Source organism: Pyrgilauda ruficollis, unplaced genomic scaffold, assembly GCF_017590135.1.
Source record: "Pyrgilauda ruficollis isolate IOZ18807 unplaced genomic scaffold, ASM1759013v1 scaffold8, whole genome shotgun sequence".
Lineage (NCBI taxonomy): Eukaryota > Metazoa > Chordata > Aves > Passeriformes > Passeridae > Pyrgilauda > Pyrgilauda ruficollis.
This window is the reverse complement of record NW_024529932.1, coordinates 1,706,945-2,238,567: the sequence shown is the minus strand read 5'-3', so window position 1 is coordinate 2,238,567 and position 531,623 is coordinate 1,706,945. Positions and strand designations below refer to the sequence as shown.

The window sequence follows — 531,623 nt, the reverse complement described above, 5'->3', positions numbered from 1 at the left end:
TGTCACTGTGCCAAGCTTTCCCGTTCTGCACATCAATCCCCCAGTACCAGCCGTGAGTTATGTGACATGTTCCTCCTGCTGTTCTCATCCCACTAAAAATCAGTGGGCAGTTCCTGTAGTCTGCAGGTTTTGAATCGTTTGCATGTGATGGAGAGTCAGTTTTCCATTAACCCTTTGCCCCCTTGCAGGGTTCATTACCAGTATCCAGCATAAGGTGTTATTGCATCCTCCCTAAGGATTGTGCTACTTCAGCTGAAGGTGCCAGGGAAGAGATTTCCTCCAAACCCACTTGCTCTATGCCCTCCCTCATAATCCAGTGTGGAAGTGTCCTCATCTTGCTAGCACAAATGTGATCTCCTCTTAAAAGCACATGCTTTGCTGTGCTGGTAATTTGGGGGTCAGACTGAGGCTTGTCCTTCCAGAGCTTCTCTCTCAGTGCAAAGAATGGAGGAGAAGTGTTTGCTGCTGAGGCTGAGTGGAGAGTTTAAAACATTTGAGGGATTGGTGCTGGCATCTATCTCCCTAAATGTTCACATGGAATTGCTTCCATGGTGAGAAAAAAATTAATACATTTCTCTGGAGATGCCCCAGTAGGTCTGAAGTGCCAGCTTATATTTTCAAAGCAGGTTTATATCTTCAGGAGCAGACATTTAGTTCCACAGCAGCCCCACCACAGAGGGCAGAGTAATAGAACTACTTTTAGTCAGCTCTTGGGGATCTGACCTATGAGTGGTAACTTGGAAATATAAGGTGTTTAAATTGGTAAGATACAAATACTGTTTTCTGTAATATCCCCAGGCCTATAAAATGTTTGCTTTCCCCAGTTAAGTCCTCCTGATTAGTGAAAAAACAGTTATTATTGCAGATTTCCAGATAATTATGATATATTCTTCCCCCATCCACAAATAAAAAGAAAATTTTAAAAAATCAGCAGCAATCTCCTTGGATTGTATGCCTAAAGAGAATTTATAGGTATGTATTCTACAATATATATGTACATTTATAGGACCTCTTTCAAAGACCCATGATTCTGTTAAACCTCAGTGTTAATAGCTCCCAGGAACTGATTTTATGCAGTCATCACCATTAAAGTCCTTTGTTTACATTTCATTATCCCTGGGCTGGGAAATAATGGCACAATACAGGGGAAGCATACAGGTAATGATTTTCACTGTCCTGTGTCATTTTCTTGGGTGCTCCTCATGCCTTGGTTGGCCAAATCCTTTCTGAAGTGCCCTTTTCAGCTGTGCTCAGAGGGAGTGCCTGTCTCTTAAGTTTTAAGCAGAAACACTCCATGCTCCCTGGAGCCACAGGACTTCTGGAGCACCAGTGGTGGGCAGGTTGCTGTTGCAGATGTTTCATTTTAGATGGAGTACATACACACCCAGAGGAGCAGTCCCCACATTTCAGGTCTTCATCTGTAGTGGCTGAGTGGCTGCAGGATCTGTTGAGATAAAGAAAGGTAAGGGGTCCCTATTCAGGTGACAAGGCTGCAGTTACCTACCTTTATACTGAGAAATGTTTAGTAAAGTTCTATTTGTATTGCTGTGGATGCAGAGCACCTCTCTGCAGTTGAGGGTCATTTATCCCCTCTCAGGAATTGTGAGCCAGAAATAAAAAAATACATGTGGGGTACGCTAGTGAATACTGGGCTTTTACCTCTCAGGCACTGTGAGGAATGTAGCAAGGCTTTCTTAATTCTGTATTTTTAGAATTTATTTTAAAATACAGTCTTTCTAATTTATCTCATGCAATGACTATTGTACAGATGGAAATATCCCACATTACACAAGTAACCTCATGTTTGAGTTGACCAAATCATCCCTTTCAGGGTGAAATTAATGATTCAAGAAGTACACATCCAAATGTTACATAAGAGCTCCCTTCCATCTGAAATCACCCAATATAATTAAAAATGTATAAAGGAGGAGGCAAGTTTAGCTTCAAATAACTTTGTGAACTTCTAATTATTTTCAAAATAGGTTCAAAGCCAGTTTGACTTCCATGTTTAACCCACATGTCTCTGACGTCTGTGTGCCACCACTCTGCCCAGGCAGCACCAGCCACAGCTCATCTAAAACCCTGGTCTGATTACAAATAAAACCAGGGCAAAGCTTTACATTTAAATCACTTGCTAGAAGAGATTATTGAATAGAAAATTATGAGAGTTTGTTTTTCCTAGCAGCAGGAAACAGGAATTTTCGACAATAAGCTATTGAATAACAAACATCATCTTTGCTGGGCAAGTGTTTCAATTTTATTTATAAATAAGGGAGATAAAAAACAGGAGATTTACTCACAGGTTGGAAAACATAACAATCTTTCCTTTCTCTAGTTATTTCTCAGGGGTTGTGGATCAGCCAGGTGAAGGGAAATGCTCCGTTAAAGCAACAGAGGCGGATTAACCTGGTGGGGCTTCTTCATAGGCATGCTGCAAAGCTCCACACACTTCATCAGCCCTACAGGGATAATTACACGTCTGTCAGTTCCTCCTGAAACACTTTAAACTTTCACACCACTCAGCTCTCAGAGTCAGTATTGCTTAACAAATCCCAAGGCCTGTAACACTCCTAGAAACTTCATGCAGTCTTAAATTTTAAATACCGGATCTTTTCTATTTCTTCCTTTCTTTCAGTCTGTGTTCTCCCTCTAATCCTCAGCTTGTTTGATTTTTTTTCTCTTTTGCCTAATGAACCTACCATTCAACAGATTTGGTAGGGAGGCTGAGGGGACTTTAGTCCCACCCCAGCCCAGCGAGTCTGGCATGCCCTTGACATGGACACAGCCATCTTGTTTAAACCAAGGCTACCTGTGAAGTAGAAAATGCCCAGAGCACCTCAGATTTATTCTCCTGTTTGCCATTTTTGCCAGTTTATGCCCTCACATATGAGTGAATTTTACTACATTTTGTTCCCACAGAGAAGACAGATGTGCTGTTGGTTGACAGAGTCCATGCAGAGAACCCCGGGACTATTGTGTGTCAGTGCTCCCATCGGTGCCTGCTGCAAGGAATACTCTGGAAAAACAAAACGTGGTATTTTCCAGCTTACCAGTGCTCAGCCACCTTGGACCCTTGGCAGCACCTTCGTCAATCTGCCTCCTGTGTTTTGGATAACCCATCCCATACCTGAGGCTAAGGTCTCTATATGTAAGTGCTGAATGCAGTTAGGAGATATTGTCCAAGCGTTACGGTGAAGAGAGAATTATCAACTCGTGGTGAACACACTCAAAGCTGAAGAGCTTTACAAGAGGAGGCAGAACTCAGTGCTATACAAACCCAGAAAAAGGGAGAGTTTTGCAGGCTTTTAAAGACCAATACACAGTTGCTATTTTGTCTTTAAGTGATTCCTCTGCATCCAGTACCTGTGAACACTGCTGTGGTATAATTTCCCTTCAGAACTGGAAGAAAAATTCTCCATGGCCAGTGTGATTCCTTTCAACATACTTTTCCCAGGAAATGAGGCTGTTTTTCTTTCTACCATGACTAAGTCTCCAGTTCAGTGCACCAAGCGCCTGTCATCATTCACAAGTGCCAAAAGCCCCCAGGTCATTCTGCTCAAGCTTGAGCCTGCATCAGTCTGGCTTATCCTGGTACCACAGCAGCAGCTTTGGGTACTCAAAGGCACATGAAATTCATGTCTTCAGCTCTCTTCTCCCTATGGATATCACTGGATTTGGCCCTAGGCTTTAAGGCTGAAAGGACCTAGTTACTGTCTGGTCCAACGTGCTGCAGAGTGAGAGCCCTATGCCCGGCTCAGGGAACAAAAGGATATGTGCACTAGGGGCAGGAGGAGCTCTAACATCTGCACTGAAAAGGAAAGGAGACCCAGGTAAATTGTGCTATATAGCACAGTTTCTGTGTTGCTATATAGCCCTCTTAAGGGCTAACTAGGAAAAAAACAAAACAACAGCAGAGGGACCAGTTTGTTGAATTTTTAAAAATTACAACCAATTCTCTTCATATCTTGGAGTGCATAGCTTTCCTTGACATTTATAAACCAAAATGTTACTTTATAGATAAATATGGATCTTTAAATCATGTCTGAATATTACAAAAATTTTACATAAGTTCAAGTATTCAAGGACTGATGTACAACTGGCTCAGTTGTATTTCTTCATGTCCACTGAAATCCCTTTTTTGTGATGATTTAGTTTTGGCTCTCAGCAAAATTTCATTCAAAACCAGGCCCCGGTATTGGTTTATCATTGGTTAAGGTTTCTAAATATGGTCACCCATAAAAATTTCTTCTCCTCTCCACTTTCAGATTTCCAGACAGTGTCTATATCCTCGTTGTTTTGACTCATCCCATAAAATGCCTTCTCAGATGATTTTCAAGGCCTATAGCAAATTTTCCTGGATGTGCCTGTTGCTCACTGGTATTTAATCTCCTTCTTCCAGAGCACTGCTCCATGCTGCACTCCTGGCAAAGGTGATGAAAATCCACAGAGACTGACAAAATGTGAATCACATAAATTTTGGGGTTTTTTTGCAAAACCCTGCATGACCTCAGGCAAGTTACTTTGTGTCTGGTGAGATGGGATAGCTGTAGATGTCAGTTGGTACTATAGTTTCATGTCTATAAGTCCACGGAAAGTCCTAGATTGCAGTACCTTTGAAAGTAAAGCCACAGACTCCTAAATCTAGACACATAAAACCAAATAACCTTCAGTGAAATGTGGGTCTGTGTTACATTTTACCTTATTTTTCTGGGCACAGGAATAATCTGTAGCTTCAGAAAACTATACATTTGGTTGAATTAAATTTAATTTCTATATGATAGATGAGTCCTCAGGAATTGTTTGGTACACCTATACATTTGTCTACGTATACATGAGCTGGGTAATTGCACAACTCCTGCAAAAAAAGCTTGTTGATAACACTTTTTGTATTAAACCCCCAGAGAGACACTTTCTATCACAGATTTCTTTTGGCTGACAAATGTATTTTAAATACTGCTCTCTATATCAGCTCTGACAGCCCTTCTTAGCTAGTGAATTTGTGGTTTGGGACTCAAGACAAACAGAATATACATAAATGAAAACCTTTGTGATATAAACAGTGTCAGTCACCAAGTCATAAAGCTTAATGTATTGTAACCCATTAGTGGTAATTCTGGCTATATCTGGCAGTTGGAAAGGACTAGATTAAAATATTTTAGAAGGCTCAGGAAAGTCAAATTTAAACTCAAGATGCAAAGCTGAGGTGAATTTTTTGCCTTCAAAGCCAAGAAAAAAAGGAAGATGAATGGCAGCCGCATGCCCAGCAGCGCGTGGGGTTGCACTGCCCATGGTCTTGTCTCACACAATTCACGTAAGGCTGTTTGCCATGGCCAGCACTGTGTGCTTCGTGGCCTGTGGCAGACTAAATTCAGGCTCACAGGATGATTTCCTTTGAGGAGGTGCTGGGGAGGGATCCACCACAAGTGTAACAAGCTCAAATCCATCCCTGGGGCTCCGATTTGGGTTCAAAGGGAAAGGTACTGGCTGTTGAGTTCATTTCTTAGAGGCCATGCAAGCTAAGCTTCTGCCTAGAGGGACATTTCTGTGAATGCTGTATTTGTATAGCCACCTCCTGCCCTCACTGGGATAATGAGAACAGGCACAGGGTCAGAACCCCTTGAGGAAGCCCTCTTGAAACATCCTTGGTGCCTATGGGTGTCTTTGCAAGTGGATTATTAAAATCCTTGGAATTATTTTGAAACAAGCTTTTTATCAAGTAACAGAGAGTGGTGTACCTATGGCCTGGTAGCTTTGGAGTTCTTTTTTTTCCTCTGAATGCTGCTCAAGCTCAGTGTTATGCAGTCCCTGTTATGCTTTATGGGAAGAAAGTGGATCTCACAACTGTTCCTCGGGTTTCTTGCAAGTTTCAAGAAAAGCAAGGGATTTTTGGTGATTTTCACTAAAAAACTTCGCCCAGCTCTACAGAGTCCTGCAAGGTTAAATCCTTGTATAAGGTTCTGCTGGAAGCTAAGTGATGCATTAGCAGCTCACAGCTCCTATTAATTTCTGTCCATTTATCTTGCCCTAAGGGGGAGGATGATGTTTATATAAGAACAGAGTTGCTGTTCTTATATAAATATAAAATTAATAATTTGAAAATAGGCATACATTTACTTATGTTTCTGTTGTTGAAAAACTTTTCCTACCTTATTATGATGATTTAAAAAAAAACTCAATTTCTTATTATACTTTTTTAAAATTCAGAATTAGAGTCAACCAGTAAACTTTGATTAGAAAGGCATTTTAAAGAAAAATAATTATTAGGAAACCTCCAGTGTTTTCATGGGGAATATTTCTTTTTTTTTTCCTCCCCACAGATTTGAAGCAAGTCACAATGTTCTGTGAACTGCCGTGAATTGTCTGGACTTTGCAGCATTCAGGGAGTCCTGACTTCTTTTCCCTTTTTTTATCTCTCATGGGACAGGGTTTCTAGAAAATGGTTTGTCCCATTGAGTGTGTTTGCAGGTCACAGCACCCTGAATTTGTTCCATCCTTTTGCTCACAAAGATCAATAAGGTAATCATCAACTCTGAGCTGAAAATTATCAAATGAGCTCAGCAGCAAGATCAATTAATTGTGCCAAAATCAGAGTACCTGTGCTCTGATTCTGCAAATGCTGAAGTGGTTCTTTCTGATATTGCTCAAAATTATACATCCCAAGTTTTGCCCTGGAATGGGATGAGAATCATGGGTTTAAGGGCAGCATTTGCTGCAGTCTGGATCTTCTGGAGGCAGCTCAGTTTGATTTGGCAGAGCAGCCCATGGAGGAGTGTCCATGCAACATCCTCTCTTACCTTTGCAGTGCAGACTGGAATGAATCGAAACCTCTAAAGGTCACTGAGCTTTTCTCAGTGCTCAGTTATAGAAGAACATGTAATTTCTGTGGTTTCATAGTGAGAAGTGATGCCTTGTGTCTATCAGGGTGATAAATGCCTTGCCTGGGGCCATTGGGACTGTACTTCAGCTTGTACATGGTCATGCAAGAAAAAGTCTCTCTCAAGACCCCTACAGGGATCAGCCCTTCTCCTGCTCACTTGAGTAATGGCTCAGTCTCCAATTTCCCTCCAAAAATGCAACAGAAATGGTCACTGGTTTTCAGTGAGCAATTACCCAGATAGCAGTGCCTTGGACATGGAAAGCTGAACAGATTTTTGCTTTTCTAAACAGCACACAAAGAGCTCCCCTTTGGATCCTTTCATCAGGATCATATAAGTGGTATTTTTAGAGCTTTGCCTAGTGTTTTAAACAGCACACAAAGAGCTCCCCTTTGGATCCTTTCATCAGGATCATGTAAGTGGTACTTTTAGAGCTTTGCCTAGTGGTTTTTTTTTTCAATCTTCTGCCTCTTGGTGGTGTGTGTCTGCTGTGCATTTTGCTCTGATATGCTGCTGAGAGCCACTCAGCTTGCTGCCTCTGCATTATCATTGTATCTGCAGTGGGAAACCCTGTGACTGAATGAATCGATATCACATATGGCCTGATTCTAGGGAGGCAGAATTAATTAGTACAAGCCATCACTGATAATGTGTTTTTCCATTGTTTGGCCAAATCTGTCCAAAATTGTCATTGTCCATTGTCTGGGACTCAGTCCATGCGGTGAGAGTTTTCTCAAGCACTCAGAAAAATTTGTTAACCCAAATATACACCAGTCTGTCTCTCAGTGAAAAAATCCCCAGGGCTGATCCAAACAGAGGGAAGTAAGGGGGGGAAACTGAGTTTCAAGCTGCAAAATAATAAAACCATTGGATGTTCTTAGTCCCATTAGGCTAACAGGGTCTTAGGGTTACATCCACAGAGACTTCTGTGAAGATGTGGTGCTTAGGGTTTGTGGCTCTGTTATTCTTTGTACATGGTCATTGCTGCAGCAGCTGTCTCTAAATAATGCATGTCTGTTTGCATGTTTTATGGGCTTCTTTTGAAGACGTGGATCTCTCTTAAAGCAGTTAATAGAGGTATGCACAAGAGAGTTTGACTTTGTTACCATCAGAGGAAAATCAAAGAAAAGACTCCAAAGCTCTCCAGGATCTGCAAAGCTGGTGTTTGTTTCCTCAAGGCAAAGTGAGCCCAGCAAGGAAACACCAGGCAGAGGCAGTCCTGACGAAGCAGGTGTGCTGCCCCTCATCCAAATCTGAGCAATGTTGAACACTCTTCTCAGCCTGCTTATATCCCCACTGTCCTTGTACCAGCACCAGTGGCACATGTGGGTTTTCATCAGGGATCACAAGGGTAGAAATCTTTGAAAAAATCTCTGCTCAGAAACACCACCTAAAATGGGATTGTTTTATTTTGTAGACTTCATCTTACTATAATATTACACCTTCACATGATAAAGAAATCAATGGATAAGACTCACTAGATTCTAACTTAATTGCTATAGGATGTGTCAAATTAACTAATGTTAATATGTTAATTAACTAATGTTGTTTTGTTTGATTCCTGGAGTAATCCTTGGCACATGCATAAAAGAATTGATTACTCTAAGTGGAGATGATGCCAGTCTTGTTTCTGCCTCAAGGCTCAGCAAAGCTTCAGGGCAGCCCATCCCAGACCCACTCTATTCCTGGTGCCTCAGGAAGGATCCCCATGGGGCAGGAGGTGGATCAGACTCAGGGGGCAGGCAGGAGGGTAAAGTGTGTCTTTAGTCCCAGTTGGTCCTGAGACACAGAGCAGTTTTGCATTATGCCCTGGGCATGCAGACAGCAGCAACAGCAGGGCCAGAGCCCTAGGAAGTCCTGTCCCTCCCAGGCCATCAGCAAAGCAAATGGATCTGACAGGGAAGGGTTTCAAGAAAGAAATGAAACCTTCAGGGGAGTGCAGACTCGTGTGCAAGGTGGGCACTGAGTGCTGTGTGCACCTTCCCTTGAGAAGTGCACGAGGGACCAGGATTTCTTGCCACATGTGAGGCCTCCAAACCGTGCAGAAGTGCCCCGCGACGGGCTGGTGCTTGCTGGTGCATGCAGACACCGTGGGCCAGCAGGGAACACCAAACCCAGGACAAGTTGTACACCTGGATGGAGGTGGTCAGTACAAAGGCCAGGTGCAAAGGCCTCATTTGAGAAGAGGGAGATCACCACCAAAAAGTCCCAAAGAAACTGAAGGCTGGTTGGAAAGGACCCTACCTGGAGTCCATCCATCAGCCTTTGGGTGCTTTGGCATCCAACTGCTGCACCTCTCTGCCTGTGTGTGCTGTATCCCTTTGCCAGAGGAGCAGTAAAACGTGCAGTAAAATTACTTGGGAGAGTCCTGCAAGAGTTTATGTGCAGGAATTTCCTTAGTGAGAAGCTGTAGTATTACCCAAAAACTCCTCCCTGAGGGCTATAAATCAACTCAAGCCACTTCCACATCCAGAGAACCAAATGGCTGTAAACTCAAGTGTCCATGCCTGCAACAAGCTGCTCTATGGCTCCTTCTCCTGGTGTGGAGGGCAGATGTCCCACCCACAGGGTGATTGGGAGGAAAAAGAAACTAGGGGAGCAACTGGATCAAAACCTTTTCTTCCATAACTAAGCAGCAAAATGAGAAAATGAGTTTTCTGAATCATGTTAAAGTATTATTCCTGGAAGCGCAGGGTTCTTAACATGTAAAGCAGGAATAGCCTCTAGAATTTGTTTGTCAGAAAAATCTAAAATTAGCTGCTAAATTATTCTCCTCTCTGCTGGTGAAAAAACCAAACCCATCCAGAGATTACTCACATTTGACTTAATTTGAATAAATGTACTATCACTGACATGATTGCTAATTATCCTTGTGCTCAGTTACTCAAATTAGCATCCAATGAATTGATCAAAATGGATAAGATGTGTCAGGGAAAATATGTTTATTTGCCTAAACCTGCAATCTTACACAGATAGAAGCATATAGCAGGGCTTCAGCCTTTGACAAGGTGAGACCATGCTACTGTTTCACAGTATTTAGCACTTTTCCTACCTTGGGGTGAAGGGAACAAGGCTGGCTGACCTCCCTTAGCAGCAGATAACAAAGGACTGATGGTACCCTTTTCATAGGACCTGACTGGAAAAAATGAGATGGACACACTCAGCTGCTCCAGCCCCTGTGTTCTTCACTTTTTTCCTCATGTCTTAATCTCATTATTACATTTCTTCATGAAACAACACCATGGGGAAAGAAAGGAAGTTAAGTGATATGGAAAGAAACATCAGGAGAAGAGCCCTGGACGTGTTTTCCCTTTGTCTGAGGAACATGGCAGAGTTTCCTCAGCAAGAAGAAATACAGAAATGTGTTGAGACAAGTCAGGAGAAGAAAAAGAGGGAGAAATAATGAGTGGAAAATTTATACTGGGGCTAGGTTAATGTAAGAGGTGAAGACACAGATGGAGGTAATGTAAAAATGAAGCAAAACCTGTTTGTTGTGGGGTGGAAGTGACTAGTGACTTGAAGAAGGGGCAGAGGCAGGGAGCCAGGAGTGGAGACAGTGTAATTTTGGAGTCCCTGGAAATGCTGTGGCCCCTCACACAGTCCAGCAGCTGATATTTTTTTTTTTCCAATATGCCTGATTTACTTGGTAGGATCACTTAGCTGTGGGACAAAAATTGTTGTTTTTCTTTTTTTTTCCCTCCCATCCTAAATGTATGAGATCACTTACTGCAGAGCTCTTCCAACAGGCATGAGACCTACAGGGCTTTGACCACAGGAATACAGTCTCACAAGAGATTTATTCAAAGGTAAGTGAATCATGAGTCACTGCTTGAAAGCAAGAATTTAAAAGTAAGAAAGGGAAAGACTTCCTATTTCCTGCCAGAAAGAGCAGGCCAATGACCATGTTAAGTCTTGCCAGCTCCAGTGGTCCCATGGCAAATCCATCACTAACAGTTTTCAAGATGTCAGTGGAGATTCAAATAGATGCTCAGCACCTCTGAAGACCATACCTTTAACAGTATTAGATCAAAAATGTTCCTACAATCTATTAAATTGGTTCTTCACTAGGTTCTTCTTATTTAACCTGCCATAATTGAGAACTTGGCCTGGGGTTCTTAACTAGAGTTCCAATAAAGAATAATGTTTGATGTGAAGTAGGACTGAAATTAGCTCACTTTCACAGAGTACCTCAGCTATGTACTAACCAAAAGAATTAACACTTGCTCCTAATCAGCCAAAGGGGAAATGTCACTGAACATGTCATGAAGAGCATATCCTTTCAAGTAGTCTCAGTAAAAACACTTCCAGCAGTTATGTTACAAAGGCATGGTGCCAGGTAAAACAGACTCAAGAGTCATAAAAGGCATCCTATAGATCCAAGTCTTAGAAGTCATAAGTTACGTTCTTTTCTGCACAACTTTCCATCACCTGCATTTGGCTCTCTTTTGCCAAAATTGCTGTAAATAATTATTTTAGAAAAAGAAATATTCTAAAATGATTTGATTTTGTTCACCAACTATTTGGCTTTGCATAAATAAGCTATTATGTCCAACCTGTGATGATCTTTCCCTCCCTCCATTTTCACCTTTTTCTTTTTAAAATCACTAATTGTCCTTTGCAATATTTCCTGGTATAAATCTTAAAATATATCACAGGCACAAAATGTACTCTCCTCCAGAATCCTTCTACACCCCAACATATTCCATCAGTGAGAGGAGGAGCTGACTCACACTCTGATGATTGATGCATCTCCTGTATCACGCAAACAGTCAGGAAACTTGACATACAGCATTACTTGACATACAGCATTACTAAGGGGTCGTTTATAATCTGTTCACTCCATTTTTTGGCTAATCCAACTGATTTGCAGATCCTGTTGAAGTGTGCAAAGCCCCTTGCCTGAGTTACCTTTAACACGAGTCTGAGTTATTCTTTCTTTCATTGTGAGCACAGTAATGCCATTTAAGCCCCAGAATGACATATTCCAGTGTCAAAGGTGATTCCCCATTTCTACATATAAATCTAAGCATACATAAATCTGGGCTCAGCTCTTAAGAATTACTTCAGGCCCCCCAAAAAAATCCCTGCCATTTACCTTTTGTAATTAATGTCCATTATTCTTCTTAATTAAAAGATTCAATTAAATTAATTCTATCAACGGTACTGTGTTCATTACTCAGTGTCATAAATAAAATACACTTTCAGGGAATTACATCAGTGCTTTTTTTATTTTCTAGAAAGCATCCTTTCCTTTCCTTTCCTTTCCTTTCCTTTCCTTTCCTTTCCTTTCCTTTCGTTTCCTTTCCTTTCCTTTCCTTTCCTTTCCTTTCCTTTCCTTTCCTTTCCTTTCCTTTCCTTTCCTTTCCTTTCCTTTCCTTTCCTTTCCTTTCCTTTCCTTTCCTTTCCTTTCCTTTCCTTTCCTTTCCTTTCCTTTCCTTTCCTTTCCTTTCCTTTCCTTTCCTTTCCTTTCCTTTCCTTTCCTTTCCTTTCCTTTCCTTTCCTTTCCTTTCCTTTCCGTCCCTCCATCCATCCCATTAACAGGCTTGTGGCAAAGGTTTGGCTCATACAGGGTTTCACTGATGGTAAGAGCTGTTCTGCATCTCTCCTCAGGAAACACAAACCTTTTCTCTCAAATCAAAGCAATTGAGCAGCCATGAAAACCAACCCTTTCAGCACTATATGTCACAGCTTTAATTGAATCTCTCTCATTTCAGCAGGGTCTTTCAACAGCTTTGTGGACTCAGTAAGCTGATGAAAACTTGGGCTGGAAAAAGAGATTAGTGCAGCTGCTGGCCAGGACAGCTCTCCTCCATGATATGTGCCACATCACTGTGTTAAGACAGGATTAATCCAAACAGCAACATCCTACTTGTACGAGTGTGGCTATTGTGTAAAAAAGCCACATGACTACATTTAAGTGCAAGGCTGTGTTTACATCTGGTGCAATTCTGAGTCCTGGAGCAAATCCTAGCTTATAGGAGCAAGGTAAAGCTAATGCTACCTCTCCATTAACTCAGCAGGTAAAAGTGAAAAAAATCAAACTATTTTCCAGGTACGCTGGTTCTCAAAACCATGAAGGCACAGGAAGAGCCACTTCAAACAGGGTCTCTGTGCTTAAAATCTTCTTAGTCTTCCATTCTCCCAATAGTCTGCTCAAGGACAGTTATCCTTGCCTACAACCATTTGGTTCCCTTATGCTCCTGGAAAGTGAGGTCTACTGACTACAGGTATTGCTGATTCATTTGTGCCTCATCCTACCATCCTTTGGTCTTTGGAGCCTTCTGTCTGGAGCAGGAGGGACATGGCTCCAAGAAATGGCACCATCTTCCCCAACCTGGAGCAGATTCCTCCTCAGGAATGTGGGTGAGTGAGCTGTCCCTTAAACTTGCTTCATGGCAGCATTGAAAGGTTATGGATTTAAATAAGGTTAAAACAAAAACCACTGACATTTATTTATTTCCTCAAACACTGCCCAGAAATTAAACACACTTATTACTGCAGTTTTGAACCAGACATCTAGAAATTTTTACAAGGGCATGTAGTCATAGGAAGCAGGGGTGGCTTTAAACTGAAAGAGAGCAGATTTAGATTAGATGTTAGGAAGAAATTGTTTACTCTGAGTATGGTGAAGTCTTGGTTCAGGTTACCTAGAGAAGCTGTGGATGCTCCATCCCTGCAAGTGTTCAAGGCCAGGTTGGGTGGGGCTTTGAGCAGCCTGGTCTAATGGAAGGTGTCCCTGTCCCTGGCAGGGGCATTGGAAGCAGACAATCTGTAAGGTTCTTTCCAACCCAAAGCGTTCTATGATTCTATCAGTAACACCTGTGGAGCTGAAAGTGTCTGCTCCACAGAGTGGCTTCTTTATCTCCTGAGTGCCCAGGTGGGACTTTGTGACAGTCTCCTTTGTGACAGTCCAAGATTTCCCATAAACCTTACTTCACTACAGAGCAACCCATAAATTTCTTCTTTCTTTTGCGTGATCAAAACCCCCTCATTTTATTTAAATCTCCACTGAAAGACCTGATTTAACTCAACTTTTAATATTTTTTGCACATGAAAAACATTTTTAATGTTTTATGCTCATACTTTCTGAATTCCAAAGAGCACTTGTTCTTTGCAGGCTCACTTCATATTCTATTCTCTTTGAGGTGAGTGTTCACCTCATTTTGTAGTATTCACCTACAGTCAACAGCTGCAGCTCTGATCTTACAAGTATTTATCACCTCCTTAAGATACAGGTTCCAATGTTATTTCTATTTTTGAACTGAACAAATGTTGAGTTCTGTCCACATTCAAGACCTTGATCCCTCTGCATGCATGGCTGATCTAAGGAGGTCCTTTCATTTCTCAGTACATTGTCTGCTGGTTGAGTCTTGAAGAATGAGAGGTATTTACAATGTCAGGTTACTAAATTTTGAACATGAAAATGCTCAGCATTCAGTCTGCCTCTGAATGAGTGAGTTGCAAAGGAGGAAGATAGGAAAGAACTGGGGTTACAGGAGTCATTCTTTGTCTCTTTTCTGCTTGATTTTAATTTATTCTGTTTTTTCACCTTGGGCAGAATTTAACAATAGAGGGAAGTGAGGGAATGTCAGGAGTATATCTATATTGATCAAGCAGATCATCAAAACTTCTTAACACAATAGTTTCCCTGGGTAACAGAGTAGACACGATTGACTAGGGCTTCCAGGACAGCTGGAAACTTGGTGACTCAGGAGATCTATAGTTGAGGCTGCTACAGGGGAAGTTGTCCAGGACTTTATGAATGAGCTGAACAAGTTTCTCATCCTCCATCCACAGAAAGGTGGGATGAGGGGCACTGCTTGTCTTGGAAGAGTGGTTTCCCCACTGCTTTCAGTGCTGTTACTCTCCTGCCATCCTCTTGGTCTGCTGGTTGCCTCCCTCAGTGTCCTTGGAAATTCAACCCTCTTTGAAGGCTGGCAGCACTTCTGCTGGCGTGGCTGCTCCAAGGAACCTCACTGGGAACACAGCTTCCATGACCATGTCCGTCATTACTTTCTGCCATAGTTAAATGCATTTTCCAGGTGCTTGTTGAAAATAAGGTTCTGATCTTCCTTTCAGGCACCATGCTCAGCAGTTTAGTGCCCAGCTCTGGCTCTTCTCTGCCTGCTCTCAGCTGCTTCAGATAAGAGCCTGATCTTGACTTTTTCTCAGGTTGAAACTTGGTGTGCACCTGCAGTGCTGTCCTGCAGTCCTCTTGTTCAGACTTGGACAAATTTATTTTGCCATTTTCATAGACACAAAGAATGTTGATGTTAAAAATAATTTCTAAGCAGCCCATTTCAACCATGCCAAGTCTTTCTGAATATCTGCCTCCTAGGTATTTTTTGTCTATTACATCCCATGTTGTCTTCAAACCTCTTTAGGATTTACCTTTACAGGCACTGTAGCATTGTGAAAGTAAACAGAGCTCAAGCTCTGTTCATAGGTGCATAAAAGGAGAAAATATCAAATTGAAATAACTCAGACCTGTTGAAAATGTGGAGAAGTACCTGCAAAAACCATGCTGTTAACATTTTCTGAACTACAGACTGAAATTTCTAGTGCAGAATACACTAGTAATCCCAGAAAGTAATAAAATAAACTATGCAGAACAATTTTCTTTGCAGAAGGCTATGTCAGGATGTGATGTCAAATGTCCCTAAAATAACACATGCAATATCCATTTTCCTCCTGAGCTGGGAACTGCCTCCTCCTGCAGGGAAGACGAAGGACTGTGCAGGGGCACTTCTTGCTGGAGATTGATGAAACAGTTGCTTAACTGCTGAATTGAGAAAAACTACCCCAAACCATCCTTGGCAGAAAGAAAAAAAGGAAAAAAAAGAACATTTTTGGCATGTATAAAGATACCTAGATATACAAAATGATGCTGTAAAAATTGGTAAGTGAAGGCATTACAATGCTGAGGTACCCTGTATTTCTCAGAAAAACATGGGAAGCTCCCTGCTACAATTGTGCAAATGAAAGCTTTAATTTTTCTTGGTTTTTCCTTCCTGATGCCTAATAAATTTTGAAAATCAGCCATTTACAGTGATTCACAAGCTGGGGAGGAGCAGTACGACTGGAACTCCATATACACAAAGACTTCTTGGCTGAAGAAGCACTAGAAAGAAACACAGATAAGAGGTCTTTTGTTTGATAGAATATTTTCTTACAGATATTTTTCTAGCTGCAGTTGCTAGAGATGTTTTTTACTACATGAACATGCCTAAAAATCTGCTAGAAATGTTAGACAGCTGTCACAGTGTTCAGATTTGGGATATGAGAGTGTAGCATGGGTTTTATTTTCATCTGAGTGAAATGGCTGAATAACATTCTGCAATAGTACAGCATATAAATAATTCAGCTGCTTAGAGGGTTTTATAAAGAAAAATAGAAATTATTTAACACCACTTTTTAAATTGTAATTAGACCAGCTAGCCACTCTTAAAGTCCTGTATTTTTTCCTTGTATCCCTCTTTTTTCATCAATGATAAATGTAGGATTTTTCCTTCAGACGTTCAGTGTGTTTGTTTTGACACTGAGAAAACCAAACTCTTTTGTTAATTTTTAATTAAATGAGCAGACTATGTCCTTCTGTCTTCTTTGTTGCTGCAGCTTCTCCAGCATTCAATGTATGATAATAGAGGAAGAAAAATAACTCTGTGTCAGAAATGCAGATAATATGTATTTACCAATCTCACCAGATAGTTTGAGTTCTAATTTTCTTTGCTTAAATCTTTAGACTCTTAGAGAGTGGGCACTATATTTAGATCAAATATTGTTTCCCATCTATTTTTGTGGAGTGCCAGCCTAAAGCTACTCCTCTGATTTACTAAGTTGTTGAACACCAGCTGGTGATAACAATCGTGTTCACACAGCTCTACTAGAAGTGGTTCAAAATGGCTATTGTCACCTGGAAGCCATTTCCTCTAGAGTTGAAAACATTAAATTTGTGTGAGCACTCCAGGCTGCTTCACAGCAAAGTAACCATAAATTAACTTAAATCATCTTCAGTGTCAGAGGTCAAGGAGCATTGTCATAAGGTGAGAACTGCCAAAAGGTAAGATAAATTACAGCCTGCAATTACCTTACTTTTTTTTTTTTTTTTAGGTTACATTGAATAGAAAGTGCTTTTTGAGTCATAGCAATTAAAAGAGGAAAAAGAAGATATAGGATCACCAGTACAGGGAGAGAGGGGCAGCTTGAAAACATTCTAGGCATGGTCCCTGCCTAAATGTTTAAGATTTTTTTTAGCGGAATACTTCTGGAGTATGATGACAAAGGCAGGGTGAATGGTCAGAAGCAAGCTGTGGAAAGAGAAATCTGAGGACAGACTAAAAATCAGCTTCATGAGGAAGGGCATAAATCCAGTTTGTGCAAACAAATGGCTTCAGAAATGGTGGATGTGATAGCAAGAATCTCAAGTAAATTTCTTGTGCTGGGAGAGGTGATTGAGAAAGGGAGCCAGGCAATTGAAAGTGCAGCTTAATATTCCTGTAAAAGTGGCTGTGGACATTATTTATTAGCACTCAGCCAGTCTGCGTCGCTCTGCTGCGCTGAAGGTGATCCAGCTGTGTCCCTGCCTTTGCACAGGCTCAGCAAAAGGCTGCCGGGGGCACGGGGTATCCTGAGTCCATGGGCTCCTTGTGGGCATCCTGCTGTTGTCTCAAAGGATGCACTGGCATGAAATGATAGGCCAGGAGCATATGGCAACTGTGGTGCCACAGAGCAGATTGAATTTGCCGCTAGGAGAAAAACACAATGAGGAGGAAATGAGGAGAGCTGCCAAATCTACTGACTAGACTGAGCACAGGAAAACACCCCAACAAATGTCCTTTATGTGGTAAATAACGTCCCACTTTATACACATTTGCAGTTCCGTTGCAAAAATGTCAAATATGCATTTATTTGTATAAGGCGCTCACCAAGGTACCTCATGTACTTTCCTGAGGAGCTGAGGTTCACTGTGCTGCAGCCTGCAGCATGAGCTCTTGGGGCTGTCATGGACCAGCCTTGTGTTTTCAATTTATGACCATATAGCATAAACCAGAGAAACCAACATTACCCTGGCAATGCCTTGTATAACTGACAATATTATGACACGTTGGAAAATAAGAATAACAGTATTTGACCATAAGGTATTAGCTACAAGAGCAAGATGCAGAGCACACAAATCACTCCTGATCTCCTTTGTCTTTCTTTGTTCTGCTCAGTTTTTCATGCACAGCAAGCATGCCTGCAGCCCAGCCTCAGCTGTCATGGGACCTTCTGTGCTATTTGTAGGAGTAACTATTGATTTTAGGATCATAGAAGATTGATCACTGCTGAGTCTGTGTGTGGGACTGAGGCAACAAAATCTAATTTAGGGGTGTTCCAGGTAACCTGTGATGGGATCCCTTAGTTATTAGAGAAAAGCAGTAGTTTGTTTCATTTTTCAGGTAATCACTTTTATCTATCACAGCTTGTTTTCATTTGTGCCACTCCCAGAGGAGAGTTGTTTTTAGTCTCCTATGCTGGCTGATATACGTGTGCGCATATATATATATATATATACACACACGTGTGCACACACATATATATACACGCACATTTTGTATATGTATGTGTACATGTATATTTATATATACATGTATTGCTTTTTTCCATTAACTCAAAACAATTTAAAAATGTGCTTTGTAGTTGGAACAGGAGATTGAAGAAATTTCTAGAGCAGTTTTCCTTTAAAATTTCCTTTTTACATAAACTGTTTTCACTCTTTTTCAACAACTCTTTTTCAATGACATTTTAGAAGTCAGAATGTACCATTTTGAGGTTTTTTAATGACAAAGTATCAAATTTTGACCTTATTTTTGATTTAGATAAGTTACATTCAAATATAAATTTCAAAATACTTTTTTTCCACACTGTTTACAACTTTTTAAAGCAAACCTTATACTTACAGAATAATCCACATGTCCAATCCGGAAACATTGAATCATAGAACAGTTTAGGTTGGAAAAGACCTCTAAGATCATTGAGTCCAACCATTAACCTAGTACTGCCAAGTCCACCACCAAACCATGTCCCCAATGCCACATCTACACATCTTTTAAACACCTCCAGAAGTGGTGACCCCACCACTTCCCTGAGCAGCCTGTTCCAATGCCTGCCCACCCCTTCAGTGAAGGAACCTTTCCTAATGTCCAGTATAAACCACTCCTGGCACCATGAGAAAGCATTTCTGCTGAAGAAATATAAAGTAAACAGAAGAAAAAGTTGGAACACAATATTTTTAATGCCTTCCTTTGTTTCAAAATACAGTGAGAATTTTTTGTGTGCCGTTAGTGTTAATTTATCTGTATATGATATGTAATATCTTTATATATTATTTTAAATACATTGTGATTAATTTACTATGAGTGTAAATTTACTATTATTTTGCTCCAACTTTCTGAAGGTGTAAGGCTTCCTGTTAAACAAGTGTTAAGTTGAAGTAAGAATATATTTTAATTATCTCCATGGAAATGTAGAAATTTCAGCTTGGCATCCAGAGGTGGAAGAAAATCTGTTAGAACAACCAAGGAGAAAACTTCGTTTTTATGTACAAGCAGATACCTGATCTATTATTTGTTCCAGTAAGCTTGTGCAAGATGATGGAGTCTGAAAATATCTGCCTTTATTGGCTGTGCTGCAGTAGAATGGCTTTGCCCTTGGTCACAGTAGTTTTGCCCTTGGTGACAGTATTTTCAAGTAGTATAAATTCCGTATACATGAATATTGTGCAAAGTACAGCTGATGAGCAGGTATAATCCAATTGATTTATTCTGTTTTTCATCACGAAGTTTGTGCGAGACATTTTTGCATCAGAAATTTAGGCAATTCAGCCAGTGGATTAGACATCAACCTTAAACATTCATTCATGCACAAAGCCTTTAGGGCCAGAATATTGAAGAGATTTCCTGAACATAAAAGGCCAAGACACAATGGGCATGTCTTGCTGCCTAACTACACACATTTCTGAAGAGAAGAAAATTTCATGAGCAGCTCATGAAGCTGTTTTCACAAAGAAGCTCTTCTTATGGGATCATGGGTAGAATTTGCTAAAGATAGCTACCTTTTCTAATGCATTTCCTTTGAGTTAGAAAGTCTCACTCTATACTAGAAAAGGGAATTGGTGTCAACCAAGATGAATAATATAAAACTTTTTGATCCCAGGTTCAAATGACACCAGTAAAATCACAGTGAGCTTGTAGTGTTAGTTTCATGACAATGAATCCTATTTTTTTTTTCAATAATTTAGTAATTTGGGATATTCCTTGCAAAGTAAAAAATTTGTTTAAAATAAAAGTAGTTGGCTGTATCCACTGTTCAACTTACTACTTTTCAAAATTCTCTAGCTAAAGAGATTGTTATTTCTGCAGGCAGATATTGGAGGAAACCATGGGAGCCTTCAGAACATAACAGGGATCATTGGCTGGCAGAAAGCCTTCAAGCTATGAGATCCTTCCACTGAAGAATTTTTAGATTAGATTGTCCAAACATTCTGCCAAAATCTTGCGAGAAATACATCTGAGAAAGAGAGGATATGAAGTGTAGAGCCGAGGAAAAACTGTATTCTTTTTTAAAAAACACTGGCTTAAAATTAATAGATCTAAAAGATTATCCATTGAGTCTTGGAAAGTTATCCATTCCATTTCCAGGTCTCTTCCTGAGAATGTCATACAACACATTTTTTAATAATGGACTGAAATATTGCAGCACGTTATTTAAGGGCCATACACCCTGCTTCCAATTACATCAGCCATTGCAGATGAAAGAATAATTTTGCCAGTGGTACACTCTATAATGAGGATATGAGATCTGGAGGTGGGGGGAAATGTTGTCCTCTCAGAATTTTTATTATGGAATAAGACCTCCTTTGAAGAGCCTACTTCTGGGAATTTCCCCTGAGGAAAACTAAACACCAAGTGTGGGCCAAGCAGTGTACATAAAACTCACAAAGAACCCAGTGTTCATGTCCGTACTTATTTTACCCATTCTTGAATTTAGAGGAGTCTAGGAATGATCTATATGGTGAAGGGAATGGCTGTTTACTCACTCTCACAATCAGATTGCTCTGATATATGAGTGATCTTGGATAGAAAGTGATAAACACAGGCATTAATCAAAACTACCTAGAGTTGCAGAAAGCCTGATGGAAGCAGGAATTACTGCTACTGCCACCTGCCACTTCCATTTCTTCAAACTGGGCATGTATAGAAACAGCTGTCCAATTGAGATTTAAGTACCTATGGCAAATCTAAAACTCAGTGCAGTAAATAAAACAGCTTATTCTGTTTATTATTCAAGTTGCCAGCTGGAAAATTTGCTATAATATTTTGGAATGGCTACAAATTTGTTTCAAATTGCAGGACTGGAGTGGAAGGTAACTGAACTGCTGGTTTGGCTGGAGGAAAAAAGTGTGTAGCACATCTGGGTCAGTCCATGCTAGAGTCACCTATGCATGGACTGGCTGCCACAGGGGGATCCAGCTTAGCTTTAGCTTTGGTGGAAACAACTGGGAGTGGGTATTTTCTCATACCTGTAGCTTTACAGTGTGTTTTCCCACTGTGATAAGCCTGATCACTATTTTTACAGTAATGTCTCGAAATTGACATTTCCACCTTCACTGTGGATTTGCACAGTTTAGAGTCACTTTCCTTGATGCACAATATGCCTTTGGGTGCCTGTCTATGGGCAGACTTTTATTTGAAGTGGGCAATTTATCTCCCCTTTCCCCAGCAGGATTTAGGCTTTCAGGGACTTTGTGAAGAATTAGGATCCAGTGGTGGCAGAGTCTTGACAGCAACAAGAACCAAATCCACACCTTGCAAGTCCTGCTGGTAGACCAGACTTCTTGGTTGACCTTGGTTCAGTCACCAACCTAATCCTTTCTCAGCTTTCTTGCTCAGCCTGCCTTTTCATTTCAATTCCTTTCTGTGCACAGTTTGAACTGATTTTCAAGTGACTCAAAAAGAGTTTTGCCATTAAGTTTTGGTATAGGTATACCTCCAGAAAGTGAACATAAAATGACTATGAACTTAAGAAAACCATATTTATTTAATAAAACTATTTCCTGAACAGATTCTTTGGTATTCATGCATTAAATAATTCTGAAGCTTGAAAGGAGATGTAATGGAAAGGGCAACGTCAAAGACATTACCAGTCCCCATAAAGAGAGGTTAGAAAAGTATTTGCTTGGGAAAAAAAAGATTATTCATGTTTTATTCCTTTTCTGAAAGACTGTTATATCATTTCATGATGTGATGAGGTTGAGGATCTGATTGGTAATGAGTTTTATCCTGTTTGATTACTGTTTGATGAACATGAATATCTGCAATCAGGAAAGTGGTGTTCGTAGCAGTAAAGTAAGTGTGTGTGTGATAACAATTAAACTTTTCTTTCATTTACATTATCTAATTTTTACCCCTCCATTTACCTGTACCTTCCAACTTATTCCAATTATTTTTAAAGCTTTCACTGCTCACTTTCATTGCTGGTAAGAAGAAGCTGACGTGGCTGAGTGTTGCCAGGAGCAGCTGTGGAAAATCTAAATTGCCCTAAGGAGCACTGTGACCAGGAACAGTAGGATCAGCTGGGAACAAAAAAATAATGAGGCTTCCCCTAATACGAATTGATGTTTCCACAGTTGTTTTCCTTTCCTTCTCCCTTTCTGCAAAAAAAACATATAAACATACTATAATGCTATCAGATTACAGCAGCTCTGAAAATTGTGTGCATTGGGAGGCAAAAAAGTGGCAGATTTTCTATTTCTTATGTTCTCTGTGATTAATTTGCAAACGGGATTAAAAGCAACAATGAAAAATTAATCAAAATTTTGCTTCCATTGCAATATAATAATTATAATAAATGAAATAATAAAAGCAATAGATGGAAAGATAGGAGCAACTGTTGTCTTTCACAGAAGGAAGCATTTCATAATCAGACGTGTATTTTTGCAGGTTGCACCTCCCTGACCCCATGTGTCTGGATGGCAGGTAGAGCTGAAACCTGGACCTTCCTCTGCACCCTGAGACCTACTCCACTACCTGGAGTCCACAGGGGATTTACACCTAGAAGAGACATTGCATCCAATTTCCTAGGACTGATTGATCTCCCCAGAATGTTCACATATGGAGCTACATTTCTTGTTCTAGAGCCTTAAGTTTGTCAAAACAGGCTTAGAAGAAGTCAGAATTATTTTTTATTTTAATTTGTGACCTGATTGAAGGCTAAATGCTGTAATGCCAAAGGCCCAGTGAGAATGAGGATGACTGACAAGTGCAAACTCCCACAACCTGCTCAGGTCACTACTGGCCATAGCTGGGGAGGCAGAGCTGCAGGAATGCCCAGGGTTGGCTGGCAGTGGCAGGAAGCCCCTGGGTCCTCAGGTCCACAGGGACCTGCAGCCTCCAGCAAAATCAAAAAGCCAGAATCTATGTATATTTATGAATGTTTAGTATGCATTACAATTTTTCTACAATTTGACATTAAAGTAACAAACATAAATTCAAAAAGCCCCTGCAATCAAAGGCAGTGTCAGAGGACAACTTATTTCATTTGAACCTATGAAATGTCACTCCACAGCAGTTCCAGTTGCTAAAAATATATTTAACTATTTCGTACTGAGATCAGTTTTTAAATAGTAATTTGCTTACTCTTTTGAACATAACACCTTGATGTCTGTCTATGTATAATTTCATTTTGGAGTCTACAGAAGTAGGAAAATAAATTTTTCATTATGATTTCATGTAGGTTTCAACATGAAAGTTGGAATTTGACTAAATGGCTATATATATAAATATAAATTATATATTCTGTTACTATCTCACTTTCAGAATTGAATGCTTTACAGTCCTAAGGAGCACCAAAAGCATTTTCCTGTAATTTTTTAAGTCACTTTAATGTGGAAAGTCTTTCTAAATCTGAATCTAATTCAGCTGCCTGATGTGCCAGATAGAGACAAGAATTAATCTTTTGTTCTTGATTTTTTGAAATAAACTGCATGAATTCACAGAGGCAGCAGACATACACTGCACACAAAACCTGGGCACTGAGTTTATGAAATGGTGCTGTTCTCTCTACTGATAATTTACTGTTATCATCTCTATTTGCCAGGATATTTTTGCCTTTTTGAGATAAATCTTGCTTTCGGTTTTCTGACAGGCATAAATACCTCCCTTTTACTATCTTAATTTCTAAGGCTTTCAACAGCTTTTCAACACTTTTAGACTGTGAAATTTCATCTGAAATTTTCACTATGAGGGGAACAGCTATTTGCATCATAATTCTTGTAATTACCTTATCACTCAAGAATGTAATTGCCCCAATTCGTGTGTGGGTGTGGGTGGGAATACTGTTAATATTTTTGAGACTTAGAAGTAAAAACTGAAGACCTGCATTGTTTTCAATTTGACTGGCATTACTTTGAAACACCATTTAGGCAATATCCTTTTGCTCAGAAATAATTACCAGCACTTCCCCAAGCACAGTTATGTTCCAGAGTTCTGACAGAAGACAAAACTCACTGTTTTACCCTGTTTTAACATTTGTGAAATCACAAACCTTGTTAAAATGGCAAAATCCACTGCTGTTAGGATATCAACTACTATATGAAAGAGATAAGTAATGCAGATATGTGTTGCAAACAACTGTGCACTCCAAAATTGTGATTTTTGGCAAGTGCCTGAAGAAACAATTAGAAAAATATTGCTTTCTAATATGCTCCAAGCTTCCAACTGTTTTCAGCTCCAGAGACCTCCTCAGGCTGATGTGGTTTCTGTGTAGTTAGGAAAGCACTAGTTCACCCTTCCATGAAATTGTTATTTCTTTGAACCCATATGAATGGCTGCTATCTTCAATAAGCTGAAACAAGGAACTCAGAGATTTATTATGTTTTCAATTAAGAACTCCATGCACGGCTGTCACCTGATCATGCCAGAGCAACACACAGCGCTTCCAGCTGCTGTCACCCAGAGCAGCAAAAGAGCCATAAGTGGAGCATCATATGCAATTTCTGAACTGCCACTCCACTGGTAATGGCACACTAAAAAACATGCAGTTCCTGAAAGTCCTTGCAAATTTTCTGTTTCACCAAAAGTTCAAGAAACCTGAGGCCTTTACAAACAGTTCACTATTTCTTTTTTAACAATGCTTTATCTTTAATGCTTTGGAAGGCATCCTGTCATCAGCTTTGCCTCTCAGATAAGGTAATGCATAAAATACACTTAATTTGAAAAGCAAAAATAGATTAAAAATCCAGACCAAGCATGTTGCCATTATGGTTTGTAATTTTTTTTTTTTTTTTTGATTCTGTGTTTTTGCAGCAGCCTTTAGTTTGATGTGACATGCAGAATTTTTGCTAAATCTGAATTTGCTTTACCAGTCATAGAAACACTGCAGTATTTTTGCCTTAAAATTCATCCTTCACACAGTCTATTTCTTCTGGGGTTTTTTCACAGTGCAAATTCCCTACATGTTGCTCATGCTTTTTTTGAATTTAATCCTTAAACCTTTTTATTGGCTGAGTGGAGGAGAGGAGAGGAGAGGAGAGGAGAGGAGAGGAGAGTTGGTTCCAGGGTCACGTCTGGTCCAGGTCCATCAGATGCTGGGTGCACATGCAGTCATTCTGAGTGGAATTATTTATACTTGTTCCCATGGATGTGAATTTTGTCTTTTCCAAACTTTTTAGAAAGGGGTCAGAGGGTCCCTGGTGGTTTTGGTACTCCTCTTCTCTGTGAGAGACTCAGGCACAACACCGTCCCAGAATTGTTGTTTGTTTGGGTAGGTACCCAAGATAAGGAAGATGGAAAAGTGCTACCTTGCTTCCAAAAGGCCCTATTTTCTAATTGCATCCAGTCATCTCTTTGGCATTGTAAAGCTCTTTTGCTCTTCTGCCAAGTGTTTGAGATATTGACTTTTTCGGGTTTTCAATCTCTCCCAACAAGTTTGTAAGAAAACCAAGAGTCTTCAGAAAATAAATATTCACAGAAAGAATAAAAAGAAAAATTCTATCTTCTTGTGTCCACATGTCAAACTTGTTTGTCAGGATCAGTCCTCTGTTTCCATGAAAATCATGTCCTAGACTGTCCCAAGGCTAGAGACCTTACAGCTTCTAAATTCCCAGTAATATTGTCAAAATTTGGACAAACCAGAAATCTGTTTTTTCTGCACACCTGGAAGCCTCATGTTCCTTAGCTAGTCAGTGTCAGCCCCATGCAACCACATGTGGAAAACATGGTTTTAAATCCTAGCTTGGCTCATTTATTTATTTATTGACACTCAGTAGGAGAAGCAATATGACTGAAATGAACAAAGTAAAAATTTATTAGTGCCTCCCAGAAGACATTGCCAACATAGTTAAAAGAACTCTAAGTTGCTATTTTCAGAAGGAGGTATTGCACCTTCAGCTCTTCCAAAAATTTTCTTTTATGGTTTTTTGGAAAAAGATGCTGAGGGTTAGTCACAAGTTGAGAGATGACTGCAAAAACATTTGGAAACTGCTGGTAAGCTACAGAATTAGGGATTTTTTTCCCTGGCCAGCTCTGATGCCTGTGTAATTTCAGTGTGAGGCATGTTATCATGTATGAAATGGCATCTAAGTCTGCCACAGTTCATTTATTTGGGGAGTAATGCTAAGCTTGTTTGGAGAATATCCAGAAAAACATTTCCTTTACATCTCCCCAACAGCTTGCTCCTTTCTCATCTGAGTTACCACAAAGACCCTTTGCAGAATAACAGACAATAAAGACCGTAGAAGACCCTTTGTAGAAGACCCTTTGCAGAATAACAGACAATAAAGACCGTAGATACTATGTAAAACAGAAGAGCAAGGAGCAGCAATGAGGGTGAAGCACACAAGACATGCCACTGGTTCAAAACCTGCAGAGTGACTGGTGCTGAGCAGGGCAGGCGTGCGTGACCAGCAGGGCTGCTGGGAGATCTTTCTGACTAATGAAACAGTTCCCTCCCTTCTCACCCTGCTCTCTACCACCCCTCAATCACTACTACTCCACTCAGAGGAACTGCCCAATCTGTGTAAGCTTACTCAACACCACTTGCTGCCAGCATCCCACAATGATGGGACTCCAGGCAACTTCAGAGAGATCCATTTTCTCTGTTCCGAAGACATGCAACAGACAGTGACCAAGACATGGTGCAATGGATTCACATTACTAAAGTGACAGGAACACTAAAATGATTTAATGGCTGGAAAGTACCTAACTGGTTGCAAAATGTATCAATTTGACATCAATAGTTCTTAAACATGTATTTTACATTAGGCACTTTTGAAACTGAAATGCTTTTGAGTACAAGTTAAACAGCCTTAAAATAACCACTTAAAAGGTTTATAAACCAGTGTTTAACCATAAGAATTTTCATTTAATTTATGTGTGGGCTTGAACCAAAACCTCAACATTATATTTTGCATCTCCTTAAACTTAATCCCTTTTTATTTGCATTTCAGTGGCCTTCTGACTGTTTGTATTATGTATGAGCCTGCCTTCAAAGAAGTTGTGTTGGCAAAATCGCAGTGGGGTATTTCTTTTTAATAACTCTAAAGATTATTAAAGTAATATTTTTAAAGTATAATCAAGTACTGCTAAGGAGATATCAATTGCACCTCTCTGTATTTTGGGTATGTGACTTGAAATGCAACAATTGCCATAACACCATGTCATGCTGCAATATGAAATAACATCAAAGAGTTAGTAAAAGTTACATGAGAGAATTTTCTGTGGGAATGTAGGAGCTCATTGAAGTTTGCCATCAGAAGGAAGAGTCTTTCTGTAGATATATCTGCCAGGAAACTCCACATGACCTACTGCATGTGTAAAATTTCATTGTTCCTGCCTGCCTCAGGTATTTCAAAATTCTGTGCTCATAATCCCATTTCTGCATTGATTCAGTTTTCCATTACATGTCCATGAAAGAATTATAATAAATACATAAATTTAGAATTAATTATATAAATAATTAATTATAATATTTCATCCTACTTGGCATATACACTGTTTCTCAAAAAGCTTAACCATATAGGAAATAGATATTCGTCTGTGCTATTCCATTACTTAGCTTGTTTGGGGTGGGAATAGAGTCTGACACAGATGCTAAATTTCTTAGAGGGTTCAGTTTCCATTAATTTCAATTCCTAAACTATCCAGCAGATTGGATTGTAAAATCTCACAAAGTCATTCAGCTCTCAAAAGAGCATTAACACTGTAAGGGGAGATTATGTTGTATTTCTGATACACAAAAGAGAGAATGAATCTCTGCTTCAAACAAAAAATTATTATACTGTTATAAATCTGTATTACCTTTCAATGCATTCATGGTTTTACTTCCACAATTACCTGAGTCTGATTGTAAATAGCCAAGATTTACTCTCAGAAGAATTAGGACTGAAAAGTCCAGCCAGACAAGTCAAAGCCATCTTGCTTTGGACTGTATAATCTACACATTGGAAATCTACAATTTGGAAAAATTTATTATGCCTTCCTTTTTTCATTTTGTACTCTCACTTGCACTTTGTAGTCATATTGTCCAATAAAACTAGGGGAATTCTCCAATCCCCACAAGTCTGGGTGTAAGATTGCTACTTGCCACCATTTCATCCTCTTCACTGCAAGGCACCATGACAGGAATACATCTTTACAAGGAAGATTGCTAGGAGTGAAGACTTAATTTTTTTCTGTAACTCAGACCAAGAATAAAATATTACATAGAATCATAGGATCATAGGATGACTCAGGTTGGAAGGAACCTTGAAGATTATCTAGTTCCTACACCCCTCCAAAAACAGCAACATCTTCCACTAGATCTGGTTGCTCAAAGCCCCATCCAATCTAGCCTTGAACCCTTCTATGGCTGGGGTATCCACAACTTCTCTGGGCAACCTGTTCCAGTGCCTCACCACCTTGACAATAAAGTATTTCCTCCTAATATCTAATCTAAACCTGCCCTCTTTCAGTTTAAAGCCATTCCTCTTTGTCCTATCACAAGTCACCCTTGAAGATCCTCTCCAGATCTCCTGTAGGTCCCCTCTCTCCTGATGTGATAAATCTTCCCTTTTCAGCCTGCAAGGCAGTGAGGTGGTTCTGAAAGGGCATGTCAGGCTTTGGGGAAACCCTCTTCCTCTTGTAGGTTCTTGCTGTCGCAATCTTCCATTCTTCTGTGTTACTGGTCCCCTCCCTCCCTTCTGTGTGTGCTTTTGGGGGAGTTTAGGCTGTTTGACCGAGGCTGTGCTTGGGCCCAAATATTCAAGTCCTTCTCAGTCTCCCTGGCATTATGCAGCCCTCTCACCTGAACCACCTGCAGCAGGAGGTCCTCTGAATTATCATGATTTCTTCCGGGCTGTTGGAGTCCACCCCGGCTAGCTATCAACCCTTGCCCACATGATAATTCATAGACGAAGGTAAAAGACTGAGAAGAGCTCCTCTTTCACATAGGAAATGTTCTCCTTTATTCCAAGAGACACACCAGGTGGACAAACCCATGGGAGAAAGAGAGCGTTCCCTGGCGGCAGGGAGCTTTTATACCCCAGGATGGGGCCAGAGGGAGAGGTCCACAGCCAATGGGACAACAGTGAGGAGTGCCAACCCAGGAGGTACTGGGGAGTACCCCAGGGGGTACTGGGGTGGGTGAGGCAAAGGCCACGTGATGGGGGAAAGGGGTAACAAACCACATGATATAGCATAACCTGTTCAGTGCAATATAAAGACTACTCTGTGCAAATTTCTAATCACCCCGTGCAAAAGAACAACTAAATAAACTAGTGCAACACAACACTCCTCCACTGGGCACACCTTTCACACACAGGTCTGCTGACTGTCCCTGCCCCAGGAGAAGGTCTTGGCACCTCTGCAGCCTGAGGTCTGCACGGCAGCCTCTCCCTTCAGCAGCTCCCTCTGGGTGCTGGCATTGGCCACCACCAGCGTAGGGGGTCCAGATCCCCCAGCCATTGCTGCAGCCTGTGCTCCCAGACAAGAGAAAGCCAGTGGAAGTTTAGAAAAAGATGTGGTGTTTTTGTTAAATTAATCTGCAATCATTCATATTTGTCTCATTAAAGAGAGGGTGTAAAATCCCCTAAACTAGCAAAAGATTCGTTAATGATGTAATTGTCATCAGGATCTGGTTCATAGCACGCAGCAAATGCTTCACAAAGCAATGAAACAACAGGGGCTATATGGGACCTTTCGTGTAATGAATCATAATGGTATTGATCACTGCACTAATTTATCATACTTGCCTTGCTCCTGGCATTTGCTCCTCGATGGATTCTGTTGGCAAAAACAAAATACTGATTACTTGTTATCATGGAAATGTGCAGAAAATCTAATTGGTATAAAATGCAGCACATTCTTGTGTCAAAGCCATGCAAAACAGAAAGACCACAAATAGAATAAATTTGTCTCATGGATATCCAGGAGAGGAAGTATCCCTGCAGTTTACTCTAGTAATTTAAAATATATAAATTATTAACAATAGAAACAAACTGCAAAATAACTAAGATGAGAGAAAAAAATTGAGCTCCTTTTATAAAAAAGGTACAGTTAATGATTTACTGACTGTGAATTGATTTTAAAATGTCCATATTTCTTCTCTTTTCTATCTCCTGACAGAGTTACCTTCATAAGGACTTTTCACATGGACTTAAATTTCAGGTTTGATAGATCCAAAGCTCTTTTAAGTGCTAACAGTTTTCTTTGAACTTCAAAGATGATATGTGTACAGGGGGGTACTGTATGAATTTATAAAGAAGAGTAAAGCAAGACCTAAAATATATCAAAACATAAGCAAGTAAACAATGGACTAGGTTTTAAAGAAGAGGTTAGTAGCTGAAAAAAAATTTAAGAAATTATATCGTTGCTTTGTGTCTTTTATAATAAAACAATTCCATCTTCCAGAATTTTAGGAACTAATACAATAGAAATACAGGGTTGTTACCAACAGAGAATACAGTGGCTGCAGCAGTTACTGCACCGTTTTCCCTGTGACATAAAAAAGGATCTTTGACAGGTGTGTCTATTCAAGAAGCATGTTCCTGTTCATTTTTCAGTAGAATGCATTTTGAATGCTGGAAATAATTACTACCTAAACTATTTGTAGCCATAACCTTGTTGTAGAGCTATGCACTTTAGGGAAAAAAAAAATCATGGTTCACCTCCATTTTCCTTGAGTACTGAACTATGTTGAGAATAGTAGGGCTTAGGAGCAACTTAGTCTGTTTCACCTTTAACAGACTCTGATAAAAACAGGTTTTCTTAATATTTAATGAACACTCACTTTCTTGCTACTTTTTTCTTTATGTAAAATTTCATGTCTCATGTACTGTTTGTATCTTTTCTGCTCTTTTGATTCAGCTTCTTCTCAGTTATTTATGTTTCATGATTTCTGATCTTGCCTGTGGTTCTGCAGGATTTTATTTTGTAGGGCAGAAGGAGAAAACACCAGTAGTTTTCCACACCTTAAGCTTACAAAGGGAAAGGATTTTAAAAAACCCAAAAAGCAACCAATCAACCCTCAATGAAAAAACCCTGAATGCTTTTAAAAGGTGGATTAGGAGTTCAGGAACATGATCCAATATAACTGTTGAATAAGTACTGATGATACAACTGAGAAGTTCATTGGCACATTCTCACAGTACATCCAGGTAGCTGCAATAGTTAACATTGTGCTAAAAATAAACCCTCAAACTTTGTTATAACAGTGCTGGCATGATTTACCAAGACAGCTCTGGCATTCTGTATGGGGAAAGTGCAGGCATATCCTTGAACTCCGGTCACAGCCTAGTAGGAAAGCCTACCAGAGTACTTTCTTGGTTTTATTGTTTCTGCTTTTCTAAGAGGAGCAAGAAATCCATAGCCTGATTCTGTTGTGCCTCCTAAGTTTACCTTCCTCTTTACTTTTTAATTGCCTCTTGTAACTATTGCCTTTTATGACACTGTCTACCTTCTCATCTTTGAGAAGTAGTGAGAAAGGAAGGCAAACTCTTTTATCCGAAGTGGCAGGCTGTTAGCTCATTCTTTCTGCAGTGAGAGAGGCTGTTTGCTGTGTTTCTGCAGGGCTCATGCTGTGCCCCGAAGGTGTGGGTATGTTCCCAGCTCATCTTCCCCTTCCCTTCTCACAGCCTTGCTTACACATGATGCTTCCCTGGTGCATTGCCATACAGACAGGTGGGAAATGCCTTGAAGGAAGTGTTTCCCTCTGCCTTGCTTTATGAAATGCTCAGGACATTTCTGGATGCTTTTTGTAAGCAACAAGAATTATTGTTTGTGTGCAACTTTAGGACACAGACTCTGATCATTTACCATTCACTTTCAGTACATTTATTATCGATCTGATAGGTGAACAGGATTTCCACAGGAATCTTTCAAACTATGAAGATTTGGTCTTATTCTTATCAAAATAAGGCTTCCTGCTGGCCTCAAATGGTGCAGGATCAGGCAATACAGCCTTGAGAACATTCTTTAGCACTGTATTTGAACTGAGTGAAGTACTTAGATTTATAAAACTCAGTAAGCAAATACTCTATAAAAACAAAAAGCACAAGGCTCAGTCCTGCAAGGATTTGAGAGCTGTGGTTTTGATCCAACAAAGCACAGAAGTATGTATTTAGCTTTAAGATATTTATGCCCCAGGGTATTCTTATGCACTTTAAGTTAAATACCTGTTTAAGTGCTTTACTGGCCAGAGATGTATTTTTGGCATCTTTTGAGGCTGAGTTCTTACATAAGACTTCCCTCTGAGATCTCAAAGCATTTCACAAAACACACTAAAGACAATTCTCCAAAATAATAAGATAAAATACTGTTGTAGGACAGAATATTGTATTATTCCCCTGAGCAGGTACAAGATCCTATCCATAACTACCTCTCATAGATTTCTAAATCTGTGATACAAAAATATTGTCTACTTTTGCTCCATTTACTAAAAAATACCCTTCTCCAGTAAACAGTGAAATGAATGAGTCATGTAAGAAAGACAGGTTTTAAAGTAAGCTACAATGATGAAAATCCCTAGCTATAGGGGTTTTGGGGTGTGTTTTGTTTTCTCATGAGAGGATGCAGAGGGATGGGATTTATTTCTTTAACTGGGAAGAACTGAAAACTGTAATAAGATAAACTAAAGACAGTTTATAACAGGGGCAGTAAAGTGCCTTAAGAGAAATGACAAGGAACTGAATAAAATGTCCTCAGGTGCATCAGGCAGAGCATCACCATCACGTCAAGGGAGGGGATTCTCCCATTCTGGTCTGCCATGGTGCAGCCTCACAGTAGTATGTGTTAATACTGCACATAAATCCCACTCTAGATAAGTATGTTATAACAACATCAAAAGACCCTATCTAATTTCTTTGTGCAAGCAATTCAAACACATATGAAGAGTTAAAATGTATTAAAAAAACCACTGCAGCACATATGCCCAAGAAAGACAAGAAAAAAAATTTTTTCCTCCTTTCCTCCTTTCCTAGAAGGCATCCCTCCCTACTAGTAGGAGTCCCTACTGGACTAGTTGTTTGCCTGAAAAGCTCAGTTCACCTCAGGACACAGAACTTAAATTTCTGAGTTGTCATCTCTGAATGACACCAAGGCAATCACTTGACCGCTCATATATGCGACACAAATTTCCATCCTGACCCAAACTGTAAGAGCTGTGATAGAAGATTCTTGCCTTGTTCAGTTCAGCCAGACTTTGACATCACTGTGAATTCTCAAGGCCACCTAATGTTCCCTAGTTCTTCTGTCCCCTTCCCTCAGGACTCTGTGTAGCCTCAGGACAGAGAAGAGGGGGAAAAGTCTTTGCCTTCCATTCACGTGGCCCTCAGCTGAAATCACCTCCCAGAGCTGGATGTGAAGGTGTAGGGGGGCAGGCTGAGGACAGGAAAGGCAGCAGTGGAGCATCATTGCCTCTGTCCACCTCCAGCCTCCCTGATCCTGCCACTGCAGCACTCCAGTATTCAAAGGTAGAACAGCTCTGCAACACACCGTTCTGGCTGTTATAGGGGGTCTTCACTGACTGTAGGGAAATCTCTCAAAGGTGTGTCAGGCAGCTACAGAAGGATTGTTTTGGTATAGGTTGCAGTAATAAAGGAGTATTGTGGCTGTTCTCCATGTCTACTAAAGCTAGAAGAAAAAATAATTAGCTTAATTTTCAGAAATGGAGATATCAGGCAGATATGAGAGAAAATCTTCTTTTTTTAAGGCTAACGTAGAAGAAAGTGCTAAAAGGCTTTAACAGGCTTAAAGAAAGATAATGAAGTCCCCAGCCCTGGATGACTGTGATTCAGACAAGTATCTCTCAGAAGAGATGTAATCTTACTTGATTACTGGAGCATATAAAAGATTCATTTTAGGTCCCTTTCACTACACATTTCTGTGATTTTTATGATTTGACAAAGCAATGGTAATTAAAACACTAGCTTTTTGCCATGATCTGCCAGATGGATCTAGTGATAAATCACATTCCCTTTGGCGTCCTTTTCTCAGCAATACAGAATTTAAATGAGAGCTGACCTAGTTTACATATTCAGCATGAAAATACTTTTGCCTATTTAAAAGGTGAATCTATTTCTAATAATATGCTATTTAATTCTGCCAACATAATTGCAATGGCTCAGCTTAAACATAAAGAATATTTTTATTAGCATTTTTAACATCTATTTTCCCAAAGCCAGAGCATTTTCACAATACCTCTGACATTAGCAAAATGAGATCTTGGTTATCCTAAAGGCTACAAGCACATGTTACTGTTTTACAATGATTGTTGTAGCTTCTCTCCTCCCTCTCTCTTTCTTCTTGCCATTCCCAGTCACTCATCTCTGCCATGAGAGATTCATGCCTCCTCAACTTCTGGGTGCTTTATAACCATATTTTGTTTGTTAAAACTTTACAATCATGGATTAAGGTTTACATTTACATTTCACTGGATGGACATTTATACACAAGGTGCGTACATGAGTCACATGCAAACAACTGGTGTAGTAAGGTGTGTGGTGGTGGCCTTCTCTTCTGCATTTAAACTTAGGTACCTTTCAGAAAACAATTTTATTACTTGTCTTATTTTATGAGCATGTCATATTCTCTCAGCACAACACCACTTTGGATGGAAGATAACTTTATGCTGGGAAATGAGTCAATTTTTCTTTCAGGATTCTTGAAATGTAGAGATCATGCTAAAGGCATTGGGGACAGCTTGATGGAGTGTCTAGTCTGACATTATATCCACAAAATGTGCTATATTTTGATGTCCCTGATAAATCACAGTGTACTCTTTTTTTCTCTCTCTTTTTTATGAGAATACTCATTGAACAATGCAGCTTTGGGATTTGAGGGTGAACTGCAATGAACTGAATTGAGAGTCATCCCAAGTATATGAGCCAACTGAGGGAGAAAATAACAGTTTAGAATGTATTTTTATGGAAAAGATATGAACCTTTGTTCATACCATGGTTCTTGACTATGCACATTCACACTGGCTCTAAAAATGCCATAGTCTCAAGTATTAACTTGCATATTGTCTTTAAGTATCTCCTGTTTTACACTAAGCCACTTAGATTCCTCTAACATGCTTTTCAGAATTTCTCCTAACAGGTTTCAAAATCTTTCCAGTAATTTTTACCATATGTTAGGAGAGAAAGACTATATAAAACTTAACTGAGATGGCAATTCGTCTATTCATGTTTCTCAGTCTCTTAAGTTTGGCTATGGAGTCACAGAACCACACAGTCACCCACATGTCTGTAATCACTAAAGACTCAAAACATATGTATTGATATTTCTAGTGCAATTGACACATTCAAGAAACAGAAATTTCCAGAATTTTATGGAAGTACTGCCAGGAATTCAGTCTGAGGCACTGTGAGGAAAAACCCAGGGTGGAGATTTGAGCTAAGCATGATGCCTCCAGGAGCCCTGGAGGCCTCTTGCAGTCTGCTCCCACACAAGCTCCATGAGATCTGACACAAATAGGCGGTCAGGAAACAGACACTGATGGCAGGAAGCTGGTGGGCATCTACTAATTGAAGCAGAAATTTTAAAGTAGATGGCTCCCTGTTTCTGCTGCATGACCCCAAATCCTGCACAGGAAACTGGATTTGATCTTTGACTTCTTTTGGAAAGGTAATACATTCTCCTCCAAGAAGCTCAGTGTGCTTTCAGCTCATTGTGCTTTCAGCATTTAAGAGATTCAGTGTGTTATTAAAGTTCTGTGTTCTTTTTTCTATAAGCCAGCTAGTTCTTGAACTGAGTGGGTGAACTTCTTCATCAAACAAAAGCAGGAGACCAGAAGGAAGTACCGCTGATAGCTGTACCACCACAGACCAAGGCAAATATGTGTTTAAGCAGAAAAAACCCACAATGGTCTAGCATGTTTTTTTTAAACAAAGTGTTCATTTTTTTTTTTCCTAGCAGCAGAAGGCAGATTTTGCTCCACCAAGGAACAACGGGGGGCAAGAAGTAAAATAGAGATACTAGAAAAGCAGAGAGCTCATTCACCTCCAGACTTTGCTGTCGTAAATAAATGACAGCAAAGCTTTACTTTTGCTGGCCAAAGGTTATATTTTTCCTTTTCTGTTATTATTTTTATCATCCTTTTCTTTTTTTTCTACAAGAAGTATGACCTACAGAGTCTGTACTGAAAAGTGTTGCATGTGTATGTTGTCCTACTGCCCCATGAGAAGGCTCCCATAGAAGTGTTGCAAGTCATTGTACTGGCAATTTCCTTTGAGCAATTTCTGAAGGACAAAAATGTTAATGTTGCATCACTTTGGCTGCCTTTCTTTATCTATTTGGGTTGTTACTTGGAAGCTTTTGAGACCATCTTTTAACCAGTTTAATACATTTTGAGATGTGCAATGAGGGATTTCTTTGTAAAAGCTGACTGAGTTTAGATACAAAAAGGAAATTAGTAGCCTTGTTCACTTTAATGAGTATGATCTGGCATTCTTAATCCAACAAGGTCAGCACTCCAAAGTGCCACCAGACTTTTAGCAGTCAACCAAATTACTACATAGTTCAGAATGGGGGAGAAAGAAATCATGAAACTTTTGAGATTTTTAATGTAGGCAGAAAGTTCAATATTTGCTTTGCATGAGCACACATGAACCTACAAAGAGAATTTAGGTTAACTGACCCATTCAATGGAATTTAAGTGTCCATCAATGGCAAATTTTTAACTGCCATCAAATCCAGTCTTAAAAGAAAAGTTTAATTATTTGCTTGCTAGGTAAGTACTTGTCAAAAACTTGTGCAGTTAGGAAAACAAAATGATACATGAATAGAGAAAGTGTTTTCCTGAAAGGAATGACAAGCAAAGGATTTTAAATGTAGTGATTTTAATTACCACTTTTCTGATGTTCAGCAACTTTGAAAATAGTGAAGGACTTGCTGGGAGTGAGGGAATTGTGACAGCCTTCCCTGCAAAACCACCTGCTGATAACAAACCCCTGCTGATAACCTTTTCACTGGAACACACATCTTGCTTCTGTCAAAACAGAGCAGCTATAAATTACCTTCTGGGCTCATTTCCTAGGCTGTAAAGAAAAAATTAACAGAAAGACCAGAGGATAATTTACATGTGAGTGGTTCAGGGCTGAGCTTTATTAGTTATGTTTCTAAAAGTCAGACCAAAGGTCTGACACAGAATATTCTTGATGAACTGCCCAACTTGACAGACTCTTAGGTCCTCCAAAGAACTGAAAGATCTCATCTATGAATTTATTTATTTTCAAGTCAGACACACATTCTCAAGGTACTTAATGTCAAAACAAATAACTATTCCTGACATTAATTGTAACTCAGCTGATACTGAGAAAAGGGAACATAAAAATAAAAGTAATATTGCAATAGAATTACAATAAAAGAAACATTACAAGAGTGTAATGTGCAATGAACCCACTTACCCAGTAAGCAATTGGCCACTTTGCAAGGGCAGTGCCTACCTTCTCACTTCCCAGTCGCTTTGTCTCACACATTCACTTCATTCCTTCTTTGCAGGGAATTACAGTCGCATCTGCTCTTGAACCTTCTCTTTCCCATCTTAATGCTTGAGATGTAGACTTTGCTGGGTGGAACACTCTCAATTTGGGTTAGGGCAGTGGATTTTTTGCTAGTTTTTGGGGAGAAGGAACACAAATCTTGAAGCACAGGCAATTTGAGTACTCATTTGAGAGCAAATGAACCTTTTTTTTTTTTTTTCAGGATTGTTTATATACTTTATCCAATCCCTCTTGCAGCAGAAACTTAGAAGGACCATGATGACAACACCACTGATAGTCCCAAGCATTAGATACGTGTCCCTGATACTTCTCTCTCCTTCTTTCCTTTCATTATCAAGTAGACTTTGATTTTCTACATGCAGAGAAGCAAAACTTACTATCATGCATCTAAAATAAGGTACCCACACACTAGAAGGCTCAGGAGTTGAAATCTTCTCTTCTCTGCCTATCTTTTTAGAAGCCGTGTGCTAATCACATTGATTTTGAATTCTAATTAGTGAGCTCAATGCATTAGAAGCTACAAATTGTCATCTGGAGTCCAAATTTCCATAAAACTCATATAAAGCATTAATTTCAGGTGCATCTGACTCTGAAAGGACATGACTTACATATTAAGTCCTGTAGTATATAATTTCTGGCATAAGTGTTAAAGCATTATCATTTAAGGCTCTCAAAAATCTGTGCTTCCTTGAAAAGAACAAGAAAAATTTCCTAGACAAATACCTGAGACCAGCACCAATTCTTATATTCTGTAAAGTTTGTATAATCAATACACACCAACATCCTTCTTCTGGGATATAAATACAATATATCAGCTAGAGTGCTGGGTAGGTATGTAGGTAGAAGAAGTTGAAATTTAAAAGCAACATAATACAACCCTCACCTGAATCAACCACAAAGTTTGTCTTGATTACCTGACTATTTAATTTGGTAATTAATTTAGTCTATTTATTAAATTTAACTGTTAATTCACTTTTCTTCTTGCAGTGTTTTATCTTTAATTCATCTTTTTCCGGAATCTATTAATTTTCTCACTCTTGTTATTAAAATTCCAGAAAAAATACCAGTTTATGAACTGGTATACCAGAAATGAACCCAGTTTATGTTGCTGCAGTCAAATTCCAAAATAAATCTGAAACTCCAAAGATGGGGGTAACCTCCAAAAATCCTGCCCACCAGGTGCTGCTACCAAAGAAAATTCTAGTTCCCAAGAGTTTTTTCTAATTCTTAAAAATAAAATACTCTCATCTCCATAGAATATAAAATATTTTATATCAATAGCTTATTTTAATTTTGAAGTGTCTGGTGTCTTTGTGAGCTATGTAGTTTCTCAGCTATTTAGGCCATTTCCAGATGAAGATATTTTTAAAACATTTAAATATGTTAAATTTGTGGACAATTACATTTTAAATATAAGCATATGGTTCTATTGTGTTAAATCCTTCAATAATTCTTTGAATATCTCTTATCTTTCAGTTAATGTCACAAATGTTTTCACTTATTATCACATTCCGTGAAAAGATTCCCCCATGTGTCATTCTGATTGTATTTTATTTCCTGTTATAACAAAATCTATAAATAATTTTTCATGTGTCTTGTTATTTCAACAAATGTCAGCAATAATGTATGCAGAGAGGATTTTTTTTTAATAATCACTCTATTTTTAATTTTCATTACATGCCTTCTTGGCAGTAGACCAAATAGCTTACACAATATTTGGAAAAGCATTACTGTGGTTTATGTTGCATGTTTTTCATCTCAACACAGCTATCGTACGGAAAAAAAGCAACTTTTGTCAAAGCAGTCGAGTCAAAGGATATAAGTTTATTTTTCCCCATGCATGAACACTATTTTCCTCACATTTGTGTTGGAATTCACTGCAACTAATGTTAGCTCAGCAGTTTTTGATTTTCTGTAAGTAGTGCAGCACTGGGTTCATCCTATTCTCTGATTCTTTGTGGATTTCTTCTGACTTCTTGCGTGCCTTTTGTACAGAATAATGCATCAAAAAAGGCATAGACCTTGATCTCCAAAGCAGAGAGACCTTACAGTGACATCTGATGGGATGTCTACCAGTTCTACCCCTACCTGTTCCTGGCTCCATCTTCCCACCACCTCTCTTGCTTCTTTGGTGCCTGGCAGCTGAGCAGTGAGCTCATGAAAAAAGCTAAACCAGCAGAAAGGTACTCTTGCAGAGTAACTCTTTAAGGAAAAACCTCACCTTCACTTAGCAGCCTGGCAACACAGCATCCAATTAAAAAATTAAACATCTACTGGGTCCTCTGTCACCTGCAACATCAGCCCAGACCTCTCGTGTGCTGCATGACCAGGCACAGGAAATCAGCTTAAGCAGGACTTGTGCAAGGCACCATCTCTGCAGCCTTGCTGGGGAGGGCGAGGAGAGGCTGACAACAGACATGGGAATCACTCACCACAAAAAGTTTTCATTCCTCCTTTCAGGCTAGGTGACAGCTCTAATTCCTCAAGCTCTATTTTCCTGCAATTCTGGTGAATTTTTATGGATATGACTGCCACAAACATCGTTGCAAAGGTCTATATTTAATATTGGAAATCCAGGTTGGGAGCATCATGAAGCCGTTGTACATCTGCCTCTCGTTTTCGATGGCATTTTGTGCATTTTCAGACACACAGATGCATTAAAGTCAGACAATTAAAAGGCCAGCATTCAAATTTAGTTTGATTGGATTAATTAACCAGAAGGTTAAAGGGAACTTGCCTGGGATTTGTGCTTCACCCCCAACAACAAGCTGTCTTCTCCAGCTGATGCCCTGCAACCCACTGAGGGCGCAGCTGTCAGACCTCCTGCTTGAGACCAGGAGCCATCCAAGGAGATGCCTTGCCCTGAAGGAAGTGGAGGGAAAGCTCAGACATCCAGTAGCAGCCAAACAGCTCTGGCTGCCCACATCCCACAGCCCTGGCTGGCCTGAAAGACTCGGCCCAGGCAGGGAGCTCCTGGCAGCTGCGAGGCACCGATCTGTGCACAGCCTTGTGCATGGATTCCAGAGAATTCCCTTTGGACTGAGAGGGAGGGAGGGAGGGAGGGAGGGAGGAAGGAAGGAAGGAAGGAAGGAAGGAAGGAAGGAAGGAAGGAAGGAAGGAAGGAAGGAAGGAATAACTTTTATAACCTGTTGCTTTTATTTTTTTTTCTGAAGGCAACAAGAGTTTGGGTTTGTTTTTTTTTTTTAATTATTATTTTCATTAAATACCTGATTTGAAACTGAGGATTCAAAACCCTAAAAGACAAAAACAATAAAAGAAGTTACCTACTTCAGCATTCAGGGAGTCAGGGAGTTTACTTTTCCCCTTGCTTGATGTCACAAAGGCTTCCTCTAGAATTTTGTGTTATGGAAATAGTTTCATGGAAATAGTTGCTTGGTTATCAGTCCTTCTGTGGCTGGTAGGAAGTTCTTTGAGTGTATCCTCAACATCTCAGAAAAAAAGAAGTGTTGCCCACATAAATCTCCTGAAAACAATGAAAGAAAATTAAATTTTTTCCTCAGAAAGCACCCATATATGTATCATTTTCAGCACAGTTTTATTCTAATTTACCTTCTATTTTAAATAGTGCTATATTTTGTATTTCAAACCATATATATTATATAAATGCAGCTACAGCTGAATGGAGCAAACAAACAGTTTTTAAGGGGAAATTACTCAGGCTATAGTGAAGTATGAAAACAAGTCACTCTTCCCTGCACATGGAAAGAATTATTAAAATGGTAAACCAAGGCACTGAAGAAACATAATGTCACAGAATGCCTCAGGCCAGTCTTGTACTATCTGAGCAAGAAAAGTACCTGATGACAGCACTCTGGAATGTCTTTTGCAAGGAGTGCTGACCTAATAGTGCCCTCATTGACTCAAAAAATCCATTGTGTGAATGTTAAGAGATAGGATTTTAAATACAGGTAAAATATGTTTTCTTCTGAGAGGTTAGAGTTGTCTGGGAAAAAAGTTATGATGCACTGCTTGCAAGACTGCTAGCTTGTTGAAAGTGTTGGAGGGAATTAAGTCGAATTAATGTGTAGCTGATGCAAGTTTGAGAACAAAAGCCACAGTTGCAAAACAACATTTTTGATACTTTGTCTTTCAAACCTTGAACCAGTTCTAGTCTTATCTAAAGAACACCACAAACAATATTATGTGAGAAAACACAATGAGAAAAGAGAGTAAAGGAGCAAAAAGGAGAACAAAATTAACTGTCTCTGGTAACCTTGAAACCCTGCATAAGAAAATCTCCTGTTCACATCTACACTGTTGTGGGCTCTACAGTCCTGCCTACAGCACAGATGCTTTTCTTGTTCAGAGCTACTTGACAGTAGACAATGAAAGGAACATCTGTTTTCTGTTTTTAAAAGACTGAAGCAGGAATAGAAACTATTTCTCCCCTTGAGAGTTCGGTCACTTTCCTGATGACAGTTTTAATCAGGCAACAAACAGAATTAGAAACATATAGCTATTCTTCATAGCCTGATGAGAAATAGCAATGACCCCAGCCCAGCAGCATTAAAAAAATCACTAGATGGATGGCAAAATGTTAGGGGACCGACTGAAAGTTCTAAGTTTCCATTTTAGTTTTTTAAAAATCTCGCATTGGAAGTTTATTCGCTCGAAAGGAATCTCATGTTTGCTTCATGAATTCAGTATGCAATGTTTGACATCCACAGCAGACACCCTACCTTCCTTTTTACCAAGGGTCCTCCCCAGCATCTGCTTGCATCCTCCTGAGCTCTGTCCTGAGAACTCTCCTACACTTTTAGGGGGCACATCACAGCCCATTGGCCACAAAGAGTTCACTGCCTGCTGCTCATCAACCAGCTCCTGCCTGAGCAACACACTGCCTTTAGGCCAGCGTCCTCCCTGCGCCTTGCTTTTGCTCATTCTCTCTTGCAGGTGAGCTCACTTCTGTCACACTGTGCCTGGCCCTCTGGCAGAGCTCCATCTTTGTTGGCACCCTAAGTGAAGGACAGGATTCTGTTCTTCACAGCCTGAGCTGGGCCTTTAATTCATTCAGTTTTTACATCTGCTTTTCCAGTTCAGCACATTGCAGATGAAGACCTTGGTGTAGCTAAAGATCTTCTGAATGTCTTTGTAATCCTCTTTTTTTGGGGGAAAAAAGCATTTTATTAAGGGAGGGACATATATAAGACAGCCATAGCATGGGGCAGAAAAATACTAAATTTCCAGAATAATAATTAGGACAAAGGGGTAATGATTTTTCTTTGAGAAATGGTCATTTCAGAAATCACTCTGGGACACAAGTGAGCAACTTGACTTCAGCAGGCCAACTCCATTCAGTGTTTGATTACCTGTTTAAATATTTGGATATTTATACTTAGATGGCATTGAATCTGAAAAATCAAACTGACATCTTTGTAATCCCAATTACAATACACAGATTGTAAATTCAAAATTTTCATCACCCTTACAAAGCAACTTATTATTTTCATAAAATAAATCTCTCCAATAATGCAAAATTACCTTGTCAGGAATCACTCACAGATCCAGTGAAATTAAATCTTACACTCTTTCTCAGATGAGAGCAGTAGTAATCCCAGTCAGACAGAACTGTTCAAATGCTTTAAACACTTGCCAACAACCTAAAGGGTGACAGATTTCTCCTCTAGAAGTGGGAAGCAGCAGGCTGTGAACGTGCTCAATGCCACACCAACCTGAACTGGAGATTTCTTTATGAGAGCAGCTACAAAGGTGACCAGACCCTGAGCACTGCTTGATGGCCATAAACATATTACTGCCTTCTAATCTTACTGACTTCAGACTGTCAGCAATGCTATTTCTGCTCTGTTTTGTTCCTTTGTTAGAAATCCAGTGTAAGATTGCTTCTTTCTTAATTCTTTATAAACCTGGCTGACTTTTGGGACATAGTCAGCAACTTCTCTTTTATTAAAGAATTATCAAGGTATTTCATCTGAAGTATGGAATCAGTAAGGAATTCTCATTTACAATATTTTAAACCACAAAATTTTATGGAAAAAAATGTTCACAGCACATGAGAAAATTTAATATCATAAAATGACAGAATTGTCCAACAAGGTAAGCATAAATTTTTATTATATTAAATTCATCCAAAGTACATATTCAGAATAAACTGATGCTTTTAATAAAAGTATTTATAATAAATCATTGTTGCAAACAGCAAGCTTCATACCAGTGTCATAACACATTTCCTATTTTTTAATTTAAAAAATAAGTATTTAGCTTAACAGCAGAGTTTTCATAAGTACTTCTCTATCAAAACAAAAATTGTGGTATTTTGGTGAGGAAAATCCTTTCAGTATAAGAACATTAGAGTTAATAATTTGATAGAGCACTTTGAATCTCAGAAAATATTGCCTGAAATATGGCTTCTATGAGAAAAGTTTTTTTCCCATTGAAGCATTGTGTATAATAATATACAAGTAGAAGTTACAGTTTTTCATTTACACAAAATTTCTAGAATTAAGCCTTTCCAGTTCCTGCACAATTTATTTTTCAATAATAATATTTTTTCTTATTCTTAGTAATTCCTGAAGCTTTACAAAGACATGAATAAATGGTTCTCACTGTAATTAGCTTATGAATGGTAATTTCTCATCTTGTGTAAAATTCCCTTTTTTTTTCCTAACAGTGCACAAAGGACAGGTTATAATATAACCCAAATAAGATACTGAAATAGAAAACATATTGCTCTCAGGAAATTTTCAAAATTACCAGCCTATTAGAGACAGAAGATAAGCAATAGAGAATGTATTAATTTGTTCTGTAGACACCCTATTATTACAAACTAGTGAAATATGCCATGGTTTAATATACTGAATTTCACTTAAAAATAGCTATGTTAAATTCATTGTGTTTTGTTATTGAAACTCTACCCATGAAAAGTTTTTATTTTTAACATAAACTTTATTTAATTATGTTTTCAACATTTGGATTAAGACAGTGTAGTTAATAAAAACCATATAATGACTTACTTTTTCATTAGACAAATTAACATATTGCTTTCATTATTACAGTTTTGACTAGAAGAAACAAAAGTTGGAAAGAATTTATTAGCAAAGCATATCTTACTTTGCTTCCTATTTATACACCATTAAATGCATCTTTATTTATTTTTAACTGTGAGAAAAAAAATATTCACTTTACCATTCTTCCAAATTTCTTTTTCCATATGCTCTCTATCAATAATTGACAGTAAGGCCTGAACCAATTTTGTAGTTAATTATCTTGGTTCAACTATAAGATCTCTGCTCCCTTTAGCCAAACGAGACCAGTTCAGACTGCTCCAGAGGCATTCTGAATTCGAGATTACATTTGGGCATTCCAAGGCAGTTCAGAATGAGTTCCTTCTCAAAAGCCTCAAATAACCACAGGTGTAAAGAAAAACCATGGGGAAAGAGATATTAAAAATCAGAGAGATTTTTCCCGCATGGATGAGTCCCATATCCCTCACATAACTGTGTTCCAAGCAGTACAGAAATATGAAGAGAAAGGGAATGCTTGATCAGCTCCTGACTTGCTTCCTACTCTTAAATGTGTCTACAAGTGAACATGTTCAGCACAGCAGCTTTGGGAGTGTCATAGGACGCAGTTATGCCTGGGAAACCCACACGTGCAGAGTGTTCGCGTGGAGAACTCCTGCAATGTAAAATGGATATTGATTACAGGCTGGTTAGGCTTTACTAGGTGTGTACTCTACAAGTCCTAGAAGACATATGTGAATCCGCCCCAAAAGAGTGGAAATCATCACTCGGTTATAAATGCTGTTGGTATGCCAAGGGCTGGTTAACCTTGATGGTGAAGTGCCCTTGGTGCGAATGAGCAGAGCCTGGATATAAAGGATATAAAGATGGAGTTTCGCTGCCCTCTAACGGCTGGCCGCAACCAGCGCCCTTCTTTTGGTTTTATTCCCCAAAAAGCAGGTCACTGAGACACAAAGACTTCTAGCCAGAATGAACCTCACGTACTTCTCCTCACATGCCAAGACCTGTGAAAAGCAACTATACAGCACCCTAGGCGTATTGGAGAAACGAAACTAGAACCCTCCTGAACGGAAAGAAAGTTCCTCAAACCAGAGATGTAACTTAGTAATTTATGGTAGTTGGACAAACTGTGTCTAAAACACTGAAACTTCAACATCTGAACAAGTCTTATCAATCTGACTTGGTAATCCCTGAAGGATCTTCTGATGTAGCTGAGAGAAAAGGTATCTTTAACTGCAGTTTTAGATTTTTTGTGTCACTGCCTAGAAATTCTTAGTAACAAATTTATGGATAAAATATTCAAATCCAGACTTTTAAGCCTTTTCTTTTTATGGCAAACCACTGTTACAGAAGCCATAGGACCTCTTCAGAGTTGCTGCTTCTCAGTGTCAGGAAGGGATTTACAGTCCAGTCCTTAATAAGGGTACCAATGACAGTAAAAATCCCCCAGCTATTAAAAATTACACAGTCAATCCTATTTAAGTGTCGTACAACTACTGAGCATGAATTATAGTCTGAGTCATTTTTTAACCAGGGAAACGAATAAGCTGGTAAACCACCCATTTATTTCAAAAAGAGCATTCAGGGAAGTTGTTTTCCTGTGGAATACTGTGGATGAAGAGTCTGTCACCATAGTAAATGCAGAAACCCTTCATTCAAAAATGGATGGTATCTAAATTGCACTGTTGCTTTAATCCTTCTCCACTCTTCAGGCATGGATGTTTCATGTTGATAATACACAGAATTTTCAAAATTTTGTTACAGTAATTCTAGCAATTCACCAAATATCTCTTCATCCTGCAGCTGGAATTTATCCAGTTCAGGGTTTTTCAATGGAAAATCTGATATAAGACCAAGTCTTTCCTTTCACAGCTAGAAAAGACACATGGGAATTGGGGGGGAATGGTTAGGAAAATTTAGATCTGTCCACAAGTATTTTTTGTATGTTTTACTCTGTGTGTCTTTATTGAAACAGGATCCAGAAATGAGATTTCTTTTTCCATTTTCCAATTTTTTTACTAATTCTAAGTGCTTATGATTCATTTGACTTGGTTGTTTTGTTGTTTTCTTTCTTTTCATCTCTTCCTTCTTATGTAATAAGTGAACAAAAGCTGTGCTTCCACTGAGCTCTCAGCCAGTATTATTTTAGTGATTTTGAAGCTAAGTAAAGTAAACTGTCTCACAGTGACCTGGGAGCAGTAATAATTGGATCAAAAGATATTCTGTTATCATCTGAAATGTGCCACAATTACGTGTTACAATGGCTTCAAGCAGTATTGATTCAACTAGAGGCTCTCAATAAACCAATTTTAACCAGTGCTGAAATCTCTCAATCTGTCTTAATGCAATGGAGACCTTTTGCACAAATTGGATATTTGCAGAGAATTTTTTGGTTTTTCTGCTTTAAACAAAACAGTTCACCACAGTCACCAAAGGAACCAACGTTCCCTGTTTGCACTACCACATTTGCAATCAATTTACAGACTTATTTCAGTAAAGCAGTGAATAATGATGACACGTTTGAGAGCTGTGCACATGTTGCATGAATTTAATGCATGCAATATTTTGGTAGACTTTTTGCCCTTCAGAAACTTATTGTGAGAAATATGGGAAATGTAGTAGTAAGTGGAGAAGGCGCAACTTCATCATAGGCAGAAATCTGAAGACTGAATTTTATCACATGGTGAAGAAAGGACTGCCTTTAGGGCATTATTGCTTTGAAAGGGAAGCTTTTGCTTTATCTGTATCTATTCATCAGCCAAAGTGCTGCTCATGGAGCAGTAAATCATGAGTCTTGTGGACCTGCACCACATAACACCGCAGGCATCAATGAGAATGGATGTGGATACCGAGCAGATGATGCTGTTGTTTGTGTGTACTGGAAAGTGTGTCAGGGTTACTGGAAAGTGTGTCAGGAACAGGTGCAGCCTTCAGAGCAGTAAATGCACTGTGCTTGAGAAAAAAAAGCAAATTAAGACAAGTTAAAATTAATTTAGAGACTCAAAGAAAAAGCTAAAAGAGCAAGCACTTTCTGTTTGAATAATAGCTGGTTTCTTCTCTTCTAGGGCAATTAACTGAATTAACTGAGGGGGAAGAGAGATTCAGGGTTCATTTTGAGCTCTGCTACACCACATGCATTCTATTGCAGCTTTGCTTCTCTCAACAGGTCATGGACACACTCAGCTCTTTAAAAGACACTGTCAGGCTATACTGAACATCTACGTGTACTTTAAAGAAAGGCTTTTTCTGTACTTGAGCAAATACACAGAGAAAGCTTTTTCCAGCCCAACCTTTGTGCAAGATTCAATACATGAAAAAAATGTGTTAGAACTAAAAATAGCAGCACTACCATAAGGACTTCCATGAGAGCAGCAAACTATCAGTCTATTTGTTAAAATACTGATATATGAAGATCTATAATTTAACCAGGCTAAACTACATATTTCTGTCCATGCAGTAGGCTTTTGTCCTACAAAAGCCTTCAGAACAGCTAGTTTTAATCTCATCTTCCATCTTCAAGTTTTGTAGCAAGAGATTGTTAGGAAAAAACCCACAAAGCAAAGAGTATCTTGAAGTATCCAAAACTAATTTTGTGGAACTCAAGCCTGGGCTAGGTATCAACTATGTTTCTCAAATACAATTCTTTGTATTGGGCAGTGTTACAAGGACATATTTAGATAAAAATAAAACTTACTTTTTAAATATCAAAATTTAGCTGAATTTTTTGTTCTTTCCATCCTTGTTGATTCTGCCCATTGATCTCATAGAAACCGGATTACTTCACTTTGTTTCTGTCATTCCTTTTCATAATTTTATCCCATACATTTCATTTTAATCTTGTCTATATTCTGTTGGAATCTCAAGTGTCTACAGTCAAAATGTCTCTTTGCAAGCTGAGTTCATAGACATTTCTACCTCATCAACTAAGGTTATAATAAAATTTACTTTTTCAAATTAGAACTTCTCCTTTGAAAGACATGGCTAACAAGTAAAAATAGAATCAGCTCTGTATAATACAAAGAACTTTCCTGTTTTGTCTGGTTTGCTTTTTATTCCAGTTTTAGCATTCTTTCATTGGTTTTTCTTGGTTCCTGTAATCTTTTTGAAAGGGAAGAAGTGTTTTACAAGTGAACATATGCTCCATACATGTAATGAAACAATAGAGCAGATTTCCTGCAAATGTTCTACAGAAAACCAGTAATTTATGATGTGCACCAAAAGAGGAAATAAAAGCTATATTCTGGCTTTGAACATCTTGTTTAAATTAGTGATTTACAAGACTGTAAATATAATTTCACTATTGCAAAAAAGGAAAGCCATGAAACTGAGTCCAACTCTGCAGATTTGTACTATGATTTCACTTGCCAATTGTTCAAATATTTTACTGTAATTGTGTACAGTAAGTGTTCTATGTAGTTGTACATGTCTGATGTGTAAATGAACACTTCCCTGCTGCCCAGCTGCCTTCAGTGCTGGAAGTTGCTTTCCACATGCTTCAGCTGGAATTTCTCTCTTCACATGAGACTTATATTTCATTTCCCCCAGCCATGAGACTTACATTTTCCCCAGGTATCACATCCCTGTCTATCCCCAGCCATGCCACAGGGCACTCCTGCTTAATGCTTACACCTCCAAAGAGTCAAAATACCAGGAAAGTGCATTGATATTATGGTCGGCACAGTGCTCTGCAGATGATGGGAAAGAGAGAAAAAAAACCCCAAAAACCAAAACCAAATTTTAAGCTATCTCTTCATAAATTTCAGTGGTGGTAAGCCATTTGTGGCTGACACTGTAATCCAAGAATTATAATGACACACAATGCATTTTAAAGTAAAAAATTAAGTATTCAAATGTGGTACTTGTAGTTTTATCAAGCCTTTCTAATTTGAAACTTAATCAGCTACAGAGGAAATGTCTTCCCATGTTTTCTCAGAATCCTGGCTGATGGAAAACATTTCTGTTGGAAGTGTCTGCCAGAAGGGTTATTTTCCATGCAGAAATCATACGCCATGCCTCCCATGGGCATTTCACTGTGATAGCATAAATGACTGTGGGAATGGGGCAGATGAAGAGAACTGTGGTGAGCATTCCAACATCTGTTAAGTACAAGAAACAAAATGTGGCTATGAGATGTGCTCTCCAGCTAATACACACTCTTATCATTAATAGTCAGCAGATGATGCACAAACCTGACAAGCCTGGGAGTTTCAACATAATTGAATATTTTCTTTACTTTAAGGAATGAGGAAATTACACCATGCAAAGAAAATGGACAGGTTTTTAAAAGCATGCCTCAGATAAACCCCAGCTGTGGGGTCCCTACAGAATCCCTATTATATTATCCTCTGCTGTGGACAGTGGGTAATCACTGCATATCAGTGTGCTGAATCCTTTAAAGTGGATGCATGAACTCCCACACACAAGCAGGGATACTTATGCTCAGTGGGGCTTCCTACCAGTAGAAGTTCATGTTCTATGATGATTTCAATAATTTGAAGTATCATAGATGTACACCGAGGTTGGTAGGTGTGTATATGCACATATGTGCTTGGTGTCTCATTGATCTCCATGCTGACTCTCAGTCAAACAGCAATGAGGAAGTCAGATCAGTGAGACCAGTGCTGGCTGGCAAAGGATCCCTATTTTGGAGTATGATGCCCTTTACATCACATTTGACATGTGTGGCTCTGAAGTACGTTGGGCCAGAAGATAATGTGTCAACTTCACCGCCATCTCCTGCTTTTTTGTCATCTCTCCCTGTCTGCCTTCTGGTGAAGTTCTTACATCTCTTTCACTTCCTTTTCTTGTCCTGGGTATTTCAAATCATTCTTATGTGCCTCTTTCCTGTTTCTTTACCATCACCCCTCAGTTTCTATCTTCGGATGCGTTCATTTGTGTTTATGACTTTCCACATTGCACCTTTCCTGTTTATAGTTCACCCACAGATCAAGTGCCGCACTACACTGTGGTTTCCTAGCAGGGATTCCTCAAAGACTGATAGTGTCCATGTGTAAGAAAGATTCCTACCTTCTACCAATCCATTAAAAAAAAATTCTCTTACTTTCTGTCAAATCTCAACTTGTACAATTGGTTCAACATTTATCTGGTCCAGTCATGATCTGTTCTCATCATCTTCTATGGTTTTGACTGAAATTTGAATTCACCAAACATATTCATTTACTGAAATTGATGCAAACTTTCTGGTTTTCACTGTCACTTTTTGATTTTTAGTCTTGTCCTAGAACATTTCCATTATCATGCAGAGATTTTTACTATAAACTGTTTGTAACTCTCCATGATATACTATGTACCACAGTATGAGATTCTTGACTACATTAATCATTCTATTTTAGCATTCAGTTCTTTTTATAAACCCATCTTCTAATAATATTTTGCATCAACATTAGATTTCTCTATTTGTCTTTCTCACTGCCCTGCTTATACTATAGGAGACTTCTGATAGTCAATTTATGTGAGAGTCCTTAATTTGGTTTTATAATTGCTGCTCACAATCAGCAGAAAAGACAATAAAAAATTTGCATCCTGTATAAGGAAACACAGGTAACCCACAGACAAATCAGCATTCATATTCTGGTTTTCATTAAAATCTGATAGATGATTTACCACCAGAAAATATTACTACTTTTTTATAGGAAATAAAGTGGATGGGGAATATATCTTTGATATAGTTCAGGGAAAGCCTAATTATCTTGATTTATCAGAATTCCAGCTTAATCTGAATGTCCTTATTAACACCCTTAAAATATTTTACACTTCTAAGGATCTTCACTGGGTACATATATTTACTAAAATTATAGAGACATCTGGAATTTTAGATGCACTCAGGGAACTTCTTTACTTCCCCACAGCTTTTTGCAGGCATATCAGAGTGTAGCAAGGTAATGCAGTGGAGAACTCAGTTGCTAGTACCAGGTTGCAGCTTTATAAAGTTGCAGGAAAATGGTAATTACATTCTTGGAAACTTTTGGAATGTGGGTGTTGTTTTTACAGCACCCTGGAGCAAAAAGAAAAAGAAAGAATTCCGTATGAAACGTTCTTAAAAATTTGAAATGTTTCATGTTGATCCCTTCTAAAATATATCTTCCTGCCTATTTATTAGGATTCATAAACCCAAAACCCTTAGCTTGGTCAACTTATTACAGCACTGGGACAACTCTTCAGAAGGGCTGCCAGGCTGGGGCCTTGCAAAAGCCCTTCCCTTAAATCCAAGAAAGCAAGGAAAGTGTCTTGGCAAGCAAGAGGCAAGTTTAGGTGCTGTTTTCCCCTCTGGTGTGCACTAATTTCTCAGAGAAGTGGAGTGACTAAAACACGTCTGCATTCTCTAGTGGAAATTGTTCTGTCGGCAGTTTCTCAGATGTCATGAGCTCAGTAGGTCAGAGCAGGGGGCTAAGAATGCCAAGGCTGCAGGTTGAACACTGGTATGGGCTGTTTGCTTAAGAGTTGGACTTGATGACAAATTTGACCTTATCCCTTTCTGCAAGTCCCTTCCAACTCAGGATATTCTATGGTTCTGTGATTTGTACACACATATAAATTTATATGTATGTCAAATACCTGTTTTGTTTCAGTTACCCTTATTGTAGCACATGCACAGTAGGATATTAAATTCTATTTAAGTGCTACTTACGTTTGCTTTTGAAGAATGTAAATTACTGTATTCCTAGGAAGTGCAGCATCTGTTTTATAGCCTTTCTGATGAAAGAACCTTACCAAGGTAATTTGGGGGTGTTGCATCTAGATGTCCAATCCCTTACTAAAAAGAGGTCCCACAATGACTTTCCATGTGATCAGACAAACTTGGTGAGTCATGTGTAAGACATTCCCTCAAGAATTCCTTTTCCCAGGCCTCCACTAATACCCAGAAAGTTGGAGCTGCTTGGAAGCAAAACTGTTTGTTCAGTTCCACTTGTTTCAAGTACCTGTGAGTAGAGTTCCCTTTGGTCTCCAGCCTAAAGCTGTTTTACAAGCAAAGAGATGCCTAAACACACTCTGCATTGCATGACTGCAAAAAAAGTTGAGCTACTATAGATATTTATTAGGTGATTTACTAGTACGTAGTGAATGCTGTGAGCATTTTGCTGCAAGGCTCACTTCAGTGTGGAGTGAAGTGAGCATTCATCTGACAAAATATATGTGTCAGCAGGGTAAACCAGCCAGCCAAGGTCGTAAGGATTGCACACAGAACATGTTTATGTCTCTCCTCAAAAGGGAGCTTGGGGTGTGAGCTGAGATGTGCCTTTTGAAGTGTGGATGTTTGCCATTAGGTGAGCTGGATGCTCCTGGGGTTTGTCATTCCTACTGCTTAAAGCCTGACAGCCCCAGGCCACTCACTGAAGATCACTGGTTGTGCAGCCAGCAGTGAGGTAAAGAGCACCCACCAAATATTGCTGAAGTTAACAAATCAGGAATTTCAGGATTATTGATTCTTAATGATGACTGACAGGTCCCTGTTTAATTTGGTCAGTTCAGTCCTAAAAGTTGTCAAAATTTATGTACTGTTGAATACTTGTTAATATGACAAATTCTTGAAGACCTGTCTGGTTTACCTAAGGAAAATAGTTAAAACTCAGCAATGAAGCTCCCTGGCCTTCAGCTGGTTTAGTACAGTTTAGTTGAGTACATTTACTTCCCAAACAGATGCCTGTCATTTTCCAGCATCTCCAGTTCCAGGAGTCCACTGAAACTTCATCTCAGAATTTAAACAATAAGGACAGATGACAAAGAAGCTGAGGTTACCCAGGCTTCACAGGCAAGGTGAGTCACTCAACATACTACACCTGGCATAATATAAACCAAATGTGCCTAAAGCCCTTCCCTGTCTCTGACCCTGTGTCAGCTCACTCTGCTGTAAGGTCTGATTTTTGACTGTTGCAACACTGATTAGTTAAGACCTAGTTTTAACATAGGCTAATTTTAACTACCTTTAGGTCACGCACAACCAGATCCATTTTCTCCCAGATGAAGTTTTCAGCAAGTGTACAAAGGTAAAGAAACCGTATCTTGGAAGTTTCTTTACTTATTATAGGAGTTTCTTACATTATTACACGAGTCCTGGAATACATACATTGAACAAAATCAATATACAGCCACTTTTGCGATCACCTTTTTAACAATATAGAACAGCATTTGCCTTTGAAATTAATGTTTTGATCATGTTAGTCAGATGTGCCAGATGTGCACAGGTGCAGGCAGTTTTGTATGTGATTCACAGAGATGTAGTCTTGCTCCATGCCACAGAAAAATAACTAAACAGAAAATTAGCCTGTCTAGTAAGAAACACCTCATTTTGTCATGAAACCAAGTTGTGAAGATGTCATGAAATGTTTTTTAGATAAGTACTCAGGTCCCACCACTGGCACTTGAAAAGATGACTTCTTGGAGTGTAAGAAGCTCTTCCTTTACATTGTTTTGAACACTGTTCCCTTTCCAGAATTGTCCTGTGGAAGATGATGCAATCTTTGAGGAAGATGAGAGCCAGGACTAGCAACTGCTGTCAGTGACAGAATAAGGCCTCAAACACCCTTGTGTGTGGTGCTCAAACGCCATCTCCAGATGTGTGACCCAAATTAATTGGATTTTGCAGCAAGAAAGTGGATTGCTTAAGCAAGCCCCCAAATAAACCTGATGTCATTTCCCAGTGTATTCCCAGATCCCCCAGATCAGACCTGAGAATCACAGGGGTTTTTCTGACAGCAGTACAATAACAGGAATTAAAGAAAATATGAAACCATATGGCCAAATTTCTAATGCTCATTGCAAGGGCACTACTTTGATGTCACTGATGCTGTCTTGTAGTGATTTTTACCATTCTGTGTAGTCAATCATGTCACAGACCACTAGTTCATTTTTTTTCCAATCTGTGTGCTGTCTTCCTGTTTTCCATGTTATATGATTTTGTCAACAGGTATCTCAGGCAGAAATGTCTCACTAGTTTTAAACTTGGGTTACTTGGAGGTCTACACAAATTGAAGTGGCTGTGAGTGCCCATTTTCTCCCTGCCTGTGAAAGCCCCATTCATCACCTGTGATGTGTTTCTACACCACCAGCAGCACATGTTCTTATGCCATTGATTTAAAAAGAAAGGAACAGGCAGTGAAGTTTTGTCTGCAAATGACATTTCCCCTGTACTCAGCACAGGTGAGGGGCTGCACATTGAATCCTGTGATCAGTTTTGGACTCCTCACTACATTATTTAGCAGGTGTTTTGGTTTTGGCTTGTATTTTTTTTTTGGGGGGAGTGGGGTGGGTTTTTTTTTTTTTTGGCAGAGGGAGGCATTTATTACTCTTGCATATTTTCATATTGATATTGCTCAATATCCAGTAACTTCTCATAGAACCATAGAAGCATTACCATAGAAGTTGGATAAGACCTTTAAGATCATTAAGTCCAACCATCAACCCAGCACCATGTTCACCATTAAACCATCTTTTTATTTTTCCTCCATGATCTTTTCTTTCTTTAAGACCTTCAAACATCTTCATGAAAGAATCATGCTTGTCAATCCTCCATATTAACCATGTCATCAGGATCAAAACTGGGATCTGGGTTTCTTACAGTTTTCTTCCATGCTAGGAGTATCCTTACTACATTTCTTTTAAAACTAAACATTCCTTGAGTTGCAAAATTGATGAGAATTATTTTTATGTTTATTATATCTCCTTTCTCAAAAGGCCTGCTGGGATCTCATGATCTAAACAGGAAATCCTTGGATGCAACCAGCAGACACCTAGCATCTCCTTTTAGAAAGCTGAAATAGCATTTAGTACTTGGATAATTTCCCATGCAGATATCACTGTTATGACTGTAACAGAAAATTACATATATGGCAGAACTTACAGAGTGTGGGAGGGAGATGTTAGCATTTTCCATTGCTCCCACCAAGGAAACCAGCACCTCAAAAGCACAGTCTTGGTTTCTCATAAAAGCTGTTTTTAACTGTGTCCAGAGAAATACATTATTTGATTTTCTAGCAGAAAATTAAGGTTTTGCTGGTGGTCCTTTGGCTCAGGGCAAAGAAACTTAACAACTTTATGTCTTTAAAGATACATTGACTCAGCCAAGCTCAAGGCAGACAGCTGCTGGCATCAGAGCTGGCACCAGCAGCCTTTGGTCCAGGCTCCACAGAACCAGCACGGAAGCAGGAGCTGAAGGGAGCAGGAGCTGAAATACTTTTCCAGCCTTACTAGCTCCCATAGGAACCCACAGCAGGGAAAAGAAGGTCATAGCATGTATGGAAAACCTGCACTAATCATACTGAGAATCATGTAATAAACATGGGGGTTTTTTGAGCTGTTCAATTTAGCATATTTTACTGTCAATCAATGAATCTATTGCCTGTAAATAAAATACATTAAAGGGCTACTATCAACTATCACTATTTGTGCTATGTCTTGCTACTGGCAATTTAAAAAAATCTTTTTCTTGTGCAGTTTCAGTAAAACTTACTTTAAATTTCAAAGCAATGTAACAAAATCTAATCTTGGATTCTCTCAAAAGTTTACATTTGCATATTTCTTACACTTACACATTGTGCTATCAAGTATAAAACATCCTGTTTTCTAACCATGATTTAATTTATGAAGATCAATGATAAACAACACACTAGAGATTTTTCCTATGAAGATCTGTAGTCAAATATCTCTTATTGACTGGATATAAGTAAATGATGCAAAAGTTTTATTTGATAAATGAATATATCTTTTTCTGTGAAGAGAAAAATCCATAATCTGTTTATTCCATTAGACCAAGACACTTTTAAAGGTGTGACATTTTAAAAAATATATAACCTTGCCAAAGTTGAATCTCAGTGATTTAACTGGCTGTCTAAAAGATATCAGTCCTTTGCCAGCAAAAACCTTTAGGCTGCTAGTTCTTGTGACTGTCATGAGTTTAGCAAAATTTTCCCCTCACTTTAGTTTCCCAAAGAAAATTAAATCAGTTACTGTGAATGTGTGTTTATCCTAAGTATAATCTAGAATATACAAACATACACTGCAATGTAAAATCTCCACCTAGTGGTCTCTATTTATTGCGGTACACAGATTGCAAATCAGAAATGCCAATATATCAACCTATTATTGCTGAGATGACTGGTGAGTTAAGCCATAAATAGAGACAAAAAAACACTAAATAAAGGGTATAATCTGCTTTATTTGGTATTTACATTCATATTCAAATCCAAGTAATAAATTTAGGCCATTTTTTGAATAAATAGATAAAGGAAAGTCAGAGTAAAAGAAGACTAGCCCAACCTTAAGCTCTCTCCTGCAAAACTATTACACAACACATGAATAAAACCCCTTTCCTTATTGTTTTTCAGGGATGTTGGAGGCAATCACATTAATTCCTTAACTAATCTCACCTTCCTGGAATGCGATGTGCTCACTGTACTGTAAGAAATAAGATGTATTCAAATAAGGGAACAAAACCCTTTTGAATAAGTGTGGCTCTCAGTCCTCAACATAGGATTTGTCTCGTTGTATAAAGCCTCATCAGGACAGCTGTGCTATTGTCAATCGTAATTCTTTACGATTAATTGCATTATTGTATGTGCAGTCACATGACACTTTTTGGCCATTGTCACAATCACTTGTTTCAACAAAGTGAATAAGAAACAGGCCTACTGTATTATTTTTGCCTTGTGATAAGATCATGAGCACCAGGGTGCTTTTTAAACTCCAGTAAATCCTGGGACTTGCAATCTGATCACGAAGCAGAAACAATATAGTACGCCTGTATCTCAGCATACAGATATTTTCTCTTGTTGAATCCATTCCTCTTTCAGAATGGGCTTTCCCTTTGCTGGAAACCCAAGCAAAACATTAAAATGAAAAGAAAATATATTGGTTATATTAACTAAAATACAAATAATTAAATATCTTGAGTAGAGTAACAGTTTTTATATATGTATATTCAGCTATCTCTCATATAACACACGGGACAAGAAAAGGAGGATCATGAACATGAATAGATATTCTACAGCTTAAGAAAAGCAAAATGCTCACTGGTGTTATTCATGTTGGATCTTACCAGTGAGGAACAGGAATTGGGGCTGTATCAATCACAGTGAAAGGTAAAGCAAAACATGCTAAATTTGTACATGTAGCATTTTTCTGTGAATAAGAAATTTCAATCTTTATTAAAAAAAAAAAATCCACATTTCTCTTTTGATTTGCAATTTGCTTAATTAAAACTAAGGGAAATTTTACTTAAACAACTACTTAGTCTTGGGTAGTTTTCTTTTGCAGTGACTACAGTAAAACACATTTTAAAAAATAAACCAGATCCTGTGTAATTTCTAAGAAAACTAGGGGAAAAAGCATCAAGCAGTAATACTGAAACATGAAATTAACATTCAATAATAAATTTAATCATTAGGTACTCACTCTAATACATATTTTATTTTACAGGTTTCTTCTTGGAAAGCAAATTCACTTGCTACCTGTGGATACATTTTTTGTCATTAAAAGATTTGGGGGAATTATGAGCTTCCTAAAATCTCTTTTTAAATCACAGAGTGTGAGCTCTTCTGTGCCTGTAATTTGTGAGAGTACAGCACCTTTGCTGGCAGAGGTGAGGCAGGAGGCTGTGCAGAATCAAAGGCAGGAGGACAGAAAGTGAGAAGGTAAGAGGGAGCTGCAGGCAGGCCTTAGAGGAGAGGGGAAATTTATTTCAAAATTTGGTGTGGTTTACAACAGGCATAGTTGTATGGGCTGAAAAACAAGGCCTCCCCCTGTCTGGGTGACTGTCAGGATCCCTCCCTTCTGGGCATATGAGAGCCCAGCTTCACCATGGAGCCAATTAGGACATTCTCCATTTGCTTCGGCTCACACGCACTGAGGATAGCCATGGTCACTGTGAGGTCTGTAGGATTGCTAGGACAGCATCTCTGTGCTTTGGAGGTGAACCTCTCCCAGGAGCTGTCTGGGGAACTGAGACACCTCCTGCGAGATCTGAGACCTCCACTAACTCTGGGGATAAGCGTGCATGCATTAGGCTCATCTGCATACACAGTAGTCGTGCTGCCTCTGGGTTTTGGGTACCTCATTATCTGGCGTGATGTGCTTAGGCAGGAACATAAAACAGCTGAAGAAAACATAGAAGGTAAAAAGAGAAAGGAAAGCTTGAAGGAGAGGGGGAGCTGTCAGTGACTGCAGCGACATGAGTGATTGAAACCAGCTGCTACTGGCTGTGGAAGGAGGGTGGAAGGAACTGATGTTATTTGTTGAAGACACTGATTTGCTGGCATAATGAAAACTCGTTCACTAATATCGGTCTTCAGAGGTGAATCTACTTTGGGAGTTTAAATTTTGTTTGCTTTGTTTTTCCTTGTTCTACCTATATTAAATGTGAAAGCTTCACATCTATGTAATTAGGCTTTGATTCATCTCACCTCTCAGCAATTATTAGGTTCATAAATTATAGAGAGACCCTCAGGCAACCAGGTTCCCAAATTAGATACCTCAGCTGAATTAGTTATGATGAATCAGAGCTGAAATGATCCATGTTTAGCAATTGCCAAACATCAGTGCCTGTACCAACTGGCTTCAAAGTGACTTATGGATAAAATCAGAGAAGGGAAGTATTGGATGAACTGAAGTGATAATAAAAGCTAATTTTACTGCTATGAAAACTTTAAGATAGCATGCTTCCTCACCTATAAGGAGAAAATCTCAGTACTTACGGTACCTAAAGGTGGCATCTTGAAAGGGATGGGTGAAATACTAAGGGTAAAACTGACTGCTTTTGCTCTCTCAAAGGGACCTTTCCAGCAACATGATTACAGACTCACCATGTTATTTGTTTAAAGATATGAAGTATTTACAAAAGCTGTGAGTTATAAAGGAGAATCCTGCCTGAATGTGAAAATATAGTAATTTACCCTTTTTCTTAAAATAAGTATTTTTGTAAGTAAAACCTGAAACATTTACTAGCATAGTACATTAAATTAAATCTTTTTTCCCATGAGAAGTACTAATCAATTACTAAAGGTGTGTGAAGTATTGATTGCCATTCTGTAAGATGCTGAATGAACTTCTAATTTCTCTTCCTTCAACACATTAGGGTGGCAGGCTAGAATACAAAATTACAGTTATACAGTTCACTCAGTTTTAGTGCTATTCACAAATTATAAGCCTAGGAGCAAGCAAAACACATAAATTCAAAACAAATTACACAAGCACTGACAGGGCACTGGGGCACACAAGGACATCAATAAATGGTGACAAATAATTTAGAATATCTATGAAATCTTTTTCAGGGTAGTTTATAAAACATTCACTTCTCAGTGCTGAGGATTCAGTCATATTTTGGTTTTTAACCAAGCATTTTAAACAAAGCTTGAATTCTTAAGATTTACTGTTTCCTCTTTAATTTGCAAAGAATGACCCTCATTTAAAAGTCCATCTCATAACTTCATTGGATTAAAGGATGAAAAACAAGCCTAAACCATCTTTTTTAAAAATGTCACTCTGCAGTATGGCTTTTTCTTTAAAAGCTGTCCAAAAGAAGAACTAAATGTTATTTTTAAATTCACACTATTTTTTCTTAAGGAAAAGGAAAAGATCCTGAATTAATCTGAATGATTAATCTGAACAACTTTTCTGCAACTCACTGTTTGGTGTTTTTCTCTTCTGCTACCCAGTAAAAGCACTGTGAGGAAGCCAACACAGGACACTTCCTGCAGACCCCTCTGTGTGCCCAAGGGCAGCCGGGCAATCCATGTGTCCTTACAGCAAAGCAAAACAGGTCAAGTGTTTAGTGCTTTTGACATCCCTACACCATCCCCATTCCAGAAAATCTTTGGTCTCTCAGGGCTCCCATGTCATGTCTGCCTGCCCACATGGATATCTCAGTTACCACAGGACGTGCCAGAAAATTCCTGATGGAGTGTTAGTCTGGAGAGCCAAACAGCAACCCAAAAGGTAGTCCAGGATGGATAAGCAAGCCTTTCTACAGATCCCTGTGGCTGTGCTCACCTCTGCCAGATCCAGCTGCTCATGCACAGGAGTCTGGTGCCATTGGAGATGCCTGTAGGTATCCACACCTCTGGACTATCCCCTGCTAATCCATAAAACTTGCAGGTTTTGTGTCTTATCAGACAGTTCTATATGGGCACCTCAGATGGGTGTTTCCAGGACACCTCAATTGTTTTTTGATGGATAACTGAGTCAATGATGCAGCAACTGGGCCAGAACGATTTGCTTTTAGATTCTTTGTGAACTTGCCTTACAGCTCTCAGTTTCATTATTAGTCAGAGAATTTAATACATCAAATATCAGCATTCTAGTCCATAAGCCAATGCAGGAACAAGGCAGCAATCATAAGACAGGACATTGTTTTAAGCCATAGAGGGAGACGTGCTCTGCTGCCATACAAACTTCAACCAGTGAGGGAAAGTGTAGCTATTTCAATCTGAGAGCACATTAATGTGACAGATTTGGTACTGCCAATGTAATAGTACCACCTGCCTGCCTGTCAAAATGATTGCCTGATCTACATTTCCAGGCGAGAATATTCAGCGCAGAAACAAAGAATCTAAGACAGACATAATGTCACCCCCGAAATCTAACTGGGTTAGAATTAACCAGAACAAAGTGATTCAGTAATCATTCATTTTTTCCAGAAGCACTGCTGACAGGATGACAGGCATTTCATTTCTTGGGATAGACAGTATATAACAAAAAAAAGAAAGAGTTTAAAGTTAAAAATCTTGGGAGGGGAAATGTCTGTTGGCTCAGGCCAGGACAAAAACCAAACCAAATCCTCAAATAAAATTTGAAATTCTTGTCTGAAAGAATCTCCCCTGTGTCTTTCTAGAAGTGAAAAAGACAACAGAGCAGAGAATAGCTGAGGCAGGAATATCTGCTAGGTTCTATGGAAATACAGGAATCTCTGATCCTGGATTAGGTATCAAAGGGATGTCTGCCTTAGCACCAAGGCCCTGGAGTTCATAACTCAGGATTTCATATTTTCCTATAACAGACATGAACACTCCACTGTCTTATTCACAGAATTGTAGGATGGTTTGGGATGGAAAGAATCTTTAAAGCTCATCTAGTCCAATCCCTGCAATAAGCAGGGACATCTTCAACTAGATCAGCTTGTTCAGAGTCCTGTCCAACCTGACCTTGAATGTTTCCTGGGATGGGGCATCAACCACATCTCTGAACAGCCTTGATACAGCCCCAGCAATAACATTGTATTGGTTGTAAGTCCTGGATAGGTGCTCCACACACATTGTCACATCTGCCAAGAGGATCCCCGCAGTTCTGTCTCTGATACTCTTCAGAAATGCAGAAATCATTGTTTCTCTCCTTTCATCAACGTAATTTCAAAGTGACACAACTCAAGTTGCCTTTTATCCAAGTGGATCACCTGTCTTGGTTATTTTTCTTTTTGGTTCAGTTGTGATGTTTCCCTTTTCTAAAACATGATCAAAGGATGTTTTTTACACACTCTCTTGCCATTGCTGTGAACCAATTTCTAGTTATACCAACTGAATCATATGAATATCATGGGGTTTGTTTTTCATATTCCTAGAGCCTCGTTGACAGGAATTCAGTTCCTGCCACTCTTCCAATAATTCATGCACCTTTCCATGAAAAATCGTCTGTGCAGATATTGTACCAAATCCCTTGAAATGCTATTGTCCAGCATAAGAGGTGAAATTTATACAATGCAGTCCAGAAGTGCCAGTATCTGTACTGAGTGTCTCCTGCAATGGACTCACTCACAGGTTTCTGTCACAATTTTTGCCTCTGTCAGGTAGCTACCCTTGGCTTTGAGTATGCCAGCAGTTTCTCCTCCATTTTTGGATCACAGCTAACCAAATAAACTGTTTCCTTGGCTTCTTTTTTTCTTTTTTTTTTTTTTTTTTTTCCCAATATAGACAAATTATGCAAAAGATGGAAGTTCTGTCACTGTTTCTGACCTTTCTGAGTCTGCTAATCATCCAGCACATGCACTCCTGACACTAAATTTGCAGACTGAAGGTCTAGTGGGATGCTGCAGAATGAAGCTCAGCTTTCAGACACTTCAGGAAATGGTTACTGAATGTACTCAGTACACAAAGTGTTCTTTCACAGCAGCATCACCATTAGGTTTTTTAGAAAGCTGAACACTTTTAAGGCTCTCAATGCCAGTGCTGGTTTTGCTTGCATGTTTGTAATGTTATACAAACCTTGCTTTCTTGTCTTATGTCTTCCTCTCTTCTGATTCTGATAGCAGAAGCTGCCTTTTATCTCTGCCTGTTCTGGGCTTATTCATGCTTTCCGTTCAGACTCCTTTGTTAGTTGGAAGGCCCTCTGGCCAAGGTTTGTAACAATAAGCTTTTAAATCACACTGCTGTGAGCAGCTGAGCTTAGCACCCAGGGAAAGAGACAAAATCCTGCGCAATCACTTCTTGTGCTTCCCTTAACGGATATCGCATCCTTTCAGAATGGCATAACCACAAAGGAAGTTCAGGCTAAATGTACCTCCCCGCAACACAATCTTCCAGTAAAAAGCTCAGTGTGATAAAAAAATCATAGGATTATTCCTACTGAATATAGTCAGGATTTTTTCCAGAAGTTAGTTTCTTTAAGACCTATCATGTAAGAAAAGGCTTGTTTGCGTAATTAAAAATTTGATATCTACAAAATGTCCCATTTCATATACTTCATTTACAGATCATGACATTTGCATATTTTACAGATACCTGGAAATGAATGAGCTTCTAGGTGTAAACGGAAGAAATTTTCAGTCTAGGAGGAACCTTTTGTACATGTATATATGCAAAATAAAAGGAGTTAATTAAGGAGATGGGAAGCCTATATATAAATGTCCTAAACCATCCCAGGGTGTTGCTTTTCCACATTAATTTCTGAAAAAAAAAGACAAAATATTTCACTGTTTTACACAGATATATATTTTGTTCCCTCATTTCTACATCATATCACATTACTTTTTTTTTTTTTTTTCCTGGCTGAAGTGGAATAAATAAACATGTTTGCTTGCTTGGGAGTCACTGTAGCCTTAAGCTTAGCAGGCAGAAGTAGAATACTTCATTCATATGTTTCCAAAAGTGGGAAGTGAGTTAAGAAACAGAAAATTGATTATATTTTTGGACAGGAAAAAAACCCATCTATGTTCACAGGAAAGATAGATGTATGCTGAATAGACATCTTAATTATCTGCCATAAAGCATGTTCTTTTCCTCCACAATATGTCACAGCTACAGGCCAGTAACACCAGGTGACTCTGAACTACAAACCCTGAGCTGTGGTAAAGGGCTTTGGGAGTGTCACCCTTTCACAATTCAGGCCGGCCAGGAAAAATACTCAAATACTTCTTGCCTCTCTAAATGGTTGAATTGTCCTTCTTGATGAGAAACCTTTAGGCTCAACTTTTCCTTCTGATTTTTCTCTTTTAGTCTAGAATAATTCTAAAATACCTATATTTGCTTATTCTATTCCATGAATGTAAACATCATCTTCAACTGATTTTTTCAAGTACCTTCTTCCTTACTTTATTGCTAAAGAACTCATGCTATACTCCACTCTTTCATACCTCTTGAAAAATAAAACTCAAATCAGCTACTCTCCACTTACTTACCAGCAGATGGTGAATACAATCAGTAAGACCACACAAAAAGTTTGTGAAAACAAAAACATATGCCAGCTCTGACTACTGCATATTAGAGTGACCTGAAGGAAATCACTGGTGACTGTGGCCACTACCAGCAGGATTGTTACCAGGGACTGAAAGGACATGAGCTGCCACCAAATGCTTAAGTGAAGCCTCCTTTGATTTAATCTCTCAAAACATGCCCCTTATACACACTAGGAACTCTTTTCTTAAAATTTCATCTCTGACTGCTGTATATCCCTTCCAACTGAAGCAATCTCTTCTAGTCTAGTCTAGTCTATCTCCTTTTTATTTTGGCACAGGAACTAATAAGGGTTTCTGTTATTTTTGAATGGTGTATTTCAAAATGTGATATTTCCAAATGATTGCACCATATCCTGTCCAGCAGTTGTTCCCAAATAAAGAATAATGGAGCCAATAGAAATGGGGGTCCAAATTCATATTTGCTGTGGCTAAATCCTACTTCCTTGCAAGCTTATGGTGCAATAGTGTGACTCTGTTGTTGGGTTATTACCTCTTTAAAAGCATATGAAACCTATTATTACTTCCTCTCTCTTTGTTCAAATTAGTCAAACCTGTAAACGCTGCCTCGGACTGCTTCTTAACTTCACACAGGAAAGATTTTATCTTGCATGGCTTCAGGGGTTTACAGATGTCTATGAAATGGTCACTTTGCTCTCTCTTTATAGTCAATGAGTTGTACAATTTACCTAATTCTGAAGAAGACATCATAAGCAGGCCTAGTGAGTCATGTCCCAAAATCATCTGTTGACTACATTGGCTGTAAAGCCAGACAAGGCACGACTGGCTCAGATCTTCAGCTTTGCAAATGACCAAAGACAGGTAAAATTAATTAATTACTTATAGATATGAAGAGCTGAATCCAAGGCAAGACATCAGAGGTCTCCTGTGTATTTATTATACAGTGCCATGTATATGTTGTATAGTGCCATAGGCCTGCCAGGTCTCACACACTCTGCCTGAGATCCTTCCAGCTTGTTCCTGCCTGGAATGCTGCCGCTGCAGTATCTCTAACCTGAGGAGTTAGAGATACTGCCCAGACACTGTTGCAGCTCTCTCCAGGTCTGGCTGCCTGTGTGCCAAATGTTGCAATGATTCAATATTCTGCTGGCCAGAGCCAGGGAGCTTGACCCCAGGTCATCGCATGCTCACAGAAGACCCATTTGGCAACACTTCCACTCTTATATCCTGACACCAATTTTCACTCTCTCATTTGAAATGAGGAGGTTTGTAGCCCCATAGCAAATGAATTCTGATGCCAAAAACACAGGGTTAAATTATTTTTGAATGCTACCCCAAGTTTACCTAAACATGTAAGCATATTATTGATAGAGTATTTCATTGCTATTCTTCAGTAAACCGTAAAATCAATTTCTTAAATAGGTGATGATTGTCTAATGGAAGTATATTTGTGCTTTGTTAGAGTTTTTGATATTAAATACTGTGGACAGCATAAAAATAAAATTGTAGATGAAAAGTTTACCATGCTATATCATGGGGCTCATAGCATGCTATCAACAGAAGTATTAATCCTGTTGTTGACATATTTGACACTGGATATGCATTTCGTGTTTGTCTTTCCCTTCAGTAAAATCCCTCCTGGAAAGCAGCAGACAGCAGTGATTCTTATATCTGTATGGATTGGTAGATTTTTTGTTCCAAACAGTATTTCTAGAGCAAGTGCCTGTTTTTAGGTTGTGCTGGGCTGACCCAGGCATACATCAAAGCTGCTTTATCACTCCCCTTCTCAGCTGGGCAGGGTGACACTAGACAGCCATTGATGTCACAGGCAAAATAGGTTTGATTTGGGGAAATTACCTGAATTTATTGCAAATCAAACCAGAGTAGGATAACAAGAAGTAAGCGCAAATCTTAAAAACACCCTTCCCTGACCCCTCCTTTCCAGGCTCAATTTACCCCTAATTTTCTCTCCCTCCTCCTCCCCTCAGGGGGGCAGAGAACAGAGACTGTTCATCACATGTTCATCATATGTTATATAACTGCTCCTTCCTCCTCACGGTGAGGACTCCTCACACTCCTCCTCTGCTGCAGCATGTGGTTCCTCCCACAGAAGGCAGTCTTCCATGGGTCCTTCCCATGGGCTGCAGTTCTTCACAAATTGCTCCAGCATGGATCCCTTCCATGAAGTGCAATCCTTCAGGAACAGCCTGCTCCAGTGTGGGTCCCCTGTGAGATCACAAGTCCTGCCAGCAAAACCTGCTCCAGCATGGGCTCTTCTCTCCACAAGGTCTCAGGTCTCTGCTAAGAGCCTGCTCCAACATGGGCTTTCCACAGGGTCACAGTCTCCTCTGGGCATCCACCTGCTGTGGAGTGAGATCTCCCAGGGGCTGCAATGGATATCTGCTCCACAATGGACCTTCATGGGCTACAGGGGTCAGTTGCTTCAACATGGTGTTCCCCTTGGGCTGAAAAGGAATTTCTGTTCTGGGACCTGGAGCACCTCTTCCCCCTCCTTCTTCACTGACCTTGGTGTCTGCAGGGCTCTTTTGCGTATTTTAATTCTTCTCTCTGCTGTTGTTCTTCCATTTTTCCCCCCGCTCCCTCTTTAAATACTGTTATCCCAGAGTGGCTGCCACTGTTGCTGATGGGTTCAGCTTTGACAAGTGTCAGGTCCATCTTGGAGTTGGCTGGTATTGGCTCTGTCGGACATGGAGGAAGCTTCTGGCAGCTTCTCACACAAGACATCCCTGTAGCCCCCCCTCCACTGCTAAATCCTTGCCAGACAAACTCAGTACACAGGTGCTGGGATCTTGACATAAATGGTTCTTTCAATGGCTCTCAGCTACTTGTTGCAGTTCTCCACTCCATGGTGTTGCCACTTGGTGAACAGTAAAAGCCTTGCTCTGAAACACAGCACAATGTGATTAAAATCTGAGTTGTACAGCTTGTGCTGTACATATTCTTCCATCAGTACTTTGGGACAGATATTAATACAGAACCAAGGACACCAGTCTGAAACAAATGCATGCCATTTTGTCACGATTTGTCCCCAGTTTGTCACAATGCTGGGGAATATGTTGGTTTTTCCATACTACGGGAGAGATCTGCAGGTAGCTTCTGCTTCAGGTCTACTGCAGCATTTCTAGTCAGGAGACCAGATCTCTGTGGAATCGTGAGCCCACCCATGCTGTGCATTAATTGTGTTTCTATAGTAACTTCTTACAACTTATTCACATCTTGCTGTGTAACAGATGGGAACATGTGATACATGATATATAAGCAGGCTGTGGGACAGCAGACAATATTGAGGAGCTGTTTCTAACATAAAATTGGTATCTATACACTGCAGATACACTAAAATTATAACAAAAGAATGGAAAAGAATGAAAAAGGAAAGTGGTCGGAAGAAAGGGAAGAGAGGAAAGACTATTTCAATGCTCTTTGTTCTGAATGTTCTTTCCCCACAGGTGTGACCTGGCTAGCCTCCATCATCGTGTTTTCATAGGTTAGCATGTTTTATTTTGTTCCATTCACAAAAAAGCCCTTCAGGCATCAGAATTAAGGAATCACATACACAGGAATGTTGTGGTTGACAATCAATATTTTTTTCAATAGTATTCACTGATGCCATCTGCTGGAATCGTGCATTTGTCATTGAAATGCTCTCCTCATTCTAGGTGGAAATTCCAAATAATGCTGTATGTGCGTGACATCCTTTGTTGAAGAATCAATTTAAACCAAATCAATTCTGCCAGAGGAATTCCAGTTAACCACTGGTGAAGAGTAAGTATCGCTCAAAATATTTTACCTTGTCTACATTCAGAAATTGACAAAACCAGCAAATACACGTCTACTATTCATCCCCCTCCCTCAGAGAATCAGTTTATCTAATCCTCATATAACATATATATGGATTAAGGAAAAGGATCTTTGTCTCATTTGGTCTGTACCACCTATTTCAAGACATATGTTTGTGGTGAGGTGTTTTTCCCAGGGTTGGAAGTCTTTGGTGGGAGAAAGCCAGAACAGTCTATGCAATGTGTAAATCTATATTAATCTTGGAGGATTTAAGTAACATATGAGCTCTGCAGAGAGGTGAATGTCTCTTTGTGCATATAAAGTCACTACTCAGGACTGCAGGACATAAGCAGTGTTATTACTATATTTTAAGGCACTAAAAGTCAAGTGAAACTTCCTGTGTAAGCAACAGAGCCCAGACTGAAATAAGAATTATATAATGAAGCTCTCAGAACGACCCTTGAAAGCAGTCAATTCAGTTTTCATTGCAGCAGGTTTTATGAAGCATAGGCATCCGGGCAGCATGGGCAAGCACATGCTTATGGGGAGTATTTATGGCGCTGAGGCACTTGTAAGGAAGAACAAGGCCCTGTTCTTACCTATGTTTTCATAACCACCTTAGCTATATATTGACTTCATTGCATATAAGTTGCTGACCTGTTATAACCAGAAGAATCAAGTCCTTAGGGAGAGAATAAAGCAAAACTTTCAGCAAACTTTTGTTTTACTATTTCATAAAGATCAGAAGCTCTAGTTCATAAATCATTCTAAAGTGTCATCAAAGGGGTTTGGAACAATAAGGAAGATCCAGAAATGGAGAAAAAAAAGTGTGTGAGAAAATCACTGAAAATGAGGAGCCTGAAGAGTTAACATTTCAGAGCTGAGATGGTGGGGCTGAGTGTGTTCTTCAGGCCCACACACACTCCAAAATACGATGGATATATTTGAACCACCACGAAAGCAGGAAGTGAATAATACGGTCATTTTACGTGGCAATGAGCCCAGCTGTGAAGTTTGGAATCTTCACACCACAGACTTCAGCATGGGATTCTACCTCAAGGTATCTATATTTCCATTTAGGTACCAGAACATTCTCTCAGATAGCGACACGGTCGACCTACTTCCCAGTACTGACCAACTCACTGGGCGCCTTAATTCAGTAGACACTGTCCTGCTTGTCCTGCATAGTCCCTGGAGCCTCCTGGGTTCAGCATGTGCCTGGTGACAACAGAGCAGGAGTCCAGGGGCAGAGCAGCTAGAGCAGCTTGCTGGTTTGTATCAGTGGTTTCTCTGTATCTGTGCAGGTGAATTTGAGTTTGGCTGTTGTAGGTGCCATAGGAAATGTCCTACCTCACACACACCAGGACTTTGGATACAACCACGCTAGCATGGGACGAGAATGCCAGGGGAGGAGCAAAGCAGTTCCACTGTTGGTACTGCAGAAGGAGTGATGACATACTGGGGCAAAAGTTGAAGGCCAGCACCCCAGTGAGGCTGCTGTGCCACCTAAAATATGTGCTGCCTCTGCAAACAGATGCGCAGGCAGCTAGCCATCACCCAGACTTCATGTGCCTGCCTTGAAGAGAATTTCCTCCCATGCAGCCTCTCCCGACATACAAAATGCTGCACCTCAGTAGCAAATTATGTGCATTTCACTGGCTAAATAGTGGGGATGAGATGGAAAACTGGTCTTGACTACTCTAGGCACTTCCCTAGGATAATGCAGACACAGTCTGCCATGTTTTCTTCTCCTTGACAAAATCATCACTTAAAACTTACTTTCTCTTGAACTTCGGGATAAAGTAGAAATTGATCTTTATCCAGCCTTGTCTCCCTCACAGATTTGATTTACAAAGACAGGACACTTTTCCACATTAATTTTCAATCTGTTCCAACAGATTAATATTTAAAGTATGCCATTTATTAAAATAAACAAATTAATTCAAATTTGTATTTTTTGGGTTTCCATGTGTAGTTACAGAACTGCCTATGACTATGAAAGAAGAAAAAAGCTATCTTTTTTCTGACTAAAATATCTCAAACATCAAAGTGTCATGGTACATTCTTAAAAGCTATTTGATCTTTTCAAAACTGCTATTTTTTTTCTTTAATTTGTACATCCTGATGGCCCTCTCCTACTCTGATAAGTTGCAAAACATGAAAGACAGATTGTTAAAAAGTAATGAAGGAGAAATTATGCAAAAAATAGAGATTACAGAATCACAGAACTAAAGAGAAATTGAGGTTGGAAAGCATCTCTGGAGATCTAATCCAAAATATGAACTCAAGCTGGATCAGCTGGCAGGTTTTCCAGGATCATGTCCATTTTGGTTTCGTGTATCTTTCAAGAATGAAGATGTCACAGCATATCTGGGCTGCCTCTTCCAGTGTTTGACAACTACACAGTAAAGAATTTTTATTTTGCTTACACTTGAACAGAATTTCCTGTATTTAAATTTGTACCTATGGTCTCCTGTCCTGGCATCGGGCATGACAGGGAAAAGTCTGTCTCTCTTCTTTGCTCCTCCCCAACAGAAATTGAAACACATGCTTAAGATCCTCAATGAGCCTTCTTTTCTCCAGGATGAGCTGTCCCAGCTCTCTCTCTCATCCTCCTCCTGCGTGTCATGTGCTTCTGGCCCTGAATGATCTTCATGGACATCCTTAGTCACACCTCAGCATGTTCATCTCTCTGCTGCTGGGGAGCCCTGATATGGACCCAGCACTCCAGACGTGCCTCTCCAGGGCTGAGCAGAGACAAATGATCACTTCTCTTGACCTTGTGAAAACGCTCTTCCTACCTCAGCCCAGGAAGCTTTGCTCTTTTTTACTGCAAAGGCACGTTGCTGGCTGTGAACCTATTAGCTCTCCACAAGGACTCTCAACTCCTTCAGAGCTGCCTTCCAGCTGGTGTGTCCCCAGTGTGTACTGGTACACGGCAGGATTCCTCCAAAGAGGAAGGGATTGGCCTTTTCCTTCACTGAACCATGTAAAGTCCTTGTTAGCCCATTTCTCCAGCCTGTTAAAGACCCCCTGAATGGCAACACAACCAACTGATGCATCAACCCCTCCTCACTGTTTTGTGTTTTCTGCAAACTCTGTCCCATTGTCCAGGTCATTGTTGAAGACAATTAGACAATGATTAGACAATGCTGGATCCGCTACCAACTCCTGGATTACTTCACTAATGACTGGCCTCCAAGCTGGCTTGTTTGCCTCAACCTCTGAGCAGCTCAGTTTTAAGTGCACCTTACTGTTCATTTATCTAGCTCGTATTTCATCATATTTTCTATGGGACCTTTTGGAGTGTCAAAAGACCTTCTTAAATTGAGATACACAGCATCCACTGCTCACCCTTCATCCACCAAGGCAGTCAAGTCATTCAAGAAAGCTATCAAGTTAAAAACATGCTGACTGCTCCCAGTCATCTGTTTGTCCTCTATATATGTTTGGAAATGGTTTACAGGATTATTTGCTCTGTCACCTTTCCAAGTACCAAGGTAAAGTTGGCTGATCTGAGGTTCCTCAGATCCTCTTTCTTGACCTTCTGATCATAGGAAGCGACATTTTCTTTTTTCAGTCTCAGAAATGTCCCTTTATTTGACATAGCAAAGTTTCTTAGCATATAAAATATCTGGGGAGTTGAAAAGATTTGTGGGGCTTTTTTTGCCTCTAATGTCTGTAATTCTTTATAATTATTTCCAGCTATTTGCTTAATTTTGAATTACAAGAAAAGAAAAGAAGATCAGAACAAACAGCTGTGCCTGGACAAATATTGTTCAGATAATTGCCCACCATGAAGAACTGAAAGGAGAATTGCTTTTGTGCTGTGCTAAACATTTTTACTCTGTTGTTACTGGGATCTGTTTAACAAGCAAATGTAAAAAACCCTAAAGTTAGCTTTACAACATAATTTTTTGACAGAACACAATGATGAATAAAATAATTTCTCAGAGCTAGTATGTAATCAATGACAAATGAAACACAGGGGCAGGAACTGAAGGTGAACACTGAAAATCCCAAGTGCAGTTCAATTGTCTGCAGTGCAGGGAAGTTTTTTAAGGTCATTATCAGCCTGATAGCAGCAGAGAACATTCCCTTATACCTTTTATCAGTGAATAACTGAGCAACAAACACTTCAGCCTTAGAAATCCTAACAGGAGATAATCTAACTGAGAGACAGATCTTTCGAAAGGTAATCTTCTTTTATGTTATCTTCCTACTTGAAATACAAGATAAAATGGATCAGACAGGACTGGCTGCAATGATACAGAGGATGATGTATTTTAAAATAGGGACTTTCAAACTGTTGCAGAAATCCATATTATTCAGCATTTTCAATATTTAGTGTTTTACAAGAAGTATGTGCCCTTAGGATAGTCCTAAAATACTGTGCATTATTCATTGTTTGTCCAGGATAAAACCACTTGTTTTTTCTACTCTGAACAAAGGTTGTTCAGGAAGCACACTGTAATATCAACAAAGGTAATCTCAGGTCAGCACTTGAATAATGGAACAGAAAGTAAAGTTAGACACCTTCCTATCTGCATAAATCTATAAAAAGTACTTCAGTATGATAGATGGTGGTGATGGTGGACTGAATGTAGAACTGTCTCTGCATTCAAACACAGAGATGCCTTACATTATTTATCAAAACAGAGACTCTTAATTCTAAAAACAAGGCTGCACCAAAACATATTCATGGCTTGGGCTGCTCTCTATTATTCTACTCATTAGAAATCTATAATATCAACACTTTCTGAAAGGTCAAACAAGACGATTTCTTCATTGGTATGAGTAGTATTTCAGTGTTACTTGTTCTGCAGCCTAAAAATGTATCAAAACCAATGACCAAAATACACATCACATCCAAAATAAAATGCTGCAATGCTGGTTGAAAATTATTTTTAATTGCCTAAAAGCATTAAAATGTCTTTGTTTATAATTTGAAACTCATTAATAAAAGCAAGTGCAAGTATTTCCTACAAGACACCCCTCCCTCCTTGAAAAAGCTAGGAACCCCCAGAAATGTTCTGGGAATTTTCTCTGCACCTTAACCCTAAGAGTTTTAGGGATTGCAACCAGCCCTACACTTCCTGAAGCACAGTGTAATTGTAATGCCTGTAATGGTACTATTTTATAGTAAGTCTTGACTGCAAGTCAAGAGAGAAAACTAAAGAGTTCAATGTGAAAAAGAAAGATGCTCTACTCTTTCAAGGTTAAACATTTTTTTCAATGCTCCCTGCCATTTACTGTCTTCTCTCCATCTGTGTTTTATTTCTGTATTATTTTTCAGCTCTGTTCCATATGCACTGATAATAACATCGTGTAACTGACTGAAATGATGCCTTTCAGAAGCTGACATTTTAGTTACTTTTGCTTTGTTTCTGCTACCACACAGAGAAAGGGGCAAGGGAATGACAATGGAGGAATTGGAGAGTAAATAATCTCGTTTGTAAAGGTTCACCAAGCAGCACAGCACAAAGGAATTAACAAAATGTTCATGGCAGCTCTTTAGCTCTTTAATCACTTCTCTAACATGTGGGAGACTTTCACTGCAAGGGAAAAGGTATCTCAAGAGAGGAGTTCACTTTTACTAGAGATATTTTCGCCCTTATTGACAGCACTATTAAAGGTAACAGCTGTCCTTGGATTTTATTTCCACTTAACAATTAATGTCTCTTAGACACTCCCAGAGCCCACACCTCTGTTACAAGAGCCTCCACATTGACTGCCTGGAGTAAATCTACCATATACTCCTTCAGAGACCCTTTGGCACTTAAAAAATGCCCCCAGGGTTTGTGGCATCAATTACAAGTCACTGCTGACCTTGGTCCTAACTCGTATTTCCCCCATCACGTCCTGTGATGCTCTCATAAAATTCCAGGTAACGAGCTGCTCCTGGTGCAGTCTCTCAGCATCCACAATGACCCTGGTGGTCCCTGTGTGAAAATACCCATGAAACTCAGAAAAGAAAGAGAGAAGATCTGGGTGCTTCAAACAGCTCCAGGCACTGGACAAAGCACCATCTGTCATTCTGCAGTGACAGATGCAGAGAACAACCAAGGAATCATGCCACCAAAACTGACACCAGCCACAATTTTAGGATCTGGCATTTCCCCATGCTTTGGGAGCATAGCCAAGGGTTATCCAAGCCCTGCTAGGCACGGAATTTATTTGCTAAGGAAGTGGCATAAGCAGTAAAACAAGACTTCAGACACAGCCTGTAAAGCTTTAATGTTTTTACATCAATCAGCAGCAGTTGGCTGAACAAGAAGGAGAGTTCACACTGTACCTATTCAAAGGGAAGCAGAGCTGTGACCGCAGCGTGACATCCCTGTGGACCTCCAGGGTTCAAGGTAGCTTTGCTACATCTGATCCCTCCCCACATGACTCTGCTGCCCAGAAAAGATCCAGCTACACAGGAACTTCTTGCTGTCTTGCTTTTCAACACAAACAGTATTAAACTTAAATCATTGGAGGCATTTGAACTAAGAAAAAATCAAGAGATGAGAGGAAACTAAACTTAATTTTTTTTTAAATGGCATATATAGATGAAACTATATATAATTTGAATGCAAAAGAGTTATTGAATGCTGCACTTATCAGTATTTATTGTGATGGGGAAAAGCATTAATGCCATAAATCTTAAAAATTACCCATATATAGGCACTCAGAATCCAACTCTTTTTTCACTCTGACAGCCACTGAGAGAATTACATCAGAGTAAAGTGCTCTTTGCCACATCAGACAAATGTTCTCTGACACTTTTGTTACTCTGACAATAATTGTTACAATTATTAAAAGGGAAGCAGTGCCTCAGCTTCACTTTTCAATGCTAGGTGATCCTTGATGAGATAGAGTTTCCCAGATGTATAGGATGAAGTAGGAGCTGTGAGACTATGAAATCCAAAAGGGACACAGACCCAAAAGTGTGGCTTGTGATGGCAAAAGTGTTTTAACTGAAACATCTCTCACATTTCTGCTACCATTTCCCCTCTATGAATCAGTTCTGCACCCTGGATAAGAAAGCAGACAAATAGAGAAACATCCTTGTATTGCTGACTAGTGTAAAAGTGGCCCTCAGCTCTTTAAAATCAGCTCCACTGAGCATGAGAGAAATGCTGTCCCAGAACAGAAATATCCAAAAAGAGCTGAGATCATACATGACTGAATGAGTCTCCAGTACTTCATACCTACAAAGAAGTCTGTAGTCTTCTTTGGGGGTATAAAACTCCTCTGCTCTGATTTCCTGGGATCTTTTAGTACCACTTGTTCAAATCAGTTTTGGGCACATAGACAAGATGGTAAACAACATGGTGCTAACAAATAGCTTACAAAGCAAGAAGAATATAAGAGATACATTTAATATGAAAATACTAAGAAATAATTTCATCCTTCCTACACATTACTCTTCATCTGTAGATCTGAAAGCCATTACTAATGACTTTTTAACACAAAACTTTTTTTTTAATTCAAGCATTCATTTCTTATATCATAATTAAAATGAGTATTCAAACAAGATCTTTGGAAAAAGGATCCGTTTGAAAGCAAATATGTATTATAGTATATATTTTTTTATCAGTATTCATATTATATTTTCTAATGAAGACACGGCAACCAGAACCTTCTAAGAGGCAATTGTTATCTATGCACACTTATGAGTTTTTAGGTTTGTATTTTCTGTCAATGGTACTAAAAACTATTACACTTATAACAAGGATTGCATTGCACAAGAAAACAGAGCCTTTGATAACAGCCCAGTTTAATTTAGGATGTGACACACTAAGCACTTACATGAAATGAGCACAAGCAACAGAGAGCAGGAGATTATTATAGTCCTGTGCAATGCATGGTAACTTCAGGTACAGAACTAATGACATCAGGACAGCCTAAAAAGTTCTCTGCACATCTGGCTCTGAAGAAGAAGTGGGAATTTCAGACAATTTCTAAAGAAGCATATGCACTCCTGCCCATCTTTATCTGTTCATAAAAGTTTAAAAAGTTAAACTGCTTCATCCTTGCAGTTACACTCACCAGTTCACACTTAGTAAAGATGAGGTTCACTGTTTTCTGTTTGATACTGAAAGCTGCTGTTTAAGAGGTAAATCCTTTACACCAGAGGGGTGCAGAGGAACAGCAGGCAGGAGGACATAGCAGGTTGTAGAACTGATTTTCACCCAGATAAATGAGAAACAAAAGCTACAACAGCTGCTGAAGCAGACTGTATTAGACCTTCATCACCCTTCCAGCCAGAGGACTCGCAAGTGCAAAGCAAAATCTGGTGATCTGGTGCTCTGTGCTACAGCTCACCAGGAGCGAGGTGTGAGAAGAAGGCTGAAAAGACACAGGGCTGTGTAGGCACACATGCCCTTGATAAATGCAACCAAGACATTTCAAAGCCACCAGGGGCTAAGGCTGAAGCCTGTCCACTTCATGCTACCTTTCCAACTTCCACCTGTTTGTCCAACTGATTTACTGGGACAAGTGTTGTGTCCTCAGGTGAAACAACTCTCCTGCTTGTTGCTTCACTATTTAGTGTATGGGTAAAACAGGTTCATCATTCATAATAAATTTGAAAAAAAAGGAAGCCAAGGGACAGCTGCCTGTGTCACCTGAATTCTAAGCACAGACATGAAGGCAAGGTCTAATTATATCCTATTTTCTTCCTAGAGTTTCTGGAAATGTGATGATGTTTCAGGCAGCAAAGGGAACTAGTTTTACATAAGCAGCACACACATACATACTTTTCAATCACTCTTCCTCAAGTAGCTTCATCATGTCACCTCTGTCCTGTATTTTCTATTAAGATATTAAATTCATTAGGAAGGTCTCACCTCCCATTTTGGAGAAGCTTTGTTTCCACTGATGTACAGCTATGAAAAACAACACTATATGCTGTGAAATCTAAGTGAGAAAGGCCTCTTTCACATACTTTTTCACATATTTGATATTATGCAATAATATCCATCCAGACCTCACACTACTGAGACAGCAGAACATTTGATTTGAGATATAATAACAGTCAGAGACAGCATTTTTTTCTAGAATTTCAAAAAGCCCATGTGTTAAACATAGCAGGCTTATTACCACTCTTGACAGTCTCCAGGTAAGCATGAGAAGTCTTGCTTCTAAAATTAGAGTCTCCAGAATCTTAACAAGTGAAAACACACTGGATTTGTGTGACTTAATTTTGGTCCTGCTGCTACACACAAATCCAGCCAAGCAGACTGAAGTTTGATTCCCATATGTCTTATTCAAGGCACAGCTATGTCATTCACCAGTGCAGATCAGGGAAGCAGCATGCAGATGAAGCTGCTGTAGCGCGTATTTAGTGAGCAACATCTTCTTTTGTGTGCTTTGTCAAATGTTCTAGCATGGGGAAAATAATTTCTGTGCTTGGTCTGGTATTGTAATTCCTGTTAAGCAACTATAAATGCTTCATTAAGGTTTACTTCCCAATCACCTGTGACCCTATTCAAAATTGCTCTAAATCAAATAATGCTATTAGAAAAGTCACTTGTGCAAGGTGTTATAAATCATCATGTAAAAATGACAGAGATGCAAGCAGCCACTGAAAACTGCACTGAATGCTTGAGTCCTTCAGAGGGGACAAGCAATTACAGTCTTATTTATTCAGACTTTGGCAACCAATTTCTACCTTTTGGTTCTCCTGCCAGAAAAATCAGTACAATTGTTTGCAAGTGCACAGCAAACAGTTTGAGGAAGACATCTGAAAAGTGTGTAAGCATCTGAAGGGTGGTGAACCTGAGTACATCAAGATGGTGCCTCACTTCATGAACAGATGAAAGCTGTTTTCAAAATGCGTTTCCTCCATTATTCCCCAAGGATGAATCTGCATCTGGCATGTTTTGAACTGGTGTTTTGCAGTCATCTAATGTACTCCCCTCGTCTCTTCTGACAGATGCCAAAGTAGCTCCACCATCACCTCCCATTCAGCCTATCCACCTCAGCCCAACCAACAGAAGCTGGCAGAGGTCAGTTCCCACATCTCAAAAGTCAGAAGCTGCCAGAGTCCTGCCTGAAATCTCATTGCTGGAATAAGACGCTCTTGGACAAAAGACTCTGCTAAGAAATGCAAACTTTTAAAAGGTAAGACCCATTCCAGACACTGGAAACAGCTATTTAAGAATGAGACTATTTAAGAATGTAATTTCTATGCATTCCCGTGATCCTGGCCTTCAGTGAATGGAAACAGTATTTTCTTGGATCAAAATTAAAAGAAATGGATGAGCTCTGAATAGTACAAAATGATGTAATTGTGGATATTCACAATTTACTTAAAAATAGTTTTCAATATCAGGAGAAAAAGGAAGTGTCAGCTCTTAGCACTAACAACTTCCTCTTTTATCTCTGTTAATGTAGCATGTGTTATCTCAGGAAAAGGAATTTGAAAAATCACATGTTTAACAGAACTTGTCACAACTGAGCAAATATTTGATCTTTGAGTGTTACCAAAGTGTAAGTAAATGTAATGCAGCAGCTGAAGAACACTCATTCTCGGTACATTTTGAAAAAGCAAGCAAGAGTCAAGCAGAAAGGTGTATAATGCTCTGTCTCACCATCATATAAAATAATTTGAATATGTTAATTTGAAATTTTCTGAAAGTTTCCCTTGTCCTTCATTGTTGACAGGTCATTAATTGAAGAAATGAGAAGTGGAAAAGTTGGGTAAATAAAGCTGTGTTAGCTGCTCTGAGAGTTGCCCTCTCTTCCAAAATACAGTGCCGACAATATTCTGCTCTTGGGTGTGTCAAAATGCCCAAATTAGGAAACCTATTTGTTATTAATATAATCAAACAATAAATTACCATTTGCAACCCCAAATGATTTTTTTCAGACATTCATTTCAAGCATATTTCCTTGTTTCCTTGGAAACTGAGAAATGAAGAAACCAAATTAATCCAAACTGCTCTTCTGTATCACTCTCTGCCAGTGTACAAAATTCCTTCTCATTAAAAGCTGTGGTATAAAATTTCCGTTATGTGTAGTGTCCAAATATTTGTTAAGTCATCAAAAAAGGCATTTTTAAAGCCAAATGATACATAGGTCAAATTTTTAAAAATCCAGCTTCTTACTCTAAGATATACTGTGCTTTAGAGAGCTTCCACACAAATCACATGATCTTTACAAGTGTGCAGGCCAGTTCATTAAATGACAGACCAGGTCTCAGCCCTGAAGCCACCATGAATGCACACCTTGTGAGTAATCACTTCAGGCTGGAAATTCAGCTTTCAGCATCCTTGTAGGAACAGAGGTATTCTAATTTGCTTATAAGGGACTTAAGTACTGCTATTTACTATTATGAAGAACTGACACTGTTATTAGACAAATAATAGAAAATAAGGCCAAAAGAGTTCAGATATTCTCCATTTCCTTCCTCTTCCACGCAGTGACCTTTCTTGCACGAATTCCAGTTCAATATTTCCTCCACATCAGCCTGTCTCCTCTACAACGTCCTTTGATTTTCCACTTCACACCCTGGTTCCCACATTCAGCAACCCAATACTTTTTCCCAATACACTCCTCATAATATCTTCACCATCATCTTCCTCCCTGGTTTTCATGGGGGTGGGGGCCACTCAAGTAAAATTAACCCTGGCCCTTTCCATTCACTGTCAAACACATCACAACCTATTGCCTATTTTTGTCTGCCTTCAGTATTTGTCAAATACAGGACACAGAGATGTAGGATATCATGTGTTTTGCTTTTTAATAAAGTCAAGTATTTCAAAGGGTAACAGATAAATACAGCATTATGCTGTCATAACTCCCCCCTTCTACACCCAAAAGGACAGATGGGATAGAATTGCCTTCTACAGGATGTCACTGGTTCTCAAAACTGTTTTCTACAAACATGAGAAAATCAGATTTTCTCTAACCTGTGGCTTGAAGAGATATCCTAATTAAATGTAATTACAAAACCTAGCTGCCCCAAAGACAAAGGGGCTCATCCAGTCCTTTCTCAATCACGATTATCATTCTGATTCTCTTTTTCCCTTGAATGATAGAAATTTTGTCCCAGCATTCACAATTACCATCAATCCCACAGTGCCTCAGCTGCATTGGTTAGTGCACTCTAGGGAATCAGCCAAGATTTAATTTATTGCCCTCTAGGAGATGAATATTGTGTAACCTTTAAATTAGGTTACTGTATAACCTTTAAATTCTTGTTTCCCAGTGGCTTTTGAAAGTTATGTGTAGAGATTTAATTGGACTTCTCATGAAACTTGACACCCCTACAAAATTCCAAGACGTTTTCCGAGAGCTTAGTCTCAACCTATAAGATGGCACAGCCTGAAAAGACATTATAGTGCTCAAGGTAATGACAGGGTTTTTGCTGTATCTCCTCAGAGTGACCTTCCTTTTCTAATGAATTGTTATGGAAGTCAAAATCCAAAATGAAGATTCTAATTTTCTTATAATATAATCCCCCAGACACAGGTCTGGGTAGATGAGATGCCTCCAGAGCAAGCCAAACAGCTGACGTCATGTGCAGAGTACAGCAATACAATGAGGAACACAGTAAAGCTGGTGAATTGGGAAAAGGGAATGGAAAAAGTGAACCCACAGTAAAGGGAATACCGGTTCTCAGGTATAAGTATTTATATGCAGTTTTCCTACAGAACACCAAAGCTGAGATTTTAGGGAAGGCTGAAGCAGTGAGGTAGCTGATGGTGTAGAAAACACTGTCTGTTGCCTCCTCACACTGAGCGCTCTGACATCACCCCAGAACATTTAAGAGGCTGCCCTGCAGAATGCCGAGAGCACTACAAGGCAGGCGGAGCTCTATTACCCCACTCTCTCCTAATGGCTCTGTGCTGCCTGCCAGTAATGCACAGCACAGATGGTGTATGGATGATATAGAGACAATACCTAATTTTTCACCAGCCTGTGACACCCTCCTAGATACATGTTGGATAAAAAATTACCATTTGTAATTACTGAGATTCACAGTAATTTAGCTCCCACAGAGGTGTCTATCTGTAATATAAATATGCTTTACTATAGACAACAAACTAACATGAGTCATATGTGGTCCAGTTTTCACCTGGAATCAACCCTAAGCAATGTGAGGTTTATATTTAATTATTCCGTCCTTTTGTCTGTCACTGCATGCCCCTCACAGATTTTGAAGCATTTGTCAGTTTGACAAGTCAAGTGGAGAATTGGGATACAAATCTCAAAGCCACCACATTTGCTGAAATTTCATGAGAATTCAAGGAGTAGAACAGACACCCCATTAGTCTCTTGATTAATGTCAACACTAATTTCACAGTTTTACTTAAGCCTCTTACGAATTTGGAAAGAGTAATGACACATCTCTTGACTGGTGGCTCTGCACATGGGTATCAGCTGGGCATATAGGCAGGAGGAAAAAACTACAGGTGACCTTGCCAAGACGGAGAGATCCAGAGGACTCAGAGGAAATAAACAGGGAGAAAAAACATCCCTCCCTAGGCAACCAGGCCTCATAAGCTGTGCTGCTTAAGCAACAGTGTGTTCCTTGTAGGAGAAAGACACCAACCCCCTTTTACAAGCTCATCTGCCTAAAGCTGAGTAGAACTTTATATATATATATATATATATATATAAGTATTAACAGCTGACAAAGTTTTTATTTCCCAAGCAAACACATTCACCTTTATAACAACCTTCTCATACTGCCTGTGTTCCTACCGCTATTCCTCGGTATTATTACTAATGATCTAAAGCAACATGAATGGGTTTAAGTCTTTCCTCGCTGAATCCTTTCACACATACTGTTACCATTTAAATTACCTGAGACCGCAGACTTAAAACCCCATCCTTCACCAGCCCCTCGGCGAGCAGATAATGGAGCGCTGTTCTCGGGATGCCTCTCAGCAGCGGCACCGCGTTCCTGCTCCTCCCGATCAGAGCGCAGGGCACCCACTGCAGCTTCTCTGGTTTTTGGACTTCACTTAACCCTTTCCGCCTTATTTTAGACCCGCACCCCATCCAGGACTTCAGATTAAGACCTCCTTGCTGTCAGGTACCACCAGCACTGCTGTTCCCCTGGAAATTCTCATTTTACACCCTCTTTTCTATTTCGCACACCGAGCATCTCTCCTCACTAGCGGGGTTATCCGACCCGGCACACTTGCTGCGGAGAGCGGCGCTGGGATCGTGTGGCACAGAGGGAACCCGCCCGGCCTGCAGCCGCTCCCGGCGCTGCCAGCCGGGCTCCACAGCCTCACCGCCGGGCTCTGCCACCTCCTCCCGAGAGTGCGGCGTGATCCCGGCCGGCTCTGCCAGGAAAGCTGCCCAGCTTTCCTGCCGCGACGTGCCTTCCCGAGGGATACAAGGCGGCTGCGCCCGCCATGCCCGCCCGCTCCCGGCACGGCACAACCCGGCACGGCACGGCACGGCACGGCACGGCACGGCACGGCACGGCCCACCGCCTCCCTCGCCTCTCGGGGCGTCCCGGCGGGGAGGAGCCCAGGGAGCTCCGGGCGGGGCGGCGCGATCTCGCCGCTGGCGGGGACTGCCCGGAGCCGCCTCCACTGTCCCCATCTTCCCCCGCTTCCCCGCGGCGGCGGCGGCGGCAGGACCAGGTGAGGGCGGGCGGGGCGGTGCTCGGCTCCGCTGGGGGAGGGCCCAGGCGGTGGCGGCGGCTCCCGGTGGCGAAGGAGGGGCCGGGCGGGGGGAGCTCGGGCGGAGGGAGGCCGGGCTCAACTTGACAGGAGGGAGGGAGCGAGGGCAGGAGGCGCTGGTGGCTGCGCTGGCCGGGCGCGGGTGAGTGAGCGGGCGGCGGCGCGGGGAGGGCAGCGGGCGGCGGAGCGCAGCGCAGCGCAGCGGGCGCTCCCGGCGGATGGCGGGCGGCCGGAGCGGGGAGGCGGCGCTCGGCCGCGCCCGGCGGACGGGGAGAGAGGCGGGGACAACGGGCAGTGCCCGGCTCCGCTCCGGGGGCTCGCGGCTTCGGCGGCGTCTCTTCTCTGGCGGCGGCCCGGAGGAAAGTTTCGGGGATGCCGGTGAGGTGGGGGCTCCCCCTTCCCCTCCGCCGCCGGCGCCTCTCCGCCGGCTCCTCGGAGCCCGGTCGCCAGCCGGCGGATGCCAGCCTTGACGCCGCCGTCGCTTAGCGCCCGATCGCAGACAAAGCCGCCTCCCCACCTGCAGCTCCGGTCCCCTCCCCGCCCGAGGCGGCCCCGGGGACCGCGGGCCGGGCAGGCTGCCCTGCCGGGGACGGGCGTGGGGAGCGACACCGGCCCGCTGAGCGCCAGCAAACTTATTTTTAGATGTGCTTCCCATCACAATGTGTCTTAAAAATAGCATGGTTCTTATTTAAGGAGTGGGAAATAAACTGGTTCTGGAGGCCTCGTGGTGGGATTATTTTTTTCTTAAACCTTTTCTTCTTTAAAGAGAAAAAAAAATGTTTCAGTGATATAGGCAACTGTGGGCCGGTTAATATCCACAGGTGCACCTAGGGTGCTTTTACTACGTCTTCATTAAGGTCACCCCTGAAGCATGTGAACAAAGGTGCCCATGGCGTTGTCCTCTGCAGTGTGTCTTGGGTGTGAGACGCGAGGTCTGATGTAGTGCACACCTGATTCAGGCAATACTTCCTGTAGGGTCACTCGAGCTTTTTTTGATCTGTTGTTTCCTTCGTTTTCCGTCCTGTCACTCGTCTCCAAACGCCTGCAGCTTGTGGGTGATGCAGGCTGATGGAGTGATAACAGCCTGCAAGGATCAGAGCTGTTTATTACTTTGTAAATGAATCTTTTGCTTTTGTTTTAGCTACTGTATCTCAGCAGACTCTGGTGATGGAACTACCATAAAATAAATGGGTCTTGTTGCACCAAATGTGTAATATTACATCATTTCTGTCAATGACCTCATCATGATTGCTCGCAAAACGTTTCTGATTTTTATTTTGAAGTGACTACAAATAATTGGAAGACTTGTGTAAAATGAAGCATATATGAAAATGGAAAAGTACACCTCCAATAGGGAAAGGAACTTTAGGGGGGAAAAAAGCACTGATTTGTAGAGTATTTTAAATTGCAAAGGACCTCTGGATGTCACCTAGTTCTGTCTCCACACTCAAAGCAAGTGCAGTTGGGTAATGTTTCTCAGACTTTGTCCATGTGAGTTTTGAGTATTTCCAGGAATGGAGGTTATGCAGTCTCTGTGATTATGATGGTGCCAGTGTTTGACCATCTTTGTGGTCATTTTCTTAATCTATTGGCAATTTCCTGTTTTGCAGTTTGTTTGTGTTTCTTCTTACTCTGCCACTGTGCACCTCACATCCATCCGTGGGTAATCACCCATGTACATCTCATGTACATCTGTAGTTTAAGACGCTACAAGAAGCCATGCTAGTGTTTTGAACCAAGTAACTGATTGTTTCATGACATCATTTCAAGTATAATAGCTAGATTTTATTCTTATACATCAGAAATTTATTAATCCCAAACATTTGCTTAACATTTCTTATTTATTTGAATGTGGTTAATAGCAGATTAGCATATTAATTTGAAATGCATAAACATGTGGTGAAGACTATTTGTTGGTGCTTTCCTTAAATAAATGTCTCAAATAATTTACCCATCTCTGTTCCCTGGCCTTGTGTTCCTTAACCTGAAATTGAGATTGTTTGCTCCCAGCTTTTGCTAGAGTACTTTCACCATCAACAGTGTCATGTATAATCTCTTAGAATGACAGATAGTCTACTCATTTTAATAGAAGGAAAGCTTTTTGGCTTTAGTCTTGAAATAGATTTTCCTTGGGAAGGGATGTGCCATGAGCAATACAGTACAACCTGTTATTACTGAGAAGTTGCCTTTGTACTATGTGGGTGTTGTTTAATGCTCTGGAGCTGGTTGGTATTTATGATGCTGTTGATGTGGTAAATAATGTGGGCACCTGTGGGGTTTTTTTTTAGTGGGTTTTTTGGGGTTTTTTTTGGTTTTTTTTTTGGTCCAGCAGGAAAAGAAAAAAAAAAGCTTCTGTGCTGTGCGGAATAAAAATCTGCATGTTCTCCACCATGGCACAAGGCTGTCAAAATTACTTGTTTCTTAATTTGCGTAAATTCTTGGATGTTGCTGATAATACCCCAAAAGCAGGGGAATATATTTGTAATGTGATTTATAGTATGTCACTTCTGGACATGTCTGGGTAGAATTTCAAAACATTAGTGTGGTGCTGTTAATAGCAAATGCTTCTGAGTAACTCATGCTTTCCATTAGAGCCATATCAAATAATTTATTAGAAGCCGTTTGAATGACTGGCTGCACTGAATTTGATGATATTTAGAATCATTTGATAAATAATTTAACTTATGTGTCCAGATAGCAGCTGCCTTTTTATAATGCTGGGAACACCTGATGGGTCCATTCATTGACTTGTATTAATTGTAGTGAGCTTCCACTCAGAAAGAAATCAAATCTATGGGTCAGTTTTTTTGTGGTGTTATTTTATATTATTGTATTTAGTCAGGTAATGACTGCATGAGACTTAGATGCTCTAACATTGACATTTATAAATCTCTTCTGCAAGCTTACTAAACTCTAGATTATGTATTCAAGATTTTAAATTTTACCATTTAAAATTTATTTTAGGTCTTTTAAAATGCTATTTTTCATTTCAGACGTGGACTGCATAGTCTGTTTATGCTTTTCCCAGTCTGTATTAATCTCCTGCTAATTACGGTGAAATAAATAAATAAATGACATTACATTTCCACAAAATCAAACCTTTTCAGGGGTATAAAGGCTATATTTTATTTGACAATTTATTTGAGGGTGATTTGCATAGTTGGAAAAACAGTTTATCTTGGACCGTTAAGATCAAAGTCTTGGAAGAGGTGATCATCAGGATAGCAGTGATTCGTGTAATAAAGTTCAGTTTGAATTTGGTTAACAACATAAAACTGGGAATGCTCTTGTCAGACTCACAAATGGTTTGCTTATTGTAGTGGGTACAGAAAGGCTGTCAGTGGCTTTAACTTTATTGTTATAGGACAGAATTTCATAATGCAGCTCATACGCTTTCAGTTTTATGGCCTGGAGGACTGAACGTTGGAACGGCTCTGCTAAATTAAACCTGGGGTCTGTGACAATGACTAATAAAACATGCTTCAGAGGGAATTGTGAGAATAAATGGGAGGTAATTTGCATCCCCTGCTCAAGGTGAATATGCTACTTTGTAGTTTGGAATTGGCTTAAAATCTGAATAAAGTTTAATAGCCTCTTCAGATGTTATTATGCATAATTATGATAATTTCCTACATACTTGTTGCTGATAAAAGTAACCAGTCTAGATCTGTGGCTAATTTGGGGGGCAAGTATTTTATGCTGGTGTTTTATTTGCTTGCTTGTTGCCAGACTGTTTTAGACTCAGGCCAAATTAATTTAATGTTTTCCACCAGACTGAGTGATTTGGGGTAATGTGACATTTGGGGAAAAGAGGTTCTTCCGCCCACAAAGTTTATAGTTTGAACTGTAGTGGTGACTATACTCATCTGGATATGAAACCTGCCCAGTTGCAGATTGCTTTTCTGTTTGTGTTAGAGCAAGGTCTGGAACAGAAACTGTTTCTCAGAGAATTCCATTATCACCAGTTTGTAGGAAGGTCTGGGGTGTGTATCTTTCAACTTCTCTTGTGGAATTGACGTAGAGACCATGCCTGTACTTGCTAATTTGGTATTTTATTTTGGACTTGGAAAACTTGGGAAGTTTGTGTTCCAACAGCTGTCCTAGTGAGTTTTCAGGTATTTTAAATGTAAACAACATCTACAAAAAAGCCTGAAATTACACTGATACATACTAACTTGAGTCTCTTGAGCTCTGGGCTAGACTTAAAACTTGGGATAAAAAAGCATTGTTAGAGTACAGTCTGTTCCTGAACATTGCTTAATTCCACTATCATATCATCTTGAATGAGGGATGCTTATCATCTGTCATTTATTCTAAGCAATTGCTTCTGAATACTGTTAGATTTTTGGTGTTTATGTCTTCTGGTAAGAATAGGTTATGCGCTGTATATGTTTATGAACTTGCCATTGTGTAGTGGAATGGCACCAGTCAGTATTACTCAGTGAATACCTGTGATTCTAAGTATAAAGTTATACTGATTAGGAACTTTTTATGACTTTTTTGGACTTTATAGATTTCACATGAAGCTCCATGGAGGGTTTTGAAATGGTCAAATTCTGCAGTTCATACCACAAGCTCCATACTGACAGGCTCCATACTATGTTTAAGGACTTACATGTTTGAACTTTGATTGAAATTGCAGATAATGCTGCTCCAAATCAGCTTCTATGTTGCCTCAGCTTCTGTGTATGATGGATGGCTTCACATTTGTCTTTTCCATAAAGAAATCCATTATTTGCATATATACACCCAACTGGCCCTGAAAGGAGTGCTGTTGCTCCTGCCTGGGAGTTACCTTTCCTAGACTGGAAGTCAGTAGGCTGTGGTGTTAATCCCATGAAAACTCCACCTGTTTAAGTTATTGGTCACTAACAAGTTTGGATCGTACATGTACTCATGTACGATCCAAACTTGTTTTTCACAAAATGCTTTGTGTTTGCAACACAACCACACATTCTGTTCTCAGCAGTACTGGCATCACTGCTGCAAGCATGAGACTGCTATAGATGGCAGTGTCAGGCTGGGGAAACGATGGGAGAATTTCTGGTGACTACAGACACAGGAGGTTAGAACTAAATTTAAAGCCTGGATTTCTGTCCCTAGTAATTGAAGTTTATTTCCCAAAATAGCACTGATAAAAATCATAGCTTTCACTGACTTTTTGTTGTATTATCCATGTCAACCAAGAAGTAATCTTAAATGCTTTAGGCAAATGTCTAAAAGGAGGGTTAAAAATGTAGTAGGTGTTTACTAGCATACTTAAGACTTACTTCTTGAAAATTTGTTCTTCAGAAGAAAAGATTCTTATAAACCTCTTAACATATTTTTAAATGAGCTGGAACAAGATGTGATATTACAAATAGTATTACTAAGGACTATTAAATATTAGCCCATGCTTCATGCTTCACTTAATTAGAGTGCTTTGAAAGGAGTTTAAGTGTCAGTCGTCATCATAAATGAGTGATTGTTAGGATGTGGATTTATTTTATTCTTTGCATCATAATACGTGGTTTGTTTTGGAGCAGAAATTGCAAGACCTTCATACCAGGCCATGACAGAACATACAAATTTGGCATGGGATTCCAAACTGGAGCACCTCACTGGAGTAAGACCAGAATTTCTCGGGCCATTCCACTTGTAAGGGAGTGGAAGCCATTCAGCAGTGGTATAGGATATTGCTGTCTTCTAAATTAAATAATAGGTGTATTCTTATTTAGATAGAAATTAAGATAGATAGGCTCTTTGCACAATAGATCCCTGAAAAAGAATCTTTGTCTCACCTTGTGGAAGGCTTTATTTGGAAACAGAACACCTCTATTCATTCACTACAGGACTTTCACTGTGATCATTTTATGTGTACCTGACAAGCTGGATAAAAACAATGCAGTGACATTTGGATTTGGTTTTTTTAACTTGATTAAATCAGCTACTACATCCTTAATATTTTGTTTCAGATGTCTTTACTAAAAATCTGATTCCATGCAAAAGCACAAATATTTTGAGTAGATGATATTGTTCTTCAGAAAAAGTACTGCATACTTGTGTACTTGGCATAAGGAAAATACAAACTGGTGCTTTCAGAAAGCAAATAAATTTCTCCTATGGTAGAAACAGGCTTACTTGTCAAGACTGACAAGTTTAGTGTTGCTGGGCAAGAGCATGACTTTAACTTCTGTGTGTGTGATGAAATATCCCAAATGATGCTGTAGTTAGTGTTGGCACTGAGCGTGAAATGACAGACAACAAGTAACATAATTGTTTGTAATTGTACCATAGCTGCCTAGGCTATTCCTACGTCAGTGATTCCATACATTGCTGTTTAAAAGGCAATTTTAACAGACTTCACAGAATTCATCAGTCTTAGTTGTTTGTTTTTTTTTTTTCTTTTTCCCCACAGCATGATGAGATTTGAAATGAGTTAGAAGGAAAGCTGTATGCTTAGCATCTGTTCAGAAATTGTTTAATTGATCTGGTTGATCTGTAGATGTACTGTCAACTTGGTTATTACTGAATGAACACTTTCAGTATCTGAAAATTCTTCATCTTATATGCATTAAAAAGTTATATGTATTGCTTGTTGTAGCAATAGACGTTCTGAGAAAGGGATTGTTTTGGTTATTAATAGTTTCATTAGACAACCTTTACTCGGAGATTGAAAATTAAAATAACATTATTCACATCTTTCATATTATATTTGCCTATTTCTTCTGTCTCCTGATTAATCGTGATCACCATTAAGAGCAAGTATGCCCTCCTGTGAAGTCTGGAGTTAGTAAGGCTCATTTTCTTATGAATTTCTATTTTATGGTTCCTCTGATGGTTATGATCAGTGTTTTTATTATGTTGAAGGTAAGGTTTGTTTCCATGTGAACTCTGCTAATGTGTAATATGATGTGACTCCATACTCCAGCTTTCATCTCATTCAGGGCATCTATTGGAGCTGCTTGTCAGAAGCTGGTTCTTCACTTGGCCATCTGTTTCTGTAAAGCATGTAGCAATTTAACCACCTTAGAGGTTGCTATGCTGTCAAAAATCAGTAATATCTGTCAAGTGGTTCAAAACTACTGTGAGGGGAAGAGAGAGATGTTCGCAGACCCCGTGATTGCATAAGCTTCTTAGCTTTAGCAAAGCAGACCTGAAATCTGTGTTTTAATTATTCTGCAGCACTTGGGATTCTGATGCTCTACTTAAAGAGATATGCCCCCAAAAAGAAAATTATTTGTGTATGAAAAATTTAAAACATGTGCTGAAACCAGATAATATTTCTTATAATGCTTAGTGTCAATAGGACACTTCTAAAAATACTGACTTATTTTTAATAACTGTCAGACCCACATTTTTTCCCCCTTGTAAATTCTAAGATTTCATGGGTATTTTGTAAGTAGTAATACCTACAATTCAGGCAAGATATTTTGACGAGTGTTTATTTTGTTTAATATCCTTTACTTGATATCCTTCAGCTTAATATCCTGAATGTCTGGAAGAGTTTGTACAAGGTGTGCAGAGTCACATGTAGGATTGGATCACCTGTAAAGAAGACTAGCTTTAACATATACTGTAAATACAAGGCTCCTGCTAGAAATACTTGTGGAGTAACACATTCCAACACAATGTTTGTCTCAGTTTTTTTAATGATGTGTTATTTCGGTTCTGGTCTGTTGTAGTGTCATTTAGCAATCTTGTTCTGGAAGTCATATTACAGAAGTCATCTTGAAATTAATCCATATCATGCAAATAGGAAGTTGTCCCATAACAAATTAAAATCAATATCCTGCTTCTTTAATTGCAGAAAGAAGAACAGAAGACTGTTTTCAGTCAATAGTGATCAATCACATTTAAACCTTGCAGGACTCTGAAGTGTGCCATTGGTATTGACATGCTGTACATTCTCAGGAGTTGTCTTACTGTAAAAATAGGAGGTGAGAAGTAAAATCCCAAAGAGGGAGATAAAATAAAAGCAAAGATTGCAAAAATAAATACAGTTTTTAGTTTAAGGAAATTTAATAGATTGATAGGATGACATTGGAAGGGTGAGATTGGATAGAGATGGAATGAATGAAGAGCATAATAAAGAATCAAGGGGAAGAAATTAGCATTTATGGGGGAAAAATGAGGGCCAGTAAAGCCTTTTGAAAATCATCGGTGTCCCAGTAAAGGTAGAGCATATACTTCTGAATATACTAATTTGAATACATTCTTCAAAAGGATCTGCATCATTCTTAGATTCATGTCAAGCTGACTTTTTGAATAGCTTCTTAGATTTCATTGCACATTTTAGGGGTGATGATTAGTTAGCTGTGAGTAATTTGCTAGCTGTAAATCATCTAGGCCTGAATCTTCATTTCTCAAAGTTTGTCTCATAAAACAATAAAGTAAAATACTTTGTAAGTTTGGATAAGCAGTGTCAGAACCACATGAGAATTCTGTATTCTCTGTTTAGGAGCAATACTGGAAGGCTTACACAACGAGGCCTTTCTGTCACCACATAGGCTTAATAAGGCTGCAGTGGTATTTTTGTCCCCAGTCTAAGCATGGCAAGTAAAACAACTATGGCCATTTACAGTAGTCTCATTAGGCAGGTGCACTTCAGAACAAAAATGAGTATTTTATTTTGCTCTTGCAGTTCCTAAAATGCTTACTAATATCATCTTGGAAGGTAAAAATGCACAATTTGTTTTCATGTTTTGTATGGCCATTTACAGTAGTCTCATTAGGCAGGTGCACTTCAGAATAAAAATGAGTATTTTATTTCCTAAAATGCTTACTAATGTCATCTTGGAAGGTAAAAATGCGCAATTTGTTTTCATGCTTTGTACACATAGTGTGTCTTGTTGGAAAAACACTGCTATCATGCTATCATGAAAGGTTGAGAGAGCAGCTGCCTGTGTATTTAGCCCTGAGTGTTGTCTTGGGTCAGACTGAATGTTTCTGAAAGGGGGAGAGGAGGTCAGTTACCATCAAGGAAGCTGTGATCCAGCTGGAGCAGCTTCTGAGGTGTAACAAGAGGAGGAAGGAGGGAGCAGATCAGAAGGTGCAGTGCTGCTGGAGTTTGGGAGATGGAGAAGAAGTCAGACCTCGGCAGCTGTGTCTGTACCGCTGCGTCTGTGGGTCTGGACCTGGACACGTTGCTCAGCTGAGCTCAGCCTGGAGCAGTTTGTTGTACAAGGCATGAATTCTGATCCAAGGACAAGCTAAGTGGTGAACAGTATAAAGAGTTGGTTTGGTGCTCAGGATGGCTTCTTGTACTGCCTTTTGTTCTCTGGTACAAGATTTTTAGGGCGCTAAAGGTGATATAGGTTTATGGAAATACCAAATTCTTAGTGATGCTATTTAGAACAAGTTATTCTAAACTATTTATGAGTCCTTGGAGGAAACTATGTGGATACTCTTCATCTGAGGAAGTGGCTGAAGATTGTTGAGCAAGAAATAAGGTCCAGAGGAAGGCATATTTCCCACAGGGGTATAGTTATGGGTTAGATTTGATTCTGAGTTTTTTTTAAATAGTGTCAACTGGCAACCAACCAGCTTGAATTCTTGTTGTGCCCAGTTGCATTGCTTAAGGTTCCTATTTTTGTATTTTAATTAAATACAACTTCAGAGCCCAAAAGCTATGGTCTCAGGGGTTCTTTTCTTCTTACTTTCTCTCTGTTTTAGGGGGGATGGGGAAGCAAAACTGTTTTCATCTGAATACTGCACTGGGTTTCATCTGCAAATGTTAATGCAATTTAAACAAATAAGAGGCCAAAAGGAACAGTCAAGAACATATTCTTATCTCTGACAGACTGCACAGTGCACAAAGTTCTTTGTAAATACAGGTATTTAATATGATGACATGATTAACTTTTGTCAGCTTTCCACTGAATTTTTTAGTGAATTTGCAATTTAAATTTATAAGCATATTTAAAGAGTGAGAGTGGGATTTTTAATACATTTATTACAAAAAAATGGAAAATACTAAAATTTCCTTAGTTCATGCAGTCGAAGTTGTCAGTAGAGAGAAACAGTGTGGAAAGTTAATGTTGCTCTATCTGACTATTTTTCATTGTCTTTAGAGTGATTTCCATGCTACCCTTTTCCTATCACTACTTTCTTCTGCCTTGTAAGTGTTGCTGTGGAGTCTTTCTTCTGTTAATAATTCTGGTCTAGTAATTCACGTGCTAATACCTAGCTTTGAGGCATATAGTAACAGGATCTACAGTCCCACTATTCACAAATGAGTCTTCGTTCTTTAAACAATCTGATTATGTTCCCCATCCCTTGGGAGGCTCCACAGTGCTGCCTCTGGGACTCTAGAACAGTTTGTGACTGATGAAAGTCTCATGGTCCTCAGGCCAGTGAATCCACCTGAGAAGGAGCCCTGTTCAAATGATGTCTGAAGCATTCTGTACTGTTACTATTCTTCTTCTCATTTCTGCCATTATTGAAAAGTGAGGGAAAGGAGGAGATGGCCAAGCTGGTTGCCTGTTGTTTTGACAGATTTGCATAAATCACATAGGTAGTTTGTTGTTTCTTTTCCACTTTGGGAGATGGGGAAGAATAGCTATACCCTTAATATGCCATGTAAGTCATACTTGTGCATTGCTGTGGCAGGTAGTTCCTTGTATACAGTTTATGCTCTTATTACAGTAGTAGTTAGAGTAGGTTAAGACTGTAAATTAGCATTTTGTTCTCATAATAAGCATTGTGTTTGAAAAAGAGTGCAAAAGGCAATTGTTAAACTGCTACCTATTGATTGAGTGCTGTAATACTGTTCTGGGTGAAAAGTTAATATTGAGACGCTTGAGGATGGCAGGTTACTTTGCTTAGCAGAAATTACAGAAGATTCTGAACAAGTTTGTGTGTTATGTGAAATTCATTGTTGATATATATTAGGTTCTACTTTGTTGACAGAGGAAATAAAATGAAATAAATACACATCATTGGGACATCAGAGTAAATATCCCTCTGTGTTGATGGCTTGATAGATAAGCCATGCCCTGCAATTATCTTTTTCCTGACCCAACCAGTTATGAGCAAAGACATGGAGATCTCTGTTTATGTGAAGCCATTTGCTGTCAAGAAAGAGAGTAGAAGTTGAACTTGGAGATTGTCAGCAATGATAAACAGGCTTTGGAAAGCCTTCCATATAAAGCAAGATTGAGAAGATTGTCACTTTTAAACTTTTCCCTTTGGAAATATATGCAGAATACTAGCCTTCATGAGGAAAGGAAATTGTGTGTTCTCTTTATCCCCTGATGAAAGGCTAAAATTTGTGTAATAAACTAAAAAAAATTCAAGTATGCAAGAACTTCTTTTTTAGATGCTGTGTCATTAGTTTATGTAATTGACTGACAAAAAATATCTGAGTAGTGAGAAGATTCTATTATTTCTACAACAGAAGATTACATGCTTAAATGCAATATATGCATTTAAGTATTCTTGAAGTCCTTTCTTCTGTGAATCCTTGCACTTCAAAATACAAGCAAACTAGTTGGAGCAACTAAAGAGACACTTTCCCAATCCAGAACTGTCCGCTGACGAATTTCTTGCACCTTCTGTCAAACCATCTGCCACAGGCTAATGAACAGACAGTGTGCTGGATTAGATGTAGCACTTGTATGAGCTATTTTGATAGCTCCTGTGTTCCTTTCAGTGGGAACTCTGTGATTAAGGAAGCTTAGAGTTAAAATTTTGAGGGCAGGGATGGGCAAAGTATTCTTTCTTTGAGCTTCAGCACTGCAGGATTCCATTGACAGAGAGGAGTGACAAACCAACATTGCTTTTTTTGAAGCATGTTTCAATGTTTTCTTATAAGCCTTCATTTAGCAAAAAACCATCTCAATAACCTGTGTCACATGCCCATGGGCAGTAATGACTGAATTGAGACGAGTGCAGAGTTGTGCCCGTTTTGGGCTGGTGGGTCTTCATAATTCCAGGAACAAACATCACTCTGTAGTACAAAGCAGATACCAGAGCTGGAGCTACAGACTAGTTAAAACAAACACCAGTTTCATTTCAGACCTCTGTCTCTGAGGAATCACCACCATGACCTCTTAGAGTTTCTTCCTGCTGTATGTTTGGGCAAGACCACCTGTGTGAGCTGACGCTGGCAGGCAGTGCAACAACCACAAATTTGCAACTAGAACACAAAGAATAAATTTATTTCTATTACCTCACTAACTGGGGGATTCCTCAGCAACACCCAGGCAGAGGCACACAAGTGGAGAGGCAGGCACTGTTAAGTTTCAGTCCAATGCTAGAGAATCACTGGCCTGCAGTTCACACAGGTTTATCAAGGGCTATTCCAGCTGCAAGGTCATTTGAGCTATTTACAGTCCTCCTCATCAGTCTTTCACTTTTTAACACATTCCTCCCAGCACACACAAGTATTTTTTCTAGTAGCAGACACAGATCTTGTGTTTGAAGCTCTCTCTATACAGACTAGCAGAGAAAGTATTCATTTATTTATTTAATTCCAGCATATGCCCTTTTGAAGTATTCTTATATATGCTTCATAGATGTATTTATATGGGATCCAGTTTTACTTTAAGTCAATCATTCTTGCATTTGTCAGGTTTAAAAAAAAAAGTTAATGGTGCTGTTTGGTCACTCTTTAGTGACTCCTACAATTACTGTTGAAACTGCTCGTAAACATCAAAGATCCGGTACCAGCACCAGCAGGTGGAAGCGTCTGGCATTACCGTCAAAGCTGTCAGCGCTGCTGGTGGGTTCCCAGTCTCTAGACCTGCTCAGGATCAAAGCAGAAGCACGTCACTGAACACAGGTGGGCTGCTCTGAGGACAAAGGAGCAGTGAACCAAAGGATGCTCTTCCTACAGTGTGGTAGCTGCAGGAAGAACATCCTTTTTGCCTGCTAAACCAGTCTTACAAGCAGCTGGACTGAATCTGTGTTGACCTGTCAAGAGTTCTTGCTGGAAGCTTTTGCCATACTACATTTGTTCTCTATACAATAACATTTGGCTCATCATTACTGGCATTTTGCATGTAGATCAACAATGCATTTTTTTTCTTTTGTTTGATTGGAGGTTTTTTTTATAAAATGTTGAAGAGTGAGCATGTCCAGGTGTTCCTCAGCATCACAGGACCTTCTTTGCTAGCAGAAATGCTGATGGCTTAAAATTTTTGCTGAATCTGCTGTGACTTAATGATGCCGCTGCAAGGAGATCCACAAAGTGAAAAACCATGATGGTCATATTGGAATAGTCTGTGTGTTCTGCCTGCATATGTTGTGCTAATAACCAGTCATTGGAACGAATTGATTTTTTTGCCCAATCTGATATACAGCCCGTTATCTTTGATGTATTTCATGAACTCTCCTAATACAGTAAGTTGTATGTAGATAGTGCACAAACCAAAAACAAAAATGCTGTGGGTATGACTAGTAGATCACCCTATTTCAGTTCGTGCTTTCTGTCCTACCATAACTTGGGTGACTTCGTGCTTTCAGTGTGCCTACTTTCAATAAACTGACCAGCTTAGCTTACGTAACTGTCAAAGAGGGCAAGAGTCATTGCAGTTCATTTATCATTCCTCATCTCCCCCAGCTGTGCATAAATCCATGGAAGTTAAAAATAGATTTGGGGACTTTCTGTAGTTAATGTTACTGGGTTGTGATCTCCAGTTCAAACCTGAAAAGGCTCTGACATCTCTGTGTAAATACTTGTTTTTATTCTTTTATATGTAGAGATGTCAATTAAACTCAGAAGCTAAAGTTGCTAATCATAGGCATTCTGGTGACCAACTAGGGTATGATATTGTGTAATGCAATTCTGTAGTGAGTCTCCTTAAATTTTACACAAGATAGAGCTAAATGAGCTAAGACAGATCTGTTAGAATTCCTTTTCTTTTTCTCTATCCTGTTTATTTACCAGATAAAATGCTTTAAAACCATCATTGTTGTTTCCTGAAGCCTATTCAAATATCTTCAGTATTTGGGGGGTGGGGAACAAATTTCAGGGTCTGTCTCTTAGTTTTGTTTGTCTCAAAGAAGGCCATGAAAGGGTAACTAATTTCACCCATTAGTGAAATTAGAGGATCTGTGTCATCCCCAGATGACACCTGCAGCATCTCAAGCAGCTAGTGTGTGTGTGTGTGTGAAACTAAATCAAGGCCTTTATTCCATATAAGAGACATAAAACTGTTTCAGTATCCCAGAGCTACAATAGCCTCATAATTGCTGACATGTGTCCTCTGAAGTGTCTTGAGGAAAAATACTAAGGTCAGAAATTTTATGACATTTGATGCTCTTAAGGAGGCAAGGAGCATAATTTAATGAACTTTTAAGATGTGGACTGCCATACTGTAACTCTTAAATTCATCTGTGTCCTCACTGCTGCTGGAAGGTTCAATCCCACTCAACATCACTGAGTGCATTAGGCTTTAATAGCAATTTGGGATGGGTCCAGTTATCATGACAAGTAATCTTTCAAATAAAAGTCATCTTAAAATTCGGAGTGTAGTCATATCTATCTTTGAATAGATAGTGTTGCTATTTTTAATTAAGTTGGAACTATTTTATTTTTATTTAATTTCCACTTAAACCTATCAGTCATAACCAGAATGTACTGCACCCATTAACTGTCTGGCCTTTTATTTTCTAAAAGATCTGAAAAGTCAATAAAATTTTAATTAGTGTGTATAGTGCAGATTGTGGTGGGTGTGTTGTTATTCTTATTTTTTTTTAAGATTAAAAATAAATCCACTCTAGCTTGCCTTATATAACCTCACACTTCTGAATATCATCTGTGGAATATTGCTTTACAATTTAAATTTAAAAATCCCCATACTAAGTCTCCATCATCAGGCTACATATGATTCAGAAAGTCCTGTGGATTTCACTGCTGGTCAGGTGGAAAACTGTGTTAAATTGGAAAATAACACTTTCCACCATAGTCTTGTTTAATATTCATCATAGAAGTTTTACTATTTGAACAAAGAGATTATTGAGACTTAGTTGGTGGTCAGAGTGAAAGATAACAAACACAGCATTTTTTACATAACAATGTTAAAAGAGCCAAGTTTGTTCAAGGCAAGATTTTCAAATAGCAGTTTAGTTTATTTGCTGTTTCTTGAAATAAACATTTTCTTCTCTAAAGAAATATTTTCCATTTTTTTTAATAAACTCTTAAGTTTCATCCTAAGCATAACAGTAAGGTCTCATTTTAGGATGCTGATAGCTTTCAGTACTTCAAGTAAAAATTCTTCAATATTATCAGTTCCTGTAGTTAGGCTTTAATTAAAAAATCCAGCTTATTTGCATGAATTGTAACTTTAACATTATAATTTAACTAGGAAGTATAATTTGTGTAGGTAGGGTTGTACATTTCTCCTTTTGGATTGAAGTTAAAACAGTTAAACAATTTGAAGTTCAATTTCTGAAACCTTATTGCCTTAGGTTTGTGTGCCCCGCTTGCAGAGTGAGCTTGACTGTCTGTGAGACTAAAAGTCTGGTAGTCAAATTGTGTTGTGATCTGAGGGTACTGTGCTTCATTACTGGGGTTATAATCCATGGTTGTAAATAGTGCAAATTGCATGGTAAGAAATGGCTCCTAATGTCCTTTGGTGCACCTCCTATCCAGTGTATGAATGAGGAGATTGAGTCAAGAGCCCAAGTTTTGCCTTGTGTGTGGTCAGGGTCTTCCAGTTCCTTGGCAAGCTCTGAGGAGATCACTGAAATTGGAGACTTAGTGTTTGTGCAGGAGTAAGGAAGCTGAAGCAGGAGAAGTGTACAGTGTGTATAAGCTGAGCTGAACTGTAAGTGTAATCCTGGGGCCCTCTGTTGCTGGTGGAGCAGCTTCTGCTCTCTGAAAGATGTGCAATGTAGTGGTTTATATTCACATACCACATAACATTATGGTTAACTGTGTTGGGAATGTGTGCATCACTGGCTGGCTCAAAATAGGGAGGTGTGGTGACCTTGTCACTGATGCATAGGAAAAAGTATTTTAAAAATCCTAACTACGTGCATTTTTCAGTGGTAGTTTGAGTCTTCCCCCCACAGCCAACTCTCCCAGTTTATATACTTGTCATGATGTTCTGTGGTATGGAATATCTCTTTAGCCAGTTTGAGTCAGATGTCCCAGTCATGCTCTGTCCCAGCTTTTTGTGCACCTGCTCACTGGCAAAGTATGGGAAACTGAAAAGTCCTTGACTTAGAGTGAGCACTACTTAGCAACAACCAAAACATCACAGCATTATCAACATTATTCTCATACTGAATTCAAAATACACTGTACCAGCTACGAAGAAGATAATTAACTCCATCTCAGCTGAAACCAAAGGGAGGCTGCCAGCGCTTGAAAGTGACACAGGGTGTAGTCCCACACTTCCCAAACAAGAAGAGTGGAGTAGTCTTGACATTATCCAGAGTCAGCCAGTGAACAGCCCTGTTTGCCAGACAGTCTTGTGGTCGTGAAGCAACTTCCTTTTAACTGTGGTGAAGATAAGGAATGTGTAAGGGAAATGTCGCACAGTTCATAATTTTAACCAAGAACAATATGGGAACAATGTTATGGACTTACTGGGAAGGCACATGAACTCCCTGTGTATATCACAGTTTCTGTGCTGTTAATACTGTAGTTAGATTTTTGCATATTAGAGACACATTAAGATTTTTATATATTATGAAAGCCTTAGAAATTGCTTCCAGGATGATAACGAGATGCTCAAAAGCATAACTTTAATCAGTACTCCCTAGAGACCCCAGCAGAGGTATCACAAGTTGAACACCTTTATGAAAAAGCAAGAGTTGGGAAACAAGAAATGTTGGCTGTTCTGCTTTCCAAGGTGAGGGGAGAAACTTTGCAGCACTAAAGCATTAAGGATGTCTCTTCTGGATTAATGAGCTACATAAACAATTTTAACAGTCTGAAGGGGAAAGGAAACGTGATTGTGTGATGGAGCAGTTAAAAGAGGGCAAGAATTAACAGTATCAAGAGTGTTGGAGAAACACAGAGGAAATGGGTGAAGAAAAAGCTAATTAGAAAAAAGAAGAGTGAAATAGAAAGAAAATCACTGAAAGGGACAAAATAGTTGGGCCCAAATGATCTAGAAAAAGATGCATTTTTATGTGTATATATATATGTTTAATAATGCTGGAAAACATAAAGAAATGGAAAAAAACCATTGAAATTGTATCATACCAAGAAGACTGTCAGATATGACATATTTAAATTAAGGTACTCGCTGAAAACAAGTGAAATAGTTCTAAAACTGAAGAGTGACTTTAAAATTTATGGGTTTTGGAAGGCCAACCATTTCCCATTTTGTGAAAAGACCACAGAAGAAGCATTCCATCCAGACATTATAATCCATTCTGAATTTTGCTAGTGGTAGTTCAAAGCTACATATTTATATTTAGCAGTAAGAGGGGAATTGGCTGGTTCTTAGAAAGCTACCATCTCAATACTGGAAAAAATGAAAATTTCTTGATATCTTTGAAGCTGTGTAGGGTTCATTATGTAATAAGAGAGACATGTCTATGTTCATGGTGTAATAAGTAGAATATTGAGTAATCCAGCAGCTCGGTCTAATATTAGTTTACAGATTCACTGATTAAGGCTGGGAAGGGAAGAAGTGTTGCCATGGTGAAGTCTATATGATAAAGCACAAGCAGAACAAGCTGGTGAATAATTGATACGTGTCTAAGATTAGAAACGATCATTTGCAGCTTGTGCTTTGATATTCATGCATGCTTTTTACTTTAAAAAAACTCAGAGAAACACATTAGCACAGACTGTGACATATTTTTGCATGAACTTCTAGGTAAAGCACCAATGGCTTATGTGTGGAAGAGCACACGAATATACAGTTACTGCTGTGCTAAGATTGAAAATTTGGTCATAAGCCAGAAAGTTCCAAAATGGAAAGCTGTTAGCGTGGGATATATTTGGCTAGCCTGCATGTATTACTATATTTCTTTAACACAGAACACAAATAAATAAGAATTTTTATCATAAAATTCAGTAAGATAAGTTGTAACTTTCTGCCTACATCCTTATCTCGTTCTGGGTTTAGTCATATAATTTTTTAATCTTTAATTCAGAAGTAATTTAGTAAGATAGCCTAGGCCATCTTGAATTAAGGAACAGTAGTTACATGTCCTGATAAAGCTTATAAACAAACCTTTTCAAAACAGATAAAAATTTGACTGCTGTTGCAAAGGTATGTGAATAAAGTAATGGAAAGCATTTTTGTGGGATAAACCTGTAGATCTGCTAGAGCAAAGAACTGCAGGCATCATGCCTTTATAGACAGTTTTGCTTAATGAATGTGTGATTTAGTTTATAAATCTACGATGGAAATCTGTAAGCATACACAGTAGTTCTAAATGCGGTCTGTCTGCCCTGTAGCAAACTTTACTTCTCATAAATTCCTTTTTAGAAATCTCAGTAGCAAGAGCTATTTTTCCTTATTATATAGCCTCTTAAAATAAATAAAATACGTGAAGTTGGCTTGTGTAGAACAATCCTGATGCTGAGGATTTTGTTTTCTCTGCTTGCAAGCTGAATGAAATTTCTTAGGGGGAAAAAGAATGACCAGTATGGATTAATCTCTGTATAAATACTGCATGATTCATTTTTGTTATTTTTTTCACTTTTTCACTTGCCTCAAGCTTGCAGGGTGTTTTATAGTACTCATTAAAGGAAACATCTGCATGTTCGCTAGTGTAAGTTATAAAGTTATAGTGTAAGTTATTCTCTGGTTAAGTTATAAGAAGGTTGTGACCACATACAAAAACTAGTTCAGTAGTTACTGTGAAATATGATGGCAATTGTCAAAGGATAGAATTGAGAGATATTCTAAAGAATTATGGCAAATGTCAGTATCAGGTTCAATTTTAGTGTATTTACTGCCTAGAATAAGTAAGGAGTAGCATAGATCATGTAACAAAACATTTGAATTTGTATTACATGATGAGGCACTTGATTTCTTTCATTAACTTATGAAGCTGCACAGGCTTCCTGTGGTTTTTTTCTGCTGAAAAATAGACAAACTTACACTAATGATTACAAAGGAATCAAGACATAAAAGCTAAAAGGAAAGGGAGAGGGTTTGAATTTTTTTAACATAATATGGATAGAGGATCATTGAGGTACTTGATACATATAAAAGTGGTCAGCATCTTTTTGTCAGCTGGTTTGTAGTATGCCTAAATATTCTGATTTTCCTCAGACAAATGTATTTAAAGATTGGGGTTTCAGACCAGAGTTTTGTTGCCTGTCCAAGAACTGAATCATTGCATTGTTGTTTTATATATGGAATGTTTTATGCAGACCAACCCTTGTCTGCTTAGAAGAAACTATCCCAAACTTGTATGCTGTTTGTACTTCTATGCATACTTGCCTGCACAATGCTTTAAAAATGGTTCTATACAGAAAAGGAAAGAGGCTTTGTATCTGAAGCAGCACTCCCTAGAGATGTAATAATAATGCTTTGTGAGGTCCTCTTCAAAAAGATTTTGATGTAGAATGGTTATGTTTCCCTCTGCATTCTTCAGTCAGTGTTATATTTGATATTTGAAAACATCCTTATTAATTGCAAGAAAAAGATAGGATTTTCCAGTAAGTTGAAGGTCTCAGATAAACATGTCATTGGGGAATGTGAACTTGATAAATACACCTTTGAGAACAGACTGGTGATGGTTACTTTTTGCAAGAAGGGAGTTCTAGCTCAGCAATTAAAATAGAAGTGAAAATGATACAGATCAAAAGCTAATAACTGTAATTGTCCTCAAAAATAAAAAGCACTTATCTTTTAGTGTGGCCCAGTCATTCATGGGAGACTCTTCAGTGAATGGCAGCTGTTGTCTGGTCCTTGCCTTCCTGTTCATTCCTTTGGAATTAAAATCTGAGGGCTGCAAAGGTTCCCCTCTGGATGTTGCAGTCGGCAGTTCCTTGTGTGCTGCGAGGTCATCGTGTTGGCAGCAGAGGTGTGACCAGTCCCACACTGTCCTGTGAGGCACTGCTGAAGGCAGCTGATGTGGGCTTTGAGGGTTTTGAGGTCTACTGGTCAGTTAAAATTACATTTCAAAAATTGCATTTCAAAATTACACACAATGGAGGAAAACTGTATAATTCCATAAATGCCACAGACACAGTTATTTTCCTTAATTAGCTCTTCAGAAGTTTCAAAGTAACATCTTGAAAAAAGTGGCAGCATTGAAGTCTGTCTCTTTTTGTGTGCACACGTCCAACAAGGCAAAATGGGTATCTTCTTTTTAATAGATGAGTGAAGGATTAGGCCTGTATTTCTGCTACCTGGTACTTGCTGTTTTTCTGTTAGATATTTCCATAGAATTTTTTCCTATGCCTTATTTCCCATATGGGTTGCTAAGCATCAATTAATGAATTCTGTATATGTTACTGTCTGTGATTTGCATACAGGGGAACATTATCACAGAAGTTGCATGCATTTGCTAATACTTGTTTCCATTATTTCTTTATAAGTGGTGGCTTGGTTGGTTTGGGTTATTTTTCAGAAAAGCAGATAGTACTGAGTATTGCAAATCACAGATATTCTCAAGTTTCTCTCTCAAAACGTGGAACTGTATCATGTCGTTTTCCCACCTTTTTAATGAGAGAGTGGTAGACATTTATCAGAGGCTTCACTGTCAGAGACAAACAGGTCTGGATCTTCTGAGCACAGTGGAAAAGAGCAACACGTTAGGGGCTCGCTATTAATAATTTTGAGAAAAGGTTGTTTAGTCAAGATACATGTTCATCTTGTTTTGTTGGTGTAAGTTTCAAATAAGGTATCACCTGCTTTATTCTGAAGCATGATTAATAGTGGTTTATTATACAACCCAAAAAAGCAGTACTGCTTGCAAATATAAAGGCATCCTTACAGATACTTCCTGAATTGTGTAATTTTTCTAAATGAAGTAATTTAAAAAATAATTTTACAACTGAATGTCTCTTTTTAATTTATCTATTGTTTTGGAAATCTTTATGATTCTGATTCTTGATTTCATTTTTGAAATTGCCATTGGCATGACATCTAGAAAGTGCACTCACTAAAAGTATTATTTAGACCAATCATATTATCAAGTCTAGGCACCTGGAGTTTGGTTTTGTATTTATTTTTTTGTCTTTTTTTTTGGCTTTAAGTATTTTCATAAGTAAGTGGGCTGTAAACTGATTGCTATTACAACTAAAAGTGACTTACATGCTAATTTTGTAGTCTTTCTTCTTAATTATTCACTCTGAAGGAGTGTACTTTTAAGTGTAAAGACAACAGAAGGATACATCAATTCTAAGTCAAGGGGAGGCCTTGTTTGGTTGTTATTTATATTTATTATTCAATTTCTACTCTTCTGTATCTAAAATGCTAAAGAGTTACTTGAGATGGAAAAAGAAGGTAATGCTGTACTAAAGAATTTGCCTATTAGTTAGACAAAAGGAAATTTAAATCAAAGAGATGGCTAATTTTATGACATGAAGTGAAAGTACTGGCTGAAGTGGGTGTTTTGTTTCTTTTCTTAAACTACTTAGCTGCTGACAAAATATTTGCAGATCATGAAAGGGTCTCTGTAAAACAGGTTTCTGTACTACACTTTCTGGTACCCATCTTTCGAGTTGTTCTTTATGTTTGTGGTTCCACGTAAAGCTGAAATAGTTCAGGTCTTAATCTTGTTCAGGATGTTGTACAGACTGTGTAAGAGTTTCATCCAGAGTTATTTACTGAAAGTTGCATGACCCATTGTCTGGGTCACTGAAGTTGCTTCCATATCTGATTAATCAAAACAGAGTGGGGTGGAAGTTCAGAAAAAGGAAAGCTATTTAATGAAATGCCATTTTAGAGACTGAATTTAATTAAAACTAGCAAAACAAAAGTAGTAGTTCCTATCTGAATACTATTGCTGCCAGCCACATCAAAGAAGACTAGTAAAATAAAGATCAGATTTTTGTCTCCAATTAAATATCTGAGTTTTTTAATAAGGGAATTATTTTTCATTTTTTTATTCAAATGGGCCTTTACTCTTGCTGTAGTCACCAACTCAACACCTGATGCACCATTAGAGATTCTTGCAGTAGGAAGCCTTTTAGTCAGATGTAGAAAATTCTTTGCCTTTTGAGCAATTGAGTGCTTTCTTTTTATTGTTTTGAGTTCCAATGAGGCCATGGGTTATGTGATCACTTTAACCAGGAGGCAATCAGGCCTGATGCTGGAAAATCAGATTCTGTCATCCTACATTCTTCTCTGTCCCACTAGCTCTCTTGTGTTGGCTGTGCTCAAGTTCTCCCAATGAAAGTTAATGTGAAATGGAAGGAGGGTTGGGGTTTTTTGTTTTTGTTTTTTTTTTGAGAGTTTTTGTTTTTTTGTGGTTTGTTTAATCCTCTACCATGGACATTAGGACCCTTTTGGAATACTGTCTGATTTGGTCATTTTCACTTCTGAACTCCTTGACAAATGCAAATTATTCAAGACTGACAGGCAGTTTTGAGGGGAAATGTATCTGGAACTGTTGGGTTTTGAAATGTTCTCTTATGAAATAGTCATGAGAGTTCAAAACTAGAATGGGATGGCATTTATTGATGCTAACTCTCAAAGTATTTATCAATGTGGAGCTCTCCAGAGAGCTGGCTTGGAGCTGTCAGTGACCACACTGGGGGACAATAATCTAGGTACAGTCAAGATTGATCCTAGCCTTCACTTAGCAATTTTTCATAGTTGAGGTGTTTCCTTTTTATCGCTCTGTCTTCTTTTCTACCAGTGAATTAAGTAAATGTCTTTAGGACCACAGAATGCTTTAGAGCAAACTGCCTTTGCTAATAGTAATCAGGTCATACAGGTATACAGTCTATTAGTAAGTTTTGTCACTAATTAGGTCAGTGTTAAAGAAGCACATTATCTTATGTATAATTGGTAAGAAACAGTCTGCCAAGTTGAGCTCTAGAGACTGTGTAATAACACATCAGAGAGTCGTGCCTTCCTGCTGGTGTGTTTATCAATCTGTTTCACAGCATGAATGATGCATCTCAACTCTTCATTTAGTGTATTTACTAAATGAGTAGTTCTTACTAAATAAGCATTTACTTACTGTATGAAGCAACATAGTTACCTGAGAAGGCTCCTGTGTAAGAGACAGTGTGTTGGGGTGAGAGCTGGAGTGTAAATGAGGAGCAGTACCAGTTGTCTGTGAGAGCATGGGGGGAAAGCAGGAGCACTGGAGCTGTGTGTGCAGTGTGAGCTGGACCAGCAGAAATGCCTTTCTGAGCTTTTGCACCAGTTCAGAGCTGCAGGCTGCCTGGGCCTGCCAGGCCAAACCAAACACTCAGAAGAGCAGCTCTTTAGGTGGATGTGGGCAAGTGATAGAGCTCTGCTCCTACCAGCCCCCAGACCAAAGGCTTTGCGTTGTGTGGCTGCTCTGAAGCAAGCAGAGATGTTCCTGGTGTGGCATTGCACTCTATGGGCTGGCAAAGTGCATCCCTGCTGCTCAGAAGTGCTTCTCCCCTCTGTATTAAATACTTTAAAAAATGAAAAATGTAACTTGTATATGAATACAAGTGGTCAACCTCCCCAGCTAAGCTTAGTGTCTCTGTGGTACATAATCAATTCCTGGCCAAATAGAAAAATACTTTGAATTTGTGGAGGGTGGGAAAATCATGAACTGGAACTATTTTTATGAACACAAAAGGGGTACTATTTTGTGTACTCAAATATTTTGGGTAGTTTTGTGGGGTTTTTTAATTTTGGGTTTTCTTCATACACTGCTGTTTGAAGTACTGGTTTCATTGATTCTTTCACAGAATGTTTATTTATAAATCTTCAAAATAATGTATTATATCCTGTAATTATGCCTATTGTTAACCAGCACAAGCTTAGTAAATTAAATTAAGAGTTAATTTTATTCCTAAAATTGTCAACAGTATCTTTAATATTTGCCTTCACTTTTAAAAATTTAACGTCTTGACACAAAGATACTAATACTGAATCTTTCTCTGTAAGTATTCAACATATTCAGCTATTTAACCAAAATTATTTTAACAGCATTTTATTGTAAATGAAGATTTTTTTTTCCAGCATTTGGTGGAAAGAGAAGATTAGTGCAAGAATAGCAAAGTATTTACATGATCTTTTGCAAGGATTAACATGCTCTCTGCATGAATTATTTCACTTAAGAATCATTATCATATTATGATCTCAGAAGTAATTACCACTCTGAGCGAGAAATAGTTTAGCTGCTTTTGATTCATTCTTCTATGTTGTTTCTTGCCTTCTTTTCTTAGAAAGTTACATTTCTCATGAAGCAAAGTGCTATTTCCCCTTGCACTTCCCATTCCTGTCTCTCTTTTTCTTTTTTCTCCTCCACTTTTAGTTGCAAAATGTGACTGGTGCAGTTGCTGTTTTGGACCCCACCCTTGGGGTTGCTAAGCAGAGTACTGTGGTTGCATAAGTAACCTGTTCCTGAACAGGCTACTGCAGCCCTAGTCAGCTACCTAATGACAGCCAAATCCTAAAGGAAGTAACTCCTACCATTTACTGTTTGGATCCAGACCTTTTAAACATGGAAAAAATTAAGCATTGAATTTGTTTTAAAATAACAGAACAGATAAAGAAATCTACCATCAGAAACTCGTATAAAGCAAGAATATAAATGCCTGAAAATAACTGTGATAATAGTAACTCCTGAAAATGGAAAATGCAGTGCTCTATTGTGGTTTTCCTTTCAGTTTTGAGGTTTGGGGATCTGGGATTCAGTTTGGGTCCACCTCTGGCTTCTTGGACTGGTTAGTCAGTGACCTCAAATGAACTGCATAGAGTTTGTGAGGCAGTTTCTAGTTTGTTCTGTGCAATAAATATTTTACTGTAATAATTCAGATCTTGACATTCCAAATCAAACTGATTTCTTCATTCCAGCTAAGTTGTATAATATAAATTACCCAAAGTAGAAGCATGAGTGTAAATATTTGAAATAGGGTAGTAATGCTTTCTACAAATAGTACCACAGATTTGTTTGGTAAAAAGTTTGTATGCATTTCTGCGTGTTCTGGAGATTGTTATCAAAATCAAAATGGATCATTGTTTATTAGCACCATCTTGAAGTTGATAAATATGGAAATATTAGAAGATAATCATGTGAAGCTGCACATGGGAAAGAAAAGAAGTAGAGAAGAGAGCCTGGAAGGGTGGTGAGATGGGTATGAATTTCAGGTGAGCAGACAGGATGTTGTGAAAACAAAACTAAGGAGATACAGAACTGTAGAGAGGTTAAAGGTGTGAAGTTAGGAGGCAGTGAAAGGAGCAGGTTTGCAATAGCTGATGACATTTTTGAGAATAAATTTTTCCCTGTCATTAAGATCAGTGAAGAAAAGCTCTTTTGTTGTTTTTTTGGGTTCTGGCCAGTGTTGGCTCAGCCACAGAGAGATAAGGTAGGCAGTTACTCAACCGCTCAGCGGGTGGAAGCAGACAGACAGCCCCGTAAAATCTATTTGTGTCCTGCCTCCCCTTTGCTTAGGGCTCTTCTTCAGTGGTGGTTCAAGGACTGTGGGATGGCCATGCAGCAGGTCTCTGCCTCTTGCTGCACAGGCAAGCACAGGCTGCTTTCCCCTGTTCTCACACACTGAGGGGCCAGAAAGGACCAGGCAGCCCCGGTCCCAGCCCTGGGTGGTTTTACTCAGAAGTGGCTCTTACCACCCATATCCCCCCTGTGCCGTGGGAGCACACCCACTTCTCCATCTCAGCTCTCCTGCTTCTTCCTTCCTGTTCCTCTCTGCTCCCCACTGCAACTCCACATCTGCCTTTGCAAAGCTTTGAGCCGGCTTTGCGAAGCAGCTGCCAGGCTCGCTGGGCTAAGGGCCTTTGCTTCTGGAAATTGCACCATCTGGCTGTGCACAGTATATGGAGTTTATATTTAGATCACCTTGTATCTGGCATCTGGACTTTATTCTGTGTGCTTGGTGAGACCTGATTGGAGCACTTTCTTTTGTGGATGATATTCTATATAATGTATGCATTGCTAGTTCTCAGTAGCCACGGTGAATAATATTCCATAAAAAGAGTTTTCCTTTCTGTATAACTGTTGTTTCTGTTGGTCAGAGCTGTATGCAAGGTGCCATTTATTGTTGGTGTTTGTCAGAAATACCAGACACACACAGGGATGGCAAAGAACATTTTGCCCTTGAAATTAGATCAATTATAAATATCTGCAATGATGGGCTAATGCATGACAGACCCAGCAATACTGAATAATCTGATATAAACTATGTTGTGGTATATAGCTGAAGATTTTATGCATAGGACTGGGTTGCATAGTAGGTTTCTGTTTGCTTTTTGTGTTTCTTTTTTCTGTAAAGGAATCTTTGTCATAGCTTCAGGATCCAACAACTGACTTTTATATTAAGAGTGCACAAAGTACCATGCTGCCTGAGGGCCAACAGAGGGTGCTGGAGTGATGCAGCTTACCTTCACTCATTTTTGTTGTTTCTGGAGAACAAGGTGCATTTTGACAAACCTCTTATTTGGGATGTCTTACTGTACAGATATGAAGTTAGTGCATTTTTTGTACATTTAGTATAATAATTCTGATACTTCTAAAAATTATTACGTTATGAAGATTATTTCAGGAATGCACATTTAGCAACAATATTTACAAGAGCAATGTGTACCTACTTAGGGCATTTCAAAATTTTCTTTACTACTAAAAAAGATACAAATAAAAATTCTCCTTTTTCAGAAGAAAAACATGGGCACAGTAGAAGTATCAATTTTTCTGTTGTTTGTGTACATACATTATTGTATATATATTATATAATGAAGTTTATATAGCAAACCACAGATCTGTGAAAGTCATGGTTTGATGTAAATAATACCTGTGTAGAAATAGCATACTTACAATGGAATTGTTCAAGGAGAATGAATAAAAAATCAGATAGCATATGACAAATCATTGTGCAATGCTTCACAGTTAAATGAATTATTTCCATACTGTCCTTTATTTCAGGTTCTTCATTTTTATCCTTGTTCAGGGTCTGGTTTCCCTTAGTTTGTAGAGGAGACTGTGCCCTTTGTATACTGGACTGAAAAGGTGGTGTGTCTGCAAAGGGTTGTAATGTTTGGCTTGAAACTGCTTGTTTCAGGTTGTGCCTGTTCTTTGAAGTAATGTCCATGAAAGTCAGTAATTACACTGTGTCTGGTATGGAAAGCTCTTCCTCCCTCTCCCCCTGACCATCCTTCTCCCCCAGAGCACAGGATAATGGCTTCAGATTACCAGAGACTGAAAAGTGCATTTTGTGACAGGGATATAAAAAAGTAGGTGATTGCTTCTAACATGCAGTCTCTCCTTACTGCACAGATGTGATGTATGATGCCTAAATCTGCTCTCTTGTACTGATGATGAGAAGCTGAAGTATTTCATGTCATTGGGATTTCTTTTTATGATTTTAAAACTTGATAACCCATTTTTTTCCAGAATTCTTGTACATCTCTGACAGCATCTCACAGGAGATGAAAACAGGGTGATTTCAGTAACTTGTCAGATCTACTGTCTGTCATTTCTCACACTACAAAACCAAAACGCATCTAACCAATGGAGCCTTATCTTTAATATGCATGTGGAGTATAACTTAGGAAAAAATACTCAAATCTGCAGAAATTTTGAAGGAGCAGATCTGTGACTGCCCTGTCTCTCTGAATGACTTTACTCAGATGCCACAGTTAGATACTCTTAACATTCAGGAAACCTGATAAACATGAGAGAAGAGAATTATTCAGACTTACAGTAGTGCTACTTTAAGTGTGGACAGAGGTATTATTGTGTTCTTATAGACATCAGCTGCAAAGGGCTATCCAGAAGGATAAAGGCACCAAACAGAGAAATCAGGATGTATAACCCCTTTAAAATGCATGCTGAATGGCAAGGGTGGTTCCTGTTGTCAGGGGAAGGGTGGGGAGAGGAGACAGGTTGTAAAACACCCCCTTATGAGATATGTGACTACTCATTATCATTTGTTAATATCAGCTCAGTAGATCTTTTAATTACATGCTCTGTCAAACATTTCATGGAGCTGAACAAGTCGAGGGGGAGACGGACTGTCCTATTTGCTGCCATGGATCTGGAATATTCAGGTGGAGATACACTGTTCAAGAGGCTGCCCTGACAGCACTGTGGCTGTCCAGAGAAGTGTGGCTCTGTCCTTGGAGATATTCAGTGCTTTGGTTGGACAAGGCCCCGTGTAACTGCGCTTCATGTTCAAGTTAGCAAACAAGGTGTCTTACTCATGTCACAGATGTCCATAGCATCATCTCTCCTTGAGCTCACAGAGAATATTCAAACTACCTTGACAGTAACAAGATTCAACTTGGACTTGGTAATTCAGCATTATACCCACCATGGGACTGTGCTCTCCCTCCTAAATGTGGTATCTGCATCTGCTGCCAGTGGTTTTGCAGGTGGTAGTCTCAACTTCAGAGCCTTTTGGCAGCCAGATACCTGTATTTGCACCAAAGAGGAATAAAATGTTTCCTGTTGTAATAGAGACCTTGCAGTTATACCCAAATAGATACCAATGCATTCCCACTTCCAGCACTTTTGTTTTCCCATAGGCACCATTCTGTTTACTTCTGCGTAAGGAATTACAGCATAACTCAGGTTTTGCTGTTGCTTATAGCTTCTGACCAAAAATCTACAAAAAAGATCTAGTTTCAAGCCTAGTTTATAGTTCATATTGTCAGTGTAAAGACAAGTTGTAATTTTAAAAATTTATTACATTAGTATATAAATTGTTCTCTCTTGTTTTATGCCTCTGTCTAAGAACATGAATCCTGGTAAGAAAGCATGCAACAGTTTTTTTAACGGCATCTGTTATGAAATGTTCGGTAGATAAATACAAATTTTAACATCATGTTTTAAGACATGGATTTGTTTTCAACCTTTTGTTTAATCTGGGAGCAGTAATATATTACATTGTCCAGGTGACTGAGGGTTGGCTGTTATTTTTCCTAGGTAGCTGTGATGGCTCACAAAGCAAAACAGTGATCTCCAGGAAGCAAGCAAGATAGCATCCAGACTGCTTGCAGTTAACCCATCTCTGCCTGAACCAGAAAATAATTTATGAAGATTACATTGCAGAATTAAAGCATTAAGAAAGATCACTGCTGGAAACTGTTGCTTCAGGGAAAGGTAAGACTTTGCATTAATCATGTAGTCATAATGGATTTAGATGAGATTTTTCTGGTAAGACTGATAATAAATTCTAGGTATTGCATTTCTTTATTGAATAGATTTGGCAACTGTTCTAAATTTTTTAGTAAATAGTTAAAAGTCTTTTCCATAGGTGTGAAGAATACAAAACATGCAGATTGGTGTTTGGAATCTCATGTATATGTGGTTCTTACCAAAAAAGACTGTAAGCATTTTAAAAATCTAAATATTTAAATATTTGGCAATGACAAGTTTTGTGTTCTTATGGCCTGACTTTAAAAATTAATTATAAAGCTATATTAAGACCATAACATGTGACATGAGACTGTGCATACTTTGCTACAGATATTTGTAGAATCTGTGTCTTAATGTTGTTGAAAACTGGCAAGCCATCACCAGGAGCTGCAGAAACTTGTGGCTTTTAACGAATCTGATACAGTGCAAGTTTTTAGTTAAAGCCTTCCTGAGGCTGAAATTCCTTATGGCAAAGAGTTGGCTGTATTTGGTTTTGTGAATGCTGATACATTGCTGGAAAACAGATGAACAAGTGTTTTGCACATGTACTAATTAAAGGATATAAAATAGCTGCAATTGCTAGCATGCATTTATACACCAAGGAGCCAGGGGAAAAATATACAGCAACATGAGTACATCAGTGTCCTCTTGAACAAAACAAAGCCTTTCTTTTCCTACTAGAAAGAAGGTTGTATTGGTTTCAAACTACTGTTTGGCTATATTTAGTCCTTCTGTCATAAAAATAAGATTTCTTGGAGACAATTAATTTTGCTGTGTAATCAGCTATAAGCCACATCAGATTACATTGTTAGCAGAATTTCTCCTGGACTGCTGGCTTCTATAGTGCTCCCAATTCTACTCCAATGGGGGGTGAAATATTTTCTTTTGCTTTTAAAGAGCAGTACTGTAAAGACTCTTGACAGGGTCACAGCCTTTTCAATGGACTAGTTATGTTTCATTTGTTGATTGCTTAAATGCAGATATTTCAGTTTCAGCTTTCCTGTATTTTTGGATTATGATTTTCAGTACATTAGGACAATTATTATAAAGCCATTTATTATTCGGTGCTTATTTTATTTTGATGTAGTGGGGTTTTTATCCAAGACAGTGCAAATCAAAGCAATTAAAAGGATGCATTTGTGCTGTAGAGCACAGAGATCTGTAAATATGTGTTCTGGACCTTTGTGATCACTGTGAAGATGGTTGTTTTCATTGCCTAGAGATAAGCTGCTCTGTACACCAGAGATGTGTATCTTACAGCTGACTTGAAAAGAGCTCCATTTGGCCAAGGCTGTAAGTTTGGCTCGAGGTGGGGCTTGGGACATATCTTCACAGCAGCGTGTCCAGTCTCTACCTGGTGCATCATTGAAAAATGGGAAATTCCCATGACAGTCACTGAAGGGTGTAAGGGAGATATCTACCTCTTGTAGAGCAGTACAGCCCCAGGAGCCCAGAGCACGATCCCCAGTGCTCCAGACATGAGACTGAGCACGTATCATTGCACCACGTGAGCCAGGAGGGAATGAGTGCCTGGTGACTCTGGTCTGGAAAAGTACAGCTGTTGGAATAACAACACCAAGGGAAGGTGGGAAATGCAGGAGCTGTTTCCTAGACTACCTTGCAACTGTAATTCTAAGACCTCCAGGTTTAAGCAAGCTCAGAAAATACTAGATCTGATCCCTTCAGGATTAGTTTGCCTCTTGTACTGTGCCTTCAAAGACCTGGTTATACTTATGTTTCTCCTTCATGAAGCAGTTTGAGAAGATACACCCTCTCAGCAGTTAAGCTAATGGCTTCTGAGTGGAAATGGTATCTGATGGCAGCAGGCTTTCCACTCCAATGAATACAAATTTGGCATATTAGCAGGTGTCTTGTAAGTGTCCTTGAACTCAGAGAAGGAACTATGTGAATATGCAAACGTATTTGTGGGCTTTTATTTTCCAAAGGGAGATGAGACCAAATATAATAAGCTATTGTGAAATTTCTTCTACAGTTTAGAAAAGCTCCCAAGGAACTGAGCAGCTGATTTAGTTCCATTTAACTAGAGCAGTGTTGTTTTTTAATCCCACTGGTTGCATGTCAGAAAAATTAGCAGTACTGAAGTCTGATGAATGTGTAACCTATTATCTTCCCATAGATCTCTCAGGTTTTGGAGGATGACAGTGCTGGCCTCAACAAGAGCGCTAGAGAGAAGGGAGATAACATCTGTTGCTACTCATAAATACAACTGCCTTATTTTCCCTTATTTATTTTAATACTTCACTGTAAATTTATGCTATTTGTTTTATTTGATCTGATGATATTTTAATAGTATATCTGTCGAGCTGTAGATTGAACTCAATTAGCTCTGTGTCTTTGGCTTTTAGTAGTAACAAATGAAAACTGTGTATTCAGACCCAGCAAGGCATGTGACAAGCTATCTGGCAGTAATCTAGGAATGCAATTAATCATGTTTAATTATGCACTTTGTTTGCTAGACAAAACTCTAGGCTAGAGTTTTAAAATTTTGCAAGGTAGAGACCTCACAGGACATAAAAGTTGAACCATTTTATTTTTTTTTTTACTAGTTTGGCTTCATTTATCAGAGTTTTAAAAACTCCATAATTTCTTCACTCAATTATTTGTGAAGCCTGTGTTAGCCTAGGAAGGTCCTGATTTTTGCTTAAGTTCTGATAGCAAGCATCAGTTTACTGAGTGAAAGAATAGTGCAGCTCCCAGCAGCTGGAGGTTTAGAAAGTTGCTGTCCATTTTGATTTCCCTTCTTGGAAGGCCTGGCTCTGTGGAAGATCGAATTCTCTAACTGCCTAAATGATGTACATATATACATGGGTTGTAGTACTTCACAAACTGGAGAATGAGATATTTAAACAGGTCTGAATGATACAAGAAAATAAATTAGAGCTAAGTGCCCAAGAATTAAGATTGAACACAAATGTAGCAGTAGTTAAAAAATAAAAATTAAAAAAAAAAGGCAAGAGAAAAAGCCCCAGAGAATAAAGAACTAAAAATAGACTTGTTTTGTTATTTTTAGGCATTCCTGCTGGTTGCATAGAAATCACTTAGCTTAAAAGATCATGCTACCAATGCTCAGTACCTCTCAAGCATTCATTTTAATCTAGTGCAGAGATCCAAATGAAGACTGACACTTGGAATTTGAGGGAGGCAATATAATTTTTTCCTAATTAAATATATCAGTATTCTAGCTTGAAATCTGTTCTGGGAACCATATCTGCATCATGTTGAAGCTAACAGTATTGATACTGACCTGAATCAGGTGATATTTTAGGGCTGATAAGCATTATTTAATATTGCCTAAGACTGGATTTTGGTTTTCCTTTCATGTTATGGAACTGTAATAGTTCAGGAGAGGAGTTTGTAAATAGCTATAAGATGTATGAGTGCTTAAGAAATTTGGTTTTTGCTTTAGCTTTCTGGTTTCTTAAAAATGGGGGTGGGTGGGGAATAAATAAAAGAAAATATTTTTCTTTAAGAGTGTGCCTTGCATCAAAGACATCACAAATAGGCAGCAATTCTTATTGCAACAGCAAATACTCAAAAAAAAAATCTCCAAAAAAATCCTCACAAGATGAACAACAAAATCACAGACAGTATGCTGTTATTTCCAAAGTAAATATTTTACCAAATAGGTTTTTGATACAAGGAACAAGATGTGCAAGGAACAGGATGTGATATGTATCCAGTACAACATTTTAAACACATTTTAAACATCCTGGCTTTTCACTTGGTTATATTTAGATAAAGCTTAAATGGTTCCACTCAGTGTTGTTTTGCTTTGATTAAAACAGACAACATTTTACCCATGTAGGTGGCTTATTTGGGGGCTTTTTTAAGTGTAAGCAATTTTTTCTCATAGTAGAATAAGAAAAAGGATTTCATCCTCCATTTCCCCCTACAGAGAGATGAGCTAAAAAGTCCAAAGGTACAGATATACCACTTTTTCTTTCAGTGCTGATGTGCTATTTTGGAATATGTGCTGACCTACTTTCTGTGTTTCCAGAAAGCAAGCTGAAAAATTTTTGCTTAGGCTGCAGACTTGGATTTATTTTTCAGTGTATTTTTGTACATACTTTCACACACACACACATTGGTAATGTGGGGGTTGATGTACAATAGCAAATCAAGATTGCCAATTTTGGTACAATTTCAAAGTACTAGCAGCAGAATTCTGCTGCTAGACACCTTCCTTAAAAGGATTTGACAGGAGAATATTTTCAACCTAGTGGTGCCATTATTTAGAGTTACATCATAAGATAGAAAGTTTTCAGTTCCCAACTTCAAATAAATTTGATACCTAAACAGAATAATCCAAAATTGCAGTGAAAAAATGCTGTAAGAATCTCATATTCTATTTTTTACAGTTTCTTCAACATTGTCTTAGACATTGGAAGATAAAATCCCTTTGAATTGTTTACTTTCACTCCATGCATCTCTTTATACAGCACTCTGACCATCAAAGAAAGTTCTGCTCATTAGTTTGCCATTCCCAATTAAAACAATGATACATAAAGCTTTGGAATTGTATGAACAAATTAGGAGAAAACAGGTCCTGAGAGATAAAGCCCTGCTCTGTCCTCTGCTTAGGGCAGAAAAAATTTATCAGTCTTGGCAACTCTGTGCTCACTTCTGAGCTTTCCCCAGCAGAGTAGCTCTGCTGGTGGAAGAAAATTCTTTTTTAGTGTATTGGACTTCACTCACAATTACTGTAGCGCAGAAGGTCTCGGTGTGGCATTCCTTTCATCTAACCTCTGTGAGAATTCAAAGGGTAAGCATCTGTAAGTCTCAGTAGAAGGCTGCAGTTAAGGAGGAAAGACAATTTTCCCTCTCTTCAGGTAGAGGAGATGAATTCTGCCTTGCACAGGTACATCCCTGTCTCTCTTTAACTACAGATGGGGCTTAGACTTTGGCAACTTAATCTTTGAATATGTGCAGCTGGGTGGGGGAAATGCAGTCTCCTTTCTTTGTATATACCACAGTGTCCTGATGTTCTGCAGGGGAAGCCAAGACTGTGTAAATGAGTCCTCAGCATATCAGGAGTGGTAGGTCTGATATTCTTCCTGTGACTGACAGGCATCTTACTTCTCTGGAAAGTATTATGGCCTCCTTAAGCTAGCTGTGGATATGCTGTATGTTTCTAAGACATTTGAATTGCTACTTCTCTTATTTAAATTTACCTTGTATACCTTAAAGACTATATACAGTAGTTTTAAAAACCCATCTTTCAAATCTTCACTTATAGTTGATAATTGAGATGATTTTTTGCTTTATGGGAGAGTTAAGAATTCTACAGTTTCAAAGCTTTTTCATACTGTTTTTAAGCATTTGGATGATGTAAAATTTTCACTTGCTAAGTATCCTCAGCAGTTCTACTATTTTTCAGGGGGTCTAAAATTGGTTATGAGTTAATAATTGGCTATTAGTTAATAATCAAGTTAGATCAGTATTATAGCCTGATGGTCATATGTGAATTGCCTAGTGAAGTGCTCATGGTCGAACAAAACATGCTCTTAATGCTGTTACATGGAAGGTAACTGGGCATAGATGGGTTGTTAATACAAAACTATTCAGGGTAGTAACTTGAAGGAAAGCCAAGGGGCAATTTAAGAAGCTTCTTCAGCTTAGCTGCTAGTGTGATGCTACAATATGGTGGTACCAAAATATTGTATCCAGTGCCTTAATATTTTGACTTTACAAGGAGGTATAAATAAGGGAAAGAGTTCAAAAAAGAGTCCTGTGGAATTTTTGAAGGAGAAAAAAAGAAAAAACGTTTATATTGTGAGACTTCAAGAGGTCAGTTGTGTAAATTTATAGAACAGAATTTTGCACAATGAGTTAATCGTCATCTACAAATTCTTGTATTTTAAAAACCCATCTCAAAGCAAGGCATTTCCCAGCCTTATAAATAAATGCACCTGAATGTTGAAGCTGAACTAGCTTCATACAAACCCAATTTTTCTCACAAGAAGGAAAAATTAAGATTGAAATAGATGGGTTGTAGCATCTTCTGCCATAGAAGGAGGGATAATCCTGTGATTGTGGGACAGGTACTCCCAATCACTAACTTTACCCTTATTCAGTATATATTTAGTGCAGAGGCAAAGGTTATTCCCATCCCTAAATCAATGGCTCTATCCATGGTCTGTAAAACAGGTATGGGAGAATAGGCTCTCAGACTGAAATTAGGCTAAAAAATTAAATTTGTGATTTAATTCATATGAGTCCTCAGAACTTTCCAAAAGCCTGTCCTTAGCTAGCAGGAAAAGCTCTGCAGCCTTCTGTATGCAGTTGGTCAGACCCTTGTTTACACTGATCTCTTGGTTTTTGTGTTCCTGTGCTCTATTCTTCCCCATGCAAGATGTGTCCTGCTTGTTGGACTAGAGAAACATATCTGGAAATCTCATTTCTGCTGAAGTGTGATCTGAACTTCACCCATTTCTCCATGTGCTTCCAATCTGTGTAGGAACCAAGGGAATCTCAGGTTATTTAGGTGACCTTATTATTTTTCACCCTCCCCAATATTTTTTGATCCATTTGCACACTTTGTTGAAAGAGCTGTTTCCCTAATACTTGCTGTTTGGAGTCAAGACTTAGAAATATGGCCCCCAAATAATTCTCTCCACCTAAGAAAGACAGAAATTTTATGACCCGCAGTGCAAAGTGCCATGGGTAGGGCTGACCCTTGCTCTGGTACTTTTTCACTTCCGTACCTGTGATATGTTCTCAATGCAGAGCCACTTAACTAAATTCATAGTGCTAACATGACAGTAGTGCTTAACTATAGAAAGGTGAGGGTAGTGACTCCTAACACAAGCTGAAGGACTTACTTTACTGATACATGTCTCCCTGAAAAGCATTAGTTTCGACAGTATTAGGGCTTTTTTTGGATGTTTGCATAATTGCAGGAGGCTTCAAGAATGTGTTTGCCTGTTCTAGAGACTGGTAACAACTTGATTTCCCAGACATAAACCAAATCGTGGTGTTCTATGCTATCACAGACATTAGTTCTTCAATTTCCTCTTGAAACTAATCCGAAATGTCAGAAAATTATTGTTTATCCAAACGATATGTGTTGAGTATCTTTGAATCTGGATTAATTTCAGGATTGTCCTCCTGAATCTGAAAGCCCTTAATTAATTAGCCAACAGTCCAGCTGAAAGATGTGTTGTCCTTGATGTTTTGGCCACCCATCTTTATTTCAGGGTTATAAATCCTGGAGCTGAACTTGGAAGAAGCATGAAAATGGTGGTGTTTCATGCACCTCCCTGGACTGTGGAATGAACTACTGGAAAAGTTCAGTGGGAGTCTCACTGTGTTTTGGGAGTGTTTCAGAGTTTATCTCTCTTGGCAAGCTTTTTTTGTCTCAAACTAAACTCTTAATTAACTTTGGGTGAAATAAGTTCCCTGTTTCTGAAACCCTGTATGAAGATAATGGTAGAAGACATTAAAGAGTGAAGGGTGTTTCCTTTTCTTGACAGACCCGATACTTGTATGAATTAAATGTTCACAGTCAGTGGGCAAACTGAGTTTTGAGTTGTCTCAAAATTCATACTTGCTGCAGGGAGTGTCTCCTTTGAACTAGGTTATTGCACCTTTCATTTTACACTAATGCTGTGTTTTTCTCAGTTGTTTTCATTCGTGTTACTACTCAAAATAGGGTTGTGTTGTCTTAGTTTAAAATTTAACAGTTGCACAACTGACATTCAGAAAAGTAACTCTCCTTTTCTTTTGTGTTGCTGCAAGAGCATCCTTTGTGTTTGATTTCCATGGTGTGCAATAGTATGTGTATCTGTGTATTTGGTGTTTATCTGGAAAGCCTTGGGCCACTGCAGCACCTTGAGCAGCACAACCCCAAGGGAGCATTTGCTCAAAACACGATCTCTCTTATCATTTTCACTGTATTTAGGGGGCTTGCAAAGGGGACACAACTACCCTCTTCTGCTGGTACTGTTTTGAATGCATTCATTGTTATTCTTGCAAATTAATTGTTAAATTAGTCTAAATTGTAGTTATCTCAGGCCTGTACAGAGTCACAAATAATCCCATCCAAATTTTAAAATGTTTTTCTAATTTATTGTTTTTTCTGTTTGTATTAACTGAAACTGTGTCCACTGGGTCTTAATATGAAAGCTAATGGAGAAATTGAATAATCAGTATACATATGTATGGTTTTACTAGGCATGTTAAATATCTATATATTTATATATAAAATGCACAGGCACACTGTCTTAAATCTAGCATTGTCATACAGGCTATATAAATTGTGTCATATTAATGGCAGGGTGATATGATATTTTTGCAGAATATGATATTTTTGCAGTCCTGTCTAGAAATAACGTTTCAGGCATTATTTGGAAGCCATCTTATCATGTAGCTGATTCTTCCAGAAGTTGGAGGAAAATAATCAGTAAAATTGGGAGTTTTAATGTCATTGTTTGAAATGGTGATGCTCGTTAACTAGTCAGGTTCTCAAACATCTCTAGTAAAACAGGGTGGATGAAAGAGTACCTCAAAAATATCTCTGACTTCAAGTAAATCTGTACAGTGTTTCTTATCATGTTTTGTGGATTTTTCTCTCTTTTTCAGTCTTTAAGCACTTGGAATTTTTCACTTACCACAAAGCTTACTTTAGGGGTCAGGCCTGCTTGTGCTTGCCAAGCAGCACTCGCTGTTGCTCTCTGGCAGCACTGTGTGTCAGTTACTTGCCGTTGGCCACTGCTTCCTGTGGTTTGGAGACCCTGACTTTGCTCACATCCTTTCCATTTCCCGATCCTTCTCACATACTGGTTGTCATTTTTTGTCTCTAAGTATGGCAGGTGTGGGGGGGAGAGTGTGAAATTTACACGTACTATTCAGGTAGCTGTTCCTTTCCTTGCTTTTTCTTTCTCTGACACTGGAAGAGAAGCTCCAGTCTGCTTCAAAATCCACCTTTATGAACTTAGAGAAACTTTCCCTCAGCCATTCTCATTTTGCCCAGGCAATGCTTTGCTTACTGCAGATGGGAGAAGGAAAAGGGGAGAAGAGAGGCATGCAGGGATAGGGAGCAAGCTGGTGCACAAAAAATGCCTATAACTGACATATCCTAATGTATTGCAGTGTTAGGTGCAAAAAGTGGTGCTTATTAATACTGTTCAGATGCAAAATAAGTATTTATAAGAAAAGTACTGGAGTTTAATATTGCACAATTAAACATGGACAAATGTTGAGGACAAATGTGGGATTATCTGTAACTGGAGGTTTTAAAGATCATTTACGCATCCTGCTTTATGATGCTGTAGCAGTGCCACAGAGATTCTTGTATACTGCTGACTCCTGTAGCAAAAGGTGAAACTCAGTTTGGGGTTGTGCGTCAGTCAGACATTTAGAGTTGTTTGGGGTGTGTTCTGGTGTTTCTAGAGCTCTGGCCTTAGGTGGAGTGCCTTCATTTTCATACTGATTGGTCTTGCACTTGATATAGTGATCATCTCTAAGAAGTGCTTCCAAGTTCCATACATGGTGGGTTTTTTTCCTCTATATCTGTAACACTTTTTTTTTTTTTTTTTTACAGAAGCTGAAATGCTGTTATAATCTCACACATATGTGCTAACAAAATTTATTTCATGTAGAATACTGAACACTCAGAAGTGGTTTTAAATAGAAAATTGTCTCTGAAATCTGTAACCTTCATATGCATAGTTTGCTCACAGCATTCACTTTCAACATAGAAGGCAAGAGGAAAACTATCTGCCATGTTTATTTGGGACTAATCTCTTACCACTGTGCCCAGAGCATAGGCTTAATATCCTAGGTTGCAGTGGAATAATATCAAGCATGATTTTGTGATTTGAAGTGTTACTGTTGTGCAGATTCTGGCAAGTTCCACCCTCAGCCTTTGATCTTTGGAAGATGTCCAGCTGCTGCCAATTGGGCAAAGCCACATGTGCTTAGAGCTCTGAAGCCATCTGCAAGGAGCCTGTCAGCTAGCTGGGTACTTGTGCTGTGCCTCTTCACTCTACCCTGCCAGAAAATGCCTGTTTCCTGGGTTTGCACTGCTTTGCTGTTGGAGAAGGATCACTTTCGAATCCTCATGAAAATAAGGCTGCAACAGCCCTCATGTGCTGGGAACATCAGTGTGAAGTGAAATTATTACAAAAGGACATTTGCCTATGAATTGTTCTGCCTATGAAATGCTGTGATTTAAATCAGGTTTCTGTTTTAATAGGGGATGTGCACATTATAGATCCAACAGTAAAAGACTTTTTAAAAATCTTAAGAATCAGATTACACTTTAACTATATATTTTGTTTATTGTTAGCAGGCAAGAATATGACTTCAAATTAAAGGTGCTTATCTTCTTTCAGCTGAAGGACAATGCATTTGAAATACTCGGCCAAATCTCTTATCAATATTCATCTGTTCAAACCAACTTTCCAGTGTAGAAAGCAACTCTGTAAAAGCTCTGTTCTTTTATTCATGTTTTATCCGTTAGTATTTGATAATTTGAAGAATTGTCTGGGCTGAAAGCCTACTTCTCTTTTCTGTGACTGTAATTCAATGTTAAGTCATCTTAACATCACAAGTTAAAATCATAAATGTAGTGTGTGATATGATGAACATCTAATACTCTTTTTTAGCTTCTCGAAGGTCAGGTGTAGCCTGGCAACTGAGTGCTATTAGCACAATTTTATGAGCAGTGTTTGCTACAGGGTAGAAATTAATGTGAACCTAAACTGATCTCTTTGCTTTCTTTAAGACTGTGACCACAATCAGCATTAATTTGCTGACCTTTTCCTCTTATACTTCACTTCTGAAAAATGATGCTTGACTGAAGAGAGATTTTTTGGATGCTAAGGCTGTGCCTAGTCCAGACTCTGCTTCTAACAGCATTAAAGCGGAAGAAATAGGTTAATTCAAGCAGGGAACTTGTCAGATGTTCACATCCTATGGATTAAGACAGCCTGGATATTCCAGAAAATGAAACAAGTACTTTTTTGAGCAACAGTTGGAGGATTCAAACAGCTGTATATTTTCCTCATTCCTTATTTTTTATACCCTTTTTTTCTCTTCCTTTGTTGTGTACCTTTTCTATTTGAAATGCAAAGCAAAAGAAGTTAGAGACTTCATGGCATAGATAACTTTTGAGGTCTGTGACTCTTCTGCTATGTACAGGGTGTGAGACCTGGGTTATAAGTGGTTATGGGGAATAAAAGAACAAGATTGGTTTGCTAAATTGGTGTGTACTTTTTAACAGTCTCCTCAGAAAGCAGGTTTCCAGCATTATTCAACTTGATTCATAATAACTTCATTTCTTTAAATGTGTGACACCTGTAAAATGCACTCATTAATTGTGTAGCCTGAGCATTGCCTTTATAACCTTATTTTTACAAATATTTTAAGGCTAACACTTAAAATTTTTCTAACCTGTCTCAGTCACTAAAAGAAAAAAATTCATATATCCATGTCCTGGATGCTTACTCTTATCTTTTTGTCCTTTGTGGCAGCATGACTACAAATAAATAAACAAATAAACAAAAGGTAACCTAGGTTTGTGCCATAGTTTGCTGTGCAACATCACAAAATGGGTGCTAATGCAACAAGGGGGAAAGCTCCATGGGCCACAGTCAATAAGGATGGGGTTTGGTTGATTAAACTGTGCTGGTTTGAAATGTTAGTAAAGCTCAAACTTTCCCTTCATGCCTTTGCAGTTCCTCCAACATACACGGCTTAGAGGTCTCATCCTCCCTTGAGGCACCATTGTGTTCTGGCGTGTGTGGCGTGGTGGGAAGGACCATGAATCCATGTACACTGATACAGAAGTTACATTACCAAACCAGACAGGAACTCATTGCAGAGTTGGTTTTCCTTTTCCATAGTACAGATTTTCTGAGTCAGCCTGCATAAGGTGACACACTGAGGAGACTTTTTAGAAAAACATTTTCTTGCTTCTGTTGTTGATAAGCCAAATATTTCCTCAGCTGACAAGGGGAATGGCAGCTCTAATGCAGTCATAACAACAACCGGCTTACTGCACGTCAAATAAAGTAGGAATTGCTGCTGTATTATTTTTAAAAAGCTAATGATAATTTCCCTGTGAGAATTTTTAAAGTTATTTTTTGGTCCAGGCTAATTTTGTAACTTCCAATCTATTTTTCTGCAGTACAGGGTACCATCCAAACAGAAATCAAACATCAGTTACCTTCAGCACTTACTTACCAAACTTCAGTCAGAATAATTAGTAGTAGAAACTGCAGACATGACAACTGGGTAATTTTCTGGAGGCAAGGGGTAAGATGTTCTGATTTAGCCTTTGACTGTAATGGATAAACCAAATGGTTATTATACTGACCTTTTAAAATCATAAGAAGGTACTGAAATACATCAAACCTAGCAGAAAAATCTGAAGCTTTATAAACCTTTGCCAGACTGAAAATGTAGCCAAATTATGATTCCTGGTATTTGTTTCTCATAATTTGAGCACTTTCATGATTCAATTCTGAATGTAATACAGTGATTACTTTCTTGTAGTAATCTCTTCTGAAGGATCTTGTGTATTATTTGTCCTTTGACAGGATATGTAATAGAGTTAAGCTACTAAAATGACATTTAGGCATCTCATTCTCAACAACTTTCAGACACCACTAGAATTCTCAGTTTCCATTTTACCACTGCATATTCCTTTGTTTTACCTGCTCAGGATTTTCAGTTTTCAGAACAAGTATTTGTCTTTTTTGATTTTCAGTTCTGAATGCATTTTCAAGTACGTGTTCTAGAGTAGATCCTATAAAACGCAGTTTGAAAGCCCCTTGGGATTAAACTTTTCATAGATTCTGGTGTACTTTGACTGCATCGGGGTTCATACCCTTGAAGGATTTTCCCCCTCTGAAAGAGTATGACCACTACACAAATTTGAGTGTCCCAGCAGCAATTTCTTCTGTTCGAAATGTTCCACTTGGCATGAATATTCATAGGGCTGGAGAAGGTAAGATTGTATGGTGCAGCAATTGTATCACTCAGTGAGAATATGGGACACTCACTTTCAAGTCATTCTTCTAATGAATATTTAATTATTTACATGTGTTAGAGTTTTTTAAGAAGGAAAAGTTCAGAGCTGTTTTCATATCTTGTAGTCTGGAGCTTAGATCACTCACTGAAAATGCTGAAATTTTATTTAAAGCTTCCATCAAATTTCAATTTATAGTTCCTTAAAAGTTAATTCCTGCATTTTTTATTTCTCAGTCTTCACACCTGGTTCAAGTATATTTATTTGCTCAGATTTAAGCATTTTCTCTTGTTTTGAAAAGCATTTGATGAATTTACTTTGGTTTAGTTGGGCTATAAGGAATGGACTAAATATTTTTATGCTGGTTCAGCCAAAGCTGAAAAAAGAAATGGAGTTGTAAGAGAAGGGGAAGCAAGGAAAACTTGTTGGACCAATTTTTTGTGGGTTTTTTAATTAACTGGGAAAAACAGGATGAGATACATAGGTCTGAATAACATGAATTAAGTATTTTGGTCTATAATGATGAAAACCAGTGTGTAGAGAAAATTTTTTAATGTAACTGAGCAATTTAGACACACAATTCCCTTTGATTTTAACCTAATTCTCACCACCTAACCTCTTTTGGAATTCAGTGGAATTTTCAGAAGCTTATTTCCACTTCTAAAAATTGCTGTCATGATCTCTAGAATACTCAGCAAGATCAGAAATAGTCCATTTGCTATCTACACTTAATGTTCATTTGGTTTAAATGATCAGTTTGTTCTGAATGCAGGGTATGATTTCTGAGTCCAATGTAAAGTTGGATCCTTCCATTCATAATTTCAGCTTTCAGCCCAATGCAATGTAATTCCCAGAGGAAATTCCCAGAGGAACAAGACAGATTGTTTGCAACCTCAAGAAAATATTTTTAAAAGCTACACACTATATATATATATATATATGTAAAATTTCCACTCTTCCTTTCCAAAAGCATGTAGATGAACCATTTACTTTTTTTTCTGCCATAAAATTACAAAAGGTTGTAATGAACTTCACACAAAAACTGTGTTTGGAACAGCCAACCTTGTGATCATTACACCAATCTTACAGTGAAGGCTATCTTTAGGAAAGTAATTAAAGCATTTTTGGTATAATTGTTTTTTAAAAGATTTAAGAAATCAAGATCTATCTTCAGGTGTTAAAATCACTTTTCCTTAGGTATCCACAGTTGAAACATTATTTGAATGTTTTCCTTTTGAATTACCACTCTGCTTATTTACTTTGCCATATTGAGTGCTGTTTTTTAACAACAAAATGCATGTAGTCAGAAGATTTGTTCATTTTAATTTACTAATTCATTTTGCCTCATTTATGGTAGAATTTAATAAGAAAATTAGCAGGTAAATAGAAAATGTTTCAATTTGTCTTCTCTCTGAATATTTGAGAAAGGAAGGTCACATCCTCGGGGGGCTCAAAAGGTTTCATTGGGATAACTGGAACAAAACAAGAAAAGTACCTGGAGTTTTATTTAAATGGAGAATTTACAGACCATCTCTGTCATACATGTATTTTATAATGTCTTTTTTTCACTAGTCAGCAGTTTCATAGAGAGAGAATTTAGTCACACTATCACATCTTTGATTTCTTCAGTAGGAAATAACACTATTGCTCGTTGAGAAAAGAAACCCCAAACTGATACTTGTGGCCATAAAAGCCTTTGTGATTTGTACTGTTTATCAACCTTCAAAGTGGAAGTTTGTGAAACGACAGGACTGCAAACCCAAACATACTGCTTGGGTAGTGCCTTTTTCCTGACAGGTCCCTAGCTGGCATCTCGAGTTTGATGGTTTGGGTATTGTTTTGTCATTGTTTGTTTGTTTTGTGTGTGTTATTTTTGTTTGGTTTTGAGTTATTGGCTATGGGTTTGTTTTTCTCTCACACTGTTTTCTTTTCGTAAGGTTAAGCAGCACCTGTTTAACTTGCCAAGTTAATTAACTATTAATGAATTGATCTGAGAAATGCTGTGGGTATAATATAAACCATACTAGCCCTAGACAGTGCCTCATATTAAATTATATCTTCCACTTTGCAGAGATTGTGCTGCTGAGCTCAGGTTTGCTGAATTTCCTAATTACCCCAAAAGTTTCAAAGGAATTATTTCAGCCTGCCTCCTCCCTGCGCTGTTTCACTGATGCAAGGAGGGGCCATGCAGTAACACTACACCTGTCCCAGCACACGCCTCTCAACCTGCTCAACTTCCCCAACGGGTGAGTTGGGCATGAGAACATCCGAGATTGCTGGGTCTGTAGCCACTGGTCCTGACACTTCTGGGTGTGCGCGCTGGCTTCGCGCTGGGGCGGCTTTAACGCTCCATCATGGCACTGGATGACAGCAGCTTGTACTCCAGGACCCAGAGTAAACTTAATCCCCATCAGACTCGGTATAAATCAGCAAGACGGAGAAGCCTGCCACCAGACATCCTGCTAGAAAATGATTTTAAAGGAAAGTTTCAAAAGAATATAAGGAATATAGACCCTATACACCCAAGGCGCACTAAGAAAAGACCTTCTATATTTTCAGGTAGGAAATGCTATTTCAATAGTATGTTAGTGCAGTATCTTTTAACCTTTTTGGTAACTGAGGAATTCAGCACTGGATTACAATCAGAACTTATTCTGTTTTAAAACCTAAGACAGTTTTCATTGATAGATTTAATCAAGTGCCATTTATGTTAAATTATGTCAGCCATTAGAGTTTAAATGATGGAACCAAAAAGACAGCCTTCATGTTTTTTGATTTAATGTTGCTTGCTTGAGGGTTTTTTTTAATACTTAGCATTTAAAGAAAGCCAGTTGTTTCTCTAGAGCTTTAAACTGCATTTTGCTTAACCCCACTTACAAGTAATACAGAAAACAGCTGCTGCAGTGTAATAATCTCTCTTGCTACTCTAATGCTGTATCTCATTGCTTTTCTGGAGGAGAGTAGTTTGGAGAATTCTTCAGTCTAACAGATTTTTTTGTGTGTGTGTGTAGCCAGAAATTAACATCACTAAATAATCAAATGCATGCTTTAAATTCCTGGTTTGAACTGGAGCCTGTAATGTCAGGAGTTAATAATTTAGTTTAACTCCCTAGTTGTTAAGTAGTAGGAACAAGGTGTGAGTGGATTTCAGTCAAGCTAATGGCAAGCTGGAATATTTTGTTGTGTTGTGCTTTTAAATAATTCTAAATGTGCCTAAAAATAGGCAACAGATTATTATGAGGCCAAAGGATTTGTTGGAAAACAATCAGGTCATCTTTATGAGGAGCATTTAAAAGGTTCTAGGGGGGAAAATCAATACCAGCTCATCCCTGCTGAAACTGAAAACGTGTTTCTGTGAGGCGATCAGAGGAAATGAAATCCTTTATAGAAACAAAACTTCTTTCAATTTAAGTATCTCCCTTTCCAGATGAAAATCAGGGTTTTCACATTTCTGGGGGAATTAGTGCAATCATACAGATCTCTGAAGAGTTGTGAAGTATATAAAATTAATTAAATATTAATATTATATTCCTTAGCGGCAGCTAAACTTACACAAGTACCTTTTCAAGAGCTGAAACACTGGTGAAAGAATGGGAGTACGATCTTAAAAGACAGCACAGGGCAGCATTATTTGTGTGGGATTTAGATCCTCTATTGAACCTTAGTTAAGGTAGTCGAAATATTTCAACATGTCAGTAAATAAAGCTTTTTCCTCCTTCCTATTCTACTTCTCTATCTTAAAAAAAATGCAAAAAAACCTTAGCAGATCTCAAGTCAGATGGATCAGACATGCCCAAGGCTCCTGGGCTTCCCAATGCCTGAACTGTCTCTTCCTAAGATGATGTGGTCTGTTGGTGACTCTCAAATCACATTATTTTGGATAGGATAGGCCCTCTGTATCTTACCTGACTTTGTATCTTATCTTCATCTCAGTTGCCACCTTTTATGTTTTACTTACCTTCTCTGCTTCTTAATTACTCTGTGTTTGTGGGGTTTTTTTCTCCTGTAATTTTTCAGGGTTTTTTTCCTGTGCATTGACATTTTTGTTAGGGAAAAAACATATTAAATATGTTTTTGGCCTTGTGTTTTGTCTTCAAAACTCGTACTCTGTTGTGCTTACCCAGATTTCACCTTTATTCTGTGACTTTTTTTTAAATGCAGTTCTTTCTCTCAGCTCCCAAATTTCCACCCTCCCAAAAGACCACATTAGCAGTAGTACTCCATTCTTTGTGCTGTGTCAGGCATGAGCACTTCAATGCTGTTTGTGTGTCTGGAACAGTGCCATTATGCTTATGAAATCCACTGCAGATGTGTTACTGTACACTCAAGGGCACTTAACTCAAAGGTAATGCAAATTGATTCCTATAAGCAACTGATGGAGCATGATGGAAAGATGGGTGTAGCCTTTCATTTGGGAGGTCAGCAGTATACATGGAAGAAGCTTTACTTGATTTGCTTTTGGAAACAGGTTAACAAAGTACACTTGAAGTCCTCTAGACCATTGTCTTTCACGCTGTAAATGTAGGTTAGATTGGAAAAAGAGCTGTATAATAGAATCAGGGAATGGTCTGGGTTGGAAGGGGCTTCTAAAATCCATGTAGTACAGCCACCCTACTGTGAGCCAGGAGAAGTTCCATTATTATCAGGTTGCTCAAGGCCCTGTCCAACCTTGAATAGATAGATAGATAGATAGATAGATAGATATTAAATGTAAATATAAATAAATATACAGGCTTGCTCTGCAGTCTTTTGGATGAATGAAGAATTTGAAGAATGTGGTAATTCCTACTTCCTTGTTTCAGCCTAATCACCTATTAAAATAAGTATTTTAAATCTATATCATATTGACTCTTCCACATCCTTCTGTTCCCTGTATCTCTGCTAAGTCTTTTGTAACACTGTTAGCTGATCTTGCATTTAGGACATTGTTGCAATTGAGGCTTAAGTCATGGACTTGTTGTTTTCTTCTCTTATTCTATCTTACAGAGCTTTATTCATTCAGTAGTGAACAGTAACACACCAAGGCATCCAGCTGCAAGGAAATACGTCAGTCCATCCGTTGGGACCCTTGTAGCAGTCTTGGTGCAAACTCAGGGAGGGGTCTTGCATGCAATAGGCTTCTTTTACAACTGTTTCTTACCTGTGATAGCTAGAAGCTCTCCCTTTAAACATGAAAGCTGGAACCTGAGAAAAGTGAGTTGTCTGTCTGTCCTGCCATCATGAAGTTAGTCATTCATGCATGCCTAGGCAGGACTATCCAACCAATGGTATAATTGGGTTATTGTGTTCATCCCCACATGGCAAAGGGATGGCAGAAACTGTGTACTGGGAAACCATGGCATTGCCCAAGGAGTACACTGCACAGAGATACCTTTTTCTTCTTTTACAAAGCACTTAATTTCTTCTTGTTCTTTAAATTTGAAATCTTTAGAGCTGTCATATACTTCAGGACTTAGTTAATATCAACTGCTATTTTTATATAAATTTTGATTTTTACTGTTACATGGTTATGCTTTCAAAAAAAAGAAAAAAAGACACAGGCACAGGGGAGCACAGTCAACATTAGAGGGCCATTTATTGCCTATGGAGAGGTTCATCACCCTAATTAGTGAAGTTTGTACAGATCTGCTGATATGCTCTCAGTTCAGCATACTCTTATGGCCATGACTGAACCTCACTCTGGCAGGATCATGCAAAAATGAACAGTGTTTTATCTTAACCTGGGGATAAACCCCTTACTTGTTAAAGAGAGAAGGAAAAATTGTATAAAGACAGAGTGGGCAATGAAGGGACCTCAGGAGAACAGGTCTTGACTGAGCTACCTAGAAAAAGTATATTGACCTAACTCAAGCAGCATAAAATGAAAATGGATTAGCTAAACATCATTAAATGTATATGCTGACTTATGTTTAAAAGCACAAGAGCTTGAAGAAAATTAGTCTCTATTTTTTATGTTAATCTAGGGAAGTGAAGGGTGAGTTTTTACTCCTATTTCTTTTTGACAGAAGGTTGCTGATGTTATTTGAGTTTTCCCATTATGCATGGAAAAGACATGAGATTTTGGCTGGGAAAGTTAATTTTCTATAGAAAACAGAATAAGCTAGAAATCACAAATGTCAAAATGCTAAAAAATATATAATGGTCAAGCTCTGCTTGGAAGCCATTTGTATTGTGAGCTAGGGATGCTTTTTTAACTAAGTACCATTAAAAATCTACTTATAGTACTGTTATTGGTATCTTGTAGGCTTTTTTTCCTTCTCCTTCATCTCTTGGTCATGTAGGTAGTCCATATTATTGTTGAATGATGCTCGCTCACTGATGTGTCAGTTTTGAAGAATGGAAAGTGAGAAAACTACCTGGGATTTGCTGCCTCTCCCAGGACCAGGCATGCCTTCATTTCATGGCCGTATGCCTGTGCTTCAGGTGTTGTTCTTCCCAGCCAAAATTAGCTCAGTGTATTCTGTGAGAAAACTACCTGGGATTTGCTGCCTCTCCCAGGACCAGGCATGCCTTCATTTCATGGCCGTATGCCTGTGCTTCAGGTGTTGTCTTCCCAGCCAAAATTAGCTCTGTGTATTCTGTGGGACAGCACATGATTGCTGCTTTGGTAAAAGCAGTGTGGTGTTGCTGTGAGTTAATGTAATGAAGGTCACTGGTTAACAGTACTTTACAGAGCTACTCAAAGAAAGAATGTAGCTTAATAGTCTGTGATTTTACAATCAAATAGCTAGTATTTTTTAACAAATTCAATGCTTTCTTTTTTTTCCAGTGAAAATATTGTCGCAGTTAGAAGTCTTGAGGTACTCTCTCAAAGCATTTCTGGAGTTCAAACCAGCATACAGTCTAGCAAAGTCACTTTCTAAAATAAGTAAGTTGATTTGACACCATATTTGCATGTAAATTATAATAATAAAAATAATGAAAGAAAGAAAGGTTTTTATACATATGAAAAATTCTTAAAAGTTGTTCAACAGTGACATGAATAAATTATTTCATTTCCCATGAGTCGTGCAGCTAAGACAGCCGGTATGTATAACTTACTTTTTACTTTTGACTGGCTGTGTTAATTGGGAAAGACTTGCCAAAATCTAATTACTTTTAATAAGCATGCTTAAAGTCATGGGTACAGTATGTGTCTTGATTCAAATGAGTAATAATGATCTGTGTTCAGTATTTTAATTTGGTGAGGATTTGAATATCCTACCTCCTCTGTGAGTAAATTGTACTGCATGGCAATAATGTATGCTTGTGATCTGCATAAGATAATTGCTGTTCACTTATGGTACCCCTGTTGACATTTGGGAGATTGGCCTGTGTTGGTGCTGCATTTTACAAGTATCATCTAGCAGAAGGAAGGGAAGGCGAGTCTTACTTGTCCCAAAGTTTTTCTCCTCCCTGCCTGACTTGAAAACATTGGATTGGTTTCCCACTAATACTAAGACCTTCTGTTGACTGAAAATGCAGGAGGAGGGAGGGGTAGCATTTTTTGTTATTTGCTGTTCATATTGTAAGCTGGAATTAGTTCTGCCTTTCTGGTTTTTATTGAGCCTTATGCTAAGAGATGCCATTGGTGCATTGCTGATTGTGTGTCCACCCACTGATTTGGGTGAGTGGCCACTGCATCATTACCAGAAATTATATTACTGATAATATCTTGCTTTGGTTTGGCCTTTTGCATTTTTGTGGTCTCATACATATTTTTATATATATTACAAAATGTACTCTTCAGCATTTTAGTTTGTGCGTATTTCTACTAAAGTGACATTTTCTTTAGGAAGGATGGGTTGATGATTCAGAGAAAAGCTCTGGATTTCTCATGAAGTCTGATGTAACAGATGTGTGTTGTCAGACTAGTTTTCTTGTTGGATTCACTGGCATTTTATGGAGTGGAGAGAATGATTTCCAAATGTTCTTGTAAGCAAGTGATGAAAATGCTGCCTCGTCTTTAAGTTATATTTAGGACTTAAATGAGGTTCTATGTCCATTGGAGAGTAACTTGAACATGGAAGTGAGAGAGAAGGTAGGGAGGAAGGTGAGGTTAAGATAAAGAAGGCTTCTTCTGCTATTATGGCTTGGATTTTTGTGTTTTGATTTATTGTTTGTTTGTTTTAAAAACTGTCTAGTTGTCTCCTAGATTTGAATTTCCACCATCAGTTGTTATAGATGTTAAGACTTCTTGAATGCAAAGATTCCAGTGTTCAAGTGAATGAATCCCATTGTGTTACACAGTCATTTACCTAAAATCTTAAATGTCTAAGGATTTGTAGACTTCATTTGTGCTGAAAGACCTTGTGAGGCAGTTACAGAATTTGCCTCCTGATTTCAGCACAGTTTTCTGTTTGTGCTGCCTTAGAAATAGCATGTGGAAAAAGAGCCTGGTTTAGTAATATGGTTTGCCAGTTTCACCCTTGGGCTGTCTGCTATATCCTTTCTAGGGGGTAATGATTAAAGTGTAGAGGAAAATCTTAAAACTTGCTCACCTTCTGGGAAATATAACAGTTTTGGAGTTTTTGTATGTTTACATGGTTTTCAAGAAGAAGCATTGAATTAATATTCAACACTAGTGGTATCTCCAAATAAATATATTAATATAAAATAGATCGTATTTTAAAATAGAAGCCAGAATCCTAAGAAATGCTAGCAAAATAGGAAACAGACAAAAATATTTTAAAATATTTGAGAATAAGTCAGTCCCTCTTTATATGAAATGGCAGTAGCCTTAGCTACATTTCATGTGCAGTAAATCTATGAGTGTTTGTTGACATTATTTCTAAGTAAATAATTCTTTGGCCATCAAGAGGCAATAGAACTGTTTATTCTCTTTATCTGATTTAAGATGTATTGTGAATGGTGCAAACACCATAAGAATATGCCCATGTCTGGCCCACAGAAATACATTTTTGTGCTAATGGATTGGAGAGATTGACAATAATTTTTTTCACAGATTTGTGAAATGCCTATTTTTAATATATGGAAGACAGACATTATTTTTAAAGTCTTACAGTAGTGCATCTGCAGTAATGAAAAACTTATCAACCAAGTAAAATATTTTAAAATAATCAGATTTAAAGGTTGTCATAATGGCTTTGATTTAGCCTTCTGGCTGATATTCTGGTCCTCTCCTGCAGAGCAATCTTCACATAAGCAAGTGTAGATGATGACATTGAAGCATGTTCTCTTGGTAATCTGATGGTCTGTGGACTGCATACAAATCACTCAAAATATATTTATTCTATAGTGCTTGTTTAATTTGAGATACTTCTGTGCACTTGTTGGGTGCATTTGGCAGGTAGTTAACTTTCAGCTATTTATACTTTACACATTTACTTGGAGCATACTGCATCCAAGTTAAATCACCTGATAATCTTGGAATTCCTGAAATAAAAAATTGCATTGTTTTCTTGAATTTAATTTTTTTGCTCTCTTACTGTACCTGAAGTTGAACTACAACAACAAGAAGTTTAGGATTTTCTGAAAGTACTTGCTAAACTTCCAGAAGTAATTTTAAAAATCAGTATTTTATTAATCTAGGTTCTAGACTGTTATTCCTGAAGATTGGTGTAAAAAGTAGAATTCATCTTAATTGTAAAAGACTACTTAATGAAAAATGTTAGAACACAACTAAAGTGAGTTGGAAGATTTCTTTTTTTTACTGCTTCTCATGATAAAAGATGCCCTTAAGGAAGAAATCCTTATGGTACTTCTGGTAAACCAGCTGTAAGCAGAGAGATGCTGAGTTCATATACTTAGATTTTTGTAAAGAACGTAGCTCTCATATTAATTTTCTTTATTGTTATCAAATAGGAGTGGTTATTTTGGAATGTGGTTTCTTATGAATTTTGGGGGTTGGATCTCAAATTAGGAACCTGACATGAGTAGCTCAGGACATTCTTTATTATATTTGGGGTTTGGGAAAAGTGAAATTGCAGTTTTTCACTATGATATCAATTTAAATTCCTTTGCTCTGCATATACTAATGTGTAGCTACTAAGCAAAGCTAAAATGCTGTATTATATTTAGATACTCTTTCAAAGACCCAAGAAATGTCTGTTCATGCTTTTTAATAATATTTTAAGCTGTATTTAAAATGTATTAAAATAAGAAATCTTTTCCATTTATTACTGGAAGATATTTCTGTTTCAAGGGAAAAAAAAAGTCTGTAGTTATGCAATATATATTGTGTGTGAGACAATCCCATGGCTCCTCTTACAAGGACCTGTTGTGTAGTGGGCTTTTTATTTATTTAGTTGGTTTAGAACTGCCTGAGGGTATTGATGTGACTTTTGTGGGGTTTTGCTCTGTGTCTTTGGAGTTACTGTTTCATGTTGGCTATAGTGGCAACATGCTTTATTTGCAGAATGTGTCAGAGATTATCTCTGTGGTTATCTGTATGCTCAATTTGTTGTGAATTATCTGATAGCAGAGTAAACCTTTTGTGGGGTAATTAATGCTGCAAACAATATAAAGCTGGCACAGTAATTTTTAAGCCTAATCTTAAGTCTGTGTTTTAGTAAGGAGAGGGACAGTTCGCAAGTGCCATTTTTCTGACTGTAATCTCATTTGTCCTGTATTTCCTACTTTGTTTAGCATCTTTGAAGTAGGCAGTCTCTTGCTGGCCTGTCCTTTCCTGTTCTTCTTATGCAAGTCAGAGAAATCCCTCTAGCAAAGTTGCTCCATTTCTTCTGCATTTTGCCTGGATAACTCTCCTAGCAATTCTCAGACCCAGTTCAGAAGTTGGCAAGAGCTGAGGAATCGAGAGAGAACTGGATTTGCCACCAGAATTTAGGTGATGTTTTGCTGTACACCTGTAGGCTGCTCCATGGCACCTGGCCTCGTGGCAAGAGAACAGCCCCAGGGCTTCAGGGAGCCATGGCATTCCTGGGCCTGCATAGCTGAACCGCCAGTGTGTCCAGCAAGAGATAACTTTAATTACCACAGAGGCCATTAAAACTCAGCGCCAGTCTGTTCGGTGAGTCACAATAAAGTGCTTCTGATCAGACTTGTTTAGATTTATCATGGACAGTTACTGACTCCTCTATAGAGAATCATTCAAGTATTAAATTTCCACTAGTTGCTGAGGCTCTGTTCCCTAGCAAAAAGTCTAATCTGCAGCAGAGGTTTTGCTATTACACAAAGATGCCAGGGTGAAAGAAGGATGACAAGAAAAGCAGAATACCAGAGACTAAATTAAGCTCACAAGATGGAATTTCAGGGTCTGAAATGTAATTTTCTGCCCAGTGAATTGAGGATAAACAAAACATATATGTACAACTACAATTTTAAATCTGTTCTGGAGCTAGAAAATCAGCAGTTCTCCCTTTAGAAGCTAGTAATAATGTAATTTAAGTGTAGATTTGTCATACTGAATGTTGTTGGACTCTTAAGTAAGAGTAGTGTCACAGTTTGTTCTTTATCTGGTTTCAGGGTTAAGAATGCTTCTGCATAACCTATTGTTATATATTTATTCTTCCCACTTGAAAGCCCATCCTAAAATAGGTCTCAGTGATTGTGTAAACTTCACCCATCAGTAAGGACAGTGATGGTGATGGAGATGGAAAAGGCTGCCTGTGCCTCAGTCTTTACCTTCAGGAGATCTTCAGGAATCTTGGGGCCCAGAGACCAGTGGAAAGGCCTTGTCTAAGGCTTTATCCTTGGTACAGGGATAGCAGGTTAGGGAACATTTGAAATAAGCTGTACATCCATGGGACCTGACAGGATGCAACCCTAGTGCTGAGGAAATTGGTTGGAATCATGGTCCAACGAGTCCTGATAGTTTTTGAAAGCTTGTGGATACTGGGGGAGGTTCCTGATGACAGAAAGACACCAAATGTGACTCCTTTAGGAAGGGCAAGAAAGAGGATCCAGGAGCTGCTGGCTGCTAATCCTCACCGTAATCCATGGGAAGGTGATGGGGCAAATAATTCTGTAATTCCAAACATAAGAAAAGTAGATGACTGGCAGCAGTCAGCATGTTTGTATGAAGGAGAAATGATGCTTTACAAGCTCAGCGGCCTTCTAAAACAATAGATAGCCAGCTTGGTGGATGATGGAAGATCAAAGGACACTGTTTCAACTTTAGAAGGGCTTTTGGCAGTATCTCCTTGAACATCCATCATAGACACAGTGATGAAATACCAGCTGGATGGGTGGACAGTGAGGTGAGTGGAGGGCTGAGCTGCCAGGCTGACTGGGTGGTGACTGGCAGCATGAAGGCTCACAGGAGGTCAGGCACTAGCAGCGTAGCCCAGGGGCTGACACTGGAGCCAGTACAGTTTAACAGCAATCTCATGAAGCTCAGTGAAAGGAAAAGTCAAGTTAATACAATTTTACTGTTTTATTCAGTATTTACCCTACTATTTCTAGAAGTACTTGGTTTCACTCTGTATTACTGAAAATCTTAAGAGTGCTCTTATGCTGCTTTCCAAGATTATTATAATTGTTTAGGCATTTCCTCATTATTCTGTTCATTGACAACCTTTCTCACTAAATATTTCCAGAAAATAGAATCTACTTTTTTTTGTTGTTTCTGTATGTGGAAGATGAATGGAAAAACTGTCAAGCAATCCTATAGGCCTACTTCATTGTGTGTAGCCTTAAAATGAGGATCATTGTTGCAGGAGTTGCGGACACCCTTCTTTTCTTACCTCCCTTGCCTTCCTCCACTCTTGATACTTGCAGAAGGAATAGTGGAAGTAACTTCCATGAGCATTAGCATTTCTCCTTTCTCACAGCAGAGGTCTAGAAGGAACAGATGCAGTAACTTTAACATAGTTACCATCCTAAAAAGACTGATTATCACTGTCCATATTGGCTTTTTAAATCTTCAAGCTCATTTTCTGACTATGCTTCTTGCAATTAGAGCTAAAATATATCTGTTCCTGTGACAGCCAAAGTTTAATAAGGGCTCAGCCAGAAAAGTGGCTTGGAAGAATGTTCTTACTATAAAAAACAGTGCCTCTTCCAGGTAGAAGTGCCTCTTATAGGTGTTTGTAAATGCATATGAGCAGTTGGGAAAGCTATTTAACCACATAATACCTATGACAAACATGTCTCTGATGTTTTTAAACAGGTTGGGGTTTGGCTTTTTCTTTTCCAATTTAGAAGCATCATTTTCCTTTGCTTCTTTCCCCCACCTGAACACTCATCAGTCTCATTGCATTGACCTCTGGGGATACTCAGAACCTCATTTGAACTGAAGGTAATTAAGGTAAAACTGTAGCCCCAAGACACACCCACTACTCAAACCAAGCTTCTGCTCCTTACTAGTGCCAGCACAAGGAGACCTGATGGAAATTAAGGGGGAAAGGGAGGGAAACGGAATGATTTCACAGCTCTTTCAACAGTAGCACAATCTCAGGTTAACTTAATCAAACAAGAAAACACACTCCGGGTAAAATCTGTCGTATTGTCAGACGAGGGGATGTATTCTTCTGTTCTTGGAGAAGTTTCCATTTCAGAAAGGTTCTGCCTGTGCTGATGCTACGTTTTTAGTTCACTGAATTAGTCAGTAGCTGGCGATGACCTCCGCTGATCTGTGGAAGAGTTCAGGCAAGGTTCGAGCGTTGGAGCCCGGTGTGAGTGGGGAGGATACGGTGTCACTGAGCACTGGGACCCGGCTGAGCATGAGCTCAGCTTCCACACCCAGCACTGCCTGCAGCTACACTGAAAGATTTCAAAGCAGGTGAATCCCAGTTGTTATTTTTTTATGATCGCCGTTCCCTTTTGAATTAGGTTGCTGTAAAAGTTAACTGGATTTTTTCCAGATCTAAGTGCCATATTCAAATAAAAGAATTCAGTCTCAGTGGATTGTTTTCAGTTATACGTCCTATATTTTAGATCTCACTTCACAGCTGAGAAGCCAAACCAGAGATGAAAAAGAAAGAATTATTTTCCTCTTCTGATCAGACAAAAAAAAAAAAAAAAAAAAAAAGGAGAGAATAAGATCTGCTAATTTTAATAAGTTTTTAAAAAATTACTTTAGATTTTCAAAGCCTTTAATGATGCAGAGGACAAACAAGTACATGGGAGTTTGATACTTATCCAGATTAGACACTTCATAATATACAAAGCAAATGTTAGATGTTTCAGAAGCTAAATGCCTTTGAAAATCGAGGCTGTGGTGATTCAAAATCATTAATCATTTTAAGTGTATTTAAAGCAACTATAATTACTGCTGCCTTTTCTAGGAAACTTGAATTTAAAATGTGGCATCTTTTTGTGCTTTCTTCCTTGTGTACTGAGCCTAAAGTGCTTTCTTTTTTCTTTTAGTTAATAAAAAGCAGATTGTATATTTTTGTATATTTTGTTTTGTACATTTTTTTTTCTAAATTGCAATTTCCATTCAAATATAGCATGCAAGAAACCTTGAGTAACATAACCCTCTTAAACAGGAAAAAGGTCATTTACCTTTTTCCAGCATAAGCAGCAGGTGTATTAGACCTCATGTCTCTGGGAGACCCAAGACATTTTTTGGTTTAGCAGGAAGGGATGGACTCTGAAGGATATAAAAGACCCAGTTACAAAGGCTGCACGTATCTTTAATATATATTTAACTGTGAGGACACTTGTGCTTCTGTAGAACAGCAGCAAGTTGGAGAATGCTGGAGCTCTTCAGTTGCCTGTGCCCAGACGGAAGCGTTGCTGTCACAAAACCTTCACCACGGCAAGGGAGAGCCCTTGAGAGTGCTCATCAGTTAAAAAGTGCCATGTTGAGGGGTGGAAAAAAGCAGGAAAGAAAGGTTCTACCTCTCAAATTGACATCTCTCCTGGCACAGATTACTCCAAAAGGTGAAACTTAGAGATAATGTTATAATTAAAAAAAGTTTTGCTTCCCAGTACACAAAAAAAATTATAGAAAATATTTTGCAAGTCAGAACAAGCATTCTTATGTAAGATCAGTGAGATTTTTTTTAATCCAAATTGTTGTTTCCTATCTAGCCAGCATCTAAACACACTGTTGTGCAAGTTAAGGGTGTTACATAGTAAATTCCAGATGCTGCGTCTCACCAGTGCTTGCCTAGGAGGGTTATGTGAAAAGTGAATTCAAAACTACATAAAACAAGACATATTCCCTTTAACAACTGCTTAGGATTGAGATTGTTTACTGACATCAGTTCTTGAAAGAATGGAGAAAATAACTTTGAATAATAACAGGAGAGCACTAAGGCAGATGTAACTGAAAGGTTTGTGTAATGAGAAGCAGAAATTTCACTTAAAATCATATGGCCTGATTTTTCCTGACAGTACCTCACAGCACTGTAGTCATTTATGTAAAGTTGCTGTAAAGTAGCCAGTGGCTTGAGTCATGAAGATTTTTGTTTTGCTGACAGCTATTTATATTCACTGTGGATATTCAGAAATATTTTCAAAGGGATGGAGGGCATGGTGACAGCCTAGTTATTAAAGGTATCAAGTGAGCTAAGTGTATGTGCATGTCCTGCTTATAACCTACAGGCAGGGAAAGGACAATTTTATTTTTTGGTCTACCACCTGGCATGACTTCTGGGGTAATCCTGATTTTTGAAGTTAGTTCTTCCCACCTTGAAACAAAAAAGTATTAAAATTTATTGATGTTATGTAGATTGGTCATTAGGTCCCTGCTCTAACTGGAGGTAGCACTGATCGATCTCCCCAAACCTGAGCTTTCTATCAGCACCTCTGAGTAAAATGAGAAAAAAGCTCTTACACTGTAATGAGCCAGGCTTCAGCTATTCCAGGCACTTCACTTACAGCAGGGGCCTGAGTCCTGGAGCATGTACAGTCTTGTTTGTGGTGGTACATGTCAAGGAAGTACATGTCAAGGAAGGAAAACTGATGGCAGTGATACAAATAAATTGATGACAGTGATACTTCATCATTTGAAAAACTGGTAGGTAGCCTATGGCCAGCTAAATCTGAAGGTGCTCAGTTTCCCTGTTGCAGCCACATAATTCTAATGCAGCTGTTGCAAGAGGTAGCATTTTCTGGAGTCATTCAGAGTGGACACTGTATGCATAAGGCCCACCTGAGGAGACTGGAGGTGTTTGTATTACAGGGGCACGTGTGCCAGCTCAGACCCGAAGCCTGGCTGGTCTGACCCTCTCTCTGATGGCATGCAGAGCCTGATACCTGATAGGAAGCTGTAAGAGGCAGCAAATGTAGTACAATCTGATCCCATGTCCATCTCATCTTGATCTATAGTAGATGGAAGCTGGTTGAAATCCTTCCAACATTTTTGTTCTCATTTTTTAAGAGAAGTAAGATAATTGGCTTGTCTTCTAAGGTTGATGTATCTAGTGGAGCAAAGGGATATAAGCAGAAGGATGCCTTTCTGCAGAATAATGTAAACATTGAGGTGTGAGTATCAAATAGGTCAGCCAGAAAGGAAGAAGTGTTAATAATTGAAGACAGAATGAGAGAATGGAAAGGAAAGTTTAAAAAAAGAACAAGTAAGCAAGTAGCCTGTCACTGTACCATCTTATTTAAAGTCAGGAAAAACTTTAGGAACTGCTCTGGCAGAATTAAGAGAAGGAAAATATATCTGTAAATGGATATGAGATTCAAGAAAACATTTGGGTAAAAAATCACACACAGGAAGTGCATTGAGATAAGATCAGTCTGAGGGATGGATTAGTATTAGAGAACAAATTGGAGCTACTGCATTGAAAATTCACCTTCTAATTAGATAATCATGTGCAACGTGTTACAGGGAGGTGTCTTGTGGAAAAGGGATATTTTGAAGATGTTTTTCTACAAGGAAAACAAAACTAAGGTGTGTGATATGGTTTGTTTGGGTCAGGGCACCTTAATTTTGGCATCAGCTCTCCATTCAGAGTGGGTACACACCCCCTCCTTCTGTGTCCTGCTGTGCTTTCTGTCACATCTCAGGCACCTCTCTGAAAAGGTGGGAGCTTTTCCCTTCCCAAGGCAGGTTTCATCCTGGGGAGGAAAGGGAAAGGGGAGTTTTCCTCATCTCAATGGCCCTGGCAGAACAGGGGGAAAGCTGTGGTTGAACTGAGAAGAAGAATGAGGAGAAACAAAGCTGAGAACTCTTTATGATCTCAGTTGCAGTAATGTGCAGTAATTGTGAGCTGTCCCTAGAGACCCTGTAGGAGCCAACAGGTTGCTTCGAAAAATGCCATGTAATGGAAAGTGTCCCTGCTCATGGTAGGGGTTTGCAATAGTCTGTCTTCAAAGGTCCATCCAACCCAAACCATTCCATGACTCTGTGAATATCTAGCAATGGGCATGGTCCAACCTTTCCCCTTCCTGGCTTCCACCTCTCTGCCCTCCCACAGAGCTTCCTGGAGGGTAGAATACATACAACTGTGTGACAGAAGTGGAACAGGGAGTTTATGACTTATTATGGTCCTAAATTTTTCAGTATTTGAAAATTCAGTGTATACATTGTGTAATGAGAAAATATGTGTAATAACTTGAGAAAAAGAGGGACAGCCACAAAGTCTGGATTCCCTCTGGCCTAGACCTGGTACCAATCTCTTAACGAGTAAATTAGCAAACACAAATTATACTGAGTGTGTGGGTGGGGTTCAGTTACTCCATCTCATCTCTGGAACAGAATGAGAGTCACCTTCAGTGGTGGTTTGGAAACTTCCTGCTGTAAGGAAGTTCTGACACCTCCTGCTAGGATGTTTGGAGAGGATGATATATAACCTTGTCTCTAAAATACAGGTTTCTTACAAAGCTGAAAAGGGAATTTTATAGGATATCAGTAAAGCAAAACAGCTTGTTTAGGGATGGTTCCTGGAAACTTCAGGTGAAGAGCCTGAAGAAAATACTGCCTGTTATTCTTTTTGCCTGCTGATGCCTGTGGTCTGTGCTTGTGGGACACAGGCTGCATTTTGACATGCACAGCAGAATTTCTTGCATCAGTGTTGCCTGAGTCTATGCCCTAGTAGTAGTGATCCAGATTTCCTAATGGTTTTCAGAATGGTATATTTGTAGCATATTTGTTTGTCTGGGCAAACAAAATTTGCTTCTGGCTGGCCGATGCTTCCAGACGCTGTTCATCTAGGGAGAAATTCAGAGGTGAATGACAGAGTCCTAAGAGGACATGTCAGTTTGACAGTTCCAAAGAAAATTCAAGGGAAGAATAAGAGTACTTTGAATCTTGAAGGCATAATTCCAACATTAACCAATTAATTCTCTGCAAAATGCCTAGTTACTATTTGTTATTTATAGATTAGGCACAAACTCCTTACAACCTATTTAATTACTCTAATGAACTCACTAAACAATGATGAGAGCTGGGTGATGTGTGACTCTATAATGTATCTATGAAAATATGTTATTTTATTCTATTAAATAGCATTCAATAGGTTTATATTTATATATTGTACATAACTGTACCCAAGTTGCCTAATGCCCTTGCTTCAGAAACACAAACATGTGCTTCAGTTCAATGCTGCTGTCTTCCATTTTGACGCAGTTTGTGATGTAAACATGCATTCCTCGTGCATTATTTACCGTTCTCTTGTTTCTGCCTGTTTTGCTTCCCATCACTAGGTGGCAATAGCTGAACAGTCACTTACAAACAGGAGGCAAAACAAAATGGTGCAGCAAAACTAATGAGACATAAACTAAGAAGGATTTCTATTACTTTATTTAGAGATTATCATATTAATAGAGATTTCCTTGATGAAATCTTATTTTGTGGAGTGCTTTCTGTCACTCTGTACTTTTAATTTGGATCATAGCAAGATGTTTGTTTTACCTTGTTAATACATGGGACACCACAGTAAATAAAATTTGGTTGGTTTAGATACTACAATTTGGATCTTTGATTCAGCAGAGGACATTAGAAAAGCTGTGGCTTAATGTATGTGTTATGTCATATCTGCCAGTCTCTGTGAATAGTTCCCATACCTTAGCGTATCTATAATCATGCTAGACACCTATATTTAGGCACTGGAATACCATTGAACTATGACCAGCATCCATCTGAAAGTTGGCACAGTCTTTCAAGAGCAGGGCAGAAAGAGGTTCCCAGAGGAGGGAATGTGAAATCATGAATGCAATGCAGCCTATCCCAGGACACGATGATATCCTTTTTGTTTTCCTCTGTTAGGTGTGTTCTGCACTGGAATCAAATGAGTCTGGGAATCACTCTTTGTAGGGTTGCTTTATTTTTCCCAGAAGGACTAGACTGTATCAAAACCATGAAGACACTAATAAGCAGCCCTTACTTATTCCTGAGGTGAAGAACTCCAGACAGCCTAACGTTTGTACAGTCTGTACCAGTGTGAATCCAATCTGATTCCATGGAAATCAGAGACACAGATCTAATTCAAGATATGGCATTATTTGGCTAGAAGGGCTTAGTATTTGACTCCAAATAAGGAGGAAAAGCTATAAGAAGCCATAGAAAATAATAATCATAATCATAATAAAGCACATTAAAGTCTTCAGTAGTTCAGCAGAGCTACTTTAGGCTTTGAGATGTGTCCACACCACTGTTTGGAAGACAAAATTTGAATCTATATTTGCTTTGTTACTCTTGTCACCCCTTAGAGGCTTTTGGCTACTCTTTGCATTTAGTCTCAGATTCTGAAGAGTTAAGATTGCAAAATCCACATAGGCCCTTTCATACCAAGCTAAAATGAGCCCTCAAAGATTGTGCAAGACTGTGCTATATTCAAATCTCCATGTGCTTTTTTAAGGATTCTTGCAAGCATTGCTGAAAACACAGAGAACTAAACTGCCTGAATGACTGTAATAAACAGTAGTCACTAAAACTGTAAACAAAATTGGTACCTATGCTACTAAATATTAAGAATCTAAAAATCTAGTTTACAAAAGTAGTTACCCTAAGTATCATGTGTATACAGTGACGAGAAAGAGGCTGCTTTGAGCAAGTAATTGTGTTCTTTACTGGAACTCTCTGGAATTATTGTGTCATGCTGAAGGCACTCACCTCCCAGTGTAGGCATCTGAGCTGGATGCCTCAAGATAGACATTGTGAATACCTCCAGCACTATGTGGTTTTGTTATTCTTGTTCCTTTACTGAGTGAAAGCTTTGGAAGTCTATTTTTCAGATGTTTTGCAGTGACAATAGCTGTTCATGCAACATTCTGCTCACAAGGACACCTCTGACCATGCTGATAAACATTGTCTCCCAGCTTCTTTTTCCCCAGAGTTGGGGCATGGAAACTCCACAGCTCCAGATCTGTTCAGACGGAGAAGGGTATTAGCCAGGTAACCAAGGTTCCTGGATATTTGGTTTCTTCTGATCTCAGAAACAGTGGGAGAACAGAAGGTGCTCAGTGTGTCACAAATGTGGAGTGTGAGTTACACACAAATGTTTATAGCTTAAACAGTGCTCATGGTAATCAGCAGGTAGTTCATCATGGCAGGCACATGAAAAGCCTTGCATTTTGGATCTGTGGTTTTGTATGGTGAAAAAAAAAGCGACAGTTATTGTCAATTCCCATGCAGTAATATCATAAAGAAGGAACTCACTGTACCTGTAAATGTGTAAGTCTGTAATAGCCCTCATCAGACAATTTACTTTCACTGACAGATTTTGTATGCTCATGCCTGTCTGTATTTCACAGCCTGGAATATGTAATTAAATTGTATATATCACAAAGTCAACAAAAATGAAAGTGGAAGCTATGTAACTTCAAAATTTCTCAGTCTTGTGAGCCTACCAAAAATAAGTTCAGAGCACTAAATTAGAGTGCTGATGTTTCTGCCATTTCAGTGTGTTATTCCTGGTTTAGGAGTGTTTCTGAAATATGAGTATATAATGAGTAAAATCATTATATATGGAAGATGTCTTACTTGCAAATTTACACTGGCAAATATTTAAATTTAATTTAGCATTTAAATTTTTAACAAATATTTTATGACTAATGATAGAAATTAGTAATAATTTAATTTATTATACTTTTAATTTTAAAGAAGCTGTTAAAAGTTTAATTCTGAGGCATTTGTGTCATGGGTGATACTTTTGAAAGCAGAACCAATAATGGAGGAGTGTCAAACCTGAAGTAAATCTTAACAACTACCATTCTGTATGAACTCATTCATATGATGCCAAAAATATAGACTCTGAGAGTGGTGGCATTTTTCCTTAATATGTTTTGTCTTAATATATCCATTAAGGTTTTCAGTATTTTAGTACAACATCATACTGTCAGTGGAAGCACACAATAGGCAGGCATGTTCTTCAGAAAGATTAATAAATGGTGAGAGCAGCGAGATTCTGCAATTATGTTGTGATGCAATGCTTAAAAAAGACCTACTATACATGAAATTGGATTACTTTGGCTCCATATCACTTTGGTGAAAGTCAGTAAAAAAGGTGCTGGGGATCTGCCACTCCTAGACAGACAGCTGAACGTAGCCTTTTTACTGTTACTCCACAAGGAAGTGCAACTAAGCATTAGGTGATACTTTAGCATGCCAGATGCAAACTCTTCCTATGGTAGTTGAATCCAGGTGTCCTTGGATGCGATAGCCCATTTATTTCTTCACCAAATGATCACAGAATCAAGAAAATATTGTTAGATTGGTTAGACTTGATAACTGGTGAAGACCAAGTGACAGGAATCTTACTGGATCCTCTTCATACAATCTGACTCAAAATTAACAAGGATAGATCTGCAGCTCTGAAAATACAAACTTGAGAAATAAAGAGGAGCTGGATAGTGACAGCTAAGAAAACTGCCTGTGTGGGACGTCCGAAATTTCTTTTACTTGAAAGCACCAAAACCAACCAACCAACAAAACCTTGAACTTTTCATTCTGCTTGTGAGGGACACATGGGACCCTCAGGAGCATCCCATGGAGCTCACAGGTCACCAGTGTCAGCTGGTATTCTCCTGACAGAAGCAGTACAAAAGATGAGCTGAGTAAGACTAGGTGAAGGAATAAAAATCAAATGGTTAAACATCCTTACTTCTTTACAACTTTGAAACAAGAACGTTGATTTTAAGGAGTTCAGTATCCAGTGAGGTTGAGAGATGGAGTAAGAACAAGATTTGACCACTAACTACATGAATGCTTTTGCCTTTAGTTTTTGTTTTGTCTTGCAGAACAACAGAGGTAGGAGGAGTAATACAAACAGAACAAAAATCAGTTGTGAGGTGTTAAAAAACCCTCAAAGATCTTCAAATTCACATTACAAAAACCAGTTAACTTCCCATTTATTCCTCAATGAAGAGCAGGCATATGACATTGCAGCTTGGGTAATAACATTTCTGTTGAGAATATCAAAAGAGAGATTCTGCCCTGTAAATGTAAACTACATATTTGTTGTGGGGGGAAAACTATCTGCATCAACAAAGAGGCTGCTTGATACTCAAGACTGAAAAAAAAATTTGGTTGAAGATTATATTTAAAGGTGTGGATTTAATTTAAAGTTGGATAAAATCTAATACGGATTTAGGAAATACAACTACTTGCAAATTAACCTCCTGTTTTTATTTTCAACAAGAGAGTTGCAATAAAATTAATTTATCTGTCATCTCCAGAAAAGCTTGATATAGCACCACAGGGGAAATTATTACTTAAATCCTTGAATACAGGAATTAATGCAGTATTTGTGAGGGTGAATAAGGACTTCCAAACCTACTTGGTGTCTGATGAAAAATCAGTTAGTGGGATGGTGGAAAGTCATCAGTCCTAGATCTTGGAACTTCCCTTATCTGGTGTTAAATTTAACTTTAATTTTAAAAGGCTGCATTGTGCTGGCTAAAACAGGATGGCACAAAGAGGAGGCTTTGTCAGTGGAGGGGTAGGGAAGGAGGTACCAATGGGACAGCAGGGTCTCGGTATAAATTGGAGATGCAGTGTGACAGCAATGGGATGATAATTAACAGCATAGAGAGGAAGAGCTGATGAGCTTTCTTTGACGTGGCTGGTGAGATCAAACCTCAGATACTCTGAATAATTCTGGTTGTTCATGTCCATGAAAGGGTGTAAACAGGTTTTGAGTGAAGTTCATTTAGGAACTGCAAGAAGGTTTACAAAGTGAGTTTAAACAACAGCCTGTCATTAGTGAGGACACAAAACCTTATCTCTAGATGAGGTGTGTTTGCAGAAGACATTTAGCATATTTTCAGTGAGAACCACAAGAGCTTGGTCTCAGTGACTCTTGTGTTCCTCAGTTTCCAATCCAAACATCAAATATTGCACATACTGAAACTAAAAGTAATGTGCGAATATAATCGCTGACAAAGTTTTTAGAAGAATCGGCAGCAGACAAGCTCTATTTTGTCGCAGCTACTGTAATTATGAAATGCTCTAGGAAATTTATTTCACTAAGTGAGAAAAAAAAGTACTGTTACTCCCAGAAAATGTTATCTGGAAGGATGATACCAAGAATATATGAAACAAAAAGTATTTTGGAAACTGATTCTTATTTTTCTTCATTACCATTAAAATATGCATAGTGATGTAGTGTGATTATATGAAATAAAACCTTAGGAATACGGAAATTGTACCTAGCAATTAAGTATTTTGTAGAAAATACAGAGAGATTAAAAAGCAGTGAAATGCTTCTGCCTCATTTTTCTTATATGAATTCAGTTCCTTTTTAGAAACCATTATTCAAGATAAAAATGATATCAAACTGAGTTTTCTGTGGCTCTCTCAGAGGTGAATATAAAGCAGTGAGCTCTCGGGCTTATTTTGGTGCTATGAATTCAGCTTTCTGTCTATCATCTTTGTTAAGGGGGGGCGGGGTGTGGAAAAAGTGTCAAGAAAAAAATGACAGCACGTTTTTCTGTAGCAGTGAAAGAAAAGCAGAAGCAGCCAGTGTGCATGCCGTGGGTCTAGTGCTCTGGGAGTGCTTCTCTTGTGCAACTGCGCTGAGGGGAGAGCCTTTTTTCCTTCCCAGCGTCACTGCGATCAGATATATGGGTGCAGCTCTGCTTTACTGCAGCATGATGCAGTTGTGTATAGTTCAGCGGGCTCTTCGTGGAAGCAGGCGGAAGGAGAGCAGCTGACCAGAGCAGGCAGAGCATGTTCATTAGAGGGTGCTTGTTTTCCCCCTGAAGCTAAGCAGTACGTGTGAGATTCCTGCAGCTGCACGGCTCCAGCGGGGCTCCAAGTTGATACTCGGTTGGCGAGAGGAGGTGCATAGGCTCGGGCTGACAGCTTCTGATGGGAAAACAGCTTCAGACGGGCAGGCTGCGCGGCATCAGCAGCACGGCTCAGACACCCTTCGGGAACATACTCTAACTGTGCCTGTGGAACAAGTGCTGTGCTGCTGCCTATGCCTTAAGCGACCAGAAGAAATTTGCCCGGTTGCCGAATGGAATAAATGAAAATACTGAGGGGGCGAGGGAATAAAATACTCTTCAGCTAGAATTAAGAACAAGCCCCGAAGGAAGAGCAAAGGACAAAAATCTCATGGTGTGTTGTTGTTGAGGCGTTTTTTATTTTTTATTTTTTTTTTTAATGAGCTTACCTACCATGAACGGAAGAAGTGGATCTGCGGAGACTTCATTTCCTCCTCTGACCCCTCGTTTACATCACTGACTGGTGACAGTCACATCTACATACATAGTACCTGCCACTTCAGCTGCTCAGAATCACAGAAGCCTCTTTGTATGCAGCAGACATGGCTAGCCAGCAGGATTCAGGCTTCTTTGAAATCAGTATCAAATATTTACTGAAATCCTGGAGCAATAGTGAGTAGCAGAAGAGTAATCTTTTCATATTACGCATTGCTTGGTAAATAGCTAGGGCAACCTAAAGGATAGAATCTTACCTTTCTGTATGTTTGTGTTGTATAAACCAAGTAATTTTTGCTTTTTTTCAGCTCTAAAAATCAAAATGTCAGAGATTTAAATAGGTTTCATTAACTGCAAGGACTGTAATGAGATTATACTAGATTTTGCTTGATTGAATGCTGAAGTTAGGCTGCTTTCTGGGTCTAACAGTACATTGCAGGGAGTGCATTCCAAACAACATTTCCTGCCTACATGTTTGTTTGATTTGTTCAGACTTTATCTAAATATTTTTAAAAACTATGTTTAATCACAAGGGTGTGGCATTGCTCAGAAGTTGGTTTTTATTATTTGTGCACCGAGGACAAAATATAATTATTCTGCTTCAGGTCTGAAAGTCATTTTGATGTGATGGGAAGCAAAGCATCAATTGCTTACAGCTGCATTTCCCACCCTCTATGCTTAATTTCAGAATCTTATGCAATATTTCTATCCAGAAAGAGTCCATCTGTTTATCTGATACAGGCTGGGTTTTGCAGAATGTAAACAAATAGCATTTTAGTCTGCCTTAGTCTTTTCAGTACTGCTATTCCTGATTACCACTGCTTTTTAAATCAATTACTCTATAGATGTTTTAGCAATATTATGTAATGAAGATGTCTGAATAAAATTTAATGCTTGCAAATATATTCAGATTAGGTAAGGTGATGAGATAACACTGGCAGAAATTTGCTTTTTAAGTTCAAGTGCATGAACAGTATATTCCTTCTCTATAGAAGCTTTTATTAACAGTGCTAAATCTCCATATTTAACTGTTTTTAAAAGATAGAGCACAATGTCTCTGGAAAAATCCAGCTTGGCTACGTGTGAAATAAGGTTCTGATCATCCTGCTATCAATAATTTAATAATGTCTGCATAAAAGTCTAGCATTTAAAAATTCTGTGGTATAAAAGAATTGCAATATTTGCTCAATACAAGGAGAGTACCTTATACATGCAAAGAAATAAACAAAACACTATACTAGATGTGTGACATGCAAGTCTTGTATTCATTACATGATATCCATAGAAACTGTATTTTTCCAGGTCATTTGTAACCTCAGTAACACTGTAGTGCTTGTTTGAATCTGGTTTTCTACCACAACTGTGAAGCCACCAGGGAATAATAGTATTACCTAAACAGCATTGCTTATCTGCCCTCCTACAAAAATATTTAGTGCATATTCATTCAAATAAGTGATCCCACAAGGACTAGGAGAGAATTTTACGATTCAGTTACCTTCTTGGACTAATATTAACCTAATACTGAGAACATAAGTGTGTATTGTGACAGCACATATTTTATAACAAGCTATGCACAGCTTATGACAGAAGAAAAACAAGTCAGTTTATGGTGCAGAAATCAAATCAGTTCTGGCATTAATTTTGTCATAACCTACTGTAACTTGAAGTAAAACCAATGCTTACGAATATAAAAACCAACTACACTATATAATTAAATATAAAGTGTTCTTTTTTTCTTTTTCCTTTATCTTGAAGTACATTCAAAGTATTTCAATATAGGAAAGGTATTTCTTGTCTGCAATTAGAAGTCCTTAAGTTCTAGTTCAGGGAAATAGAAACAGTATATGAATAATTGATATTTCTGACATTCTTTTAGTGAATAAACATCCCTTCTACTATATCTTAAGAAACAGTAAGAGGAAATAGAGTAAATGAACCCAGGTTGCCTTAAACTTGTTGCCAGTTGGGTTTTTTTTTGCTTTCATACTGGAAGGGTATGTTCCTAAATCTGAATGTATCCTTTCTAGCTGAAAAACAAACTATTTGATAAGAAGACAGTAGGGAGTTAAAAAAAACCTAGGGCTTTCTTCAGCTCTGCTATGTGATGGGTGGAGCAGAGGAAAACACTTCCCTTGCTTGAGAAACTGCTGGGAAGCCTGCACATGCATGCATGGGAGAATGTTTTTGTGAGAAGAGCTGCTGTGTCTGCACACCCAAGACCAGGAGTAAGCCATAGATTATGCTGTGGCATTCACATAGCAGCAAGAGGTCTAACGTACAGTTTTAAAAGAAAAATCACTTTGGTTCCCAGAGTGTATATTTTGCCGCAGTGTTAACAGTGTAGGGGTGCTGTCCATGTATGTTTCTGCAAACTGGCACTTCAAAACATCAGTTTAAACAGCATTTATCCTTCCCAGGCTTTTTAGTCCCACCAAAACCAGATCTTTCCATTGATTTTTGTTTTGGCTTACACAGAACATTAGCATTTTCTAGGAGATTGCCATCCATGTCTGTTGCCCATACCATGAAATATACTCAGTTGTTCTGCTTGGAGCTACATTTTTTCCCTGATTTTGCTATCTAAGGAGTTTTAACAAACTAGCGTTCTTGACATGCCAGGCAGGATTTCAGTTCAGTGTCACACAGCACTCACTGAGGTGTTCACCAAGCATGCTGCTTGCATTTGCATGTTCATCATCCAGCTAAGGAGGCAGGTAATTTATGGACCATCAGTTCACTTTAACTGCTGCAGCCAGGATGACACAGTCTGATACAGTGCATGGGGTGTTGTCAGAGAGCCTGTGCCCTTCTTCCTGGGGGATATAAAAGGCCAAGTCACAGTCTGGCCTTCAAACCATTCCATCAAACTGAGAGATCTCAAAGTACTCCTTTGTGCAGTTCCCAAGACAGACTTTTGCTCTGTATGTGTCCATAAGATATGGACACATATCTGGAAAATATTCCTGTATTCTGTTGGAGATGGAATCAGAACAGAGATTCTCTGGTTGGAAAATAAGAACAATCTAAGGGGCCTTTTTACCCAATCTCATGTGTTCTTATATTTTCTTAAATATTCAAATGTTTTTCATCAGTGCTGCATTAGTCAACAACTGCATTAATCATTTGCATTACTTATTTTTGAAAGTGCTGCTAAAATAGCTATGCCTGCGCAAGATGAGTGCTGCTTACTTGGCCCACTGAAGTCAGTAAGCTGACAAGAATAAAATAGGGCTCACCAAAACTAGAAAAATTAAGAATCTTTTCCTCAGATTTGTTGTGGAAATACTGCAAAATGCATTTTTGTAAATAAACATTTGTAGTTTATTCAAAGCATAATACATGAATACAAATGTTAGGAATTTGAAGCCTGATCTTTCCTTAGATTTCTTTTTTGAATGAATAATATAGATTTATTCTGAATTTAATTTCCAAATGTCTTTTTCAAATTCATAGTTTAAAAAAAATCTGAACAGAAATTTTGAAATCTAGCTACCAGAACCTAAAGTACCATCATTATAAACTGCAGAAAAGTCTATAATAAATTCTGCCTTTTGCAGTTCCTAGATCTGATCAGCAATTAAGTTTATTGGAGGAAAGGATTCTGTAGAAGAATCTAAATGGCACAGGTAGAAGGCTCACTCATGCTCTCACAAGTCAGCTCCTGTGTGGGCTTGTAGAAGCTGCATTTCTTTGTCTCAGTTACTAGAGATAGGTTTTAAGGTTTCTTTCTGTGGAATGAAATGAAATTGCATATTCTGCATAGGGAATATAATATTTGGCACTTCTCATAGAACAGAGTTATCTGCAGGGCCTGATTTTAAGGATTGCAGTGCTTGTTTATCTACCTTTGAATAGAAAGGGGGTTTTCTGCAGACTTGTGTTTAATGCAGACTCAGCATAAGGACTTTTCTAGTATCAGGACTTCAGGTCTCTTTTCCATGGCCAGACTTCTTTGCCTTCTTCCACAGTAGCCAACATCCACATGTAAATCCTCATGTCATCATCCTCTTCCCCTTTGTGCTGTACAAAGCCCATTGCTCAGTCCTCCTACTGCACCGTGTGCTCTTTCTCTGTGCCCCAGTCCCTGTGGCAGCTGTCAAAAGCTACTTCTTGTTTACAAGTGGTGGTAACATCAGGGACAGCTTGCTGGTCATACACTGAGCTTAACACAGGGCTAGCATCAAAATGAGTTCTGTGATCTAAAGAGCATCAGGTGGCAGAGACTTCCCAGTGGCCGACGTGAAGCCTGGAGGGTTGCCAGCGGCCATGTGGTCAGCCATGTTCTGTCCTTCTCTTGAAGATATGTTCCTACCATGTCAGGAAAAGAAATTAATGAAGAACATTTCATTAAATGAACGTAATACACAAGGCAATAAAACTCAGCCTTTTTACAGAGTGTTCCTGAAGTCCTGTTTTGATAAGCAAGAGAAAAGGGAAGGCCACAGACACTTTCTTAACTGAAAGTCTCTGTTATGTCCAAATGAGTGATGCATTTGTTTGATCTTCTAGTAAGATTTTATTGTGCATAAGGGTGATAACAGCTGTTTTGTAGGGTTCCTTTTTCTACAGTCAAACACAGCCTGTTTAAGGCTGAATACTCTGAGCACACCATGCTATCAGACTTAAAGATTTATAGCAAGATACCGATCAAGGGAAGAGGCCTCTTCCTGTTTCCTACTGCCCACTTAGGCAAACACATTCACTGAACAAGGAGAACATAGCCTTCCTTCCCCCCTCTCTTGCTCTGGCATCCGTACTTTTGCAGGCCCAAATAACCTGATTCCAGAAGCTGATGTGCTGCAAGCTCGCCCCATGGAGAGGAACAGTTCTTGCCTGAAGCATCTGGGAAAGGGACAGAGCCAGTGGCTGTGGTGAGCAGATGGAGAAACTGGGACCTGTGTGTCCTGCTGGCTCCTGGGTCTCACCCTGAGACACCTGCAGAGAGCTGGCCCTTGCCCAGCCGCTGCCTTTGGGGAGCCCTGGGCACAAAGGTTTTGTATCTGCTCATGTCTTGGCATCTGAGTCTGCCTGGGACAAGGGATGCCATTAATTCAAGCTGCTGTGCTGTGTGAAGGGAATTGATTGCTCTGTCCACTGAGCCTGAAGGGAGGGTGCGTAGTGTATTCTCCAGCTCTGAGTAGTCTGTGATTGTCAGCAGTAAAGTGTCTTGCTTGATAATGGTGACGGTTATCTCCCGGGAACTTTCTTTGTGTTTGGTCTGATTGGAAGGGAAAGGTAGTAAACCACAATGTTTAGGCTGTTTGTGTTCTGGTGGTACCCATTTTAGAACTTGCATTTTGACATGGTTCTTCTCAGAAGTAAGAGAAAGTGAAAGTTTTATTACTTTGGAAACATGAGAACTCTTTAAAAAATGATTTTTTTGGGTTTATTTTGATGTTTACTACTCTGTTGAGGATGTTCCAGAAGCGTTTCTACCATACTTGGAGGAAAAAAAAAAGATGAGGAAATCTTTACTTCAAGATTCAGTTGATTTGTAGAATGAGTTTCCTTGTCATTAAAAAGTTTGAATTGTTGCAATAAAAATCTACAAATGCTTTGACTGCAATATAGTACCTAAGTTTTTGTGGTAAAACTTCAAAACACCAAAATATAAGATGATCTGGAAACTAGGCTTTGTTAGTTACTGGTAGATATTCTATAAAGGTTCTAATTATTTTACTTGTGGTGAAAACGAAACTATTCTATTATACTATATGTATTCACTGTGAGTGATTAATTTGTGATATCCTTGATGTTATCAAAATACCAGCAGCTTGGGTTTTTTTTTCTAATATTGCTAGTTATTATTCAAAAGTATCAGGGAAAGAACTAACAATTCTTATGTTTCCTCTATTCATGTAGCATATTGTTGAATAAGCTGTGGTAGCTTTTATTTTTATATATCTATGTAAATATAAAAACTATAATTATAAAAAAGGGAGTATATATAGGTTTAAGGAAAGTGATAAACAGGATACCTTAGGAGTATAAAACATACAATAATGTTTAAAATTTAACACTGGAGAATATAAGTTATTATATTAATGTTATATTAAATTGCTACTTTACAATCCTTTTCTGTTTTCTCCACTTTTGATACATTCATTGCATTAATAGTTTAACTCTTTTCTGTGTGTTGACTTGGGGGCGGTAGGAAGCAGGCTCTACACCTACAGAATTACAGTGGCACGTGCTTGTCCAACTTTATTTACTGTTTTCATTCCTACTTTTCTAAACGGTCAGAAACTACAGACACTTGCAATGAGTTGGTAGCCCTAGAGACTGAATTCCTGTGGATGTTGCAACCATGAATGGCACATATGGCATTGCAGTAGCTGTGACTGGGAGGGACAGTCTCATCCCAGTGTCTTACTCCTGTTGCCATGCTCCTACCCCTTCTCTGCCACACTAATTACCCACAGAGTTAATATCCTGAAAGCTAAACTTTCTAAAATGGTGTAGATGCTGGTGTCAGCATAAGAAAGGGGATGAGAGTATACTACTAGGAGTGGGAGGCAGTTTTGGCTGATTCCTGCTATTAGTCTGCTGGAACTGTATGGTAAATCATATTTACTTTAATGGTGACTCCTGTACCTATGCCTGCTTATAAATAATAGTTCCTTGTACAGGAAGGAGACAAGTCTAGCTTTCGCATCCTTCTCTTTTCAGAGAACTTGCTGCCATTGGTTCCATGATAAATTTGGAGTGCAGAATAATTTCACAGAGATAAGTAGCTGAGTTATTTGTAAATCAGTAATTTTTCAGTCACTGCAGTTACCTAAACTAGATTAGAATCAATTGTCCGTGTATGAAAATCACTTCTCCACAAATATTCTTTTTTCTGAATCCTTTGTCTATTGCACTAGCTAAAAGGAATACTAAACATAATGTTCAAACTTGGCAGTAGCTCTATTAGCAAGATATTTTAAGTTATTGAATGGTTTATATATTTAAGAATGCAAATAGAAAGGTGTTCAATGGTATGACAAAGCAGGACAAAACATCTGCTAACTGGCTCATCATCCTGCTGACAGCTGGAAACTAGAGGTGCCAGGGGGATTATGATCCATAATAGTTCAGTAAGGTGGCAGTGAACAGGGGTGGAAAGCAAAGGATGTAGGGCAAAGGGAATAAGAGAAACTGTATTAAGTATTAAACTGTAGAAGAGGAAGAAGAGACAGCCTTTTATATATTGTCTGCATACCTTAAATGTATGTATACAAATACATGCATTCTGGAAAACACTATGGAAAGTGAAGTGCTGCATGTAGTCACAAGTTACAATGTCACAGCAGCAGCAAGCTGGGTGTTAACAGCTCACCCTGTTGGAATGCTGTGGTGGATGGATGCATAGAAGCTCTTGAGGGAGAACCTGCACAGAAATAAGGAGTGGAAGTTCCTGTCTTTGTGAAGAAACTCCTTATGGATTTGGAGCTCTTCTATGGGATGGATGTGTGCTGGAGTTTCTGGGTCAGGATTGTAATAGATGACTTGTTACAGGGTGATGGTGGGAATATGTTACAGGGCATTGATCAGGGTGAGGAAGTGTAGAAACAGCTTTGAACAACTTGAGGAAGTTCATGAATTGTTGATGTTGGTTCACATGAGAGACTTGAACTTCCTGATGTCTGCTGCAAGTGCTAAATAGTAGGTTGCAAGCAGTCAGGATTTCTTGAGAGTGTTGGAAGTAACTTCTTGAATTACAGTAGACCAAACGGGTGAAGTGCAACTGGGTCTGTTACCCATTAACATGGTAGACCTGACTGGAGCTCCAAATCCTGAGAAGAGTGGCGAAAGGGTGGCTGTGTACAGACCCTGGACTTAAGGAGAGTAGATTTCAGTTTTTGAGATTTCAGAAACTATAGTGGGGATCTCATGAAGGACAGCTCTGAAAGGCAAAGAAGCTTAGGAAAGCAGACAGGTCTTTGAGGACAGCATCTTCCAAGAACAAGAATGGATTACCCATGCTTAAGGAAACAAGCAAGAGTATGAGGTGACTGGCTTGGCTTATCAGGGGCCTCTTGGCTGAGCTCCACTGTGATAAAGGTGATATATCTGAGGCAGAAGTGTGTTTGGCTGCAAAGAAGGAATTTATAGACATTGCCTGGGCAAGCAGGGACAGTGCTTGGAAATTCAAAACGCAGCTGGAGGTGGGCTTTGCAAGGAATATCAAAGTCAATAAGGAGAGTTATTCTTGCTTCCTTAGTGGAAAAAGGCTGAACAAGGGCAATGTGGACCCATCACTGGATGAGACAGGGAATTTAGTGATAGTGGACTGAAGCACTGAGTGACACTTCTGCCTCTTTATTCAGCAGGACAGTCTCTCTGGCCTCTGTCTGCCAGGTTCTGGAGTTCCCCTTGATATGGCGCATCTCAGAGTGGGAAACATAGAACTTGTTCAAGTTCAGAAGCCCAGACTCTCTTCTTCACAGGAACTACTGAGAAGCCTGGCAATTCCTTACATATTTGTGATCTTCTATAGATTGCCAATTATAGTCACATTCAAAACCGAGGGATGGCAGAGTTTTTCTTTTCACAGCAGACAGCAGAGCTTGCTAAAACAAGTCACTGAATGAAACACATCTGAGAAACACTGACTTCCTAGTTTGCTCTCAGCCAAGTAGCAGTAGTTTCACTTAGTGACTGAATCCACTTGCTTCCTTATCTGTGTGAAAGAGAGATCACAAATATAGAGGCACTCCCCAAAATATTGATGTTTGTGCATAATATAAGATCACTGATACAACTGGTATTAGAGGGGTGCCTGAGAGATTCATCTTTGTCATGTCTCAGAAGAGAGATTTTGGGGCTCTTTTCAGGACACTGGTTTGAAGAGAAATCCGAGTGCTGTTTTGTAAATACTGTGAGATCACTATAGTGACAGTATCATGTTTCTCTAGGGGAATACATTGCTGATAAAGAGCTTAATTAGGTGATTGGAGCCTTAGGAGAGAAGTTTCACACATTAAAAAAAAAGGAGGCCCTTTTGGGAGACATGCTATACAATCTTTATCCTGGATACTGTCTATTCTTTCAGAAATTTGCAGTCATCACCTGTGGTGCTAATGCATACAAGTTGAGAGACTGCTGTGGTTTTTCACTAGTCAGTGAGGGGGTGAGAAATCACAGTTTGTGTATGGCCAAAATATGAAGCCATTAGATGGATTAGTATCAGACAAAAGATGATCAACAGAATGCATCAGATCTTGATTTTATTTATAATCATGAAGTTGCAGATGGTTTTAGTTTTATTTTGAAAAGCTTGACTTGGGGAGACTAATTTATATTCCCTTGAATTCTTAACTAGTACGTGGCTCAGCACAGAAGTCTGACAAATATACTAGTTTGAAAGAATTATCCCATAATTTGGTGGTCATTATGCTAATATTTCTTCCTAATCTCAGGCTATCTCCTCTCTCTCTCTAACTTTGAAGAGTCTCCGCTTGTACGTGGAGTAAATTAAACTTCAAAGGATGTCCATCTCAAAATTGGTTTGTTTTGGTACTGTTTTCCTTGAACAAGTTTTGTTGAATACAATATACAGAATTATCTTTCTTACTGCATTTCTGATTATTATTTATGAATGCCTTTAAATGCGTGGAGTGATTTGGTTTTTTAGTCAGAAGGTTGCCTCGATAGAGTTCTTGTCGAAGCTCCACCTTGAGAAGTTTGCAGAGTGAGTTTCTGCATATACTCACAGCAAAGCATTGTTGTATGTTTTCGTAATGAGGTTTATTCTTTGCACATTACTGAGATACCAAGTGCTGAAAATAGTCATTCCCTTGTAATTGGAATTGTTTTAGATAGCTTTCCTGTGGAAGCAAAACTTAGTCTGTCTGTCTGCCTGCCTGCCTTTTTTTGGACATGCTAAACAAATTCAGAACAATTCAGAGCAGGGTAGAATTCTTAAAGATACTTAAATTTCTATGAATTTTCAATGTGAGGCTGTTTGACAGTGAAGAGAGAATCTCAGATGTTGAAAAATGCCTGCATGAGCCTCCTGCCTTCTTAGACATAGGGAAATCCTTGTTCTGACAGCCTTCATAAACACCCCAGCTGTGAAACCAGCTTCAGTCACACCTCTGAGAGGATTGCACACAAAACTCATTGTGCTGCCTATTTTAAACTACATTCACCAGATGCAAATTGACATTCATTAATTCAGGGAAAGTGCAGGGAAACCACTGCAAATAACTTGGTTGCAATGGTCTCCATTATAATAACATTCATACAGTGCTTCCCATCTGGAAGCTTTACAGACTTAAATTCTTCCAGCATTATTACCTGAATATGAAGGATTGCTTTATTGCTATTCCTGGGCAAATCAAAACAGAGAAATTAATGGAGAAACATGTGTCCTGTGTTAGATCTGGAAATGAAGCCCTGTCTTCTATTTTTGTACAGGAAGAATCTTTTTTCCTTCACGTTCTTGGTAGCCAAGTGACACATAAATCGTGACTCAGCCAGTTAATATATATAATGAGATTTTTAATTGACAGTAAGTAGTAATTTTCATATGGAAATGTCATTGGATTGTTTTAAAATTCCACAGCATGCATATTTGTTGCTACTGATGTCTTAAATGAGGAGAAAATTACTTAGCTGTATTTCTTTTTCTATGAAGGCAGATGTTTGAAATAAATAACCTCACCCCACCCTTTATCTGTGTGCCATCTGAACCAAAGCTAGGTGGTTATTTTGATTTTTGTTCTATTGTTCATAGGCAGGAAAACAGGACAGAACAGTGTATGTATTCTTTACTGGGATGAGTGTTTGATCTAGAGAATTTCTGATTCTCTGGGAATCATAAGTCGACGTGTATCACTTTTTGAAACACCGAAGTCATCAGGGTTTGGAGTAAATTAAGCAAAGTCTCTGTGTGTCCTTGGTGAATCTTTAACAAAAATGTAACGGAAGATGAAAATATTTTCAAAGGGAATGCGAAGTTAAAAATGTTGATTGTTTTTACTCATTTGTCTGTCACATACTCAAGCAGTAAGGGACGGGACAGGTAGGAGTGAGTGTTATAGGGACCTGCAGACTTCCATAGCAACTGAAATGACAGAAATAATTTGAATTATTGTTTTAATGAACTTTTAAAAGTTGTTAACATATTTTAAAAAATTAAACAAAATTAATGATTGTGTGAATCTTTCTTTGCCTACTTTTTAAATGTAAATCCCCTCTTTTCCTGAGCTCTGCAGTATGGGCTAAAGCACTTCTAAACTTAATGTCCCTGAAGGTGAATTTTAGAATTTCTGCTGAAATTGTTCTATCTTCTCTAATAATGAGAAAATGCAAAATAAACCCTGTTGTTTGTACATGTTAAAAATTATCTTGTTGGGAACGGGTGGGGGACAGAGACCTTAGAGCCAACTGCCTCTGTACAGACTGCACAAAGAAAGTGAGGGCAAAGGGGGGTGAATCTGCAATAAAAGCCCAGCAAAGAGCCTCTGGGAATGAAAGGAGAAGAGGCAGGGGAATCATGGGGAAGGAATCAGAAGCAGAGGAACTGATACTTCCTAGATGGTGGGAGTGGAAATTGTGAGTGCCTGGTATGAGATGGAACCAAGGGGATGCTGGAGAGGGGTGGATGAAGGGATAGGGATGGGAGGAGGAATGGGATGGGCTTAAGAGGGCTGGAAGGTGAGATGAGCAATGTTTAGATGGGTGAACAGTGCATGGGAGTCCAGAACTGGAACAGGGAGCCTGGAGTGGGGAATACGCAGCCACAAGGAGATACCAGATTGTAGAGATGGAGTAAGAAGAAAGCAGCTGGGGAGATGGGGGAGGTGAGAGACAGAGAAATCCCCTCCCAAGAGCAGAATGCAGTGCAGGAGACCTGATTTCCATCTTACATCCTTGCTTTATAGCACATCCTTCCAGCACGGGGTATGCCATCCTTTGCCTTAGTGCTTGGGTGGACATAAAGTGTTAAATGTTATCAGGTGAGGAGAACAGCAAGTGCCTTGTGCATGCTGTTAAGGTAACTGGGTCAACAGTTGGTTCATTTGGCATCAGATAATCATACATCCTCTGTATTACCTCACTTCTGAAAGCCTGGGTCCAATGAGGTAATGCAGCACAGTGGAAAGCACACAGATGTACAAAGAAATGTCCTCTCAGCTTATTCTATTTATTATTACTTGTAATGCAGTAGCAGGTAACTTCCTAATGGTCTTCTCCAGTACAGGGGGTAATGTCTAACCTAATAATAAAAACTAGTCTGTAGTAGCATCTCCCAGGGGAGGGTGTCAGACAGATCTGGGCACTTTTGACAGTTCTCAGCTGAATTAAGAAACAAACCATGTGTTTGGGCATTAGGAAATATTTGAGTGCCACTCACATACATTCAAGCATAATAGTTTTATAAGCAATGTGTTAAAAACTGGCATGAGGCACTGTAAATATTAAAATTGTCCTTATGGATGGTTTGTTATCACATTAGATTGAGCTAAGCAGTTGTGTACTGCAGGAATGGACTCTCAGCTTTGCTTTATCTCATCAGGGATTTGAAAGAAGATAAATAGCATGTTGTAACATTTAAGTATATGTATACATATTGAAGTATATAAGTATTGGTAATGAGAAAGAGAAAAAAAATCAAGTTAAATAAGGGATTATTTAGAGTAAAAATCTGAAAACTTCTTTACTGTGTGAATCTGCAGATGTCTTTTAAGATAAACTTTGTTTTTAAAACATGAAAAAACAAGACTGGCTACATCCTTAAACTGCAGTGTAAGAGCCAGCTCTTCACTGGAAGGGGAAAAACAGGATTTCTGACTGCAGCTGCAGTGACAGAAGGTCCATGTATATGCATAGCTGCTCCTGGGCCAATTCCCAGCTCTGTTTTGCCCAAAGTGGGAATTCCAGGTGACTTACTGCTACAGTGGAGCTCTGAGAATGGCATTTACAAGTAAGGGTTTTTGGTTTATTTGAGGACAAGCAGTAGTCCTTTGGGGAGTAAAATGGAAGCATCACACTGCTGGCAAGTTAGATATTTATTTAAATTTATCATGTGCTTTGATATTAATAGATACTTAGAAGGACCGTCTGCCTAATATTAATACCATTGTTTCTAGATCACCATAAAGTCTGCTACTAATTTTGGCAGTAATTTCCTAGTTTCATAAAGGAGTTTATCCCTGCAAGGTAATGAGCAAGTTTTTTCAAACTTGCTACCACTGACTTTAATCAAGCATTTTTCTCAATTAAGTACAAAGAGGTGTATAATTTTCAGAATCTCTTGCACAGCTAGCACACATACTTAATGAATTTCAACCTAATTGGTAAACTTCCCTAAAGCCTGACTGAGATGTCATGCATTTTTCAAATTCCGTTTGTATTATGACAGTAACCTTGGGGCATGACTTTTATTTTTAAAAAAATTCATTTTTATAATATTAAATCCAGAAAAGACATTTCAAGTTGCTATTGTTTACATTTATTGGATTGGTTATGTTTACCTGCTTTATGATGAGCAGAAGGCTCAGATCTCTACATTACTGTTATATGTGTGTGTGTGAATATAAATAACAAATTGTATCTTTCTAATTAATACAGAAAATGATCTTCAGTCATTAAACTTCCTAAACACAAGTGACCAGTGAACATTAAATGTCATTAAACACAATTGATCAGTGTGCTCAATGGCAGTCTTTTTCAATTTCTTTTTTCTGTTTTGAATCATGCAATCATACACATTTTGGATTCAAATGATAGCTATGATTTTCCGTAAACTGTAGAAGAACTGGCATGGTGCCCTGAAAATCTAATAAGTATCTGCATTCATAATTTAAGTAAGATATACTGAATAGCATTTTCAGAGAGTTGACTATTGTCCTAAGGGTTTTCATGCAAAACTAGAGAGTATTTAATTTTTTACTTCAGTGGAATTGGAACTAGATTGATTTCAATAAAACAAAACAAAGCCACCACAAACTTAATTTTAAAATTACTGTATTAGTTATTGCAGATGAAGTTTTTTCTAAAACTTTAAGATGGTATTTTAAACCTTGAAGGTCAATTAAGCATTTAACCCTAAACTATCACATTCTGGATTAATTTTTTAGCCATTAAGCTGTTACATAAAAAGCAATTACAGCCAAACTGAAAAGGAGAGGAGCTGCTTCTCTGTTCTGCTTTGAGCATTTGAAGTGGCCCAACAATGTGAGGTTGCTGTGGGGATATATCTAAGGCAGTGTTGACTGTTTTGGATCCTGTTCTGAGTTGCTGCTTTACCCAGTATATTTACCAGAAAATTTTACCCAGATTTATTCAAGTGATTTATCCTTTGGGTAATTTTTTATGGTTTCTGTTCCACAGGCTGATTTTAAGCATTCAACTTCCCAACTGGTAAGCCCTGAGCAAAATGTCCTGGAAATGCCATGTCCCCACAAAGGCAATGATTGGCTGACAACATAGGAAAAATTCCTTTGTATATACAGAAAGAAGTGTCAATGCTGGTGTTTAAATTCTTAATATGTTACTAGCCTTCTGTACCATTTCAGGTGCCTGAGGTTCATGCTTTGTATAGTTTTGTACATGCTTCCTTCCTGACAAAGGCATTCATTATCATTGGGTTGCCATGGAGTACTGATCACATGGATCTGGGAATAATAACCCATTATGCTAATATAGCTTGTCATTGTTTTTGATGTCCCATAACAACATCTGATGCTTGTAACTAATGGAATTTATGGTAAGATCACAGGTCATGGAAGAGTGTTGGCAAAACTGCCTACACTCTTCACTTTGAACTCTCTGATTACATACCTATTAGCAAAACCATTTGCACGTCTTTAGGTCAGTATTCTTCTGGTTTTAATGTCTTTCTGCAGTGAAAATTGGAGGTTTCTAACAGAGCAGTTCTGGCCTATTTGCTTAGTGCTAGAAATGTGTATTTTTCTTCTGAGCTCTCCTGCCCCTTTAGGAGCCACAACTTTGATACTCTGATTATACGATTTCTATTTGTACCTGGATGTACAAAGAGAAATCAAGTACTGATAGGAATTTAGACTTCTGCTTCTTGATATTATTATAATTAGAGAAAGAAGAATCCTTCTTACAACATCTGTATCCTGACTTTACCAATGAGAGATTGTTCTCAGAACTATGTTTTCTACTAATACATTCAACAAGTCATAAATTATACAACCAGAAAAAACATTGTGTCATCCAATCTGTGCTGCACATAAAACAGGCTTTATGGCCTCTCTGAATTAATTTCTGTTAGAGACAAAGCACATCTTAAAAAAAAAATCTTAATTTAAAATTCCCAGTAATGGAACAATCAGCACCAGATTTAATAGCATTCTGACAGTTAATTTTCCTTCCTTTGTGTTTAACTTCTTCAATGCATTTGTCTGCTCTAAAATTCCAGACATTGGATGTTTCTGAACAAAAATCTGTATCTCAGCAAATTTCTATTCCTGATATTCATGCTTAATGGGCATGGAAATCATCTCACCTAACTTTCAGGCATCCTTAGTGTTTATATTTTACATCTTGCGCAATCAAGCCTGGTTTTCCTGATAGCCAGTGAAGAGGTACAGGGGTACAGTTAAGATGAGCAGCTTTAGACATGTTTATTGTAATGAATCACACTTTGGATGTGCCTGAGTGCCTGTGCTGTCTAAAAGGCCTTTGGGGGTCAAGAGGTTCCGTGGAATACCTTTTGCAAGTAGGTGCCATTGTAGGAACAATAAGTGCAAATTTCTCCCATTACGTATGATGGTATAACTTTCTCATGGTCAAACTAAACTAAACTTCAAGGCAACTTTTGCAGTTGTGAGTTACTTTTCGCCTTTCCCGAATGTTCCCTAGTTCACCAGTGTCTTTTCTCAAGCTGCAGGCACCAGAACAGGACTGAGCATCCAGCAGTGGCTGCAGAGCTGCTGACAATGAAGCAGTTGGGCTTTCCTGCTTTTGCTTTTTTTCGTACTGCTTGAAAAGGCTCTCCATAGCTCTTCAGGTCATAAGAATAGCAGCCTGTTTCCAACACATTAGTCATCCTGGTCTCAGGCCTTTTTTCATCATCAGTGTTTCCCAGGAAGAGAAAGCTGCCTTCTGTCTGTGCGGCCTGGTTTCTGGCTATGCAATCCTCCGTAGGTTAGAATTAGTATCTCATGTATTATTTGCTTGTATTACAGTTTCAAATGCTATTCAAACAGAATGGCCTTTTTTTGCTATTTTTTCTGTTATCCTTAATTGGTGTTTTGCTTGTAAACTTTGTAGAAAAGTTTTTCTTTCATATCATTACCAGTAATGATAAATAGTGCAGAACCAAGAACTGGTCTCTGTACCTCCACCAGAAGTACATTCATTACAGTATGATTCTTCCTTAATTCACAGATGTTACCTGTCTTTTAATCTATATTGATTGAGAGTGTTGATTTTACAGTTTGGTAAAATAGCAATCCAATTGCCAAGCAAAAATGTAAGACTACACTTTCAGCCTTGATAACCAAATTTATAATCTCATAAAAAGATGTGGTTGATTTAATAAAATTTACTTTCCATGAACCTATGATTATGGCATTGTATTATCATACTTTGCTTCTTTATATCAAATGCAGCCACTCCAGGATGAGTATCAGGCCAGCTCTGCTGTGGTTGCCTGGATTGCCCTTGCTGACACTTGATAAAATCTGATACAACATTAGTTTTGTCCCAGACGTCAGGAATACTGAATTTCCCTTTGACTATACTATAAAAACCATCTTTTTATTATTTTCAGATTTGATTAGGCTCTTTGGTTTTTCTAATGAATTGCTCTGTTGTTGCAGGGTTTCAGCTGTTTATTTGAAAAATCCAATGTGACCATAGGATTCTTTCTTTATTTTCATAATTAAATTACACAGAGTTCATCTCTCTAGGTGCCTGTTCCTTTCCAAATTTAATAGTGTATTTCTGGCATTCCAAAACATTTAGACAATTCAATGCATGGAAGAAATTTTCTGTCATGGCCCACAGGACAGCATGAGAGCAATGTCCTGTCCATGTTGTGTTAGGTATTTGCAACTGACTGGTCATGCAGAAGGTCCCTTGGACAGCAGCTAAATTCCATGCAGTCCACTTATCTGTTCAAGTGAAAGTTTCTCAGTGGGCAGCTGCACTTGAGCCAAATTTTCAGAAACCTTCACTGAGCTCACGTGGATGGTAAAATACATTATCTTGTATTTCAGTCACCACAAACACTATTTATATCCCAGAGCTGCAGTCTACCAAAGCAGCAAACATTTTGAATTTGCATTTGCATTTAGGTTTGTGTCTGAGAAGCAAATGAACCCACTTTCAAAGAACTGTTAATGTAATGTAATAAAGGGTTATTAGATACAGTAGCATCATAATGGTCTGTGGCTAATAAAAGATGTCTGTAAGCAAAGAGGCCAGATAGCATTGAATATGGAAGGTAGACAATGTTATGAGTGTGCTGCTGCTGCCAGTATTAAGTAATGACATTAGTGATTCAGTCAGACATAGAGTAGGGGATTGATAATGTGTTAATCCAGATTTCGGCTGCAAAATTTTTTCTTTTATTTTTCTTTCTATAGATGTTACTTTGTGTGTTCCCTGTAGAGGGAAACATGAATTGATGTCTCTCTCATGTTAGTCTTATTCAGAGAAATCCCTCCTGTGGTGTCATCACAGAAAGCTTCACAAAATTTTGTGAAAGTCTTCTTGGTTTGTGATAGTTTCATTTGCCAGTCCACAGATCCAGCTTGTGGCTTGGTTTACTGCTCATGTTGTGCCATTTTCCACCCACACGAGCAAGGGTGAGAATTTGAGCCAGCAGCAGCTAAAATGCACCACAGTGCAGTTTAATCCATACAAGGTGCTCTTGAAGAGTCTACAGGTTTAAGAGTGAGAGTTGTCACTAATAACTTTGGGTGTCTTTGTTGTCAGTTCTCTTCCAGTAATCACTGAATGAGTGACAGGCACCTCTAGAAAGTGATTTATTCTGTCTTAAGATAAGAATCTAAGAAGGATTTGATGGGTCACCTAGAAATGTCGGTCTCAATTTACCCAGAGCCTGGATGGCTGGATTAAGTTTGATATTTGGTTGGTAGATGGCTAAATTTGTAACTTTCCTTAAAAGGCACCCATATGGTAGATCAAGTGCACCAGAAGATGCAAGAAAGCACATACAGTTTTAAAGATTTTCCTTTGTAGTACGACACTTTGAAACATAACTAGACATGACATCTATAATATGGCATGAAATAAACAAAGCTGTACGGAACCAGCTCTTAGTTGGTTGAACAGTGTTATGTCAGGAGAACTAGAAGCTGTTTCTTTTTATGCATTGGTAATAAAGTGCTGCTTGTTTGTGCAAGTGCATCACAACACACTCAGGTTTTCATACTCATGCGTACATTGCACAGAAGACACATCATCCACAAGTGATATGCTGTTTCCATTCCAGTGAAAGGAGTTTTTAACAGCATGATCCAACACGTCAGTAGTTTGGAAGAGCAAGTGTGAACAGACAGCAAAAATTCAGGGATGGTTCCAGTTCTGGCATCTGAGGTGGCTGTTGAAATTGGAATAGGACTGAGATGCAAGTGTTCAATGTCTCTTTCCGGTAAAAAATAAACTGCTTTAATAAATGATCAAAATTCCATCTTATCCAGACTTACAGTTGTATTGCAGAACATTTAAGTAGAAAAGAAGAAGTATATTGTCCCAAAGAGAAAATGTATAGATGTCATGGTTTAAACCCAGCTTGCAACTAAGCACCACGAGGCCACTTGCTCACTCCTGTGTGCAGGCAGGTGTTCAGCCATCCCCAGGAAAGCTGGCTCTCCATTACAGCTTACAGTAGCTTGGGAAGACAGACACTGTAACTCTGAATGGCCCTTCTTCCTCCTTCTTCCTCCAGTTTTACATGCTGAGCATGACACCCCGTGGTCTGGCATATCCTGTTGCTCAGCTGGGGTCAGCTGTCCCCACCGTGTCCCCTCGCAACTCCATGTGCACCTCCAGCCCACTTGCTGGTGGGGTGGGAAGCAGTGAAGCCCTTTGGCTCTGTGTAAACCCTGCTCAGCAGTAACTGAAAAATTCCTGGGTTATCAATGCTGTTTCCAGCACAAATCCATAACACAGCCCCACACCAGCTACTGTGGAGAAAATTAACTCTACCCCGACCAAAATCAGCACATTAGGGAAGGTAGATACAGATCACATCCTCCCTGCTTGCTAGTCAATCCCTCTTCTGGAAGTAATAATTCCTTCTCTTTTGGACTCTTTTAGCCTTGTACTTCCTCGGCCCTTTTCCAAATTCCCTAAAAATAATTCTTCTGCTAACACCCATCAACCACAAAATTACAGGAATATGTTCATCTCCCTGTCTCTGAAAAGGAAAGTAAATGCAACAAAATGTCTGTCTGAAAATCTTACAGGAAGCTATTTTCTGATCCAACAAAACCAAAGTGGAGCTTAGCCTTTTTGCCTTAGTACCTAAAAAAAGTGTAAAAGAAGAGTATGAATGTCTTTATTCAAAATCAAATTATTTTCAAGTGCTCTTTGAACCCAAAGAAATCCTGGTGTTTCAGAAATAAACCTTGTCTCTGCTTTAATTTTTTTAGACAAAAACCCAACAATTTCTCCTCTGAAAATATTTTTTCACCCTTTTTTGGAGTTTTTTCTTTTGGAATAACTGGAAAAGGCAAAAAAAAAAAAAAAACCCTTGTGAAGTTATGTAGAAAAGATATTAAGATTTTGAAATCTTTTGGAAGTATATTGTTAATCTCAAGTCAGCCTTCAAAGAGGCGGCATGTCATTACCATATAAAACACAGAAACTGAGAAGTATTTTGGTTTGATTTGGATCGCGTCAGAAGAAACAAAGATATTTCCTTTAGTGAGAAGTCACCCCTAAATAAAACACTCAAATGTGAAAATTGTAGATTTTCCACAAGATTTTCCATGTCATTTATCACTTTCAGTCTTTAATCTCATAATAAACCAAGCAATTTCTAGAATTGATGCAGTTAAAAATCTTTATGTTACGTGCATATATTCCCGCATATCTTTGGCACAGTGGTATATGTAAACAAGAAAATAATGATTTAGAGAAAAAGGAGCAGAAAAATAAGTAAGTGAGCAAAGAGAATTAGAGGGAAGGAGAATTGCTTTCCTGCCTCACTCACATGTCTTGCAAGGATCTGTTATAAGAACTTAGGGAACACTGTTATGCTGCTCAACCTGCCAGTTAGGAGAAAGAGAGAGGGAAACTCTCTATCTTACAGGGTGCTTAGCCAAGTCAGTGAAAAGGCCTTTAAAAAGTCGATGGACACATATGACAGGATTTCCTGTTTGTTTATTTGTTTTGGCAGTCATCATTCTTGAATCCTCTGCATAGGCAAGGGGAGAAAATGTGTTCCACTCACTGCTTTCCTCTACAGGCTCTCACATCAGTTCCCCCTCTCTTGAAGATAATTGCAGTACTTCTCTAAGGATTACAAAGCTTAATATTTTTCTGCCATCAGCTGGGATGTGAGGGCCAGAATATTGCTAGTTTGGCTAATAAAGCCAAACCAACAGTTTTATTCTTTCCAGGTTTCTAGGTTAAACAAGAACCTTCAGCTTCAAAGTTAACAGGCTTTTCACCACATCAATCTCAAATAAGACCTGTCTATATGTTACAGTTATGTAAGGACTGTTCTAATGTTTCCCTGAGTTAGGGCAAAGATATTTGTATTAAACTGATTCTTTCCTGGTGGGGTCCATCGCAGAAAATGACTGTTTCATAAGCATCTCTGAGTGGAATGAACATAAGAACTCTTTGTAGATGTGCAGAGAAAAGCATTCCCCACAAGTGCTGTTTTAGCATCCATAAGGCATACTGAGTGACCACATATTTATTTCCAGGTTGCATTTTGTTTCTATACTTCAGAGGATTGGATCTGATTGTTAAAAAAATACTGTATCTGGGACATGTTCTTAGGCTCCATTCTGCAAATCATTGTCCACCCTTGAATTAAGGAAAGGGCTGAATGAGTTTGTAACAAGAAATTAGCCTTATGTCCCAAAATCATCAGTCTCACTGAGAATAAATACCACATGGTCTGTTTTAGGCTTGTTTTTTTGTAAGATACTGAAAATAAATTCAAGAATGGAAAGTATGTGCGTGCACACACACACGCACACGCACACACACACACACACAATGTTTAAGCCTCCTTTTCCTTGGGTAGGGTAGTTGTGTTGGCCAAAGCTTACACTTTATTGGCATTTCTGCCACTTCTTAGTGAATGTACTAATTAACTTGTATCCTGTTTTCTGTCCTTGCTGTTCCTTGAGTTCACATGAAATTTGTATTCTCCTATTACGGTAAAAGGGATAGGAAGTTTGGACAATAATTGTCTAACCAAGTCTACAGCATTTGGAGCTGTCTTTTGTAGCTCCACAAGTACTGTGAAAAGAGTGGAATAAGTATATCTAAACCTGGCAACAACATTTTTTCACTAAGTACTCAGACAGAAATAATTTAAAATACTGGTCTTATCTTGGATAAATTGGTAAAACAAGTCCTGGAGTGCCTTTATCAGGTATATCTTCTTCCTTTCTCTTCCCCATGCCAATTTACACAAATGAATCTCCTGAGGCATGTCTCTTTAAAGAAATTCAGGAATCTGAAATTTATAAATTAGCCTTTTCTCCCTTATATTTTCAGAACAATCAAGTATTTTAAGATATCCATTTTGGAGAGCTGAGGTAATTTCAACACTTTATTGGATATCCTCCCAAATCTGTTCCCTTTAGACTTGTTTTCCAAATGAATGTTTTGCTCCAGAATGTTGAACTTCTGTTGTGCTTTTCCCCACTGACCCTACTGTCTCTTCTCTATTTTATCTTCTAGACTAGATAGTATTTCCTCTGGCATAAGGATTTTCAGACTTTTGTTTTGCATGTAATTGTTTAGGTTTTATCTTTGTTGCATTGCTGGCCATCTATCTAATTGGTCAACCAAAGAAGCTCTTCCTGAAGAATCCTGTGTTTGGATTAAATAGGCTTTTGAAAGTCAGGATGAGTTGGGATAGTTTTGTGTCATGTTCTTTTGTCAAGACAGCTGCACAAAATGACTGATTATCTTCTCCAATAGTTGCCTGAACAGTTTTAGACAGTCTTTAGAGTCTGGAGTTTTAGAATACATGTTTACTGAGATTTCACAGGATCACAGAATGAACTAGGTTGGAAAAGACCTTTAAGATCATCAAGTCCAACCTATGACCTAACACCCCCTCATCAACTAAACCATGGCACTAAATGCCACATCCAGTCCTTTTTTAAACACATCTGGGGATGGTGATTCCAGCACGTCCGTGGGCCGACAATTCCACTGCCACTCAGTTGCCCAGTCTCTCTTTCAGTGAAGAATTTCTTTTTAACATCAAACCTATATTCCTCTTGGCTCAGCTTCAGACTGTGTCCTCTCATACTGTCAGTTGTTGTCTGGGAGAATAGACACAACCCCCAGCTGACTACAGCCACCTTTCAGCTGTAGAGTGATAAGGTCACCCCTGAGTCTCCTTTTCTCCAGGCTAAACACCCCCAGCTCCCTCAGTCATTCCTCACAGGGCTTGTGTTCTAAGCCCCTCACCAGCCTTGTTGTCCTCCTCTGGACGTGTTCAAGAATCTCAACGTCCTTCCTCAACTGAGGGGCCCAGAACTGAACACATGCAAATTAATTCTGAAAATAATGCTTAAGTTAAAATCGTGCTACTAGTGCTATTAGTGCATCAGTGCATCCTACTAATACGCTGCAATAACATTTTCCTTGGGAATCTTACCATTTATTTCACCACTTTAAAAATGGATCTGCTAGACCTTTAGTTTGTTTCTTTCAGCAAAAGTTTCCTTTTTTATTCTCTGACTATCAAGATTGAATTAATTGGGAATGTTCTCCTTCAAAAGCTGAAAAAGAAACCTTTTGTGGCAGATTAACCATATCCTTGTAATTAAATTCTTCATGTTTATTTAATGATGTGTTTTCTTTTTAATATTATAATTGCTGTTTTAAAACCAAGCAAATTTTCTCAAGAGTTATTGCAGCAGATGTACAGTTATTCTTAAGGATATGTGGTTTGTCACTGATTCTTGGCATGGGAAAAGAAGAGTTACTGGGTTGGCTTTATCGAAAGGAATTCAGACTGTATGTACTTTTGGCCAAAAGACTTCAGTTACAAAACAAAACCCATCCTGTGTTGTCACTGTGCTTTGCATTTCTATACTAATTGCTTTCAGCTTGGATTGTATGATAATACATGTGTTTGATATGTGTGATTTGTTTTTGTCGAACTCCATTATCCTGTCTCATGTTCTTGGAGTGCCTGAAGTAGTTTCACTAATCTGTCAGCATAGTATGTACTTGTGGATAAATATAGACATGCAGCCACTCTGTGAGTGGTCATCATCATATGCTGAAGCTAAAAATTACCCCTTTGGTTATGGAAAGGCTGAGCTGATCTGCAGGCCTGCTCTAGCTCAGACATTGCAGGTCTTCAGCATTTGTCTATTGAGAAACAATACCAAGAAACTGAAGGAAATGTCTTCCTCACAAGCAGTGAGGAAGTGTGAAACAGGATTATGAAACAATTAATTTATTTTTCTATTTTAGTTAGAAAAGGATTCTAACTTTTCTAACTGAAGGAGCGGAACATTTCAGGTATTCACAGGCTCATGGATATTACAGTAGCATGTTGGAGAAAATCCAGCGTGATCGGCTTTATAAAGGGGCTCGGTAGGTATGAAAATACTGCAAGTTGATGTTTGCGTTTGTCTTATTAGTTTGTTCATTGTTGCTAAAGTGTAAATTTGACACAGTTTACTAAAAAAATGCAACCTCTACTTTTCTGCTTAAAGATACTCAAAATTCAGTAACTGTATGGCTGAAGTTATATCCAGTGTAGCGCACGTTCTTGGCTTGTGCATTATGATCATTCAGTTGTTTTGATTCCTCTTACAGCTCTAAGAAAAATAGTGCAGATCATAGCAGGGACTCTTATGATAATTTAATTTGGTACTTATCCCCAGTATCAGCTTTTGACCGTTGCACTGAAACTACTGTGCTTTCTTACAGCTGTTTTTCTGATCAGGGAAATGATCAATACATGGAAAAATCTAGCAGTGATTTTATGTCAGGAAGTACATATACTTCTGTGGAAGTAGTATATGGTTGGGATGACAACCATGTGTGATATTTCACGAATATTTCCATAGTTATTCCTTGTCTTTAGTTTTTTAAAAATACATAAAATTGAGAAAATAATGAGTATAGCCTGTCCTAAATGAAAATAGGATAAGAGTATAATTTGAAATACAGCTTATTGCATATTTAGTAGAAAAATAAAGGACAGTGTTGGAAACAAGAATAGGTGCTTCAGACAGAATTACATCTCCAAATGGTACAGACATTTTATAGTTGATCTAGCATGGTTAAGCTTTGTTACAGATTTTCATAGGATAGAAGCTTTAAATATGTATACAACTTCCTAAACTTGATCTGTAGATTTTCTGCTATTGCAGAGTCCTTGGGCATCAGGGTTACCATGGTCTCCTCCATGTGCATCACCATTCATTCTCCTGGGGAATGAGCTACTTTTGTCTAGGTTAAGGGTTTAGCTTGAGTGGTGACCAGCACCCTAAAATATGTAGACATTCAAACTAAATGCTTCTGTGGTTTGTTCTGGGACTTCTCTTTGTAGAACATTTATTATTTTGAAATCAGGCAATAAAAACTAAATTTGTTAAGGAAATCAGTATCTCAAATTGAGTATAACTCCTTCCTTCCACCCACCTCCCTCCATGTTTCTTCAGCATGAACCCACACAAACTATACATGGTGATTTCTCCTGTTAAAATTATGCATTTTATTTAATGGAGCAGTTTCACTGGGGAACAGTATTTCACTGGGGTATATGGTGAAACTGAGCCCATGCTTTTTACTGCTACTTCTAAGGCTCACATTATAATGTGTCAACATAAAGGAACCAACCAGTAATGCAGCTACTTCTTAAATTTTGAGTCTTTGATTTCCAATTTTATGTCTCAGACTTTTTTTAGTGAGTTTTGTAGGGCTCTCAGTCTAGGCATAAAAGCTATAATCTGTTAAAGCTGATACATTATCATTATAGATATCAGTGATAGTCTTGTCACTGGGACAGACTTTTTCAATGCAAATATCAAGCATATGCAAATGCTGGAGATAATGAAGCTGAAAAGATGCCTTAGAAAGCCAAAGCTATATAGAATAGTTCATGACCAACTCATGATCAACTCCAGACCCTCAGAGTTTTGGTAATGTTAGCTTTCACACTAAATGGAGTTAACAGCTACAAAATGGCCTTTTAAAAACTTGAACTAAATCAATGTCATATGTCAGTCATTTCTCCAACTGCTGTAATTACTGTGGTAATGATAGATGTTAACCCCCAGGATGTGCTTTTTCTGTATTTGGGGAAAGGCTGTGAAGTTCTTTATTTCTGAGAAGAACTAGACTAAAAATTCTTGGTGCACTGGCCAATCTCACAGATAATTGCATTCCTCTGTTACAGTGTGCAAATACGTGATTTTTCGGTTAGATGTCTGGGAAAAAAAATTAAATCAGCCTGTGTCACAAACCTAACTGAATCATTGTTAAAAGGCTTCCTACTAACAATGACTGTGTGGATTTAAATTCCAGTCTCAGAATCCTGGCTGAATGCTCCGATGATGGAAGATTAGGGTGGCAGCTCGCAGGTAGCATGGCTAAGGTTTGGCCAGGATGCGGAGCGTGCCTGCTCTCACACACCGCCTGCCTGCCTGCCTGCCTGCCTGCTTGCCTGACTGCCTTGAATCCCCCCGGTGTTCTGAGCTTAGTAGCCAGCTTTGAAGCAGAATTGCCGAGGAACAGAAGGCAAGTTTGTGTTCGATTAGATTCCTCCGAGAGGCGGCCTGGGCTGGCTGCCTGGCCCCAGCCCGGAGTGTTGTGCTTGGCAGGATCCGCGCTGGCGAGCAGCCCGCCCGCCCGGGCACCGCGCTCGGCTCCGGGCTGGGAACGGCGCTGGAGCTCGGCGTGCTGGAGCTGCCAAGGACGGGGCTTGAGCGGCACTACGGACGCAGATCCTTAAGAAAATTGGTTTCGCTGCTCACCAAAGAATTCTCCTGACTGAGCACTTGGAGATCGAGCTGATTTCATGGGTAGATGTGAGCCGGTCAAAACCGCACATTTGGCAAATGTATTCCTAATTGTAAAAATGTTGTCTGACTCCATCCTAAAGCTATTTGTGGAGAGATTTCCATTGCCTGGTGTATTTGATAGTCCATAAAAATTTGCATCTGATCCTTTGCATCCCACTATCTTCATGTTTAAGTTTTAAGAGAGCCTAGGTGGTGACAGAAGAGCAGTAGCACTTATGCTCTTCTCTGGTGGCTTTTTTCAGTACTTTGAAGTAGATTATTATTGAGAACAACGGTGTATTTTTAGAACAAGTCTTGTTTTGTATAAATGTAGGAGCTTTATGCACTTTGTATTTTGCAAAGAGTCATAATGCCAGGAAGATTCTATGATAATGCTTTTGCCCTCAAAATTCAAGTGAAACTTTGCAGGAAACACATCTAGCAGGAAACATCTGTCACAGTGGGAGAAGTGCTGCTGCTGTGCTGAAGAGTGATGCTGTTCCTCATTAGTGAGGGGTTCTTTTCAAAGAAAAGATGTTACACTTGCAGAATAATAGCTACATGAACAGAAGCATTTCTGTCTTCTATTATAGTCATATAGGAACTTCTAAACTGATTTTTCTAAAGGAAAACATGTTCTCTTTTTTCTAGTGGACCCTTTTTTATTTTTCAGTGTGTAATTTTGGGTTCTTATTTAAAAACTCTGAAACCATAAAGTTTATTAGTTTAAATTTTTTTTTCATTTTTGTTCAGCAATGGAAAGTCCATAGGAAAGGTCAGACATCTAATTTATTGTTAAAACAATCATATGTCCCTAATAATTACAATTAATTTCAGTAACACAATTCTGTATCTGAAAGGAAAAGTGATACTAAAGGTATTAGATTGAGGCAATCATCACTGTAGTTCATTCTTCTTTCTCTCTTTCTTTCTTTGCAACTTGGATGCAAATGTAACACTCTGGAGTGCAGTGCTATGGGGAAGTGCTGTAATGGTTTTAGTTCACAATATTTCCATGGTCTGTATTACCTTAAAGCACCTCTGTCCCAATCACCAGTAGCGCTCGTGGGCATTGCGACACTTTTATTACATTGAGTGGATAATGGCTGGTCTTGCCAGTGTTACTTAATTTGCTACTTTTAAAGTGTCTGGCAAAACTAACAGAGAGAGGATGCTACCAGTATCTGCCTGAGCACCAAACATGACTTTTATTGCCAGTAAAAGCTGAGCCCTGAGGATTTTGAGTTGTAAATTTTATGTGTAAAATGGTAGCATTTGCAGTGCTACCATTTATTTTTCCTTCATTCGCAGAAAAAACAGCAAGTAGAGCTCAGTCTAGTATACAATATCTTGATACTCATTATGGGGAATTCAGTCACAGGATAATTTAGATTGGAAGGTGTACCTGGTGGATGATTAGTCCTACCCCAGCTTGTTCAACGCCTAGCGAAGGTTTCTCAGGATCTTGTCTGGTCAACTTTCAAGTGTCTCCAAAAGTGGAGTTTCTGCTGTATATCTGGACAACATGTATCAGTGTTTGATCACCCCCTTACAGTGGAAATTATTTCCATACATCTAATAGAAATTTCTCACATTCAGACTAGTGTCTGTTGCCTCTTGTCCTGTCATTGTCAGTTCAAAGAAGAATCTAGTTCCTTGGCATCTTTGCTATACTCCATTAGGTAGCTAAAGAGTGCACTAAGATTCTCTTCTGAAGGTTGAATTGGTCCAGCACTCTCAGCCTTTACTAACCTTGAAAGCCCCTGACCATCTTTGTGGTCCTCTCTTGGCCTTGCTTCAGAATAGCAATGTCATTCTTCTATGGGAGAGCACAAAATGGAACAAAATACGCCAGGTGTAATCTCAAAAGTGCCAGATGGAGCTGCAGGGTTTGGTACTTTCAGGAAAGCTAATGCATAATACTTTTTGGCCATGGAAAACATTCCATGTCTGACTCTTCATGTAAGATTTATACTGGTAACATGTATGTTGATTTTTGAGTCACTCTTGACTCGGTATAGGTTACAGGAGAATAAGACCCTTTACAACTTACCATAGTCGAAAGATCAGACTGCAAGGCTAAGCCAGTTTGAATAAAATAAATTTTTATTACTTGACAACTGAGTTACAAGTTTGACTTGCATGCAAAAGATAAAAAATGAGGATGTTTTTCAGTTAGATGTCAGCAAGACTTGCCATGTGAAAAAAAAAAAAAAAGAGGATTGAGTAGGCACTGCATAGTAAACACCACTCAATATTAATATCAAAGATTTCATCTTTGATTTCTTCTTACAGTTAGATAATGTCTATTGTCTATAATGTATTTTACCTATGGTACCATAGAATATTGATGTGTTGTGTATTTTGATTAGCAGCTAGTGTCCAGTTTTGCTTTGACAGTGTAGTGAGCTGTTGAGGTGCTCTGTGACAGTTAAACCATGTTGAATTACCCAGAAGTAAATGCATCTTTTCTGCATTTCAGCTTCTCCAGTTGGTAACGGATATATCAAGCCACCTGTCCCTCCTGTTTCTGGTACGCAGAGAGAAAGAGGACCCCCAGCCATGCTGCCCATCAGCATTGACCCGGACAGCAAACCCGGCGAATATGTCCTGAAGAGCTTGTTTGTTAACTTCACTACCCTGGCTGAACGCAAGATTCGCATCATCATGGCAGAACCTCTTGTGAGTAAAAAGAAACTCCATGTGTATCTATATTCTGTGCTTTGAATTTGTTTTAAAAGCAGGCTTGCTTGCTGTGCAGTGAAGAATATTTTGCTTGTAATCTGCGTTGGAGTTTGACAGTGTTTCCCAAACTGTAAGATCTGCTGCTATGGCAATTGGAACGTTGTGGGAGAGGGCAGAGGTATGCAAGATATGCCATAGGGGTGACATGAAAAGGAATTAATATTTAATTTCTGTTTGCAATGTGGGCACATGCTAATGGGATTGTGAGGCAGAAGGGGTGTCAGCCAGCATAGATTTCACAGCTGGGAGAGCAATCACTTGAGTCAAAATAGATTAAAAAATGCTGAAATATGGAAAAAGCAGTATTTCTGAACATTAAAGGTTTTCAGCTGAAACATGAAAATGGCTACCACTTTTAGTTCTGACAGTAGTAGATTTCATAATCTAGCAGAGGACTATAGCACCTATTTTCCAGATATGAAAAAGCATACAGCACTTGAGGAAGGAGTTACATTACAAGGTCTTGCACAGTGAGAGAGCTGTTGTTATTTGTATTTTTAGGCAAATTTAACACGCAGGTATGTCTGTTACAATTTGTCTTGTGTAACTGAACTTCCAGGACTCTGTTCATTTAACTTGAGATTACATTTTATATAAATTCTTGCTATTTTGATTAAGGAAGAATATTTCTATAACTTATATTTTAGTTCTGATGAGGCAAAAAAATGCCAAGACCTAAAAATAACCAGAAATCTCTACTTCTGTACTATAAGGGAATTTTAATAAAATCTTAGAATGGTTTTGTTATAAAGTCCAGTGTCGAATACTTAGTTCAGTTCCCCATTTTTGGGATATTTTGAAGGGCAAAATTGAAATTGTCTTTATTCTGATGGCATCTGTTTATCGTTGATTTCGATTCAGAAGCATTTTGCTTGGAAAGTTTTACCAGGCTTTCTTCTGAAGCATTAGCTAGATGCAAGATGACAGAGCTATCTGATGTAATTTGGAAATAACACCAAAAAAAGCTTACAGTAAAGAATATTATGACAAAAATCCATTTTTTTTTCTTCTTTGATGTGTTCCCTCCAAATCACGAAAAGTAGAATAAACTGACAGTCATAGTGTAGGTCCTTTTAAAAAATAAAATACCAGCAGCTATTTATTATCATCCAGTCTTCATATAATGCCCAGAGAACATCTTTAAAATTTTAAAACAAAGTGTGTATAAAATTACTTGACAAGATTAGGAAAACAGCAAGAAGATCAGTACCGAGGACATAATTTCCTTGCAGCACCTTTGTTACTCTTAAACATGAACCTCTGCATTTTCATGTAAGATTTCAGGCATGGATTTATTCCCTTTTCACCTTGTGCTAAGATGATTTTGAGTTGCTATGTGGTAATATGTTGTTTTTTTCACTTTGAGAAACTGTTATTATCTGAATGTTGATCTTATTCTAGAGGTTATTCAATGGAATTTTATTTGGTAAATTCACTGTAGAATGTAGAAATATTACAAGAGACTGGAATGTCACCTTCTTGTCATACATTTTCAGAATGTATTTTTTACAGGGGTCTGACCATGAGACACTAACAATAATTCAATTACATACTCACGTCTCATTAGTACTAATAGAACTTACAAGCCATGGCATGCTGCTGTTTGAGGTTGGCTGTGACCAATGAGTAAGCAGGATTCTGTAGACATTCAGTCAAAATGATCTTGAAATAATTAGGTTGTAATGAAAGAAGTGACAAGGGAAAATGGCAAAAATTATTCTTGAACAACAGCTAAGAATATAAGTCTACCCTTTTGGTGAGTGGCTGCTGGATGTTTAGCATCTTTGTTCCCACATTAATCTACTGATTATAATTGTGACCAGGAAGTCCCAGGGATTTGGGAGACAAAGTTTATGAATTGATGGTGAAAAGCTACCTTTTGGCCTTTTTTCACAATAGGTAGTCAGATGGTGAACTGTTTGAAGTTTATGTTCTAATTAAACTCAAGTGTACTTCAAAGGAAGTCAAACATACACAGTGCTCAACACTGAGATATTTCTAGTTTGATTTCTCCAAACCATTACAAGATATGACAGTTTAATTTTATAATGAGTGATGAATACTTAGGATATCTTCTAGAGAAGATAAAATGATCTGTTTATAATATTGTTGCCTTTTCATCTCTTTTATCACGAAGTCTAGCTCACACTGAAGCTCTGAAGTTACTATGGTTAAATTAAATATTTACTGATACCTTTTTTACATGGATCATTCTTTTGATACACATATTCTACCTGCTTATACTTTCTGATTATCATTGGTTTTATGAATTTTTCTCTCAGTTTCTTTGGGTTCCATGTGACCATGTGATATATTAATCTCTTTCTTTTGTGGTGCACATAGAGCTGAAGTGTAAATTACAGTGTTCTGACAGCTATGTTGGAAAACCATGTTTGGGCCACACCACGAGTTGCAGATGCTAGAAAGGCACTAGAAAGCTTTGCTATTTTCTAGGGCGTCAGTGAAGGGGACAGCAAACCCCACCCCTTCCTGCAGCCCCATGAAGTCTCATCTGGAATAGCAATATTCCAATGGGAGAGAAAGCAGAGGGCAATGTCACCCACTCATCCTGCGGCCCTGGCTGGCAACCGAGTATCATTTGACATTTTGGTTACTGGATCTGGCAGTGATCATCATAAAAAACACACTCCACAGTTAATTTATTTTCTAGACATGAATATAACTATCAACTATCCACTGCTAAGTCTTTAACAAGTTAAAATGCCAAACTTTTGTTTCCAGATTTGACATTTTTTAACTTTGTCTGCAGAATATTTTATTCAAAATTTGAGGTCAATTTTCCCCCTTTTTAGGATCTCTGATATATAAAAAAACAATTCAGTAATTATATGTTCACAATCATGTGGCTAATTTTTAATGATTAACTGCTATACCCAGATTGTCAAGTTATATTATTTCAAATTAAAAGTATTTGACAGCAGACTTGATTAAAGTGGATTGTCCAGTTCATAAAATTAAATTCTCATAAGTGAAATGAAAATAATTTTTTCTTGATAATCTTTAATAATTTCCTGGTTCTTTTCTGTAGATAATTGTTCTTATTTGTGAAAAATAGTAAGATTTTATTCTGCAAACCTTTTTTCACAGCTAATTTAATGCATATTTAATTTGTATCAGTTTTTATTCTAAATCTTCTCTGCATTGCTTCACTTATAAACAAAATCTGATATTTTATTACTGCTGTTTTTTTTCAAACAGTGGTGACCTTGAAATGAAGCTAGAAAGAGGAAGCCAGAGAAATATTCTTGCCAATTCAAATGAAAGAATATGTATCATAGCTCTGTAAGGAGAAAACCCAGAAAACAGTTTCCTTTTTTAGGACTGTTGATTATCACTTTGGGTAATATTCATCCTGTGCATACAGAGCAGGCTAATCTTTAAATACGGCTTTCAGCAGTACTTACACACAGCTGTAGACATTGATAAAACACAGGGAGCTACAGGCATTGACAGTTGTTAATGGTTAATTTAGCTGTTGGTAAACTTTCATTATGCTTTTCTCCTGCAAGCATCTTCTTTTACTGAGCTTGTCTAAATTCAGGATCTCTCCGAATACTGAATTCAAGAACAGAATTTATTCATTATAGGATTGGGACTATAAACATATTCATGTATTCTGCATGTAACTTAGGCAGGTTTCATCTCACCATTAGGAAAAACCCTGAAAGTAGTGATGTGGTTGATACTAGTGTCTTTATCACTTCCATTTCCTTAAAAGCTTAAAGACATTAAAACAGAGATCTATGTCAAGACAGGGCTGGTGATAATAACGTAGCAGATGGTTCAGAAGACTTTGAAAATACTGAAAGAATAATGCAAATTACAGAGACCAACCAACCAATACATATAATGGGACTTGTTTCTGATTAGCTTCAGTCTAGGCTTCACTTTCTCTAGGCAGGAGGAGAATTTGCTAAGAACAGACTTGGGAGAAAAGGAAGTAGGTTTTTTGTTTTCTGAGGACTGGGCTGTGATAACTAGTAAGATTTATGTAGGCTATGATAGTACCAAGCAGTTTTTTCCCACAGCTGTAATGTAGAATTTTCTGGCTTACATGGACTAAATCTCCAGCTGCATCATGCCAGGTGACAACTCCTTGATTGTCACCTGTAATGAGACATATTACCACTACAATACTACAGTATTTTATATTTGAAGTCTTCATTAATAGTTTGGCATGTACAAGGACTTTGGACCCCTGTTTGTTCACAGTGAATAGATAGTAGTTACTGTAAGGAACAAGTAATTTTCTGGAAAAGAGGAAAGGCAAGCTACCTTGCTCTGTTCTAGCTGTTCACTCAATATATGTATGTCCAGACAAATTGACAATTGCACAACTTTATTTGAATACCTTTATGTAAATATATATGAAAAATTCTGTTCTCTTTTTTCATACAAAACCTATCTCACTAGGACCTTTCCTCTATAAATGCTACAAGCATGCTGCCTTCCCATTGTCATCTATCCCTATCCACCTCTGTGTCATTGAAGGATTATGCCACTGATCATTAATCTAATTCTTTTATTCCATGAGTGTTTGTGCTAGTCAAAATTTTGTAAAGCATGTGGCAATCAACCCCAGCTATAAGGACCTCATAATTCATAATACCATACCTCAGTATCTAATGTCTCATAATTCTTTATTTCTATTGTATTATTTATTTAGCATTTAAATTACAGAAATAAATATTATTATAGTAGCTTCTTTAGACCTAGTTGCAACAAATAATGTGTAGGTCATTAAGAATAATTATTCTTAATTATTCTGTCAAGAATTGTCTCTGAAGTAATTAAGATGCTTCTTTATGAAATTCTGCCTCACTTGATTATACTGTTCTGTCACCTCCTCATAAGAAAGTGGAAGCATCTTAACAACATATTACTTTAGGTACCCAATATGTAACCTGAACGTGTATGATCCTTTCATTGTATGGAGCCCCACGGATCTGTTACAGTGGATGTGTTAATTGAATGTGCAAATCAATGTCAGTCAGTCATAGGACAGTCTGGAAGACAGAACAGTCATTCCCCTCAGGAGAGGTTGTCTCCTAGTCCTCCCAGAAAGTGTCAGCTCAGCAGAGTTCCTTTCCTGTGAGTTATTGACTGGATCCTGGGTCAACTTTTTGGACTAGTAGTTGGTCTCAGGATTTTATTCTACTTCTAGCCATACCTAAGGACTTCTCATTGCCCAGAGAAGCTTTAAATGCCCAATCCCTGGAAGTATTCAAGACCAGAACAGAGAAACCTGATCTAGTGGAAGGTGCCCCTGCGTGCCAGGAGGGTTGCAGTCTGATGATCATTAAGGTCCTTCCAGCCCAAACCACTCCATGATTCTATGATTCTGAGTTTAATTTCTGTGTGGACTGTCTCTTCAGTTCTGCTTCCTTTTACTCAGACTTTCCAGCAGCTAACTGCTCTGTTTCAAGAAATCAATTAAGCCGAACAATGGTTCAGTCATCACTCTTCCCTCCTTCACTAATCAGCTTTCCTTGGGAGTTCACTGGCTTTCCAATTATAGTCCAGTCCACCAGTGATAAAGAAGCCCAAGCTGGGCCAGATCAATGTGGTCTTTTTTCCAGCAGAAGGAAAGGCAGCTAAGCCTGGGAGATCTCTTCCATGAAATAAGCAAGCTCCAGACAGGAGCTCAAAGGATGTGAAAGCAGAAAATCACAGGAAAGATGGGCCTTTTGTACAAAAGATGGAGAGTAATCAAATATAACAAAGTCCATTGGCATAAAGATCCTTCACTTCCCCTTCCACTTACCACTTCAGATATAATATCTTCTTCCAGTTATCTCAGTATGTGTCTTAGGTTGAGACCTGTAGCAGAAGCCAGGCACTGAACAGTATAGAGCTAGGGTGGGTAATCTTGAACCTCAGGACAAATATCTTCCAGAAAGACCTGGAAAGGTTTGTATGATTGAAGCAGTGATCATCAATCAGCTATCTTCTGTATAGTTCAGGGGGACATATTGCAGAATTGAAACACAGAAGTTGAGGGAAAAGAGTATAAAGGATGCAGCTGGGAAAAAAAGAGCTAGAGGAAGAGACAAATGTAGGGTTTCAGAAATAATCATAGGGAGTACAGGAGAGCAGAGAGAGCATCCAGTATGGTGTGATTCCAACATCCATATGAGACTGAGGGGAGAACTTTATGCCATTTAGCAAAGCAAGAAGGAAACAGACACATTTTTGCATAGACATTGTCATCGTCATTTGCACTTAGATACAGGTCCATAGAACACTCGCACATTTCAGAGTCACATGGTGTCAGTGGGCACTTTCTCAGTGCTCTTGGGGCTTCCATGGCTGAATGTGCATGCAGAATGCTGTTTGGGACATGAGCGGAGCTCATTCCAATGGCAAGGCTCTGCAGGATGCTCGCTGTCCCTCATTACTGCATGGATACAGTTGGGGGATGGTCAATGACGCATACAAAACGCTAGGAGAATTTAACATTGCAAGACAGATTCAATCCAAGGTCACTGAGGCTGTCACACTGCATCACATGTTGGCCAGTGCTTGCAAATATAGCAGAGAACCTACCACATGCCCTTAATCACATTATTGTGTCATTTAAGGATATTGGCTATTACCACTCTCCAGAAAATGGAAGTCCTACTACAGTCATTTCAGGTCAATCTTATCACTGAAGTCTGTCATCATGAAGGGTGGAAGAAAATCAAGTGTACACTTCCGTGGCATTGTTGGCAGATAAGTAGCAATTCAGTAAAGGGGTATTTTCCCATAGCTACACAACAGCTTCATCCTTTGCATGCTTTCAGAGTCACATTTGAACTCAATGAGGTATTGCTTAATTTATGTGCTCTCTTCTGGGCCTGAATCTGGCATGGCATAGTTCTGGCATCAGACAGCTTGAATTATACCATATTTGACCCTGCATATCTGGTGGCATGACAAATATTAGAAAACTTGAAATACTTCACATAAATATCTTCCCAAATTGGACATCCACCCAATAAGGTCCTGTTTCACTAGCTGAGCATGCAATATGTGTGGAAGCTATGGCTTTTAGGGCCAACATCCTTTTAGCAAAAGAACTGCGAAGGCTTACATTAGCTCTTCAAGGCCATCTGGCATCCTCCTTGAAAGTCTATCAGATCAGTACCAGTAACCAGTAGGAAAAGTCTTCAGATCAAATCACCTGGGAACACCTCTCATATGGTATAGTTGCAGCCTTTGAAATAAACACATAGCCAAGAAAGCTCCAAGTAATAGAATTTTAAAGAAAATTACTGGCAGTACTTCTCAAGTTCACTTTAAAAATACATCCTCATCTCTTTTTCTGTTCTGTGAAAACAGGTGCACAGCTGGTGACAATAAGTATCAACCTGATGTTAAAGCAGTAGTGGATATCAGACAGCAGACCATGGCCAGGGTCATTTGCTGTCCTTTATTTCCCCTGGCTTTCTGGGTCTTGAGAGAATGTGGTTCCTGTTTGCAGAGATCTCTGCTGTGCTTGGAGCAGTCGTGCAATTACAAGCCTAAATTTATTCAAATCAACTGATAAGGGCTTCCTATAGGCTTTATTAAATTAGGTCACATTATTCTGAGTGGGTAACCAGTGGTCAAGGCCCTAAGGGCACTAATATGCTTTAATGGTCTCCTCTGAGTCTCTCCCACACCTGCCCACAGGCTAGGACCCATTCCCAGGTTTTGGAGCCATTAGTCCCTGCCACAACAGCCACTGCAGTCTCCTGCTCCCCCAGCCTTGCCCCCTCCCTGTCAGGGCCTTGCTGAGCCAGGTCACATAGCTGAAAACCCTTAATAAACCTTACTAAGCCTTAATAAACAGTTGAAAAATACCTTGAATAGCAGTTTCCTGCAAAGGTCTTAAGATAGACTTGGAAGTTTCGATAAACTTCATCTATTGTTCTTATTGTTAAAAAGAAATCGCTTCTTTTTAACATTCAAGCATAACATATCAAGCATTTTTTTAGAGCATCATGCTTATTCCGGTCCAACAGGCTCATAGATGGCTGCATAGATCTTGGACTCTCATCCTGCATCCTATAACACCACTCTTGACTGAGCCCTTATACATTCCCTACCCTAGCAAATTAGGTTCCAATCAAAATTTTTCTTTTCTGTATTGGAATTTTTTATGTTAGAATCACACAAGGCTGTCATGGAATTATGGTGTCAACATTAAGTGCCCACACTTTGTCTCCAGATGGTCTTTTTAAGTTGATCATACTAACACGTTGTAAAATATACCTTTTTCTGTAAAATCTACCTCTAAAATCTACCTTTTCTACCTCTTTCTGTATACTGTAGTATTTATTGCAATAAATAAAACCACAAGGGATAATGTTGTAATACTAACCAGGAGGATCCTAATAGACAGAGGATTTTGAAGTGTTCATTAAGTTACAATTTTTAAAAGGCATTCCTATTAAAACAAGGTCTGAAAACAAACAGCCAAGAAAATTTCCTTTCTCACTTTTGCTAGAGTGTACCTCAAATCTCAGTAAAGTTATCCTTAGTACTCTTTTCAACTTACAGGTTTCACAAAAGCATGTATTTGAGATATTTCTTTAAGGTTTCACAAAAGCATGTCTTTCAAATATTTCTTTCAGAGCTGGTCCACTAGTAGTTATCAGCTTTTTTGGGCTTAAAATATGTAAAAGAGTAAAAGCAAATATGTAAAAATATGTTAAAAAGTAAAATAAATGTTACACTTCCTGCCTACAATAAAGCGTCTTAATTTGCAAAGGAAAATAGAAATGCTGAGAGTAGTAGGTTTGTCGTTTGGATTTGTTGGGGATTTTTTTGTTTGGGTTGTTGCTTTTTGGGGTTGTTTTGTTTGTTTGTTGGGGTTTTTTGCTTGGTTTGGTTTGGTTTTTATCCTTAGTACTCTTTTCAACTTACAGGTTTCACAAAAGCATGTATTTGAGATATTTCTTTAAGGTTTCACAAAAGCATGTCTTTCAAATATTTCTTTCAGAGCTGGTCCACTAGTAGTTATCAGCTTTTTTGGGCTTAAAATATGTAAAAGAGTAAAAGCAAATATGTAAAAATATGTTAAAAAGTAAAATAAATGTTACACTTCCTGCCTACAATAAAGCGTCTTAATTTGCAAAGGAAAATAGAAATGCTGAGAGTAGTAGGTTTGTCGTTTGGATTTGTTGGGGATTTTTTTGTTTGGGTTGTTGCTTTTTGGGGTTGTTTTGTTTGTTTGTTGGGGTTTTTTGCTTGGTTTGGTTTGGTTTTGTTTTCTGGGGGATTTTTTGCTGTTACCTGTATATCTGTAACAGCATTTGACTTTTGTTTAAAGTTTGCAACTGTTTATTGTCAACACTGAGTTGAGGGAATATTTGGTAATTTTTATACTGTTCAGATAAGAATGGTAGAGTTCTTGAGTTGCTTGCTAAAGGCTAGTGAAAGAAAATCGGTTTTGTTTGTTGGGAGTTGTTTTTTATTTTTACATTCTGTGTTATCTTGGGAAAGTAGCAGTGCTAATTTTTGTACTTTGCATCAAATAGCAATCTTTAGTTCAGTGGGTTTGCTTCTTTATTCAAGATGCTTGAAATTTACTTCTGTAGAGTATCACTTACGAAAATCAATTTGGTATTTTTTTAACCTGTATGGCCATTTTTTTCTGACATATCAGTTACTTCAGACTAAACATTCACATGACCAAAATTTATGTGTCCATGCTTCAGTTTTCTTGGTAGACAGCCTAGGTAAAAGATTCTCATTCTGCCTTTTGCAGAGAATGTGGTAATCAGGCAAAAATTAGCCTGCAATACCTGATATGATGACATAGTCTATCATCAAATCAGAACAGTGCATGGCTATGCCAAAGAGTCAAAGCCAGGGAGTGAAAACCTGTATTTGAAGCTGAACTGATGTTTTCCTGAATTTTTATATTCAGCAGTACAGGCACATCCTTTTCCACATGAGCAAAACAGAAGAGCTATTACAAAAAAACCCCAAAGCAATTAAGCAATTACATGAAGAAAGAATAGACTCAGTAATACTGAGCTTGTCTTTAAAACATACACCTTTCATTATTTTTGTGCATTAACTGTAATGACAAGTAGGTTTTTTTTACTTGACCTTGTTAAATAATTTTTTTTTTGAGATGTAGCATATTTTTACATGTATTTCATGGCCACTTGAAATATGCTAATTTCCACCATATGAAGTACTATGCACAATTAGTATTGATTTTTTACTCAATTTTCAACAGTTAAATGAAGCCCATCACAGTTTTTGTTAAATTTTTGTGTATCTGTAGTTTTGTCTTATGCAAAGTTGTGGTATTTCCTTGAAGCTGTATTATTGTATCTTCTTTATTATGTTTGCCTTTAGAATTTCCAGTTGCTGTATGCTTAGAATTTCAAAGCTTAATGAGGGAAATCTCCTTTATTTCACTCTGTGTGTACCGTGGTCACTGACAGTTTCTTAAAAGAAGTGTCTAGCAGCTAATTGATGCTAAGAGAAGTCAAAGATTCTGTTGTCATCCCCTGAACAGGCAGTTTATGTGTTTATGTATGAGGACCTGCTGACTTGCAAAGAATGGTTAATGAAAACAGGGCACTAATTTGCCTGTTTCATTGAACTTGCAGGTGGGAGACAGTTGGGAGACTATCAGAGTAGATAGATTATCCTTTTCAGTCAAAAAGCCTGGCTCTCTTAATTGCTTAGGTATAAATTAATCAGAATCCTTGGGGTGGTGGTGAGAATTCCCAAATAGTAAAAAGATATATAACTGACAAAAATCACTTCCTGAGAAGTTCAGAGCTATTTTCCATACCAGAGCTCTTTTTTGTGTGACCACAGACTGTTTCATATCCAATTTTGAAAAGGCCCAACAAAAATAAATACAAGTTCAGCTTCATGGACCTGCTCAGTGCAGGATCAGCACAGATCCATTCTGGGAGGGAGAAGGCAGGAGCATGCAGCTGGAGTGGAGGACATGGGTTACCCATCACATGAGTACAGGACTGACAGTGATGCCTTTTCCTGGTTTTGTATGTACAGAATAATCAAGGCAAAAAAAAAAAAAAAAATTGGCATGTTTGGGAGCAGACCTTTTCCTACAAATACCATTCCTCTTTCCTGCTGAAAAGTGTGTAAGACAAGAGATGTTCATTTGGGGGAGAGGGGCCTGATAGGATGATTCATCATAAGAAGAAAGAATCACACTTGGGGATTTTTGGGCTCTTAAGATTGTGCTTACATGTATTTTACATATATTGTAGCTGTAGTGGTTGAATGTGTTCTATGTCTACTCCGTTTCACTGAAAAGGTCCATTCTTTCTGTTTGGTGTGTCTTCCACCCCAGAAGAGCACTCAGTAGAGTGTGTCTGGCTGCTTTTTGGTGTGCAGTGCAAAAGTTAAAATTTGTGTAAAAATATCCTTTCACCATGCTTTTAGGAAGAAGAAGAAGGAGTTTTATCTCAATCAATAACACAGTAGCCTGTCGCAGTTCAGTAGGAAAAACAGGCCTAATGGTTGCTCAGATTAGAAATAGCTTTAAGGGGCATTATATATCATCATAACATGGTGACATAGTGAAGCTTAATAGGCACTACAACATCCTTTTGTTTTTATGTTTCCCTGAACACTCAGTTCTGTGACAGGTGGCTATTCCTGTGTAAATTTACCCAATTATATTTGTGTAGCAGCCCTGAAAAAGCCTCAATATATTAACCATTAAAAGTCCCTGACAGTCTTTGGAGAAATGTTTTAGTGTGCCTGTGAGAATAGAGAGTTTGAATGATATGTTGTTTTTTAGGTAATTTATAAATACTGTATTTAGTTGATGCATGCAAATATGATAAAATACGCATTTTCCATTGCATAGTTAACATATTCTGTTTTATTGGATTTGATTTATGTTTTCCCAAGAGCAATGAGAGAGAGGAAGGAAGTTAAGTTTTAGTTGAGCATTTTGTTTTGTAGGCATTGGTGACACAAAACATTTAGCTGTTTTTATTGAGAAACAATGGTTTCAAATATTAAATTGCCTTTATTACTTATCTCTAGTATGTTTATACCATGGGAATTACCAGCGTGAACAAATACAGAGTACGCAATTGAAGGCAACACTTCAAACAAGTAAAAAGGATGTTTAGTTTAGTGATTAAAAGTTGAAATGTTACTATTGAGAATCCATTCTTCTGAAATTTTCTGATGTTTTTTGATAGTTCAGTAAGTTTTGGGCCTTTCTATATTAATCAGAACTTTCTTTATTCATATTTTGTTGTTGTACGCTTTGGTTCCAAATTCAGGCGAATTATTCAGCTAAGATGTGGAGGACATTTTTGTAGAATGTAGTATATCGACAGAGACTCAAATAAGTCAACTTCCTGAGTTTGGTGGGCAAGAAAATGAATTGAAGTAAAATTGTACCATGAGGCTAGAAAACAGTTTTAGGATTTTTTGAAAACTAATTAAGTGTATCTCCAGGTTAAATAGACTACTATGGAATCTATTGCCTAGAGACAGTTTCATATTACCTGGAGACAGTTTCATATTATTATGCACTTTGACTTTTCTTTGCAAGTTCTGAACCTGTGGTATGCAGTAAAGACACCTACCATGACTACAAATCTGTTTTATATAGTATCTGCCATAGCAACAGTGTTGAAAATACTGCATAAAATGAAATGGTGAGATGTGTAAGGATATTAGAACTAAGCAAGTAGAATAGGCAAGTAGATGAAAAGAAATTATCTATTGCATAAAGAAAAATTGCTGTTTACAAAGGACACTTGAAGTACCTGCATATAATTGAGTTGCCTTTGAATTTACTCAGTAATGTCTCCCTGACATGGTCAGTTGTTACTCTTATCATGAATGTATTCATGCTTTTATGTTTCAGGAGTGCTTAGACAGCAAAACCCCAAACACATTTCTATCTGGCCCTTCATCTTTTTCCAGTTCTTTATCTATTCAGCACTCAGCATTAGTCATAAGTAGTAATAATTATATGCTGAGTTGTCTCAAACCTCCAAACCCCAGTCCAAATCCCCACTCCAAATCTTATATGGCTGTTGCCATTCGCTGCAGGGCTACAATGAGTGGCTCTGGTGTGGGCACCCCACTCCCAGAACTGGGAGGGTGTGTGCAAAGACTCTTGTCTCCACGGGATCAGGTTGGGTCCTGACACATTGGCTGCAGGCAGCAGAAGTGGCAGAGCTGTCCTTGGAAAGAGTCAAGGAAGAAGCAGCAGCAGCAGCAACCCAAACAGGGGCATGATGAAGAGGCAGAGACAGCTGCAGCAGCAGCTGCTGCCTGGCAGGAGTGTGAGGAGAAGGGAACAGCGGGAACAGCCATAGGTGCAGGATGGGATGAGGGGAGGAAAAAGGCCTCAACTGAAGCCCTAAACTGGAGACATGTAGAAGTTAAGGCAGCAGAAGCCTTCCTGGCTTTTGGCCGTTCTCCATCCCAGCTGCCTTCTGCTGCGACCAAGGCTGCTGCATGGCCTGTGAACAGCTTCTTTAGGTCAGTGCACCATGGCTGGGAAGTGCTGGTATAGCGCCTGCAGGAGGGTGTGTGATGGCTTGTGTTGCACTGTCAAATGGAGGCATCTTCTTTAGCTCAGGGGTGCATCCCCTAGGGAATGTCATCATCAGAACCTAAAGTATCTGGGAAGTGTGTGTGCTTCCCGAGATAGGTTACAGGTGATGAGGGCATTTTCAGGATTGCAATTCCTGGCTGGGGCTCCCAGAGCATGGGGTTTTTTGTTTAATTGTGTCCCCCATAGAGACAGCATGTGATGAGGGATCCCACACTTCATTTGTGCCTGAAACTCTATTCTCTGAAAGCCGAGTACTGCAGTGTTGGTCATGGAAACACAAAGCTTCTGCATGCTGAAGCCCTTTTTGTTGAAACAGACCTTAAGACATTTCTCTGTGGTAACACAAGTCTGCTGTAACAGAATCAGAAATTTCATTATTAAAAATAGAAAAAAAGGGGGTGTTGATTTTTTTTTCCTAAACAGCAGTAATTCTTAATGTGTTGATTTGTCCAGGACCCATGAAAACTTAAGAATCCACTTCCTTTCAAATCAGTTGAACGCTACTTTTGAAAGTTTATCTGCTGTCCTTTTCAGTGAGCAGTAATAGACAAAAGAAGCATTGTCCTCATGTGAGACACAACTAGGCAGGGTAGCACCGACTTACTGATTGAGGAGGAGGAGGACTGTGGGTGGGGTGGTATCCTGTGTTTTTCTCAGGGTTACAAGGTTTTTTGCTGCAGATGTTCATCACCAATAATCTGTCATAAAGTTGTAATTAATAGCTGTTATGCCCATAATGTAACCTGGAGAAGTCACTTTAGATATTGGAGAAAACAATAAAAAATACTCATGGCTGTTCTGGGTAAATCAGTGACTCAATAGAAAACATTTTGTTGATTTTTGTATTTGCTAGGTAGTCAGGGGATACTGCAGTCACCCCACAGTTGGCCTCCTTGCCAGCTGGCATTACAAGTGGATCAGCATAATTAATTTCAAAATCAGTCAGCGGATTATACCAGGCAACATTTGCTTCTGAAAAAAACCATGAAATAATAGAAATCCTTGGTCCAACTCAAGTCTCTCCATTTCCTTATCTCATCAGCTTTACAGATTTCTTTATTTTATGTCTAATATCCCCTGGCAGGGATGGTATTTTGCCTGCTACATTAACAGATGCTGATGAGTGTAATAGTTTGTTGAAAGCTGAACACAAAATCTCATTCTGAGCTGGTGGGAGAGTCCCAGTCTTGCAGCTGTAGGAGAAGAAAGAGTCATGATTTATAGAAGAATAAGTCACTGGCACATTGCAGACACCAGAAACAGTAGTGTAATTCACAGCAGAATTGTGATGGTGACAAGTGATGTGTTTTTCAGAATGTCATCTGCCCTCATGTGTTGTTTATTTTCATTGTGGCGCAGGAGATTCATGTTTTGTATACTGTTGCATGCATCTAGAATATTGGCCTGTGTACTTCTCCATGTCTCAGTACTTCAGCCTGCTTGACAAAGAAGCCATGCAGGTGAATGGGTGTTCACACATGGTTTCTCTGAGTTGGACAGTTCTCCTTGGCTTTTCCAGTTACTCTGAGAATATGACCTGAAAATTTGCTTCCATTCCAAAAATACCTTTTTTAGTTCCTTTAGTAATAATTTTCCCCACAATTGTCTTCCTTAAAAATGAACTCTATGGTCTTTGATTCTTCTAAGACCACCTTTCTTTCAGCATGCCCTGCATTATATCTATGGACATGTTTGTGTTGTCTGTAGTTTTATAACAAGAAGGTGCATCATGTAACAGAATCACAGAATCACTAGGTTGGAAGAGACCTTCAAGATCATCAGGTCCAATCCATGCCCTAGCACCTCAACTAAACCATGGCACCAAGTGCCACATCCAGTCTTTTTTTAAACACATCCAGGGATGGTGACTCCACCACCTCCCCGGGCAGACCATTCCAGTAATATATCATCTTTCCATAAAAAACTTTTTCCTAAATATCCAGCCGATATTTCCCTTGGTGCAGCTTGAGACTGTGTCCTCTGGTTCTGTCACTGCCTGGTGAAAGAGACCAACCCCCATCTGACTACAACCACCTTCCAGGAAGTTGTGGAGAGTGATAAGGTCACCTCTGAGTCTCCTTTTCTCCTAAATAGGGTCCCTCAGTTATGTATTAGAGGAAACATTAGGTGCTTTTTAGGATGTTGTAAGGATTAATCATTGGTGTGAGCACAAACTCTGATGTAATGAATGGCCAATCCTTCTCTTTCATGAAAAGACACTAAAATCACTCTAAGACAGACTAAGACAGTCTGTCAGTGTTGGCTGATACATATGCAGAGGCCTCCTTTGCATATGCAGCAACTGTCCTGGTATCTCCAGGATCCGATCAGGAGGCACATTATGTGAGTAAAAAATCTAACAGAAAAATAATAGTAGAATATGATAGTATTGATCTTAACTAATGCATATTTAATATATTTTCTTTCAGGAGAAGCCACTGACCAAATCTCTGCAACGAGGAGAAGATCCCCAGTTTGATCAAGTAAGACACTTGAAATTACATTATTTCCATTCCTCACGCTAAAAGAGGAGTGCATTGGAAGGCTTTCTAGAGTCCTTTTACTGTTGTTGCATACTGCAAAAGTAAAATTTCTTGATGTTCTTTGGGTAGAATGATAAGTGTTTGCCTAACCATTCTTGGATATAAAGTGGGAGAATTTTTCCTCTGTTTCCAAGGTCAATATTTTTCTGCCATAGAACTTGTTCCTTTCATAGTGTATTAGGCACATATATTGTTTCTTGTCTGTTTTCCCTGACGGGGATCTTGAAGCAAAATTCGTGTCTTTTAAAATCATGTGGTTTTTGAAACCAGTGTGTGGCTCCCAATCTTTCTTTTATGAGGTTTCTTTTATAGTTAATGTGAGGGCCTGTAGAATCATGGTTGTTGCCATCAGTCTCATCAGTCTGGTTTGCCTCGGTAGCTATGACTCAGCATGACTTACATGTGTGTTGCCCTTCAAATAGGCTGAGCCAACCTGTTGTATTTAAAATTAAGTATAAGTTCAATTGTCAGGATTAATTTTATATACATATTCTTTTCCTTCCTGTGGGAAGAATGTTACACTCAACTGGGAAAGTAAATCAAATTAAGCCATCCAGATGCAAACCTTGTGATACTGTTCCTGCAGTGCATTAAACAAACTCATAATGGGTGGCCATGATTTGATTAAATATTTATGGTTTAGGAAATTTTGACCCCTTAAAAGGGAGAATTGGAAGACTGATACTTCTCCTAGTAATTGCTAAAATTGGAAAATTGAGTAATTAAGTCAAGATCATTTAATGAGAACAGCAAAAGCTTCCTAGAGTGAAACAACTGTGTGTTTACTGCTGTAGCAATTTACTCTGAATGCAGGGAGAAAAAAAAAAAAAAAAAAAACAGATGCAGATGAAACACCAAGGTGAATTTTATTATATATGACATTCATATATCTTTCTATCCACATATCTGAAGTCCTATCTATGTGCAGAGTTGGTAGAAAAGTACTGTGGTGAGATTGACTTAAATGTCTTGTCAGAAAACCTGCTTTCAGGTGCTTGAAATTTTTAAACTATTTAAGCTGAAGTTTTCAGAATTTGTCAACCTCAGTCCGGGTTGCTGGCAATGTTTCCCTTTTCAGCTTTCACATTGTTTTCTACTTAAATAGCATTTTCATTTTGAGATGTTCTGGTGCTCCTGGGATTGATGCAGGCCTGTGATCAGCAGATGTGACCTGAATCTGGCGTATGAGCCCATTTTCAAGAACATGGTTCATACTTTCCAAAATTATTTTAGTTTAGCTAAATCCATACAATCATAGAATGTTTTTAATTGTATTCAGAGGGTTTGCATTCAAAATTTTGTAGTGCACAATACAGATTTGATAAAACTGAGCTAGAGACAGGAAGACAGAGCAAAAAGTCTTTCTTTACCTGGCATGTTTCACTCACTAGGTTATGGGAGTACATTGCATTATAAGCTGTTTTGCAAATGATAACGTGTCAGTATTATAAAGTTGTCATGAAAGTGTGGATAATAAAATGAAGGTGTGGTCTGCCTGAGAAGCTCTGAAGATCTTGATGTGACGTGGTACCACAACCCAAGAAAGAAAACATGTGCTTTTAAGTGAAGCCACTCAAGTTTATTTTTGAAGTTAACTCAAGTAGTTAAAGCATTTATGGGATGAGGGAAGACCAGGTTGGTAATCCCTTACTTCTCTTTTCCAACTAGGGTGCAGAAAGCTTTGGTGTTTATTTCTAAAATCCATAAAGTCATCTAGAAAAAACAAAAAATGCCAGCCATGACATTCCTGGTATTTTTACTACAGAAATGTAGGGGGGAAAGAGGGACAATCCCCTTGAACAAACTTCTTCAAGGAGTGTCTAATAATTTTTACTTTCAGTTTTAAGGCATATAAGTGACAGACAGTCAAAGGAATCTAATTTTCTTTCTTTTGACATGATCAAAATTATCTCTATTCAATTTAAGGGAAAATAATAAGTAATTATTAATGCTGAAGTGAGTAGGTCATTAGTTACTTTAAAGTGTCTGAGCTTAGTCTTCTAATGGTAAATTAAAAAGCAGCAAAAAGTAAGGCATGACCTGATTTAAAACTTGCTTTTTTGCAAGTCAGCTTCAGAGGTGGGGAAAAAAAAAGCCCAAAAAGTAACTTAACAATGAGCAGAATGGCACTTCGGCTACCCAAAATAATCAGCATCAAGTTTAACACTGAAACCCCCAAACCATTTGAGATGGCTGTGCATTTGCTTAGTACCTCTGAATAGTTCTATCTCTGGCTCCCTGAGAACCAGCACTTTTTTCCTGACCATTCTTAGACCACTTTAGGAGCATTGGTCGTGATGGTGGTGACAGATACAACGTCTGGAAACCTGACTGGGCCAGGGCTGTTTCTCTCCACAAAGGTGTAGTCAGTGTCTCCTGTTAGGCAGACAGCATGTCTGGCTGCCAATTGCATCACCCTCCTCGAAAAAATAATAGGATCTTGAGCAATGTATGAAGTGATGATACTTATCCCGACTTGCCGAATGTCTCACCATTGGCTAACAAACTGCATTCCTTACACTGGCTGTGTTGTCCTTTCTAGGTGTGCATGTGTATAAAGAAAATATATGCAGGAAACTATGTAGGTTTTTTTCATAGTATATTTAAAATCATGTTTTGAAAGTCCTTGATTAGACAGCTCTAGTTGGCTATTGGCAAAGAGCATTACAGCTCCAGCATTAGCATGCTCTGTGTCCCCAGTTACAGAGATGTTATTAAACATTGTACTCGTGAACTATGACTTAAACTTCCTATTACAGGAAACCATAAAGTTGCAGTACATGAAAAGATCAAAAGCTAGCAAAAACCCATAATTCTCCAAGAGGGTGATCCTCACCTAAGGAAACATTTTTATTACCCTTTTCTCAGCCTCTACTAATGTGTCGTTTGTTCTTACCACGGTGTATAAATGTTCCATGAACTGACAACACTGGAGGCAGAAGAAGGGCACTGTGTAATCTTGGACTGAGCTACAGACTGTTTTCCATACAAAAACACAAGATGAATGTAATGTTTTGGCCATGGAAGTGAAAATTTAACAGGAAGGCTTAGTTTTCCTATGAAGCTATCTGTCGGAGGAGCCTGTTGCAGAAGTTTCAGCACAACCTGCACAAAAGTTCATTCTTGTTATAGTTTTACTGCTCTCTTCTTTGAAGTGCACTACATTGGAGACTACAGATTGGAAAGCGAAAACATTTAATCTTTTATATACTTTAAGGAGAGGAAAAAAAAAATCAACCATGGTAAAGAAAGGAGACTAAAATAAATAATAACAATAATAAAAAAGTGGAAAATGCAATAAATAAATAAGGCACTAAGCAGCATACTGTGATAAAGTGTCCTTTTTCATAACAGCCTAAACATGATTAATGATGTGCTGATAATGATTCTTATCCAATATTATTTTTAGATGTAGTTAGTGAATACTGATATTGTCATTGAAGCAACACTGCAGCTGGCCGCTTTTGTGTTTTCCCTTTCCCTGAGTTTTACACATTGTCCTTCATCACCAGAAAAAGGCACAGGGTAGGGAATGTATAAGAAATGGTGGTCATGGGGTCATAAAATAACCTTTGGCCCCTGATCAGAGATTGGGGTTCAAGCAGTGTGTAAAGTACACCTGAATGCAAAATTAAAAGTAACACCTTCAGAACTGAACTTGCTGTCCACTAAAAATAAATGGTTTTCATGTAAACTGTTATGCTGGCAGTAAAATAGCTATAAACATTGGTAGTGTGTAAGCATACTAGCTGAAATTACCCATCCACAAAATTACGGTACTAAAAAGTCCTGCTTTCTTTTGCCTCACAAAGCCAAGGCCATTAATGAAAACTAGTGAGTTCAACCTGAATAGTTATCAGTTTTAACCATTTCCAGGGAGATTTAACTTCACAGTATGGTCTACAAAAAAGCTTAGAACAACAATTTCAATGAAAGGAGCTCTTCACAATCACAAATGCATTCAGCAGTGTTGATAGAAAGTGTAAAACTTTACTTGTCCTTGTCCATTATTTCGAATCTGCACAACAATTTGAAGATAAAATATGCAGACACTCTGCAAAAAAGTAGAGTCACAAGAAGTAAACCAACACTGTGCAAAAATGAAGTACTACAATTCTGCTTTATTAAAATGGCAATAAAATGCCCATTCACCATTCAACATATATATTGATACATGTGGTACAGAAAAAGAATGCCGGGCCAAAAAATTAATGATACAGTTGGAAATTGGTTGCAGTTTTGAATATATTTGGTGTTAAAGCACATATAAATTCATTAGTGAAATAAAAAAGGTAATCATATCAATTTTCTGTTAGTGGAAACATTTCTTATATTTGAGTTTTGATAATATATCAAAACTTTTATGAAAGTATATAAATTGTAGTGAGCTGTCTGAGCAGAATTTCATTAAATTTACTCTTGTATTTTACTCCAAAATAAATATTAAACATTTACATAAAGTATATTTAATGCTCTGTGAACACAGGTTTTAAACAGCTCCCTACTTGTGCAGCTTTCTTATCCTTAAGCTATACAGTAGGTACTTCATTTATGATGGAAGAATATGATCATTTGTCCAACAAGGACATATTTGTACATCTGTGCACTCCCTTTCAGGAGCAGCACAGAGCTAGAATTCATCTCACTCCTGGACTTACTTCCAGTAAATGAAAGGGTTGAGTAACCGGCATGCTGGCTAGACTTCCCTCCCTTCCTGTTCCCTGAGAGCCAGGTCTTTTCCCAGTCCACCCTTCCTTCCTGTCTTAAAAGTGCAATGACAGAAAGATTTTAAAAAAAAAAAAAAAAAGAGGAAAATATAAAAAGCTATATTGGCCTTTTATCCCAAATGAAGACAGACACTTTAAATTCAGCAGAGAAAGTATGGCATGGGAAGATTTAACAGGAATCACTTTGACTTTTTCTGGTGAAATTGTTTAGGTGGGATTTAGAGGAACAGCTGTGATAAGTATATCAGCAAACATGCAGAAGACCTGATTGAAGTAACTTTTCATTTATAGCTAGCTACTGCCATTTCTCAAAAGATATTTAGGTCTATTTGAGGACAGACTTTTTAGTAGGGCCTGTGACATATGACAAAGGCTGAGGGTTTTAAACTAAAAGAGGGTAAATATTTACTAACTAGAGGAGAATATTTTTTTACTGTGAGGCTGGAGCAGGTTGACCAGAGAAGCTGTAGATGCCCCATCCCTGGAAGTGTTCAAAGCCAGGTTGGTTGAGGCTTTGTTCAGTCTGGTCTAGTGGAAGGTGTCCCTGCCAATGTTAGGGAGGTTGGAACTAGATGACCTTTAAGGTCCTTTTCAACCCAAACCATATGATTCTATGATTTTATGATTCTTTTCTGGTCTTCCCTAGGAAACCCATATTCATTGTATTTCATCATTAACAAGCAGTGTTGTGCTAACTTCATGAAAAGTTTTGTAAAAAATGGTTAAGAAGTGAGTCGGTAGTGTATAGTTTGCCCTGACACCAGATGATTGATTTTTTCTGAGTATTCATTTGAAGCCTTAACACTAGAAGGCTTTGGTATAATTGAGCCTGAAGTCCTATAGTAATTCTTTATGAAAGGCCTCCTGTCACTGCTGCAAGCAGCTGCTTCATGATATGTTCCACAGCAATTTGTTTCATATTCCAGGTAACAAAATCTATTGCAAAGACTAGATTGAAAGTTTTCCTAAAATATTACTTTTATGCAAACTTTTAATTTAGCAGGGGCTAAATTGAAAGGGGTTCTCAATTAAGGCTATAGTAATGTTTGGGAATGCTTGCTCTGCCAATTTTGCTCTTGTCTTAGTCACAGCATTCACACAAGTTTGGTGTTACATGAGACATTAAATCCTATTGTTTTTCCACAAGCATTGAAATGTGCTGGTTTAAGTTAAGCAGGTGAATAAACCTGACAGTTAATTACATAATCAGTGTACTTAGCATGTAGTACACACTTCAGCTCTTCACTCCTGATACTCAGCACTTCGCAGGATCAAGCTCTGGATGATCTTGAGGTGGTCAAAATCTCTAGATCATTTATTTCTTCCCTATTTTAAACAGTTGTTTTTTATTTTCTTAGAATGTGCACAAATGCTGTAGCTGTGAACATTCAGTTGCAATACATGTATCATCCTCTTGTATAATAATGGGGGTTTTTTTTCACCCTGCTTGGTGATCTTTTTATGTTTTGTAGCTTTATGATTTCCTGTGGTAGAATGTTTAAGTCATAGTTCAGGCCAACATGCTCAGTAACATTTCTGGAATTGGTGACACACATAATACTGAGTGAGCAGTAATCTTCTTATCCAGTATGCCACTAGAGCTGTTTAATCAGCAACCTTTAAGGAATAATTCTAAACTATGTTTTATTTGTGCCCACAAAGACTCAAGAAACTCTAAACATTTTCCTATATATAAAAGAGAAGTTTTCAGGTTATTTTCTAAGTTTTCAGGTGTGATGAGTAAGATACATCCATCTGCATGGTCAGTTGATTAAAATTATTGTAGAACTTGTGGTGTTTCTCAGTATATTCGGAGTTTCAAAGGGGGCATCCAGCAGTCATATATAACCCCTGGAGACAGTACCTCTAATTCATTACTTTTTCTTTCCTTACAATCAGTTTGAAGTCAAATCAACATTGCGTAACAAATCAAAATAACCTGTTCGAAGAACTAGATGATTTTCTGTCATGTGGAAAGATGTTAAACATGATTTTAATGCCTTTTAATATCATCAATATAAAGACTCTGTCAACATACACTCGATGTTGCATTTCTGTTTATGTTTTATAGAACCATAGATTCATTTAGGTTGGAAAAGACTTTTGATATCATCAAGTTCAACCACAAACCCAACACTGCCAAGTCTAAACACTAAACCATGTTCCTATGTACCACGTCCACACATCTTTGAAAGACAGGAAATGCAGAATATTAAGTCACTGCTTGTACCATAGTTCTCAAAAAATGGATGACAACAAAAAAGAACCATTGAATTAGTACTCTTTTTAAGGAGGAGAGAAAACTTGAACAGCATTTCATTCGTTGTGTTTTCCCTATAGGTTATAAGCTCAATGAGCTCACTTTCAGAATATTGTCTACCCTCTATCCTGCGCACCTTGTTTGATTGGTATAAAAGGCAGAATGGTATAGAAGATGAATCTCATGAGTACAGACCAAGAACAAGCACTAAATCCAAAAGGTATGATGTTGAATATGTGTAATTGATAAATTCTAAGGTTAAGTGTGTTACATTTCACCCATCAGCTTTTGTGAGGTAACAGTTGCTTGAAAATTGTATCATTTTTATGCTTGTTCCTGGAAGTCATCTCTTGGCTTCTTGATGGATGGAATAATTGTGTCTTTCATGTTACGCTCTCATAGTTCAAACATAACAGTGCTGTTGTAATTGCCTTACAGATGTTTTGGATGCTTTCTTATTTAAATTCCAGTTTGTATAAACTGTATTTACTCAAGCGATTGAGCAATAATTCTGTGCCACTTGGAAGAATTTTTCTTGTATAGCGTTCTGCTTACGTATAAAAAATTCACATACACCTACCCTCAATCTGAAAACTTGAAAATCAGTCAGAGAGTTTTAGCAACATACCTCTTAAAAATGACAAGCACACAAAAATAATGATGTCAGTAGTTCCTCAGTGATAAGGAAGCAAACTGATCTTGGTTGTATTTAGGTGTGGCAGTGTGGTTCAGGTATATTCTTCAAACTTTGAGTTTTTCTGAATACTTCAGTACTACATTTACATGCTTCAATGAAACAGAAGGAGAATCAACACTGTCAGACCTGGTGCTCAGAAATGCATAGGCAATTCTTCACATTGGGATTTTATTATAACCCAGTAACTACAAAAGGCAGTAGATGCTGGAACAAAGTGGTGGGGGCTAGATTTAGATACCAAGGTGGAAATGAACCTGAATTAAACTCTTTATGTCAGTAGAAGTGGGCAGTATGAAGACACAGTTCATTAATTGGATGTCTGCTTTTGGGTGAGATGAATCCTTCCCTTGAATTGCTTCTTTCTCCCAACTTGTTCCACAACTACCTGCTCATAAATATCTGTCTTCAGGAACTCCACCCAAAATTTCGTTGAAAGTCAGTTTAGCAGTGAAACAAGACCACTCTGTCAATTGGTGGTGTTACATAAGGAATGTATAACGAGTCCTTTCTCCAGTTAATGTAAAACCAAAGGAAACCAAAATGCAAATACGTTGCTTCATCACTGATCAAGCTGTACTCTCAAATGCTTGTTTTATTACAAACACATAAGTACAATTGAAGTCACTAAAACTCTCAATGTTTATAGGAATTGTGCCAAATCTACACAAAAATCTCACTGGAATCATGTTAAATGCTTCAAGTGGGCTGCAGAACTGTTTCTTTAATGTTTAATTTTACAAAAAATACTGTATATTTCATGTTGTCTTTTCAGTACACTTTGAAAATTTAATCGGTTGATTCAAATAGGTGGTCTTTTGGTATTTTTATTAGGAGCTATTCACCTCAGACTTTTACTCCTTTGTGTTGTTCTGTACAAGAAGTGTGTTTGAAAAGTTTGACAAGTGTAGCCAAAGTTAAAAAATTAACACTGGAACAGTTTTTAAGAGATAATACAGTTTAGTTGTGAATTCTCCACTGGTACTTTTAAGGCAGTTGTCAAAATTTATGACAAGTCTAAATATGAATTTGATAGCACAAAGTTATATTTGCCTCCAAAATGTAATTAAGAATGGTCTAAATGGTGTCATCAGCAAGAAATTTAAAATTTAATCCATTTTTTAGAATACAGAATACACAAGTTTCCTTGATTTTTTTTTTTTTTGATTGTTGTGGATCTTTAACTGGAAAAAAAAAGAAGGAGGAAATGGATAGGTGATATTTAAGCATTTGAAAGAACATCAAAGTAACAAGTTAGATTTGGTTTGCTTGGCTCAGATTTTAAGAGCGTAACAGTACATTACTTTCTGAAATGCTGGACTGCAGTTTAAAAGGCAGAATACAATTCCCTGTTACCTGTATTTGTGTAATTGAAGAAGGCATATAATATGAATTATGACACTTCTCCAAAACATTGTGTTTCTTGTTTTGATTTTGCAGTGATGAACAGCAGAGGGACTATTTAATGGAGAGAAGAGATCTGGCTATTGATTTTATTTTTTCTTTAGTATTAATAGAAGTTTTGAAACAGGTAGGAGTTCTTAAATTATCCATTAACTAATAAATGATGGAAATTACCAATACAAATGAATTTTGGGATTCTTCTTTCTGTTTGCATCTTTAAGATTATAATAAAATAATGAAATGCATCCTGTGTGCTTCTTCACTGCTGTCTTTCTTGCACCTGTATGACACATAGCATTCTGTGCTCACACAGACCTTACTTGGCCAAGTCTTTGGAGCTAAAGTATTTATCTTCAAAACTAAATAAACATAGAAAGTCTGGCTCATTTTAGCCATTTTGTTAGCTACATGCTATTTTAATTGATATATTTCTGAATGGATGATATCCCTGAGTAATACTAGCACATGTGTACTTGTTATATTTTATTTTATGTTTCCAGATTCCACTTCATCCCGTAATAGACAGTTTGGTAAATGATGTTATTAACTTGGCTTTCAAGCACTTTAAGTACAAAGAAGGGTAAGGCTCTTTTTCATGCAAAAAATTCTATTAAGAAGATACTTCCTTATTTTTGTAATAGTTGTGGTTTAAACAATATGTTTTCTCAGCTGAGAATTCTTTCTTGTGTCTTGCTAGGTACCTTGGTCCTAACACTGGGAATATGCACATTGTTGCAGATTTGTATGCAGAAGTAATAGGTGTTCTAGCTCAAGCAAAGTAAGAAAAATTCAATTTATTATTTCCTCCATAAATATAAAAAAGTCTACTTTCTTAGCATGTGAATATTATGATTTTATTTAAAACTTTATTTAAGTTTTCTGTAGAAATAAGTCATTTCAGTTCATTGGCCTTCTATTTATCCAGATGTTCTAGAACATAGGCCTCTAGGGAATCACAGGCTTTCTGCATCTAGTCCAGTGATACTGAATAAATTCAACTCAACTACAGCAGCATTATTTTTCCTATCTCAGCAATGACGTCTGTAGAAAGCCCAAAGGGCTGAAGAGAGCTATTTTGACTAGTTTTTTTGTAGATGCTATTTTTTCTTTAGCTGGGCAAACCTATAAATGGCTATGCTATCCTCCTGCATAGCAACAATGTTAAGGCTCTCTGCTGCTATTTCAGCTCAGAACTTAATGCATCTGCTTCTGAACCCTTCATCCTTCTTAGAAGAGATGACATAAAACATATTGTGGGTCAGATCTTAAATTTTGAATCTGAAAACGGTCAAACTCAGGATCTCCTGTACCCAATATAGCATCTCGTTGTATGCTTAAACCACCAACTAAGCAGAGGATGAATTTTACTGCCCTGATGTAATTCTGTCTGTCTCCTGACACTTTGGTGTTGCAGAGGGTGAGTCTCAGCTCTACAAAACCAGTCAGTTTGGCTTGATGTGGCTAAAACAGTTTGAGATTCTGGAAGTCATATAAATTCTGCTAAGGTCTTCCCTGGGCCTCTAAATTGGCTGGGTCAAATGCAAAAGAATTTGCATCTGGATCCAAAGCTTCAAGTTGACTGTCAAAGTTTTGAAGGGCCTTGATGTTTCTATAGCTGAAGGGTTTCTTCCCACTAATCTGTTTCTTTCAGTTCACTTGAGTTGTCTATCAAAGGGGGTAACAAAACGTTGTTAAATGCTACATCTACCACAATTACATTATTTCCATTTTGTGTCAGAAAGGGCAGGAGATCCTGTTGGATGCTCTTTCCATAGATAATTTTTATGGACAATGAAGTTGTCTCCAAAGACACCTTCAACAGATTTGTAGGGGAGACGAAAAATGATCACAGAGCCCTCTACTCCAAGTTATTGTAGTTGTTAATGCTTAAGTGTTACTGTAATGGCTGTTAGGGGAAAAAACTGAAGGGACAAACTGCCTATATGAATATTTTCAGGGTTATAGTAAAAACATTTTATTTTGAAAGTATTACGTGTACTTGCAAGATAGCTGTCTTCCATCGTGGATTTTTGGAAAACATTTGAAGGGGTTATTTAAATGGCATTGTTAGTTCTTATGTAAAAGAGATGCATAGTAATAAAATAATTTGAAACGTGGTTATCTAGAAGGACTAAGATCAGACAGTATGCTTCCTTCTCTCAGTTTATTAGAAGTGAAAGAAAGCTAAAAAAAAAATCTGTTCAAATACTGAGCAAAATGGTACTTTTAAACAACCTAAGTTTTATCTTCTTTAGGTTTTTCCCAATTTATATACCTTACAATACATTTCAAATATTGATTTTGAACTTTTTGAAACTAACCAATCTGAATTCATAGATTTCCTGCTGTAAAGAAGAAATTTATGGCAGAGCTAAAAGAGTTGCGGCATAAAGAACAAAGCCCATACGTAGTTCAAAGCATTATCAGTCTTATAATGGGAATGAAATTCTTTCGCATCAAGATGTATCCTGTGGAGGACTTTGAAGCTTCTCTTCAGTTTATGCAGGTAAAATTCTTAAGTACATAGCTGTGGTTTCCCAAACCTTTCTGAATGGGCTAGCCTTTATTTTCCATGTAATATTTTAAGAGATTTTCCATATGTCATTTCCACATAAACCTACATGCAGCTACTTCTGCTTGTTCTGAACTCCTCAGTGCTCTGGTTTGTGGAGTGTGTCATCCCATACCAACTTTTCATCAGCCATAGACCTCTAGTCCCTAGAGCTCACCCTCCAGCTAGAAGAGGTTTTGTTCTGTAGACCCCAGCCCTTCCACCCCACTATCCCACAGCTGTCCCTTGCCCTGTGCCCGTGCCTAGCTGTGTCTCCCTAGCTGCCCACTGCCTCCAAAGTGAATCTTCCAATACTCACACAGTTGCCAGAAAAGAGAGAAACTTCTAATGGAGGAAAACACTGAGGAAGGGACAGGAAAACACTGAGGAATGTTCCTTCCTCAGGAACAGAAAAAGCTGGGTCAAATTTCCTTTGGACGTGTTGTCTCTTTCTACCACACCTTCACCCTGCTTGCTGTAGAGTGCATTCTGTACCTTCCTATTTTAAAAGTCTCTAGTACAGAACATAGTTGGATTACAATGAATGCTTTAAATTAAAAGATTACACAGTTTTGTAAAAGGCAAGAAATTACTTCATGTTTCAGAGTCCTTGCTAGTAACGTATAATTGGTTTTGTTCCCACCAGCAGGTTTCTTTAGCTTAATCTTTCTATTCCCCTTTTTTTTCTTGGGATCACCCACATGGTTACATGCTTTGTACCCACTCATCCAGTAAAATAAATATTTTATATAAACCTCCATGTAAAGTTTAGTGTATAGATGTGTCAATGGAGAAAAAAATCAATGTTAGATGCCCACAAGTAAGGATTTGGCATTGGAATACAAATATACAGGCATACAGACACGCTGAGCTTTTTCTTTTAAGTCCTGAACAGGAAGCACATTCTATTTCAGCTTTGCACTATATTCTAAACCATATTTAATTGCATATTTAAGACATATTTAACCACACAGAAACAGGTCAATTTTTTTCCTACCTTACTCTTAATTATGTAGATATATACTAGTATGTGTCAACTTAGTTTTAAGTTATCAAGAGCTGGAAAAATACCAAAGTAATGTATGTTCAGTGCGCTTGACTTGATGAGTGAATGGGATTGTGGCTCAGCTTTATCCAGTGTTCACTGCTATTAAAAGCTGTGGTAAAAATCCTATACAGTAAAACTGAAATTTGGATCTCTGTCTTCCCCTGCTACAATATCTCAGTGCTAAATGAATTCTTATATTTACTGCTCTGCATCATAAGATGCACTTATGCATGTGGGAGAACCTCGTTTGCTCAGTTTGGTGAAGTACATTTCAACTCTTTGGGCAGTTTGTCTGTTTGAGTATCTCCATGCAGTGTTTCACCTAAAACCTGTCACACAGTGCTGCTGTAGTAGAGAGAGACACTTTCAAAGGGTCAGCTAATTTCAGGAGTGAGCTCCAGAAGAGCCTGTCTTCCCCCAGAGAGTGCAGAAGCACCTCAAGAAGGCTGGCTAGACTGACTGAAGCCATGTGTTGTATAATCCTGTTAGCACACAGGAAAAAAAATATGCATGTTCTGAGGTTTCAACTGCTCTGCATGACTGTGAAGGAAAAATGGTCAGTGGGGACCTTCCTCATACAGTCAGGGGCTGTTTGGGCCTTGAACCCGCAGAAGAAGTAACTGGGGCAATAGGATTTGTCATCCTCAGAGAAGTTGTACACACAAGTGGGTGGATGCTTATCTCCCCTCCTTCACTTCCTGAGCAACACAGCTGTCTGGAGAGTAGTTCACTGCATGTTTAGGACAAAGTCTGTTTTTATATTTTTCTTAATCCCCAGATGCAGGCTGGAAATTGTCCTCACATAGCACAATTCAGTACTGACCCTCAATATGCAACGAATCCTAGCAATGAAATTCATCCAAAAATATTTACAATAACATTGTTCATTGCCCTGTGTGTCTTAACCAGAAAATTACATTCTTTTTTTGGCCTCTCAAAACATTGTGTGAAGCAGTCCATGTTGACTATTAGTTTTGCTCCTTAAGATACACACAGGGCATGAGGTCAGCCCCTGAGTCCAACACAATTTCCAGTCCAAAACACCACCAGGCACAGCTGGAGTCAGTGGAGACTTTCTGGATTAGAGTAACAGCTCCTTGATCTTGACTTATGTCCTGCTTTCTGCTTGCTGCAAAATGCAGATTTAGAAGTTAAGAGGCAAATGTTTTCAGTGGGATTTGCAGGATAAAAATAGTCACTGACACGTGATTCACATTCAGCAAACATTCAGAGGTCTTTATTCCAGCTGATATGCAATTTATGTTTCTTGTATTTTTTTTTTAATTTAGGAATGTGCACATTATTTCCTTGAAGTTAAAGACAAAGATATCAAGCATGCACTGGCAGGACTGTTTGTTGAAATTCTTGTCCCCGTAGCTGCTGTAAGTTTATTTTTGATGTTGTTTGCATAATTTTTTAAAATTAGATAAAACAGCTTGTGAAATAGTTTTTTTACTGACATGGAATTTTATTTCAGGCTGTTAAAAATGAAGTGAATGTCCCCTGTCTGAGGAACTTTGTTGAAAGCCTGTATGATACAACGCTTGAACTTTCATCACGAAAGAAACACTCATTGGTTAGTAACTCTAAGAAGCGGAGATTAAAATTTATTGTCACAAATATTTCTGAGCAAGACTCTCGGGAAGCTGCAAAATGCTTTATTTGCATTTGTCTATAACCAATACATTTCTATTTGCAGGGAAGACTATTGTGTTTCCAGAAAATAACTGTACTTATTTTACTGATAAAATAGTCCAAATTAGTCTGAATCAAATATGTTGTCAGCTTCTGGTTCTGTGATTATTAAATGGTTAGGTTTTCTCATAGTTGTTATGTGTAAACATTAGGAGAAGAGGAGAAAGAATAGAGTTCACTTCTTGTCATGCGAGAACAAATGAGGCATGTGGGAACAGCTCTTTCACGGGGCTTAAATAATACATTGTAGGAAGGAAAAAATTTATAACACATGCCCTTTTAAATCCATAACTTGGCTAATGTGTAACTCCCTATTTCATTTTTTTTCATGTGAGATGAACAGTGGCACTGCAGTGTATTTTTGGAATCATGAGTTGATCTGAATTAAAAGAGGATCTGAGTCAGTTTGATGCTGGCTGCCTTAAGCAGTCTGTCTCTCCAACTGGGTCAGCGCCTGTCAGCAGTGTGGCATTAGCTAATCCATTTTGAAGTCTTGGACCTTTTAAGTAAAGAAAGTTTGTCATTTGTCCTCCCTCATTCTAGGGGAAAGTCAAAAGGACTTCCCCGTTTCCAGTTCTTTCGGCAAATGCTGGTCACTGGCGCTAGCGAAACTGCTGGGAGGACTGCGGGAGTGTGCTGGAGCTCTCTGCCTGTTACAACATTCCCAGGAGACAGGCAGAGCATCCCCTGGGGTGCAGTCCTGATCCAGTTTGAATTAGTGGGAGGCTTGAGGTGGATTTCTGATTTCTCTCTGCTTGCATTTGTGGGGCTTTGTTCCACTCTATTGAGTTAATAAAACATTGTTGGAACTGCAGCAGGGTAGAGCATTTCTGTACAGTTTTTACATTAAATAGCACTTCCCAAACTGTGGCCATACTTGCCAAAGTCAATACCACATTCTTGAGAAAGGATTGCACAGCTGGGCTTTTGCATTTGATTGCTTGTCTACACATACCACACTGGAGGCTACATAGTTAAAAGTGACAGAATAGAATAGATTCTTGTGAGGGTGTGATTAGAAATACAAACATTGCGAGGAGGAGGGGGGAAAGGCAAACAGTTTACAGAAATAGCTGCAGTGCATATTTCCAGACTTCCAGGAAGAAAGCACACTCCTTAAAGTCTGAACTGGACCAAGATCAGTGTTTGGTGAATCCATGCACTCACTGTACAGACAGGATGAGGGAAGTCATCTCGCTTCATTTTCTATCTAAACGTACCTCGTATGAGCTAGTCATTAAGGTTCTCTTTGTAGTGAATTAGGAAATTTCAGGAGATGGTTTATCTTCCCTGCTAGGGATCTTCCTTAGGATGGGTTGTAACACTCTTGGAATGTTACTAAACTCTGTGATCCAATCAAGTACTCACTATATAGTAAGAAAGTCTTCTGTGAGAAAACTTCAGTTATCCTGTCCCATATGTATTTCGGAGATGAAAATGAATAAAATTAATGTACATTTGCCATTTGCTCAAGAAATTAACCTAGTTATGGACAGTTTATGTTACGTGTTACAGGAACAGTAACTGAGATTTAGAATGTGTTTATACTTTGAGCTCTAACTGAAGTTAGAATTTAGAGATAATTTTTTAAATAATTCATCTTAAAGTGAATGTTAACTTATTTTTTACTAACACCTTTTATGTCCTGACTGGATTTATTAACATTACAACTGAAACCTTAGTCTTCTTGAAATAGCAGAGTCAATTTCCAAATCATTAGGTGCATTTTAGCTTATTTTTTAGTGTATCATTTATAAGTGTTAAAATGTTGACAAGGAGACTGGGTTCCGATATTACAGCTTTTATGTTCTGCTTTGCTTCCTTTTTTTTCTTCACTTCACAAGCTGTACCTCCCAGCAGATTCAGGCATTCCCTGTATTTTAACACAATTCTTTGATGTGTCTCGCTGTAAATATTGTGACTGCAGATTTTGAGGAGTAATAGTCATCTGATTCACAAGTTCCAACAATCTCTGTGGGTCCTGTTGTTTTAATAACAAAGTTTAGTTATTTCCATGCTTTTATTTCTCAGTAAACTGGCAGAACTTAGCCCTGAGAGTCTGTAAAATTGTGCCCTATCTTACACTGCTATGAGTACACATGTGGTTGGTTTTAGGTACAGATACCTCCTTGAAAGGTATCTGTAACAGCTTTAGAGAAGGCTCCTTTTGAATAGTACTGCTTACTAATGTGTTTATGTTGGCTAACTTGGATTGCACAAAACGGAGAGGTTAGAATTTCAAGTTTACAGTAGCTCTATTAAGTTAGTTTTGTGTTGTGTAGACATGCAAATAACACTATATTGACTTCCATTTCCTGTTTAGGCTTTGTACCCCTTGGTAACATGCCTGCTTTGTGTCAGTCAGAAGCAATTCTTTTTAAACAGATGGCATATTTTCCTCAACAACTGCCTTTCCAATCTCAAGGTTAGTATCTCTTGGTTTTACTGTTGTATCAGTATGCTCTGTTGATCTGTTGCATAACCTTTTTAGGTAAATCTGGTGAGTTATTGCTATTACCTGATTCCATACGTAAGTTTATTCCTGTCAGTACAAGTTCTTTAGCTGTCCAGGTTTTTTCAATAGCAAAAAAGTATTCTTGGGCCTAGTTCTACTGTTCATCTAATTCAAACCAAGACTGAGTCAAGCACCTGTGAAACACAAAAAATTGCTGATAGAAGTTAATAGGTTGAGTGACATACCAAAACTGAGCTAGTAGTAACTTGCTTTTTTTCACATAATCACTGGAAACAAATAACTTGTTATTACATTTCCTAAATGGAATGCCTTGCAGGACACTGATTCCATTGCTTGTTTCACTTGTGTTAAGTGTTTGCATTACAAAAACCCTAAACTGTTTCAAGTTTTTTCCTCCACGTAGCCCTTCTTATTCCCTTGCCATATGCTAGATCTTTGAGGTTTAAGGTTAGTTTTCCACTGCAATCTGCTGTGGTTCCCAGGCTGCACGTAGTGTTCAATGCACGTGTGCTAGTTATCACTGCTGCTCCTCCACGTGCCTTTTACTTTTGCAATAACTCAAATCCCATGCCATGCTAAAACTGCAGCCCTGTAAAAGGATGGTCCTGTGCCCACCAGAAAGGGCAATATAAGAAACACAGTGAAGTGTTAGAGCAAATGAGGGACCCCCCAACTGTGTCTTGATGAACCAATGGTTAGGAGGCTTCTGCTAACAGCACACTTCAAACTTCACACAAACGTCACATTTCAGTCAGTTTCCCAGCTCAGAGGCAAATATCTGTTCTCCAAAAGTTGAGTTCTCATGCTTATCAAAAAGGTATGTATTACATCCTTTTTCGCTGTTGCTTTCTGGTTGTGCTTCCTCTCTGTCTTAATGAAACAATTTGTATTTACTCTCTTCATATGGATCCTACTGTTAAAATAGCTCTTCAGAGTGTTCAGTCTGCCTAAAGATTTCTTTCTGCCAGTATTTGAATACCTAACCTTCAGCGAAGATTCATTAGAATGTTACCTGCAAAGAGATTCAGAAAATAACCTTGTTGTTATTGAAACTAATTTTATGGGGATTTATGCAATTGTACAAGCTTCAAAAAAGGCAAAGACAGGTGGGAATATATATTTTTCTGAAAATTAAGGAGATCCTGACAAATCATTTGAAACCATCAGAGAAAATATAAGAAAAGTTGGTCCTATCTTACTGATTGAAAATAAAATTGGAATTTATCTTGCAACCTGTAATTCATTGATATATGCTTCAAGTTATAGGGCTCTCAGATTAATCTGGTGACATTAATTCAATCTTTACTTTGGGGAGAAAGTAAGGTAGCTGAATATGTGGTTAAAGTAAGAAAGTGATTGATCCTTCTCAGTACAGAGAAAGAGATGCCCCAACCATTGAAACAGTATTTTCACCAGACATGCTGGCACCTCAAAACCCAAGCCAAACTCACACAGCTGGAGGAAAGGCTGGAAATCCATCTGTTAGTGGGAGAGTTGTGCACATCAACACCATGAGCTTGGACAGATCTTGCTCATGCACATGCCCTTAAGGTCCCTGGATGTATCCTGGGCTTTTTATCATCCTCCTCTTAATCCTGTTTCTGCCATGCAGTTTACTGATCTGACAAAAAACTGGCCACCTATTTTTTGAAAACTCCAGTGATACTGGTCTCAGCCCTTTTCTGCTCCCTCTTTCTCAATGGCCCTCACAGCTAAGTACCTCATCACTGGGCTGTTTGGACATTTGCTAACAGATAGCTTCCTCCTCTGCTACACAGACTCTTGTTACTTTAATTCAGTTAGCCGCAGCCTGCTGTTTTCTTGAAAGCTTTGGAAGAAGAATAAATTTTGAAAAATGTACTTCATCACCTGTTGAAGAAATAAAATTCTTGGATCTGAATTGTACAGGGACTGACGTAATTATACCTGATGAAAAATGGATTGGAAGTAAACAGGTTAATAAACAAATTGATTATAACTAATTTTATTATTTTATAATGCTGCAGAGATTAATATGCCAAGTAAAGTTTGACATTCCTTTTATTATTTATTCTAAGCATGTGTGACAACCATTGTATGCTGCTATAATAAGCAAAAAGATTTTATTCAGTTTTCTGTCCATATAAAACTTTATTGCATAAAATGTGTTGTCAAGGAGTTGAATGGAAATTGGGGCCCAAAACCAGTGTTTCTGTTCCTAAGCTTGTCACAGATGCCACGTTGAAAGTTTAAGTCATCTCCCATATCACTGGCAAATTGTCTTCCCATAATTTTGCAGGACCCAGAGCCATACACATTCAGGAATTTCTGATGGCATCAGTTGCAGTTTCTTTGATCAAACCGCAGTCTTTGATCTGTGGTTCAACATTTGTCTGCCTAAAATATCTCAGATTTTTGCCATGGAGATTTGGCCTGTGGGCGAGGCAAGCTTTATCTCAGGTCAAAGTGTACTGGACTCCTGCAAAGTTTAACCCAGCAGATGACTCAATGTGTGGGAGACCATCTGATTGGACTGCACTTACTTGTTTTTCACTCAGACAGCCCCTACAAGTGCCACAGAAACAGAAAGCTGCATATGACTGAAGAGACCCAAAGACAATCCTGTACTAGTTTCTAAAAATAAACAGCAATCCAGACAGATGAACCAATTCAGTCCAGCTGATCACAGATGCCATGTTAATTAGGCCTGACTAAGCATCCACCGATTTTTGTCCTTTCACTTTTGAGTATGTGTGGTACATTCTCTTAGCTGTTCTTTGTACCAAGCCTCCACCACAAGGCAACTTTTGAATTTATGTAATCTGCTGAATAGGACATTTTCTTTTCATAGTCAAATTGTGGGTGTTTTCAAACAGAGATTTTAAATGGTAACATTTATCTAATTTAACTAACTTAAACTAATACTTGGGTTTTTCAACAACTTAAGTAATAACAGAAGCAGGTTGGATGCCTGAGCATCCTACAGCTGCAGGAATGGAGCTCTGAGCAGTTGTGAGGATCTTTTTTTAGTGGTTTCATTATCAAAATGCTGACTCTTGGCATCCATTAAGTGTAGAACTTCCTTGCTAATTAGTGCCTGAAGCTTTACTTACGTGATATGTTTCTCTAGAATAAGGACCCAAAAATGGCTCGAGTTGCACTGGAATCTTTGTACAGACTACTGTGGGTTTACATGATCAGAATTAAATGTGAAAGCAACACAGCTACCCAAAGGTAAAGTGCTTTATTTGTAATGAAAATCCATTGTAGAGTGGATGTGGAGTAAGAAGAGGTTTTATAGTTCTCCTGAATTCCTTCAAATTGTACCTATTTTTGTTACGAAATAAGAAACTCAACTGTACACAACAAAATATTCCCTCTTGTGGCACTGTCAGTTATTCTGTCACCTATGAAAATTGCTGTATAAATTGCTGTTTTCTGCTTTTGGAAAAATTAGAAGTAACTCCTTGTTCAGTGTAAGTTAAAAATACTTTTGTAGTGGCCATTGACTGGTTAATTTACTTTTCATGTAGTAATGAAATAAAATAATTACACTGAATTTGTAGCAAAGGGTCAGAACAAGACACCCCATTATATTTTCATTTGAAAGGAAGTTTCTTCTGGTCATTCTAAATGGAGTGTTCATGTTAAATGAAGGTCTGTGAAGTCCAAAAATATCTAATGTTTAGTTTTCTTTTGCAGTCGACTTATTACTATTGTCACAACCCTTTTCCCAAAAGGGTCCCGTGGTGTTGTGCCAAGAGATATGCCTCTAAACATCTTTGTGAAGATAATACAGTTTATTGCACAGGTATGGGAGAGCCATGCATATATCTTTCCATGTAATTAACAACTTCTTTTCCCAATAACAAATTAACAAATAGGTAAACTTCTAATGACTGAATTTTCTGCCACCATGTTGACATTATCTGTCAAGCAGGGAATGATGAAATTATAGACTGAGCTGGGGCAAACTTCTTTTGAACGACAGGTTTTGATTAACCTCATTCCATTGAAAATAGATGAAAATGTGATCACTTAACTCACAAGTAATTTTTGTCAGTTTTTAAAATTTCCAGTAAGTAAAAAACGCATTTGTTGACACAGTCTGACTGTCAATAAAGTTCAGAATAATAGTCCATGTTTCATCCTGATACTGCATCATCCCTGGTGTATAGGACAATAAGTTGTACTGCTGTCGAAGCAGGAAGTCAGATGTCAACCAAGTTCAGCATGGAGTTGACACATGTAGTTTTCATCAGTTCAAATGGGAACTGCTAAAATAGACTAACCTACGGTGCTGGAAGTTTTATCTCTATTATGACTTAATTTCAGAAAATTTTCCCATTGAGCAAAGCACTTAAGCACGTACTTAAAGTCTCTGAATAGGAATGAAGCAAACAGATGCTTAAAATCTTCCCTTAACTGTGCCATCTGTGAACAAGCTCTTTTTCATGTAAAATACTGTGTTAGTGCCATAATTACTGCAGTTTAAATGAAATAATTAAAAGCTTTATTTCCAAAATGGATAATTTTCTATTTAAATGCTATACATTTTGGATTTTGTGAATATAAAGCGTTGCTAAAAGCTTAGATCTGATAATATGTTCTATGTACTTCTGAAAATCTACTTTACCATATATTTAAATAAACCCTGATTAAAATGGTTTTCGGCATTCTATAACCTTAATGAAAATAACTAACAGAAGTGAGCAGCTTACTGATTTGCAGTATTTTTGCTATTTTAGGAACGTTTAGATTTTGCAATGAAAGAAATTATCTTTGACTTCCTTTGTGTTGGAAAACCAGCAAAAGCTTTCAGTCTCAACCCTGAGGTATGATGTACATCTGTGCTTTTTTGCCTTTTTTTTTGTTTGGTTTTTTTTCTTTATTTCCTGGTTACATTATAAGCATGCTTTCACCTTTGTCCTGTTTTCAGGCAAAATCTTGAATCTGATTTATTGGTAAAATACATCTGTGAATTTCTAATTGTAAAGTGTCACATTGTTCATGCCTTTCTGATGTTTTCTCAGTGAAGAATATCAAATGTGAAGTAGTGCAAATGTATAATACAAAAAGAAAAATATAAATAAAACTATTCGTTGCAGTATGTCCTTATCAGCAATATGTCTGTTGTTGTTACATGCAACACCTTTAAACTATTTTAATAAAACACTAATTTTTCTGTTATAATGTCAGTGTTTTTCAAAACAGTTTTACTGAGTACATAATGCAAGAAAGCTCGAAAAAGAAAACACTAATAAAATTTTACCACTCTGACCAGCACAACTCCACTGGTGTTGGTGTCATGAGTCAGCTTCCTCGTGCTTTTCCTAGAGAAAACAATCAGAAATTTGAAAAACTTTTCTAAAAAATCAAAATATAAATAATTACGAAGAGAATAAAAAATTCTCTTAAGAACATATAATTCATTAAAATTTTGAAAATATTTTCCTTTGAAAATTAGGAAAAACACAAAATAATTTGTGATCCTCTCATAAAACAGGTCACTATTAATCTTGCAGAATTAAACTGTTGTATCTATTCACTAAGATGTTAAAATAGAGTGATTGCCTTGCACAAATTATATTTGCTAGAAAAATGTGGAAAATAGATTAAACTTTCTCCTGTCAAAAGCAAGAAAAATGAAAGGCAAGCTTTACTTTGAACACAGCTTTCATCTTTCTGTAGCAGAGTAAAAAAGAATGAAACAGAATTTTTGAGCGGGCAGTCCTCACCATGCTCTGGGTCAGCCACCTGCAGCATTCACCGAGAAAGGTCCTACAAAGGACATTTTGTGTTAGCCCAGCTAAGAGGGGGTGGACATAGTCCTTAGCTTCTTGTTGAATCAACATCTGAAATTTTACTCAACAACATTGTAATTCTGAAAATTAAGACATTATAGTGCCACTTTTTTATGTATGTGGACTTCAGCATTCTGAAAAAAAATTCCCCGTAGTCTGTGTAAATGCATCTGTGGGAGACTGTCAGTAGGATAGCCTATTAGTTTTTGGAACACATTCCAGAGAAATTGAAAACATTCTAGTCTTTCAATGCAAAGCTTGCAAGATTTCCTCTGGTGCATTCCCAAAAGGCATTCATATCACTTAGATTCAGCTTCCAGATATTTTCACATTGTAATTTTGGCATTGAGCATCATTCCAGACTTCTCTCTCAGTATGATTAACCCTGGGGCCTTTCAAGACAGTTATTGATCTTTTTTTCATAACAGATGTAGGTCATTTGTGTTTAACTGAAGGTCCATTTAAGATGCATTGCTACACTGCAGATCATATCCAGGTCTTTTATCCTGAAGATAAAAAGATAATGTGCTAAGCAAATACTTAAAATTCTGAGAGGGGAGAGCACTGCTCACAGTGGAGATAAGAATTCACTGTTTATTTCATGGGCAGTTATTGTGAAATATATCAGGCTACTTAATGTAGTGAAGACACAGAAAAAAATGCTAGCAAGTGCATTCTACAAATTTCAAAGCAGATGAAGAATATAAGTGTAATATGATTATTTGATTATGTAACTCATCCATCTTTTAAATTTCACAGAGAATGAATATTGGCCTGAGAGCTTTCTTGGTAATTGCTGATAGCCTGCAGCAAAAAGATGGTGAACCACCAATGCCAGTGACTGGAGCTGTCCTTCCCTCAGGAAACACTCTCAGAGTGAAGAAAACATATTTGAGCAAAACTCTTACAGAGGAGGAAGCTAAAATGATAGGTCAGTAAGAGAATGGACAATACAGAAACTTGTGTGAGAATGGATGTGAGCATGTTTTCAGCACTTGAGCAGAATAGTTTATTATTGTTGAGTATTTGATTTATTTTTGTATTGTAAAAATTTAATTTATTGTGTGTTCAAATGAAATGTGTGGTTCAGTTTGACAAATGCCACTTTTTATAGGTTATTCTGAAAAGTCCTCAGTCATGCTCCACAAGAGGTAACAACCCTGTATTCTGAGAGGGGTTAAGACACAGGTAGTCTTTAATCTTTCAGTGGTGGTAATTGTGTTTATTCGTGGATATTCATCCTATTAGAAAGAGAGCCTGTGCTCAAAGATGTACCAGCTTTCAAAACCGTCAAAGATGCCATTTATAGCCTCATTTTAACTGCAATATCTTAAACTTTCAAAATGGCAAAACTTCTAAATGTAAAATAATGTTGTACTGAAGTGCCTAAGTTAACAGCACTGGTGTCTTGGGCTTCAATGTAGAGCAAGAATCCTGTGCTGTAGAAGAGCCTCTCTATCAGGCACCTGAAGGTGCCTGGTTTTGTTGGCAAAAAAAAAAAAAAAAAAAGAAAAATTTGGTTGCTCCCCTTCACACTTCATTAAATCCATAAAGTTATGTGAATGAAATTAAATCTACACCAGTGGCAAAGACCTGCGTTGTACTGTGCTAGATCATTGTAGTAGTACCAAGAAAATAAGCAGTGTAAGACCCACTGCTGTTGAAGTATTTGAAGTATTTGAAGATAGTGTTTGATAACAAATGTTTGCACTATTAAATTCTTGTATTAGCCATTTCATTGCCATTTTATGATGCAGTATTCCAGTTTCCATGTATAATACATAAGTGCTCCTTTTTGGAGCAGGCAACATATTCTGATTTTGGATCAGGATATCAGGAATATCCTGTCTCATGAGGAAAGCATTTTTCTTAGTTCATGCACCACAGCATGAGTAAGCAACTTTCTTTTTCAGAATATATATGTATTTATAAATATCCCAAGTTATACAAAACCCCATATTTTTGCAGGCATGTCATTATATTATTCTCAAGTAAGGAAAGCTGTGGACAACATACTCAGACACCTTGACAAGGAAGTGGGTCGGTGCATGATGCTTACCAACATACAGATGCTTAACAAAGAACCTGAAGACATGATTACGTGAGTGCTAAAGAACACTAATTCCCATGAAACATGCAGATGTAATTTTGGAACTTTTTCTCTATTTCTGTCTATCATGAGTCATCAGAGAACCAGCAAGAAACAGGAACATTTAGCTTAATTAGTATATACTTTGAAAAAATGTTTATGACAAGTTGATTGTGCTTCTTTGAATGCCACAGTGTTTGGAACTGAAGATATTCTTTATGTAGGTAAAATCATGTGTGAATCCTATGGTTGTTTAGATGGTAGAAGTAGAATGCTAAAGTAGAAAACCTGGCAGCCTATGCTGATAACATTGTCTCAGGGTATATTTGCATCATTGAACTTCAAAATGAATGCAATGAATTTTGTAAATCCCTACTAATAATAGTATTCAAAAATTCTTCTTGCTTTTCTTGCCTGTAATCAAAATCAAATCTTAATTAAAAACCCAAGTAATCTTTTGATAAGGCATGGATTTAAGCAGTATCCCACTGGAACAGAATCAAACCAGTGTGCTTCAAGCTGCATTGAACAGCACCATTTTTCACTTTCATCCAGAATTATTAGTGAGGGAATTTTCCTGGAGAGAGTTCTGGTGAGGTGAACATCAAGTAGAGGTTACAGACGCAGACATCATCTGATACGTGCCGAGCACACATTGTAGAGATCTCAACTGTAAGGATACCTTGCATATCTTTCCTGTTAGAGCAGTAGACATGGTCATTATTCTAGAAAAGAAATAACCCCTGGAAAAACGTTTGAGATGTAATGAAAAGGACACTGGTCTTTTTGAGATTTTTTTTTTAATTTAATGCCCAAAAAAGTCAACTTGCTAGGAGTACTGTGAGTGATAGACTGACTACCTTGTATAACTGATACAATCTTCATGCTTTGTTCCTCTGCCCTTGTTTGTTGCAGTGCCTGTAGGTGAGACTGTAAGCTGTGTCATCAGCATTGTCTTACTTATTCATAGCTAATATTACTATCCAATAATATTTCATATTTTTCCTGTAGTCCTACCCCATGTCCTGTTCATTTCTCTCACCCAGTTTTCATAACCATTTTGGGTATTCAGACTTTTGTGGTAGGGAAAGCAAGTTTTGAAATTCACATTTTATTCCCAAGAGATAATTTCACAGTGAAACCTTGGGCACTAAGATAAGAAGTGTACTTAATCTTTGCTATAAATACCCTTTGGATGGTTTTTCAGCATCGCCAAAATTTTGTTTATTTTTAGAGTTGGTGAACAAGTAGACTCAAAAGAGTTTTAAATTTCAGAATGTTTTAAGATTTTGTAGTAATTTTTGTCATAAACATGAAGACTGGAATATTTAGACACGTAAGTTACTGCATTTTGTCTTGTATTTTATATCCAGATGAGCTCTAAACTAATTTGCACACTTGAAAGGCAAACCACATTATAACATATTTTTACTTGTTCTTTCAAGGGGAAAAAAATATCTGGGATGCTTAATTATCAGTTGATCTAAAGTCATGTGAACTCACAAAAAACATCAACAGCAACATGTTACTATCAGGATTAAAAATGATCCTTTCAAAAAATGCATTGTGGATATGTAGAAAAACCAACATGTTTTTATGTAATTGCTTCCAATTTTGTTTACAGAACTGTATGCTTCTATGGAGTTACATATTTATTTTGAATTCTTATGGGCTTTAATTGGTAGATATCACACTGTATTTATGTACATTTTTAAGTCATTACTTTTGTCATAGTTACGTAAAGTTTATGTGTAAACTGTATAAAATGAATACCACAATGGTATTTTTATTAACAAATAAAATAAGAATATGAGAGAAGTAGCCAGGCAGTGAGCAGACATAACATTGCAGATTCTGGAATTTTCTTTGGCAGTGCTTGCTTCTAGACAATATTTAATTACTGATCCTTTAAGCATTTATTGTTGAAGTAATAATTCCAGTATGGAGAGTCTTATTAAAATCCTGAGTAAGAAGCAACCTTTGCATCATGCACTGGGATATGAATTTCAACACTGACTATAATTACTTTCCAACATTTAGATAGAATAGGGCACGCATTTTTCTAAAATGCAAACCTGTCCTTGCAAGTACTTCAAAGGCTCCCCTTGCCTCCCTCGCGTGCTGTGCCTGATAGCTCAGATGGTAAGTTGGGAACTTGAGCCTGAGGTTTGGATCTTCTCCTGCTACTCTTCTGAGCAGCTGATAAGCTATGGAACACCCACAGATTTTGTATTTATAAATAATTACTCACTTGGCTTCAGAAGAGTTTCCTCTCAAACTATTATTTTACAAGTCTCCGTTTGAAATGCACAAACTTTGCCCTCGCTAGAGTCTGAGCATGAGGAAACTCTGCAAAGTTCATTTTCCATTTCAAGTCATCAAGGAAGACTTGGTTTGCCTGCACATAAAATTTCCAATGGCACTTTAATGTTTACAACTGTAAAAATATAGGATTTTGCACTAGTTATTAATCCAGCTACTAGTATTTGCTTTAGTGATAATAGTTGAAAGGGATTTGTTTATCACCAAATTCTCAGTGGGATGTTGTATTTTACTCCTTTTCCAGTCAGTTGCTGACACCTTTCAAGTTTTATCTGTTAGAATTCAGACATAGTGAGACAGAGGTAATTAATCGTGAATATGGTTTCTCCTAACTGTACCATTAAGACAGTTAATTAAAAATATGTCAACATTTTATTCATGTAATATATATCCAAGCTGATAAGTAGGGTGTTAAAAGACAGTATGGTGTTCACTACAAAGCTGTCTTAAACCTTTGAATTAAGTAAGTCTAATATCAGTTTATGCCTTTTCTGTACTCACTGAACTGTACTCAGTGTTACTCTCTGAAATAATGAGTACAGAAAATCTTCTTTCAGACTGTATTGCATTCAGGACCCAAATGCAATGTCCTCTGTTGGGTGGAGAGACAGTAATGTAGAGACCAGGGCAATGGACCAGGGTGCAGGAAAACTAAGTTCATTTTTTGTTTTGTCACTCCATTTCAGTGTGGTGTTATGTAGCTTACAATCTCTCTTTTTCTCCCTCATTCTTTTCTAGTTCTATTGGAAGCATATTAAAAAAGGAACCATCCTTCTCTGCATGTTTATAATATGGCCTCTAAACAGAACGTTACTTTTTTTGATCCATTCAAAGCATATTACAGGCTAATAATTAATAATATTATGGGAAAGACTGCACAGTTTGAAATGCTGTTATGCTTTGGTAATTTCCTCTACACTCTTATCATCAGATAATAGATGATTGAGATAAAAATGAGCAAATAAAAAAAAAATCCACTCTTTGGGCTTTATCTGAATGACTTATTTAATCTGCAGACTTACCAAAAATGTTGAAAACAAGTCAGAAAACAACTGCATCTGTTTTGAAATAATCAACAGCTGAAACTTGAGCTACTTTAGAAGACTCATGGACTTCCAACCTAATGTTTGGTTCATTCTGAACTTTGTGCTTAATGACTTACGCAGGCTGTTAGGGAGCAGTTGTGCCATTCCACAGATTAGAACAGCCTTAGGGCTGCTAAAACATGTTCTAGCTGATAAGAGTTGCCAAAATGCTGTTATCTCTGGCAGTGATCAACAGAAACTCTCTGACCATACCTACCTCTAAATTACACACCTTTTTCAGTATTAAAATGTATCGTGATGGTTTTCCATAGGCTTGTCCTCTGTTGAGGGCAAATCTCTCTATCTTCAGTCATGTTATTTGCCCTTGTTACACATCTGCTATTTTCTTTATACAACTGATGAAATACAGCTGCACTATGATGGAGAACACCCCAACTCTTTCCTCATTGCCTCGTCCAAAGTTTGCAGCATATAAATGCTGGTCTTGACCGAGGACCCCTCCTATATTACACGTCCATTTTTTATATATATGCCAGTTCCTCTCAGAGAGAAGCAAATGAATCATTAATAACTGATGTTCCATGTGTAGGTGTGATGCATGAAAAATGTCAAAATCAAAACCATTTATTCAATGGAAAAATGTATTCATGTTTCCTTCTTACTTCATTATAGTGTCTAGCTGTCCATCCTGATGTTCTTAGTAGGCCTCTGGCACTTTAGAGGTGGATCATTTAACACAGTTCCTTCTTAAGTTTAGTCAAAATTCTCTTTTAATTTTTCAGTGGTGAAAGAAAACCAAAAATTGATCTGTTCAGAACATGTGTTGCTGCTATTCCTCGATTACTTCCTGATGGAATGTCAAAACTTGAGTTGATCGACTTGCTGGCAAGGTAAACTGTACAAGAATTGAATGACTGCTCCAGGGGAACACTGTGAAAACCTGAGCCACACAATATGTAACTGTTTCTTTTATATATGCTTAAAAAAAAATTGCTCTTAATGAGTTAGACAAAGTTGTCCTAGCTGCTTTTTACAGTTTCTGTGTTTTTATTATGGTTCATAATTTTATGAAAAAGTTGGTATGTCCTCCAGAACTCTTCCATCAGTAGATGGATCAGTATTTAGGTTACGTGATACTCGCTGTTATTCAGGAAAGTCACAACATTTTACTGTTTTCTAACCATCACAGCATTCTGATTAACAGGAGAAAACATCTTTTCCATGTAGTGGAAAAACAAGGAGGTAGCTGTTTAGTTTTGATTTATGATTCCCACGTCTCTGTGGTAAAACAGAATGTGCTAGATGTGGTATATTACAAAAACATTTTTACATTATTATTAGGCATAAAATAAAAAAAAATCAGTTTAAAAATATTATATACCTCCATTTAATTTGTCTGAATGGACTTCACTCAACAATGTTGTCTACCACATGGCTTCTACACCACTTAGGTTTCAGGACATCAAATCAGTGACTTGTGGCAAATAATTATGATAAAAGGTGCCGTTCAATACAGAGTCTGTTATATTTCAGTTCAAGTATCCAAGACCAAGGTTCCAGCTTGTGTTCTTTATGTAAGTGGATTATGGTATTAAATTGAACCAAGAAGGCTTTGCAGCATATTTCTGTCAGGTAACTGTGGCAAAGCAAACTTTGCCACCCTGTTCTTGCTTTTCAGACATCACAGATGTGAGAATGGCAGATGTGGGTTCCAGGCTAGATATAAAGCCAGTTTTTTTCTGCTCTATGAACAACTAATTCCCAGTGATGTGCTAAAACAGTGAAACAATTGATTCTGGTAGTGGAGAGTGCAGACAGCCCAACAATTCAGATTATCAGCCAGCAGTAGGTGTGCTGTAGTGCATGGCCAGCTTGATTTCCTTGTGTGCATGTTGTCTGCAATAAATCACTTGTAGGTTGTTTTAAATCATTGCATTATTAAATTATACAGATACCTTATTAAACAGTTGCATCAGTTCTGCTTAAGAGAAATTTAAAGGGACATGTTTTACTTTAATCCAATATTTTAACTAGAGTTTTATCCTTATTAATGTCCTTAACTGAGCTGGTATAAAGCACATATCTATTCAGGTCACAGCTCTTCAACCACAGGATTGTCCAGGTCAGACTCTTAAGAAAATTTGGACACCAGTGTGAGTTTCTTTATATATTGATGCTACCCTACTTAAGTCACACAACTGTCAATATAACCTCTGGTCTATCTTTATTCTGTCATCAAACTTCATTCAGAAAAGGTCAGCTGTGCTTCTAAGTATTTCTTGGGTGATTGCCCTGCTGGGACAATGCAAGCTGTAAGTTTGCTGAGTTGTTCTGATTCTGACTGTGAAAATAAGTGAGACATCAAAAGGAGCTGAGGGAAACTTCTCTAGAGCAACTTCAGAAGCAATTACGCGCTCAGCCTTTCCCCAAGAAGACGAGCTTTGGAAATCTGTTCTCCTCTCCCATGTGTACTCATGCTTCAGCATCGTTGAGACATTGGTAGTGTTTTAAGTGATATTTCTTTAAGTATGAGCAAGGGAATCACAAATTTGGTAAAATAGGTAGGTACATAATAGGTCGGAAAGCAATTAACAAACAGTTAATGGTTCAGAAGACATACAGAGTGGTGTTGAAACAACTGGCTAGAGTCTCAGTATTGCAAAGCAGGATCACAGACTGAACAGATGCAAAGAAGTGATGCTCCTATGAAAAGGGAAACCTTATTCACATGTATAGTCTAGAAGGTTTTCAAAAATTTCTTCTGGTCTAATCAATATCAAAGGTGCTTGATTTGGAGAACAGCACGCAAGCTCGGGGGTTGTAGTTGAAGAAGAGACTGACCAGAGAACAAGGGGAAAAAAGATAAGTTAATTGAAAAAATTAGGTCTGTTTAGCCTAGGACAGCATGAACTGAAAAATGTCTTCAAAAATATACCTTCAGGGAAGAAAGTAATAAACTGTTTAAAGAATTAATACCTGACCAAGACTTCATGTAAATCACCAGAATGCCCCAGAACCAGAGCTTTTTCTACATTCTGTATACTGTCCCATGTTTATTTGAGACCAGACTGACTACTTCTCCCAATTTTAAAAGTGTAGACCCAGAAGGTAAGCATCTGCAGTTCTACAGAACTCTGCATTACAATATTGTGTATACTGGTTCAGAAACTAGACTCAATACAGGGATAAGAAACTAAGAAGAGGTAAAATTTCAGTTTCTGCCTGTTTTCCTGTTTTTTAAAAGAGTCCTAGAAGCTGTTCTGCCAGGATTTCTGTGGGCCTGTGCTGTTGAGATGGAAAGCTGTTAAATATTTTCTTTTCACAAGAGATAAAGTTGTGTCTTTGAGTTAATTGGTTCTTGTATTCACAGTTTGGTTTGAGTTTTTCATGCTCACAACAAGTCTGTCTTTTGGTGGTTTTCAGAAGGAGTCTCTAAGTCAGCAGCTAGACCATTTTTTTCAGGACAGCTGCATTCAAATTATAAACCATGAAGCAGATGACAAGTATATACTGTACCTTTTGCCCTTTCACTGCCCACTGCAACCATTTATTACAAATTCTCGAGCAGCTCTTAAATTTAACTGACTCAAGTGCAAACAAACTTGTGCTTGCTTCCTGTGCTGCCTGTCATACAATAGTAATACGTTGATGCATTCTTATGCTCAATTTAAATTTCATTTCATTAGGTAGTGCCACTGGGCAGTAACTTGGGCTTAGGAGGTGTCTTTTGTATCCTCTTCTCTGTTATTGCTTTGTGTCATTGTGAATGTCGTTTCATGGGTGACTTAATTGTGGTCTCGAAAGGTTTTGCTTGTTTATCTGGTTTTGGCATTCCGAAAGGGAGACAAAAAATGATCATTTCTTAGCACAAAAAAATACTGTGTTTCTAAATATATATACAAAGTCACATGCTTATTAAAGCATAACAGTTATTTTTGGAGTCATACTCACCAGGGGTGAATTTTCATGGCAGTTGTTTTCTTTTTGCTTAAATAGAATGTCCCCTGCCTCCAAATTAGGCAGCTATAATGAACCAGATTTTTTATGAACCACATCTCATCATACGCTTCCAACTGAATGGACTTTGTTTCCACTCCATTTGCTATTTTGGGTTTTTTTTTCTCCTAGCTTTCTGTCCATTTCATTATAATGAGTCCTCCTTTTCAACTGTGTAGATTAAATGTAGATAAAATACTTTGAAAATGAGTTCTAACACACTACAGAAAATTACAGTCTCATGGGTAATTAAAACAAAATGCATCATAAAGGCAATGAACCAAAAATTACAGAACACACTCATCTGAATTTACTTTATTCTGCCAACTTCTGACACAGAAGTGGTTTGATGATTTCTGTGTCAAAAGAAAGTATAAATATTTTTTTTTTTATGTTGAGAAGGACTTCAACATGAAGCAAATAAAGAAGAAAATAAAATTTGGAAATGAGATCTGAAAATGTCACCATCTTTCAGAAGGACTTTGAGGGTGTTCAGTGTGTTTCTAAAAGTATAGAAAGTCTTGAGGCTGTTTTCTGCATTTCCTCATCCTAAGTTATTTAAAACATAAAGCAGTTTTTAATTCAAATGCCTCATTTTAATTCTTTTGAAGATTTGCTTTCATTAATTGTGATTTGCATCTTGGCTAAAGATTTGTTTTAACTGTTAGCTGACTTGATTCTTTTATTTTTATATTTAATGTTAAAAAGTAAATACATGAATTATGAAATTATGTATTTATTTGTAAGCCTTTTATTATCATACCTACACGGAAGTTACTGAGTTATGAGTAAATAAAAAATATACTTAGTTTGAGAAAAGTTGCCAAATTATGTACGTTAGAGATACTCTGTTTTAGGAGGGCAGCACACTTCTTTTTGATCCATGAATATCTTCAGCTGTAGCAAGAATTACAATATAGAAAACAGGTCAAGGATGTTTATTGTGGTCAGCAGTAATGAAACCATGATAGCATCATCCACCATTGTCAGTGGGAATTTTCCACCACTTTCATGTGGTGATAAACATTCCTCATATCTTTTGTTATCTGACATTTACTTTTACTTACAGGCTGTCCATCCATATGGATGATGAACTTCGACACATTGCACAGAATTCTCTCCAGGGCCTACTTGTTGACTTTGTTGACTGGCGGGAGGATGTACTCTTTGGTTTCACTAATTTTCTGCTACGTGAAGTGAATGATATGCATCATACCCTTCTTGATACTTCACTGAAGTTGCTGCTACAATTGCTTACGCAATGGAAGCTTGTAATACACACTCCAGGAAAAGCTTCTGAGCAGGCCAAAACCAGATCTGCAGAGGTATGGAATCAAGAGATCTGTGTTCTAACATTTTTACTAATTGAAGGCAAAAATTATGTTCCTTGATACAGCTGTGGTTTGTGTGTTTTGTATTTACTCACCTGAGAAGAATTCACTATGCAAAATTATTTTTAGGTAATTAGTTCACGTGTCTTTTGAGGACAGCCATGTCCTTGTGTAATTCAGCAGATGTTGTTGTTGAGCAACATAAGAGAATGCATGTCAAACTAAAATATGCACATCAACAAAAGCATATAAAGGGAAATATGCGTATGTAGATGTGGCAGAAGGACATTTTCCCAGGGCTGAAACAGATTGATAATGCTAGTGGGAATGCTGTGAAGAGTGAAGTGGATCTTCTTTTCCCTTGGTTGATTCAGAAACATTAAAGAACCTGATTGTTACCGTAGCCTGCTGTCTCCATGTGTTACAAACATTTCTGGGAACTGAACAGCTTTTCTCCTGCTTCTCCCATCTGCACTGTCCCACAGATATTTTCATTATGAGAAATTATTTTTAGGCTTCTTATCTCCTAAACTAATCACACTGAGTATGTTTTCCTTTGGGCAAACAAGATGTGTATTTTATATCATAGAGGACCATTAATGAATAGGTAATAAGAGGAGTACATACAAATGTAGAAAAGAGAGTCCTCACATACTTTTCATTACATATTGTTACACTTCAGTGGTGGGATTGGGTTCTAGAGGCCACCTACCTAAGGTGATGGCTCTACAAGACCAAAGAAGGACTTGAGGACATGCTATCTGGAGTAGAAAAAGTGTGGTGTTCACTGTCTGACTGACTCATTCATTCATTTTTTAGTGGAGGGTAGAAAAAGGTGGGTAGATTTATTGAAAATTAGAGGAAAAGATTTTTTCAAAGGACTCTGCTCATACATTGCTTTTGTGGAACAAAAAAGCAACAAAATTTGATTGTTTGAGATAATATGTCAAATTTCCCAGTCCGGCATCTACATGGCCTCTGCATTTTGATTCTTTATATGTCCTAGTTAATAAAACATTTCTTGGAGACCTGGCTTGCAAACACCACCTCTCCATTTTCCCCCTTTTTCACTGTTCTACAGCTGATACCAAATGGATCCAGCCACAGGATGCAGTCTGAAAGGAGCCCCTATTCCAACGTCCTGCACGCTGTCGAAGGATTCGCGCTGGTTCTGCTGTGTAGTTTCCAGGTTGCGACGCGGAAACTGGCTGTTCTAATCCTCCGAGAAATCCGTTCTTTATTCTTGGCCCTTGGCCAGGCAGAGGTAGGATTTTTCTCTTCTGGAACTTTGAGTTAAAATTTCCCGAAGATAAAGCTCAAAACTGCTATTACAGTTGCTTTTAATGTAATTGCTGCAGTGTAGCAGGTATGCACTTTATAAAAAAGCATTTGATCTCAGCTTGCTATTTCTGTTTGCCTTAACACTGCAAACCTTCCTATGGACTCAACAATGTAACATGAATGGCAAATGCCCTGTATAAGAATTTGAAGGGAAATGTACAGGAACTTCTATTTTCTCTTGGAATGATGTGAATGTAAAATACGCTTTAAAACCTTTTCTACTGCATGGGTCATTTTTGTATTGTCAAGGCTATAAATTTATATTGGAAAAGAAACCCATTCCTGTAGCATATCATTGTGGGTGAAAAACCCACAGCATAAGACACCTTTAAAATCATTCACATACATTTTCCTTCTGTAGTAAAGACCTCTAAGTCTTTTTTTATGGATACAGAAATATGGAGAGACATGTTGTGTACTGGCGGTCACAGCTCAGTGAGCCATCTAAATGCCTAAGAACACAAATATGTGTTTTCATGGCAAAGGAATGCTTCAATAAACAGTAAGCTAACTTTTCAGTCTTTTGATACTAGCTATCCAAAGTCATTTGGGATTTTCTGATATGTGCTTTTGTTCGCTAAGCAGTGAGCTATAGCCACAAATTAACTTCATTTCAAACCACAGCTTGGACTTAGCTCTGAGATTAATTTGAAAAAGACAAAATGTACCCATCGTTAACAATGAATATTTTTAGCTACTTCAGATTCGTGTCATAATTTCTAGATGTTGCATATCCAAGAAACATAATTTGGTCAGGAGAGCAATAAACTTGTATTCTCTGTGTTATTCAGGATGATGACAGACCTATGATTGATGTCATGGATCAGTTGAGTTCTTCCATTCTTGAAAGCTTTATTCATGTGGCTGTTTCAGATTCAGTAAGTACTACTTTACTGTTACTGCTTGTGTTTGCATAACAAATATTAGACATGAAATGCTAAAAATAATACTGCTAAAAATCAAAGAAATCATACAGCTTTATGGCTCCAGTCATCTACCCAAGAGCTCCAAGGCTCCACTATGTCCCAGACAATCTGTTCCATGATAGTAATTGCACTACGGATATGGAAGATACTGCATACAGAAAAAAGAACAGTTGAGAAAGTTTTATCGCTAGCACCACCTAATGCTGGAGGCACTCACCGCTGTCATCTGTTTGAGAAGGGAATCAGCTTTAGCTCTCTTGTGTCCTCAGAAAGTGGCCCTGCCTGCACACCTGAGCATAAGCTCCAGAGTAATTCATAGCAGGGGTGAATCTCTCCTTTCGCTCTCTCAGGGATCTGATTTGCCTGACATGCATCAGAGGAAGCAGAGATTGAGCATTTTAAATAAAAAAGTGTCAGTAGAAGAACTGATACATAAGACAACTGATTTTGCATGCTGTTCTAGATGATTAGTGAAAGACCCATTTCCAGAGGGCAGGAACAATCAGTTTGGGGCACTTTTCAGCCTGATTAAAGCAACAAATGGTCCTGTCCACATTGAGTGCCTTTTCCAGGCCTGTGGATTTGAGCCACATGTTGTGTGCTTAAGAAAGTAACCCCAGCCAGTAGTCAAGCCTCAATGCTCACTCACTTTCTCCCAGTGGGATCAGGGAGAGAATCAGAAGGGTAAAAGCTGGAGAACTCGTGGGTTGAGATACAGACAGTTTAACTGGGAAAGCAAAAGCCATGCACACAATCAAAGCAAAACAAGGAATTAATTCACCAGTTCCCACGAGCAGGCAGGTGTTCAGCCATCTCCAGGAGAGCAGGGCCCCATCACATATAGCGCTAACTTGGGAAAGCAAATGTCTTTATTCCAAACTTCACTCTTCCTTCTTCTTCCCCACTTTATACACTGAGCATGATGTCACATGGTCTGGAATCTCCCTTTGGTCAGGTGGGGTCACCTGTCCTGGCTGTGTCTCCTCCCAGCCTCCCAAGATCCCCATCATCCTCACCAGTGTACAAGTACAAGAAGCAGTACAAGAAGCAGAAAAGGCCTTGGCTCTGTGCATGTCCTGCTCAGCAATAACAAAAACATCTCTGTATTATCAACCCTGTGTTCAGCACAAATCAAAACACAGCCCCATACCAGTCACTGTGAAGAAAATAAACTCTACCCCAGCCAAAACCAGCACAGAAGGGGACATTTAAGTGGTGGGGAGGTTGGGCCCCTGTGCATCTGGAAACAGAAACTGAGCAAGAAAGAGACATTCTGACTTCATAATACAGGAATTAGGAAATTTGTCTGAAATAGCAGCACCTGGGTTTGGGTGTTGCAGTTTTTAGAGGCCAAGGTTTGAATTTTGTGCTTTCATTCTGTTCATTAATAATGAAGCAAAGCAAATGTGTTTGCCTTTGTGCCTGGTTTCTGACTAGCACAGCAAGGAGTGTTAATTTATCTTTTCTCTCCATAGACAACAATCCCGTTAACACACAGTGTGGATTTGCAGTGGCTGGTGGAGTGGAATGCTGTCCTAGTAAATAGCCATTACGATGTGAAAAGTCCTTCCCATGTCTGGATTTTTGCACAGTCCGTTAAAGACCCATGGGTTCTCTGCCTTTTCAGTTTTCTTAGGCAGGAGAATCTCCCAAAGCACTGTCCTACAGCACTCAGCTATGCTTGGCCATACGCCTTCACAAGGCTACAGCTGATAATGCCTCTTGTGGATCCAAAGTAAGTGGCAATCTGCATTTCACTTTCTTTTGCATGGGCTGTGTGATTTTAATATAAACTTTTCTTGGTCTCATGTTTAAGTATCAGTCCACATCCTGCAAGGTGCCACATAGAAATTGGTGCCACACAGGTTTGAGTTTCATAATTGTAACCTGTAAGGTGGAAAACTCCTGTTTTCTACCTTCGTTGATTTTTCCTGTGTATCATGTCATGTTGAACTGCAGCTGGTAGATACATAGCATGATTTATTCCTTCTTAAAATATTTTAAAATACTGTAAGACTTTAGTACTTATAATCAAGACTGGAAGATCTTTTTAAGAATTATAATTGATTTTTAAATTCTAGTATTCCTGTTAATGCAAAGAAAACAAGTACAGCAAGCAGTGGGGACAACTACGTCACTTTGTGGAGAAACTACCTTATTCTGTGTTTTGGAGTAGCAAAGCCCAGTATTATGAGCCCAGGACACCTGCGTGCTTCAACGCCAGAGATCATGGCGACCACTCCTGATGGAACCATGAACTACGATAATAAGGTGATGCAACCTGTTACAAGGAAACTATTCCTTTAGGAGAATGTTAAGGTGTATCTGCATGCAAAATCCTATCCTGATGAAAGTATTTCAGTTAGGGAATGTTTTGATATAAGCAAACTACATAACACACATAATTAACAATTAAAAAATCTTTATTATATTATGTGTTGATAAATATTTGACAAAAGCCATGTTATTTTCAATATATTGCTTTTTTTTTTTTTGCATTCTGGGAGATGTGCATTCAAAATATAGAAGGTCTGAACATGTGTTTTGAAGTTAGCTTTAGTTTGTCATCCGCTTTCTTTCTTTGTAAAGCACTCCAATTCATAAATTTAAAACATTAGGAAATAAAGCAGATTTCTGAATGCAAATTGTATTCCTGTTGGATATATGCCTGTCAGAAGCAATAATATATAAAATACACTTCCAAGTAGTAGCAACCTGAGAGGAGCAGTAGCTCCACAAATGCAATTTCTGGAATATTTTAATGAAGCAACAAATAAAGTTAATTGCAATAATCTGTATTAAACCAAAGAGATTTCCCAGATGTATTTCCTTGTTAGGTATTATTGAGATGATTGTCAGGTAGCAGACATCCAGTTAGACTGGTGGATTGATATCCATAATAATAAAATCATTCCAGCATGTTTTTAAAATATGTATTGACTGTGTTTACTTAATATTGATATCCTGACAAATTCAACAATATTTTAATATATTTTAGGCTATTGGAACTCCATCTGTTGGAGTCTTACTAAAGCAGCTAGTTCCTTTGATGAGACTTGAAAGCATAGAAATAACAGAATCACTTGTATTAGGATTTGGAAGAACAAATTCCCTTGTTTTCAGGTACTTCTCCACTTATCATATTCTCAGTTATTTGCCTATAATACAAGTGCTTTATTTTTGTTGTAACTTAAATACATATTTAAAATTTTTATTTGCACTTTAGAGCTTCGTTTTTATATGTTGGATAAAATATTTATACTTTTCAAAGGACATTAGATTTTGTTTATAAGTATTCATGTTTTTTTAATTTAGGGAATTAGTAGAAGAACTCCACCCACTAATGAAAGAAGCCCTAGAAAGAAGACCAGAGGTTAGTTGCAAAAATCAAATGTACTAGTTTTTTTTTAAATGAAAAATAGTTTTTATGAAAAATTATTTTTAAAATTGTAATTCTGTCTGTTTGAAATACAAATATATTCTTTTGTACTAACTAGCAAACTAATTCTGTTTGCAACAAGAATTTTATTAATTGCATAATTTAAAATAATTTCATTAAAACCTAGTTTAATTTAAATTCTATCAGTGATCTGAAATGTACAATATAGAATTCTATTCTGAGGAAAGATTTCCCATCCAATATGCAACCTCCTGACACAGAACTTGCATATATTGAAAATTCACTTTAAGTATCTGAAAAAAAAAAGCTTTAACGCAGCTGGGCTACAAGCACATTTTGTAGCAGTGTCTAGATGTGCTTTTATTTTCAGGGCAGGCAGGGTCACCTATTTCAACTTCATGGAATCACAGAATCACGGAATGGCTGGAAAGGAGCGAAGTGGTCCAACCTCTCTGCTCAGGCAGGGTCATCCTGGATCACATGGCACAGGATTCATTCCAAATATGTTCAGTTAACTGAAATTCATCAGAGTTTTCACCTTCATTATAGTACTCTCTTTAGTTGCAAGAGAAAGTCGTGCTGGAAGGGTTCCCAACAGATCTTCCAACCCACACAGGAGAGAATTCTGTGTTCTATAAAACCTCTGGTGGTAAAATCTGTAGCCTCAGTAAGCAGTTTCATCGCAGGATGTGTCTGTGCAGCTAAACAGAAAAGCCATAGGGAGAGCTTCAGTACTGGACTGAAGTTCTGCTCAGTTTTTCCTCCTTCACTCAGTTTTGGACCATTCCATCTGGCTCTAAGATAGAAATCTGAGATGTCTTATGGACAATTCTTAGTAATTCTGTGTCTGGTAAACATCCACAATCATTTCCATTCTGCATTGCTTCACACCTCAGTTCTGCTCCGTGGCTTCCATCCCTATGAAGTCACTGATTTGAAGGTCACTGGTTTTGATACTGGGCAGAAGTGGATTGATACACCTAAGTGCAGCCACTTGCCTCTGCATTTCATCTCTGTGCCATTTAAGACAACTTAGACTTGAAAAGCCTTCTCTGGAGACATACATATCCAGTGTACTCTCAGGGAAGGAAGTGGAAGAATTTAGAAGTTTGCTGCATGCAGCAAGAGCAGATTTAGCACATGGAATTGTCAGTAGAGGAATACGAAAACAAGAGATTGTGATGTTAATTCCTTTATTTTTCCTGATATGAATAAATGGGACACCTTCCTGCAAAGCAGTGCCACCTGGAAACCCGTGAGTGACTGTATGGGCTGTGTGGCTGTGGGGAGCATGGCAGGCCTCCATGTCAGCAGGCAGGTATCCAACACACCAGAAACAATGTCCTTGAACATATGCTGTGACTAGGAGGAGAATTCCCAGCATGGCCAAGAGCTGCAGGGATAAACCAAAATGGACATTACACAAGATCCGCCCTGTGGGTGCTGGCACGGAGCTTGCCAGGTCACCTCTGACACTGCTGCAGGAGGCAGCTGTGTCTGGTAAATACTGTGTTGCAATAAAACTGCTTTTTTCTCTACATGTGCTTCCTGGAGCCTTAAAGGTGTAGCAGGAGAAAAACGGGGCTCTGAATATAGCAAGTCAAATGGCATAATTATTGGAATAAAACCTTTGGCTGGGATGCTGCAGTTCTGCCAGTTCTGGGTCAGAATACCAGATAAAGTATCATTTTCTTCTCCCACACATCTACGGCTGGCCATGGACAGAGCCAGAGTCCTAGAAGTGATAAGCCTTTGATCTCAGTATTGCTCACTTTTGAAGAGTAAAATCTGCATTTTCTCAGAGTTTTTCTTGTTTCGTTGAGTGCAACAGCAGCTTTTTTACCTTCTCATGTATTTCTTGCGTAGGGGCGATAGTAAATTTAGTCAATGTAGCCTTTAGTGAATTTAGCCTTTCAGCAAAGGATGGGCCTTGTTGCATTCACGTCTTTCCAGGAAAGATAGAAGACAGAAAGGACAGCTTTCTAGAAGACTGAGAGATACCATGAGCCAGTTAGCAGCCATGCAGTCCTGTTCTGTGGGAGGGATACATTACTGTGGGCAAAACCCCTGCAGTCAGCACACCCAGCACTGGATTGGAGTGGTGTCTGCTGGGAGCTCACTTGAATGTGAGTGATGGTGTGCTGCAGCACTGCCAAGTTCAGGAATGGCTAATCACTGAGATACCTTCCTTAGATGTGGACATACGTTCTATATACTGTAAGTGTCTCCAGCACCCAAACGAGATGACATTCAACTAACATGAATATCCCTGTTGTCTGAAGATAACATGGGATTTTGCTACAGGAACCCTGAACATTAGTTATTTTTATCCCATATTTCATTATTTCATTTTCACATTTTCAATAATTACTAAGGCAGTTGTTAATATTTTTTTCAAGAATACTTACAAAGACAAAAAATTGTCATATTCAGTTCCTTGTTGATGTGTAAGCAGAATTATGTAGCACAATATCTAAAAGTACTTGAGTTCCTTTGTGAAGAATATTCTTGAACTGGAATTCTTAAATCTCACTGTGATACTGGCATTTCTGAAGTTACTAGTTTTTAATGTGTGCACTATGCATATAAACATGGTTGTTATTTTAAATTCTAAGAACAAGAAACGTCGAGAACGACGAGATCTACTAAGACTGCAGCTACTGCGAATTTTTGAACTCCTTGCTGATGCTGGTGTTATAAGTGACAGGTAAGACTATCATTCTTCATAAATATTGATTTTGTACGTGAAACAATTTTCAGTGTTTGCCACACTGAGATTATGTCAGTATGTTCTTTGAAGAATTGTGTGGTCTATCATATATGCAGAAATTTGCATGCATTTTTTCAGAAAACTGTGGCATAACAACTCTTATTCTATATTAATGTGCAACTTTCCTTTATGCTAGCACAAATGGAGCCTTAGAAAGAGATACACTAGCCCTTGGAGCCTTGTTCTTAGAGTACGTTGATCTGACTCGCATGCTTTTGGAGGCTGAAAATGATAAAGAAGTTGAGATCCTTAAGGATATGAGAGCACATTTCAGTGCAATGATTGCCAACTTGATTCAGTGTGTTCCAGGTATGGAGCTAAATTATGCATTTAATATAAGTATTGGAAAAGGTTTTTTTTTCTTTTTTTTGTCTGTACTTTTTTCAATGCTTGTGAATTTTCATATAATGAATGTAAAGTGGAATGTAGAAAAAGAAAGTGTTCAGAAGTCTACTAAGATTGAAATAAATAGACCAATAAAGCTTGATGAAGCTTGTAATAGTCATGTCTAAGAATCATCTCTTTAAAAGCCTAGCAGAGAATTGTCTGTGACCTCCAGGGACTCCAGATTTCTTCTTCTTATTTTCTCCCATCTGACTTTATTGCCAGACTCTTCATAAACTCAGACAGGCCTTGAAAAATACAAGTACATGCAGGCAATGTGCAATATTAAATGCAGTGAAAACCTTGCCCGAGGTCTTGAGACAGTATCCCATGTTACCTGAGTCCAATTGTATCACAAAGATTTATCCAGTTGATTTCATGCTTTTTATATATTGCAATATCACTTCAGAAATATAATTACATTAGCAAAAAACAAAAAAAAAAAGCCTCTGCTTTAAAGGCCTGAACGTAATTACTGGAAGGTGAGGTCTGAGGCTTTTTTTTCATTTGCTCAGGTAATTCATCTGTTCAAAATATATATATTTGAACAGATGAATATATTTGTCATAAACAAAGAGCCATCAAGTTTCTTTTATTTATTGTCCCTACCTATTACTGTATTAGAGTAAGGCACATGTATTGTTTAGGCTCAAATTTAAAGAATTGGAAAAACCAAGTAAATATTTGCTGTGAAAGGAATGCAGGAGGCAGTGAAAAACCCTGATTTTATAACTAGATTCTTAAATGCTTTTCTATAGTCAGATGTACATGTCTGTGTAACTGCACATTAATTCAGAACTGAAGGTTCTTAGAGATAAGATGTATCTTACTTGGTTAGAATTTTTAAAGGAGCTCAGATACTTTGGAGCATGCTGAGCATATAAAAACCCCTCCCTTTTTGTAGAAATTTGAAAATCATGTTATCATTGTGCCACATGAAGGTGTATTTAATATTAACAAATCACAACTACTTCTGTTTCTGTTCACTTAGTTCACCACAGGAGATTTCTCTTCCCTCAGCAGAGCTTGAGGCATCACCTGTTCATCTTATTCAGTCAGTGGGCAGGACCTTTCAGTATTATGTTCACACCACTGGACCGTTACAGTGACAGAAATCACCAGATTACAAGATACCAGTATTGCGCATTAAAGGTACTAAATTTTCACTATAGCAACCAGTAACAGCAATTTTTCAGTGAAAATACAAGTTGTTGTGGGGTCTATTTCCTTTTACTTCAAAAAAATTTGAATTGGCATACTTGATGCAAATTTGTATGCTCATAAGTAAATATACAGTGGTATTGTAGAATATAGCACTGAAGTTTAATTTCTTTTTCTTTCTTGACACTTTTCAAGGCTAATTATTTTAAAAACCGTAGTGCATTTTGAAGTTTTGTTTAGCTGTTCATTAATGGGTTAGCAGATTCAGCAAGGAGCTCTTAGGCTCTGAAATTAGGTGTAGTGGAGATGCAGTACCTCAGGATACTGAGTCTGTACCAATGTACAACTCAGGAATGCCTCCCACACTTGCCTGGAGACATGCTCAGTAATAATGTACTTCTGTGGCAAAACTAGTTGCAACTCCCCTGCATGAGTAAGCTAGGAGAGTAATAGCTTATGTACTTATATAAGCTGCACCACTTGCTGTAAGACAGTTTTAATTTTTGCAGTAATGTACTATTGAAACATCTGAGTGTATTTTGTTTTTGTAGCTTGATTTGTGAAAACTGGGTAAAATGACACAATTTATCTTGAAGATAGTACTCCCCCCAAAATGCTTTGAGGATGATCTGGAATCCAGTAAAATCTGTAGCAAAATAATTATTGAATTCTACCAGTCAGCCAGCTGTTACCATTTTCACCATAGCTCCCTCCAAACAGAAAGCAAGTGGCAGTCCTGTTAAGCATGGACTGAAATCATTCTGAAAGGTTAATTGTGTTACTTTTTGTGTGACTGAAGTTCCATGTGTTTCCAGGCCATGTCAGCTGTGCTCTGCTGTGGACCTGTGTTTGATAACGTTGGTCTTTCCCCCGATGGATATCTTTACAAATGGCTTGATAACATTCTGGCTTGTCAAGACTTACGTGTAAGTACTGACCAAAATGCCACACTGATGGGGAGTTACTCACTGTACTGAGTGAGTAAAGAGTTTGTAAAGTGTTTTCTTTCTTCTTAAAGAACGGGTAATGGATTATTCTTGCCATTTTCCATTTCTGTCAAGATGGGCTTCAACTTTGTACCTTGAAGTATCTACTTTGTAGATAGTCATAGTTCTGTGTGTGTAGCTTATTGGACTGCCTCTTTGATTGAGGAAGAGTAGACTGGTGATTTATATCAAGTGGAGAGAATGAGACAATAATCTTTCCCTCTTGGTATCTTGCACTTTGTCCTGCGGTCCTCCCTAAAACTCTCATACCAGCACACATAACTCTGCTAAGGGAAGGTAAATAGCAGAATGTAAATAAATGCATGTGATGCAGCTAGAGGATAGAAGCTGTGGCAATGGTAATTGATTAGGAAAAAAAAAAAAGTTTGAACAATTTAAAGAAAGAATGAATAGCTGCAGAGAAAATCCTTCAGAAATTACATGGGATTTTGGAATATTGGTAGGAGCAGAGCTATAAAGATACATGCAAGTGATTTGCAGTCTCTACAAGCAGTCGCCTATACTTGGTGGCAGAATATTAATAGGCATTGGTGTCTGGTGTGCCAGCGCTACCCTGTACTGAAAGAACAAGAAGTCCAAGCCTTGGTTGTGATGTGTTTGTAGCAGTGGTGGTACCAGGATTAAGGGATTCACAGTCTGTAGGGAAAGTTGTTAGATTGCTTGATGTACTTGGATTAAACATACAAGTTTTCTGTCCTGTAAAAGGTATTTTTCTTTGTCTGCCTTGCCTCTGTGTTAGTCAAAAGAAGGATAAACGTGAAAGTTTGTCGCTCTGTGAAATTCACATGAATTAGGAAATAGTTAACAAGTCAGTTAATTGATATAAAAGGAAGTTGCCCAAGAGCACTTATCAAGTATCTTAGATTTTCCCAAAATTCTGTGGTTTTTTTGGTTGTGCCCAATTTTGGAAAATTTATTTAATTCATGTAGTCTTTGTACATACCAGTTTTTCAAGTGATGAGTATTGAAACCTGAGTCACATTCCAACTCTGATATTCCTAAAATAAATTAATTACAAATGTTCTGATTTCTTCTCACGTACTTGAATTTTCCATTTTCACCCTGTTTTGTCTGTGTCACTCTGAGAATTTTAGAGAATGAACATATCTCACCCCACCAATCATGTTTTGATGTTTGCTCAGGTTCACCAGCTTGGCTGTGAAGTTGTAGTCCTGTTGCTAGAACTGAATCCTGATCAAATCAATCTCTTCAACTGGGCTATAGATCGATGTTACACAGGATCATACCAGCTTGCCTCTGGGTGTTTCAAAGCCATTGCAACTGTGTGTGGAAGCAGGTATTAATTAATTTATTAATCTGCACTTTCAAATGGAAAGGAAACAGAAGGTTCAGCTCACTGTATTCTTAGGAGCTGTGGGTTGCACTCACATCTTCTCAAACAGTTTTTGGGACTGTATGGCTTGATTTTCATGATTCTGAAAACGAAGTGATGTGCTTGGTAGATGTTCTTACTATAGGTATATTTGAATTCTGGGGAATTTTGATGCTATTTTGCTCAGAAAGATACAGAAAAGGCTACACCAGTTTTATTTGAATGTAGGTCATATATCTGGTTTTTAATTTAATTTATAAAAGGAAAAATGGTTTCAATGTCAATAACTTGAAAGTCATTATTTTGACCTGTCATTATCTTGAAAGTCATGTTCTTTTTCTAAACTAGCTTTCATTTGATTTGTTTAGTTCCTTTCCTGTCAACTGGTATCATCATTACTGCTAATGCTGAGCAAGCACAAGCTACATGAATAAATGAGTACAAATATTTCTTTTGTGTCAGGCCTTCATAAAACTCTAACCCATTTTTTATTTTCAAAGACAAAATTTATAGAGAAATTAGATAATGCAGTAATTTTTTTATTAAAATAAATGTGAAAATTTATTCTTCACAAAAATAATTTGGCAAGATGTCTGATCAGCATAAAGAAATAATAGCGAAATAATTGGGATTTGGAAAATCAAAATAAGTCACAAATTTCATCATTTTCCTGCAAAACTGTTTTGCTCTTGCAGGAACAATGAGACTAGAGACTACATTACATAGAGGTTTTTTTAAATATTAATGGAATTTGGTGTTTGTAAATTCAGTTATGTTAACAGGGGTTTTATTTTAATGAACACAGAAACGTAGCAGTTTCAGCCAGTCTTTTTTCCTCAAATTGTGTTACCTGTGCCACTGTGATCTAAAAATTAATCTTTTCCATTCTTACAGTAAAAATTGAGAGTATGATTTTCATTATTATTTTGAACGGAAAGTCCTCTTTCTAGCAAGCTGGGAATTTTCATTAATATTCGAAAGCTGTTAATAGTTTTTCCTCTGTCATATATCAAAATGTATCAGGAGACCACTGCTTAAACTGCCTGTAAGATGAGGAGCAGTTGATGATGTCCCTCCAACTTTTTACAAAGAAGCCACTTCCCTTCATTTCTTTTCTTTTTGTATTTGCTTTTTAAGCAGTGGAAGGGCAAAGAGCCAATTACAGAGCTTGGCTTGCAGCTAGTATATGGAATTACCAAGAATGTCCCATGCCACACATGTGTCTGCCATATTAAAAAGTCCAAATAAGCATCCTGCAGCCATCCAGGAGCACTGTAGCTGACATCTAGGGTGATAAATTGGTGGTTCACAATTCAGTCACTGCATTTACAAATCATCAGGAGAAAACAGAAACCTACTTAGCGCAAATCCAAATATTATGATGTGGGATTTACTCCTCTAACAATATTCTAGTTAACACTTTGATATGTTTAAACTTACAATTGATGTTGGCTTTATAGACAGCAGACTATTTGAAGCAGTTCTTAATGTTTACTCTTTCAGAACAATTTTCATAGAATTGTCTAATACCTCAGAATGTTCATGTCAGAGATAGTGTCCTTTGTCCAAAGGTACTGTTTTAATTGCAGCTTGGCTTAAAAAATTCTTTATCCCTGGAAATTTTCATGCTCCCCATTTTCTTTCATGGGTGTCAGCCTGTCCTGTAAACAGTTTATGCTATAAATTGAAATGAATCGACAGTCATAGACACAGGTATTCCTTTTCTCATTGTGGGCAACTCAGTGCATTCCTAAGCAGTAGTCCAAGGTAATTATAAATAATCCTTTCTTTCTTCCCATTCACCAGATGGTCCTTTGATCAAGCAGTGTGTATTCGTAAGAGTTCCCTTTCCCATGTTCTGATGGTAGAAGAGAAAAAAGAAAGATGACATTCTCTTGAGACCACATTACAGAGTAAATCAGAGTGAATGTAATCTGCATTCCTCACCAGCATTCACGAAAATGTTCTGTTTATTCTTCTAGGAACTATCCTTTTGATATCGTGACACTTTTAAATTTGGTGCTGTTCAAGGCATCTGACACCAACAGAGAGATTTATGAAATTTCCATGCAACTTATGCAGGCACGTATCAGATACTTATTTTTTCCTCCTGCCCTTGGAGACTTTTTTGGTGAACTTCTTACAAAGTACTGTTATTTGCACATTAGTTTTGTTTTGAAAATAAACAATCAATTTTGTCATGGCTATAAAAACTTAAAAGAATATGTATGTAAAAATGAATGTTATTGTGCCTCATATGTGGAGCATATACTCTGGAACATATAGAGCATTATCTGGTAGCTAAACTTCAAATGCTGATATTTCCTGATTCAATAAATTTTTATTGTCTCATTTCTTTTTTTTTTTTTCCTTTTGTCTTTTATAGATCCTTGAATCAAAGCTTTTTGTTTATTCAAAAAAGGTAGCTGAGCAAAGACCAGGCAGTATCTTGTATGGAACACATGGTCCATTGCCACCTCTTTACAGTGTCTCACTTGCCCTTCTTTCCTATGAACTAGCAAGGATGTATCCCGAACTTACCCTTCCACTTTTTTCAGGTACCTTTTTTATTTGACTTATTATCTCCTTTACATTTTTTTACAAATATTAAACTGCTACCATTTTGAAGCACAGTTCTGTTTATAAATTTAGCTTGACCTGTTTTTATTCTGGTTCAGGTCAAATCAGATTTAGGAATCCAATATATATTTCCTAGAGGTACTCACACAAAGTACAGAAACCCTCTTTGGGAACTCTGTGCCACTTATGTGATCTTGGGGTAACTTTGAAATGACAAGTGCCCTGAATGAGGGAAAATGACATTGACAAACTCTACTATGGTGGGTTCTCATGTGATTCTTTTTATGCATGGATTTACAAAGATCATACTTGTAAGGATGTATTTCTTCATTTTATATAAACATGACTTTAACTTTGGGCAGTTTGATTGCCTGTGTCCCGTTCTACCAATGATTCAAATTACTCTGAATGTTCTCTATCATTTGTTATTTGCCACATCTGCATGTCTCAGCATTTTTTTAAATTTTTACCAGAAATATATATTTTCAAGATTACTGATAAAAATGTTAAAGAATGAGACCTGCAGGAGCACCAATCAGAATGTGCCCACTGTGAGGCCATTCCTGGGAACAATGATGTTTTGAGACATATCTTTCTGGTTTAATCAACCTTATGTGTTACTCTAGTTTTTAAATAGCAGAATGCAAATGTCTGTAATCGTGGGAATTTTTACTGGCTCTTAAAATCCCTTTCTGTTGTTTTTACTCAGTCTGTAGGGGCTGGAGGGAGGGTAAAGGAACAATACATCACCCTTACATTTCTCAGTGCCCAAGATACCATGAGTTATAAATAACTGGTGTAGGGAAATTCTGATGGCTCATTTGTCATTAAGCAAATGCTGTTCATTATCTCTGTCATCGTCTACTCATGTTGCTGTAACGACTGTGTCATTTTAAAAAATCTCAGATATTACAGTCCAAGTGAGACATCCTTTCTGTACATCTAGAATCATGAGGAGAGAACAGTGTGTGTCTTCACAATTTTTAAAAAGCAGGGAGTGAGTAAAAAAAGGAAATGTTTGCTGTACTGATTTTACAGAAGAATTCTGGAACAGAGAGATAATGTGGTTAACTTTGGCAGGAAGCTGTATTTCTTATCCCAGATTTTCCAAATCCCTTTGTCTTAGAGTGCCAGGGTTTGGGGTTTTTTTTGTAAATGTCATGGTCTTAACCTACGACAGTAAACTATATAAAGTGCTGTATACAAGCATTCCTGAACTGACAGCCAGCTATGAATTTCATAGACATTCCCACAGGAAGTAGGATCCCAATATATGCAAGGGTTTTTTGTAAACTCGGTATAATAAGTGCCTTACTATTTAAACTGTAGCTTAGAAACCTGGAGGCCAGTGAGGCATTTGTAATCTGCAGAACACTTTTGTATATTCTCCAGAAGCTCTTGGAATTCTAGAGTAACCACCAGTAACTGAATGATTCTTTTTCCTCTTTTCTGACATCCACCTTATTTAACATATAGCATGGCACAGTAACAAGGGGTGACTTTTTGTTTCTAAGCCCAGGCTGAGTTAGTTATTTTAGACAGAAGATATGACCAATTGCTTGCTATTACTGAACATTAATTCCATGTTTCTCTTCAGGAAATTCAAGAACGTGTTTTTTATGCTTGTAGTGTGCAAAGTAAAAACCATCAGGTAGTTTAACAAAGGTCAGAAATGTCATTTAAACAGTGTATTTAGGGTTTCCATCATAAATTAATAAGTTGTCCTTTTCAACTCTCACTGTTTTAGAGGTAAGCCAGCGATTTCCAACAACACATCCAAATGGAAGACAGATCATGCTTACCTATCTGCTACCATGGCTGCATAATATTGAACTGGTAGACAACAGACTGCTCCTCCCTGGCTCAAGCCCTACCACTCCAGAAGATGAACTGAAGGACAAGGATGGGGAAATAACAGTCACAACTGGACTAAAAGGCAATGGCTGGGGCTCACCTGAGGCCACCTCCCTGGTTCTTAATAATCTCATGTATATGACAGCCAAGGTAAAAAAACAAATCAAACAAAGAAACTAACCTGTGAAACTTTTGTTTCTTCCCTCCAGTACCAGAAATTTTACCCTGGAACAGTCTGTACCAATCAAACAAAACCTGCTTAATTTTAGGATTACTTTTTGAATTTAGAGTCCTCAAGACATTTATGGTCTCTTATGATTTAAGTCCTTCTGTGGATCAAAACCTAAATAGTTTTAAATGGAGTTAATGCTCTGAAATCTGTCAGGTAGCTATTTAAAATACTGTTCTGTAACTTTTTACAGCATTTCACTGGGGTTTATTTGCGTGAGAAAATGTTCTAAAAGAACGTGCTTTAGTTTGAAGTCTGCATATTTCAAGGAATGTGTGCCTATGATTCTTTGCAGTATGGAGATGAAATTCCTGGACCAGAGATGGAAAATGTCTGGAATGCTTTGGCCAACAATGAAAAATGGAGTAACAACCTTAGGATAACACTGCAGTTCCTCATTAGTTTGTGTGGTGTTAGCAGTGATACCATCCTTTTACCCTATGTAAGTCTTTGCACTTTATTTTATTTACTGCTGATTACACCGGTTGTAGTGAAGAAAATAGCTATTACCTGCAGAAAATTAATTTTGGTAGCAAAAACAAGAAATACCAACATACTCCCCAACACACTGAACAAAATTAAATGGCAGAAATAAAAGTGCCAGGAAACTGAAATTTAAAAAAAAAAAAAAAATTGAGTAGTTCAAATCTCAGCCTGCAGCAGCAAATGAAAGGTGGGTTTGTCTCAAGCAAAGAGAAACCCTGTATGTCTGTGAATGGGGACAGTAACAGAGATTGGCCATAAATTGCCAGAAAATGCTACATCCTTTTCTTTAGCAGACTAGAGCTTTCTGTGGGACATTTCAAGAGACAAAAGATAGTTAACATTTATAAGCTTACCATATCAGCTTCTGCCTCTGCATGACTGTCATAAATTATCTAACAGTTGCTGCAATGTGCAACTCAAACTGTGCTGGATATTGTTATTATTCAAGTTAAAATAAAATCAGGGCTGTCTGAGAAAAACAGGCTACTTCCATTCCCATGTTCCTTATTGCTCAGTTGCTGAGTGAAACAGAATCTAAATTTAGTGAATTTTCCAGCCCAATTACAATATGTTTTTTATTAGTTAGCCTCTTTTCATTTATTTCCGTGAAATAAATCTGAAATTTATCTAAAAAGCCTCATAAACGCAATTCATTTACAGTTGCTGAAATAATAGTTTGCCCAAAGTGTTTGTAATGATTGCTATGCATATAAGAATAAAGAAAATAAAGAAGCCCATAAAAAGCCTCAAAATGTTGTTTTTGTACCACAGGCATCCCGTTTGTTTCCTTTCATTTGTAGGGTTTACTGTTCTGTATTCTCAAGTCAATGTATCTATATGCCTAGCTAGTCAAAAGTAGAAAAATTTGAAAGTGGAATTGGTGTAAGAAAAAGCTCAAGGTTTATATGAGAGGAAAACAAAGGGGTTGAACTGAAATAAGATCTTTCCCTCAATTGTTACAAAGGCTTTCCATTCAGTGTTGACCATGCTTTGAGCAGGAGTTTTGATGAGAGACTTCCCAGCTTTTTCCAACCTGCTTCATCCTACAGTCTATGACAGACATGGGATTAAGGTGGTCTCCATCTATGTTGGGAGAGAACAAGTGGAAATCACCTGTTAGAGATAAGACAGAAAATGAGGGCTGTTTTACCCTCATTTCTGACAGCTTACAAAAGGAACAGGGGCAGTTTTCTGAGAGGAAGGAGTAGTCCTGTGCTGACTCCAAATGTAGCCTGACTGGAAAAGACTGATAACCCTGTCACCTCTTGTCCAGAAGCCCCTCACATACTTTATCCCCCATCCAGATACTTGCCAAGCCAAAGCTTTCAGCACCTCCTTTTTCCATAACTCCTGCCATGCCACAGCTCTGAGCAGCCTTTCCTCAAACCTCCTCCACCCAGTGCACTTCTTTTTTCAAATTCTTTTTTTTTTTTTGCCTCAAAGCCTTGAGTTTCACAGTCCTGTCCTCCTCCAGGACAGTTCAGTCCTCTTACTTCACAAAGAGAGCAATCTGTTCTGACATCTCCAGCTTCATCTGCTCAGCATCTCCTATTTTGCCCGTGGGACTTCTCTGGTCTCCCACCCAGGCTTCTCTTGGCTGGTGGCAGCAGCAGCTGACAAGGTTCCTGTGTTTTCTACCACTCAATTAATCTGTGTTTTGTAATGTTCAGTTAAAAGTCTGATTCTCAGATTTTGCAAAATCTGAAAAAGTTCTTAGCTTCTGTAGGAAGCCTGACTGTGCTTATGAGTCACTCCTTTGCTGATAGCTTTGTCTGGAGTAGGAAAACACACTGGTCTTATCACATGCATCTGCTTAGTGTTTTGCTAATGCCCTGGAGTTTAGAGATAAGAAATCCTACCTAACTCGGCTGCTAACTACACAAGACTGTTGATACCATAAACGTGTCTTCCATTTTCATGTAGATAACAGATACACGTTAGCAAATAAAGATCATTTGGACAGTTTATCAGCAGTGTTCCAGGTGACCTGGGCTTAAAAGAGCACAGAGCTGCAAGATTGCCAGTTTACCCGTCTCCTTTAGGAGCCCCCAGTGCCCCGAGGCAGTCACCAGCTGCTTTGTGCCTTCGGCCATCTGTTCTCCCTGTGTGGGTCCAAGCCAAAAGCATGCCTGACTCACATTTTTTAATTTTTTTTAATCATCTAAATTAATTGCTTTGTCTCTTATGTTTCCTTTAAGCATTTTTTCCCAGTGCCCCAGTACAAATTGCTGAGCTGCCCATTCTTTCACATTATGTAGTGAAAGATTTCTTAGATTATTTGCTCTAAGAGGTTCAGAAACCTCTTCAGCAGAGACTCGTGTTGGGAACGTGACCCCTGCAGTGGTGAGAGAAGCTGAAAATGGCACTGTGAACCCAACCAGAAATGAGCCTCGGGAAGGAGATGGATCTGTCTCTGGAAAGTCCCTGGGAAATTTTTAGCTCAGTAGAGTAAAAGAGACTTTGCATATGTGCATTTTCTCTAAGAAAAAAAAAAAAAAAAAAAAAAGGAAAGAGAAGCAGTAAGGAAGTTATTTTAATGGAAGTATTTAAGAGTATAAGAACAGCAATACTTGGTGAGGCCAACAGACTGTTCAGTCTAATATATTAGCTCCCCTATAAGAACCTGCTTAGGGACATCTTTAAAAACAAACAGGCAAGCACATAGAGATATTCCCCATATGGTCTCCCAGCTCCAGCAGTTTATGAATCCAGTGGTTTTGAGCTGGAGAGAGTCTCTTCTTTTAGTAGTGATCAGGGTTTTTTTCCTCAAGAATGCAGCCGAATTTGGTCTCAGTATGTCAACAGTCCTCATTGCTGCAGTGCAGGTTTCAGATGTTGTTAAAAGATTTTCAGAAATTTCCAGAGTTTCTATAAATGATACTCTCAGATTTTTTCAAATCGGGATACATCAAGTCTGTACACGTAATTGCTCTGCCTTTCTTCCATTTGCTATTACCTTGCTTACAGATATGAGTAGCACCTCAAAGCCTGGCTTACTTTTTGTGGCCACAACTACAGTTTTGTAGATGTGCATGTTACATACTTATATAAATAAACAATTCATTGTGAATGGTAAACAAAAACTTTGAAGCAGATAAAGTCTGCTGGGGAAATGATCTTGATGTCAAAGTGAGAAGTTTTATTTCTGTATGAACTGTATGTGGCTGTGGTGTCTGTCCAGGAGCAACACTTGCATTCTAGATAATATCAGTACTGCAGTGTAACATTCATTTATTCCTTTGGAAATTCACTTTGGTCAGAGTTTAACAACTGTTGCTTTCTTCCACAGATAAAGAAGGTTGCAATATATCTGTGTCGCAATAACACTATTCAGACAATGGAAGAACTTCTTTTTGAGCTGCAGCAAACCGACCCAGTGAACCCCATAGTCCAACATTGCGATAATCCTCCATTTTACCGTTTTGCTGCCAGTAACAAAGCCTCAGCTGCAGCTTCTGGTATGACCTGAAAGTGTTTTCTCTATGTTCTCCTGCTCTTTTGAGTCTTCATCGCTTTGCAAAAAACAATCTCTTACTTTTGCATCCATTCAGACGTGTGTACGTAAAGTACAAGTTTTAGGGCCTTGTTGCATGTCTAAATTACAATTTTTTTTCCTTCCTAATGATGTATATGCTTTGTTAACATGTGCTTGATTATCTTAACTATTTTAATAGCATATTACTAATATTTTATGCTGTTCAGAATTCTGCCACTCTTTAGAAAACTCCACTCTCTAGTGGCTGTTTTACGCAGAACAAGAAATCGTCATTGATGCAGTGAGCACAGCAGATACATCAAGCAGTTTCCTGAAAACTGAGAGCCTCAAGGGTGTGGCAGTTCTGTTTTGAAAGGCCTAATGCCATTTTCCAAGCTGCAGTAGTCAAATATACTTAAGAACCAACCCCACATTTAACATTGTACATAGTTTTCCAAATCCTTGAAAAACAACGGACTATGTCTCTAGAGCATGAGCTTAGTTTAAGGAGTAGACCACCAGATGGTGGTCTTATCTACTTCTTATCTACTTCTCAAAGCATGTGAACTTTACACCATCCAGCCATGGAAGCAGCTCCTGTTCTGTAGAAGTAGCAGTGTTCATTCATTCATGTGTGTGAGTACTTGCAGGATGGTCACTATGACTGTAGCTGACAAAAAAACCTGCGAGTTATGAGCTTTTATTGCTTTGCAGATGCTGTCTGCTGCACGTAACAGGTGTTCTTATTCACATCTCATTTACAGGAACCACCTCCAGTAGTAACACTGTTGTAGCTGGCCAAGATAGTTTTCCTGACGCAGAGGAGAACAGAGTGGTTAAAGAGACTGATGAAAGGTTTGTGGCTTGAGTTTTTTTCCTCCAAAATGTATGTGTTTTCCTAGGCCGAGGGTGAGATGCTGCAAAAAGTTCTGCATTGTATTGTGAGGAGCTCTGGTGCTCAGATTGATCCTAAGTGGCATTATTGCAGTATGCATAATTAAACAAAAAAAAAAAAAAAAAAAAGCTATTCTCATTATTCTAGTTCCTGATTCTTGTTTAATGGTAAAGGAAGAACTGTTAAATCTACATTCAGTGAATTATCCTAAGGAGGTCATGGTTTTGTAGGAATTATCCACAAAGATGAAAGAAAAAATTAGGAATGTGCATCAAATAATGAGTACTAAAATCTTTATGAAAAATCAGATTTGATCACACCATGTAACTTCTTGGACAGTGTGTAAATTTAGTTTGCAGATTTATATCAGTGATTGCAAGGACACCTCCTTTGTCTAGATGAAATATTTTATAGAGGACAGCTGTGGAAAATAACTTGCTTATAAATTATATATTCAGTTTAGACTTCTGCTACTTCTGGTACATACTGACAAATGACAAATGGATAAATGCAAAGCCTAAGGGCCATCAGATCTAGAGCACAGACATACAGATTGTCTCTCACAGAAACACTCTTAGTTTTGCAAGAGAACTTTGGACAATTTATAATAGCATTTGTCAGTTAGTGTATTAGTATTACATTAGTCACTGATAGTCACTAGCATCACTTCAGTAGTACAATGCTCCTTCCCTAAGGTTCAGGGCTTAGAGGTGCAGAGATAATTATGTGAGCAAACCTTTCTGTACTTCAAAATTACTTCCTCTCTCCCATTACAAACAAGAGTAGCATTTTGTCAGGTTAGTTAGATGTGTCTGCTGATTTAAATGTAAGTAGAAAATGGCACTCAATGCAAAGTTTCAAATTGATAGTAAAACAGATTTGACTCTTAAGTGATGTTTTTCAACATATGCACTAGAAATGTACTTAAAAGGATAATAAAACCATTTTTTCCTCTGAATTTTTTATTATTCTTTACATGAATGTTTATCGCTGCATAGCTTTAAGATAAATTTTTATTCAGTTGATTTACAGCCAAGTTGAGCAAATGTCTCTTACAGTAGTTCAAGTCAGGATTTCTTGTCTTATATAAGTTTTAAATGTGACTCCAAAAAGGTTTTTAGAATTCAGATCTGCCAGAGACTTTATGATAAAAATGAAAGGAAAATTACAAAGTTCTGACATTGATATTCAGAATCCTGCTGAAAGATACCTCAGAAGAAAATGGAAAATAATTTTCATGAACTCTTTGCTGGCATTTATGTTACCGAAGCTGGCTGTAAGTGCATCTGCACTTAGTGTGTCAATTTTAGAATGTCCATTAATATTGACTTCCTATGCCTTGACATATGAAATAATGAGGATCATAGATAGGATACCATGTATTGGATGGCTGACAATGCATTTTTTTCAACTGCACAAGGAATGTATTGCGTGCATAAGACACACATGCTTTGGAAACAATGTAATACGTTGATATGTAGTAAAATACCCTGCACTAAGGTGTGTGAACATTAGTAAGAAATTGAATTTAATTTTGTCTAGAAAATCTTCAGTCTTGTCTTGTTTGACCCATGGTTATTTGTAATTAGTTTCCTAGCTTTGCAGAAATGGTGATGTTTTTTAGATCATCACTAGTGTGTGAGCTGTCAGTATGGCTCCTCTCATTCCGGCCTGATTACCCTGAGAACACAAGGTGGAGGAAGTCAAAGGAGATCACCAGGAAAAGTCAGCTTAGCATGAATCCGTGGCACATTTGAGGACAGCTGTGAGCAGTTTACTCTGGCTCTTATATGCCTTAACTTTTCTATTAGGTCTGCTCTGGCATTTGCTGGATTCTCCTCCTGAAGGGTGATCTGCTGTAGTTTTTCCTGCTTGGTACCGGTGCAGGCTTGGCTTTGGACTATCCAGTCAGTCACTGAATCACAAAATATTCTGAGCTAGAAGTGACCCACAAGGATCATGGAGTCCAGCTCTGAACTGAATGGCCCATATGGGAATTGAAACCACAGCCTTGGCATTATTACCACCATGTTAAAAATAAAAAAAAAATCACACATTTGCAGCATGAGAGTTTCCTTTTGCTAAATTTTAAAGGCTTGTGACATAGGAGCACACTGTTAGAACTTCTCAGAGATTGGCTGCAAAAATGTTTTGTGGAAAGAATCAGCATTACATTCATTTGCTGTCTACTCCTGTGTAAAAGTGAATGCTTAAGGAAATGCCTTTTTTTTTTTTTTTTTAGGGTAAACATAAAGTGCAGATGTTTAATGTCAGTCTGTGTTTTTAATGAAGATTTCTTTTCTTGTATTTGAAGGTTCAGTAACGTCATCAGAGCACATACCCGACTAGAATCGAGGTACAGTAATAGCTCTGGAGGATCTTATGATGATGACAAAAGTAAGTTATATTCAATTTGATGAAATTTCTGGAGTTTTGGTTGGAGAAGAAAACATTGTAATGACCAGCAGAGCCTTTCTGTTTAAGTTCTGTATAAACAGTAATGTAGCATCGCCATTCAGGGAGTGTCCTTATTTCACCTCCATATCTCATTTAATTAATTCACTTTGTTTAATCTGGATTCAGTCAAACCCATCTGAAGGCCAGAGAACTTCACAGAAAGCAGCAGCAGAGAATCCTCCAGAGAGTAACACATTGGGCCTTTCATACATGGCAAGGCAAAAGACTTGTAAGATCATTAGAGCATGTACTTTGAGTTGTGCCATTTGGCAGTATATCCCTCCAAATCAAGTGCTGTTATATGAGCATGAAAAGAGGCTCAGGAGTTTCCAAATATGAGGTCTTATCTCCTCATTAGCTTTTATGTGCTCTCTGCTACCAGTTTTGGGCTGCACTGTGCAAACGTGTTAGAAGGGAGATGGGGCTCCTGAGCATGCTTCTTGTTCCTTATGTATTTCTGCCAAATGGGCTGTAAATGGACACTGGTGCTCAGCAGAGATTCCAAAGAAAACCAGTTAACTGTTGTACAGTAGTGCAAAACTGTAGAGTTTGATGGTTTGACTTCATTTCTGGAGTGAATTCAATTTACAGATTTTGGCTAGACCCTAAGCAAATGTAAAAAAGGCAGGATCATGTTATTGACTTTGATCACTGGCTTATTAAAGCCAGGTCAAGTACTATATTGGCCATTATGTCTTGGTTTGGTATTGCAGACATCATTTTAGAACAGTATTTTGACATGAAAAATAAAGATTTTATATATTTTTTAATCCAAGTAATTTTTGGTGATACTCTTCTGCAAAATATGCAAAGACTGTAAAATACAATGCAATAGGATAATTTAATGTACACCAACAACTATTATTCATAATTGTGAAGCGCAGTATTGGCAAAATATTGTATATGTACAAACTCTGGTGTTTAAATACATAAGTGTGCAACATCTTAAAGTCAGTGGGGTTTAGTACACTTGTCTTGAATTTTTTATGGCTTTCTAGTTCTGCAGGTACTTAAAATGCTTCACCAAATGTTAATTGAAGCACTGGTGCTAATCTGATCTGCATGAGCAATCTTTCAAGACAGAACAGCGTTTATATTATCAGAACAGCCTTCACAAATACCTGGTTTTGACAAGAGCTTAGAGTGATAAAAAGTTTAAAAATACTGAAATTTTCTTTGCTGTTTTGGAATGTCTCCTCCAGCCAGTGCCCAAATGTTTTTTCCTGCCTATACCTGCAAATTTTGTACTACCGTGAAAATTTATGCAAAGTGTGCTTCTCACAGGGTTCCTTTAGCAAGTATGTGAATACCTAGAAGGAAAAAAAAATGTATTTTACTTAGCTACTGACATTTATATAGAATTCTAATAAGAGAAAGGAATTTTTATGTCTCTTGTCATTTTACAAGAAACATGATGCAACTTCCCACTCTACTCCCTCAGACAGGCAGCCCAGGCTGCATAGGATTTGGTGGTATGGCTTCTCCCCTCTCTCCAGTCTACTTTAACATTCATGTATTGCTGAAGATATAAATACAGAACACCACTCTGCAGATCACAAACTTTTTTGTTCAGGCAAGGATTGTATGTTTACCTTCAGGGTGCTTCTTTTCTTTTTTTTTTTCTTGGTCTGCGTATAAACCTGTGAAAACAGAAGTGAGGATCTAGGTCTCAGTGTGACCTTTGTGAAGCACTTCGTGAAACACTTAAATTGGTAGAAATAAGTAGATCCTGTGCAGTGCTTTTTCTGTGAAAAGCATTTGACAAACATTATCTGGTTAATTCTGGTTAACAATATGTGAAAGTGCCATACTTTGCTATATCGTTAAGTCATTTTATTCCTTTTTATCGGTAATTGATCAATCATCCTCCAGAGAATCTAAGTAGAGGTCTAAATCATAAGCCTGTAAAGTGTTCCTTAAAAGACCAACACTTAAAAATGGGAGTTATAAAGCTGGCATTTTTGAAATAATTGGAGAAGCAGCTACTGCATTGAAAGTCTCCTGAAGATCCAGAAATCGGAAGATGTTTTTCTAAAACTAAGAAGTGATGCACATTAGAAAAATCCAGCTCTGATACTTTTGTAGGCATCAAAACAGTTTTGTTTCCCGTGGGAAACTGACAAGCATCAGATACATGCTGTTAAAAAAAAAGAAAAGGAAAATGCTGAGTTTCAAGCTTACCTAAAATACAAAAGCGTAACAAAACAAAACCAAAACAAAATTAAAAATCAAACAAATGAAAACACAAGAAGAAGGAACAGAACAAAAAATAACACTCATTAAAAATTCATAAAGGGCAATGTTTGAATGTATGTCAAAAACAGACCAAGAAAGGATACTTTCCATGGCAGTGTATCACAGACTGCCAGACCTCAGAAATAAAAACTGAACACTGTGAAAATCAAGAGGAATGGGAGGGAACAAAATACAGGAGAGATGAACGAAACTGTGCAGCTGAGACAAGACAGAAAGTGGTGGAAATAACTTACTTGACCCACATCATTGCAGATAAACAAGTGGGAGACAAAACCCTAACACTCATTAACAAACAGCAGCTGTCACACTAAAGCAAAATTAAATACATCTTTGAGAAATCCAAGATATAATTCATCCCTGTTGAAAGAAAATTGCCCTGAAGATGTTTTTTGCATTCCTTATGCCTCCTTGCTAATTCAGGACATTTAACTTCTGCCTTTGTAGCGTCACTCAGCAGGGCACTGGTGAGGAGTTGCAAGAATGTGTCACTGGTACTCTGCTCCTTGCAGCAGATGGCTTCTGACAGCAGCTTTGTTGGCTGAACTTTTCCCTCATTTTTGAAGAGAAAGTCTGTTGCTTGGTGCTTTGTGATCTGAATCCAGCACTACTAAATGACAGCAGGGATTCAGCTGCTGCTCCTACCATTCAGTGCTGTCTGCCTGGAATCTCTTTAATTTCCAGCAGCATGAAAGAGGGATTAAAAATGCATCACTTGTTATTGAACACAGGAATCTGCAAACCTCACGGCATCTTATCACGTTGTTCCAAACAGCTGAACTCATATGTTAGCATAAAATCTGTTACAGTATTTTGCAAAAATAGGCAACCAGCCATGAGTTTTATGCACTTTTTTGGAATGCTTTTCCATGCAGATGATCCTGTTTCTCCATATACAAGCTGGTTATTGAATATTGTTGAAACCAAACAGCCGCATCCCCTGCCCATGCCTTACAATGGAGGATGTTGGGCGCCACTCGTGGACTATCTCCCTGAAACCATCACACCCCGGGGACCCCTTCACAGGTGAGCAGTTTCTCATTCTGACATTTCAGACAGTGAGATGCTTCCTCTTAGTAGTTGACCAACACCAATCCAACTGTCCCACCATTCAGAACATCTGTAACTCATACAGTCGATTTCTGCTGATTTCCAGTGCAAAAATCCACATGCAGTGAAAGCTCACAATTCTACCAGATTTCAACCAGAAAGCCTATTTACAATGTAGGACATCACTGATAAGAATAAGACTGATGAAGCAACTGAAACAGAAAAGGAAAATTTCTTTTTCCCAGGCTTCTGTGCCTGTTATTCATAGCACTTTGATCTTTTATTCTAACTAGGCCATGCATATTCTGAAATTCCTATTTTACATAATTTGTATTGACAATAATAGGGTTTTTTTCAGTAATGGGTACTTGTTTGCTTGATACTGTAAGTAAAGTGCTTCAGCATTAATTGTATTGAGAAGAAATGCCACAAATCTGAACATTTATAGATTGTGTATTTCTTCAGAAATAAGCATCCTGTTTGTGCTTTCCTGTTTCCAAGAGCTTTGAAACTGATGCTTCAAACTTAACCTCCAGGTGCAATATTGCTGTTATCTTCATGACTGAGATGGTAGTGGATCACAGTGTGAGAGAAGATTGGGCTCTTCACCTCCCTTTATTGCTACATGCTCTCTTTTTAGGTAAGACCAACAGAACAAGAAAGAAAGTATAAATGTGATCCCTCCTTTTACTTTAGTTTTGCTGAAGCTATGGTACTGTGTTTTTTGCATGTTTTATGATTTCCTCCCTCCGCCCTAAAAAAGTCCAAGGCAGTTGCAGTCTGTAAATTACTCTCAAAACTTTGAAGTTTTTTAATATTTTGGCCAATTTCACCCAAATTTGAGAGGCGTGTAGAAATGTGAAGATTAATGACTTCCTAAAATATCTCTATGAAGATGTGTGGCACGGCCCCTGCAAGAAAAGGGGATGAAACTCATGCCTTTGTCCAGCTTGGTTAGTGATGACAGTCTACACACACCTTGAACCTGGGCTACACACACCTGTGCTGGCTCTTGCCTTTGCAAAAATAGTCTGTAAGTGAGCCAGGATAGCTGTACTGCAGAGGTAGTGGAGGTAGGACGCAGACCACTGGAAAGCAAAGCTTCATTAATTTCACTGCTGATGGAATACTTTATCCTCAGTGTGTTCCCTTATGTACCTGGGCACTGAGGCACTGCTTTTTCCCCACTGCTCTGTCTGTTCCTGACTGCAGCACAGTTCATCTGGAGGCTGTTACCTTCCTTGTCCTGCCATTCAACATTACCAAAAGTGAGTGGCCTAATTTTTTAGCACAGAAGGATATTCAGCATTATAAAGCCATTCCCCGACTTCCATGGTTGATAAATTATAGTGTTCACAAATAAACACAGGCAGTTGTGAAATAAATTTATTAGAGCTGAGATCACAGTTCACTTCTCATTCAGTCACCATAGTTACCATTAAGTATTCACAGTCAGTCTGGGAAGATCTGCTGATCAGCAGGCAAAAAGAGATTAAATTGGGATGTTACAGCACAGTGGTAAAATGAAATATATGTTGAAGAAGATACTTGTTCTCCTTTACCGCTACTCTATTACCAACTGTTCTGCTTAAATTTTTTTGGTGAAATAGGGTTTTGTATATTAGTACATTGGTTTCACAAATCAAATAACCCTTAACTGGTCAAGCAACATCTTTTAATATGATTTGTAACAAGTGTGAAAAAACTGGTAGTTACACTTAGAAATTGTCACAAGAATAAATTAAGAACCTAAGAAGGAGTAGTACAGAGCAGTGTGACCACTGCAGCTAAGATGGCTTTGAGGAGTCATCAAGGAGCCATGTAAATGAACATATGCAGAAACAGAGTTATGATACTGGTAATCAATTAGAAAAATATCTTTAGTTGTTTGTGCAATAAGGTTTCAACATTACAGATTTTTAATAAAGAATAAATAGAAATGTATTCATACCATGTGAGACGATCCCTTGGCTAAAAACTCACAATTTTGAAATGTGAAATTAAAAGTAAATGTAACTGGTAACTAAATGTAACTAGTTAAGTGGTAACTAAAGTGAGATCACAGCTTTCAGGCTTTAAGGTCAGTTTCTCTAGAGTTGTTATACCTCCCGTGGAAAATTTTTCTATTCTGTAGAGAGCTCTTGTGATGTTGTAAGGAAGTTATGCCACACATTAGCCAAAGGTATGAATGTAATTAAAAATTAAGTATTGCTGTCCTGTTAGAATGTGAGCAGGCAGATGCATCTGACTGAAAAGCAGACTAGAAACCAGTATGTTGACTAGATGGAGAGCTGGTATCCTTTCATTTATTGGAAGGAGTGAGAAAATACTAAACTTAAAGAATTTTGCAATGCCTGTGTGTTTAATAGGTTATTGAATGGTTTGTAGTACTGTTGGTGAAGCAGGCAGGCAGACTGCTGGTTTGAACTTGCTTATCTCTGGTGCATGAAAATCACTGCTGTTTAAAATCTCTATTGTAACCAGTGTGAAGTTAGTTGAACACTAGACTCCTTTCCCATGGAAATGTGTCCATGTCACAGAAGCTTACCCTCCTTGGAACTCTCTGGCAGGTTAAAGAAGGGACCAGCACTAAGCACAAAGACTGAACTGTCCTTCTCACGTCCTAGTTGGCAGATCTGTGCCAATACTTTTATACAGCTTGGGGTTTAATAGGATTTCAATTACCACTGTTGCCAATATAGAATTTATTTTCAACTAAAAGACATTTTATATCCTTTGAAATGTATGTTGAAACCAGGTAGGATGGGTTCATTATCTCCTGGCAGGTGGAAGTAGATGGAGAAATGTGAATAGGAGCAGAAACCTTAAGAAGCTGAAATACAGGTGGGCAGGATGGCCACAGTTCTTTTGGAGGAGGCTATTGGGAGATGAGTAAGACCAAGGGTCATGGGACCTTCAAAGAATTGCCCTTAGGAGCCAAAGGCACAGTGTTCAAACTGTGGCAGTATGAGCAGCTTCATTATTGCAGGCCAAACAAGAACCAGCAAGACTAGAGCATATTAGAAAATGCCTGACTTGAAAGATCTGTTGGCTGCTGCCATACAGAGTAACGAAGTACGTGCTTTTTTGAAGAGGGATATATCCTGAGAAGAAAGAAGGTGAAGAAGAAAAAAGTTAACTTTTTCAGCACTGAAACTGCTCTTAAACAGAAGAAAGTATGTTTAAATGTACTGCAGGGTACTGAAAGAGAATCAAAATGAGATTACTGAAACAGAGTGCAGAAATATCTGTTTCCTTCAAATTTGTAATTTGTGAACTATTCTGGCTGTTTTAAAATCTTACAGATGGCAGTAATGTAAACCAAACCAGAGTCTTTCAGTGCTAGACCTTCAGTTTGAGTTCTGCATCCTGAGTAAGGGGCTAATGTCTCATGCTGGTCACTGGTAGTTGAAGTTCTTTTCAAGTGATTTGTCTGTCAGTTCCTTTTTAAATAAATCAGTTCCTGCCTCTTACAGTTTGCACTTATTCTACAACTGATGTCTGTGCTAGAAAGCCAGATAGTGTGGTAAGCAATGTAATTACAACCACCGCAAAGAATACCTCATCTTTAAAGGTTTTCCAGACCTGTCAAATTAACTGCAGTGAGACAATGCATAAAGCTGTATTGCCACTCATTCGTTGTACCTCATGTGTGGGACTTCAGTCTGGAAACTAAATATACACATACGTTTAAGTGACAGCGCTGGTAACTGTGTCTGGAAATACTACATCTTTTGTTTATTTGCACTGTTATCATGAACTGCCTTGGAATTTTTGCTATTTCTGGAATGTGAACTTGTTTATTATTACTTCATATTCAGAGATTGCTGTAACCTTTTCTTTTTAGGTCTTGACCATTACCGCCCCGAGGTCTTTGAACACAGTAAAAAGTTACTGCTTCACCTTTTGATTGCATTATCTTGCAATAACAATTATCAAGCCATTGCATCTGTGCTTCTTCAGACCAGAGAGATGAATGAGACCAAGACTCTGACAGTACAACCAGCATACTTACCTGAATATCTTTACACAGGTAATGAAGCAAAAGAAGAACACTTTATCATACTGTCAGGTTTTGATAAATCAAAGTAATAAAGTGGCAAATATGAACAGTTCCCATTAATACTAATTCCACGTGAACTACCCTAGGGATGCATGCAAGTTATTATTAGACAACTTTTCATGATATTGAAAAAGTTACCTAATGTAAGGCAAAAATATGTAATGTAGTATTTTAAAATTAATAGGGCTAATAACTTCCTGATTCTCCCCTCAGGGATCCAGAGCTACTTTAAATCAGGACAATCATTCCTCACCCTTAAAAGAAATGCATAAATAATTCTGACACAGGAAGAGCAGCAAGACTGTGCAGCTCAGATTTTCCATTATTAAATTAAGTTTCACATGATACACACCCTCCTTTATATCACTGACACATTGCATTTCTGTCCTGAAATCTCTTTCTACACTAGGAGTCTTACTTCAGACCTCTGCTGAGGTCAGTGTTCTATTACTTTCAGCAATTTACCTGTTCTTAAGGAGTTGGTTTGAGCCAATTTGTAGAAAGCTGCTAGGTAGATTTACTGCTGTCATATAATGTTACTAAAAGAAAGTGTTCTGTTCCATTTTGAAGGAATCACAGAACCAATAAAGAGTTGTGGGTGTAGGATTAGTTGTCAGTAAGAGGGTGAGGAACTTTACCATACAGTGAAAAATGAAAAGTAAAGATTCTCATATCTGTGCCATTTCCATGGTTATTTAGGAAGTAATAAGTAATTTGGCCTTATAAAAAATATTACATGATAACTTATTACTATTTTTTCTGAGACACGACAAAATTATTTTAAAGTAGTGAGCAGAAGGGATAGGTATTCTAGAATGATGAACTATTTTGGCCAAAGATATTTCATTCTGAATAACTTCTGTGAAAAATTATCTCACAATAATTTCCTGTCTGGAGTTGGGTGGGTTTCTTTCCCAGTGCACATCTATGAATTACTAAACACAGAATAAAGTTATTATATTAAAATTGTATTACTGCTGTTCTGCCAAAATGAAAAACGGTTTTCATTCTTGCATCTAAAAAAATGTAATTAGTACCCCGATTCTGGCCCTCTGGAGTTCAAGAAGTTATCAAGACTTGGTATTTTGGACTGGTTTTTGAGAAGCTAATATAAAGAGTGAGAGTGTGGGTGAGTAGCTATAGCAAAGAATCCTTACCGAAAATGCTTCAGCTCAGGTTTGTTCTGTGTAATGTCAGGCAACTAAATTAAGAGTCTTCTGATTTGCAATGGATTTTGTCCTGCTCCCATTTTTCTCAAAAGACCATTTTTTTCTGTTGTAGGTACAGCCTAAACATGACTAGAAGTCTTACCTTAAGAAAACAGGTCTTGGTTTCTAATCTTAGCTCTGAAACTGTGGCAAGCTTTTGATCTAGCAGAACTCTTACTCAGGTGTTACATCCTAATGCTGAAAATACTTTGTATGACGAGTCCAGTGGGTACAGTTACTAAAGGTGTTCAGAGAAGCCACATTTGTGTCTTGATTTCCATTACATTTGTAAAATTAGGACAGCATAATCATTCTAAAAATTCCACCCATCAGTTTTTTTCCGTATCAGACTAGCCCAGAGAAGTAAACTTTACATGCACTTTGCCAACTTCTAAATTCACTTTTAAAAAGTCCTACTTCTGAAAGTAAAATGCCCTGGAATATTTGTACTGTTGTCCTTGTGCAGTAAAAACAGGAATCTTGACTTGGATAGATTTCATTCTATTCTGGATTCTACACATTTAGAAACAAAGTACCATTTTCACTCCCGTCAGTATTTGAGGGTTGTGTTCTGCAGATTTTCCCCATGTTTCCCAGTGGAAGGTTTCTTCTGCTGCTGACTCTGAAAAGAACTGCTTGGCAGACACTTTCATCTGCAAAGCTGGCCCACCAGTGCATTCCATATTTATCTCCTCCCTTTTGGCTGGCAGGTGGCTTTGACTTTCTGCGGGAATACCAGTCCTCTCCAGTGCCAGACTCCGGCTTGAGCTCCAGCTCCACCTCCTCCAGCATCAGCCTGGGAGGCAGCAGTGGAAATCTCCCCCAGATTACACAAGAAGTTGAGGACGTGGACACTGCTGCTGAATCGGATGAGAAAGCAAACAAATTAATTGAGTTTCTGACAACCAGGTAATGCAGATAAGCAGAGGATACGTTTGTACTCGAAATGCACACTTTCATGAAGCAACTTAAAGGAAAATGACTGACCTCTAGTAGTAATTACAGGCCCCATTCCTCTTTTATTGCTACTTGCAGTAGTAGGTAGGTACTAAAAAGCACTACAGTGTCAGGAAAAAAAAATTGAAAAAAAATATTGCCTGACAGAAATAAAATGTTTAATTGACCAATAGTTTTATGTTCGGAAATGAACTAATAGAAGAAGCCAGTTTCATTATTATAAAATTAGATATAAAGTGTAAAGTGCATAGTGAAACTAATATTAACTACCAGCTACAGCCAGCAGATTCTAGGCACAATATTAAATTGAAAAACAGGGATTTGTTTGCTGCTCTCTACACAGCATAGCTTATATTTTAAAATACAGCATAGGAATATTTATTTACTTTTATTTAAAATTATGTTTGGTTGCATGTTTACTAGGTCAAGGACCTGTAAATATCTAAGTACCTGTACAGATTATATATTTTGCCTGATTACATTTATTTTAGATAACTCCAAGAAATTTTGCACTTTGTTTCATATTTCTTTAAGGGCATTTGGTCCACTTTGGTGCCATGAAGATATCACTCCCAAAAATCAGAACACCAAGAGTGCTGAACAGCTCACTAATTTTCTGCGCCATGTTGTATCTGTATTTAAAGATTCCAAGTCAGGTAGTAAATATTTTGCTTTCATAACTAAAAAAATATTCCCTCCCGGTCACACTTAGTGTTTATCCTGTGACTTAGCAGATCTGCTTATGCAGAAGCACAGTAAATATGTCTTAACAAGGATGTATGACATATGAAAGAATTGCTTTAAAACAATCACGTCAGATTAAACTGTGCCTAAGTGTTGAATATTTCTTCAAAGCTGTTGGTGGAAAGCCTTTTGATTGATTCTGCCAGATAAAATCTCCTCTGTGTCCTGTTAGTAATATACATCACAGCTTACTAGGTAAATATACTTTCTTAAATTTCTTCTGGCAATAAAAGTTTATTTTTAATTTATTATGGTTTTTAGAAGATAGGGAATGTGCTGATTGCATTTTGAAAACCAGCACAGTCACGAATTAAATAATTTCCAAGATCAAAGCAGAATGCAGCATCAGTATTTATGTTAAAGATCTTATCCAAAGCCTTCTGAAGCTAATAGAAAGTCTAATTCAATTTGACTTCAGGTTTGGGAGTGTTCAGAAGTTACTGTTGCTGCCAGCAAGAGTAGTGAATGGCTTGAAAGTTTGTCCAGGAATTGTAAAAGAAAAGAAAAAAAAAATAAGATTGTCAATTTCATACTTCGAATTTTGTTTTGCAGTTAATTCCGTTAATTTTCTTGCATTCTGTGCAAAATAAATGTTAAATTCTCCAAAGCACAGATGTTTCTGCACCTCCATTTCTCAGTGTTTGCAGCATACACTAATGAGCGTATCCTCCTCACAGAGTAGGTTCAGCCTGTTCATGACCCACAGTAAAGTCTGTAATAAAAAAGGGGAAAAAAAATTGACATTCTGTTCTTTTGCTTAGGTTTTCATTTGGAGCAGCATTTGAGTGAAGTTGCTTTACAAACAGCTCTTTCAAGCTCCTCCAGACATTATGCTGGTCGCTCTTTCCAGATATTCAGGGCCCTAAAGCAGCCCCTTTCTGCACATGCATTGTCTGACCTCCTGTCAAGATTGGTGGAAGTTATTGGAGAGCATGGAGATGAGATTCAGGTATGCATTATGTAAACAATGCTTCTTAGAACTGTTGATTCAATGCATACTTAATTTGAAATTCTCATTTTAACAAGGTGTTTTGGAGTCATGTGATGAAGAGTAGAATGTGGCCTCAGAAAAGGTTACTTCTGAGTTTGCTGAAATCATACGTACCTTAGCTAAGCCTTCATCAGCCTGTTGCAATCTTACATAGCTCTAAAGAGAACAACTAGAAAATTTTAGTAATTGTCACTCAAAATATTTGTGATGACCATTTTTTTCCTTTTCAACTTCATTAATTTGGGTTTAAGGAATCTGTCATTTGTCTGGTGATCTATTCTCACAGCATGAAGTAGACACTGTCTCATTCCTCAGAAGTTAACATGTTTAGGAGTAAAGAAATCTGCACCATCCATAATACAAAGCTTACACTGACTTAATTTGATACAGACCTTTCACAGCACTATGATGTTCATTCTGTTGAGCTAAACAGACTGAAATTTTACAATCAGAGACTAGTTATAGCAAGATTCAAGACTTAAAGAGAAATACTGGCTCCCAGTAAGAAATAGACTGACATCACCTCCTTATTTTATTTAGGTAATGAAACTGCCACAAGATGACAGTAATACTCTGTCACAACTGCTTGTGTAGAATTTAAATCAGTGACCTGCAAGTCAGAGGTTCAGTGTGTCATTACCAATCCCTTGATGAGATATGTGCCCTTCTTACATACCTTCATAGATCATTCAGAGGCAGAAAATAAAACGTACATTTTAATGTTCAGGGCAGTGGCTTTGATATGAATGTTGGGGCTTTTTTCAGGAGAAATTATGGGTTTTCAGTAGGTGCCTTTTATGAACAGATTTTTAAATGTTACTTTTTTGAATGTCCTTGTTAAAATGCTTAACCTCCTGCATTGGTAGGGATATGTAATGGAGGCACTACTTACTTTGGAAGCTGCAGTGGATAATCTCTCTGACTGTTTGAAGAACAGTGATCTTTTGACGGTGTTATCGCGGTAAGAATCTGTTCTCCTAATGGTATTTTCTTCGATGTTTCATGACATAAAGTGTGCAGTTCTGCAGTCTAACAGCAAAAAATAATTTTGGTAAGAACGACCTGATTTGTAACCTTCCAAGAACCAGACTATGAGCACATTTCAGCCAAATTTTGCCATAGTTGAAATAATGTTGATAGAACTAATAAAACTTTACAATGTGTTTTAAATTCTACCTTGCTGCCGCTTGGCTCTTTAACATCCTTTAAAAATATTGTGGTTTTGCAACTTTGTGTCATAAACCTGAAAATGTATCTGGGAAGGAACACGGGTTCTGTAGTACTGGTTTCATATAGCGTGTCATTCTCAGGTCAAGTATTCCTAAGGAATAAATGATCATGGTTTCTTCTCAATAAAACTAAGGAGAATTTTTGTGTAGACATGGATTTTGCTTGATGTGTTGACCACATTTATCAAACCCTTGGCCTGAAAACAGACCTTTGTACATGGAGGGAAGTCACAGGCTCCCTCTGTAACATGGCTGTTGATAGTACTGAGGGAGATGAACGTCTGTCTGACTCCTAATAGTAACAACAGAATAGGTACATTTATTTTTTTTATTTTTTTTAATATCCAGAAGTTACTGTGTTTTACCTGCAGCACAAAAATACCAGGCCTGTCATTTCTGAAGCTAGCAGGCAGGGTGCTGTGCCACGGCAGAACCCAAGGAGTGCCTTGGAACAGAGTAGAGAGGGGTAAATACACTTCTGCTTCCTAAACTAAGAACTGTTTATCTTTCTTCAGTGCACATTTCAGCAACGAGCAAGATAGAACAAAGAGTAGGAAACACTCCAGAAAGCAGTGGGATGCAATATACTTTACCCTGACATTTGATTCCAGAATAAGATTCTCTTTCAAGTACTATAGATGGCAGAGACTCATAGTGTATGAGGTAGCAATGGGATCAGAGTCAGGAATTAGCTTTTCTCCAGAACAAACTTCCCTTGCATGTATCAACACAGCACGTTCCTCTGTGCAGATAATTGGTAGGTATTTCTGGATCATCGTGTGGTAGTCCATGAGGAGGCATTAGTCACTGAAATTGAAGCACCTACACTTTCTGTAAGCCATCTTGAATAGATCTTAGGATGCAGGCAGGATAGGATGCAATGACAACAAATTTTCAGAAGTATTGGCAAGAAAGAACCTGGGCAACCAAATGACAGGTTTCTTGAGGATAAAGGGGTATATTGTGATTCTGCTTAAGATATGGTGGTTTTTCTGCCCACAGTTCTCGCATTACCCAGCAAGCAATTGTGCATTTGCCTGTCAGCTGTGCCAAGTTCAGGGCTTGCTCCATTGATGAGGGCATTTTAAAGACCAACGTTGTTTTCAGTTCTGCCACAGTCCCATTGGGAATTGCCATAAGTCACTTCACAGCTCTGTATTTCTTATCCCCATGTCACTCTTGCCTATGTAGACTGTAGGCTATCCTGCTCTGATTTGCTGCGGTGCCATGTGAATCTTATCTCTGTCAGGTCTATGGGCATGTCTGTCTTCTGGAAAAAAAGAAGGCAGGCTGCAATAGATGCTTTGGTGTTCTATTTCTTCCATTTAAATATTTATTTACAGTCTAAAAAATACTTAGCTTGCATCTGATATGTACCTTGTCAAGCTGTGCATTCGCACAATGTAATGGATGTTATAAATCTTGGTTTCAGTTCATCTTCACCAGATTTAACATCGAACACCAAACTGACCGCAAACCGGAAGAGCACAGGGCAGCTGAATATGAATCCTGCAGGTGGCAACACAGCCACTGCTGAGCGAAGTAGACACCAGAGGAGCTTCTCTGTACCCAAAAAGTTTGGAGACGTGGACAAGTCCTCGGACCCACCACGCAGTGCCACACTAGACAGAATTCAAGCATGCACCCAGCAAGGCCTGTCCTCTAAAACCAGAAGTTCATCCTCTCTAAAGGACAGTCTCACCGATCCATCCCATATTAACAATCCAACCAACCTACTGGCCACCATCTTCTGGGTTGCTGTGGCTTTGATGGAATCAGATTTTGAGTTTGAGTACCTAATGGCACTGCGGTTGCTGAATAAACTTCTGGCTCATTTGCCACTAGATAAAGCTGAAAACCGGGAGAAGTTAGAGAAGCTGCAAGGGCAGCTGAAATGGGCAGACTTCTCAGGACTTCAGCAGCTACTCCTGAAAGGATTCACTTCCCTTACTACCACCGACCTCACACTGCAGCTCTTCAGTTTGCTGACACCAGTGTCTAGAATATCCATGGTGGATTCCTCTCAAGCCATAGGTAAGCCATTACGTTCTCCTCTCTTTCAGTTTCTGTTTTCTGGACATTTGCTCATAGACTTCATAGACTTCATTCAGCTATCTGAACAAAACCAAAAATAGCAATTTTTCTTTCTCTTAGAATATAGCATAATGTACTTTTGCTTTGAGCTGGGTGAGCTTTTTTGTAATTTCGTAGAAATAATGACCTGTTTCTAGAAAGTGAATCCATTGCACAGCAAGGTTTTGAAGGAGAGAAATCATGTATTATTTAGCATTTAATTTCTAGGTCTTTAGCATTATGTAAAGTTTCTGACTGGTGACAAAGTAAACATGTAAGGAGATACTGTCAAAACTTCTATTACCTACTTTGGTCAGTTTTTCTGTTCAATTGTTTTCAAACTATGTCAAACTGCTTGATTTTAAGTTAGTGTTTCGTGGTGTTTTCTCTAAAAATATAAATATCAAAAACTTTTGTGCACTCTAGATAAACTACAAGAGCACAATAGTGAGTGAGGAGAGAGGCCTGGGTTATAAGGATGATAGAATTTTGAAATTCCCCATTATTTAGCTGAGTTTGTGGCCACTTCTTAATTATATTTCTTGAAGTGAGATTCTGCATTGTTCCAGAATTTTACTCCTCTCTTTTGGTCAAAAACACAGACACTAAGACAAATGTTCAGGCTTTACAACTTAGTCATAACAAGCCTAGACACAGAGTAAAGGAATGAATGCCATGAACAGCCTGCCCATCTCTAAGAACCTGTGTGGTGCCTTTGTTCCAGGTTTTGGTTGGGCAGTTCATACTGTGACAGTACCATCTGGAGGTATCTTTCCTTTTCCCTGAATACAAAGGAGGAGTAGGGAAACCATGTTCCTAATTTCAGCAACTTGTTTAATTGAGGGAATTAATGATGAGGGAATGAATGGTTAGAAAATTATTTTCATAGAACAAATTCTTTCTTTTCAAAAAGCAGATTGTGTCCAGCTACAATTAGTTGACTTCTGAGCTCCCACCTGAACTAGAGCACATTTGTTACAGCTCTCTTTTACAGCTGCTGCAGGTATTGCATCAGCCACTTCGAGCTATGAGTTGGTGCAGAAGATCTGAATCCCAGTTCCAGACAGCACTTAAGCTAATTACAGCACTTGGAACTTGGTGCATTGTTATTACCCTGAACAGTGTAAAACAGTGGAAGCTGTGCATGGCAGCTGCCCAGAACAGTTGTTTATTAATCAATACTCACTGAATTTCTTCTTGTGTTTTAGCAGCTGTAGTGAAAATGCCACTGGTTAAGGCTGTCAATAAACCAGTTAAGTGGAAAAGATGAAAATTATCTCTAACAGAAATATGCAGTAGTGTTTGCAGAAATAGGCTCATGCTTTACAAGAGTATTGTTGCTTAAATGACATACTGGATTTTCAAATTAAGGCCCCTTTCAGACAAATGAGGTGTGGCCAGTGGTATGACCAACTTGGCAGGATCTGTGTGAGTTTATGGCTAGTGTAATATTGAAACTGTGACCTCCCATGAAACACCAATTTAAAGATCACTGTGGCTCTTGCTGCCCAGAATATATGTTTTGTTCTTTATTTTCTTGTTCTAGGATTTCCCCTCAATGTTTTGTGTCTCCTGCCCCATTTAATTCAGCATTTTGACAGCCCAAACCAGTTTTGTAAAGATATAGCCGAAAGGATTGCTCAGGTATGAAAATCATTTGTTTTGTACATCCTGAAACCCTGTAAATGCAGTTGCCTTGTTCTTGATATGTTTTGGTGTTTCTATTTAATTAGGTTTGTTTGGAAGAGAAGAATCCCAAGCTATCAAATCTTGCACATGTCATGACCCTTTATAAAACACACAGCTACACAAGGGACTGTGCTACCTGGGTAAATGTGGTTTGCCGTTACCTTCATGAAGCATTTGCTGATATTACTTTGAGTATGGTTACATATCTGGCTGAGGTAAGTTTTCAATAACTTTTCACTGTTCTAACTCTTCTGTTGCCCAGCAGTCCAAAGAGATGAAATGTGCCAGCACACTGCGTCTGTTATTTATAATTAAATTAAAATTAAATTATTTATAATTAAAAAATAAAAGCAGAATTTGGCAGAAAAAAAAATAGAATTACTTTAAAAAATATTTAACACTAAAACAAAAGCTGATACATCTTAAAGCAGATTCTTTCATTAGCCAGTTGGATTTTCCACTGTGAAAGTGAGAGGAAACTGGACATTTATTTAGATCCCATTGATGAAAATCAGAAGACTAACTCCACAATGGGTTTTCCAGCATAATAAGATACCCCCTGTTACATAAGGATCTGGTTCTTGATACAAATTTGTATGCATTCCTCTAACACTGAATGGGATCATCTTGCTGCAAAGGTTTTCCTGTGTTCATTGTTTACTCCTGATGTCTTTCACTTGTGGAGTATAGTGCTGATGCAGAGTTGTTACTGGGGTTCCAAGGTTCAGTTCTGCTCTTTAGCTGCTTGATATCACCCCTCCCATTGTCAGATCACTTTCAGGACAACATTTTATTACAGGGTTCTTAGATTTATCCCTTGCCTACTGAGTTGCCTTCAGTGTCCCCTCTCATCCAGGGAGAAGACAGTTCTGCATTCACAGAATCACAGAATCATTTTTAGGCTGGAAAAAACCTTTGAGATCACCAAGTCCAACCCCAAATCTAACACTGCCAAGTCCACCATTAAACCATTTCCCTCACTGCCACATTTACACATCTTTTAAATATCTCCAGGGATGGTGAGTCCACCCTTTTCCTGGGCAGCCTGTTCCTATGCTGGGAAACAGATTTCCTGAAGGCATTTTTCCAAACAGTCAATCTAAACCTTCCCTGGCCTGACTTAAGACCATTTCCTCTTATACTATCAATTGGTACTCTGGAGAAGGGGTTGACACCCACCTCTCTACATAAATTAACTAGCACCTACCGAAGGATCTACAAAAACACTCAGGCATCTCTGATACTGGCTAGTCACAAATTTGCAAGAGCCTGAAAAGCCAGGTGCTGCTCCCACACTCACTTAAGGCTCCAGAGCAAACTGGGCCCTGCTACATCAAGCTGCTTCCTCACCTTGCTTGCACATGGGGGCTCTAAGTCATCAATCACATATGATCTTTAGTTCCTGTAGGAACCTTGAACAGGACCTTGAGGATTTTCAGTCTCTTTTCAAGTTCAAATATTCTGGAGAGCTATTAGCTCTTCAAATGAAGAGCTCTTCATGACATTGAACCCTCCAGAGTCAAGTGTCTTCTTCACAGTGGAAGCTTGTATGCCTAATAAAAAAATGCTATTAAAACTATATTTGTAATAAAGAAATGCTGTTAAGATGTAAGTGTTCAAATTCTTTCTCCTTTGCTTTCCCAGCCTTTGGAAAGCAGTTGCTCCTCTATTTTCCCTTCAGTGCTCTCTGTACAGTCGCTAGTGCTACACCACTACCATAAAGGTCATTGCTCCTGATCCTGCTCCCCTTCAGATGGGTTGAGACATGCATGTGGAGACTCTTTTCTGCATGGCCTGCTGTAGATTGGCACCACCTACTGTATCAACAGCAAGCCAGGCAGGCTTTTTACTGTAATTAAACACATTCCTCACATAGCACCAGCAGCAGCAGGATGACAGAACTGTAAGCGCTGACTTCCTTTCTCTGTATTTACATTCAGTACAGCTCTGTTGAGTCATGTCTGGAGAATATTTATATGGGCATAGAGTAGCTGCCAGTCTGGTGGTGTAGCAAAAGACAAGAAACCATCTCATTCAGCCTGCTGTGGTCTTGAATTTTTTTTTTTTTTTCAGCTTTCAGAATGTTTCCTCTTTTCTTAGTTAATCCCCAGGCCAGGATAAACAATATGTCCCTGTCTCCTATAAACCAGGCGTGGGATATACTGTCAATTGATAAATCCAAATAGATTAACAGCCCCTCTGGGCAACCTACACTTGAATGTAAAAGCCATAAACAGCCTCGAGCCTTAACAATCGTGGTTCAGTCCCCAACACTTGGAACAGAGAGAAATTGTGAGACAGGCAGTGATTAAGAGTAACAAAGGAAATTGTATTGCAACAGTGACCCTTCCAGACACAGGTGTAGCTTCAGAAGGAGACACTCTACCACAAATTAAGACTATGAAAACAAATGCTTTCAGCACAAAGTAGAAGTTTCTATTATTGCCATTCAGATAAAATTTTGTATTTAACCTATTCAATGGCAAGTCATCAAGGAGTATGATTCCAGTACAAAATAAAATATTTGAGCTCTGTTATTATCCAAATCTCGCAGTGACAAGTAGTGCTCCTTACTTAATTTTACATGTTCTCCATTCATGAAAAATTATAATTACTTCTAGAAAACTACTGGGAGGTCTCAGTCTACAGATGAGGAAAAATCACTGTTCAGTAGTGCAATAGAACTCTCAACATCCACAACAAAAATCAGATCAGCATACAAACATATTGAAAACTTTGGTTTTATGCTAGATCTTTTCACATTAATTTTTGAAATTTAAACTTTAATCATGGCAACACACTTATTCGAGGAGCATATCTGAATTGACATGGGTCATGTTAAACTGCTGACTCATTAAGTCCAGGATCATGTTCAAACTTAAGCAGATAATGCTATTAATAGAGAAGAAAGGACAAGAATCCATAGTGCACAGTAATATGCTTATGGTAGATTTTTCCATCTCCTCCTTGTTAGATGGTGATAAAAACGTAAGCATTTATAACCTGTTCAAAACCAAAGAATGAGTAGAAACTAAACCATCTGTATTGCAAGGGGAAGCACGCCCTAGATAAGGCTTTAATCTGAGTAATGGCTTGTCTCTCAGACATGGCTTTTGAAATGCCCTCTTTATTTCCTCAAAACATTTGTTTGACTGCATGGCATTGCCTCAGAGCTGGGTACCTCTTCACAGCCCCTGCCAGATCGGGAGGGGCACAGGGAACTGTGTCCTGTGGTAGCACCCCAGCAGCCCAGACAGCCCTTGAATGAGAAGGCTCTCTTCTCCGTTTCATTCTGGGGTAGTTCTTGCTTCAGGAAGAGGGCAAATGTTGCTAATGCACCGTGGATTCCTGAGCCCAGATAAGATTCCAATAGTTACCACACAGAACAAGAGAGGAATCCACAATTCTTCAAACCAGGTCATATGTACAAGAGTAAAAAAAACCAAATTCTGAGAATGGTTGTATTTCTTTCTACAAATACCGTGGAAACTCTTTGTCTGGAATTCTCTTATCCAGATTATCTGCTACCACTACTCCATCTTGCTGCTATTTTTGTTACTTCTGGCAGCAGCAGAATTCATATTGCACTAAAGGCATGTTAAAGCTGCTATTCTTTTTTTAAACAGAAATACTCTTTCTTATTGCAAATTCATTATGTATTTAAGGACACACTTGGACTGCCAACCGCCACATATATTCATCTGAGCAAGTGAGAACGGACACAGTCCACAAATATGTCAGGTTTAAGGGCCAAGAGCAGTTTCAGTCAACAAATACTTTTGACAACAAATTTATACAAACTGCAGTGGAAATTACAACCTTTCAGAGATAAGGTTCCTATAACAGCTTTCTAAACACCATTTGAGACAAAATTCCCATTATTTCCCAAGAATTCATTTTTCTATCCCAAAAGGGATTGTCTGATGCAGTAGCCTCTGTCAGAGAACAAAAAAATTTCTTTCTGTCATCCAGATACTTTCTTCTAATCCTGCACTGAAATGGCTGATGTGCTGCATGCATCACATAAACTATTTGGAATGAGGAATCAGACTTTCCATTGCAAGATCCTAATAGAAGGCAAAAAAACCCTGGTAAACCTGTTTTGAAAAAGAATCGCTAAGCACATTTTCAGTAAAGATATTTGAGGGGCTGACAGTGTCTACGGGCTGAAGCAGGTTGCCAAACCTTTAATTTAAAAATTCTTCCTGTCTATTTGTAGAGGAATAGATAAGTATAATGAGTTTCCTTTATTGTGCTGTTAATGGAATTTGCTCGCTTTGTTTTATGAATCACTAATTGCTACTCACTTTTGCTGATGAAAGAAATCAGAAGATATTTAGTGGGATAAAATAGGTTCCATTTGCACTGGCATGAAATGTTCTCATTCAATAAAAACAGGAACCTTATCCTTCTATATCCTTAGAAGGATATATAAAAATTACTAAAGGCCACTTGAGTAAGAACTGGAATTTTTCTCTGATGGAAGGCAGGAGGCAGCTTAGAGTTTTTATAAGCAATTTTTTTTTCTAGAATCCAATAACTCAAATAGCCAGTGTTAGAACTTTTTTGTCAGCCTGAATTGGGAGGATGGTGTCTAGTATTGAGGCTCTGATAACCTCCAGTGAAAACATTTGATTGGCTCTGAAATTTGTGGGGTGGGACAGTGCCTGTCACCAGTGAAAGAACATACTGCCTGTCAGGAAATTAGCAGCTGAGATATTTCACACACATATTCTAGAATCCAATAACTCAAATAGCCAGTGTTAGAACTTTTTTGTCAGCCTGAATTGGGAGGATGGTGTCTAGTATTGAGGCTCTGATAACCTCCAGTGAAAACATTTGATTGGCTCTGAAATTTGTGGGGTGGGACAGTGAAAGAATATGCTGCCTGCCAGGAAATTCTCAGCTGAGATATTTCACACATATACAAACAAATCATGGCTATCTGTATGCCTCTGGAATTACTGTCACACATATTTATGAGCATTTCCAAGGTTCATTGTGGTATTCCAGGGTCTACACTCAGGTGTCTGAAAATTCCAGGATTTAGATCAAGCCCTTCTTTGTATTACTCTCTACAGTACTATCACTCTAGTAATAGTCCCTATGGGCCAGGGTCTCCACCTCCTCGTAAACAGAAAATGTTTCTTTGGCACTTAAAGCCAGTGAGCACTGGCAGTGAAATATATTTGATAAATATTTATTGATGTCTGACCAGTAGTAGTTTTGTTTCTTCAGTAAGTTTTCTTTTTTCTCACTGACTTCCAGCAAATGTAGACATAAAAAGATCCTCCCCTGTTTTTACTGGATGTGCTTACCCAATTACAGTGTAAATTTTACCTACCAGTTTGCTCAACTGCTGAATGTGTTTTCTGGATCAGTTAGGGCAGGCATATATAAAATATAACAGGCTGGCATTTGGCTTCCAACTTAAGCTCTTTTTTGCTTCATGCCTGTATCATCATCAGTTGTGAAATTATTGTAAAATGGCATTACAAAATCAGTGAATGAAGAGAGATAAAGAGTACAATTGCTTGTGAAACTAGTAGCTTTTTACTTAAGAAGAAATGTCTCAAAATTTTGTTGTATTCACATTTTTCTTTTAAAAGCTACTAGAAAAGGGCCTTCCTAGTATGCAACAGTCCCTCTTACAGATGATCTACAGTCTTCTTAGTTATATGGACCTGTCTGCTATTCCTGTGAAGCAGTTTAACATGGAAGTGCTAAAAACAATTGAAAAATACGTACAGGTAAATATCATATTGTTTTTATATTATTATAGGAATTTAGCCTCATTTAGTCTCCTAAGTTGATTTTCTGTGTAAGAATTTAAGACTAGATTAGCAGGGGGGGCTGCAAGTGTCTAGTGTGGTGCAAAGTTTGTAAACATCCTGATGTCTCATAGCCTGTGCATCCCCAGAGAAGATGCCTGGCTGTGTGTTCACTGTGGGGGAAGGTTGGGCTTCGGCCTTGGAGTACCTCAGAGCAACCTTAATGCCACTCAGAGCCTGAGTGACCATTGTTTAATTACTAGCACAAGGGAGGTGTGGCATGAGCACTTCTCTTCAGAGACCTCTGTACCTAATTCTTGACAAGTGAAAAATACATGGGAGTACTAGGAATTCACAGAGGTAAAAATCCATGTCAAGTCACTTTATTTTTAAATGGGGATTCTGCTATGGCCCTTACATTTATTCATACTGATTAAGACATTCAGGTAGGAGATTTTAAATCCTCTGCCAAGTTGGCTTTATCCACAGGTCTCCCAGCTTGTGGGCCAGTTCCCTAACAGTGACACCTTAGGCAGGTCTTGGTCTCTGATTTTGAAATTATTCTGCAATGCACACTTTGTCACTGGGCAAGAGAGACAAAGAATATGGATATTCCAATTCTGCATTTTAATTACATGGTAAAAAATACAGCTATAAAAAGCAAATAATCTTGAATGTGTGTGAATCTCACTTTCTGTTTGCTGAGTAAATATATTATTTCTAGAGCATTCACTGGAGAGAAGCCTTGAATATCCTGAAATTGGTAGTTTCTCGTTCTGCCAGTTTAGTTCTACCTTCCTATCAACATAGTGATCTTTCAAAAATGGAAATACATCGAGTGTGGAACAGTGCCTCCAAGGAGCTACCAGGGAAGACTTTGGAGTTTCATTTTGATATTTCAGAGGTATTTTTGTAGTTTTGTTTCTTAACACCTTAATTCTGTTTTCTCACTGGACTCTCTTACAGCAGTCTTTATCCTGCAAACCCTTGTAACTTCATAGAACTGAATGGTCCTAGTGACTTTATCGGGCAATTCACTTTATTGTTAAGAAGCTGCAGAACTGTTTGCAGGATTATAGATTATTTCATATAGATAATAGTGAGCTGTTGAGGTTAAAAGGAAATGCAAGCATAAAAAGGCATATGGTGCTATTTGCTTTCCTGTCAGTATAGTTCTGGAAAATGCTGAGCATTCTATTGTCAATCCAAGAAAGTATTTCAATACCTTTTGGAAAAGAGACAAAGTGTTCAGCACTCTTAGGAAAAAAAAATTTAAAATATGCAAGAAGTGCAGATTTGAAATTAACTTCATAAGCTTTCTTGGGTTTTTGCTGGTTCTTATGTCAGGAACTTGTGTGGCAGTTGCTTTGAGTGTTATCTATCCATGAACATAAGCTCTGGCTACCAAGTATGGCAGTTGCAACTCAGACATACACAGTGGAAAATAAGAAACATACCAAGGGATGTGAAATTTTCTGTACTCCTTGTTTTATCCCTGTATATGATCTTCAAAATCATGTTTCTTCCAACTGAAGCAATATGACTCTTCTAAGTTCATTCTGAAGCAGGGTGCTACTGAATAATTACTCTCTGTTTAAGACTCCAATTATTGGGAGGCGGTATGATGAGCTGCAGAGTTCTTCTGGGCGAGATGGCAAACCCAGGGCAATGGCTGTCACCCGAAGCACTTCCTCAACCTCATCAGGATCTAACTCCAATGTCCTTGTTCCTGTGAGCTGGAAGAGACCCCAGTACTCTCAGGTAGGTAGCCTACTATTCATTAGCAAGTTGCAGACCCTGTGTGCTGAGTGTCTTTCTTGGACTCAAAAATGGACTGAGTTATGTCCATCTTCTAGCCCAAATCTGCTTTTCTTTCAGCTTGCAGGAAATGCATCTCTTTCAGACCTCTTAAGAGGTCAGATTTAAGTAAACACGACGCATGAGTTCAGATTTTAGCAAGGGTATATAGCTTGTGCAACTTTTAAAGTTGTTTCCTTGGGAAAGTCAATAAAAATTACAATTTTCGTAGAAGTAATATTTGATTACCTTAATGATTTTGTTTATCTGCCAGTTAAAATAAAGCCATGCAGAGTAAACTTATTTTTTGCTCTTTTTTCTTTTTTGATATAGCAGGTTATACAGCAGTGACTCAGGCCCAATTCTGCAAAAAAAAAAAAAAAAAAAAAAAAAAAAAAAAAAAAAAAATTTATGCATGTGCTTAATTTTAGGCTTCTGAACTGTCTTTTTGAAGTGATGCATATGAGCCAATGCTTTCTTAATATACTCAATGGAATTTATAGACTAATTTAAATATAATAAACAGCAAAATCATTAACAGCTATTTTTATGTTTCCTTGATGCATAGCTGGTCTGAAAGCAATCCTTTGAGCATTTAATGACTAATTCTTTGGTTGGTTCCTCTCCTAATTAAAAATTGCTAATGTATGTTTCTAGCCACAGGGAGAATGCGTGGTTAAAAAATGCTCACTTGAGAAACATCTTGTTTTCTAGAAAAGGACAAAGGAAAAGCTGGTGCATGTCCTTTCCCTGTGTGGTCAGGAAGTTGGGCTGAGTAAAAACCCTTCAGTAAGTAGCCTTGTATTGACCAGTTTTTTGTTTCATTGTGTCCTAAGCATTGAAAGTGAAGAACTGTGTCTCCCAGAGTTGCTGACCAGATTTGCATAGGTTTGAAGCCACTGCTGTCATTGTCCTTTGCACTGGTCCAGGCTGTGTTTCTGAGCATATGGACCAGGGAGTGGATGGCCCTTTCACTTAAAGAAGATTCACTTTGGGAGCTATGTGTGGTTTTCCTGTGAGAACCTCTGATGCTGTAGGTTTTACTTAAACCATCTCAGTGAGTAGAGAGTAACAACCTCTGTATTAACAATCCAGAGCCTTTATAAAGTAAAAAATTATATTACATAAATAAAATGAGGGGGGAAAGGGTGTGTCTGATTTTTCCATTAGACACTAGTTCTGATGTTACTCTTTAAAAACTAGTGTTACCTGGTGCCAGGAAAAGGGTGATTGATCACCCAGGGTGAGAAGCTCTTAAAATATTTATTAAATGCTTTCCAGAGGAAAAAAAAATCTTCTGAATGTTTTTGAACATAGTATATATCACTTGTATAATGGAGAACAGGTCCTTTGTTTCTGCAAGACGGGAACTGTTTAATTTGTGCAACTAAATTGCAGATACAAGTATACTCAGTAGGAAAGAAAAAATTATAGCTTGTATTTTCTAATCTTGACATATTTTTTAACAACTTGTTAATTGGAGGGGGGTTTTTAATGAACTTACTGTATCATCCCCTTGACAGTGTTTTCTATGCTAAGTTCTCTGAATTTTGTTCCTATATATGTATACAAACATCCAGGCAACATCAATCTGCAGCCATTAGGAGGTAGCTGTAATATTCTTGGATGTGTTCCCACAGTATGAAGTTGTTTCTTTGTACAAGTTTAATCTGAAGGCACCTGTCCAACATAAATAATAAAGAGTGTTCTAAAAATACTCAGTGAAGGAATTAGGTGTGTACTGGAAATACAGTCTTCTGAATAACCAATTACAGCTTTTAGGAAAAAACAACCAGAGGGAACAGTTTGTAACAAAAGAAATCCTTTGGATTGTAGGTGATTTTTTCTTCCTGTGGTGATTTGGATCTGATTGAGCACCAGACGAGCTTGGTCTCTTCAGAAGACGGAGCAAGGGAGCAGGAGAACATGGATGATTCCAACAGTGAACAGCAATTCAGAGTCTTTAGGGACTTTGATTTCCTAGATGTTGAGCTGGAAGATGGGGAGGTACAGTATATTTTCTCTGAAAGAGCTTTTTTATTAAAACACTTTTATTATACTCCTTCTGCTAAACACTTCTCTTCTTGTAACATAAAACTTTAACTGTGTATCTATAAATGTACTTCTAAGTTCAGATTATTTATGATCTTCACTTAGTGTTTATTTCAGTAGCGTAACAGTAAAAAGACTACCACACCCTTCCTTTCTGAATCTACTTTAGGAAACACTGCAAAACTGGTAGTGGAAAATAAAGCCTCTGTTCTAGTACCTTTTTGGTGAACTTACTTTTAAGTAAACTTATTTTAAATACATTTTGTAAAGATTTAGATTGTTAAGAAAAGATATATATTTGCTGGTTAAAAATGTATAAAATGAAATTGTTCCAAATCTGTTGATTCATAAGGAACCCTCTGAAACATTAATTCAGGCCTTCAGGCTGCTGTTATTCCTGCAACTGCTGATGAAATCACTTAGAGATGTACCTTCCACACAGCTGAGGTGTCTGTGATTTCATCAGTTCATGCAGGAGCTGAACAAAATCCTGAGCACCCAGATCAAGTCTTGACAGGTGAAGGCTGTCAGCTCACCTTGAGCTGAAACTGCTGAAGGGAAAAATTTGAAGAACTGATAAATTTTTGGGGGCTACACCCTTTAACCTTGCTAATATCAGACTTGAGGTATTTCTTTCTATTTGATCAGGAAAGACCAAAAATTTATATCTGTTGCCAAACAAGTCTAACAATTTTGTTGCTGTTTAAAAGTTCAGAAATTATTAGTTCTTTTGAAGGACTTAAGGCTCAGATGTCTTAATTGTGGACTTGTTTCTAACATGAATTCTCTCAGTCATCACTCTTAACCCTGAGAAGAACATGTGTACAGGAATAAATATTCCTTTTTCTACCTATTTATATTACAGTAGTAAAATAATTTTAAGGTAAACAGAACACTCAGATGTGAACTCATGTGCATCTGAATTTTTTTTTCCAATGAAGAGAAAGGATGAAGGAATGGGAAAAAAAAAAGCCCCAAAGTCCTTATTTTTCCAAGGCAGGAATTTCTGTATCAAAATTAGTAGTCTTGGCTCACAGATACACATGACTTTGCTAAGGAAAAAAAAAAAGCAACTAAAAAAAAAAAAACAAAAACCACAAAAAAAATCTGAAAGGGTAGTTGGCAGCAATGGTTGAAAATACATTAGACAAATATTGAAGGAGCTTCAACGTTCCAAACAAGGATTGATGATAAAACAATAATGCCAGGTTATCTGGCAAAAATACACTGGCTGCCATAATTTCTGTGTCTTAAAAGCTTTCAGAAAAGTAGGACTGCAATTTTGTTTGATGATCACTCAAAAATTTTTTGTCTACTGAAATTCAGGAATTTCTTCTTTCTCTTCACCAGTTAAAATTATATAGAGAGTATAAATAATTGTGCACAACAATTCCTTTTAAAATAAATTTACTTTCATGGACTCTGACTCTGCAAAGATTTTTTTCTATACATGTGGCCAGCTTCAAGACTGAGGCCTAAATTAATTGATATCCTTGTGGTCTTAAGTTGGTCATGGAACAGATACCAAGCTTCTCTAGTTTTATGTGAAGTAAAATTAAAAATGTTGAGTTTCACTTAGTGGTTTTTTAATTGCCATGGATTGCATTCCAAATTTTAGTTCAGACTTGGCTTACTACTATTTTAAAAATAAACTTAGACCTAGTGTAAAAGGCTACTTCTCTAATGACTGAGTTGAAACTGTAACATTTACATGAGTGTGGTATCTTCATAAAAATGAAAAAATAGTGTTAGAAAACTAAAGCTAGCAAGAGCAACATCAGTTCTTCAAAAAAGTGCCTATGATTTTAACAGGCCAGTGATGCTTGGATCATCTCCAGATCACAAGGTATACTTGTTTGAAATTTCCTAAAGATGTGAAAGCAAGAAATAGTTATTTTCAGACTTAAAAGGTAGAGTTGAAGTTTGTGTGATAATATTTGTTAAAATTGTAGGCAAATGTTTGTCTATGATGTCTTTGATGCAGTGATTTTACATAGATTCTTTCTATTTGTTTTTCTATCTGTTATATCTGCTACCCAGGAACTTCAGGTAAGAATGCTACTTGAACTCAGATGTGCCAGCATATGTTATGCCTTCTTGCAAATTTATATTGTAGAATAACATCATAGTTTTGCTGTTGCCTCCCCCCTTCAGTGTGTGCGTAGGTGAGTGTGTGAGTGTGTGCTTGCATTTCTGACAGGTGCTTCATTTTTCGTCTTGTATTAGAAATACTTTGGAGGTCTTTTTCAAAAATTCTGCATCATTTTAAGGTTTTTTTTTTTGACATGTTCAACAGTCTTCACAAATTTTAAAATATCTTAATTCTAGTATAGGTGTTTTTCAAACTGAGCCTTTTCCCCTTGTGTTATCTTTGTGCATGATTAATGTGTAGAAACTTCATTATCTATAGATAATGGGCCATTGGGCCATTTGTTATTAGGGGCTAATTATATATAATTTCTACATTTTCTGTTGTGGCATATTGTCTCCTGTTAGCATCTTCCTAAAGCTGACATATGAGACCTCAGTCAGTTTACATTATTGCTATCAGACTCAATTTAATTGAATAAATTAATTAATTTCTACAGCTTAACTTAATACAGCTGTATGGTCTGACCAACTTTCTTGGGTCATTTACCTTGTGAGGAAAACTGAAATGACACATCAGTCATTGCCAGTTTGGGGCCTAAATTTTTAGTTTGTCAATGCATAGAGAGAACTGAAATGATAGAGAATTTAATGAGTTGTGCAAATAATACAGAAATCAGCAACCACAGAATTTTGCATATCTGTTTCTGATAGTTTGTATATCAGTTATTATGCAAACACAACCCCCAAAAATCTGTGTCTCAAAATGCCTGTGCTATAAGAGATACATTCATATGGAAATAGTGCCTTACTGCGTAGCTCCACAATGCTTCTGTCTACGCCTTGCAATATTTGAGTGTTTCCATTAACTTTGCATACTTTGTCCACACAGTTAAGGATGAAAACTTGTGTGAAAGAGGTTTTGCATGATTCTTACTGCCTCTGTGGAGGAGCTTTACTGCTCTCCCCCACACAGGACTACTTTCCCTTCTGTCTCTCCTTTCCCCTGGGCTGTTGTAAAGTTTGCAGTAGCTGCAAGGGCACATCTGCTCCTTTACCAGAGGGTGGTGACTGTAGAAGTTCTGTGTGGTACCTGCTCCCTGCCGGCCAGATACACTTATAATGTGACTGTTTTCCTCTGACTTGATGTGTACCACTGGTGGCTTTTCAGATTGGAGATGGCTTTGCTCCTGCTGTAGATAAAAATGAACAGCTTCTCAAATACATCTTTGCTCTTTCTTTTTAATGTGGAAGAAAGATTGCTAAATAGACTACAAAAACAACTCCATCTTCATAGGGATGTGCTGACCTCTTGTTTAAATTCAGGATGGTTCTGGGTGCCCCTGTAGCAAACTTACACTAATCCAAATGCTATGGGTATTTGAGTTATAGTGTTTCATCTCTTTCACCCTTTCCCCTCACATTTATTTCACTACTCCTTCTAACTGCATGCCCTGGAAGTGTCCCTTTTATTTTTCATCTTTTTGCTGGTTTCCTTCCTTAATGCACTACAGAATATAACTGCAACATGAAATATTCCCATAGACATGGGCTGCTAAATTTACTGATGGCTTTACTAGGCATCATGAGGATAAGGGTGTGATGACAGTCATCTTTGCTTGCTTGCTTATTTATGTCATTTTGTGATTTGTTAGTTCAGTAATTGATGTGTTTGTGGAGGATGTCTAGTTGCTGCATGTGTCCTCCAGCCTTTGAGGGGGAGGATGGACAACCAAAGAATTTGTTAAAATAAATAGCTTGGGACTGAACAGTCATTTTTATGGTTTAAAGAGGCCTAATTTCTTAACTCAGATGTGTTCTGTTCTCTTTCCACCCAAAACTACCATATGATACCAGTCCCAGGGTGAAAAACACAGGGTTCTTCCAATAACGTGTCAGGCTTCATAGCAATGTCGTCTTCATTTTCGCTTCGTTATAGTGCATTCCTTAGTTTTAAATGTTCTTGTGAATTGCAAGGGTTGTCTTTTTCCTTAAAAAATATTTGTTTCTGTTTTCATCATACTTGTTCATGAAACAGTGAGCTTAATGTCATGAAACTGAACTTTCTCTCCTATTCAAATTCTATAGTCCATTGCATTAAATGGTAATGATGCAAAATAAGATCAATTTGTGCAAGTGTGTTGATTGTTAAGGAGGTAAGATTGCAGTTTAATTCATTGCACATCATGCAGTTTGGTACCCATTCAGTAAATGTCTGAGTAGTCCCAAGAGGGCATCGCTCAAGTGTTTAAAACCACAGCTCTGCTTAAGGGGCCTTACTGAACTGAGACCTTTCTCGGTGATTGCACATAATTTTGATCCGCATAAACCCAGGAAATAATCACAATCAGTTATTTGATAATAATATTAATTTTTAGGCAGAACTATGTTTTTTTCAAATTAATATTTAAGTATCACTGTCAGCTTGAATTTTCACCAATTGACTTGCTTAAGAGCATTGCAACTTACAGAGTCTTGTTTAAAACAGGCAGCCCTGAACCTTAAAAGGAAACATTTTTCTCTATAAATTTCTTTCTCATGCTGATGCAGAATTGAGGGCTTTCCTATAGGTAAAGTACCCAAAACTCCATCTGAATACTTCTGGGGTGACCTTTCTTGCTATGTAAGGCCCCTTTTGCCCCTGGAGGTCCATGGCAGGGACAGTTGTGGATGTGGTCCTGCATTTGCCAGAGAGGAGCCTGGCTAGACTGAGGAAGGGAGTGAGAGATTATTGCAATCAGGGAAAAGTCATCCTTACCACTGGAAAATATATACAGTATACAGTAAATAAATGGAAAAGGGGTGGAAGACTAATTGTCATCTTTACACATGAAAGAAATCAAGTGATCTTTTTATCAGTTCAGCAGCCTAACCATTAAGCAAATGGTTACATCATTTGCTTCATGCACTCAGCTTTATGTAACTGTGTGTGGGATCAGAACTGGAAGTCTGATAAATATAAAATGCTTGGTCCATTTGACTGTGTCCTTTTTAAAATGTGAGATCACAGGCAATGCTTATCGGGCTATTCCCAAAATATAGTTTCAAATAATTCAAGTAGATTAAAGAATAAGCAATGTGGGCCTAGAATAAGTTTAAAAGGTGTGCTGCTTAAGATGTTACGTTTTTTGTGTAAAGCAAGGGTTTGTTCAAATCTACTCACTGTTATGGTTATATATATAAAGCAAAGAATCTAAAATCTTTAACATAAGTTTTGCAATTGAACCATTGGTATGATCTGTGCTTCTAATACTTTTAAACATCATGAAAAAAATCCTTTAAAATTGCTTTCAAACTCTTCCTTTGCGAATCACTGCTCTACTGGTATTGAGGAGTGTGTATATGTGGACTTACCAAAACAAATTCTTAAATTAGCGAATGCATGAAAAATATCTAATACTGAAAAGACTGAGTGTTCATTTAACTGCCATTTCCATGCTTCTGCTCTTATCTCCAGGTGAACAAGCAAGATAATGCTTATTTCAAGATTTTACTATATTTTTATATAGTTTATATATTTTAAATATATTTCTGGAGCTAACTTTAGCATATGATTATTTTTATATCAAGCAAGCTGACCCTCTGTCTGATTTCAGGGTGAGAGCATGGACAACTTCAACTGGGGAGTGCGCAGACGGTCCCTGGACAGCCTGGACAAGTGTGACATGCAGCTGATGGAAGAGAACCAGCTCTCAGGGAGCACACCCAGCCTGAACAAAATGAACCATGAGGACTCAGATGAGTCATCAGAGGAGGAGGACCTGACCACCAGCCAAATCTTGGAGAACTCAGACCTAGTAAGTTGCAAACTTGAAATTTAGGAAAAGATAGGGGGGTGGGTTTAAATGAGCTGGGATTTTAGTTTCCTCTTCCCAGGTGCAATCTAATGAGCTGAAATTAGTGGGTGCATTTTCCCTTATTTGCAAAGGTAAACAGGAATTTTTATGCAAAGTTTGAAACACAGGAATCATCAGATCTTATTATTTGCCTTTTTTTATTAAGGGACAGTTTTTGACAATTGTCCAATAGTAAATATTTCTGATGTATTTAATGCTTAAAGAAATAGAACAAGATGCCAGGTTGGTAAATGGTGTCAGATTTTCACTGTTCACTTCTGCAATGCTTTTAATCAAATTTTTATGAAGAAATATTGAAAGGGTTGTGTCTATATACAAACTAAGAGAGCCACTGTCACTGCACTGTAAGTCACTCTCTGCTTTGCGTGTTCATGAAAGCAGCATGTGGTAGGGTAGCTGTATACTCAGTTCTTTTGTGCTTTTGTTGTCTTTTAAACAGATTATAAATCTTTCCCCGTCTGAGGATGCAAATCATATTGACTCACTTTCTACATCATGTGACACAACCTCAGCAGACCCTCATCATTTTAACATGGGAACATCCAGCTTTGATGTGTCTTTGCCTGTTATGAATAATCTCCAGGTGTCTGAAGGACCCAAGGTGACTACAATTTTTTCTTTCTTTTCCAACTGGACTGTATTTTATGTAACACTGTTACAATTTTTTTTTTTTTTGCTTACACTTCATATAGAGTTTGATCTGTGAAATCAAGTACATTCTGGCTTCCTCTGTCTAGTGGCATAGTACAATACATTCATGCACTACTTCACTTGCCATCATTTCCTTTCTACTTATACTTTCTTCATTAAGAGATTTTATTGTTTCTTAAATATGTTGCACTGCATACGCACCAAAGTAGTACAAGCTCACCAGAAGACAAGTTCATGAACTGGCTACAAGTTACAACTCCAAGGCAATATTCTTTTGTTCTTCATGCTGAATTAAAGAACAATATGCCAGCTCATGTGGTGGGTGTATGCGTGTATTCTCTGAAATATTTTTGTATGTGGGGACCTATTGTACAGTTGTATGCCCTGGATTCAGTACTTGTCTTTTGGCAGACATGCAGAAATTTTAAATTCATGACCACAATATTAAACTATCCTGGGGGTGGGGAGGCAAGATTTGCAAGGATACAACAACCATATTCAGCAGATTGTATTTCAGAGAACTGTATCAGAAGATGAAGACAAAGCAAGGTTGGTAAATCTTTATCAACATAGGGATGGTTTCTTTAATTATCTGTTCGACAGTGTTTGCTCATGAGAGATGAGTTGAACCTACTCCTTTCAGTGTCTCTCCAGAAATACAATCTGGTTTTGTGGGGGGTGTGTGAATTAGTGGCTTGATGATTCTGTTGGCTTCTGTCAGTAAAGCTTCTCTGTCATGTCTAAATTGAGTGACTTCTGCAGAAAGAGCAGAAGTGTATGAGACTGAGGCAGAGGAAGAATGTATTTTCTGTCAGGGCAGAGGAAGAATGTATTTTCTGTCATCATTGGCTTTCCTTCTTGCCCTTGCCCCCTCCAAATGCAGCCACACAAAAAATTGATACTGCTAGCACTGCATGTTTCAGAAGGAATGGAAACTTCTATAGAAGAGGTCATAGAAAAGGAGGCTGGAACTGTGCTGAATATCAAACAAATTGTGTCAGAAACCGCTGCAGTCGGAAGAAAGGATGGGAGGAGGGAAGTGTTTGTAAGGATAGAAAAGGAGGAGAACCTCTCCAAACAGTGGCTGTGGAGAAGGTAAACTCATTATCATTTGTCAAAACAACTGTTGGTAGACAAGTGACCACATAACAACCATAAACAGCAGAAGTTGGCAGAATTTCAGTTCAGGAAGCAGCAGTCAGAACAGACACATTTGCCGGTGGGAGCTGCAGCTGATCTCATGCATCCAGCTGCAGTAGCTGTTGGTGTGTACATTAAGAAATTAAAATCACAGCTTAGGAGTTCAGTGTATGTCTGGGAGTTTGGAATCTTTACTTTCAAAATCTCTTTAATGTCCTACGTGCCAATATTCATCAAAAATTAAAAGCTTTGGAATAAGTAAGTGAAGAATGTAAAATCAGAGCATTTTATTGTAGGATTGACAGGCAAATTCAGCTGGTCCTGTTAGAGATTTGATATTGGTGTAAAATACAGCCCAGGTTACAGCTGTCACAAAGATGATTGAATTGGTCAGCACGGAATGCCCTCCTAGTGGGGTTTTTGCCTCAAAGGTATTTTCTTCTAGTGTGCATACTTCTGTATTTTTACTCAAAATAATTTGGAGTCAATGTAAAGAAGTTATCCAGTTTTTAGTCAGAAGTCTTGAAACTTACACCCAAATAATTTTTATTTAATTTCATAACATAAAATTGGAGCTCTTTACTGTTTCTCTTTTCCTCTGAATTCTTCTTTTCAGAGAGCTGATGAGGTGTCATGAATGCAAAGGAAATTTTTTTTACTTCTTCAGTGATTTACAAAATGTTTAGTTGTTGCATCATAAGCAAAACCAAAAATATCTCAACTTTTAAACAGATGCAGCATTGAGAGAAACATTACATGATTATGTAGCCTCTTCCTAGATGTTTCAGTGCCAAAATCCACGTATTATTGTTAACAGTACTTAATTAGTTAAACTTATTTTTTATTAACGATAGTGGGATAATTCTGTGAGGTTACATGATGCTATATTATCTGTTTTTCCAGTTACCTAAACTCACATATTTCTGGAAGTGTACTACAATCCTCCATTTATATTCAAAGTTCACTTTTCTATTTTGCTTTTGGGACATCATGTTGGACTCCAGTGGGTGGGAGGTGTTTGCTTCCTCTTCCTTCCTCCCTTGCTCTATCCCATCAAAATGTGTTTTCCTCCTACAGACTCTGTCATTGCAGTGAAGAAACTGCAGTGGTTCTTTCAAGCTAATATTTAATGTATGAAACTGGTTACTACTAATTATTTATTGAATAAGCATGAAACATTTACACTTTTCACCAGGTGCTTTGGTTCCTATTCTGATAATTCAGCCATAATAGCTTGCATTTGTCTTTTCAAGATGGTTTGGGCTCTGACTCATTTCATTCACCCTGAACTCAGGAATATTCCTACCTCTTTTGCTTAGAAAACAAAGCAAACCAAAAGATTATTCTACTTAATTTCTGACCCTGTCCCCTCTGTTACAAGTCTTGTTTAATTTTTACAAACACAAATCCCCATAATTAATCTGTAGGATCCAAGCAGATTGGATAAACTGCAGAGGGCCACTTTTCTCATTTAATTCCACTTGCCATAGGGATTTCCCTCCCTATTTCATTCCCAACACATGTATGTGCATGCACATGTGCATATGTGCACAAAGGTTTGAGCAACCCACTGCAGTCATCCCTGCAGGAACTGCTTTGGCTGCTATGGATGAGGCAGACAAAAGCCAAAAGATTAAAGCTGAAACAAAACTTGTTCAGACTAAAAATGCAAGAGAAATTGGAATGTTTCAAAAAGAAATCATGACCTTTAGTTGCTGATAGATGAAAAAGGAAGGAAATTGAGCATAATACTTTAAATGGCCTGTTAGAATGCTTGGATTCCTCCTGAATGTAAATGACATGCTAAAATTAATTCCCAGTTCTAAACATGCATAGAGTCTTCCAGCCAGTAATTGTTTCCAGTATATTCTGAGAGGCTTTAGTACAGTCTTGGACACTATAAAGTGTTAAGAGACAAGGACAGACTGACAGTAACAACAACCCTATTGTTTTTTTTTTCTGAAAAATTACTTCCTTGCTGTGTTGCCACATGCATTGGAATCTGAAATTCTTTGCTAGACAAGTTGAAAAATGCCTTAAAAATAATATTTGTCCAAGACAGAAAGTTGAGCAAATAGAGTATTTTTGAAGAAGTGTAAGTTGATTTGTGTCATTTATAACCTGTGGCTTTATATCTGTGTGGTTTAACATATTGTCAGGTGGGTTTTTTCATTAAATGCTTTCTATTTATTAGAGGAATTAACTTACTAATTTGCTGTTTTCTAAGACATCATCCTTCACTCCCCTAGGCTGAAGCTGCACCTGAAGAACAAGATATAGCAGTCCATGAGGATGACCTTTCAGGGTCTACAAATGAACTCCCTGGAGCATTTGAATGCAGTGATAGCCTTAGTCTGGATATGACAGAAACCGAAGAGAAAGCTGACAGGCTGGAACAATTTGCTCTTGCTAGGTACTTTAACGCAATTATGGCAATTATTCACGCAAGTTATTAGTCTGGCAATTATTCACACAAGTTGTTTTACAATGTACACCAAAATGATTGCAAGGTGGTACTTAATGGAATGGATGTTTTAGCCACAGGAGTTATAAAATTCTCATGAGTTTGGAGCAATGAGAAGACAATGCCCTAATTACCTGCATAATTATCACACAACTAAAAGAAAACCAAAACAAAACTTTTCATTCTAGGAGAAATAAGCTTTTCATTCTAGGAAAAATAAGATACAGCATTTACGTACATCTATGCAGCTAGGCATTATGTATATAATATACTTAATTAAAATAAAAAGGAGAATTTTTAAAGATCTGCAGTAATGCAGATATTACTTAGATACTGTATTACTTCAACAGATCAGATGTGTATTCATCCTTCTGTTTTCTCATGAAAGAAGGTCTCAGTACTGTTAAAAATCCCAGCTATATGCACTTAAGTCTGCTTGTGAGTGTGGCTGGACTCCAGTATATGTTATAAAAAGGCTTTAAGATTTTTTTTTTTACATGCCATCTGGAGCTCTTTCAGATTTTGGATGCTGAGTTAGACTGCAGTTAGCCTGGGGAGGGGGAGAGAGAGAGCTTTATTCTCCTGTGAAGTTTCAGCCTTCTTCCAAGAAATGATGGTACAAGAAAACAATTCAAGTGTTCTGGGATGGAGGAAGATAGATGATAACATTCTGAAGATATGGAATCTGATTTGGAGGCTTTTCTCATTGTAGCCAACATCTTGTCAACCTTCAAAAGTAATTTGAAAATTCATGAATATTTTTAGGAAGGTGCTGTAATTGGTCCTGTGATTTTATCTCTCTGTTATAGCGTATTTTATCTGCCACCTTCTTGGTATTCTCCTGCCATCACCTTTTTCTGTTTCTTCCTTCAGTTTTGGAGATGTTGATCGAAATGCCTCCCCTCCTCCCTCGCCATTTTTTTCCGCCATCCTTGCTGCATTTCAGCCAGCAGCATGTGATGATGCAGAAGAAGCCTGGCGCAGTCATATCAACCAGCTCATGTGTGACTCTGATGGCTCCTGTGCAGTTTATACATTTCATGTGTTCTCTTCCCTGTTTAAGGTGAGAAAATGAGTTTAACATGCAAAATCATAATTTTTGTGCGTGGCAATTAGTATTTCTTGATAGCAGCCCCAGTAATGAACTGCTAGATATATAACCCATGTCATTTTGCATGCTGCAGAATTACTGCTGTAATTACATTTCCATGCAGCATTGTCTTCTGTGACCAGTTTTGTCATGAAAATACTTTGTATCTCATACTTGCAGGTTTGGAGGTCATGTTGCAAAATTCAGATCCACTTTATAGCGTCTTTTCTTCAGTACTTTACAAACAGATTGCAAGAACAGTAACTGCAAGAGACAAGGAAATAACCTTTTTAATCTTAAACTGTTGTTAATCTTTTCTTTTATCTTAAACTCTTGAAATCTGAGCATGTCCATGTAAATGCCAGAATAATTCAATGGTTTGTACCTACTTATTTGAATAGAAATACCCAGCTGCCATCATGTGACATAAATTCCAGAGACCGAAGACTAGAAATACATTTCTCCTTTCTAAAACTGTATGCTTGCAAAGATAAGAATCTTGCAAAAAGATAAGAAAAGAAAGAGTCAAACGTACAAGTTGTTCTAAGAAATGGTTGCCTGGTTTTACCTGTAATTAGTTTTAAAGCCTTTTTTAATTGTTTCTCCTGCAGCTGCAGGATGTTTAGCATGCTCCAACATAAGCTCGAGTGAAAGCAGTAGCCAGGTACCTTTCTGCAGAGTTTAGGTACCTGTGATCTCATAGTACACAACGTTTTATTATCAAGGGGTACCCTGCTAATAAATACACAGTTTCAAGATCTTTTCATACATCTAAGACTAATCTGATATGAAAGAAGCAATCTCTTAGTAAGAATCTCTAAGTAATAGTAAGAATCTCTTTATGTTTCCTCTGCGCTCCACTGGAGTTGAATGTCTTATCTACCTGCACACTGTCCTCCTTTAAACATTATGCCACTCTAAATATGGGTGTCTTCTAGGCATTATTTTAAACACTAAAAAATAACCATTTGGAAGAAAAAAAAAACAAAACCCAGTACTGACTTGAGTGTTAACCCTGTGTTTATTCATTATGTCACTTTTTCTGTCTTAATCTCAGTCCTAGAGTGTTTAGAGACTTATTTCTCCTTGATTCTCCTCTTTGAAGAGGTGAAAAGAAACACATGCCACACTTCTGAAGACTGAATAAATAATGCAGTGTAATGAAAGACCTAAACATTACTTGTAAAGTACCTGTTTGACTCCAAATCCTAGTAAAGCACACGCTTCATTTGCTGTTGTGCATGCCCTATATTCAGAAGATACCCTACTCATTTTCTTCAGTTGGAGGAGAAAGAAAAAGGTGTTTATAATATCAACAAGTCACAATTTTTAGCTGGGTCACTGCCATATTTTAGCGTATAAAAATAACTTTGTTCTTCTTTTCAGTGTTAAAACATAGGAGTATTATTTCCTCCTTTTTTATTTTCGTAAGATCCCAGCTTGTCTGGAATTGTATTTTGTTTGCACTATTAAACTTCACTACTCATCTGCCAACTTTGACTTTTGACCCTCATTAACAGGAAATTTCAGAAAGAAGTCCTGTATGTGCTAAGCTTGCGATGCAAAGTACTGCCAAAATACTTGACCGTGAAACAAAATCCTTGTTTGGAGGAGCTTATCAACTAAATGCTTGGTGAAGTGAAAGACGTGCATTTTCCAGGGCACCTACATTTCAGACCTGTATCAAGTTAATGGTATCTTGGATGTTTGCCCACAACACACTGAACTTGTTTAAAATTCCTGAAATTATTGAAGCACTTTTTCTGTAAACGAGTCAGAAGTCAGAGATCTCTGGCTTATCTTTGCTGCTGCCTCTCTGTATTCGCTCAAATTAAATGTCTTTCAGCAGACCAGACAGCTGCAAGACAAGTAGATTTCAGATCTAGCAAGTACCTTCCCCAATTAAGCCCTTGTGTTATGTAAAGTCCTCTTCCCAGGAGAGGAAATCTGAGGTTAAGAAGAAAACTTTCTGAGAATATTTTTTAATATTTACATGGACACAAAGCACAGTGACTATATGCAGGTATATATTTATTCACAATACGCTGACAGCTGGCATTTAGTATCACAGTAATCCCATTTCATAAAATATATTCTGCATTCAGGCCTTGCTTGATAGATTTCAGCCCCTGTAGTTTGCACCCAGAAGGACATAGCTGAGATGAGAATTTCTTATAGAACTGTTAGTCCATGTAATCACAAAATAAATATATTTAGTGAAGTATTATACATAGCAAAGTACAGTCTCTCACTGTTTTACTCTTAATAATTTAAAACACTCTTCAAGACCATTATCATCTTAGCTGTAGATTGATTGTTGCTTTTATGAATAGCTGAAAAGGAAACGAGTAGAGGAAGAATATCTGTTACTTTTTCTGTAATCTGTCTCCTTCACTGCCTCAGATTTACAAGTGCAATTGTCGTTCCCCAGGAGGGCATTGTAGCAACTAAACAGGTTACCCAAAGCCTTGAGGAAGCTCTGACCTTGGAGATTTTAAGAGTCAGGTAGTTAAAAGCACGTCTGACACAATCTGGGATCACCAATAGTCCCACTTGGAGTTGAAGGTTGCATCAGATGTTCTCCAGAGGTCCTTTTCAACCAATGTGTCTTGGATTCTCTTTCATAATCTGTCATTTTAAATTTCCTTCCACTTCTTTGTTCTCAGCTAGGTCTTTTCTGTTGTTTAAGACCAAATCTAGGTCTCTCTGCTTTGCCAGGAGAGTTGTTAGCAACAGTTTCATGAAGACTTGGCTGAATCTTCCTTTCCAGAAGACATCACAGTAGTAAATCTCCAGTTTTCACCGAGCCCTATGATTCAGATGATTTTGCTAGTTGCTTATAAAAATAGTCATTTATCTGGTTTGGTGGTAATTAGTGATAACCCTTGCCTCTAACAGACTCAGTGTAGCAGAGAACCTGTACCATGCTCTGAGTGAGGTGTTGTAGCACGTTGTTTCTGTGTTAAGCAAGATGGTGGAAACAGTAAGACCAGTATCAGTCTGCCTGGTCCTAACTGTGCTCAGATGGGCAGTTGAGATGCTTTCAAGAGAGATTCACAAATAAGTAGTTATGAAATTGATTGGTACAGGAACTCCATCCATTTTATAAATCATTGATAGTGTATAGCCTATGTACAGTGTGAGACCCTAGTTAGCATTTAGCATTTAAAGAAGATCATTCAATCCAACAGCTTCCATTATCAATAAAGTTTGAATTCAACTCACCTGATTTTAGGTACTTAATTCCCATGCACCATGCAGGAGCAGTAACGGGCAATACTTCTCTGTCTATCATCCAGACTGGCATTTGGGAAGTGCTTCTCTCTCGTGAGGCATATTTATGGTACAGGTCCTAACCTACATTGCTCAGAGAAATGCCTTTGGTAACTTGCAATGAATCATATAAAAATGTTGCACACATTTATTTTTAAAAATATTCTTATGTTGCTTCTTACTACTGAGCACTAGGCCTTAGTGAGATACATTTGGGCAGTGAAAACTGATGGGTATTTATCAAAATCATTGTTTTCAGTCAGTGCAAGTTTAATATATTATTTTTTATTCATTATTCACTTTATATATTAATCACTGAAAAGCACTAGAATGTGTCTGGAGGACTAGACTGGTTTAGGACTCAAAACATTAGAAAAATCTGCTGAGAAAAATAATTCCCGGATGCAGTGCAGTATTTCTGGAATCTTCCCAAGCAGCAGTAAAGTTTTTGTAAGAAGGTTCTTCCCACAGGGAAGAAAACAAAAGTTTTTTTCTGATTTTTCCATGCTGCTGTTTGTCATTAGTATGTCCATTATATTATGTGATTAGCCACTTGACAGGAATATTAACAAAACAATGCCCGGAATGGGCAGAAAAAGTAATGTGCTGATCAACTCTGTTAACCCTGTAGAGACAAGAAAAAAAAGCTACCTGTGGCTGAAAGGCTTATAAAGATTGATTTGTCTTTACAGAAAGAATGTATTTCAGTAGTAGGTTATGATGAACTCTGTAATTAGTTTCACAGCTGCCCAGCTGTACACTGTCTCCAGCACAATAACTCTTATTCAGTATCCTAGAGCAGACATTAGTTCACAGGGAGATGGTCTCTTTTGCACTTTGTTATGCAAAGAAAAAGAGCCATGCTGTTAGTTTACAAAGGAAGGAAGCTCATACTACTTGAGTAAATAATGTAATAAACTGTATTTTGCTTTCCAGAATATTCAGAAAAGATTCTGCTTCCTAACCTGTGATGCAGCTAGCTACTTGGGAGACAACTTGAGAGGAATAGGCTCCAAGTTTGTGAGGTCTTCTCAGATGTTAACATCATGTTCAGAATGTCCCACCCTCTTTGTAGATGCAGAAACAGTGAGTATATTCCCCTCAAAAGGCATGTACTTCATTGCTGTGTGTTATTTTACTGGTTCTTTCACTTTTGAGCAACTCCTGAACAGATATGTCAAAAAGGAATTCTCCTCCTATCTTACATTTTTTTATCTTCTGTTCGGAACCGTATTTCCATTCATTTTCTGTATTATTTTATTAAGTAAGTAGTGACAGGTGGGCAATATAAAATCATAGACTCATGGAATAGTTATGATGTGTTGAGCCTGTGTGCCAAGCCCCAGTATAAAACAGATGCCTACTGGACCCAGTTGGCTCCACAAATGAAAAAGAAGCAGCTATTTTTTACGTAGTTCAGCATGGAAGATGGTAATACGTGTAGTGATTTTGTTTGAGTCAACTGCGACGTGAGGATGATGCTGGCTGAAGATGAGCCAGCTGTGCCCAGGTGGCCAAGAAGGCCAATGGCATCCTGGCCTGTACCAGCAATAGTGAGGCCAGCAGGACCAGGGCAGTGATTGTGCCCCTGTACTTGGCACTGGTGAGGGCACACCTCAAATCTTGTGCTCACTTCTGGGCCCCTCACTATAAGAAGGACATTGAGCATGTCCAGAGAAGGGAAATGGAGCTGGGGAAGGGTCTGGAGCACAAGTCCTGTGAGGAGGAGCTGAGGGAGCTGGGGCTGTTAGCCTGGAGAAAAGGGGGCTCAGGGAAGACCTTATTGCTCTCTACAACAGCCTGATAGAAGGGTGTAGCCAGGGTGGTGGGCAGCCTTTTCTCCCTGGCAACCAGCGACAGGACAAGAGGGAATGGCATCAGGTTGTGCCAGAGGAGATTCAGGTTAGATATTAGGAAAAGTTTCTTCACTGAAACACTGTTAAGTTTTGGAACAGGATGCCCAGGGAAGTAGTAGAGTCACTGTCCCTGGAAGTGTGTGAAAACAAGATGATGTGGTACTTTGTGATATGGTTTAGTGAGCACGAGGGTATTTGTCAAAGGTTAGACTTGATCTTGGAAGTCTTTTTCAACTTCAATTATTCTATAATTCTATAAAAATATATATTAGGGAATTAATGAGATGGCCCTTTATGGGGCCATGTTTATCCAGCAGCATCAGGACAGTGTGACATCCCACAATGAAGCCTAGAGGTAGAAACTGGCCAAGTGTAGTCTTGAGCCCACTGCTGTGACCATGGAAGAGCTGTGCCTTACATCATCAGAGAGCTGTGGAGAGAAACAAGCTTTATGTACTGTTCCATTTTAGAGAAGTCCTCTGCTAAGTTATTAAACACAGAACACAGTTTCAATTCCGCGTTGTCATAGGTACAACTTCTGCTGTTTGACTTTATAGTATAGTATCCTGCTTATGTAGATTTTTGCATAAATGTACATATTTTTCAGTATTAGTATTTGTAAATTTAGGTATTCTTTTTCAATATCTTTCCTAAACTCTCTACCAGTATTTCCATTCTTTTCTAGTGACATTTACAGACTCTTTGATTTCATTTTTCCAGCTGCTCTCTTGTGGCCTTCTTGAAAAGCTGAAGTTCAGTGTTCTAGAGCTGCAGGAGTACCTGGACACATACAACAACAGGAAAGAGGCAACACTCTCGGTATGCTGAATTATGCTCTTGGTCTTGTCTGTATATTTAGGCTATGTCAGGAAACTACACATCCACTCACATCTATTTAAACTAACATTCAGTAGAAAATATGTTTCAGATACTGGATTCATTGAATGTTTCTTCCTGGACATATGAATCAAAACTAAAAAGTAGCTATTTTATCCCTTAATATTAGAAACAATGGTATCTTTAATATCCCTAGTCTCTCTCCTATTTATTCATTAATAATTTTCTTAGTTCATGCTATTGAAATACTAATAGAAATCAAGACTGCACTTTTTCAATTACAGTCTAAGCAAATTGTCATCGTCTATGGTAATAAAAAAAATGCAATTGCCAATTTTTATTTACATGATGTGCTGTGAAACTAAAACTCTGCTTATCTTTCTTTGAATCAAACCATAGATCTTATTGATATTTCTCTAATTTTTCTGAAAACAGTGGCTTGCAAACTGCAAAGCAACGTTTGCTGGGGGCTCACGAGATGGAGTTATTACTTGCCAGCCAGGGGACTCTGAAGAGAAGGTAATGAATGGCCAGCATTATTTCTCTCCCATAAAGTGGCATATGTGTGAGGTACCTTGCTCTTGAACCCAGAAGAGCCTGCTCTACTTCCTCCTTGATTCTCTGCTGGGCTTGGGCATGATCCAGTTTTCACACTTTAGGCTTGAAGCTATTGTTGTTGCCTGAGTCCTGGCCACAGGAAATGGGAAGTATTCACAGGAGGTACTTCTGCTGTCCTACTCTAGACAAAGAAGCACAGCTGACCCTAACCCTGTGCTCTCCCTTTTAGAAATACATTGCAGCAGCAGTTTTCCATAGTGTCTCTGAAATTCATTCCTGCTGTACTCACCTTCCATGTTACTCCCATTTTATCTTCAGCTGTTACAGTCTTCTTCTGCCTAACAGCAAAAATCACCTGGTTGAAATACGCTTAGATCAGTAGTTAAAAAACAATAACTGTAAAACAGCCGGCAAAATTATTTATGCTGTAGATAAGTATTTATAGCTAAGGCAAAATATCTCTTTATCAATTTTTAACAAAAAATTCATACACACATGTACATGTATATTTATTTGTTGTTTATGTTTCTTTATTCCAGTTAACAAATTGTATTTTCAGATATCAATACCATCAGCAGTTAATACTGTTATTTGATATACTAAGTATAGGAAACAGATGATATTTTGGTGATGTATAATGAGTTAAGGAATGTTTTTTTTTTTGGGGGGGGCTGTTTCCTTTTGGAAGAAAGACCATGGAGGGATGGGAAAAAGAGGGGGCTGGACAGAATTAATCAAAATTGGGAAGCAAGCAAACAGCATATAGAAAAAAAGTGATGTTTCCTCTTCCCATGTATTTTCACTTATAAAAGATAATTGTTACATATTCAGAACACAGACTTGCCTGTTGTAACCATTTTTTCAAATACCTTGTTTTAATCTGAAGTTGGTTTCAGTTTGTCTGTCTTCTCCTCCAAGTCACTTAATTTTCTTCTGTCTTTATCTTAACCTCTCTTTCCCATCTCTATGTATTTGTCTTCTTGTCTTTGAACTCCCTTGATTTTTGTTTTTATATGCCATTTTCCAAGAATCCAAATCCTTACCAACCCTGCATTTTGGCTTCCTTGACCTTATTAGCAAATCTGATTTTCTAATAAATCTTCTGGCTGCAATCACAGGCGGTGGGAAAATTGTTCAATCTTCCCCCACCTAGTACTGGCACCTGCAAAAGTTAGGCACTTTCCAGTGCATTAAATGAGATACTGTCTCCTCTGTAATTGTGATGGTGTGCAAGGGAGTTACAAATGAGCTATTCTGAAGTCTAAAGAAAGAGACCTGGAACACATACCTCTGCCTTTCCTGCAAGAGGGAGGTGGAGTGTATGGCACTACTGGGATGTACGTGGGCATTCTGTTCCCTCTGATCTACAAACACCCTGGACAGTGACTTCAGACTGTGGTGTTACCTACCTTGCTGTAGACAGCTTAATTTATCCTCTTCATCTCTCTTTTGGAAATGCGTAGAATGGGATGGAGAATGGCACATCTTGCTGATCAACTGCATTGTTTCTTTTTTGAAAAAGTAAAGAAATAACACCAAGGAGAAGGAATAACCTGTGAACTGAACTCATATACCTGGCCTAAATCTAAATGTAGTTTTATAACTAGGTGTTCTCTGTTTCAGAATTAAATGTGTGTTTCGTGAAGCCAGTGTTGGTATTCATACTCCTTATCAGACAGACTGAAGAGTTTCTCATTCCTTCAGGAATCCCTGTTTCTCCCCAGCATTATTCATTCAGGCCGAAATGCATTATTCCTTGGAAGTTGACAGGATGAACAGGCATATTTCTTTTCTTCCCCTACTCATTCACCTCAATTGAAGCAGCTTTTCCCAAAGGAACGATCTGTTTATTCAATGAAAGTGTAATGGGAGGAAGAGGCCAGGGAAACTGAGGAAATGCATTTGGGAAGGGACAAGGAAAAATTACTCCTAGACTGGGAAGTATTTGTTTTCTTATCTTTCCTCTCCACTTCTCCCTCAACGTGAAAGGCTGAAGAATCTAATAATTGTTAGGAGGGAAGAGTCTGTCTTACAGTGATAGTCACAAGGAAACCTGCCCAAACTCTCAAACTTGTTGAGGTTTAGTCTAGAGCCTGAAACCCTACTGAAAATTTCTGTCTGAAAAAAAATTATTTAGCCAAGCACAAAACCAGGCTACTCCTGGAAAGGGTTCTGAATTAATGGTAAGGAAGAAAAAGCAACAGTTTGCTCTACAGAAGGCAGAGATCTTAGATTCTTAGAACTCCTCACCTGGTAAAAAGCTTAGAGGGGAAAACAGACCCCTTTACAGATGAGACAGATGTGAGACCAAATTCAGCCTTGTCACAAATGGTTGTGTCACAAATGCCTCCTGATGCTGGTAACTAATTTGGCACAGTTTCTCTAATCAGATCTTATTTCAAAATAATTGCACATGATTTGTTGACTGTTGTTACTGTTACTGAAAATGAGCAAAGGCAAAAATTGCTTATTCTGACATTAAAGAAGCTTGAAATAGAAGTTGTCTAGGTCAGCTGCTAGAGCTAGCAACTTTTCTGAAACTGGGTAAAAGCTTCAGAAGAAGCTTTTACCCAGAAGAAGAAGAAGAAGAAGAAGAAGAAGAAGAAGAAGAAATTACATGATTTGGATGTGTGTGATTTGTAAGCTCTGATGCTACTTTGAGCAGCAGAGTCTCAATTACATAGGAGTCAATTTACAGACAAAAGACAACATGCCATTGTGTCCTTCTTAGATGCTGCATTTACTGTCTGCTTAAAGAATTGTGCAAAAGATCCAAGTACTCTAAACATTTGGTATTTTCAGCTGCCAAAACCACTGATTGTGTACTGTCTATCAACTAATCTAAAACACTTCCCTTACTCTAAAATTAAGCCAGAAATTGAAAAGTGTGAAGGCTGTGATCATTCCATCTGGGCCCTTGCTGCTGCAGAAAAAAAAAGAAATATCACTTAAGCCAGTAATTAATTAAGTATTAAGTAATTAAGTAAGTAAATAAGCCAGTAATCTTTTCAACTTCCAAGGAATCTTTCATTTTATGCTGAAAGAGGGAGGAAGTTACAATCATGATATTGGAGAGCAATATGGAGCTGAGCATCAGTAGCTCAGGGAAATTTTGTATCCAGTATATTTTCTTCCAGTGAAGAAGGAAGTTTTTCATGTAATGTGAAACCCCTTCCTCACCCCTTTTTTTTTTGGTTTTTTTTTGGCTTGCTCTGGTTTTGGAAGCAGTACAGAGGAGACTGTTTTCTGGCAAAAAAGACCATGGAATTTACTTACTTGCTGCTTCCGCCTCCCTCTCCCCCCTTCTTTAAAGTAAATTCCATGGCAAATTAGAAATTATATATGGATTCCAGTATTTTTGAAAGTCTAAGTGAAACTTGGTGGCATGCTAAACTTCAGAGTAGCTTGAGACACAACAAGATTTGAAAAAACACAACCCAGCACACCTGTGAGTTTACTGGAATACAGTGATCTGTCTGCTCTTGTCCTCCTCTTATCTTGAATTTAGCTTTATAAAGCTTTATTTATGTGAACTGCATGGAAGCCAAGCTATAAAGGTTTTTTTTTGGAAGAGTACTAAAGAGAAGCAGAAACTATTCAAGCAATGTTAAAGGAAAAAAAAAATTAAGCATCACAAGAGCTTAAAGCTTAGTTTGTCATGGTTTTATAGAAAAGTAGTGCAGGGTTTGGGGCGGCATTTTCATATATATATCTTAGTAGTAAGGCCAATGTAAAAAAAACTGACTGAAATGCTCAGTTAGGCTCACCAAAGTTAATATTATTTCACATTTCTGTGTTTCTGCCTTTGTATTGATGGTAAGGTAAATAATTTTAATAAGAATTCCATATGCTTATTAACACTGCGTGCATATGCACTGACATCAGGCTGTAACTGGGCAGATGTGGTTGTATTTGTTACTTACAGCATTTACATGATGACTCTCTTCATGTAAAACGTAATGAGATTGTAATATTTATAAAATAAGAAAAGCTGCATTAAGCGAACACAGAGTGCAAATGATAGTTCTTAGCAAAGCGGAACTCTTCTGTTTCAAAGAGAGCACTTAGTCCCCTAATCTTTGAAATGCTAATGTAAGTCAATTAGAATTTTTATTATTATTGGAGCAGAACTTGCACTGACATTTTAATAGCTTCAGAATTATAAACCAGTGAATCATTACTGGTGAGAGGAAGGAGCACAAGGCTCAACTTGTGGCATTGCCATGTAGTTAAACAAAACTGGCATTTTCCACGCATTTTTTTTCTTTATGATAGTCATAACTTAAAATTTATGTGCAAAACATTTCCATTGTAACGTGCCAAGTAATAAGCCCAGCAGCCATAAAACTTATCCTGCCAATTTCATTGATCTATTTGTAAAAAAATTGAAGTATTTTTAAACAAGGAAATATTTAGAAATAGCAAAGTTCAGTTTTGTTCATCACTTGAAAGTCGTTCTTAATTTTTTTAGTACTTTGCAATATGAGCTCTTTTTAATAAGAAAAAGACAAATTTAAATAAAAGTATTATTTGAAGAGTTTTCTAACACTATTTCACTGTAAGTTCTTGAGCTGCAGGGTGGGATAAATCTAGACTAATAAATCTGAAGATCTAACTGAGGATATTTAGACTGGAATTTATCATTAGAATTAAAGCTTGATTTTATTAAGAATGCTGTGCATGTTGAATGTGATATTCCAACCAATTATCAGGTTGAGGCAAGCATTGCTAATACTGCTGATAAGTTATGCTATTACAGATGGGCTGTGCTTCCTACTGCATGCATTTACACTGACACTATACTTTCTTTCCTTTCCTTTTCTCCTGTGCCATGCTTGCTGTGTAGCAAATGGAATCTCTTGCAGTAAGTTGAAGTTCTTTCATATTTTTTGTCCATCTGTGGATGGACTAATACATCCCAATTCTACTGTTTTACTTCTAAGCATGTTTTCTTTTTTGTTATAATTTTCCTACAATATGTGGTTCTAAATGCAGTGGCTAAAATAATTTACTAACATGTGTTTTGTGAAATCAAAAAATACTGTGCCAAAATTTTGACATTTTCATATGCTGTTTCAAAGGGTCATTTACATATACTTTTACAAATCAAGCTTTTGAATGGATGTAATATACTGGGTCAGGAAACATTTTTTGTTATTTTAAAATTAATAATTTTCCATTTTTCCTAGTGAAAAACTGCAATTTATAGTTGGCAGTTACATTTCAAATGGGTTTTGTGTATGTGTTGATGAACAGTTTCACCACTATTGGTTTCTAACACTTACTTTTGTTCAGGAAGAACAAAAATTGAGTTTCTTCATACAGTAACTAAATACTAAGTGAGTCAAACTACAATCATTACTTTGACCTTAGTTTGTTTTCATTCAGGTTAACAGTCACAAGGGTGAAAATGAATTATTGTTCTTCAAGGACTGAAAAAAATCCAGTGTTACAAGCTATCGTGAGATGGGTTTTTTGAACAATATTAGGCTTGTTTTCAATTAATTATTAACTCCCTGACAGCTCCAACTATATCTGTATGTAACTGCTATGTAGTGTTGCCAGGTCTTCAAAATTTGAATAGAGTGAATTTGATCCCTGCTGGGGAACCTCAGGCTGTGTCCCTACCTGGGAGCAGAACAGGATCAGGAGGAAGCGAGTGTCCCTGCCCTGGCACTCACTTTGGTGAGCGATCAGCACCTTCCCTGACCGGGCCACCAGCCAGCCCCTGACATGCCCGAGCATGGTTTGAGAGAAGATAGAAGCCAAAGCCATCTCCAGGAGGCTGGATCTAAACAATCAGTCTTTATTTTGGGAAGAGAATGGTTAGCCACACGATGGCAGGTTTGGAAGTGCTCTATGCCCTTGGTTACAGAGAATGGCCCCTGGGCAGGTTTATTTCACTGGCAGTGTTCCTCATGCCCTGCCTCTTTGTTGGGATAGGCTTTGTCCCTGACCCCAAGTTCTGCCCTAGCACATCTGCTCCCCACCACGCATCTGCAGGGCCTTCTTTCTGCATTTGTGGGTCTTTGCTGTTATTTCCCGTCTGGTGGGATCATAGAATGATTTGAATTGGAAAGCACCTTAAAGATCATATAGTTCCAGTCTCCCTGCCATAGGCAGGGACAGCTTCCACTAGACCAGGTTGCTGAAAACCTCATCCAGCCTGGTCTTGAACTCTTACAAGGGTAGGGCATCCACAACTTCTCTAGACAACCTGTTCCAATGCCTCCCTACCCTCCACATAAAGAAATTCTTCCTAACATCTAATCTAAATCTCTCCTCTTTTTTGTTTAAAGCTATTGCCTTTTGTCCTACCATGATCTGCCTTTGTAAAAAGTTGCTCTCCATGTTTTTTTTATATGCCCCTCTAAGTACTGGAAGGTTATTATATGACCTTCCTGGAGCCTTCTCTTCTCCAGGCTAAAGCCTCTCAGCCTGTCTTCACAGGAGAGGTGCTCCTGATGCTGCCCAGGATGTGGTTTGCCTTCTGGGCTGTGAGCACACACTGCTAGCTCAGGTTCAGCTCTTCATCCAGGAGAACTCCACAGGGCTGCTCTCAATGAGTTCCTCTCCCAGTCTGTGCTCATGTCTGGGATTGCCCCAGCACAGGTGCAGCCCCTTGCACTTGGACTTGTTGAACATCATTAGGTTCTCGTGAGTCCGCTTCTCCAGTCCATGTCCCCCTGGATGGCATCCCATTCTTCTGTGTCATCTGCAAACTTGCTGAAGGCCTCCTCCTTGTGGAAATTCCTCCTTTCTGTTTGGGGCAGGAGCACTCCAATGCTGCCCACCAGTACTTGACATTAAACATAACAACAGAATACCACATCCAGAATGGCACAGAGCTCAGGCCCGGCAAATTTACAGTGCTGAGCTCTGTTGCTCTAGTGGTGCTGAGGTGTGAGCAGCCCCATCTGCCTGGCCTTCAGCAGGACAAACCCTGCTATGCTGACACCTTCTGGTTTGGCACTATCTTCCTGTTCCCACTTTCCTCCACAAACCCCCATTAGAAGGAGACTAACTCTGCCTCATTTTGGCAGTGCCCTTGGCTGTCTGTTCTGATGGGTAGTTGGTGTCCACCTCACCCTGATGAAAAAAGATTAAATTTGCTTTTGACCTTAGCCCCTCAACCTTGTGAGGCTGGTACAGAAATTTGGGGAACTGGAACACTAAACTGTGGTTCTAATTTTGGCTGATTAATAAAAAATGTGGCACTTAAATGTTCAGTCATAAGTAAATAAAACACTTCAGTCAAATTAACATTTATAATGTACTTAAAGTACTTTCTATTAGTGTTTGTGCTGACATTTGCACAGTCCCAAATTCAGCAAAGAGCTGCAGCACATGCTGGTAACTAAGCATGTATGAAATGCTTTAAAGAAGAAAATGTGAATAGCTTCTTCTTTTCTGCCAATTTTGGCATGAAACTGTGCTTTAGTTCCTCCTGCTTTAGTTCCTCCAAACAGATGGAAATATCACTGAGCCCACCCTTGGTCACGGTGTCTGTTACCGTAGGCAAATCAAATACGGTTGGAAGTCTGTAAGGCTTTCCTGCCAAAGGGTCAGTACAAGGTCAGGACTTGTACTTGCAGGATTTTCACTTTTTATATAATTAGCCAAAGATTAAATATTCCTCCCTTTTTCACCATGATCTAGCTGTGGAACTACGAGACTGCCCTCCTGTTAGGCACAAGAATACCAGGAACCATAAGCATATTCACTTGACCTCTCTGGCAGCTGTGCCCATCACCCATTATTTAAATGTGTCTGACATCTTTTATGTCATGCTGCACTTTACAATGGAAGAAACAAGTGAATATTCATAGAGCAGTATCTACTTAATCTGGGACAATACTTCATAGAAGCTAAACACCCTCTTACACCTTAAACTCCGTCCATCTGTTGTATAGTTTCTTTAAGATGGTGGAAAATCCATGAGCAGTGTTTTAAGTTCTAGGGCTGGCATTTCCTCCTTCTCACTCCCAGATGAATTTATCACCTCTGTTTCTCTCCCCTCAGAGGAGCAGGCAGGAGCTTTGACCATCTTGGGCAACTATTTCACGGCTTCTCTCTTAGATTTCCATCCCTTAGAAGAGCTCTTTGACCTTATCTGAAGTTTGAGAGTTTCATGTTCTGTGCAGGGAAGTCACTTCCCCTATATTCTGTCTCTGCTTTCCAGCTGCAAACTGGAGACAGTGAAGCTAACCCAAACAGAATATTTTGAGGCTGATGCTGACATGTGCTACGTGAAGGCTAGCTGTCATAATTTTATTTTCAATATCATATATGACTTAGCTGCAGAAGAAAAATCATTACTTAGTTTCTGTAATAGTATATGCTCATATTTCAGTAAAATAATGTTTTTGAGAACAATCTCAATGCGTTTTGTTATCAAAAATTACCTAAATTCACTAATATTTATTAATTATTTCTTCTCCTACAAATATTTCTTTAGCAATTGGAACTCTGTCAGAGATTATATAAACTGCACTTCCAGCTGCTGTTGCTTTTTCAGTCCTACTGTAAACTTATTGGACAAGTGCACGAAGTGAGTTCTATGCCAGAGGTATGTAACAAAGTCCCATGCTGAAAATTCCACTTTATTTTCATGTTCTTATTTTTCCTTTCTCTGGACTTAACAAGAAGGATCCCACTATTTCACACTGACAATAAATCTGCAGGCATACATAATCAACTAAATACCTTAATGTCCTGCATTTTTAATTCTGTAATGTTTACAAACCTTTTTCTTTAAATATTTTGACATGGCACACTCTATTTTGACCCAAACAGCTTTTTGTTTTTAGATAAATCCATTAATCTTACTTCAAAAAAATTCACAAGAACAGTACTGTTAGTCAAGTTTATTTTCAGCAGTTGCTTAAAATATATAATACTTTGAAATGTCTTTGAGGTGGTCACTTTAAGCTGAATGATTATCGTTTAAGGAAAGATTTAACTTACCATTCCAAAAATGTATATATTTTAAACTATTGAGAAGAAGTTGTTGTTGTAGTCTGCTTTGTAAAATAAAATTTGAAGGTATTACATGTATTTTATGACATATTCTAGTAGTTTAGATATGGCCTATAAATAGAAATTGTTTTATCAGATGTGCTGTCAGAGTAAAAAGAGTTTGAATATTTATTGTATCTTAAGGACACAGTCAATTGTATGTTGTGAAGGCTGCTCACATTGTGACTGGGCTGTTCACTTTTAAGAGAAGACAGGACAATAGGCATCTACTACTACTAGAGCAGTATAAGTTTTAAAAATATTTTTTATTTCTTATAATTGATTTCTGTGTTTTTCACAGTTACAACTTTGTTAAATTGTTATAAATAATGCACTCCATGGAACTGAGAAACAATTGTACAAAGAATAGCTATTTCACCATGACATTTGCATATTTTGCTGGAGACATAATTTATTACTTGAAGGAAATTCCATTGTCAGTTCATGTGACAGTGGTTATTTTTAGCATGTAGGAGCATGAAAAAGTAGATCCTTGGAAATTATTAACTTACTAATTATTTACGAATCTTGTGCCATATTAACTTTTCAGCCTGAGAAAGGGTTATACATTTCTTCTCCATCTGTTAATCTTGTCAGATGCTGCATGTGTTTTGTAAGTACATATCAACATCTTGCTAGGAGAAATACCTGTTTTCTTCAGCTCTTCCACTATGATGTGAAAAAAAGTAGCAAGGGTGAAAAACAAAAGCTTGTTTAGATATGCTCCTGCATTTTAGCAAGCCAAAACTACAGCGTAATGTTAAAGGATGCACAAAGGTAAAAAGAAAACAAATCTGTAGTTTGCTTTTTCTCTGTATTGTACAGAGATCAAGAAATGTCCTTGTATTGAACTGGGGTCTTTTCCATAATGTGTACATCCAGTGTAGTAGTAAGGACAAACTTGAAGTACCTACTCCATGTGGGGCTTGTGGAGAATGAAAATACCCATCTCTCATTTTTCTCCTTGGAACAGCTGTTAAATATGTCAAGAGAACTGAGTGAACTGAAGAAAAATCTGAAGGATGCTACTGCTGCAATCGCAGCTGAGCCTCTGACAACCGAATCTGAGCCCTCATTCAACTCTACTGAAGCAGCTATTCAGTCCATGCTGGAGTGTTTGAAAAACAATGAACTTGTTAAAGCTGTCAGACAAATTAGAGAATGCAGGCAAGTTTTGCTACATGGTTCATATTAGACTTTCATGTTATTAGAAAAGTATGCATTTATTATTTTCCTAACTAAAAGTAATGCACAGGATCAGCGTAATTAATTAATTGTTTCAACAAGGCACATGGGGGCATTGATACTGGCTTTTGGGGAGGTGTGCCACAAGTAACTATCAAATATATGCTTGCAACAATTAAGATGTTTAATTACATTCTGTAGATCAAAAGTCCTGTGAGGCTCTTAAGAATCTTTATTGAGTTAATTCCTTACAGGTGCATGTCATTGGCATGAGCTAACATTCAGCCCAGTTTCACTGACACCTATTTGAATGAGATTTCTTAAGCATTTTTTTAGATAATGGAAATTGCACTTTTATGTGTATTCAGTGCCTGATACCAGCATATGAGTAATGAATGAGTGGTGTAAAACAGTGAGTTGCTTTAGGCTTATAAGCGTGTGCAAGTCCATTCTTCTTTTATAGCTCTCTGTCACATAGCTCTTCTCTCTGCTAATAAACCCATAATGAAATGCCTGTTCTTTTCCTATTTCTTTGCAGGATTTTGTGGCCCAATGATATCTTTGGAAGCAGCTCTGATGATGAAGTCCAGACACTACTGAATATTTACTTCCGCCACCAAACCCTGGGTCAGACAGGCACCTATGCACTGGTGGGCTCCAACCAGAGCCTGACTGAAATCTGCACCAAATTAATGGAGCTGAACATAGAGATCCGCGACATGATTCGCAGAGCTCAGAGCTACCGGGTCATCAATACTTTTCTTCCAGACTCCAGTGTTTCCGGCACAAGTCTCTGACAGGACCCCTGGGCCCCCTTTCAAGCTGGGAGTGCTGCCCTGTGGGAGTGAGGTGGCTCAATGTCTTCTCAGCCTTACAAAGGTTTGGTCAAACTGTACTCGCTCTTGTTACATTTAGGATTTCCTCTAAAAAGCGATGGGCTGAACTTCAAACACATAGCAATACTGTAAGGACAGAGGTAGCATAGAGCACCTGGGACAATATCCTTTGTTCTGTGTTGCACAAAAACCAGTTAGCATTTCACTGAGCAACTGCAACTCACTACTGAAGAAGTGACTTCCATTGCATACCAAAGCCTACTACACTGAACAATACTTCCTTTATAGCAAATTAATTTTTGGTTGGCAAAAGTGCAATGTTTCCTTCACAAAATAGTATTTTTTGTTAAAAAACAAACCTTGTACATTTTTTCCTTTTTTTTTTTTTTTCCTATTTAGTTGAGTGAAAGATGGGCAGAATGAAGCTGGCCACGGAATCTCACAAACTTGTTGGTCAAAAGCTGAGAGCCTGTGTGTATGAAACAGACTGTAAACAGACTATAATTTAATGTACACTGTAATTTGAATATGATTACTGTATCTTAAAACAATGAGCTGCTATGAAGTACATTTCCTAATGTTACTAGGCTACTGTCTCTGAAGGTACTGGATCATATTGTAGAGGTCTGTTCTTAGGCCCCCCCCCAAGGATCATGAAAGGTCTTGATAGATTTTTTTTTTTTTTTTTATTAAAGACCTTGGCTGCTTTTTACTAGAGGTTTGCTTTTATGACTATATTTATACTATTAAAGGATGGTTGATCTAATTTAACTTGCCATTTTGTAGGAGAAAGTTCCATCATAGAGTCAAATCTTTTGAGCTGTTAAGCATGCATATTTTTATTTAATATAAATTTTGAGTATAAAAAGTAAAAATATTAACGTGAAATGCAAGTTCTCATGTTAAATTTCTTCAAAGAGAGGTCTTATTTTATTTGTAATGTATATATGAAAGTCATGACTATATAGTTTTTTTTCTTACATTTAACGGCTGTCCAGTGTTAAATGTATGCATGTAAATCTGTTGCACATCTGAGACACTTTTATTCTGACAACTATGTAACTTATTCACACTGTAAATACACTTAACTGTTTTTGTGAAGTAACTTTGAAATTTGGATCAGTACATCCATTTAACTAAAGTATAAAAGTCATATATAGTCACAACACAGTATGTGCTTGTTGTGAAAATTGTGTTCTTGTCTGAATCAGTACAGTTGCACATGGTATCCATGATCAGCAGCCCCCCAAAAGATACCTGTCTCCTGGTTTATGCTGAAACCATTCATAGAAAATAGTGAGAAATGTAACTACAGCCTGACAAAAAGATCCTCACAATGGAGCGTGGAAGACTACAACAGCAAAAATAGTTTCATTGGTCAGTGAAAGCCTCTGAACTTCCTTCTTCCCTAAAGAGTGTTTACACTGGCACAGATAGTGCCAGTCAAAAGGTTTTCCCCTCCTCATTTCAAACATGGGCAACTTACACCCTTTTTCCCACCTATTTTACAGCCATAGTCTTGTTCTGACAGATAGTCTTTGATTACCAAGCAGCTGTGGTTTTTATATATACAGTTGACAGAGGCAGGGGGAAGATACATTTGCATTTACACCAGACTATGCTCCAGAACATTTGCATCTTCCACCCTAGTTCAGTTTGAGTGACTGAAGGAAAAACTTGCTATTGTAGCTTGAATCTTAGCATTCCCTGAAGACTTCAAAACAAAGTCTGTCTTTAGGAAATCAAATGGGTTGCTTCCTTACAGACCTACTTTCCTCTTTCAGCAAAGGAGACTGAAACTAAGGGGGTATCAAACTAGTGCAGACTTTTATTGAACTTCATTTACAGCCTATATACAGTGAAATTACATACTTTAAGTTATTATACTTCACAATAACACCAAAGTCTTCATCCATTATCCAATGCCAGGTCAAAAGCCTTAAGTCAAAACATTGCAATAGACAAAGTGCAAAGCACAAAACACAAGACGGGGCATGGATCAGACAACATATTTGAAGCTGTAAGTGCTATCACAGGACAGCCTTTTGCCCTTGCAGCGGCCACAGAGTTCTTGGCGATGAGGTCTCTTGAGATCAATATGTCTCTTCCTCTGAGGGCAAGAGCAACGAGTCTTGGAACAGATCTTATGAAACAAAGACACGTTAGTAGTAGTAGATGAAAGAGGATGCACTTCATGTTAGACTAACCTTTGGTTTTCCTTAATAACAGCAACACATTGGGGCTGATATACTTGGGAACTCTTGTGGTAAAAAAAACCCCTGTGGATTTAAGGTGTAAGAGCTTTCTATCCTAGAAGCACAAAACCCTACCATACTTGCAGCAAGCCATAATGCTGTATGAGAACTGTTTAGGTAAGCCATCCATGGGAGGAGGGAGGCCCACCCCAAGAAACATTTCCCAAATAACATTTCCTAGTGTTTTGGTAAAATAAAGTTTTCTTCCAGATAAAGTCAGTATCAAACTCAACAATAGAATTAGTGTATGTGATAACATCTGACAGTCTTAATTGAGTACAGTTAACTTACCTGGCACTGGATGGTTTCCACTCGATAGGGATTGAAGCCCTTTTGGCATTTGCGACAGAGCTGCTTGAAGTACACCTGAAAAAAAGGCAAGTTCTGTTAGTATAGAGACTTATTCAAGGTGTTCTATACAGGCACCTAAGTTTGTGCCAAAACATTTGAGTTGTCAGAGACTTTATGCCATTCTTACAAGTCTCAGGAGAAAAGAAATTACTTGTTAACTACCTTGTTGCTTCCAGAAATGCACCACACGTAAGCACTCTCCCATCTGGTCTTGCAGTCTTTGCAGTGGAAATAGCCATACTTCTGCTCCAAGAACTGCAGAGACAGAGTTCACTGAGCATCCTCAAGCAGCCTGAGAGCACCCAGCCCAGCTCCCTCAACTACTCCCCAAGGATGGTGAGACACTGAAAAAGGTTGCCCAGGAAGCCATATGGAAATATTTGAAGCCGTAGTGAATGGGGCTCTGATCAACAGAGTCTAGTGGGTGGCACCCCTACCCACGGAAGGGAGGTTGCAACTGGATGATCTTTAAGGTCCCTTTTATCCCATTCTGCCATGCTTTGATCCACACGTGTGGGTTTTCACAGGCTGGAGGTTCTTCTGCTCTAGGTGAGACAGAGTCAGCCCGGGGCAGGACAGGGACCACCATGCTGCTCATGAGGTGATTTCTGGCCTCCCTGCTTGAGGGTTCGCCCCCCGCCCCATCCCGGCGCACCTGGAAGGCACCTCTCTGCCTAGGAGCCGCGGTCTCCTCCTGCCGCGTCCCCACCGGCTCCTGGCGCGGCGGCAGCGCGGCCCCCGCCGGGCCCTGCTGCTGCTCCTCGCCGCCGTCCGCCGTCGGGGTCTCCTCGGCCGGGGCTGCCTTCTCCGGGAGCGGCGCGGTGTTGAGCGGCGCGAAGAGGCAGCGCTCGGGCGCGGGTGAGTAGAGGGCGAGGCGGCCCAGGGCGCGCCGGGCGGCGGGGCTGAAGGCGCGGGCGGGCGGCAGCGTGCGCGGCCCCAGCGAGCACTGCACGGCCACGTCGGCCCGCAGGCTCACCTGCACCGCCGCGTCCTTCGTGCTGGCCCGGGGCGGCTGCGGCGCCAGCGCGGGGCCCACCTGCGACAGCAGCGCCTGGAGCTGCGCCCGCCGGTAGCTGTCCCGGTAGTCGGAGGGCAGCGGCGTGAAGGGCCTCCCGAGGAAGGGGCTGATGCTGCCGCTCTTGCTCTGCTTCCAGCTGGGCTGCTTGGCCGCAGCGTTCCAGCCGTGGCCGGACGCGGGGCTGCTCCTGAAGTTCTGGCTCTTGCTGAAGGGGGAATGGACAAAGCTGTCCATAATTATCGCCGCTGAAGGGTTAGCTCTACCTGTCTCCCTGCCCTGCTTTTATCTTACCTGGGGAGCTAATGGTGCTAATTGATGGGGAAAGTGGGGGCAGCTGGGGGAGGGGGGGCTGATGGCAAGGGAAGGCCGGCCTGCCTGCCTTCCTTCTCTGCCAGACTCCAATGATGGAGAGATGTCATTCAGCCACAGCTGGGAAAACCACGGCCTGCGGAGGGAGGAGAAGCCTGCTTGCTCACAGTTCCTTCTGCTCATGGTCTTAAAAGAAGGAAAAGGGGCTTTGGGAAGCTAACAAAACTGGGTGTCCCCCGAAGAGCTGAGCGAAGAATTCAGGCAATTACATCTCTGAAAAGAAGTCTTTACCAATATTAAAAGGTCAGAGCATCCCTATTCTTCCATTACTTGGGGATTATCTAGCTGGAACATTTTCTGTCAACTGAACCGCTTTAGGAGAAGATGGAATATACGCCTGTATACAAAGTGAAGTAAGGGAAAGCAGTGGCTTAATATCTGCATATATATGAATATATATATCTGTATCTATATGAAATAAATGTTAATAATACAAGCAAGTAATAAAAGCATGTGCATATTAGACTAATAGTCCTTCTTCCATAATTACATCACTTAGTTCAATTTTAAGGTAATACAGTTAAAATAATGTAAATCATCCAAGCTATGTATGTAACCCTTAAATCCCTGGAACTGCAGTGATGTGAAATCCTTTCTTTGTATGACTCCTCACCATCTTTATAAATGCACTGCTTTATAAAATTCAATGGGCCAGCAAGAGAGAGGCTAGAGAAGACCTGATAGGGGTGATGTCTTTAAATGTTCACAGTGTATCTGACACTTTCCAGTGTCTGAGATAAATCAGTAAGAAACAGCATTTTTACAGGGCACAAAGAGGTTAAAATTCAGGAAACATTCATCATAATTAAAAGAAACATGTCTCAAGGCTCCACATTGTGTTTGGGTTTTCAAAGCAGTGTCGGTATCAAAGCAAAAACAGGGTATTCATGTAGCCAAGTTAAAACTTAATGATTGCAATGTGGCTGCAAAAAGAGTAAGTTTTTAAGGTGCTTTGGGAATGGGGATGGAAATCAAATTGGAAACTACAGGCCATCATTTAAACCAACAGTTTGAATTCCTCTAAAATTGGGGCTTTGGGAATAAAGTTACTGCAGCTCCCCAGAACACTGCAGAGTTAGAAGTTAAAGTTCCTTGTAAGGAGGACGAGGGATATGGAAAATCATTGTAGGACAAGAAACTGATGAAAGTGACAGATGACTAAGCAGGTGATGTGACAGAAGTGCAACATAAGGACTGGTGTGGAGAGACAGGAAAAAAACCCCTTATGGCACAAGAATAGATGAACATCCCACTAAAATGAAGATGGTAAACTCAAAGTTCGTGGTGGAGACAGTGTTCCACACATTTTGAAGTTGTTCCATCACCAAAGCCAAGAATTTAATGAAGAGCGGGAATGGACATGTATGTGGAGGATAGTAACATTCTCTTTATTGGAACAACATTTGGTCAACAATGGTCAACAACCAGTTCATGTGTCAAGGCCTACACCTGAGAAGGAGAGTCTGAGGCTTGCACAATTCACTTGCCAACGGCCCTGCCGCCGGGAGCCTTCCAGAGCCCTTTCCCGAGGGGTCGGTGTTAGCGAGCTGCTGTTGCCCAGCAACGCGGGCCATGTCAGCAGTGGATCTGGTACTTCATCCCCTCGCCTCTACACGAGTGAAGCTGCTGGCGGCCATCCGGGCTCAGGGCACGCATCCTTTCTGTTCTGTGCGGAGTCAGCCACGGCGGAACAGCCCTTTCGGCGGGCACCACGCGTCTCCCGGCCGCAATGCCGGGCCCCGTGCAGCGCAGGCCGGCGCGGCCGAGGCGGGGCCGCTTCGCCGCCTCCTTGCCGGGAGGCGGCTGCGGCGGAGGGCGGGAGCGGCGGATGCTCCCGCTGCGCAGGCGCGGGGCTGCGTTGGCGCCAAGCTTCGAACGGGGCGGCCGGGCTGGGGGTCTGCGCTGCCCCCTCATCCCCCGCCGCCTTTCCTGCGCGCCCTGCCCGCCCCGCTGCGCTGCGTGAGGCGATGCTGCGGCCGCTGCCCCGCCCGAGGCGCCGCCGGCAGGTAACGGCCCCGCGTGTGGCTCGGCCCTGCCCCGGGGCTGCGCTGTGCCCTGGGGGTGTCACTGCCGCCCCTCGGGCGTCCCTCCCTCTCCTCACAGCCCGCCGGGGGTCCGCAGTCCCCGGGTGTGACGCGGTGAGGGGAAGCGGGGTTTGGGCCCGTCCCCGGAGGCCCCGCGGTGACCCGGCGGGGCCGCGCAGGCCGCGCTCCGTGCGCGGTCATTGCCCGGGAGGAGCTTCCCCTCACGGAAAGCAGCGCGGACTGGTCAAATCGCACTTTTTAAAATGTGCTTCTGAGACAGTGTTAAGTTCCTCGGTGTTCTGTCTTAATGCAGCCCGTACCCTATTTTAAAGCGCCCGTTTTTCCTGTGGTTTTGGTAAGGCAGCGTAACACGGCCGTCATGTGGGAAACGGGGTTTATTGTGGAAGGCATAGATGTGTTAAACGGTGAAGTCTCACTATGGGCTTATTATACATGTTTTTTTAATAGAATCGTGAAACTGGCAGTGTCTGCTCCACTTGAAAGCAACTTTGAATCAAGTTCTTGACATGTAAGTTGTAGAGGTTGTTAGAGTATATATGTGGTAATACATATTTCATCCTAACACGTTGTAGTGAGTGTGAGGTTTTGATTTGTGTTTAAAATACCTCAGAAGTGTCCTGTCCATTCCATCGTGTCGTGTGTTTGCTGAGTGTCTTCATTATCTCCAGTATAGTTCCCTATGCTCTTGTCTGTTGTTTCCCCACCATGCTCATCATTGTGGTGTTTGAATGTTCACATCATAGTCAAAGCTAAACAAGCTGGGCTGTGGCACACCACAAAATGCAGGAAGGCCAGCCAAAGATATTCAAACAGCAGTGTATGAAAATGTTTTATTTCTTCTCAGGCTTTTCAACTGTCCCAGTAATGTAATGAATAAGAAAATGGCTTGCAAACCTGAGGAAAGACCAACTTTCTTTGAAATATTTAAGGCACACTGCAGTGAATCAGGTACAACTTATGTAAAGTAAATAATTCTTATTAGGATTGCTTTCTGGGCGCCAATATTTTATACATATTTGCTGTATGTTTCACAGGAAAGCTTTATGCAAGGTGTTAGCTGCTGTTCCTGCCCCAAACCTGTATTTCCTAATACCTAGATTTCTTCCAGTTTTTGTTTGTATTTTTTATCCATCATATATGCTTAGTTACTTTTTGTACTTGCTTTTTTACAGTTGTCACCTCTATACATACCCACATGTAGACCAAGCTTAGTCTTTTCCTAGAGACACCTGTGGTAGTTAGTAATTTTAAAAGGAACCTGTTTAACTTGCCACTCTGAGCAAAACAAGAGAAACTAAAAGCCAGAGCATACATGTGGTTTTAAACAAAGTGGATATTTTTCTGGTCCTTTGGTTATTTTGTTAATGGTCAGAGAATCTGGGCAGACATCCCTTTATGTTCTGTGGTTATGAGAGTTCAAAGCCATCTAGAAACAAGCAAACCAGAAGTATGGCAGTGGAAGGGGCGATGTGTTTTGCTGTTAGCATTTAAATGCCTGGTGTGTTTTCGCATCCTCCATGGAGGAACCTTTTTCCTTTTCATGTGGTTTTCTGTATGTTTTCCTTCGTAGATTTAGGGCCTATCAGTCTTAATTGGTTTGAAGAACTCAGTGCAGAAGCACCCCCGTATGAGCCCAAATCCTTCGGAGAGGCTGATGGGCCCTCTGGCTGGCTTGATCAAACAGCTTTTAAAACTCCAAGGACAAAACCCTCTGCATACAGTCAGCTGGCATCAACCCCACTGCTCTTTAAAGAACAAAGTGCAATATTGCCACCTTCTTCTCCTGAAAAAGAGCCAGATCAGAAAAAAACAGGAGCAAGTGAGTAACTTTTTTTTCAACCTTCTGTTGCAGCTGATGATCATCAATGTAATAGATAATGCTACTGCAGGAACTGTGGGACTAAAAAGCTTATTTTAGTAGTCTTCTGAAGATCATCTATAAAAATGCAGAATTAATCTTAATAGTGGGTTCAGGTTGTGATAAACTGGTAATATATAAGCAAAATTCCCTGTATAAAAGATACTATTGTGGTCCAAGGATTCTAAATACTGTTGATATGAGGGGATATGAACGTAGTATAACCTGTTGACTGCAAATCAAAGTTAATTTTTTTAGCAGTCTAATTTTTTTATGCAGAAGTTTTGAAGCTTTTAAAGGGACAGAATCATTCTTATCATGATAAAGTGTGAGACAATCCTCACAGTGTAGGGCACTCCTTAACCTTTCTTGAAAAGTTTTAGAAGCACCATGTCTTTGAGTTACTAAGATTATAAATTATAGAAAAAACTACATTTTTCCATTTGGAAAGAAAAAAAAAAAAAAAAGGAATTTTGTGAGGTATTTCTCATACATTATTTCCAAATCCCACGTACATCATGGGAGTACATGCCACTCTGCTCCTTTCTGATGTACTCACCCTCCTTGGACAGCAGGAAGAATCTTTTCTGTAGAGAATGTATGCAACATTGTCTGTAAGAATCTCTTCTATGGAAGAGTATTTAACCCCATTCCTGAAGTATGTGATTGGTACATCTGCTGTGTCTGTGTCCTTCTGATAAGCTTCTCTAACCAGGTTACAGACAAACACAAGACTCCCTTTTGTTACCAGAATTGTTCTTAGATCCTGTGCAAATTCTGTGAAGGGTTAAAGCTGTGCTGCAGTTCAAGTATACTTTATAACACTACTTCCATGGAATACTGTAACTCTCTTTGTTTTTCTGAAGTTCACTGCTCAACTTCTGCTGAGAACATGTTTCTTCTAAATGTAGCTATTTGTATTTACAGTGTTAAGTCCCTAGGGAATTCCTGGTTTCAGGAATTTAATTTGGCAGTTTCATAAATGGCAAAGAAAGGAACCTTATGATTGTTTATTTCAAAATGGTCTGTTTTGGTCTGCATATGTGCAAAGTTCACGTGTGATTGCTTGAAGTATTTTGTTTTCTTGGTTAGAACCAAATGGCTCTTGTGAAAACAAGAGCCTGGATGGGAGCTGATGGATTTCATACCTTGGTATGGTACTAGGATGCACCTGTGCTGTGCCTAGGAACTCAGGAACTCAGGAGCAGAGAGAAATGCACAAACTAAAGTGTAATTTCTGATACTAAGGCTGTTTGGAAACTTCAGAGTAGAAATTCCTGTTAGTAATTGACTGTCCATGTAAGGGTCTTACTGTGCATAGGATTCTGCTGCTTTAGTGGGAACATTGTCTTTTGCCCAGAGATGCTTTGCAAATAAATAGATGCTGCTGACAGTGACAGTGACTCCAACAACAGTTCTGGAAATAATTTTTGCTTTTTGCCGCTTATTTGAATCAATAAGTGTATGGCTTAGTAAATTTGAGGGGAAGCTGTACAAACCTGTGTTTGCATGTATTGTATTTTTGCTAAGAATGACTTGTGCAATGACAAGAAAGGCACAATGCAGTACATTAAAACTGAAGTGGAATGGAATACATGACTTGATTAATACCAAGTGAATAAAGCGACACAATGAGGGGTCTTCTTGGCTGTGCATTTGAAACATGTTTAGCATTGTTTGAATATAAAATTTGAACGTATTTAAAATACTGGAATAGAAATTTGGATTGGGTTGTGGGTTTTTTTGTTTGGTTTTGGGTTTTTTTGTTGTTATTGTTTTGGTTTGGTTTTGTTTGATTTTTTTGAAAGCTTAGCTTTAAACTTCAAATTGAAACTGTTACCTGGAGTTCTGCAAAGTTGTGCTGATTATTATATTCTATGCTGTAGATAGAGAGAATTTGACAAGCCCAAGTAACACAAGAAGAAAAATAGACCAAGAAATTGAAATACTTGCTTCACCTCCTGGTACCTTCCACAACTGTCTCACTGCTAGGTATGTTAAATATGTCAACACAAATAGAAAATAAGCTGGGCCTTAAGCAGAAAGCAATATTTAACCCACCGTATTTGACTGTTGAACTTTAAAAGCACAGAATAATCTTGTATTTCTGATATGTTTATGATACTTGTAGGTTGCAAAGTGAATTGAAAATAAAACACTAGCTAAATTCAAAAATGTCCTTGCTTTCAGGTGATTGTTCTTTCTATTTTTCTACTCTTTCACAGCTGGAATACAAAATTTTTTAATGTTATTTCAGCTTTCCAAGTCCAAACATCCAAAGAAAGAGTAGTAGTGATGTATCATGTGCTTCTCGAGTAGTAAATCTATTTGTAATATTGACTGAGATTTTTTTAATAATAGCCTTGAATTTTATAGACTTAATGTCTGTATTTCAGATAAATTTTATCAAAGTACTTGTGTTGGTTATAGGAAGAGTTAAACTAATTATTTAATTGCAGTCAGTTAAGCCAATTTCCCTAGTTTCTTACAGCCTATTATAACATGCGTGGTTACATTGGCATTTATTACTTGTCAGACAAATCATCACTGAAAATTAAAATATTTCCTGAAAGAAATATTTTACAGTTTATAGTAGACTTATGGTAATGTTTAAAATGTTGACTGATGGTTAGGAGGAGTCTATGTTTCATCTAGTCAGGGATGTAACCATGGTGCAAAGAAAAGAAATAATGGAGATGGTAATATATGTAATGTTTGAAATACTCAGTTATTTTAAGAAATTGAGACACGAAATTAATATTATGGCTTTAATTTTCTTTTGCAGTCCAGCTATTTTAAGGAATACTTACAGAACACCTCAGAGAAATAATATCCCTGGTTTGTATCTTCACTTTTTGGTTCTACAAAATATTTTATATCTAGATAAAAATCTGCAATTTTTAGTTACTGTTTCATGTCCCTTCTACATAATGTTTTTCAGGTCCATATGGAAGCTTGTTTTACACACCAAAACTTTCAGAGGTACTGATTTTATTAATGCATTTTGTTTCCTTTTCCTGAGTTGTACATTTAGAATTTGGCATAGAAATTATATATATGATTGTTAAATGTATTTCTAGGTCAGAACTCCAAAATGTATTTCTGAAAGTCTGGGAGCAGAAGTGGATCCAGATATGTCCTGGTCAAGTTCTTTAGCCACACCTCCTACCCTTGGTGAAACTGTGATAATAGGTATTTCTAAAAATGAGCAATTGCTAAGGGTTTAAAACTTCCAGTTTTGATGCTGGAAGTTCACTCAGTATGAGCTCTTTGGTTTTTTAACTAAAAAAAGACAAAATTCTTACAGTGATTTTTGGTGGGTGCCTTTAGATAATGCAGCCCTACACAGAAAACTTTTCAGAAGTTTTCCTTTGTCTGAGGGGTTAGAGAATATAAATTTAGAAATAACATAGCAAAGCATAGAAAGAGGATTAGATATGTTTGCTTTGCCCTATCACATCACTAGGAGCTGTTGGGCTAAGTTAAATGGATTTGTTTATGAAGTGTAAGAAGGTGGCCTGCTGAGTTAACCTCCCAGCAGCAGTGTTGTGCTCAGCATTTTAACCACTCTCACTGTGCCTGCCATCGTGATCAATCCAATGAGATGGACTGGGATACTCCTCCAATTTAGACGCGAGCTCCTGGGCTCATATTTCCTGGGTTGTTTGGACGGGGCAATTCCTGGAGCTCATTTACTGCACAGCTGCATAAACAGCTGTGTCAGCAGAGCTGTGAATGAGAATGAGTGGGTGATAATTGCTTCAGTGGTAGCTAACAGTAATGATAAACATCAAGCCTCAACCTAAGGTGTTGGTGAAAGTGAGATTTCATTAGCATATGATAAGCAAAGTGAAGTTTGACTGTATGATTTGTTGATGAAAATTCATGAGAAAATGGGAAGACCTGGATGTGTTTCCTTAGCTTCTGATATTGCTCTTTTTCATGTTGGTAAACTACCGCTGTATAGAGCATATAAAGCATATTAAGAATGAGTCCTAGGACTGGGAATTTCTTTTGGGATGTAGGGGATGGTCAAGGCTATTGAGCTGTGCCATTTTGGTGTTCTTTGGTCCAGAAAAGTGTGAGCTGCAAAGAAGGGCTGGGGGAAGTATCCATACCTTAATGATGATGTTCTGGGAGATGAGCTGTGGTTTGAGCTCTCATTCTCCCATGTCTTGGATAAGCCTAGTATTTTATAATAGTGATATTATACTCTTTGCCTTCTGACACCTGTGGAAAGAAAGAGCTGCTACACAGAACCTAGATGTTGTGTCTATGAAGCATTTTAATATACGCTCTTCAGGCATTTTAAAAATAGGGTTCACTTTCTCCTTTTGTAACAAAAGTGAAGACAGTACTGCTGTTTTGGGAGGAAGTGGGAAAAAAACCCCAAATTCCTGAAAGGCTTGAAGATCTCATCCAGATCCTTGGACAGAAGAAAATGGGAAATAGTGCCTTGAATAACTGCTTGAAAGGGGAATGGCAGTGCTCTTTCTAGGTGGTAACTGGAAACATAGCAGAAACCATAACCTGTGATTTGTGGTGGTTTGTGCTGTTACAAAACTGCCTTTGTACACTGTCCTTCATCCTCATCTGTATGACTTCAATTAGAACTTTTAGTTTTTAGTAGTTTATTTACAGATTTGAGTGGAATTTAAAATAATCCAATGAAAATCCTCCCAAAACACAGCTGTATTTGAACACACTCAGCAGATCACTCAGGAGAAAATAAATTGACTTGTCTGTCTCCTTCTAAAGCTAGAGAGAATGATTCTATTTCTGAAGCAAAACGACAGGATGGAAGGGCTGATACAGTAAGTAGTTTTAAGAGCTATGTTGTTCTTCAATTTCAGTTAAGCTATTCGGTTATATGTTTACATTTCTTGAGCCAAGAATAAAAAATTCTGTCGTTTTTATTTTAAGCTCTCCTATGTGACTGTTTTTAAAAGAGTTAGTGCTCACATGACTAAATTTGCAATACATAGTTGTAGAATGTGTTCTCACAAATAACCCTCTCTGAGGAATATTTTTTGCTGTGCTTATTAAAAAAAACAAAGCAACCCCAACCCCCCAAACCACTTGGCTTCAGTATTATTCAGAGAGGAATCAAATCTAGGAATTATATTACTTATTTGAAGATTGATTTGTCTGGTTTTTCCCACTTCCATCAGGTTTTTAGAAGTTATTCTTTGGGCATAACTTGTTGCTCTCAACCTCTTCAATAAAGAGTTGAAATTGAGTATTAATTTCAGTCCTTTGATAGTGGTAGGGAAATTTCTTGCATAATTGGAATTTGACACTGTGTCTATGAAAGCTGAATGATTATTGAGACTGAAAACCAAGGATGGCACTAAAAGGATTCAATTCCAGATTTAAGTTTTATCCTTAATAACCTGAAACTTCACAGTTAACAAACCATTACAAGTGAAAATAGGCAAAATGTCCTTGTCCTTCCTCATATCTCTTTTGTTCCCTTTTTGAGAAGATTACAGTAAACTGCTGAACCCATTCACTGCCCTGAAGGTGACTTTAAGATGGAACCTGATTTGCATCAAAAATGGGGATTATCTGCTTGTTTGTTTTTCACCTGTACCTGTGAAAATGTTACCTTTCATTTTAAGAGATGGCATCAGGTGCTGCAGTAAATGTTTAGAGTTCTGTCCTTGACTATTAAAGTGACACTTACTGGTACATAACATGACAGCTTTTGTCTTTGGTTTACAGATTTTGCACAACTATTTTTCCAAGCATGATAAATGTCCTGGGATAAGTGATGCAAGTATGCTGTCTGTACCAGAGACAGTAAAGCTAAATGCTGAAGATGACATCAAAGATTTGGGTATGCATCGATGCTTTATCTAATAAGTATCCAGTGAAGCAAGACTGAGGATAAAAGTACATTCTGTGTTTTGGGCTGTTCTTATGGCTGGTTTGTTCTGACAGCTGTGTACTCTGAGTCCCTAAATTGATTCTATTTTGTGAAATTAATCTAGCCTTAAAAAGGGGAGTGTCTGTTGAGTCAGTAAATTAAATCAGTGTCCTGGTTAAGCCATGAATGTCAGGTTATGGTGCCACTGGACAACAATCAGTTTTGTACTGTGAAGTGTGTTCACTGCAGCTGGAGAGGTGAGACTGGGAGAGCTGAGACAGAAAAATGGTACAGGCTCAAGGGGGAGCAAGACTACTGCTTCTAGTTATTGAACAGGCTTAACTTTATCATGAAGTTTCATCCCAGCACTCACTGTTCTGTAGTGAGCTTGTTTTCTAATCTTGCTTTTGATCTTTCTTCATTTATTTCACCTGTTCAAAATAGGTAATTCAAAATGTGACAAATTATTTTGGGAAAAAAAATGCTTTGGATTTCTTTGAATGCAGAAAATACACAAGACAAGGGAAAAATATTTTTATTCTGTGTTTTTAGATCATGTAGTGAACAAGTGAAAGTGTAAATTCCAGTGGGAGGTTTTTTGATTTTAGTTGACAAATGATGGCAGAAGGGATTATTACCAGAAATTTGTTCAGGATGCATGGGTGTAAAAGGGATTCACGCTGGCTAGACAGGACAGTATATCCTTATCCTTATATCCTTGTCTGAATTGAATGGCCTGCCCTAAAAATAAGATTTGATGGTACATGTAAGTGTTGTGAAAAAATCAGCTTAGAATTTGATAAGGAGACCTGAGAATGCTAGCATCAGGAAGCATTAGGACCTAGAGAGTGATGCTGTAGGTTCAAAAGTGAACCTACAAACGGTTTTTATGCTGTAGGTTCAAATGTGCTGAAAAGAATGTGTTTGGTAGTAAATATATTTAAATAATCTGTAATTAACAAAATACTTTTAGAAATTAAGCACAAATTAATTGGTCTTGGTCTGTGTTGCAGTAGGTTCTATTATATTGCATACTACAGTAGAGAAGATCAGTTAATATCTGAGAAAAATAAGAGGGAGAAGAAGACCACTTATCTTAGAGTTCAAAATAATTTGCAAGTGTTTCCCTTTTCCTATGTCTTCCCTTTTTGATAATTTGGCATTTGAAGATGCCATGTATAAAAAGGACAGCTCCATGTTTGTAGCTTTCAGATGTTGGTTTTCTCTGGAATAGTGTCATAAAGTACAATAAGTTTTATTAAGGATACGTTTTGTTTCAGTTAAAGATTATAAGATCATAATATATCAAATCATCAAATAATATCTAAACTCCAGTAAGTTTAGAAGTCAGAATTGACTTCCCTGATTTTTGTTTTATCCTGGCATGAGATTATTCAGTGTACAGACAGTATCTGTACAGTCTTTCAGTTAGTCCTTGTTTTCTTTAATCTTAAAAAGTAACGTCTCTTGTTTAAGTAAAAACAAATAAGCTGTGTCTATGTAGAAAGCTGTACTGACAAGTCACAGGATGAAAGGATATGGAAGAAGTTGCTTCAGAGGAACCCACTTTAGTTTCCTCGCTATTTTAGTGAAGGAAAATGACCTACCTGTACGCTCAATCAGTAGTGTTACAGTTTCTTCTTTTTGAGATCTCATTTACCACTCAGGCAAAAAATACAAAGTAAAGAGAATGAGTAACTTTCTATGCCTACAACACCAGCATGAACCTATAGTGGATGTATTGCAAATAATTGGTTGTGTGTGACCAAGTACTGGGAAATCTATGGACTTCCAAATGGAAAATCTTTTGGATTTTACACTATTTAAAAGTTCTAGTAAGGAAAGTTATAGAGTCGTAAGCTAAAAAAATTATATCTAAAAAAAGCTAATGGAAAAAGTTAAGCTATTGGTTATGGGCCTAAGGAAAACAGAGGACTGTTTTCTAGGTACTTTATTATGATTTCTATTATATGAAAAAGCCTTAAAAAGCATTCTGTGAATGAAACCCGGTTTTGAACGTGGAGTGTTCTGATAAGTGGGTCTCATTTGATACATTTGAGAAGGTAATTTTTTTTGGCATGTGTAAGCTCTACAGAAAATAACTATACAACTATACAATAGTAGAGTTTGGATTATTTTTCCCCTATTGCATGTTATTTCTAAACACAAACAAAAATTCTCATTATTTTTCTAATATTTATGCCAATCATGGAACTACTTAAAAGCTTCCTAATCAGTTAAAAGACTGAGAATATTTCTAAGTGTTTTTACATACTGTACTATTTCATGTCATAGTAGAAGACAATTTAATAATTAATCTTTATATAACAGTTTCTTTACCTGCCATTATAGATAAAAATAGGCAGCTTCTTAACGTGTCTGGTACCTATCATCTGGTATAAATTTTGGAAGAAAAAAATCAATATATTTATCTTCTCAAGTTTACTACTCATTCTCTGTCTGTAGGAGGGAAAAAATACTCTTTTGGGACAGCCAGGTTTCATCTTGGCAGCCACAGCCACCACAGAGCTTAGGAGGCCAGGGCATTTACGTGTATTTCCTTTGTCTCCTGTTTCCTCTAACATTTTTCTTTACCAACTCACTCCTGAGTAAAGGTAATGACTATAAAATTGAAAGCTCTGTTTACCAGTACTGTTCCCAAGTTATTTCCTTATGCTTATTTTCTTACTTCTTTTCCTCTCTCCATCTTCTCTAAACTCTAGAGTCGGAGGTGTTAGATGGCTTACTGGGTGAGATGGATAGCTTTGAGGACACGCTCAGCATGCCAGCTGAGTCCAGTGGAACTCTTCTGCTGATGCCACATGCTCTGGATGCAGTAGAGAAATACGAGATAAATCCAGACAAAACACAAGAAAAGAGGGATGTTCCCTCTCAGCAGCCTAATGGAAGAAAGAATGGAATTTCACAGGAAGTCAAAACAAATAGCTGGACTGAAAACAGCCACTGTACTCGAGTGGACGGTTCTTTACTACAAAACACCAGTGAAGATACAGGAGATGGTAAAGATGGCTGTTTAATAGGACATGAAAAAGAATTGGAGTCTCTTAGGAAGGCAGGAGATGTGCATGATTGTAGAACACACAAGTCCTTTGAGAATGAGAGGCCTGTGAAAGAAGGTGTGCACTCTCCATCAAGCCAGTGGTCTCAGCTGAACTTATCTGGTCTTGACGAAACTCACCTGGAGATGTCTGTATGTAGCTCTCCACCCTCCGACTTACGTAGGGAGGGAAATTTAGAAGAAAAGTCATTACTAATGGCCAAGGATGTTGCTGTGGAAACATCTTTACTGAACTCTTCAGGCTTGATAAAAGCACAAAAGCTGTCGAGTGTGGATTTGTCAGAAAAATGCTGTGAAATGAAAAACACTGAAAACAACCCAACATCAGAAATAACTCCAGTAAAATCTGTGTCACTGAGTGTTCAAGATCCAGAGTTAGTAAAAGGATGTGCAGCTGAGGTTTCCAAAATGAGCTTCTTAAACTGTAATTCTTTTTTAATTGAACATGCAAATGTCACAGAGTGTTCTGTAGTCTACAATGACAAGTTTTCCACGCATTTAACAGCAACTTCTAAATCTGTCGTAACTGATGTTCTGTCTCACCCACTTGTGTGTAGTGCCAAATCTCCAGATAACTGTGATGACCTACATTTAATAAATAGTGAAAATACTCTTACAAAGTCCGGTTTTAAAAACCTGAAGATGTTACCCAGTCTGAGAAAGAGATCCAAGAAATTTATTTATAGACTAAATAATACTTTACTGTATCAAGAAGAAAAAACACAAAAAGAAGTAACCTCGGAATTACCTATTCATACTGCATTGCCACATTTGGAATCTGATTCATACGAATTTAGAGGCTGTCTGGTGGCCAGTGATGTTGAGCAAGGTATATTATTAAGCTTTTCATCATTTGTGGAGGATTCATTATTTATTATGAGCCTTTCATGTAAATGTTTCAGATAAAATTATGTAAAATCTTGTGTTTGTGGAAAAGTAGCTGGGCAGTTGGGAATCAATGTATGGGGATAGGTCTGTTATGCAGTGATAAGGATAGCATAATTTTCAAGTAATCTTGTGATAACTTTTTTCCTAACAGATTCGTTTCTGGAATAGAAACTTCCACCCTGAGCCATTATTGTAATTGACAAGCTTAGTTATCTTTGTCAATGGTGCTGTTACATCCATAATGTCAAGGGCCATTTTGTCTAAGTTTGTAACTTCTAAGCGATCACAAAGAATGTTCAAGTTGTATAGTTATTTTTCTAGAATTAGGTGCTTTAAGACTGTACATCTGTTTCTTCCAAAAGCACAAAATATTAAAAAAAAACAATATAATGAAAGCAAGCATATGCTATTTTTAGAAGCTGTTGTTCTTGCTAGAAGAATTCCTTTATATTAGGAGTTGAAATACTTTAAATTTGAAAAAATTCCTTATGTTGAGACACAAGGAGTTGAAGCCCATCTTTTGAAATTTCATTACAACTAAAAATTTATTTATTGTTTTTGACCTGGTAGCATTAACTGCAGCCAAATCTCTTTGTTTCTGGCTGTTATAATACAATTAAGTTAGACCTCCAGCCATGTCAAGGCGTTTGCATTTGAAAACAAAAGTGATACTCTGGCGTCTGCTGTTAAGCTTGTGTAAAAATGATCTAATCAGCCAAAATTTTATGAAAATCTCAATCTGCATTTGTTTGAATAAATTTATTCAAATTTTTCTCTGTAATGTCTTGTCTTGTAGACCACTTTCTTCCTGCTGAGAGGAAGCATTTGGAATCAAATATGAGGACAAAGAACTTCAGCACTTCTCCTTTAAAAATGGATATAATGGATAACTCATCCCATAATTCCTTCCATGATAGGCTGAAACAACAAGATCTGAGAGACTTGGGGGAAAATGCAAGAGAAGATCAACCTGCTGCATCAATAAAATGCTTAGAAGTATCTAATACACTGAAAGAAGACCCAAAAAATCCTTTAAATAATGAGATTGTTTCAAATATAAAACGTAAAGTTCTGACTTCAGCATGCTTAATGGCAAGAAAGCATTCCAGATTTCTCCCTAAAAGCTGTGCTTTAGGAAAGGGTGAAGAAGATAAGGACATGAGTGCTAAGGTGAACAATGGAGCTGCTGTACCTCAGAGCCTGAAAGAACTTGGGTCTTCTCACAGGGACAAGGAAGTCTTGGTTGATATTCATGGTGACTCTACATCTGTGACAGACAGCAGTTCCCATAATACATTGTGTCAGATCAACTTTGGCACAACTGGAGTCAGTGACTGTTGCAATAAATTATCACCCAATAAAAAGCATGCTACAGACCAGAGGTCAGGAGTTGACTGTAGAGAAGTACACAGACCCTTGGGAATAAACTGCTCAGAAAATGACAGTACTGTATTAAAACAAGGGGAGAAAACAGATGCACTTGCCTTTTCAGAGGATGTAGCCAACAATGAAGACCCAAAGCCAGCTGAAAACAGCAAAAGCCCTCAAGCAGCTGCATTCAGTAATGTAGCTGTAGACATTTCTAAAGAATCATTAGATTGTGTAGATAATAATTCTTTAAATGAAGTCATTTCTGCAGAAGATAAACAAGGAGCACCTATGTATTCCAGCAAAATGCCAAACAAGAACCTAAAGTGCAAAGGGGAATCATCAGTGACTCGTAATGCATGCAGTTTGAATCTGGGCTTCAGTGGCTTTCAGACTGCTTCCAATAAGCAGATTAAATTCTCTGAAGCCAGTATAGCAAAAGGCAGAATGTTGTTCAAGGATATTGAAAATGAATGCTTTGAAACTTCTTCCATGGAAAGAGTCAGAAACTTTTCACATCAAGTTAAAAAGGAAAGTATGTTATTCTCAGATCCAAAAGGCAAGCTGGGCAGTAATTTATCTGATTCTTCAGATTCACAGGCAAGTTTTTTTGAGCCCAGGCATACACAGTTTACTCCACATAAAGTTGGCTTGTGTAAAAGCTTTCCTAGAACTCCACAAGCCGTGCAAGAAGCAAATCAAACCTTGACAGCAAGCCAAGAAGCTGAAATTGCTGAACTTTCCAGTATCTTGGAAGAAACAGGTAGTCAGTTTGAATTTACACAGTTCAGAAAGCAAAGCAATACAATACAAAGTCATGGCTTGCAACAACTAGGAAGTGTAGAAACAAATGGAACAAAGAATGTAGAAAATATTTCTGAAAAAAGGAAAGATGTGGTGGTTTGTAGCACTTTTAAATCAGAAAATCAAGCAAAAAATGACAAGTGTTGTACTCAGGAGGAAGACACAAATGAAGACACTGAATTGGTGAAAAATGAAAGTGCACTGTTTTTCCACGAAAATGATAAAAAGGTTACTTTTACTAACTTAGACATAAATGAAAGTAGAAGATCTGATGAGAACTTTCCCATAGCTAAGCAGAACAGCTTTTCTAATTTCAGTGGCTTTACTTCAGCTGGAGGTAAAAAAATAAATATTTCAAAAGCAGCTTTGAGTAGGTCTGCAGAGCTCTTCAGAGACTTGGATGATGATAACTATTTGTTCAAATCTTCTGAAACTGGTACTAGATGTCACAATTCAAATGGATCTATGTCTTCTAACAGTAATTTTTCCAGATACCTGACAAAAGAAAGCAAGGAAAAAACTGTTCGTGTTTCAGAGTTCAAAAGCATTAATGCTGTTTCCTACACAGGTTCTGTTTCCTACCATATACAGAATAAAAATGAGGAAAATACTAGTACAGCATTCAAGGAAAATATGGAAAACAAGGCAAAAATATCAGCAAATAATACTGAAAACGTTAGCTTCAGTAGTATTAACAATATCAACAGCTTATTATCCACTAAAAAGCATAAGCAGAATTATAAGACTTCCAAACAAATTTTAAATCGAGGAGATGATGAAGGCAATTTGCAAGACCACACATTAGGTGTAACATGTCTAGAAGATGCTGTTATGACTGCAGAAGAACACAGTTTAAATACGTCATACGAGATGGAAAACCAGTCTCCTAAGCAGAAAGGAGAGGACAGAAAGGAAGATGAAAGTTTGTCACCAAAACTTCAGGCTCCTGGTGGTGATATATCCATTCCTGATGCAGCTTTGGATCATTCTCTGCCCTTGTTCAGTGTACAGTGCGGAGAAGGAGATGTAAATGTTTTGGAGAGCTCTGATAAAGAAAAAACAAATTGTAAAAATATGACAGAAGACACCACTCATGATAAGGACCTGCCAGTGAATGGTTCTTACCATCATTATCAAATACCTCTTGAACAGGAGGTAAACATGGGGGAAAATGAAGTGGAAGGGAGTTACCTGACTGGTTTTCATACTGCTAGTGGCAAGAAAATAGCAATTGCTGATGGATTTATGGCTAAAGCAGAACAGTTTTTTGCAGATGTTGATGTAGGAAAGGAACATAATGACAATTTTGAGAATCTCATCAAGAAAAGGAAATGTGTTAAAGACTGTGATTTATGTGTTGAAAGCATTGCTCAGTGTGGCTCAGAAAAACTCAATTTTAATGAAAAGCTTGTTGCTGAAGAGCTTGGAGATCAGTTTAATCAGGCAATAGAGAGCAGTCCTATTAAACATGCTGCAATTCTTGATCCTGCTAAAGTAGATACGTTTGTTGATCTAGATGAAACTTGTGAAGGGAGTTTGGTAACTACGCATGTGCATAAGCAAGCTGATGTCAGACCTGGAAAGTCAGAACTGGAATCCCTTAAAGGACAGAAGAGTGATGCTCTAAGTAGAACTCATTTGTCTGAAGATGGAAAATTTCTTGCAGAGAAAAAGGTGGACTACTCACCAAGAAAGAGGGATGATTCAGGAAACACAGATGATTTTCCTGTGCACTCTGCTGCATCTCTGCATTTAATACAAGTACCACATGACCTTGAAGACAACTGTGTGCCTGAAGATACAAAAAATATTTTATTTGTTGAGGAGAGCAACAATAAAGCTGATGAATCAGTCCTTCTAGATTCAAAAAGTAGCTGCTCTTACATGAATGGTGACAGTAAGGAATTTGACTTAGACCATTTAAATGAACCTGCTGCTGATAAAAATTGCTTCACAGACACCATAGCCAGTGCTTGCCAAAACCAGCCACTAGTCAGTCTTCTTGAACAGGAAAAGAATTTTAACAGGTTAGAAGAAACAACACTTAAGGTTGAAAAGCAAAGGGATGATCTGAAACAAACTGTGTTTAGCACAGCAAAAGGGAAAGCTGTGTCTGTTTCAGAAAGTGCATTAGCAAGTGTCAGACAAATGTTTCAAGACTGCAGTGAGGCTGTAAAATATGAAATTGAGCCTAACTCAAGAAGGAATCAAACAGAAATTGCTAGAAATTCATCTGTAGTCCTTCACACTGAGTGTCCTAATTCTGCTAATTTTTTCAATGCTACAACAAGTGAAGAGGTTAATTCAGCCACATCCCAATTTATTGAAGTAAATGCAAGTACTGATGAAGACAGTCACCAAGAAAGAAACACATCTGCAGATGCACAGTTTGCTTCAAATTCTCAGAAGCAATCCTTTGAGCAGAATCTTAAGCTTTTAGGGCACTTTGTTCCAGATAAGCAGATAAAGCCATCAGATGCTTCTACAAGCAATTTTGGATTTTTTAGTACAGCAAGTGGAAAGCCTGTACAGCTTTCAGAAGAGTCACTCAGGAAAGCTAAACAGCTCTTTTCTGAAATGGAAGGTAATCATTCACCACATGTACAAGAAGCATTTTTAGTTGAGGACAATGTTGAAAAGTCTAAAATGCACACTGAAGTACTTCCTAGGAAAATGCAGGTAGTGTCATCAAAAGGGGAAGAAAATACCAGCCCTGAATTGTTTTCAGATTCTGCTTTTGGCTTCAGCACTGCTAGTGGAAAGCAGGTAAAAGTTTCTAAAGATGCCTATCAAAAAGCAAAGGCAATTTTTGAAGAATCTGATTACTTTTTGAGCAGTGGGCTTTGTACTACAGATCAGCTTAGTTCAATTAAAGACAGTGGTCAACGTGTAAAATCTTTAACAGATAAGGTGATCTCAGAATTCAAAACTGAAAAAAGCTGCAGTCAAGACTCTGACTTTAAAAGCATCTGCCCTCAGGAAATAAAGTATTTTCCAAGCACTCACCATGTCAAAATGCCTGAGCACACACCATACAATCAGAAAAACAAGCAGTTAGTATCATTTAAAAATAACTTTCAGCAAGAGAAAACTGAGTCTTCTGGAAAAGGGCAGCTGAATCTGCAGTCAAAACCGGAGTCTGAAGCAATTTCATGCAGTGCTGCTGCTAAAGCAGAAATTAATTCTAATCTTCTCCAAAGTCCAAAAAATTACTTGGAAGTAGAGGCTGTAGAAAGTGCAAGAGCTTTTATGGAAGACAGTTTTTCCAGTTCTGGAGTACAAATTAATGCTGCGCAGACCTTCAGTGGCAGACCAGATAAAAACTTCCAAAATAAGACCTTTGGGAAGAGGCACTTTGAAGAAATCAACTCACTTGGTAGGTGTTTTATCTTAGGTATGCTCAACTCCATATTTCTGCACAGTGGATTAGGTTAGGCTTTTGGATGGTTTTTTGCATGTCTTATTGGTTTTTAGCTCACAGAAACATTCAAGTTCTTTCTTTAGGTGTCAATGACAAAAACTCTTCTTGCTGCTCTTTCCAGGCTTAAATATGCACAGTAGAAGCTAAATTTGTGATCAGTAATTTTGAAGTTGTACAGGTTTGCTGTTTTAAACTTACAGAAGAAAGCTGCTGCTCCTTTTCTCTCTGAGCACTTTGTTCTTTTTTTTCCCTTCTGTACAAATCTAGTGTTTTTTCATTGAAAAATGAGTAGCCGTATTTTCATTTTCACTGTTTCATGCATTGTAGGTGAGGACAATGTTTTGCTTGTATCAAGACTGCTAGTCTGATATGAAAAATAGTTGTTGGTCTAAGAGCAGTTTCTTGCTTCTGAAAGTGATCTGTCTAGGGCTGAAGTGTTGGTACTTGATGCTTGCACAGACACATAGACCAGTTCAGGGAGGTGGGCTAGCTGAAACCTCCTTGTGGAAGGGGAGATTGCAGCAGAGTCCCTGCCTGGCTGCACAGGTTCAGGTGCAAAGGTCAAGCAGGCTAGCACTGGAAAGTTTGGGTAGGTGGCAAAAGCCAGGGAAGGACTCTTACCAATCCAGCTTGAAATAGCTGTGCTACAGCTGAATCCTGACCTTAGTTACAGCTTCTCTAAAAGATGAGGTACTCTTCGAAGGAGGGACTCTTGAGTTACTGAAAAGTAACTCAAAGAGAGATGCAGGTGAAGTGCACTGTGGGAACTGTGCTGCTGGAGTGCACTGGGATGCACTTTCTGAGGCAAACTGAGTGTGTTCGGGAACTTGAGACTTACAGACTTAATTTTGGGTGGAGAAGAATTACTGGTCACAAAAGTTTAATAATAGACTTCATTATATGGGGTTTTGTTGTCACTCTTGGTAACACAATATGCAGTCATTCTGTGCAGGAAAAACTTCTGCAATTTGTAAGTGAGGTGGCTCTGTGTTTGAAAAGGCCATTTATGACATGTGACCTGAAAACTTGCTAATTCTGCTTGCTCTGACTTCAGTGTTTTATTTAGAAATTAGTTATGTTGTCCTGATTGATAAGAAACAACTTGAAAGGCATATCACTTTCAAAACTCTGGTTTTTTATTCTAGGTGAACCTCCAATTAAGAGGCAGCTTCTGCTTGAATTTAACAGAACAAAGAATTCCCCCAGGTCTTTGAAAGCTTCAAAAAGCACTCCTGATGGTAATTTTAGTAATCTCATGTTCTAAGCAGTAATCCAGTGTCAGTTGTTATCTTGAGAATTCGTCAATTTCCAATAACCTAACATCTAATAAGTTTGCTTAACTACTGCATTTATCAATGTAGTCATGGAAATTCAGGAAAGCTGCTGTGTTAATGTCTCTGCAGACTTGAAATCACATGATTAATGATTTGCCTTATTGCATAGACTCTAAATATATTCCTTCTGCAAGAACTCTGAATTAATTTCCAGTTCAGGAGGAATTTACCTGCTCTCTCACAAATCCTAAATATCACAAATTCTAGTCTCAAGAGGAAGAATGCATTTTAGTGATTATTCTACAGAATATATTTTATTAATTAACTTTGTGTAGATACTTACTGGCAATATAGTTACTATACAATTACTTGTCATATGAAACTTCCTCTTTGCAGCCTAAGGGCATAGCACAAATGGATTTACATTCCAAGCAGATATGATTTAGTTACGTTGATAATTCCAAGACAAGCATGTCCTTCAATAATGGAAAGAGGAGTTTGTGCAAATGTACCTTTTTTTGTTGTATTGTCAAATAAAAGAATAAAAGTTGCTGAAAGAGTTCTAAATGGAACAGTGAGCCTACCTGGAGTTAATATGACAAATATTTCCCTTTCAATATCTTGCTGGCTCACAGACACAAACTCTTGAGAGCTCAGCACTGTGAGCACTTATCCCTTAGATCTCTTCAGGAAGATGTTTAAAAAAACGTTTTTGGGGGCAGGAAAGAATAAAACTGTTTAAATCCACTCTGAAGACTTTTCTATTAATTAATTATTTCTATTAATTTTCATTAATACAGATAAAGCATGTGCTGTAGATTTCTGTCTATCTATGTAATGTGCCATTTCAAACATTTATTTTTTCTAATTATGTTACAGGCATTTTCAAAGACAGAAGAAAATTTATGTATCATGTGCCTTTAAAACCCATAACTTGTCAGCCTTTTGGGTGAGAAATTTTAGAGTTCTTCTTTGCAACTGTCTAAAATATACAGTAATAATTTACTACCTAACTTTGTAAAAGGCTAATCATTTTATGACAAAATGAATATTAAGTTACCATATAACACATGCTGCTGCAGTAGACCAGTGAGATGCTAAACAAACTATACCCTATTACACTGTGTCTTTTCTCAATAGATAGAAGTTAAGTATTCTGGTTTTTTAAATATCAAAGACTGATATTTTGTCTTTTTATTGATACAGAATTGAAATTTGTATTACTAAATTAAGAATACAATACTCCTGACAAAGATTTTTGTCATGAAGATGAAACCTATATGCTTAAATGTTTTCATTTCTGTAGGTCAGCTAAAGAACGACAAGAAGTCAAGAATCCTACCCTCACCCTGCCAGATCAAGACTTCAGAGGATTCCAATCTAAACCTGCCATTTTTCAGCACTGTGCTCTCAGGCACTCTTCAGACAGTGCTGCAGGGGTTTCCACTCCCTGTAAGGCCTCAGCAAAAGAGAGTGAAGAAACAAGAAGTTTGTACAAATCTGGCAAAACTGCTAAAACTTTTATTCCACCCTTCAAAACCAAGCTGACATTTGCTACACGCGAACAAGGCAGCAGCAGCAGATGTGACTCACCCATCAGCAAAAGTATGACCAAAGAGATGGAACTAAATCAGATCAGAACTGAACAAAATACTGCTGACCCTCACGATCAGCAGCCTTGTATCCAGCATGCAGCAGACACAGACCTAGAAAATGGCAATTTAGGTATTTTCAGATTTTACTCACTTAATTACTGTGAATACTAATTGTCAGAGTTGATTCTATAGATTCTGTAGGCGTTTTTGCATAATTTGCAGACTTTTTTTAATAAAAAGAAGCTTCTTTTTAAGGCTTTTTGTATTTTGGCAGGAAAATTAGGAAATTATTACTTTGCTAATATTTTATATTGCACTCCTAAAAGTGCATATCCTGCTTATCCAGAGTTAATTGAGAAGAAGGAAAATATTTCACACAGTGCTTAGAAACAAGATAACTTATGTTTCATTTGATATTAGATTTTTCTTCTATACCTCATAGATAAAATAATCTAGGAACCTTAGATTAGCCTTGCTATACTTAATTCACTTTTACAGAAGCTTGTTTTCCTTCTGTCCTCTAATTAAAATGTAGACTTAGCCATATAAATGGTTGATTGTGTCATTTTCCAAGAGGCAGACTTAGAATGCTCAACTGTTTGACTTAAGAATGTGGGCTTATGCCTTCTAAGCTCTCCTGAATGCTCTGGTTCTTCTGGTTACTTCTGTAATTTACAGTCAAATAATCTGGATTTTTTTCAGAAGGGCTTGTGTATATTTGAACAGGTGTATGAACACTGGCAGAATTACATCCTGCAGTAACAGGCTAAAATTTCAGGATTATGGATTCTGTGGTCATCAACTAATTTCATTCCAGTTGGAGTTTTCTATGAAGACTGAGTTCAGTTTTCATATGAGAAAAGTATGTGGATGGAAGTTTAGTTCAGGGACTTACATGAAATTAATATGGCTATGTAATTTGTTTTATATAGATATTCAAATGCCTCCAGTAAACACTGCTTTCTAAATGCATTAAACTTTTAATATTTAGACTTGTAGTTTCTAAAAATCTGCAGAGTGGCATAGAAAAAATTCTGCTCTGAATCTGCTACAGTGTGACTGTGTATCTTTATTTGATTATGCTTTTAAAAGGTTTTGATGTTTTGGGGGTTTTTTTTTATTTGCAGCTATGGCCAGGATGGTGACAAATCTCCGCTGTGCCAGAGATCTGCAGGAAATGAGAATTAAAAAGAAATGTAGGCAAAATATTCGTTCACAGCCAGGCACTCTTTATGTCATTAAAACATCTGCAAGCAGTAGAATCCCTCTGAAAACTGCAGTAGAAGAGAAATCTCCTAGTTTTTATTCTACAGAAGAGGTATATTGATATCTTTTTATTTTCTGTCTGGCATCTGTTTCTCAAGACTAGCAAATAAAAACTCAGTAGCTTTTGAATAGATACATTCTTCAGTTTTTAGGTAAGTATTTACAGTAGCTGTTACACCAGTTGCTACAGTACCTAAGTAGCATATATCCAGTTTTTAAGACTATTCCAAATAATAAAGGTCATAAATCTCTAGTGTTATAATTAAACAGGAAAAAAAAAAAATCCACCAATTAAATGCAAATGAAGAGCTGGTTTAAAAGAACAGTTAAAATTTAAGCTTAGGTAAATCTTAGGTACATGAAAATGCTCTTGCTTTTGGTACTGTGAAAGTACAAAACCTATTGAATTTTTTAAACACTTTCAAAGTACACTGTGATGCTGTTCTGCTAAAACAGTTGTTGGGAATCCTCCATTCTCCATGGTTTACATATGAAATGGCAAGGTCAGACAAAAGCTGTCTCAACCTTAAAGAAATATTTAATCTGAATTTATAAGATTGGATATTTAAACTCTCTTTTGAATTCTTACTGTATTGTCATTATTTTCTCTTTTCCATTTGATTGTTTTCAGCTATACACATACGGTGTTTCAAAACAATGCGTACAAGTTAACAGCACAAATGCAGAATCTTTCCAGTTTCTCATCAAAGACTTTTTCAGTAAGGAGTATTTGTTAGCTGGAAATGGAATGCAGCTTGCTGATGGAGGATGGCTAATACCTACAGATGAGGGAAAAGCTGGGAAAAAGGAGTTTTACAGGTACTGTTGCTTATGAACTTGGGACAGCTATGCTATTTATTAGATAGCAGTTCTCTTAGAATAAATCCAATACAGTGGTGCTTTAAAGCCTCTGGTTACTGTTTTTTTACTATGTATTTTTAGTACACCTCTGTTGCTATAAAGATATTATGGGATTGTAAATTTGCTACGTAGATTAATCTTGCTAGTGATTGATTCTCACTGACCATTAAAGCAAGTCAATTTGGAAAATTTCTAGAAATTCTGCAAAGGTGTAAATAGTCTAATAGGGAAGAGACCATTAAAGAAAGCAAGTCAATTTGGAAAATTTCTAGAAATTCTTCAAAGGTGTAAATAGTCTAAGTAATAGGGAAGTTAAAATTTTGAATGGATTTCAGGTTAATTTATTAACAATTTATCTGCAGAGCCCTCTGTGACACTCCTGGTGTGGATCCCAACCTAATCACAGAGGCCTGGGTTTACAATCACTACAGATGGATTGTATGGAAATTGGCAGCCATGGAAGTGTCTTTCCCACATGAATTTGCTAACAGATGTTTGACACCAGAAATGGTCCTGTTGCAGTTGAAATATAGGTATGTGTAAAGCAATATATTGGGAGCTGTAATTTGTGTTACTGTGTGCTTTCTGGTTTGTCAATATCACAAAATAAGCACATCCACCTTGCATTCACCACTTGGCAGAATGCTTATATTGTTAAACTTACATACAACAGTATTAAAAACATAGTGTCTGTTACCTGCAAAAATGTAAAAGACATTTGCTTTGCTACAGTGGTGCTTAATCATGTAGATTGAGTAACCAACAGTTTTCTACAATTGTGTTTAAAGAAAAATAGTGTGATGGATTTTGTTAGCTGTAGCTAAACACAAATTCTTTTTTGTAGGTATGATTTGGAAGTTGATAAAAGTAAACGATCAGCAATCAAAAAAATAACGGAAAGAGATGATGCAGCAGGTAAAACACTGGTACTGTGTATTTCCAAAATCATATCGCTGAACACAGTTGTATCTCCTAGCAGTAGCAATAAGAACATGGAAAGTAAAAAAGCAGCAGCTTTAATTGAAGTTACTGATGGCTGGTATGGGATCAGAGCTCTTCTGGATCCACCTCTCAAAGCTTTCTTAGATAGAAGAAGGCTGACTATTGGTCAGAAGATCATAGTGCATGGAGCAGAACTTGTTGGTCCTCAAAATGGATGTACACCACTGGAAGCCCCTGATTCCCTTATGTTAAAGGTAAATAAAATATTAGTTGATTGGATGTGACTGAGAGATGTGATAAATGCTCCTTATTTGAGCCACATTTTGGAAACTGAAAAAGTTATTGGGGCTTTACAAACAGCTGGAGCTTTGCTGGAGTTTAATAACCAGATTTGTAAGACATGATACAAGGGTGTTATTCAATACGGTTGGAAGAGAAGTTTGTCGTATAAAATGCTGCCAAGTTTTGCTATGTGTTTTGGCAGTTCCAGCTCCTTACTTTGGTTAAACACCAAGTTGCAAAGTGTTTATCCATTTTAGACAATATGGGGGTTGGGGGGGTAACCAAGTCATGAGAGGGTGAACTGGTGGGGGAGGGCCTTGGCTCATTTGAGGTTAGTTAAAGAGCTTTAACTTCAAAGAGGGTGAAGTTTCAGCATAATACTGAAATTGCCGCTCTGGTACAAAGCAATGGTTTGTCTCACAGATTCTCGTTTCCCAGAGAATTTTGACTTTTCAGATTTTTAGATTCTGTTGAAAATACATTCTTCATTGTGAAAGGAATTAAAATGTGATCTGCTCAGGTGCAAAAATTATATATTCGTAGTGTATATTCAGTGTAAATAGATATGTAGATATTCCTGTAAATAAAGTAAGTTGGCTATAACTTAGCCAACTAACTTGGCTATGACTTAGCAGTGACAGTTTCTCATTCACCATTTCCCTTGCTCAGATCTCAGCGAACAGCACTCGCCGTGTGCGATGGCACACAAAACTAGGATTTCATCGGGATCCCAGACCTTTCCCCGTGCCTTTGTCATCACTTTACAGTGAGGGCGGTGCAGTGGGGTGTGTTGATGTGGTTATTCAAAGAACTTACCCTGTTCAGGTATGGTGTAAGTATTTTATTGATCTAACAGGGTTCTATGAGATCTCAATTCTGTTAATTAATTGCTATATCATTCCTGAAATCAGACACAACATAGAAAGCTAAAATTTTTTTAAGATACCATTATGTGTAAAATAATGAGCAGTGGTTCTTGCATTGTGCCCGTATTTAGTATGTCAGGACTGGAGTATCCTGCTATAAGAAGAATTTGATTTTGTGTTCAGTATCTTTTGGTTGGCTTTGCTTTGAGCTTCAAAAAGCCAGAAATAATTGAATTTCAGTTCTTTACTCTAAAAAGTACTGCACTTGTTTTATTATAAGCATATTAACAAAACGTTATGTAGTTTCTAAGCATTTGTAGGATTACTTTTTCTTACATGTAGCTGACTGTATTGTGTAAGTTCTATATTACTGAAAATACAGTGTGTAATTATGGTGTGAAATAGATTTAAGATCTTTTAAATACCACTTGATATCCAGACATTTTAAATACGGCGGTCAGACTTCACTGCAACTACTTGGTTTTACAACAATACCAGACAAAAAAACCTCCAATATTTCTGTTAATAATCAATCTTTTTAATGTAACCAGTTGAACCAGGATACAACTTTCATATTTTACTAGCTTTCCTCAGAGCAGGTTATACTTGGCATGTGTATCTAGGATTCTTCTTTCATTGCCTTTTTTCTAAGGTATTATTTTATTGTTGGTGGATGTAGAATGAATTCTGCAAAAGTACTAGCAACATTTGGTTTGGATCATTACTTTGCTCTTTAGGCCATTACTTTAATGGAGGAAATTGCAGCACTTATTGTGTGAGCTGCCTGGTAGAAACAAACCTTTATTTAGGTCTCAGAAAAGGGATTGTAATCTGTAACTGCATCACAGTAAATGGTTTCCAGGCTGGGGAGGAAAGTGCTTCTTCTTATCTGGCTGTGTCAAGAGATTGATGTACTTTTTTAAACACTGAGACCCTTGCTCAAACATACCAAAATTATAGGAAGATGGATGTCTGTCTCCTTTTACCTCAAGAGTCAAGGACTGTAGGAATCACGGTAGCCTTAATTAAAGGTGTCAAACTTTGAGTAATACAGGAAATACATGGTGTGCAATTAATGAGGTAGGCAGAGCCTATTTCAACAATTCACTGCCTCATAAGTATTGGTCCTGCAACCTCTCCTTATCTTGCTTTCACTATACACTCCTGCTGCTTCTCTGTTCTAAACCTGGTGTTCACCTGGTCCTTAGGTAACTTAATTCATTAAACTAGGAAAAAGTAACTAATAATAATATTAAGAACACACAATGAACTGCTATCTGTTGAATTGCCAAACTGATACAGTTTGCTGAGGTCAGATATGTGCTAGAGGCAGTGCAAGGGAGAAGACAGAACTGTGCAGAAAATGCGAATGGAAGGAAAGGGACCACTTTCAGCAGCCGTGGATCTCCCTGTTTAGCTCACTGGCCTCTTCAAATCAGGCAAGCCAGTTCTGGCAGAGTTGTGGACAAGGCTCTAGTCCTATGGAACTATCTCAGCAGAAGAGGTTTAGGAGCATCTGAAGAACTACATCATAGTTCTTTTACAGCATCTAACCCAGGGTGTTAAAACAGACTGTACAGCTGATGTGGAAAGACAAATCGGTAGAATGCAGTCTGGTGTATTTTTTAGCATTGAGTTTGATGGTTTGTATCTTAATGTATCTACAAGTGAGATCCATTAATCATTTAAATTACAACATTGATCCCCATTACTTGAAGCTATGTTTTCTTCAGCTGTTAAATCATCTGGTTTTGGATACTGCTCCATTCTGCTTGTTTTTGACAAGTTACCAACCAGTGCTGTGGGGTCTTGCCTTTTCTGTGTTATACTAGAAGAACTTAAGGTCTGCTGCCTGTTCATTTTTAAAGCATTTTTTGCTTAACAGTGAGTATGAAAGAGAAGCTAGATAATGTAAAAAAAAAAATTTAAAAAGTCTGGGTTTAATTTTATTTCAGTGGATGGAAAAGACGTCAGCTGGTTCCTACATTTTTCGTAACAGCCGAGCTGAAGAAAGGGAAGCTGCCAAGCACGCAGAGCATCAGCAAAAGAAACTGGAAGCTCTGTTTGCAAAAATCCAAGCAGAATATGAAAAACATGAAGGTAAAACTTTCATTCTTTCTGAACATCTATAAAGAACAGGAAAACATTTTGATGTTTTCAGAAAAATCAAAAGAAATTGTCAAAAATCTTCTCTGGTGATAGAGAAGCAGAGATGGGATTTTGAGTTGTTTGTTGTTGGTTTTGTTTTGTGTTGTTTCAGGTTTTTGCTTCCTGTATGTCATGACCTTTTGGTAAAAAATGGTTATGTGCTTATTTGCATAACTTTGCAGCTATCTAGGAAACACCTTTTGGGCATATTCATAGTCAGGCCACTAAAAAATTATCCTTGAGGTGATTCTCAGGAAAATGATACAAAATTGTACAATTCATAATTTCATTCCCTTCAGGGATGTGACAGTGTAAGATTTCACCCAGCGGTGGGCACTGCTGGGTGTAGGATGTATCTCAGTAGACCTGGACACCAAGATTGAGCATCTTTCCTCATGAATAAATGCATGACTGTGCAGATACTGAGGTCAGTGGAGCTGCTCAGTGGGACAGGGACTGTGGTGACACAGGCCATGGAGAATGCTGAGTTACTGAATGCCCTTGGTTGGCAATCCCAGGCCACGGAGACCAGGGGAAATTTTGAAGCGAGGAAGACGTACCCTTGGGGGAAGAGGATCAAGAGAACACTCAGGCAAACTGGACATATCTAAGTCCATAGCTGATCATGGGATTAACTCAGAAGTGCTAAAGGAGCTGACTGGTGTCTGTGGGGCTGCTTTTGATCCTCTTTGATCATTAGTTCATTGGTAGAGGTGCCTGGAGACTGGAAGAAAGCAAATGTGTCTGCTGTATTCAGAAAAGATAGGAAGGAGCACCCAGAAAACTACAGGCCAGTCAACCTTACCCTGATCCCTGAGAAGGTGATGGGACAAATAATCCTGGAAGCTGTTAACAGGCACAAAAGGGACAAAAATGTGATTTGGAGTATTCAGCAAAGATTCATTCAGGGGAAGTCATGTTTGACCAACCTGACAACGTTCTGTGATGAAATCACTGGCGTGGGCAGCGGAGGTGAGAGCAGTACACTGTCTGCCTGGACTTCAGAAAGGCTTTTGACACTGTGTCTCTTAGGATCCACAGAGAGAAGCTGATGGGCTGGATGAGCAGGCAGGCAGGTGGGTTGAAAACTGTCTGAACAGTAGGGCCCAGAGGGTGCTGATCAGTGGCACAAAGTCTCTTTGGAGGCCAGTAACTCCTGGTGTATGCCAGGGACGAGTACTGGGTCTAGTCCTGTTTTAACAAATTCATTTATGATCTGGAGAATGGGGCAATTTACTTACAGCAGGTTTGATGCTGAAAATGAGGACAAATGATGGATACACTAGAGGATTATGCTGCCCTCCAGAGGGATTTTGGCAGCTGGAGAAATGGGCTGACAAGAACCTCATGAAGTTCAACAAAGCAAGTTGCAAATCGGCACCTTGGGGAGGACCAGTGCCATGCACCAGTACATGCTGGGAGCCACCCATCTGGAAAGCAGCTTGGCAGAAAGAGCCCTGGGGGTCCTGGAGGAGAAGTTGAGGATTGTTGCCAGAAGGTCTAAGAAGGTGATCCTTCCCTTCTGTTTAGCACTGGTAAGGCCACATGTGGAATGCCATGTCCAGTTCTGGGCTTCTCACCACAAAAGAGACATGGACACACTGGAGATACTACAACAAAGGGCCATGAATGTGTTTAAGGAATTGGAGCATCTGACATAGGAAAAGCTGAGAGAGATGGGACCACTGAGCTTGGAGAGTACATCTGATCAATGTACTTAAATACCTGAAAGGACAGTGCAGAGAAGATGGAGCTAGGCTTGTGTCACTGGTGTCCAGTGACAGGTCCAGAGCCAAATGGGCACAAACTGGAACACAGGAAGTTCCCTCTAGACATCAGGAAACTTTTCACTATGATGGCTGACTGACAGTGTTGCCTGGAGAGGCTGTGAAATCTCCATCCTTGGTGATATTAAAAAGCTCACTGGACATGGTCTTGGTCAGCCTTCTGTAGGGTGACCCTGCTTGAGCAGGGGGGTTGGACCAGATGACCTCCAGAGGTCCCTTCCACTTCAATATATTCTAATTCTGTAATGGCTGACACTGTCCACCTCTGCCAGTGATTTCTAACAGTAGTTCTAGCATGGAATTCTTAGTTCAAATCGGAGATGGCCTTGTAATTCTTAACATCACTGCTATGACACCTCATGTGTTGTTTTATGTTTGGTAAATTTGTGTACACAGGAGTCTTCTGTGCTGAAGAAATTAATTGAAATTCTGGCAGCAAAGTGACTTACATAAGGGGAGGGTAATAGTTTAATATAAGTTAACTTGGCACTTAGCTGATGTCCTGAGGAGGCTTTGTGTGCAGACCTGTGCTGTCCCACATCTTGGTGTCTTTAAGACTTTTCTGCTGCACGAGAGGAAGAGCAAGTGATGGACATAAAGAAAATGTAGTCAAGTATCTGTGAAGGCTCTTGGCAGCCCATCAAATCTCCCACCCTCTCCTAAGGGATACTAGCCAGTGATACTAGTTACTAGCCTCCTAGCCACTGATACTGGCTACCCCGAAGTTTGTATAATATTCTATCTATGTTGTATTTAAATGAATGAGATTTTTTTTCTGCTCATATTTTCTGGATATGTATATATATGCACACACACACACACACACACACATTAATTCCTATACATGTGTTTTGTGGTTTTATTCTGGCAAGGCCTAAGTACTATTGTGCTTCTTACATAATTATTTCTTCCTTCATTTTAAAGTGTATTGGTTGTACTCCACATAAAGGCTTTTTCTCAACAGAGAGAACCAGCAGAAGAACACCAAGATCACAGATCATCACAAGACAGCAAATCCATAATTTGCAAGATGGTGCAGAACTTTATGAAGCAATTCAGAATGCATCTGATCCTGGTTATATGGAGGTAACTGTAGATACTATTGGGTTAATTTTGAAAAGCTTTTGGAGCAAATTAAAATTCAATAACTCCTGCTGAAATTGACCATTAAATTAGTCTTCTGATATTTTCTACAGCATGTTTATTGCTAAATAAATTAATATTAAAAATTTTGAAAAAAACTTAATGAAGGCTTATTGTAATTGATTAATATGATTTTGGATGGCCATTTTCTCTTGGTATAAAAATCCAGGATATAGCACAATTAAAAGTTAATGCTGCTTTGAATTTTATTACTTTGCTTTCTCTTGCATATATGAAAACCTAATGCATCTCATCAATCTGGAGTTTCATACACATACTCTTGCATGCTGTTCACTGAATTGTTTGGATAATTATCTTGTCTTTGTTGTCTTCATTCTCTGTTCCAGTTAAATCACAACTTTTAAGTGTTTATGCCTTTACTAATAAAGATACAGGTGATTAGTCCCTGCCAGTTATTAAAAAATTAAATACCTGCCTTGCCTTTTACAAGTGAGGATCCTTGTCTGTCATATTTGATGAAATGGTGTCTATGTCTCTGGAGCTGTATGTACGGAAATCTGGGTCTTGAAGGCTTGGTCAGTAAAGTGATGGGTTTGATGCATTTTAGTGTAAATCACTGTGTCAGCTCAGAGACAGCAGCCTGAGGAGAAGTACAACTCTTCCTTTATTCTTCCAGAAATTTTTCCTAATATGTCTTCATAGGAAAGAGGCAAGCCTGCCTGTTAGATTAAATATTCACCTTACTTATACACTCTCAAGCAGACTTCTCACTAATTGTCAGGTAAGAACAGTGTGTAGTGTAATCTCTGCACAGACCAGAGAGCGCCAGCTGAGTTCCAGCAGTACCACTGCTGCCTCCTGTTGTTTTAATATACCTCATTTCAAGTCCTAGTAGCGCATCAGCTGGAAATAAATTGCTTCTAACAGATGAACACTCAAGAAAGAGGCTATCTAAAAATCTTGTGGTTTTTTGATTAATAGAAAAGATACTGAGTTCATCTTCTCTTGGTTGCAGGGTTATCTCAGTGATGACCAATTAAAAGCCTTGAAGGCTTACAGGCAGCTGATGAATGACAAAAAACAAACTCAGATGCAGGAACAATTCAAGAAGGCTTTAGAGTCAGCAGAAAAGGAAGAAAATGGTTGTTACAAAAGGGATGTGTCTGCAGTATGGAGATTATATGTGGTAGACTACAGAAAGCAAGAAAAACATAAAGGTCAGTGCTTTAAACATGATAAATAACTTTTAACTAAATGTGGTAACTGGTCAGCATAGGTAGATTTGAAGAGTTTCCCAACAGTATTTTAGCTTACATGTTCATATTTCCAGTTTGATTCTTGGTTTAAGGCTTTTGGATTGGAGGGAGTGTTGTAGATTTATTTTGTTTAAAAGCCTATTTGTTTAAAAGTATTACTGAGCAGGTAACTGAGCTTACTGTGCTGTTGTCAGGAGCAGTACTGAGTATCTGGCGCCCGCTGCCCGACGTGTGTTCCTTGCTGAAGGAAGGTGCTCGCTACAGGATCTTCCAGCTGTCAGCATCCCAGTCCAGGGGCAGGGCAGACTCCACCAACATCCACTTAACAGCCACCAAGAAAACTCAGTATCTACAGCTACCAGTAAGTGCTTTAAGTGCATAAAGGTGCATCATTAAAATGTGTCACACTCTGTAAGTATGGTAAATACTGAAGTTTTGTGTTTCATCAGGTATCACAGGAGATGCTGGTACGGATTTTCTTTCCAAGAAAGGCTCTAGAATTCACCAGTTTGTTGGATCCTTCTTTTCAGCCACCCTGTGCTGAAGTGGATTTAGTCGGAGTTGTAATTTCTGTTAGCAGAACAGGTACGTTGTGGACCACATTCACATCCTCCCATTGAATAAGCACTGAATTCTTTATTTCAAAGTCAGAGTTATCTTGGTGTTGTACCTGCATCTCAGGCCTGTGAAAACCTCCTAATACAGGCCATCACAGTAACATGCTGGCAGATAAATCTATATTTCTGAAGAAAAACTGTCTCTGCTTATTAGCTCAGGAAGTTAGTAAGGAAGGATCTAAGCTCAAAAGCAGATTATATTTAAATATTTATATATAAGTATTTTTTCTTTAAATGATGGCCATAAGTTCTCACATCTGTGTTCAGCATCTGCAGAAACACCATCGTGCATGTACGTGAACTCCCTCTTTGGTGTACAGTGTCACTGAATGAATGGAATTCAGGCACTGGAGCTGATGGATAGGGAAAGGTAGATAATCTGGGTAAAAAGAAAAAGTTCCATAGGAGCATTGTTTTAAAGACACAGACTTTGAGTTGTTTTCTGTAATCAGTAGAATATGAAAGTATGAGATACCTGTCACCATACAGATGGGCTGCCTCATAGCTCTTTCAGGACGTGTGTGACTTTTTTGTAGTAGATCCAAATCACTTTAAGAGATGTAAAGGTTTAATTCAGACTTTTTTTCCTGCTTTTAGGTTTCACTACTGTGGTATACTTGTCTGATGAAAGCTATAATTTAGTGGCAGTAAAGATCTGGACAGATCTCAGACACTTGGCTATTGAAGATATAGTTGTCCGCTGCTCACTCATTTCTGCAAGCAACCTTCAGTGGCAGTCTGAATTCAGATCAGAAATTCCCGTGCTGTTGGCTGGAGATCTTTCTTTATTTTCAGCCAGTCCAAAGGAATGCTATCTTCAAGAGAAGGTTAATGAGTTGAGAAGTGTGATGGAGGTAAACCTGTAGAAGTCTTGTTTGATAGTTACTTTTAGTTACTGCTGTGTTACATCCTTCACCAAAAAGTCTGTTAGTACTGATAAACCTTTAAAACAAGTAATGCACATAATGCTGAATTTGAGGGAAATTTTCTGGGATATGGAGTAAGATGTTAATGCAGTTTTCCTGGGGGATTGAATGTCTTGATTTTTTTTTTTTATTTTCCAACTCATCCAGCATTTTCTTCAGGGTGTGCCACAGAATCTCTGAGTGGCAAAAGATCTTGTACCTGTCAATAGGGAAGCTACCATGGACAGAAAGTGCAGGAATCTTCTATGTCGTTGGTTTGATATAAAATAAAATTCCAGTGGGATAATGATGAAAAAAGAAAGTCTTAAATGTAGTGTATATAGTCCTTACATAGTTTGAAAGCCAACTATTCTGCATTGCAAACTCTGTTCTCCCTTACAGAATGTGGCCTCCTTTTGCTCTGATGCAGAAAGTAAATTGATGAATTTGCTACGAAGAAATCTCTTGCTTACACCCAGTTTAACTAAAAGATGTGGCTTGGAAAGCCCCTCTCCTTCCTGCAGCCAAGCAGAGGATAGAAGTTTGGTAAGCTTCTGGTAATTAATGCTGTGTTTATACAGGCAGTACATGCAGTAAGGATTTAAGCAAGTGTTATACCTGTGGTGAATGGTCTCACTTCTGTGTCCATTTCATCCAATCTTCTCAGGGCAATGCAAGCTGATTAGAAGCTTTCTCTGTGTCTGTGTGGGTTTAGGATTATTTACCAGAGGAGCCATGAGATAGATTATACTTCCTCCAAACACTGTATGAAAACTTCCCCTTGTGGCCTGTGTTTCCACAACGTACTTTAAGTATTTTGAATTTGACATGAGTAAAATGAATCATCTTTCTTTACTGATGATTTAGTGCTTCTTTGGCCCACTGTGAAGATTATCCAGTGTGAATGTCACAGAAGGGAAAAATCTCGATCTGTACATTTTTATTTCAAGGCATTCAGCAGTTCCCGCCTTTGTTGAGAGAATTTAGTTCCTGGACTTTTTATAGATAGTGTTTACTATTTCTAGGATTTGTAAGGGATGTCACCTGGTAAATGTATTTTAGCAGTCTTGACAAAAATCGATTTAAATAGTACTCAAGTTTCCCATGAAAGCTGCTGGTGGTGAGTTGCTTCTGACACGGAATACTGAGCACAGTCAGAGCAAAAATTTTTCCTGCCATGAGTTGCAAGGGAGGTGGAAACACCCTGGTGTGACATCAGTTCCTGGGGACTAAGTTTAAGCTTGTAAGGCATCCTTTTCTGTTTCAAAGGGAGGGGCTAATGTTTAATTCTGAAGGTTTAGTTTACATATTTTATAGACTAAATAGTTAAAATTTGTATAGTTTATTAAATACATTAATAATCTTTTAAAAATGAGACATTAAGTGTATTCTCGGGCCTGTGCTTGAAAGATTTGCTATGCAGCATCTTGTGTGTATTGTTATCTTCAAATTTTTTGGTCTATACTGGTTCTATCCTGGCTTTTCATCAATTTTTTTTTCTCCGTTTTACTTATTTAACCAACCATGTGTGGAAAACATAACCAAGGCAGTAGAAGAATTATGAGTGCTTTGATTTCTTACCATCTGGCATAGAAAAATTCCCATACCTTTTGCTTTGCTCTTGGAAACAAAATGTAAATGTACAGGTGACCAGTGACTTATCAGTCATCAGCACTTGAAGCACTTGATATTAATCACCATCAGGAGATACCAAACTAAACTTAAATGGGATATGAATGATGATATAGTATTTTTATATTGGTGAGGGGGGAGGGTTTCCCCCATTTTTTGGAAGTCATTGAGGAAGCTCACAAAACAGAACATTCTATTCAACATAAATCTTCTTTTTTTTTTTTATCCAGATCTCTTCTAGAATTGAAATGAAGCATCCAAGCCCTTTGTCAACTAGCACACCAGATATGGAACTTGTCACAGCAGGGTCAGCAAAAACACCTTCACCTGCTACAGCTAATGAAAACCATCTCAAAACCAGCAAAAAGAGAAAAGCTATGGACTTCCTCAGTTGCATACCTGCCCCTCCACCACTGACACCAATATGTTCAGTAATTTCTCCGTCTGTTAAAAGAGCATTTCAGCCTCCACGAAGTTTGGGTTTACAGCACAGCAAGTCACCTCAAGGGACAGATCAGAATATTGGCCTTGTCACCCCTTGCAGAAAAGTGAGAGGAACTGTCCATCTTCCTGAGAATGACCTGGTTGCTGATGAAGAACTGGCAATGATTAATACACAAGCACTCATGAATAATTTACCAGAAGAAAAGAAGATGGATTACATAAATGAAAACAGCAATGCAACAGCTACTACTTTATCTGATGATCTTTCATCCAGAAATAGTTCCAGGTCTGCTGGAGAAGCAAATAACTCATCAAAAGCAGTTCTGAAGTAGCTGAGGATCTTCAGCAGAACCCAAAGGAACCTGAAGACTCATTACCAGCCCACAGAATGCTACAAAGACCAAAATCCCGAAAATGCTGCTAATGCATGTGTACAGTATTGTATATATTTCAAATTCAAATTATTTTTACACTTTGTACATTAAAACTTGATTGTATTTAATAAAGTTCTATTACAAAAACAGACTAATTAAATAACACTTCATTTGCAAAATAGTTTGAAGTTTAGTATGTAAACACTTCTCACAAAGATGTATTGTACAATAACATCAGTGTGGCTGAGGGTTTGATGACATTTTGTAAGCCATTGATTCTGTGTTCTTACATTACAGCAGGATCTTTGTTTCAGTCTCAAGCCATCAGTTTTGTTACCCTCTGCAACATTAGCATAGTTGTTTGGCTGTCCAAAGTGGCACAGGGCATAGTAAAGAGTTCTCTTATTTTCACCAAACAGAACACTTTAATTCTGAAATGTTGCTCTGCTATTCTGGTGCACTTCTTGCACTTTTCTCCTCAGACTTTCCATATAGCATTAGGGAGGTTTAAAGAAGAGCTATGATTATTTGATTCACAGCAAAATGCCACACAGAGTTATTTATATTAAATAGCTCCTTGGTCTGTGTTTCTGCTTCGGCTGTTCAGAGCTGCTCCTGTAGCCCTGTTCCCACTTAGGAGTTAACACACACAAGCCTAACACTAATGTTTCATTTTAGGAGCCTCTCCATCTTGGCAAGATGAATAGCTAAGTTTGTTCTGTTGAAGTGTTTTGCTTGCAGGCTGGAGAAGCTCTTTGTGTGTGAGGTAAGACCAGCATGAATCCAGTCAATGGAGAGAGGGAACAGCATCAGATGTTGCTACAAGCTGTTGAGCTACTTTTGCCATCATTCACTTTGCCTCTGAAAGCTACAATAATGCTGTAGGCAAGGTAGTAGATACAATAAGTTTACACAGTCAGATATAAAGCATTAAAATGGCAAGAAATGCCAATTGTGTGGGGAAAGAATTGGCCACAATGGCCTTAAGACAGAAATAAGTTAGGAATGTTTATCGCTAGTGTCAGACTGTCATGCAGAAAAAAAATATCCTAAATGTGGCGTGTGGTAGAGCCCAGTGCATTTCACATATGCCTGGATGGATTCTCATGGAGGAAGAGGGATGAGACAGAGTACAGTTTGTACTGCTCTTACAGTGGGCACATAGATCTGTGAGATCACGGTCCAATGCCATTTAAAGATTTGTAAGAAATGAAAGTAATTTAGAAATGTAGTTGAAAAACACAAGAATAAAAACAGTTTAGAAAAAAATGTAAAACTAGAGACTTTTGTACCCTGATAATTAAAACACCAAGGAATGCACATCTTCAGTTAAATGTCATATCCGTGTGTGCCATGCCAGGTCTCCTCCTTGGGAAGGCAGAAGGGTGGGTGGGATGGGGACCCGTCCCATAAGCTGCACTTGCTCCACTGCAGCTTCCCTCATCCCTGCTTGGTTTTTCAGACCGGAGCACACTGTGGAAGGTAACATTGTGCTCATATTGTTCTTTCATCCGTTGTATCTTTTCCCGAGGGACACGGTGAATATTTCTTCTGTAGAGTCAAAAGTAACAGAAAACGCAAGTATTTAGCTGCCTGTGTATGAGGTTATCTTCAGTTTGCTGAAGTCCCTGACAGGTTCAGCATAATGGTTGAGGTCTCCACTGATCCCTTTCTGGCCTTTTTTTACAAATTACTGTTCACTTCTACCTACTTCTTAGGAATATTATTGTGACTGCTGAAAAATGTAAAACCATTATTTTTGGGAGGCAGAGAGGACATAGAAAGTTGACAAATGTCCAAAATAAGAGTTGTGTAGAAGACCTGTGTGGTATTTTATACAAGTGTTGCTGCGTTTTAGCACTAACAGACTGGCCTCAGTGAGCTTTTGTACAGCTACAGCCAAGGCTGCAGCCAGCCCAGACACTGACACAGCAGCAAGGACAGAGGTCGCAAACTGCCGTGCTTTGAGAGCAAGTAGGGAGACATCGCACGTGATGCGGCTCAGGCTCCAGGGTAGACTCGTAAATGAAAATGACAAGTTTGAGAGGGAGGGGAACACAATGCTCAAACATGCAGGGCTTTCTGCATAGAGTAGCCAGAGTAGCACCAGCCATGATCCCTCCACAACTTAGTGGGAATTGTCTTCCCAAAGACCACCAGGAATTTCTGTTTGTGAGTTTGAAAACCCCGAGGATCCTTGGGTTTGCCCTTTAGTGCCATTAAGGTGCAGCTTGTGCCCCAGAGAGTGTATGTGAATTATCTTTACAATGCTGCTGTGAAAAGTCAGTGTGTGTCAAATATGCAATAAAACAAATTGCAAGTTACTGAGTAGCTCTGCCTACAGTGAATGATCAGATTGTGCCCCTGCAGTGCTCCCCTGCCAATAGCTGGTGCTGCTGAGGCAGAGCTGGTTGACAGCTCAGGCTGGTGGTGTCCTCACACATCCCCAGGCCTGAGCCATCATCTGCCATGTCCTGCTTCCCCCTGCAGCCATGAACACCCTGCAGCCACGAGCACTCTTTGCCATTTGTGTCCATCAACACAGACAGGAGCAGCATTAATTTTTGACTAGAGCTCCTGGCTGGTAGAAAACAAATCCTTCCATTGCAATGAAGTGCCCATGCCTTGTTTTCTTGCACTAAGTTAGCATATGTTACCTTCTGGATTTGGTAGCTGGGAGAGCACTGCTCCCTGTAACCCACTTCACATCAGGCTGGCTGAAGGCTAGGAAGTCAGACTGCACTAAATTTTTCAGTGACTACAGCCATTAACCCTGCAGTCAGTGGTCAATATAACATTCTTAGAGCCACATTCAGCTGCCTCTATATCCTTCCATACTGTGCAGAGTCTTTATATCCTTTTTGTGTGTGTGTGTGTGTGTGTGTGTGTGTGTGTGTTAAGATCTTTACAAAGATTCTCTAGAACACCGTTTCTTACCCACACTTGATGCACCATCCCTTCATGCTGCAGCAGGACAGCATCTGTTATGGTTAGATTCTTAAGGACAGAAGTCTGAATCTTGGCTGTAGTGCTTAGAATTTGAGTTTGTGCCCAAACAAAAGAGACTGCTGCTCAAAATACAGAATGAAAATCAGGGCTCCTGCCCCATCAAGCTTGCAGCACAAAAACATGCTTCAGGGCTTGTTGCCTTTTCTACTGCCTGACTCACTTCAGGCTCTTTCAGGGCTGAATTCACTCCACACCAGGTACTCAGTAATGGAAATTTTCCACAACAATCCTTCTGTTGTCATTTACCAGGCTACATTCTTCCTTATATGAAGAGGAAAAAGGCTGACCTGAGAGCATGTCAATAAAATGAGAGAAGCTGTCTGTTCCAGCAAAGAGAAAACTATGTACCTTGTGAGTTCTTGAACATTGAACTTCCAGGGTGTATCCGGTTCTTGGAATGTAACTTCATATCTATTTTCACGTGCCTAAAGGACACAAAGATGACATTACGAAACTGCACTAAAAGAATTGCCACCTGTGCCAGAACTCCTGACAAGAGACACCAATGTGTCTTCAAAGACTCTGTATGGTGTGTTTTTCACAAGTCATGAACTACAATTATAAATCATGCCTTGATATGTTTGTCAACAAATAGTTTGGGAACTGTTCAATTCATGTCACTACTGGGGAAGGGTATGATGCCCTCATCACCAAGAAGTAGCAGGTTCAAAGGCCATTAATCTTTTCAAGTGGTTTTTGCCTCCACTGAGTTACAAAGCTGACCAGCTAAATAACCACACTGGCATCTCTGCCCCTACTTCATCACAATATCCAGCCTTAACTATAATTAAAGAACTCCAGGAAAACTGAAGTAAATATTTTTAGCTATGTAAAGAACCTTTTCAGTCAGATCAACCTGTAAATGTCATATCTAGGCATATAAAAGCAATAAATCAGAGCTTTCCCTACCATCATCACATACGGCTTCATTTCCCAAGCATGGATGTTGGTGTTGTCAATAATAACCGGGCTTTTCCCATTCTTCATTGCTTTGCGTGCTGCAATGTAACGCATGAAGTAAAGCTAAAATATATTAAATAACAGATAGGCCTTGCTAGCCCTACAGTGTTCTTTCTTTGCCCACTGCTGCCATGCTTGGTTCCCCACCAGACCTGGGTTTGCAGCTACCACCCAAATGGGAGCCAAGGCCAGTGCCCAGCAGCTCTCCTGGAAGAGGTGGTACAGCCTCTGGCTGATCTGAAGATCAAGAGCCAAAAATTACTGTCATTTGCAGGAGATCCCTGTTACATAATCTCAAAGTATGTTTGCCATCGCTACAAATTCCTTCAGAACACAGCCATAAAAGCATGGTACATGGAGTAAAGACCTGGGTTGTTAAATTCTCAAACTTAAACTCAGCCTGCAAGTTTTCTTCCTGTCTATCATTACATTCTCACCCCCTTCCAGGTCAGGACAGACACCTAAGAAGTTAGAGGAGAAGGCTGCAGTGCCTATACTGCAGGGAGCAGCTGCTGGGCTGGTGTCTGAAGGGTATCAAGATTCAGCAGTGCCTCCTCTAAAATAACATTAACCAACCTCCAAAATGTTTTCATTTACAAATTTCCCTTTTATAAGTCAGAAGAAATCAAATCAGAAGTGGTAAATGTATTTTTTAGCCAACGCCCCATGAACTACAGTGTATGACACCACCTTGAGGTATTTTATTCTGGGGGCTAAGTTTAAAGAGAGCCTGAAATGCAAAACTATTTTGCACAGCCCCTGGATTGAGTTCAGTCACCTCTTTTCTGGTTCCACTTGTGTGCATCCTCTAGGAAGTCAGGCTCAAAGACGTAGACACCATTTTCAATAAAGAAGTCATCAGTACTAAGGACTACAGCACCAGGGTTGTCACGTTTCAGCTGTCTGCAAGGAAAAAAAATGAAAGGATTAGCACCTGGTAACACCCTTTAACAGAGACCATTAAATCATGAGGTATTTGAGTGCTCTGCAAATACACACAGTGCTTCATTTGAAAAATCCCAATTTAAAGGATCTGGAAGTACTACAATCAGTAGATGGACACGTAGGAAGAAAGGAATGGAGCTTGAAGGCGTGGCCTTGATTTCTTTAATTCAGCAGAGAAATCTACACTGGACTACCAACATCTGAGTCTTTAATCTTGTTCATATATTCAGCTCTCCTTCTGAGTTACCTGAGAAAGCAGGACTGTAAAGAGAAGGAAATAACAAACAAAACAAAACAAAAAAAAAAAACAGTGGTCCAAACCTGCTTATCCAGGCATGGAAGTTGGTGTCAGAAGACAATTTGACAATGGGAATTTTGCTACAGAGATTTCTGAAGATAACCAGGAGGAAGGCTTTGTTATTTAGCAAAGATGGTCCAGAGAACCATGAATTTGGTTTGAGGGTTTTTTTGGCTGTAAAGCAGGCAGCACTTATTTACAATTTTAATTTGCAAACAAATATCTGAATGATAAGTCAATATTTTGTGTTAATTTATATAATTTTATGGTTCTTATCACTTGTCCCTGCTCCACTTAAACCTCCTTTTGTTGACCTGAGTAATTTTTATATCTTCAGCTTTTAAACAAATTTTATAGAGAAATCTAAGTTTACAAAAAATATTTTATAGATAAATTTGCAGATCCATAAAGCAGCCTGCTGTGGTGAGTGGCACTGGGCAATCCCACTTCCCTTCACACGGGTGTGTGTCCCCCAGCAGTGCTCCTGCAGGCCTGGGATGCCATGGGGAGCAAATGTGTGTCCTGCTGGACACTGACCAGCTGCCTCACAGGCAGCCACTGGCCCTTCAAGGTGGAAGGAAGTGCTGCCTTGTGTGGAGGTTTAAATATGAAGCATCCCTCCGCCAGCCCTTAGAGACCACAAAAACCAAACAAAAAAAAAATCCCCAACAACAACAACAAAACCCCAACCCTTAATGGATGATTGTGTTCCCATTTGTGTATAATCCAAATTTTTTTGTGTTCATACACAGAATTGTCCTTTTTGTTTTTCAATCAGAGAAGAGCTGGGAGAGGAGAGAGTCTCTGCAAGAAGTCAGGCAGAGCCCATGGCATCATCCCTTTATTTCCTGTCTCCCTAAGGCCTGGAATGTCTTGGGAAAAGAAAGAAAGGTCAGTCAAGAAACCCTGTGTCTCTCATGAATGCTGCTGCCCTGCTGTCTCACACCACACATGGTCTCCAGCCCCTGTGACTCATTTCTGCTTTCCTAACAAAACACTTCTCCCTCCATCCTCACAAGTTGCAAAATAACCATTTCTCAGTGTCTTATCTACATGGGCAAGCGCAAGGGAAAAGGTGTCTCCAGGTTATCAGCAGCAGAACAGGCACACAGGCAGAAAAACCTAAATTCTGTCACCCAGCTCTGTTCCAACCATTTATTTACCAGTACCCTAATCTGCCTGCAAGCAGCAGCTCTTCACTAGGCCTGCAGCGTGCATTTAGCTGAATAAAGGTCAGCTTCTGACTTTGCTCTGTCTCCACTGTAACTTCTACCATCTGCTGATTAATTTATATTATTTTGTGGTGGGGTCCATCCCAGCCAGCAGTGACTCAGTGCTGATGGAGCCAGGACTGGGCTGTACCCCCTGTAATGCATCATGCCAGCACCCACCTGTCCTTGTCTTTTAGCCCAAAAGGATGTTTTATTCACAAAATTACTGCTGAGAAAACTGATTTAAGAAAAAAAATCACGTTTTAAACTTAGCAAACAGTAAAGTTTTGTTGCTTTAATTTGGGCCTCAGGTAAAACATTCTTATTATGAAAAGCACAGCAGCGTCTAATGCTTATCTGGTTACTGCTGTGGATAACCTGATATATTCAGGTCTACCTAAAATTCAGCACCTCACCTGTCCCACTGCTTTAATCATTGCAATTTCTTCTCTAAAAAATTGTCTGCTAAAATATGTGTTTTCCCTTTAGCTACTAATAGGCACAAAAAATGTGCACATTAATAAAAGATCTCAAGGCTAATTTTTTTCTTGCTCAGTGTTTCTTTTTAAAATGTTCTTAATCAGTGCAAATTTTAAAATCCATTTTCTTAGCACACACCTTACTGAATTTTCAGCCCTGAGAGCTTTGATATTAACCCTTAAGCAATCTAAGCTGTAGGTGAATATCTGTAAGCTCAGTCTGTGGTCCTCACATCAATAATTAAAGTAGATAAAACTTGTGTTTCAAAGGAGGAAAAATAGGGGACAAAATGGGCTGAGAGCTATGAATTACTGTAACATTTGCTATATTCATACCAAATGAGCTCCTGCTAACAGCAACGGAAGAAAACATGAAGTGGGAAAAAGATGGTTTACCTTCTGTTAATTTTGCTGGTTTTAACTTTTAGCTTTCCAAAACAACCAAACTGTTGCTGAAGTTGACAGCTGTTTTCTGTAATCCCTTCCATATTGCCCACAAAGCTGACAAAACTCCTATTTCTTCTCTCCCTTATCATTCCAGAGGGAACCAAGAACCCTTTCTTGTGTTCCTTACTAAATGAACCTTCCACAATCTTCACAGGACCTCAGGTTAGTTTAGAAGAAAGGTCCTGCATGATCACATCATGCTCTTAATCACTGGAAGCAATTAAAATGCCTGTAGAAAAATACAAACCAGCTATGCAAAATGGGAGGGCTTGTGACCATGGTTATTTATGAATAAATCTTGAACTGCCCTGTAAAAAGAAAATTACCCACTGCTGATGGAACAGTAAGTGTAAAGCTTACTAAGGAGGAAAAGAAAAATGCAATCTCTTTGCAAGATCAAAGGACACATAGGAGCGATGTCTGCATTTTTTAAAGCAGAGAGAACTGGAGAAGACATAGATTGTGCCAAGCAGTGATGCCTCAGTGCCAGTGCATTTTTCCCCTCCTGTCTGAAAATTTACTCGCTCTGTGCTTCACAAGGGAGTACAAGAACAAGCTACAAATCAACAGCTGTGGCTGAAAAGTTACAAGTTTGATCATGGCCAGCCTATAGAGCTTCAGTAAAACTGCTGGATAAAGGGTTAGGTGTAAGTTGAGCTGTGAAGCACAGCAATGTGCTGCTGAAGAGGGAAATGCAGCTACTGTGCAATGCAGAGTTCCTGGGGAAGCAGGTATCGACTTGTATGTGGCTCACTTAAATTCTGGAGGCATTTCCGGAAGTACAGCTGCCACTGCACCTCAGATAACCTTTTTCTTAGCAGTTGCCTCAGTGTGATCACAAACCTGCACTGTGAAGTCAAGGACAACGTGTTCAGGAGCATGTCCAGCACGCCTGAAGGAGGCTGATGGAGATGTGACTCCCAACTGCCCCTTCACACTTCCGTGACATTCGGTGAATGGTTAAAGGCAGGTAGCTGGGGCCACCTAAAATATTTGGCTCAGGGAAGCTCATCCTTAACAGTGAAGCTGCTGGAAAGGTGTGAAGCTTGGTGGTGAGCAGACCAACTCCTCATCCTGGCTTGACTACTCAATATATCACGTGGGTCCTCCCTGTCTTTACTAGAAACCAAAAACCAGATCTGAACTGGTCCATGCCAGTGTAGGGCTGCTCTGAGCTGGGAGCAACCAGGAGGAGGAAATAAATTTAACAAAAGTGCCATAACTAAAGCTTACAAAGCTGTATCCAAACTCTGCTGAGTGACATTGAAAGGTCAGGAAACAAGCCATGGATCCAAGGTTGTTCCTAGGACTGTGTGATGAATAGAAAAGGGGCCTTTTGACTGGAGTTATCACTGGGTTGCTGCATCACCAGTGATAACATTCATGGTTTGTGACTCATGAGCACACTAATGATGCAGAGTTTGTGACAGAAACACAGAAATACTGGCTGATCTGCCGAAAGAATTAATGTAGATATGTGTGAAAGTACCTGAAGAAAGAACAGAGCAAAGGCTCAAACAATGGTACCCACTGACAGCCAAGATCCTTAACATCAATAAAACTGGGATGGGTCCTGTTTACAGCCCCCAAGGCCAGCACTCAGCTGAGGCCCAGCACTGGTGACCTGCACAGGAAAACCCGTGCTCTGAGAGCAGGAGGATGGCCAGCAGGTCACACCAGCCTCTCCACACTTGCTTCCTTCCCCTTGTTCCAGAGGGGCAGATGATGAAGACACCCAATACGGGAAAATTAATATAATGGGGGAAAAACCCACCTAAGATTCACAAAGCACCAAGCAAGTAGAACTCACAGGCAAAAAAAAAAAATGGCATTATAGGAGCTGTTGGCTGGAGATGGCACAGCAGACCTGGCCAAAACCTACCCTGTCACCACCAACTGAGAGCAACCCAGCAGAGAAAACGAGGATGGAACACCTTACAGACCTCGTCTGCTCTGATTTTGGGCAGACCACCTGTGCACATTCATCTTGATGCCTACAAGTATTAAGTTGTGATATTGTGAGTGGATAAAATCTGAAAAAATAAACTTGAATTTATAAAATGAGTTTACAGAGTACTTTTGCAAATAAACAACCACCTTCCTCCTCCAGTGGGATCTTGCACTGAGATCTGTTGCAGACATTTTTTGCAAACTTTCCCTTGTGCAGCACATAGCATTTACCAATACTAAAAGGTATGCAGTGTGAGAACAGCAAAAGAATTCTCTTGGTACAGCCCTTCACAAGCTGGACAGGGTTAAAGGAGAGGTACTAAATGCTGCCTTTTGATCTGTGTGTTGCTGAACAGCTAAACACAATGATGCAATTAAGAGGGGCTATAAACAGTAAGATACTCAAACCTCTATCTCAGAGGACTACTACAACAATACTTACAACTCATTTTGTAAATATGCCATTAACAGTTAACCTTGTGTTTTAACCTAAAAAGTACAGGTAAGTACAGTTATTTGCACTGCCTGAGAATATGTCCCCAAACCTATATGTTCTTACTGTGCCATGAGAAGACCCAAATCCCCCCGAAGGAGCAGGCCCACACTTACGCGGCCTCTTAAGGGAGATGTGTGTTTCTTGGGTGTGAGCAAAACATGGCATTTGGCAATTCATAAAGAACTTTGCCAAAGTGCAGTGAGGCAGAAGGCCCAGTGGGACAGGGAAGTGTTGTACTGAGAAAAGGAAACTGTAGATGAACCCTGTGTATCACACAGCTTCGTGCTGCCACCTCTCACAGCAGAGCCCTTCTGTGGCAGCCCATGATCCCAGCATGGGTTCCTCAGCCCAGCAGAGTAAGAAGACAGGGAACGTTCCTCTTTCGATAGAGAGTGGGTGGCACTGGAAGCTGTGTGATACCAGACTCTTGAGATTTTCTGACACCAAACTACGGCTCCCATGGTCACACTGACCGTGGTGCTGCTTCCCAGCACTACCCACTGTGTTTTTCTACCTATTTACAATCAGCCTTTGAGTGACTGGAGCATGGAGTGGTCTCCTCTACTCATTTTATACACTGCTAAAGCTCTCACCAGGAGTGCAGGACAAAAGCAGAAGTCAGAGTTGCCAATTTTCAGCCAGAGAGAGGAAGTTTTTTACCATGTTCATGATTAAACACAAAGAAAAAAAAAAAACCCAAATCAACAAAAAACCCCAACCCAACCAAACCAAACCAATCAACCAAAAAATAAAATTTAAAAAAGAAAAAGGAAAGACACCACCAATCTGGCGCCTTTGAGAAAAGGAACAAGTACCGCCCTGGTCGGGGTGATCAGTCCATCTCAGCAGAAGTATCGCTGCAGGTACCGCTCGCTCGGAACAGGAGCTCGCACAGTCCCACGGGCAGGACACGCAGACACGGCCACAGGTGCCGGGGACAGCGCAGCCTGGAGCGGGCCTGGAGCCGGGGGCCTCCGGGCGGCTGCGACCAGCCAAGGCTCCCTCGGGGCTCCCGCTTCCCCGGACCCCAGCCCTGTCCCGGCGGGTCTGCAGCGAGTGCCGGGCGGGCACATGGGCTCCCGAAGCACTGCCCCGCTTGTCCCGGCCGCTGCTCCTGCCCCGGAGCCCGGGTCCGGGACACGCTTACCTGGCCAGGGTGCTCTTGCCGGCGCCCGGCAGCCCCCGCAGCAGCACCAGCCGCCCGCCGCCCCGCGGGGGCCCCAGGCTCAGCTCCCCCAGAGCCTGCAGCAGCCGCTCCTCCACGGCCGCGGGGCCGGGCCCGCCGGGGCGCGGGATCGGGGCCGGCCCGGNNGACCCCGGCCCCGCGCCCCTCGGCCCCCGCGGGCGGGGCCGGGCGGGAGCGCTCGTCCCTCCATGTCCCGGGCGGCCGAGACTTTGCCCCGCGAAAGCGAAAGCTGCCCGGAGCAGAGACGGGCAGGGACGGGCGTCTGCGGCTGCACAGCCAAAGCGATCAGCTACGGCACTCGCCGCAGACTCGGAACTTTGGCCCGAGATACCATCTCCAGTTATTTAAAGTCAGGATTATTCCCCAAATTCTCAAAGGCAGGAAAACAAAAGGCAGCGCTGACAGCGTTCCAGTCCCAGGTGCTGCCTCTCTGTATTGCGAACTACAGGGCAGGGCCGAAAGGGAATGAATCATCAAAGCCCGAAAGAGAAGGTTTTCTAAGGCTCCAAACAGTGCTAAAGAGAGTGTTCACACACAGGGAGAAAGCTTAGCTCCCCAGGGACATGGCACACCAACACTAACTGAAGCAAGTGGGGAAGATGTATCAGGAAAGAAGAGACAGAAAATGTGAAAATCATAGATGGGGGTTAAAGCAAAATTGAACTGGCAACACTCTTAAAAGAGTGAAACATCACTTGCCCATACAAGAGTACTGTGAGGATTTTGAAAACTATTTTTATTTCAAGCATTCTAGAAGGCCAGGGTTCAGTAACAGAAAATAGAGGCATTCAGACTTCTCGCTCAATAAATAGAAGTAGGAAGACACTTGAGTGTCTTACTCCTTGAGTGACATTTTCCTAAAATCAAACTAACTTGTCTGCTGCCACTAGTACAACACAGAAGTCTGAAGCTGTGATTGTGGGGGGTATGAACTCCCTCGTCCTGCCCTTTACACTTTGTATAATGTTCTGCTGGTAGGAGAGCAGGACATTTCCAGCCAAGGAAGACACACACATGTCCATGGGAGATGCATTCAAACAGTGCAGCCAGAAAATTTTGCCAGTGGTACAACATTAATTTAGAAATACATACATTGTTAACTGCTTTCATGTAGATGCAGTATTTAAGTAGAAAGTGGAGACACATCAGCAAATTTGACCATGGCGGAGCTTCAGCATGAGTTCAGTCAAGTCCTGGCTGTTCAGCTGATGTATAAACAAATGCAGGGAAAGGTGAGGAAGAGGAGATCAAAGAACAAATGGAGAATAAATGGCTGGATCTGCAAGCTGCACAAGTGGAAAATATTATTTCTGACAAGGAGACACAACCAAGTTTCCTTCTTCTCCTTCATCTTTTCTTACACTTCTATTGTTAAATGAGGTGACAGCTGTCACTCCGTCTTCCTACAAGGAAGTGTCCAGCCTTATGCATGCCTCATAATTGACAGAGGTTGTTCTTTATAATTAGTTATGATTTGTTTTTCTCTACATACATAAATATTTCCAACACCACTAACAGAAACATCAAATCAGTGGTTACCAGTGCTAGTTATACATCTTCTCAGTCTACCACAAACCATACACACCCTTCCTTCAGCATGTTTAAATCAATTCCATAGTGAAATGCTCTTGTTTCTGCAGTCCCAAATCCCCAAATGAGTTTAGCTGAAGGGAAGCCTAAAGCCTGTTTCAGGAGAAAAGAATGGAAGTTGTGCACCCCTGTTTGAGTGAATAGGAATGACAGATTAAGATGTTTACCATCTGAGGTTGTAAAGGGACTGGGTGAAATTATGACTGAGGATGAAGGTAGAAGGAGGCGGCTAAGACATGTAACAAGCACCATTCCCTGCATGTGAGCATCATGGCCTGCTTCTGTGGCAATGTCCTGGATCCTGATACGAGTGAATGAAATACCACAGCCTGAAGCTCACACCCCATAGTGACAGATGCCTCTGGTCTCCACTCTGAATCTCTTTATAGCACACTCGAGGATGTACAGACAAAGTGTAAATCCAAAATGACTTCAGAAAATGACCTTTTGTCATAGGCAAAGTTATCTCAATTTTGATCATTATTACGTGGTCAGACTGGGGGGCAGTGTTGGAGGGAGGTGGCCAAAGATGTATACCAAAAAATCTACTGTGGTTTCTTTCTTCCAGGTTATCCCTCACATTTAAAATGCTTGGTGGCCAACTGAAGTCCTTCCATGGTGGAATTAAAGCGAGAAGTTTCTGAAATAAAAAAAAAAAGAAGAGGGTCTGCTGAAGTTCCACAACAGCACACGCAGCAAAAAGACTTAACAGATAATCCAGCCCTCAGACTGAGAAGAGTCTGTCCAATGTTTTTGAAAGTTTCTAATACTTAGCTGTTAGTTATTTCTTTAAAGAGTTAAAAAGAATGGAGAGGAAGTAGACAATGGAAAGCAAAGGAAAAATACAAGAATGCAAGGAGAGTGGAAAAGGAAGATAATTTGGATGTCAAAACTAGAGGCAGCAAGGACCTTACCACCTCAAAGCTGAAAAATAAGAAGAGTAACAGAGTGGATTTTTTTTCTCTACACGTCACAAACCCTATGTAATGAACAGCTGTTCAACCAACACCACCACAGTACAGTTACATCTCAATTTTTTGTTACAATGTGAATTGTTTCCCCTGTTACATGCATTCAGGACCTCACAGGCTTTCATGTTACAGAGTCAGTGTGAGGCACCCGCACAACCCAATTGTTGCTCTTTCTTGAGAGCTCCAACAACAGAGCTGTGGGCAGCACTTACTCCCCCAGGTAATTTGACTCTCTGCTTGAATAATTTTTTGAGCCCAGGTTTTCCTGGTAAGCACTGTAAAAGGCAGGTGAGGTTTTCTGGTCACAATTCTGGGAACTTTATCATGCTTCATTTTATTTAATATTAGTAGTTAAATGTCAAAGGGCAGGTATTTTTTTTTTTTAATTTTTATTATCTGTGCATCAAAGTAGCAACTGGAAGAAGTTTGACCATGGGATGATATTTTCTGTGGCAATACTGGAAGACTGCTTTAGTCTGCTTTGTATCCTTCACATTAATTTTTTTTATTTTAGCCAAAAACCAGTCCTGCCTGTCCCAGCTATACACTCCTGCTTTTTTGCCCACGTCCTGCTGATTTCATGGGCTCTAGGACAATTTTTTTTCAGACCAAAAACCTTTTGGATGTCTTCATGCATTAGATGTTAGAGCTGAACTGCCTCACTCAGAAGCATCACAGCCATCAAAGGGAAGTTCTGGGAATAGCACAGTCAGGAAAAGGAGGAGCGATAACACGGGTTATCAAGAGATTTGTCCCATCAAAACCACACCCTTCAGGGCTGTTGTGGAAGAAGTATTCCTGCAGGGAGTTACTGACTGCTGTACTTCAAAAAGAAACATGTCAGCTTCTGCCTTGCAGGAGTCCTGCATAAATGCTTGAACAGACACATTTGTACTGCACTGGCATCTGTGAGTCCTGGTCTAAGGAGAATTTGTAGGCACCAAAATAATGCTGTTTTCACTGATCTCAACATTTCTCAAACTGGGAACTCTTGCTTAATCTCCAGAACAAATATTGATGTGCTGCCAATGCTGTAATAAGGAGCTCTCACAAAAGCTTGAGATTAACCCTGTGTTTTCACAGAGGAACACTGTTCACCCTCCCATTGGAATACAAACATCCTTACACAACATGAATATAGAAGTATGTTCATCTGGCTAACAGATTAAGTTGCACTTGGCCAGTAATGCTCAGTTTGCTTTCCAATCTAAAGGAACCAAAATGATCATATTAGCTCTCCCTTGATTTCCTTTGATTTTAAAATCTTTTTGGTAGGAATGTCTCAATTTTCCTAGTTTTTTATTTCCTCCCTGACATTTGAAGGATTGAAATCCATTTCAACATTTACAGTTGTTCAGTTAAGCAGTTTCACAACCACTCTGAGACATCACTTTTGGCAAGTCTGCTTTAATCAGGAACCAGAGGGGAATTATTTTGTGATGACGCAAGACAACCTTATCCCTCAAAGCCAGGGGCACCATTGATCAGGAAAACTCACCTGTCTTTTACAATACCTGCACACAAACATTGTGGAAGCACTGGAATACTCACATGGGGTCTCTATTACCCCGTATCCTGTGCCTGACAGTGAGCATGAGCCAGCTGAAAACCCTAAGACATGCTTCCCTTTCCACATACTTTTCTTGGTTTAATTCTTCTAACATCCTACATTTGTAAAAGCTTCAAAGAGTCCTCCACCTGAAGGTTTGGTTGCAGAATACATGGGCCCTGTTATCAGAGCTGACTGCTGCCCAGACAGGACACTCTGCACATCCCCTCCTCATATCTGCAGCAGCACAACCTCATCTGTTCCCTTGCCCCAGCCTTGGCACTGAGCTGGACCTTAGAGTAGCTTATCTAAATGCCTCAGTCCAGCAGGAAAGTATTGATTTGTTTGCTGTGGCGTTACTGAATTAAATGATAGCCTTCGTGTCAGCCAGCAAGTGCTGGAGCTGCTGTCTGGAGCAGGGCTGGGAGGAAGGGCACTTCACACTTTGGGCAGCAGTTACCCATTGCATCAGCCTGGTCTGAGCTGGCAGATCCCAACTCCAGAGCAGCCTAAACCCATCTGACCTCTGGTGTCTCATCCTCTCCCTCCAACGGCCTTCAGGACTTTCCCTGACTCATTTCAGATGCTGAACTAAAACAAAGCAAAACAAAAACTCCCAACATAAGCTTCAGCTGTATCTCCCCATTCCAGCACAGATCTCAATGGCCAAGCCCTGCAGAGAGAGTGCAAGGCCTTTTTATGTGCCGAACACTGATGGGGAGTCTTCTTTTGTGGCAAAGTCTGCATTGCTCTCATTCTGTATTCCACAGAACTAACACAAGCTGACACAGTAGAGCATTAGACTGCAAGACAACATAACAAACTGGGGTTTCCTGGCAGCCGACAGTGGCTGGGTGACAAACATGCAGGGCTCTGGGTCATTTCTGCTGCGCTCATGACAAGCAGGAGAGGAAGACTGAAACAATTTTGGGAGTAGCAGAGCAGACAGACAAAGGGAGTAAATCTAATGGGAAAAAACCAGTTTGTTGGATTCAGCAACCAGATAAAGGTACAGACAAGGCAGGATAATGTGCTAGCATGTGTCTTTCCTTTCTTGAAGCACAAAAGGAGAAAGTTTCATATTTCACCATTTTCTCCCAGGAAGATGACAAAGCTCTTCATATCTGTTTCTTTAGCATATAAATATTTAATCAATAACCTGGACATTTCTGGATATTAGCTTAGGACACAAACCCACACGGACATCCAGTCAGGACCATACACCAAAATCCTGCCTCTAGAGTGTTTGTATTGCAATATTATAAATAAGGAGCTTCTAAAAATTGGTGGCAGGTGTGGGACTAAGTATTTTGTGAAAATATTTTTTATTTGCTTACCCAAAATTATAGTATCTGATTATTTAAGAGGAAAATACTGCTGCCAGATGTTCTTGATGTTATTAATGATCTGTGCTGAGAGGACCCTGTGAGATCAGTGCTCTCTGGGTCATGTGGTTCCTGCACTGGTAGCTGGTACCAGCTAATCAGCCTGCAATGTCATTATTGTCATCAATGACATAAAATCAAATCAAACCCCATTCAAGAGGTTTCAATTCCAACCCAAACTATTCAACTACTTCCCCTGTGACATGAACATCCACTGTGAAAACTTCTGTGTTTATAACAGCTCCAACACAGTGCACACCCACCTCCTTGACTCCTGTTCCAGCCATCGACTGGAGGCATGGTCAGGTCAGGCACAGGGCACCAGGTGACAAAGACCCCCTGACCACACCCCATCATCCCATGTGGGTGATATTTCAGCAGTCCTGAGATGTCTGGATGGGAACAATTTAAGCCTCAGAATATGGAATCTTTTTCTGGCTCAGTTTGCTTACGGTGCAAGTTATTCTATTTCTATGTACCTTCGCTTATTTGTTTTAAAACTACTGATTAATCCATTTTCCATTTTGGAAAGAACAACTAACAGCAAATGATAGAGAAGTTAAGCTAGCATTTTCCTGCTGGAACCCACAATCCTTCCTTTTTATCTCAATCTTCCCAGAATATCTCTCATAAACAAACCAAAGAAACTTTGCCAAGTTACCAAGGGTTCAAAAATTCATGAGACGAGCAAGAACACGACAGCACACTTTGTCACACCAAATGAAAACATTAATGAAAATTTAACATTTCAATATATGGAGTCTTACTGTGACCTCTTGCTACTGTTTCTCCACTGAACTGCCACTTCTTCATAATTTGGTGAACTACTGTTTTATTATTCATAAAGTTCTTTTCATAATTAGAGCCTTAATGGAGTCAGCATTACTCTCCATGCTGAAAAGACAAGGAAAGTAGGACTCTGATGACTCACAACAGATTGCCACAGCAACCAAAATGGGAATAAATTCCACTTCTTAGGCATCCTACCCTGCTGCTTTCACTTCACCACAGATGTTTTAGATTTCAGAGGAAAAAATAAAATCATATGGCTTTAATAACAAAATACTGCATTCTCTTTTCCCCATTCAGGCTTGAAAGAAACAAAATCTGAACAACCCTCAACCTCAACTCAATTAAAACCCAAGTAAATTGGAGGATACTAAATGCACCTTAAAAATTACAACAAACAGTATTCTTTAGATATTTGGTGAAATATAATAAAAAGATATTTGGTTAAATATAATAAAAGAGTAAAATACTCACAAGGTGACTGATTACCTGTTTGTTCATGCAGAATTTAAGACAGTCATTCATGACTGATGAAATGCAGCATCCAGACAGCCATTGCAGGTTATAATGTTCTCCTCTGTCACATCTTGACATAGCTCCATGTCTGATAGTGTTTCAGAAGAGTCTTGATTCTCTTGGGGATTTTTATTTAGATCTTCAAGATTAATAATATCGTCTAAAAAATAAAGAAATTACAAACTGCAGCCAAAACCACCTGAAATTACCTTACATAGTTTCTCATTTCTGTTGTGTCAGGATAGAGTATTTCTAGAACAAGCTTTTATTTTACCAGCATCCTCTTGATTCTTGCCTCCTAAATGGCCTATAAAATAAATGAAATCTTTCTGGTTTGTCTCTCGTAGGGGGTGGGGAGTGAAAGACAACACCCATGCATGTGTGTGTCTATTCCCACTCTTACACTGCCTCTTCAAAAGCAGCCTTTCTTGTAAAATAGAGAAACCTCTCTCCTATTTTAGACAGCAAATTCTACCAGATTTCAGGGAACTACTGTTGTGTATTTTTAAACTTGTTACAGAACCTGTGAAATTGTAGTGCATTAATATGGAAATCATAGAAAAACACAACGAGCAACCTTATCCCATAACTTCCACACTGCAGGAATTAATGCATGCAGAAGTCCAGAGCTTCACATGAGCCCTGACATCTCTTGCTGCCCAGCTGTGTGACCTCAAGTGCTGTTTGACAGCAGCTGAACATGAGCCAGCTGTGCTCAGGCGGCCAAGGAGGCCAGTGGCATCCTGGACTGTACCAGCAGTAGTGTGGCCAGCAGGACCAGGGCAGTGGCTGTCTGCCTGTACTCAGCACTGGTGAGGCCACATCTCAAGTTCTGGCTTCATTTTTAGGCCCCTCACTATAAAAAGACTCTGGGGTGCTGGAGTATGTCCAGAGAAAGGCAATGGATCTGGGGAATGGTCTAGAGCACAAGTCTGATGAGGAGCAGCTGAGGGAGCTGGGGGTGTTTAGCCTGGAGAAAAGAAGACTTAGGGGGGACCTTATTGCTCTCTACAACTGCCTGAAAGGAGGGTGTAGCCAGGTGGGGGTTGGTCTCTTTTCGCAGGTAACAAATGACAGGACAAGAGGAAATGGCCTCAACTTGCACTGGGGAGGTTTACATTGGATATTAGGAAAAAAATTTTCACTGAAAGGGTGGCTGGGCATTGCAAGAGGGTGCCCAGGAAGTAGTGAAATCATCTCCCAAAGTGTTCCAAAAGCCGGTAGATGTGGCACTGAGGGACAGACTTGGGCAGTGCTGGGTTAATGGATGGGTCAATGATCTTATAGGTCTTTTCCCACCTAAATAATTCCATGGTTCTATGATTGTGCTGCCAACTTTTAGTGATAATGAAGTTTAATTAACTTGAAGATACTCAACCTTTCAGGGAAGTAAAGTCTCAAGAAAGACTATATCATGCTAAACAACATTTTGATCTAGAATGGATAAACTTGAGCTAATTACTGGAATATTTCAATGTAGAAAACTTTATAAGGCAATTTTAGCACACGAGGAAAAATGAATTGATGACAGCAACCATAGATCTGTGGACCATGGACACAATGAATGGCAGCACAAATTAATTTTTCATTGTGCTTTTGCACAAAGAGGAGTGTTATCACTAATTGGTAACAAAAACCCGTTTGATAAGAACATTTTTATACAGTTTTTGTATCACAGAATAGACTTACCAGTCAAGCCATCTTCATTCTGCAATCCATTTGGTTTCTGTTTTTCCTAAAATAGATAACAATAGTCCAGCAAAAAGAAAATATGTGACAAGAGATGTTATTTTGGGCAAGAACAAAGTCCATGCTCTATTTTATAATAACTAGTTCATTGTAATCAGGATTTTCCTGATTTCCACTACCAGACAAGGAAAAAAAGTAATTTGTAAGTTAACACTTTCCAGCTAGACAAAGATAATTAATTTGCCCACAGTCACGCAGAATAACTTCTCTGCTGCAGCCCTAGCAGAGGTGATGGAGGATGAGATCTGCTCAGATGATGAGAGAATACCAGAGGACAGAAAACATCTGAATGACGGTAGCTTGTACTTAATGAACATAGGTCAGGTCAAGACACAGGTATCAAAGTTTTTTCACCCTTTTTTAACTAGTAGTTGTACACACTTCTGAAGTTGATCTTTTAAAACCTGAATCCTACCATGTTGATGAGCTGGTTTTAGAAATACTCAGAGGAGGACAAAAACCATCCATCTCCTCATTGTGGATATTAAAGCAAACTTACTAACAAAGAACTGAAGAATTCCCCTTCGCACCTGAAATATTGGAAAGCCTTCCAAAATCCCCTAAAATTCATACCTCTACAGAGGTCTTCCACAGTAAATAGATCATCTTTGAAACTTTCCAGTCAAGGGGAACTATATAATCATCTGGCAACAAGGATTCTGCAGAAGAAAATATTTTTTGCAGTTGAGTGTTCAGATCTCTCCACAGCCAAAATATATCACTGAATTACAATTTTTGCACACATTATTTATATAATTTAAAAAAAATCAGATCTTTAAATGAGCCAGCAGCAAAATCAGAATTTAGAATTTCTGGAATCTAAGGCCAGTGCACAAGAAGAGAAAGAGAGGGAAGGAGATTTGGGTTTCGTTTCTTTGTTTAGATTAAGACTTTCCTACCATAGTTTCACTTCCCCCCCATACTCCCTTAAAAATAGGCACACACAAGAAAAAAAAAAGTTTTCAGCCATTAAATTAAAATAAATTGAACTTAATTAACAGCCTTTAAAATTTAAAATGATTGATTATAAGAATTTGTGCACTATTAGTAGAGAAGGTGTTTCCTAAAATGTTTTAACTGTAACACCACTTAAGAAGCTGAAAAGAGGTTCTTTATAGGAAAACTGTTTGAAATATATTCTAGTCTTATAAGAACCATACAAGCAAGACATGCAATTAAATCTTCCATTTAAAAATAACTAAAGACATTTATTTACAAAAAAATTCCCCTCCAAAATAATTTCAATAAAGATTGACTGCAATTCCAAGTGTTGTAAAATAATACCAGTTCAAATGTGTGCATAAATAAATAATTGCCTGTCAATGTACTGTATACCACAAAAAAAAAAAAAAAAAAAGGCAGAATAATTTTTGGAATTTTAGCATAATAATAGCACAACATGGCCAGCCAGGCACAATTCTGGTGGGAAAACTCCAGCAGTCAGCAATCACAAGCTGGCACAGCTTCAGAGAGATATCGGGGTGGATTTGTATTTCTTGAAGGTTATTTCCAAAGGAAACTTACCTAAACTCCAGAAAATGTCACCTGTTACTGAAGAGAAGAAGGACATTTGGTTCACTAACCTACTGAGTGTTTCTGAATTCTGGTTATTCTTTTTCTTTCTTGGAAGATGCCTGTTTTCAAGTCATGGCAAACTCCCTCTTACACTATAAAATTCAAAATCACAAATGTGAAGATTTACCAAGTTTGGAGAAGAAAAATGTTTTATATGTAATTGTTGAGGACATCAACAGTGCTTCCTTGCTTAATTTCAGCTCTATGTGGCAAGTTCTTTGGTGTGTGGTGCCAGATTTAGATAAAGCAGTCCTTTAGGTTCCCCTTTAGGGACCTAAAGCCAAGTAATGCTTCCTATGATTTGCACCACTGTTCTGGCAGGAGGCATTGCCACCAACTTTTAACAATCAACAAAATCCTGAGGTCAGTTTGAGCAGATAAAATGACATAAGCTGCTCCTCAGTTGTCGTATTAAAATTTTCATATGAAAATTCATGCTTAACTTTAAATTCTACTGAAACAAACAGATTTAAAGGTATACTGAAAAGCTGGCCTGTGTTTTTTAATTCTATTTGTTGGCTAAATGAAAGCTGCAGTTTCTCCACTAAATTTGGACCCAAGAAGATGAAAAACACTATGCACAGGGAATAGGTGTCTTCCAGCAGGTGTTTTATAGTGACTTCCAAACAAAACTCTGTTGTTTTCACTGGTTACAGCTCTGTGGGATTACATTAGCCTGCAGTATACTGGGAAATGGTGGCTGGCATACTCAATTCCTTTGAGGATTGCTTGTCTTTTACCTGCTAACTTAAAAGTATTAAATTGAAAGTACAAAAATAAGACATCTAGAGCTCTGGAAGGCAATATACAAGACCAGGACACTTGTTAATAAGGCACACTTAAAAAGAAGACATTCAGAAAACATCTTGTAAGCCTGATATTGAATTTCAAACCAAATCAGATTTTGGGAAAGTTTTTCAACGGATTCTAAGCCACGTAAATGTGTATGAAAACTCTACCAAAAAAAAAAAAAAAAAAAAGAATATTACTCTCTGGAATATAAAATCAAACATGCAGCCTTTATATAAGTGTACACATTTTATACCACATTTTCATTTAGTTCCATAATCATCATAGTAAAGTCTTATTCAGTAGGAAGTATGAAAACATCATTTAGTTTTGTAATCAGCACAGAAAAGTATTACTAGGATATATTAAATGTTCAGCAAGAATTTCATGTTTGGATTTAAAGCTAATTTTTCTTACTAAAAAGACTGCAAATACAAGGCCAAACCAAAAGTCCCTTTGACAGAGAGTGAGGATTTTAGGTAAAAACTAAAAATCATCACAAAAATAGCAGTGATTTGTTTCAACAGCATTAATATTTAACTAAGAACTGCAATAAAATTTAGTTTTTAACCATAGTCTTTTCATTTGTTTTTTGGTTTGGAGGGAGTGCTTTGGTTTTTGTTTGTGGTTTTGAGGGGATTGTGGTTTTTTTTTATTTTACATAGGAGTAGAAAGAAAAGCATTATACCCAATGGAAGACCTGGAGAACCAAAGAGCTGCACAAGTTGAAAAGCAAGTCCCAATGATAAGGGAAGTCCCAGAAAACTGCATTTCATATCTGCGTCTTGATAATCTTCAAGCTGTGATGCCTTTGCTGGCTCAGAGTTGTCTGCTTCATTTGCATTTTCACTGCAGCTTGCCATTGTAGTAGAATCTTCTAGATATTCAGAAACAACTTCAACAGAAGACAAGTTATCTGGTTGGCCATTTGTAACCTCTGAAGAAACATGTTCACCCTTGTCCTCTTTTTTATTAACTACCTGTTGTGGCTGAAGTGTTGTAGCTTGCTCCTCCTTTGTTTTGGAATCTACACAAACCCTACAGGCGTATTTTGATATAGGAGAACATTGTTCTGGATGAATGTAGTAAGTATTATGTAATAGAGCATCTGCAGCCGGAGTGGGTGAGGAATATTCCTGCAATGCATGGTCCTCCTGTTCATGTGCTTCTCCACAGTTCTTGCTTAGAAAGTATTTTTGCCTCACTTCTAAAACACTATTTTGGGGAATATCTTCTCTTACCAGGATGTCCTTCCCTTCCTGTGTATGACCAAAGATCTGTCTAGGTAGGTTAAACTTTGGTGCTAAGTTGACAATTCTCCTGTATCTCTTCCTCTTCAGTGCAGTTGGTGCAGCATCATTTATTGGTACATTTACTTCACTTGAACCCGGCATGAAGGCAGCCCTGGCTTCCATTAGGGAATCAAAGTGCACTTTACCAGTTGGAGATCCAGACAGATCATTGCTTATTATATTGCCAACTTCCTCAGTTTCTGTTTCATGATGGTTTTCCTTTACCAATCCCTCATTTGACTGATAGCAGTTTCGCTCTGCTGAACTGTTTGTATGAGTCTGTTCAGGTTTCCTCAATTTTTGAGATCTTTGTTCACTTACACATTTATCCTCAGAGCAAGGAGAGAGAGAAACTGGAGTATTGAAGCCTATCTGCAACTCCTCAGCAGATAAATTAATTGAAAAAAAAGCCCAGGTATTGGAGCTAGTTTCTTCTGCTTTTAATGGACATTTGCCCTCTGTGTTATCAGGCACATTATCAAGTACACTTGAACTGCAATACTGAGAGATTTCTTTTTCTTCACTGTTTAAACTTACCAGCTTGGCTTCCACGTCAGGTTCACATGTAATTTGACATGATCCCAGTTTGTTTTCTGTGCTTAACAATGACATATCATAGTCTTCAGAAATGCCTTCTGTTTCTTGGATGGAATTTTTATAATTGCTTATTGTTAGGAAACTGCAGAGATTGTCTTTGTGCCTTTGCTTTGCTTCCTTGTCATCTAAGGCATTTTTGGTTAGGTTTTCAGCACAAAAAGATTTTACATCTCTTGAAAGCAAACTGTCACCTTCTACAGGCAATTCATTTTTCCATGCACTATTTGACATCACTGAGACCTCAGGCACAGTGACCAGAAAACTCTCTCTTGAAACCCCTGCAGCTTCTTTTAGGCTTTCATCACTACTCTTAGGCTGCTCTTCACAAACTGTTACTGGATCCTCTGGGCCTTTGCTGAATGTACACAATGATTTTTTGTTTCCTTCTTCCAAGTCATCCTCTTCACTTTCAGATCCATCATGGTCACCTGGAACTGGATGATGAGCTACTCCACATAACATTTTCTTGGTCATTTCTGTACGATTACTTTTCATTGTTTTGTTTCTTTTTCTCTTTTTCTTCTGCTTTGCTTTTATTAACAGGTATCCAGGGTTCTTGCTTAAAATTGTCTCCCTATGTGAAAACAAAGAAGATTAAATGTAAAACCCCAAACAAATAAAAAAACCCAAGCTCCCACTAAGTTAGAGCAATAATTTATTCATGGTGATCAATCTGAAGAACAGGTACTTTATGTTACTATGATGATTCAACACAGACTTATCTGCATTTTTCAGTTGATAATATCACAGATAACACTTTCTATTGGTTAAATAAATGCTCAATCAATACAATATAGGACAATCCTGAACATTTAAGTAAACCCAGCTGCCATCTCAATAACTTTGCTGTAAAAAAAGTATCACAAATCATCATTTGACCAAACACTGTGTTTCTAGATGCCTTTTTAGCATGATGTTTGAATAATAGATCCTGAAAAGCTGGTGCTATTCTGAAATTTCAGTAAATGCCATGCAGAGCTGAAAGGTACAAAGTAGAGGACAATGTCATCCATTAAGATCAAATACTCAAATTCAAAACATACTAACCAAAATCCAAATAATGTAAAGTTACAGTGACTACAGCAACTCTGATATTTACTGTTCAGTATATTAAGTGTTGAATCATACATCTTTGGAAGAAATAGTTCATACTTTATTACCAACAAAATATTACACTGTGGAAAAATTAGGATGATGTAGGAAAAAATTACATGCTTACAGTTAATTTGGTAGCTCTTTTCAGAACATCTTATTTATTTTTTCCGAATTTCTCATCAAATTTAACAGAAAGCAGCCCTGACTTCTCTGAAATCTTGACCTTGGCCCATCACCCAGCTAACCCTGAAATGGAAACTTGTAAGAAAAACCCAGTCAGGAACCTAACATCTCTCTTTTCAATTCTTCAGAGGGAAGAATTGAAAAGGTTTTTGGAGGTTTTCAGATCTAAGTTTGATTGATAAATGATTGATAAATTGATTGATAAATCTTTGTACCTGTTCCTTTTCTGTAATTCTTCACTCTTCTGAAAGCCTTTGTTTGGGATGGTACTTCACACAACACACTAAGGCAAAGCAGCAGCCATAATTATAGGGTAAAATGAGTTCATTTTTGGGAATGTGTATGTAAAATTACCTGCTTTATTAAGTGCTGTATTCTGAAATGTCTTGAGAGAAACAATACAAAACAAACCATAAAAGGGTGACTTTCAATGTAGTGGGAAAGCTGACCACTAGGAGGCAGGCTGGGAACTAGTGGGAATCCTATGGGAATCTATCCTTACCCTTTATTAATTCTTAAATTTATTCACCGTTAGTCTCTTATAAGTTCTTCCTTAATTTGAATCTACAAAGCAAACCCTCCTAATTCTCTGAGTGCAAAGGACAGCAGCAGGCTTCTCAGCACAGCAGTGAAGTGCGTTGACTGCAGCAGGATTCAAAAGTCTTGGTGCCTTGGTATCACTGCAAGGGGTACTACAGATATCCATGGTGATCTTGTCAGAAAGCACATGAAATTTATTTCCCTATAATAGCATCCAGGTAAGAAATCCTACTAAGAAATGGGATTTTCTTCAACTGTTGGCATTTAAGTCCAAATAGTGCTTTTTGCCAAGTAATGAAAATTGACTTCTCTTTTTCCAGATCTGTATATTTTCAATACAGTGCCCTATGGCTCACATGGCAATATCCACACCATGTTGAATTCTGTTCACAATACACTCCATCGTCAGCAACATGCCTCTCATCTCTCTAGAGAGACACAGGATGCCAAAGTTTTAGGATAGAGTAGATCTTATTTGTCTATTGAAATAAATTATATTAAAGAGAAGTACCTGCAATAGTAGCTGGAGAGATTACTTTCTTACATATAGCCCACATATGCAGAAATCATATACTAATCCAAGATTATATCTTAAATCTTGACATTAACTTTCTTCTTTGGTGAAGAAAATTCATAACTTGAATCTGGTTTTAGACAAGGAAATTCTCTGGAGTTTTCAGATTCATAAACCCCCTTACCGGTGAAACAGAAAATAATGTCCCAGTTTTAACTGTTTTTAATTTAGTGGGAAATAAAACATCAGACCTGTGCACCAATTCCAAGAAGAATTTATGGTTGCACCTAAAAGTCCTTGTGCTGCCAGAACAACTGCAGAAATGACAAATAAATTATCCATGTCAGCACTGGCATAGGAAAGGAATTAACTTCTCCAGCCTTGGTATTATTGTAGCTAAACTTTGCTCATCACTTACTTCTCCCAGATGTGAATTTGCACTGCTGCTGCTGGAAATGAACTCCCCTAATACTGGTGCAAGCATGTTTCTTATGTCTATCCCCTGACACATCTGACAACACTTTCAGGACAATGCTGACAGAAACTTTCTTAGGCTGGGATGTTGAATCAGAATTGCAGAAATGAGAAAAAAATCTTGAAGGTCTGCACGCTTTCTCCGTCTCCTTACTATTAATTCTGAATCAGGAAAGAAAATCACACTGGATGGGATCCGCTTTAGAATGCAAGAACAGAAAAAAACCCACATCCATCAAATAATGGGAAAAGCTATTACTGCATTGAAATTGTTGCATGTCAAAATAATAACAAATACAAATGTTGATCCAGGATGATGATTTAGCACACCTGGATATGACCATGAATAGTGGCATTCAACAGTTCATCATAAATACAACTATGTAATTTCTGTGCTTTGGAAATATGGAGGTTTTATAACAGTTCAAGGAAATTAGTTTTATAAAGGTTTGAATTTCCTAAAGAAAGGATTAAAGCGAAAAGGAAAGTGATTAAGTGAACTATTAAGTGTAGAGTAATAAAATGCATTATACTTCATGGTTCCAGGTAACTTTTATTTTTCAATTGATTCTAAGAAAATACTACTCCAAGGAAATATTCTAATGCATTGTGATGGCATAGCTAAAATTTCCTACTTGGGGTATGACCCGTATCATGTTAAAAGTTTTTGCAATCAATTAAGCTAATTATCTACTAGTTTTCATAAGATTAACTTTGTTCCTCCTCTTTTAGTCCACCTACATGCCTTTTGAGAGTTTCTCTTACTGTAAAACCATATGGCACACAACCACTGAGAAAATGCAAGAACCAGCATGGAGACAGACCTCCTCTTTACAGAGACATTTGCTAGTGAGCTGTTATTAAAGGCATATAACACATGCAAAAGAGAAAAGAAAAAAGGTGCTATTTCAGTTGGTATTTAAATTTTGCTACATATTAGGCACTTAGAAACCTGGTTAGTAATAAAAAGACCTGAAAAAATATAATGGTATCTTCGTTGAAATAGGAACTCCCCTTCTGTAACACACTTAAATTTCTCAGCCTACTGTTTAGACAATACTAAAAGCTTTTTACCATAACTCTGTTACATGTGACTTTAAGGTTGTACCCTACTGCTCAAAGTAGCACTGACCAGCTTGATTGAGAGTCAGTGCTCAGACAACACTTTCAACTGGAGAAACAAATGCAGTTTCACTGAAGTAGAACATACTAACTAATTAATCTAAAGCAATTAGTCACATTTTGCTGAAAAATGGCAAAACCAAAAGAGTGACTTATTTGCAGCTGTACAGACTTCACCTCCAGCATGCATCTAAGCTGATGGCTGCTTGATATAGAAAAATGCCTGCAGTCACTGCTGTAATGAATCACAGAGTCATTTAGGTTGGAAAAAGTCTCTGAGATCATTGAGTCCAACCATTAACTCAGCACTGCCAATTCCATCACCAAACCATGTCTCCAGGCGCCACATTTACATGTCTATTAAATACCCCTAGGGATGGTGACTCCACCATTTCCCTGGGCAGCCTGTTCCAGTGCTTGACAACCAGTAAAGAAATGTTTCCTAGTCATCAGGCAAGAAGGAAATAAATTTAAAATCCAATTTGAAATGACATCTAGAAATGAGGTACATGGTCTTTCAGAAATGTATGCCATCATTAATCTCCAAAGTCTCTGGACTGTGTTTTCAACATAAAAATTACAGCAGAGCAGTTTGCCTAGGATGCCATTTACTGGGATACACTTCACTTTCCCCATCTGGTAAGTCCAAGTACATTCTTGAATTCCTTGTGATTCTAATTTTAAACAACTAAAAATTGAAGTTATAATTCTGGAATGAAGGAAAACAAAAAAAAAATAAAATAAAGCCAAGGTACCAGCCTTTTTGTTACATATCTTGCCTTTAGCACTGAAATGCTATGTGATAAAGATCTAGTTCCACAAAACCAAATGGAAAACTGGGTTATATTATCAGGTGATCAAGCACCTGGAAAAAACCACAAAACTTGCCAGCATTACTTGGGTTTCCTGAAAGCTGAAATTCCATTAGACAGCTCAGTATTCAACTTAGCACTTTGCTGCTGAAGAAACAGTCTTTGTCACCCTTTCCTACTTTGCTCCAGATGATGCCCTTGTATTTCCACTATGGTCTTTTGCTGGCTCTACCGCTCTCCTTGTGGGTGGGTTCACCTGCCTTGACCCTGCATCAAAAGAAAAGAAGTACATACTTTGTTGTTATGCTCATTTAACTCTCCAAAGCAAGAAGGAAAGAAAGTGTCTAGCTAAGACAAAGAAGCAGTTGGTGGGAACATGTGAGTACCTTCGGTAGCAACACATCAGGTTGCCTCACAGCACGAAAATTCACCACAAATGATTTGTAAGAAATGCTTACAAATTTGTGTTGTAAATTAATTCTCTCTGCTCCAAATCAGTAAAGATCCTACTAACTGAATTAAACCTGAAGAAACTCAGTATTTATTGTTCTTTTGTCTCTCAACAGCATTGCCTCTGGTGGCGAGATTTAAGTATCTTTATAAAATAAACTCATCTATCACAGTGCTCAAAGAGGTGGTCCACTCTTTATACAGGAATGATGTATATACAGTTCTGTGCAATGAACAATCAGTCAGACTGCTGCCTGTTATAGTCCAGACACAAAAGAACTTGATCTAGAGAGTACACAGAAAATAGCATACAACTGGTCTGATAAAAGCATGCTTTTAGAAGCTGTACATTTAACCAAATACATGGCAAAGTGCAAGCACTTTGTTTTCCAAGGTTAAAAACCCAAACAACCTACCCACCAAAACTCCCATGTTCCTGAGGTAACAGCAATTCAGTTTCAAATGACAGTCCATTCACTCCATAGGTGGGATGACTTTACTGATCTTTGTCCTGCCTGGTTTATGAAAGTCATGAATAACTAATGATTTAAATGTCCTAATTGGGCTCCTTAGTCATAGACTATGTTGATCAAGATTAAAGAAATCAGTCCTGAATATACTGTTTAAAACATATTTATGTACTGAATATACTTGTGCCTACTATGAAACATCTACTTTCTGAACAAGTCAAAAACAAGCTGTTTCAACCTCTTCTAGAGGCCATAAATATCTCACCTGACACAATTCGAAGAAGAGAGACAAAGAGAAACAAAAACAACTCCCCCAGAAACAGATGAACTGATGGATGCCAAGAGATGGAGAAGAGGTGCCATTTTTTTATTTGAATTTTTCTGCACTATTAAGTATGACTTGGTGTTAAAAAGCAGGTTAAGGTGAAAAAAAAGGACAACAAGACATCCAAGTGATCTAATTACATCTTAAGGGGATGTACTTACAATACAGAGAAAGAACCCTGCAGTTTCACCAGCCTTTCCTCCATGAAGGCTCAGAGAATCAGTTTCAAGTTCTGGCCACATTTAGTCCTTTGAAGGGAACATGATGGGCACCAATGCCAATGTTATGCACTGCAAATACAGTACCAATCATCTTGTCATGCACTCTTAAGTTACTGTTCAAATAAATAAATAAATATTTTAACCAGAAAATAAAACTACCCACATACTGTAATACATCATCCTAGCACAGACATTGTAACAGGATGTTAAGATAAGCAAGTACAACAAAAGGGTTTTAAAAGTAAAAATGAGATTTACAGGGGGAAGTGTTGACCTTTCTTACCAATGTACATTCATACCAAAAACAAATGTAAAATGAAATTTGAGAGGAAACACAAGCAGAATCAAGATGAAGGAAAATATGGGTGAGAGACTAAGGAAGGAACAGGGGCATAATGAGAGCAGACTTAAATATTTGGAAATAAGAGATAAGTAATAAATTATTCCCTGTTAGGAACTTTCAGTGAAAGATGACAGATTTTAGCTGTATTTAAAATAACTTCAATTAGCAAAATTTTAGCAAAAACCTAACTACCCACCAAAGCACAGACTGTAATTCTGGAACAAAAGCATGAGTTTTATAAACACAAGAAGACACTGGAAACTTAAGGAGGAAAAAAAGTATGAAGACAAACATACTGTATAACACAAAATATTACTTTTAACAGAACAAGAAAAAAATTCAAATAGACAGCTTAGGGGGTGGGGTACTATATGCTCAGCTTTTAAATCAGCATGGGACTGGAGGCATTAAAAAAAATTAGAGAATAAGGTGTAGCTGTCCACACAAGTTTATAAAGAAGGGAAGGGAAAGAGGAGATGGATCCAGAGTTATGAAGACAACTGCACTAACAAACACACAGGACTCAGATGAGAAAAAAACAGTTAAAGAATAAATAAAAGGGGGGGGGGAGAAGTTACAACAGGAAAACAGTAGAAGAAAACAGTATCAGCAAATATTAAGTAACCTGCCTCTAACCTAGATTATAGCAACATTAAAATTCAAATACTGGTAACCGCAGATAATGTTGCTATTCAGAACATGTTACGCTTGTTGCACTCATTCTGTGCATCTCAAATGCTCTATGAAATCCTGAAAAACAACAGAGCAGCCAGTTAAACTGCACATTCCGTGGACATTATTACACCTTTTCCAACAAATCTCCATACTTCGTCATGCTAGCATCTACATCTTACTATTTCTGCATACTACACTTTGGTATTCACTCATTTTCCTTTTCAAATATCTTTTACCAAAGGGCTAGAGATATAGAAAAGACATGATGATTACCCCCTTAAGGATGATTCATTTTTTAAAAACAGCCCTCTATTACTCCTAGAGTGTTGGGGATGAATAGGTGCAGAAAACTGTCTTTCAATTCTGCAATTTAGTGAGCATCAACAGAAATTTGTCTTTGGACAGAAAATAAAAAATTACCTTAGAGAAGCACTAATATATACTATTATTTTCTAGTTCTGGAAAGACAAAACAGCTAACAAATGGACACTGAGGGAGAGAAAAGGGGAGCAGCTAAAGGTGTTGTCAGGAACCTGTGAGCAACTCTGCCAACACGGCTATAAAACAACATAACCAGAATAAAGGGTACAGCCAGTTTTGCTGCTAGTTAAAGCCAGAAACTTAGCATCCACCTGAGAACAAGACCAGCATCACAGCCAGCATCCAATACCTTGAGACCAGGCAGCACTTTCATTAGTGATTTAAAACTCTGCTCTGATAGGTAAAGGGTAACTCTTCTGATATTCTGGACACTGCTCTCCTTCCATCACTTATAACCAAATAATTTCTGTCAGAAAGGGCCTCTGGAGATCATATGGTCCAACCTCTGTTCAAAGCAATATCAGGAGCTCACTGCTCAGTGCCCTACCCATGTAAGTTTTGAATATTCCAAGGATGAGACTACACAAGCCACTATCCAATACAAATTTCCCATGTTGCAACCTTCACCTGTTGCTTCTCATCTAAGAGGACCTAGACCCAGGACCAAGAAAGGCACCTAAGTAATTATTAGAATCACGAACAAGTTTAGACTGCAGGAACAAAGCAGTAACAGAACGAAACACAATGCTCTGCCATCCATGTATTATATACAAAGAATTCAATTTATAATCCTATATAATGAATTTTTGCTGCACTGCCATAAGCACAGTCTCCATAAAGTGAAGAAAAAATGCTAAATATTCATCAAGTATTTGGCACATGTAGCAAATGGCTGCAAAGAGCCACAAATGCAGCTCAGACATACAGACCTGACCTGCTTCAGGCAGACCATACCATGTCTATACTTTTGTTGTCAAAGTGCCTGTAAAGCACTGTATCCATCTTATAGGCAATCAGGAAATATGCTAAATGGGGGAAAGTAATACAGTCCATCCACTCCTAAGCCAGGTTCATGCGCCTTCAGAAACTATTAATGCTTAAGAGCAAGATGTGGGATAAGCTGTTCAGTAACTTCTCACAGACTATTATAACCTATAATGCAGGCTACCCACACCTAGGGTTAATAAACAGAGAAAAAAAATTATTAAAAGTATCATGAATAATGTAACAGCCACAGGATTATGGGTCGATGACTAAGACTGATTTGTACATGATACAATACATTCCTTAGAAATAAGCAAATGTTTACTCAGTAAGCTAAAGCAGCACTTCTTAGTCTGTTAGCAATTTAGAAAGAGGTTAAACAACATGACCGATAGAATTCAGCCTTTTTAAAATCAGTAGTTTAGACTGGACTAACAAAACAAACCAAAAAATTTAACATCATTAAAAAGACTGCAAGTACAACTGATTTTTTGTTTGTTTTAGTTTTTCATGGACATATTTTGGCTTGGCACAACATGATATTGTTACAAGAACACTATAAATCAGTAAGGTACACATATCATGGTCAAGGACTGCCTGCCTACCAGAGAAACGAAGTGGCAGCACTATCAGCTAAAAGCAAACTGCAAAGACCAATTCCAGACAAAATAATTCACTGCTTTTTATCCTTGATCTAGAATTACACTGACAGTATACCTCAACCAAAAACCTCCATTACTACAGCAATAAATTAAGACAAATTTCAGATGATCAGACCTTGACAAACTGTTACTTTTTTTTCAAAATAAGACAAATTATATTTTCACACATTTTTCTGTGAACTCAAAATAAGCAGATTTGAAGCTAATTTCAACCCATTAGCCTATAAAAAGAAAAAAAAAAAACACAAGAAATTTGATATACAAGATTTTCACCTAGGATATTAATAGAGAGCTTTATTCTCTGCTGTTGCTTTTACTTCAAAAGGACGAGAACATAAACACTAAAATGAGACAAGCATCAATCTAGAAATCCTGAAGGGAAATATTTCTACATCTGATCCACATGAAACATCTGATCACTTAAAGCGAGGGCTTACTTTCAATTTAATTTCAACACTGTCTTTTTAATGCTTTTTACAGGGAATTGTAATACATGAGTCTGCTCTTTTGAAGTCTCAACATATACCTAGTCACCTCATCTCCATGATTTACTAGCACTGAGCAAGAACATTTCTTCCAAAGAATGTGATTGCAGCAGTTAAAACTACATGTTACACATGAATGTGAGAATTCTTCCAATTCACTGAGAATGAAACTTACTGTTCAGCTAAAAGAAGAAAATACCAGCAGCCTAAATTACAACAGGAAAGACAAACCAAACAAATATAAATTTTATGGGTCCTATCTCAGCTAGAGAAAGCCTTGCTTTCAGTGATTTATTAGCAGAGAAACAACCATCTCTGCAAAAGGTTTCAATAGACAGATGAAATCTTGGCCTTCTTCTTAAACACAAAAAGCTTAAAGAATTATGCATCATGGCAAAATAGATTAAAATTAACCTCAAGAGGGTATGACTGCAAGAACAGAAGACAGGATTTCTCACAGGAAACCATTTAACATCACATCTTAAAAAAATTAGCAGTGCTACACCAAGTTGTAATGGCTTATCCCCAGCTGTCACCTCATTCCCACACAGCCCCTCACATACAACTCTCTCCTGGTGGAATGAAGAAGAGGAACAGAAGGGTAAAAGTGAGAAAACTCATGGTTTGAGATAAAGACAGTTTAACAGGTAAAGCAAGAGCTGCACATGCAAGCAAAACAAAAGAAGGAATTCATTCACCACTTCCCACAGGAAGGCAGGTGTTCAGCCATCTCGCAGGAAAGCCAGGCTCCATCACATGAACTGTTACTTCATAACACAACCACCACCATTCTCAACCCCCTCACTCCTTCTTCGTCCAGCTTTATATAGTGGCTGAGATGCCATAAGGTCTGGCATCTCCCTTTGGTCAGCTGGGGTCAGCTGCCCCAGCTTTGTCCCCTCCCAACTCTCTGTGAGGAGCAGAAAGGCCTTGATGCTGTGTAAGCACTGCTCAGCAGTAACAAAAACACCCCTGTGTTATCAATACCGTTTCCAGGGCAAATCTAAAACACAGTCCCAGACCAGCTATTCTGAAGAAAACTAACTTTATCCCACTCAAAACCAGCACACAGGTTTTTTAGGGTTTGGTCTCAGGGTGGTAAATTTTTTCTTATCTATACAAAATTAAAATAGGAAAACTAAATCACCCAAAGAATGCTGATGAAAACTTTTGGTAATTCAGGACGTAAACCAAAAAACCAGGAAACAGCAGCTTAGAGAAACAGCAGCTTAGATGAAGCAGTAAAACTAGAACCACTCTTTCCTATACAGCTGATACTAAGTGGTCTGCTATACTGATGCCTTGAGAATGAACCAATTTATGTATATTCTACAAATTAATTTTGTAAGCATGAAATTTAAATGAAAAGTTAAGTCTTAAATTTACTTACTAAACATCCCACTAGTTTCAAGTATGCAGGAGAAACTTAGGACTTTTATTTGTAATATTATGGCTCTACGCATTAGTTAAATTTTTAAAAAAACCCAACTTGACATTATTATTTCATGAACTATGATGAACTAGAAATTTATTTTAAAAGTGGACAATGGGAAACTTTCATTCTAGTTACATTATCATCATCAACAGAAGTACTGTACAGAAAGTACAGACAGTAAGAATTTTCAGATCCCCTGTCTAGCTAAGGAGCAAGTTCTTACCTTTCTTGCACATTTTGACCAAATACCAGTTTTCATTGGTTTTGAGGCCATGAGAAATTCAGTACCTGTAACATGTATTTCACATATTTAACTATAAATAGTATATTGTAAAATCAGTTTCTGAGATATATGTCTGTCCATGATCCATGACTGTCATATCCTCATAAAATATTACACTAAGAAACAGAGAAGTGTTACACTGACAGTAATTCCAGTGGGTTTTCACCTACCATGTCACTGTACTTACCTTAGAATACAGCTGTACAGATGAAGCAATTTACAAATGTTTGATACAAAAATTGCAAAGCTTCCCTTTCCTAAGTGTCCTTTTCAAACTGTATGCCAATTGATCAGCATGCTTAGCACAGCAAAAACACTCCCATGCACCAATAATTAAAAAGGTATCACAAGAAAAGCTGCACCATCTTAGAACAGTACAAATTAGTACCTATTAAAAGAAATACTGCTAAACAATCCCATTTCAATCTTCAATAATCAGCTCTTTTTTGCCATGCCTTAGCACTGTGTGAATATGACATAAGCCTCAATAAATTTTATCGTGTTATAGCTTACAGTAAAATAGAGTAAATAAGTCTAAAACCTTTTTATCTTCCCCACACTTGAAATGTCCTTTCATGTTTAAATATAAAAACTTTGGCATAATTGAAGTATTGCTGAGCATTTACAATGATATCCATGATTCTTTTGAGACACGGAAAGATAACAATGAAAACTAAAATACAGTAAATACTCGATATGAGTAACAGACAATGAAGGAAGATAATGAATATAGTTAGGGAGTCTCTTTTCTGCACGTACACATCATTCAATGTATTAACAATGCATGCGCTAGTGAAACATTTTAAATTCTGTTTCAAACAATTAAAACATGAATTTGCACAACAGGTGTAGAAAACTACAAAAACATACTTCATTATATACCTGGATTTTCAGCTCTCATGGTACTCAGACTTTATTGATGAAGTAATTTTTAGGGCCTATCAAAAAAATTGTCTACAATTAAAATTATGTTGGTTTTGCAATTTTCAAAATTCTGATACTGTGACACAAAATGAGTAGTACATAACCATCTAAATTCTTTTTGCTACATACTCATATTCTTGACAAAATTTCCTAGTCAACGTTTGGTCATTCAGTGTATAAGTAAGTTAAGAGTAGTTAGGTTATTTCAGCTAGCAGGTTAGTAATAATGCTCATCTGTATAAAATCCTGAAAGCCTGAAAACAGAAACTGTTGCACTGAACTACTTCAACAATAACAAATATATTTTATTAATACAGCAAGCTGTTAGAAAAAAGGCAAAGTGAACACTTACAAATTCATAATATTTTTAAGAGAAAAAGAGCAGTAAATTAGTCAGTCTCCATGCTGGCTCATTCTTCGTTACATGCTAAACAGATGACGTTGGCTATGCCAAAATTAGGAATGCAAGATGGTTTTACAGAACTATATCCACTATTTATATTGAATTGATTCATCATAACTGTGGACTGGGAATTGACAGCCTAATTCTTTAAAACTTCATTTTTATCACAAATGAAAGAAACTGACCTAGAAAGACACAGCTGTGAAGTTTAAGTGGTTTAGTCATAAAATTTAGGGGTTTTTTTCAATCAGCACAAAACAAGTTGGTGGTGCCAGTATCATCATAGTTTATATATTACTGATGAGAACAAATAAAAAAATAATTCAGGTTGCACAGTTTATACTGGTGAATACTGTACTGGCAGAATGTTGCTTCAGCTGCACATGAACTTCTGAGACCAAAAAAAAAGGAAAAAACCCCAAAAAACCAAGAAAACAAAAAAATTAAACCTCCTAACTGAGATCAAAAAACACATGCCAAAATTTTGCCAATTAGCAATACATCCCAAATAGAACTAAAGGACAAGCCAGAACATAACTGCTTTCAAGAAAAAACTCAAAAAAGGTAAGAAGACTGAATAACTATAGTTAAAATTTATTATTACGTAAATAAACTCTTCTTTTTGAGCTTTACTTCTCTTTTAAAAGATCCTTAATATGAACCCTTCTTTAAAAAAAACTGCTCAACAGTTATCTAATATATAACATCATTGTCTTAGATTTCTGAAGAAAGACTCTGCTATATGCCATACTATATTAAATATTTGACTAAAATCCAAGGTCTTACAACTTTAATAGCTTTAAAAACCATTAAATGTACAATTTTATTTACATGCAAGTCCATTAAAAAGAACATCCTCCAGAAGAAAATAGATCTTCAAATAGGCCTATTTAAAACATAATAAATCACTACTTTATTAGAGGTGATGATGTGTTTTAAAAGGGCAAATAACAGATTCTTATTTTACTGACTGCCACTGTGTTACTGGCTACTGGAAGTACTGAAAGAACTCCATGAGTCTGTATTGTCTCCCCACCTATGTCTTCTCTGCAGAGGTGGTCTTTGAGTGTTTTTGTGGGGAGGTACCACTGAATTCATGACAATAGGGATGGATATTTGATATTCGTATCGTTCCAACATCTGAGCAATCTTCTCACGAGTGACTCCATGCTTATTCCTCCTAGAAAACCAAAAATTTCAATAAATTATCTGGTATGTTTATAGTTATATACAGTTATATGTAAGTAAATATATATATGTATGTGTAAAGTTGCATGTTACGGTCTCTAAGAAAAAACCCTCTAATTCTCAATTTTTCTTCTTGCTTTTATTACACTATATCCTCATTCTCAGGGTACTCAACTTGCATTAGGGTTTATTTTAACAATTCAGAGCTGCATATATTGAGTAACAGTAAACAACACAGTTATTCTTCTTCATACACAAATGTGATGCTATTCAGCATAACCACGCACCTGAATTACCCTATAAAGATTTTACTATTTATTAATCAGATTTTACATGGTATACTAGCTCATGAGTAGAGATGAGTATAGCATAGACTACTCATGAAAGAAATGTTCAAACTAGCATAAAATATGCAACTACACTGTTTCAAGACTTAATGACAGAATACTTTCTCATCAAGAAATGTCTCTACAGAATAAGAAGCGACTTTAGTTCTGAACCAGAACAACACACTCACAACACTTCAATCTACTAGTTGTAACTCACACTTGCTGTCAATTCAGAAATGTAGTGAAACTCATGTAAGGGAAAAGGTATCAAAAGTGCTGTCCTACTCTTGCAGTGCTCAGTAACCAGCTACTCTCAGGGAGAACTTGGTCTATTAAGAACCTGAGCACATCACATTAGAGTATATATAATCTCCTCGGTATTTATGGAATAGGACCTTAAAATCCATGTTAGCAGAGAATTTCTGCCAGAAAGTCTCTGCCAGAAGAAAACCACAAGCCTCATGCACAAACTGAATGTCAGAGAATTAAGAGAACTGTAACAGAAATTAATCTGAAAGAAGAGACATAAAACAGAAACAAAAGGTTTGGACAGCATAAACAAGCATTTATCATAACCCAATACTTTTTATTGTCAAGAAACCTTGTCCAAGCTAAATTATGTCCACAACAAACCAACAGGGAATGTATTTCTGCATCTTTGCTTTCTGCCAGGGCCAGAAGAGGTATGGGCCTTAACAACTTGATCAGTTCTACAGAGGAGAAATCAACAGTGGGAACAAAGAGGCTATACAGGAAATACAATATTCCATATAGAAATATTTTAGAAGACTGATTTCTCACCACCCAGTCCCCTCAGGACTTTATGAGTATTACTACAACAAAGAAATTAGTATCAAGTTGACAAGGGCTCAAAGCACACTGCAGGTAGCACACTAATTTCACATTCAGAATGGAAGCAGAACTGGTGATCTCAGAACTATTCAAAATTACATTGGCTCCTTAAAGGGGTATTTTAGCAGCTTGCTTTCTGTGAAGAAAATGCTTAAGCAGAGCATTTCCCTCACAAACACTCTTCCCTGAGACAACACCAGAAGCTAGAGTGATCATCGCATGTGGCTCATTGTTTAAATGCTTTTAAGTTCTACGCTGTGCTAAAGCAGCCCAGGAGCAGCTGCATGTTGAACTAATCACTTGGTGAGTCTTAGTAGTTTTGATTTTATTCACAAATATGAAAAAGGTTAATGATAGAGAAAAAAGTCAACCCTCTAGAAATATGTGGATTTTATAAAGCACTTGACATTCGTGACAGACAAAAAAATGAGAAGAGCAATTCTTTTAATGCCAAATATTGGAAGCAGAAAGTTATTCAATATTTTCCTATCAATATTTAATATTTTACTATCTTAGTACTCCTAGAAAAAAATTACAGCTCAAGTGTACTGGACATAAAGTCCACACACATCCACAGTTGAATGGACTTGTGCATAATCACTTCATAAAAGATGAAGTACTCTTCCTTGCAGAATAAGGCAGGATAACAAAATCACCAGCAACAAAATCGCATCAAGCGTAGAAACTGATTTAAAAAAGGAAATCAATTTGCTGCATAGTGTCATTTAATACCGGTATCTCCTCTTCAGGCATGTCTTCACTCATTCTTTGGCAGCTTGCTATGCTGAGAGAGCATAAAGTCATCTATCTGAACCAAAGCAGACATACCAACAAAAGCTCCTAACAGATAGGAGGAGGAAGACTGTTTTGCATGAAGGAACACAGAACCTATTGATAAAATCAAAGTTCTGCCACTAATAAACACTTCCATACTACTCTTCACCACTTCACCCTCAGCAAGCTTGCTGAAGAAACAAAACTGAGGAGCCCTCTCCCAAAGTAACTAAAGAAAAAACTGAAAACTTACATCACCACCTTTCTTAAATTCCCAAAAAAATAAAGTTTCCAGGCAATGGGCCTCTCTTTAAATATTTAAAGCAACCAAAACTGCTAAAATATTTCCAGGAATCTTCTAGAAACTGGTAACAGCACTTCACAGTTCAAGGGTTTGCTCTGGGAAAGGTATCAACTTTACTCCTACAATTAATAATTGAACAATAAAATTCAACAGTAACAACACAACAGTTTATCCTGTTGCTTGTTAAGGCCATCTGGAAACATGACTTTTCCTGGAAAATTAGTCTGTTTTGTGTAATGGAAATCTTAAGTGCCTGATTACTAAGATTCCTAACTTGGCTGTGCTGCATGCCAAACTACAAAAACTTACTATCATTCTACAGAGAGAGAACTCCATCTCTAGAAACAAGTGAGTAAAGGTGAAAACTTTAGTACATGTATAAACCCAAAAGAGTCCGAGTCAGTAATGCAAGCATTATACATATATATAAATACATGTATTCCATGCACAGTAGGGGCTACTTTACAAAGCTGAAACAATTAAGAGGCAAAGTCAGCTGGATGTATATAAAACAAAAATTAGTGAGAGAACTCTGTCATCAACTGTGAAAACATTACACTACTTTTCAAACAAAGAAATATCCTTGAGCTGGTTTGATACCTCACAGATTCCTAAAGAAGGTGTACCTGAGACAAAAAGGACATTAACCAGGAAGAATAAACAGCTTTCCAAGCACTCTCAGAACCCAGAAGTTCAATGATCCATGTTCAGCAGTACTCTAAGTCACATCTACGCATGTCCAATAAAATTTCAGTATTGACATTTTGGGCCAACAAGATGGAGCTGGAATACCTGTTTATCCATAAAACTTCCATGTAAAGGTATACCTCAAAATGCCTATTTAAATAAATACATTTCATATTACTGGTGAAGAACTTGAGAAAATATTTTTAATAAAATATAACTTACTGTATATATATTTATGCATTCATATTTATCTGCCTATCTATCCCTATGAAGTACAATGATTTCTGTAAGAGAAATCTTACTTTTCTAGCTCTTCAGGATCAAACTTCCACCAAGTATCTGGCTCACGGAATTCCACTCTGTATCCTTTTTCTAGAGCCTGCAGCAAGCAAAGAAATATGTGTGATATGTATCATGACCACATAAAACTTAAAAAGACAAATATAATAAACAAATGCAGCAGCATATTCTGCTGTGGTATTATGCTGAATTTCACTTACACCCAGCCTGTCTTAGCTTTCATTACAGGATAAGCAAATTAAATCAAGTCAGTTCTTGAATTGATCTAAACCATTGTCACACCAGTTACTAATCATTACCAATAAGCAGTCTCTCTCTTTAAAAACTTGAGTAAAAATGTTTCTGGACAAAACATATCAACTTATCCCATGCAACAAGGGTAAGTCTGAAAAATTGTTACAGGTGACAATCACGCAAGAAAACCTACCACTTCCACATAAGGCTTCATTTCCCAGGCTTGAGTATTAGTGTTGTCTATTATAACTGGAGATTTTCCCTGCTCCATTGCTTGCTTTGCTGAAATGAAAAATTGTGCAAGTTAATAAACCACATATAACTCAAACAAAAAAAATCTGCCTCAGATTTTCTTTCACTAATCTACTCTAACTGAAACACTCTGTTCTGAGAGTAAGAATAAAAGGTACAGGCAGGAATGAAAAGAAGTAGAAACAAGAACCTGATGCCAAAAGAAACAAGGTTATCCATTTTTAACTCTGAACCTTGTAGAAGTTCAAAATTTAATGCATACATCACACATGAATTAAAGTATAAAAACCACTTGAAACACTTCTATATATGCTTTGCTAAAATACATATACTCATTTTCATACTCTTAATACTCATACATGTTATGCTACACTTCTATTTCCTCTATAATAGGATGCCTTTTATTCATTCCAACCTCTCTTCCGGTTCCACTCATGGGCGTCACCAAGCTGAGCAGCATTATAGGTGTATCCATACTGCTGATGAAAATAATCATCGGTGCTGAGCACAACACCATCACAACTCTGACCAAGCAGAACACTGTTAAAGGAAAACACAGAAACATATTCACTTCTAATTTTTAGATAAACACATTTAAAAAATACAACTAAAATAAATTGAACTGTGACCTATTTCTGAACTTCTTGCAAACTTCAGACAGATTTATAAAAAGTACACCTATATATATTACCAATAATTCTAATCCAAATCAAAGCAATATTTTCTTTCTCTACTATTTCTGTATTTGTTGCTTCTTCTCCACTCCCAAGAGATGTTTGTATCCATCTAATTTTAAAGTTATACTACAGTAAGTACCTCATAAGAATTCAATATATTTGCTAACATTTTCCATCTCAATCCTCACTTGGAAATATGTCTAGAAAGCAATCTGATCATGAGAACTCCCCGTTCTGTCAAATGTAAATGTAGTTTCAGAAAGTCCTTGGAAATTAGTGTTTAAAGGAAAACCTTATATAACTGAGACAGCAGTACAATTCTGTTTAAAGTCCAGCCTACAGAACAGGTGTAGACTGGACTTTAAGAGACTCCTTGTCTCTTTTTAATTCTATGGCATATTTAAATCTGAAAACAGAAAAAGCCAGTTAGTGCCACAGAGCATGTAGAGTCCACTGCAACACTCAGATATCTACGGAAATTTAGGCAATTATTCCAGCTCAGAAGCAGGCAACATACCCACAGGCTACAAAAGCCAAACAGCACTAGCAGTATGTGGGACTGCACTACTGCTGAGGTGGCAGGAACAAAAAAGAATTGGCCAGATCCCAAATAACTTTGGGGAACAAAGATATGCTAGTTCTAAGCTATCAAGCTTTCCCATACATACCTGCAGGAAGAGCCACTTAAATGTAATTCCTACACAAGGAATTTGCTGTGTTTTGCCACCTGTCACCTACAACAGGCCTGTTACAGTTGCTTCAGGACAAACAGCAAAGCTATTTGAGAAAGCAGAGCATGATACACTTAAAGTTCAGCCACTTTATTTGAACACTGATAAATAATTGGTTTTATTATAAATATTATAAATTCATATTTATGTAAATTATAGATTATTACTTTTGTTAGAGCCTAGATCTCTCAATAGGGTGTGTATTACACTGGTTCAGAATAGTGCAGAAGGATTTATCATCTATTTTTGTTCTAAACAGATCAAATGGTACCAGTAAATCATACACCACACACAGCAGCAATTTTTTATCCCTCTTCCTCTCTTGTATAAAATATTTAACAAATTTATATTCATTAAGTTACTTGGCTGTGATTTCACACATGGCTCAATTATGTTATTTACAGTATGCTACATGCCAATTAATGCAAGAAAAACCAGATCCATCTTCCACACACACTCCTTGTGTGCTGAATGTATATACACATATCCTAAAGAACCATCTGCCTTAATAAAAAAAGATAGCAAACAATATCTGGGGTTCTTCTATTGGCTGAGTAGATGGACACACCTGTACAGTTCCTAGGGGCCTGAGCATCAGGTATATACAGGAATAAATGAACTGACAAATCAGCCCTAGTGAGACATTGATTTTCATTTTTATTTCTAAGAACTGACTCTATTTGCTCATGTTCTGGAGAATAACTCAATTGAATTCTTCTGTTGTATCTTCCAAACATTAGCAGCAATAAAGAAATATGGTGACAAGGGTTCAGAAATCTTGCAAACCCATCAACCAGGTGTATTCTTGAAATTTTTTGTTAGTATTCCTTGAAGTTCAGAACACACCACAATTAATGAACCAGTATAACTGAAACAACAGATTTAATATAGTAAACTGTATTTGCAGTAATCCTAAACCCACAGATTTTGAGAAGGCAAAGTAGTTACCAAAGACGCCAGAGTAACAGAGCCCTTACCCCATACACAACACACATGCTATCACAAAGTCATGAGTTTATGAACTGAAACTTCAAATACTACAATAATGACTAGAACTTCTTTCTACATTGTGAAATTAAATCATAAAACATAAGATTTTAAAAGCCTGACAATCACCTCTTTGAGAATTCCTAGCATTTAAACTTCTAAAATTCAAAGTAGAAAACTATAAGTAGACATCATATGGAATAGTTCATTTACCTCTAACACATGTTTGGAAATAAAATTTATCCCAGGCCCACGAACTAGAGAACAAAAAGAACAAAAAGCATATCTACAGAAAGAAAGGATCACTACTACCTAAACCCACACAGATTATATTCCACTTTTAAGAGATGAAAAAAGAAAAGAAGATAAATGTATTTCTAATGACAGTCAAATTCCAGGTTAGTCAGTATGTGCACATGCTTGAAATGAGTAGTGTATTATCCAACTGCTGTAATACATCTTTTTCACCCTAAACCTTCCCTCCAAGCAAACAGCACCTTTGAACACAGTAGGACATTGAAATTAAAGCAGATCACCTACTTTTTCCAGAAATGCTACCAGATCTAATAGAAGCTATTATCCTGACATACAAAAATCTCATGTTGAAACCAAAATATTAACTACTCAGCAAACCAATACACGTTTTCCAATGCATGTGGGCATGCATGCACACACACAAACCCTTTTAAAACATTCCCTAAATATGTATCCCGGTTAGCCTACTTTGATAAATGATTTTATAATAAAAAAGATAACTCACAATCTAATAATTCACCTATTTAAAATAGCTAGCATATTGTGGATGAGGAAAAAAGTAGGCAATAACTAAATATAGTTTCAAAATATGCAGCATTACTGAGCTGTGTAAACACTCCTCTAAAAGTGCTGTTTATAACACTGTTTAAATAAATACATAATTAGAAACAACAGCACACCACTGCTTCTACATTCAGCTATAAAGATTAACTCTTAACTCCTACCTTCAGATTTTCCTCTGAGGAAAAATGGCCCCAGAGAAAGACAACTGTCTTTATATATTACTTGATTTAACTAAAAACAGACTTCTTAAATGACACCAATATGTGCTCTTTCAATTTCATTAAGCTCTCTTTTATTCAAATTAATGCTTAGATATTTATGGAGAAAAGGCAAATTGCAACTGCCAGCTGCCAGCTTCAGTAGCAAAATATTTTAAAAATAGTGTCTCTTTTCCTGTAACTTTTACCAGGACTGTAAGATCACATTATTATCTAACTGTAACAGACTTTGGTTACTTGGGCTAAAGCTATCACTGCTGGGTATCTGCCTGGCCAAACTGCTTTCAAACATTTTTTAACTAAATGCTCAAAACCAAGGAAAAACCAAAGCATTTATACAGTATTTTGTTATTCCGAGCTTTTGTCTGAGAAGCTTTGGATTGAGGAAGTGAAATCTGACAAAGTACATGTGTGTGTTTGCCCTGCAAAAACTTTTTGTAAACCTGCCCAAGGTATACAACTTTAAATGTCATGCGCACAGCAAATAGTAGTGAAAAGAACTCATGATTCTCACAGCAAACCCAGTCCTGAACAGAGCAATCTGGCAGTGGCAGGAATTCAGGACCAATACTGCATTATAAGAACACATTTCTTCCAACACACAAATGGCAACAGAAGGAACAAAACTGGCCTGAAGTAGGAGGACACAGGAAGCATCGTAGTATAAACACTGGAACAAGCAACTTGGTACTGGCAGTAGAGCTAGGAAACAGGGCCAAGGCAGAGTGAAGCAGAGGGAAGACACTGGTATAATGAAACTGGGAGGGAGGTAATACCACTGACTGAAACAGGGAGAAAATGAATCTGGGAAGAAATGGGATGGAGATGGAACTGAAGAAATCAGCTTAGTATTTAGAAGCGGATATGGAGTTAGTGAGCACAGACGAAAAGCCATGATTGGATATGAACTAGAAAACAAAAATGGAAATAGATAGTTAAGAAACAGATTTCGTATGAACCTCAGCAGCTAGGATTGTCTAAATCAGACGGACACCGGAAATAAACCCATGAGATATGGGGAGCTGCCCAATGAGCCAGAAATGGCTGATGTTATGCTCATATTTAAGGCAAGTAAAGACAAAGACCCAAAGAACTAATGACTGCTCAACATTACCTAAGCTCTGTCCTGGAAATAATGGAGTGCATCCTCAGAATCTATTTCCAAACATGTTAAGAAAATTAAGATAACCAAGAAGAGCCAGTGTGGGGTTTGCAACACACAAACCATTCTTTACTGACCAGAACACACTCTGATGAAACAAGTTCATTTGTCAATGAGGACTGAGTGATGAATGCAGCATACTCAGAAATTATCAAAGTTTCCAACACCATCTCCCAGCCAGTAACAAGCAGAGAACAACAAAGGATATAGGAAGATCGCTTTTTCAGTACCTTCATCATAAACCTGGATGATGAGGCAGAGAACTTGCAGATGACACCAGATTAGCAGTGATGCTCAACACTGAGCTGAACAGTGAGGCTTCCATCCAGAAGGCCACAGAGAAACCAGAGAACTGGGCTAAGAAAAACACCAGGAAGCTCAACAGTGAAAGAGTAAAGTTATACAACTGATGAAACCTAAGACTCAGCACAGGCAGGAAAGTGAGTGGCTGAGCAGCTGTTGAAAAGAGTCAGAGGATTACAGCCAAGATCAAATGAGATGAGTGAATGGTGTACCCTCATCAAAGGCAGGGCAAATCACAACCTGGGCTTTAGTAGAGGAAGCATGGCCCATAGATCACCTGAGAAGGTATCACCCACACTTTATCGGGCTCTTGTGTGGTCAATGCTGAAATACTGTATCCAGTATGGGACTTCCCAGTTCAAAAGACGTGCTGAAAAACATGGGAGCGCTGAACAGACGGCTACAGGCATACAACATCCAAGGAGAGGTTATAACAGCAGCTGGGCTTGTTTAGTCTGGCAGCAGAGACAGTGAAAGGTCTGGTGTCAACCTATTACAGTGACTAAACCTCTCCCTTATCAGAAGGGAAGCTATACAGAAGATGAGCCATATTCATACACATTCATATGTAACAATACATGTTATTACACAGGACATGCAAATTATGGCTTGAGAACTTCAGTCTGGAGATTAGGAACAGCTTCCTTACTTAGGTGGTTTGTACTGCACTAGAGAAGTTTGATGAGACCACAGAAATCTCTGTGGCGTGTTTAAGCTCAGGCCTGACAAAGACACCTGACCCAATCCAGTGATGGTGAAAGACCTCTTCCAAGCAGAACAATGAACTAGTTCACATCCACTACTCTCTTCCAAAAAACATGCCCATAATTCCAACTGCTTAGCTGGAATGAAAGAGTCAAAACCAAGAACAAACTTCAGTGGAAGATTTGAGACAGACACAAGTCAAGTTGGTGAGCAGGAATAAAAGTGTCTGTACTTAAAAACCCTTACTCAGAGCAAAACACAAATAAAAATTTGAGATTCCAAGGTCTCCCTACTGGCTCTGCTGTCATTTCCCACTTGGGAAACCCACTTGCAAGATACACCTCATTCCCCTCTAGTGCTGATCCACACAGACAATGCCAGTTTTCTGCTTTTCCTTCACAGTTATTTTATTGGCACAAATGGTAAAGATTTGCCTGCAGCTGCCAAAAATGCAAGTATCTGCAGATACTTGTGGGTACTAATATGGCATCAGATATAACATTATTGCTGTCCTAGGCTACGCTACAGAATTCTATGATGTTACATAGAAAAACAAGTTCAAAACATGCTTATTAAGACTTAACTAATAATGAAGTTATCTTCCCCACCGGCACCCATTAATTCTGGGATGTTTTTTTTCCCCAAGGTAAGCAAGACCCATGATTTCATGGGAATTAACAATTGCAACCAAGCATTAAACATATGAAACTGCATGTAATTGAATACACTAGAAAACAAACCCCATGCTGTTCAAATTCTGCACTCACTTTTGGTAACTATTCTTAACCTTGATCTCATAGTGCCCACTATCCCATCTGCTAAACAAAATTAGTAGCTGATCTCACTAATGAAAGATGAGAAAAAGCAGAAACATGTGCTCTTAAAAACCTGAAGATATTTAGAATTTTTCAGATAATATGAGTCATATATTTGGAGAAAGATTTAGAGACTATTTAGCATAACAAACATGGAAAACAAATATATTTTGTATCTTCATATTAAGTATTGTCCAATCTCTAAACCGAATGAGGCAACATTTTTTCCACGGGGTTATTTTCAAAATGTTTTAAGTTGCCTTCACATATTAAAGCAATTATTGCAGTAATACCAAATGGGGACATGCAACTTCAAAAATGCAGGCTTGCAAAATACAGCAATCAGTAACTATAAAAAATTATAGCAAAAACTACTGAAACATGTAAGAAAAATACCTATTAGAGATTTGTAGTTGTAATATGGAGATGACTGTCTCCTAAATACCAGGAAAAATCCACTAATAGAATGTTACTCCTTCATATTAAAAAAAAACCCAAAAAACAAATAAGAACATGATGACTGTATCTACTCCACAGACTCCTCACATACAACAGATGATAACTACAGACGACATCCTGTGATGCAGTTTCTGGATGAAACTCAATTAGCAAGTACTGATTCAGCAACTTCTTTTTTTATATATACAAGAGAAATTTACCTTCACTTAATATAGGTACCATCTGTGTTCTGTCCACTTTTTGTGCTTTTTAAAATAGGCCAAAAAAACACAAAGGGAAAATCCAAGTTGGAGGTATTATCTGTTTTTAACTTTGTCAGACTTCAACAAGTATATTTGGAAGAAAAAATAATGCTTTTATTGTGTGTTGTTCACAAATAAGGAAGAGTAATTGACAGACCATACTATGAAAAAAGGGAATGAGATAATGGTCAGTTTCTTCAATACACCAAAACCAAGTATTTTCAGAGCAGCATTCTTCTAATGGCCCTTGAAAATTTTTACATGGGCATCAAAAAGGACTTCTGGTTCAGTCAAACTGACAGTTAGATTTGATGGGAGGTTTTTTTTATAAATTAGAGAATTTAAGAATTAAGAAAAAGCAGCAGACTACCACAAACTAGTATGAAAATTTCAGAATAAAAGACTATGCAATTTAATGGATGCTCAACATTTTAAATTTAACACAGAGGAGCACCTGTTCATCAAAAATCTGAGGGAGACAAAACCCCCAAGTAAATATTTTTAATATTTACAGCCACTTGCACTCCTTAAGTACAAATGACAACTTTAAATGACTGCATTTTAAGAGTCTAATTTACAAACTAAAAAGTTTCCTTAGTGTTTACAGATATACTTAAATCCATTAAAAATTTTACTTGAATGAACTTTTCATGCATTAAGTCTTCACTTACCGAGAAAGTGTGGATTTCCCTGAACCTGGTAGGCCTCTTAAGATTAGAAGCAATTTCTGTGAACAACCGAATTTTTCTTCAGATAACTGCAATGAAGAAAAGTTGTGCATTCCTTCTGTACTGTCAGCTTTTGGATCATTCCAACACTCTTCTCTGGTTTCACAGAAACCATTACTTTGGAGTCCATTCTGATCATTATTCCCATTCCTGAAGACCTGAGCACTACGGATGTCAGTATGACCAGAATAGTTGGTATTTTGATCAAGAAATGGACCATGACTGTTGATATCAGTATTTCCATGGTAACTTTCATACAGAAATCCCCCATTCTGAGAAGGGGGAACATTTGGGATTCGTGGTGGGGGATCAAATATCTGAAAATGGGATTGATGGCTGAATCTAGGAGAAAAAGGTCCCTGAGGTTTTTTGAAAGATGCTCTAGTCTGCCAAGCAGGTCTGAATTCAGGCACTGAGCAGTTCCATGTATCTACTTGGCCATTAAAAGTATTTTCAGTTTTCCAGACACCTGTTTCCACAACTAACTGCTGCTCATTGTTTGTTTTCTGACTGTTCTGTTCCCCCAAAGAAGACTGTCCATTCTCATAAAATGGGTGTGGACTGCCCAAAAGTACAGGTTGATAATTTTCTTGAGAGCCCTGACTAGAGTTAAATGGAGAGTGCTCTTCCTTAGAAATTTCAGTTTCTTTTTCCTGAACATTAGTATCTAAATTTTCATTTTCCAGCTGGTGAATTTCTTTATAGAACTGATCCAGCTGATCATCTATTTCTGGTACAGTGGCAGAAGCAGCCTGCATCTTCTTCGCCTCCTTTCTTTTACATCTGTTTTCACATAATTCATTCTCATCTCCTCCAGTGTTCCTACATTCATCACAACTGCCAGATCTGTCCTGCTTGTTACTTTCGGCAGGCTTGTAAATAGGTCCTATAAAATCTTTGCTCGTAAAAAAGTCTTCATCTAATTGATTTCTATTTACTGAGAATGATGCACTGCTTTTTTCAATACTATCTTCACCAGCATTATTTGTAATAAAAGGGTCCTTCTGTTCTTCAACTTTAGAGTAATTAATTGATGTAAAAGGAGGATTTATATTCTGCACAGTTTCTAAATCAACTGGCTGACTAAGCACTGGATTATTTTCAGGGAGAACTTCATTCAAGGATCCCAAGACACCTGTAATTTTCTCTTGCTTCTGCATTTCACATTGCCCTTGGTTATCCAAGGCACATGCAGGTATCCAATCATTTGATTTTCTCTCAACATCCACTTTCTTCCGAGTATCTTTGTTATCATCATCATCATCAGGGAGTTTCTCACAAGCCCCTTCTGTTGACTTCATTCTTTTAGAAGACGGCTCAATTCCGATTTCGTCCTGACACTCCAAGAACCTTACTGTATTTTCAGCATGAAGCATCTTAGAAAAAAGAATGAATACATTATCAGCATGCATATTTTTAAAGTAAAGTATAAAAGTATAAAGTATAAAAAAGCTGAAGTTACTCAGGCCTATGACACCACACTGTCCATGGTCACAACTAGAATGTACTCACCCAGAAGAAAAACAGAGATCACCTACCGCAAGTATGGTTTAAGCTAGACTGCTACATTATTTATTGCTCACCTCTAGTAAAAAACATTAGTGCTGTATCAGTCAAGCAATCACATTTTATGATATGCCTTAAATAATTTACAAACCATGCTTTTAAAATGTGACTATTTGAAAAATTAATTACAACAACAATCTCTGACCTATGTTACTACAGCTCTCTACTAGCTGTTATTTTGCCAAGTGTTTGAAATCTCTTTTAAAGATAAGCATATGCCAATTTCCAATGCACAGACTGATGCCTGACATCACTACTAATAAGACCAACAAAAATGTAGATACTTCAACCATGAGGATTGTTTTCTGTGACATGAACCAAACTCAATTAACTCATTTAACACCAATCCATCAGGTGCTGGGTGCATTTGTAATTTAGAACTAGTCAAGAAAGACTTACAATCAAAGCTGCAACCTGTTATTATGGTTCTGGTTTTGGAACTACTACAAACTTTTGTTAGGGACCAAGATCACTTGCTTGTATGTTTTCTAAAATTAAACACACACACACACACAAAAAAAAAAATCCCTGTCCCAAATAGATTACGTTCTAAGAACTAAACCAGTAGTTCTAGACAGGTTCGGAGAGAAGCTATTACAAAGCAAGATGGCACTAACCACTGTGACATGTCATTATCCATCTATTAGTCTGAATTTCTTGGATTTTGAGTCTACACAGTATGCAATAAAGAGCAAACTCTTCCCCTCAAAATAAATGCAATCTCAAACACAAAATTTCCACATTTCTCCCAGTGGAAGGTTCATTCTATTGTTTTCTGAAATATTTCAACTTTTCATGACTAAATATTAACAAAGTGTCACATGCTGTTCATCGTGGATAAGAAAATAATTTTTTTCTTTATCTGAAAAGGATCTGTAGGTATTACTATGGGAAGATTTGTAAGTAGCTATTATCCCAACATGTTCACTTGCAAAAGTGACAAGAAAAGGTGTTACTCCAGGCACTTTGTCACCTACCATCCAAAGGAAGAGAAACCTGCCATTCTCACTTTCAAACTGGCTAAACCAAGATGTTACTGTCCGCACTTGACTTCAGTACCTGGAAGAAAGCATTACTACAATAAATACATAATAAACAGAATAAACACAGCCATGCAACTCTGTCTATTCCTCAGAATTGGCACCATGTTCTCTCATCAAGATTTACGTGCTGTATGCATACCTCCAGCTTCTTCACACTTCATTTTTGTATATTAGAAAGCAAGTATGACATTACTACTATTCACTGACTCTATCCCCATCTAGAAAAAAATGTCCTGCTGCCTCCACTCAAAACCAGTACTGGGATAAAAAAAATTATTATCTTTATTAGTGTCTATGTCCTCATCTTCTGGGATGGGGTTTAAGCAGACCCCATTTCCTGATGGGGAATTAAAACCGCAAACATGAACACTTGCTGGATGACAAGATCTCCACTGACAGAAAATGCTGCTCTTTGACTGTCCCACATAGGGATATCCTTTCTTGCTAATCTCTAACAGACTTTCCCTCACTAACCTTGGAGAGAGTGAAGCTGCACGCAAAAGCATATCCGCCTGTGTCCTTGGTGAGGACAGAGCAAGTACGCTCAAGGAAAATGCAGTCTCTCTGACATTCTCACTTGAATGGGGCAAGTCCGAGTCTATATAATTTCTGTAAATAACTGGTTGTAAGCATTGAACCTGAGACGGCACACGGGGATGCCAGACTTATTTACCACTTTAACTGACCTGTGAAACATCCAGAAGATTCGATCAACTAACTAACTCAAGGCTTTGAACTCCACCTGCACAATACCTTTCCCAAACGGAAAATACGGCCTATTTGATAGAACCTACAGACAGGTGAACCAGCTGGCTTTCCTTGCACGGTGGGTACGGCGGTCATGAGGGGCACAGCCCAGCGCCCCTCACACGGCACGGGAGCCGGGGGAAGCAGGCGCTGCTCCCACACCGGCCTGGCAGCGGCGTGTCCGAGGCGAAGGCAGGGCCACCGGCCTCACGGCTCAGGGAGGTGTATTAGCCGCCCGGTTCCTCCTTTCCCCACGGTGCAAAGCCCACTCCTCTCCCCCACACAAACACTTCCCTCAGCGCGGCGCCCGCGTCACACAACCTCAGCAGCCGCCGGCTCCTATGTGCTGACATCGCCATCCCCACGCCGCCCCTTCCCGGCCCGGTGGTGGCACAGGTCGGTGGTAGCAGCGCTGGCAGCGGAGGAGAAGCGGCTTCCCTTCGCGGCCCGGCCGAGCAGCAGCCACCTCAGCCACACGCTGGGGAGGACATGAACCTCAAGGCCGCGGCTGCCTGCAGCGGGAGAGGCAGCGCCTCCGACCCCCCACGCCCAAAATGGCGCCGCCTCCCGCTGCCCCCTCACCCCGCGCGTGGCGCTGTGAGGGGCGGAGCTTTCCCCCCCACGGCGCGCGCTCTGCCTGGCGGGAAGAGCTCGGCGCCAGCGCCAGGGGCTGGGATTTATCCTGCATTGCCTGCCTTCGGGGCTGGCTGCTCAGCGTGTCGGGGCGTTTGCTTTAGGTGACATTCTGCTCTGTCATGGAACGTCAGCAGCGTTCCGGTGAGGATTATTGTCCCTAGTGTAAAAACTGCCCAAGTGTCTTAGACGTGTGTTGTACTTAACGTGGATTTGCACACACACCCCTCCCCCCCCCCAAATCTTGTGATACTATGCAAGGCAAACCACATTTTTCCTAAAAAACTCTTCAGTCTTGTGACAGTATCCCAAATTTCATTAGTGCACACAAGAGCGCCAGTAGTGATGTGCCCACTACATACCTGCAACATTTATTCTTTTGCATCATCCAAATGGATTATGAAGGTTTTAAAGTACATGATTAATAAAGTCCCTGAAATTAGTTTATTTGCTATAAAAGAAAGAGAACTGGTCAAACCCACTGGTCAGGGATTCCTCCCAGTTAACCCTGCAACCAAAGCATAGACTCCTTTCCTGCGCCAGATGATGGCCTTGTTTTTTCGGAAGGTATGGATGTGTGTTTGGTAGCATTTTAACCTAGATCAGAAGTGAGCTGTTGAAGTGAAACTCCCAGTTTGCCACTATTTTTCATCTGTAGTAGTAATTACGTGCTTCCCCACACAGGCTAAGCCATGCAACACCCAAGCTAACCATTAAGAGAGAGTAAGAGTGCTGCACATGGACATTTTGAAGGTAATATATGGAGATCAGAGCTCTCAAGCATTCATGTTGTGTATGTAGTAATTGTCTCAGATGTATTTAATTTGGGGAGTTCTCCCATTACTTGTACCTAATTAAATAAGCCACATGTTACAACTGGCAGTACCCTAATGTCATTTTTTCAACCTCATTGAGTATAATGAAATAGACTTTCCCTGATGATCCTGTTACAGCTGCTACAGTTCCTGCGTGGGAGTCATGAGGACATGGGAAGTCTCTTGAGACAAAGCTGCAAATATTTCCCCCATATTCCTTGTCCTGCACTAGATCATAAAAATAGTTCCATTGGAAACATTGTTAGGACAAGCTGATAGGGTAGGAAAAAGCAGTGTCCAAGAGGTCAAACACTGTAACAGTGAAAATATTTACAAAGAAGCATTAAGAGACCACATTTTTTTCTCCATTTTCAGAGGGGTCTGAAATTTAAAATTTCATTTTTACATATGTTTATAAAGTTACTCAATGCTACTGTGTACCACTACTATGTGTCACCCAAACTACACTTCCTGTAACATGCATCAGTGATTGTGGTGGAAGTGTCTCACAGAGGGAAAAAATCTTAGAGTGAGGTAGTGTTATTGCATAGATAACAAGATATGAAAAATTATCTGTTCCTATGTTCCTAGGCATTTATTACATCACCTTCATATTAGTTGACGAATGGTAGGATTTAACTGATCTAAGAAAAGAGTGAAAGGAAAATTTTCCACTTCATGTAATCAGATTTTGATTCAGTGATTCCAATTGACTTGTAAGTTTAAGTTGATTTGAACCTTACAGATCACATCAATTTCTGTGCATACAGGAAGTGAGTAATGTTCTTTTTTAAAAAAAAAAGTAAGAGTTTTGATGTTATGGAACTTGAGTGTTTTCTCAGAGTAGTTTTTGCATTTGATTTCCTACATTAAAAAGGGGAGATGTCAGCTGACCACTTTGGAGGATCATCCTGATTCCTTTATGGTTCACTGGTACAGTTGAAGATTTAAATGCAATGCAGACATCTCTGATACTTGTACCAAACTAAGTTGTTGCCCTGGTTTCTTCTGCATGGGCCCAATTTCAGGTTCTGTAGGAAAAAAAGCTTTCAGGTGCAATTTCAAATTACAGGTAAACAACACTAAAATTAAACTACTGCCAGACAAAGTGCTTCTGCTACTCTTTCCTGCCCACGGTGTTGCCTAATTGCTGTCCTGCCTCCTCTAAACTGATGGCTTTTGTGCTTGTTTGAGAACTGGGTATTTTCAATAAAAAACATCATACTATTCTTTTGTGTATGGAAAGGTTTCCATTAAATTTGCTTCCAGGAACATTTTAGATACAATTTTCCAAAATAACTCAGCATAAAGAAGGTAGCTGGCATAAAAAAACTAATGCAGAAAATTAAATATTTGTTAGTGAAACAATAAATGCCTGTGTTATGCCTTTTAATAGAAAAGATCAGGCAAATTTAAGATAAAATGATGAGACTCCATCTGTTATTAAAAGGGGAAAAAAATTAAAATTATCCAATGGGCAGTACGTGAGATTGGCTTTTATGTTTAAGGGTTAATATGGGATGATAGCTCAATCATTTAAATCTTGTGATCTCGTTATCAGACTTGACATAGCACAATGCTCTTTCTTCTTCTAATAACACTTAAATATAGCATCTATTTGAGTTCAAGAGGACTAGTTACAGACTTAGATTTAATTGTGCCTCTTTCTAAAGGGCCTTGGGTCATAGATTGTCTTGTCACTTTACTAAATCTTGTTTGAAAAAGTGAGGCTTCAAGATGATTTAAGAAATACTGTTGCATAATTCTTTGACTTTAAATCGAACTATCTCTAGGGAGAAATTCTGATGAACTTTAAGAGAGCTGGTTTACTCAACAAACCAGGAATGTTGCTTGCCAAATTGTTTTTCTGAAGCTTTTATACAACAAAGAGGAATTCTGGTATGCAAATGTCACATCAAAGTTTCAGTGGTAAAAATACAGTAAGAGCTTTTTGCTTATTAATTTCCACAGATAATATGGAGGTTTTTATTTTCAAACTTCAACTTGAAAATTAACTTAAGAATTAGAGTTTTGATATAGTTATATATTTTTATAAATTAAAAAAAAAAAAAAAGTCCAGGTAGCCTGCTGATTATGTGAGATAGGAGTATTATTACATATATGCAACAGATTGTAGCAAGTGATGTTTAAGTCATGGCTAGATTCGTATTTCTTTTGACTATGACATAACTACTTTGTAATTTAAATATTGTTATTTGATTCCCTTCTGGTACTGGATGAATCCTTTTGGAGATAAAAATAGTGGGGCAAGAATAAAAGTAACATCTAGTTAGTTTATTTTGAAGGTTCTTGAAACCTTTCAAAATGTAATGATTTTTATCTGAAATCTGCACGATACATAGATTTTTTCTTGACAGTAAGGCACACGTTCTGTGATTTAGGTCTCAAGTGCTACAGCAAAACAGAACAAAAAGAATGGAAGAGATGTAACTTTTAAGACAGAGTGCTCTAGACAATATAATAACTGCTGGCCCACAACATAGCTGAGATTTTGGGTTGTGAAAGCCAGCCAAGGAAGCAGGATTCCGAACAATTCATGTCTTTCAAAGTAGAGCATGGGGAGTTCCTAGGAAGCTGACACTCAAGATGAAGGTCCAGTCACTGCTTAGTCTGTGGGACTCTGTAAATAGCATCTCCCATTTACATAAAAATGAAAGAGACTGAGCGTAATGCCTTCAGCAGACCGAAATTCAATGGGACATTAAAGTAAGTAGCTTAAACAGAGGGCAGACAGTGGAATGGTAAAAGCAAAAAGTGTGAGTAGAAGAAAGAAAGCACCAGATATAGCAAGTGAAAAATACACAGCATTTTACAGAGGACAATATGTTCAAGTATTTAATGCTTCATAGACTAATGTTTAAGCAAGAGGAAAGAACTTATCAAACACTAAAAAAGTTTAGTGCTATGTGCTTAGTTATGTCCATATTGACATCCTCTCTGTTTGGTCAAATACTTGTTCATTTTAGCCACTCAGCTTTTACCTGAAATTACTTTTATTTGATTTCTTAAAGCTGAACTACTGAGATGCTCACTTTACAGATATGACTTACAGTAGAAAGTTCTTAATTTTTCCTCTTTTTGTTATGCTAATGGCATTGCTTAAGAATATGCAAGTTATGTACTGTCCTCTCCCACCTCCTATCCTACATCTCAATTAAGGATGGATAGCACTTAAATCAATTCTAGGTAACTCAGAGGAGAAACTAATTTAATTCACTGACAAACTGAGCTAATCACCAGGGAAAGAAAGACTGCTGGTACAGGCTCCCAAAATACTAATTCACTACTGTGTTCACTACTGTCATCCCCATCTGCAAGGCACCAAGGGAAGAATATTTTTTTCCCCTTTCTACGGTGCTTTTTTAGATGCTGTCTTCCATAGGTTATATTCATGCTAGATTGTAGGAATACATTGTGCAGATATGGTCAGCAAAAAGATTCCACAACATTTAGCAGCAAAACAGCTAAGTCATAGTAGAATTAAAAAAAAAAAAAAAAACTATTCAAAAAACCCAATAACAAACTTGTTTTAGAAGACGAAATGTTTGTGTATTAATGCTCTCTAATCTATTCCTATCAGATGGCAAGATGGTTTGATTTGTTAAGCCATAAAGGATGGTAGCAAAATATGCACCATCACTTCCTGACTGCATTCTGTTTTAGGACATTTAAAAATGTAAATTATGTTTTTGCTTCTGTGGCTATTGTAACATGAAGCATTTTATTGTTCTCTTCCTGTGCATGTCTCCAACTAGGCAATGACTTCTTTAGGAAGAAGTCAGAGATGAAGATACGTCTACAGCTGATTTGTGAGGACATGTTTTGTGAAGGGGCAATGCTTCTTGCTTAATAGACTGACTTTAGTAGGTAATTTAATCTTAATGGTGTCCCAGTATAGCTATTAGCTATTTAATGAAGAAAGCAGATGAGTAGGTGGAATTAAAGGCTTTCTGCAGTCCTTGCCCTGAAGAATAACTTCACATCCTCATATCCTCTCTAGTTTGGTTCTTGTTGGTTTTTGTTTGGTTTGGTTTGCTTGTTTTTGTGAAATTCCATTTAGTACTTAATGACTCTTGTCTTCCTGTTAGAAAACAGCCACAAGACAGGCACAAATAGGTATTTTTGGTGGAGTCAGACTCGTTAGCACTAAGATGAAAGTAGTACTTCTAAACTTCAAAAATTATATTGCACATATATTGAACCTAATAGATTCTGAGCATCACTGTATTATTCAGCTGTTTGATTTTTGTTTACAAGGAGACAGTGTTGGAAACAGCACACACACAGACAGTAAGAGTCTAAAAATTCCAGTCATCTAAAGTCACTGTTTCCATGTGGCTTCCTTGCAAATTACTTAAGAGACATATGAGATACTAAAATTAGTTACAAAGTTAACTCATGTTCATAATATTATCAGCTGTTTAGTTGAAGAGGAACACCAATAAATTAATATATTTTTCTTTCTCTGAGAAAAATCACTACACCTGCAAGTAGAAAGCCTCCCATCTACATGTCAAAGGCCCCTTCCAGTGTGAAGGGCTCAGTATATAAATTACATATATTTAATCTGAATTGTTTTGCTAGTATAATACTTTTGATGCAATTGTTTTAGAGTCACAATTAAAAGAGAAACAGAGGGAAATATCTATGCTGGAAACAAAAGCATCATTTCCACAAAGCTGATATTACCTTGACAGTTGTTTGTATTTGCACTGAAAGGCCAATACCATAGAAGAGTATGATCACAGGGCCATGGATAAAGACAATGTGTTGGGAAAGGGCCAGTGTCATTTCTGTGAAGGGAGATAGTGACACAATCACAGACTTCCAGCAGGTTTGTGAGTCAGGAAGCGCATGGACAAGGACAAACCAGGGAACCTGCTTGTATTTTTAAAGAGCATTTGTGCAGCTTTCTTACTGAAAGTTGCCAAACAAAATTGTCATGGAATTGAAGTAAATGTCCTATGCTGAGTTGGAAATATGATTGAAGGATGGAAGCAGAGAGTACTTTTGGTTACTTTCTCCGGTGGAGAAAAGTCAGCAAATCTCTCTCCCAGAAATATTTGGGCTTACTTATGTTGTTTTATGCAACAATCTTTGATTTTCATTAATGACCCAGAAAAGGGAATGCACACGGAATGATACTTGCAGGATGTTAAACTCTTTCAGGTAATCAGATGCTGTGCTGGTGTAAAGAACTCCAGAAGGCCTCACAAAAAGGGGGTGGGTAAAAAGATAGGCTTTGAGAAGTAGATCAGTGTAAGGTAAAACAGAATTACCTGTCAAACCTGGAAGTCTAAGTTCATGAAATCTTGAAGTTGCTGATGTCAGTTCTCTGAAATCTTTGACTGAAACTGCAACAGCAACCAAAAAAAAAAAAAAAAAAAAAAAAAAAAAAAAAAAAAAAAAGCCAAAAAAACCAAAAACCCAACAGAAACCAAACCCTAAGCAACAGAGATGTAAGGTGTCATCAGGAATAGTACTGAGAGCAAGACAGAAGACAGTTCACTGCTCTGAGGGAAATCTCAATGTACTCCCATCTTGAGTACAGTGCACAGTTCTGCTCTGCAAGGATGCAACAATTTTAAAGAATGAATTGAGAAAGATAACTAAAATGATTCAAGGAGAGAGGTTGTCAATCTGATAAAGTAGGGACTAAAAGACCCTTGTCACTGCAGTCTTCTAGTTTCACACAATGTTTTTAAAGACAGAAGGCTGTGAGAAGAATACTGCTGTGTAAGGGTGTTCTTTGACTATGTTCATCATTGTCACTCAAACACTGAGATGTGGAAAGCATCTTGAGCACACACAATCTGGAGCACATCTTTTAGGGAGCAACTGAAGGAGCTGGGGTTGTTTAGTCTGGGCAAGAGGGGGCTGTGGGGGTCTTACTGCTCTCTATAACTGCCTGAAAAGAGGTTGTAGTAGAGAGGGGATCACTCTCTTCTTCCAAGTAACAAATATCAGGAAAAGTGGAAATTGCTTCGAGTTGTGCCAGTGGAGGTTTAGAATATTAGGAAAAATTTCTTCACTGAAAGGGTGGTCAAGCACTGGAACAGGCTGTCCAGGGAACTGGTGGTGTCAGCATCCCTAGAGGTATTCAGAAGACATGTAAATGTGGTTTAGTGGTGGACTCGGCAGTGCTGAGTCAATAGTTGGGCACAGAGGTCTTAAAGGTGTTCTTCAACCTTAAATGATTCTATAATTCCGTGTAAAAGATCTGGTCTTGGAAGTTCTGTGGCACTGGCATTCCTTATATGTCCTACTGCAAGCAAAATATTTATTTTGCACAAATATTTTTAATCTTTCTCAAGTATACAGTTTCTGTAAGTAACACGACTTGCCTACACTTCCAGGAGGTGGCAAATCCCCTAAAATTTAGCAAGGCTGCTTAGAGTTACCAGTTCCATGAGAGATGCAACATTTCTCGTGGGGAAGGCTGAGCCTGCCCTCGGGACACAGCCAGGGCTGGCACCGCTTGCACTGTGCAACTGTGGGACCGCATGGAAAAGGAGCGGGCGCGTGTTGCCCTCTCCCGTAGGCAGAGCGCAGGTTCCCGGCACTTTCCAGGGCGCTGAGCGCGGGTGAGCGAGCGGCGGTGGCGGACGGGCTCCCTCCGCAGGGCCGCGAGCGCCACTGCGGAACCGAGACGGGGTGGGAAAAGGAGTAAAGAGCCACCTCCGAAAAGCCGATTCCCAAAGTCGTGAAGGGTCTCGGTGCAGGAGGGAAACAAGGGCGGAGCGTGCCTGCGGGAGGTCCCGTTATTCAGCGCCCCGTCCCGCTCCGAGGAGCGCCCGCCGCTCCTGGCGTCCTGATCAGGCGCTGGAAGTGGTGCTGCTGTGACCTGCTCCATCAGAAAAACGGAGCAAAACGGAGCATCTCAGCGCCCTGGTTACTTTCACACTCATACGCTGGATTTTGCAATTTCAGTAGCAGTGTTAAGAGAGTTCAAAAAGTGTTTCAGTTTTCTGCTGCTTTGTACGTATCCCTGCACACATCTGCAAGTGCTCCGCTGGGAAAGGATGTGTTCCTCAACCTAAGGCTTTATACTTGGTGAGCCTAGATAGACAGCAATGGGGGAATTGAGAGGAAGTTGTTCAACCTGCATAAAAAAGTTATACCTTGACTCCAAGTCCAGGATCCTTCCCAATATAAAATTGTCAGACAAACCTTCTATGTCTCTACATTTTTTTTTTTTTTTTTTAATTCCCCAGAAGGAGTGGACCAACTATAAGTCACTGGAGAAACAAATACAAACAAGGGGAGTTTTGGGGGTTGAAAAGTGATTTGTATGTAATAGTTCTGGTTGAGCTAATGTAGTCTGCATTAGACAAAGAGGTGGTTTAGCACCGAATGAAGATAAGGCATGCTTGGTACAATGTACTAGCAAGTTCAGAAAGCTTGAAGGGACCTTCTGAAAGATTGAAACCACTAGTTACAACGTATTGGCTAACAGTCTGTCGAAGTGTGTTTCTCACACCGGACAAAGCAGTGCAGATTTTTCAGCAGATCTGTAAAGTGTGATTTGTGGTTTTTGAATCATAATCTTCTAAACACTTGCATGCTGTCCTGATGCATCAGGAGAAAGTTCTTATTCTCTACATTGGTCGGGCCATGGAACAGGCTCCCCAGGGAAGTGGTCACAGCACCAAACCTGCTCGAGTTCAAGAGTTTGGACAATTCTCTCAGGCACATGGGGTGACTCTCGGGGGTGGTGCTGTGCAGGGCCAGGTGTTGGACTCGATGATCCTTGAGTTCTTATCAACTTATTCTATGATTCTACAACAAGTGAAGCTTTTTAGCTGTAGCGGCGAGAAGAAGCCACATTGCTTTTCTGTTTGCGTTCTCCTGTAAGGGCACCCCTCAAACTCTTGCACTCGCTGAAGCAAGAGCAAAGGGTTAGATGATTGACTTACCCTACTTTTTCTGCTCTTTCTCCGCAGTTAAGCGACTTTATTCCTTATTTTTTTCACAACAATGCTTTAGTAATTCGTCGTTTTGGGGTAGCGCTTGCCTCAGTCGCCCACAGATCGCCCGTCAGCGGGAGCCGGCCCGGGCCCACCCTCAGCCCCGGCCGGCCCGGGCCGCGGGTGCTGCCCGCGCGGGCCGGCAGGGGGCGCTGCTGCCCCGCGCTGGCCGCGCTCGCTCCCCTCGGCGGTTCCATTGGAGCAGCCGGAGACGAGTTGGCGCCATTTTGAAGCCGGCAGGGGGACCGGGGCGAGCTGCGGAAGGGGAGGGGGCTGGCGGCGATTGGCTGCGGCGGCGGCGGCGGCAGCGCCTCTCCGAGCCCGGAGCGGCGGCAGCGCGGAGCGGACCCGCCTGCGACCAGCGAGGCGAGGCGGCTGCGGCGGGGTAAGGAGCGCGGCACCTCGGCCGCGGGTACCCCCACCCCGTCCCCGCTCCATTTTCCCTTCCCGGGGGCGTGAGGGACGCGCGCCCGGACCGAGCTCCGCGGCCAGCGCTGAAGGAGGACGGGGAGCAGAGGGGAGCGGGAGGGCAGAGCTCCCCCTGGCCCGTGGTGGAGCTCCCCCTTCCCATCCCCCTCGCCCCTCCGCGGGGCTTCTCCCCTCCCCCCTTTTCCGTGGCCGCCGTCAAATACTAAATTTCCCCCCCTCCCGCCCGGCACCCCGCGCGATGGGATGACCTTGGCTGGGGTGCGCGGGGGCCCGGGAGTCACCCCTCGCCCCGGTGGCCCGGCGGGCGGTGTCGCGCCCAGCGCTGGTGGCTCCTCGCGGCGCGAAGTGGCGGGGAGGGGGGGCGGGGAGGCTGCTCGCCCGTGGCTATGAGTGAGTGAGTGATCTCGGCTTCCCGGGTGTCCCTTTCCTCCCTGCCCCGGGCGTCCCCTCCCTCCCTGCCTGCCCCGGGCAGCCGGCCTGGTCCCCGCTCCGCGGGGCACACGGGGCTCCCGCCGCCCCGCGCTCCTGCTGCCCGGGCTGAGCGCGGGGACATCCCCGTCCCCTCCCCGCCCGACTCGGTCTCTCCGCGCCGCACTTCGCAGTGCTCCTCAGCGGGAAGAGCTGCCGGGGACCGCGGTGTGCTGGGTCCCTACTTGTGTGCGAGCCCGGTTCTTTCATGGTGGCTTAGCTTTTTTTTTTTCTTTTTTTTTTTTTTTTTTTTTTTTTTTTTTTCCCCCTCTTTTTTTTTTTTTTTTTTGCCCCCTTCCTTTTCTCCTCTTTCTTTTTCCCTCCCACTTTGCATCAGGCTCTGTTAGAAAACGCTCGAGAAGGGAGGACCGGGGGGAGCTGTGGGGGGGCGGTTGCCGCCGCCTGGTAGATGGAAAACTATGAATTTTACATCTGAATTGCCAGATGGAGAATGGTTAATTTATAGGTTATGTATTGTTTACGTTGAGAGCCTCCGGTCAGGAATTTAGGTCTGTAACTTCATCCTGCTACAAATAAATCACTATCTGTTCTTTAAAACAAATCAACAATTAATGATGGTGAACAGTTCTGGAAAATTAAACTGCAGCAGACCAGTTTGTACAAAGCTGGATTTTGTCTTGAAAGCCTTTTTCTGACTTTTATGCTTGCTTGCTGCGCGGTTGCTTTCTGAGAGCTGTGATTATTTAGTTAGGCGTTGTGTTTTCCCATTTAACACAACTGCTGAAGCGTTCTCGTGTTGGTCTTTGTTTTGTGCTTGCCGGGTAGGTGCTTTGGCTTTAATTGATTTCTCTTCACTGGGGATGGAGTAGAAGGAGTGTTGAAAATTTGAGTGGCTTTATAGTTGAAAATGAGTGTCAAATCACGTTTTGGGAAGGGAGTAAGATGACATGCATTCTTCCAGGTTTTACCCTTTCACATTAGTGGAGTTGTTCAGTTTTCGTGGTGGTGGAAATTTTGCCCGGTATGTTTTGTATGTACTGTAGATATGCTAGATATTATACTGTGTAAAGTAACTCCTCAAAAGGAGTGAAAGACCTGAATGTATGGCATGCTCAGACCACCTGAGAGAAGACTGACAGTGACAGGCCATCAGGTAAGGTGGTTTAGCCGAGGTGTGTGTATTGTGTTCATCAAAGTGTGTGAAACGGTGCACTGCTGGAGAAAGTAGTTTAGTACTTTAGCACTTGCATGACATCTTGTGTCTATATCTGAAGCAAGGTTGAACTTAATTATTGTAGGGTTGGGGGGTATGATGTGTCTGGGTGGGGTGTGGTGTTTTGTTTGGGAATTTTTATACAGATACTATACTGGAGTATTTGCCTATGCATTTCTTGCATCCTCTTTACTAGCTAGTTTACAGACTGGATAAACTATGGTTCAGTTTTTGATAAAACAACTAAATAAGTTAAAATATGTTTAGCACTTCTATGCTTTTTTCGCTTGTAAATAATGAATTTAGACTTCATCTAACTTGCTTACTTATGGACTGAATTTGAGCAAGTCACCCAAGTCGTTATTAAGCTGTAATTAACCATATAACAGCCAACAGTAATTGCTAGCATTTGGAAAAGCACAGTAATGAAATATGGGCATAACCTCAGGCATTATCCGTTTTTATCTGTAGAACAGGAGGTTCTGTTGCCTCCTGTAAATTGGGAGAGATGCATTTTCTTTTGGGATATGTTGCTCTCTACTGGGCTTTCAGGTTATGCCTTTTTCCTCTCTTCCGTCAATCACACAATTTATAGTCTTACAGAAGAGTAAGAGGGTGTATGTGTGGGTATGAGTCTTCTGGTTTAGTAAAAGATTTTCATTTAAAGGTGTTTGGTGTTAATGGTTTTTATTTCTTTAGACCTGAATTGGGAGAGGTGATAAGGACTACTTGTTGCACAAAGGAGAATTTTAATGGGAGCAACAAATAAGAAAATGTGAAGTTGAACAGTAAAAGCATGCAAAATTGGAGATGGAGGGAAAATGTGATACTGCAACTCATTATTTTTCCCTGTCAGTTTCACTGTAATATCCCTATCCCTTTATATTGCTTGCCCCAAATATTTTGCCAAGAAAGAGGAAGGTATGCCTTTCCTACTGCCTTCAGAGAAGTTCCTTCAAAAAAGGAACTTCCTTCAAAAAGTAGTTCTGATATGTGGAATATTATCTTACCACTTGTCAGTATCATTCTTCTTTTAACAGATACCTAAAGTAATGGTGTTTTTACTCTTAGCACAAAATGTCAATACTGCAACCTGAAATAATCTTTGGATAGACTGAGAGAATATTGGATGCTTTCAGTCAATTTTGAAACTAGGTGGTAAGGGAAAACTGAGGAAACTTTTAAAAGGTGTGTTAGTGTGATAGTGCTTGGTGGTGAAGTGTGTTAATTTTCCAGATCTGTAGACGCTCTGTATGGTCTGAACAGCACTGACAGATCCGGGAAGGAATCAAGGCTTTTAAAGAATTGTAAAATATAAACTTAAAAAAGAGAATGTTTTCTTTCCCTCAGAGATGGAACATCTAAAAGTCAAGGCTATGCATGTATATAAATTACATACCTCTTGCTTTTCCATTGGTGGCCTATTCAGTTGAATGTAGTCTTGTAGAAAAGCTGAGGTGTTTTTTAATCTGCTTAGCTCTGTTCTAAAAACAGAACTTAATATAGTTCTGTAAAGTAAAAATAAGAAAAAATTATGAAAAGTGAAGCGTATGAATGAAAATTAACTTTGTTATTTTAGGAAGTTAGTGGTTTGTTTCAAAACCTCTTTGGAGCATTAAGGATTCCACAATAAAAAAAGCTGTTTATGTGAATATTTGCTGTAACAAATCCAACTTGAAAGAATTCAATGAAATACAAGTAATATTTTAATTTCTAAGAATCAAGATGTTAACACCTCCATTCTTTTGAAAGGTTGTTACTGTCTGTCTTGGCGTATACTGCTTTTCAACCTTTTCTAAAGTATGAAGAAGTCCCTGAAGTAGGTTCTGAGGATTAAGACCTCTGTTACTTTGTTCCTGTCTGTGGAATTTACTCTTTTGCGTCCAACCCCAAGCACTGTAAAAACATTCTGCTTGTTTAATACTGCCTGATGTTTAGTTCCATTTTTTCAGCTCACAACAACTTGGGTATTAATATGCTTCAAGAAATAACGAAAAAGTGCCATACCTCATTGGGAACAGATGGGGATGTTTGTACTAATCATCTTGTGTCTGTCACCATTTGTACGGGAGTACCGTAACCAGGGATCAGGACCCCGTCTGGGGTTTTCTAATTCAGACGCTGTTCTTTAAAGATTGGTTCCAGACAATACTAACTGTGTGTACTTTTTCTCTGACTTAATTAGGAATCCTGGTGTATGTTTCTGCTGCTGAAATGCGATGCTTTGCTTTCATGCTTTTTAGTGGACAAAAAAGACATGAAGTTAGCAGTCAGAAATATTATTGTCTTAATTGCTTCCATTGTAGTCACCTAAACTACAAATTCATAGGACATAGAATGGTCTGGTTTGAAAGGGACCTTGAAGATTATATAGTTTCAATTGCCCTGCCATGCACAGGGAACCTTCCACTAGACCAGGTTGCTCAGGGCCCCATCCAGCCTGTCCTTAAACTCTTTCAGTGATGGGCATCCACAAATTCTGTGGGCAGCCTTTTCCACTGTCTCACTACCTTCAGAGTAAAGAACTTTTCCCCAATATCTAATCTAAACCTACTCTCAGTTTGGAGGCAATCCCTCTTGTCCTGTCACTGCATGCTCTTGTGAAAAGTCCATCCATCTTTCTTGTAGGGTCCCTTCATGTACTGGAAGGTCACAGTTAGGTCAGCATGAAGTCTTCTCTTCTTCAGGCTGAACAATCCCAATTCTCTCAACCTTTCCTCAGAGGAGAAATGGTCCATATCTCTAATCAACTTTGTGGCCCTCCTCTGGATTTGCTGCCTGATGTCCTTCCTGGGGACAGGAGTCTGTAGCTCTGTTAAAGAGTATTTGATTCAGCTAAAATGTGATAACTGAGGAAGTGACTCTTGAGAAGGTGGTTGTCCACTACTTCTGCCAAAGCAGTCTTTGGTTGTCTCTGGGACATCCCAGTATATCCACATTGTATCTCGCTTCAGTGTCAAAAACTTTCATCCTGAAAGTCTTAGAAAGAAAGGGAACCAATAAAAAACTACTGAAAGGAAAAAAAACAACCAACCAAAAACCTAAGTTACCCACAGTGAGTAAAAACATCCTGCTCGTGAGGAAGTCCTGACAAAAATTAAAATCAAAACTTCGTGTATGTAATCTTTGGACCACCTTGAGTTTTACTGTTCACTTCTCTTATTACTGCTTTGTTGCTTAGATGTACATTCCAATGAAAGTAATCAGATTTCTGCGAAATCTTTGTCACCACATGTGTTAGGTTTTTGTTTTTAACAAAAAATAATTGAATTATCAGTTACGAGAATCGAGCAGAAGACACTTCATGGAAACTTGTAATTACATTTAGGGATTTTAATGTACAGAGATGCTAGGCAGCTTGCCATTAGGTGTGATATTTTCTCTGATAATTTTGTTGATTTTGTTACTTGGCAGCTCAGAATGTATCATTATGTGTAGTTCCTGAACATAGAAACAACCTGTATGGAAGTAGCTGTAGCTGTTTGTGTCATCACTTTGTGAAAACTTTTGTGAGGGACTATGTATGTGGACAGTCCAAGTGCCACCCAGTGCTTTTCAAAAGTCTAAGTGAGACAAATTCACTTAATTCACGGCGCAGAATAAAGTCTACATTTACTTTTCTTCCTCTGAGCATGAACTGGTCAGAATAAGGCTGTAACTTTTGCTTTCCTGGGTTTTCAAAATGAAGAAAAGAATAAATAAGCTGATGATAAACTCTTCAAAAGAGTTGTGAGGAAGTTTTTCAAAGGGACAACAAATAGGAGATGCATTTTGTCTTCGATTTGCCCAGCTTGGGTCATGCAGTTCGTAATTCCTTCAGTTACAGAAATGCTTCCAAGAACTAAGAAGAAAGATTTTGATGCATGTACAATTTTTGGGAATAAATATTCTGCACTTTTTTTCAATGACTGACTGATCTGTACTTAGAGAATGTGAAACACTTTGAAAGTTTTCCCTAAAGTTACAAATGTTGCCTGTAGTAAGTTCTCCATTAGGTTGTCCATACTGCATTTTGTATAGACATATAAAGGCATATTTAAAATAACTTTTTATTTCGTAATGGGCCATTGCCCCCTGAATCTTCTGTATTACATACAAAAAAGCTTTAAAACAATATTAAAATTGCAAATTCTTTTTAAAAATGGTAAACAGTTGAAATTAATTTTTGTCCTTCTAAGTATGTATTATGGTAGTCTTTAGTTATAATGTGTTGGAGTATTTTCAACCCACTGTGTTTAGGAATTAGAACTGCATATCAAAGTCGGGACACATATTTTCCAAAAGCTCGAAAGTGTAAAATGAATTGACAGGGGACTGTGGAAAGGGAGAAGCATATCTAGTAATTTGAATGATTGAATGTCACTTTGGGATACTGGAATTCATTCCTTCTGTCAGTTTCTTGTGATCCCAGGCAAGTCTGTTTAAACCAAACTTCCCATGAGACCTTATTAGTAGTACATTGATTTCCTGGGAGATAGACTCTAGACCCGGACTACTTCTGCCTGGCTCTACAGATGCTTTAGTTTTAGATGCAGCACTGGATAAATTGGCATACTTTAAAAATTGTGTCCTAAATTCCTCCTCCTAAATTCCTGTATAGGCAAAATTGGTTGCTAGTTCTTAAACTTCAGTCTGTGTCTTGGGTTAGTAATCCATGAAATGAGACAAATACGTATTTTTATAAAAAATTAGTGAAAGTGTTGCAAAAACAAGTTAATTTTTATGGCACACTAACATAGTACAGTCATGAAACCTTACAAAAACCCAGTAATAAATTAAGTCTCTTCAGAGTGTGGCTTAAATAGAATGTAATAAGGGACACACATAACATTATAAGGAGAAAAGTTGAATAGCTTCTTTGCTTTGAATGAAAAAGAAATCCTGTGGTGTGGAAAAAGAAGTAGTGAAGGATCAGGTATATCAGCTCCTTTGTGTGTATTCTCTTTAATATTGTATAAGAAACTTTAATTCTGTTTCTTATCTCTTTATAAGTGATTTTACAACTATTTCAGTGTTTTCATTCCTTTTTAATCAAACGTAGGAAACAAATTCACTGTGTGGATGTGCTTCTGTCAGTCTTTAGGTTGTAACCTTTAGCTTTGTATCTATGACTAATTGATGGAATGCTACTAGTAGCAATGTATTTCTCTTTTAGCAGCTTTTTGTGGGGTGAGATAAGAGAGCTTTTCCGTGGATTCTTGCAAGTGTTTGTTACTGGTAGAATGGCAGTGTAATGTGGTGTTTGCACACTGCATGCTCTGGAAAGGACTGAGATCTGCTGGGGCTGGATTCCCCTCCTGCCAGCTGCAGCTGATCTTTCTCGCTGGTCTCTCTTTAGTGACTTCTCTGCCGAGTTTGTCTTCATACCTCTTGGGCTTCCAATCTTTCATTGTACAATGTACTTCCTCTCTCACCTTCTTCAACACGTCTAAGGCTTGACAGGATCATAGAATAGAAAAGGTTGGAAGGGACCACTGGAGGTCATCTAGTCCAGCCCCCTGGCTCCAACAGTGTCCCTGAGAGCGCATTGCTTGGGACTATGTCCTCATGGCTTTTGAATGTCTCTGGGAGAGGAGACTTTACAATTTATCTAGGCAGCCTGTTTCAATGCTCAGTCATCCCTATGGAAAATGAGTTGTTCTTCGTAGTCAGGTGGAACTTTGTGCATCAGTTTCTGCCCATTGTCTCTTGTCCTATTGCTCGGCACCACAATGAAGAGCCTGGCTCCATTCTCTTGATGTCCTCTCTTCAGATACTTGTGTATGTTGTGCATTTTAGGAACCTCAAGGCTGATAGGATATGTCAGCTGTGGTGTATGGCGGTAGGGTTTTGTTTGTAATTTTTTGTGCGTTTTGTTTCTATTTTTTTACTTTTTTTTTTTTTTCTTTTTCTTCCCTCTGTTATTAACTTTGCTTCTTGGTTGAATGCCTTTCCTGTAACCCCTAAACTTTCTAGTACCTTTGTCTGATAGACCTTGTTGATTCTTCAGTGGAGTTAGTAGAAGTGTCCAAACCTTTCAGCTGTTTCTATGGTAAGCTGAGGTTTTTGTCTTAATTAAGACAGACTACTCTTGAACTGAGAATCTGGCTGAGGTGTCAACAAATCCAGCTTTTTGTGCTAAAGAAACAGCAACATCTGGCTGTAAGCAGACAGGTGGATTAGTGATGGATTCAGCTGTCAGCAGGATTTACCAGATGTGTTTGTTAGTCTGGTTTGGCTATGTGAACCTTCTAACTTCAGGGGAATAAGGAGAGAGCAATGAACAGTTGCGTCTGCATGAAAAGTTCTTGTACCTTCAAGTAATAGGTAGAAACTCTCTGAACTGTTGTATCATGATTGTATGCTTACAGTCATAGTACAAGCAGCTGTATTTCTTTATTAATAATTTAAAACTTTCTCCTTACAGTTGAAAACCTTGTCCTTTTAAAATGAATAAGCATTAGTTTCCTATAGGTGTTACTTTTGTCCTAGTGGTTTCTATTTATGGAACACAATCCAGTGGGGAGTGTACACAACTTGTCATCATTGTTTTGATTTTTTGTTAATGCTCTCCTGGGTAGGAGGAGAGGTCTTCTTGGGGATTGGATTACAGGGTACTGTGAGGCAGTGATCCAATCTAGTAAAATGAGGTCCGTGTCCTTACTGCATGTCAGCACAGATCTAAGCCTGATGGAAGCACAGCCCACACAGTGATGCGGGGCCATGAGTTTGTCTGTCACTGTGCAGCAAATGTGGCATAGAACCGTAGAAATTCTCAAGCTGGAAGGAACTCATAAGAGTCGTTAAGTCCAACTCCCTGCTCCACACAGGACTACCTAAACTAAATCATATAATTAAGAGTGTTGTCCAGACACTTATTGAACTCTGACGGGGGTGGTTGATCACCTGCCGGTGAAGAACCTTTTCCTAAAGTCCAATCTGAACTTCAATGCAGCTTCATTCCATCTACTTGTGTCCTAATGTGAGTGATGAGCTGCAACTGAAGGATAACTAAATATTAAACAGAAAACGAACCAGTTTGTGAATTTATTATCAAGAAAGTTGACATAGCTGTCTATATGCTCTTGTTTACACAAAAAACAGGACTAAAATATACTAATGTATGTAAATTTCTGAAAGTGGGATGCAAAGAAGCTAGAGAGGGACTCCAGTCAGTGGTGCCCAGTAATAGATCCAGAGGCAATGTGCACACGCTGGAACACAAGAGGTCCATTCTGGATGTTTTCACCGTGACGGTGGTCAAGAACCAGCACAGGTTGCTCTGGGTGTTTGCAAGGTCACTATCCTGGGAGTTCCTCAAAAGCCACCTGGATGCACTCCTTGGCAAACCAGCTTTAGAATCACAGAACGACTAGGTTGGAAGAGACCTTCAAGATCATAAAGTCCAGCCCATGTGCTAAACACCTGAACTAAACCATGGCACCAAGTGCCATATCCAGTCTTTTTTTGAACACATCCAGGGATGGTGACTCCACCACCTCCCCAGGCAGGCCATTCCAATATTTTATCACTCTTTCTGTGAAAGAATTCTTCCTAATATCCAACCTGTATTTCCCCTGACACAGCTTGGGACTGTGTCCTCTTGTTCTGTCAGATGTTGCCTGGAGAAAGAGACTTACTCCCACCTGACTACAACCACCTTCCAGGAAGTTGTAGAGAGTGATCAGGTCACTGCTGAGTCTCCTGTTCTTAAGGCTAAACACCCCCAGCTCCCTCAGTCATTCCTCACAGGGCTTGTGTTCCAAGCCCCTTACCAGCCTTGTCGCTCTTCTCTGGACATGCTGAAGCATCTCAACATTCATTCCTAACCTGAGGGGCCCAGAACTGGACACAGCACTCAAGGTGTGGCCTCACTAGGTGACCCTTCTTCAGCAGGGAGATTCGACCAGGTGGTCTCCAGAGTTCCAATCTCAACCATTCTGTGAAAATTCAACCCTATTCAACCCCATCGGGCTTAATAATTGTAAGGGATGAATAATTGCATTAGAAAAAGTTACAGGAGTCAATATATTATTAGCAGAGCACATACATGTTGGATGAGTGTTGAGGTCAAAGATAACTTAAGACTTAAATATTAAAAGAATCTTCAGCTTTTTTTTTTTCAGTGATCTTACTGATAGATCCATATATGACAGTAGGTGACTAGATTGCAAAACTGTTACTCGTCCTTGTGGTCTTATAACGCATTTAGTTCACCTGGTTGTAGTATGTCTTCATCTGATTTGTACTTTGTGATGAGTTATGGGTTCTTTCTCTGTCTTTGGGGACACAGTTATTTTTTTCAGTCTGCTTTTCTGTCACAGTTTTGCAAAAAGCAAAATAAAATGTTTTAGCTGGGAAGAAAAGCTGAACTGATAGAAGCCATCTGGGTAGACAACTTCTATTTGTAAAATAGCCAGCTGAATGTGTTTTTGGTATTAACATTGCTATATGCAGTTATAATATAAATGTCTGTTTATAATTCATGTTGATTAGGAGTGGATGCACTGTTGTGTAGAACAACATCGGACTTTGCAGTTGAATACCCATGCTTTTTTTAGGTCTTACAGTTCAATCCATCCCACTAGCATTTTTTGTTTGATCTTTAGTAATTATGTATCAAATAATTTGCAGTGGGATATAAAGCATATAATTTTGTGTTTTTTAACATTATATGCAAAGTTAAGAATGGAAGTACATGTCATTTAGGTATAGAAATTCTGACTTGTTACACAAGCAACTTTGTATTGGTTGACCCTTGTGAAGTTTTACATGATGTCATTTTGCTTCTGTGGTAGCCTGATAGCATTTTTTAAAATTTTATTTTAGTTGCTTATTTTAGTTATTTTTAGTATTTTATTTTGTTTTTTAAATATTCTTAGTGTTGGGTTTTTTTTTCCTTGGGAGGGACATTTTTAAAATTTTAATTCTTACCAAAAACCCCCAAAACAAAACAAAAAAACAAAGGAGATTCATGGTAAGACTCAGTAAGGTACTTTTAGCCAAATAAATGGTACACTAAAGTAATACCAAGTCTTGTTTCCTCCCAAGGGGCAACACAGAGGTTAAACTTGATTTGAGCCTGATGTGTGATGTAGTTATCTCCTGCTTCCCGTTACGTTCCCCTTATTTTCCTCATGGCTTCCATGCCATTCTTGCATGGTTTTTTTCCTCTGCTTGTGTGAGTACTACAGCTGCTAATCATTTGAAATTAAGTATTGCAAGGTATCTGAGTTTTCTGTGACTGCTTTTGAAAATAGTTAATGTAAAGAAAAATAGTAATTCCTGCCTCTTTTCCCCCATTCTTTTCTAGGAGCTGGAGGAAGGAAACAAATAATTCCTGCCTTACTAAATCTTAAAGTAACTTCCCTGGTAAAAGACAGCTGTGTCAATATTACAACCATAAACCATTACATCCATAATATTGTGGAATTTTGATACTTAGGCTGTCAGCTCTTCTCTTCTTATAGAGTACCAGGCTAAGAACTTCCAGTGTTTCTGGTGATTCTGGAAAAATAATGTTTTGTGGAGTTCATGGTCTGCTTTTCAAATGTACCATATGAAAGCAAGGGGCTAATTTCTGCATATTGATCAAGTTGTACCAACCATATTCTATTTGGATATTTTGTTTCAGATATTGACAAGAAAGTAATTCTTAAATTTTAATTTAAAAACTAGAAGTCTGCCTCTCATGATCAGTTTTTTAATTGAGCTATTTATCTTTGACCTTTTGGCTTATGTAATTAATTTTCTTTGGGTGGGATCTCCTGGTATTTGTGTGGTTTATGGTGGTTTCTGCCTCTTTTCAACTTACCCTCCTGGCAGTCTCTTTTGTCACCTCTTTGCACGAGCTGTCCTCATGTAATAGACTTCATGGGTGCTTCTCCTAGTTTGCACTGTCTGGGTGATAGGTGCTGGTGGCTGCACAGAGTATTCCAAGCTAGTTCTTCCCAGTACCCTGAGGTGGGTATGGAGTGTTGGGTTTGTGGGCATTTGTTTATTTCTTTCACAGAATGGCTCAGGTTGGAAGGGACCTGGTCCAACCTCTGATCACAAGCAGGGTTGCCCTAGATCACATTGCACAGGGTTGTGTGCAGATAGTGCTTGAGTATCTTCACTGGGGAGAGCAGGTTCTTGAAGTACCTTGTCCTAGAATTAATGCTGGGTAGAAAAATCACCATGAGACTATAACCTAGGCATTGGCCCCTCTTTAGCCCCCTGTTGTTTTTCCCTTATAGCTGATTTTTTTTTCAGTTAGTGTGTGTATAATTGTTTACGTGTTCATATGCAGTCTTTATATTTGCAAACATTTCTGTTGCTCTAAACTTTCAGTGTTTTACTGAATGACAATATCATCATCCATCTCTTTATCCATCTGTCTATGATTTCCAATTTAATGCTTCCATAATAAATGATACTTGGTGCAAGGAAATTGTTGATTGTTTTATCATAGAGGAACCAAACACAAATTATCCCAGGGTAGTATGACAAACCTAGAAGTTACATTTATCCCTGTTTTTGAAATTCTGACTTCAGCATGCAGGGTTTTTCTTAAACTCTCAAAATATTACTGATTTCAAACTAGTGCAGCTCTAGTGGTAGTTTTACTACATTTTTTTTCTCTGCATTAGTAATAGGAGTGCTGCTTTTATTTTCTTGGAGTGTACCTTAATTTTAAAAGTTAATTTAAATTTTTTTAATTGAATGGTACCGCACCTTAATTTTTAAATACCTTTAGAAAGCTTTGTGGTCCACAGAGGTTCATGAATTCTTGGATGGTGCCCATGTGATTGCTTTGATTTGAAAATGTGAGATTGTAAGTGTAGACACAGTGACTTGTGATTAAAGTTACCTGTTACCAGTTGTCACAGGAAATTTTTACCTGTCATTTCTTTGAAAATGGGTATTCAGCTGATTTTATAGGATACTTCAGTATCCTATATAGGATGCTTCAGTAACTTCTTTCTTTACAGTCATTGCTATACAGCAGTACTTCCTTGTTTCTAGCTGCTGAAGTGCAATTTTTTTTTTTGTTAAGCTTATTTACAGTGGATATCTCAGTTTGGCTTCCATTTGATCTGTATTTTTGTATTTCCTGGTCTTTGTGGTAGAGCTGTCCTGTTTTGAGGGCTCTAATTACTACTTACAATTTCACTAAGTGGTTGTTGGAGTTCACTTAGTAGTATAAAAACTTTTCTTGGACCCCAGTCATGGGTACAAAAGCTTAAAGCTTAATTTTGGTCCTTTGACACGGACATTGCCTATGACCCCCCTGTTGGAGTTACATACATCAGCAATTCACTTCTGTTTGAACACTCTGAGGACTGGTCATATTTGTCTTTTCTTAAGATTTTGTGTAGTATGCTTGAATAATGTGACTACCTAAGGAATGTTTTCCCTAGTACTTGGCTAACTGACAAATATATTGCAGATGTCTATTTTATTAAAATCATATTTAGTCAGCCTATACTCTTCTTTCTCTGTCACATTCTTTTACTATTGCCTTCCAGTTTTTATCTCTTTGTAATTTCTTTTCCTGCAGCCATACACAGATATGAACAATTTTAATTCCTAGTCCTTGTTACTTAGTCTTGAGTAGAAGTGGGAAAGCAGAGATCTCACAATAATAAGTCAGTTTTATTTTTCCTTATGTTGTTGAATGGTTTAATGGTAAATTCTTCAGTTCTTTTGTACAGTTTCCGATTTTTTTTTTTAAATCTGAGTGTGCTTCAGGGAAAATGCTGTTTCATAAATGGCATAAAAAAGGGGCAGTTATATTAAAAGAAAAATGACAACAGTAACATCTGGAAAAATGCTGAAACTTTAAGTTGGGTCACTTACATTTTGTGGAAGCTGCAAGTGTCTACAACACCACTGGAGAGAGCTGTGTGCTGAGATAAGTTGGTACTGAATACTTTCTACTTGCTAAATCTTTGGGAGGCTTTCTTTAATGAAGTTTGAAAAAAAATCTTATCAGTGGAAGTGAGGACTTGCCTGGGATCATTTGCTAACTGATTGCAACTCTGTTTAAGTTGCTTTAGGCCCTTTAGTGCACATGTGCTGATTTTGGTATCATGTGTTAGTCTTTTCTTCTTTGTTCGTTTCTGAATCCTCTAAATCCACTCTACATTGTGATGATGTCTCTTCTTGCACAGTTACCACCTGCACATCTTTTAATTTTCCACAAAGTTAATATGTTAATAAAGAAACTTAATGTTCTTTGCTGTATTTTCTGGTGTAAGTTTGAAAAAAGTATTTCCTAATTTAAACAGGTTAGTACTTATGTATGACTGTCCAAGTCATACATAGGATTGCCATTAATGACATTCTGTAGTGAAACCCAGTACTACTTATGTCATTTGTTGGACTGAGAGTGTTACTTTTACCTTATAATTTGCGTCTTCATTCCAGAAAACATTTAATTAGTGGCTTCTGTAAATTCTTCCTGTAACAGTCCTTACCTTACAGAAATGGAAAGCTAGCATTTTATTTATATTATTGATAATACTAGTATCTTGATTTAATGATAGTTAAGTAAACAGTATAGCATGATACATTTCTAAAAGAGAACGGAAAGTATTAGTCTAGGCATTATACCTGAATTGGTATGAAGAATGATCTGGATTTATGTAAGCACCTTTGGTCCAACACACTGAAGTTTTCTATCTTATTCAACAGCAAAAAATTAATTTCAGCTTGCCAAATTTCAGCTTGGACTGGCTTTTCGTAGCCAAGTTATAACTCCCTAGCAGTAGATACATTATGGAAATAGATTTAGTTTAGTGGCAGTTGGATAATGCAAGTCTCTAACACCAAAATCACTTCTCACCTTGATCAATTGTTGTCAATCAGCTATATGCCAGCCGGATGTAAAGAATTTCTGTAAATGACTTAAATTATGTTATTTGTGTTTTATTAATAATACTAATGAAGTAGAAAGATGCCTGCCTCTCCCACTTCTGTAAGTTGCTGAGTAATCTCTTAATTATATCTTGTTGCATCTTTTGTGGAAATTGCATCTTGACAAAATTTTTCATACATCCAGTGTTGTTGAAACAAAGTTAGGGATCTTCAAGTATTTGTCATGGTTTATATTAATTCATACAAGGATGAGGGTGCAGAAATAAAAAATGCATAAAAATAATAAAAAGAATTGACAAACTGTTGAAAAAGGAATAGAGCTTTGGAGTGAAATCTGTAGTGTGATTTATGAGATGGAAAAGACTTTGCTTCCTTGCAATATCCTGTGAGACAATTTAGGAAAATGTTTTTGCATTTTCTAAACTGTTTTTGGATTGTTAATGAAATGGCCTGTGACAGTAAGAGGCCACTGGTCATCCTGCTTGGTTGCGGAGAAGTGTTAATGAATATTTGCCAATTCTTTTTTTTGGCTACAATTTCTTGTTGGGATGGTATGTGGAAATGTATATTTAGTTCTTTACACGTTCAAACTTTTTTCCATGTGAACCACTTATTAAATTCACTTGAGCTTGTAATACCTTTGTGTAATACCTTTGTGATGAGGAAAGTGTTATTCTCACTGGCATAGTAAAAAATGTCTTGCAAACATAGATTTAGAAGTATATATATTAGCCTACATAAATTTGATGTATACTTGCTTTGATTTTATATACATTATTTAAAAAATATCTTAAGAATAGCTGTAGAGATTATTATGTAACTTCAGTAAAAGTTCTGAAAAATGATGATGATAGAATTTGCTAAGTTGATTACTGTTTCTGGAGATCTTCTAGGTCCTCATGTTTGGATTCTGGATTTTTAAGAGGATAGAAAGGCAGGAGACAGACTTTTGAGGAATATAGGTTTGCTTTGCTAAAGTTTGCTTCATCACTTGGGTAAGACTTCTACAAAACTATCTGGAGGATGAGGATTTAAACACATGTATAGATCTCTGGAAAGTCACTGTTGACACATGATGTCTTCATGTGTGTTAAGGCACAGTTTGTTTAATGATTGGCACAGTTAATTAAATCACCATAGGCCATGTCAACTGCCAACCAAACAAAATACAATTAAATGGAGTGTGGTTTAAGTCCTCCAGTTAGATCATTGACTTAGCATCCTCTAATGATATTTATTGACCTGTGAAGTATATTTGCATAGACACTTAATGTGCAAGATATCAATCCATGTTTTATTTGCATAATCACAATCTGTATTTTAAAGTCTTGAGCAAGTAGTATATGTGACGTTAAGCTATTCATAAAGTTATCTGCTGTGTAGAAAACATCTGAATGTTTTAGTAATATAATGGCCAGTGGACTTAGCTGGAACTGAGTAGCTGTTGGATGCTACTGATTATGTACAGAGCTCATGTGTAGTTTATTTATTGGAGCTTGACCAATTTTGGCAGAGGTACTTATTACTAATTAACTCTGTTCAGATTAATTGATTGTTCCCATTTGTGGTCTGGCTGATAGTCATATTTTACATTAAATATGGTATTTTGATTTTTGTCACAAGAGGTGAATGACTTGTTGATCCATCCTAATCTAATGTCCAATAAATATAACTTCCGCTTTTGGGTTTTTTTTTCCTGTGCTTTAGTTTTCCTGTTGTCACTGTAAAAAGGGTATGTGTTTTGTCATCTTTCTTTCTTTTGTCTGTAGTAGTTTCTTCCACCCTGCCTCCCTTATAACTTAGTTTTTAATTTGTCATGCTATTTTATACATACTATTTTTCGGTATACTTCTACAGACTGGCTCTTGGTTCCTGACTTTAGGTCTTTGAGAAATTACAATTGCAGTGGTGCTTCTGTGTTGAAACAAGCAGTTCCTGGATATCTTAAGTCCTACTGTATCATTTCTGTGTGTACAAAGAGTAGGGTTTGTATTTTAAATGCACTATTAGCTTAAAATATATTTATTTTCTTCATAGTTTTTGAAGACTTAGCTTACAGTACTGTGTAACAGAACTGAAAAAACCAAAGTCTGATTGAATCATGATTTTTATTCCTATTTGTTGGGACTAGAATTTGTTAAATATTTGTTGAAGTTTCTTGTGACATCTATCTCCTTTCTTTATCCTTAAACAGCAGAAGCAGGACACATCTTTTTAAAGTTTAGTTTGTGTGCTGGGATTCTGCATGGTGCAAAGCAATTAATGATCTGAATTGTTTTCTTGCGTTAAAAAAGGCATCCATGTGAACATTTTCCTTTTTCATAGGATCATTAAGGTTGGAAAAGACTTCTAAGATCATTAAGTCCAACTGTTAACTCAGAATCACTGTGTTCTCCACTAAACCGTGTCCCCAAGTGCTACATCCACGTACCTTTTGAACACTGCAAAGGATGGCCATTCTACAGCTTCTCTGGGATGCCTGTTTCAGTGCCTGACCACTCTTCTGGTGAAGAAATTTTTCCTAATTTCAAATCTAAGCCTACCCTAGTGCCATTTGAGGCCATTTCCTCTTGTGTTGTCATAGATTACCTGGTGAAAAGACCAATCCCCACATTACCACAAGTTTTTCAGATGGTTTTTGAGAGCAGTAAGGTCTCCCCGAGTCTCCTCTTCTCCAAGCTAAACAACTGCAGCCCCCTCAGCCTCTTCTTGTAAGACGTGTGCTCTTTCCTTTCCATTGGAGTATATGAAATAATACTGGATTTTTGAAGACATGGTGGAGAACTTCTAAAATATCATTTGTTAAAAAAATAATAGAAACTGTCAGCTGAGTCTGTTGAATCTCAAAGATGCTTTGAAAGAATTTCCTTCTTTCAAAATGCTTGTCATCTTAGACTGTTTTCTTTTGCAATACACTGAATCTATAAAAATGAATTTTAAAAGCTTTTTGAAATTCAGTCATTGAATATTACATCACTGGCTTATGGATTTTTTTTTCAACATGTTGTACATACAGTTGGCCTTGAGGCTGTTGTTCTTAGCTGTTACTGTCTTTTTTCCATGACAGAAGTTCACTGAAACTGCTGATGTATCTAATGTGAAATCACAGAGACTTGCTTTTGGTTAGAATCACAAAAACACCCTCCCTCCACCCCCCCCCCCAAAATAAAATCCTAGATTCTACTAAGTGTCTAAGTGTTCAACACAGATTATTTTGATAAAGCTAGGTATGCACAGCTTAGCATTCATTTTTTTTTTTTTAATGATAGGTTTTGTTTTCTGCTGTTTCTTTTGAATGGTTTTTGTTTCTCTCAGCATTAGAAGGTTTATAATTCTTTATTCTTTATGTTCTGTTTTTAGAACCTTTTTAGAATTATTTTTGACCCTGTAAGACTAGGTGTATTAATTCTCTAGAAAATTAAGTCCTATTTATTTTTTTCTGTACTTCTGAGGAGGATAAGCTGTGTACATCCCTGTCTGTAACCTTGGCTGGCTGTTAGGTGCTAACACTGCTGCTCGCTCTTCTTGCTTAATGGAATGGGGAAGGAAATAAGACAAAAATGTTCATGGGTCAAAATAAATGCAGGGAGATTGCTTTCATTCTTCAGTAACCTTGGCAGCTGCAGGTTTTTCGTGTTTTTCTCACTTTTCTTCCTGGTAACTGCTGTGCAGCATTTTTTGTCAGTTTTTAAATACGTTATCACAGAGGCACTGCCAGTGTCACTGATGGCTCAACTTTGGCAAGGAATGAGTCCATTTTGAAGCTATCTGGATCTGGCTCTGTTTGCTATGGGAGCATCCCATGTCTCTTCCCACAGGGGCTATGCCTTCAGCCTTCCCCACTACCAGAACCTTGCCACATAAACACAATACAGATGTTCAGTTTCATCCAGACCTTGGATGCTACTGAAGCTTAAAAGCTTGGTTGCATGGCCATTGGACATATTGGCTGTGCAGTTGAACTTGACTGTAATGTATGAGTTTCAGTCTTTGAATTATTTCCCAATGTGCTCCAAATGGGACTACATCATCATGTTCTAATCAAGTTTCCACTGCATTTGATCTGATCTGACAGCTATCCACTGCTGGAAAATGGGGTTTTGTTCCCCAGTTCCCTTAGTTCCTGTTCTTTCCCTTGAATTAGCTTTGATGCTTGTCACACGCTTTTCAAAAACAATTAGGCTTGTTTTTTGAGTTGGTGCGTTTGATTGGTCCAACAAAGCATCTGATGCTTTTATACATTCTCAGATTCAGGCAAGCAAGGCTCCCTTCTGCTATGATGAGCTGTTAAAATGAATTTAGGTGTAATATATAACATCAACCTATCTGAAAGGTAGAGTGTAATATCTGTATCAAATGTCAAGGAAAGTGAACTTAAAATTTCTGTGTGCTTTTGAGGAGTCCTAGACTTGACATGGACGTGTCATGGCAGTGCATTAAAGAAATATAACGGGGATAAAAGTGGCATCATATTTTAGTATTAGAAAAAGTTACTTCAATGGGCTTTGTTTCTCCCAGCTTTGTCATTGTCAATTTTTACTACAACTGCAAGCATGTGGCACTGTTCCACTGCTGGGTGCATGTAGGTGCAGAGAAGATGACACAAGAAACTGAATTGACTTTTGTCTGTCTGTTGAAGTACATTGCATGTCATGCCTGTTGAATGAAATCCGATTATGTTCGTTCTATTCATGTTTTCCCTATTTACAGAAATAAAATTTGTTATACTGTATATGTTCTTTGCAAAAAAAAAAAAAATTAAAAGCCAATGTTAACTTTTTGTTTGGTAAAAGATTAGGTGAATATGAAGCAAAATCTGTAACTGATTGTTTTCATGAAATATGAACTAAAGAATACAAATCCCAATACTTGTGATTCACAGTTCGGAAGAGTCATGACTGCTAGAAGTGGATAATACTTTTAGCTAAATAAAGAAAAGTATCAAAACAATGACAAAGAAATTTGTTTCTTTTGTTACATTCTTCATTTGTAACTGCCCTGGTACAGTCTTTTGCTAAGATCCTGGTTGTTCCCACACATGCCACCTAGATTTTTTCACCGTCTTTTGTATTGATTGCTTTTATGTAAGTAGAGGTTTCAGTTCAGCTTCCTTCTCTGAAGCAATGAAACTCTGCATAATTTAGAGTAGATTACATGGTAGTCTTCATTTGTAACAGTTTAAAGGGACTGAGAAACTAAGTAACTGAGTTGTGTTCCTAGTTAGAATTTAGGAAGAAGATACCATTGCTTATCTGCAGTCTTTCACTTGAAAACTTGGTTTTAGTGGCATAGAGGAAAGACTTGTATTTGGTCTGCTCTGTTTCTGACTCTAATTTCATTCTCTGTCTGCTGCTTTTCTGGTAGTATTGGGGAGTTAGAACTGGTGATGTGTAACAATTAACAGCACTGGTGTTTAGGCTTTTTGGAAAATTGCTTTCCAAAAGAGTAAAAATGAGCACAAAGTCCACTTTAGATATCTGAACAACCAAGGCTAGGATCTATTATTACCAAGAGGTGAAAACAGATCATACAGTACAGTAAGATTCTTGGTTGCCTCATGTTAGTGGGAAGATCAATGGCATTCTGAAATGAGGAGTTTCAGCTTTTTTCTGATGTGTACTTCTTGAAAGCTTTGTTGTGTCATAGGACAATCTACCTGGATGTCACAACTGTTGCTGTCTCCCACAGTATAGATTACTGAAAGCAATCAAAACCAATCAAAATATTTTTTCTTTTTTGTGTTTGTATGGGTTTGTTGGTATATATGTAGTTGGATTTTGTTTGTCAGAGTGGGACAGATGTGGTTGAACATGAACTAGTTAAACAGCATTGTCTTCTTAATTTCTTTCCACAGTTTTAAAACCGTGAAATCATGGCTCATTCAAAGACGAGAGCCAATGATGGAAAAATCACATATCCTCCAGGAGTCAAAGAAATCTCTGATAAAATATCTAAAGAAGAGATGGTGAGAAGGCTAAAGGTTAGTAAGCAACTAATTGCTTGCAGATTAAAGTTTCTTGTTAAAAGATGTTCAATAATCCTATTACTATATTTTGTATCTGGAAGGGTTTCTTTTTTCTTTGGGCTTTACCTTTCCTATGCCTTGGAGAAACTTGTTTGCTCTTGTGCCTTCTCTTCTACCACTTTCTTGAAATGGCTTGTTCAGAAAAGGTTTAAATGCATTTAAAAATCACAAATAGAAATGAGCTGCATTAATTTAAAATACTGTTTAAATTTTATTTCGGCTACTATGCTAAGTCAGTACTTTCATTGTTTTCCAGTATTTTCCTCTCTGAAAGAGAGTAATAGTTTTGGAAATAATTTGGATACCTCTCAATACATTCGCTTTATGCCTTCATGCTCTTTGGTTTGTTTATAAAAACCTTTATTCTCATTGTTTTAGCCTGTATTATGATGAAGGTACTTTTGTTATACTTTAGTCTATATACTTTGACTATACTTACAGTCTTTGATATATTTCTGCCTTGAATTTCTTGACCATTTCATTTGGCCTAAGCGTATAGAAAAGTTGGACAGATTGGGAGGCTAATTTTGTTACTACAAAAGTTCTGTATCTACCTGTGTATTCCCACAAAAAGGCAGGCCTGTATTGTGCAGAAGGAATGCCTGCAGCTTGGGCTTGCCCTGTGAAACAGGAGGGAACAGATGTGGGATGGGAACCTTGTTTTCTGACAGACAGAAGAGCTTAATTTGGAGTTTTCTGAAGAAGTAGTTTTAAGTCATTTGGAACTATGGGTAAATGAACAAAAACCAATAAAATCCCAAAACACAAGGGTTGCTTTTTGCCTTCCCCCCAGTAACCTGTCTAGGCTTTGGGATTTTGGTTGATGGGCTTCAGTGAGTATATTGCATTCTATGATGCTGAATGAAAGACAACATTTATAACTTTACATATGAATGATTCCTGTGAGAAGGAATTCTTTGTTAGCACTTGCATATTTTTTTCTGCTTGTGGAAATGCAGTGCCACAGTTCTTATTAATCCTTTTTCTCCTGTAGCTTAATTTCATTTCTGGCCTTGAATGTCTAGTCCCTTCTGTCATCTTGATCTGTCTTGCATAATAAGAGGACCTTGTAAGATGTCTTGTGTTTCTTGTTAGTTTATTCTGGCTGTGTTGTTTATTCATTGGTGCTTAGGCAGGGAAAAAACTGCAGTATTTCTTTTATAAGAGATTGGATGATCCATGCTACACCACAAGTGTACAGAACTTCACTATAAACACAGTTGCAGGTGCTAAAGAACAGTAGTTGGTAAATAAGTGAACTATTAGCCTCTTGATTTCTCTGACTGCCAAATTCATGCAGTTATTAGGAAAAAGCACTTTTCTGTGCACAAGCAGACGTTCTGCTGTTTGTTGATAATGATATATTAATATAAATGCAAATTATTGAGAAATCTGAGAATAAAATGGAAAATATTCAGAGTGAATTTCTGTATTAGTATAACTTACGTTGGACATTTGATGCATTTTGAATTGATGCCCTCTTGTAGTTTATAATAGATTTGGAAATGAGATAGAAGCTAAATTGTAACAGTTGTGAAGTAGCACTGAGGAGAGAAAGAAGGTAACTTAGATAAACTCCAAGATAAACTCTTGGAAATGATGAATAGTGTGAGAAGAGCATTTTTCCACAGTTTCTTTTAATACACGAGAACCAAGTCATCATCTAATGAAATATTAATTTTAGACAAGCAGTCTAATAATACACTTTTATGTCAGTTTTATACAAGTAAATTCCAAAGCTTGTTTCTGTGGAATGATGTAATAAAAATTGAATGGGTTAAGAAATATGTGCCACATCTGGAAAATGAAGATCCAGGAGTAAATTGTGGTGATCTGGGCATGATTTCAGGCTCTGGAGTCCTCTAACTTACTGCTTTGCAGCAATCTGGAAAACTATGATAGGACAACTAGCTTGTTTTCCTTTGTTTTTCCTTAAACACTGTGATGGATTGCTCTGCAGACAGGATGACTGATCTTTGTTGTCCTGATTTGTACAGATGTTCATGTTATCAAGCAAAAAACATGAAGGGTTCATTTCCAGAGTAGAAAAAACCCATACTTGTTGCAAGAAGTATGAAAAGACTACTTTTCATGGAAATGAAAACAGTTCTGACTTGTAAATTATTTAGTGTGTAAGGGCACCAGTAAACTTCAGGTGGTTAATCTTGTGCCTGACTGGGGAGGACTTTATTTTTCTTGCAATGGAAGTTATGTCTGCATAAGCTGCTGGTCTTCTGTGCCTTTTGGATTCTCATATGTTTGAAAACTTCACAGCTTCTGTGATCCTAATTATGCAGAAGTTTGGAATTTTTTTGAGTTGGGCTTGTTGTTCCATGACCAGTTATAGTAAATTTCTTGGAGGGGGAGAAAAACCCAACCAAAAAACAAATGATAGAAAAGTAAAGTAGTTTGCAGTGTTACAGGATTCTAGGACTTTACATTATTATTCTTTGAATAACATCTCTTCTTGCACTGAAGAAATAGATGGGAGTTTTGGTTTTAATTCTCAGGATTGTTTAATTAAGTCTTTAGTATAATTTTGTTAATGTTACAAGAGCTGAACTCCTTAAAATAATTCTGCCTCTGTGAGTCAGATAAGGAATTACTTTGTTTTGTCACTAAATTCCTCTCCTTCAGAAAGCTTTTCAAGTGTGAGAATTCTCATCAACTAACAGTTACTAAATACAGCTTTTCCTGCTTTTGTTTTATTCAGCACGTTAAATATTTGGTGTCCCAGACTCTTTTTTTTCTTCCATAACTTCAGTAACTGGATCCTAATAATCCTAGTGGTCATTTTAGTCTTGTTAGACAACATCCTTGCCACTGAGCTGCCTGGATTTATATATCTGCATTTGCTGAAAGTGTGGGCTCTGCTCCTGGATAGCACAGGGAATAGAATTTTCCTCAGAGCAGTAATAGGCAAAAACTTGAAAGAGAATAGGAGGAAAAAAAATTGTCACTGAATAGTTGAGAGAGAAACAAATATTTTTAATAAAGTTTTGCCATTTTCTTAATTTTTAAGTGAATGGCTGTAACAGTGAATGCTGTTGCACTTCTTCCATTGTCAAACTTGATTATATGGTTTCTCAGAAATATTTGGGAAGTCTACAACTAGGCTTTCAGTATTTCTGCTGAGTCTGTGTGTTGGGACAGTTGATATAGGACTTGGCCAGGTCTTTCCTGTGCCCTGAAAAATGAAAACACTGGTTGCTCAAGTAAGTACTACTGCACAGCTAATAATGCTTCTGACAGAAGTTGGAGAAGACCAGAAAAGTAACTTATAGTAAGGATTCTGTAAGACAAAATATTTCATTTTATGTACTAATGTGTGTCTGTCTATTTAGATGGTTGTGAAAACTTTCATGGATATGGACCAGGACTCTGAAGAAGAAAAGGAGCTGTACCTAAATCTTGCTTTACATCTTGCTTCAGATTTTTTCCTCAAACATCCTGATAAGGATGTACGTTTGTTGGTAGCATGTTGTCTTGCTGATATTTTCAGAATTTATGCCCCTGAAGCTCCATACACTTCACCGGATAAACTGAAGGTAAATAAAATTAATCTCTTTTTCCATAGCAGGTTTTTACACTCAGTGATTAATGTAATTGGTCATGACTGTTTTTTCCCTCCTTTTATTTCTGGTTCAGCCTAAACAGGTCAAAGTTTTCACTTCATTTTGGGATGTGATTGGTCAAGTCAATTGTCCGTGGCATAAAGGGCTATACAGTACATATTCCAATAACTTGCAGAGTTTTGGATTTGTATTGAAAATAATTACTGTATTGAACTGTTTTTGGGATTTGTAGGTTAGTTTACCTTAGAAATATTGCTCATATGTATAGCTTTTATCAAAATCTCTTGCAAGATAGCTAATACCTTCACTTGGGAAAATACCCCTGCATCTCAAATCAAACTACCAAGAGGTGGGTACTTGTATATTTATAGATAAAGGTTCTATTGGAACAAAGATCAAGTACTTTTGTACAGAGTTAAATGATATTTGATCTGACTTGGAAAATTCTGCAATTACAAACATCACTGATCCCACTAGATGGAGATGGTTGATAGAGAAATGTCAGGTTTGAAAAGGAAGTACAGATCTGACTAATTTGTTCCAGAAAGAAATAAATTTTATGTTATTTTGTGGGTTCTTTTACTTTTTAAAGTAGAAATCTAACTTAATTCCCAACTCTCAAAATCAAACTGTTTTCCTTGCACAGTCAGAATCTAGAGTGATGAACAGAGTTTTGGGGGAAATCTACAAAAAATCAGGTGAAAGTAACACTGAAAAATGCGTGCTTTTTTGTCTCCCTGATTTAGAAATGTGTGTGGTCTTTTTTGTTTAGTTTGATTTGGTCTTTGTTTATTCCACAGTAGGATAAAAAGATGGTTGTGGTGGATGGTCTATCTATTATCACTTAAGAGGAAATCACTCAATTTCTCATGTAGTGGTTGCGCCAGCAGTGCTTCCTAATTAGGGAAACAGTGCAGTTTCAACTGCTGTAGTACATCTTTTGTTAACAGACATACTGGAGAGATATCTAGGGATTTTTCTTAGTTCTGTTTTCTTAATTCTGAATTAGTGTGTAATCTGAGGTACAGCATCTGCTTCCTGTACTTATTGATTGCACCATCTTCAACTGGAGATAAATACTAGCTTTCTCTATATTTAAGTCTGGTTTTCAGGTGTCCTGATTTCTATTTCAGTTTTTAGTGTGTTTTCATTTGCTTGTTAGGCTTAGAGCTTTAATTTCTCTTTCTGAGTTGGGCTAACTAAGTTCCTCCTTAGAGTATTTGATCTACCAAATGCTACTAAGCTTCAGATTTCGTAGTGTACAATATTGGAAGGTTTACAGTACTGATCTCATCTGAAGTATCAGAATACTACAACCACTGCTTGGATAGAACTTGGAATGGATGAGGGACTTCCACTTGCCAGCATTGATTTCTGTAATCTGTGTGGATTTCAGAATGCAGTTTCTTGATGCAGTTTTCTAAACACATTTTGAGAAATAAAGAAAAGCCAAACAGTAGGGACCTTTGCCTAGGGCTGCTGGGGTAGGTTTTTTGCAAACCTGTTTCTTCTGAAATCAGCTTTTGTGGTTGCAGGACAAGCTCTGATAGAAATGTCGAAGAGTTTCCTCCACTTTATGACAGAGGTAAGAGGAAGAATGCTTCCTCTTGGGTTATGTCTTGGCACTATTTTTACCCAGTATTTAATATTAAATCCATACTGCAGCTGAGTCTAATCTTGTATGTTTAACACCAAAGTTAAAAATGGCAAAGTTGAGAGCTGAAAAGGCTTAATTTCTTGAGAGGAAAAGACTTAAATCTTAAGTTTTTGCCCTTGCTTCGGAATCAGTGGAACTCTTTGTACCTTACATATTGTGCAAGTGAGATGCTGAGGAAAGAGATAACAATCTCAGGTTTTCCTCTTTTATGTGTATCATCAGTGTAAATCTTACATTCCTTGCTGATCATGGAAGGAGAGATAACAGGGATGGAAAATGTCATGAGTAGAATAAAAACAGAGCTGGAGTGGATTTGCTCTTCTGGGATCTCGAAACTTCTAACTTTGAGCCCTCCTCAGTCCATGTAAAGCCTAGAGCCCAAATCTCATTTTCTGGTGGGAAGATAATCGAATCATTTATGTGTGTCAGCTGAAAATGACTTAAACAGAAGGACTGTCTACCTGTCTCTGCTGAAATGTAGATTTTAAAAAGGGTATATGGTAGCAGAAATTCAGTTATCTGAAGGTGTTCTCTGGTGAGAGTCATGACTTTGGTGATTACTGAAGCCATTATGTAGTTAATTAACATCACTACAGCAATCCACAAAAAAAAAAAAAATCCCTGAAGTTGAAGTGTGAGCACTTTGGTTTTTGAAATCTGGATTCTAGTGTAGACTTGCTTTGTGCAGTCTCATATGAAAACCTGTTGTCCAGTTGTGAAATTATTGCAATTTTTTGGCTGCAGCCAAAGTTTATTTTAGCCCATGTTTTGAATTTATTGATGTATATTCAAGCAGTATGTTATGCGTGCTTAAAAAAGGGAAAAATGTTTGGTCAAAGTACATGAGATATTAAAAATTAGTGAGTACTTCTGAGTTTAGTCTGTCTTGCTTTCTTTAAATAGGAATAGGAAAAAATGGTTTAGGAGTAAATGCTTACTTTTTTCAAACCATGCTGTTATTTGAAACATTCAGGTGTTGGACTTATTGTACATATATCCTATTCATTAATGTCTGTAGTTATATACAGCACAACGATGAGAACTTTCTTTTGGAAAGTTAATAGGGTCTTTGAATCACATTCAGTAGATAAGTATTGCATACTGAGCTGTAGGATAAAAGCTGAGATACTTGCTTAAGTGAACTGATTGAGATTTACCTCTACAAGTAAAATCTAACAGAAATAATCAACACAGAGCATGGGTTCTAAGATTAAATAGTTTTTATGTTTGGCATTGTTCAGTCTGTCACATGCCCTCTTTCTTCTTCAGTTGATTCTCATTCTTCCCTGAGACTCAGATTAAATGTGATCTAAACTTTACAGAACCTTCCAGTGTACCTGTTTTCAATTCATTTTGGGTGGGGACTGACGGCCTGCTAGTGTTCAGGCACTAATTTTTAAAGGAGGGATTCTTCAGATGGGCTTTTGCATGGGAACTGAATTCTTCTGAGACATTGGAGACCATTAGATGTGTCCTTTGTGTCTTTTGGTTCAGTTTCAGCTAAAGAGTCTAGATTGTGTGCTCTGTAAAGGATTTGAAGTGTGAACAAGACAGTGATCTTTCTGATCATCCTTAACTCTTCAAAATCAGTTTCAAACCAAATTAGAATATGAGTGTAGCTGTAGCTCTGAACAGTGTGCTTGCTGTGCTTTTTTACCAAGAGTTGGTGATGTCACATGTAATCTAGTTCTTGATTTTACCTAGATCCACAGTAAGTTCTCAGCTTAATGATTAAGGCTGGATTTTGTGTTTATAGTGTTGGAAAAAAAGAAACCATATTTTTGGCTTTTGTCTGTTTATTACTCTTGGGGGACTTAGGGGAAATGGTCATTTTGAAAGTGCCACAGAAATGCCTTATAGACTATTTCTAGGATTGATTTTCAGGATTAACAGTAAGGCTCTATTCTATTTATTATGGCAACTTTATACCTTTTGGAATTTATTTGATTTACACTTAGGTTGTTAGAGGAAACATAGATATAGTTGAGGTTGTGAAGAGTGTTTCTGGTGATACTTATTTCTAAATATTTTGATTTAATATAGTTGTATTAGATTAATGTAGTTGTAGTTGTGAATTCCAACTGTTAATTATCTGAATGTCAAAAAAAAATTAAGATGATACCTTCCTGTATGTTTCTATTTAGTTCATAATTGACTATTTGTTCCTTGTAACCTGCTTCAATTTACTGTGTGAGACTTTTTCTGAAGGATTCTTGTGGTGAGAGTTGATAGAGGAAGCAGGAGGAACTTGGTTTATGAGTTTTTGCAAGAGATGTTATCTGTGTCAGTACCTTGATGACTGAGAAATGCACGAACAATACAGAGTGAACATATAATAACATCTCTTAGGAAAGATGTAGTTGCCTACTGCTATTTTCCCCTTCTTTTGAAACTGATTGTAGTATGAAGTAAAAATATTAAATTCATTGTCCTGCTGAATAATAATCTCTTGACTTCTGCAGCCAGACAGTGGCAGCTGTGTTTGTCAAGTTGAGTGCTTTTCTTTGGAAATGAAAAACATTTGTTTCCTTAGGAAAAGGTTACTTTTTCAACCCTTTAAAGAAATATGAAGTATTTTAAAATTACTCCTTGACATTTTCCTTGATGTTTTGTAGATGATCTTTTTGATAGTGAAATAATGTCTGTCATTGCTGCATATTTTGTAGTGACTAAATAATAAAAGTAACTTTAAAAGGTAATTCTTTTATATTGAAGATTTAATTGCCGTTGATTGAATAACTAGCACTTTTTTCTTTTCAGGATATATTTATGTTCATAACAAGGCAACTTAAAGGTTTAGAAGATACGAAAAGCCCCCAGTTTAATCGATACTTTTATTTGCTTGAGGTAAGCTTCATAACTTATTTCATGATAATTGTTAAACATAACACAAGATTAAATTGAAAGATTAACTACTCCTTTTATTTTTTCCTGTTCCAACACAGAACATTGCTTGGGTCAAGTCTTATAACATATGCTTTGAATTAGAAGACAGCAATGAGATTTTTACACAACTGTATAGAACACTGTTTTCAGTAATAAAGTAAGTATTTCCTCCCCAGATTTCACTGTATATTATTGCATGATTGAGGTCAGCAAGTTCTAACTTGTAGCATTACTGAGTTTTGTAGTTTAGTTTAACTAAAGGTAGCAGAACTGTCAGTTTTTTCTCTTTTAATGAAACAAGACATGCTGCTCATCATCTTTTTTTCCTAAGAAACTTAGCTTTAGTTGTCATTTACTGCATTTATTTTATTCTGTTCTTGAAATTGGATGGTGTAATATTCAATTCTAAGGAATTTGGAGGGTTATTGCTGTGAAAACATGAGTCAGAAAGTAGCAGAAACTGGAAGGTACTGCTTAAGGTAGTCTAGTCTTTTCCCGTAGCTCAAACCAGGTCATCTTGAGCAGATTGCCCAGAGCTGTAGCCTGTTAGGTTTTGGGCATCTCCAAGGATGGAAAAGCTGTGCTATCTTTGGGCAACCTTCTAGTGCTCAATCACCCTTTTATTTTAAAAGTTTCTTATGTCTGAGTGGTATGTCTTGTATTTCACCCTGTGCCTACTGCCTTTGGTTCTGTGACTGGACACCACTGTGCGTGTGGTGTGAAGACAGTCTTGCCCTTCTCCTCAACTCCCAACATCAGGTATTTAAACTTATCACTAAGTTCTTTCCTAAGCTATCTCTTATCAAGGCTAAGAGAAAGATGTGAGCTCTCTCAGCCCCTCCTTCCATAAGAACAGCTCCAGACCCTTAATCATCTTTATGAACCTTTGCTGGACTGAGTTCACGATGTGTGTGTCCCTTTTGTGCTGGGAAGCCCAGAACTGGACATGGTGTTCCAGAGGAAGTCTCCCCAGTGCTGGGCAGAGCAGAGGGATACTCTAATACACTGTCTTCTCGTGGTAGGGACAGATAGTCTTACTGCAGGAGTGAATGAGGAGAGCATGAAATTTAAGAATGACGGCAATCGTGGAATCAAAGTATTTTGATTTTTAAGAAAACTTAAAAAAAAAAACTTAAAGTTTTTTTAAGAAAACTTAAAGATTTGCTGATTTTATTCCATGTTGTTTGCCATCACCACAGGGAGTACTCTGAACAGAAGTTGTACTTTGTATGGATATTACACTAAGAATTCTTGTTTTTAATTTCAGCAACGGTCATAACCAAAAAGTACACATGCACATGGTTGATCTAATGAGCTCTATCATTTGTGAGGGAGATACTGTGTCACAGGAGCTTTTGGATACAGTGTTAGTTAATCTAGTGCCAGCACATAAGGTAAGACTTAGTGGCTTATGTTTTGTTTTCTATTGGTTTTGTTTGAAATCATGATTTCTTGGATGTATGTATGCAGATTTAATTGAGAGAATGGTTGTAGCAAATGTCTTTGTATTCTCTGGATTTTTTTTAGTGAACAAGTAATTTTAATAGAAAATTCAGTGAACTTTCATTGCTCTAATATACTTTCCATAAGCAAAGTATCAGTGGTCACAGTAATCTAAAAGGTTAAATGTTATACAAATTTAAACAGTTTTTTTATGTCCCATCAATGCCAGTAGAAGGGAATAGAGAAGTTACATATATCCTTTGGAAAGTTTTTTAATTAATGTAATGCTGTATCAACAGTTCAAACTAAGGTGCTGCCCTGAGTGGGAGGGAAAAAGTTGTTATGACTGCTAATTTGTAATTGGCTCTGTTGTGTTTCAGAAATGTTGGCTTGGTGTTATTGTTATGTTTCTGATACAGCCATAGAATCAAAACTGTATGCCAAAATGGTGGTTCAGGAAGAGCCCAAGGAATGGCTATCTTACATTAATGAATTATGTCATGTTTAAAAAAAAAGTCTCCTATAGATGAACTAAAGGAAAAACTTCAGAACTGTGCATGTGTTGTGGTATTTAAACGTTTAAAAAGCATGGAAGTCTGACTGCTTAGTTCAAGAATTTAACTTTGTCTTACTGAAATCTCATGGGCTACTCACTTGTAAGTTGTGCATGACAAAAAAAGACTGTGGGGAATTATCTAGGGAATGTAACTATATTTTGGACACTTCTAATAGCTTTTTTCTTTCCTTAAAATATATTCAAGGTGGTGCTAAATGCTGTCGTTTCTAAAAAGTGTAAGGTTAAGTGGTTATTAACAGAGAGATGCTTTGGAATGCCTACTAGTGTGTCTTTACCACTAGCTATTAATTTCAGTAAATAACTAGCACATAAATTATTTTCTATTGACAGGGAAAGACTAAATGCTTGGTATAGGTCAGTAATTTTTTATCCACCACTGGAAATGTTTTAGCTGTGTCCTTCAAGGAGTCTAATACTTGTGTGCCAGGACTAGACTGAAATTTATGTGGCTAAAGTCCAGATTTATGAAGTAAAGCTTTGGAATACAAAATACAAAAGCAAGAATATGCAAAATACTTCAGTTTGTTTTCTCAGTTATTAAGAATCTATTGTTCTTTGTGTCATCTGTGTTCAAATTGATTTGACTGTACTATTTTTATGTTTCATGTTTAATAAACTGACTTTGAGTTGAAGAATTTGTATCCTGTTAGGATGTCTGTTGCACTAAAACAATTCTGTTTCATAGTGGATTTTAAATTACTGACTGAATATTTTAATAAGGGAAATATATTTGGGGGTTTGCATTTTCTGCTGCTTTTCATTTAAATGAAGTCTCTCTGTGGGTAGGATGCTTATTTATAGTCTGCTTTCTAACAAATAAATACATAATGTCAGATTGTATTCTGAGTATAGTATCTCTATTTTTTTTCCACACTAATGGAATGGAACTTCTAATATTTTTCTGTTGCATCTCAAAAGTCTTCACATGGTGAATTTTTATTTAAAATTATTTAAAATTTGGGTCCTCTAACTACTTTCTGTGGCTACTGATGTCAAGTTGGAAAAGTGTAATAAATTCAGAGTTGAGAATTTTTCCATTCTTCCATTGAGCACAAAACTAGAAGGAGATAAAGGATAAGGCCCATCATAAAAAAACCCTGTGTCTTGGCTGACCTCACTGTTCAGGTGTGTGGGCTGTGGAAAAGGGAAATTGAATGATCAGACTGGTCACCAAAAATGGCATAAAGGCAGACATTGGTGTAATGGTCTGTAGCGAATCCCCAGATTTCCTAGGTACCAAAAAATATCTTTGGTAGAGTGGAAGGAATGTAGATCTGCTACTAGCTCAGTTTGAAGATAATCAGATTGAGAGATTGTTGAAGATAAGACAGTTATATCTGTAGAAAGTGACACAGGCAAGTGGTATATTTTTAATATGCCCCAAAGGAAGGCTGTGTATGAGAGGGAATTTTTTAGTGGCCTTGTGAACTGAATGGCTGCATTGTAGAAAAGAGTTGTATTGGTAAAACAAGACTGAGCTCCTCAAATCTCAGTCTGTATAATTTATCTAACCTATAGTCTGTAAGTACGTGTTGGGAACAGAGCGTTCATCCAGTGACTGAAATTCAATATTAGACAGGTTTAGGCAAAAATTACATTAATATTTTTAGGAGATGTAGTAATTAGTTGAGCAGTTTCCAAAAGGTTAATTCAATACTGTTACCCCTTAAACCAAGACAATAGTTTTCCAAAGGTGAAAAATAGATTTGGTCCATAGTCCTGAGTGGTAAGTGTAAAAAGCAATGGTGTTCACAGGATGGCTGCAAAAACTCAGACATAAAGAGCATATACTGGGCACATGATATATTAGCAAATGTCTGTATATCATAATTAGTAGCCACTGAAGAGTGACAACTCTGAACTACTCTATCTCCCTTGAGTTTGTCATCCATCTCACTTGGTCAGGATAAAAGCCATACCAATGTAAACCTGAATGAAAGCAGCTGACACCAATATCAGAAAAGAGGCACGCTGGAGTGTGCACAGGCTTGCTTGACTAGTACAGCTGTCAGATAAGCCAGTAAAATGGCAAACTTAACTTGTCTGACCATGTGCTTTACTCTTAATTTTGATGCTGAATTATTTTTTTCCTTTTGTAGTTTCTCTTCTGTCAACTCAACTGAAATTCTTTTGATAGGATTATATTAAGAGGGAATGAATTTAAGTGACCTAAACCCAGATCAGACCTTAGAAGCAAGGGAAGAGGTAGTTAGTGTGAAAAGGCAAGAAAAATTAATAGTTTTCCTTTCTCCTTTAATGATCTTTTTGTATTATAATGCTTTTATGGCAGACCTGAAAACAATTTTGTGTTTGTGCAGTGTGTTAGAAGGGAAATTGTACTTGATTTCCTTGGGTGTTTGCCAGTGTTCCATTTTCAGCCTCAGGACTGCTACAGGGAGTCCCACATTGTACATCCCACGTGCTTTACATGCCTGTGTTTTAGAGAAAGTGATATTGACAATTAAATTCTTAACTGTCTCTACTAGGTATTTGCTTAATATTTAGTGTTATCTATCTTGGCAACACCTCAGCTGAGCTTTTTCTTTGTCAGCCATCCTTCATCTGTTTACCTTCCTGAGGAGAACAAGAGAATCTCTTGAAACTGTTCCATCAGGTGCTCTTGGATATTAATTCGGCTGTTGTGACATTGATAAAAACACTGAATAAAACTGAAGATGCTGTTCAAATTCCAAGAAAATAATATGTGAAAAATATACTTTTCAGGAGTATTTGCACTAGATACAGACTTAACATTTGGTTTTCCTCCCAGAGCTACAAAATAAAGGCTAGATTGATGCTTAGTCATCTCCTGCAAATAAAAATCAAGGGACTTGCCTTTTTCTTCTTTTTCTTTTAAGGGAGGTGTAAAAATTATTTCACTTTCATATTTTTTTGATCTGTATTAAATTGGTTATTGAGAGGTAACTGGAAAAAAGTAATTGAGAAGTCAAGTGTGTATGAAGTTCCATCACTTCTGACCCCATTGTACAAGAACAAATAGTTTCGGCTCTGTAGCATACTCTGCTGGCGAATATTGTCTGTATAAGCACAAAAATGTGTGTGCCATACTGTCAGAGAGGTTGCCACTGCTTCTTCTGTCAAAAAATAGAAGCTTGTCATTCTAGAGAAAAGCAGGTATGAAAAATGAGTTGGCAAAACTGTTAATGTTTTCCCTATGTATAAAAAGCTTGAAATACCAGCAAGAAATGTCTAAAAATCGTGGTAGAAATTGAGACAAAAGAGAGAACTTGTGGTTGTCCAAGAGAGCTTCTATTCAGATATTATTGCTGGAGGTCTCCCAAGGTTTTAAAAAAATCTGAATGTTCTCCACTGTTTATTAACATTCTTTTCTGAAACAAAACTAGAAGTTTTGGGGGAAAAAGTCTGGTTCAGATGTTAAATGTAACATCAGTTTTCTTGCAGCAGATTTGTGTTCTGCCTTCTCAGGGGTGGTTCTTTTGTTTCTGCTTATTAATAAATATTTTGGTTTTTTTCCCTTCAAGATGTAGTAATTGCTAATGATTATTTTAAACAATGTTGCCAACTGATGGCTTTCTTCCTACCCTGCTCAGGACTCCAAAAACCTTAGGCCTACTGGATGCTTACATGCTCCTTAAAGACATCCTGATTAAGATAATTGTCCCCCCATCATGAGGGCTTTCTTAAATCATTAAAAGATCTTGAAATACACATCAATTTTCTTTCCTAACATATGGAAAGATTGTACAGATAATAATGGTAGAAGAGCTTATCTAAAAACAGAGAAGAAATTTGTCAAATTAGATGTTATCCTTTTAAAATTTCTTCTTCAGGAGAAGGAAGTTTAGGATATTTTTGTAATTGTTGGATTAGTCAGAAGGTTTGGTTCTGTAAAAGATCTTTGAGCCTACTTGGTAAAGGCTGGTCTGCTCTTGTTTTCATTTCACCTAAGGCAGTGCCACTTCTCCTTGTTTCTCCTTTTTTCCTGAAACTGGAAAATGAGGAGAAAACTCGTGTTCTTTTAAGACTTCTTTGATATTGTTACTTTCAGAAAGTGGGGCCTCTGGACATTTGAGGGTCATGACTGTTGGCACTATTAAATCAAGTACAAGTACATAAGGCATGAAAACATAGCTAACTTTCCTCAGCTGCTTGTGCTCTAGACTATTTTTCCTCTTTAGAGCTTTTTTTAGATAGATATTTGCATTACACTTCCTTCTTACACAGGGTTGCAAATAGCCACTTCTAGCATTTATCTTGGGAAGCATTAAGCTTTGAAGTGAACTGCTGTGCAAAAGATACAAGCTGAAACTGTAACTAATGTGAATCAGAACAGTTCTGCCTGTTGGAATTCTCCCGTGCTAGGTGTGCTCTTTAGACTTGTTTTATACTAAATGAAATCTTGCTCATGATCCAGGGTTCCCTCTTCTCCAGGTGAAAATGGTTTTCTTTGTGTTGCTGGAGGTGAACTGTGAAGTCATGAAGGATCAGAACAAGAATTGCAAGTGGCATACATTACTTGTTATAGTTATTTGTGCCTTTTATCTGCTGAACCATTATGATTTTGAATAACAGAAAACAAATTACTCTTTTTTTTTTTGGTGACCATAAAGAGCAATCCATCATGCAGTGTTTTTTCTGGGACATGGAACAACTGTACAGTTTTGTAATAAGGTGAAAGTATTTTATAGATTAAAGTATTTTTCCAGAATTGGAATTTTTAGTCAGCTTCTCTATTGGCTTTGAGTAAAACAGACACTTCAGGAGTGAGTCTTTGTAGCATTTCAAGTTCACCTGACTTAATTCTATCAGTAGACAAGTCAAAGACTTTTTTGTTTTATATTATCAGAAAATGTTAATCTGTCCCCACTGTTGTTTAGAAGCCTATCGTTCTATAGGGTTTTTTTAATTTCAGACAGTACTCTCCATATCTTTGCAAATCCTCTCTTTCATTCAGCATATCTAAGTAAAGAAATACCCTGGGTTGTGACAAGACACCTTGTGTTTGGTTTTTATTGTGCCACAGGAAGTTCTCTTCCTTTTATGGTGAGAAATATTTTTTAAAAGGAGCCACAAACTGCCCCTTTTTTACTGTTCAATTATAAACTGAGTATATTGGGGTTTTTTTAAGATGCAAAGACTAATAAAAATTGTAGAAACTGTATTTTTGTAGAGGTTTTAGCTATTAAAATACTACATATCCTTGTGTATTGAAGACTTCATTCTTCTGTGTGTTAATCAACTGCAGTGAGTGTCACAAGGGCTGAGTTGCATTTTCTTCTGAAAATTTTTGAAAAATAATTGTGATATAGAAATTAAAGAAAGGATGTAACAACTAGCACGTGGAGAATGTGTGCAGGGAAAGGGAGAAAACAATGATAGAGCAAATAACCCATTTAGGCAAATGGAAGGATAGGAATGTTGAAGATGGGTTATGTTTTCAAATTTTTTTGTGTTAGTTTAGTTTTTATTTTCCCATAAACTGCAATTCTAGGGTTTTTTTTTCTTTGCTGTCTCAGACAACAGAGTATCTTTGCATGGTGTGATGGAGAGGCTCTGGTGGTGATTCACAGGTGGCTGTGTAATGCAAGGGCAGAATTGCATTTTCTGTGCTCCTGCTCAGTCTCCCTTCTGTGGTGACTTTAAATGCCTTTGTGTTGCTTTGTATCACTTCACTGGTTTTTGGGGAAACTGATAAGGAGGAGCAGTAAAATTGAAGCATCAGTTTTAGATATGCAACTGAAAAGTAAGTCCTCATCTGCCTGGAGTTTTTTAAAATTTTTTTCAGTAATATCAGTGAACACTACAAAGCTTAGTTTGGAATAGCTTTGTTTTTACTGTATTATTTTTATTACTGAAAATATAAAAAAGAACAGGTTATATCTTTGATGCATTTACCAGTACATGATGGCTTTAAATTCTTGGGTTTGTTTTTGGATAAATGTATGTGCTTATAACTCTTCTGGTTTTTTTTTTTTTTGTTTGTTTGTTTCTTTTCCCCTCAGAATTTAAACAAGCAAGCCTATGATTTGGCAAAGGCTTTACTAAAGAGGACAGCGCAAGCGATTGAACCATACATTACTAATGTAAGTGAGGACTGCAAACAGATGTTGAAATCAACACTTTTTGTAACTGAGCTGTGTTATAAAAATAATGAATTGCATGAAAAAATGGAAAGGGCTGAACAAGAACTTTTTACAGGTTGTCATTTTTCTTTAAGAGAGTGATTATATTAATGAAGCACTGCATAACCTATGCTTTTGAGTCTAATTCTTTACCATATAGAAACTATTAAGTATTAATACTTGAGATTTTGGAAATGCAATGGATAATTTACTTCCTACTGTCTTGGAAGACCTTGTAATTCAATCCAAGTGTGTTTAATTGTTCTGATAAAAACACATAAGTACGTTGTAAGCAAAATTTGTCTTTTAGCAAGGAGATAAGACAATTTAGAGTCAAGAGAATTGAAGACAGAGCAGAATTTTAGTGCTGTTATCACAGCAGTAAAAGAGGAAGCAGTCTAAGAATAGATAGTAAAGAAGAAAACTGTGAGTGAATTGAGGATAGTAGCAGAGTTGAATGTAGACATCATGGACACTGTAATAGAACATGGATGAGGGGAAGTGAAGATCAGAGAGTAGCATGCTCTAACTTGGGCTGCACAATAGAAGAAAGAGCAACTCTCTTCTTTTTTAAGCAGTTGAGGATTTAGCAGGTCTTACTGTATCCAAAACCTCAGGATCTTAAAAACACTGAAAAACCTTCAATGCTTTCTGTTGCTTTCAGACTTGTAACACTTAGAAAGTGGGTACCTCCTAAGATTTTTAAAAATCCTCAATAAAAATTCTTACTTCAAACCTACTGTTTGGGAAGGTGTTGGTGTATGGGAATGTGTTTTTAATTTTGTTCATCTGTGAGGTTAGATTACAAACTGGGTGCAGTTTTCTGAGCTTTCAGGAAGTCTGTACAATAAGAATCTTCCTTCATAGGAAAACGCACATGGAATCTTCTTTTCTTTGTTTCTCACCAAAGAGGCATTTTGTGGTTTTGAAAATTTTTCTTTCTTGAGATACATTAAAAACACAGTATCAGTTAGTTTCCTAACCAGGGTTATATACATTCAGGCAACTCTGTATCCTGAAAAGCAAAACATTCTTCAAGACAGTCTTTAACTTGCAGTAAAATGCACTATAATGTACATTCCTCTTTAGTTGCCTCTTACCCATCAGAGAGGATGTAGTTGAAAATAGTGTGGAAATATTTTCTTTAATGGGAAGTATGAAGTTTCCCTCAAGTATGTCAAGTTTACCAAGAAGGAATTTTTGCTTTACAGTTGCATTATGCTGCTTGTAAATACAAATTCTGGAACAATCAGTTATCAACTCCTATGGTTTTACTTTCAACTCCTTAATCTGTCAGCTGTGTGCTGTAGTAATTAGCCAGTTGTTTCAGTCTTGCTTTAAATGTTAGAATACTTTTGAAATGTTAGTTTTCAATAGTGGAATAACTCTGAATGTAGTCCCACTATAAAAAGATATGATGCACTGAAATTCCTTTAAAGTTGTGTTTCCTAAATTATTTTTAGGCCTGCTGGGGAAAACATTGTGTTTAATGTGTTTTCATTTATGTATAATACTTGATATGAGACAATGATATTTTAAGACTTCTGCTATGGAGTTCTGATCTTTGAGTGCCACATTCCATCCTTTTTCTTTTCAGAGTGAAATTAGTGTTGTAAGATTAAAAGTGACTTAATGTTTTAGGATTTAGCATAGGATTTACAAGAGTGCATGTATACTCTCATTCTTAATGTGTAATCTGTTTTGTTTCCCAGTTCTTCAATCAAGTCCTCATGCTTGGTAAAACATCAATTAGTGACCTGTCAGAGCATGTGTTTGATTTGATTCTGGAGTTATACAATATTGACAGTCACCTCTTGCTTTCTGTACTACCACAGCTCGAATTCAAACTTAAGGTAAACACTTCTACCCTTTCTATATATTTGAAACATGTATGAAACACGTATGCTTTGACAATTATTGTATTGGTTTTTTTCTTAACTGACAAGTTCTTCAAATTATTTGGCAAATAAAACTAATAGTTATATGTAAAAATTACCTTCTCTGCATTGTTTAAAGTAAAACCCATACAACTCCTCAAAAATTTAATTTAAGTTCCAGTGTATTAACCAACAGTACGTGTGTCTATGTATTTGGGATTTGGTTGGTAGATGATTTTGGCTTGTATATTTCAAGCGATGACTCCATTTTTTGGGTGACTTAGGGCTTGACCTGTTTTATTTCTGGGTTTACTTATTATTTAATGTGAATGACCTCATATTTTGAATATATGCACTAATAATTTTGTCCCAATTGTAGTTCTGTAACAGATGTAAGCAGACAACTGGAATGCATCAATATGTCTTGTAGCAATTGCTGCAATGACATGATTTTTCAGGATTGTTTCATATGTCTGGAGGATAGCTGGTGCTAGCTCTCTATTTTAATGGGTTTTTTCTTTTTGACTTCCTTTTCAAAATGTCTCCATCACTTAGACAAATGCGATATAACAGTTGGTTCTCCCTTTATTCTGCACTACTTTTATTCTATCTGTCATTCCACGGGGTTTCTGTGAGGACTGATTAGATTGGTATTACTCTGTTTGTATGTGGTCTGATTCTAAGCTTGAGGGCTGATGTGCAATGGGCCTCTTGTAAGTTTGAATGTATTTTTATTACGGAGGACAGATTTTAGGTTTGTAGCACCTTTGGCCTCATCTTATGGTAATATGTATTATCACAGTGGCTTGTTCATGCCTATTGCTTTTCCCTAATGTTGCTAGGCAGGCACGCTACACTTAGTGGATGAGGAGTTTTTTTAATGCCTTGATCATTCTGTTCACATTTCCAAGAGAAGTAGGGTTCAATTTTCTACTTGCTGCCTGTGTCTTCAAAGTAGACCTTTTTTCAACCTTTAATTCCTGTTCCTACAGATGGCAAACAATTATCATTCTCACTCCAATAAAAATAGTACTTCTGCAGCTGAAGGTGTTATTCAGGATATTTGATCTTAGCTGCTGCCATAATGGTATATAATTGCAGTACCTTTCCCATCTCTAAGTCCATTAAAATCTGCAGGTTCTTCAATTCTTCATCCTACTCCTTCATTGACTCATATTTCATGATTTTGAATACTGATGTAATTTTTTAATCTTATTTTATTGGAGTTAGTCTAGTAGCCAATGTCAGCTTTTTGTTTGTTTTGTTTTGTTCCCTCTTTACCCAGGCCGGAAAAAATTCTGGTTTCTTTCTTCAGCTAGCTGATTTCAGCCCTAAGCATTTCCATGTTTTCTTTGTACTTCTTAATTCACAACACATTTTTTTCATGTTTGAGTTTCTGTTCTTTGTTTAGTGTGCTCTTTTCAGATGATGTACATGTATTTTGTTGTTTTCTGTCTCCTTCATCCTTAGTGTAGTTTTCTCACTGTGGGTCTGAACCCTTAAAGGGTAAGTGGTATGTGTGATGTTTGCAAGATTGGGTTTAACAATGTTTCCAGGAGATATGTAGGTTTTGATAGCTACATTCTTACCACTCTTATTCCTTGTTTTCTTTTTGAACTTAATATAGTTTGTAGCTATTCCAAAAGCATTGTAATCATTTGTTACTCCTTGTGTGTGTTTTGATACTTTAGGTTATAAGAAAAAATAATATATGCCTATTTTTTCGCATTGGCTGTCAAATGACCCATCTTTCAGAGAAGAAGAAAAAACCCCTCTATTTGGAATAGGATATACCTGGTTTAAGTTTCGAGGTGCTGGAACCGGTTTCCCAGAAAACTTGTGGGTGCCTCACGTCTGGAAGTGTTTAAGGCAATGTTGGATGGGGCTTTGAGCAACCTTGTCTAGCAGAAGGTGTTCCTGCCCACAGCAGGGTGGCTGAAGGATGTCCTTAAAAGTCGCTTCTAACCCAAATAGTTTTATGGCTCTAAATGAGTTGAGGGGTCTTGAAGATCCTTCTGTGGTGAGAAGAGTATATTCAAGATAAGTGTTCTAAAATATTAATGAAATGTAGTCAATCTGTGTTTTTTCTGAGATCAGCACAAGTTAATTCTACATGCAAACCTGCCAGTGATGATTAAATACTTTCCACTGAGACAATAGCTTTAGCTTTATTCTGAACAGCAGCAGCTAGTGTCAACATTTTTAAAAATTCAGTTCCAGGTAAATAGCTCATTAGTGTGTTGAGAGTAAAGTATGATTTTGATGAAACTTAGAGTGATTATGGCCGAAGACAGCCAATTTTGTATTGCTTTGAATGAAAAGAAACTAGACAGCAGTAACTCTGTTAAGCTTGATGAAGCCTTGGTTTAGGTGGCTGGTAAAGGAAAAAACATGCATGACAGTCCATACTGAAAACTGGGAGAGGGGAGTTATTTTTTTCAATAAAGGTAAATTAAAATTAACGATACAATAAGAACTTCAGTGTCTCCTGCATATCATTCAGAGCTTGACACAGTGATTTTGTCTTTTCTGGATTTGGCACATAGTACCGTGTGTCTATATGCTGAGTTAAGGAGCCTTGTCCTTCTGAGCTCACTTATCATGGACTACTAGGTATTTAAATAAAAGTTTGTACAGTATATTTAGATCAAATATGTAGTTTCACTGGAACATCCAGGTTTTGTTCTATGAAATTGTCTGATATGGCTCTTGAATACAAAGTTGTGATAACAGAAGGCAAATACTACAGTAGTGCTTAAGAGGTAGTGGACAGTTAATGTTTTCCAAGATCTCATATTGCTGCTTTTCTGCTTAGGAGATTTGTATTATTCCATAGCAAATGATCATAGAATCATAGAATACCAGGTTGAAAGGGACCTCAAGGATCATCTGGATAAAATTTTCTTGGCAAAAGCATAGTCTAGACAAAACGGCCCAGCACTCTGTCTAGCTGGATCTTAAAATGTCCTATATCAGGGAATCTACCATTTCCCTGAGGAGATTATTCCAATGGCTGATTGATCTCATGGTGAAAAACTTTCCTCTTGTGTCTAGTGTTGAAGGAAAGCTGTGATTGTCTGAACAACAGTGCTGTGGAGATGTGCCAGAATGATCTCATCTTGCATGCATTGAACGCATGGAAGGAGACATAGTATCTTTACAAAGACAAATTGAATAATTTTCTCTATTTTTGGAAATATGCATTTCTTTTTAGTTGGCTTTAAAAGCAGTAAGTGAAAACAAATTTTGGCCAGATGACGTACACTCATGGCAGACTTACCTGAAGGAAGACATCAAGTGATCTGGCTCACTTGAAAGCTGAGGTGCAAGCTTGGTTTCAGGTGTAAAATTGGCTAGGCATGAGTTTGTATGGATTCATCCTGGTATCAGCCATGTTGCATATTCTGTACGTGAAATGAACTTTCTGTGTAATGTCTTATTTCTTTGCTTCTAAACATTTAGCCTTGACAAAAGGAGGCTCAAGGGAGATCCTATCACTCACTACAACAACCTGAAAGGAGATTGTAGCAAAGTGGGGGATTTGGTCTCTTTTCCCAGGTAATAAATGACAAGACCAGAGAAAACGGCCTTGAGTTACACCATTAGATTTGGTATTAGGAAAAATTTCTTCACTTAAAGACTTAGGGAAGTGGTGGAATCACTATCTCCAGAAGTTTTGAGAAGGGAAGTGGATGTAATAGTTTCTTTGTAAACATGGTGGTGCTTGATTAACTGTTGGGCTCAAGGATCTTAAAGATTTTGTTTTTCCCACCTTTATGACTCTATGATCCTATGGGTTTGTGGCATGCTTTGAAAATGAAGTGATGATGGTTTTCCCCTAACCACCAGGTGAGTTTTATTGAGCCATCTCCACTGCCTTCCAGTTGATTTGTGGCTTGATGGGAGTTTGAGGATGTAAACAAAAATCTTTGTGTTTGTGACACATTACCTGACAGGATCCAAATCTCTTGCTCTCCATCTCCATGAAAGTTTTTGTGCTCTTTCTGTCAGGGAGCCTTCTGGTTTGTCTTCATGGGTTTATGGTTGTAAACTGTCTCTTTGAGTGGTGGTAAAATCCAGGGCCTTTCTCACCAGAGACCAAATAAATTTTTGACCATATGTAGAGGGGTTAAAAACTCTTAGTATGAAACTTGTGAGAAAGTTTAGGTGTCTCTAATACTATTGAACCTACTCACTATTTGGGATGTAAGCGATGTGGCCACCTAGTGTTCAAGCACCTTGCCATTTTGGTACAACAGTGAAGACACAGGTAAAGGCTTTCTCCCTGTGCCATTCCTCCTCCCCCCCAGGTGGGCTGAGTAGAGCAGAAGGTTGAAAGGGGACATGTGCTCAGCAATAAAAGGCCAGGGGAAGGAGGAGGAAGGGATTAATTTGTGTTCATGCTGGTTGTCTTCCCAAGTGAGCCCTATGTGAGACCCTGCTTTCCAGGAACTGCCAGGACAGTGGCAGGTAGTGAATTAATTCCTCTTTTTGCTCTGCTTGTACACACAGCTTTTTCTTTACCTACTGAACTCTTGTTCTCTTGATGTATGGGCCTTCTAACCTTCCTTCTCTTCCCTTCCTCTCTCTGTTGGAGAGAAGGGACTTGGGTGAATGCCTTTTGGCTGGGGTCAACCTACCCTAGCTCTATAGATTTATGTAAAGAAAAAGCTCCTGTGTTCTCAGGTGGCAGAACTCTGTTGTTAAGCTCTGTGACAACTGTGTGAAATCATGGTTGCATCTTACTAATTTGGTTTTTGCCTGATTATGGAAAGGAGTCTGGGGAATTAACAGGAGAATGAGCACTATATTCATTTAACTTAACCTCTTCTGTGAGGGTCAGTAATTTGTGCCTGGTCTTGGCATTTTAAGGTGATGTGTTTAGAGATCTAGTACTGACACAGAAGCACTATGGGCTCAGGAAAGAGCTAAGAATGTATTATTGTATAGGTCAGCTTATCGAAGAAACTGAAGGAAAGGAACTTTTTTCAAATTTCATACTTGAATTTTAGAAATTTCTGTTATAGAAAGCAAATAACATTTAAATGTTCAAGAGAACAGAAAGCTCATGAATAGACTGTTTTGAAAATAATTGTCATGTGGTTTAGGCTTTTATCTTACTGTTTTACTAAACCAATATGATGTAATGAATAAAATCAATAAAAGCTTGACTTCTTATTTTAGAGCTGCCTTTTTTCCTGGATATGGTAATTAAAATTTTCAAAAGTTTCAGGTTACGTGTCCGCTTCTTATTCCCAAATCTCTTCAGGTTCTGAGTGCTGCCTATTCTCTTGGACTCGGTAGTGGGAACAATCTGACTGTCTTCAGCTGCTCTTACTGACAGACTCAAATGTCTGGGCCAAAGAGCAGCTGCCTTTGTGCTGGGACCATGTATGGGGAACTGAAAATATCCATGTTTGGTGTCAATTTGTATTGACAAGTCATGATGGAACACTATTAGAGTGCTGGATTTACTTAAGAGGTGAAGGGTGTGACTCTTCAAATACAGAGTTTCTCATAGAATGGAGAAAGATTACATTTTTTCAGAGTTTGATGCCCTTTTTTTTTCACCCTCAGAAAGAGTGGAGATTAAAGTAGAAAAAAGGAGAGAGGCTGTAGCAGCAATGTATTCATTCAATAGGAAGTACAGGTTTATTTTTGTTACCCCGTGGAGTGTATGTTACCGTGTTTCAGGGAAGCCAACATCAGGGTAAAAAATTTAGAAAGGACCAAATAATTATGTACCAAGGTCCATAATCACAAGTACTTGTTTTTTCTACAACAGGACTAGAAACACAAGTGGGTTATCTTGTAATTGGATTAGTGGCTGATACAGTGAAAGCTTCTTCTCTGACTAATTAATTAAGGATATTTTAGCATTTTGTTGTTTTGTGGGTTTGTTTTTTTCTGTTTGGTTGTTGTTTTTTCCCTCTATATTTCTGTCTGTATAATTAAGTTGTTGAATGTTTAGTGTGCTCCCAGCTCTTGCACCAGGCTCCTTCTTCCACATTCTGGAGTGTCTTGCTCTGAGTCTGTGTTGGTTTTCTAAAAAAAAAAAATCAGAGATGCTTAATATTTTAATATTTTGTTTGTTTAAGCAAGAGTGGATAGGTTGTAAATCATGAAGGCTGGACTAATGTAGGCCAAAAAAAGAAATTAGAAGTTCTCAACCATGCCCCACAGAATAAGAATTTGTGGTGTAATGGGCTGGAACTCATTAAGAAAAAGATATTATTTATTGCAGATTAAGAGGAGGTGGTTGTATAATGCTTTCAGTAACGTCAATGCAAATGTTAATTGGAAAAAAATTAGTCAAATGCAAAAAACCATATTAATGGATTTGCTGTTAGTGCTTTGAATACTTAATACTAAAGTGTATTCAAAAGAATTAGTCTTTTGTAAAGTAGTAATATATCACTGTTAGAAATTACTGTGTCCTTCACTTCTCTTGCTCTGTTACTTTAAGGATTTTGCAAATGCTTTTACTGTTCTTAGGGTTCTGAATTAAAAAGACATGCTGGCAAACGTTTCAGCCCTTTTATGGTATTGAGTCAGGAGAAATAGTTTGTCTCTAAAACTGTGGTGTTGTATAAAAGAATTCCGACGGTTATATTGTGCTCTTATTTCTTGTTCATGTTCAAAAGGTGATGCTGAACTAATAAGAATTCAGAGATGCTAGGAAAAAACCCAGTATTTTACACAGTTCTTATCTTTTACCAGAAAAAAACCTGGGAATAATAAGGGATTAATAACATCTAATTAATATAAATAAATTTTAGCTACAATTTTCAAGGGATTGTTGCAGCCAATTGAGTTCTCCTTTTTCTTTAATAGCAAAGGAAAAAAATATGATGAACAGTAAGTACGTGCTAAGTGCACAAATGTTAACATACATTTCTGAAGTATGTATTAAGGTTCAGGTTCTGTGTGTTTTATTAAAGAATGTAATGCAAAACAATGATAAAACAAGGCCCTCCCCTGTATATTTCCACTATCATTGTTAGTGCTCATTTTCAATCTATCTGTTGTACCTCAGCAGTTTTGAATATAGGCTCAAATACAGGACCACATCCTGTGGATCTCAGGTCTTGGATACTTAATCTGATGTTCTCTAGAAACTTGTATTCTGGAAACAGCTATTTTTAACTAATATTTTTAATTAAGAGATGGGGCATTGTTCTATAGAAGTGTAAACCTTTGTGTTCAGGCAAGCATAGACTGACTTCTGTAAGTTTTGTGTTGTGTCTGAATTTGTTCAGGCACGTATCAGATTTCCTAACAATCAGTGAACTGTAAATAAGTGTTAAAAAGATGTTAAAGAAGCCTAGTGAAAAATACAACATTTTTTGTCTCAATATTGTTCTTCATTTTCACAGTCTTTATTATTTTGTCTTCTCAAAAAAATAATGAAGGGTTTTTGCCTTGAGATAGACATTTGTATATAAGAGCAGTCTACTGATCTGTATTGTGATATTTCTAGAAATATGTAAGTGTATTGGTGTAAGAACTGTACAAAACAGAACTCTTTTTTTTTGGGTTAGTTTTCCTTTTCAATTTAAGAAAAATCTGTTCATTTTCCAGAGCAATGACAATGAAGAACGTCTGCAGGTTGTAAAACTTCTAGCAAAAATGTTTGGGGCAAAGGATTCCGAGCTGGCATCTCAAAACAAACCACTTTGGCAGTGCTACCTGGGGAGGTATATTCTGGTTTAGTTCCCTCTCTAGGGAGGAAGAACATTCAATGAAGTCAAATGCAGTTGGTTCGGGATTTTTTTTTAAAGTGACACAGATAAGCGTGAATTCCCTCCTGCTGCTTTATCTGAGATCTGGCAGATAATGCTAAAGCAATTTTACACATATCTTCCACATCTGTCATTTTGCAGAGTGAACGTTTACAAATTATCTCCTTAAAAGCTTTGTTGCCATTGTCAAGAAAAATGAATATTTTCATTTCTTCACAAGTGAAACTATTCAGTGATGGATTAATTCTAAAACAGCATCAAATGACATTTTTAGTATCAGGTGGTATTAAAACTACTTTTGAGGCTTTTATGTACAGTCTTTGTGTATGAGTTTCATTTTTTTAATGGTAGGAGTATTTTAAAGGAAGTATGTAGTATTTACAATGCTGCAAACATACTTAGCTATTTTTTTTCTTTTTTTTTTAATATTCTGCCAGTTTGAGATGGAAAATACAGCTGGAGCTTGTAGTCATGAGAAACTCAAGTTTGGCTACTATAAAGAAAATATTTTTGATTGGAGTAAAAGAGGATAAATTCTAAAAGCTATTGCAGATGCTATAGTTTATAGTGTAGCATTCAGTCATCAAAAGCAGAAATGCTACTTTTAAGCTACTTTTAGGAATAGAAGAAACTTAATTGAAGCAAGGTATTTGGCTTGAAAATATATAACTATTTAAAAGATGAAATGTCATCAAAAAACACCACATCTGATTGGGCCCAAAGAAAATGCTTTATTGTGTTACAATGTGATTGTGTGCAGTTTGTTCACAGTAACTGTTTTCTGTTAGTTATGAATCACATATATGCATTTGCTACTTCTAAACATTTTCACAAAGTTATGATACCTGTGTTATTGAAGGAAGCATTCATAAAAATCTCTTGATTTTGAAAACATACCTGGCTTTTATTAAAACAGGTATTGCTTAAAATCTATTTATTTGATAAATAAATATTTTGACAGCAAATTCTAAAATTACATTTTTAATTTGTTTCATGCCAACGATTTTGAGGATAGCTTGAAAATGCATTTAATTTTGGAAAAGTTGTCTGTAACTAATTGCATCAAGAGTTTTGTTGTAAAATGACTTATATAAAAATAAAAAATGTGAAAATACTAGGTTTCAAGCATTAAATGGAGTTCGGCCTTCCAAAAGGAAATTCTATGAAACGAATCCATCTCAGAAGAAATTTGTAGTAGACTAAATGTACATTTGTTCATTGTCTGTCATGCGATACAAGGAGGGGATGAATGTCACAGTCTTACAAAATTTTGAGTTTCTGATACATAGTTCATGGTTAATTATGTGTAGCATTACAGAAAAGGAACTAAAATATACATATTTCTAATAGTTTTTTGTCTGCCTGGGAATTTTTAATGTGTACCAGGAGAAGATAATTCTTTTCATGTTCAGAACATGAATCAACAGATGAGTATGAAAATTTTTTTTTAAGCTAAAAACATTCTACTTAATGCTGTGAAATTGGAGGTGCTGTATGCATGTAACCATGCATGGGAAGCATAAAAAACATTTTCAGAAGTATTTAATACTGTGTAGAAATTAACAGATTGCTTTGGTAGAAGTGGAATTTTTGTTGTAATGCATTCTTGTTTCTAACTAGGTTTAATGATATCCACGTACCTATTCGCCTGGAGTGTGTCAAATTTGCAAGTCACTGCCTTATGAACCACCCCGATCTGGCCAAGGACTTAACAGGTATCAGTTTCTTTATAACATTAAAATACCATTTTAAGTCTCCTGGAAGAGTCAAAAAGACCAGTTGTAATCCTAAATGATGCTGCCACATACTGTGAAGGACCTAATTGATGGTGGAGTTCTTAAGTCGAAGTCCCTGCCTTCAGTGTTGCTTCTCAGGCTGAGGGGATTGTACATAAAGAATGCCTCCACTAGGGAGATCTCTCTCCCTCTCATACAGTAGCATTCCCATTGCATTCCCAACTGCTGCTGAAATTAAGCGCCATGGGATCAGATAAAGATAGCCTGCCTAACCTAAAGGTCTTGGTGTTTATTAATTAGAGTGCATAGGGGAGACTTAAGTTCCACAAAGCTGAAATGTTGAAGTCTTACACAGCCACTGTCTAAAACATAACAGTTGTCATAATTGACCACAGCTTCACAGTTCCACCTCCTAAAGATCAAACACAGCCTGAAATTCAGGAGCTCTGTAGGAAGAAGGCTACTGGCATCAATGGAAGCATTTAGTGTTTGCTGCTCCCCATGTCTTAATAAAAAAACGTGTAATAAATGAGAATTGGTTGGTTTGCTTCATAGACTGTATCTTCCCCTGATCACTAAACTCCTACTTGTAGTTTTTTTGAGGCAATATCTTTGCCTAGTTGGTCTAAGGAGGAAGTTAAAAGGACTGTAAAGTGCATGGGATTGCTCTGCTGCTTGCTGAGTATTTGTCAGTTTGGACACAAATAGAGACAGGCTGGAGTCACCCTGTAGTTTCAGTGTTATCCAGAGACCAGCTCAGTTGGCTGGAGCATGGAACACCGTAGTCATAGGTTTGGTCTTCATATGGGCCATAAGGGTTGGACTTGATGACCCTTGTGGGTCCCTTCCCAACTCAGAATGTTTTGTAATTCTGAATTGTTAAGCCAGCTTAAAAAACCCAAAAGGTTCTGGGTCTTTCCTTAATGGAATGCTAAAAATATTTTCAGTTTTGATTATCAGTATTATATTTTCAACTGATCTTTTTTTTATATTGCAGAAAGACTTTGTGCCCCCTCTAATGGTATCCTCTGGGAAATATAATTTTGCTCACCCCTCCTCTCTTTCCCTGCAGTGCTTATCAAAGCTAAATTGTTTAAAAATTCTGTGGCTCACTGGTATTGGAGACAAGCACTGTTTTGTATAATGGCAGTGTTTTAGTTTATGTTCCTGTGAAACAATAGGTTTTTTAAAAAAGGCTTATTTGGATTTAAAATTTCGTAGCCTCCATAACTGGAAAACATTATTTTGAAATGTGCTCTTTTGACACTTGGGCTGACTACCACTAATGCTAATGGATAGTGTTCCAGATGAGACTTGAGAATTTTCACTGGTCATTGAACAGTCATGAGAGAGTAGTAACCTAGTAACCTCTGGTTATTTCATTCAGAGTAAAGTTTGAATTTGCAAAGTTTCTTAAAATTCTCAGCGTTGCACTGATGTATGCAGTGAACTGTGATCTTAACTTCTGTTAGGATGTTCCTACCCTTTTGTGCTTCTAAAATAACCTAAAATACAGCTAAAAAGATAATTGAACTTTGCCATTTTATTTGCCAGCTTTTTAAATTGACAATAGGTAGCTGACAAATTTGACACCTAAAAGTGGAATTTTTAAAGTATTGATAGTATAAGATTATTGGTGTTAGCAAATAAGTAGCAGTGTACCAGAATAATCTAGAAAAATTGTTTGAGATGGATAAACTATGATGTCTCTAAATAAGCATTATAGTTTGAAGTATCTCTTGATTTGTCCCTGCTTACAATGCTTACATGCCTCATACTGTTGAGTGTTCCTGGAGCAGGTGAACTAGATTCCTTGTGGATAATTCAGAAGTTGTGAGCAGGCGTGCAACTACTGTGCTCTAGGAGCCAAAGGGGATGGAGTCTGCAAGAAGAGAGTAGCTTCTAGCCAGATGTAAGACTTTAAAATGTATATGATGTGGTTAGCAATTCTCAAGCAATGTCTGTTGTACTCTACAGCTCCAGTCCTGCTTGGTTATGATAGTTGCTAATGTATACATAGTGTAACTGCTATAAGAAATAATAATAAAAAAAAATCTAGCCACATAATTCTTATTTCAATAATGCCAGTAATATACATCTTTAATATTCTAAGCAAATATGAAGTTTTACTGACATTCCAGTTAGTCTTGGAGAAAATTATTGGTTTCTTACTGCTGATGTGTCAAACAGAATAAAACAATTATTCTGTTTCTGTCTAGCAGGGAAAGTAGCTGAAGTTGTATACTTACATTTACTCATGTTTTTCCCTCAGAATATCTGAAAGTAAGGTCACATGATCCTGAGGAAGCCATACGGCATGATGTTATAGTATCCATAGTTACTGCTGCTAAAAAAGATCTTTTGCTTGTCAATGATCACCTACTAAATTTCGTCAGAGAAAGGACACTGGACAAGCGGGTAAGATATAATTAGCATTGGTAATAGCTGTTTTATACTTCTAAACTGTAATATTTACCTTCTTTAAAATCAGCACTTCTAAAAAATTCTATACTGATTTTAAATTACAAATGAAAACCAATATAAAGCAAAAAACCTTGATGTAATCTATTGAGTGAGGTACCTTCTTCCCATTACTAGAATGCTGTATTTTATTTAAGATTATATGATTTAAATAATTAAATTGGCTGCAGCACAACAATGTTGTTCCAGTTGTCCAGTCCAGTAAAACTTTTGAGTCGAAGAAAACCCTTGTAAAGCATTCTAGCATTTTTCTTAAGAAATTTTTCAAGCAGGTTTCGGAATGTATTACATGTATTGTAAATTACCTGCTTTTAATTAGATTATTGAAAGACTGCAAATCAGGGTAGTAGCTTTCAAATTTGAATAGTCTTGAATTTTAGTTTAGATATATTGTATTATTTGGTAAAATTTATGAGGTTTGCTACTAAATTTAAAGCATAGTAAACAGGTTTGTTGATGGCAAACTTTAAAAATTATTTCCTAATTTTTTTTCATTTGGTGACATGCTTTTTCTTGTTGCAGCCATAACAGAAATGCAGAGAGTGAGTATGGGTGAGAAGGCTGTTGGCTTAAATCTGTAATAATTCTAAATTGAAGAGGCATACTTCTATGGTAGTTACTGGTGTTGAAAGGTTTAGTGTAATAGATATGATGCAACGTAAGTCCTAATGAGAAACTGTTGCACTAAGAACTCAGTTTGACTTTTTGCGAATTAAATTGTTATTTTAGTGTAGATTAGGAAATAGCTAACATAAAATTCTGCAGTCTTTTCAGTTTTGAGTTTAGAACTGCTAAACTGGCTGCTGTTTCTTTTTGTCAAGTGGAGAGTGAGAAAGGAAGCTATGATGGGACTTGCACAGATATACAAGAAATATTCATTGCAATCAGAAGCAGGAAAAGAAGCTGCAAAACAGATATCTTGGATCAAAGATAAACTTCTGCATATATATTATCAAAACAGTATTGATGACCGGTAAGTAAATTGTAAAAGCTGGATGATTTAGTGTTGAAGTGTTAAAACTTGTTATGAAGATCTGTTTTTCCTTCATGTTCCAGTGCTGATGAGAAGGAGGAATTCTTGATAATTCTGTATGTTTTGATTCAGTGCATAATCTTGTATAGCTGCAACCAAATGTTGACCTCTGTTGTTTTCTTCTACATTATTATTTCTTATTTTAAGGCCAAAAGTGGTTCTAAAGGGTGTGAGAGGTTGGAATATTTCAGAAGTCTTAGGTATACTTTGCCACTGCTTCAGTAGAGGGGATCTTTGTTTAATTATCAGCAATGTGTTAATTTTTATATTAAAATTTAGGAAGTAAACTTGCTTGAATAATGTTGCTTTAGATTTGCATGCTGTTCCTTTATGTTTTAAAGATAGCACGTGTAGTGACAATGGGCAAGCTATATCACTGCAGAAATGTAGGTTTCTATAGCAGAGAAGCTGTGAATTTGGGCCTTCTCCTGGATTTGTGGTGAAAGCAGTGCCTCTGTCATACCAGCTGTAGCCTTGTATATGGTTGTTGGTATTGAACTAGAGATGGTTGCACATGGGCAACAAGTTTGGGAGCAAGTCTGCCTTGACTAATCAAGGTAATCGTGTTGGCTTTGGAAATGAGCCTTCACAGTGTGTTTGGATACAAATGGCATTGCAAACCCATACAAGTCTTTTAAAAATGCAAAACCTCAAAAAGTTACTTTCAACACAAGTAGTTATTGCATGGTGCCATGGAAATGGACTGTCTGAATCCTTAAATCCAGTCTTAACTGCTGACGTGTTTCTTAAACTTTTTAAACTAGCTGGGTTTTGATCACCTGCTCCAACTGTGCATAAGGAGTTTTGTTTTATTTTTCAGCATAAACATACATGATTGTTTTTACCTGTTTGCTCCATTCTATTACTGCTGATCTCAGTATTGGACCTCAGTCTTGGACTTCTTGGTATTTAGGAGTAGCATGTGGGCTTGGTTGCTCTTTTTTTATTTTCTTCTCAGTCTTTGCTAGGTAACTGTCAGGCCCAAACCTCTCTCTCCTCCTTTTTCAAAATAAGGATCTTCATGTTACACAGAAGCTTTTAATAATTCCCTTGGGAATATACCTGCATTTATATTGCCCATGGAAAAGACATGGGATAAACTTAGCCTGTGGGGAAGGGGCCAGAAAAGGGTGGAAGGAAGTCAGCTCCTTCTAATTGGTATCTGAATTCTCCTTCTGGGCTTCATGATATTGTGTGATATAATCAACATGATATTTCTTTTTAATAAGCATTATTATTAGTAGTAGCACTATTATTTTAGGGCAATTAATTTGGGTCAGTTCATGAATATATCCCAATACTGACTTGTAATGAAATTAAATGATAACATCTTCTTGGGTTGGTAATTAGTATCTTTCTTGAATTTGATTTCTTCTAGATTAATACATCTGATTTTGATAATGTTAGGAGAACTGTTAAATCTCCTAATGCCAGCATTAACACTGCATTTTCTATAATGAAAAAATTCTGTTTAATTTATGCTGAGTTATGTCAAATAACTTGAACTTTAGGTTTTTGAATATCCCCATTTTATAATTCAACAACTAATGTCTAGATAGGGCTGAAAATTTTTAAATTGATGTTTCAACAATTCCAGGCTGTGTTCTTGCTGCACAGCTGAAATGTCTTAATCCTGTCTTTCAGGTTACTCGTTGAACGCATTTTTGCTCAGTACATGGTCCCTCATAACTTGGAAACAAACGAACGAATGAAGTGTTTGTATTACCTTTACGCAACACTGGATTCAAATGCTGTGAAGTACGTGCTGCTTTTTACTACCTGCAAAATAATTTTTATACAAATGGTATTGTAAAGTAGCTCTGAATCCTTATGAGTAGCCTAAGTCAGTGGACAGAAATAGTTTATAAACTATTAGGAAACAGAATGTAGAAATAGCATCTATTATTCAAGTGAGATTTTGAAAAAACCCTAAATTTATAGGATGTTTTCTAACAAGATGCAGTACATTTCAACCATAAACAGCTAAAAAATATAGTGTCAAAGATCTGAAAAGAAGCTTGAGGGCATGTCAGTCCTTTCGTGTCTGCAAAGAGATAACACAGGTATGGTAGATCAGCCCTAAATCTTACCTGACAATTTCTTAATTGATAAACTGCTTGTTGCAGCATCCAAGGTGTCTTCAGAAAAACTTACTTGTCTTTCCTCCTTCGTTATTGTCTTATGTGCCTTCTCCAGCTTAAAATAGGTACATGCACATGAAACTGACTATTAACAGTTACACTGCTGTTATGTTCACAGTTGGATTGATTTTAGATAGTTTTACTTTGTTTTTCATGTAGTAGTACTCAGTCACTTGAAAATCAAATAGACGACCTTTTTTTCTTTGTGAAAGAGACTAGAAAAGGCTTTGTATATGAATGAATGCCTTAAAAGATCCCAAAGGCTTCCAATACTACAAAAACTGATATTTGAATCACCTGAATTTCTTGTATTGCCTGTCCAAATATATGGCAATGGTAACACTAAAATTATCAGTAGTATACTAAAAATAAAAACTTATTGTTTTAGTAATTTTTAGTGTAGGCTAAATGAAAATGCAGAATGGATTCTTTAAAGTTACTTGTTATTTCAGGCAACAAGTAACTTCTGAATTCTACAGTTCTTGTAGTCATTTAAAAGACAGAGTTTGTTCAGTTATTTATATAGAAATTATGTATTTACTTATGGATTCTGTAAGTTTTGTGAATGCGACTGTGACCTCTATTTATATGGCTTACTATTCCTGGAAAGTGTGTTCATTTTCTATTCTGCTGAGTATCTTTCATGCATCTCTTATAAGCATAATCATGTCCACTTTTCGCAATTTATTCATCTAGTAGCTGCTTCCTGTCTGCAAGAAAAACGTTTTGGCGATAAAAATCTTAAACATCTGCTTTAACCTACTTCTTGGTATGTTTTTAGAAGAGTCATTTCAGGCTTGTACAAATGAGTTCTAAATGGACCAGAGATTAGTTACTTCCTCCTTCTTTGAAAGGCAGTGTACTTAAGCATCTGAAATGAAACTTGTTTCAAAATCTCACTTTGTTTCAGTCTAATATGACCAAGTACATTTTCCATGTTATCCTACTAGGATATATTTAGCCTTTGCTCACTCAGCAGTGAAAGTTCAGGTGGTAAGTACATTTGAGTCTAAAACTGAAAAGACTGTAAAGACTCATTTTGGACAGTTGTGTTACTCCTTGAATAGATAATTTTGACAATTCTTTTAATTTTTTTATATTTTTAGAGCATTGAATGAAATGTGGAAATGTCAAAATCTGCTACGACATCAAGTAAAGGATTTAGTTGACCTAATAAAACAACCCAAAGTGAGTTCAGCTTATCTTTATTCCCCAGTGAATGTGCAGTTTTAGTTACTGTTTTTAATTCCCTTTGTTCGGCTATCTCAAGCTTATTTGTAATAGCAGATAGAAAATACTGTGAAAGTCAACTGATACTCCATTAGACTACATTTGATGAAGGAAATGTGTATACATTGTGTTTGTAAAATTGAAGAGGAAAAGGGTATTATAGAAATTTCTAAAATGTTTTGCTAGTCATTTAATACTAAAATATTTTGTCTTAGTGTTTGAATTCCATCTTGCCAGGACTATTCTGGCTCTCGAAACAGGGTGAAACCAGCATATTATTTTTGACTGCCAAATCAAGTAATATATAAGTACCTATGTAAACCCTCTTAAATTGTTACGTGTGATTAGTAACTTCGGAGAAATTGGAATAATTTTGTCCCAACAGGTTATTTCTCTTCCCTCTCAGAAATTTCTTAAATACTGTATTGGAGATACCAGACTAAAATTTCATTTTCTTATTTACAGATTTTGCTCAGAAGGGAAAAATGAGAATTTATTGAGCATTTAGGATATTATTATAAAGTGAATTTCAGTTTGTTTTAGTTACATCTATGTTCATGCTCATGTTTGGGTAGGGAAATTATAAAACTAAATTCTTGATATGCTTTGAAATATAATTACAACTTGGCTTTAATGCTGGAAGTTTGATCTGATGCTTTTTTAACAGAAATAATATAGAGTAGAAAATGTTGCCATGCTCAAACTTTTATGTGCCTGTGTGTGTGATTTTTATTTTTGGTATGTGTATATAGTTGTACCAAGATAAATTTAATGATTATCCATTTGCTGGAGTTACCTGAACTGGGAAGAGTGGGTAGCTGTTTGGTTGGATTATCTAATGTATCTGCTTAGAAATGGTAGTGTCTTGCTAATAGAGAGATACTGCAGTAAAATTAATAATTTTGACTTAGAATTTAATACATTACAGCATGTTTTTAATGCACTAAGTGCAGTAAAAGCTAGCACAACAATACTTCATTGTATTTTGGTGACTGTTTTGAAATGCTTTTCATGTACTGTTTTATGTTCTTTGGTGTAGGTTAAACATATTGATGCATTTAATACCAGAGTTAATTTCATTATATTTTCTACTTTTCAGTTAAAAGTGAAATGTCAACTTTTCCTTTTGTTTTCAGGGAGTAGTAATAGTTCTTTCTCAGTTGTAAAATATCAAATATGATATGGAATTTACCAGGAAAGTTTTGATGCCAGCATAAGCATTGCATTCAAGACAGTGCATGCTTTTGGCATGTTTGCATTTGTCCATCTGGATTTTACCCTCTTTTTTGTTCTTAAATGCTAGTTCTCTGCACTTGAGTATTCTCTTGAATAACAAGACTACATGAGAGAATTTAGATGGCTTGTGATAGAGCAGAGCAGGGAAGAAAGGTGTCTGAGGGGCAGCTGAACGCTGTTCTTTGAAGTGTTCGTTTGCTTTTATTTCTCAATAAATAAGTAAAACTTTGTGTAAATTGACATACTAAATTAAGTAAAATTCCCTGATGCAAAACTGTTTTGCTGCCTGCAATGCCACCTCAGACTATCACATACAGTCCAAGTAATAATCTTGAGACAAATATCCATTAGCAATTCAGAGCTATGTAAACATTTCTTTCTTTCAGGAAACAAAACTGAGATTAAATAGTAGCCGTTTAGAAAATGAGTTTTTGTGTGCTTTTTCACTTCTAATTTCTTCATGTAATCATTATGGCTTAGTTGTTGATTTGTTCTCCTGTGGGTGTTATCCCTGTGCCAAGTGTAGGCATTATGAGAGCTCTCAGAGATAAACTAGAATAGGAGAAGAAATAGTGTGCAGATATTACCACAAAGAAACTTTCATTAGGTAGTAAGAAAAAAAAATGCAGTAAGAGTGATCAAATATGGGAACAGATAGCCCAGAGATGCTGCAAAATCTTCATCCTTGTAAATATTTAAAATGCAACTAGAAGTTTGCCTGAAGCAAAACCTGATCCTGCTTTGAGTAGGCAGTTCAACTGTGACCTAAAGTTGTCACTGCCAACCTGCATTATTCTGTAACTGTAAGACTTTGAACTTGCCAGTCTACCTTTCTGCCATTTACTGAAACTCTATGGGCGTCCTCCTTTTTTCCTCTTCAAGGCCTTTCAGACAAAGCGCTATTGAGGAGGCTGGAAATGTGTTAAGGAAATTTTTATTACTGTTGGTCATAATTTCTCCTGACTTAAAACAGAAGGGACATCAAACTTACCTTACAGACAAGATACTTTTCTGAAGAGTGAAAGCACAGCTCCTCTTGTTTTCTCCTTCAGCAGTGGTATACAGTGAAATAAAATACATAACCTTTCCTATTCATATGTAGAAAAGTGGGTAAATGCTGTTTTGTGTGTATTGGAGTATAATCTTCATTTGCTGCAGATGAATGCAAGATTATGTAGATAAGTGCTGCAGATTTTCTAAAAAGAAATGTTTCTTAAACTTCTTTAATCTGTCATAATTCAATAGTGTTATACTACTGCAAGTTAATACTTTTGCCTCCCATTATTTGACATTTGGGTGATTTATTAGTGGTTTGCTCAATCTCTTTTGATGGGACCTTTAGCTAGTACTTGAAGACTTAGGTAGTATTAGGAGACCAGAACAGTCAGGATAAAAGAAACTCCACAGTACAGTTTTTGTTTTCCCCTGAGTCACAAAAGATTTGAATATGGGAAGTTTGTATCCGCTGCAAGCATTACCTGAATCCTGTAAATGATAATCTGATTTCTGTCTTTTATAAATTTTTTTCTCTGAACATGTGAATTCAGCTGTGACAGCTAGGAGCCCTGAAAATGATGGTGTTCTTCTGAGACTACACACTGCAGAAATAGCCTATCCATGCTGTTCATAAGTTATATGGTAGATTAAAAAGTAATAAAAGTATCTCTGTAATTGATCTGTAGCAATGATCTACCTTTTATTTCCTGTGTCTACATTGAATTTGCAGTGGTGGTTTTTGATTTCTAACATGCTGATATGTTAGCAGAATGGATGCTAACTTGTTGTTAATGCAGTCTGGAATCTTCCTTACTCAATATTCAAATGGAAATAAGTAGTGTAAAATTTTTACTTAATTCATTTTTCTTTTGTGACTTGCAGACAGATGCCAGCAGTAAAGCTATATTCTCAAAAGTGATGGTTATAACAAGTAAGTCAGTAAAAGTATTTATTAAATAGTGTCTAAAAATTACAGTAGAACTATATTGCTTTCTTGTTTTAAAAATAATTTGGGGTAAGTTTATAAAAGAACATTTTGCAGCAGATAAAATCTAAAGGAAATAATGATAAATGTGATGCAGCAGTATGCTTTTAAGAATGAAGGCAACTCTAAGCAGAATAGCTCTCTTACTATAAGATGACATCAGTCATGAAGCCTATCACATAGCGTTTTGGCTGCATTGTGGACTAATTCAAGGTTTAGATGATCTAGGGTGTTAATGTCTATTTTAACATTTATTATAGAGTATGTATTCTTAGGTGTTAACTAAACTACTAAGCTATGTACTAACCCACCTCTCTTCTGAGGTTTTAGTTTTGTGAAGGTCATTGGAATGCAGGAGAGTTTGGATTTCACTAGCAAGGAAAACACTTCAAAAAGTGAAGAACTTCTATGTAAACTGAACTATTGACAAAGAAATACCCACCAACCCAAAAGCAACACGTTTTTTTCCCCAGGCCCACCCTGTCAATAGCATTAAAACTAGTATAAAGAAAAACTTGCTTTACAAATCTGAAAATTTGTTTTCAAATCCACCTTTTTAAAAAAATGCCATCTGTTCTGGCAAAAAAAAATATACTACATAAGACTGCACATTTTTGAAAAAATAGAAAGGAAAAAAATGAACTGTGCTGCTTCGTTGGCCATGTTACTAATCTATTTTTCATCAGTTTGTATTTTTTCCTCATACTTCTAGTACTCAGTTTATTTTTTTTAATAAAATCAATACAGCAAAACAAAATCATAAGAGAACTTGTTTTGAACTAACCATCCTGTAGTGCTACACCATATTCTGTACCAGCTTTGCTTAACGCTGTCTGGACCAAAAAATAGGAAGCGTCTTAAATAGTAGACTAATCCTTTGCTAATAAATTGCCTTCCTGTAATATAAAACATAAATATAAAATGAGGATCTAGTTGAAGAAATGCATTTTAAATGCCTTCTTTTTTGAGATGTTTTAAGCTGTTGTAAAGCTTATGTTTCCTTAATGCATTTTAAATGCTGTTTTTTATTTTTGAATGTTTGTTGTAAAGCTTATATTCGCTTAAGGGATAATTTAGCAAAAAGACCCTTTTTGATGTTTTTCACACTTGTTGCATTGGGTGATCTGTGTGCAGAGTATATTTTGTTGTGGATTTCAGGCTTTACAGTCTGAGGTCAGCTTCAGCTGTTAGCAATATTATTAGCAAGAGCAACTAGACTTGCTGAAAAATGGGTGTGAAGGGTGAGGAAGGCAATTAGCCAGAGGAAATCTGTAGAAATTTGTGTCCTCATACATATGTCTGCTTATTTTGAGGTGTTTAGTGGTTTGGGTTTTTTGTGGTTTTTCTTTTTGCTTGTTTGGTTTGGGTTTTGTGTGGTTTCTATAATGTTCCAAACTTGTGCAATTTACGATATGTAAATAGTGATTTATTTTGATTATTTAAAGGAAACCTTCCTGATCCAGGGAAAGCTCAAGATTTCATGAAAAAGTTCACACAAGTTCTAGAAGATGATGAAAAAATAAGAAGTCAGTTAGAAATGCTTGTTAGCCCAACATGTTCTTGCAAACAGGCTGAAGGATGTGTGGTAAGAATTGCTCTTAAAGTGTGAATATTTTTGGAATAGAATTTATTAGAAATTTAATCACGACTTATATTTCAGAGGGAAATAACAAAGAAGTTGGGCAATCCAAAGCAACCAACAAATCCTTTCCTGGAAATGATAAAGTTTCTTCTTGAGAGAATTGCTCCTGTGCACATTGATACCGAGTCCATCAGGTATTTTTTTGTGTGTGTTGTTGGCCATAGATCACAGGGTTTGAAATTGGAGTTTCTTACTTTGCCTTTAAGCACAAGCAGTGATAGGCTGGGTGGGGATGGCTCAAGGCTTGGTGACCTGCAATGTTTTCTTCTGTTTCACTTTGCGTAGGGGCTTTTGTGTCCTTGTCCAGAATGTAGTCACAGAAACAATTGCATTGTCATTCAGCATAGCTGGGATGACCTGTCAGTAAAAGTGGATGTGTTGCTGACAGACAACACATGGTTTGTGACCAGCTGACCTATTTTAAAACAAATTTCTGTCCAGACTATTCAGCTGAAACTTTCCACCCAGAATATTAGCTCATAGTGACATAAACAGTAATGTAACTGAGGAAGAAAAGGTTATGATGATGAGGCAGCAAGACTTCAAGGAAGAGTGAATCAATGAAGTTATGGTAGGAGGGGGATTGCTGAAATTATTATTGCTGAAATGATTATTTAACTAACATCAGTATTTGAAATAAGCCTTACTGTCAAGAAGAAATATGCAGAAGATAGGTCTTGTAAATTTGTCATCAGCTCTTAGTAGAACTGTTAAATGTTTTTTTTTTTCCACTTGGTTAGAGACTAAGTATTGTAAACAGTTATTTTCCATCAATTATTAAGAATCTGTAGCGGGTTGTAACCTCAGCATAATTCTTATTGAATTTGTTGCTTATAATGCTCAAATTGTTTTCTTATTTTGATCATCCTTTCAGAGTCATTTGTATATAGTTCTTAATTCATGATGATTAAATATTTTTTTAATGTAATGCTTCAGAAGCTTTGATTTGGATAGGAGATGAGGGCAATCAGATTATGTATGTAGTTGACATATTGGTTTATAATAGGCTTTTGTTTTAAATAAGTTGCTTTAATAAGATTGTTTTCACAAGTTTCAGATGTAATCATACATGGTGGAATTGCAGTAACCACAAGACCATGTTTTGTTCTCCTCTTCAGTGCCCTTATCAAGCAAGTGAACAAGTCTATAGATGGAACAGCTGATGATGAAGATGAGGGTGTACCTACTGACCAGGCAATCAGAGCAGGTCTTGAATTGCTAAAGGCAAGTATAGTCCTGGTAGCCAGTGAGCATGGGAAACTTTGCAAACAACTTATTTAAAATAAATTTTTAATTAGCACTTACTGCTTTTAGTCAAAAGCATGTTGTACCTACCTGGAAGAAACTGTTTTGGTTGTTTGTGCTTTATGCTCATCTTATGTGGTGCATCAGTAAGGTTATTTTTTTAATTATTTAGAAGCTTTTCTGTAAGCCAAAAGTAGTTGCATGTGAGGCAGCAGCAGTGTAGTTTTGGTTATTAGAGCATGAATTCAGTGATTTGTAAGTAGACACTGTGCTTTTGTACATTAATGCAACACTGTGGTTCCTCTGTGTTCCACCTAATTTGGGGTCTTACCTATTTCAGCTATGAGTAATCTTGAGACTGAGCTAACGTAGCAGAGACTGTCAGGTAGTCCAGGTGGGGGTTGACTTCAAAGGCCTAAAAATCTAAAGGACTCCCATACTGAAGTTTTCAGAATATTTTAGATGAACTAAGGACTGAGTAGATTCACCTGAAAGGGTGTGGATCTATCCAGATGTGCACATTTAGATAAAAGTGCAGCTACCTAGTAGCCCAAGAATGCATCTGAGTAAGAAAGAATGAGTCATGTTGTGAAGGAGTATATGCTTGAATGAAAGCTTCCAAGTCAGTATTTACATATTTGTATGAACTGGCATGACACATTTAAGGAAGAGGAGTAAGACTGCCCTAAACAAAGATGTCTATACATCATCAGAATAATACGGAGAGAACAAATATAGGAGTCCAGCACTGGGAATGCCATGCAATGAAGTGGGAAGGAAGGTAACCTAATTAAAATAGAAAACTGCATATGAAGAAGTTTCTAGATTTTGTGGGTTGTTTCTCTGCCATGAGTCAGAATATTATGTGGAATAAGGCTAATAATCAACAGCCACTTAAAAATGAAGAGAAGACCAAATTTCAGGGAGGATCAATTGAGGATATCTTTATTTCATTTTTTTTTAACATGGGAGGACTGTCATACCTGAAAATAACCAAGTCCAAGAATCTGAAGGAAGGGTACAGAATCTATTAAGTTAATGTGGAAAACTTGAGGAACTAGAGGCCCTATTGACTATGTCTGTGTTGCTATTTTAGAGATAGGAATTTCACTTCAGAGCAGAATCAATTCTTCCCCTGAGAAAACAAACATGAAGTCTGGAGGCACACAAGCTGGATTCCTTTCAGAGGAACAAAATTGAGATGGGCTTCAGAAGCACATGTTGTGTTGCATTGCCTAAAGTGGATTTAGTCAGTCTAAGAATACTCTGAAGTAAAACTCCTGAAACATGAACATTGCTTCCTTAGCATCTGTTGGGTTTCTCTTAAGACCTGCTCCTGCTGTAACCCAGTACTTGCTAATGTAGATGTAGTCACTGAGAAGTACACTGTCAGAATAGTAGGAGAAGAAACTGAGACTGGGGAAATAAATTCAATCTAATGAGGTCATGTATAAAGACAGAACTTTAGGAGCTACTAAAAAAAAAGAAGATAAATGTGGATCATGAATCAAAACCAGGGAGAGCATTATAAATGTTCCAGTATGGCAGTGGAAAATTACTCTTGATGAAGTGTCCTCTTATAAGTGGACCTTTAAAAAAATGTTAACACGGCTTTCATCATATTTTGGCAGGTACTTTCGTTTACGCACCCTATCTCATTTCATTCAGCTGAAACTTTTGAATCTCTCCTCGCTTGCTTGAAAATGGATGATGAAAAAGTGGCAGAAGCTGCATTACAAATTTTTAAAAATACAGGAAGTAAAATTGAAGAAGACTTTCCTCACATACGATCGTAAGTTGTATATCTTATTCTGAGCAGTGACTTTTACTGAACAGGATTTTGGAAGTTCTCTTCCTTTCATCTGCTGTAGCATTATCCTGCATTCTTTTTGGAAGAAAGTATTGCTTCCCAAAAGAGATTTTGAAAAACTAAATTGTAGTGCTTTTTGAAGAATGGAAGTGAAATGAATATACCCAAAGTAGTGACGGCTGGTAGGTCACTGATAGCACTATAATTTGTATTGTTGCCCTTCATAATTACTTATTCTTTCCTGGTTTTATATGTATATGCGCAGTGTAAAAACCTTCCTTGCAGTATAATGGTGATATGTAGGCCAAAACATTTCCAAAATAACATTTAGTACCTGTGCAGATATCAATGCCTATTTTACCACATATTTTATCAACAAAAACTACGATTTTTTTTGCTTGAAAGTTATGTAAATAATTTTTTTTTTTTAAGAAATTGCCCAAACAAAAACAATTAGTGCTTTTGCAGAAGTGTTGTGGTTTTTATGTGTATACCTGTACTTCTTTGTTAGTTTGATGTTTTGGAAAATTTTCGATTTGTGAAATTACTTATCTCTTGGTCTGTTTGTCTATTTGTTTTGTTACACAACTGTTTAGTGCTTTGCTTCCAGTGTTGCATCACAAAGCTAAAAAGGGACCCCCTCGTCAAGCCAAGTATGCTATTCACTGCATCCATGCAATATTTTCCAGCAAAGAAACGCAGTTTGCACAGATATTTGAGGTAACATTAAATATTTAATTACTTTTACTGATCTTTTATATTGCATATGTAAACTAAGGGATGTAGTTGCAAGTTGTAGCAGATTTAGGAATATGGTTTTCCCCTTTCCTGTTGTTGTTACATGATTTTGGCCCGAAGAATGGTAGTAGAGGGTGTTCTTGTACCTCGTGGTTCATCATGTTTTAGGTTATGTATTTTAAGAGCTGGTAGAGTAAAACCAAGTGTTAGGCTGTGTACTAGAACCATGAACTATTTATGGAAAGAGAAACCATATGCAACTCCTTACCCCTGTTGAAAATGGTCAAAAGTATTTAAATGGTTGCAGAAATTATGGAAAACTGAATTGTGGTACAAACTAAACAAATTTTATCGCAAATGTACCTTTTAATTAGTGGCCATCAGCCTCTTATCTTGAGGATTGAATCATAGTCCATTACTGGAATTGCTAGCTTGAGATCTAGCTCTCCCACAAGAAAGCAGGCTTTTTAATCCATTGTTTCCTAAATGGTCGTGCTTGAGCTGTCACTTTTTGAACTATCTAGAGGTGATAAATAGTTTGTCTGTCATCTTGACATTTCCTCTGACTTGAGAAAGACTTGATGGGTTGGTGAAGGTATCTTTAAAATTAAATAATCAATAGTTCTTTTGAAATTGTATTTCTGAAGTGGACAACTTGGTACGAAGCTGTCATTCCCATCCCCTCAACAAGACACAACAAGGTTGTATCAGTAATACTTGAATTTGTTGCCTTTTTTTTTAGCCACTGCATAAGAGTCTGGATCCAAGCAATTTTGAGCACCTCATTACGCCGTTGGTTACTATTGGCCATATAGCCATGCTTGCACCTGACCAATTTGCTGCCCCTTTGAAGTCTTTGGTGGCTACTTTTATTGTTAAAGATTTGTTAATGAACGATAGGGTGAGTAAACCTTATGTTAAGAGTGTGCTTTTTCTGTAGTATCATACTCAGGAAGTGCTTGGGAAAATATTTGGCATGTTGGTTCTTTTTGTGTATGGTTGTCTTCTGATTTCCTCATGTAGTTTGACTCCATTCAAAACCCATGGTACAGAAAAGGAAAATTCTACCAATTTGGGAATCTTGCAAAAGTGATGAGCTGCGTAGCATAGCATTTCATCACTCGTGACTTGGCCTTCATTAAAAAGAGGAAAATTGTTATGACTTCATTCTGTTTCTTATCTTGAGTGAGTTGTGATTTTTAGGAAGTATAATGCATTTATGGAAGACTGAATTTCAATTTTTTTAAACAATTTTGAATTGATTCTAAAGTGATTATGAAGTCAAAAAATGAACTTGTGCATTGTTTGAAATTGCTTAGGGAAAGATACACTATCTAAAGCAGTAAAATGTGTGTGAAGTTCCAATGTACTGGATATGGAAAAGCTGTTATTTTCAAAGCAATGGCTATTATGCCCTAAAGGAATAGTTTTCAGGTAACAACAACGACCAATCCCTTTATTAATCTTAAATTTGCTGATGGTTGGATAGTGGGGGTATCTCTCTTCTGTAGTGGTTACTTCTGTAAGGTGCAGGAGGCATAAAGCTGACCAGGAGTGCTGCTGTACTGTTTCCAGAAGCAAACAGGAAAGAAGAGGTTACAAGTTTCACTGAAAAGTAACAGTACTGTAACAAATGTAACATTTTGTTTAGCTTCCAGGAAAAAAGACAACAAAACTTTGGGTGCCAGATGAAGAAGTGTCTCCTGAAACCCTTGTTAAAGTGAGTAGCATGTATTATGTTTTCTTGTCTATTATGTTTATAATACTTAATAAGAATTTGCTCTTGGGAACATATTTTTAAATTATTATTTTATGCATAAATTTTACATACGCACTTCATTAAGTTTTTATATAAGCTCTTTATAGGTGTAGTTTTGTTTTCTGACACTTGACTGTGATGATAGCTGAATTACTTGAAGTAAAAGTATTTTTTCTCCTCCTCTTCAATGTAGGAGTTAAATAATATAGAAATTTTGTTAAAAGTCTTTCCTTTTTCTGTTGAATTTTTATGCGATTCCGAGAAACTTTCAGTGTTGTTTTGGAAGAAGAAAAATGGGATTTGATTTGTCAGTTTCCTCAAATGGATAAATCTGTTACATTGTTTATTTTCTATGTTTGCAATGTGTATTAGAGAAAAACCTGAATTAAGAAAAAAATCACTTTAAAATGGTGAGAGGTTTGTTTTGGTACTTTACTTAAAAATGTCCTCTCAAGCTTTTTCTTATTTTGGGGTAAGTATATTTAATTTTCTATACTCTGTAAGACATACTGTCAATCAATTTTTCAATGAATTAGAAATAGACTCACAATGTGGAAAATATATTCTATATCTGTATTTGGTTTTTAAATGCCCTTTAGAGCAGGGATAGATTTTTGCTTTCACTTTTTTCAGAATAAGATGCTTGTCTTTTATAGTATGTTCTATGTTATATCAGTTGTTTAGTTTCTAATGTCTTCTGAGTAGAGTGGCTCTGGTTTTAAATGGTTCTTTGCCTTCTCTCAAAATTGTTAAACACTTCCAAGGGGACCTTCCTTTCTGCTAGGTTAGTAAGTACTTTGCTTTGCAGTTTGGTACAGAACACATTACTGGAAATGCTTGGCTTTTGTTGAAGTTGATTTGTTGCTTTTAGTTTTTTGACTCCACAAAGGATATTTTTCATGTTTGTGCAACTCCATAGTTACATAGTATACTCCAAAAATTGTTAAAAGAATGCACCTTTGTTTTAATTTAATGAAATGCTAATTTTAAATAGGTGTGATTTCACTTGAGTGATTATACATGTAACTTAAAGTAGCAAATACTGTTTTTCTTAATTATTTTAAATGATTTGTGAAGCTGTAATAACCGTCTAACATGTACTTTTGTATTGATGAAACTTCTCATATATTTGGCTGTTTGGAAGGGAATTAACCTGCAGAAGTTCTTAAGGCAATTTGCAGTTTAAGCCAAGCCTGAAAACTGTAAGAGGAATTTATTTGCATGTGAAAACAGGTTATTGTGAAAATTGATTTGCAGATTTAATTAGCATTTATTACTACTGCGGAGCTTAATGTATGCTCCAAACCATGCCATTAGTTTATAAATGATTTCTCTCTGCTTTTCTTCACTCTGGTTTCACAAGCCTCTTTTTCCTTTTGTAACATTTATAATATATCTAGTGGGGATTTTAAAACTAGCAAGTTGGAGTACGAAAGTTAGAAGGACTGCTGAAAACTAAATTTTAGTATTGTTCAGCCTAGCAGATGTAGACTGATACAGGATAACCTTAGTTTTGGGCGCTAAACCCTCTGTGAAAGGCTTTCTGCAGAGAAATGTTTCAGTAGAGTATTAACTATGAATTGGATTAATGATTGTATGAGTTAGACTGGAATTCCTATGCCAGGCACTTGAGTTCTAAAGCAATTGTCTCCCTTGGCAGTGACCTGTAATGAGTACTGTGCACCATGCAGCCGATTGAGACTTGTATAGTAGCCATGATATTTCTTGTTTCCTTCCATATCACTGGAATATAAGGTTTTTAATACTGTTTCTCTAACTATGCTCAAAGTGGGCTTTGTTTCATTTTCCACTACTGCACAAACTTGCAGCCTTTGTTGCTCTGAAACCTTAGATAGTAGAAATCTTAGCCAGCTGCTGCCATAATGGTGATGTAGTAGGAAAACAGTGTTGTCTTTGATATGGCTCTGTCTCATTTTCACTTTCTTATCTTTTCATGTTGTGTAAATAATTTTTCATCTCTGAGGAGAATTCTAGGCTTGTGGAACACGAATTGAAACAGGAACTTCAGACTGAATATAAGGAAAGGCCTGAGAACAGTCAGACAATGCAACAGGTAGCAAGAGGTTGCAGGTTGCCAAGAGAGCCTGTGCAGCCTTCATTATTGGAGGGCTTTTGACACCACAGAGCATAAAACTGAGACCGATGTAGTGTGATTTTATAGCTCACCTTCCTTTTAGCAGGAGATTGAACTGGAAACCTCCTAACACTCCTTCCAACTGGAGTTATCTTTTAATAGCTGTACTATTTGGTTGCAAAGGGAGAATTTAAAACATGACAGCAGTCCAAACTCATGTGATGTTTGACAGTCTTTGGGTAATCAGTAGTAGTGACTGGGGGAATTCTCATGCCCTGTACTAATTTCATGGGAGTGCTTAATTCTGAATGGTTGCTGGAATGTCATCATATCATCTTTAACACCAGCAAAGAAATAGGGAAACTACTGGGGTCCGACAAAAATTCTGAAGGAGGCGGGACTAGGTCTGGACTACATGGAAGGAAGACTAGAATAGGTTTGGATAATAAAACTGGGGAAAAGACATTATGGGAATTACTAGAAGCAAAGATTGAAATTGAAATTGGTCAGGGGACAAGGTAGCCTGTATCTGTTCCTTGGCTGAATGTGTCATTTTTTGAAGACCAAGGAGAGCTGTCATATTTCCATCCTCCCAACAAATGGGAGGCACTAACGGTTACAGGTCCTGGTTATGACATGAAGAAACTGAATTTGTGAGCTGTGAAAAGATGGGATGCCATTATTGTTATATTACAATTATTATATTGGGCTTGATGATATTAAAATCTTCTGGTGGATACTTAGAGCTGTTCCAGTGGAAGACCCTTTGAAAGTGAGGGCGAGACGAATTCTGCTCCTCAGATTCCATTTGCATTTTGAGTTCTGGAGTGACAAATATCCTGCCGCTTACTGGTGTTACCCAATAAGGTGGAGCAAGTGGACTACAGTCCTAAAAACTAAGCTCACATAGAAGTGATAGTCCTAGAACTGAGATCTGATGGGACCATTTTGGTCAGTTCGTTGCAAGGAGTAGATCAATTAGGCTATAATAAATTTAATTTGTTGATATTCTGAATGTTTATTTGAAAGTTACTGGAATTGCTTTTCCCACTAATGAGAATATTTGAAGTTACCATGTATGAAAAGTGTAAGTTTTCTCAAGCTTTTGGGTTTTGAGTGTCAGAGTTCAGTATTTTGTTTTGGTTTTGGGGTTTTTTTGTTTCTTTTTTTCCCCCCAAAGGATATCTATGTGATTGTTCAGTATTTTGTTTTGGTTTTGGGGTTTTTTTTGTTTCTTTTTTTCCCCCCGAAGGGTATCTATGTGATATAGATGTGCATTTTTATTTTGCTGTAGGAAGATAATCTTTTTTGTTTTCTTTATTGTCTCTGCTGTCATGTGAAAGGAAAATGAAAGGATAAAGGGATTCAAATACTAAACCAAACTTAATCTCCAAATTAATGTTTTATTTTCACTAAAGAAATGTGAAATTATTCCGTGTTTCATGATAGTTGCTGGATTCTGCATACTGGCAGAAGGTTGCCTCAAAACACTTGATGTTTCCATTGGCAAAACCAAGTTATCCCTCCCTGACTTTGAGGCTTTTCTTTAAATAGCTGTAAAAAAAGTACTCTTTACCAGGGTAAGTTATTGTAGTACAGATTGCTAATAGTCAAGATGTCTATTAAGTGATTTTTCAAGAACATGTCTTTAAATTTAAACTCAAATATGACAGATAAATAGAGAAGATATAGGGCACAAGAATTTAACGCCAAGGTTATGGGTTCAGTTGCCATATGGGTCATTCACTGGACTTGTTGATCCTTGTGGATCCCTTCCGACTCAGAATATTCTGTGAATTATAGGAATATATAAAGACGAAAGTGTGTTCTGCTTTTTGATCCAGTAACATTTTCTCAGTAGGTATAAACTATCTGTTTAGCCTATTTCACAGTATTTAATGGATGTAAGCTCAATTAAGAAAATGTTTTCAGAGGACAAAATATTTGATTGCTTATAGAAAAAGCAGCTCAAACTTTAACTGTGTAATTTTTATTTGCTGTAATATATCCTTGAGACTTCCAGTGAAAAGTTGCTGTTTAGTGAGAGTATGTGTGGTTATCTTTCAGTATTTAAATTATGTTTTGCAGTCCTGACAGACTTGTTTGTACCAGCAAAAAGCAGTTGGAAAAAAATACTATGTGATGAAATTAAGATAAAGATTATTTTAAAAATGAGGCTTATGATATGCGTTGACTTTTTGGTATAATTTTTTTTTTCCAGATTCAGGCCATCAAGATGATGGTTCGATGGTTGCTAGGAATGAAGAACAACCACAGCAAGTCAGGTACTTCTACTCTGAGATTGCTAACAACAATATTACACAGTGATGGAGATTTAACAGAACAGGGGAAAATAAGGTATGTACCAGATGGTAATGTTTTCATGTCTGTGATGATGGAGTGAGGGGAGAGTTTTAATTGAAGTAGAGTATAAACTATTCTGCTAGACTGGTTAAAAATTTATACATTTTATTTCATAAGATGGGATAGTAAGCTTGGCTGGTTCCAACGTAAGTTTGCTGAGTCTCAGGTTTTGTAACACTGTACACACAGCTGAATTTTACGTTTTATATTCTTGCTTTTATTTATCCCTTCAATAGGCCATTACTCATATTGCAGGAATAAACTGTGCAACTTCCTCCTTCCCACTGAAAATTGGTTTTAATTTTTTATGCAGCTTGCTGTTCCTGGTGTACCAATTGCTGTGTACGCCAAATGCCAATAGGTGGGCTTTCTAATAAAGAATAATAGTGTGTTGTATAAACCAAGTGGAAATACTTATTACACAAGACACTTCTGCTTGGAGGCAGGCTAATCTATCCTGAGGTCTCTAAAAGTAAAAGCAAGAAGGAAATGTGTAAACAGGATTAAATCTCAATAAATAATTTACCTTTTAGGTGACTGTTAGACAACTTGTTTTTCTGGGTATCTTCTTAATCCTCTGTGGTAGGAAAAGTGACAAGTTGTCAGCTACTATTGCTTGCTAAACATTGAAAATTTATGTCTACAAAAGATATTAAGAGCATGGGTAGATTGTGCCAGTATGTTTAAAAAGGTTCAGATTTTCAGGTAGAGTTAATGTTATACAGTAGTAATGCAGATAGAACCATATTGTGTGTGCAAAATTACAAACCTGAGAGCTGTCTAGTATATTATCTTTGTAGCAACTGTGTAGTCTGTCCTAAAGTTCTATGTAAAAAATTGTTTATATTTTTAAGTTCTGTAAAGTGACCATTCATGGCAGCTGCCAGGGAGTTGAGTGGCAGTAATTTAGCTTTTCAGCATGACTACTTGGAGCACATGGTTGGCTTACACAGTAGTTAGTGAATAGATCGGTTCTGTAGACCCTGTGTGTTTTCGTGCATGGAATGATGATTCCTTACTGTGCGTGTTTCAGAAATTTAATTTTCCCACTTCTTTTCTACTCAAAAAGTAATTATATAAAATATAAACTTTATATAATGATATGACCCGTTCTCCATTTTAAAATCAAGTTAATGGAGAGCTAGGGAGGGACCCTTTCAGGGTAGGGAGAAAGCTGCAGTGACATGTGATGTTGCTGTGGAGCTAACCCTTCCATCCCAGAGCTTGGAGCTCTGCCTGGGGATGGATGTTGAGCCAATGGAGAGCTTATGGGTTAAGACTGAAGAGCAGATTGCTCTGGGTAACATCATGGTGAGTGTCTGCTGTGGGACCCCTGGCCAGGAAGAGGAAGTGGATGAGGCTTTTAAACAGCTGAAAACAACCTAATGTATGAGTCTTTGGCCCTCACGGGGAAATTCAGCCTCTGATGTCTGCTGCAAGAGCGACACAGCAGTGCATAACAATCCAGGGCAGTATCAATGGCAACTTTTTGACACAACGGGTAGAGGACCTAATGAGGAGAGGCTCTCTGCTGGACCTCATACATGCCAACAAGGAGGGGCTTACTGGGGATGTGAAGGTTGAAGGCAGCCTTGGCTATAATGACCCTAAGATGGTGAAGTTCAAAATCCTGAGGGCAAGAAGGGGGCCAGAAGGCAAGATTGGGCTGGACTTCAGGAGAACAGTCTTCAGTCTCTAGAAGAATGTGTTTGTAGGGTCCCATTGGATAAGGCCTGGAGGGAAGAGGGGCCTAAGAAAACTAATTACCTAGTATTCAAAAATCACCCCTTAGTACTCAAGAATGATCACAGCAGAAAAGCAGATGGATACTTCAACAAACCTTACCTGGATGAGCAAGGTGCTCCTGGCAAATTCAAACATAAAAAGAGGGATTGAGAGCAGCCCTGCTGGGTAGTACTTAGGGACACTGGTGGATGAAAGGGTGGACATGAGCCAACAATGCGTGCTTACATCCCAGAAATCCAGCTGTGTCCTGGGCTGCATCAAAAGAAGCGTGGCTAGCAGGTCAAGAGATAGATTCTGCCTCTTCAGCTCACTCTGAGGGTGAGACCCTACGCAAAGTACTGCATCCAGCTCTGGGGTTCTCAGCACAGGAAACACATGGAGCATGTTCAGAGAAGGGTCTCAAAAACAATCAGAGGGCTGGAGCACATTTATAAGGAAAGGCTGAGTGATTTGGAGTTGTTCAGCCTGCGGAAGAGAAGGGTCTGGGGTGACCACAATAAGAAGGATCTTATTGTGACCTGTCAGTACTTAAAGGGAGCCTGTAGACAGAAGGAAGAAACTTTTTTGTGGTGAGGGTGATGAAACACTGAAACAGGTTGCTCAGGGAGGTAATAGCTGCCTCATCCCTAGAAATATTCAAGGTCAGGTTGGACAGGCCACCAAGTACCTGCTCATTGCAGGGGGTTGGACTGGATGAGCTTTAACAGTCCCTTCTGGCTCCAACTATTCTATGGTATGAGGTATACAGAAAGAGGAAGTAGAGATGGGTAATCTGGCAGGAATACAGGAATACCATCTGAGATACAGATAGGAAAGCCAAATCCCAACTGGTATAAAATCTAGTGAGAAGTGACAAAGGCAACCCGAAGAGCTTCTCTAAGTAAATAAGTGACAAAATGAAGACTAGGGAAAGGGTGCATCCACTACTGAATGAGGCAAGAGCCCTGTTGACAGGACATAAAATAATTATTTTGTGATTCTAAGTATTGCTTTTCAAGAAAGCTCCAAACTGGTAGAAGGGCCAGTCCATTGTCTCTGTGTGACCTATACTGCCTACATTAACAATTACTCTCAAAACCTGAAGCAGAGGAGATGATGTTTCAGGCCTGTTAGTTCTGCATGGAACTTGCTGACACTTCCTGACCTTTGCTCTTCACCCTTTGAGTGCCGTAAGGATATCTTCTTTCTGGCAATGCTTACTGTGTCACTTCTGTGCAAACCTGATACTGCTCCTTCTGACTTGGAGTAGGCTTTGAAAAGAGTAAAACTGTCCATTCAGTACAGAACATAACCTTTCAGACTGTACTTGATATGAGGTCATTCTGTGTGAGTAATTTTTAGTGTTCATGGCTTGCACTTGTCTTGTAAACAGTGTTTAATAATTTGCTAAACATAATTGAATTAAGTGAAAGTGGCAGGGCTCAGGAGCCTTTGATGCTGTTCAGGCCATCAGTCATGTTGTAATCTTCTTGGTGTTATTGCCCTCATCAGCCCTAAAAGTGACTCTTGCCCTATGCCTCTTGAAATCTACACAATTTTACCCTGCGGTGACACTGTAAGGGAATTTTTTTTTTTTTTTACTTCAAAGCATTGTTCAGCCTGGAGTGTCAGGTGAAGGCAAGGTCCCATTTGGACAACAAATCCCTTCTCTTTTTTATCCTTCACACTTTGAAGTAGTAGGATTGATGACTTTCTTTAATTGCTTTTAAATCAACAACTGATTTCTTCAAGATGTTATCATTTGTAGGTTAAATTCACCAGTCTTGTATTTTTTTAATATTGAATTTAATCAATAAGCAGTATCTCAACTGTCCTTTCCAAGTCTTTCTTTTTCATTTTATAAGTCATAAACAGTCCTACAAAATTCAAGATTATACAAATTTTCTATTTGTGGTTAGGTAGAACAGCTAGGTTTAATCTTACATGTCTTTGTAGTAGGATTTTGATTTTAGTCTATACTATGCATAAAATAAGACTATTTCAGTATCAGAGGATGCTAGCTTTTGCTGAAAGTACTGATATTAGATATGAAGTTGAATTCAGATTTTCTTGAAATACCATCTGCATTTTTTCTTAAACTAATGCTCACCAAGAGAAAAATTATTAAAAACCTTTTGGAGTTTAGAATGTCATAATTCTGTGCTGTAGAAAATTTGCCACACATCTGTTACACAACATTTTCAGTGGTTGCATTCAAAAGACATTTGTCTTAAAATAGAATTCACTTAGTCATGTATTACAGTGTCTAATTAATCTTAATTTATGTTTGGCCTGAAGTATGGATTTTGAGCTAGAAAAGTTTGGCAACTCTGGGGACTAGAAATGGGCTGGCTACTTCTTTGGCAGGCCTCTCCTGCTGAAGGGGGACCAGCAAGCTGAGCAGAAGTATCTTACTGCTAGATGTGGTTTCTGAGAGGCAGTATGGACTGTCCTCATTCAAAGTAAAGCTAGAATTGTTTCACACCCATGTGGAACTTTTAGGAAGTTTGATGGAAAATTTTTATTGCCAGGTTGGGACGAGGTAATGGTAATTGGGAATAGGCTGTAAAATGTGTTGCCATGAAAATTACTTTGGGTTTGAAATTACTTCTGCTAGCATAGGGGTGGCTAAGTTCACAGAAACTTCTTTCCTTTGAAGTGCTTGTTTTTCAGTGATGCAAACTTATTAGATTTAGTTAAGTCAAATAATTACATAATTTTTTTTGCTAATTAACCTTCACAATCCATGTGCTTGTTTTTCAGTAAACCTGACATGTCTCGCTTGAGGCTGGCTGCAGGGAATGCTATTGTGAAGTTGGCACAAGAACCATGTTACCATGAAATCATCACCTTAGAACAATACCAGCTGTGTGCACTAGCCATAAATGTAAGGAAATTTGTTGGAGTTGTGGGTTATCAGCAGATGCATGAGTATATAGTTGTTTGTTCTGTATGTTATGTATATTTCTGCAAATCTGGTTTTATGCAAAATATTCAGCCTTGGCATGAAATTATTTCTCCATTTCATAATCCTGAAAACTCATTGTGGATGAGAATTAGATCCGTAGTACTGCGCTGTCCATTGGGGGAATACTGCATTAGAGTAGTCAAATGTTAGAAACTAAATGTGATAAACTAAGAAATGCAGTATGTATTTAAGTAATACCCCAGCTGCATTATAACATTACTAGAAGTTAAAATGAGATTATATATAGTATATTGAACTGTGATGAAAACGGTGATCTTGGTTTCTCAATACTTGGGTAGAATATATTTGGAATGCAGAGATCTGCAAAAATAATTAGCATCCTTCAAATATTAGAAGAAATAGGGAGATATTCCTTAGCAGATGCTGGAATTCTCATCATTAACTTCTGCCAGTGAGCCCATAGTAAGGAAATAACTCTCAAATTGTAAGTAGAGATATAGGGACCTTCTCTGTTTCTGGCTTGTAGGTGTAGCAAATTGTACAGAAATTTATTCATACCCCAAGAGTAAGGTTGCCATGAAGGGACTGTTGTTGGTGTTATTTGTGTAGCTGCTGGTATTCTCCTGGCTTTCCAGAAGTCAAGAAATCCTCTGCAAGGAATCCCGTCCAGAAGTTATCTGCAGCAATAATGATATGCCGTTTTAGATCTTAATTCCTGTGTCTAGCTAAAGCTTTAAAAGCTGCAACCCATTTTAAATGTCAGAAGACTTTAAATTGGCATGCAATATTAGAAAGTAGGGAGTATGGCTCCTGTGTGGATATTGTTTACTTTCATACAGAGTATCTTTTTTAGTTTCTAAAGTTGCTTGGAGTTGGTTACTGTTAGATTAGAAAAATCATCCCTTTACCAGAGTAAGACAGCCCCTATTAGGCTTGTATAATGTTTTAACTATGTTTATGTGAATTTTAAGCTTCTGTGTTCCTATGAAAAGGGACCCTTAGTTAGTTCCCAAATGCTATGAAAAACAAGGGAAAGGACCAAAGCTTTAAACTACTTAAGCAGATGAAATCTAGCAAAACTACAGCAGGAATTCAGTGGTAACAACTGAAGGTCCTTACGCCCAAAGCAAAGTCTGATACTTTTCAGCTTTCCTATTCGAAAACTGAACAGAAATGTTAGTCTTGTCTCAAAATGAGTTATAAAGATTTTTACAGTTCAGAACAAATTTAGTCAAGACAAAAATAGCCATTCAGTATAATGACAAATAAGTTCTGTCTCTGCTCCAGAAAGGATACTCGAGCTGCATAATGTCATGCCAAACTAGCCTTGCCAATGTAGTGTTTGCATGTTCTGTTTTCTTGTGAAGCCAGTGATCAAAATCTGTTCATTTCTTCAGTCATTTCCCTCCTGTGGCAAATCTTTATTGCAAATGTTAACCTTGTAGTTCCTATCAGAATTTTGCTTCATTGTTTTGATATTCTTTTTAGTGTGTTAAGGTGCAGGCCCGTTGACCTCCTGCATCTCTCACTTTTATCATTTGTTTTCCAGCTATAACAGTCTTAACTGTTTGTGGATATTCTAACATGTGTTGTCACCTTTTTTGTGTCTAATGCTTACCTTCCCTGAATTTTTAAAAGGGAATTTTGAGAGATAAGATGCAAATTAGAACATGATTGGGTTCTCAACATTTATAAACCAGTTGGTATCACATTTTACTCTAGCATTATAGCACACTTTGGACCAGAATGAGCCCACCGCGATAATCTCATTTAACTCCCTTGCTGTGGTCAGGGACACTTGGCATTAGAACAGGTTGCTCTAGACCCCATCCAACCTGGCCCTGAACATCTCCAATGTCCACGAGTTCTCTGGGCAACCTGTTCCAGTGCACATCCTGTCACCTTCATGGTAAAAAAATCTTTTCCATATGTCCAATCTAAACCTCACCTCTTTCAGTTTAAAACCATTGCTCCAGAGTGGGACACAGCACTCCAGATGGGGGTCCCATGAGAGCAGAGTAGATGTTGAGAATCCCTTTTCTGTCCCTCTGGCCACTCTCCTTCTGGTGCAGCCAAGGTCATGGTTGGCTTTCTGGGCTGTGAGCTTATGTCCAGTTTTTCATCCACAAGTGACTCCAGTCCTCTGCAGGGCTGCTCTCAATCCCTTCACCCCTCAGCCTGTATGGATACTGAGAATTGCCTGGAGCCAGGTGCAGGACCTTGCACTTGGAGCTCTTGAACCTCCTGATGTTCCCCTGGGCCCAGTCCTCAAGCCTGTCAAGGTTCCTCTGGATGGCTGCCCTTCCCTCCAGTGTATCAACTGCACCACTTGGCTTGGTGTTATCCACAGGCTTGCTGAGGGATGTTCTCAACCCTCCTATCTGTGTAATTGACAAAGATGAACAATGCTGGTCCCAGCATTTCCCCCTGAGCACACCAGTTGTTACTGGTCTCCATTTGGACATGGATTTTTTTGACTGCAATCCTTTGGACATAGCCAGTTTCTTATCAGTTGAGTAATCCATCTCTGAAACCCATATCACTCCAATTTAGAGACAACAATGTTGTGTATAACTGTGTCAAAGCCTTTACAGAAATCCAGGTGGGTGACATCAATTGCTCATCCCTTATCCATTTGCACATTCACTTCATTGTAAAAGGTTAGACCAGTCAGGCATGATCTGTCCTTTATAAAGCCATGGTGGGTGTCTGTAATCCCCTCCCTGTGGATATCCATATGCTTTGTCATTGCTTCCAGGAGAATCTGTTCCTTTGTAGTGTCATTTCTGTCACTTTTCCCTCTTCATTTGTTGATACTTCTTTGCCTTTTGTGACTTTCTAAGTTGTTTTCTAGAACTGGGATTGTAAGCTCTGTCAGGTCAGGAATTCTGCCTTTCATTTTTACTGCAGCTCCTAATGGATTTTGAATACTTACAAATAACTTTTCTAGATGCTTCTGAGGCCTTCCCAATTTCCTTTCTCACCGTCAGTGGAGATGCTCAGATGCAAAGTAGCTGTAATGGCTTCAATTATTTTTTCACTTAAAAGTGGTACTGTATTTTTTTTGAGATTGGCATGTGCACATATGCATACATGTGTGTTATTGCTTAGAGTGGTTAGTATTAGAATCCATTTCTTTATGGTAGATACTGAATACTCTAGAAGTTTATTTATTCTTAGCATTTCAAGTCTAGCCACAAATCAGGTGACATCAAGGCTAACTCTAGTTTTGTGTTATTCAATTCACAGCAAAGATTCTCTAAGTGGGCAGATCAGAAACAGATTAAACAACAGGAAAAATCTTAGTTTTTAAGGCTTGTGATGTTTGCACAGATTCTGTTGTGGTGCTGTGCTGGCACTTTTTTTTCCCCTCTGATGCTGCCCTTTTGTAATGTGTAATGACTGGAGTGCAGAACACATAATGAAATTTTGTCACTAATTGCTGTGTGAAAGTGGCACTGATAAACAGGAGCTCTATGATGATGAAATGCATGTAATTTTAGTAATTTTAAAATAAGTTACATATGTGTTTGGCCAATCTTATGAGCTTACCAGCAGCTGACTTCTGTGATAATCCAGAACAAATTTTGATGTCAACAGAGCTTTATATTGAAAGAGAGGGAACGTGAAGTACTGAGGATAGTACTTCAGTGTTTAACAAGCTTTAAGATCAGATCTAATATCTGATAAGCTTTGCTGTTGAAAATACAATTAAATTGTATTTAGAACAAGTCTTGTAGATTGCATAAGTTTCATTTGTTTAAAACAATCCCAAAGCTTTTTCAGTTTTCTTTGTTAACTCAAGGTGTTGTAATTGATGAATCAGAGCTGTGTCTGAGTGGTACATGATATTTTGCAAATATGTATTTTTTAATGCTTTTAAATGGTGAACTTCTGATGAATTGGCATTAAATTCAGAGGTGTAGATATATAAAATTGGATTAATTTATGGAGTTTGTGTATGTTGTTAAAAATAGCATACCTTGGTTACGTTTTGTCCCCTTCTTAGTGAGCTAGTGTAGCTGAGTCAAATTTAAGGTTGTTCCCTATATTAAACGATAAAGAAATTATAGTCTTTCCAATTGGCCACACAATACCATCAGTAGCAAGCAACTGTACCTCCCTTGTCCTCTGAGACAATGATGTTTTCCTGCTGAAACAGCAACTGGGCATCCATCTCTTCTGAGCTTCCTAAAGGCTTTAGACTTAGGTGATACTGAGGAGGAAAAGAGGGCTCTGTCTTAGCCTCCTTTGGGGGTGGATTTGCTGTAAGGAGACAAGAGATGATGAGCAGATCTCATGGTTTGGGCTTGTGGGCTTGGGTTACTTCAGCTCTGGCTGCAGCAGGTGTTTCGGGATTTTAGTCGACCGAGGGGGAATATTACTTGAAGCACAGAAAGGAGAAAATGGGGCTTGATTGAAAAAAGGTTCTTAATTTCGTTTTTGATGGAGGCAAAGGGAAGATTGTTTTATTTAATACATGATCTATTTTGATGCCATTTGCAAATTTAGCAGAGCCAGTGTTTCTAGTAGCTAGGTTTTGGCTCTGCACTTCCAGTTGACTGATAACTGGAAACCCTCTTCAGTCCTTTCTGACTTCAAAGCTGTCATTTGACTAAAATAGCTGCTTACTCCTGTTAACATTTTTTCTTTGTATATAGAGATAAATCTTTCCTCTTGACCTTTTTTTGGCAGGTTAAATGTGCTAAGCTATTTTGGTGACCTTGTTTACCTTAAGCTTTTCTGTGTGTTTTCTTCAAAGTCTTTTCTACATGTGTTTCTGTTAAGCTTTCTTGTCCTGTGTTAGGAAATGGTTTGTCATGCATTAAATGGTATATGTAGGTTATTTTCATGCAAAAAAAATTTAAAGTTCATGCCTTTTCTGGGAACACATTGCTTAATAAACTGTAGAACTACAGTTGCTGCCTTCATATTAATTTACTTCATGTTGTTTGGCAGTTTTCAACACAGGTAATTCTCTTCCATGATCAGTTGTAGTGCATAGGTTTCCCCAGTATAATGGAAATGCTTGGTACTCTCTTCAGTGTTTCACCTTATCTGGTAATTCTGTTGAATTTTGTTCAGCTTTTAATATTAATGTCTTGATGAAAATGTGTGAAATTGTAGCAGCAAAATCAACATGGTGATGGTTACTGGTGGCTAAAATGTTTTTGTGGAGATCTTTGACTTTACAAACCAAGTGACCTAACTGTAAACAATTTCATTAACTCCATGCCTTAGTACTATACTAAATTAGGCCTTGGGTGTCCTGTGTACATGAACTGTAGTTCTTCTTCTGAGCTTAAAGGAAGTTCCAGCTGATTAATTCAATTAAATTCCTCTGAATTGGCATTTAAAAAAATTCTTGCAATTCCTATGTTTCAGTGGCTTCAAGGTCTAATTGGTTTTAGCATATTTACCTGAGCTTCCGTGCTTTATTTTACAGTTAATATTGCTTTAAGAAAAGTTTACAGTTATCTTTTTGGTTTTGCCTTTTTTTTTTTTTTTAATAGGATGAATGTTACCAAGTGAGACAAATATTTGCTCAGAAACTTCACAAAGGCCTTTCTAGACTACGGCTGCCACTAGAATATATGGCTATTTGTGCACTGTGTGCAAAAGATCCCGTGAAAGAGAGAAGAGCTCATGCTAGGCAGTGCCTTGTGAAGAACATAAATGTCAGAAGGGAATATCTGAAGCAACATGCAGCAGTTAGTGGTAAGAGACTAGAAGTCACTTTTTGCTACAAGCGGTGTAGTTCAAATATAAATGTGAGTAGACTGAACACATTGATAGTTGTGTTTTTATACACAGAATGACGGTAAATTTAATTTGGAGGTATCTAATGAAAACTGAAAATTTTCAGGTTTTCTTTCATCCAGATGTTTTTGGTTTGTTTTTCTTTATTTTTTTTTTAACGGGCCTTTGAGTTCTTTGAGTTGTTTTTGGTTTGTTTTTCTTTTTATTTTTTTTTTTAACAGGCCTTTGAGTTCTTTGAGTGTTTTAACTGAGGTCTTTGAATTCTGTTAAAAACTGTGCAAATGCTTATGCCTAAAATATATTGCAAGTGAAGTAATTTTCCAAGGCAATTATGTGTACTATTTGAACTTAATAATGTTAATAATGTTCTAAGTGAAGTGACAATGATTAATTTTACTTCAGCAATTACTAATAAGTAACTTTAATGTATAAATGGTGTACTAAATAGACTGTCCTTGCGCTGCTGTACTGAGTAGCATCCTGTGTTATTCCTGCAAAGGGCTATATTTGTTGGCACTTTAGGATGCGTTTATGCAATTCTTTTTTCTCAGTGCCAGTGGTCTAATCATGGGGATGCTTTGGAATAATTATGGACTCATGTCAGCTATTTTTCTTTTATTAAATCTGTCCTTTTGACTTAAAGCTACAGGCATACAGTATTATAGTGCTGGTACAGGGTCATAGGAAAAAACCTAGACCTTTATGAAGAGCTATAGAATTTTTGAATGAGTGGTTTTGAAAGTTTTCTTTCTTTGAAAGATTACTGATGGTTTGACCTTTGTGAAATGAAGGGGATTTTTTTTATCCTTTTAGCCTAAACCAGACCTGTTTTGTGAATCTGATCTCACAGATGCTGTCAGATAACTCACTTCCTTCTGTGTTTATGAATCACTTTATATTAGTTATGTCAGTCAGTCTTTCTCAGTCCCCTTAGACTCTGATCAGAGAATAAGTCTGCAGACAAACCCTTTTGTGTATAATTGGAGTTAAAGAAAAAATGGGTACTTTTCTCCCATGTTAGAATTACATGTAAAAAAGAAAAAATAAATTGAATAAACACCTCTAAGTAATTTTAAGATTATTCCTCTTGAAAGTTGAAATCTCATTTTAATTATGTAGACAGAAAGCGTAAGAATTATGTGTTTGAAATAGGTGCTGCAAAGTTACTATCAAAAATCTGTGGAAGAAATTAAGAGGAACCTAGGTGTGTGTGCTTTTCTTTATGCAGTAGGACCTCAAAAGTGCACATGATAAATTATTTTCTTGCTGAAATAATCGTGTGATACCTTTGATTTGACATATGCTATAACGCATGGGAAGTCTGGATTAAATATAGATTGCAGTATTTTTTGAGAATTACAATCTTAACTTCATGCCATTGAGATTTACCAGTCTGAGCTTTCAGCAAATAAAATGTCTTGAACTAATTGTATCCTAAAATATCCATATTGCAGCAGTTCAGCCAAAGCTCATTTCTGGAAATAACACAATGTATAAATGTGTGTCTCCCTCTGCCACTCACCATGCTGGCCATGCAGTAACTCAGGGTGGTTAATGATAGTAGTATCTCCTTTGGAAATCTGCATCTTTGCTTATTCCAGCTATTTGTCTGAATCTATAAATATGTGATTTTGTGATACATTTTGTCTCAAAAACTTCATACAGGTGAGGAGGATGTCTGTTGGATATTTTGAGGGGGATTTCAGTTTTTGTTGAAAATACGGTAAATTTCTGTTTACCCTGTCTGAGGAAAACTTTCTAAGGACTGGTACCAGACAGTAAAACACCTCTTTCTTCCACACTGGCCTTTTATAGTCTGGCAGGAATTATTCTCAGCCCTCTTAAATTCTCTAAATTCTATTCAGAGTGGAAGCCACTCAAGAAGAGACTTATTTTGATTGTGTATCTTTACTAGACTCATCTGGCTAGAGACGTGTCTTGCATAGGAATTTTTATGTTCTCATGATGGGCTTTACTTGAAATACAGTAAGCAGAAAAATTACAAGAGTAAAGATTAATTTTTTTTTAACAAGTGCTCTTCCTAAAAGCTCATAAAGGACTCTTGTGAAGGGTTTTGGCTCATTATAGTTTTATGTGCTGGTAGGAAAACCACCCTACCTTTCAGGTAGGGTCTTCTTTCATTACAGATAAAAATTTTTTTTTTTTTTCACCCCTACTGTTTTTTGTCATGACAGGGTTAAATATAATATGTATCAATATTTTTTCTTCCCCTGTTTTGTCTGGAACTGGTTCATTTTATTTTCCAGACCCAGTTGGAATTATAGTTATGTGAGAAATTGTCCAAAGCAGGAAGTTACTGAAAAACTGAGTTGATGAGCTCTTGATTAGCATTCTATTGAAGTTGCTAATTAGTACAAATAATAGTGGGTTGGTTTGTCTGGGGCATATTTAACGCAAGCCAATTTTGCTAGTGTTCTGAAGTTGTAATTATATTTTTCTCTTTTCCTGCCATCTTTATTTTTTTGTTTAGTAATGTGAACAGCTGCTGGCTAAAATGCAGGACAGTGCTTGAAAAGAAGTAAAGGATTTTTTCAAAGTTAATAGTGCAGTGTCAATTGAAACACACTAAAAACTGCTTTGCAAAGTACACTAGATTTCAATTACATAAATATGGCTTGAAAGACATTGGTGATTTTGTATATAATACATATTTTATGTAGACTGCATTACTCCTATTTATACAGATCTCTAAGAAAGGGATAGGTTAAGACTTGATGTACACATGGCAATTATTGTTAGTTTTGTAAAATCTACTATAATGGTGTATTTTGTTTGATGTGCACAATATTTGTCAGGCAAATACTCCTATGTCCAGCAAATTACTCATATGAATACATATACTGGAGGTCAAACTGTTAGTGTTCTAATGTATTTTTAAATAGTTTTCAAATCATATTGGTGTATATAATGATTTACAGGTGTTTGGACTTCTTCATAACTGAATATGGTATAGGTAAAAGTTTAAAAAAGAAGATTTTCCAGACTTGGTCATGCACTTACAATCACAAAATGTGACTTTTCAAAAGTGGAACTGGGAATTTCCCTCTTCCCTTCACACGTACATTCAAGTCATATCAGTGCTACGATACTGCATTTGCCATGAGTGCTAAAGATCAGATGCTTGTGCCATAGCAATATAGCTGGAATACCAGGATGCCTTCTTTTGACGGTTGTCTTGCCTGTTGCACAGGGTACAGGTTTACTAACTTAGGTGTGCTGTGTGTCCTCTGCCAGTCACTCAGGCATCAGGCTAAAGAAGGCAGTGTAGATGTTTGCTGAAAAATGCTTTTTTTTACTTTTGGCGTACAACTTGTCCATCTGTTGTCCGTGCCCCTTGGGAGATGATCTCTGAGGTGCTGGAGTTCATGCTGCATGGTGTTGGTTGGGTCAGGGACTTTGTTACCTTACAAAAAGTGTATTTTGTGGTCATAACTCTGAGAATGCCATTGACAACAACCCTTACTTTTTGAATCCCCAAAGGAGATAGGTCTTCAGACTCATGATGGAGGAGAGACTTTCTTGCAGTCCTGCTTAGGATTCTGAAAGTCTCAGAGAATGCTAGAAAATATTTTGAATGCTTTGGATGTCACAATAGACTTGTGCTGCTCTGTTTAGGTGGGATTGAGCCTTTCAAACTCAGTGCACTACTACCTTGTTACAGCTTTCATGTGACTTCCCACTCCTCTGGAAACAGACATTGTGGCAATTTGACTGCAAAATCCCTGCAGAAAGCCTTTGTTCTCTTGACAGCAAGACTGCACACTGCAATGTCCAAAGAAATAGTAACAGCTTATCCTGTAGTTGTGCTGGTCTCACATCTTGCAGTCAACATGGATTTTGTGATCCATCCTCACGTCTGCTTTTCAAAGTCCTTCAGAATACAGGCTCTGGACTGAGGAAAGGATTGGGAGTAGGAGGTAACTGGAGCTGTATCTCAAGGTAGCTAGAAAACAAGCAGCCCTGAGTGAGAGATACTTAAAATCTTAATTGTTGCATGCATGAAACATGTACACATCAGCCATGAAATGGAACATCACAGAGAAGTTTATACCTTAATGCATGCTGACCTCAAGATTTGCCCTCTTGTCTTTGGCAGAAAAGCATACTTCTTGGTATGTTGTTTTTTAATGCATCTTTCTTCTGCTTTTCAGAGAAACTGTTGTCACTTCTACCAGAGTATGTTGTTCCTTATACTATCCATCTTCTAGCTCATGACCCAGATTATGTCAAAGTCCAGGACATCGAACAACTCAAGGACATTAAAGAGTAAGACCACTTTTAATAGTGTTATTTCTAACTTTATTCTAAGTGGAATTTTAATTCGTTGTTGTACCCTGTTACACAGTCCAGTATGCATAATGATACCAGTTCTGTAAAATATTGAGAGAAATAGTATAGGTGCTTTTTCAGTGCTCTGTGGTATTTCATAGAGGAACCCTTCATCTTCTGCTCATCTTAATTTCATTTTTCCAAAATAACTGTTTTCTCAGAGTTAGACTAGTAAAAGCTGGATTTAATAATGTTCTCAAATATGCTTTTTGAAGGAATTTCTTTTGTACTTTGGTTCATGCGGGATACTGTGTTTCTCCTGTAGGTGCCTGTGGTTCATACTGGAAATATTAATGGCTAAAAATGAAAATAACAGTCATGCCTTTATCAGAAAAATGGTAGAAAACATCAAACAGACTAAGGATGCTCAAGGACCAGATGATCAAAAAATGAATGAAGTAGGTGATACTTTCTGATTGGGAATTGCATTTAATTCTGGCCTGCTAATGTAAAGGAGTTGCTTTTTGTTTATACACTAACTTCAAAATGTCTTTCAATAGAATTGTATGTATAAAAAGATATTTTATTTAGTGTAATGATTATATTTGTTTTAGTTTAGATGGCAGTTATTTTCCTGTGCTTCAGTAATACTTGCACATTTGCAAGGGAGTCGTAATAGTTTTCAGTTCTTCTGTTTCTGTCTCAGTAAGATTACTAAACACTAACTTTAAATAGATATAAACAATAAAATTTACTGTGTTAATCATTCACTTAAGTGCTTTTTAGTATTTCATTTCTAAAGTGCAAGAGTAAATTTAATGGAGGAAGAAAAACACATTAGAAATCTCTTGTGTACTGCATGTATCAAACCTTTTTTTTTTTTTTTTTTTTTTTTTTTTGTGGGTTTAGCATCACATCATATCCAGATTTGTCCCTTTTCTGCTTTTCCCACAGAAATATATTTTGGGTCGTGGGTGGGTGGGATGTGTGTGCTTATTTGAGTAACTTTGTCTTAGAAACTATGGCAAGCACTACTCTTAAGTGCAGAAAGACCATGAAAACCATCAGTCTTCAACTGTTAGACTCACAATGCTTTTGCTTTTACCACCTGCATTTCAGTATCCTGACAGACACTGTTTAAGACGCAGACTATAGTTAAATATTTAAGATAATGGTTTTTGAACTGTGATTTCTTGTGGTCCTGCACATGAAAGATACACTGTCTTTTGTCAAGATTTTCAATGAACTGGTTCTTAAATTTTATTATTTACAGAAACTATATACAGTCTGTGATGTAGCAATGAATATCATTATGTCAAAGAGTACAACATACAGTTTGGAATCCCCTAAAGACCCTGTACTTCCAGCCAGATATTTTACTCAACCTGACAAGGTATACTTTGGCATTTAATTTTTCTTGAGATAAGTCTGTTTAAATATTTCCTAGTTGTAATTCAGTTGTTTTTCTTAAATATTTCTTGTAACTTCAGACTTCTCCCTCTTACATTGTCATTGAAAATGTATGTATGTATATGTTTTCATAAATATTTTATATATATGTGCACACACCAATTTCTCTTCCCCCCTACTCTCATATTACTGTTCTAGTTTAAAAATTCAAAAGCATAAATGATATAAATTAAATCTTTCAGTGCAATCTGCAGAATGTTTATCTCTCATTCGCTGATTATTGCTGTAATTGTCCCCACCCCCTTCTTTTACAGAATTTCAGTAACACCAAAAATTATCTTCCTCCAGAAATGAAGTCTTTTTTCACCCCTGGAAAGGTAGGTATGGTATGGGGGTTGAGGTTTGGTGCTGTGTTTGTGTTCTGGTTTGTCTTTGTTTTTGGAGTGACAGTTTTGTTTACTTTCTCTGTGGGTTTTTTTGATTGTTTTGTTTTTTGAAGAAAACTAGCATGTAATTAATGAAACACTATGTTTAAGAGAACAGATTGTTCCTAGGTATAGAGAAAGACATAGGTAAAAGGAAAACTGCTGCTGTCTGAAAGGAAAACTGCTGCTGTCTGTACTGGGTGGTGGCAACAATAGGCAAAGCCTGCTACCTTTAGAAGGAGAGGATCCAAAACCACCCCAATACCACCCATAATATTTGCCACCTTTACAAAATGGTTAACCCTTTTAGGCTGCAGAAGACTACAATGTTGCATACAAAGTGGCAGCTATGGAAACTCTTAACAGAAATAATTTTAAAAATCGCATCATTAATCTTTGGCAAAGCTGACTACAATTTTATAGTACCTTACAAGATAACTGACTGTTCTGTAGTGTTAAGTTGTTCCTTCAGAATATGCATTCTGTTGAATGGCAGTGTTCTTTCTTCACTATAACTAAACCCGGGTACTCTTTAGGAGAAAATTAATATCTGTTAAAGGAAGTGACAAACTGTGGTTTTCATCTGGATTAATGCATCCTGTTCTAGATGGCAAAGACCATTAATTTGTTACCTTGAGAAAGAAAGAAATCTTCATTACCCTTAACTTTGCTAATGAAGCATGAACTGTCAGCTAGTAACTTAATAACAAAGGAGGAGTGCAAGCTAGGAAAAGAAGCAGATTTCTCTTTGAGAAATTGAAAGTCAACATTTATGGATTGGAATAGATCATCACTGAAATTCTTTTGAATCCTAAGTTAACTTTGATATTATTTAAAATTTCTGGTGCTGAGTACTCTAGCTCTCCTTGTGTTGTTTTGAAACTTTGTAACAAACAGGAGAGGTGTATTTGACCACCAAAATTTTCAGTTTCTTCACTATCACAAGAGGAACATGAAATGCATGTTGGTCTGGGGAGTCTTGTTTTTGCGAGTGGAAGACTGGCTTGGGTGAATGTTAGTGGAGTGGATATAATTAGATAACACTGAGGGCAGGAAAGCTTTGAGTGAGGATTCTGTGAAAGGGAGGAGCACTTTGTGCAGGCCCTCATAGTCCTTCTTCAGCAGGAAGTCCAGTTCAGTGTGAATTTGAAAATCTCTTTGCTTTTGAGCTCTTTCAGCATACACTGATTAACATTTAGTTCTAAACTAATAGAAGTAAATTGTTAAGCTGGATTTAGTTCTCCAAGGTTTATTTTTGGAAAGCATATGCTATTTTTTTTTTTTTGTGCTTAGTGCAGAATGAATCCTTCTAAGTGTAAAATTCCCTCTGGCTATAAAAGTATAACGAGAAATTCCATGGTCTGTAGCTCTGAAAAAAGAAACACCCAAAGCTGATATGATATGCATGTTGAACTTTTTGTAGTTGTCACTAACTGCAGATGTAGTTAGAATCTAATATTGGAGGAGAAGATGGATAATGAGAGATGTAGGGAATGGTCTTTGACTCAAAATTTTTGTACATGTGTGTTTGGCATTCTCTTTAAGAATAATTGAACTCTTTCAGCTCTCTCAAAAGTCAGTATGAGCTGGAGGCGTTTGGCAGGTCTGAAAGATAATCCAGTTAAATTAATAACCTGAAGCTCACCAGTGTCTGGAAATTGTGGCACTTAATAAAAGCCTAACATTTTTAAATCTGTGAAAGAAGTATCAGAATTTTCTCCACAGTATTTGGCTTTTGAGATTCTCATTTATTCCCGGTTGAAACTAATGTGGTTTCCAGTAATGTCTCCTTTGCTGAAAGGGCCGTTGTGCTGCTCTTTCTGCTTCACTGGGCCAGGTGCTTTTCTGATGCAGATGGGGAGCTGCTTCAGGTAGATAAATCAGCAGAAAGCGAATGGCACACAAAATGACGCACTGCCTGACTGCATGGTCTGGTGAGCACAGAGCACTACCAATGAGAAGAGGACAGAATCTAAGGCTAGAGAGAGCAGTACTAGTTTTGGTGGCAGCTAGTTATTTGATTGCAGCTCCTTCAGCTTCCTTCTGGTCTGTGTTGTAGCTTTCGTACAACAATGTTTATCACTTTGTGTTAAAATTAACATAATGATTGCAGAAAGTGAAATCTCTGAGTATTTTAAGCATAGTACATGTTAACAATATCTGAATGTGTAGCTTAAAATAAAGGAAATATATTTTTGGTTTCAGCCCAAAGCAGCCAATGTTCTTGGAGCAGTTAATAAGCCTCTTTCGTCAGCAGGCAAGCAGTCTCAATCCAAATCTTCACGAATGGAAACTGTAAGCAATGCCAGCAGCAGTTCAAATCCAAGCTCTCCGGGAAGGATCAAAGGGAGGTTGGTAGACAACAAAGGATCTTTGATATTTCAAATATTTGTAATGGAAACTTTGAATACTTCTATAATGTTTTCTAAGTAAAAGACAGAATTCTTTTATCTTACATTGAAGTAAAGTTACAGTACCACATTGGTATAACTGAAACCATGAATATGGCTTTCTAACTCCAGAAATAAATTTTCTTTAAAAAACCCCAAAACAACAAAAAACCGTCAAACAAAAACCCACCAAAAAACAAACAAGAACAAAAAAAAAACAACGGAAAAAAAACCCCAAACCCCAGAATCAAATTACAGCCAGAATTGGCTGAAGGAAAAAAGGAAAGCCTCATATGTTTTAATTTTTTTGAGGACGGGGTTGGGGTGTTTTGGGGTGTGTTTTAGGTAGATAGCTATATCCCCCCATATATGTACACGTGTATATATATGTGTGTGTGTGTACACAGCTGCAGTCCCTGGGAACCTGGCTGTAATGCTACAAACACATCCCACCTAGGGAGAACTGGTAGACCACTGTAGTGGTCCTGCATGATTTCCTCCTCAAGTCCTGCACTTTGCTGGACTTTGCAGACAAATATTTTTAGATTTTAGGTTTTGTGATGGAGAGGTGAGTGCACTGTAAAGCTACATAAGTCATCTTCTAGTTATCCATCTTCAAAATTATAGCTTGTTTTTTGTCAGTTTTGTATTCATCAGTCTGTGTATCTTATGTTCATTTTTTTTCTTTTAACTGAAAGCCACATTGTCGCTAGTTTTTTTGGGTTTTTTTTTTTTTTTTTTTTTTTGTTTTTTTGGGTTTTTTTTTGTTTTTTTTTTTACTGACAGTGAGAGATTGTATAGCTTCCACTATTTGTATTCTTTCTACTGTTTCACATTCTTTCAAGACTTAGGAAATGTTATGTTTGAATTTAAGACTTCTCATTTGGTACTTCTGTGACTATCCAATATATAATATTAATTTTAAACGTAGTGCAGTGTTTTGCAAGAAATATTTCTCCACTAGAAAGTCTGCAGAAAGGCTTATTTCTTACAAGTTATGCAGGTTCACATGCTGCGCTGTATCACTGGCTGGTGACAGGTTCTAGGACTCCAGATTCTTCTCTATATCCAGCAAAACGAATCTGAGATCAAATTTTAAAAAATGCTGCACTCACAGCCTAACATGTTCTGACATCTTCATGATCTCTCCAGTTCACTTAAATTTAAGGGATTAGTGTTTTGGGTGGAGATGCCAAAGACAAAGAGAAGAGATGGGAAGGATTCAGGATGCAGATGCACAATATTTCCAGTTTAGTCAGTCTGAAAATGTACAGGCAGATTGGCATCTTTTGAGAGGATGTATAAAACCTAAGCTTCCCATCACATCCCAGTTAATACAGATTGTACACCTGTAAGAGTGAGAGAACATCTTTCACTCACTATGCAGTGCCCAGGCCAGGGAGTTGAGTTTGTGTGTTTGAATACCACTTGTCATTTCCACACATAGCATATTTCTTTTCATTAAAAAACACACACTGGTATTTAGAAATCTTGCTTCTGCAGATGAAGTGAAATGACTTGTGTATTGGCTTTTGTGCATTACCTTTATCTGTGGGTCTCAGTGTTTTACATATGCAGGAGGCATTATTTTCCATGTTTAACATCTGTAGAAACTGAAATATAAATGAAATTACTGCTGCAAAAAGCAGAGGGAAATTTGAATTGCTGTTTTATTGCCTAAATCTCACCGTAGGAAGATGTATGCTCTTTGGCTGGTCTGTCTGTGGGAATCTTTGATGGCTATAGGAAATTGTAGGCAATTGTATGCAAACACAGATCTCTTGCAACTCACACTCTTCTGTTTAAAAAGGCTGCTTATCTTTCCCAGTGAAAAAAGAAAACTGAATGTGGATTTGATCAAAACATTTGTCTTGAGACCTAGGTGATGTGACTTGTGATACTTGATATCTATAGTACCCACAGTGAAAGGTTCCTTCTGCCAAATTGTTCTTGGTTTATTAATTGATTTTTTAAAATTAAAATTGTTGTCCTTAGTATTTTTTTAATGATTGCCCAACGTATTATAATAATGAGGGAAATATATGTTTATTCATCCTAGGCTTGACAGTACTGAAATGGACCACAGTGAAAATGAAGAATTTACACTGGCTTCACCCTTACCAGGAAAGAAAACTGACAAAAGGGACGACTCTGATCTTGTAAGGGTGAGCTGTTAAAAATTAATGTGATGATATTTGAGATAATTCAAAAAAATATGGTGAAACATGAAACTGAGCTGATATTTTAAACTACTGGAAAACGTGTTTAGAGTTGGATATGAAAATACAATGAAAAAAAAGGTTTTGTTTCTCATAGAATCATATAGGTTGCAAAAGACCTTTAAAGGCCATCAAGTTCAGCCATTAACTCAGAAGAGTGAAGTCCACCACGAAATCTTGTCCCTGAGGTTACAGAGGCTTGGGAGAGTGGTAGTATCCCTACTAATTCTTACCGATGGATATACATATATATGTAGTTCAGTAATAAGAAAGGTTCCTAATGAGGTTGTAAAACATCTCACTCAGATGTAGTGCTTTAATATGTAAAAGAAGTTGCAAGCAGGCTAAATATTGCCTTAAGCAGTATTTATACCCATATCAGAATACAGAAAAATAAACCACTGAAGAAAATTATAATTGTATTGTAATTCTAAAAACAGGTCAAATAAAATAATAAGAATTTTCTTTACCACTAGTAAGTTTCACTTCTTTGTGCCTTAATAGTAGTTGACAGTCTGTAAATTTTCTAGTATTTGGGATATGCATGAGAAAGTAATAAGATCAGATTTGCTAGAATTGGATTTTCTAGGCTGCATTAAAGATGTCCTGTATCTGATGTCACTGCTGCTTTATTTCTTTTTACTGTCTCTGACATTTATCTTTTCTCTCATTATGTCATTCTGGTGCATTTTTCTAGGTTGCTTGGGACATAAGCTACTGTCTAGTAAAAATTCCTGAACTTTTGCTTGTATAAATAACTATCTTATAGTGTGGGAAAAGCAAACCAGTTTATAACTAAGTAAGAAAAATCTGGAGTCTCTTGTCAAAAAAACCCCACACTTCTGTGAACCCTAAAGTCTGAGAGTCCAGACAGCTCCTGGCATGCAGTTCATGTTTAGAAGCATTAGTTTGAACTGGTAACTACTGAGAAAGCTCAGTGATAAAGCAAATACAGCTTAGTGTCTTGAGTACTTTTTTGAGAGCATCATTCCACTTTGAATTTGTGAGTTGTTCAAGATTGTGGATTCAGAACTCATTTTTGGTTTTTTGGAGTTGGGGAGCAGGTTACAGCAAACATTAACTGAGAAGCAGGATTTTAATTGGGTAGCAGACGGTCCATGTTATCGCTCTTCAGGATTAACACCTTAAATTAACAGATTAACACCTTAGTTCTAAGGTTGTTGGACACTGTTTAGCCCCAAAGAGAAACTTTACTTTGAAATAGGCAGCAATTACTTAGTGGCTAAAAAGAGTGCAGTGACAGATGTGCATCTGCAAAAGCAAATGAAATGGAGTATAATGAGAATGTCAGTGAAGACATGAACTGACAGGAGATGTCATCATTGTTCAAACATTTTTCTTATTTTCTTCTAGGGTAATTTTTTGTCTTTCAATTTCTTTTCCTTTTTACCCTCATATCCTTCCTAGATTTTCTTTCTGCTTTTCTTGAAAAAGGTTTTTGGTTAAAATGGAGACATGAATGAATATGTAAACTCACCTGTATCTTCTGTCACAAGGCAGATGTACAGGGAAAAAACCTTCATTCAGGTTTTAAATGATGTATCTCTGATTATGTAGATGAAATTTCAATGTGGCAAATACTAATAAATGTATTGAAATACAGTAGTGTTACTATGAATCAAATATTGGTATGAAACAGAACTAGTTTAAATATTTTGGATAATTTCATGATGTGAAATGAAAGAGTCATGGTACCCATGAAATGGGGATGGGTAATATTTTCTGCTTTTATTTTTCTGAGGATTGGTTGGGGCCCTATAGCTGCTTATTGAATTCTTTGCACTATTTATGGCTCTTTACTGTGCTCTTTAGAGAACTAGAGCATGGAGAGGAAAACCAAGAGTTTCTATGAATATGTTTTCAAACCTTATGATTCAGAATGGGTTTCTACCTTTGTTGATATGTTAGAGGGAGGGGCTGCCATCCAGAGGAGCCTTGACAGACTTGAGTACCAGGAGGTTCAAGAGTTTGACAGGGGAACATCAGGAGGTTCAAGAGCTCCAAGTGCAAGGTCCTGCACCTGGCTCCAGGCAATCCTCAGTATCCATACAGGATGAGGGTTGAACGGATTGAGAGCAGCCTTGCAGAGAAGGACTCTCACGGTCACTCGTGTATGAGAAATGGGACATGAGCCAGCCCATGTGCTCACAGTCCAGAAAGCCAGCTGTGTCCTGGGCTGATCAAAAGGAAACTGGCCAGTGGGGGCAAGGAGGGGATTCTTGATGTCTCTTGGGACCCTCATCTGGAGTGCTGTGTCCATCTCTATGTCCCCATTAGAAGACGGACATGGAGCTGTTAGAGCAGATCCAGAGAGAGGCCACAAGAATGATCAGAGGGCTGGAACACCTCTGCTAAGAGGAAAGGCTGGGAGAGCTGGGATTGTTTAGCTTGAAGCAGAGAAGGCTCTGGGAAGACCTTATTGTGGCCTTCCAATATGACAGGGGCATGTAAGAAAGATGGAGAAAGATTTTGACTTGTCCTGTAGTATTGGGACAAGGGGCAGCAGTGTTAAACTGAAAGAGGTGAGGTTTATTGGACATAAGAAAGGGATTGTTTACAGTGAGGGTGGTGGGACACTGGAACAGGTTGCCCAGATGAGGTGTGATTGCTCTGTCAATGAAGATGTTCAGGGCCAGGTTGGATGGTGCTTTGAACAACCTGGTCTCGTGAAAGGTGTCCCTGGCCATGGCAGGATGGTTGGAATGAGATGATCTTCAGAGGTCCCTTCTTACCCAAACTATTTGTTTTAAGGCTTGGGTGGGTTGTTTTGCTGCTCAAATGTTGGTACAGCTCTGACAACAGTGACTTGGCAGCTACCACTAATTCCTGTGCTTCCTTCTATGGTTGTAAAGTCAGGTTGCCCACTGTCTTCTGTATCAGTGCCTTGCCAGTGCCAGCATAGGAGCCAGGCATAAGCACCCTGCAGCTCACAAGAAGAGCTGAAGGCACAAGCTGGCAATTCCCATATTCTCTTCTTATTTTCTTGTTGATAGAAATGCAGTTATGGATGTTCTGTCCTACTGTGTTGGACACAGCAGAGGATACAAATGAGGAAGGCCTTACACGCTTCAGGGTTTTAACTACTCACCTTTCAAATAATCTTTCCCCATTGTCTGCTATTTTATATGTAGGTGTGTGTTTATATTTTTTGAAAATGTTTTTGAAATTAATATGGTAAACAATCTGAGACAACTTGTGTAATTTGAAGACTCTTTCTTGTTGGAGGAAGCTTCTACATGTGACTGTTTAATATGGCAATTTAATTTTTAATTTAATGGTGCAATCTTGCCTTTTTAGTCAGAGATGGAGAAGCCTAGAGGAAGGAAGAAAGGCACTATCACAGATTCAGAAGAGAAGCTAAGCATAGATGACCTGAATAAACTGGGTCAAGAGCAGAAGCTTAGAGGTAGTCAACGGGGAAGGAAGAGACCTGCAGTTGTATCAGAAGCTGATGATACACAATGGCAAGAGGAAAAACGGCTAAAAGAAGATGTGATAGAAAGTGAGGATGAACAGAACAGTCCACCAAAGAAAGGGAGAAGAGGACGCCCTACCAGAACAAATAATGGGGCAACACCAAAGGAAGAACCAGTGGCAAAGTCATCAAAAAGGAGCAAAAAAAAACAACCACCAGCAGCTGCAGTGGAAGAAGAGGAGGAGGAGGAAGAAAGGCAAACTGAAAACATTGAACAAAAACCAAAAGGCAGGCAAAATAGGACATCAAAAAGAACACAGCAGAGGTAAGTCTGTCTTCTTGTAAGCTGTGTCTTTTTTATCTTTGGACATTAGTTATAATTTGATGCTTTGCAATTTGGGTCTTCCTCAAAACAGAGCAGAACCATCTGAAAGTAGTACAGTTGAATCAGCACAGTCTACGCCACAGAAAAGACGAGGAAGGTCATCACAAACACCACCAGCACAGCAAAAAAAAGTGTAAGTCTTCTAAATCTGTGTTTAGTGAAAATTAAATAATGCCCCTGTGCCCCCAAGCAGACCTTTACTGGAAATATTTCAGAATACTAGTTGACAGTTAAGAAAATAAATTGCTATTGTTATTTCTAAAATGTTTTCCTTAGCTGCTTCTCCTAGGGCATCTCACAACTGAGGAAGAGGCTGTAAGTAATTTCAATGTGCTCAGGTAGCGTGTGTGTAGCTTTGCTTTTTTAAGAGAAAAGTCAATAAAGCATACAGAGGTCTTGAAGACAGGGCTTTATTAGGACTTAAAGGAGAGCAAACTGGCCTTGTTTGTTTGGATAGCAGGGAAGAATCAAATTGTTACTATGGTGAAACAGATTTGTGGAGAATTAAGTTTATTCTCATTCTCCTTAAATTAATGTTCACTTTCTAATTTGTGGCCTTCTTACTATCCACTTAAATAATTTTCATGTGGAAAAGATGTGTTGTGATCAGTGAAGGGTAGTAGCTTCTGAAAATTCTGAAGTGCATTAAGTTCCCAAATGAAGGTAAACTTGTTGTTGGCTAGCTTCATCTTTTGGTGCCTGCTATAGGAAAACACAGGTATCTGTACCTTTTCTGTACATGTGTAGATAATATATGTAAGCAGAGTGCACAAGGGGTTAGTTGACCACTTGTATCAAACTGCAGCTCATGGAGAATATTTACTTTTCTAGAACCTGATATAAATTCCTTGGGGCACTACTTGAGGACATCTACTGTCTGACACTGTTGTACATCTCTGTTGTCTGTCTGGCTTCTGGGCTTAGTTAGCATCACATTGCTCTTCCTCTGGCAGTGTAGTGTACTGACGTGCCTTATAGCAGGGATCTTCCCTACAGGAGAACCTTGCCTGAACAAGCTTTTATACCCTCATTTCAAATTCTGGGCTCACTCTGGATCACATGATCTGGCATATTGCATGCTATACATCCTGACCTTTCCAGTTTCCCTGCCTCAGGTCAGACCTGTGCTTCTCCTTTACTCTGTAACCAGAAACACAGGACCAGCACTGGCTGGTTACTCCAGAAGTCACTACTACACGTGCAGTAGAACAAGAGTTGGAAACTGCTACTGCCATGCAGGGAAGACAAACCAACAAATTATTGTTGGGTGATGTGCTATCTGGTGTTTGTCAAACGTGCCTTTTATTAAATATTTAAATAACTTTTCTCTGTGAAGTTGGTATGTTTCTTTATTCCATTTTAAGCTGACAGTAAAATATATCAATACTCACAGTCAGTAACAAGCATAGCTCTTGTTCACGTGTATGCATGTTGCTCCTGTCAGCTGTCAGGGTTCAAAGTTGTTGGATCTATTCTAGATTTCATTTAAAAAAAAAAAAAAAAGTGGGTTGTGTTTGTTTGTTTGTTTTATCAGACCACCCATTTCTTGACTGTTCTTTTTCCAAATCTGCAAAAAAAAGGTGAGACAGTAGCCATTTCTCAGTCTTCAAAGTGCATTGTAGTCAAGTCTTTCTCCCTCATCTACAAGAGTTTTCACTGAAGGAAGTTGATAGACTGAGCCAACATTGTGTACTGCAAGATAAATATGTTTATACCAAATGCTTAAAGCTTTCTGTGCTCCTTGGGATTGGATTTGGAAGAACCTAGCTTGTGAATAATTATTGTGCTTCCCTTTCAATTCTGTTGCTTCTACCAGTCTTGGAGGACCTGAGTTGGGCTAATTTGTCTTAAGGGATGGCAAGTTGGTTGGTTTGGAAATACTATAATTGCTATGCACTTGAGAGATTTTATTTTGTCTGAATTTTAGTGGTTCTCAGGATTGAAAATTCCTACCATTTTCATGATGTGATGGCATCAGAGTATGATTGTTTTGGATCTGTGCCCCCACTGGAGATTGAAGTCTGTCTGTTATGTCCCCAGTACTGAGTTTCCGGTTTCATTTCAACCAAAACGTCACCAACTTCGGGTGCACCAAGACTGCACCTGCAGTAAATGGGATGATTCAGTGATTTGATTCTGAATTGTGCTACTGTAATGTGGGTGCAACTGTGGAGTTTTGGATACATTTATAGTTGGCTTTTCTTTAAGGCAAGGGGTGTTGGCTAATTCTCATTTTAAGCAAATAGGTGCTTTCTGCTTGTGGCACAAATCCCATAACCATCACAGACAGTTTAAGATTTTGTTGACTGATTGTTCTTGATTACTCTGATTAAGATATTGTTATGCTGATTATCTCTAAGGTAACTTGGAAGATTTGCATTTTAGGTGTTAATTTCATGGGTAGCAATAGGGGTTCTTCTAGGTCTGAAAAAACATAGATGCAGTTATTCAAATTTGTTATGTAACAAGTCCTAGAGAAGTAGAGTACATCTGTTAATGGAATTGAAGAGAGAGAAAACTAACAAACAATATTCAGTCTCTGGCTGTTTGGCTTTTCCTGTTCACTGGTTAGTGTTGTGTCAACCTATTTTGGCCTGTATCGTGACACTGAAGAGAAAAATCTGCCGTGTCTGTAGAGGCAAAATTGTTCAACTTTGTGCTCCTGGGCCTCTATTGTGGAACAATTTTGTTTTCAAGTAGTGTTGTCCACACTCCTAGCTTCACTTCAGTTCTGTGCATGGATGAACTAGACAGGTGTAAAAGACAGCAGCATTATATAACATGAAATGGTAAGGCTGCTGTTTTTGTGAACTGGCATGTTTGCTCTGCTGTACTGTTTATACATACATATTGCAGATGTACAGGTGCTGTGAAGCTGATCTTTATTGTTCTTCTCCTCGTAGCCGTGCAGGGCGTTCTAAACAAGCAGCCAGTAAAGAGAATGAATCCAGTGAAGAGATGGACGTGTTTCAAAGTGGTTCACCTGTCAGTGATGATATTCCCCAGGAAGAAGTAATGGAAGAAGAGGAAGTTTCCACAATCAATGTAAGAGAAATGCCTGAACTTTTCTTTGTGAGTCTTTATGGCGTTCTCTGTGTATTGATGATCAGACAATGACCTCTGTTCTTAGAATGACTTCTCATTTTTAGAACTTAACCTTCCTCTTTTGAAATGAATGGGGTGGTTGTCACCTAGCGCTGTTGTGTAGTGGAGCTGCACTGTAGTTTCCTAGAGAAGCTGCATTTCTTAGAAAATAATTTTTATCAAGTATCTTGAAGTTTCTGTCCTTTGTAGCCTTTCTTATCTGAATGCCAGAATTGTGTAGCATCTAATGGGAATTATTTTCCAGGTAACTCCTGCCATTCTTCTCATCTAGAGTTTAATAATTAATAAAGCTTCTTTATACAAAACAGACACACAAAATAAATAGTACTGAAAAATAAGCATGGAGTCTTGGAACAGAATCCTAAACTGATCTCTTCCTCTTACCAGCATATGTTAAAATGAGTTCACTTTCATATTCATAGAAATACATTGGCAATGTTAGTAGTTGCACTGAAACTGAGAATGCCTTCACACTTTTGGATAAATCTGGTGGTTGGAGCATCTGAGGGTATGGAAACTCTGAGAAAGGAAACTGCATTGTTGTGAATTCCATTGAGGATGCGGGCTCAGTAAATGATGTTAGGTCCTGGTCACTGAGTGAGACTTGTACTTGTGACAAAATGAGTAATAAATGACACTGCATATGGATACTCAAACATTATTGAGTGAGCCTGACCATTTTTTCCCATTATAAAATGCATTTGTTCTTGAATTTTTCAAAATTTTTCTGTAAAAAACATTTTAAATTTATTTTTTCCAAATAGGTCCGTCGCAGAACTTCCAAAAGGGAAAGACGATGAGTGAGCATGTAGTTACCAGCCTTCCAGGTGAAAGCTTTGAAGAATGCTTTTAATATAAAGCTTGAGACTGAATGAAGCTGTTAGTGCACAAATGGGGTTGCTGAAGAAAAGACAAAACCTATTTTACTGCCCCTGCATTTGCAGTCCCTAGGTCACAAGCTTTAGCCACACACATGTTGATATCATTAACTGTGGATTTTTGTGAAGTGTAATGTGCGCTGGCTTTGTAGACATATGAATTAAACTGTAAATAGTTCTTTTTTTAATGTTTCTGACTTATAAAGTGCTTGTATAGCTTTTATCTGCGGCTTTAAACTGACAGTACCCCACTGTTTATTGGATCGATTGATTTAAAAAAAGAACAGAGTTTGTTGGAAATTGATCTCAAGCAATATCTGTCAGTGTTCGTATTTGTACTCTTGTTGACATTTAACTGTGAAAAACAAGTCAGTTGAACAAATAGTGCCACATTCTTTTGCCACTATTTGTCGAGGAGAAGAAGAAGAAGAAGCAAAAAAAACAACCTTTGTTTCCTTCATGACTATAACCTAGTGTTTACCTTCAGGCACCTACCTATCATCAGAGGTGCTAAATTACTTTCTTTTACAGTTGAACAATATTGGATAGAATAATACAAGAGATGCAAATTTCGAAAGAAGTTTTGTTTTACACCTCAGTATTGATGCCAGACTTTTCTGGACTTGCAGTGGCATTGAAAATTCAAAAAGGATTTAAAATATTTTAATTTTAAAAGCGTGGTATTAAATAATGTACTGAATACCCTACCCATTTTATCTTCCCCTATCAGTTTTTATTAATCTACTGTATCAATAAAATTCTGTAACTGAGTTTTTAATAGTCTAGTATGTTAATGTGTATAGATATTTCCTTCTGAACATGATGTTCACAAAGAGCAAATTATTACTACATTATAATATGAAATCTGATATATAAACATTAGTGAAAATACAGTTCTTATTACAATGTAAAGTTAATCACAAAGAGAAATTTTATTGATGCAGTGTGTCTTTATAAAGCTGTTCTTGAGAGCCAAGTGTTTTGTATTTTATAGTGAAGTTGCATGTTTATGAAAAATGTGCTGAAAATGGGATGTAATGTTTTTTTTGAAACTCGTATCTAGCAGTAGTATATGGTAGGTTGCCTCATGAGAGATCCTTTTATTGAGAGTTTATTGTATCTTTCTGTTTTGTTTTTGGTTTTTGAGCCAAATTTTTTTGGTATGAAGAGCTAATTTTTTTGTTGAATAACCAGCTGTCAATTATTACGGTCAAGATATTCAAGATTTGAATGAAGCTCCATTTTTATTTTGTGCTACAATAGAGGTTGGTTTGTAAAATAATTTTGTTTTGGTTTGGGTGGTTTTTTTTTTGTTTTTTTTTTTTTTTTTTTTTTTTGTTTTTTTAGTTATAATCTGGAAAAAAAAACAACAAAAGAAACAAAATACATAGAGCAGTATCCTATATACAGTTTAACAGTTTACAAACTGTCTTTGAACCAAAATATATCAGTTACTATACTCTGCTTAGCCAAGCACACATCATAATTTCAGGTGCTGTTCTCCCTCTCATTCCCTACAGTTGACAACACATGAAAAATAAATTTCTAACTGAAGAAAATTTTATTTCATTGAATAATGGAACGTTTTCACATAATCCATCAATAAATAAGTTATTGTTGCAAGGTTGCCTGTAAAGATTATAGGAAAGGATAATACTGAACCACAAATTCACCGATTTACAAACTGTAAGATCACTAATAAAACAAGCAACCCTTAGAATTTTTTCATTATTCATTTTTTTTGGTATCACTAGGAAAAGGTATTATAAACAATTAGATTATTCTGCCTCATCTTAACTTCCCCCTCTTCCAGTATTCTGCTTTTTAACATTCACACCTATAGATACGGGGGAAATGCTGACTAGAAAGGCAGTTATGGTTGATATGAACTGACTTTGAATAGTTGGCATAACAGAACTGGCTTACTTATGCTTCAGCAGTGCAAATGCAAGTTGTTGAGGGTTTTTTATGGTATAAAATGATTGAAAGCTAGCTTTGTATTTTCCTCTTTGACAGAATTGCACTGAAAACATTTATGGAAGATGTACCTTTAAGTCAATTTTATACAAAAATATGAAAAAGTAATGCTGAAATTGCTGCAGACTCTTGAGGCTTTATGTGCATAAACATGGTTAGGTTAAACTTCATGGAATATTGATGCACCATTACTGATCATAATGTTTATTGTAAATTTAAACCATAGTTTTGCAATTTAAATGTTGATTTCTTGGGTAATAATGTGTAAATCATTATTTCTTGAGAAATAGGCTCAGCAAATATGTCATTCTTATATTCAAACCTCTTCTAAGTTCATTCTCATCTCATATAAAGAAAATGAATATTTTATGTACTAACATTTTGAGATCTGCGTACAGTAGCTACAGTAGATTATAATTATGTATAAAAGATAAATTGCTAACATTCAGTTAGCATGCTCTTCTGCAATGATCATGTTGAGTTTATAAAAATGTACTGTATTACATTAAAAGATCAAATTGAACTCACTGTAACAAGTTCCAGTATGACATTTTTGTGAGATTACCAAAGTGTCTTGCTGTACTTTGCAGCAAATAAAGCTTTTGTTACATTTCCTTTTTTTGCTGCAGTGCAACAGGAAACTTTCAGTGATCTGTAGTTCATGTGCAAAATCCAAACAGGGATTGTAACCTTTATGCTACTGTTTAAAAATAATTCACTGATTCCAGAAGCATGGTGGTTTTTTACCTGTCACAGACAGAGATAATGAATATTTAGGGCAAGCTAACCCTCTAATAGGAAGGAAACATGAAAGTGTTTGAAAGTTCTAATGTGACTATACCTGTTCCACCTCAGAAAATCAGAATCCTGTATTAACTATACTTGACTCTGCCAATTGACTTTATTTTCTAGCAAAATAGAACCCCTTTTCAAATATTTGGACACTTGCTATTTTGACATTTGGATCTCTGTGAACAAAAATATTAGTTTACAAAAAGATACTAATATTAAAGACATTTTCACCAAAAATGAATATGCTCAGTTTGTGAGTAACTTGCAAAAAACTTACGTGTTGAATCCTAAATACATTATTCTGGCATAGCGTTTGTCATCTGACACTCTAAAAGTCACCACCAAACATGAGAAGATTGTGTGCAGTTTTCTTGCTGCTTTTTTTTGCCTGTGTAGATTTTGACAGATTATCCAAGTCTGCTTTTGTGAATGCATACAGTAGGTTTTGGATCCTGCAAGTTTACTTATCATTCATACTTATCCCTATTGCTCTGTGGGGTTAATTCTTAAATGAAGTCGTCCTGTGCAAATACAAGTACAAACCCAAAAACGTTGTTTGAATATTCTCACAGTTGTGCACACAGAGGATACAAGGATCTTAAAACAGGACACCAGTGATAAGCAAAATTCTAAGTTTGTGGATGGAATAATTTTACAAACTTGCCTGTGTTTAAATACATATAGTGTAGAGATGGATACATCTGTACCTCATCCAAGTAGGTGCAGTACATATTTTATAAATAAATTTTTAAAGAGACACATTCAGGTACACCACTGTGTTTGATCAAGGCCTCATGTCTATAAACACACATGACTAAGATGAGTTCTAGATGGCCATCCTGCTACTCTGATGGTTATGTAATGACCAAAATGATAAAATTCACTTGACGAAGACCAGTCATCCATCAGGAGGAGTAGAACAATCTGTATGCATTCTTTTTTCCTTTTTTTGTGCTCACAGATTGCCATTCCAGTCTTCACATCTTTGTTGGATGCTGCCTTTACAAAAGACATTTACTAATTTAGGTGCAATAGCCTAACACTGACAGAAGTGATTTCTGTTCCACAGACAAGCAAACTTCCTGACGTGTCAGTAGGTTTGACCCACATCCTCAGGATGCCCTCTTCATTGCATGCAGTACAGCTTCTGCTCTTTTGTTGATCCTGGAAAAGTAAGAAGCTGAATGTTGGCAGTTGGTAAAGAAATACAGACAAAAAAACCCTCCACCCAATTTGTTTTAAAGTTCATCAGATTCTGCTGTCTAAAAGTCCAATCTCTTCACAGTGGTCCCCAGGTGCCACTGTATTTGTGTGGGCATGATAAACATGGTCTTGTATAATGTGTACAGTAAGGAAAAGATTTCATGCTTGTGTTTTTTTCAGTACCTCAGTACAGTCATGATGTGGTTTTCAGTAGCACTTTCATTTCTGTAATGAAGGTGTATATTGTATATTCTTTTTGAAACAGCAGTATCATATCGATGTAAGAAGGAAGAAAGCCTCTACGTGCACGTTTCTACGCCTGCAAATAAGTATTTCAGTAATGATGCAGTATGTTGGAATTACTTTAACATGTGGGTTCTTTGAAGGATGGATAACATAAGGTGCTTGATTTGGCTAGCTGTGTTTCCCATACTTGTATCCTACCTCACATATGTAGACACAAAGGAATGCAGTATTTTACAAAGCAAAGCAGTGTAACTGAACACTGTCCCTGCTTACTTGGAAGTAATTTTGTTATTAAAAAGAAATTGCAGGTCACAGATTTGTTAGTGGTTCTGAAGAGATTTGGTGCGCTGATGGCTTCAGATAACATGTTCTGTAATACTGTGTCAGTATTGTTGTTTTTCATTATTTTTCTATAGGTAGAAGACAATTGCACAAGTTGTGACGTGCAGTGTGAGAGAACATGAGAACTTAGTAGCAATATCAATAGTGGTAACTTCAGTTGCTGTTACAGTGTAGAAGATTGCGTTAGAATGAAACAATCTTATCCTAAAAAGCTTTTTCTTTACTATGTTGGGAAGACAAGCTGTAAACCAGCTTTCTTCTTAATCACAGCACCTTGAAATGGTCTGTTTTGTAACAGCTGTCTTTTTTTGGTAGATATACTTTAAACTTGCAGGTTCCTGTTTCTTGTAGTATATTTCTATTTAGCAAAACTAAATTATTGTAAACTAAAGATATTTTGAAGAAGAGAAGAGTTTTGAATCCTTATTTAATAAAATAATAAGGTGTTCATTTTAAGCAAAGAGTTTTTTGGGGATTGGCTTTTTTTAGGTATTTTTTATAGCTATACCTGTAGATGCAGTAACATGTTACATGAGCATGATGTGCTTCGCCATTTTTCTAGTCTTTGACCTGCAAGACACTGAAAAGCACTATTACCTGTCTTTGTGTTTTCCCCAAAAGGCATTTACTCTTATCCTTCAATAACCATTTCAAAAGATGAATAAATTATGGTTTAATTATCTTCTGTTATAAGCTCTATGGTTTAGGTGATGAAAAACCAAGTGGGATCAAGTGGTTGGGTGGAAAGTGAGGTATTAGGAATGGCTTATTGATTTGAAAGGTGCTGGAGAGATCAGTAAAGAGTAGGGAATCAGCAGATAAATGAGGTAGGCATGCATTTCTTGATATGAAATGACTTATGGTGGGAGTGTTCTACTCAAGATGAAAGCTGAGATGGTGAAAACTAAGGTGGTGATGATGGTATTATTATTATTATTTATTTATTTAAGAGAGGAGAATTGAGGATGTGTTGCTTTCTCTGATTTGGAGGAAAATGTGTAAGAACCTGCATAGAATTGAGACTAATGCCAGGAGCGTTTGTGGCAAGAGGGCAATGGCTACTGCTGAGGGCAAATGTCATTAGTAAGGAATTTGGAATAGTTTGGCAAAAGAGGATTCTAACCTCCATAGGTAGGAAGTAGGGCAGCATTCATTTATGTGCTAAAGTAAAACTGGGGCAAAAGAGGTCAAGGTATAAGCCATTGGGAAACAAGAGCTTTCAAAGCTGCCTAATAGCAGCAGCCTGCACAGGCCCACATTGCAGATAGCAGCATTTAAGCATTGGAATGATGTTTCCTACAGTGCCTCTCATTCAGTCTTTCAATGTGAGCTCTTTTCTCAGCAGCATTTTGTGAAACCCTGATTATCTGCTCTTCTTTACTAATATCAGTATACGTTCTCAGCAGCCTGGGATGATTCTCCCCTACCTTCACATCCAGATGTCCTCTTCTACAGGACAGTGTGAGTCCTATGCCCGGTCACTGCTGCTTTTCATTCCTTTCAGTGGGCCCCAGCCAAGGCAGGTTTCTGAATCTTTTGCGACATGGGCTCTTTGCTGAGAGCGTGCTTGGTCACTGAATGGCCTCCTCAGGGAAGCAGTCACAGCAGCAGGCCTGACAGAGTTCAGGAGTGTCTGGATAACACTCTTGGTAGTTAAGTTTATTTTCAGGTAGTCCTGTGAGGAGCAGGGAGTTGGACCTGATGATTGTTATGGTTTCTTTCCAACTCAAGGCAATCTGTGTTTCTAAACACAGCTGTTGTGCTACTTGTTTCACAGGCATTGAGGTGTAAAGCAAAAGCAGTCCTTGGACTGCAAGGTGTATTGAAAAAGATTTGGACAGGTTTGGTAATTCACAAGAGAAGTAGTAGTTGAACTGCTGCTACATTTTGATACCTCATTTTCCCAACATCTAGTGCGCCAAGCTCCTTCCAAGGTTATAGGTAATATAGAACTTCAACAAAATTAGGAAGGTGTCTTCCAAAATCTGGCCTGTATTATCCAGTGAAATGGCAAGTAAGGACTCCCTTGAAACATAAGTAGCCAACTATGTGTTCCCAAATACACTTTGTTTTCTAAGTCTAAAGGAGGAGTAATACAGAGAGATTTAGACAGAAGTTTCCATTCACTCTTTCTTGCCCCTGGTATTAGGGAAGAAACAAGTTTTCAGTAGGAATGTGAAAGAAAATGAATACTATTGCAGTAGGGAAGAACAAGTTTTGCCAAACCATTTTTTGTATGGAAAGAACAGGAAAAGTTACTCAGGAAATATGTATCACTTCAGCAACATTTAATGATTATATATACTTGGGTGCTATCCTGACAAATGTGTGATTGTGGCCTATGGGATATTACAATAATTATTCATGGGATAGTGTTTAATCTCTGTAAGGATCTTAAAATTAATTTTATTTTCATCTGAAGCTGTTCAGTTACTTTTATTGTTTATTTTTCTATAACTGTTATTTAATATCTGGTCAGCATCCATTGCCTGTTTTCAACTTTTGCATTTAAACAAAATAGTGAAGTGAGAGATGGCCATGACACAAAATTGCTGTCATTTAGTGCTATCATATTTACTTCATATAAAATATTTGGTGTAACATGAGAACCCTTTAAATCCATGCTTAATTCATTAATATGTTCAAAACTTGTGACTTTGTCATCTTCGTTTCTGTGTTACTATTTGATATTGAATCTGGAACATTGTTTTATTTTGTGGTGTTTTCTGTTTATGCAAGAAAAAGGAGTCCTTAGTACTGTAGCCATCCCTGCTTAGGATCCACCATTCTATTTAACTTCAAGACTTATGAGGAATTCTAAATAGTTGTTTAAGTAGCTGGATTGTCCCATTTTGTTATAAAGGTAAAAAATTGCCCAGGTGTTCCTCCGTTAAAATTTCTGGGGTGAATGACTGAGACAGCTGGAGGCTTCAAACAGTGATCCCCTGTTTGAATCTCTGGATTCCATGTTCCTGTTAATGAAGTGTGATGTTCCTGATAGCCATTACCTCTGCTAGATGTAGGGAGATACTAAACCTCACATCCTTTCAGCCACATTTTTCCATTCCTCTGTTGTGTTAATTTTAAAAGGAGTGGGAGTTTCATCTCTGCCAGGAAATTACTTCAAATCTTTAAATCTTTTTCTTGTGAGCCTTTTGCTTTTATGTGTAATTTGTCTGTCATGGTCTTGATATCAAAAGGTGTTTTGATGTTTTCTTGTTTTGGATTTTTTTAACCACATAAATTCAGACCTTTGGACATAAGCTGTTCACTTCCCCTGCAGGCATTCTGTCCAGGTGTTGTGCTATTTCTAGCCAGTGACTGTACAACAGGCTAGTTGTCTGTGTCCAGGCCTTCTGGGAGATACTTTTAAGAGGTGAGTGGTCAGAATGGCTTCTACCCAGACTCAGGTGACTTCTGGAACATTGAAGATCTACTATATTCTGGTTGTCTTCTGTACACCTGCATGCAGCCTCATCCATGCTATTGCAAGTCTGGATTTCACCACACAAATTCCATCATGAGAGCTCATGGGGTCATCTGGCCCACTGACGTGACACAGCATGGTAGGATTTTTTGAGAACCTTCTCCTGTGCTAGGCAGTAGCCAACTACTGTTAAACTACCAACTGCACTAAAAGTGGTGTAACATTTTCATGGGAGTGCAGGCCAACTCACTTGAAGAAAGCATTAGTTGGTGTATGCACAGTGGGTGAGCTTTGAGAGACCATGAACATTCTACTTGGGTTTTCTGTCATTTGGTGTCTGCTGCCGACACATTCCTGCAGCTGAGAGATTCTGAAATGCTGAGTATGAGAGGAGTGAGAATCCAGAACATGGCAGCTTTGCGTATGGCAAGGGGATCTCTCCTGTCCCACGTGCCAGAGAGAAATACAACCATGTAGGAGGCGTTGTTATTAAAGTAGAAGATGTGTGTATTTGCTTCCTTTCTGCCATTTCTGCTGTTAGCCTTCTGAAACATCAGATATTTTAATCTTCTACAGAGCAGAAACTGAAATGCAACAGTTTTGTCATGTGTACATTTGTAAGCAAGGTCAGACTAGGAGTATGTGCTGAAAAACCCAGATCTTCCATGGTCTTTGCTTCTGTGCACAGCTGTGGCAATTTTTATTTGTAAGAACTCCAGTGCCTGTTGAGTTGTGCCTCTTTATTTTTCCTCTTACACATTTGCATTTTTAAAGTGCTGAAAAAGGTTTGAAAACAAGGTTTCAAGTTAAGCATAGTATATTGTTTTCCTTATTTGAACCATGGTTCTTACTTTTCTTCATATGGTGTAGAATGCTGTGGAAATAGTGACTGTGAAGGGGAGAGCTGCAAAACTAGGGAGAAGTCCTCATGGGAGAGTGGAGTTCACTGTTGTTCTACACAACAAGCAGCATCTGAGTTCAATAAAACATTGGCTGTAGCCATGGAAAACTCCTCAGAAGGAAAGTGTCGTGTGCTAAAAAAATAAAATAATCGGCACATACCCTGTTATCTGTTTGGGATTTTTGTATCTTTTATACCTTTCTCTTTCTTTTGATGTTTCTGCCATGTTCCTTCCACCTTTGTACTGTTCCTTTGTGTTAGTCAGTCTAATGACACAAATACAATTAAGGAAAACCAAGTTTATCTTAAGAAAAAGACTGACTAAAACTCCTAAAGTTCTGCCTGCTTTGTCATCAGCAGGTGCTTTCTGCTCTTTTCTGTGTGTTCCTGGGCTCACAAGGCTTTGATGAACAGCGGTGATTAAAAACAGGCCCTGAGAACAAAGGTTCATCCCCCCCATCACTGGAATATGTACCTGTTTGCACAGATCTGCTGTGGCTGAGAGCCAGAGCTCTGCAGGAGGAAAACTCATAAATGAAAAATGATGCAATGAAGTAAGTGAGTAAATAGACTTTTCAAACTCTATGAGAATATCACAGGGAAAAAAAAAAAAAAAAGAGGAGATTCACATGACCTTTTTAAGAAATGCAGTGAATTTTATATTGATGTTGATTTGATAGTGATTTGATATTGAATTTGATATTATGTTTGGGTAACTTACTAACAAAGTGTCTCTATAAATAAAAAATCTGAAGTATTTCAGTCCTCTGCAAAGAGGAGTAAGTTCATTGAACGTTGCATGGACAGTCATGTGATGACCAAGTCACACAACACTTTCTCTGCTGAAGGGAAACAGTATAAATTCACACTGAAAGAGAATGGGTAACGGGTTTAGATTCTGGCAGTGGGGTATCAGATCTCTCAAATTAGTGAGCTTGTATCTGAGGGAGTCCTTTGCCCAGTCAGGATGCAGGGTTAGATGATTTCCTGCTGAGGTGGAGCAAGAGGTCAAGGGAGGAGCATGCAGTTACAGATACAGAACAGGCATTGGTCAAAATTATTTTACCAGTCAAAGATTTAAATATGCAATAGTGGATGGAGCTGTGAGATGAAGATGTGATTCCTGGGATGGGAAGAAGCTGCAAGCTAAACTCCATCCTGGGCTGGTCCAGGTGGTAATCCATAAAGTGTCTCAAACCAAGCTATATTTGAATTAGATGAGACAGGGAATGAATATTTTGGCTGCTCATACTAAAACATGACTTTTTCTCTTACACCTGTAGATAGCCCAGTTCTTTGCTTAGGAGGTATGAGTGGACTCAGAGAGCAGTGGTTCAAGGGCTACTCTGCCTCAAGGCTGGTAACAACTGTCTGGGATCTGTCCTGGGATGTGCTGTGTTTAATGCCTTTTTCAGTGACCTGGAGGAGATGGCAGAGTGCTTGCTTATGAAGTTCCCAGATGACAGAACATGGAAGGGGGCAGTCAGCTTGCTGGCATACAGACACCTGGAGTCCTTGAGGAAATGGGGCCACCTCATGAAGTTGAATAAACACCCATGGGAAATAAGCCCCTGCACAGGAAGAACCCTTGAGCATGATGCAAGGCTGGGGACTGACTAGTTTGGGCAGCATATCTGTTGAAAATCAGCTGGGGGAGATGGTTTTAATACATCACAGTAGGATGTATTAATAGGAGCAAAGCAAGTGGGTGATTAATACGTAGTGATTATCCCCTTTACCCAGTAGTTATTAGACCAGATCTGGATACTGTGCTCAGGTTGGCACCCTGAGAACCTGATAAATTCCTGTGAGTTCGGTGGAGAGCTGCCACAATGGTCAGGCCCGGAGCACAGGCTCTGTGTGGGGAGGCTGGCGGAGCTGGGCTTTCAGCATAGCTCTGGAAGGAGAGCAAAGAAGAGCAGCCTGCTGACACTGGCACAGAGGGTAGCGAGGTGATGGGCCCAGGCTTTTCACAGCAACATGTGGTGGGAAGAAGGGACACACAGTCAGACACAACCTGGGTGTAAGGCTGGATGCAGGGAGATGCTTATAAAGACAAACTGACCAGAATGGGCTCAGTAAGGCATGGGATCAGGTTACCCAATGAGAATATAGTCTCTCGTGTAGATTTTCAAGAACCAACTCTGCAAAGCTCTGAGCAACTTGGCCTCACGTCATGCCTGACTCTACTTTGAACTAGATTTTGGCCTACAGACCTTCTGAGGTCCCTTTCAGCCTGAATTACTGTATGACCCCATTCCTGTAACAGCGTAGCTTTTGAACTGGGAATTATGAAATAGGACAAGTTTCCCTGGCTTGACAAATTTAGGTCACTCTACTATATTCCACCTGCCATTTAGCATCACTGCTGGTCAGTGTTAGCATAGTTTAGAAGATAACAAATACAAAATAAATAGATTGGTTATTCTCAATTTTTTAGATGTGAGTTCAAAATAATTTCTCATACATTTGTGACACACACACACATAGATCCTGCACATATGCAGGCAGCTTGAAATCAGATTTTTTACTTCTAGCTCATTTCTAGTTATCACTACCAAGAACCTATGCATTGTTATGCTAATACAGTATGTATTATTGTTATTATTACAAGTCATGTAGTATTTCAAGGGCCTGTATGGCTGTGGGCTTAATTCATGGTTCTCCTAATCTGCTGAGTACTAACTTCAAATTTTAAGATACTGTGGTGGACTTTTGATCTGATAAGTAAGGAACTACTTCAGCATAGTCAGGTTTGTTTGAAGAATTTGAAATTCTTTTGGCATGGTAAGATGAATAGTCCTCAGTGAACGATTGCCAGCACTGAAGACAGACTTGGGTTGCTGGAGACAGATTTGAGGAATTGCATATCTGTTGGGGCAGCCAACAGGTACAGCAGTTTGTGCAGCAGTTTCTGGACTGTGCTTTGAAATCTTGTGGGTGTTCTGAAAGTTCCTCATAGGATTGACACAGGACTCAGAGACATTTGAGGAGCATCAGTGTGCTGCTGCTGCTGCATGTGAGGATGCTGCAACCTCGAACAGGTCTGGCCTGTTCCTGAAGAAAGGGGGCTCTGAGCTGCTGTTCAGCTGATTCCCGGCTGAAGCAGACACAGGCCTTTTCAGTAGGTATGGGGCAGCCGTCCAGAAGCACTGCCTGGCGGAGAACATGGCTTCCCATGGCAGCAGTCAGTGCAGGACAGAGACAGGGACCTCGCTGTGAGCAGCAGACACGTGCCCTGCCATGGTGAGGATGTGCTACAGAGTACAGACCCCAAAAGGGTTGGGTGAGTGGCCCTGGTGACATCAGCAGCCTCAGCCTGAGTGCAGCTCCACAGGGCTGTGGCTGAGGAATGCTGGGGACCTCTCACCCGGGCTAGGGACATGGGCTTTTGTGCCTAGGAGGGTCCATGTTGCCAATTAGCAGAGCTGTGGGAGGATGAAAGTGGTTGGGCATCATCAGTGATGACAAGAAAGATCCACCAAATCTTCTCCAGGACCCTGCAGGTCCAAAAGCTCCTCTGTCCTGAGGTACAGGCAGAGTCTGTTGGGTGGGAAAGCAGAACTCCCACTATGGCAAAGGCTGGTGTCTTCCTGGGCCTGGAAGCATGGCTCCTGCTCCCCCTGCAGATCTGGTCCCAGGGAAGGGATTCACTCCGGCCGGAAACCAGAAGCTGGAGACTCCATCCAGTGCATTTCTGTACCTCAGCTGGTAGCCCTGGGAGAAAGCAGATAATGGCAGCAGTGGGAGACTGACCTGTCAGCTATCTGCTGACTCAATCTGATATCTAGAGAGGCCTGCTGTGGTCTTGGATTGTGCTTTTCCTTGTGGGTACCAACAATGTGTCTTGGAGACTAGGAGTGACCAAGGAGGAAACAGTGACCTACCATTAAACTGTCAGGTTCATTAGGTTGTCAAACAAACAGAATCGAGGAAAAGAAGGGGCTGAAAGGGGCCAATTTTGAGAAAAGCAGATCTTTGTGGGGAAAATTCTGTGGCCTTTTCTGGGAAACTGAAACATGCGCATGCCTCTCTGAAGTGCTGATACACTGACACATACAGCATGAGGAGCAAACAGCAGAAACTGAAGATCTGCATGCAGTTGCAGGGCTGCGATCCAGTTCACATCACAGAGGTATAGCTCACATGACTGGAGTGCCACCATGGATGGATCAAAACTCTTCAGGGAGGTTACAACAGAAGGATGAAGAGGGGGAGCTGCCCTGTACATGAGTGCAGTGGGGGTGCATCGAGCTCTCTGTGGGATGGAGGAGGAGCCAGCTGAAGGCTTAGGGGTCAGGACTAGCAGGCAGGCCAACGGGTGATGTTGTGAGTGTCTGATAGAGACTTCCTTCTCGAAAAGTGGAAAACTTCAAACAACTGAAGTATCCCTCAGGGTACTTTAGCCTTCAGAGGTTTCTTGCTGCCTCCAACTGTGAGTTGGTATTACACTCTGCCTTCTAGGTAACTGCAATGAAAATACCAGCAAAAAATATATAATTCTTCAGGGAGCAAAGCCCTGAAGAATTATATAAGGAGCTGAGTGTTATTGCTGCAGTTGAAGGACACTCTGGATGATTTTTCTCACTGTACAAGGACCAAAGACTATGGACATCTGTAGCTTGGCCATGCCTCATATGCCACATTCTTCCTCTTTTAATGGGGATGGCAGTGTTTTGGCTACTGCAATGTGCCTGGCTGCTTATAGCAGAGAGAGCAGGTTGGACCTTGACCTTTCTATCCTAGAAAGACAAAATTTTAGCCCCTAAATCTTGAACAGAAACAATGCATTGCCTTCTCTCCAGTGGGCTTTTTTATCCCCCTGAACGGGACAAGTTAAAGAGCCTAATTGCAGAGCTGTTCTGCTGGCAAGAACTGGAGAGAAGAGGGTGATGGAACAGCTTCAACCTCATTGCGAAAAGGTTTTATTTAACACATGGTTTGTTTTGTCACCCAGTTTTCTCCTATAGCACTAGAGACTCCCAAGAGTTATTCATGGGTAAACAGGGTGTTTTATTAAGCAGACACAGTACTGTAACCAGGACTGTTTCCATTAACATGGTATTCCTCATGTGTGTCCCTTCATCATAGAACTTATCTACTGAAGAAAAAACAAGCCAAAACAAACCCAATGGGCCTTTTCCTGTGTTCTGTATGTAATAGTTATTGGCAAGGATTTTAACTTTCCTTCCTGCAAGGATGGCTGGTTTCTTTTAGGATGTGGGAGATGCCCGTGTGTATTATGTGAATAGCCAAAACCACGTCAAGCAGAGGAGTTCATGACTGGACTGGAATTTGTTGGGGAGAGAGGCAGAGATCAAGGAACGGAAAAGCAGCTGTACTGGGAACTGTACTGTACAGAAGAGACAGACATTCCTCCAGGAGTGGCCAGAAATGGGTATCTAGGGGAGAATAAGAACAGGATAAAAATATACAGTAACTCCCCCAGACATCCCTGTTGCTGTGAGCTATTTTCAGTGCAGAGGATTTCCTGAGCTAGTTGTGGTTTAACTGTTTAATAACTTTCAATGGATCTCTCTTCCAAGTCCAGCTTCCCTTTCAGCCCACAAAAGCTACACATGCAGGGTGCTCTCTCTGGCAAGCAGCTACTGTGTGAACTGCTTCTGATGATGTGTTTCTGAATCCAGATCCTGCTGCTTTCATTTGACCATGCCTAGTTCTGGTGGCAGAGGATGCTGAATGGTCAGCCCTTGACCACTCTTAATGATGCTCACTCTTAATTAATGCCATTCATGACACTGCTTCAGTTACCTCTGGTTTGGGGTTTTTTTGAAGACTATAAGGAAGCCATCCCATGCCTTTAATTTAAAAAATTATAGCAAGGATAATAAAACTTTCCCAATTCTGTTGTTTCTTTTTGACATGAGGACACTGGCACTGTCCCCAGTTCTGTATAGTTCTTTGTTTCTTCTTGTAATTCCTACCACTGGGTTTTCTTCTTTGGGCACTGAACTGCTGTTTTAATGAAAGCATCTACCAAAATGTCAAAGCCTTGCTCAGGAAGGGTAACAGTCAGTGGAGAGTGTATCTAGAAAATTCCCTAGCTATGGGGGAAATGTAATTCTTCCAGCAGAGACTGCAGTCCTTTACCTTACCCAAATAAAGTTGAAATGGCAGAAAACATGAGGTAAAGAGACAGTACTTCCTTAAACCATTGTTTCCTTTAAATGCTGCTTGCTCTTTGTCTTGGACAGCTGAGCCCTCTTGCTAAGGATTCTGAACACTGCACTGGCCCTAGTGTGACAGAAGATGTAGGTGAGCCAATACTTCATTATCCAAGCCCAGGATAGAATTTCTTCATCTCAAACTGTTCAGTTTCCCCTTAGCATGTATTCATGTTAACTTCCTTCAACTTATTTAATACTCCCAAATTTCTCAGTGGCTTTATTACCTTGCTTACATGCAATTTTTTACAAAATGTTTCATGTCAAAGTTTACTTAGGTCTTGAGAAATGTCTGCCATGACATCTGCATTTGCCACTTGACTATCAGCCTGGAATTTTTGTAGGTAACTGCTTCTTTTTTTTTTTCTGCTATTAAAAAATTACCAGTTTTGCAGTCCAACCCTTTGCACACACCAAAATCAGTAAGACAGTTTTTTTTGTTTGTTTGTTTACAGCAGGATGAGAAAACTGTTCAAGATCAATATGTAATTCACTGGACCAGCAGTCTGTTTCATACCTAAGGAAAGGGTGTACATTTCTCAGTTGTATCACCAGTACAGTATTTGATGAATTTAGTAGCTGATAATTACTTAGCAGCACATATAGAATGACCATAATACCCTGTCAGTCTGCTACTAAACAATCAAAAAACCCCAACTGTGTAGGCTTGTAACACCTGAAGAGGAAAGACCTCACTGGTAGTGCCGCTCTGTTAGCAGAAGCTCCCAGTGCTTACAAACTGCTTGTTACAAGCACAGATTTTTTTTGTGGTTGGCTTCTTCAAAATTTATGGTCAGTCCTGCAATATTTGATTCTTGTGTTTTACTTAGCCTGTAGTGCTGTCATCTGTTTACGTTTCTTTGTCTCTCTGTTCCATGTTGTGTTGGCATTTAATGAGCTTCATAGCCTTGATTTTATTTTTTTCTGAGTAAATATATATTTCTAAAGGTTCTTCAGAAATAGGCTTGATTGTGTGAACGACTTAGGAGGCAGCTGATGTGATCAGTAATGAAAAAGGTGCCAACCTTCCCACACACAGATTTCATGTTGCTGTGAACAATGCCTGAACGTGTCTGCGATTCTGTTAGGAAAGATGATGTCATCCTGGTTTTTTTCTTGCTTTTATTAGTACAGATGTGCACATCAGACTTTGGGAGACTTGGAAACTTCATGCTGTGATCAGTGACAGAAAGACACAGTCATAATGGCTCAAAATGTTTTGGTAGTTTCTCTTAAGGTTGAATTATACCCTCACACTACGATACCCTGTGACTTGCAGTGAGAGGAATCCCAGAAGCCAACTCATGGTGCCCTGATCTGGGGAGCTGCAGGGCAACCTGGGGTGTCCCACTCACAGCTGCTGTCCTGAGATGGCAGCAGAAGGTCACTCCCAAGCAAGGGAGAGGTGTAGGAGAACACATCTACACCCTGCCCCTTCCTCACCTGAACAAGAGCCCCTCTGGGTTGGGCTCTGGACAGGCACAGGCAGAGGTGCCGGGGTGATCGCTCTGCACACGCTGCCTGAGCAGCTTTCCCCATCTCCTCTGGGGAAAAGGGGCTCTGGGCCAGGCAGAAACGTCCCCCTGCCACCTGGGTCTGGCCTGCAGATCCCAGCTGGTCTCTGCCGAGTTGACCTATCCACGCTGTAACTGCACTGAAAATTATCTGTTTCTGCAAGATTTATATATTTAAATTAGCATGGCCTGATGTGTGATGTGTGGCTATAAATGAGCACATTCTGAAAGTAGTTTCTGCTACTGTTTTGAATCTCTGTGTCCATAAATCCAAGACTGTCAACATGAATTAGATTTGATGCTGTTTCCAAAGTGTTGTTTTATATTCATGTTGATGCTGTACATGTATTGAATAATTTTTTTTAATCTAGGAAATTAATGTTATTGTTGTGAGCAACAAATAGGCTGTTTGAAAAGGCAAAGGCTGAATTATCAGTGTGGTCAGTGGGCGTTAACAGGAACGGCTTTCTTTGTTATTTTAATCCAGTGACATTGCTGATAAGGGGCTTTGAGTTAGGAGAAGAAAGCAGGTTCGGTGCTCTGCTTTATAGGCAGGCATTCTCTCTGAACTGTACGTTTTGGATCATAATAAACAGTTTAAAAGCACAATAGCAGACAAGACAAAAATATCCAATCATCTGATAATAATTTGGATTGCAGTGCAGTCATTTAAAACTTGTATACTTTCAGGAAAGAACAGATGTAGATGCTACAGAATCTATATGAAAAAAAGGAACTACAGGGCCTGTTAGGGTATGTGCAAAATGGCTTTAAATAGATAAACAGTGTGGCAATTAATTTGAATGCTGCTCGGTAGAATAAGTGCCCAGGGAAGTGTGGAAGAAAGCTGAAGGGAGCAAAAATTCCTGGATACTCCTGTAAGAAGCTGACAAAAGAAGAAGGATTACTCAAAATAATTCAAATATTGACTTGTGCTCTGGGTAATTTCCATTTGATTTAGCAGAAGTTCCTTTTAATCCAGATTTTAGTCAAATCCATCCATGCACATTGTTATGCTGAAGAAAGATTATTTTCTCAAAGACAATGTTTACAGTTTGCAAGATGATCAAACAGATGGTTTAAATTTGTTCTGATACTCTGTGTTTTTTCACAGTCTCTTTGTAAGTTAAATAAACTTGAGAATGATCAGTGTCATTTCCCAGACGAGATAGCTGCTTCAGGACATGCCTGTCTTCTCTCTCCGAAAAGATGATCTTCATCTTCAGCAAACAGCAATGGCTCTGGTTCCCTGCTATTCCAGGACTTTTGCTTCTCTCTCCACTCTCCAAAATGAGCCCATGACCTCACTGCCTCATATCGTAGCTTCTAAAAGAGGTCCTTCATTATCCATTGTCCGTGGACATTGTCCATGTCCTTTTCTGTTCCTTGTTCTGTTCCTGTTAGTCACCCTGACTGATCCAGTATAGATCCTGTCTTGCATGACAAGAGGGAGCTGGGAAAAAGCAGGGCAGCATGAAAGAGGTGATATTCCCAGTGTGCCAGAAGTGATATTCCCAGCGTGCAGCTATTCAGAAGTGCAGACATTTCCTTTTAGTATCCCTCCAATTGTTCAAAGTCTCTTTTTCCTTGCTGGCAAAGCACCCACTGAAGCTACTACAAATGATAGCCATGTGCGTTGTCTTCCAGCGGGCTGAACGTGTCACTGTTTGTCCTGTGTGTTACAGGCTGACGCTGCTTTCTGAACTAGCTCGACTTAGTTCAGACCGGCTGGTTTCAGTCCTCGGTAGCAGGCAGAGCAGCAGCGCTGGTCTGTCTGCCTCTTACTCAGTAAATGCAGTTAACAAAGATCTTTTGATATGCTCAGGGAAGCCTTGATAACGAAGGAGCTCTAGAAATTGTATTTCTGCATGACAAAACAGCGAGGGGAAAGAAGTTATTTCTTCCTTTTCCTCCCCTCCCCCCATTTTGGGACAAGGCTTCAAATTCAGCCTCTGTTTGCTGTGCACATTGCTGGCACTGTTTTAATGATATTTGTCTGTTGCCTTTGTGAAGGACGAGAATCTACCGCTGGATCTTACCTCAGCAAAGGATTTGGCCAGGTGCTGGACTAATTCCTTTCCATATTTAATTTAAGCAGAGCAGAATTAGATTGTAATTGGACACCTTTGAACTCTTCTTCGTAGTTGTTGTCTCTAAATCATTGTTAGTATAGCCAAATAGTCCTTCAAAGCAATGTAAAGGCCAGCCAAGAATATAAATCTAGTGGTTTTTTATCTTTGCCTGGCATGGAAATGCAGTGTCAGAAAACCGTGTAACTACACAGAACTTTAAACATCCCCTTTCTTTCTTCTCCACATCTTTTATTTTTTTTTTTTTTTTTTCCAAGAAAAGGGATTGCTGCTGGTATAGAGATAGTTTTTTTTTTTCCTTCTTCCTCTCCACATTTTAATTTCTGACTGAATGAGAATCTTTGTTCTTTTCTCATACGTATACTACGGACAAGTAGAATTAAATAGCATTGACATAGAAATTTCTTTGCTGTTTTTAGCAATGGCAGAACAGTCAAAATGGTGGGCCTTGTATTTATCCCTCTTCTTTAGAAAAGGCCTCAGCAATCAGATCCTCCTGAGCCAAGGTAGCTTGAGTGGTCAGTTTTAATGAGACCGGGGCAACAGCAGGTAACCATGGTAAGTCTAATGTGGACATTATTTATCTCATGCTAAATTATAATTTGCTATTAGTTCTGTGTAAAGCCCATGGCTGTGGGCATAGCTGACACCATGGTGGTTTGGAAAAGTTAGGGGGCAATTTTTTTTTATTTTTAGTGTAGTGTTTGCAGTGAGAACATCAGGGTACATTGTAAGCACCTTTTTTTTAAAATGGTTATTTTTTACAAACTTGTGTGCATCTGTGATCTATGAATTCGGGCTCTGCAAGCAGGTTTGGACGTAATACTGTCTGCTCGTGGTGGGAGGGGTGAGAGGAAAGAGAAATACTGGGTTGTAACCATCTTCTTTAGGTTATATTCTAGTGAATTTTTCTGTCTCCCTGAATGAACAATATAGTTAATCTTTCAGGTGGCACAGATGATGTAAAACTTCCAGTACTCATTTTAGTGATAACCCTGTTACACTAGCCTGGATTTCCAGATGAAAAATCATGTTTCCAGGTCACAAATACAGTTCTAGTGCCCACATGGATAGAAGAAAATTATCCAGTGAAAATGTCATTTCATCCAGAGAAGGAAGGAAAACAAATAGATGCAAATTTAAATCACAGAATCATAGAATTCTAAGGCTTGGAAGTGACCTTAAAGATCATCCCATCCCAACCCCCCCTGCCACGGGCAGGGACACTTCTCAGTTCACCAGGTTGCTCAAGGCCTTAGCCAGCCTGGCCTCAAACACTGCCAGGGCTGGGGCATTCACAGCTTCTCTGGGTGACCTGTTCCAGTGTCTCACCACAGTAAAAAATGTCTTCCTAATGTCTATCTTAAATTCCCTCTCTTTCAGTTTGTGTCTGTTCCTCCTTGTCCTTTCACTATAGCTCCTGATGAAGAGTCCCTCTCCAGCTTCCCTGTAGGACCCTTCAGGTACTGGAAAGTTGCTGTGAGGTCTTGGAACTTTCTCTTCTGCAGGCTGAACAGCCCCAACTTTCCCAGCCATATATTTTGGTGTTTCAGCCAGCCTATTCCTCTCAGCAATAAGCAGAAACCTCACAGTACTTATGGGGTAAGTGAAGGGAAAAGATCCAAGCCCACAGCCCGGCCCAAGCCTCTCTTTCTTTCTGGAAGGGTATGGCCTGCCAGAACTCCCTGGCAAAGGTGAGCCCTGCAGGGATCAAGCCCTGTGCACATCTCTGGGCTATAGCGTGCTGGATCTCCCAACACATGCCTGCGCTGCCTCTTTTGTTCAACACCCAACGCCCCCCAGTTTTGTTCTGTAACAAGTAACTTGTCGCTGGGGCTCCGTTACTCTCTTGGGTGAGATCTCCACTGGGAATTTATTATTTACACTTCTGTGCTCCAAGATGGGGCACTGGCAAATGCGCAGTAGCAGATGAAGGTTTCTGGTGTAATCTGAGGTGACAGGAGGGTGCAGGGGTGTGGGGACAGCCATTAGCTAGACCTCTAGTTAGAGAAATGTTTGTTGGAGCTGGGTTTTTTCCTCCCGTGTTTACAAATGATCAAGGATCTGCTGAATGTGTTCAAGGACCTATATAGGGATGGAAATGAAGAAGAATTTTAATGAAAAACCTCTCAGAAATCGACATTTTACCATTATTTTCAGGCAAATGTTCAAGAGCTTAATGTTAGTCTAGAGCAGGTGTGGTGCTGCTGAAGATTCCTGAAGAGCAGCAGGATTTTAGGAAGGTGAGGAGACCCTGCGTGAGGGGAATGCGGAGAAAGGGCACGGCACCAGCATCGGGAGGAGAGAAAGGAAGGCAAAATTCCAGAAAGAAGTGTAAACTGTGGCTTGAGGGTATGGACGGGCAACTTCACGTGATAAAGGCGCATTTGAGGTAAAACTGCAAATCCCTGGATAAAAGCAGCTCGGATCGCCCTGTGGCTGAAAACAGCGCTTTGCTGGTGGTGGTTTCAGGGGGCTGCTGGCCGCAGCGGACATCGCCGGTGCCAAGGAGACAACGACGGCGGCTGGTCAGGGAGGTGGCAGGCCCGTGTGGCTGCAGGCCGGTATGCTGCTTTTATTCCCAAGGGAAAGGGAAAAATAAAGACAAAGGGGAACTGTGGCGGCGGCCCTGAGCGCGTCTCGGCTCCGAGGCGGCCCCGGCGGGCCGTGAGGGGCGGCGGGCGCGGCCGGCAGGTGGCGNNTCCGCGGCGCGCGCGGGGGAGGGGCCGCGGCCGCCGTGCCCTGAGGGAGCCGGGCCCGGCCGCGGCGCAGCGCCTCGGGGAGCGGGGTAATTCGGCCTAAAAATCCGCTCTGGAGCTGCCGAACCACCCGGTACCTGGCACATTGCATTAGAAGTAATGGCTCTGGTTTTTAGAGCTGTTCTGCTTTCCTTAATAACGTTAAGGGGAGGGGTGCTGTAGGGTGAGTGATGTTTGTTTCCATTGTATTTCCTCAGACAAATAACGCACTCAAAACTGATTGGAAAAACATAACCTTGGATGAGAATTTATATATGCGCACGTACCCACACACACACACACACAAAGGGGAATTTGCAGGTAAATTAGTTTATACTACAAAGATGACAGCTATACACCGTATCGCGTCTCTATTTGGCATTGTAAAATCCAAGCACATGATTTCCATGAAAAAATAAATAAAAACCCAAAAGCTCTTGCTGTAAATTGCTTCTAGTTGCTTTTCGAAGTAGAAGCCTTTTTCATTATTTTTTTCCTCCTGTTTACTGGCTTTAGATTTTTCTCCTTGTTTTCTCCTCTTTTCTCTTAATACCGTGGGGGAAAAGAAGTCAAAAGTGTACATGACTTTCCAAGGGCTGCTTTTCACACTAGAAAGAAAATCTATTAAGTACAGTATTTCCCAAGAAAATGTTATGAGCAACTATGTTTCAGAAAACGAGCTGCCCAACCAGGGTTTGGAAAGAGTTTGTCCATTCTTCAGATTGTCCTTCCCACTGTGACTGAAACCTCAGTTTCAGCTTTACACCACAGAAATATACTCCCTGATTTTGGCAGGAAGTCACCCTCCCATTGTATAGACACTGGTAAAACAATGTTCCTTGGTGATATTTGTGTTTAGTGACACAAGTTGTTGAGATATCAAGGAAGTGCCATAAAAATGGTCCAACGTCCAAGAAGGACACCTTATGGTACAAGACCTACAGAGCAAAACTTAATGCTGCTCTTTGGAATGATGAAAGATGTACACATGAAAGTTTATGTGTCTGGAGGTTTTTTTCTTAAATTTTGGTGATGTAGCTGAAAGTTAATGTACCTCCCACAGTCTGAGTGTGGCCATGAAGGAGTGAAATCACCTATATGAAGGCCATGAACAGGGCACAATTTCTCTATTTGTGCCAGTGGCATGGCTTGAGAAGCTTGCTAATGGTTTTTATATTCTGTAA

The 531,623-nt window shown here is 38.2% G+C and overlaps 7 protein-coding genes across 24 annotated transcripts; 3 read left to right on the top strand and 4 right to left on the bottom strand.

Moving 5' to 3' along the window:
- Positions 1–82,392: 82,392 nt before the first annotated feature.
- LOC121364122 (translation initiation factor IF-2-like) lies at positions 82,393–83,634 on the bottom strand. The gene has a single exon (XM_041487118.1). The coding sequence runs from the start codon at positions 83,632–83,634 to the stop codon at positions 82,393–82,395; it is 1,242 nt and encodes a 413-aa protein (XP_041343052.1).
- Positions 83,635–149,525: 65,891 nt separating this feature from the next.
- Positions 149,526–308,214, top strand: FRY (FRY microtubule binding protein). 4 transcript variants are annotated; one of them, XM_041487219.1, is made up of 63 exons: positions 149,526–149,745; positions 178,213–178,412; positions 194,481–194,534; positions 201,662–201,801; positions 203,716–203,806; positions 204,180–204,259; positions 204,377–204,457; positions 206,017–206,185; positions 208,568–208,660; positions 208,756–208,854; positions 211,297–211,398; positions 214,559–214,662; positions 215,131–215,239; positions 216,177–216,263; positions 217,992–218,163; positions 219,201–219,333; positions 223,472–223,579; positions 227,755–228,010; positions 229,098–229,280; positions 230,149–230,235; positions 231,759–232,018; positions 232,365–232,554; positions 233,282–233,406; positions 233,599–233,656; positions 236,299–236,390; positions 236,590–236,762; positions 237,829–237,989; positions 238,814–238,924; positions 240,148–240,302; positions 242,321–242,420; positions 242,725–242,896; positions 244,666–244,922; positions 245,297–245,443; positions 248,777–248,945; positions 249,727–249,817; positions 252,172–252,254; positions 255,443–255,593; positions 256,154–256,257; positions 259,465–259,650; positions 261,599–261,797; positions 262,380–262,501; positions 263,351–263,538; positions 264,447–264,541; positions 266,242–266,843; positions 268,429–268,526; positions 268,616–268,786; positions 274,181–274,321; positions 275,067–275,246; positions 275,942–276,103; positions 276,854–276,928; positions 277,976–278,146; positions 280,232–280,240; positions 283,876–284,076; positions 284,576–284,737; positions 288,177–288,340; positions 289,265–289,454; positions 293,691–293,840; positions 295,331–295,429; positions 295,883–295,966; positions 300,852–300,869; positions 304,464–304,574; positions 305,997–306,190; positions 306,747–308,214. In XM_041487219.1, the coding sequence occupies exons 1-63, from the start codon at positions 149,676–149,678 to the stop codon at positions 307,003–307,005; spliced, it is 9,048 nt and encodes a 3,015-aa protein (XP_041343153.1). In that variant the 5' UTR covers positions 149,526–149,675; the 3' UTR covers positions 307,006–308,214. The 4 variants fall into 4 exon arrangements, with proteins under 4 accessions (XP_041343153.1, XP_041343155.1, XP_041343156.1 ...); XM_041487220.1 differs by lacking the exon at positions 149,526–149,745 and adding an exon at positions 173,035–173,313; XM_041487221.1 differs by lacking the exon at positions 300,852–300,869 and having other exon boundaries at positions 149,527–149,745.
- An 829-nt stretch (positions 308,215–309,043) lies between these two features.
- ZAR1L (zygote arrest 1 like) lies at positions 309,044–311,087 on the bottom strand. The gene is given in 6 exon segments (XM_041487413.1): positions 309,044–309,187; positions 309,591–309,665; positions 309,813–309,905; positions 310,306–310,863; positions 310,949–311,029; positions 311,031–311,087. Coding segments are annotated over 6 exon segments (1,008 nt in total).
- Positions 311,088–313,020: 1,933 nt separating this feature from the next.
- On the top strand, positions 313,021–347,693 carry BRCA2 (BRCA2 DNA repair associated). Its single transcript, XM_041487336.1, has 28 exons — positions 313,021–313,043; positions 313,530–313,590; positions 313,927–314,030; positions 314,653–314,901; positions 316,827–316,932; positions 317,726–317,778; positions 317,882–317,922; positions 318,021–318,132; positions 319,699–319,754; positions 320,665–320,779; positions 323,533–324,717; positions 325,573–330,324; positions 331,515–331,607; positions 332,523–332,592; positions 332,950–333,368; positions 334,366–334,556; positions 335,136–335,323; positions 335,728–335,898; positions 336,210–336,561; positions 337,259–337,414; positions 339,411–339,555; positions 342,355–342,476; positions 343,510–343,711; positions 343,945–344,111; positions 344,200–344,335; positions 344,965–345,221; positions 345,675–345,818; positions 347,135–347,693. Coding segments are annotated over exons 2-28 (10,134 nt in total). The 5' UTR covers positions 313,021–313,043; positions 313,530–313,588; the 3' UTR covers positions 347,681–347,693.
- A 7-nt stretch (positions 347,694–347,700) lies between these two features.
- N4BP2L1 (NEDD4 binding protein 2 like 1) lies at positions 347,701–358,893 on the bottom strand. Its single transcript, XM_041487335.1, is given in 6 exon segments — positions 347,701–349,273; positions 351,080–351,156; positions 351,641–351,729; positions 352,470–352,594; positions 358,665–358,830; positions 358,833–358,893. Coding segments are annotated over 6 exon segments (744 nt in total). The 3' UTR covers positions 347,701–349,047.
- Positions 358,894–359,416: 523 nt separating this feature from the next.
- On the bottom strand, positions 359,417–400,950 carry N4BP2L2 (NEDD4 binding protein 2 like 2). 12 transcript variants are annotated; one of them, XM_041487325.1, is made up of 12 exons: positions 400,643–400,950; positions 399,536–399,617; positions 396,936–398,368; positions 389,562–389,686; positions 389,088–389,176; positions 388,663–388,739; positions 385,263–385,406; positions 370,305–372,079; positions 367,826–367,911; positions 367,193–367,238; positions 365,477–365,663; positions 359,417–360,933 (listed from the first exon to the last, which is right to left on the bottom strand). In XM_041487325.1, exons 2-11 carry the CDS (start codon positions 399,536–399,538, stop codon positions 365,509–365,511), a joined length of 3,933 nt encoding a protein of 1,310 aa, XP_041343259.1. In that variant the 5' UTR covers positions 399,539–399,617; positions 400,643–400,950; the 3' UTR covers positions 359,417–360,933; positions 365,477–365,508. The 12 variants fall into 12 exon arrangements, 9 of the variants coding, with proteins under 9 accessions (XP_041343259.1, XP_041343258.1, XP_041343260.1 ...); XM_041487324.1 differs by having other exon boundaries at positions 400,670–400,950; XM_041487326.1 differs by lacking the exon at positions 400,643–400,950 and adding an exon at positions 400,396–400,625.
- Positions 400,951–410,005: 9,055 nt separating this feature from the next.
- PDS5B (PDS5 cohesin associated factor B) lies at positions 410,006–510,300 on the top strand. 4 transcript variants are annotated; one of them, XM_041487310.1, is made up of 35 exons: positions 410,006–410,169; positions 430,550–430,675; positions 434,065–434,268; positions 438,713–438,799; positions 438,898–438,995; positions 440,106–440,232; positions 446,843–446,923; positions 448,675–448,815; positions 456,421–456,536; positions 458,202–458,296; positions 460,590–460,735; positions 461,620–461,771; positions 463,476–463,589; positions 465,079–465,160; positions 468,317–468,365; positions 469,865–470,004; positions 470,080–470,195; positions 471,180–471,285; positions 472,938–473,098; positions 473,713–473,836; positions 474,597–474,755; positions 475,506–475,574; positions 479,930–480,066; positions 484,561–484,684; positions 490,240–490,444; positions 494,659–494,773; positions 495,102–495,234; positions 496,050–496,169; positions 496,501–496,563; positions 498,817–498,962; positions 501,061–501,160; positions 504,539–504,981; positions 505,073–505,174; positions 507,945–508,086; positions 508,911–510,300. In XM_041487310.1, the coding sequence occupies exons 2-35, from the start codon at positions 430,568–430,570 to the stop codon at positions 508,944–508,946; spliced, it is 4,341 nt and encodes a 1,446-aa protein (XP_041343244.1). In that variant the 5' UTR covers positions 410,006–410,169; positions 430,550–430,567; the 3' UTR covers positions 508,947–510,300. The 4 variants fall into 4 exon arrangements, with proteins under 4 accessions (XP_041343244.1, XP_041343242.1, XP_041343246.1 ...); XM_041487308.1 differs by having other exon boundaries at positions 410,109–410,169; positions 501,061–501,166; XM_041487312.1 differs by lacking the exon at positions 505,073–505,174 and having other exon boundaries at positions 410,109–410,169.
- Positions 510,301–531,623: the final 21,323 nt, after the last annotated feature.

Bases quoted from the DNA above. Each gene is read 5' to 3' on its own strand.
- LOC121364122 (XM_041487118.1), bottom strand. From the start codon at position 83,634: ATGCTATTTTTAAGACACATTGTGATGGGAAGCACATCTAAAAATAAG.
- FRY (XM_041487219.1), top strand. From the start codon at position 149,676: ATGGCTAGCCAGCAGGATTCAGGCTTCTTTGAAATCAGTATCAAATAT. The intron at 208,855-211,296 runs GTTAGTAACTCT...TTTCCTGTTTAG, and splicing joins CACGAAAGAAACACTCATTG to GCTTTGTACCCCTTGGTAAC. The intron at 276,104-276,853 runs GTAGGTAGCCTA...CTTGTTTTCTAG, and splicing joins AGAGACCCCAGTACTCTCAG to AAAAGGACAAAGGAAAAGCT.
- BRCA2 (XM_041487336.1), top strand. The intron at 320,780-323,532 runs GTATGCATCGAT...TCTAAACTCTAG, and splicing joins AGATGACATCAAAGATTTGG to AGTCGGAGGTGTTAGATGGC. The intron at 336,562-337,258 runs GTAAATAAAATA...TCCCTTGCTCAG, and splicing joins CTGATTCCCTTATGTTAAAG to ATCTCAGCGAACAGCACTCG.
- N4BP2L2 (XM_041487325.1), bottom strand. The intron at 389,687-396,935 runs GTAAGTGAAGAC...TTCCTTTAACAG, and splicing joins GGGAAATCCACACTTTCTCG to TGTTCTGCTTGGTCAGAGTT. The intron at 367,912-370,304 runs GTATAATGCTTT...TTTCTTCTGCAG, and splicing joins TTCTCCAGGTCTTCCATTGG to AATCCTTGTTGCCAGATGAT.
- PDS5B (XM_041487308.1), top strand. From the start codon at position 430,568: ATGGCTCATTCAAAGACGAGAGCCAATGATGGAAAAATCACATATCCT. The intron at 473,837-474,596 runs GTAACATTAAAT...CTTTTTTTTTAG, and splicing joins AGTTTGCACAGATATTTGAG to CCACTGCATAAGAGTCTGGA. The intron at 501,167-504,538 runs GTGAGCTGTTAA...TTGCCTTTTTAG, and splicing joins ACGACTCTGATCTTGTAAGG to TCAGAGATGGAGAAGCCTAG.